This window comes from Phyllopteryx taeniolatus, chromosome 22 (genome assembly GCF_024500385.1).
Source record: "Phyllopteryx taeniolatus isolate TA_2022b chromosome 22, UOR_Ptae_1.2, whole genome shotgun sequence".
NCBI classification, from domain to species: domain Eukaryota; kingdom Metazoa; phylum Chordata; class Actinopteri; order Syngnathiformes; family Syngnathidae; genus Phyllopteryx; species Phyllopteryx taeniolatus.
The window spans coordinates 3,607,538-4,017,466 of NC_084523.1; the positions used below are offsets into that span (position 1 = coordinate 3,607,538).

General features: G+C 43.5%; 22 protein-coding genes and 4 long non-coding RNA genes across 66 annotated transcripts; 13 read left to right on the plus strand and 13 right to left on the minus strand.

The window, feature by feature from the left end:
- Positions 1-9,631: 9,631 nt before the first annotated feature.
- lrig3 (leucine-rich repeats and immunoglobulin-like domains 3) lies at positions 9,632-26,686 on the minus strand. Of its 4 annotated transcripts, none has more exons than XM_061761842.1 (19): positions 26,210-26,685; positions 21,902-21,973; positions 21,714-21,788; positions 17,310-17,444; positions 17,002-17,145; positions 16,103-16,246; positions 15,877-16,020; positions 14,918-15,061; positions 13,799-13,879; positions 13,632-13,703; positions 13,229-13,300; positions 12,936-13,099; positions 12,307-12,642; positions 11,906-12,187; positions 11,337-11,813; positions 11,074-11,121; positions 10,743-10,883; positions 10,397-10,654; positions 9,632-10,295 (listed from the first exon to the last, which is right to left on the minus strand). In XM_061761842.1, the coding sequence occupies exons 1-19, from the start codon at positions 26,404-26,406 to the stop codon at positions 10,051-10,053; spliced, it is 3,231 nt and encodes a 1,076-aa protein (XP_061617826.1). In that variant the 5' UTR covers positions 26,407-26,685; the 3' UTR covers positions 9,632-10,050. The 4 variants fall into 4 exon arrangements, 3 of the variants coding, with proteins under 3 accessions (XP_061617826.1, XP_061617824.1, XP_061617825.1); XM_061761840.1 differs by having other exon boundaries at positions 10,963-11,121; positions 26,210-26,684; XM_061761841.1 differs by having other exon boundaries at positions 10,406-10,654; positions 10,963-11,121; positions 26,210-26,683.
- Positions 26,687-35,152: 8,466 nt separating this feature from the next.
- LOC133471829 (uncharacterized) lies at positions 35,153-46,558 on the minus strand. Its single transcript, XR_009786376.1, has 2 exons — positions 46,269-46,558; positions 35,153-35,525 (listed from the first exon to the last, which is right to left on the minus strand). It is a non-coding gene; the product is annotated as an uncharacterized LOC133471829 (long non-coding RNA).
- Positions 40,725-56,864, plus strand: LOC133471828 (monocarboxylate transporter 2-like). Its single transcript, XM_061761843.1, has 5 exons — positions 40,725-40,906; positions 47,315-47,555; positions 50,753-50,896; positions 51,866-52,654; positions 53,233-56,864. Exons 2-5 carry the CDS (start codon positions 47,339-47,341, stop codon positions 53,505-53,507), a joined length of 1,425 nt encoding a protein of 474 aa, XP_061617827.1. The 5' UTR covers positions 40,725-40,906; positions 47,315-47,338; the 3' UTR covers positions 53,508-56,864.
- Positions 56,865-91,796: 34,932 nt separating this feature from the next.
- LOC133472124 (chemokine-like protein TAFA-2) lies at positions 91,797-126,309 on the minus strand. 5 transcript variants are annotated; one of them, XM_061762521.1, is made up of 7 exons: positions 125,806-126,296; positions 113,556-113,654; positions 104,356-104,450; positions 98,743-98,898; positions 96,428-96,552; positions 95,820-95,876; positions 91,797-92,539 (listed from the first exon to the last, which is right to left on the minus strand). In XM_061762521.1, the coding sequence occupies exons 2-6, from the start codon at positions 113,588-113,590 to the stop codon at positions 95,847-95,849; spliced, it is 441 nt and encodes a 146-aa protein (XP_061618505.1). In that variant the 5' UTR covers positions 113,591-113,654; positions 125,806-126,296; the 3' UTR covers positions 91,797-92,539; positions 95,820-95,846. The 5 variants fall into 5 exon arrangements, with proteins under 5 accessions (XP_061618505.1, XP_061618502.1, XP_061618501.1 ...); XM_061762518.1 differs by lacking the exons at positions 91,797-92,539; positions 95,820-95,876 and having other exon boundaries at positions 95,975-96,552; positions 98,743-98,895; positions 125,806-126,309; XM_061762517.1 differs by lacking the exons at positions 91,797-92,539; positions 95,820-95,876 and having other exon boundaries at positions 95,975-96,552; positions 125,806-126,301.
- Positions 126,310-126,628: 319 nt separating this feature from the next.
- On the minus strand, positions 126,629-144,929 carry LOC133471982 (transcription factor ETV6-like). 4 transcript variants are annotated; one of them, XM_061762182.1, is made up of 8 exons: positions 144,545-144,929; positions 141,162-141,288; positions 131,746-131,910; positions 129,941-130,075; positions 128,337-128,888; positions 127,436-127,578; positions 127,196-127,296; positions 126,629-127,122 (listed from the first exon to the last, which is right to left on the minus strand). In XM_061762182.1, the coding sequence occupies exons 1-8, from the start codon at positions 144,572-144,574 to the stop codon at positions 127,020-127,022; spliced, it is 1,356 nt and encodes a 451-aa protein (XP_061618166.1). In that variant the 5' UTR covers positions 144,575-144,929; the 3' UTR covers positions 126,629-127,019. The 4 variants fall into 4 exon arrangements, with proteins under 4 accessions (XP_061618166.1, XP_061618165.1, XP_061618169.1 ...); XM_061762181.1 differs by having other exon boundaries at positions 141,162-141,291; XM_061762185.1 differs by lacking the exon at positions 141,162-141,288 and having other exon boundaries at positions 144,545-144,927.
- Positions 144,930-146,519: 1,590 nt separating this feature from the next.
- LOC133471594 (synapsin-3-like) lies at positions 146,520-227,296 on the plus strand. 6 transcript variants are annotated; one of them, XM_061761251.1, is made up of 15 exons: positions 148,967-149,130; positions 155,439-155,886; positions 160,221-160,278; positions 164,746-164,837; positions 171,498-171,654; positions 171,934-172,023; positions 194,470-194,532; positions 195,586-195,728; positions 195,978-196,052; positions 196,465-196,567; positions 202,128-202,259; positions 202,372-202,390; positions 202,467-202,623; positions 222,066-222,176; positions 227,161-227,296. In XM_061761251.1, exons 2-14 carry the CDS (start codon positions 155,483-155,485, stop codon positions 222,169-222,171), a joined length of 1,599 nt encoding a protein of 532 aa, XP_061617235.1. In that variant the 5' UTR covers positions 148,967-149,130; positions 155,439-155,482; the 3' UTR covers positions 222,172-222,176; positions 227,161-227,296. The 6 variants fall into 6 exon arrangements, with proteins under 6 accessions (XP_061617233.1, XP_061617234.1, XP_061617235.1 ...); XM_061761253.1 differs by lacking the exon at positions 227,161-227,296 and adding an exon at positions 202,868-202,927 and having other exon boundaries at positions 222,066-222,134; XM_061761252.1 differs by lacking the exons at positions 222,066-222,176; positions 227,161-227,296 and adding exons at positions 202,868-202,927; positions 203,192-203,330.
- Positions 152,514-153,579, minus strand: LOC133472281 (uncharacterized). Its single transcript, XR_009786666.1, has 3 exons — positions 153,350-153,579; positions 153,126-153,247; positions 152,514-153,051 (listed from the first exon to the last, which is right to left on the minus strand). It is a non-coding gene; the product is annotated as an uncharacterized LOC133472281 (long non-coding RNA).
- LOC133471599 (metalloproteinase inhibitor 3-like) lies at positions 172,098-184,167 on the minus strand. The gene is given in 6 exon segments (XM_061761260.1): positions 172,098-173,845; positions 175,269-175,390; positions 176,876-176,987; positions 178,073-178,155; positions 183,706-183,832; positions 183,835-184,167. Coding segments are annotated over 6 exon segments (939 nt in total). The 5' UTR covers positions 184,132-184,167; the 3' UTR covers positions 172,098-173,647.
- Positions 209,757-227,139, minus strand: rerg (RAS-like, estrogen-regulated, growth inhibitor). Of its 4 annotated transcripts, none has more exons than XM_061761261.1 (5): positions 227,009-227,139; positions 223,868-223,986; positions 214,550-214,606; positions 213,393-213,466; positions 209,760-213,117 (listed from the first exon to the last, which is right to left on the minus strand). In XM_061761261.1, the coding sequence occupies exons 1-5, from the start codon at positions 227,056-227,058 to the stop codon at positions 212,707-212,709; spliced, it is 711 nt and encodes a 236-aa protein (XP_061617245.1). In that variant the 5' UTR covers positions 227,059-227,139; the 3' UTR covers positions 209,760-212,706. The 4 variants fall into 4 exon arrangements, with proteins under 4 accessions (XP_061617246.1, XP_061617248.1, XP_061617245.1 ...); XM_061761263.1 differs by lacking the exon at positions 227,009-227,139 and adding an exon at positions 226,174-226,309 and having other exon boundaries at positions 209,761-213,117; XM_061761262.1 differs by lacking the exon at positions 214,550-214,606 and having other exon boundaries at positions 209,757-213,117.
- LOC133471591 (plexin-C1-like) lies at positions 226,345-238,379 on the plus strand. Its single transcript, XM_061761237.1, is given in 31 exon segments — positions 226,345-228,217; positions 228,306-228,428; positions 229,091-229,225; positions 229,305-229,405; positions 229,480-229,538; positions 229,541-229,584; positions 230,083-230,248; positions 230,343-230,445; positions 230,541-230,616; positions 230,707-230,748; positions 230,839-230,972; positions 231,046-231,225; positions 232,605-232,713; positions 232,903-233,082; positions 233,149-233,316; positions 233,398-233,494; positions 233,590-233,691; positions 233,890-233,993; positions 234,058-234,209; positions 234,273-234,471; positions 234,729-234,875; positions 235,774-235,942; positions 236,092-236,192; positions 236,290-236,362; positions 236,661-236,695; positions 236,778-236,873; positions 236,963-237,126; positions 237,542-237,689; positions 237,811-237,951; positions 238,026-238,100; positions 238,184-238,379. Coding segments are annotated over 31 exon segments (4,572 nt in total). The 5' UTR covers positions 226,345-227,200; the 3' UTR covers positions 238,316-238,379.
- Positions 238,380-240,146: 1,767 nt separating this feature from the next.
- LOC133471603 (uncharacterized) lies at positions 240,147-240,666 on the plus strand. The gene is made up of 2 exons (XR_009786281.1): positions 240,147-240,391; positions 240,452-240,666. It is a non-coding gene; the product is annotated as an uncharacterized LOC133471603 (long non-coding RNA).
- A 465-nt stretch (positions 240,667-241,131) lies between these two features.
- cdk17 (cyclin dependent kinase 17) lies at positions 241,132-279,085 on the minus strand. 6 transcript variants are annotated; one of them, XM_061761243.1, is made up of 21 exons: positions 278,951-279,085; positions 262,467-262,611; positions 260,339-260,503; positions 258,177-258,310; positions 256,690-256,815; positions 255,647-255,703; positions 255,438-255,552; positions 255,169-255,263; positions 255,017-255,079; positions 254,786-254,909; positions 254,273-254,393; positions 254,096-254,193; positions 253,910-254,015; positions 252,860-252,902; positions 252,658-252,748; positions 251,634-251,711; positions 247,576-251,567; positions 244,117-244,214; positions 242,492-242,549; positions 242,296-242,416; positions 241,132-241,828 (listed from the first exon to the last, which is right to left on the minus strand). In XM_061761243.1, the coding sequence occupies exons 1-17, from the start codon at positions 279,041-279,043 to the stop codon at positions 251,527-251,529; spliced, it is 1,695 nt and encodes a 564-aa protein (XP_061617227.1). In that variant the 5' UTR covers positions 279,044-279,085; the 3' UTR covers positions 241,132-241,828; positions 242,296-242,416; positions 242,492-242,549; positions 244,117-244,214; positions 247,576-251,526. The 6 variants fall into 6 exon arrangements, with proteins under 6 accessions (XP_061617227.1, XP_061617228.1, XP_061617226.1 ...); XM_061761244.1 differs by lacking the exon at positions 242,296-242,416; XM_061761242.1 differs by lacking the exons at positions 241,132-241,828; positions 242,296-242,416; positions 242,492-242,549 and having other exon boundaries at positions 243,701-244,214; positions 247,576-247,941; positions 248,030-251,567.
- Positions 267,941-271,000, plus strand: LOC133471604 (uncharacterized). The gene is made up of 3 exons (XR_009786282.1): positions 267,941-268,182; positions 270,080-270,165; positions 270,285-271,000. It is a non-coding gene; the product is annotated as an uncharacterized LOC133471604 (long non-coding RNA).
- Positions 273,790-277,993, plus strand: phyh (phytanoyl-CoA 2-hydroxylase). 2 transcript variants are annotated; one of them, XM_061761258.1, is made up of 9 exons: positions 273,790-273,940; positions 274,526-274,575; positions 275,074-275,184; positions 275,265-275,433; positions 275,509-275,590; positions 275,668-275,849; positions 276,524-276,673; positions 276,891-277,025; positions 277,447-277,993. In XM_061761258.1, the coding sequence occupies exons 1-9, from the start codon at positions 273,875-273,877 to the stop codon at positions 277,498-277,500; spliced, it is 999 nt and encodes a 332-aa protein (XP_061617242.1). In that variant the 5' UTR covers positions 273,790-273,874; the 3' UTR covers positions 277,501-277,993. The 2 variants fall into 2 exon arrangements, with proteins under 2 accessions (XP_061617242.1, XP_061617243.1); XM_061761259.1 differs by lacking the exon at positions 273,790-273,940 and adding an exon at positions 273,953-274,094.
- Positions 278,947-281,156, plus strand: ucmaa (upper zone of growth plate and cartilage matrix associated a). Its single transcript, XM_061761265.1, has 5 exons — positions 278,947-279,081; positions 279,732-279,782; positions 279,863-279,955; positions 280,262-280,360; positions 280,911-281,156. Exons 1-5 carry the CDS (start codon positions 279,024-279,026, stop codon positions 280,997-280,999), a joined length of 390 nt encoding a protein of 129 aa, XP_061617249.1. The 5' UTR covers positions 278,947-279,023; the 3' UTR covers positions 281,000-281,156.
- Positions 281,148-289,317, minus strand: mcm10 (minichromosome maintenance 10 replication initiation factor). Of its 4 annotated transcripts, none has more exons than XM_061761240.1 (18): positions 289,210-289,317; positions 288,874-288,915; positions 288,373-288,630; positions 288,086-288,286; positions 287,775-287,915; positions 287,499-287,697; positions 287,225-287,390; positions 286,965-287,132; positions 286,622-286,738; positions 286,227-286,417; positions 286,056-286,150; positions 285,828-285,941; positions 285,293-285,745; positions 284,040-284,167; positions 283,353-283,466; positions 283,092-283,237; positions 282,472-282,514; positions 281,148-282,228 (listed from the first exon to the last, which is right to left on the minus strand). In XM_061761240.1, the coding sequence occupies exons 2-18, from the start codon at positions 288,878-288,880 to the stop codon at positions 282,145-282,147; spliced, it is 2,625 nt and encodes an 874-aa protein (XP_061617224.1). In that variant the 5' UTR covers positions 288,881-288,915; positions 289,210-289,317; the 3' UTR covers positions 281,148-282,144. The 4 variants fall into 4 exon arrangements, with proteins under 4 accessions (XP_061617224.1, XP_061617223.1, XP_061617222.1 ...); XM_061761239.1 differs by having other exon boundaries at positions 289,108-289,304; XM_061761238.1 differs by having other exon boundaries at positions 289,105-289,304.
- LOC133471597 (uncharacterized) lies at positions 284,133-291,492 on the plus strand. The gene is made up of 3 exons (XM_061761257.1): positions 284,133-284,147; positions 289,873-290,914; positions 290,974-291,492. Exons 2-3 carry the CDS (start codon positions 289,874-289,876, stop codon positions 291,247-291,249), a joined length of 1,317 nt encoding a protein of 438 aa, XP_061617241.1. The 5' UTR covers positions 284,133-284,147; position 289,873; the 3' UTR covers positions 291,250-291,492.
- Positions 291,493-291,572: 80 nt separating this feature from the next.
- Positions 291,573-299,902, minus strand: optn (optineurin). Of its 2 annotated transcripts, none has more exons than XM_061761256.1 (13): positions 299,743-299,902; positions 298,396-298,520; positions 298,118-298,326; positions 297,779-297,940; positions 297,067-297,245; positions 296,238-296,334; positions 295,471-295,580; positions 295,247-295,396; positions 295,058-295,142; positions 293,948-294,106; positions 292,849-292,991; positions 292,230-292,303; positions 291,573-292,123 (listed from the first exon to the last, which is right to left on the minus strand). In XM_061761256.1, the coding sequence occupies exons 2-13, from the start codon at positions 298,514-298,516 to the stop codon at positions 292,011-292,013; spliced, it is 1,602 nt and encodes a 533-aa protein (XP_061617240.1). In that variant the 5' UTR covers positions 298,517-298,520; positions 299,743-299,902; the 3' UTR covers positions 291,573-292,010. The 2 variants fall into 2 exon arrangements, with proteins under 2 accessions (XP_061617240.1, XP_061617238.1); XM_061761254.1 differs by having other exon boundaries at positions 295,049-295,142.
- Positions 299,903-300,496: 594 nt separating this feature from the next.
- On the plus strand, positions 300,497-306,850 carry ccdc3a (coiled-coil domain containing 3a). 2 transcript variants are annotated; one of them, XM_061761538.1, is made up of 3 exons: positions 300,497-301,222; positions 301,623-301,800; positions 305,238-306,850. In XM_061761538.1, exons 1-3 carry the CDS (start codon positions 300,834-300,836, stop codon positions 305,520-305,522), a joined length of 852 nt encoding a protein of 283 aa, XP_061617522.1. In that variant the 5' UTR covers positions 300,497-300,833; the 3' UTR covers positions 305,523-306,850. The 2 variants fall into 2 exon arrangements, with proteins under 2 accessions (XP_061617522.1, XP_061617520.1); XM_061761536.1 differs by having other exon boundaries at positions 300,499-301,222; positions 305,217-306,850.
- Positions 306,851-308,448: 1,598 nt separating this feature from the next.
- On the minus strand, positions 308,449-348,081 carry camk1da (calcium/calmodulin-dependent protein kinase 1Da). 2 transcript variants are annotated; one of them, XM_061761531.1, is made up of 13 exons: positions 347,941-348,081; positions 346,681-346,749; positions 344,706-345,063; positions 329,833-329,964; positions 328,297-328,371; positions 323,062-323,200; positions 322,671-322,797; positions 320,295-320,370; positions 316,028-316,140; positions 314,965-315,043; positions 314,700-314,787; positions 314,378-314,603; positions 308,449-313,187 (listed from the first exon to the last, which is right to left on the minus strand). In XM_061761531.1, the coding sequence occupies exons 3-13, from the start codon at positions 344,801-344,803 to the stop codon at positions 313,063-313,065; spliced, it is 1,278 nt and encodes a 425-aa protein (XP_061617515.1). In that variant the 5' UTR covers positions 344,804-345,063; positions 346,681-346,749; positions 347,941-348,081; the 3' UTR covers positions 308,449-313,062. The 2 variants fall into 2 exon arrangements, with proteins under 2 accessions (XP_061617515.1, XP_061617517.1); XM_061761533.1 differs by having other exon boundaries at positions 308,449-313,650.
- On the minus strand, positions 347,596-352,037 carry cdc123 (cell division cycle 123 homolog (S. cerevisiae)). 2 transcript variants are annotated; one of them, XM_061761535.1, is made up of 13 exons: positions 351,784-352,037; positions 351,509-351,580; positions 351,346-351,406; positions 351,094-351,126; positions 350,889-350,984; positions 350,682-350,788; positions 350,450-350,501; positions 350,287-350,362; positions 349,004-349,126; positions 348,889-348,917; positions 348,694-348,798; positions 348,486-348,623; positions 347,596-348,118 (listed from the first exon to the last, which is right to left on the minus strand). In XM_061761535.1, the coding sequence occupies exons 1-13, from the start codon at positions 351,855-351,857 to the stop codon at positions 348,071-348,073; spliced, it is 1,014 nt and encodes a 337-aa protein (XP_061617519.1). In that variant the 5' UTR covers positions 351,858-352,037; the 3' UTR covers positions 347,596-348,070. The 2 variants fall into 2 exon arrangements, with proteins under 2 accessions (XP_061617519.1, XP_061617518.1); XM_061761534.1 differs by having other exon boundaries at positions 347,596-348,121; positions 351,784-352,036.
- A 458-nt stretch (positions 352,038-352,495) lies between these two features.
- On the plus strand, positions 352,496-355,744 carry nudt5 (nudix (nucleoside diphosphate linked moiety X)-type motif 5). The gene is made up of 10 exons (XM_061761539.1): positions 352,496-352,612; positions 352,834-352,898; positions 353,099-353,166; positions 353,259-353,311; positions 353,519-353,626; positions 353,951-354,046; positions 354,145-354,246; positions 354,499-354,507; positions 354,593-354,646; positions 354,935-355,744. The coding sequence occupies exons 2-10, from the start codon at positions 352,842-352,844 to the stop codon at positions 355,042-355,044; spliced, it is 657 nt and encodes a 218-aa protein (XP_061617523.1). The 5' UTR covers positions 352,496-352,612; positions 352,834-352,841; the 3' UTR covers positions 355,045-355,744.
- Positions 355,745-356,518: 774 nt separating this feature from the next.
- Positions 356,519-359,831, plus strand: fbxo18 (F-box DNA helicase 1). Its single transcript, XM_061762198.1, has 4 exons — positions 356,519-356,686; positions 356,803-356,952; positions 357,843-358,252; positions 359,546-359,831. Exons 1-4 carry the CDS (start codon positions 356,668-356,670, stop codon positions 359,675-359,677), a joined length of 711 nt encoding a protein of 236 aa, XP_061618182.1. The 5' UTR covers positions 356,519-356,667; the 3' UTR covers positions 359,678-359,831.
- Positions 359,832-359,982: 151 nt separating this feature from the next.
- il15ra (interleukin 15 receptor subunit alpha) lies at positions 359,983-369,965 on the minus strand. Of its 9 annotated transcripts, none has more exons than XM_061762189.1 (8): positions 368,378-369,250; positions 368,215-368,305; positions 366,753-366,947; positions 365,940-366,089; positions 364,327-364,440; positions 363,940-364,027; positions 363,091-363,179; positions 359,983-361,525 (listed from the first exon to the last, which is right to left on the minus strand). In XM_061762189.1, the coding sequence occupies exons 1-7, from the start codon at positions 368,432-368,434 to the stop codon at positions 363,104-363,106; spliced, it is 771 nt and encodes a 256-aa protein (XP_061618173.1). In that variant the 5' UTR covers positions 368,435-369,250; the 3' UTR covers positions 359,983-361,525; positions 363,091-363,103. The 9 variants fall into 9 exon arrangements, with proteins under 9 accessions (XP_061618173.1, XP_061618180.1, XP_061618172.1 ...); XM_061762188.1 differs by lacking the exon at positions 359,983-361,525 and adding an exon at positions 369,897-369,965 and having other exon boundaries at positions 362,340-363,179; positions 368,378-368,464; XM_061762196.1 differs by lacking the exon at positions 364,327-364,440 and having other exon boundaries at positions 365,927-366,089.
- rbm17 (RNA binding motif protein 17) lies at positions 368,607-373,227 on the plus strand. The gene is made up of 13 exons (XM_061762186.1): positions 368,607-368,743; positions 369,019-369,150; positions 369,246-369,362; positions 369,424-369,590; positions 369,678-369,790; positions 369,927-369,977; positions 370,378-370,516; positions 370,589-370,740; positions 370,841-370,885; positions 371,349-371,422; positions 371,547-371,645; positions 371,720-371,792; positions 372,518-373,227. Exons 2-13 carry the CDS (start codon positions 369,028-369,030, stop codon positions 372,613-372,615), a joined length of 1,251 nt encoding a protein of 416 aa, XP_061618170.1. The 5' UTR covers positions 368,607-368,743; positions 369,019-369,027; the 3' UTR covers positions 372,616-373,227.
- A 1,233-nt stretch (positions 373,228-374,460) lies between these two features.
- On the plus strand, positions 374,461-381,781 carry pfkfb3 (6-phosphofructo-2-kinase/fructose-2,6-biphosphatase 3). 2 transcript variants are annotated; one of them, XM_061762334.1, is made up of 15 exons: positions 374,461-374,744; positions 376,282-376,410; positions 376,486-376,582; positions 376,656-376,722; positions 376,806-376,880; positions 376,960-377,016; positions 377,086-377,210; positions 377,551-377,758; positions 377,836-377,982; positions 378,062-378,166; positions 378,476-378,605; positions 378,707-378,834; positions 378,912-379,100; positions 379,269-379,291; positions 380,662-381,781. In XM_061762334.1, the coding sequence occupies exons 1-15, from the start codon at positions 374,666-374,668 to the stop codon at positions 380,666-380,668; spliced, it is 1,566 nt and encodes a 521-aa protein (XP_061618318.1). In that variant the 5' UTR covers positions 374,461-374,665; the 3' UTR covers positions 380,669-381,781. The 2 variants fall into 2 exon arrangements, with proteins under 2 accessions (XP_061618318.1, XP_061618319.1); XM_061762335.1 differs by lacking the exon at positions 379,269-379,291.
- Positions 381,782-409,929: the final 28,148 nt, after the last annotated feature.

Sequence of the window (409,929 nt, forward strand, 5' to 3'; positions counted from 1 at the left end):
TTAAAACTTGGGCACCTGAACCAATATATTTAAGAAATTCAGCACAATCTGAACGATCAGTTGATTGTCTAATACAGTGATTCTCAAAATGCCGAGTGATAGGTGGTCTCCCTCGAGCGGTGGTGAAAAGAAAATCATAGAATTTAATGTTCAAACCGTGCATTATGTTACAGTGTTTCACACGTCCATTTAATCCAGCACGGTGAATTTGTTAAGGACTGTTTAGTTGTCTTTAACTTTTAAGTACAATACATTTGCATTTAATCTTTTAGAACTGTTTGTTTTCAAACTTTTATTGAGGTAAAAAAAAAAAATTAATTAATGTGCAATAGATTTGATGAGAATGGTGTCTTACAACAATATTAAGTATACTTTTTAGGAATGAAACCTCTGCCTTGTTTTTTGATGAACACTTAGGCCGACTCTGCTACTGTATTTTAATGTTGGTTATGACTGTTATACTTTGAGAGCGCAGTAAATTTTGCGGTGGTACTTGTTTTAAAAAAAAAAAAAAAAAAAAAAGTTGAGAACCTCTGTTCTAATCAATTAATGTGTTCATCCCTAATACAGGCGTCCATATACATCGCAAATACAAATTTTGTAAAATGGGGACAGGCCACTAAGTTTGACAAATAAGAGTTAATTGCTGTTAACTGTGAAATCAAGAGGATCATATTCTTTTCTGTTTTGGCCATAATACCTTCTTGAACGTGACTCAGCAGGCATCACAAACGCCATTTGGTGGGTGCCGGATCTGAGCAAACAGCAGAGAGGTTCGCTTCTGAAAACACTCACACCCTGTTATCAGATTTGAGCCTTTACAAAGAGCTCTCAGGCAGCAACAAAAGGCTCAAGATATTCTTCTTTTTTTTTTAAAGAAACAGACTTGATTAGCACCGTGTCATGTTGGTCTTTCTCCTCTCTTTTCCCAACCCCATTCCTTCTTTTGCTTTCATTTGTTTGAGCTGTCGACAGACGACTCGGCCTGAAATTAAAAACCTTTTGTGTTTGTTTGAATGGTGTCAACACAAGACTTTTCCCATCATTCCCATGGACAGCATCACTTACGCCTTTTGAAAGACGCGTTTGGTGGGCGAAAGAATATGTGCGAGGTGCTCAGTAAATAGAGGAGATTGAGAAATGCACTGCAGGAGACATTTTCTTTCAATAAAAACAGCCCTTTGCCCACAGATAGGTTCAGTATTATTCCACTTTATCTTAATTCATGTACTTGTCCAACTCGTTGCAGTCAAATTATCACCAAAGGCTATTTTACTGAATCGTACCCAGTGCAAACAGCCACAGTTTGCTTGCCGACTGGAGTTTAATTGCGTGTCTCAGGGGTCAAGCACACACTCAATTCCAGTGTGTGACCCACTACCCAAATGTTGATTCAATGAGAAGTCATAGGTCAGGTGGAGGCTGATGATTGAGGGGGCAAACAGCTTTATTTAGACCGGTGTCTGTACACATCTGGCAATTGCGCAAACTAGCCAAGGCACATATTTTTCACTACAAAACTCTCATAGCACACCAACAAACAAAAATATCACAAAAAGTATACTTGTACCGTATACTTAAATTATCGTCACTTTAAACCGCATACACTCCTTGAAGTCTCAGCGCCCCTTGCACAATGGTCATTGCACCGGTCTATTGCAATATTAGTCATTCGAACTGCTCTTAAGTGCTAGAGGACTCTGCATCTTTTTGCACAATTGTTTTTTGTCATTGTCTTTGTCTCCAAAGTGTTCTGTAAATTGACTGTCTGTTGTACTAGAGCGGCTCCAACTACCGGAGACAAATTCCTTGTGTGTTTTGGACATACTTGGCAAATAAAGATGATTCTGATTCTGATCACTCATTAAGACGTTAATTAAGTAACCTCTGCCATCTAGTGGGAGACCATTTAATTGTTGGGCCTGTCACTATGAATTGATAAATACATTTATAGTAAATAAAATAATAATTATAATCCGTGTTACATCTGATGATCTCTTACGACACTAATGTGCCACGTAACAGGAGTCTCAACTACAACGTAAAGAGAAATCCCCCCTTTAAGAATATATAGTGGATATAAGAATTCTACACACCCCTGTTCAAATGCAAGGTTTTTTTTTTTATATAAAAAAATGTGATGCATGTGGCTGTTTTCAGTTTCAGAATTATCCAATCACATTCAAACACATGTTAAACACCTGCCACTATTTAAAGTTCCTTTGATTAACCCCAAATAAGTTTCAGATATTCTAGTTGGCTTTTCCTGACACATTTTTTTGGCTTTCTAGCAGAAGTTTGTGCTAACACTGACTGGTATTTGGTAAAAATGTAGGCGAGGCACCAAACCCAACTCCAACAAACCAAAAATAATGTATTTAATGGATATAACTATAGAAATCCATAGAAATTATTACTAATGTCGCCGTGACCGATCAGCACAGCAGTGAGCCAAACCAAATACAGATTTTACAAGTGCAGATGTATGTAACAATGCAGTTTTTGGGCATGTAGAGACAAAACACTGCCTGTAATTTATTTAGACATGTTCAAGAGGCCAATTCCACATGAAATGCAGTCCAGACAAGTATGTAGGATCCATATTTGGCTAAACCTACATCTTTATTCTCGTCGCGGATTTGTAGTCAAGATATGAAAGAGATAACTGAACGATGTTTAACTCTCTTTACATACGCACGAGGAATGCGACGAGGCCAAAGCATAAAATGGTGTTGACAGGGTGAGCGGAAAACACCTGGAGTGCGAACCAAACCTGCATGGTCACCTTCACGCCCATTTGTCTCCTCCGGTGGCTTGTAAAAAAAGAAAAGAAAAAAAAGATCAACAGCAGCCAAGACTCATCCGGGCCAAATGTTTGACATGTGCTTAAATTGACACAATTAGCTAATTTTTGAACAATTTGTTTGAGATTATTTTGGAAACTGCAGGCATTTGTTGGTTGCATTGTAAAGTCATATTTGAAATTTGTAAAGCATGATGTAATACATTTTATATATGTATATAGTGCAAAGTAGTAGTACAGTAATCCATTTTCCGTACCGCTTATCCTGACAATATTTTTTCTAAATGTTGAAAATGTCACAGAAGTAACCTGCATATGTGAGCTTTCAAACATTTCACAAGAGTTGCAAAAGAGTTCATTTGCTTGTGTAACACATGCTCATATACTGGTCATATTTTGGCATTGCTGGTCTTTTAAGGAATTTCTATTTAGGAAGGGATAGGCGGCACATAAAATGGATGGATGGATCATCTGGAAAATCAAGTGGTTTCTTGGTTTGGCATTTAAAGTAAGACTACAGTGCATGAGCACCAATCCCTAGTTATAAGTATTTGAAATAAAGTGAAGTAAAGCTAAAACATAGGGCTGGAAGTGTAAAACAAAGACTGGTAAATTTTACCAGGTGCAGGCAAGCTACGGGGCCTCAGGTGTTTTGTTGTCAGTGTCTTGCTCATAAATCTCCAATCTCATCACTTCAAGGCCTCACACCTCGGTCCAACCCTTCTAAATACACACTCCCCCAAAACCTCAAAAGCTGACTGCGTTCCATTCAGAGCACCGACTGACAGAGCTAGAACATACTTGGAGCCTCTTTTACACAAACGATTCCCATAAAAGCTACCATGTACATTTTCTGAAATGTGCAAGACCACAGAAATGTCTTGTGAATGCAAGAAATGGCATTTACAAACTGAAATGCCAATGATTGCGTGTATGAGGATTGTTATGATTACATTCCCGCATATCATAAAAATGTCACGATACTAGCAACATGTCAGATTGGTTACTATGTGGTCAAGTCAATTTGATTTACATAGTGCCAATTCACAACAGACGTTATCTCAAGGCACTTTACACATTGAGTAGGTCAAGAACCAAACTCCAAACAACCAACTGAACCCCAAGTGGCAAGGCAAAAACTCCCTCTAAGGAAAACAGTACAGAGGGCTTAACCGAAAGAACAATGGGCACAACAGCAGCTGTTGGTTGTGGTGCCATGACATCATCTTAAACATCATGCCTTCCACGATACAATTAAGAGAAAAGCAAAGAAAATTAAGAGGGCATTACAGAAACAAATAAAAATGCAACCCTCATCTACAACCCCAATTCAAACTGATGAAACTTTATTGTTTTTAGCAAATAATCATTAACTTAGAATTTTATGGCGGCAACATGTTCCAAAAAAGCTGAAACAGGTGGCAACAAAGACTGAGAAAGTTGAGGAATGCTCATCAAACACCTGTTTGGAACATCCCACAGGTGAATGGGCTAATTGGGAACAGGTGGGTGCCATGATTGGGTATAAAAGGAGCTTCCCTGAATTGCTCACGAGCAAAGATGGGGCGAGGTTCACCTCTTTGTGAACAAGTGCGTGAGAAAATAGTCGAACAGTTTAATGTTGAATGACAATGTTCCTCAACGTACAATTGCAAGGAATTTAGGGATTTCATCATCTACGGTCCATAATATCATCAAAAGGTTCAGAAAATCTGGAGAAATCACTGCATGTAAGCGGCAAGGCCGAAAACCAACATTGAATGCCCGTGACCTTCGATCCCTCAGGCGGCACTGCATCAAAATCCGACATCAACGTGGAAAGGATATCACCAAGTTGTTTTTCGAAATTGTGGACGTTGTGTCCTCCGGGGCAAAGAGGAAAAGAACCATCCGGACTGTTATGGATGCAAAGTTCAAAAGCCGGCACCTGTGATGTTATGGGGCTGTGTTAGTGCCCATAGCATGGGTAACTTACACATCTGTGAAGGCACCATTAATGCTGAAATATACATACAGGTTTTAGAGAAACATATGCTGCCATCCAAGCAACGTTTTTTCCATGGACGCCCCTGCTTATATCAGCAAGACAATGCCAAACCACATTCTGCACATGTTACAACAGCGTGGCTTCATAGTAAAAGAGTGGGTGTACTAGACTGGCCTGCCTACAGTCCAGACCTGTCTCCCATTGAAAATGCGTGGCGCATTATGAAGTGTAAAATACGACAACGGAGACCCCGGACTGTTGCAAGAATGGGAAAGAATTCCACCTGCAAAGCTTCAACAATTAGTGTCCTCAGTTCCCAAACGTTTATTAAATTTTTGTGAAAAGAAAAGGTGATGTAACGCAGTGTCCCAGTTATTTTGGAACATGTTGCAACCATAAAATTCTAAGTTAATGATTATCTGCTAAAAACAATAAAGTTTATCAGTTTGAACATTAAATATCTTGTCTTTGTAGTGTATTCAATTAAATATAGGTTGAACATGATTTGCAAATCATTTTGTTCTGTTTTTATTTATGTTTAACACAACGTCCCAACTTCATTGGAATTGGGGTTGTATAACTAGTTATGCGGGCCTGGCTAGCTGCCTAATGTAGCATGTTATGAAAAATGATATTGCTCTCTAAGACGTTCATAGAAACTTTCTGCATGAATTAGCCGAAAGAACATCTTTATACATTGCATGAAAGGATCTTAATCGACTATGAAAAATAATTACATTTAATCAAATCGAACACAGCTGCAAACAAACTAAGTTTTTCTATGAATTGTGTTTCAAAGTGTTTTTAAAAATGTGTAAGGAAATAGATAAATGAGTAAATAAACAAATAATACAAACGTAAAAAATATACTAAACTACACGCTTCCATAAGATAGACCTATCCAGCTCCAATGGCTAACTACATCAGCAAGGTTGAGGTTTTCTTGATTATATTTCTGTCAGGGGAGAAGCGGCAGTAAAACAGGCCAAAATCCAGCTGTCAGAAGGTGAGGCAGGGTAAGAGACTAGTTGTTGCATATTGGGTGTGGTTTAACAAAATGCGAGTGTCGAAATAAGTCTTATTTCGAGATTGAAACATTTCTACAGAGGTAGAAACATAGTTTAACATAATTTAATTGCCTCTTTAGTTGGTCTGGTCTCTTTTGTGTCATCCAATCGCCTCGCGTCCTTATTTTGTCTTGCTGGACTGTCAGTCGCACTGTGAGAAGCACGGTTGTATTCAGTGCCTGTATTTCTTTTAACAATTCATCCGATTCCTTTTGTGATTGTTTTTGGCGTGCAGTTAATTAGAATTGTATTTTTCTGGTGTCTGCATTCGCGGATTCTTATTCCTGTATTGCTTAGTAACCGCTGTCGAATTCATGTGTTTGTATTGGTAGTATTATATGTTAGGCTTTACAACAGTAGGATGAGGGCGAGCTGGAGTTTCGAAAGCGCAGACAGACGGCATATTTCCTCAGTGCCTTTGAGAGTATGATTCACAGCCTGGACTCATTCGCAGCCATTATGTTTCTTTCCTTTTTTGGGGGGCATAGGGTCGTTGGTTACCACCATCCAGACACGCAGGCAGCCCAATTGATTTTGCTCCTCAGATTTGTGTGGAATTAGTCACAGTGGACAGCGCCCCAACCCCCCCCCCCCCCCCCCCGACCGTTCGCCAGGGAGGTTTGGATATTATTGTAAAAGAGAGTGGTTTTCTCCCCCTCTTTCTAGTTTTATGGTCCCCCACTTTTCCACCTGTGCTGACATGACTGAGACTTTACAATAGTTCTCAAACAGTTACAAGCAGCCGGTGAGAAGTCCCTGCCTTTTTTTCTTTCTTGTCTGCCTCTTTTTTTTTTCTTTTTCTCCTGACTGGAAAGATGGGGTGGGGGTTGGAATTATTGTGGAACATTTGTCAGGCAGCCAGTTGCAGATGCAGGGCCAACTTGTGATTTATGGCAACATCTGCAAGATGCAAAGTCCTTGTATGTGCTTTTAATCATACAAAGAGTGGTGGCTGGAGTGGGGATTGAAAAAGAGATGGTCCAATGGGGTTTTCTGGAGCCTGTGCTTGGAATCCCTCCGATTACAACTTGTGTGAACATATTATATGACCGTGGGACTCGTGCGGCTTCGACCTTCCAAACTAAACCATAAAGTAGGCTGGTCTTTGTGCCAAGTGTCGGCTATTTCGGTGCTCCCACGTGGTCGACGATAACGTCTGAATAGTTCAAATGCTTTGTCTCCTACGACAGAAAAGCCAAACCGTGAGTGGACATAACACAAATCTTCACTGATTTATCTGTCATCGGTTCTGACTCAAAGTGAGCGTGACCTCACATTCCGGCAGCTTGGGGCCACCTCGTTTTTCAAAATCTGTATTTCTGGACCAAGAAAGCATTCACAAATGTTGTAACCAGCTTAGAGATCGTAAAAGTCAGACACAGGCCCCCCAGCACATTTCCTGAGCGTCAGAACTGAGAAATAATCATTTCTGCAAGCCGCCCGTAGGTATTTGATATCATAAACATCTGTCTGCGTGTCACCACATCTGGCAATAATAAAGACAAATTAGCTACAAAGATTCAGTGTCTGGCTAAGAGAGCATGCCACATTCATGTCCTGGCTGGTGTATAGAGGAGGGATAGCCTTAGGACCGGACTGGACGCTGTGAAACCTGCAGTTTGTTCGCTGATCTGTGACCGGGACTCCCATCAGTCATCTGCCAGTCATTGGTCAACTTCCTGTCTCATTCCTCTCGCCGCAGAATCAAAGAGGGGAAATTATTCTGCAATCTCCCTTCTGCCCCCCCTCCCCCCTTCCTGAGAAACTCTTCATCTAGCTGAACCTTAATTTCTCTTTTACAGCAGTTTCCTAAACGAGTAAATAAACCATTATGGAGAGTGTTTGTAGGGGAATAACAGCCGCCCTCCTAATTGTAACATGCACAGTTTGTTGTGCGCAAACACTAAACATAAAGGCAGTCGTGGATTGTCTGAAAGAGTGTGTCAATTCACCAGAACAGCCAGTACATAAACACAGAAAATCAATTTAATTACGTAATTGTGGGGGCCAGGTTAACTTAGCAGTCTCCAGACTGAGGCCATGTCCACACAAATGACTTTTTAATAGAGCTATAACTCAGTTTGCACAAGGCCCTGAAACAAGATTGTTTGTTTGTTTTATTAACTGTGATATTCACGATTAGCTGCATTTCCCCTTTTTCGCAATGTGTCTTTGCTATGGCGCCTTTCTGGAAATGCCTTTCCTCAGGCACTGATTGGCTAAACTGACATTACAGTTAGGGGCCAAAAGAGATCTCCTTTGGCAAAATATAGGCTACATTTTCCCATTAACTTCTCTGAATTATCTGCCAAATTATTATTGTTATTTTACATTTATAAAGCTTTGCACTCTGAGTAGGTTTCCACTTCTGTGTGGTTTGGTCTCGAACCTGAAACAATGCAGCAAGTTAAGGTTGTTTGGTTTGTTGACCCAAGGTGGATCGGTCCTCGAGCGTTCCTCCGCCACCAGATGTTTCCCAGGTGTTGGGGTATATGCTTTCTCCACCATCTTGCCTTAATCGCAGCCTTCCCAAAGCACTGGCAAGACTTCCAACAAACTCCCCTCATTCCTTTACAGTGGGGTAAAGGCGTAAAAGCCAGCAAGGCCAGGTGTACTTAAACTATGAGCTAAATGAGACATGCAACAACCCATCTTATACGCATTTCCATTGAAACTGGCTGAATCCAAACACAGACCAAAGAGACACAAACAAAATTTGCCTGCATTTTACATAGTGACCCAAAACTGGATTCAATGTAAGAAGCTAAAGAAGCTGAAGGACTATTTCCAAGTGCAAGTTTCAACAGCCAGCCCCCGGTGCACAAGCACACCTTTTTTTTTTTCCTCAGTTGAAGAAGAGGGAGGCCTGAAACAACAAACCACAGAGTAAAAGGGAGGCTGGCAGATGAGGGTGGGAGGCAGGCAAGAGGATGAGTCATTGACCAAACAAAGCGGAGCTGAGGCTAGCGTACTGTATATAGTGCCATGATGTTCTAATTGGGGGCTTTAACTCAAAAGGATGTAGTATCCAATTAAATGTTCAGAATGTTGCTCGTTATAAATACACATCATTAATGAGTGTGCTTGCAGAAAAGTAATCTTTTTAGCTAAGCTTTACATGATGATAATTAGAATATACTAGACAAAAAGTTAAGTTTCACAACAAGCAGCCTTCAACATGGTGGAGATGCTGCAATGAAAATTGTACTGTACCACAAAAACACAGTTAAGTAGTTAGGAAATATTATTATTCTTATTTTCAGAAAATCAAGCCATAAAACAACAACCCAAAATATTATTCCACTAATTACTGTCCACATTACTTTTTTGTGAGAAATCCAACTGAATTATAGTAGGTAAAGATTGTTGTCGTAGTGACTGCAGGAGTACAAAAGAGACATTTGAGTGAACATTTTTAGTTATTCGTATAAAGTGAAGCTGAAAAGACTGTTAAAATAGAGTGTTTAGATCTCTTTCGTTCATTTCAATAACATAACCACTACAAAAGCATACATATTTAACTGAGTTTCCAACTATATACAGCAGGAAAAACTGCAAACGGTGTATTTTTAAAAAAATACGCGACTGCAGTATGTCAGCAAATAACATTACAATCAAATATGCCACCCGTGCAATGAAATAGTCTCAAAGTTCTTTCTCTAGGTTGACACACCTCTAACTTCCTTGGTGGTCTGAACAAATAGCACTCCTAACCTCAGCCATATGCTGCCTTGCAAGCAACACTAAGAAATACTCTCCAGTGAATGCAGCATCACACATTCAGGTGTTTTTATTTTGTTTACATATGTGCAAAACATTGCTTCCTTGAAAGCACATAATACAAAAACCTGGCATAACTGAACTGGCAGGGCTGCAACATTCCCATACATGACAGATGTTAAGCAAAAATAATGTAATCTGTTTATATACAATTTACAAAATATAAAATATTTTTATACAAACGTTTATATTCATCTATTTTATTTAACTGAAGCAGTTTCCTAAAAGCACAAGCCTTCATATAGATGCTTGTACCTTTTTGTCAGAATGTCCTCTTTTACATTCACTTGTTGCACATTTCAGGAGTCTTTCATTCCAAAGGTGTCGACTCTGTGAGGTAGAAGTATTATTTTAAAAATATTTGGTAATCTCTTCATGGAAAAACAGGAGCAAAAAGTTGCTTAGTCTCTCAGCTAACAGCTTGTTCCGCTCTGAGAAACAACGTCCATGCTGTTGCTGTCAAACGGCTGTTCGTAAACATTGTGGCTCTGCTCCGATCCCGAGTCCTTGTTGCAGTTGTTCTCCTCGCGGTCCGAGTCCACATCGGGAGCAGTGTAAGGGTTCTCGTGGAGACTATTACCAGTACACGCTGCTGGAGGTGGGCCGTATCCAGAGTGCAAGTCCTGCTGACGCCTCCAGGGAGATTTCCCAAATGTGCCTAGATAAGAGAAGTGAGTCCGTGAGACCCAGGTCGGACACCTTTAGGATGGTCTTGTTTTTCACTTGTTGACTGTAGGAATTAGGTAAATTATGACTCACAAGACCTACCCATGAAGCCGTTGTAAGGAGGGGGACATTCATTAGCTCGGCTGTAGTTGGCTGCTTCTGCTTCCTCCATGGATGGGCAGCGGCTGTTCTGGTGGTTAGAAGGGCCAAGATGGAGGCCGGCATTAGGGAGCTGCATCAGGATCGTAGAGGAGCAAAGGTCAAAGGGCTCTGAGAGGAGGTAGTCCATTCTTTTGGTCAGGCTTCCACTGTAGGTCTCAGCGCAAACTGGTCTTGGGTCAACAGAACACCCTGATGACAAGAAAAGAGATGTTACTCAGTGAAGCGTCGAACTTAATACATATTGTGGTGTAGATATATAATTTAAACCCATGCAGACCTGTGTAGACCTCAGACAGTTCAGTGGGGTAGAGATCTCGGCGAAGCAGTGTGCTTATTGGACCTTGGTAATGGCAGAGCAAAGGGTCAATGGATGCCGCTTCCATTTCAGCTTCACTTCCTGTGTCCAGCTGACAAAGACCTGTACAGAAGACAATCCTGTCAGGAACATGGAGAGACTTAAGCGTGTTATGGTTTAAAGTAAACGAAGGGTATTGCACCATTCATATCTTTAGGCTGCAGGTAGAAGCCGCTAATGGATGACGCCATGTACTGATGGCTACTACCGCTCTCAGATGGGATGTAGCCGTCCTGGCGGTCTGCAAGCGTACCTTGAGAGGAGAGGTAACTTGGGATGTCTGCTGGCAGGTTGGTCTCATCTGTTGCACAAGTAAATCAGTCTTGGTCACCGCAATCTGTTATACACTACTCACAAAAAGTTAGGGATATTCAGCTTTCAGGTTAACAGATGTTTGATCCAGGAATCAATGAATTTTATATACATCTTGAAATTCCAACTGAAAGCCCAATGGTCTTAACTTTTTGTGTGGAGTGTATGTCTGCTTGCTTTTAAAGAAAAGACGATAGCGCTCACCTGTGTTGGTAACACTGCAGTCCTCATTACGCCTACGGGTGTGGTAGATGATCACCACCCAAACTAGCGAGGTGCCCACTACGCAGCACACCACAGCTATAATGACGATGCCCACTGTCGTCCAACCATCGTCATCCGAGCCCGTTCCGCCAATGATCCCAACTCCGACCCCTCCTTGCACTCCGGAGTCGCAATTGGGGTTAGGTATGACAGACAGCCTGATGTTTCCCCTTTCAGTGCCCAGAGCGTTGGACATCTCGCAGGTGTACTTCCCGACATCCGCCTCAGCGGCGTCCACAATGATGAGGAGCTGATTGGCGGCGGCGAAGAAATGGCGCTCGGTCACCACCAATGGGCAGTCGTCTTTGGTCCAATTCAGTCTCGGTGCGGGGCTTCCGCCGGCTATGCATTGGAGGACGGCAGTCTCACCCTTAGCGACTGTTCGATCCATGAGGGGCCGGAGGAAAGAGGGCGTTTCTGTCAAAAGGGATGGAAAATAAATGTGATGATGATGATAATGATAAACCATTTCAAAACACGGACATCCTTTCTTCTGCATATGGTCTCACCTAAAACTGTTAGCGTAGCATTGGCAGAAATGGCCCCAGCAATGTTCTGAGCCGTGCAGCTGTAAACACCAATGTCCTCTGTCTTGACATCAACAATGAAGAACACGTCGTCCTCCGGCATCACATGCATTCGGCGTTCGCGGGCGGCGGGGAAGTCTGTGCCTCCATCCTTCTGCCAGGCAATTTGAGGTGACGGATGACCCACTGCGGCGCACTCTAGCCTGGCGGTTGCTCCGGCACGGATACTCAGGTCCATTGGCATCTTGGTGAAGGAAGGAAGCACTGGAAACAGAAGTTTATATTTAAATCAGATTCTTGGTGTACTTTGGATTTACACTATTCAAATTCCTACCAAGCAGTACATTTTGGCCTGGATAAGTATACCTCACATGATAACTTACTATTAACAGTGAGCCTGGCCTTGGTGGAGTAAGAGGATCCAAAGTGGTTGGAGATGACGCACTGGTATTTTCCCTCACTGGAGAATTGCACGTCATGCAGCTGCAGGGTGGTTGTATACTCCGTCACCTCAGTCTCGCCACCGGAACCTCCCTGTACTCTCAAGTGAGCTTGGTTGTGGATCTCAGCGTCGTTAAGGACCTCATTGTCTTTCTTCCAGGCGAACGTCATAGGTGAGTCACTGGAGCTCGCGGCCGAGCAGACGAACGTCACGTTAGCTCCTTTCAGAGCTGACTGGGTCTCTGGCTGTATGGTGATCTGAGGCTTTGGCAAATCATCTGCGTAGGAAAGAGGGATTTTATTTTGCTGTATTAATACTCGGGTTTGTAATCTGGTTTTTAATATGAGACGACGCAAATGAGGCTCTCAGGGGGAGAAAAGAGCAACTGGCAAAGCGGAAAGGTTAGTATATTTCCATCAGGTTGCCTTCATTGCTCTCGTTTGCTCATCCAGGAGTCAGGGGAAAATATTGAACAATCTGGGTCAGTTCATAAATGGAAAAGGGGTTGTATAAATGGCTGTTTTTGAGGCGTGACGGCATGTGGCTCTCCAGTGTAAACGCATCGCTCACCGCACACGAACTCCTCGGAGCCGACGGCAAACACGCTTCTGCCCTTCAGCATCTGCGGGTGGGCGCAGCTGGCATTAATGCAGGGGAGGAAGGTTTGTTCTGCCACCCAGACTGGGAGCCACTTGAGCTGGCAGTCGCACAGCAAGCTGGAGGTGTTTAGACGCCTGTCAGGGGGTGAGAAAAAAACCTAATTATTTAATTTGTGTGGAATTCACTGCAAATGGGCTGGTTACCAATGATTTAATTAAGTTTATTAAAAGGGAAAGGAGAATGAAACCAGAACAAAAACTTACAGCTCTTGTAGATTCTTCATCTGAGAGAAAGCATTTGCTTGGATGGACATGATAGCGTTATTGCTCAAGTCTCTGTAGAGAAAAGCAGGAGGTTAGGTTCGAAGCTGAAAGGTGTGCAGAAATAAAAAAGCCCAAAGGAATGGCCGCGGCCATAGCGAGTGACTCCATCATACTGTAAACTTCATTTAACGTCTGAACTCCAGACCAATAAAACTATAGGCAGGAGCTTCCAGTGTTAATCAACTTTTGGCTGCTCAGAGCAATGGCTGCAAAAAAAACTCAATCAAATGCAGCTGTTGTACACGCAGACATTGGTAATCAATACAGAATGGCAACCTTGCAACGATACAAAAGTCGACTCGCTCTCTTGGTTCTGTTTTTGGAAACAATGCGAGTGACTCACAGGTGCTGTAATGCATCAAGGCCAGAGAAGGACTTCTTGGTCACTGAACGAATTTGGTTTCCTTGAAGAAATCTGTGCAAGAAATGGGAAATACCAATTAATTTCACATTTTTCCCAAATCAAAACCTTCAAGTTGAACAATCATAGTGGATTGATTCTAAACTTACATTTTCTTCAGTTTGTCCAATGCTGAGAAGGGCCCGTTCATGTCCTCTATGGTCCAGGAGATTTCGTTATTTTGGAGATCCCTTTTTTAGAAGAGCGAGACAAAAAACACATTGTTGAAAAATTCCACGCTTTAAGAAACTTAAATAATATAATAAAATATAAAAATGAATGTGAAAGGAGCGAGATTAGTTCAATTACTTAAAAAAATGTAGTTGTGGTTTTGTGGCTGTAGCTTCAAAAACAGTGTCAGTACATGTGTATATGGATTGTAACTGTGAATACATTTGTTGCATTAAAGCGACTGATTAATTCACTGTTAATCAAAACCGGTCAACGGTGGTCCAATTCCTGATGAAAACTGCTCCCCTGTCTTATCTTTCAACATAGCAAAGTCATTGTGGTAGTTGCTTATCCTTTCAAAAACAGACAAAAATCAAAGAATGTGTGACTGTTCTGTTTTTCCTTCTCTAAAAGTCCAAGAATGGCCAAGAAAAGTTGCATCCCTTTCCCACTCAGTGATCAACATAGAAGGTTTGTGTGTGGTTTTAGCGTGTAGTGGGTGTAGGTTGCCCTGAAGCAATGTGTGTCAACCAAGATGCACACCTGCCCTATGGTGACCCTAGCAGTGCAACTCACATTTGGTTCCAGTTAAAAAATCTCAACCAGACGAACGTTAAGAAGTTCCTCTATGGGAAAGGAGGTGGTGGGGGGGGTGGGTGGATGGATGTGGGAGGGCATTGGGGGTGTTTTGAGGTCAGGGGTTGTGCCTCTTGGAGGTTTTTTTTTATGTATATGGAGAGACCTCAACACGGTAATCTAGTTCACATCCCCAAAACAAATCAGGCAGGATATTTCCACTCAGGCATAGAATTGATGGTGGTGTTTGGAAGGAGGTGGGGAGGGGGGTTGTGGGCCAAGGGGCAACAAGTAACTGATTTGAAAACTTGCATTGCAACATTGGGTGTTAGGTTTGCACCAATTGCAGGGAGCTGATAAACTTAAAAAAAAAAAAAAAAAAAAAGTCCTTGCTTTTGCTAAAGGGAAAGTTTTAGCAGAGTTTGGATTTTATTCGGACGAATATTGTATTAAAAAGTATTCAATGCAAATCTCTCACTCACAATGTCTGCAGGCTGGAGAGGCCTCGGAATGCTCCGTCGGCGATGAAACTAACACGGTTATTCCCAATGTTAAGCTCATCGAGCAGGCTGAGTCCAACAAAGCTGAATTCTTCCAGTCGAGACAGGTGGTTAGAAGAGAGGATGCTGCAGGGAAAAAATGAAGACACGAACATAAGAACAGTAGCACATTTATCTGTCCATCCAATTAAAAATGACGCACTAACTATCTCTTAAATTACATAAACAAAACTGTAATTCCAATAAATCCCATCAGCTGGCCTATTACGGTACAGTATAATATATTACTGTTACTTCATAATAAGCCTATTTGCTTTTATCAACTCGTATTTTATGCGAGTAGGAGGACATCAAAGTTCGCAACAGTGTTTTTTTCTTCATAGGAGGGTAGGCCGAGAGCAAATCAGATAGCTGGGTATGTTCCCAGCCGGCTGGCGGCATGTTTACTTGCCGGATTGTGATAACAGTGAGTGAAAAGAGAGGAAGGGGGAAAAAAAGGACAACCACCACCTCTCAGTGTAAAAAAAAAAATAAAAGCCCCAGAGACTGCTGCTATAAACACGAGTCACAACAAAGGAAATGTAATCTCGAGCAATCCAATTCAGTAATATTGCCTCATAGTTTGGGAAAGTGACTGATTGGCTTGGTAGTGGAGGACAAAAAGTAGGTTTAAAAAGTGACATTAATTTTTTGGTGGCATTTTGTTTGCGACTGAGTGGCAAAACAAAAGAGACAGTGCTTTGTTTGTGTGTATTTTTGCATTTGCGCGGTTCTTGGCGTCAGGAGGAGCTACAGTGTGAGGAAGGGCAGGCGGGGGTGCCAGGGAGGAGGAGAGGCCAGCGCAGAGAAGTGTTGGGAGTTCAGAGAGTGAATGGAAAGTGAGGAGGGAATAACAGAAGGAGGGTAGGAGGAGGGGGAGTTAAACGAGGGGCCGGACTCACAGCTCGCTGAGTTTCTGGCAGAACTCCCAGGCGTCAGGCCGGATCCTGCTGATGGCATTGTAGCCGAGGTGGAGCTGCTGCAGAGTCAGCAGGCCATACAGCCAGCCCTTGCTCACCTCCGTCAGGTTGTTGTAGTCCAGCTGCCTGCGGGACCACACACACAAAACTCAGTTTTTTACACTTGGAAGATTGGAAGAACAGAATCCAGATTTGTTGAAGCACTTACAGGACTTCCATATTGCTGAGGCCCCAGAAGGCCCCGTCCATTAAGCGACTCAGACCATTCCTCTGCATCTTCAGAGAGCGAAGAGCGTGCAAACCGTGGAACGTCAAGCCTTCCACCCTGCGCACTCGATTCCTGCTTAGCTCTCTGAAACACACAGCAACACACACTTAAACAAAATAAAATAACGCCTTAATAACGTAACAAAATAATACAATTAAAAAGCATAACAGTTCATCCATCCATCCATTTTCAACACCGCTTATCCTGGTTAGGGTCACGGGGCGCTGCAGCCGTTCCCAGTTGACTTCGGGCGAAAGGCGGACTGCACCCTGAACTGGTCGCCAGTCAGCCGCAGGGCACACATATAGACACGGAAAACCATTCGCACTCGCATCGTCACTGAGTGGGAACTGAACCCACGCCGCCCGCACCGAAGTCAGGAAAGTGTACCACTACACCATCAGTGACTGCATAACAGTTCAACAAATTTATTTTAAGTGAAACCTTATCAAGTTTTAAATATTTTTAACACTCAAGTCTTTCATTGAAGACCCAACTCATTCAAAGATGAACAAAAATGCACCCCAATCCAAAAATACAAATGATTCTAGAATCATCTGTGCATGTGATGGAAGAATGCACAGTGCGTGTAGATATATATTCAACAGTACTTGGATGAAATCAGGTTGTTTTTTTAAAGTCAGGATTATGCTAAAAAGAACAACAACTATATTTAAGTTAAGAGGCAACCTTCAATTTTGTAAATTGAAGGTTGCTTTCAATTTACAAAATTAATTCCCATGGAAAGTTTCCAACTTTGACAATTCCCATAATTTGCAACCTTATATATATATATATGTGTGTGTGTCAAGTAAAAAAAAAAAAAAAAAGTAGCTCACAGGTGTTGCAGGTTGGGTAGCTGGAAGAGTTTGGCTGGGATGGAGGAGAGACGGTTGCGGTTGAGTCGGAGAATCTGAAGACTGCTGGACAGATTGGTGAAGCAGCCTGTCTCCAGTGAGGAGATGCGATTGTTGTTCAGGAACCTGAGCGGAAGAAATGTGTCAGAAATGTTAGTACCAACATGATAAATTGGATAGGGAACATTTAAAAAATCTAAACCAGAGATGGGGTTTCAGAATACAGTGTTGTTGGATATTTAAATGATGAATAGTGATGTAAAAATCCATGTCTATGTGCAAAGACTCACAGGTTCTTCAGAGGCAGTGTGGGGAAGGAGTTGGCCTTGATTTCCACAATGTTGTTGTTGCTGAGGTCGAGCGTTTCCAGGGCAAGGAAAGGCCTGAGCTGCTCCGTAGCGATCTTGGAGAACCTGTTGTTTGCTCTGAAAATACAGAGACCATCGCTCCAATAAATGACAGAAATACTGTGTATTTGACTTGCGGCGTGCACCCAGCTCACGTTGCCCCATACGCAAACAGTGGAGTTCCTCAATTAGCTGGTGGTTATTAACAAAAATGACAAGCCGTCACAGGCAATGCAAAAGCTTACCACCCAAGGTGACATTTTCAGCAAATTACCCAATGTGATCAATGCCGTAGAGCCAAACACCTGTTCTGTTTAGTGATGTGTTATTTTGTTTATAAGGTAATTACCAACAAGGTATTAAAAAAAGTAACCTGCCAATTACTTGGCTGATGAATACCATTCCCTCAGTGAAAGCATGCCTTGGCAGAGGCCAGCAATTTCCTGAGTTGCACGCCTCCTAAATTGCAGTGCAGGGACTGCTTAGTTATAAACAGGGGCTGTACAGTGCCCTCTTTGTGCATCGCACTCTGCTGCAGAAAGGGTAAGGGGGAGGCAGGAATTCCCTCCAATGCACCAGACTACAGGCTTCGTTTTCAGTATTCATTGCGTTGCTTGCAGCCGCTCTTCGTCCCCTCCTCCAGATACACCTTACTGACCAGAGTGCTGTTAGTTTTTCTGATCCCGTTTTTCCGCTAAAGCAAGAAAATTCAGGGCAGTTTTATAACGTCGCTTTAATTCGGGATGTGGTGTTGTTAATATTTTGTTGTGGGAATATTTAATATTGTGTGACCTACAGGACCGAACGCTCCATATGAGCGGTAACAAGGGAGAAGTGCATTAATTTGCTTTACACATCTTAGGAAAGGTCTGAATGCTTACCATAGCTTTTCATTGTCAACAATTGTTCTGTAACACATTTAGCACCATGTCATTGGTGTACCAACGCCATCGGTAGAGTACCAACGGTTGCTTGCTTAATTTGTGCATTAACTCAGCAGTAAATATTAATTTAAAGGAAAGCAATATGGAAAGGTTGAGATGTTGAAAATAGTACTGTAATACAAGAAGAAGAAGAAGAATCATCTTTTATTGTCATGAACATGCATGCATGCACACGAAATTTGTTCTCTGCATTTAACCCATCACAGTGAACACATACACATGTTAGTGTGTATGTGCTACACACTGGAGCAGGGGGCAGCTGAAGCGCCCGGGGAGCATTTCGGGGTATCAGTGTCTTGCTCAAGGACACCACAGCCGTGAGTCCGGGGGATGTTGGCGGATGGTCCAGTCGGGGTTTTGAACCTAGGTCCCCCACGGTGGCAGGCGATGATCTTAACCATTGGGAGCATTCCTGGTAATCCTGACATGCAGTTTTGCTCTCAGAGCTTCTTGTCATAATCGAGGGAGCCAGTTGTAACAAGGGCTTGGGATGCCAATAAGTGATTAAAACTACATTCTATTTATCTTACATTTTATATTCATTGGAATGGTCTTGTCTTTCGGTAACGGTATGATATAAACACACAGAGGGGAGGATTTTCAGCAGGCAAACAAGGAGCCGGGATGGATGGCTGCCCGGAGAATTTGGCTGGACTGTGGGGCGACGGTGGAATAAAACCCACCAGAGCATGTCTCTCCCCTCTGAGTCTGAATTGGAGCATGGAGCCCAGTGAAGACAAGCTGGTGGTTGGCAACATGTGGGGGAGCAAGATAGCTGCTCCAACAGCATGACTAAAGATGCATTGGAGATTAGGAATTGCATATGTTGTATAGTACTTGAACGCAAACCGGCTAGGATTCCTAAGGTCGTATCCTAAGTAAGTCGTATCCTGATATAAAATGGCACACTTTAAAAAAATAAAAATAAATTTCAAAAAAAAAGGGGGGGGGGGGGGGATCATTGTCAGCAATAAAATTGCACAGGCACCTTCTTTGTTGGGAGATTTGCAAAGGGCTTTGCACACACCACAGCCCCCGGCTCCTAAACAAAAGCGCCACACACCACCTGTATCTCGGTTTTCATGTTCCCTTGACTGGCCGCTGAGAGAAGGGGGCTCGAGAGAACCAGCCTTTCCAGTTTCTCTCTCGGGGTTATCTGAGTCCTTCCTGCCTTAATCAAAAGGATGCTAACCCTTTTTATGTAAAACACAGTCCTTTGAGTTCAAACAAGTACACTTTGAATGTGTTAATCGTTGTTGTTATCAGACACTAGGAAGTCAATAACAACTGGGGGTACCTTTTGCATTGACTACACACTGTAAACTGAGGCAAGTTGAAGCAATAGCATACGTTGCTACCAGGAGCATAACTTCCTTGGTATTACTCACATTATAACTTCAAGTGATAAAATATGCCAATAAAACTTTACTGGGCTTCAACTACCATCAAGCCTCTCACTTGTACAAGTTGCTGGGAGCTCTTTAAAACTGAGATTGCTTTTGCTAAAACTGTCCTATGATTGTGTGCGTGTGTGTGCATGCGTGAAACGTGTGGTGGTGCAGTGTGTGTGTGTGTGTGTGTGTGTATTTGGTATTTCATATTGGAAGAAGAACTGAGTTTTGAGGAGTCATCTGACGACTCGCGCTCGCTGCAGTGGCGCCTATAATGAAAACCAGGACTTTCCGTCAAAATGTTCATCTCTGCGTGTATCTCACACCAATCGATGCTCGGCTTTACAGTTTTAGGAATTTGAAATTGCAAATGCTCAGAGAGGCTCGTTGAAGGTGAATGAGTTTTACATGAATAGGAATGATGAGGGTTATTATGAGGGTCTCATCGTGAAGTATTTTCCTTTTTCCATGTCAAGAGTACCGACCCTCCTGAACTTCTAATCAGACCTGGGATCTACAGGTCATTTGTTGCAACACGGTCTTGGGGATTTAGTCGCGGTGGGGTAGACCACGTCCATAAATTCCTGGGAAATTGTTCAATTAATTTAGATGATCACGACTCAATTACTACCAGCTGCAGGGTTATTGCCGTTTGTTTTTCCTCGAAGCTGCGAGGTCAAGGATGTCGACGAGAGCTGCCGCTATGTCTGACTGGCTGTTTGAATAGGTGGTATTTGATACCCTGAGGTCTTTTTTCCCCCCCTTTACTACCCTTTCAGCTCTGAGAAATTGAAGTAGGGAGAGAAATTCAGGAAAAATGTTCGACTGGAGAGAGAGGGAGGATAAAAAAGTGCAATCTAAAGAAGGATGTCACGCAACACAGGCGGTAAGAATGCCAGTGAGAGATTTTTTTTTTTTTTGCTTTTGCTTTGTGGCCACTCTTGCACTTCATTTTGCTTTCAACACATTTGAAAAGAATTACTGTATGTTCCTGCCACCGCCAGATGCTAACAGTTTGGATTCACAATACAGGCTCATTTGCAGGCACAATAAGCAATGTTCAAGGTCAACAGTGTTGTTTTAAATGCACACAGCCGACAAACAAGGCTCCGTCCATCGACTTTGCATGGTCAATGGTGGTCTGGAGCCTCTCTCTGCTGTCTTTGGGTGAGAGGCGGGGTACACCCTGGACTGGTCCCCAGCCAATCACAGAGTACATATAGACATACAATCATTCACAGTGACACCTATGGACAATTTAGAGACATTATTGGACCTAACAGGAAAAGCAGAAGCAGTGATTTGAACCACAAAGATCAGAACTGTGAGTCGTTTCCTGAAAGAAGCCTGAAATACTGGCCATCCTGTCTGTCTGTCTGTTGTCTTGGATGAAAACGTATAGCTGGAGGTGACCCTTGGGCAATAAATAAGAAAACAAATTGAGAAGTGAACGCCCCACGCCTTCGTGTCGGGGCTTGATGAGGCGTACTCCTCATCAAGCCAGGAGACGGATACATTCTTCCAAAATAACTTTACGGCGGTTGGTTTGGTGAGACATGCCAAAGAAAGGAAAGATTGTTGAGGTTTCACACAATAGTATCGCCTGTTGTCGAGAAAGCACGTACTGGTTTCTCTTGGTGAGAACATTTGATAGAGAGTGGAAAAAGGTCCAACAGCACACTGAACTGCAGTATGTTTGTTTGGATGCTTGTAATGAAAATAATTTCATCCAGAATAGCCACCGTGACTGATTGCCATCTTTCTTTCAGGTTAAAAATACATCAGCAGCAGGAGCCACGAAACAAAACATTTCCATTGGCATTTGTTTTTCACCATGTGACCTGTCTGGGTCCAGCTGCCATGTCTGCGACTGCCCAGTCTGGGAACCAGCTCAGGCAAAAAGGTTCGCACCCTCCCCTGGGAAGCCGGCACTACTGTACATCAGGCAGCATTGACAACCGGACAAGTACCAGAGTACACCCCACAAAAGCCCTCTTGAAAGATTTACTTACAGAACCAATGTTGTGATGTTTGACGCGTACGGTCCCAAATCAGGCACTGTGTCCAGTTCATTGTGGTTCAGCTTGCTGTGAGAGGGGAAAAAAGAACACAGTTAAAAATACAGCTCGGCGTGGCTAAGACAGTGACAGAAGTTTTGTGTTTATTCTAGGACGCTCCAAGCACCAGCCACCACACTTACATTTCATTCAGATGTTGCAGTTTGGAAAACAAAGTGCTGTCGAGCACCTGCAATTTGTTATGGCTCAGGTCCCTGGGAAGGGGGGGAGAGAAGAAAAATAAGGGAAAAGTATACACCATGGGCCATATTACTCAGGCGCTACACAAATGTAATTACACTTCGCGTTAACATTGCAAACACAGAAGTAGGCTTATCACAATAATTGCTATATTGTTCGATAATAAAATGTACACGGAACGTCGGCAGACTGGTACACTCTTGCCGCTGTTGGCTCCGTCCACTACTCCACAGCCTTGCTCCGTGTGCAGTGCGTAGATTTACACAACAGAGACACTTAAGGGAAAGTTAACTGTTTGTTGTCTATTTCAGGCCCAGGGGGATTCATATTACAGAGTAAAGAAAAAGAATTTAATAGCAAAGCAAGAAAGGAAATAACAACAATACTGATTCAAAAGCAATAAAATAAATAGTAAAAAAAAAAAATTATAAGGGCGGGGCTTATTTTTCATGATTTTTAGAGGCATTGCAAAACCCACAATATTATTGTTTAGTGATAGATTTTGGGAAAATATAGTGTCTTTAAAAAATTATCGTCACAGGCCTACACAATAGACATCTCCAAGAAAATAGTTCCACATAGTCCACATAGTCTTTTTGTATGAATGCTAATGCTATTCTGCCAAAAAATACCTTCAAACCTGCATGGAGTAAGACAAAACATGTTCAGGACTTTATAAATATTGCTAGTTGGTTCCTTTTTTGGGCACGGTGGCCGACTGGTTAGAGCGTCAGCCTCACAGTTCTGAGGACCCGGGTTCAATCCCTGTGTGGAGTTTGCATGTTCTCCCCGTGCCTGCGTGGGTTTTCTCCGGGCACACCGGTTTCCTCCCACATCCCAAAAACATGCATTCATTGGAGACTCTAAATTGCCCGTAGGCATGACTGTGAGTGCGAATGGTTGTTTGTTTCTATGTGCCCTGCGATTGGCTGGCAACCAGTTCAGGGTGTACCCCGCCTCCTGCCCGATGACAGCTGGGATAGGCTCCAGCACGCCCGCGACCCTAGTGAGGAGAAGCGGCTCAGAAAATGGATGGATGGATGGGTTCCTTTTTTGAGTGATACGTTGCGTCCAATTGGACTGTTCCGGTGTCATCACTATACTGCTCGAAGCCCATCGGGGGTGTACTTGCATATGTTACTATTCTCAGGAAACTGCCATTAAAAAGCAAAGAGTGGACAATATGCAAGCAAATGATTGTTTTGACGTGTTTTATATGACTCCCAAATGCCTAACAAAACTCACAGCTTTTTCACATTTAAGCCCAAGAAGTAGTAAAAAGGCTTAATGCTGCTCATGTTTTTCCTTTTGTCTTTCTGACATAAGAGAGAAAGCACACGCCAAACAGCTCGCCTCATCTCGAGGCCTGTGCTGACACATCTGGCCAAAAGCAACAAACGGATCCGTTACTCAGGGACGACTTTTCCCTCACGAGCTGAAGGGAAGTCCAAACCTGGCGATGGATTTGGACTCTGGGGCTGGAGTCGAGGTTTTAGTACTGGCCGGGACTACTTGTCTCTTTCGAGTTGTATCCAGGCTCTGATTGATACAATAGTTTAAAGTAATGTGCCTTCAATAAAAGCTGAAAAAGGTGTGCAGTAAGCTGTCTGGAAAGCAAGTCAGGCCACCTGGTTGCCATTTTTAGCTTTGAATTACGTTCCATGAGATCTTGATTTTGGCCGGGACCTCTTTTGGAGCTCAAATCCATCCCAGCCTAACTTGAGCTGTGCTTGGCCACGTCTCAGAAAGGGTGCGATGCGAGTCTTGCTTTTTTGTGGCCTTGTTTTGAAGAGGCACCTGAAAACCGGTGTGAGGAGTCTGCCAAGCGGGCCCTTGTGAGCTATAAAGCCATGGAGTTATTGACGCGGCTGCACACGATCAACGCTGTGGTGCCAGACCCCCTTTTTTTCTTTAAACCTCCTCCCCATGCTGCCTTCCTCATCTGGAATCCATCAAGTTACACTGGGAGGAGGGGAGGAACCCGGTAACGTATTCACAATGTCGGGAAAAAGTTACACTTTCATGGTTTTGTAACACCTCTGCTGAAATTTCAGGTGACCTGGTTTTCGTGTTTTACTTTTGCTGTTAAATAGAACCACTCGTTTAGCCTTTCAAAGAATGCAGCTATGTGCGTTGTTGTTGTTTTAGTTCCAGTACTGGGGACCATATGGGAAAGGTGTCCTATCACGAGGCCTAGATAAACCCCGAGTAGCTCCGACACTTCCACTTCCCTCACAAAGCAGGGCGGGAGTACGGCGAGATAACACTACATATACAGGCCACGGCCTGCATAATATGTGAGAACGTGCAACTCGACCTTCTTATCAGGAGCTGAAAAGTGAATGAAGGAGTTACACCTCAGCTGAAAGAGCTGTTATTAATGTTTGTGGATGGAGATAACACTGACACATGGCAGCAGCAAATCCAAGGGACCAAACAGAAATTTACAACAGGGTGATATATGCTGCTTTACTCAAATTGCTAATAATTCACATTTTTGCTTCTGTATGGCCATAATTATACATTTTAGTTGAATGCTGCCTTGTTGTTTGGTAGAAAAGTTAATTGAATCTCATTTCGCAATGACCATGATGTCAGTTGTCTGGAAGCTATTGCTGATTAATCATGCCTAAAACGGGATTGAGGCAAATTGGGGTGCACTTGTGAGCTGCGATCAGCAGAGGCGCTGTTGAGTAAACTAGTTAGTGGTCTACAGAAGGGCAACATGTCAGCATCTTAAATTAATATAAAACTATTTTTAAAAAGAGCAATTGGTTCGCCCAATAGTCAAATCTAATCAGTACTTGTTACTATCCATTAGTTTTTTTCAAAAGTTTTATCTGGATTAAAATTGTTGTGTGCTTATACAGTATCAGTGCCATCTTGAAATGGCAATGAAAAGACATTTTCATGTTGCAATTGTTATTACAAAAGTGGTCTTAAATCACCCATCAAAACAAAACAACAAAACTAGTAGAGTTCAGTACTATTTTGATATGATCATGCCACAAGTAAATGCGAGGATGGCAATGCATGTCACCACTCACTGTTGAATATGGTATTGAAGTCTATCAAGGGATTAGGGCATCTTGACTGTGTTGTAATGTAACCTCCCACGTTTCCATGGCTTCTTTTTACTCCTGTTGCCTCCTTTCGCTTTCTCCTCCCCTCCGCCTCCCCTTTTATTGCAAACTAATCCGACATGCCCCTCCTTAATCAGTACCATGGCTCTGGTGTTGCTAATTCAGCAGAAATAATGGGGTGCTGGAAAACAAAGGGCCCCGCCAGTAAAAGGGTTTTAAGATGTGCTGGAGAGCCACTCGTAAATTAGCATGCCAGAGTGAAAAGAGTTTTCCCCCAATGTAGAATGTCGTCCCCCCACACACACACATTTTCTTTGGAAGGCCAGTCTTGATTACCAGGCGGCCTCGGCCTGTTTTCTCTGGCAAACGTAAAAGTTTCCAGAGCAGTGACTCCTCAACATTAAGAATTCAAATGTAGGATCTTTGTGAACAAGGCCTCGAATCAAATGTAACCAAATGTGGGCTAATAAAAATGATCTGGCTTTACGCAGATCAATAAAAAAAAAAAAAAGTCCAGTATGAATTATTGTCTGTAAAGTAGAGCACGGCATAGAGCGTCCCAGTAAACTATTGTTTGCTATTTTGGCTGCTTCCAAGCGGACAAATGAGAAACAGATAGCGCTGTAGGTGGAAACACTCAATCTGATTTATGTTGTGAGAATGACACATGACAGCTGATTTTTTTACAAAGTTTAATCCCAATTTAAAACTTGTTAATAACACTGGTTCTACACTCTTTTCACTTTAACCTTCTTTATAACCATAATAATAATAAACCAACAGACACTGAGGGGATTAGTTTACAATGATTCACCCTACACAAAGGCACATTGATGTGTAAAAAAAAAAAAAAAAAAAACTTCTTTGGCCCCCAGGAGCTCCACTTACTGCTGTGAGGGACATACATAAATAAACCCCTTTTAAAAATAGATTAATGAGAGGTTTAAAAAGATGTGCAGAGAGTACAAGTTTAAAAACCAGAGCAACATAAAGGGGAAAAAAATCACCAGTCTTTGCAATGTGGTTTACAAGCCAGCCACTTTTCACTGGGAGAGGAATGTGGATCAAATCAGTGCCAAGCTCTCCCTCCACTGCTCATTTAAGTGTAAAACTCATTGTAAAAAGGGGGTGTTAACGCAAGAAAATGAGGAAAATTGATAAACTTACAGTTGAACCGTCCACTCCGGGAGAGAGTGCGGGACTTGTCCCCTTTTCAGACGACTGCAGTCCACTAGATCCCCAAAACAAGCGCACGGAGCGGGACACGTCCTTGTGTTCGCTCCAACCCCGCTATGTGTACCCCAAAACAGCAAGAAAAGGACCAGGGAACCCGCAGAAGTGCCTGGCTGCATGGAGGAAAACATTTTTACTTTCCCCCGTCCAACACAAAAGACACCTCAGAAGTGTTTTTTTTTTTTTTTTTTTGCTTGCGCAACAAATCCCCCAAAGCGTGAGAGAAATCCAAAATGTGACGATGCTGGGGGACACAAAGTAGATCCTTTTAAATCCTCTTCCGTGTTGTTGTGCCGGTCATAATGGTGAATAGTGAAAGAAAAGCGATGGTCTCGCACTTGATCATTCCTCCCGTCCAACTTTTTCCGAGTGAGCGCTCCTCTCTGCTTGCTGTTGCACTATGTGGACTGAGGGTCCCAAGAGCCGCATGAACGCTCAGAAGAGGTATGCGGGGGGCGGAGCCCAAGGCCGTGGGGGTTGTGGGTAGTGTAGTCCAAAACTCGCTCCTCGATACCAGCCATCAAAAAGCGATGGATGGATGGATTGTTTTGGATAAGAACACACTTATTGCAAATCATATTTGTTTATCATTTTAAAAATACAATCAAAAATAGGGACGTCCGTTACCTTTTTTTTTTTTTTTTAATTTATTTTTTTTAACACCGATACGAGTACGTGGGAGTATTCACTCTTGAGTACTCACCGATACAGAGTACAGATACCACTAGTACTTTTGATAAAATTTCAATTAACACAATGGCAGACCATTGCATAACCTACTTCGAAATTTGGAATAACAGCTCGAAGCACTTCCTTCTCGCTCGGGTAAATGGGGAAGGGGAACTTAATAAAGCACCCGTAGGAACTTTAAACATCTATGATGTTGTTGTTTTTTAACACAAGGTGTCACCACTGAGCACAGCACTGACCAAAGATGACAATAGCCAATGTATAGGCTTTGTTCCTGTTTACATATTGTATCATATTTGTATAAATAAATGATGACCATACACTAACCTTTGTCTGAAGACAAGAGCCACAAAGATTATTATTATGTTTTTTTTTGCTAGTCCAGGTTCAAACAATCCTGTCATCAACCAGTTGTTTTGCTAGTTATTGCAGCATAAACCGGAAGCCCGTTTACCTGTTTCCCGGGCTTACTCACGTAATGTTCCGCATTGCGGATTGTGAACAAAGACCCTACTTTCTTTCTGACGCGCATGATGATTCACCGATGTGTCATAGCACTGCAGTGTACCACCAACTACTGACGAGGAGGACTTACTTGAAGTCAGATTTTATTGCGGTATCCGCAGCCTTCACAAGTACCCGATATCTCGAACTCAGGCCGGTATCGTCCCGATACCGACACCTGGGATTGCCCATATCCCCTGTTACTTGCCCATCCCTAAAAAAAAATTAATATATATATATAAATATATATATATATGTGATAAAGAAGAACAATGGAAGTCTATTAATACATTGAATCAATTCAGTTTAATATCAAACTTTTTAAAAATGTATTCTATTCATTATCTTAATTTCTTATTAAATTCTCAATGAAATTAAAAAGAAAACATTAGAAATTAAACTGCACAGAATTAATCAAATTTACAACCTTATTATAGCGATAAAGTCCATAACAGAAGCCTTAATTGATATTCAGTCCTTGAAAACATACATTTACAATGTAAAACGGTGTGTGCTCTGTTTAATTTCCACATTAAAAGGCCCCTTCACAAGGATATTCACTCCCGGATGGATGCGGAGTCCCCCTCCCGGGTGAAGTGTCCGACAGTTTCGTGTTAACCAAGGTCAAATATTCACTCTTTGCGGGCATTTCCTCTTCACTGGGAGGACGCAACCACCATTCGTCTCTTGACACGTGGACGCAAGTGTGACAAACCGTGATGGCAACTGATTAAAACTTGAATTGAGTTAGTATTGGGTTCTGTATTAATTCAAAGGTGGCGTCTGCGTGTTGATTCAGGGGGAAAAAAAGAACTAAAAGTATGTATTTAAAAGTAATTTGACTGCTTAAATTTGCAATAATTATCATCAAATTAAGTCAATAAATTCACAACATCATTGACTATTTAGCATTGTGGTATTTTTATTTCAGTGACATTGTAAGTAATAATATTATTTCCCTTAAAAGGCTGGTTCCCGCGTCAGTTAACTGTAATGGATTTACACTTCATTGTTAGATATTGTGACTTTCCAATATACATTCTTGACAAGTCACTTTGACACCTCTGCAGACTGACCCGTTTACGCATGATGCTGTCCTGTTTGGTTCCACAATGCAGGTGATGGGTGATAAGCGGGTCTTTTATGGTGGAGGGGGTCTTGTGAATGGTTTATGGCTTTGCTCACAGCTGCTTAGATGTGTGAGACTGGTGGGCCAAACTCATTTGTATTTAAAAAAAATAAATAAAAATAAAAATAAAAATAAATAAAAATGGGAAGTGAAGTACACACCTTGCAGCATTTTTCTCATGCTCCAGTTATTTGTAAATTTATCAATACATTTGGATTGTGCTACTGGGGTTTGAAACAATGTATCGACTGCACTCACTGTCATTTCCTTCTGTTATCCTTTTTTTTTTTTTTTTTTTAAATTCAATGACATACGCAACCTTTGTGAGAGGAACACTTCAGTTAATTACATTCATTATCGTCTTGACATTTGTGGCAAGTTATGGGTGGAATAATACATTCTTTAAGCATTTCACTGAGCTAACCTCTCTCTGCAGGGAAAAAAAAACAAACAGACAACATCATCCCAGCAGGAATCCGGGGCAGGAATGGCATGCTGGAGTCCTTTTGCCTGTTTGTAGTGATTGATTAGATCCCTGTGGACTTTTGCAGGATTTTGGAGAGCATTCACATGGATTGCTTCCTCATGGCCTCCTCTTCCGACGCCGCTTTCAACTTGAGCAACATCAGAGAGACAGCAGCCACTTTCAAGTAATACAGCCTTTTTTTTTTTTTTTTTTTTACTGCTTGGAATCCTACAACCAGAAATAGGGGTACAGTACAGGGGCATACGTTATTTATTTTTTTTTTTTCCAAAATCAAAAGTCCCCATTAATTGGAAAATGCTATAATATGCATGCCAGTTGTTTTCAATGGCACACTGAACAAGTTTACCTTCCATTTCCAAAGATTTTCATCTTTTACTTGATAACGTTAAAAGAGCCATTTTCCAAAAACACCGTTGTGGAGACACATGTTCAGGCTCCAAACACATCACATCAACAGATTTTTTTATTAATTATGATGAATATACAGCAGAGTGTACATTTTATTTCTCCTTCAGGGATTATAATCCCTAAGTGAAGTGTTGTATTTAATTTCAAACATTAAAACGCACAACTGTACAGCACAATCAATGACACAGTTCTACAATATGTCAAGCTCCAAACGACTGCTACTGTTCCACAGCAATTGCCACGAGGGGTTGAACGAACTAGTCGATGAATCGATGCGTCGATTGAACCGCTGCGCGGTGACGATTATAACTTGAAGTCGACTAATCGGGAATCACGTGTTTTGGGATTAACAACACAAACGCTTCGCTGAAATCAACAGGTGGTCGGTTGGTGCAGTAAACTAACAGCGGTGCCTCAAGCATGTGAAACGATTTTAATAAAAATGAGACGGGTAACACGGTTATTTGCAAAATATAAAGGTCTATCCTCAAATATACCAAAAGGACCAGGTGCTATGAACGGCCATTTGAAAAGGTATCAGCTAACGCGAGCTGATGAACGTCGGCCGTGACGGACTTCACCAGATGCCCTCCTGGAACAGTGAAAAGAGAGACAATATACTGTAGCGTCTGCTTAGGTGACAAAACAAAGACAGGCTGTGTTCGATCAATAACTTCTTTATTGAGAAAATGAAGGGTTAATGTCGCTCAAGCCTTCATCGCGCAGACACACGGCAAGCTTTTCTTCCTCCTTCCAGTCCAATCACACTCAGGCACCTTCACAGACAGTCAGATCTTATGAAATCTCTTGCTACAATATTTTCTACAGTACTTTCAAGCGTTCCCTCCTCCTGTCATATTTAAAAAAGTATATAATACTATTATATACGGTACACGAGCGAGTAGCGACCCTGCAGTTGTGTTATATGTATTGGTGTTAGAGTTTTACAAGTTCTGACTAAGGTATTGCTTGGAAATATTTATCCTCTTTCAGGTCATATCACCTCTCACCTTTCCCCACAAGCAACACCCTTCATTTCCCGACCTTCAATGCAACATACGATGCACACCAGCTCCCACATTCCTCTCTTTAACGAAATCATATACGCTATCCTCCGCCGAATTTGTTTGGGCACAGCGGCGCCGGCTTGATAGATGCTTTTCTGGCTGCCAAATGTCTCCCATCCACCCCTTAGCGCACCTCCAAACTATCCTTCGGATAGTTTGTATGATATGCGGACTGGAGTGTGCCAGAGCCTTCGCGGTCTGTGTGAAGCGCACACACACACAGACACACACACACACACACACACACACACAGATGTTGGCGGCGACTAATGCTGTGCGTGGCCAACTGCCAGAAATTATACTCAGAATAGAAACAGTGCGCAAAATCCCTACCCAGCATGCCTCGCTCCAGGTGACTTCCAGTACAAACATACAGTGTAGGGGTGGAGTGTCAGGGAAGGTATGCGTGAATATGTATGTGTTTTCTGGCTTATATAAACCTCACTAACAGTTCAGAAAATATTCGCAGTGTCACACATTAAAGCATACTTTTTAAGGCAAAAGCAAATGAAAATGCCATTATTCAAAACAATGTGGGCTTTTTATTTTTCCCCTTTAGGGATTTGCTTTACTTGTCCAGATACCAAACAAGCTTTGAAACTTTTTTTCCAGTGAGTTCCCCCCCCCCCCCAAGCATTACCTTGCATCAACTTCCACTGGAATAATAGAAATCAATATTTTTACCTTTACCGATATTGTGAAAACAAGTGCTTCCTCATGGAAAAATGTCCCATTTGTCAAAACATATGTGAATGTGATACTTAATAAATTAACATTTAACGTTTTAAAATGACCAACAATTTACAATAACCCCCTGAAATATTTAAGGCTTGGAAGCACATACCTCGAGTCAAATGTTTCCAACGTGGATAAATCCCTCCTGTTGCAATGTAAACGCCCCTCGCTATTCTAAGCTATTTTTTTTTTCCTCAAAAATCATTCTTGCAAATAACCTCGAATTAATCTCTAAAATCGATTAATCTTCTTTGCTTGGGAAAGCAGAGCGGTCCCCAAAATGTGTGCCTAGCAACACATAGCAGGTGATGACTGACTTGTTGTCTTTATCGGTGAGTGTGTGTTAATGCATTTGTCTAGTTCACGTTATTATATTTTATGATGATATTCAAAGAGTGTCAAGCATTTTTGCTTATGAACCGTGTTTACCGAAGGGTCCCTCCTCAGCACAACACAGGCGCATTTGACCCAAGAGAGAACAGCGTCGCTGTTGTCAGTACTTAAGCCTGTGTGGGGTTGATTTGACGGGCAGCTGAGAGGCTGGAAAGTGGGCCATGTTAAGGTGGGCATTGTGTGGCCGCCGCCAATTACGCCTCCCTGAGTCAGAAACAAAATGTCTGCTGTGTGAACGGGTCATAAATGAAGCAATGTGTGGGGCTCTCGCAGGATGTCTGCATCTCATAATTAATGGGATGACTGACTTGGCCACGGAGGGTGCTGACCAAGAGACTGATGGCCATAATTTGTCAACATATATGGCTTTTCACCCCATAATTTCAGGCCCATGTAAACACACATGCATGCTCTCATTGACTCAAAAAAACCGTTTAGATTACTCGACTTCGCCGTTTTGCTCTTGACCCCAGTGTGAAGGAAAATCTAGCTCTTAATAGGGAAATCGTTAGCGATAGCAATATTACTTCTCTAAAGTGGGAAAAGGTCTAACAATCGCAGCACACATGCATCCACCTTGGGTTCAAGGTCAGACAATATAGGACATTAGCTTGAGGTTAGTATTGATTCTAATTACCGTTCACCCTGAATTAGAATCGCAGCTCATTTGTAAGCCAATCACCCTCTATTTGTTCGTCCTTTTTGGAGCGCTGTGCTTTTTATTCCCTCATAAAAGTGCCAAACGCTGAGAGAAAGGCTGACGACTCCATTCAATATCCAATTGAACTTCCTAATCAACCTTTTGCACTCTACCTTAATTTACACCACAACATTCTTTGGTGGTTGACTGTGTGCGTGGTTCTCCACTAAGCAAAGTCAAAACCCACATTGGAGTTAATATTGCATTGTTGTAAAAAGGGTCAGCGTACGACCACATTTGCTGTTTATTTTTCATAACCATTAATGTATCATCTAAAAGAGCATCTGTGTGCGCCTCATCTTTACTTAAGAGGCTGACTGCATCATGGGGTTCAAAATAAGAGCAGAAGGTCTCAAGACACCCTCAGTGTTCGGAACAAAGCATTGACGTACACTGAAAATGCAAGTGTTTCCACCTTTCTCATATGGTCACACTCAAATCCCATTTTCATGTTTCAAAGGATGGCGTCTGTGGCATATTAACATCAGGCATCAATTAAAAGTAACAAGTTTAGACTTTCTTTAGGCTTATTGCACTCACAGTTTTCTTGCCTTGCTACAACTCTAAACATAAGATATGTTGTACATTTAATATTGTCAATTATTAATTTGAATACATTGAATTACATGTTCTAATTGAATTAATAAAAAAGTAATAGAACAATGGGAAAAATCTAAACATTTACGACAGTATTTGCTTATTCTTCTAGAAAGCATACATTTTCTTTGATTTTGATTGTTAACACAATCATTAATAAAAATATACAAATTAAATGACAAAATAAAATTGTAAATCAAATGTAAAATATTCTTAAATGTTTTTAAAACTATTCTAGGTTGGTGGCTTTTTTCCACAATTAAATGTAATTATTTCTCTCCTTTATAAAGGCGCAATACACATTTCACATTATTATTATTATTATTATTTCAATTTAAAAATGTCTACACTCACAATCACATTCTTGTACCTTTATGTGTAAATTGTCCTTTTACTCAAATGGTACTCTTATGTATACTACTTTTGGACCCTTGACATAACATTGGGAACTTACCTGTAATTCTTTTTTACCTTAGAAAATGTACAGTTACCTTGACCACCAAAAATTAGCCATGAACATTGGATACCCAAAGTCTACACACCCCTGTTCAAGTGGCAGACTGACAAATGTTTAGTTTTCTTGTAGCAGCCTGAAGGTTTTGAAACTATTTATAATTCCCTCCAGATGCTTTTTCTATCCACTGTATATGGAATTTGTTCGTGTGTCTTGCACCTTCAGGGCCAGATATTCATTGCTACTGGACCCCCAGTCTGTCCTGTAAGTTGTCATGCATGTTCTTCACGATACGACTGCAATCGCCACACTCTTGTAGATCTTCTGAAACACAGCGACGCTGTGTGTCTCAGCCTCCACTACAGCTGAGTTCTGGTAAACAAGACGGTAGTCACGCCACAGCGGGACCTCCTTTACCCGCGGGGAGCCCCCCACCTGCACACGCTCTCTCTCACGCCTCGCTTTTACCCCTCCTGCCAGCTCGGACCAGCGGTGGGTCCCAGCAGTGATAAAGAAAGCACAGCTGTTCAAACAGTTGGACTGTAGACAGCGGGGGTGGTCGGAGGACACATCAACACATTTAAATCAATGATCTGTGCACATCAACAGACCACCTGAAAAGCATAAAAAACATGACTGTTGAATAGAAAGACAAGTGCGAGTACCTCTTTTTGCCACAAAATATTTTTGTAAACCGTAGTCTGCTAAATGAAAATATGATAATACTTTCAAAAAAGAACAGCATGGACATTCCACCCTCGGTCTTCTTAATACCAAATTGTGTGGCGTGAACACAGTAATGGCTTTACAGTAGTGTTTACAGGTCCACAAAGGACTATTTCATGCATCTCTGAGGGTTATTCAATTAGGATTTCAAAGCATTTGTGCTGGTGAAAGCACTTACACAAGGGGAGACTTCTTTTGCGCAAGTGTCAAAAAAAGCATAAATAAATAAATAAAGAAATGTACCGGCATTACCAGACAACTAGCAACCCTTTATTGCTAAGTGACTGTTTTTTTTTTGTCAATGTCTTTATGTCACAAAAGTGTTCTCTGTCAATTGACTGTCTGTTGTCGTACTAGCGCGGCTCCAACTACCGGAGACAAATTCCTTGTGTGTTTTTTGGACATACTTGGCAAATAAAGATGATTCTGATTCTGATGGCGGCCGAGTCAGACATTGGTTAGAATGTAAAACAATGACCCGAAGACAAGGTATTGTTAATGGGTGACTCATTTTGCGTGGACACTGAAGGGAGAAAAAAGCCTGTGTGGGAAGGATGATTTTTGCATAGATTAAATCAATTAGTTGAATAATATAACTATATTAACAGGATTTGACATCTGAATGTAATCCACAGCAAGCCATTTCCACTTAAGCAGGAATTCTTTTGTTAAAATGAAAAGTGCAGAAATACAGGTTCTCTGTAGGGGGAAAAAAACGCTTTTTACTGAACTCAGCCACTCCCATTCAAGTTGTATCTCCTACAAATCTCCTGCTGTTGCACCCTCCTCCGCTAGGTTACCTATTGTTTGGCGCTCGACAATGCCCGTCATTCATGCACGGCTTGAAGTTTGGGTTTCAATGGCTGGTCCCTCAGAACATTTGTTTATAAGTTAAAGATAAATAAGGAAAGCAAACGCAATTGACCCCAGTAAACCTAGATTACAGTAGGAACTTAAAACGGACTGTATGCAAAATAGTCAACAGGGTTTCTTTATTTTGGTTTTATTCTTTTATACGTAGCCATTGTGAAACTTCAAAATAGGGCATTTGTCTAGTTTCAGTGAAATGAATAAAATGAAAACATCAGGTGCAGACAGATTTTTGCTAGTGTACCTAATATTGTGTCTTTGTGGGTGTTTAGCAATACTGAAATTGTGTTCCTTGCATATTCATAACAATGTCATGTTTTGATGGCTGTGTGTTTGCAGGATGTGCAGACACGCTTCCCTTGGACAGACCCCATCCCGGAGGGAGGTGTTGCGGTGAGAATGCGGCCTCACCCCCACCTCCTCAGAAGCTCCAGTCGCTCCCTGACCGCAAGCAGCTGGGTCCTTCCTTCGCCAGCCTTGTGGAAACAAGCTGACAGCAGAGGTAAACATCAAGGTGTGGAAAGAGCTTCTTCCTTCGGTGGTCTCATCAGTCAGGCAGCTTCGCACCATTTAAAAAAATAACACAGCTTTAAATCAGGTGATAAACACACAGAGGGGGGGAAAAAAATGTATATATTCGACACGAACAGAGCTGCTCTTCTGTTCTGTCACCAGTGCATAGTGGTTTATTGACACTCATTCAACTACAATAACCATATTTCTCATGATTATTCGCGAATCCTAGCGCTGTCTTTGGTCCCGAACACAAAAATTAAACATAAATTGGATTGTATGTTTTTATGATCCATTTGGAAAAAATCTTAGCTAGTCATAAAATCTCATAAACACTGGGGAGGTCTCCTCTGTGTCTCCATTCAAGGACAACTTGGTTCATACAGTGGTGAAAGAATAGCGACCCCTGCTGTCTGGATATGTCAGTGGACCCAATAACAATACACTACTGTATTGTGGGAATACGCAGGGTAATGTACTGGATGAGCATCTTTAATTATACACTTAAAAGATATATTTTCATTTAACTATTAACTGTTTTAATGAACATGTTGGGTCAATTACTGTTATAAAGAATTCCATTGTTGGTCCAAAATTTTACCGAAATCAAAAAGGTATTTTTTGTTATAAAATAATGAAATTACATGACTGACCCAATCAATGATTAAAAAGGCCTTTTCAAATTGAATTCAATGGAATACACTACAAAGGCAAGATATTTCATGTTCAAACTGATGTTTTTTTGCTCTCATTTTGAATTTAATGTCTGCAACACGTTCCAAAAAAAAAAAAAAGCTGGGACAAGGGCAACAAAAGACTGGGAAAGTTGAGGAACCTTAAAAAAAAAAAACATTCCACAGGTGAACAGGCCCATTGGAAACAGGCGGTGTCATGATTGTTTATAAAAGGAGCATCCCCGAAAGGCTCAGATGTTCACAAGGATAGGGTGAGGTTCACCACTTTGTGAACAACTGTGTGAGCAAATAGTCCAACACTTTTCTCAACGTACAATTACAAGGAATTTGGGGATTTCATCATCTGTGGTTCATAATATCATCAAAAGTTTCAGAGAATCTGGAGCAATCTCTGCACATGAGCGGCAAGGCCGAAAACCAACATTGAATGCCCATGACCTTCAATCCCTTCTACGGTACTGCATTAAAAACCTGCATCATTGTGAAAAGGATATTGCCACGTGGGGTCCGGAACACTACAGAAAACCAGTGAGCACAATTCATCACTACATCTACAAATGCAAGTTAAAACTCTACCATGCAAAGCAAAAGCCATATATCAACAATACCCAGAAATCCCACCAGCTTATCTGGCCTCAAACTCATCTGAGATGGACACACACAAAGTGGAAAAGTATGCTGTGGTCGGATGAGTCCACGTTTCAAATTGTTTTTGGAAATCACGGACATCGTGTCCTCTGGGCCAAAGAAGAAAAGGACCGTGTGGATTGTTATCAGTACAAAGTTTAAAAGCCATCATCTGTGATTGTATGGGGGTGTGTAAGTACCCATGGCATGGATAACTTGCACATCTGTGAAGGCACCATCAATGCCGAGAAGTACATACACTGTAGGTTTTGGAGCAACATACTATATGCTGCCATCCAAGCAATGTCTTTTTCAGGGACATCCCTTCTTATTTCAGCAAGACAATGCTGAGCCACATTCTGCAAGTGTTGCAACAGTGTCTTCGTAGTAAAGGAGTGCGAGGACTAGACTAGACCAGTCTAGACCTGTCTCCCATTGAAAATGCATGCCACATTATGAAGCGCAATATACGACAACTGTTGAGCAACTGAAGTTGTACATCAAGCAAGAATGGGAAAGAATTCCACCTACAAAGCTTCAACAATTAGGGTCCTCACTTCCCAAATGCTTACAGAGTGTTGGTGCAAGGAAAGGTGATGGCCCAGCTTTTTTGGAATGTGTACCAAATTCAGAATGATGAAATGTTTGCCAAAAAAAAAACCCTAAAGTTGATCAGTTTGTACATGATCTTGTCTTATTAGTGTATACAATCAAATATGGGTTGAAAATGATTTGCAAATCATTGTATTCTGTTTTTTTTGGCATTTTATACAACGTCACAACTTCATTGGAATTGGGGTTTGTATGAATAATATGGAGGTCTTGTCCTTGATGGCGCCTGAAAATATTTTTGAGGGAAATGGAACATTCATTAACATATCAATTGCTTTTCACTGTTTTTGCTACATCAACATGTAAATATCCCTCCTCAAGAGCTCATGTTTGAACATTAATAGATTATTTTACACATTTGATGTATGGTGTCTTGTAGAAACATTCCTCTCTATTGTTAAGTCTGATTTTACCAGTTCAATTGCCCTATTTTCTATCCATTCAGAAATGAAAATAGCAGTTGTGAATTTGACATTGAGTATGTAAGAGTGCACAATAACACAATGTCTTGAGTCGTGGGATGTGTTGTTTTAACACTCAAAGCGTTGTGTTTGGCTATTTTGAGGGCTTTGAATGAATATAAAGAGCAGTAGATGACTTAAAAGCTATTTTTGACTTCCTATGTTACGTTAACGCTCTCAACTGTCAAAAAACAAAAAACAATTACGTGTTCCAACCTGACCCCGACAGGGACAGCCCGTCTTATGTTTCCGATTGCACTGTTTTGGAACAGCAGGGTTCCAACAACTCTCATGTTTGTGTTTTTACCCGCAGCGTGAAAGCTATCATATTTACAAATGACGTTAACAGTGAGGAGCATGGGAATGATCACAGCCTAGATTTAAAGAGCCTGCCAAGATGTAAACGGACTGTGCATTAAATTGACCTTTTCTATAATAAATAAAACTTCTCCGTCATTGTTTAGCATAAAAATACATGACAGAGGACATTTTTTGTGAGGTCACGTGGACCTTCAACTTTAAACATTGAGGTTTTATTGGAATGAATATCTTTCCAGGCATGTCCGAGATATCAAATTTATGAGAATGGAATGTATATCCGTCTCAAGCAATATCTATCACAGGCATAAATACACTGCTGTGACCATTTAATGACCACTTTTATTGGTGTCATTTTAAATGTAGTAATGTAATGTGACGTAAATATAAGAGGTGATGGATAACCTTATTTGAATTCAAATATTATCAGTCCACACTGTCCTGAAAGGCAAAACAGTAATTTTACTTTTGCTGCATGTAATCCGGAATTCCACTTTCTTTGGTTGGATTTGGGATAAATTTAATATCTCTACTGGAGTAATTTTCCTTAATGCACACATGAAAATGGATGAAGTCAAAATGGTTGTGCTTGTCTTCCACACCAGATTTTCAATTATTTTTTGAAATTGAGCTATAGAGTCTTACGCAAAGGATCCACCGTGACCCTTTTGGAATAATCCCGCTGGATAAACTCAAGCGATGCAGATTAGGTTTGTCCCAGGAATAGCAGTGTATATAAGACACACACACACACATTACAGACACATACAATGCTGCATATATTTTTCATGTTGCTGAATAGAAATATTCTGTTTGTCTCTTGGTACGTCAATGTAACTGTAAATCAGTGTGAACGTGTGGTTGTTTGCGAATGCGTGCCCTACGATTGGGTGGCGACAAGTACAAAATTGATCCCATCTCTCATCCAAAATCAGCTGGGATAGGCTCCAGCTCATCCGTGACCCCAATGAGGACAAGCGCTGCAGAAAATGGATGGATGAAAACATCCCGCGATTGACAAAGTAATCATATGCACCATAAACTGACCACAACATTAGGTACACTTGCATAGTGTCTTGCATCCAATACAAGTGCTGTATTAAAAACAGACTCAATATTATACACAGTATATTTCATCCATCCATTTTCTGAACCGCTTATCCTCACTGTACTGTGCAAAAGTCTTAGGGCACCACTATAGGTTTGTTTTCCTGTTGAACCCTTTTCACTGCACTCATTTTGATATTGCAAGCCAGTAAATAAATAGTGGTGGAAATCTGGATAGAGGTGCTGATACAGTAATGTTTTTCTTTTTCACCATTTGAGTGACTGGTACCAATTTAACCATCCAACCTCTCAGAATCATAATTGCACCTCCTGTCCGTAAGTCATCCTTCATGAACCAAGTACCCTGCTATCCCAAAAAAACAAACGACAACAAAAAAACACACACACAAATACAACGCTTTTAATTCAGCTTTGGTGGAAGTCTGTGCTCGACTTCGTCGTGTTCAGTTATATATATATATGAGCATTATGGCATTGCTAATATGACAAATCTAATGTTAAAGGTTTTGCACACGACAGGACTGTCTGTATATGTACAGCTCTGGGGGGGGAAACGAGACAAAACTGTGGTATTTTTTGGGTATATTGACCATTTTCTACAAATGAATTCTGTAAATGACAAGATTTGTATTTGGAATTTGAAAGTTGTTTGTAGTTTATAGAATTAAATACAACAACATTTTATTCATTTTACTCAAACATATACCTGTCAATAGCAAACTGAAGAAACTGATACTTATATAATGTAGATTGTTTCAATGTCAGCTATTGTGTTAAAATCCATATATACATATACATTTTCTTTTTTTTATGTTTATCTCCATATACAGCCTTTCATTCATTTTATTGCACGCATCATTTGTGTGCCTCTCACTGCCACTAGGGGGCACATTTTCACAGCATCCAAGTATGGCTATGATGGGCTGTGATGGAATAATGTACTGTACTGGGAAAGGAAGATTTTTTTTTTTTTTTTTTTTTTTTTTTAGTACACCCGTACTCTTGTACTGGCCTCACGAGCTTGTCGATATGTAACTAATTAAAAGTCTCCTGTGCAATTTAACTGTTGCACCGTATTTCATAAGATTTAAAACAAACAAAAAAAATTATTATATATATATATAAATTTTTATTATAATTTTTTTTTACGTTACAAAATAGCATCAACGAGTCTTTTTTTTTTTTTTGTGAGGGTGGAGGGGGTGATGTTAGATTTATAATTTAACAAAAGACTAGTTTTTGGTGAAATCGGAGCGACTGCAGCCGAGAATGAGATAACAGCCTGCGTGGCGTACACAGTGCAACACTCCAGTCGAGTACAGTAGAAGTAGAACACGATGCAATCAGTGGCGTGGGGATCCTGTGGCTCCGAAATAGCAAACGTAGGCAACAGCACCGCCCTCTGCTGCAGCGCCACCAGTCCACGTCACGCCACACAGGAAATTCAAACAGTCGTCACATACTCACACAAGCGCACATTGTACACTCACAGAGAGCAGCGGCATCTTTCTCCTCCAAGGTCACCGAGCCTCGCGGTCCGCGGGCACGCACAAACGCCACCTTCGTTCCCCTTGAAGGTAATGTAACGATTAACACGCGTGGAGTGGAGCTTTATGTTCTACACGGCATTCACCGAGTTGTCGCGTTTTTTTTTTTATTTTTTATTTTTTATTTTTTTATATATTATTTTCTGGTGGGCCGCATTGGCAGCATGTTGGCATGAATGAGAAGCGTATCCAAAAGAGTGAGGATTAGTGTTTTAAGTCACTCTCTGTGGGTGTTGGACTACGTTTTGATGACGCTTTCACGTGTTGCTGGTGCTGGAAAATCCCACCGGCATCATCATTTAAGGCATTAGTTAATTAAATACTGCTATTTTTGGAGCTCACGTCCACTTGGCTTTGGTCGTGTCCCTATCCTTACATTAGCTGCATCACATGATTCATCACTTTTTGCTCTTTCTGTTTTATCCATTTATATGCCACATGCTTTGATCATTTGATTGTATATAAAGGAATTAGCAGTGTGCGGCACGGTGCACCACTGGAGAGCGTCTGCCTCACAGTTCTGACGTCCGGGGTTCAATCCCCGGCCCCGCCTGTATGGAGTTTGTATCTTCTCCTCGTGCCTGCGTGGGTTTCCTCCCACATCCCAAAAACATGCATGGTAGATTAATTGACAACTCTAAATTGCCCGTAGGTGTGAATGTGAGTGCGAATGGTTGGTTGTTTATATGTGCCCTGTGGTTGGCTGGCAACCAGTTCAGGGTGTACCCCGCCTCCTGCCCGATGATAGCTGGGATAGGCTCCAGCGCTCCCGCAACCCTTGTGAGGATAAGCGGCTCAGAAAATGGACGGATGGATGGAATTAGCAGTTGTGCTACTAGTAGCAGAAGCTGCTTGACTCCTTTTGAGCTTCACAGTAACCTCTGTACTCACAACTAAATTTTCCATCTGATTATTCATATTTTAGGTGTAACTGTTCTTTTAAACAAAGAAAACAGCACAAGTTGACATCTGGGCGCTACCCGATCACATTTTGTTTGTTTGTTTTTTGCACCCAAGTCTTGTGTCACATGATTTTGAGTATCTGCTGATACCGACTCCCGATCTGATACAATGCATTAAGAAAAAAATGAGACAATATCTTTATACCTCAGGTAGTAGAGCATTGAATGAATGCTTAAATGGGTTGTCATAAAGCTGTTTGCGCATTTATTCGATATCCAACTGGTTTGCCGAATTGTCGCACTAGTGAGGACAAGGAGAGCCTATAAGTGCATAGGCCGGAAGCTGGATATCAGGGATATCGAATAAATGCTCAAATTGCTTGCCATATAGGTTTTTGGCGATACTCTTGTTTACACTTTCATGTCTGTACACTAAATGTATGAACAAACCCTACTGTTACGTAGCCTCACTATAAGACCGACTGCAACTATGGCTTTGTCCGAATATTGTAGTATTTATGGGTGTCATTTGTTCCCACAGGGGCCTCTTTAGTCCCATTTTAATTGGGTAAATCCGAAATGACCCCCTTTCATATTTGATGACTTCATCTTGACTAAATGCGTTTTTGAAATATTCTGCAGAAAAGCTTACATAGACTTCCCATCTCGCTAAACTATTTGCCTGACTGATGGCTTTCTTGATGACCGTCGCTGTTTTACAATGGTTCAAATAGGACAGTTTTGTCAATTTTGTCTGGTTTCAACCTGTGATGCAACAATTACATTAAATCCTCTAAAGCGAGTCTGTGTATAGAATACCAGATGTGGCAGCTGACTGTCAGCTGATTTTCTGTTCTGTCTACTTTAGGCTGTAGATTTGGGGGGGGGGGGGAAGGGGGCAGAGTGGATCAGGTTTCAAGATCAGAACCTGTTTGTGTGTACCCTGCGGAAAGTTTGGTGTGAACACAAATCAGCTTTGTGCAAACATTACCACCACCTGATATAGAACTTGGCAATATACAATATACTGCACTCCCCCCCCAAAGAGAAACTTTGGCTTTGATCATTCAGATTGCATTGATTACGTCTGCATGACCACAGACACTTGGAGGCTAAGCATCCTCTCATCTGTTTATTTTCATCTCATTGATTGAAACGGGTGTTGCCTTTTTTTTTTTTTTTTTTTTAATTTAAGCGCTACTTGTTGCTTTTTCAGTGGACATTAATCATCGATCATCATTTCAAGATTTTGACTATGGATGAGTGCATTTCCAGCGTCAGCTGTCATGTTGAGTGCGAGTTGCTAATGGGCTTAATAGCCAGCTATTTCTACTGCCAGTCAACTTTGAGATTACCTTCGAGCCAGCATGGCATAACTTTCATCACCATGCGACTTGGATGGAGGCGACTAGCAGAAGGGGGGTCGGGTCGGTTCGGGGGTCGAGGAGGGTAATGCCCACCACCGCTCACTGTTAGAGGTCGAGTTTCCTTTTGTAGAGTTGGCCAGGGTTTACAACACCTGTTTGTTTGGATGCCATTTATATGTTCCAGCAAGGGAAAAGGTCTTAGGAGGAGTGCCATTTTAATTTTTTTTTTTATATATATAATTTAGTGCTCAACAAGTTATGTACCCGGCCTGGCACTTGTTAGTTATTAATTTTGTAACAACCCTCACAATCGTTCAGTACCAGTTAGGCAAATTCAAACATTTGAAGTGATCCCTCCCGCTCTCATGTGACCCATGATGTCACAACACTCATAAATAATTGAAGGTTATCAAGTTACTCCAGGAAGTTTGCATCAGGTAAATGAAGCTTGAAACACCCACAGACCTTGCCATGTAGACAGAAGTAAAATAAAGTAGGGTATCTTGACCCAACCAATCCAATTTGAAGACTCTGTCTGCCAAGTCTCAAAACCACACAGTCACAGGCTGACATTTTTGTCACTTCCTGCACGAGATGAACCATGTTGATTACATGAAAGAAGTAAAATATGCAACAGTATTAAATATATTGTTACATAATCACATTTCCATTCTTTAAGATTTCTGATTTTGATCTCCTTAGATTGTGACCTAATTAAGTGAGGGGAGTACATTTTGACATTGACTTTACTGCTACAAAATAGCCTAATCTTTGTATTCTGGCTCAAGGTTGTCAATTCCAAGTCGGTTGACCTTGTGACTGGTAGCAGATGACAACACAACTTGAGCCGAGTGTTGACTTTGTGACTGAGAAGACGGTGACTTTGCTCACCCTCATTCACGACTTAAAGGTCAGATGACAAAGATGTTATGGGGTCAGTTAAAATTCATATTTGCATTGTTTATATGTTATGTAATACATGCACATAACTTCCAGCAACTTTTCAACCATAGTTTAGCTAAAAATGAGGTTTTTAGGACGCATATTGAGTCCTCCCCGAACATACCCGAAGCTCAAGACATTGGGGGGATGGTTACTCTTTCCACCGCAAGGGCTACCAGGTCACGTATTCCTTCTTCACTTGGAAAGCCAAAAAAAAAAAAAAAAACTCTTGCCGCTGCCTGAACCATTTGTACAACCAAATGCCACACAATAAACCATCATGACATCGTTAAATCATACGACAACAAATATACAAGGACGGAAACAACAGCGTGGAACAACGCCGAATGAACAGGATGTTTGGCTCGTGTGACGTCGGCGCCGGAAAGAGACGAAGACCGGAAGGCGTGGGATACAAAAAGGGATACACACGGCGCATTCAGCGTCATATTTATCGATTTAACTGCTGTATATCTGCCATATAATCACTTCGAAATGGCAGATGTGGTTTGTAAAGGGGTTCTAGAGTTATCAAGAAAAGATTTGTCCTCTGACCTTTAAGTGCATAAAGGATATGTGTGATCAGGAACCAAAAGCCAAATTTGTGCTTCTCATACTGTATATTCATAGTCAAAATCCATCAATGTAAGCTTCTGAAACAATTTGTGGCTATTTTGCATTTTCATCACTGAAACAGTTGGCGTTAGACACATGAGTATAAATTGTCGAAGAAGACCTTTGCCTAAACCAAATAGAGGTTTATGTATATATATATTTTTTTGGTGTAACTTGGCCTCCTGTCTTGAAATCACTCCAGGCCTTGGTCAATATTTTTATTGGCACCATGGCTTCTACTAATTCACATGAAGGTACAGCAGTATCGGGCAAAGAATAGAGGTCAAAACAAAAAAAGTCTCCACACCTCTGTTAAAATGCTGCTGAACTTCATTTGGGGGGAATCGGAGACCCTTTTAAATGCTGGCAGGTGTTTGCCACTATTTATAGTTATAGGTCAGGTTTAGACTTTTTATATCAACGATACAGTAAGTGTTGGAAACTGATGGTGTTAATGGTGGCTTCCGTATTCTCACAGGTACGGTCAGACATCTGTGCAATGGCTTGATTTCCTGCTTTTTTGAGGGCACAGTTGTGAAATGGCAACTTCCTCTTGACTACTACTAATATAGTTTGATTGAACTTTAATGTAATTTAATTGTATGTTATGTTTGTTTCTTCTTTAGTGTAACTTTTAAACAGTTACATTTTAATTAATTTGATTCAATGTTTGTTTCCAAAGTTGTATTTCTTATTTTGTAAGTTAACAATGTAAAAAAGTCTACCCACAAAATATTAGCACTTTTTCCTAGAGCATGGCATTGCTGGAAGATTGTATTACTTGACCATAGGTTTTTCTGCTTGACCAAATGTCATGGCAAGCGAGTTCTATATATATATATATTGGTAGATATATATTGGTAGACTTTACGCCGATCTGATCAGTGTGATCGGTATCGGCCGATAATTAGCATTGTATGCTGAAAAAACAAAACAATAGAAAAGCCCAACTGACGGAAACTGGACAACACCCGTCCATATAGCTGGGAAAGTGAGAAAGTTAGAGTTGGCATGTCATTAACAGTATTTGTTAAAGTAATTTAATTACAGTAAGTTAGCACCCATTATGTCTGTCATCTTGTAATGCTGACTTGACCAAAACTTATGTCAGTGGCCAATCCTTGAATGGCCCCTAGAGGTCATTGATGTTTTAACTTTTGTCTAAAATGCGAGAGAATATATTTGAAGATACAGTACTCTGTATACAGTACACAAGAATATACAATAAATGAACAAGTCATACAGTACACAAGTATATACAATAAATGAACAAGTCATGTAAATAGACACATTGCTCCAGCTTGTGATCAGATCGGTGATTGGTTATCGGCCCCAAAAATCCTGATCGTGTAAAGCCTAATATTTAACATGTCACCTCCATCTAAATATTACATATTAGCTGCTTCACCTATGCTTTTTAATGTGCTAGATTTTGATGTTGAAGTTTGACAACCATGTTAACTTGGTTGCTGTCTTGTGCTTTATAGGAAACATGACTAAACACATCTGACTCAGCAATGCAAAAGATGACAACGATGGCGTTTTAGTTAAAGCGCAGCTACAGACCTTTGTGTTCCTCTGTGTCGGAGTAAATAAATGCATGGTCATTGTGCTTCACCGCGACGGCATGCGAGGCCGCACACAATTGTTCTTTTTGTTTGCTTGCTTTTGTAACATGCTTGCGAGCCTGTTTGCTCTGCATACATCTGAATGCTGAACCTCCGCCCAGTTTCCACTGCCACACGCAAGGGCACGGGGCGGGCTCAAGGTGAATCGTGGGTGGGGCTCAACTTTGAGTCACAGGTAGGAGTGAGCACATAACCCGAATAAGGAAGCTGTAATTACTGTAGGTCAGTGTTTGGACATGCTTTCCACCAGGATGCAGAACTGCTGGTATGCCCCATCTCCCCCCCCCCCCCCCACCCCCCCTTCCACCCCTCCCTTCTTGTGCAGCACGTTACTGCTGGTGGTTTCCTGAAGGGCATAAAAGACTTTGTAACGGTCAGCCATTTGTGTCCTTTGAATTTAGTGATTGCAATTTAAACAGCACCTCACGTATGTTCACTGGGGAAAATGAATGAAGTCAATAGTTGCTTTTGCACTGCATTCCTGCACTGCATACCGCATCAGAGGCGTAACCATCGTGTGGATTTATTAGTCTGTATCGTTCACACTGATCCCGTAGAAGCGGGAAATTGATAGGTCTGACGTGTGCCATGGAGCTGTTGAGTTTGCCCTATTGCAGTGGTAAATTGACTTCATTCAAGAGGTGGTGTATCTGAAGCACGTGTCATGCAAAATTTGGCTTTCAAAAAAATGTATCAAGCAACAGCTCGTAACTCAAAAACACCAATACTACGTCAGAAGCTCGGAAAATTCATGTCGACCCTGGGCTATTTATAGCACCATGACAGACCATCTATGTCCTCCTATAAGTAGCAATCATACATACCTACTATCTATTATGGTTAGTGCTTTCCAAATGATCAACTTACTACTTTGTTTCTTCTGTGGTAAATTCCACACCCCTCCACAGAAACATTAACTATTACATTGACAGAAGTCCAAGCACAAATGAAGCGAAACAGTTGCTGTATTTCTTCTCATTGCAGTGAGGAGCCAGTGTTGGTCTAGCGATGCCGCCCCCAGTCACTGGACCCCCGGCCGTGCCCCCGCCAGACGGCGGTTGGGGCTGGGCCGTGGTGTTGGCGTCGTTCATCTCCATCGGCTTCTCGTATGCCTTCCCCAAAGCCATCACCGTCTTCTTCAAGGACATCCAGATCATCTTCGGTGCCTCGTACAGTGAAATCGCGTGGATCTCCTCCATCATGCTCGCCGTCATGTACGCCGCAGGTCAGTTATGGAATGTTGACACCACAATTCCACTCCTGAACAGTCGCCATTCGCAGGGGTTAGGAACCAATGTTTATAATTGCCTCTATATTATTAGTTTAAAACATAGAATTAGGGCTGCAACGATTAATCAACTGAAAATTCCAAGTAAAATATCTGCCTTGAAACTTCACAGTGATCTGTTTTCCACATGGCACTTACTGTCCTTTGCATTGAGCAGCTAGCAGTTACCGGCAGTCAGCTGTGTGAGTGAAGTATTGGGGTGATTGGTGGCCATTATAGGAAATTAACAAGCTTCCACTCTTCTTGGAAGTGTGTCTGTGGGAAAAGAGGTCCTTGGTGCCAATCTTCTTTTATGTTTATCCCACAGTTTTAATGTTGAAGATATAAGTAGTGTTGACAGGGCATTTGCACGATTTAATTATACATGCACACCATGACACCACATCATGTGATGATCTAATAAATCATTTGTTTAATTTCTGATCAACCGGATTCATGTTACTGGATGTCAAATGCTGTTGCTCGTTATCACGCAGCCACTCTGTAATCAGAGCTTTTGTGTAAACACACACACGGAACAAGAAACTGAACACGGACGTCAATCGAAATGAACACACTGCTACTACTATACTGACAAATGTACAGTGGGTTAGCAGCTCAAATGCAGTTGATGCTAATCCACAACATAGGGAATCGTCTTTCCAGGCCCCCGTTGTTGATCAGTACAGATGGTGATAACCACAGCAGATAGAGTGACAGGAGGATTACAATGTGGCCAGATGGCAGCTGTGGCGGCGCCTTGCACAATGCTGCAGGCCTTAGGCCAAAGTGGGAAATACAGCAGGTGAGTGGAGCAAGACCGACGGAAAGCATATTTTGAGCAAAATCAGATGAACAGAAGGGATTGCAGACCGTGTTACATCAGTGAAGTGAATTGTAATTGACTGATCATTATGGTTAGCTCAGTCACGCAATGCAATTTTAAAATCCAGGTCATTGTCTCATGACACTAACTAAATCTGAGTCACAGCACACTGCTGGAACAACTGTGCACTTCCATTTTGATGCTATAGATTCCCAGGAAACAACATGCATAATATAAAGTCAGGATTTTCAAACGTTTTCCACAGAGGGCTAATGCACATACAGGAAAATGGAAGCAAGAGGAGAGCCACGTCATCTTGTGTTTGTGAAACATACTAGAAGTAATCTATTATACTGGAGGTCAACATATGCTCAGCAGTTAAAAAAAAAAAAAAAAAAAAAGTCGTCTTCTTAGCTTTGTGTTATAGTCGATGAAGCAAAAAATTGTGGGATATCTTGTAACATTAAATATGTATTTTTTGTGCTTTTAATTTAAAATGTGATATCTTATATCATGTAACTTCTTTGTTTTTTTTAATAAAATGCCATTATCCTAAAATTTAACTTAAAACATGTTAGTGTAGTGTTATATCTTGTAATATAATTTTTTTTTAATAACAAAAAAAACACATACAATATCACCATCTAATACGGAACATGTTTTGAATTAGTTACAATTCACAGTGGGCCAATAAAAAATGTGCAGCGGTCCACAATTGGCTCTATGGCCAGACTTTGGACACCCTTGATTAAAAAGCCCACTTCTTGTATTGGCTGGCGACCAGTCCTGGGTGTACCTCGCCTCTCACCCAGAATCAGGTGGGATAGGCTCCCAACTCATCCGGGACCCGAGTGAGTACAAGCCGTATAGAAAAGGGTGGATGGATGGTAATCCCATGTAAAAATCCTTCAAGGGATTGAATAAACTGAAGGCACAGTGATTTGAGGATTGTGGTATGCAGATTGCAGACGTGGATTTAGAATGGCAACAATGAGATCATAAATGTGATTCCACACTGCAAACTTTTTATAAACCACTTCACCAGTCATAACATCGGGTACACCTGCACAATTTAGTTCAGGTCTGGAAAAAAGTCACATTAGGAGCCATTGTCTTTATGCGTAGTTATACATGACTGCAAACTACAACCTCACTAATAAGATATATAACACTAGTTTGATAGTTTAGGCAGGGTTAGAAGAGTAAAAAGAAAATGGGTTGGAGGCATTTCAACTTCCTGGCATTTCAGTAGGGATCTGTGTGAGGTAAGCATTGCTGAATAGTGACGTATTCGAGCTGCAGACTGCGCCTGTGTGGGATCAGTGTCGTTAATCCAGAGAGAGAGAGAGAGAGTGAAGAGCGAGTGTGACAGAGAGACTGTGAGTTGTCCTTGGGTGAGGGAGCATTGAAACAAAGACAACAGTCCTTATCTCTTAAATCCGATCTACATTATGATGACAGTTCACCTCCACGTTTCATTGTATGCTTCGCTTTTGTGTTAAAATGACAAGAAACAAAAATACCAGAAGATGTCAATGTATTTTATTTTATTAATTTTTTTTATGAATGGCACGATAAAAATATGTGAGCTACAGTAGACAAGCGGGTGTGGCTCTTTGTGGGGTTGACGTCAGAGAAAGCAGGTTAAAACCCCTCAAGATGATGGAGGGGAAAGTGCGGCTCACTATTGGCAGTGGTGGAAGTTTCTAACTCGTTTGTGGCATTTTATAAGAGAGATTATGGTAACTAACATAGGCAGTTATAAAAACATTTTTTTGGGGGGGATGTTGCCATTACTTGAAAATTTCTGCTATTCACATCAAGGCTTGTTTCCTAACCTCCGCAGATGGTGAGGGTTCACTATTTGTACCATGTAACTTCAATGTGAGTTGCACTTTTTTACAGTAGGCTTTAAATAGCTTTAAAACTTTCATACCTCGCATGAAATTGTTATGGGTGTAAACTATTACACGCATTTGGGCGTGGGTCACCCCTTTTTTGGGGATCCATATGGTTATATGGAATTTGGGTCTGGGCAGGAGATTTTGTCTTTTTCCTGAGGAAATTAATGTGCAGGCTCAGGGGGCCTCGCTCCTCGTTTCAGTCGCCTCACAGAGCCCCCCGAGAATTCCAATCACTGCTGCGGATGCAAATGAGGGGAACTTTTTCGTCAAGGTTGGAAAATGAGTGGAACCGAACAAATGAAGATCCTCACCCGTTGTGACACGCGCAGGATTTCGAATGCATTGTTTTTTGACTGGTTGAGCTCCTACTAGTTTCTAGTTCTAACCAGATTTACTTGTTCTGATCTTTTGTGTCTACGTCCCAGGTCCCATCAGCAGCATTCTGGTGAACACTTACGGCTGCAGGCCAATCGTCATGGTCGGGGGCTGCCTGTGTGCAGTCGGCATGACCCTGGCTTCGTTCTGCACCAGCGTGGTGCAGCTTTACCTCTGCATCGGCGTTATTGGTGGTAAGTCCCTCACAATCCACTTAACTGAGTTCCCTTGATTAGCTTCTGCCTCTAAATAGGCAGCCGGGTATAAACCAGAAGTAAGATTGTTGACGCGTTAGGCTCATGTGATCAGGTTGTATTTTTAGCTTTTAGATGCCGAGATGACCATGAATCAACCTCATGATGTCATACTCTCATTTGAACAAATTCTCCTACAACCTTATTATATGCAAATGCATTCCTGTAGACTCCTGTATCATCATTTCAATCTGATTTCCTGTTAAACACATACGTTACACTTGGATGTATTTTAACAAAAAATATTAAAAATGAATAACCCATGTAATTAGTACCTTTCTGGGCATACAGGTATTGATCAAAACTGAGCATTCTTTCTTTGTTTTTTAAAAAAATAATACTACTATTGACGTGACTATTTGTTCCTAATATTGTTACCTGTTAGTTAGTTTTTATATATAACTCTTTTTATGCATTTGCAAAACAGCACAGTTAATTTAATTAGATTTTAATACATATAAATATATACAAATGTGTTTTTTTTTTTTTTTTTTTTTTTTTTTTTTTTAGATTAAATTAAATTGGTAGCTCGATATTAAAATGTACATATTTATATTATATGAAATGAACTTGGCAATAATTTTGATTTAACAATGTTGGATATGTAAATGTTAATGACTGACAGTGAGTTCTAATCACAAAAACTGCACTTTCCACATCCTTTTGTTATTTTAAATTTTCATATTAAAATGGAGTAAAATAATTGGATTATAGAAAATATACAATTTTTTACATTAAGTTATCTTGTAAGTTAATATTTTTCTTGTCTACAAAAACCCTTTTGACAACTGTGGACCAACCTTTAATAGAGACCCTGATGACTTACCTTACTTCAACGCCCCTCATTATGATTATTAACATAAACATAGATGGCAAAGCAAATGTCTCTTATATCATCTTTCCACATAGGATTTGGATTGGCATTTAACCTGCAGCCAGCTCTAACCATGATTGGCAAATACTTCTATAAGAAGCGTCCGATTGCCAACGGGCTGGCCATGGCCGGAAGCCCGGTGTTCCTCAGCTCCTTGGCCCCGCTCAACCAGTACCTTTTCAACCATTTCGGCTGGAGTGGGAGCTTCCTCATCCTGGGCGGCCTCCTGCTGAACTGCTGCGTAGCCGGCTCGCTCATGAGGCCCCTGGGACCGCCGCCCTCCAAGATGAAAAAGGAGGAAGTGGTGAGCGCGAAGGAAAAGCGCACGGCATGGCAAATGGTCAACAAGTACCTGGACTTGTCACTCTTCAAGCACCGCGGTTTCCTTATCTACCTATCCGGGAACATCATCATGTTCCTCGGCTTCTTCGCGCCTATTGTGTTCCTCGCGGCCTATGCCAAAGAGATGGGGGTGGATGAGTACTCCGCCGCCTTCCTCCTCTCCATTCTGGCTTTTGTGGATATGGTCGCCAGACCCTCGATGGGCCTCCTGGCTAACTCGCGCTGGGTCAGGCCCAAGATTCAGTATTTCTTCAGCTTCGCCGTGCTGTACAACGGCGTGTGCCACATCCTCTGCCCTCTTGCCAACTCCTACACCGGCCTTGTGGTGTACGCCATGTTCTTCGGCTTTGCGTTTGGTATGGTCAGCTCGGTGCTCTTCGAGAGTCTCATGGACCTGGTCGGGGCGCCGAGGTTCTCCAGCGCGGTCGGACTCACCACCATTATGGAGTGCTGCCCAGTCCTCCTCGGGCCACCAATAGCAGGTACTCCATCCAACTTTAATTTCATTTACAGTGCATCCGAAAAGTATTTACAGTGCTTCACTCAAGAAATACAGGGTGGAATGAAAGGTGTACCTAATGTTTTCGCTGGTTTGTGTTTCATATATGCCAACTAATGATGGGCATAACAATCCATCACCTGTCAACAACATATATTGACAACATGACATAAATGACACACTTTTTATACTGCTGTTAGGTTGTTCTGGGGCAGCTAATGTTTTGTCTTGTGCGTGTTTCATGTATGCCAACCTGAGTTGGGCAAAACAACCCATCACTAGTAGACGACGTCATGTATCCACAACAGGACATCAGTGATACACTTTTTATGCTCTCATTAGGTTGTGCTGCGACACCTCAGACATTGGCTTAGTTGTGTGTTTTCTAGATGCTAAATGGGGATGGGCATAACAGTCACCTATTGACAACATGACAATCAATGTTCTCAAAGCTCACAATAGACTATAGTCAGTCCCTTTCAGCAGTTAGATTCATGGTTTTATTAAGATGCTTACAATTAACTTATTTTTTTTAATTCAAATGTTTTTGTTGTTGTGCAGGGAAGCTGGTAGATGTCACCAAGAATTACAAGATCATGTATTTCTGCTGTGGCGCCGTCGTGATTGTGGCGAGCATTTGGCTCTTCATTGGCAACTTCATCAACTACAGGCTCCTGGAGCGCGAGCGCAAACTTGAGGAGTACAAGCCTGCCGGGTCGGAGGATCCCGACCAGCTCCGGAAGCAGACAGTAGCCGAGAACCTGGCCTCGGGGGACACCAAAGAGTCAGATGAAGAGAAGGGCCAGGAGCCTCTGCAGCGGGAGACCAACATGTAAGACTTTTTTTCTCTAAGCTTCCTAATGTTGTCGGCAAAGATCAAACTGATCTTCAAGCCGAGAGAGTGCCTCGCGGTCTGCCACCTGGCTCTATTCAGGGTCCTCTACAACGCTTCCAAACTGCCAAAGCAACAAGTGTGCAGAACAATGTGTAAGATACTTCATGTATGGAAAAAGACTCACATCGTATTCGAGATATATATCAGACGAAAAAATGTCATAAAAAGTGGAAATTTGACAAATGAGCATGAAAATGCCAAGTTGTCGCTCTTCACATGTCTTCCAATGTAATCCAAACATGGAAAGAGTGTGTTGCACTTTTCCATAGAAAACCAACTCCTCAAAGATCCAACATTTGGTAAATGAGGAAGGCATAAAACTGTGTTGCAAATGGCCGACGTCTGTCCCTGATTATGTCTTGAAGTCGTGCTCATCTAAAGGCGGACGACCTTTAAAGCTTTAAAACGGCTCAGACTGGTTGTGCATGATGACGGCGTAATTTATGCCAGCAGCTGGCAAGCCCTAAAATGTAGAAGAGCAGGAAAGTGAATGCAAGCTCTCCTCATTGTTCAATATGACTGGCACCCTCAACATCCTGCTTTGGCGCCCTCTAGAGAACCCTTGGGCATAACAATCCTTCCGGTAGGCTGCTTCTATTGTATAATCTAGCTGCATTTATTCCAGAAGAAAAACTTGACTTCAGCTCAGATACGATTGAATGTACTCTCCTTTGTGGGCCTTATTAGTAAGGTAATAATGACCAAAACCATATGCATAACACTGAACAATATACACTGAGTGGACACTTCATTAGGCACTCCCCAGAGATCTCGTGTCAAGAATTCTGATTATTCTCCCACTTTGAATTGGATCACATTTATTTGTTTCCTTTTGCCTAATGAAGTGCACAGTTTAAAAAGGAAAAAAAGCCTTAAATATAATTGAAAGAATGAGGCGGGTAGTGTAACGTTATTGTTTCTGAAGTCATTAACGCTTATACCTGAAATTCAGTTCCTTTCTCTTTGGTCCCACAAATGTAGCCATGTTGTTTTGGGGGAAAAAAATAAAAATCCCACTATTTTATTGAAATTTGTGCTGTTGATGCATTTCCCTCAAAGCCAGTAGTGCTATTGTTGACCAAATACCGTCCACGTATTAGTCATTTCCCAAAGCATTTGTGTTAAAAACAATATTGCTACTGAAAGTAGGTTTGTGTGTCAATATAAAACTGCTGCTACACATGTATTTGAAAAAAACAACAACTGAAATTTCAAAGTTCAATGGAGGACTTTTTTTTCCCATTGTGTTCCCTTTGAGATTCACCCCAAAACAGAGCCAGTATATATAATTCTATATTTTACAGCTTTTCACTGTTACACATTATTTTTATATGTTAGCAAAGTCCACCTTCACGGTGCTTTGTATGACTTGAAATGTCTTTGAAAATCACTATGCAAACTATTATTTCATGATTATTTTCAAGGGGAAATGAGCTGTACAATCACAATTTTCACCTTGTAACACTTCCCCCTGCTGTTGTGTGGAGTTATTATTAGGATTATTTCTCCATTTTGAAAAAACTTCTTGATGCTGTGATTCGCTTGAAAACAAGTTGCTGCTGCAGATAAAGACGTTCTCCTCTTATTCCTCATTGTCCAGCGATCTAAGTCATACATTTCTTTGTATTTGAGCTCGCATATTTATTCTCTGAATAAAAAACTTTAAAAAAAACATGTTATAATGTTAGTAGAAACAGACTTAGAATCTATCAACTGTATATGTTTGATGCTTTTTTTTTTTTTGGGTGAATTAGCAGGATCAAAAATTAGATCACAAAGAGCCCAGATCTTGGGGGATGATTGTGGGGGGGAAAAAAATAGTTTGCTACTGGGAGATTCTCACTTGACTCTCTGGTGCCTTATTCTATTACCATCAGCTTCATACGCACTTGTGTTGATCAGATGTTGAGCTTTAGTGTGCATTTTGGATGAGGCTCCTCATTTGAGTTTCCTTGTGTAACTGGACACCAACACCGAAGCTTTTCAAGCCGTGTTCATAATGTCCGACCAGTAGCAGACACATTGTATTACCTCCACTCGTCTTTTTGTTGTTGTTGTTTTTTTCGTTTTTTTTTTTTTTTTGTATTTGGGGGGAGGGGTGGGGGTTTGAATGGCATTGAAACACTTTAGTCACAATGTATCGTTCCACTACATCTGCAGCAAGGGTGCAAAAGTGAAACATATATTTATGTTACTATTAATTTCTAAAAGTTGAGATTTTAAATTAATATACTTGGCAAAAGTACCGTATTACAATTGGAGAAATGCACATTAGAAAAATATGACTGAATCCTATATTTAAATTTTGCAGACAAAGAGAAAGAGGAGAGATACTTGAGGGTAAATCAAAATATAGGTGTAGGTATATTTTATATAATTTAACATTTTTAATTGTTTAATTTTCTTTTAATAATTTTAATTGCATCGAGTTGAATATTTAATAGTTTAAATGTATTTAGTTTTAATAATTATTTCTATTCTATTTTAATAGTTAAAAACATTAGAATTTTATTAGTTTTTTTTGCAATTATTTTTATTCATCCATTTTCTGTACCGCTAATGATGTAATGTAATTTCCAGTGTCGAGCACTGAGGTCAAACTGCTATTTGATGCTGTTTTTTTTTTTTTTTTAATGATTTTCTCCCATAAGCTATAATCAAAGGCATTTGACTTCAAATGTTCCACTCAATAAACAATCATTGTTTTTTTGTTATGAAAATGATACTACTGTATCATGTTTATCAGACACTCATGTTGGATGAACTTTTGATTATCAACAAATTAAAAGCCCTTATTGTGATACGGTCTCATATTGCAGTCAGTTGTTGGAAGGGGCAAGTCGGCACCATGATTCATCACATGTAGATGTGGGCCTCCGTTAATAGTCGGCACACATGCTCATTGGGATGGAACGCGTGTCTCCCATTAGACTCAAAGTGTGAGTGCTCTTGCTCTTTGGCTGCATGAAACTGGCTAATAATCAAGCGCGAGTCTGTCAGTAATTCTGCCCGGTGACCACCCCTCACCTCCGTGAGCCACAGTGAACATTTTAAAAGATGCAGGGAAAAAAAAAAACACACCTCTTCCCTCATCTGTATGCGCCGCGTCGGCGAGCCGGTGCGCACCGATGATGGCTGGAGACCCTCAGGCGGAGTTTGAGGCTAGATTTTAATGGGACAGTAAGGGTCAACCGGGGAGGCGAGAACAATAATCCTCTACAGGTCTATGTGATCAGCCGGACAGACCCCAGGGGGGCTACCTGCTGGGGGCTTGAGTACATGAATATGACCTTCAAAACATCACTTTTCCCTGCATTGCTCTGATGGGCAGCAATTACAAGAACAGCACTAATGAACTTTCAAGAGCGCACAAGAGAATTTAGTCCAATTTCCCACAAAAAAGCTCGTCGGTAAAAAAATGATTGGAAATGTTTGCTTTCACAATGATGAACTTGAAATGTAGCAAGTTGTAGGATTTAGGGGGATTGTCTACAAAACATAATTAAGTCTAATGTACTTGAAATGTTTAAATGATTTATTTTTTCATATTTTAAAAAAATGTATCCACCCACTCCAAGCTCCTTTGAAAATATTGTTTTGGTGTCAAAACTATTACGATATATTATATAGTACTATACTATAGTACTATATATATATATATATATATATATATATATATCGTAGAAAGTAATGTGTAGTACATTTTTTGCTTTTACAATCAAGACTCTTGCAATGTAGCAAGAAATTTAGTAGGATTTTCTACGGAATGCAATTCAATCTAATTAAACAGGGGTGTGTAGACTTTTTTTTTTTTAATATCCAAGATGCATTTCATTCATGTTCTACCTTTCAGTGACTCCAAAAACTTCAAAATAAATAATAAATACAAAAAAAAAAAAAAAAAGTGTGTGGACCCATCAATGCGAACCAGCTGATTCCTCTCTTTTCACCTTAGGTCTATGTAATTAAGAGGATAAGAAATGAATCTTTCCAGTGAGCGAGAGCTGATGTGCACTCAGTGGCTGCCCATCTAATAGAGAGGGGAAAACTGCTCACTAAGCATCACTTCACATCCCCGTTATCATCCCGTACTCGGAAAAGTGCGCGAACAAAGCCAATAAACGGCCAGCCCCAAGGTGTTCTGACCCAAAGTGGACCTTAGACTGTTATGCCCAAAAGCTACAAGCTGCTGCGGTGTCTCAACAAGACACGCATTAACCTTTCCTCCGTTATTTTTTTCTTCTTCTTCTGCGAAGATCGTCCACTTTGAAGTGCCTCCATTTAACCTTCATTTAACTTTTGTGTCATGCGCTCCCAAGCGAGCCGTTCTGACAGCGGAAGCCTTTAGAAGTCAGCAAAAGGCCCGCGGCTATCGATGGCATATCAGCACATCTGTCTGCTGAGCTTCATGGCCAGGTTGGAGATGGTTTGTTCTTCCACAGCCGCTAATGCTGTATTGTATGCAAGAAGGTGTAATAAGTTAAAGGATTCAACAAAACTACACACAACCACCGAGAATTCCAATGCATTTGGAAACATAATAGCCAGACTGAGATGTGGTTCTGTTTTGTCATGTTGCGAAATAAGTGAACTCCAATATAACTGCAGTATAAATTTATCAAAACTGAGCCTTTTTGATAAAGCTCTATATTGTACAGGTGGTGCACCTAATAAAGTGTGCAGTGGGGAAAAAAGCCTTTTGAAAATATCAGTTTTTACAGAAGTTGAAAAGATCTTTATTTCATCTATCAATATTTTTAAAGATAATTGAATAGTTTTTTTAAATAAAAAAAAAAACTTTTCAAGAGTGAATTCCTATAAAAATAATTCGAAAACATATGTCAGTATTTGAAAAGACAACAATGGTTGTCATGAACTCTCCCAATATTTAGGTGTTTGAGAAAACATGTCAGTGTTATGGGGAAGTTCATATTCTTTAAAATCTTAGAAGTGGAAATAAAAAGTTGGTTCAAATTTCAGGTTCTGTGATTTTAGAAAACTGAGTCCAAGATAAATTATTTCAAAACCGTTTCCACGATTACTGTGACCGATAACCTGCACAACTCGGTTGGGAATAAAATAATCTTTTCAAGAGGGGACGGAAAAAGAAATGTGGTTTCCCAAGTGTGCACACAAACTGTCTTATACTGTAACTGGGGATGTCGCCATTTTCACAATTAACATATTCATACTCATGTTAAATGCGAGTCAGCACACACATGCCACCATTTAAAGTGCTTCTGATGAACCGCAAACAGTTCTTATGTTCTAGCAGGCCTTACCTATCATTTCTGTAGTTAAATCTTGAAGGGGATGCTTTACCACAAGGAAATATGGCACAACTGTGACATTACCAAGAACTGGACGTCCCTCCAAAATGAATGAAAAGACGAGCAGGAAACAGGTCAGGGAGGCTGCCAAGAGGCTGACAGCAAGATTGAAGTAGCTGCAGGAATTTCTGGCAAGTACTGGCTGTTAAGTACGCATGACAATCTCTCATCTTCTTTATGTCTGGTCAATGGAGGAAGGTGGCAATAAGGATTCCACTTGAGATCTCCTAAATGCATATGGGAAAATGTGTCAAGGTCCGATGTAACCAAGGTTGACGTTTTTGTCCATATGTGCAACAATCCCTCTCTATTTCCCCCCCCCCCCCCCAATTGAGTCGTACAGTTTGTAGTTTAATTAATGGTGGAAAAAGTTTTGAAATTCGTTTTCTTGTTCTCATCTTTATGTAATGCAAAAACCTTGCATTTGAACAGGGGTGTGTCGACTTTTTATATCCACTCTACATTGATCTTTTTAAGCTGACATTCCTCTTGTCGCACCCGCTGTCCACATATATAGTCACGTCACCAATAACCTAATGAGCCTGCTTAATCTCTTTTTCAACAGACATAATTACAAGTGCTCGTGTGCACAGCACGGATGCTAAGCAGTCATGTACACAGCATCGTTTCATTTTTGCTCTTAATTACTTCAGCGCAGGTGATAGACTAATAGTGTTGCATTGCAGCACATGGCAAATCATCAGGGACTTTTTTATATAATTTTTTTTTTTTTTTTTTTTTGCGGGACTGCAGTTTTTCCATCTAATTGCGGTTTTTATGCTCAATAATGGACTTATTAACTGGATAGAACTTCAAACGGAGTGCTTCTCATTTGGCCCGCTTGAGCGTGACTGCTGTTTTTACCGTCATCCAGAATTGGAGGGGAATTAGGAGTGGAGGAAAAAATGTCTTGTGAAGCATCTGAGCTCAGAGTTACACCATGCCAGACGCATTCTCCAACTTTGATCTGGTGCCTTTTGGAGACTTTTATCATTTTTTTTAAAATTGTATTTCTTTTTTTTAAAACAGAGCCCACAAAGTTACTATTACAACTTTTAAGGCCGCTCAACCTGACCTGAGCATATTCGGTGGGGTGGTGTGTTTGTTTGGCAGGACATTTTCTAGCACAGGGCTTCACACTGCACCTAGATGGCACTCTTCCCTCGGTTTTCCCTGCACTAACACGACTGGAATGCTATTTATCAGGATTGACACGCTCCATAAGCATTAAAAGGAAAAATCCCCACTTTTGTCTAATGCTAACAATTTTCATTATATTTGTTCATTTTGATGGAGATTTGCCTGTAAAAATGTGGTATTGCACACATAGACTTATTAAATCATGAGTGAGATCCCAAAATATTGCTTTTTTGTTAGGTTGATGATATATTTATTTTGGCCCTTGTAGAGCACTGACAGTCTTTCACACAGGTTATTTTCAACATATCATTATACAGTGCCGTGAAAACGTATTGGCCCCCTTGTCAAATTCTTCTATTTTTGCTTAGTTTCCCCACTTTATGATGTTTAACATCATCAAACAAATGTAAATTTCGGACAAATATAGAGAACTTAAAATTCTGTTTTTAAATGCTGATTTCATTCATTAAGGAAAAGAAACTATTCAAAGTTACCTGGCCCTGTGTGAAATAGTAATTACTGCCCTTGTAAAATCATGAATTTATTGTGGCTAATCACAACGTTTGGTTAATTTTTAATGATTACCTCCAGAACTTTTCAATCAAGAAATCAATTAAACAGAACCTGTCTGACAAAATCAAGTCGGAAAAAAGAGCAGTTAAGATTAGTTTTCATGACACAACAATAAGGAAGAGACTTGGCAAACATGGCGTCCATGGCAGAGTTTCAATGTGAAAACCACTGCTGACTAAAAAGGAACAAAAAGGCTTGTCTTTTGGGGAAATACAAAACAACATCATCTGAATGATTCCCAAGACTTTTGGGAGAATATTATATTGACTGACGAGATGAAAGTTGAGCTTTTTGGAAGGTGTGTTTCCCGTTACATCTGGCGTAAATGCAGCACAGCGTTTCAGAAAAAGAACATCAAACCAACAGTCAAACGGGGTGATGGTAGTGTGATGGTCTTGGGCTGCTTTGCTTCTTCAGGACCTGGACAACTTGCTGTGATTGATGGAACCATGAATTCTGCTCTTTAACAGAAAATCCTGATGGAGAATGTTCAGCCATCAGTTTGTGACCTCAAGCGCACTTGGGTTCTGCAGCAGGATAACGATCAATTTTGCTGAATTAAAACAATTCTGCAAAATATCTCCACAGAGATGTAAAAGACTCATTGCCACTTAATATTAAGGCTTTAACATCTCAAACGTGGGCACGGTGAACCCCTGCATACAGTTGCAGTTGGGCATTTCCGGGGGGGGACCCTATCCTATCACCTATTCCATGTTTTTGGGCTTAGGCTGAAGCGATAAAAGCATGATTCTGGCACCATGTTGGTGGCAAAGAACAATGTTTGAGTGAGTCGAGGAGGTTTTTTCTTTTTGGAAAAAAAGAAACTCTTTGCTGTATTGCTTATCTTTAGCATTATGTCATTCAGTTTGATGTAGATGTGAATTGCTTTTGAAAAGATAATGAGAACTTAAGTAGTTTGCATTAATGTGAAAGTCTACCGTATTCCCTCCGGAGTATAAATCGAACCAGCCAGAAAATGCATCAGAAAGCATTTTTGGGGAGAAATTTATTTGATAAAATCCAAAACCAAGAACAAACATTTCATCTTGAAAGGAAATTGAAAATAAAAATAGAAGACAGAACAACAAGCTGAGTATGTGTACGGTATGCTAACGTAACACATTCAGCTAACGTTACATGACGCAAAAACAACGAACTGAGAACGTGCCTGGTATGTTAACGTAACATATTAACAGTTATTCAGATAACTACAGCATAAAGAACATGCGAAGAAGTTTACCAAACCATCAGTGTCACTCCAAATCACTAAATCCAATAAAATCTTCATCCTCGGTGTCACTTCGAAACAACTCCGCCAACTCCGGAGGTGGACGATGCGGCGCTTCCTCTTCTACGTCGCTTTCGTCACGTCGAGAACGCCCTCTTGCAGTTGTCAGTGTGAAAATAACGTGAAATTATATAATAACGTGTTAATAATTTCTCAAATAAGTTGCTCCGGAGTATAAGTCGCACCCCCGGCCAAACTATGAAAAAAAAAAAAAAAAAACTGCGACTTATAGTCCGAAAAATACAGTACTGCATGATACTGAGGTGTTTCTAATATTTTGTCCCTCTAATGGTGTTAATAGGGTGATGAAAAACCACCTCCTGTCCTGTCCCGTCCTGTCCCATCCTATCCTGCCCTATTTGCTACTGGTTATATTAATACCTCTGTATGTTTACAGGCAGTTGGGTAGGTTTACCTCATGTTGTGGCCCACTGTTTCCAAGGCATGTTGAATTATTCTAGCTCATAATTGCGAAAACACTGAAAAATGAAGTGTCCGTCTGAAAGCGCGTCAGAGTTCACTTGAGGCTCAAGAGCCTGCGTGTTTCCCACTGCTTCCTTCCACCTTAAAACCTCCAGCTTTTCACTTACCGTCACCTCGCATCAGCATATGCTGATTCCTGACCGTGCGCTCGCGATGAATTCAGCATGACTTTTTGCTCAAATAAAAACCAAAAAGGGAGAAGAGGAGGCAGCGGCTTTAATCAGGCGCCTCGTCTGACCTATCCCGCTGCAGGCTGCCGCGCTGGCAGACGTGTCCCGTCTGCGCGGACATTACACAGGGTTCATCCAGCAGCGGGCTGCCGTGCGTGACGTGGGGTAAAAAAGGTCGCCGGTCTGGGCACTCAGTCGCTCAGACTGCGTGTGCACTAACATGAACTTAGCACGCTTAAATTTGTCATATTTAACATTCTTGACTGATCGAGAGCTGTGATTCTCAGTCTCCCTCTAGTGGTACTGGAAAGTATTGCATACGTATAGTACATTTCAATTGTATTTAACTTGTAAGTTCAATACATTTCCATTTAATCTTTAAGATGTTTGTTTTTGTGCAATACATTTTAATGTATATAATTTCTGTAAGTGTGTGATTAATGTTTAAACTGGTTTGCAAATGGTTTCGGTGAGGACACAAAATGGCGGCTTTGGATAACTATGTTCCATTTTATTGGGAACTTGTTAGAATTTCAAGACGTACCTCAGAGCACATTATGTAGATTGTGATTTTCAAATTCACAGTAACACAGCTGATTGAGACTAATTTATGTTAATGTAATTGAATTTGATTCATTGCAACTTCGTGGGGGGCCTTTGCGAGGCAAGCATGGAGGGGGGGAAAAAAAAAGTCTCTAAAATGTTTTTTTTTTTTATTTTTTGTCCAAACGCACAATGACAGCCTATTGATACGAATTTAATTTTATTCAACCGTCCTGTTAACTTCAAATTTGCCACCATATTTTATCCTTGGTGGTATCAATCACATCAGAAAAGGATGCCTCTGGATGATCAGACACATTCTTCTCTGTCACTTTCCTTGTCCAAAAGAGGTAACAGCACTTTATTGAGAGAAAACCTTTCGGTAGAAGTCCTTTCCAGTTGCGTGAGAGCAGAAACAGAGAGCGAGAAGCACTTCAGCTTGAAAATTGTATGTTAGGAAACCTTCCAAAGAGGACATTGAAACTATATCACTGTGTTAATTTTTTGTTTACCCAGTTCTCCCTGTTAATTGAGGAAAAGTCATGAAATATGACGCAAGGCAAAAATGTTTATCACAAATCATCAAATCATATTTAAATACACTGAAGCTGATTTAATTACATGTATTTTACTTCTATTGATTCCTATTGAGACTGATGATCAATTTATTTTTTATTTTTATTAACATTTAGTTGAGTATTCGAGAGTGGGGCGGGATTGTGCAAACCAGTCTCTTAAAAAAAAAAAAAAAAACGGATTAAAAAAACAAACAAAACAAAAAACTCATTAAGTACACTTGGAATTTCAAATGCACAATAACAGTCCATTAAGAGACTCATTTAATTTTATTTGTTTCAACATTGGGAGGAAGTGTGAAAGGCAAGCTGTATGAAAATGTGCTTTAAAAAAACATTTAGATTTTCAAATTAATTGCACAATAGCCAACTGAGACATATTTGCATTCTTATTTTTGTTCAATTTAGTTTTTTTTCCCCTCCAACTTTATATCCACAATTTAGAGAATAAAAATAAAATGTCCCAAAACCCTGTATAAAACTGTTGTTTTAAAAAAATAATAATAATTTAAAAAGGCGGGGAGGAAGGGGGGGGGGGGGGGGTTGACATTCACATTTCAAATGTCAAATCCACAATTACAGCCCGTTAATATTACTTTTATTTTATTTATTCCAACTTTGTTAGGAAGGTTTGCAGGAGGAAGTGTACAAAGCAAAGTCCATAAAAACGTGGTAGCATGAGTTTGGTGTCGAAGAATTCAAAACAACCCCCCCAAACCACACGCCATAATCATGGAGGAGGTATTCCCAGAAGAGTGGAAACTGCAAAAGAGGAAACAGCCATAAATCCTTCCAATATCACCACCTGTGTTCCATTTGTTATAGCGATGTGGACTGCATGGCTTTCCATGTCTCGAAGCCTCGTCCGAGGTTTTCTATTCCAGCGGATTAGTGCTGCGTTGCGCCCCTGTGAGAGCGGCGTGTAACAGCGTATTGTGTTTACACCAGTGACCAAGGCGAATACGCTTTTACAGCGAGGGATCTGTAAAAGTGGTCAAAGGTCAAAGTGGCAGTGTGGCACCGTCAACTGTACCGTGCAACTGATGCCGAATGAACGAGTTTCCTCTCGGGCGGTGTCCAAAGCCCGCGAGGGCACAGGAAGCCGGAGAAGATGAGAACATCTGGGGTCGGGGGGGAAGTATCAGGTCACAGGAACAGGAACAGGAAGTCACTGAGGAAAAGGTGCTACGATGCAGCAGATACTTAAACTTTTTGGGAGAAATTCTAGCACAGAATATCTCATAACCCTTACGCCAATTAAACATAACTTCCAAGTCTACACCGAAAAGCCGTAGGAAACAAACAGTTGCCTATTTTTGAAAAAAGGTTGATAAATTGGTATAATTTTAGAGAAGAAAAATAGTTGTTTTTGAAAGACAAAAATGTCTTAAAGTTTGAGGGAAGAAAGTCACATTTTATCAAGTGAACTTAAAAACATAACTTTATTGTCGTAATATTACGTCTTCAATTCTGGAACAGACGCCTTTATTCTCTTCAATGTGTGGTAGAGGTATGTGCGCTCCCTCTTGTGGTACGCGAAATAATCTCTGCTTTAGTACAGTTCAGTTGTATTTAAATTTTAAATTCAATATATTTGCATTTAATCTTCAAGATTTCTTAGTTTTTAAGCATTTAAGCGACAATATTACCTTTTATGTGCATTTAATTTTAACTGAATCATTAAGTACTTTCCCCCCCATATTTTTGTGCGGTGTTAATGTTCAAACTGTATAATTTTACAGTGGCTTACAATAATATTAAATATACTCTTTCGGAGTAAAGCCTCATATCTCATTTAATTAGGTAACTGATTTGTAAACATAAACTTATTTCCTTGCTTGTGTTATGGGCTGTTATGTGTAAAATTTTGAAGGGAACAAACACATTTATTCATTTTTTTCAATGAGGCTGTAACAAACAAATTATAGAAAAACGTAAAGCACTGTGAATATTTTCCAGATGTGTATGTCTATATGTCTGCACGCTCCATTGCAATACGAGTCAATTCATTGGCACACTTGTTTGTATGAAGTTTGATTCAGTTTAAACTGATTGTGTCGCAGTTCATCAAGGACGCACAAGTGTCATCAATCCACTTCCTGCCTCCCATCAGCATATCGCCATATTCACCATTGACAGAAAAACGAGTTAGCTAACATTAGCTAGTCACACTGACAGCTATTCATTCACAAAAAAAAAAAAAAAAAAAAGGTGACGTCGGTTAAATATGTTCGTACTGTTGGTTTGTATGTCTTGATTTGCAGTTCTGAGGTTTGGGGTTGAATCTCTGCTCAGGCCCTTACTATGTGGAATTGGCACATGGATGTTAGGTTCTTTGAAGACTAAATCAGCGGTAAGAAAATAACTAAAAAAATGTGCATGTAAAATATGTATAATTGTTTATTTTAAATAAATTATCTAAATATATATATACTTTTATTTTTCTGTATTTTACATATTCAGATAATTTGTATTTATTCTCATTTTAGAAGTTATGTATAATTCATGAAGAAAAAATATGTTCATCTTCATGTATATTTGAACATTACATTTTATTTTATTTTTTTACAAAAAATAAATAAACCTATTATATGTGCAGTAAGAAGATGGAAGAGTTCATTGCACGAGAAGGGACGGGGGAACACTAGAAACAGTTATGCTAGATTATGCATTTTGATGTGTTTTGATGCGTGTGAATTAGGACAAAAAAACAGTAATTGCTTAACCTTATGAAACAGTTTTAACGATATGTTTGCAATTGTCTGTGTTTCCCTAATGGCACGTTCGCCCGATTGGAATACGGCTGTAACTTGACAACAGATGGAAATACTTACCCGATGTTTCCCATTTCTTTATTTTATGATTTTTTTTTGCGATAACAAAGCCTGTGGCTCATTGGCATTACCCAAGTTAAACTATAACAACCTCTCATGCACCTAAATCACCAAAATATTCAAAGCACTTCTTGGTATAATGTCACAGGATCTCATTAGGTGTTGAACCCCAAGAATTGCAATTGCACTCCCGAGCCAAGTGTGAAGACGTTGATTGGATTTAAGCCAGAGAAGTAAATACAGTGTGACCAGACACGCTTACGGGGAGTCTAGTTAACGCCGTCGCCTGCAGACACGGAACAAACTCAAAAAGGAGCAATGCAGACAGGTGCAAGCAGACAGAGAAGCCATTTGAAGGCCTTATCCCTACACAAACACACGGCTTTTTTTTGCTTTTTTTCTTTTCTTTGTTTGTTGTTGCTGTGGTGGAATGAGACATGTCCAGCAGCTAGGAAAAACATTGCACTACAAACAGGATCCCTGAAGCGAGCCAAGGCAAATGACTCACTATTCCGCAAAATATTTTGTGTAATTCCGCTTTCCTTATGCTTTAACTGACATTTTCCTTTCGACTGAAAAATTCACTTTGAACAATAGATTCTTCTCATCTGCACCTCAGCCTCGCTTATTATGGGTTGTGAATAATTTAAGTGTAACTGTTTCTTGGGGAAAAGTGCCAAATGTGTGACTGTGCAATAAATCATCTCTGAGCTTTATTCGTGCTTATGTTGCTGTTTACACCGAACATTTGTGCCTTGCTCACATTGTTTTACCCTTTATAAGTTTACCTGTTATGTTCCATGTGAATAAAGTTAGTTTTCCCAGGATGCCGTTTGTGTGAAAGCTCCTTTTATTTATTTTTTTAATACTGTGAACCAGAATAATTGATCAGTGATTGTCAACTTACAGAAATGTGGACCCCAAGATATCAAATATTTTTTAGTATATTTTTAAATCATGACATGAGTTGATTGTTTTAAAAGATGAAAGTGTATGTTTATTATTATTGGGAGGTTCCAAATGCTGGTAGCTGAGACACAAGAGGCTGGGCAAGCCACAGTGAGCAGGTGATGTAAAGTTTATTTTATGTATTATGATACATGAAAGTTACTGTTCTTTTAAATGACATACAAATTTCTGTATATTTCAAAAAGTACATTTTTCTAATTAAAAAAAAAAACCGTAGACTCAGGAGCTGATTGGATGAGACACAAGAGAGGCGGGACAAGTCACAGCGAGCTGATTGGTCCACAAACTTTGCGCAGTGAACGTTTTCAACAAGGATTTAAAATATATTTTTTACATCATAATTTGTTTTTAAACATGATTTAGTCTTTAGTACCTGTATGTATTTTATTTTCTAACAATTTACAATAACTTTGTTGACTTGAACACGACGCGCACGGTGATGAGCCGATTGTGGCGACAGGTGGTGAATGACACAGTAATCACCGTACAATTTGTACGAACGTGAAAAGACAAGCACGAAACACAGAGGCACCCTACATTCAATTAAACATGAACAAGACCCCAAACAAAAAACATGAACAGTTAAACGAGGAATGCGTCAGCAACAAACATTTGAAGGAAAATATGCTGCAGAAGCTGAGCCGGAATTACAACTTGAGTAAGGAGACGTCAAGACTCGACATCAGCTCATTCTTCCTTCCGGAGCCTTTTTTTATTCTTATTTTTCCCCCCCAAGTAATTTTGCATTTGTCTTATGTGTACGTAAACTTTCACGAGAATATCGATAATAATAAACCGAAGAGGAGACGACAACTCAAGAAGGAATCATCTCCACCGTATGCCGTCTTCAAAGGTAAGACCTGCAACAAGTTTCTATTTACGTCTTACTATTTACTGCTGTTCCTTCGTATATAGTATACAGGACATGTTGAAACACGACTTGTAAAAAAAAAAAAATAACGGTTTGGTGTAGGCACATTTGAAAAGTGCTTTTTATGGATGTGATTGACAGGAGTGTCGTCCAATCACGTTGTGTTTACCTCTGGCCTGTCAAGCCACTGTATATAAAAAAAAAATGGACGCATGTACAGTATGCAAGCACAGTATCCAATTACTGTGTTTTTGGTCTAAATAAGATGATTACAGTACTGTATAGTACATAAAATACGACTTGAAATGCTCCACTGACATTTTCCTTGGAGTGATAAAGTCTGCCCTTGAACAGTTTTATCATGGACACTGTCACGGTCACAGGCTCTTGGTTATTTCTTTATTTTGGCAGTGGGGTAACAAAAGCCACCCTTTTTGGTGTGGCCAGACAAATTCTGTAATCGGATCGAGCCACTTAACATGTCAAGATAAATCGGCGTCTCGCTCATTCCGGGCGCGCCGTGATGGACAGGTAGCACTCACACGGCAACTTGATCACTGCAAAACTAGGTTCAATTACCTTATTTGTCATTTCCCCATTCATGTCTAATATGATAGTCGAGGGATGTGGTTGTTCTCTGTAGTGTTGCTAAAAATGAGCATAGCGTTACCTCTCTCCGGTAGGCAGGTAGGGTGTTACCTCTTCATTACTGCTGCATTAAAGTTCATTGACGTTTTAATGGGGGTGATGTGAGCTGAAGCTTTCTCTCTGTTGATATGACCAGGGGTGGCTCGGGTTGCCAAAAGATTGTACTCACACACTGAGTGACTGGTAAGTAACTTCTAATTTATTTACTGAAATAGCACATGAACATCAAATAGACTATGTATAAAATAGGAATATGCACATTCAAATATTACCTGGAAATATCACCTTTTTTTAAATAGAAAATCAAAGATGATATTGAATGACATGGTGGATTCATCCACATTCATCAGCAACGCTGACATCTGTTTCGTTACATAAAAAAAAAAAAAATGTGAGTTCTGCCAACTTACATCTTTATCTTCAGTGTTGTGTATACTGCTCACAACTGCAAGTTGCGCCCACGTGTTGTGGTTGACCTGCTGGTTTTACTCCACAGAGCGTTACATTTTGCCCACGCAGACCATGAAAGTTTCTCAAGTTCTCACCGTTGTTCTTGTAGGCCGAAACGCAGACAGTTTTAGGCAGACACAGACGACAGCACATGACATACTATTGCTGTTCTTGTTGTAGTCCATCCATCCGTTTTCTATGTTGCGTCGCCTCACTTGGGTCACGAGTGAACTGGAGCCTATCTCTGAGGTAAATATCGATTTTTTATTTTTTTTGTCAAACTAAAATAGATCGCACAATCAATAGGACCTGCAGATAAAAATACAAGTAGGCTGCGAAATGTAGCTCACTGTAACGGGCAAAAAAGTAAAGTTTCAAAAATACACTAGTAATAAAGTATGTTGTATTAAAACTACTCCGACAAGTACAATTTATCCAAAACGTTACTGAATAAATGTAGCTGGGTACTACACACCTCTGGTTATGACTGTCGGGCTTCATATTAAATGAATGCCTATTATCATCAGCAAACAAGGTACACTCTTGCTAAAGTTGTCGCTTTGTTTCTACCCTGCGTACTGTCCGTTAGACCTACACACACCCTGCACACTCTCCGGCACACTGACAAATTACTTGATAAACGCATCCACAGTGATTTATAATAACTCACTCCGGAGCGATAGCATTTCGGGGGAGGAAATTGAACAAACAGGCCGCGTTATCTGTCACCAGACGGCTGAGTTCAAGTTCAAGAAGCTGCCTGTCAAGTACAATTGACTGCACAGCTGATATATTAGACCTTAATGGCAGCACAGAGGGAGGGGGACAGGCTCTTAACGATTGCCTTTGCTGGCCATGTGAAGGTCCCATGGAGGGGGTTTAGTGCAAAAGTGAAACAAACGGAAGATGCTATGAGTGAATTTTATTAATGAGTCAGCAGTCTATAAATATGTATGGAAAAGATGAGATATCAACAAAACCATGCACATTTTGGTTGTTGATTTCAATGGAGAGAAATACAGTATTCGTTTGGGACAGCACATTGTATGAGTGGGTACCACACCTGGCTCACAGTTCTGAAGTTCGGGGTTCGAATCTCGGTTCTGGATGTTGTTTGGTTTTTCTGCCTGCCATTTTTCCAACAGTTTATATCAACTCTTCCTGAGCTGGAGCACTATGATAGAGCATACCAATAATGCGTCACTTAAAGTCTTCTTAGATCTGAATGTGGAATAATGTTCAAAACCCCGCCGCCAATTTGATCCTCGTAACGAGTCGACCCGACACTGGCGAGCTGAAGCGAGCGTGGTTCATCGGAAGTGTGTGGGCTGTGTGAGGTTTGATCCCATTTGCCTGACAGTGACTACACAGCCCACACTTTCGTCACAACGCTGCAGCATGTATTTCTCGAAGAATACCGGATGCATCTGCGTACATAATGCGACAACCACAGACGCGTAACGGTCATTAGACGTGAAAGAAAGTGATGAAAGGTGCAATTGACAGGCTGTAAGAGGGAAATGCGAACTTTGAGAACTAAGAAGCATTTGCCAGTGTCAATCAAATGATGAGCCGTACTGTACCCTCTTGTGGTACGCGAAAGAATCACTGCCCAAGTGCAGTTCAGTTGTATTTAGCTTTTTAGTTCTAGTCATTTGCATTTCATCTTGAAGAACTGTTTGTTTTTAAACAATTATTTTGTACATTAAAAACAACTATGTCCAATACATTATAATTGAATTGAAATCATTGTTTAAGTACTTTTTAATTGACCTGTATTTAAGCTCAGTTTTTATGTTCAAGCTGTGCAAAATGTTAGTGGCTGACTATTACTATATTAAATTCCCCTTTGGGGGATAAACCTACTTTTTGATGAACACTTGGGCCTTCTGCGCTACTGCATTGTAATGTTGGTCATGATGGTGACACTTGGATAGTTAAATATGCTTTAGGCGGTACTTGGCGTCAAACATTTGAGGACCACCGATCTAAGGTTTCTCATTGTTGCGACTAAATAAAAAACAAAACATTCCGACTACTTACCACTTTAAGCGCTAACCATTTGGGTTGATGCCATTTATCGGTGATGTTGCCGTCCTGAAAGAATCAGCCTTCATTCTTGTACAGTCCTGAACCTAAGATATTACCACATAATGCATCACTTCTGGTTTTCATTTCTATGGAAATGCACATGTATTGTTTTTTTTTTATTTTTTTAATTATGTGAAGCTGAGTCTTGAAACTTAGTTCCTTGAGATACTGGGATCATATTTGAACTAATTGGGCAATTTGGGACTGCATCGTTCCAACTTTGCAAAACACAGAGCCTCGGGAGACTGTGATTGTACTTGGCGAATAATTAGCAGTCTGAAAAATAACATGACAGCTGTGTTATAGTCAGAAAATGAGCACTTTTTGCTCAAGACGTGGGTTTCAAAACCAAGCAAATAAATCTGTCAAACCTGTAACAGCCCTGATTAAGTTTATTATAGTGGTTGTAGTTTGCATTGGTTTAGAGCTGCACACTTGCAACTTGGTTTCATCAGATTGCGTACAATTTAAAGTGGCTTGTGAGTGTAAGTAATTGAGAGGTGCGGTTGTGCTCTTCAGACTCGTTTGGGTTTCATCGCCCATGTAAGAATAAAGATAAATAAATAAAGGAGACAAGCCATCTCACAGCAGATCAGATGTTCCATAGAAAAGAATTGGTCCGTTCACAAGTAGGGGGTTCACTGTAATGCTAACATCTATTTTAAGATTTTAAATTAATCCAAAAGCGGCAGGTTCGGCTTCTGTACAAGCTTTGCAACAACGTGACTATAAACCTAGACGCTGTTTATGACATTGAATCCACTGAAATCATTTTGATGCAACTCGTAGGATAATGAACAGCGTATTTACCAGTTCTACCCATGCACATGCCGAATAAATTGGAACATATGGTGTTTGAAGGGAACCAAACAATTGAGCGTGTGTCTGTCCCCCCCACCCCCTCCAACTGAAATATGTCCGGAATCGATCCGCCACGATCGAGAGCGAGAATCAGGACGTAAACACCACACACACACATAGCACATCATACCACAACATCTTCTAAACAGTGGAAGGTGCAAGACGTGTGTGGCTGAAGCTGTATTCCTAATTATTCCTTGCCAAGAAAGCTCTCTGTCAACATGCGCGGCTCACAGCTGGGAAACGCGAGGAAACATTTCACAGAGCGATGGAGGGGAAGACTTCCACACTCTTAATGGCGGCGACATGAGGAGACCAGGACCTGCTGGGAATGAAGTTGAGACGGTGGCTTGACGAGTGTTCGGACATGATGGAGCGCTTCAAAGATGTACTGTAGAAGGAGAAATATGATGGAAGGATGTGATTAGTTTGTGGGCCAATTTGCCGCACTGGGACTGGCATTTCACAGAAAGACATGACTTTGACTTTGCAACTGAGAAATGTGAGCTGAAATTGTAAAAAAAATGATAATTCCAAAAAAAAAGAGGACGGATTTATCCATACTGAAAAAAAAAAAAAAGATTACCATCACCATTACCATTTTAAATGTGATGTCCGCACCCTCAGATAATCAGTCTCAGAACATTTGAGTTACATTTGCAATCGCACAAATGTATTTAAGTCCGAAGTAAAAGCAAGATTTTCTTCCTCTGTCATGACTCTCGCGTGGAGTCTTTTACAAAAATTCAAAATGCAGAGGAAAGAAATTCAATCGCTAAATGACTGTGATGCTCGACTGAGCATGTCCATTTGTCTTGTTCCTTAAAAGCATATCTCATCCCATGAAGTCACTGGAAGGCCTGAGATGCAGTGGAAACAGCGGAAGGAGGAACATTGACGGTGAAATGATGAATCTTTGGGCGTTTGCATTTACAACCCCAATTTCAATCAAGTTGGGACGTTGTGTTAAACATAAATACAAACAGAATGCAATGATTTGCAAATCCTGTTCAACCTATATTTAATTGAATACACTACAAAGACAAGGTATTTAATGTTCAAACTGATCAACTTTGTTGTTTTTAGCAAATAAAATAGCCATCAAATTCCAAGTTAATGATTGTTTGCTACAAACAATCAAGTTGATCAGTTTGAACATTAAATATCTTGTCTTTGTAGTGTCTTCAATTAAATATAGGTTGAACAGGATTTGCAAATCATTGTATTCTGATTTGATTTATGTTTAACACTTAACGCATTATGAACGCTCACCCAAGCTAATGATGCAGAATGTCCCATTCTTTGCTGAGAACGCCATCTTCAGATCCCCCACTCCCCTCTGCGCTCCTGTGTCTGAATTTGCAAGTCGTAGATACATCGCTCGACACGGTGCCAAAAAGCCGAGGGCTGATGGCACAACTTCATGTGAGTCGACACCCGGGCTTCGGCTCGGGAAGGATCAAGGCTCTTTCTTTATCGCGGGAAAAAGTCGCTGGATTCCGTGCGATAAAGCAAGTGCAACCCGAGCCTCTTCCCGCCAGTTCTGCTGTGCGTTTGGTGTTGAATCAATTATCCAAACACAACATCAGATGCTATAAAAGTGTATTGATCCCTGTAGGGGCATTGGGCTGCTGCACAAGCGAGAGTGATGCTATTTGGCATGAGAGGAAACGAAAACACGAGCACAAAAATAACACAATATTATGGCGCAAGCGGCGACTGGCAGGGAGCAAGAGTATTAGTGCCCCACTTAGGGAAATACATCACAAACAAAATTAAGCAAAACAAACATCTGTATGTTGATATATGGCGTTCACGGCGCCACCATTAGGTTATTCATTTGTAATCGTAGTCACGTAGGCCCCCGTTTACCGAATACAATAATCCCTCGCTTAGAGCAGGGGTTCAGTTCCAGACCACCCCCACAATAGTTGAAATCCTTGAAGTTGCGACCACATATATATTTTTTTCATATAAATACATATTTTAAAGCATTACAATCATCCCCTGACTCAATCTTCCCACACTCCTGTTAACCTCTACCATCCTCTCGGCACTTTCTTTCTCTACACTTAAACACCTTTTAAACTCTGAAACATACGGCCATGCGTAATCGTACTGAACACTATGTACATTTTATTCCTTGTAATATGCGTATTTAATGTTTTAGGCTAGGAATTTTTTTTTATACCCCCGAAAAATAATAACGTCACAGGATACACTCAAAATACTGCGATATGGTAAATAAAAAAAAAAATCCGCACGAGACGAACTGTGATATGGTGAGGGACCACTGTATAGGAGTGATAATCATATTTCATATGCACCTCTCCTTGTTGTCACCCGCTTTTCCTGTTTTGTGGCCATCCGCTCCTTCCTCGACAGTCGCAACATGTTTTTGTGGTTGAATAAAAAGATAATACAGTATACTGTATGCGGCGCCTCAAAACCCGATGCAGGGTTGGAGTTTTTCTGTTGCAGCGGGTCTGTCGATGTGCGGCACTCATTCTCTTGGTGTGCGCCGAAGAGTCGACCAGAAAATGTCTTGCTGTGTTCCGCTTTGGCCATGTCGCTTGGTCTGCGGCGGGCATCAGCGAATGATGCCAAAAAGACGGATCATTCATTTTAGTGCTCATTCCGAATTTGGACAAAAAGCAAACAAACTGTACTGCTTTGGAGAAATTTAAGAGACAGTATTGAACAATCAGTAGCTGCAACCTTAATTATGATTTAACCCAGAAAGAAATGTTGTACGGTCTCCATTCTGATCAAAATTACATTGTTGTTTGTGAGACAAATTCTCCTGCTCCTCTGCCTCCCTGGAGGACGGCCCGTTTCTAATCACACCTAACAGGGGAATTTTGAGCGAGATTAATTGCATCCCCTGAAACTCTGGCTGCTTCCCGCCAGTTGGGGCCCCCTTGCGTCGCCACCCACTCAGCCAGCCCCGGAGAGTTTCAGTTTAACCCGAGTAAAAGGCTGAAATGGCCGCCAGGAGGGCGAGAACCTTGGCCTCAGACCAAACAGCGGGATTCGAAATAACGCTGATGCTTTCGGGGAGGTTGAGTTTCAGTTTGCGCCTGAGTGGACGCTGGATCCGACAGGCCAGAATCCCAGAATTCCCACATGGAATGCAAAACGTGGACCCACATGGAGGTCGGCCTCTTGAGGTACAGAAGTTCCACCTGAACTGCACTGAGAGGCCTATGTTCTTTGCTCATAATCATCTGAAAAAAGGCTCTTGTATTGAATGTCATTACAGCAGATGGGGCGTGAATAAACTCCTTCCGCTCCTCGTGAATGTCCGTTTAAGACCAAACAAATCCACACTTCTGTCCCCTGCAGTTGTCTAAGCCACGTTCTCGTACAAGTCGCCCTCACGTCTATTTTTGCATTCCGAAGCCACGGATTATAAAGTCGAGGCCCGAGGTCACGCCGATTGAGATGGAAATGAGTTTAGGACAGGCGGAACGATGTCCGCTTGAACTCGTTGAGATTTGTTATTAAGATGATATTCACACTTCTGCTTTATAAACCACCCCCCCCCCCCCCCCACACACACACACACACACACAGGCACACTCCCTCCTCTCCCAGTGTCATCAGTCAGTTATATAATCTCCCCCCTGTGCTTTCGCTTCTCTTCTAAATTTGGTATCGGCGAAAAAGAACATTTTATCGGCACCGGGGCTTGTCAGCAAATCATTTAAGCAAAATTGATTTGCCGAAATACAGTTTGTAAAGATTGCAAGGGGGGAAATGCACAGGGATCAATAGCCTCTTCATCACTGTCCTCTTCAATACTTCTTGGTAAAATCTACTCAGTGTATCTAAGGACCACACAAGGACCGTGGAGGAAGCTAATGACTCAAAATGTCATGACCTATCACTCAGTGAAAAGGATTTTCTATGAAGAAATCCCATATTTTTGAACATATAATAGTAATACATATGTAGATATGATAATATCAAAAAGTTTCATGATAAAAGAGAATAATATACAGTATGATATGGAACTGAAAATCTGTTCTATATTGCTGAAAAGATACATATTCAACATCATCGTTGGCCATTTTGCGATTTGTTGTTCTCATCGTTCTTTGTGCCATTGCCAAGTCCAATATTGGATTAAATGGAGCACTTTGAGTGTTATTATTCGTTTCCAAGAAGGGAATCAGCAAACATAATACAGTAATGAGAAATTTGACATTCAAACTTTGATTAGGTCTCATTATTGATCCAGCAGAAGTTATTTTGCAGCCCTTTTCTATTCTTTCTCATTGTGCTGCAATTGCTCTAACAATGTTTACTGAGCAGCTTAAATTGGACGAATTGGTTTCCTCTTTTTTTTCCCCGTTTTGTCAGTTCTCAGACGTATCTTTTTTTGTTGTTGTTAATCATGCTGTGCTAATGCATCCATTTGCATGCATTGCTGATTGTTTCCCACTAACATGATATTCACATTTATGTTCACCTTGTTGCAAGGTCATTTTCACGATGTGGAATAAACAGTAAGTCGTATAAGGACAAAACTTTCTTTTATTTTGCAGACCATCTGTGATCACAAGTTTGTTCTTCTAAATGCCTCACCAAATTTATGTTGCAGGAGAGTTGAAATAAACTGATTTGAGAAACAAATGACTTCTCTGTGAAGTTTACATTTAGTTTGCATGGAGTATTGTGTATATTTCTAACCTTGCTTGCATTTACCCACTCTAATTACTTATGTGCTGTCTGAATTGACAAATACCACACATCGTACTTAAAACCAACATCCCCACTATGAGATAAGAATAAAAACAAATTATTTGTTCATTGTGATGGATTACCTCATTTTGTGCAAGATGATTTTTTTGTTGTTGTTGGTTTCTTTTCTTTTTTTTTCTTTTTTTTTGGGGGGGGGGGGGGAGTTGTCTAAAGTGCTGACTTGGGCTTTGTTTGCCGAATGCAGTTTATTTAGCTGCAAAAGACTGGAGACGGCCAAGCTGGAGATGTTGCATTAATCATCACACAGCAAGACACTTACAGCAAATAATAAGATGAGGAATTAGCATATATTTGGTTTGTGTTCCAATCTTAATCATAAATATACATAGTAAACATGAAAATTTTTGTCACCTTTTCTCCTGGACTGTATCTTTGTGTTGAGTTGAGTTTTTGACCTAATCTGAGTCAGTCAGTGGGCTTCCAGCATTCCAGCTGTCTCATGTTTTTCATTATTCAAGCTCTTTGTTATTGGTCATTGTCGGCGGTTTCTATCGTTGCTTCACAATGTTCTGGGTTTTGCTGCGGAATAAAGAATTATCAGGCTGCTTTGGCGATGTTTGGGTGCACCTGTCACAATGAGGGTGGAAGGAGAATTTTTATCCCGACAGCCAATATTAGCTTGCTTTACATTGCCCGTTTTCCATTGTATACTCTAAAAACACTGAAGGTGGTTGTGGTTGATGATGAGCGCTCTCTCTACCTGTGGCCTCATGTCACAGGCCGCGTTGAAATCAGCTGAGAGGGAGGTGACTGAGGATGACAAGCAGCCAAATGACTTTTTACCTGCAGCCAATTTCTGAGCGAAGAGAAATAATGTAGACAAATAGGATGGCAGAGACGGTGTTTTGCGATGTGGTCGACCTTCAAGCGTGCGCACGTAATGTCTCTCTGTGATGGGGCTGTCAGACGCTTCACGCTTGGCCTTATTTACTTCATCACAAACACGGCGTTTGTTGCTCAAGAATCCAAATATGATGCAGCGCATTGTGGAAAAGTCAATTCGAGCCACCAAATTCACAGAAAGGCTTCATTTGCCTGACCCATCCCCAACCCCATACAGACTTTAAGACCACTCTATACATTGTGGTTTCTCAATTATGTCCATCTATGACACGGCCAGTCGTCATCACTTTGCACTTCTTTGAAAAATTACTGCAAGACTTTCCAAGACAGACAAGGGAAAATCCAGCTAATCAATTCTGCATGTGCTGATTAAATTTAAATACAGAGGTCAAGAGCACTCATTATTTGTCGTGGAATATTTAAATTAAGTTAATATTTTATACAGCCGTATAGGAATTAATTCCAAAGGAAAATGTTTGCATGGAATAAAATGCATTTAAAGCGTAGCCACCGAGGCGGTGCATTTTTAATTTGTCTGCGCTGAGACGTTTTGCATCCCAGGTTGCCTCGGTGTCAGTGTGACTCATCGAGGGTATATAGAGTATAGCAGGTGTTGTTGCTGGAATAAAAACAACTTGAGACATAAATGTTTGCATCAGGCAAAAGTCTCTGGTATTGATGCACATTTTCACCATATGTTCTGTCTGTAGGTGTCGTGGCCCAAAGTGGGTTTCGTATGTTACACAAAAGGTGACACCACCTTTATGTGATCTTGCTCTTGATCTTGATCTTTGACATCTTTTTCGAGATATGAGCCATTGTTTGGACAATTTCTTTTTCGTATATTTTTGCTTCAACTTATGAGCAATGGTCAGATAGTGAACGATTCTTGAAAAAAAAATAATGATTCAAGCTTTTGATTGCCACTCCCAGTTGAGATTTACTCTCAAACTAAACATGCAACAAAGCGAAATGAGTATTTAAAACAACCACATAGCTTTGCCTTAGGAAAGTCCACTCAGCTTAATGCTCCATAAATGGGCCAACAAATAGCATCCATTTTGCAGCAACGGATATTTGAACACAAACAGTGGAGCAGCACATGTAGAGAGAGAATACAAGAATTCTCACAGACATCCGAAAAACAACGAATGTTCCTGCAGCTTACTGAGGACCATCTCCACGTATATCCATATTCCTGTTTTATACTGCTCCCAGGTGGGAAAGATGTACAAACTAGAAGGAGCAGAACAGTGAATTAATCATAACACACTGTTTAATTCTTTACATTATATTTAAGTATGATTGACTGTTTTACAAAGTACAATGTTATAGAGTGCTATTTTCCTTGTTAAAAGCACATTTACACATTTTTACAAATGATTTGAAATACAAGTGCTTCAAGTTACAAGCATGGTTGCGGAGCGAATTTAACTCCTATCTTAAGATGCCACTGTATATGCGCATTGCAGCAGTGAGAATCAAAACAAGCTTAAATTTTAATTCTGTGTGATTAAAGATATATCAAAGGAAGAAGACAAGGTATCGCTACAGTATATCAAACAGATGGAAGCACCTGTCTAAACAAGTTAATTGCTGAATAATCATCATAGAATTACTCGTTCTCCTCAATCGATTGCAAAACAGATGATCTCCAAAGGTGCCACATATCTCCATATCATCACGGCGGAGACATTCTGGATGGAAAATCCCAACAGTTTGGTCTCCTGCATACATTGATAAGACGATTCATGCGTGGCAAGTCTCCTCTGCAGCCTGATTAGTTCTGCTCCAGAAATGCGGCGAGTGACGAGCTAATCGCAGGCGTGTCGGCGCTGAGCGACATTCCTCCGAGGAACCCAAAGGACGGATCGATGATCCGTGGGCCCGGAGACAGCAGGTGATGCACGGCGCCGTCGAAAAACAATGTCAACCTGACGCATGGAGTCACGCGGCGCCCAGGACGAATTGAGTCGCATCTAATGGCACGATCAAGCCGTGGCAGCCGTATTACTTTTAGGGAGATAACCCACGTCGGCTCTGTGTAATGTTCAATGTCCTCCGCGTGTTACGTGTTGATAAACACTCGCTCGTTGATAAAGGGCAACACGACACTGATTCTCATTTTGCGGTGTCACACTGTTGAGACGAAGCCTCCATACAGTATGTGCTGGTGTGAAAAAAAGTTATTTCAAGACCTTTTCTTGTGTCATTTTATACAATTTTTTTTTTTTTTTAGTTAAAGTGATATTTTTGGGAAGTAACTGAAGCTGTACATTTATATTTTTGTCTGTTTGACGTTCATGCTGTAAACCAGTTATTCAGTAGATGAGTGTTTTTTTTTTTTCCACTGAGTGCTTACTCTGACTCAAGTAATTCATGATTTAGAGGACTACTTTTTTTTTCTTTTATTGCAGTCATATTGTTCTAAAGTAACAGTGCTCTTACTTGCGTACAATGTTTGGCTACTCTACCGACCTCTGCCCTCGGGTGTGGATTAGTGTGAAATGTATAGCACCACAACCCAACCAGAATAAAGAGTGCACTATTCCATACTAAAAAAAAAAAAAAAAAACATTCCTACAGTACAAAAACCTGGAATATACCGAAACCTTAGCCTCGGGTATAAAGTGAAATATTCCAGATGAAGATTTCACCCTAACCCTGGAGTAAAAAGTAGACTCGTATATGAAATCGGCTCATTTTTGGGTGGCCTTGAGGAAGAAAGACTTGTCTGTTTGTCTACTATGGCGGTCAGGCTCTGGGGGCCTTTGTTGTGCTTTTTCCTGTTCACTGGATTAGTTCTGCATTTTGCAGGAGTTTGCAAGACATGGTGTGTACTTCCCCTCAGCGAACTTCGGGGGTGGGGGGCACCGCTATCGAGGGCAACGGGCCCTCCTGCGAATAAAGAACACTTCTCGGTCCTCAGTTTGAACCTTTGTGCGGTCACATCCCCGGACTGCCGGTGCCTAGCTCTTTGAACTCAACTCAAGCTTCCATATGTCGGCTGCGGAGCGAGACAAATGAAGTTGTACTTATGGGTGTGCGCCGGAAAAAACGGTTTGCTCTCTTGCGAGACATCAGTCATGATTTAAAGCAGAGGTGCACTTTGTCAGTTGTTACTTTGCCCTTCCCCTGCCCGTCCTGCTTCAGATGAATTTCACATGTCACCTGTGATTTCCACACTATTTCTTGTCTCTCTCTTGTCTGTCAGGACAGATTTACACCGCGTACCCACGGTATATTGTATATTCATTTATTTCTAATCGTCTTACCTTACTCGTCCTTGGATAACCTGGCCCCTTCCCCGCATCCTTCTTCCAGATTTCAGCTGAGTGACTCGTTGAGATGGACGTAACGAGACAGGTCCATGCAGGCCGGGCCATGAAGGAGTGCAGCCGTAAACAAGGTGAAAAACAATCAGGTGAGGGTAGACTGCAACTCTCGGGGGGGGGATGCGCGGGCGCGGCACAACGCAAGCAAAGACATTACATTGTTTTCGCTGTAGAAATTACATTTTCCCATCAGTCAGCTTTTGTTATCTATCTCACCATTTTGTTTTTGTTTGGTTTTCGGCCTGTCTTCATTTGCCCTGAGATGCAAGTTTGACCATCCGTGTGAGTAATATCTACCATCTTAGTCTGTGACCTTGGTTGTAGAATTGAAAAGCCCATACAGTGTACAAGTTGATGGCGCTTGAGGAAAATGGTAAAGAGGTTTCACCCGCTCAATGAATTTTTGTATCCAATGTCCACATTTAAATGATTACTTTGAGATCAAATTCAATGATAGGACAAAGAAAAAGTGGAATCAAAGTCATAACATTTATTAAATATTTGAAAGAAGGTTTGGGACATTTCAAAGTTATAATCAATGAGGGAGCGCTGCACCTTTCGCGAAATGTCTCCGCAGACTGAGGTAAAGATCTCCATTGATTTCCTGAGGAAAATCGCTATCAAAGTGAAATATTTATTTATGTGAAACAAAGCGGAGATGATGCTCAAGTTAGTCAGTGGCGATGGTGAAACATTTACACGAGCTCAACAGTTTGTGGTCATTGCGCCACATTTTTGCTCATTTTGTCTCCTTGTCCAAGTACAAACTAATGCCAACTAATTTGAAATGAATAATACCCGACCACACTGCTTGACATTGTGAATATCATTGCAATTAACGCCCTTTCATTGTCGCATCTTCCCTGCGATTCATTATCACATTTGAGCGCCACTATTAGTCCCCTTCCCTTCGAGGCATTTCTTTGTCTTTGCTTTTTTTTCCCCCCCACAGAAGGCATTATTCATGCAATTAGCGTGGAAACAAGGTGGTGATGGTTGTCTACTGATGAATTACAGTGGCCTGCAAATTGCGACGTAATCGAGGACTTCCGTTCCGAGTTGCACTGGGAGCATAAATCACCTTTGCAACGACGGCGGTAACAATCTGCCAAAAAAGCTTACAGGAGCAAGTCGCAAATCACGTTCTTTAATGTAGTAAAAATACAAATACAAGCTGTAATTAGCGAAATAACAATACTGGTGATACCCTACCCGGTGGGCGCTGTTGTCTGAGCATTCATCATAAAGCCTGAGTTACACAAACTTTGCCGACTTCTTGCAGCCTTCCACAAATGAGGTTCATGAGGTTCATTGTACGACTTTGTGTGTGTTGTGAGCAACAGTTTCAGGCCCACTAATTGGACAGTACGCCACGCAATTTTCGTCTTCTTGGATTTTCAACGCGTTTGCTGCACCCCTGTAAGTGCAACATGGAGCCTTGACTCTAATTGGGGAAGCTCAGAATTAAAACACTTTCTGTTTTTTTCAAACAGTGCATACCATGGAGGGATTATTGTTTTCGTCCATTTGTGGGTCATTAGACAGTGTCTGTTGGCTGCTGTGTGCATGTTACAAAGTTGTCGTCATTATTAAGGAGCGGCAAAATAACAGCAAACTAACAAAATCAGGAATATTTGCATTATATTCCCATTGGATTTGTTTGTGCAATTATGACACGTTTTTGGTTTCGCCTGGTCTCGTAACCCCATCGTGTCTTTGCCCCAGCCAGTCAGACTTCTGCATGCCCTTGTGTCCGACCCAGCTGTGTCTCATGTTTCTTTTTTCTTGTTAGAGGGATGTTTTAACTTCAATTTGGTGCTGTAAAAAGTGTGTGGATATGTATCGAGTCTTGGCCTTGAGACAGCTTTTGTTGGGATTTGAGGCCGTCTCGCTGAAAACGAACAACAATCTTCGCCAGTGCACTGTATTTCCTTGCCAAGCACACAGTTTGTTAAGATTTTCACAGTTTGTTAAAATTTCTGCTGTCTGTTGCAAAACAAATCAAATACAGATGCATATAGCCCTATTTTAGTTTGGTTTAGTTTACGTTTATTATTTTGATAAAGTATTATAATGGATACTTGCAGTCTCTGCATTATTTGGAAAATGCTTTTGCTGTTCCAAGTGACCATATAGAGTGGATATAAAAAGTCTACACCCCCCCGTTCGACAAAGGGGATGTCGTCGATCTTTTTGAACTGTCGGCCTGTGAAGCCATTTGATGCTCTTTTATGTTTAAGGGATACACAAATAAACAGGTGCCTCCCGGGTAAGGTCTCATTTTATTATATCACAAAAACCTGCCATTTGAACATGGGTGTGTACACTTCTGGTGTCCTCTGTATATACTGGCACTATATGACATACAGTATGTCATGTCAGATTATGCCCAGTATTCACTTGGAATGCAATCCAAGCAACTGAACCACCCAATTGGATGTAAACAGCAAGCAAGCGCTTGTTTAAGTCTTTCTACGTTAACAATCGTCACCTCCTGTGATATTTGCATGCCCCCGCCCCACCCGCTTTGCACACACAAAGCTAATTTCCTCAGCCTCTGTCAAACAATGTTTTCACTGGCTGCCACTGTTAAATTAAGAGGAGGTGTGTAACACACGAGCACGCACGCTCTGGCTGCATTAAGGAACTCCTTATTCGTTTTGGGGGCCTCGTGTGGGCGGAAGAAGAGAAGGCGATACGTTCGCCAGTGCGCCACCAACACACGGATCACCCCCGAGGGAGTGGAGGCAAAGAATTCCTCCTGGAATTTTCTCTCTTAGTCTCTCGCTGTCTTATTGCACTCCCACCCTTTCTTCCGTTCTCATTTTGGTCATGGTAATTCATCATGGAGTATCAAAAGCGTTCAAAGCTGCAGCATAGAAATGAAGGCTCGGGAGCCTGTGAATAATTGGTTTCCGTGAGGTGCCATCATCCCTATTGAACCCTCTTGACTCCCTGTCCCGAGCAGTGGCAGCATGCACGATGAAGAGACAAGGAAGTCAGAGAAAGTACTGTAGTTCCAGTATTTTACAGAAATGTACTTTTCTCTCTTTTGCCATCCTTAAAGCCATATTATGGAATAATTGTACTTGAGAACCAGAGGACGCTGATCTCAACCCCATCCAGCATCGGAGATTTGAAGCCAAGGCGCTCTGACCTGATTAAACAAACCCCCCAAAACACACATGGTATTCCCAGTAATGATGTCTTCTTCTGCCTGCGCTCACAATAAAGACGGTATTGGACCTGAGCGATCCTCGCTGACTCCAGAGCGCCGGCGGCTCGGAACGCCATCTGCGAGCGGTTCGGAATCTTCCTGTTGCCTGGCACCGGCGCACGCACAAAGCGCCCCTGCGCCAACTCTTCCGGTCCAGAGATCCGACTGACTGTGCAAGCCGGCGGAAGTCAGAGCAATGCTTCCTCTGCATATTTTGTGTTGACCAAGGGCATCACGAAGCTCAGCCTGGAAGCAAGCAAGTCATTCAGTCACGTGGAAAGGCCCGGAAAGTACCATTTTAGAACTATTCCATCCTAAAGGTTCATAGTTTCATTACGGACAAGGAGCTCCACCACAAATGACCTCTGGATGTCTTGGATCCTCCCCCTTATCAGTCGACATAGTAGTGTTGTACGGAAATTCTTATTATACGCTATGTTATGACATTAGTTCATTCTTTGCGCATGCTTCATATAAGCATTCACGTTATGGTTAGAAAATAAAATAAAAATCATATTGTGTTTTTGTCTGTAGTGTCAAATGTTAGCCAGCCCATTTAGTATACATACATAAAAGTCCATTTTTGCCTTTACTTCAGGAAATGCACCGTATTGACAAATAATATTCCGCACAACATATTTTGAGCTCATTTCCATTTTCTTGTGACGATTACCAGCTTTAACCTATGAAATAAACCACTATAGAATCACATTGCTAGAACAATAATATGCCAAAAGTGCAAATGCAGGCAGAAACAAATTTGGCCAGATGTTTTTGGCCTATTAGTTCCCAAATTGCCGCTTCTGTTGCCATTTTGACGCCGCAGGCTGCTAATTGCTTCACACTAGTAAAATATTCCTTGATTAGACCACTGCTGGTTTGCAATTTGTTCTGATATAATGACACGTTCATTTCTTTGGTTCCTTTGACTCGTATTATTCCAGTATGAGAGAGGCCGTGATCAATTCTGTGTTCCACAACCTCAAGTTGACACGCACCCACTCAGTAAGCGGCCGGCTTTCGTCCAAATAGAGATGTAGAAGATTCCGCGGCCTAAGGAACAAAAGAAGAGGCCAACTCGGAGCGAGATTAAGAGAATCTTGTGAGATTAGAGCTGTCTATCCTGGCATCTTTTAGCACACAAGCGAGGCCTCCACGTGGGATCAACCACAAAGTTGTAATAGAGGCTAGAGAACTTTTCCACGCATCAGCTGTGTGTTTGCGAGGGGGGTTTAGTAATGGGTGAGCGGGCGGGTAGGTGGGGCGCTCAAGAACTTTCCCTGAACTCTCCTCGGCTTTGTGTCTCCAACTTTCATCTCGGGTCACTGTCAGTAGAGGGTTTATCTTGTTAAAAGCGCAGCATAGATGAAACGGGGTCTATTGCTGCAAACTTGGGGTTATACCGGGGATAGCTTTTCTTCTTCATATATAGCTTTTAAAGTCAGCTTCCTCTTTGTGCTAAATACGTGGCATTTTCAAGCACCCTCACCTGTAGCTGACTAATTCACTCGTGCCCCCTAAACCTCCGGGTAATTAAAGGAGCGAAATAAGTTGGACTTCACTGGTCCAGCTGTTGTACAGCATCGAATTCAAACTAAAGGTCAGAGTAAACTATGGTCCAAAAATTGAATAATAATGCTTTTTGTTGTTTTATGAGTAACACTTACTTGTGTGTTCTTTTTGCACTTACATGCCAATTTGCTACGTCAAAATAACTACAAATCTCACCTGAACAGTTTTAAAACATTTGACCCCTGGAACAAAATCGTTTCATTTCCATTATTGGAACGTATTGTGCAGAAGTTTTGAGGGTTGACTGTGCTTCGTTTGTCCAACTGAAACGACTCGGTTGAGAAGACAAACACAAAAGCAAGTCACCTCGTAGGAGCAATCCGGCGCCGTGTTTGGATCAGTCCGATAAAGACGCTGTCAGGAAACAAAAAAACCTGACAAAACTGATGAAAGACACATTTGTTCATTTGTGATGTGCCTTCACCAAATGTGCCAGTTATTAAAATGACGGGCTTTCACGGGAAAAGCCTGTTTGGTATTTGGTTATTGTGCGGGGTCGTCTTTTATCTCAGTCGATCCAGCCCGGTTTGGCCTGATAATAAAATTGGAGCCAGCTAGGCACAATAGCAAAGCAAATGACACAGCCTGTGCTTAATCTGGCGCCTGGCAGGCCTTGTATGCAGCTCTCAGGTAGTTTTGGACGACACTGATGGCTCTCCCTGCGTTGTCGCGCTTGATGTAATGCTCGGCGGCATCTAATTTGCTCTCGCTTTTAGCCGCTCTCGCTCAACTTTTTACATGACAATAGGATGAGAAATGTGTGTCGGCGGGGCGGACAATGACGAGAGGGCTGCGAGGGGAGAAATGATTTCTGCAGACATAATGCAGGCGCCAGATGCCTGTGTGTTCATTGTGCTGGTGACGCTTTGCTGCGGGTTGCGAAACCTCGTGCAACATAATGCAAAGCGGCTCACTCGACTGAAAGAATTCATGTGGGATAAATTGTCTTTTTAGCCTCTAAATATGCCTTTACTCACAATAGCTGCCGTTATAGTTCGATAGACAGATCCTCTGCTTCTTTGTACGCAACGTGCCAACGAATTGGGCACGTCATAATCACGAGCTCGCCAGCGTCCATAGGCGGTAGCAGCGAGTACTGGCGCGAGATGATGGCCATCTTATTGTCAGCCTGGGGTTTCACGTGACTCCCTCCAAGAGTGTGTGCTGAGATATTTCAATTAGGCAATTTAGTTCCAGTGCTTGAAATGTTGGGCCAACCCAGTTTGGAAAACATGGACAATAGAGGAAAAAAGAGTGGAAGCTGTTACAGTTGCAAAGGCGACCAACTCTCGCTATTTTCATTTCCTGTGGGTGTCGTGGCCCAATGCTTCATGGACACTGACTAATAGTATTAGTTTGTGCAAAAATATGAAATGGACCAAATTTGGACATTTTCAGTTTTCTGCCAGAAAGTGACATTATATGGAAAGCTTGCTTCAGTCCTTCCCGACAAACCAGTTTCACACGATTTGCATCAAGGTTTGTCGACTACGTTGTTTCTCCCTCGAGTAGCCACGAACACGGTACATTGTTTTCCAATATTTTTACTTTTCTTTTTGTCTTTTTTGCTAAACGTACAGAACAGTTGATAAATAATTGAAAGGAAAAAAAACAACAACACCACCATAGAAAGCAACGTTTAATCTCACCACTAAAATATGATGGTACACAGTGAAGCAGGCAATGTTTTTTATATTCAGTTCGACCTTTATTATTACTGTGCCTATGCACATTTTTGATGTGATATGCAGCCCTGGCATTTTTTTTTTTTTTAAACATAAAGTCGAGGGCAGCAGTAAGTCAGTCTGTCGAGATTTAGCTTAGGGACCCAAAAGAAGACTTAAAATATGGAAATTGGGACAAGTTGTCGTAGGAGTGACCGAGCACGCCCTTGCGCAAGACACGATTAAATTAATAAATGGATGCAAACAGGATTATTAAAACTTCAACAGCAAACAATGAATACAATTAATTGAGCAGTCAGTGTTAGCTCGATTTAGTTTGTTTACTGTAACCCACCACAGGGCACCTTTAATTGGCGCTTTATTACCTCTCGCTATTTAATTGGGTGTCGTTTTTGTGTCAGCAGTTCAACAATGGCACTCGCGTTACACCGTAATTAGAAGCATTTATTTATATAGCAGCCCCAGTGGGGTTTGTGATGTTTAGTTAAAGGAAGATAAGGAGTTGCTAAGGAATGGCATAGGCATAAAGGGTCTCCCGTGTCATATGTCTGAGCAGTATGAATCTGTCCTCTATTTGTCTTATGCACGTGTAATTCAAGCCTGCATGGGGAGGAATGGTTCACAGGCAGAGCGCATGGGGAAAGTGTCAAATAATCCGTCTTGGTGCTAATTAGAGACATTTCACTTTTATTGGGCGAGAAGGCCTAGATCCTGTGTATCACCTCCGCTCTGGTCAGTCTGCACTCTTGGGTATCTGTTGCTTATCCAATTCCCAATCACCGAACATAACGTCCGTGGGGGCAATGACAGTGATGGATAGAACAGTCGAATAAGATCCTATCCGAGAGCTGGATCCATTTAAATTTATTTCCGTATCCATTATTGTTGTTGTCGTTTGAAGTGGTGTAGAACTCCAATACCCACTTTACCGAATGAAATAAAAGTAATTATTATGGTTTGGAGGAAGCTTCTACCAGCAGTGCATGATTTGCAGGCACCATCAATAAAAACTCCCATTGTTGTGTATAACAATTACCTGAAATTAAACTACTAAGCATCGTGGCTTTATGGCGCGTCTGTAATGAAATTTCTTTTCCCAGAGAATCGATGAGCTCCCGTCCCTGGGTAGGCTTTGTAATTACGAAAGCCTCATTAGATTATAGCACCATGCAACATATGGTAAAAGAGGAAATTCTTTTGATTTTCTTTTTCTAATGACTGCGCAGGGGATTAAAAAAAAAAAGGAGATAATTGCTTGCCTTTACTTAATTTTGGTATCTTTAATGAAATGATTCCTGTAATTCGGAGCACTTTCTTCAGCTGCTTGCATGGAATGGTCTAACAAACAACAAAAGGATCTAAATCCAACCTCGGTGATTAATTCATTCAGAGGTGCGTCCCAACGCTTTCATACATACTGTACAATCAATTAGCATGAAGAAAATGCGTGCGTACTTGCGAGTTAAAATCCAAAAGGCCCACAGACGTTATAGTTTACCATCTAACTTAGCATAAAATAAGGAGAATTTAATGTGTCCGCTTAGCATCACGCTAACCCTAACAATGCAAAATGTATATCATCAGTGTCACTTCTAAATAATGACAATAATACGGCCTAATATCCAGTACACTACTTCAAGTTAGGAATATTCACCCAAAATTCACTGTAATATATCAATACATTTCCAAGCACATCCGCTTTCTGTGACTCCACCAGTCTCTGTGCATCTCTGCTGCGACCTGCAGAGCTCAGTGGCCACTCGGAGAACATGCTGTTTGACGGCAAAATGGCAACATCCTGCTGGAGAGGACTTTTTAAACGCAAATTATCGTTGAAACAGGAAATGTGTTGGTTGATTCGTGGATCAGACACCTGTCGTCCATTTTTACTTAAATATTGAATGCGAATTTAAAAGTGTTGCGAAGGTCAAATTAAGTTGACTTGTAAAGCTTGTAGTTCATCCTGAAATTTCACCCCAAAGCTGAATATCCCTAACTTTTTGTGAGTAGCGTAGGAGATAAGGCAGCCAAATTTCAACCAGAGTAATAAAAAGTTTCTAACAATCTTTGTCATGAAAGAATGTGTGAAAGCAGTAAAAGTCAATCTGTCCATGAGGGATGAGGGATTATGGCAGTGTTCTAAACCATCAAGTACTACTAATAACACCAATTTGTGTGCTTTTTGAACTGGCAGAGGTCGCTGTTAATTTAGCGTTTGATTGAAACGAGGAATGGAGAAAGCCCCGAAACATGCGATGCGGCTCCAGGCAAAACAGCCTGCTGCGACCAAACTAGAAAGCCATTTGTTTTCCAAATGAAGCCTTTTCACCGCTTCATCAGCGAGTCATTTCAGAGTGCTTTGCAGGAGGATCAATGTGCCCTCTGGGGACAAACACAAAAATAAAGTCATTTTTCAAAGGATTGATTCATTTTTAAAGAAAATATTGGGCTCACAGGAGGTCAATGTGACACTGGCAGGATGGCGCTCCGCTGATGGAAGGCAGACAATTTCCTCTGGAGAAACTCGGATACAGCGGGGATGATAGTGTGTGCATTTCAAATCAAGTCACCCCAATTTTTTTTTTGGGGGGGGGGTGGGGAGAGCTGCAAACCTCCAGATTTGATATTACGGGTGTCCCCACTGAGGTGACAAGCTGGTAAAGCTTTGGGTGTTTGCCGTGACAGCCATCCAGCTGATTGAACTCAAACGCATCATCCCCAGGATTCTTCTGCAGCTGTCAAAGTGTGAAAGTTGTGCATGTGACTTTCAGTTTCACAAGAGGACGTGTGTGTACTATTTTTAAATTGAACATTTACGCAGCGTTTGGCAAACACAGCAGGAAACGTTGCTCAGTGCAACAGAAATAAGTGTCAGTAAAGTGAAAATAAATGCCTTTGAAATTGAATGTATGTGTATTTAAACTACAGTTGTGCATGGTTATAATTATAGTTATATTTGAACAATCACCACAAAAGCTAGGATTTGTCAAAATTATTTTGGGTTTTTTTCATATTCACGTTCCGCTGCTTGAGTCAATTGACTTGTTAATGACCTTGAAGCGACACCTCGTGGGGGGAATTATGATAAGTTTACCTGAGGGTTTGGCTCTATAATTCTGGACTTTTTTTTTATGGAATATGAATGCCATCACTTATCTGGGTTGTCATATGAAGCGCTACTGTCTAGACTGTGCACGTTTGTCATTAGGTCAACATGGTATGCTGTACACATACGTTGCGACAATTGTTTTTTTCTTATTTCCATTTCATCATGTTTTGTTATCATTATCGTTATTATTTGAGTAAAGAACAAATATGTGGTTCATTCCAAAATAATAATTTCAGGGGGGGGGGGGGGGAAACATCCAAGCAAGTTGATGCATTTGTTCAAAATGAAGTAATCAAAATGTAATCAAATGTACATTCAAATGTTTTATTACTTGAGAAGGTAATTGAAATAGTTCCACTACTATTACATTTTGAACAGGGTAAGTAATAATTATAACCAATTATGTTTCCAAAGTAATCTTACCAACACTGCACATAACTTGTTTCTTAATTTTGAATCAATGCATCAACTTGCTTCAATGTTTCCTCTAAAAAGTGGATTAAAACCATTCCACAGATCATAATTTTGGAATTAACCACATATTAGATCTTTGTATAAAATTATTTTTATAGTCAATTCCTCAACATTTTAGCGTTAAAGATGCTGGCAATATTCTCACCGGTCTTGCCTACTAATGGAGACTAAACATTTGCATACTAACCTGTTTACTGCAGGGCTGTTTTTAAATTATTTGGGTTATTTGCATTTTGGGGGTAAAACTGAACTTTGAAATAACGGACTGAAAAGATTTTTCAATCAACAGTAACCATCCATAACACTTGTATCTAGTCCAGTATATATTCCACTGATGCACTTCTAAGAAATGTAATGGCAATGCTGAAAAACACAAGTCATCAATGACACAACCACAGTTTATTACTGATGTCATCACTTTACTCAGACAAGGAACATGTCATGTCATATTTGGGTTGAAAACAGTCATGTAATTGTTCTTAGCCATTTTATTGAAATTTTTATTTAGTGAATTTTTTTTTGTCTCGATATTTAAGGGGCAAACAAAAATATCAGAAGCTGCCAGAAAATCGATTTTCCAAAGACACATACTGCAAAAGTACTTCCTGCGAGCTGCTGCTGGCTGGTTCTAACGACAGGAGATCCAGCGATCACTGCAGTGACGGTGCATTTTTATGCACATCCCTCTGCTAAGTTTTAAATGTATGGAAACAGGTCGCATAATGACATCAAACATTTCAGGCAGAGGCGCGTCAGTGTGGTTGTGTACGTCTTTGAAAATCCCCCTGAATATCTGCTACTCAGCTACAGTACGTCTTTTTCATCACGTTCACCCTTTGAAGCTACTTTGTTTGTCAGCGACGATGCTTGCTGTCGTCCCGCCGAACAAACAAAACCTGTAAAGCACGTATGACTCTAGAATTGAACATTTAGGCAAAGTTCACCATTGTAATCCACTACTAGCAGTACGGTATAAGAGAGCAAATCCCGTAAGGCTTCTTTCAAATGAGTCCTCTTATTTAAATCTACTCCTCTAATTGGATGTCCAATGTAGTTCATGAGGGATTCATAGTTTTCCAAGGATTCACTGCAGTCTATTTACAGAAAAGTTCTTTGCATCAGGCTCTTCTCCTTTGATTCACCTGTGATTAAAAACAAGACATTAAAATTGAACAATGCTGTCTTTTGGCAAGTTAAAATCAAATTTCTACCAAAAGGCATATTGGTTTTAAAAAAAAAACATAGTTCTATTTTTTCGAGAATCGAGACATCTTGTCCAGAGTAAAATACATATTGTGAGAATATATTTTGGCTATATGACTTTCATTCCTCGTTAACTTTAGCGTTAATATCGACTTGATCTTAGAAAAATATGACATAATTCTTGTAAGATTATGACTTTTCCTTCCGACTCAATACATCTTTATTCTTGTAAAGATTTGTTTTTTTCTTGAAACAATATGACAGTTTATTAGAATAAAGTCAATCCAACTTTTTTCCTCGCCCCAAAAATTCATTTTGTTTATTGTAATATTATGGCTTTTTGTTTAAAAAAAATTGGTGTTAGAAAAAAAAAAAAAAAGTGCCGGTGCACTTATATAATGTGTTCTATATTAACTATAACCTCATATAATATTTTTTTTCAAGAGAGAATAAGAAAGTAGACCTTGTTTCTCTCTTTTTCATTGTATTATCACAAGAAGCAAGATGTGTTTGGTTGAGGGGGCGGTGCCAGTTGCATGAGGCAGAAGATAACTGTCTGTTCACGCGTGTATAGAAATAGGGTTCGACACTTCTTAGCAGCAGCCGTCCCGGTTCTGTTTGAATGATTTACGGTTAAACACGGTAGTCAAAAACCCTGGACCCAAAAACGACTGAGGAACTCTGTATGAGTAGCCATAAAGAACATGAGGAGCAATGCGCAGATAAAAGATTCAACTTTTATGAAAAGAACATCCAAGAAGTAGTCATGAGACCTCAGCCCACATTACTGACAAAATGTTGGCAAAGTAGTAAAAAACAAAACATTATTTAACTCTTGAGGCAATTTCATATTCTTACAGTTTACTTTTGATGTGCACTAAATGGAGAAGAGTCAGCATCGTCTGAGTAGAAGGTGAAACAAACAGCTACCTGATCGGAATTCTCCTTTGCCCTTTGTGTTTTGGGTTTTAATTCAGAGCCGTCCAAAGAGGAAAAGCAGCATCAGCAGGGGTGAACTCAATGACCCCTGTTCACCAGGTGGGAATGTTTTCTGCATTTCAGATAAAGATGCTGCTCAGTTAGACGCTTGCGCTCCAGACTGGAGGCTGTGCGGATTAAATTGCCTGTCATGCCTTCGGAGTCTGCTGACTGGCAGCTCCTTTGCTCTCGCTCAAAAAGAACATTCCGGGAGAGAGGAGGGAGCGTAACAACCTTTTGTGACGACGAAATCCATCGATTCAAAGCTTCCGTCAGCTGCCACGAAGAATTGACGGACTCCAAGAAGCCATCGTCGAACTTGTTGTTGAGGCCGAACTTTGCATTTGGACATTTTTTTCTTGACTACCTCGTCAGAATAACTTGCATTTCCATTTGGAAAGTAGAAATTCATGCATTTTTTTTTCGTTTGAATACATTATTCCATGCTGATTTTTTAATGATGAATTTAATTAGAATCATTTAACAAAATTATTGCATAAAATAAAAACAATAATATACTGTAAAATAGTTTAACAAATATTTTTTATTTTATTATTTTCTATAAAAATACCAATTATTTAATGAGATGAAGGAATAAATAAATTAATGGCTAAATTAATTTGACATATCACATGACTGATAATAAAGTAAATGGCCCGGAATGAAAGAACGTACAGTACTTTACCAACCCCTGATGGAAACATTGTGCTCAGATAGTCTCGAATTACAGTCCACTTGCATCAGGGCCCAAGTGGGGCAGTGTCCAACCAGATTCATGGCTAGATGGGAACAATACCTGGACTGTATGTTTAGGATTGTTCAGCCTTGGTCTTGGTTTGTGGGCTACACCGTGATTCTGTGTTTCTTAGTGAGTGTACCTAGGCTATAAAATGAGATAGTTGCAGCATCGAGCTGGCCACTGAGCATTAACTGTTGTTTTTAAGTCATTTACAGTACATCTTCAACTGCGCCGCTAATTTGCAGCTAACGAAGACAAAGAGCTGAGATGCTGCTGTTCAACAGTGGATGTGCGCTGGGTCTCTTCAGGAAGGTGGAAAATGATTATAACAGCGGTGTGTTTCATTGTTTGAAAGGAAATACTAAAAATACAGAGAGGAAAAACAATTCACAAGGTGTTGCATTGGCTTAATTGGTGTTCGGCAAGTGCTAATTTAACACGTAAAGGAATATTTTCCACTCTGGGTCTGAAGGGTGGCTGGCTGCAAGATTTAACACACCAGGTGTGTAGCATGTGTTTGCATCATTGGCACAGCAATATGAGTTGAGTTGTGTACAACGCCAACTGGGTTTATGGTAATAAGGCTGTTTTAAAGCTGCAGGCAGGATTATTAGGCGAAAAAGTTAGTAACCGTTTAAAATATAATATATATCATGTATAATATGGAATATATACTGTATATGATGTGATGAAAGTTACATTGAATTCGATTAATCGATGACGTCATTATTTTTTGTGACACGTACAGACAGGCGTGGAAACAATTAAAAACAAATAATTAAAAATACAATTCAACATTACGCTAATAGTAGTTATGTATTTAGTGAGCGACGTGCACATGTTTCTCTTCAACAAACCGGCCGGTCTCATCTTGTGTTCCATAGAGAGGACTTTCGACTTGCCCGTCTGCTGGCGTTGCCGGACTGTAACATTTTGTGGAGTGGCCAAACTGACTCGTCTGAGTCGACAGAGATCTAAGACATTTTGTTTCTTCGCCGCCAGTCCAGAGTTAACGCCTGTATGAATCTTTAAAGAATAGTAGCGATCGGAATTGGCTAACCCCTATTCTCATCCACCAACATCTTATTTTCCTACTCTCAGACGTGTGCAGATGCAGGGAGACTTTGTCGACTTGTTGGTCGTACATTTGGCGGTTCCACAAAATGTGATAGTCCGGCAAAAGCTGCAGACGGGCAAGTCGAAAGTGCACCGTGTAGAAGACAAGACGGCAAAAACGCGCGATGAGCAAATAGTCGACTTTGAGTGTTAAAGGTCGATGCAGAGTCGTGAAGTCATCAACGAGTCGACTAATCAGTTCAACCTTAGCCTGCGTATAATTTTAAATGAATGATGGCGGGCAACTCCACTTGGTAAAGCAGATAGCAGGATGTCTTTCACACTTCTCACTTGCTCTGTTAACACTTCTTTTAATAAGACTGTGATGCATCACTATAAATGTGAAAAGGATGTCAATGAGCCCATGTAACAACAAAATATCTCACCTTGAGTTCCTGGTGAAGTGTGTGATGTTACCAAAGTTGTTCTCTATCGGCGGAAATCTTCCCCATCATCCATGTTGAAAAAAGCAAAACAAATGTGTTCTGACTTGGTCATCAGCACAATCTAATTCCAAACCTTGTTTCTGCCTTCGCTGTGACAAAGAAAATAAAATTGTATATATATATATATAATTTTGAGGTCCCGACAAATCCCTGAATCAATAATCCCAGGCTCCAGGCTGCCAGATCCCGGCAGGTGTGGTGTGGACAGTTTAAATAATTAAGTACATGGAGAGAGGCAGAAGCGAAGTGTATGGGTCATCATAACACACTGAAGGATACGAGCATCGTGTTACAACGTTAAAAGCAGGTAATTGGAGCGAGTAATTGGCCAGTTTGGGTGATCAAAGTCTCTTTAAAGTGCTAAGGAGACATGGCAGCCCATTGATTAGAAGCCCCCGGAGGCCCGACTGCAAACATTAGCTCGTTTTAGACCCAGCGTGGCCCGGATAAACGCGAGAGAAGCTTGTTGACTTTGAACAAGCGCAGAGGGTCACATTCAACAAGTTAATTCCCAATAAAACAGAGGAGTTTGCCTCCCAAAATCTTACCTTTGTGGTTTTGATCTTGTTCCCTGTAGCACAGCTCCAGCCCTTCAGATCGGGCAGGACTTTGCATTCCTCGCCATCAAGGCACGGGTGCATCTGACACCACCACTTCTGCTCCACTATGGATGCTGGAAGACACACAGAGTTGACTTACTTTAACGGCTTGAGGCTTGTTTTCTCACCTCTTGTGGAAATTCAGTAGTTCATAGTCGGAGGATTAAAAAAGCCCAGATCCGTTCATCAGTTTTCTATAGCGCTTCTCCTCGTGAGGGTTATGTTTGAGCTTGAGCCTATTCCCAGCTGACTTTGGGCGAGGGGCGGCAGCCACCCTGGACTGGTCGTCAGCCAATCGCAGGGCACATGAAGTTGAAATGAAGAAAAGAAACATTCACACTCACATTTACACCAATGGGAAATCAAGATTCTTCTATGAAAGCCAACATGCATGTGTTTGGAATGTGAGAGAAAGCGTTATTTATTTAAAAATTCTGTGTTATTGCTTTCTTACCTCCAAACACCTGACAGAGACGTTTCGGGACTGAAAAACAAAACTCAACCATGCTGAGACAGTGATGACGCTCCCATCATTAAAGCACATCATTAAAGAAGGAATGCAATATATTTTTCTGAAAAGGACGAGTGTCGCTCCTAAAACCCACACACCATGCACAAATTGGTTTAAATAACCCATTATTTATACAGAAGCACTTTTGTGCTGTGGAACAGCACGTTTCCATCAGTGTCTCCTCGACAAATTAAACGCAATCTTGCAGCTCTGCTGTGGAGATCCTTGTCATACATGAATAAGAATAATACAGGCCACAGCATTAGGTACACTGGCGCAAGCCACTAAGATGTGGAGCCACAGTGTGAACAGCCCCTTCTTGAGCAGAGAATAAAGCTGCTGGGCCATTGTCAACGTGGCGTATTACAAAGGCCATTATCTATATGACACATCCCCTTCATTTAGCATTAGCAGGGGATGATGGTTGCTATAATTTGCACATAACACCGCAGCCTCAATAGAGTAAATTGCACCGAAATGATACTGGAATCAATTTGTATCACACACACTTCAAAGCTTATATAGCAGCATTGTGGTGGAAAGTGTACACAGGGTCAATGGTGGGCAGATGGCTATTAAAAAAGCCACCGAGGTTTCTTGTCAAATGATAACTACACAGAGCCCATTGCATGTGTTTCAGTTAATGGTTAATGATGTGAATATGATGGCTGCAAACATCTGGAAAGTGTGACGTTTATTCATTCGATTTCATTGCGGATGGCTTTGACCTTGAACTCATTCATTGACAAGATGCGCGTTGTGTAATGAGCGGTAGATTATTGAGTTGAAAATGTTTGTTTGTGTGCGTTCGTCTATTTGGAATTAGAAACACAGTTAACGCGGTTTGAATATGTTAAATATGCGAGCGAGGTCACGATTTCTTTCATATTTTCACAGTGTATTAGAGCCAAGTCACTGTTTTCGAAGCATTATTCGAAACCATGCAAGTCCTCCGATGAGATTTATCAGTACGAGGCTGTCTCACACAGCGCAGTTAAAGGTAATTTCATCTTGGAGAAAAAAGGAATAATTAAAAGGTTAAGTGCTGGTCACTTTTGCTGAGAACACCCGCCGAGCGCTAAACTCAGGCTGGTGTCTCACAGCTCTAATTTGCAGAAAATGTCAATAATAAAATGTCAAGGAATAGGTCAAACAAAATTGGATCCAGAGTTTAGAAAGAAAGCTCAACCAAAGCGAAGTCACTCGCCATTTGTGCTGAGCTTGAGGTCGGACACATTAGCATGGTAAGCGACACAGTTGTTATCAAAGGAAACCATTCAAGCTGATATAGTTGATCCAGTCCTTTAAATTGTGCATTATAAAGTTGTGTTTTTTCATTCTGTTCTATCTGCCAAACCTGGCCCCAATGCCAGTAGACGATAGCGACCAATAGTAATCGGTCTGCGATTACTACGAATGGAATAACGTGATCAAGAATAGACACGGCCGCTTTATTGAACGAATGGTAAGAAAACAAACGCGCGATAAGCCATGCGCACTCAGTCACAGATGCTACAGTGGAATGTGAGGGTGGCGACCCCAAGTGGACAAAAATAATACATGCACATTATTGTGTTTATTAATGCGCAATCACTTTTTCTGATTAATCCATTGGTTAATCAGTCAAATACTCCATTCTCAAAAACAAAAACTCTTCTTTTACATTTACTGTAAGTGATTATTTGTGGAGAATGTTCAGGATCTCATCTCAACAACAAAACATAAGCATGGGCTAGATTGTGCGAAATCATACCGTCTACGCAGGAGGGGGCTGCTCTGGTGGTGCCGGCCACTTGGCCCGGAAAACAGGAACACTTGACGGTTTGCGAGCGCTCCTCGATTTTGTTCTTGTTGCAGCAGCGATGCAAGGCGACCACCTCGCAGGTGCCTGTGGGAACATGCTGCGCTGCTGGAGAGATGACAAGGAGAGGGAAAAAAAAGAGGGAGAAACAAAAAAGGAACAATCATTGTTTAATCCGGCGCGCTGTAGTAAATTATTACCCTCGGGTTGAGTCCCATAAGGGCATCTCTCTCAGGCCTTTCCAACACCTGTTTCATCTCTCTCACTATACGAGACAGCCCTTTTCTTTTAAGGACTCTCCTCTTGTACAAGGCCTGATTTTCTTGTAAGCGTCATCCAAAATAAAAATTGCTACCATCTCTAATCCCCGTAATACCTCCGCATCTTTCATTTGTCTGACAGAACGTCACGCCTTTAGCGGAGAGTCGCGCAGTTAATCTGCGCCTTTTATAGCCACAATATGCAATCAATTGATCTCGAATTAACTCATTCAAAATGCTTGGGATGGTGTGTTGGTTTTTCATAAGGAGAATAAGCAGTGTGGTCTTTGTCATGGGAAAAATGTTCCTATTGATTATGAGCACATGTGATGAAGGTTCTCATACTCGTTGAAGTACAGATACTTCTGGGGAAACTAAAAGTACGGATTCGACTTCTGTCCTCAAGTAAAAGTGGAAACTCTGAAATATACTTTAGTATAAAAGTACAAAAATATATATATTTTTACTGTCATAGAGGTGATAACTTGGCATCACGGGGAAAAAAAAGTCTGCACACAAAAAAATGTACCTTCTTTTATAAACGTGCTAACTTGGTGCTATGACAACGTTCTCATGACTTTGCCAATGTTGAGAACTGACTGTCAAAAATGCTAAATTAATGACAACACCTGAAAAATGACACCTTACTTGTAAGTTTGTCTTTTTTGAATGATGTGTCGTCATTTACGGACATTGAAAAAAGTAACCATTTATTTTGACAAAGATGTAGGAAAGTGCTGTTTTCAAACAGAAGTAAAAGTAAGTCAGAAAAAGAAGTACTCAAGTAAAGCTACAGATACCTGAAAAAGCTACTAAACTACAGTAACATTTTTACTCTGTAATTTTCGGCCATTGATTTTGAGGTTGACTATGGGAGGGAGCGTGGGAGCAGAGAAATACTGCTGCTTTCGCTTACTCTCACTCTATGAATTTAGCAGCTCCCCAAGTAATTGTAATAAATAAGTTTTCTTTCTTTTTTTTTTTTTTTTTTTTTTTAAATCTCGCCAGCAACTGTAGAACAGAACCAATTCCGCCCAAGCGGCAGTCCGATATGCGAACGGCGAAAGTGCAGCGCTGCAGAACTTGGAGCCAATTTCCAGATCACGCTCCATTGTCTGAATTATTTAGCGCCTGAACGGCTCCTTCCTCTATTAACTGCTTGTGACATTTTCATGAGGCGTCCTTCTGAAGATAGTTCCGCCACGATAAACTGAAGAATTTCAACGCAATCCTAATTGTCTGTGCTTCAGAGGTCTCTTAAATGGAACTTGAAAGTATTCAGTTACATTATATCAGTGTTTCCCCAGCTATTTATTGAGCCATGGCACATATTTTACATTTGAAAAATCTCACGGCACACCGCCAGACAAAAATGTTACAAAATGTATATAAAGTATAGACATTTTTTTTTTTTTTACCATTTATTGGACAAGAGACCAGACAAGCACTTTGAGACTAATGAGAGATAAAATGTCAGTTCAGATACAATCTAATGAATAGCTGCTTTAAAGAAGTCTCTGCCTCGTTCTCATTCGGCGAGGCCACATGCATATGCACACATGAACAGGCAGTTATCATCTGCCTCATGCAAGCACATACATCTTGTTTTTTTTCTTTTTTTTCCTCATTTGCGTTTCTTGCTGAGAGGAGTGTAACATAAAACAGATATTGCATCTTAAGCAGGAAGCATCTGTCCTATAGCGGGTTTAAACTTAGAGGGATCGAGGGATCAAGGGAGCCCCTGTCACACTGGCTTTCAAAGTCCACTTCGCAAATACATTCTGACACCAGACCGAGACGCTTTCCTCTGCATCTGTTGGCGGAGAAAAGCTGAGTGGGCATCAGAGAAGAGCTCCCATATCCAATCGGGAACACTGGGCAGCCTCTCACTGCGAAACACGTCCTTTGGAGAGATTCTGGCAACACTTGTCGAGCAAACACTTAAGCCGCTTGACTTGCTCCGGTTGGGTTTGTCTTTCACGCCTCAGAGGCAGAGCGTGAATAAGCATTTTGCAATTTCGGGAAGACCACCTGCAACAAGTTTGACGTCAAGGAGATTTTTAAGCCTGGCTTGTGTTGTCCATTGGAGAATACTGGACCAATACCTGCTAACATTTTAAAACAGTCTCATAATAACATGACAGAATGGCTTTGGAATACATTTTGATGTTTACATAATGTGATGTAATGATGCATAAGCAACTCACATTATTACATTCGAGCACAGCACCACAGGCTAAATTCTGTCGAATGCACACATTGTAAAGCCTTCATTTCAGCATGAGGACGAGACTTTCATTTTCCAAATCTTTCTCCTCTTTCTCTTTCGGTGGCTTCTCAATTTCGAAGTCTTAATGAACTATTCCTCAGCTTTAAGGAGTGTCAGAGTGGAATTCAAATGCCGCCGCGTGAGTCACTGTTGACTCCTTTTTCACCCAGCTTCAATTTTCTGACGAGCACTCGCTCAACATTTGATCACATCCCGAGAAGTACCTCAGTGTGCACCTGATACCCACTGCGAACGTATGGTTTTTCTTTTTTTCACAAGGAAGATGTTGTCTCAGTGAATCCTTTAAACAAAGATTTCTTTCATTGAGAAGTGATGATTTTTTTTTTTTTTCCATTTATTTATTTGAAATGCCACGCGGTTCTGAAAATACCTGGCATACGTGCGATTTGGTCCCGGGAGAGGCCGAGGAAACCGTAAATGATGCAAACTACGTATTGTTCACAGGGGCTGATGGGAATGATAATGGAATCATAAACACTATTTTGTGCCATTTACAACTCTCATGCAGAGAAATTATCTTTGTAAAGCGTGCGATGAATTATTCACAAACGCATGGAGATGTACACTAGTCTTGAACAAATATTGGTAAGTGTTGCTACAGATATACATTTAGAGGTGACAGAATTGATAACCAAATGTTAAGACAATATTAAATAATCATAGGAAATGTGAAACGTTACATTTGTCAGATTTTCTTGAAGACAACTACAGAGCCTATAGAGCAGAACTCTGCTCACATGCGAATAAATAACTACACAATAGCCTACATGATAAGAAATGTGTATATATATTAAATTAAAATCAAAACATCTATTCATGTCTTACTGTCCAGTTTAAACTCAAATGCACAATCTGAATTTGATCTGGATTCAACTTTTTACCCGAGTTTATCTGATACTGCATACACGGCAAATTTTGTGCAAATCAGATATGAAATTATATAGTTTAGTTTATAGTTTGACTTTATTATTGGAATATTGCCACTTGGGTCTATTGTGGGCATCTGTGTATTTCTAGTACTCGACCACGACTGATTAAAATTTTTTTATGAAGGCGTCAATGCGTGGACTCTCGCTAATCTTTGGTGGGAACAACTGAGCTGAAAGCTCGAAATCTGCATCTATTAGGGGTTAAACGACAGGTTTTTTTGTAGTTGACTAGTGTTATGAAAGTTTAGTTGAAGTCGATTAATCGAAGATGTCATTATTTTTTCCTGTACAGTACGGTGGTCCCCAGTCTCTTGTACCCCAAGGACCGGTTTCAAGGCAGAGCTACGAAGACTGTGTTGGCCGAACGTTTGGCTGCTCCACGGAGCGTTTTAGTCCAGCGGCGGCAGCAGCTTGGTGAGTCGAAAGTCCCTCGGAAATCCTTTTGTCCGAGTGGAAGACGAGATGTCAAAAACACGATTAGCGATTCATTGACTTCAAGCGTTAAACATCGACGCGGAGTAGTAAAAGTCGACTAATCGTTTCAACCCCGAGTAGCCATCCACACAAATAAATAGACGTAACCTCCTCGGCGGAGGTCATAATATTACAGTGGTAAAACAACTCGACAACACAGTCCCCCTGTTTTGGTTGTAAATGTCACATCATTTGTATAGATTTCCCATAGTTTCTCTTAGAACTGCATTGAATTGATTTGACCTATTTTTCAGAGAAGAGGAAATCTTCATTTCATTCTTCTCAAGGAAGAAATTAATTTGGCGTATTTTGGATGTGGACTGGGCTGGTTTCATGTCCTGAATTACAACAGGTTTACAGCCACAGAGACAACGCACAGGGGAAATTAGCAGGCGGCGATGGTTATCAGAGAGAAATAGGATGTGAGATTATTCGCATCCACTTCCTGCTGAAATGATGAGCGCCTTGAGTGCGCGTCCCTGCCAGTCAAAGGCGAGCGCATCAAAGAGGCACGCTCCCGCCTAATTGGTCGACGAAGGGAAGAGAGGTGCATATCTATCATGCTTGCAAATGGACATCCTGTCCACCAGGAGCGACGCCCGTACTCCACCAATTACCCGCGGCCGTGTGTTGTCAGCGCGGCTGCCGAGTGATCAAATTGTGGCTTGGCCTCCACTTGTAGTGTTACCAACTTGCCATAATTGATCTCGCCGGATTTACAAAGCTTCACAACACTTTTAATGAGGAAAAGATTAAGTGGAGTCGGACTCAATACAGTTAGCTCAAATTACTGAAGGGGGTATTTTTTTGGTGTTGTGTAAAGCACCACTGTGCTCAAAACTTCTTCACATCCAGTTGGTTTCAAAAGAGGACAGATGGATGGCAACTCAACAAGCTCCCAGAAGAGCACTTTATATGAGACCTTGTCTATAAGCATGAATGACGTTCAGTGTTTGGAATCTGTTCATAATTTGTCTTTAGTCTTGGATGCAAAATAAAGACTTTCTTCATATGTGGGAGGAAATCACATACAGTATGTGCAAGTCATAAATCTCGAGTTTCAAGCAAGACCCCAGTTACCGTGGCAAAAACATCAAGCCAGGTCGAGTCAAGTCATGACTTTGGTTAAGCAAGTCCATCGTCAAGCACGGGCAATGAAAATAACGCTTCATTCGCGGCTTCAATGTCACATGTGCACAGGCGTTTGAAGCAAAAATGCATCCCTATTTGACTACATTTTGTTGGGGACTACTTTTAGATGAGTACCCATTTTGCAGCGCTGCTGTGTCTAATCCCAATATATGTGAGACTGATTGAAAAATCCTCTAAAGCGTCCTTGTCTTCTATAATAATTAAGGGCACAGTCGCCCCGCTCAATAGTGCGACTCTGTGATGTGTTTTTAATTGGTTAACAATGGGAACACTCAGAGCCGCTACATCAGGATTTGAAAAACAAAACAATACTTAAGATTAGGATAATGTTAGGGTTATTATTGTTTGTTACAACACCATACATGGCGAATTTATGGGCTGCTGATTATGCGACACAGTTTTCCTATCAAACCAATGAGATGAGATGAGATGTGTCGAATAGGAGTACAGGCGTACTCACCTGTCGAGCCCTCACACCTGTCCCAGAGGCTGATGACGAGCACCATGACGAGTAAAAGCCCTTTGCTTCCAACCTGCGCGTGTCGCTCATCCATCCTGGCAAATGAAAACCCCGCGTTATGGACTTTAAACAGCAAAGTTGCTCACGATCAGCACTTATCATTATGAGCGGCTCGAAGTATGTTTTCAAAATATCAGGTCATAAATTCTGTTATCAAAGCTGCATTGGATTGCATTACATTTACAAAGATAAGAGCTTAGGGAGCGGAGACCTCTGTCAAGGCAAAAGGAATGACATCATGTATGGTAATTAGAGGCATTTCTGATATTTGTGTGCATATCAACCCATCCATTTTCTATGTTGCTTTTCCTCATCGGGTTTGTGGGTGATTTCCAGCCTATCCCAGCTCCCTGGACTGGTCGAGAGTCTAATGCAGGACACCTATAGATGTATTCACACTCACATTCACACCTATGGGCAATTTTGAGTCTTCACTGAACTTAAGGCCCGGCACACACTGAGCTACGCGGCCCAAAGTGGCTGAGCTGGACAATTGCGAACAAATTACAGTCGGCGTTACAGTCGGGCAAGTGACCCGAGCGCTCATGTCGCCTCGTTGCAACAGAAAAACTGCAACCCCTTGTGTTCTTATCGGGGAACAACATTTTGAGCCTCCATATACAGTGTACTGTATTTTTATTTTTCAATGAACCACAAACAACATGGTGCGATTGTCAAGGAAAATGTAGTTTACCCTGGCAAACATTATAAAAAAATATTATTAAAAAAAACAGCAAAAGAGACACTCCACACTTAGCTTTTTAGCCACGGGAACAGTACATATGAAATTGAAAATGTAGTTAAGTATTATTGTTAAACACAATATAGACCATATATACTGTATTGTGGCCGGCTGGAACTAGCTTCGTACCAAATTGATATTTGTTCTTAGAAGACGTTCAGGATCTTTCTCCGACAGGGTAGTGTCCTAAAATAATTAATTCCTGTGACCAAATGAAGGTGAACAGAAGGTAAAGACCTTATGCTGCCCCACCAGACTTCAGTATGCTTAATCTGTCCCGCCACGGTACCATTTTCCTCCTAATTGAGTGTGGTGGAGTTGGGCCGCCGCACATGAACCATGTGGCGTGTGTAACCTTTGACAGACAGCGATCACGTTTCAAATACACAAAAAAATCATGAAAAAAAAAGGATGCAGCAACAGCACAGTAATTACTGGAAGAGGCTCGGTATCGAATGGTGCGAGCGTGCAAAGTTACAAGATGCGTTTATGCCTTGCTTACCGCCTCCTGCCTCTTATCTTGCCGTGCTCATTGACATATAGATTGTCTAAACCTCTGAGGGGTTCTCATGTTATTTACATAGCTAATTACAGTTATTTTGGACGAGTGAGCGAGCGTCTTTGTGCTGATTTTTGATGCGTCTCATTGGACACCCGATCGAACACTGTGTCAAAATGGCACCGAAATCGAGTGTTTCCTGAAGCGGGAGGCAAATATCCGTCGTTATGACATGGAAAGACAACAAATGAAGTTTGCTTGACGTGGGTCAATGCATTTAAGCGCTGTCTGGGCCCGGGCACAAAAGCATTGAGGCAGAAGTTGGGGGGGGGGTGGGGGGGGGGGGGGAACTGTCTTCATTTTCCCCCGAGATGAAAAACTCCGAACAGTATTAAACTTCTCCAGTCCTCCTTCCTGTTGCACTAAATTGATTCTGTTGAAGGTCTTCCTTTTTTTTTATACTGAATCTCAGCATGCTTGTTGGCATGCTGGAAAGGTAACATTCTGGTCATTTTCAAACGACATACTTTGCTCCTCATCACTGCTGCCGTGTCGGAGGAGAACTTTTCCTTTAGGCAGTATGTTTAGTGGGATCATAACCATGTTGTTTGCTCAGATAGCTTCATATTGGCCACCTACAGCCGGTAGCTGCGTGCCAGCAGCTTGGCTGCTGACATTCACCTTCACATGGACAGCTTTATAGCCGGTGTTTTGCAGCCTGGTAATGGCGCTCGGTCAATGAGAGCTCGTGTGAAAAAAGGGTCATCAGTGACAAAGTACAGGCCTGCGCGGCATCATTTGATGGCCGCTATCTACAGTAAGGCTACAATTCTACAAATGGCTTCCCATTGTCCCTGAATGTGTTGCGTCGTCACTGGTGCGGCGGCGGTGGCGTCGGTCGCTGTGGATTTGTAAGCGCTCCGGGCACTTTGCAGCTCGACCTTGTAATAGTGCTTTTTTCCATTGCGGCAACAACCAAAAACACAACAGCAAACATTTGCCTGTAAAGATTGATGGACCGAACAAGAAGTGACCCCGACTATAAAGTCCATCCTTGGATTCACATCAGACCCGCAACTTTGAAATTAATTGGAGTCTTGATGAATTACTGATGTCCTTGAGCTCAATCGCGGATCTAATGGGACACAGTTAACATAAAAGGCCGTTCAAAATGAACTTGATAGACAGACCAGTAAAATACACACATACGGGTAAGACATGGGTTTGAATAATTTTGTGTAAAATTGGCATCCTGGAGTCTCTTTTTGATTTGATCTTCATTGCTTTATAATGGACTTATTTTCTTACTCAATTGTATAAGCACAGAAAATGGATGGCTGAAGGGATGGAGGGTTTCAATGCTTGCCAACAGTGTGAAATAAAAAAAACACCATTAACCTGATATTCTTGGAGCTAAATTGCACTTAACGTGATGATTGACAAGAACACAAAGGGAATAATAATAACTTGCAATATATTCAATGAAAAGAATAATTATCGTAAGTGTTTTATTCCTCCTGTTGCCAGCAGAAGCACATTATCCCCCTTGCACTATATTGTGAACGGCGCTGTAGGGAACATTCAAATGCAAATCATCACCTCCACAGAGAATCATGCAGTTTTCTTTTATTATTGCTGCTGCCTCTGTAGTGCCGGTACATTTATGTGCTCAGATTCGTGTGGCGATTGGACTTTTATCCTATTGCCACAGATGATTGTAGTAGGCAGATTTCCTTTCAACATGACAAAGATGTGATGTGTTTTATGCAGAATGAAGCGGAAACGTCGCTGTGTCTGACCGACACTATGATCGCCCTCTTTCATTTCGCCACTTGAATGGCAGCAGAACAACGAGGCTTTTCGCATAGTTTGACATCGGTGGACCAAGCACAACGCATTCCCATGATTATTAGGAGGAAATCTGCTACAATCACTGTTGTCTACAAGAATGAGAGCAGTCTACAAGTAGACTACTAAAACATTAATGAGAACGTGCCATTAAGACTGAAGTGAGTTGAAGCTGTTTGGTTTGGATGAAAAAAAAACGAATTGAGAACCGTGACCTCTTTCCTCGTTGTTGTCCCATTTGTGTCACACATTTTCTTTCGCTGATGTTTTTCATTAGCCAGAAACAGACTCTTTCGACCTGGGCCTATAAATAGTAGATGTTCGCAAAGGATGAGGGAACTGGGGAATTCATTCCTTTGCCTGCTTTTGGTTGTTTGCAAAGACATTTACCCATCTTTTGTCGCTATTTTAGGAGTGCCTGATAAGGCAAATGTGTGTTGTTGGATTCTAGAAAGTGTATTATATACTTTACGTATTAATTGTGGATTTTAATGAACGTCACAAATCGGCAGAGGTCGGTACACTAGCCCAAAATTGTACTCAAGGAACAGTACTGTTACTTTAGAATAAATAACATGACTCAAGTAAAAGTAAAATGTAGCCCTTCAAATCATTACTTGACATAGTATTCAGTGAAAAAACTACCCAAGTACTGAGTAACTTGTAATTTATTTCCTTTTTTAAATAGTTCATGAATGTCAAATAGACAAAAATAGGAATATGCAATTTCTAATATCACTTTTTCCAATAACATAACAACATATTAAGCTCCAAAAAAAGCTCTTAAAGTAACTTTCTTTGTTTGCGCATGCGAAACAGCACAATCGGGCTCACTAGGTAGGGATTATTACTAATACTGTACAATTACATGTAATTTGATGATATTGAATTTTGACGTGGATTCGGCCACATTTCTCAGCAATGCTGACGTCTTTCAAAAACGGAACGCGAGTTCTGCCGACTTAGATCTTTATCTTTAGTGCTGTGACTACATTGCGGATTGCTTTTCTCACGGCTCCTTTTGAACAATCCTTTCTACAGCAAAAAAAATAAGAAATAAAATGGAGCGCTAAAGTGGAACAAACTGCGATTTGCATTCCTGTGCTGTGGTCGACCTGCTGGTTTTACTCCATAGAACATTACATTTTGCAAACGCAAACCAAGGCGGCATTTTGTATGTATCTCAAGTTCAAAGTGGAGTCATTGTAGGCTGAAATGTTGACATTTTTAGGCAGACACAGATGATGGCGCATGACATAACTGTTATTTGTTTGTAGCCCAGCCAATCATTTTCTATACAGCTTATCAGCTGGAGCCTATCTGCAAGATAAAATTGTATTTCTCTCGTTTTATGTAAATGAGTCACTTTGAAAACTTTATGTCTGTACGGGGGCACGTGGAGAGACTGTGCCATCATGTGACTGCCTGGCTCCGTTTGATTGGTCAAATGGAGTCAAAGTTCGTTAGTAGTTACGTTGGCTTGGTGAAACAGAGTCATGAGACACAATTCTGTCTGATAAGCCAAAAGGGATCGCACAAGCAATAATTTATACCTGCAGAGTAAAACTCGCGTTTCTTCGTAACAAAAATACTCACGTACAAGGAAAATATATGTTGCATTAAAACTACTCTGACAAGTACCATTTATCCAAAATGTTACTGCACTAAAGGTAATGGCGTAAATGTAGCTCGTTACGACCCTCCTCTGCAAATTCAAATGTATTTTCTACGTGCGAAGGTTAAAGTTGCTAAGAGTTTTGCTTCCTCTGGACCGAGTGTCGTCTTTGACAAGCATGAACCCAAGTAGGGCTCCCTTCTCTCTTCTTTTTTGTGATATTTTCTCCCAAGCATGACAAGCTTTCTTGAAATATCGCGCTTGCGAATCAGCTTGACTAGTAAACCCCGTGTGCTTTAGACTCGAGTCAGTAAACATTTTAAAAAGTGTAAGATTCAATTTTCGCTTTCCCTCTCAATGGAAGGGATCAAAACGCTCAAAATGCGCAAGGCAAGTCGGTAATCCACAGTATCCCCGAGATTGCAGGGCGGGTGCAGAAGCCGAAAAAGCTGGACTTTGCTTTCTTGCTTTCTGCCGTCGGATTCGACACAGGGATTTATCCCCCCTCTTTCCCTTCCGTCTTCTATCTCACTCTTTACTCTGAGCGTGACTGAGACTGTCACCTCGGACGGCTGCGCAGAGCCGATTGCTCCATCTGAGAACAAACATGGCTCATTTGCCAAAACACAGATGTTCCCATCTGACAGTTGCGGAGGGAAGCGCTCAACCCCGTCACCGCAGACAACGGCCCGCCGCTTTGTCGCTCGCCTCTGCGAAGGCCGTCGGCGCCAAATCCGTGTCGGCTCGCTGCGATCACCCGACAAGACAGCTGTCATGGCGGTTTCTGAAGCATGACCTCCAGTCTATAAAAGGAGCAATGCTTTAGCACATTGTTCTGATGGCTTGCTAATCAAATCATTACACATCAGGCCGCAGGGACGCTCGGCAACTGCGGCAAGAGGGGCGCAGTAGACTCAAAAGAGGCTCACACGACTCCTCGGGCCTTCACTTCTGATCTGCGGCGCAGAACTGACTATTTTTGGATGAATGTTCATATCAGTGCTCAGACGCATCACAGCTCAAACCAATGAATGGATGGGCTGCAAGGACGATCTTTTAGTACTTACGTACATAGTTCAGCGGTTTTCAGTTCTGATAATAATGAGGATAGGAACGTTTTAGAGCAAGCCAAAATAGTCACTATTACCACAGACCAGCAAGAAAAGACAGAAAACATTAGAATGTGTGTGCCAGGTCATTTATTGGCGATATCACATTCTTAAGAATCTCTGAACGTATATTGGCACCAAATGCTTCTCCTCCGGGATGTTCCTCCATCATATCACGGTAGCGTTTCATGTCAATGGTCTGAGTCACGACAAATAGTCACATACAATATAGAGACCATTTAGATGAAGTTAATCTATCATACACGTTTGGGGACTATCACAAAGATATCCCTAGGCTAAAATAACTTGGCTGTGCCTTCCCTCTGAGGCAATAGTGCCCCCCCCCCCCATCCCCCCCCCCCCCCCCCCCCCCCCCCCCCCCATCCCTCCACTTCACCGCATATGAGAGGAAAATTAATTGCAGTCCCATTTGGCCGAAGAAGCTGTCACCTGACACCGGTGCTGCGTGCCCTTTCTGAGAGTTTAACCACCAAGGCGACCTTCCGTAATGAAACAGCCAGACGCTAGCTGAGAGGTCGCCCTCGTCTAAACCACAACAGTCAAACGGTCCCCACGTTTGAGTTCCCTTCAATCCTAATATCTTTGCACAACTGTCTCCTACTTAAAATGCAACAGAAGGGGGTGTTCCTACAGAATACACTGGCTGCGTTTCAATGGATGGCAATAAGGTAGCTGTTGGCACAAAGAACAAAACAATGCGGTTAAACTACTGTACTCCAAAGTCTAAAATAAACCTGAAATGTCGGGCTCTCCTACCACCTTGGAGGACAAAACAAAGTGAAAATTTGAAGAGCAATAGGAGTTAACTGCAACACCCAAATGGACTGTTGTCAATTTCTCACAGACATTTCTGTGAAGGAAGAGCGGTGTTTTGTCATCTCCATTGAAGGGGGGGGAAAAAAAGGAAAAACAATCACTTTGTGCTGTCACTTTGTCCTTCTGACAAACGGAAGGACACTATGTTGAATGGATGGATGATACAGAAATGATTTATGGAAAATAAAATTTAGTGCGGTGTGGATTGGTCAGCCGGACACTCGGATTTGATTTCAATCCATGTGTAGAAGAAAAATACATTGTTTCATAGGATTTTATATTCTTAACAAGGTCGAGGAAAAGAAATTTATGTTGGAAGGTACTTAAATGAAGCATTTCCGTTGGACTTTTTTTCCACTCATACAAGCAAGCGCTGTGACTTTATTTTTACTTGTTGTGTAATTTTTGAGGTTGTGGACTCCAACACTGTGGGACCAATAAGCTCACATCAAATTATGGCCTAATTGTGTCTGTGATTTGGACACGGTGACGTGCAACTCTGCTTCAAATAGGAACCTTCCATTCAGCATAAAGTGTCATTTACCTTTTGTTTTGATGACGGCACGATGAGCTCTCCGTGTTTAGCCTTATAGTGCACTTTCAGTCTGTATGATCGGAACGCCCAGAATTGCCACATTGGATTACTGCAGCCAATAAATGGAAGGAAAGAGGGGCCGCGTAGGGAGTGCAGTGCGCCGGCTGTCGCGTGCATTGATGAGAAGAAAAGGTGAAGCGTGAGGTTTTGGGGCACAAGGGAAATCTATTTTAAGGTGTGCAATGAAACCTCGCTGTGCCACGGCGACAACAGGAGAGACGTTGACAGGCAATTATGACGTTCTGTAATTAGCTCATAAGCTATGCTATCTCTGTTCGCCAATTATCATCACCAAATGCCAAGTCTGATGTCTCCCGCTCAGGTCGATTTGACAAGGACGTACAGTATATGCCACGCACAGTATGTACAGTATATTACTACTATAGAAGCTGAACACGAGATCTCAAAAGATGAGCGTAAATGCTTCTGAGACAGCAACATAAATTCTGTGTTGTCTTTGTACTCAATGACATTCTGTCTGGATATTTTCATTTTACTGCAAAAACCCACAGTGATCTAAGATATGAGCTGTAGAGACAAGCAGCGTCTTTCTCCCGCTAAAAAAATAAATAAATAAGCAAAGAGGCCAATTTGTACTGTCACAGCAGTAGAAAAACATCAGGCCATGCAGCAAAGTCAGGTTTTATGTTTGAAAGTTGCAATGATTTGAAGGTATCCGTTAATGTATGTGTGCTCAGTGCTTGAATTTTGCACTGGGAACATTTTCGAACAGTGAGTCGAAGTTGCAGAAGTAATTAAAGGAATCACTAAGGAGGTTAGAAAGGAAGTTGAAATGTCAATGCGTGTGTGTGTGCCTCTTCAAGGAAAAACTACTCAACGGAAAAGTTCACTGAAAGTTGCTTGAAATGTCACTCGTGTGATCGATAGACGCGCTGTTCATTGGTCTTTAAAGTTTCTCAGAGATGATTGCCCTACGTCAGGAGCAGGGATTGATTTTCAATCATATTTAAGCCAAAATGTGTGTTGCAGACAACAGATAACTGGTACAACTACATTTTGATTGAAAAATCAGCCTTTCATAAACTTTTGCAATTCAACATCCCGACTGAGTTGACGCAGCACCTTTCAAAACCAAGCCAAGTATAGCCAATAAGGCATCATCTTTAGTGCTGGAAACTCCAAAATTAAACCTAAACACCACATGCAAGCTTCACAAAATATAGTTATACGATATTATATATCGCTGGCGTCTGTGCCAAAACCTCCCATGTCCAAATTTGGTCTGTTTCCTATTTTTTCACAAAACAATACTATTGGTCAGTCCCTACAAGGGTCTGTTAATTTTGCTGACCAATCTAAAGTGTTGAAAATGGCTCGCTTTCTTGGACAATGGAATATTAACGCCTCAACAAACATGTTGTTTTTTGTTTGTTTTTTTTGGTTTCCTGAAAAGTGATGGTTTCGGAGATGCGAGGTTGTTAAATGTTAGAATTTACCGCATCCCGGCTCGTCTCCAGGAGACGCCGCAGAGACATCTCCGCAACCAGCGGAGACTCGAGTCGCCATCAGGTCGTAAACTAGTCTCCAGGCTAGTGAGATCGTCTCCATAACAGCCGTTAGTTCGTCCGTTAGCAAGTAACACGGAGCATTGTGGGCAAATGGTGAAAGTCCACTTTAACCACTGCAAGGTGGCTAAATGTGCTTCCAAGTAAAACCCACCACAGTAAAACAACTGAAGGAAATGAGTTCGCACATCGTTTCAGCTTGTGTGTGTTTAAAGACAGTGGCTAGATTAGGCGCAGCTGGTTGATCGTAACGGATCTCCAGCCCTTGTACAAATGTTGTATTTATATCCTTGGGCGTCTGCTTTGTACAACACGAGCGACGGTCACGACTGACAAGCTCGGCCGACACGACTCGCAAATCATCCGCACCTGGTGTCCTCTGATCGCCACTCGCACGTGTCCATCACACTGGCATCGCGTTTTCCCCAACAAGGCTTCTTCCTGGGCCAAAGTGGTCGGAGCCAGAGGCTGAGAAAGTGAGGGGATCAATTTAATTACATTCAGTTTTGTTTGATTAAATATTCAATTGCATCCCTCTCCTCTGTTTTACATGACTGAGCAACAAGGCTCAAGTTATTTCAGCAGTGGCCCTCACGGGAGTTATAATCCCGGCTAAGTGACAGGCTAATTTGTGATATTAGATTGCTTTCATTGAGGTCGTTCGGGCCCGCTTCGGACATTAGCACTATGAAAAGGCTGCTATGCCTCAGCGGTCACATTCGTACGTGACGGAAGTAGAAAGGAGGGCGAAGGTCTTCGCAAACCTCCTCGGAGCCCATATTTCCACGGTCACGTTCAATCTTCTCGGGAAATAGCAAAGAAAAACAGAATTGAGCTGAAGGTACGCAACAGGAACTGCGGCCCCCTCGATGTGTGAGGCGGGATCGGACTGGGACCTATCACGGCGTGAAGGTGGTCTGTTTATAATGAGCAGTGAGCGTTAAATGGAAGTAAAGTGCCAGGAAAATTGGAACACTCATTGGCAGTGGGAGGGAAAATCCACCGAAAGGGGATAAGAGGCAATATGAGTGCCAGAGTCAGTCAGGAGACAAACACATTCAGATGAATAGCGAGTGTATGTTTGTTTGGAGAGGGAGAAAGGAAATCCAAAGTGTTGTTGGTCCCCCTTCAGCCACAAAGACAGGTTTGACTGTCTTCGAGCCTTTTTTATTTGCCCGCGTGGTTGCTATCCAAAGTCAACCTATTGCTGCTGACCATTCAGGGTGTCAGAGGCCAGAACAAGTAATTAAAACCAATAGAAAAATGGGGGATTAGTTTGAATTAATCCTCAACTTTTCCCATTTTCTTGCCAAAGTTGCTGAAATGGAAGGACATGGAAATCTAGCAGAGCATATCAGAACTAATGGGCTGGCAGTGCTCCTCGCAAATGAGACGGGGCTAATGGATCCACAGGCCTGGCTAAGATGGCTGAAGCAGATTGCGCGTGGATAACAACACATTGGCCGCGGTCCTTCTTTTGCCGAGGAAATGTAATATATGAGAATGAATGCGAAAATACTGTATGCTTCCTCGTTTGGAGACTCCCGCTGCAGATGATTCAGGGTGGGATTCAGGCTGAGATTAGCAGCAGCATAAATGCCAATTAAATGGATAATATCACGGCTGCTAAAAATGATGCATGAGGAGGGTGTGAGGACGTTTTCATAACCCGTCCCAATTCCGTTCAACATTATTTAGGTTCATCTCATTGCGTTCACACATGAAGACAAACGTTTTATTGAAAATGATGAATTCAAATGCTCTATCGGATGTCATAGCTTATTTAAAACGGCGCAGTGTTTACCTTTATTGGCCCGTATTAACGGATCACCTCATTATTACTTTTTGCCTCTTCGCAATATGCAGATTTAATAGCACCTCGTAATATTGTGATGTTACGCTGTCTGAGAATTGATTACCTGCTCCGATGTAATTGCATTGCCGAGCCGAAGAAAGACGCTTTATTACCTTTAACATTGCTTATTACATCACATATCAATTTGGCTATGGACTGTATGTGGATATATTTAGGATGGCTATCAGTTTGAATATGAACATTAAGTATTCATGAATGTATAGTTAACCAACATAATTGCCGAGTCTATTTCCCCGTATCCGATGAAGACTGATGCAATTTTGTTCGTGGGATAGAACTTTCATCCTTTTTCATTTTCTGGGGATTCACTATGTATACTTGTGTGCAACGATCTGACCTTCTGCAATGGAACAGTATACGATCTGTTGCCGTCATGCATGGTCAATCTCTGAGAGAGAGAGAGAGAGAGACAACATTTTCACGTTTTCATGTTGTCTTGCTCATAAAATGTCTATGCATGATGGCCACAGGTTGCATACTGTATACTCTGTACTCTGTCATAATAGTGTGAATTATGGGGTGACATATGTTCGATGAGAAAATTGGCATATTGACCTTGGTGGAGGTCTGTATAATTTTCTCCTTTCAGATGTCAGTTCAAAATAGGCATTCAACACTTTTTAACCCGAATGCCGGGATGCAATTGCAACTTCTCGTTCAACACAGCGCGGCCTTTCAGTGTTAATCAGCGCGCCGGGTTTCTGACTGAGGTCATAAAATGGAGTGTGCCTTTGTATTGGACTGTTTTATACTGGACTATTACTCAAACCTCAAATGGGGTGGCAACAGTAATGAAAAATGGCTCTCGGGATAATGCGGTGCAGTTGAACGGCCTCGATAATAAGCATGAAAGGAAAGTGAGAAGCCTTTGGGCAGTGTAATTTTAGTTTTTTTAATAAATGCCGTTTTGTTTTCGAAGGATGTCTTTACCTAAAGTATACATGCATGGGTATAGGAAGAAGAGATATGGTGCCCGAGTGACACCCCCTCATCGTAGTAAAGCAGAGGACGGAGCGTTGAGAGCCAGGGGTGGGGTGAGACCGCACGCGCGCCGTCACTACGCGGAGCCGCGGCCGATTTCGACAGGTGCCGGCGGATAATTGGGTGACACGCCGACGCCGACCGCCGCGCTTCTGCCTGCTGGACCTCATTACTATCACTCAGAATTCCCCCTTTAAAAAGCTCCACAGCAAACATGACTCCTCGGATTTGCTAAAACTCCAACCGCACGTCCCTTGAAATGTTGGCATTAAAGGTCCTGTATCCCCCCCGAGGTTTAGCGGGCTGTTAAATCATTGTCGTAAATATGAGGTTACACAAATAGCATAATAGGTGGCACGGTGTTGAAGTGGGTAGCACTCCAGCTCGAAGCAAGACTGGTCCAGGGTTTTAAAACTGCCAGCCAGAAAAGGCCTCTCTCTCTCTCTCTCTCTCTCTCTCTCTGTCTCTCTCTCTCTCGCTCTCCCGCTGAAAGCAGCGATAGGCTCCATTTCCCTGTGACCCTTTAGACCTTGCTTGGTTCGCTTTAGAGTAAAAATGGATGGAAGTGTGTACAAGCCAGTGTGTGCAGGGTTTTGCTGCCTCATTGCACAAAGTAGATAACAGGATCAGGTTCCATAAGCCAACAATACATCAACAGGTGTGAAATGTCTGTCCTTGAAAACTCCAGCCTGAGCTTAATAGTTACTGAGCGGAGATATGAGGTCTTACTTCTTCTACAAAGCTCATTTTGACAGTCATAGCAAGAGCCACTGGTAATTACTTTGTTTTAATACAATGCTTTATTGAGCCAAAGCACATATTTTACATTTGAAAAAAATGCCACAAAAAGGACAGTGGTGCCTTGGCATCCAAGGTAAATTAATTCTATGAACACGTTCGTAACTGAAAACCTTCGTATCGCAAATCGTCTTTCCACATTGAAATGAATCGAAATGCCATTAGTCTGTTCCAGCCTCCCTCCCCCCAAAACATGTTATTTCATTAAAAAAAAAAAAAGACAAGCACGCTATACAATTGTACTTTATGAAAACATACAGTAATGACATAATTAAACACAATGTAAAGAATTAAACCGTTTTTGCCACGTTTTTGGTTTCAATTCAATGGACATTGTGCTGCTCCTTCTGGGGGCAGTCTAATATGCAGACGTATGGATCCTCATGAAGGACCCGGTCACAATTGCTCAGTAAGCCACAGCAGTCTTAATTGTGTACCTTCTGCAATCTAGTGGAAGAGCATAGATGTATGAATAAAGATGTACTATTTAAAGTCAATAAATAACAATCATCGGACAAATTAAGTGAAATGTAATCATTTCCATCAGCACACCTGATGATCTCTCATCATTTTAATAAATCAAGTACTGACAAACATAATTTAAAAGTATATTTCCACTAAGCAGAGTCTTATTCAGTTATAGAGAGGTTGTGGTGATTGCAGCTGGTCTTCTTCCAATATATATCGTTTATCTCACAGCTGCTGTATTGATACTATCCTTGTTACTCTGCGATTACTAAACAGTAGTGGACATTTTAATATGCCACCTAACCTAACCCTACTTTCCAACCGCTGCGACCTAACTAGCAGGTTTCAACAGGAATCCTTCTCCAACCACTTTAAAATGTCAGCATAAAGTTCATATACTGCTTAACTTTCTGGCCAATTTTCTGACAACAGTTTAAAGCTCAAGAAAGTTCAACTTTCAGGTCTATTAGTCACAAAGTTTAAAGTACACTTCATTCTGTCCATTTCGGCCCCCTAAAAGTCTGAGAGTTGAACAGCGCAATTAGCACAATACGATATGCAAACTGTTACGGCCGCTTGCCCACAAGTGATTGCATTCCAAAATGGTGCCTTATTACTGCACAATGAGCACTTTTAGGAGACTTGTGAAGTTGCAGTGTTTCATGGTTATCTCACTGAAAGAAATGTTTGCGCATAATGCGCCGAGTGTTCCCTAATAAGGCTCAATAAATGTGCCCTTTCATTTTCACACAGTGCAACTGTTTGATAGCTATGGAGTCCTACATAAAGGTAGAATTAGCAACACGTTGCCTTCGCTAATAGTCTGGCAATTTTAGAAACTCAACCAAGGCGCACATTCAGCAATGTCTTTAAAATAGTGGTGTTAACAGTCACACGGATGAATGACATGGAGGATGCATCGTCTGCCCAACACGAGTGTTTCTTCACTCCAGGTTTTTATAATTAGCTGCCTGCACCTCGAGCTTGCAGCGTAATTGGTTGCCCGGCCTTCGACTCGTTCAAGTTGACTATTGGAGAACGTGATTTTCCAAGTGTCCTTGACAGAGAGTGAAAATTAAATTTTCGGCTCGCCACGGCGATCAAACAAGAACTCTCCTGCTGAAGCGCGACGGAAGTAGTGGAAGGTAGCATGGCCCATCCCTACAGTCACATCCATACAGGACAAATTTTCCTGAAGCATTGCTTTTTATCCAGGAATTGATTGCTTTTGCTGCATACAACCTAGATGCCCCGCAATGTTTCCATCATACCTATACAGTTTCAACGCTAAACGTACATCAAATTATGATCCCAAAACATTTCAAACTCATTACACTTGGGCCCGCCGCACACAGAGCGACGCGGGTGAAACCGTCCGAGCTGTGTGCGAGGTCCAGCCACTCGTTTTAATGAGCGGCCGGTCGTCTGGTTTTGCTGCGATATCAAATTTGAAATCGCCGGCGAACGGCGTCGCAAAATTGCAATATATATATATATATATATATATATACATATTGTTTTACAATAATAATGAACTATAATTATAATTTAATAAATACATGTGGCTAAAAAGCAAAGCGGAGCATGTCTGTCGCTGAAATGCATTGGTGCAGTCGGTTAATTAGCAGCAGCCTCTCAAAATATCCACGCTCTCATTTATTGTTGCTTGGTGTGCGCTAGGCCTTAAAAATAAATGGCTTACAAATGATAATTATTATTATTATTTTTTATTTTTTATTTTTTTTTTTTCATATCACTGCTCACAACCTGTACAAATACCAATGACTACATTCCTGTTAGCCATTTTATTACATTTTTGACACAGTGATGCACAAATTTGCACTTAAAAATAAAATACATAGTAGAAGCTTGGCGTTCTTTTGCTGACACTGACTGGAGTTTGGATCTGTTCATCATTTTTTCCTTCTTGACTAAGGCCCCAGTTCCAGCCCAAAAGCACATTTTCACATGTGTTTAGGAGATTCTGTTATGGTTCGATGAAACCAAGGTTGAACTTTTCGGCCACAATTTCAAAAGGGTTGTTTGGCGTAAACACAAAAGATTCCCATACCTACAGTAAAGCACGGTGCTTTAGGGCTGTTTTTCTTCAGCCCTAGACCATGTGGATGGAATGATGAACAGTTCGAAATAGTCAGTGTGTCTTTCTGCTAGAAAGCACAAAAAAAGCCTCCCAGAACATCTGAAAAACATCAGTTTGAATTCTGAACACAGCCACATCCCAGGTATAATCTGCATTTTTTACTTCCGCTCTCAAAATGATTACTTTGTTTGCATGGGTTACACGCGACCTTAATAGTGGAAAACGTTTTGAAATGATTTGCCTTGGTCTCATTTTTTTATATGGCATTTGAACATGGGGTGTGTAGACTTGTTCTACCCACTGTACCAAAGTAGTAGGCATGTCTTAGGTAATTAGGTCATTTTGAAGGCACTAATATGACAGCCATCAAGGTCAACATTTATTTATTTTTTTGGGGTGCCGATATAAGAATATCAATGTGCGCCCCTTTAACCATACGCAAAGCCACCGCTCTGACCACTGTGGGTCTGACAAAACCAAACACAAAACGTCCGCAGGCCAAAAGCAAATGTGTTTTCCCAGCCCTGTTCCCTCCCATCTCTCTCTGCCCTTCATAACTCCGGCTGTCGGCTGGCAGAATGTAAATGAGCCTCTCACCACCGAGCCTATGATGGTGTCAGCGCTCTTCTTAGTCTCTGGTCTCATTAGAAGCCGAGTGGAGCTGACATTTACTCAGCCACTGTGCTCACCAGCTCTTCATGCGGGGCGCTCGGGTCGAAACAATACACAGTGAGATACTCCAGCCGTCCCCAAAACCTTTGCAAGCAGTCGGTGGCAATATTGTGTGTTGACTTAAAATAATGTTAAAATGCCAACGTGCGGCTTTTACATGGCCGAGGCTGGACAAAACTAAGTTGGATCTGTGCTGAATTGTGCATCTTTGCAGATACACCCATATCTGCAAATCCCTTGAAATGAAATGAAATAATCCTTCATCATTCGCATCATTCACATGTTTTTGTGTACTCCTGCTAAATGCTCAACAAATGACTTTACACTACGACACAATGACTCATCTTGTGTCATCTGGGGTAAAAAGATGTTGTGTGTCCTTGCGGTATTATTTCTGCCTCAGTGTCAGCATGGCACGCTCCCCGTGGCGGGATTAATTAGGATTCAAGATTAATAGCGAGCACATTCTTCTCTTTGACGATCGTCAGGGTTATTTTCAGCCCAATAACCTGCATCATTTTACAGTTTCTCCCCTTGCAGTTTGCTCATCACCTTCTACAGACGTCATTAAAAGTAACTGAATTTAGGGGGACGACAGCAGTCTGCCGTGCCTTGACGGTAAACTAGATCGCAGCTCGGGTTTGAAATTAATATGATGGCGATGGCTATTTCCTGACTCCTGCTCCTCTGGGGACCCCGCAGCTCTGTTTTTCTGCGGTCCTCTCATCCTGTTACTAATGCCCGATTCGGTGTAACCCTTATCTCTGTGCTCACTACATGGCCTGATAGGGCTCTGTGTGTAAGCAATTAAAATGGCTTATTTTCCAGATAAGTGGGGGAGCGTGGTCAGACTGGAAGCCACAGGCGGCCTGTGTCAAGTCTTTAGGTTACCCACCGCCCGCCCGCCTGCGGGGGGGGCGGGCTGAGCGCACCCAGCGAGGCGCACAGCTCAGCGCAATCACGTGTGCAGGGGGTAGCAAAATTCAGCCGGAGGGGGAAACATACACAAGCTGTATGTTTCCCACATCACAAACACAGTTAAAATTAATATTTAAACAGCGTCATACATAAATATTGTCAGGCCGGGGCCTCGAAAGATACTTCATTTAGACTCTGAAGAATAAACCAAATGTTCATCATTCACTTCTCATGAGCCAGCGGTTCTTTGTAGGGGTGCTCACATCTGTGCATCAAAGTGGGTTTCCAGCTGGGTACAGACAGACAGGTGTAACGCATCCCATCATATTCTGAAGACGAGTTATAAAGAATCCAAACACACTCTCACAGGATTTTGCCACTGTTACGGAATCATAGCTGCTCACGATGATCCGATTTATTACAGTCTTTTGCCTTAATTGGCTGTGTTGATGGAACACAACGTCGCTGCGGGCTCATTCATCAGCTGTTTAACTACGAGATGACAGCATCGCCATTCTGACCTGACACGCTTTGCTTAATTACCTACGCCTCTCTTCTCCTCCGTGTTTGGTATCTAGTTACCAACTTCATCTGAAGCTACTTACATACTTAGTCCTGACGTGTATGATGTGACTGACTCCACCTTTCTTCACTGGTCCGTTTTTATCTATAAAACACTCATTTGTGAGACCCCCACCTTATTTTCGCTCTCTGTTCACCATGCACACCACCACCCTCACTCTCTGTCCCAGTGAGTGTTTTAAGCTCATCATTCCCAATCTCACACTGTACAGTTTGTTGTCTGTGTATTTGCATTTGAGGCATTGCAAATAAGAATTTGCCTTACCTGGATAAATGCAGCACACAATAGCAATAACCGCCACACGAGTACAGCTTAATCCTTCTCTGACAGAGTCAATCCAAACTGAGCGCAGCTGGATAGGCAAACAAATCAATTTGGCACGGTATTATCGAGCCACAGCCTAAAAGTAACTCCACTTTTGGAACTTGACCTTATAGGGTCAAAAAGCCTTTCGTAAAGTGCTCCATAAAATATAAAGGTTGAACTTGTTCATGGTAATCATTAAATTCAGATCTTGTTGTCAGCAAGTTCAGTTTTTGATTTTAAAAAAAAAGGGTCGTTCGTAGAAGTCCATATGAAATATGTAATTTTCACACTTTTTTTTTTAATTTTTTTTTACAGAAAACACAATTCAAAACAATAAAGGTAAAAGGCAATAAATGTCGACGCAGCATATAGTTAAAAACTTTTAACTCTATATACTCTAGATGAGTCCGTGTTGTTTAAACATACTTTTTTGTGATGTTACCATCCCATAATCCTCCGCTACTTTTGCAAACGTCCCTCCTGTCGCTGAAAGTGATCCATTTTGATGCAAAGTGAGATAAGGAGGTGGAAGACTGGTCCGCTTCCGGCTTCCCTCACTCTTCACATATCTTACACGCGAGGTGTTTTCAGTTGAGTAGTCGCAGGGGAAAACTGCAAGCAGTTCACTGGACAGCTCTCCTCTTTCCGTTTGATTTCACTGGCTGTGGGAGTTTGGGCAAAGCCTTCCCGTACCAAAACTATCTGGGATCAATATCCTGTTTACCTGCTATTGTTCGAAAGTCATTTCATTTGTCACATGCAAGGTCCAACTGCGCGTGTGGATAGACTTGGTGCTCATTTGACTATTCCTCCCAAGCTTGCAGTTTATTTAGCTGCTGCTGAATTAGGTTTTACTTGGAATGAAACGGAGGGAGATGGCGGCGCGCTCCAGATCAAACGGAATGTGGAAGAGCGTGGATTGGTGGCGGCGGTGGGGGCGACGAAGGCCTTACATCAAACACACGCACAGCGGGCGCATATCAGACCTCCAAATTCTACTCTTGTTCTTGTGGCTGAACTGACTCCGAAGGTGTGTGTCGCCGCAAAATAAATATAGACATTTACGACATCTTTTAATATACAGGCTCCAAATAGCACATGAGTTAAAACAATGTAGTAATTGTTGGCTTCATGATGCACTGCACTCCTAATTTAATACTGAGAAGTAATTATTTTATTCACTAAGCAATATGATTGGGTGCTGTTAAATACAGTGGTGTTTTTTAACATGATTAATAATAAAATAGTACTGTAGAATTGTACTTTACAGTAGTGACATAATTAAATCAGATGTAAAGAATGAAATGGTTTTTGCCACGTTTTGCTTCAATTCAATGGCCATTGTGCTGCTTCTTCTGGTGTGTGCGCCTTGGCCACACACCAGACCACACCAGTATTGTTGTATTATTTGTCTCCAGGCGTTGTTCCACCATTTGTTCAAATATCCGTTGCTATCCGTTAGCCCGTCTGTGGCGTTTCACATTGTTTGTTAGCATTAAGATAAAGAGACTTTCCTAGGGTAATGCTATGTGGTTTTAATTATGCAATGTGTAAGTATCTTTGTTTTATGTTTAGTTTGACAGGAAACTTCCACTATCAAACTTAGATTTGATACAAAAAAAATCATCTGAACGATGGCTCTTTTTTTTTTCCTTTTTTTTTAAACTCATAAGTCTGGTCACACAAGGGACCACAATATCTAATCAACCAACTCCTTGTGTTTGGCACATTTTTCAGCTGGCATTCACATTGTTACAGCACATTTCATCTTAGATGAAATGTTGGATTGTTTATGTATATTTTAGTGTCTGCTGCCAAGGGACTATGAATGTAAATTAGTAGTTTAGACTGATCTTGTAGACACTGTTGCAAACCGAGCGTAAAATGAGAAAGATGATTGAATTGACTTTGAAAGCAGCACTGGTTGCCAGTATTCTAGAAACAGATGATCTAATAGGATTTTCCACACATGACCATCTCTATTGCTCGCAGAGACTGGTCCAAAAAAGTGTCGAAAATTTAGTGGGCAGCACTCTTTTGGGCCCTTAGAGGTCAGAGTGGACAAATTCTAAAGACTGTTGCTCGCCACAGCTGTTCACAAACTGCGTTTTTCAGCCCAGTTGGCTCGGAGTGGCTGACCATGAAGCGGCGTCGTCATTGGTATCGATGGCGACCAGTTTGCAAGGCGTGCCAGAAAAATAAGGTGACATTGGCTGGTGTCGTCCAGCTGGAGGAGGACCAGCGTGACCCGAGGCATTGAGCCCGCGGCGTTCAAACCCTCATCATTCACAGTGAAGGAGCTGTGACTAATTCCACGTTTCCGGCTAATTGATACTTGCCAGGAATGCCAGTTGTGCTCTGGCAATAGTACACACATCATTTTGGGACACCTGGCCACAGATTTGCAAGTTTGGAATTGTCCAACACATTCAGGAGGAACTCGGGGGTCTAGATTCATGAATTTTTATGAGTTTACCGCAGTGTTGCCCAAATATTGCCCAACCTATATTGAGCCAAAGTACAGATTTTACCTGATAAAAATCTCACGGCCCAGCGCTAAAGAATGAAGAATGTCACAAAAAGTACGGTATGCTTAAATATTGATCATCTCAATTGAAACACATTTACTTACTCAGTGTGTGCCTGTTATGGCTTTTTCTGTCATATGAATGGCAACAGGTGGCCATACGAAATAATATTTTTGGCAGTAAATAAGTTCAATTGGGTTGTTTTCTGCTGCATACCTGATGATCTCCCACATCGGTCACAGGAGTTGACACCTCAACATGGCGCTCTTCCGATAGGATGTGATGACATTTGTTTTGTCTGCCTTACAAATTCAATGACATTCAAATGAAAAAAAAATAATAATTCTGGGTTTTCCCGCAATTAGCTAGCGATCAGGATAGGCTTCAGCTTCACCCATGACCCTAACGAGAAAAAGTGTTAAAGAAAATGAATGGATGGAGGCCACAATAATAATCACATTATATATTTTTAAAAAATAATAAAAGAAAATTCATTACTTTTGTTCATATGTTTTTTGTTTTTTTTTTTTTTTTAATAGATATGAGTCTTCATTAGCTTTTAACTAATTGAACTGAATGTGAAGGTGAGCATATTGTTTACGGTTATACCAATCAAATGGGCAGATGCGAAAGAATATTACACGTGTTTCCATGTGCTTGTCATTCAAAGCAGCTTGTCCAATAGCCAAGAGCATAATTGTGGGAGATTGGATTGCATGCAAGGCTTTAAAGCCCCTTCACTAATATGACTTTATAGTTGCCTGGATACATATTGTCCCTATTCCCGCCCGGTGTCTCTCTCGCTCTTCCTCTCTTTTCATTTGCTCCCTCCTGTTATTTATCATGGCCATTATATGTGTGGCAGCAAGTGCTGTATAGCAGCTGCAGCAGCCACTGCGTTTCATCATCAGAGGACTCATATTTGCTACAGGCGAGCAAACACTGGACTGGAGGTGAAATCATTCAATCACAGTTCAAATGCATCTACACCAGCCAACATACTGACACGCCTGCAAAATACTCAACAGGAATTTGATTGAACTCCGCAGTGTTCTAGAATGAATCTACTTTTTTATTTAGTGTGAAATTTGCCCAGGAGACCTGCTGCATTTGTATAACTATATCTAAGAAGTTTGCATTGTGAGCAAGCAAGTTAAGCGTGAGGTTTGCCATAAATAAATCATCTGTTTGTTGAGGGAGAGGGGGGAAAAAAGTCAATTCCCACTAATAAATTGCAGAATAATTGATTGTTCTCTCTGTGGCTAGGCAGTCAAACGCTCATTTTGGTGGGAATTGTTTCAGTATTGATTTAGATAAGAGGTGTCGCGCGCGCGCACAGGCATGCAATGCAAAGTGCACGAGGCAGAGGAAAAGTCAATGGCTCTTACCTGGAAGTGTCCCACTCCCTTCCCACGCATGAACACCCCTTTAAACCATCAGGTGGGCTGCTAACATCCAGGATTTCAAATCTGGAGACGTGCGTAAAAGCTAGGAACGGCTTCTTATCAGCACTGATTATTGGTCCTTTAACGCATCACTGACGGCATCTCATCCACCCTTAAGATCAAATTCGACTCGGGTATCTTCTGTAATATCCCACTGGTTCAAAATCAGGTGGAGGAGGACTCCTTACGGTGCGTCCTTGTAACAGTTCCTGAGTGGTTTGGGATGCACGTGTGGTCTCCTCGCTCCCGGTGAGTCACGAAGGAATCCGGTCGTTGCTTGAGCCGCGTCTGGGCTCAGTCTGACAGCTCCACTGTGCGCGCACCAACTTTTATCACCACTCTGGAGCGCCGCGTAATCGGACTGCAGCGCAGCGTCATGTAGTGTTCCGATTTTTTTATTTTTTTTTCCCCCTTCGATTTTAACGTGACCAAATTCATTGTGAAAACCGAATTAAGAAGTGATCCTCACGTATAAATGGTTATTAATTTAAAAAAAATTTTTTTTTACTTGTATTTGAATCAACCTTAGCAAATTGAGAATCACTTAAAAATTGCATGCATTTAACTTCAATCATTTACCATATTCCAACAATTTAATGCGTTATTTACCGTTTTATTTCCTGTAAAATTAAATTAAAAAAAAAGCTTCACATTAAGTTGTACACTAGTGCCCTCACGTGGAGAGCGTATAAATTACAACACTCAACTTTTGGGGGGGGGGGGGGGGAATCTTCAAACGTGACTACAGTTCACAAAGAAAACACAGTTTGATCCAAAATGTTTACTCCAGAGTCAAATCATCCTGCACACTCACACACACACAGACACACAGACACACACACAACGCCACAGTATAATGCATGTGAATATGGCAAATAAAGTCAAATAAAAAGCACAAAGTGATTGGCTTGCTTTTGCAGTTCATTAGAAACACAAATAAGGACAAAATAATAATAATAAATTCAGCGCTATCCATGAGGCCAAATAAAACTACAGTAAATTATCCAAAGGCATTTTTTCCAAATATTTAATATCTGCTATGGGGGCTGACAATAGCAAATGCCCGAGACCTTAGACGATTGTTCAAGCTGCTTCTAAAAGGCATCGGCGGCTGCTGCAGTAGTAAAAAGTTCACGGACTCTGTTTCCCAGAGTTCCTCAGCACTCCTCTTTGATGTAAATTTGTTCGTATGTGTCGGACTCCAGGTGCTCCAGGCGGTCCGTCTGACCGTTCATGATCTCGTCTGGTGTCTTCATGAACCTGGCCAACGCAAAAAAAAAACGGTGAGATTATTGTTACGCGGTTGTCATTTTTGAGGGAAAGCTGGCTTTACCTGAATAAAAGTCTTTGTCCTGGTTCTTTCCTGATAATGTTCAGTTTGTAGTAGTGTCTCAGTGCTCGTGACATCTTCTCATATGTCATGTTGGTCCTGTTCTGTAAACCCAGAGTAATGCAAGGTGTGAATAGCGCGTTAATAATCTAAAAAAGATGAAAATGTGGCCAGAAGGAGGAAAAAAAATGGCATCACTTTAAGAAGACATGCTTTCACAAATTGCTAGCTTCTATCATGTACCTTGTGGTTGCCCCACAGCCTGGCCAGACCATTTGGGTCCATGATGCGAAAGACTTTGCTCTCTGGGTCCTCCCAGCGGATGTAGTTCTCGTACCGGCTGTCTGACAGGAGCTGGTAGACGTAGTCCCACAGTAGCCTGCAGTCTGCCAAGGACAAAACGAGAATCAAGCAATTGTATTGTTGTGTCCCATAAATATGGACACAGTAATCCGCCACAGAGTACAAATGGACAAAAATATATACTCCCGTATGTAGGTATCCATGTTTGAAAATATATATACACGACATTTATTCACAGCTTGGTGACCCCCAGGGGTCAGTTTGAGAACCACTGCTCTTGTCTATTAAAGACCCTCTAAAGGGAAATCATTTATTTGTTTCTGAAATTCTGTGCATTGCAATATGCATGTTTGAAGACAATTGCTGAACGCGTGCAAAGACTGAGAACTATGTTGTACTGAATTGTGGAGATGTTTGTGGGAACTGTTTCCATTTCAGTTTTCCTGATTTTTTTTTTTTTTTCCATGGTTTTGGGAGCCTGATTTTATATGCTTGGCAATTTTTTTAATCACTCCTATCTAGCAGGGTTGTTTCTGTGGTGTGTCAAATTTGGAAGATTTAGTTTCACTTCACAGGGACTTTAAGTCATACAGTGTAGCTTCTGAACTACTCAGTGGAATTCGTACTTGTGTATCTCTCAGTCCATTCAACAGTCATAATTGTAGTTGTTTACTGAACAGCCTTAAGAAAAAATAACCTCAGTGCAAAATATGTTCTTGTTAAGTTTCATGGAAGGTGTCCAATATTGAGCAAATACATCCTTCCGAAACGTTACTGGAAAGTTGCCACAAATGTATCGGAACGCATCCGCCCCTTTGCATTCCGATCAAAAGCGGTTTACCTGCTATCCGCCCCATGGGCATTTGCTGCTCCTCTGGAGGATACACGGGCATGATGATGTTCCTGTAGAGGGCCTCCTCCTGCTGATGTAGAAGATGATGCGGCCTCTGCTGCTGGGCCGCCGTCATCTGATGAGAGTGGACCTTCCCCTCGCGGCCGTTCTCCAGATGCCCGCCGCAGTTGTGCCTGAAGTCCAAGGCGGACAGAGGGTTCATGATGGCGCTGGGCATGAGCTGGATGATGCGAGGAGGGCCCGCCTCCTGGCCTACCGGGCTGCCCGGACACGGCGCCTCTCTTGGGGTCACGCAGCGGCCGTTCGGGGCGCTCGGGGAAATGGGCAGAGGGTACACGTCCTCGGGCAAGTGGTGGTTGCTGTCTGGCAGCTGGGAAAAGGCCTGGAGGTGCTCCTCGGCGGCGGTCTGTTGATGGTTTGGCTCGGGTTTGGTTTGTCGTGGCGCCGGGTTGTGGGGTGAGCGGGAGCGGTGTCGCAGCTCAATGGTCGGTGGGTGCTGGGGGAGGGGCTCTGTCGCACATGGTGCCCGTCGTACCGTTTCTGTGGTGACAGCAGACGCAACACCATGGTAAACATCCAAACAGCAACATTGACATTGCATACGTGGTAATGTCTTTGGGTCAATGTGGTGTGGCAATTTGTCACATAACTCAAAGTGTTGTTGTCAGAACAATGCAAGATAATAGCGACTGCAGCCCAAGATTGTCATTCATTTCCCTAAAGGGAAAGGCCGTACAAGTTCCTTTATTGAGCTGACAGTAACTTGGCATAACAACATGTTAAGGAGTGGAAACTTGTTTCTGTTTCTACCAGGCACATATGTGTGCTAAAAGCAGAAAAACTGAAACACTAGTGGTGTAAAACGGCACAGCATTGAATCCAGCACTACTTTTGTTTATCTTTATTTAGTTAGCCACATCATCCCAGTCCCACATGATCACAATAAATTACAATGTGATCAGATTTACTTTGACTGAGATTTAATTTTTGGGGTTAAATGGGATTCAAATGTGGTTCATATCTGGATGGAACCTAAATAATCTACAGGACGGGGAGAGAGGAGGGGTTTACTTCCTGGCAATGACGTTGACAGTGTCACTCATGGAGGGAAAAAAACAAAGAATTATAGTGCTTTAAAATGTTTTTTTTTTTAAATTGGAACATCTCATTAGATTAGTGCAAATGTACTTAATGAAGTGTGTTATTGGGGTTGATCCACTCCACTAGGTGTCACTATTATTCCAAAGTTGTTTGCTGCATTTCTACGGAGAGTAACATTCGTACTATTTGTGTACGCCGTACATCACCACTCTGAAATGAGGAACTCAACTCAGCAGGTATTTCCCAAGGTGCAAAGCAGTCACATCTACAGGTGCAAACTGCAGCCAAAATGTATGGTTACACTTGTAGAACGGGTTTTGCAAAGCTTTTACGGCAACTCTCGTGCGATCGTTGCGTCTTCACATGCCATCACCTCACATTAGAGCCGGAAAACAGCATCGGTTATGAGAGTCTGGATTGGTTACAAATAGTTTCAAATGATATCTTGTTTGACTAGTTATGGAAGAACGGAGATTGACGTGGGGACTGACCTTCCAGCTTCAGGTGCTGCGCGGAGCTCTCGGGCAGTTGGTGGAAGGAGTTTCCAGGAAAGTAGCCTGAGGGGTAAAACACGTGGGGCTTCCTCTGCTTCAGGGTGTGCTGCAGCAGCTCATATAAGACATCTCCTACAGGGGGGGAAAGATGGCATTGACTCGCTATACATGATGGAGTTTGAGAAAACGGGAAGTCATTATTGCAGTTTTCCAAGAAAGGGGACTTCTGTGTGGCTTCCAGGCAGCACGAAGCTTGAGTAATATTGGAAAGGTCACTACTTAATACTCCCTATTAGGTTTAAGGGTGGGAAAGGTGCTTTTTATGTATTGGCGCAGATGAGTATTGGGCCCAATTGGGCTCCCAACATGGAATCCTCACACAAGTAGCAGAGTCTGCAGTCACTCAGTAGATGTTGACAGAAGTAAATGAGACGTATAACCCTTTACAACTCTGTCATTCTCCTTTAAGTGGCCATACAGTACAGGACAAAGCCGAAACAGGAAGTTCACTTAATGACTAACAGCGTTGTGTTTACCTACGACGGCGGCCAAATGGGATCAAAACAGGTTTAACAAAAAACTAAGAAGGAACACTAACATACTGTTTGACAGTTACCAAAAAAAAAAAAAAACTTGAGCTTTTACCATAACAAGGAAATGAGTCTCATAAAGGAAGTGATGGTGGACACACACATGCACCGTTTTCAGTTCTCACTTTTAGGCCCAATGATTTGCAGTGCCCGGAAAATTGCTGCTTCCTGTTTTGAGAGTATTTGGATTCTTTAAAATTGTATGCCCTTTGGACATGCCCCAATAAGCAACATAATAAAAGTTATTATTTATAGACAAATATGGCAGTGACTGATGGGAGCAGCCCTGCGACTGAAGGAAAACTAAAGCAGTAATCAAGCACTGTTTTATCTCTGGACAACCTCATATTTGACTTCAGGCTGGTGAAACAGTACATGAAGCAAGAGAACAGGAAATGACTGATAAACCCAGTGAAAATTAATAAATACATCACATTGCCAGCATAGAATCTCTCTCCTGTAAACAAAAAAAGAAAAAGAAAAACGCAAAATAGATGAAATGTGAGTGTAAATGTTAATGTTCATCAAGGTGCCTCACCTATCTATTTCTATATGGATTTTTTTTTAACATTGAGATAGTAAGTTGATTGTGGATTGCTGCATTTATTTGCGTGTGGTTTTTGCATTATTATTTTGAATTCGGATAACATTGTCTATTCCTAGAATGGAGAAGCAGTCATCTATTTGTCACAATGTCACAAAGTCATTTGATTGCTTTGATGACTTGACTGTACTACGCACGTCATCTACTCTATTCTCAATTCCTGTTTCATATGTAAAAGAAATCCAGCGCTCTGCTTGGAAAAACAATGCATTTTGCTTGAACCCGCCCGGCTGCTGGTGTTGCCGGGGCAACAGTTGAGGTTCATACTTCCTGATCAACCGTCCCCTACTTCCTCCAACTCCCCTCCCTCTGCTAACCCCCTCCTTGCAGGCTTGCTCTAATTGCTGCCCCTCTGGATTACTTTATTGATTTGTTGATGTTGCTTTAAAGCTGTGCATGCTAATGTTTTGGGGACTTTAGTGGGCATGATTGTCACGATACTGTTTTGACCTTCAGATTTGTATTTGTAGAAATAATAGTCTAGTTCATTAAAAGGTTTGGCAAGTAGTCTGCTCTTCCCTCTTTGGTGGTGTCTTGCCGTACGTTACTGGCTCGAAAATATGCCCTCCATTTTAATGTGTGAAGAGCAGGGCAAGAAAAGGGAGTACCAGAGTGAGGCGAGCGGTAGCGGAAGTCCTCCTTGGTGAGCAGCAACAGGGCTTTTCCGTTCATCTGGAAGGAGCCGCTCGTGATTGGCCGCAGCGCAAACTCCTTCTCAGCCCATCGCAGCCACTGGGCCACGTCCTCTCTGCTCCAGAACATCGGCTGCAAACCTGCAGGGGCGGGGCGAGAGGATGAAGAAGTTAGGAAAAAGGAGAAGCAGCAGCAACGGTGATTATATTAAAAAAAAAAAAAAAGGTTCAGTGAAGTAGACACAGCAGGGAGGAAGGAGGGGGTGGGGGTGAGCGGAAGGAAGGAAGGAAGACGGAAAGGCCGGATGGAGGGGAGGGTGGGAGGGAGGAAGTGATGGGGGAGGCGGTGGAGAGGAAGGAAGGAGGCGGGGGCAGTCAAGAGGATATTGAGGAAGTGGAGATAAAAGGAGGGAGTGATTACGGGAACGGCGGTGATAAAGAAAAGTAGATCAGACAGGGAGAGGAGGTTACAATAAAAGATTCAAAGAGGATAGGTAGAAAACTAAGAGCAAGGGTAAGAGCTCATGTAAAAGGGGATATGAGAAGGATGGCCAGACTTATTTATCTCTTGTGATCTTTTTGGCTCGCTCTTGCACTCCGCCGGGCAGGCAGTTATTCGTGTGCATATAAACGCACGAGGACACATGGAGGGAAAGGAAATGGAGGAAACAGGAAGCGCCGTATCTTTTTCTATCCCCTTCCGCACACGCTTTCGTTCACTGCCAAGGCAAAAGACGTGTGAAACATCTGCACTGGAGACGTTTAAACGCAACAGCAACACGACATCGTGAACAACGTCGTAAGTTCTCGTTTCCCTCAAGGTGGAGCAAAAAAGACCTGAAGACGAACTATGGTACCATTGAAATCATACCTTTACCTCCAGTTGCCTATATGTCCTATTTTCCGAATGTCATTAAATCCAATGTTCCCTGTTCCTTTGTTTATAAAGTCCCCCCGTGTCCCTCAATCTTATGTTGCTAGTTTTGCCTGTCTAAAGTCCTCGGTTCCCAGTGCCCTTAAAACCTATTCTTCAAGTTTCTTCTGGTGTTCTGGGTCTAAATCATGTGCTTCAAGTATTCAATACTGTGTCTTCGGTTCTCTGCCAAATCTCCGACTGATTCTAATCTTCGTATTGTCTGCCTCGACAGAATTATTCCAGTCAATGCAGACACATTCCTACCATCTCATCGTTTGTTTTCGCCCTCTGAGTAATTCCATGATTGGCATTGTGACTCACGCTGACCTTCTCATCGCCTCTTCTTCCCCCGCCACAGACACACACGCAAGCAGATGTGCAACGGCACTCCCCCCCCCCCCCCGCCGACGAAGCACGACGACTCCTCTCACACTTCTCGTGCTGCCTCAAACTCTTCCCTCGGGCGTCAGGCAGCTGTTATCTTATGGGGGCCGCCGACTTCAGTGTCACACCAGTAATTGGGGCACTCTCAGACCACCCGTCACAAACCCAGCGCGGCCCCTCGGCGCCCGTCAAACAAAGGACATTGTCACAGAGAGCGATCAATATGACATGAAACCCCATCTAGATTGTCAGCTTCCCATTTCTCGGTGCTCTTGCAGCCATCTGTATTCAGATAGCGTCACAGGCCTGTTAGTAAACTCGAACGGGCTTGAGTAAGACTGCATTCTGCACGCATTTGGCACTGAATACTATGATCGTTTTCCATCAATGAACCGATATAATAGTGCATGTATTATGTTGAGAATCATTCTACTATTGGGGTTTCTCAAACCTTTTTTTACAAATATGTTGGTGAGGTCACCTGTATAACTTTAAATGATAAAAAGTGTTTCTAGCGAGCTAGAAATGCTAACGTATGTCACAATCACATCAGAGCATTTAACTCTCCGAGTGCTAAGGTCGGTAGGAGATATTGGGTTCGTTTTTGTTTAGTTTTTTTTGGGGGGGGTGGGGGGGGGATAAAGTGATAAATTTGTTGTTAATTATTTCACGGACGCCCCAAGTTATGGCTCGCGAATCCCCAGGGACCCCAGTTTGAGAACCACTGCTTTAAGCAATATTGAAGTCGATACTAAGCTGCTGAATGAGCTGCACGTGCGTTTCTTGTGGCAACTTGTTTGAGCAGCAAAGCACGGTGGGCGGCAGCGGGTCACAGGGTCAGGGCCACGGCATGCTCTCTCCTGGGCTCTTTGCTCTGCCAAAAAAAAAAAGCCCTCCTAGATCCGGTACGTCGGTCTCGGCCATCTGCGCAGAGCCCAAAGGAGGAAGTACGAGGAGAGCACAAGCGAGGGGGTGGAGGAAAAAAGGGGGAGGGTAACAAATAAAGCATGTCCCACAACACTCTTTAGCAGGAAGTAATCCAGCTCGGGCTTCGTTTCAGCACAGGAAACTTCCAGCGGGAAGGTTAAAGAGCAACACTAGGAGGTTTATGAAGTCAGTGTGGGAAAGATGGATGTTGATTGATGACAGAAAAATAAAGAAGGGGAGAGTTGCTGTGCAATGGGGAGAGAAAGACAAACAGAAAAGGAAACTGATACTAGGCCAGAGCACGCCTGAAGTTCAGTGTGGGGGCATCGCATCTATTCTGGGACATAACCCATATAACAGTGGGTATGGAGAGGAGGGTCAGAATGGGTGAATACAAAGTCATTTTGATCCAATTGAATGACAGTTGCTTCTTAAATGGGCAAAATGACTGCACGACTTGCTCCCACACAGTGAAATGTATTAGAATGCAGAATAAAAGAATTGGGTTCCAGATTTTACGGTTCTGCTCCTTCGTCATCAGTTTTGTTTTAGTTGACAGTCCTTTGGGGTAGTGCTAGGCGATTTGGAAAAAACAATTCGATCACAATATGGGCCACAATATAGTACAGTTTCAGTTATTGTATGAACAATTCTACAACATACATTTGCACTATGACTGTTTACTTGTTCTCACTTTTTATGAAAGTTATTGCAACGATTACCTTCCTTCTTGCGTCAATTGTCGTCGTCGTCTGTTTGTGTTTGCTACCAGTAGTTTGTTGAATGTGTACCTAATTTAATTGTCACATTTATGGTTGATGTATGTTGATGTATGTGTGTTTTTGTTTTGGAAGTGTGTGAAAGAGTGCCTTCTTGGTCAATTCCACCACATATAAGCCCCTTCGGGCATTAAAGGTTAAAGCAAGACTCAAGAAGAATTGAGTATCAATATCTTGGGAGAATTCTAGCTGAGTGTTACTCATTGAGAACATTGATGCTATTTATTGTCTCGTTTCTAACTTCCTGTAATAGAGACAGGTAGGGTGTAGTTGCTCTGTTGTTGTTAATCAGATGGTTTGCTGTGAGTGGGACAAAGCTGGAGAGTGGAATCACAGCAGGCAGAGAGGGCGAAGTGACGATAGAAACGAGAGAAGAAAAACGGCGCGATAGACATTTTTCTATCGTCCCCGCACAACTCAGCAGGATGTGCACCTACGTGCGTTTACATTGACGAAATCGGTCGAAGCGCGACGGCAGGCCTCGACTAAACCGTGGGCTCTCAGTCCTCTGCGATGACACACAAGTTTCCCTCGGTGGTGTCTCAGGCCTCCGCGCTGAAGACGCATGCAGATGCGGAGGCGCGCTGGTTGCCGAGGCAACTCCTAAGCGCTCGGGGATGAATGACGGGACGAGCGCGATGAGATCACCGCTATCTCGTTTCCTTGTCGCGGTACAGAAGCCCTTGGCTTTCCGCTCGCAGCCAGACGGGTTAATGAGGTTCCTCCGACTGACAACCGCAAAGGTCTCATCCAAAGTATAGCTGGGCTTCATATTCACAAATGTATTTTGAATTTCTGAAAGGTTTTTTTATCAATTGATATTTCACTGTGACAGGGTGGACATGTTCAGCTTGACCACATCCAAAATGATGAAACAAGTGTAAATATTTTGCAACTACCCACACCTCCATTGAAAAATGACAATGTTGATAGTTACGTCAATAAAAACATCAGAGGGTTTCTTAAACGGACACTTACTCCATCATGACAGGGTGGACAGCAATTGCAGGGACATGTTCAATATGATTATAAAAACAACTTGCTTCATCAAATAGCTTGTTGTGGACAATAACAACGTCTATATTTTGGGGCATTTTGAATTGAACCACTTATTACACACACTGTAGTTAGCGGAGCAGTGTGTGCGACATGGCAAAATCGTATTCACACATCCAATAGAGGAAGAGGTTTTATAAAATAAAGGAATTTTATGAGATTTATCGCTGTCTTGGTATGTGTGTGTTTGGCTGCTGATCATAAGACCTCAGCGTTTCACTATTATATCATATGGAATATTCCAGTTCCTACACAAAATCAGTGTCATTTCTTAATTGGAACCATCCCTAACACATCAACTATTGTGTTTTGACAGTCAAGCACTGCATTATTCTACACCCGTGTGCTCAATGTGCTGCTTGTGCCTTGGCCATCACTGTGTGAACTTGCTTCAGCGACATAAATAAAAACAAACACGGCTCGATCAGTAAACCTGGGACTTTGCTCCAACCTCTGTCCGTTGGTAAATGTTTGCCTTGCCTCTAAAAGCAGAAGTAGGCGGATATTGGCGTCGCTCTCTCAGGGGAGGAGAGGCTTTTTCTTTCTAAATCGAGGAGGAGGAAGAGGGAAGGAATAAGGAGAAGAAGGAGGTCCAACCATGACCCTCTGACACCCTGACTCAGGGACATGTGGCCATGCGAGCAAGCCATTTCCTCACCGCCGTACATCCCCTTTGCTTGTTCCGTCCATACGAGCCCCGATTCCCACAGGCGCACAATCATCGACGCTCACTTTTACTTTCCCCCTTCCTCCCTGAGCCCCTGTGTCATATACACAGTCTTTAAAGCGTCATCCTGCGCTTCCTTAGCCAGCAGGCATGTGCTTGTCCCCATCCAGCAGAACTGGACGTCATCCAGTCAAAACAAACATAAAACACATCATCAATCACACGGGGCATTTATGGCCAGGAAGTAGCACGACCTGTTCCCGATTGTGTGTTGTGAAGAAGCAGGAGCAAGCCAGCTCTTGTGGGCTTGTTCCAACTCTTCCTTTTGTACACTTTTTTTTTCCACGCTTGATATATTTGCGTGAACGATGTCAAAAAAAAAGTCTTGCCTCAGTCAGCAATTTGTGCAGCACCTTACACAATCACATTAAACTCAAAGCATCGACAACAACAAGAACGTACAAACGCGCGGCAATGCCTTAAAGTCTGTAATATACTTTAACATATACTATATATATATATATATATATATATATATATATATATACTGTAGTATATTTTATGCCATTCGAACTGCACTTTAGTCACTCACTATTCCCTGAAGATGATTTCTCCATAGCTTGTCGCGACTTGTGCGAGATTGAAGCAGTTTAGCCTCCTGAGTTAGTGATGACTACACTGTCTCCATTGCACTTTGATGTACTGTACAGTGATTGCAATGTGTTTCTTGGTTCAAAATGGTCAGCATCGTGTGTGTGAGCGTGTGTGTTTGCGCGTGTGTGTGTGTGTGTAACCCGCATTCATGGACAGTACATACAAATGAGGCAACATTTCTGATAATATACGACAGAATCAAGAATGCTTTTTGCTACTTTGTGTTTAATCTAGAGCTCCAGCTATATATATTTAGAATCAATTATTCAACCAATTAATCAAGGAATTTACAAATTACAAATTTATTTTAAACAACACGTGAGCATGTGAGGTGCAGGTACTATTGTCCTCCACTTGGGGTCACCATCCTCACCTTCCACGCTATAGTATCTGTGACTTTGAGTGTGTGTGTGGCTTTACAAGGTGACTGGCGAGATGAGTGGCGTGGGAGTCGGCAAATGAGAGCGTAGAGTTGGCTGTTGTGAACTCACGTTAGCGGCGGGTTGAGCGAGTGCCAGGATGTCAGCTGCACTTTCGTGTTACAATGCGCTTCACCAACATGGTGGAGTCGGTGCATTTAATAACACCATCATATTATACAGTACAGAGAGGGCCAAAAGTATACACTTTTTAAATGAACTGATATTTTACAGCGACTGTGAATATTTGTAAATGATTTGAGTCAAGAACAAAGAAAGTGGACTCTAAAGTATTGGATAGGTACCAAAGGAAGGAAGACAGAAAGGTAGTTTCAAGCAAAGGAAGGACGGATGTAAGGATGCATGAATAAAGGGAAGGAAGGAGGGAAGAAAGGGAAAAGGTGCCAGGCAAAAATCAGGTCTAAGGGGAATGAAAGCAGGAAAGAGGTCAGAAAGGAAAGAGGAAAGGTAGGAACAAAAGAAGGCAGAAAAGTAGCTTGGAAAAGATACAAGAATAAAAAACACCTTGAAGGGAAGGAGGGAAAAGATGCAAGGAAAAAGGTTTGCCACAGTTTTCGAGTGGTTAGGGTTAAGTCAAACTGTTAAAAGACTACAAAAAATTCTAAACAAATACACTGTCAATTTGCCTACTAAGTGTATTGCTAATTTAGAAAGAAAAAAAAAGAGTCATTTCAGGTCATGGAAACCAAAACGGCAAGAAATCTACTTCATCATTTGAGTGCTACGGTATCATTTTCTGTTGACACAGTAGCACAGTCCGCGGTTTGTATTGTCGCGTCAGTGTCTGGAAACTTCCTTCAAATCCTGTTCAGTTTGTTTAGCACATGTAATAGGAGTCTGATTATTACGTTCACTCTTTTAGAACAATGCAAAAAGCTATTCGGCTATTCGGTATGTAAGAGACAGGCGACGGTAGGTTTCGGCCATTGTTATTTTTTTTTTTTGCAAAGATTGGATTCATCAGATTGTAGCGTGCCACGAGTGTGTTCATTGGGAAGTTTGGCGTAAAGCAAAAACCCCAACCCCCGACCCCAACCCTGGCCCCCCCTCCCTCCCTTTCGAAAGCGCCATGCGAAGTGTGTCGCGAACAGGAAGAGAAAGGGGGCTGCATTCAGCTCGCTCTCTGGCATGTGAGAACAGTTTCCCTTTCAGAGAAGAGGGAGCGAGTTAAAACACACAGACACACATACACACACACACACACACACAACAACAACAACATTTATTCAGGAAGCACTGTCTGCCCACTCAGGAAATTCCTGAGGACAAGAGCGGCTTCCAGGGGCAGGAAATTTCCCCTCAGAAACACACACACACAAATCCCCACCGACTAACTCCAGTGTGTGATATACAACACAAAAAGAGAGCAAAAGGGCACTTGGTGGTGCACGTTCATGTACTGTAATATGGCTACTCACTGCTTTCACCTACACACACTTTACACAAAGATTCACTCATCCGCCCACTCAGACACACAAGTATTGAGTACACACACATACACGCACACGCCGAGGCAACAAGCAGTCTTGTTGCCGTGGATTACACGCCAATCGTGATCTCTGCGATTTGTTTCACTTCTGTTTTGTACAGTTTTAGGTACTGACTAACGACAGGGTTCGGTTGCAGCACGCACGTCGGGATGTCGTCGGGTTGCGATAGTCCAGCGGTTCCCAAACCTTTTACACCAAGTGGCGCACACAAAAAATACGTAGTTTGGCGGTGCTGCTTGTTGAAGTTAAGGTCGGTGCCACCATGCAGCGCTCGTATCTCAATTTTTTCCTCACAAGTCAAGGCAAAAAAAATAATAATCGATCGATGGCTCGTATCTCGATAAAACGCGCAAGTCTGGTCTCTCGTATCTCAAGGCACCTCTGTATTTTGTTTTGCATGGTTGGTAATTATATCACTGATCAATGAGGGATGGAATGCTGACGCTTAAACAAGAAACAAAATGGGTCAAGAGCTTAACATTTGGAACGAAATCACTCAAAAGCGGTCAAAATAGTTAAATATGACATTTCATTAGTAATTAGCATCTCGGCATTCAGCTCTACAATGACGCAACTCAACGCAAGACAATGTGATTTTGTCTTCCATCTTTTAATTGAGGAGTTTGCTGTGCCTTAAAATGTTAATAATGAGGCCGCGACTCGCCTTCTTTTGTGTGAGGAGCAGTCTGTGAGCCCCCCGCACCCCCCCCCCCCCCCCCCCCCCCCCTCTCCCCATCTAATCCACTTCCTCCCCAGGAAATGGAGAAAGCGGATTTCTGCCCACACTGCAATTTCCTCCCTCATTCTTTTTCTTTCTGTATTTTTTAACCCCTCCCACCCCCCCTTTTCCTCTCCTCCTTCACTCTTGTGGTGGACGCTTCATTTCCCACCACGCGTATGTTTGCGTAGGAAGGACGAGCGGAGGTGTTCGGGCTAGGTGAGAGAATCGGTAATTTCCTGCCGGGTCTACCTGAGGAACCGTGTTTAAACATGTGACCGCGACGAGCTTCCACCAAAGCGCGCGGACTTAACTTGACAGGAAACGGAACCAAAAGCCCTTCTTCCTTTTTCTAAAATAATGTCTGAAGAGCTTCCTGTGAATGTCATCCGACGGCCCTGCGAACGTCCTGCGCTCACCACGTTCACGACCAGTTAAATATTGACGGATGTATCGGACATTGGCAGAGTTACTCATTGAACGTTAAGCCTACTAACTCTTGGCAGCCCTCCGGCACCACACCTCCCTTCCGATTGGTTCGGTCATAATCATTGAAGTGTTTACATTCAGTTCACTTCCAGTCCAATATGAATGAATAAGGAACTAAAATATGTAAAATGCAACTATAAAAACTGAGAAATGTACTTTTTTTTTAATTTTTATTTTAAAAAGCAACAGATCAAATTGGCTGCATTGGAACAAAAGCAACATGCATGTTAGCACACATCTGTCACCGTATTCAACAGTAATATAAGATCAATAGCTATGGGGCATTGAATAAAGAGTGTATTTAAAAAGTGTATTTAACACTGTTTTCATATTTTTTAAAAAACCAAAAAAAAACTATCCATTACCAGTATATTTGTTGGGTACAGTTGAGTTGTATTCAACTTAAGTACTTATTTAGGTAAATTGTTTATTTCACTTTTACGTGCAACATTTTAATTGAATCATTATTTAAGTACAGTAATTTTTTTTCTTAAAACCCATGCCTTGGTTTTGATGAACACTTGGGCCTACTACGCTAATGTTGTTCATTGTTGTTGCACTAGTATTTTATTATATTGCACTTTTTGGGGGCTAAGTATTTGTACTTGGTGTAAAATGTTCGAAAACCACTAACTTCATCCATAACTTGCACATTCCTTTCAAGTTCATCTTTTTTTTGTTTTTTTTTTGTCATGTGACGTGTACCGTATTGTCTGTAATAGACTGCCGTGGGTCACGGCAGTGCCGCAGGGCTTTCAAAACTCACACGGTGAGGTTTCAAGGATGTTTGCATCCAACATGTGCTTCAACACCTACCAGCTGAGAAGTAGAGCATGGCGACGTGTGTGCGCGCTTGTGAGTGTGAAACTCACGCAGGTGTGCGGGCAGCCTGGCAGGCTTGTCCTCCATTCGGCTGGCTGGCCTGGCGGCGGGAGCATGGATGGGGGAGGAAGTGGAGTTTGGCAGCGGGTTCGCGGAAGGACTGAAAGAGCGCCTCTCCTGCTATGAATAGACACAGAGACACAAAAGCCAGGCTCACAAAACGTGCCAAGCCCACCTCAAACAGCACCCCCACCCTTGCACACGCAGGCTCGCCTCACCTCGCCATGTCATGCACCCACCACACCACTGAGTAAGTAGCTGACTGATACATAAGCTTGTTATGCCACACATGCTTTAACGCAAACGCACTGCGGGCCAAAAAATGTTGTAGCGTCAGTCCAGTTGGAAAAAAAGAAAACATACTTGACTTCAAGACAATTCAATGAAATAAACGCAGTGCATTGTTGAAGAATGAATTGTAGTATGCCTCACTGAACACTTTTTCAGTCAGGAGTTTTGGAATTAATATTGTGATACGCAGTGTTGAACTGCACTACGTTATACCGAGGGGTGTCTCTAATAAGGATGCATGGAGACCACTTTTTTTCCAAACTGAGTACAAGTACTCACATGCTCAACAGATACCGAGTACCGATACGTGATGATGCCACTGTCTTGCAATTGCAAAGCAAACATTTATGTAGCGTCTCCGTCTGAACATTCGGGGGCTCTATGAAAAATGAGTACATATCGTCGATAAGAAACAAAGAAGTAGAATAATTCACAATAATAATCATCATTTATTATTGTGTGATAATATATATTGTATATATATATATATACACACGATCCCATGTTACCTCTGTGTGTTACGTACAAAGTACTGTAAAGTGAGTCAAAAGAAATACAAGACTGCTTCTTGAAAATACCCCAATTTCGAAAATAAAACTGTGACAGGACAACTGAAGTGATACTTTATCACACCATCGCTTACTTCGCTTTACTCCACGTGCCGCGTTGCAGCGGCTTTGTGACGGAAGCGCGATTGGCTCGGCCTGAGTCGCAACTTCCCACCCGAGCGGAGTTCGTCGTCCATTTTGCAGAGCGTCATTTGCAGGTGGCTAGCAAAGTTTTATCGTCCGTGTTTACCTTAAAATATCTCCACAAGGCTGACATGGGTGCTACTCCACCTGACCGGAAATTTCATGACAGGCTGGTAAAGTGGTATCGGTTGTTGGTATCGAATTGCATTTTTGCCAGTCCGAGTACCAGTACAGATGTACAGTATCAGCACCCATAACAATACTTGTATCGGTATCTGTGCATCCATAGTTTGTAATACTTTCTCTATCAAAACTTCATATTATCATTGAAACGGCTGCTGATGTACTGGATCTCATTAGATCATGCAAGTCTATCTCATTTTGTAGATCTATGGATGGCTTTGTGGTTCCTCTGCTTAGCCTTGTACAAGTTTGGCATGAACTTACATTGACTTATCACACATCACTTTTAACAGCTAGCTATTGTGACGGGCATTTTCACAGTCTTTAGGTTTTAACGACTTAAGCTTGGAGTCATGACACAACAGGACTGCTCCAAGCCTTGTCATGGAAAGTGGCTTGTAAAAAACAGGTCAACTGGACGCTGTGAGCAAATGTTTACAAGTTCTCAGCGCTTCTTCTTCCAGATATTTTCTCACGTGGAAAAGACAACCGGGACCACCGTGATGAAGTCACCCATTGCCAATTGTGTGTGTGTGTTTCTGTGTAAGGGCTGTTTTGTGGCACAGCATAGGGCAGATGTGGATATTAAGCAGCACTGGTTAAAACGTGAACTCATGCCGTGTGTGTTTGCGTCTCTGAGCAAGAAGAGAACAAGAAGAGGAAATGCCGCTCAGTTGTCGCTTCTTCCCTCCGCCTGCTGTTGGCAGCAAGTCACTTTTTTGTTGTTGTTGTTGTTTTTAAACTGGCGTGCACATCAACTGACTGCACTGTACCAGAAATGTCCTGTGGAAGCCAAAAAACAATCTTTCAGTCTTCCATTTCCTCCTCCACGCAGAGCCAAGATCTTTTGCTAGACAACGGATATCGATGGGTGAAAAAAAAAGTCTTCATCTTCACGCAGCTGGGACTTGGGGGGGGGCGGGGGGTTGATAGAGCTTGTGATAAAGACACTGCAGAAACGGCGTGCAAGTGACTGAACTGGGCTGTGGGCAGCACAGAGGTGGGCAGTCAGATGATTACTCTTCACAGTGACATCATACTCGCTAATGACTTGTCATTACTCACAAACAGAAACACTTGACAGGGAAAAAGCAGCCGTTTTCCCCCATTACCATTTCGGTGACTGCATGTCATCCATCGCATGACTGATTTTGCTGGAAAGGCCTACACCAGCTCACCCACCTCGGAAAGCTCTTTGCATTTTTGGGGGTTTTAATGTTTTTTTTTTTGGGGAGACACAATTTGTGAAGCTTCTTGAAGACTATTGGCAAACACTAAAGCAGGACAACACACCACTATCAGTCTCTTCAAATCAATGCGTTCACCTGAACCTTTTGATAGATGGATAGATAGATAGATAGATAGATAGATAGATAGATAGATAGATAGATAGATAGATAGATAGTCGTGATTGGCACTGAACTATATTATTATTACTATTACTGCATTAATGTGATTATATTTTTGCAGTGCCCCCTATGTTGCTAAAGAAATACCCAAAATACAGTATTATAAAATAATAATAATATGTCATAAAAGTCATATGTCAGTGCAGTTTTACACCATTGTAAACTCCAGCCAAAACAATACACATAAAGTATTTCAGTGACTAGTGTCGGTCAAAAATGATCTTTATAAAGAGAGATTATGGTATTTGTATAGGGTCGTTCAAAGTGTGCCTAATGTTGTGGCGAAATAGTCACTAGACCAATGGCCGCTTTTCTTCCATGATCTTCTTCATCTCATCAATGTCAATAGCATTGGATTGTAAACACAACTGCCCCCGCTCGTACTCACTGCGCCAACAATTCCTTATCGTGGTTTTTTTGTTTTTTTCTTCTTCTTCCTCAGCCGCTTGGCAACTACGTTGTTGCTCTTTCTCAACGTGGAAAAGAACTGTCACGATGCGGTGGGCAACACGCGTGGAATGTTCGCACAGTCCCGCGACTTAACGTGGGCAACACGTCGAGTCTGTGCGCTTTGAGAAGTTTTTATTTATTTATTGTTTTTTATTTATTTTAATTTAATAAGTCAGTACCGGGGTTTGTGTCGTGAAACGAGTCACGCCGCTCGGCGCGTCGGCGCCAGTCACGACTAGACCGGGCGCAGGCGGGCGCAGTCCAACGCGTCGGGGAGCAACAGATGAGCGGTCAAAACAAAAACAAAAGAGACAAAGCGATCCCACCGCGAGAACCGCGCGTCGTTACCTTGGTTGCAGCCGATGGGGATTCAGACATGATCTCCCGTCAACTTCTCCTCTTCTCCCTCTTTTTTCCCCCCCAAAAAGCACGTTTCTTCTCCCTATATGTCGTGGGTGGCGTGGACAAGTTCTCGTCACGCAAGCCCGGCTGCTGCTGCTTCTTCTTCTTCTTCTATCCACCTCGCCGCTCCATTGCTCGGCGTGGAAAAAAAAAAGCCCCCCCCCCCCAAAAAAAAGACAAACTTCTTTTGTCTTGTCGTGTGTTTCCCTTTCACGTGTCGGCGGCGCGCACGTAAATAATCCCTTCCTGGAAGAGCGACGCGCGCGCGCGCATGCACGCTCGCTCGCTCTCATTGATCCGGACGTGTGTAAAACGGCGAAATGACGTCGTTTCCCAGCACTGAGCCTGGCCCCCTTTTAAAGGGAAACGCGAAGCAGGAAGTGCACGCACGGGCGCACGCTTTCATGTGCAGGAGCTTTGCATTTGCACACCCGTACGACGCTCTGCATTGCAATAATAGCAAATGTTTGACATGGAAAGTTTCGTGATCGCCGTAGTGCAAAGTCAACTTGCTGTTAAAGAGTAACAAGTGACGTTTGAGGCTCATAACAGATGCCAGCAATTTCCTTCCTGAGAAAATCCAAGCTGGTGTCGGCGATGCGGTACACCTATCCCGGCGGTTTTATTGCAATGGCCGTGTATAATTGAGTCTACACCATGTAATCCAATTGAATCAATCAATTTAATCAATTCGCCATTGCGCAGAGTCCAAGAGCGCGGTGCGCCGCTGTGTGTGAGCTAAGTTTAGCCTGGGTTGTTAGTGGAAGTTACAGAGGGTCTTTTCAAATAACTTGAGTCAAGAACAAAGAAAGTGGACAGGGACCAAAGGAAGGCAGAAGCAAAGGAAGTCCGGATGCAACATATGAAAAGCAGGTCTCGGGAAGGGAAGGAATGGCGGGACGAAGGAAGGAAGCTGGAGGGGAGGAAGGCGGTCAAGAAGGAAAGATGAAAAAACATGTCTGCGGTGGGAGGTTGCAGCAAATAAACAGATGTGACTAAAGGAAGGAAAGAAAGCAGCCAATAACGGAAGAAAAGTTGGTTTCAGCAAAGGAAGGAAGAAAGGCAGTCACGAAGGAAAAGATGCCCAGATGAAAATGATGGGGTTTTATTTTTTTCAAAAGTGTAAATCTCCTTCAGGCCCACCCCGTCTCTAAAATCGAATCGTACAGTGAGGGAAATGTAAATTATACAGCGATAACGAGCAACAACCACAAACAAACAGTCTCACAACACTGTGACGCCCCCGTGCGGCCGTTATGGGAATCTGGAAACAAGCCACACTCATCAAGTTGTTTTGATGCAGCAATTCAGGAAAATCTATTTATACGCTGTATAATCATCCAAATTAAGTCACTTTTGGTAACATCGTGAGGGATAATTTAAGAAGCCTCTAAATGCCCATAACTGCAAGTTAATGAAGCCTGATTATGTTTATTTGGGAAGCAATTATTTCAATGGATCTCCATTTGTGGCGAATGTTGTGTTCAGGGACCAGTAGGAAAATTCACAGTTACAGGAAACAGTAAATTCTGGAATGAATGCACTGTTTTAAGGTTGACCATGCATCCACTTAACAGGCAAAAAAAATAAAAAAATAAATTCTTTGTGATTACTTTGCTAGTGATTTGGCACTATATCGGTTCAATTACCATCCCATTATTCAGGGGAATAGAATATCAGACTACTGTACCTGATAAAGCTATTTCCAAAGTATAAATTGAGTCCCTGATTGAACTACTTAAAACAAAAAAACAAAAAAACTGAACAGATAACCTGAGAGAGAGAAGAGTGCAGCAGAACGGTTTCAGTGAAGCTATGCCTGCTGACAACACGCCTCTGCAAGCACAGGCAACACGGCCGACTTGCTCTAAAAATGGCCGCTTACACCATCGCTGACGTTTTGCAGGCACGTCACGACCCCCGGAGGCCTCCCCCGTCCGTGTGTGCGGCAATGCCTTCGCTGACAAGAAGATGTGAGGCCCAAGTGGTAATTATTATGTGATGTTTTACATGTGAATGCCACACTTGACAAGATACGATCCACTGAAATACACTCAGTGCCACTCATGCTCTACTAAACCTGGGCCGACCTCGTCAGCACGCGTGCGTGTGTTTGAGCAAACTGTGGTGTGGCCATGTTGTGTCTCTTCTCCCTGTCCACTAAACAGACTTTGCACGCGCGCACACAGACTGAGTTGTGTTCACTGGCTGTATCTCCGAGGAGCGGGATTAGCAGCAACGATAGACTGTTGCCAGATTGCCTTTCAATTTGTCACGCTCATATTTTGGGGCGGTTGTAAACACATTTCGACACGTGTGAAGGGATTTGGTGGAAATGTGCCTTATTTGGGTTTTTCAACCCACGAACATCAGACATCACATGATAGATAGATAGATATACTGTTCCTCACATAAGGAGATCCACGGAACACCTTTCATTTGTTCACGTTTGATCATTTTGCAAAACCGCCGCAGTTCAGTATCTGGTGTATTTTGCTGCTTTCTTGTAGTTTTCTTTTGTTTCGTTTTGTTTGACACTGTCCGTGAATCTGTTCGCGCATAAAATAAAACAGTGCCAGGACTTGTGGGTGATCTGTAGTCCACTGCCCACACTTTCTTAAAAATAACCGCAAGCGAGTGGCAGCCAGACAATTGTGGAGACCAGGCCAGAGCCAAATTAGCCGCGATGTATCGCTTAAAAACAACGCCGCAAGCTGTAATGAATCCTTATGTTTCCCTGCAAGCGCCGCATGTACAAGCGGGTCAAGTGTGATGGTTTTATTAGGGAAAAAACAATTAGATTAAAAAAGAAAGAATCAAATGGATTTGCCTGTCACTGCTTTGCTTTGCATTGGCCGCCTGTTAAAACTGCAGGGTCCTTCGGGTTGCAACAGCTCACCCGGTGACAGTAAATAACCAGTGACATTAACCAGCCACAGCAGCTACTTCCTGTCTGATGTGCGCCCGCCGCGGCGAGCGGGAGGCGTTGCTCCAACTGAGATGTCTGCAAGGATTTGTCATATTCAAATGTGCAAGTTCTCTTGTTTGGACGCAACAAAGACACTGCAGGTGTGCCTAATGCAGCGTCCAATGTGCTCGACCGCAGTTTCCCCTGAGTCTGTGCTGTGCCTCTGCTTCCTATTGATGCACATCTGCCGGATGCAGATGTGGCCTGCCGTGATTGGCCGACGACACACTTTGAGGTGAGGCCGTCTCTCCCTTCAAAGACGATGCTGCAGTGAACAATGAAATGGACCATTAGCATCGGCGGCCGGGCGATGCGCCGGGAAGCCGGACCGCAGCTTCTCATTAATGCGTAATGCATCCCCAACTCAATACAGGGACGCGCTCGGCCATTCACAGAGTTGTTCGTGAATTAATTACATGTTCTGCAACACAAACTGGGCGGTACCAAGCACTCCTCGATAAGCGTCACCATCCATTTAAATGGTATCAGTACTGCCTTGGTACTAAATTGTATATTTATTGTTAATTCCGATAGGCTGGGTTAGTTCTGAATGTCTTAACAAAAACATAAACAAATAATGATTATATGTAATCACGACTGACTAATATTCAAAGGTGGCTAGTGATGCACTATATTTACTGCGTTACATTTACTTAAATAGCTTTTTCGTTTGAATGCAACATGGAAAATTGTACTTGTCAGATTAGCTTTAATGCAATATACTTTTGACTTTTACTTGAGTATTTTTGTTATAAACAAACACTGCATTTATACTAACATTGAGCTCACTACTTGTTCTGATTTAAAAACAAACAAACAAAAAAACAATCATAAATCAGAAGTTACTTACCAGTGACTATTCACAATTATTATTATTAGTAATTATTTGGAGGAGTACTTTTTACTTTTGCTTGAGTCATATTATTCTAAAGTAACAGTCGTCTCGTTTTACTTGAGTGCAATGTTTGGCTACTCCACCCAACTGCAAATATTCCTTCCATTCTGCTGGATCCCTGTGTTCCTCCTTGCTCCTTTCGTTAGTAATCATGATGGCCACAGGATGTCGCTGTTTCCCCGATTGTAACTATCGAGTTCAGTTTAACAGCAATTCCGTCTTCTTCTCTCATCATCAGACTTATTTAGGTTTATTATGGTTTTTAATACACATTTACGAGGTCGTTAATGAATATAAAACATCTTTTTTTTAAAAATAAATATGAACAATTAAATCCTGACTAGCTAGTTAGGCGGATATCGATGAGACCCTTTATATTTTGATAACACCCCCCCCCCCCCCAATTTGCCTCCTGTCCAATCAGCGTCGAGGACCGACTGCAGTAACGAACGCGTCCCTCTTCTGTTTCCCGGCGTGCATTGCGAGAGAGAGAGAGAGAGAGAGAGAGCGAGAGAGAGAGCGAGAGAGAAGGTGCGGGCTTGGCCGGGTTGCTTGGTATTAGGAGGACAGCAAAGGAGAAGCAGCATCCCAAAAATAATAATAATAAAATAAAATAAAAACAAGAAGAAGACTCAGAGGGGGTCTTATTCGTCACTGTGAACCGCTCAGGTAATTGATTTATTTTTTTCATTCAAATACACCGAGGGAGATTCCTGTCGCGAGCTGCTGCATCTCACACAATGGAGCTGTAAAAGCCACCTTTCCGGACCCGGACACCGAAATGAAAGAGGGCCAAGGAGGTTGCATGGGCTTGCATGCTGCATCGGGCGAGTTTTGAGGGGGGGCAGCCGGGCTGTGGTGATTTGCGCAGGTTTCCGCAGGGATTCCCTCAGCTTCGTCTGCAGCCTTGAGCCCAGTCACCGCTCTGTGCTGGTGTCATCCCTGGGGCTGGGTGGGGGCCCGGCTGCTATTAATTAGTGTGCGCTGGCGACCTGGACCCGCACCAGATTACACTCAAGTCCATTTTCACATTTTACGGCTGAAGGAAGACAAATTGCACAGCCGCCAGGTTGCTGCTCAAATAAAAGGGATGTTGTGTACTTTCAGTAAACGCTTAGTAAGCAACTCAATGGCGCGTGTGCAGTTAAGTTGGATGTGTCATGCTCGTTTTCAATGTGGCCGAGGTAACCATATGTCAAAGTCATAAATGGGAAAACTCACCAAAGTGCTTCTGCGAGCAACAGCAGCCTTCCGGAATTCCGCAAGTTAGATGAAAATGAACTGACATTTACACTAGGAATCACTTGGACACGCCAAAATATTTCAATTTGCCCGGCAAAAGCCTTTACTGTGGCATTTGGGTATTTGCACGACACTAGTTTGCCATTTATTGAAAAACTCACCAGTTCATAGCTTTTGTGCTCATTCTATAACCCTCTAAGATACCACAAGATGGCGCCCAAACCCCCAGGAAAGGAGGAAAGTAGTCATTGGTGTCAAGGAAGGGCTAAGTTTTAGCCTGGGTTGTTACCGGAAGTCACGAAAAGCCTTCGCCACATGTGCACGTACACGCTTGTGTCTGGTGCATTTTTTTCAAGATCAAATCTGTAAGAGAACGTGTCTTGCTGAATGTTCTGAACTCCTGTTTGGACGTGTTGGAGCTTGACGTCATGTTGCACTTGTTGAGACGGCAACCGAGCGTGACGCAACTGCGCCTCTGCTGATTGCAGCCAATTAGTGCACTTCATTTTGCCTCTCTGGCTTCAAGGCACCCTTGATCAATCAGTTGATTCATCGATTATCATCGATTGTCATTCATTTCCGAATTTGTGTAAATGCTAACTTTAGGCCAAGTAATTGTTACTCAAGGAGGAGAGGCAAGCAGAGGTATTATGGCAATATCTGCACTGCTTTTTTGTTGTTGTGTAATGATAATTAGATGAGAACGCTGAATTTTTACATTTTTTTTTTTATCGTATCTTAAGCTTAAGCTTTCAATGGAGCTTTGGATCGATGCGTTAATTGTGTTTATGTGGGAGGGATTCATCAATAACCTGGTAGCCACAGCACAGAAATGAAGGAGGTTGCTTTTAAAAATAGACTTAATTGATGAGGATTTTTAACAATTGTGTGAATTTGAATTAATTGTTGATTACTCGTGTCTTGCAGTCTCACTTTGGTTGCTGTGCAAAGAAATACAAGATGGTGTCAGAGCTATATAAAGATGAGCTTCTGCCATGCAGACCTGTTACTGCTCCCCATAGCAAACAATGGAATGGAAATAGGAGTTCAGAACATTCAGAGAACTATTCTTAAATGGTTCGATTTCAGTCCTAAACATAGTGAGTTTAGCCAAGCTAGCGATATTAGCAGGTCAGTCCCGCTGACTCGGCCGGGTCTCGCCAGCTCGCCGGTGTTGTGGCGCCTCGAGAGTGTTCAGTTGTCAGAGTTCTCGGTTGAGGAAACGACTTACCCGAGACCTCCGGGAGCAAACGGACCTCGAGACGAGAATATCTCCGAAAAGATACTTTTCCGCGTCACTAGTCGCGGCCAAGGAAGTCGCAATAGCGAGGGTGAGAATTTGACGCCGTGCGTTTTCACACGCTGAAATAACAGTTGACGGTCTTACTGTCGCTGTGCAAGATTTGCTGTGATTCAATAGAAGCAGCAGACTTTCACACAACCTCCCACGACAAACAGGACACATCTTAGAATAAGGATGGCTGCTTGCACAATCACAAATTGAGGATTTATAGTCGCATAGTCTGTCTGCCTTCCTTAAGAGGAAACATACAATCGTTTGTGTGAGAAAACGTAACTGTAGTTACTAACTATTCAGCTCTAATAAACTTATACCGATGCTTTTTCTCACAGACACCCCTTTAATCCATTCGGTAACATCGAGAAGGTGTCAGAGTGCTGCATACGCAATCCCAGTTTTCTCAAGTACGTCGCTTAGCCCAGCTTCTGTCGCACGTAAGATCGTAAATGACACGAGGAGCAGGGTTGCCAGGCGACTGCATCGTACAACTGGTGTCTGACGACTTTCATTTGCAACGAGCACTTTTAAGAGCAGCAGGGTGTGAAAGCGAGCGCTTTAAGGACGTTAAAACCAGCAGCAAGTTGATGCTGATCCTCCCAATCGGCTTTTCGTCTCACTTAGTCTGCCTGTAACTTGTCGGAAGCGTAAGGCCGCGGCAAAAAGGTACTCATGGCATTTCAATTAATACAGTGACTGACCTCAGGATTAGAAAAACACTTTTCTCATAGGAATGAATGGAAATACTGCGAACGTGGGGTTACATTCCAGACTCACCTGCATTCGAAAAGCGACAAAATAAAGACCCCATGAAAACATTTGTTTGTTTTCCCTCGTCTCCCACGCATTTGAACGTAAAAGTATAAGATGGAAAGAAAATATTGCGCGTATTGTCGCTCCTTTGTGTTATGTGCCTTTAAGAGGTGAGGCGTGTGATGTGTTTGTGTTTTACTCTTCTCCCGGTGTACATTAAGCGGCAGAAAAATACTGTGTTTCCCACATGCCAGTAAGTATACTGTTAAAACCAATAAAAAAAAAACATCGCTTAAAAAGCACAAATTTGCACATGCCACGAAAAAGCTGTATGAACTTTAAACCACGAGAATGTCTTTTGTTTTGCACAAGATGTCTTCGAGAGCAACCAAAGTTGATAATATCCAATGTTTAGGCTCATATATGTATAAATAAAGTATATACATGTACAGTGCCCCCCCCCCATACTCGTGGTTCATCACCTATTTGCAGATTTCTTTTCCCAATTTTTGGCGTTTTTTTCCTTTTAATGCATCTTTTTTTGGGGGGGGGGGGGGGCAATTCCAAAAATGCTAAGTGGCGGTTTATCCCCGCTTATACAAGAGTTTTCGGGGGTTTAAAAAAAAAAAGTAACATTGTTACGTGGCCTCGTGCATTTTACTTCATAGCATTCGTGACTGTCACACAAGCGTAAAAATAATAAACCTATTAAAAATATAAAAGAGAGTAAAAGTAGTGTACTTTACCGAGGGGTGTTCAAACTGACGTTTTATATGCCGTTAGACATATTTTTCCCCAAATATTCCACTGTAGCAAATCCAAATAGATCTGAGCACGACTATTGGATCAGATACGTACCAGGAGGCAATTACATTGTCCTATTTTTTTGGTCTAATGTTGAATTCTTTGTTGAGGATCGCAAAGATGAGTAACCATAAGCTTTTGGAATCCCTTGCCGGGGAGTGTATTTTAGCGTAACGTCGACATCAGAGCACATGTTAATCAAATCGATGCGCACAACCCAAAGCAAGTGCACTGTGATGAGTGGCATTCGAGGTCTTTGTCGGCCAGTGTTGCATTGATTCCCCTCCTACATCGATGAACAAGAAATCCTAGACGATTGTCTTAGTTCTTTAACATCTGTTTTCGAGTGGGTGGGCCGTGTTTGTATGTGGAATTAGCAGAAGTGCTCGAAGCGGGTCAGGCACTTGCCTTGTCTGTCCACGTTGCTTTTCCTCTCTTGAATCCAGCCATCCCCGTGTGCCCGCTGCTCACACTCCTGAACCCCTCTGCTCAGACTGTCATGAATAATAAAAGCCGTGTTCGACTGCTCCTGCTGTCACCGGGGAGACACGCTGTTATCGTTACCCACCAGCGGATGTCGGATCACTGCGTGTATGTTGAGGGCCATTTGCACCAAGAGCCCCTCAATTTTCCTCAACATGATTGGAGCGGATGTATCCCAGAACTACCTGCAATCGGTGAAAATCTGCACTACAGAGAGCGAGAGAGAGAGAGATGAATAATCATAATAATGATCATCCTCTCACACACTTTAAACACATTAAAACACACTTTTAGAGTATTCCAAAGCACCTGTTCTCATTCTCTTGCTCTCACAGTTCTCCAAATAAGAGGTGGAGCGTGCTTGCTTCAGGTTATTTTTGACTCCCAGTTGAAGTTTGACACATAAAAGAAAAGAGAATTCAACATTCTATATTAAAACAATAACATATTCACCTCAACCATTTTATTTGAGCCGCTAGCTTAATGCTAACATATATGAAACGCCATAGACGGACGAACGGAAATTAGTGTAGATGTTATTGTACTCACTAGACTCACATGCACTGTGTTTTCTCTACTCTGTGAGAACGGCGACTATTAGTGGAGCTTTTTCGGGGACGTTTTCTGCCTCTCGTTGCTTCTCAATCATGCTGCATTTCTTCTAGTGGACTTGAATGTTGCCCGGCATGTTGTGCGCCTTCGCTGAAGGATTTCAATCAGTTTTGAGATTGCAAGTGAACATGAATTTACATGGCCGCCTGTTTTCCGGTAATGAGTGCCGCAGAAATGTAAAGTCACACGGCTCGGTCGTTTTGGCGATGGCAGGAGCGGGTGTCGTGCCCGCACTCTGCGGGATGAAGGAATGAGGCGTACGCACGCTGTTTGTTCATCAGCAGGGATCCGACAGTTTGGGGTGACACTATCCCCTGCTCTTCCATGTCATTAGTGAACAAAGCCTGTTGTTAGTGTTGCGTGCTGCTCACGTTATAAGGAAGCCGTGGTCCAAAATAGGTGGATAATCCAAGCTTTCTTTTGATCCAGTTCATAGCTCAGATCTGCAGGGAGATACTTGCCCGCAGGTAAAAGATTTCATGCACTTCATAGCGAGAAGGACAGTCTATTTTCGTCATAGTTTTCCGTGTGTATCCCATCAAGTGCAATTCCACATGTATTCCAAATGCTGCCTCCCTCGTGTCTTGCTGAATTGGCAAGGACATTTTATTTCTTTTTCTTTTTCAATTGCTCCACTGCTCCCAGGTGGATGAAACAATCAATCAACAGTGCTGGAAAGGTTTTTATTGACGCAACCTTGCCACTCATTTTAAACATAGGCACCCATGCAAAAGGATGCCGGCGCACAATTGGATGACAGCTGTCTTGTACAATGGGTTGTATGAACTTGTTCTTCTGTTCACTGATAAATGTTGCGCGCTGCACGGTAACTAATATATGGCCAATGAGTGTACACTGTACAACAAGATTTCAGGCCCAAGCGTAGCAAAATCTTGCCTACAGCTGTTCCTCCCTCTGCAAGACCTCCAGATGCCGATATATTGTCGAGATGTAACATTTGCCAATTCCACGCCGTCTCCTCGGAAAGGCGAAGAAATTGCAAAAGACGCAGCCAGCCCCCTCGGTAAGACAAGTGCTTCCCTCTTATCCAAGTGTCCTTTGCTGTGAAATCAGTCTACCTTTAATCAGGTTTTGGGGGCTCGTCTGCCTTGTCGCTGCTTTCCGCCACGTTGGCTTCCACATGTTATATAACTGTTTTCAGCCCCCCCCCCCCCCCACACACACACACACACTCCTCCCTCAGGGACTTCTGTCTGCTCCACAAACAAAAAGCTGTGAATCTGCTGTCCCAACTTTACATCATTACCTCCGAGTTGTCTCCCAGCATGCACAGGACAGTCCATGCAAAACAGGAAAGTCATAGTGGCCAAATAAGTTTATTTCCTCGACTGCGGAGAGTGGCGGGCATTTTTATTGATTTTTTAGGGGTCAGGCGCTTACGGGTATATGCAGATATGAGGAATTACGGTATTGGGCCTCAGTGACATTTGCATTATTCAGAACAGATGTATTTTGAATTGTGGGAATAAAGTGAGAAAAAATCAAATGTCGCACAGTTCTGTATGCTGAAATACTGAAGATGTTGTCTCTGGCATGGATAGATGAACAAAGACACATTATTTGGAATGAATAAATAATCATTTGGCCAACTAAGTGAACGTTGATCATTTCAAGACAGTGCTTGGAAATCACCGGTCTATATGATGGGGTTCCACTAATGTATGTATTGTTGAATTAATAGCTCTTAATGTTGATTGTGTTGGTGTACCTACAGAATTGTTTATCGCCTATGCACTAGAACTACGTAAATGTCTCTTTTTCCCAGCACATATCCTCTTTGGCCTGACCGCCGCACCAGCTCCAGTCACCATGAACTACCTTCGACGGCGCCTGTCCGACAGCAGCTTCGTGGCCAACCTCCCCAACGGCTACATGATGGATCTGCAGAGGCCGACCCCGCCGCCGTCTTCCACCTCCTCCCCGGCCTCCCCGGCCACGGAGCGGCGACAGCCCCCGAGCGTCCCGACCCCGGCTCAGGGCTCGGCCCCGAGCTCCGCCGCCGCCGCGGGCGGCTTCCTCAGCTCCTTCTCCAGTGTGGTGAAGAGCGCCCAGATGGCGCAGAACGTCGCGGCCGCCGCACATGCCAAGTCGGCGGCTGCGGCGGCGGCGGCGGCGAAGACTGAGGGAACCCCAACGGGAAGCAGTCAGCCTCCTAAGCCTGTTGTCCGCAAACCCAAGATCCTGCTGGTTGTTGATGATCAACACACGGACTGGTGAGTACCTCGTATTTCTAACAGATGTACTATTTTGCCTTGCTTATGTACCGAAAGGTAACCATAGAAACACCTGTCAGTTTGATGCAGGACAGCCTTTTAGCAGAACCACATGAATAAAGAAATTAGTTCAATTTATGCTTTTCAGGTTTGTCAGTGGATATTACCATATGTTCGTCAAGGAACGCCCGCATACTCACGAGTCGGCATTTGAAACTGTGCTTATTTTTTGGTGGGGGGGGGGGACCAGTTATTGAAAACCTTGACTTTTAAAAATCGGGTATACCTTCAACACGCTGATTGGCCAACATCTTTTTTTTTTTTTTTTTTTTTAAATCCCTCTCAATGCTATATGTCTATGTCCGTCTATTTGTCTATCTATTGCTCTAACGTGGGCCATTTTCCACTCCTTAATAGCAATGGTTGCCACTCGGGGCCGACACACTCCCACTTTTTTAAATGGAGGCCGACAATTAGATGAAGAGGTGTCATACCACCATTTTGTGCACCAAGTCCTCTTTCCTCTTCGTCATACTTCTCCTTGCATTTGTAAGTCTCTAAATGCACAGTCATGTCGTGGTTTGATATTGAATTGCATTCTGCGAAATGTCTTAAAATTACCATGGTAACAACTCCGTTGCTCCAAATCTGACAGAACGGTAAGCAGTGGAAGGAGATAGCTTCAATAGAAAAATATCACCTTTCAAGATGTGCAGCACTTTGTTTATCGCATAAGCCTGACTGAATCAATAAACCACGCTTCCTTTTCATGAATTGTTATTTTGTAGCCTGACATCAGCAGGGGAGCCTCAACCTCTGTTGGCGTGTTGCTCGCCATTTCCAGCCCTCTGAATTAATCATCAGTAGGGATCATTACACACCGTCGCCGAAGGCTCTGCGGGGATGAAGCCCAGGTTTAAAAATGATCACTAAATTAATCCACCCCGCTGGCAACCATATGATGAGCATCGTGGGATTGCTCTGCGTAGACCATCTGCTTTTCGCTCAGCCTCTCGGTTCGATATTCCCGCAGGGCTTTATGGTCCTCTTCACACCTCGCTGTTTCTGAAATGACTCGACAGAAGATCATCCGCCATCCCAGGAGCGTGTTTGTGCTCACGCTCGCCTCTTTTAAGGAACGGCACTCCCCTAAGCAACACAACATTCAGTCCCGTAACCACGTTTTGTGTCATATTTAGACTCCGTAGCACATTAAAATGAAAGTTTTTATAGCCGAGAGCGCGAAATGATCCAAAATGTTGGTGAAGATTGAGGGAGCGTAAAAGGTGTCTTAGTACTTGTGTCCTGGTGGTGGTCCTGGGAAAATTGTAGCTAAGCAAATGATAAGACATAAAATATCCACTTAAAAAGTTACTCAAACTCGATCGGTCTTTGTTTTGCCTGTCAGCCGATTAGTTTTTTTTATTTTTTTACCTTGTTAAATCCATCCATTGTCTGTACCGCTTGAACCTCATAAGGGCGTGCTGGAGCCTTTGCCTGGTCAAGGATGTACCCGTCCTCTAAATCAGATGGGATAGGCTCCAGCTCACCCAAAGATTTGGAGGTTTGACAAATTAGAGCTGAGCCAGACCCTAATTATTTCTCGATAGGACCACTTGGTGGCGCTGTTGTTCATCTAAAATGATTTGGTATGCATAGTGTAGTGAAAATCCTTGGCCAGCAGATGGCGGTATTTGCTCGCATCTTCGTTCTAAATAAAATGATTTCTACCTCATGCGTATATTATTATTGGAGCCATGGCTTGACTTGGCTCCACGTAGAAAAGCAAGTACATGCAAGTTTGACATGAGGGGTTTACAGTTTCAATGCAGGACCCTCGGTGAAAGTACAGTTTCTACGCTGCCAAAATACTTGACAAATGGGTAGTACATTTAAGTATTCTGAAGTAGTATTTAATGCATAAAGCACTAAATGTCTGGTTGACTGTCACAGCTGAATGCTTAATGTCATATTAACAAAAGAGAGGGCAAATATTTGCCTGCTGCTTCGGCAACATATCCGCGTCATGACTTTGACTGTCACACTTTAAGGACAATGTGAAACTTGCTTTGAGGAGGCTGAAGTCCTCTTGTTGTCTCGTTTGACTGATTGCCTTCATGTATCAGAATGTAGCTGCTCCCCTCCTGACAATGCACCCAAATATGGTTTATTTGCAGTGTACTTGCGCTTCTGCCCTCAAATCCGATTCTTTTTGTGTTTCTGAGCTGTGTTAACTGCAAGGCACAGTGAACATCAGTCACTCTCTGCCTCGGGACTGAGTTTCCCTCCTGGGCATTCCAGCCGAGTGGCAGGGGTCTCTAGGGAAACTCCGTTCCCTCCTGACAGGCTTGGCCTCCACCAATGACCGGTGCACAAAAGCGTTACAGAGCGCCAATGCAAAGTCTCAAAGAGCATCGCTGCCACCAACAACAACCCCCCCACCAATTTTGTTTTTTTGTATATTCTTTAAAGCCCCCGACATCTTTCCCGCTCTTGTTATCCGTCTCTCCCGGGACAAGACGCAAAATGCCCTGCCAAGTAGCTGTCCCTGTGTTTGCACTGCTCTTTGAATAATACGAGAAGCAGATAGGCCACTTCGGACTTTCTCTGGAATGTTTTCACCGCTTGGTGTAATTCACAGATCTACTGAACATCACCATGACGCCCAAAGATGAATAAAATGGCACTGAAACCAAGTATCCTTTGAAAAAGTACCGTGTTAACTAAGTGTTGTTAGCGAGATTATGTAAGAACTCCAGATTTTGACAGAAGTGTGAGCACTCAAGATGCAGACTGGGTTAGCCAGTTAGCAACCAGCTGCTAACCTGCACTAACAACAGCCAACTACCCGCTCTCATTCTCTGGCTCCCACGTCGCTCACCAGGCCAGGCTCCACCTTTTAAAGCCAAACACACGCAAATTCACCGATATTATAGGGAGGAGCGTGAGGATGGCGACCCCAAGTGAACAACAATAATACTTGCATCTCACATGCACATCTGGTTGTTTAATAATGCAAAATCATTATTTATATTGTGGGGCCCTGTTACGTTCACATCCATGAGATCTTTTGTCCAATTTTCCCTAAACAGTCTTTGCGGTTGTCCGTCTAAACCACAGCTCTCTTTCCGAAAAGAAATGCAGCCGATCGTTGATGACTGTGAGTTTTATGGAACTTGACCCGTACACGAACCTCTACAGAAAACGTATTCTCCTGGTACAAATAAATAGCGATGGAGTTTACATAGCGGGCGTGGGCACGAAAGAGAAGGAAATTCCCGGCCTCTGCCCTGAGCCCAATGTTTACATGTGAACACGAGCAAAGCCGAGCTCCTTGTAAATTACCGCCGTAGCTCCGAGTGACGACACGTTTTGCAATAGGCATTCCAGTCGTATTCGGCCAATAAGCCTATGGGATGGGTGGCGCTCCCTTTCGACTGCGGTGGGCCGGGGTGACGGGGGCACTGCGAGTGCAGTATGTAGGTCAGATACGTTGAAGATTCACGGCTTCCAAAATTACAAGGAATGAGACCTGAAACATTGAAGTCTCAACAGCTGCGAGATCTTATGGACGACATCCCCCACAGCGACAGTAATGAAGGATAATGAATGCACCTTCAACGACATGTGGGGGATTAAAGAGAATGAACGAGGGAAAGAAGTGGCGTAAGGGAAACCGTGTATTGGTGTGAACAAGTCGAGAGGCAAATCCCAAAACAGCTTGTCCCAGTGACCGAAGACCTCCACCATGTAGCGGGGATCCTGGGCTATATACGCACCGCTCGATAGCCTGAAGCCTTTGACAGATTGTTGGCAGTCCCGCGGCTGCGAGGGGTGAAAGTTCAACGCCGAGGACTGGGACACAACATGGCCATAAATGTGAAACGATTTGAAATGTGCTGAGAAATGCACGTTGGTCATTTTTTTAAATTTAAAAATCCTCTTCCCAGTCCCGCTCAACTTCTCCTGCATACGAATAAACAATCCAAAGAGTTGTCCCCTTGAAGCACGTACAATGATGATTAAGAACATTAGTTTGCCAGGGAATTCAGTCTGCTCCAAGCCTCGTACCGTCATGTGCTGTACTCATGGAAAATATGAGCTTGCAAGGTATTTTGGAAGGTCTGTTTAAACTTCTCCTCCTGTCAAATAAACAAAAGGTTATTTTGGGGTTGTTATGAGTCAGAGTACCGTTTGTCCAGGGTAATACCTGAGGCATCCGTTTATGCAATTGTGTTTTACTGCTTAAATACAGAGCCTGTGATTGTAATAACAGTTTTGTGTGTGTGTGTGTGTGTGTTTTTTTAACTATCTAAACATATGCTTCCTTGCAGGGCCAAGTACTTCAGAGGCAAGAAGCTGAATGGGGAATATGATATCTGTGTCGAACAGGTATGTATGAAAAAAAGCTATAGTGCGTGTTATATGGCGTGACATCCATAATGCCTCAACTCACCCCACAACAAGCAGCAATTTGACAGATAGAATTAGTAAGTATTCTTCAAAAAAGCTTCAGACTGTTTATTGTCAGTTGACGTTGACGGTCAAACTAAACGTACAACAGAGAATTACACTTTGTGCAAACAACCACACAGCTTAGCTTTTAGTTTGCTAGCTTCATGCTAATGCTAACATACAATGGGGAACACCATGGGCAATAATTAGCATCTATGGGGCGGTGTAAAACTCTTGGATATTTGAACACAAACGGGGCAGCCACACATGTGGACAGACAATATAACAGTACTCAAGAGTCACAGATTACTATGGAACTGTGACTTCTCCTATGTTTCCATGTATATAGAGTATCTGTGTCCGTCCCAGTTGTCCAAACCAAATGTTTATTTATTTATTTATTTTTTTAATAAAAGTATAATATTATAGAGTGCAATCTTTCTCATTATAAAACATGAGAATTTTTGGGGGCTGGAGGGTTGAACAGATTGACATTTCCATTCATTTGTTGAGTGATTGTAAGATGAGTGTTTTGAGTGACAAGCGTGATCAAGGAATGAATTAAACTAACGCTCTCAAAGCAGCGCTGTGTTTTCGTTCACAATGGGTACTTTTTTTTGTTTTTTTTGGCAGCCAGTATCACTTGTACCTGCACACAAATGCGTCTAGACATACCATATTTACAGTGTGTAGATAACATCTAATTTACCTTCAATAAGTGTTTGGTTATACATCTGCAAGCAATTGTTGAGACTGTGGCGGTCTTTGAAATGGAGTGGTGGGTTTTTATGGGCAGAGGAAAAAAGGGACCACATAAAGTTGGAGTTTACAGCCTGTTTGCTCAAGTCTCTACTGTTGTGGTCTTTTGGTGCTGATGTATAGTTTGTCGTGTGCGTGTTTCTGTCAAATCTGCGAGATTTTTCTGTGCGATCCTGGGGTGTCACCACTATTGAGCCCCGATTAAAATAATAATAAAAATAAAAAAATAAAAAAGTTAATTAGGCCCCTTGAGTCCATGAGTGAAGGGAATCAGATAAAACAAAAAACAAAACAAAAAAGCTGGAGATGACCTACTTAGATCTTGTTGGACGCGCTACTGTTCCCCAGAAGCCCTCAAAGTCAACGCTAACAAGTCAGTTGGTAATTGCCTTCATCGGCCGCCTGTGCATCTTCATGAAAACGTTCAGGTGGGAACCTAAATCTCGGTGTGAAGAGTTGATGAAGCCTTTTAGGTCTTATTTGTCAGCTCCTAGCTTTTAGCATCTGCTTGCGTATATATCCCAGAGACTGTCTTTGGGCTTTGGGGTGGCAGCAATTGAAGTTACTATAGATGACAATCTGTATGGGTATGTGTTTTTAATAAAGAAATATAGCGCATAGTATTACAACATAATAAAACAGAACAAAAGAGAATGGAAAGAAATAAACTGTTGTGCCCGTCAGCATCGGCGACTGGCTCTCCTCTCCCACATGCGAGGGCATTACAGTACATGAATTGCTTCATTTCATTGCCACTGCGCTTGAGCGGCGGCGAATTAATGTGTCCATTTTTGCTACCCACTACAAAGTCTTAAACCACTGCGGTTTATACATGAGGACAGTTAAAATAGGTCTTTTTTGTAGAAGGACAACGGGGTCGTTCTTCAGGTTTGTCAGACCATGTGTGCTTCGGGTTAAAGGAGGGGGAGTTCCACGCGGCGGGGGAGTGACCTCAGCATTGTCCAGACTCCTTTCTGCTTCAGTCTTGACACCTCACAGGCAGTCTGCTCGTTGTTATCTGCAACCTTAAAGCGTTTGGCTGCTGTTTACCCAAGTGTAGCGTGTGCGCAACGTGCTCCAGATGGACTACTTGATTGCTTCACTTTTCACTTGTTCCCTGCAGTACGTCTTGCACTTAAACCCATTCTAAAATCGAGTGTTTCACTGTCGAGCAGAGTGGTGGCTGTTACTGTCGCGGCAAAGTCTCAGTCGTGATCATGAAAGGTGGACTATATGCAGCGCTATCAAAAGCACCACAGTTTGTGGTTCAGCTAAGCTTATCAGGAATTTTGTACGCCCCGTGGCTGCACATTGAATCACTCTCTTAGCATCCACAGGTGGCGAGCATCAATGTACTATTTACAATTCCTACTTTCTCTTTTCAAAAAGTTTTTACCTTTAGTGTTTTACTTGGAAAACATATAATTCCATGCTGTACTCAAGACAGACACCTTTAAAAAAAAAAACAACTAAAACAACAACAACAGCAAACAAACCTTTCTAAATAATCCAATAATTACAAAAAAAAATACATCCACAAATAGGTGAATGTTTAAATAGGTGGGAGAACACTGTACATTAACTGATCCTGTTCTGGCAAAAATGTCTTTAGTTTTTAAAATCTATATATATATTTTTCATTCATTTTTTTCCCCCTCCTGACAATTAGGCCCACAACTTAATTCAGTCTGCATGCAGGTCAACAAAGGAGAAGCATTATCCCTGGAGGCAGTTGTCCTGTGTATCACTTCCTGTTTTCCTTTCCCAAGGCGAATGCTGCTCCAAGACAAGCGTTTGAATGCGTTGCCGTGGCGCTCTGAAAAGCCTCCCATTCTAGCTTTCGGGCCCCGGCACCAGCCACTTCATCCATTAATGTAGCGGCCATCACTCCGCTCAAACAGCAGCAGCCAATCACGGAAGATGTTTATGTGGCTCTTGCCAATATTTTGCCCACTCTCTGATGGGGATTTGCCTGGCACGATGTTAAGATGGAGATCACATATGCAAGCAGGGGCGTGTTTGTGCATTGGTGTGGTCAACCGACTCTGAGCCCACACTTTTCCGCGGTGGGCATCAACAGAACGCGACAAGTGCATCATGCCCTTGAAGCAAATTGAGCGTGACTGACACGTCATTGTCCCCCAAGGCATTTATTTACCCGCCCCCTTGCTCTTCCTCTGCGAGTGACACACGTTCAAATGAAAAGGAGTGGGTGTTATTTTCTCTTTCACTTTTATGACATTGGCACATTCCTTTCACAGATGACTCACATCCTCACGCCATCAGAAAACAGTGCTGAGGATATTTCCTTTTTATTTTTATGAAAGCCCATATAAAGCCCGGCGAAGCAGGCTTAACGCCTCAAACGGTGGTCGCCGTATGATAATGCGCAGATAGGCATGGACTTAACTTGCTGTGTGTACTGGCTGAGTGGGTTGAGCAGGGGGTCAACTGGAGGATTTGCTAGCATTGCCGTGTTTATGTTTCAATATGCTAATCGACTGGAGACGTGGCGAGCGCCAAACCAGTGTTTTCCAACCTCCAAGGCACATACACTGGAAATACATCTCACAGAACTCCACAAAAAGTAGATAAAGTGGACATCCGAGCGATCCAACTTTTTTTCGTTTTTCGACACACGAAAAGCCGTCTGTGGGCCGATGATTTGTTTTGTTTTGCTTTGACTTGAGAGCAGAAATCTGAGATACGAGTGCTGTCAGAGGGGCAGGGAACTCAACTCAACTCACTTCACAACAAGTCGCAGTTTGACAGATCGTGAACAATCCTTCAAAAGAGAGGCTTCACGTTGTTTATTGAAGTTTACTGTCAAGCGAAACATAAAACGAAGCGAATTACACGTTGCATATTTAAACAACCACATAGCTTTGCCTTAATGAAGTCAGTTGGTCTTAATGCCAACAAACAATGCAAACCGGGCTTACAAATAGCATCGGTGTCGTGGTCTTATTTCCACTTAAAACACTGATATTCGAACACAAATGGTGGAGGAACACATGTAGACAGACACTATAACAATACCCCAGACATATTCCTTACCCCTTTGTAGAAAATGACCAATATTCCTGCACCTTACTGAGTCAGTTGCGAAACTCTCCTTCGTGTGTCTCTGTCTGTATTATACTGCCCCCAGGTGGCCAAGCTGTGCACGCCGGAATGAGCAGCACAATATGAATTGAATAAAAACAAAACGTGTCTTTACTATACGTACAAATCTTAGGAATTTTCTTTGCGAAGTAAAATAGCTACTTGGGAACAACAGCGCAAAGTTAAAAGTATGACTGCCCACTCTCATTCATTTACAGTTTCTGGTGGAGCCTGGTCTCAGATGACTGTTCAACAAGGGTGGGCTGATCGTGTCAACTGTTGTTTGAAGTGTAGTTCTTACCAGGAGTCATAAGGAAGCCAGTCTGAAGTCTTTGGAGTACGAGAGGTCGTAGACTGGGAACAACCTCATTTGCCTTCCGTCACATGCTCTTTCTGTCTGGCTGGTTGGATGAATTATAATGTGTCTGATAAAAGTGCTACATCTCACGACCTGTAATAATTTAAGAGCTTTTGTGGCACAAAACCAAAGGAAGCAAGATGTGGTCACAGGGTGTAAACATCCTTGTTTTTCTTTCCCAGGCAGAGTTCTCAGAGATCAACCTGGCCTCCTATGTCACTTCAGGATGCATGGTGGACATGCAGGTCAACAAGGGGGGTACAAAAACGGTCAGGTATGGAAAACTCACTCACTCACTCACTCACTCTCTGACTCCCGTCACGAGTGAAAATGATGTGTTTTGCTGTCACGGGAATATGGGTGGTAATTAAGGACGGGGACGCAGTTTCCTGAAATTCCTAATGGGGAAAATTAACGACCAACTACGGATTTATGTGAAATTCTGAATAAAAACAGCAGTCAAAGTTATAGGAGGATTTCCTCGCTGCAATTATACGCATCACCGTGTTGCAAAATGTGAACCCGAGCACTGTTTGGAAAAATAAATATTCCGAAGGATGGTTGGCTCGCAGCAGTGCGTGGCTCGGGCCAGTTTGCAGCTCCAACAGTAGCCGCGCTCCGACACGTGAAACCATGTATTTAAATAGACTGTTATGTTAAATCAGGGCTCAAGGAGAGTGGTGATCAGCTGATCAGGGTGGCAAAGATGACTTCATCCTCCACCCTAAACCTCATTTGACACTTTATGGCTTTTCCATCGTTTTAAAGAACTGGCAGTGAGCAACAGTAACGTTGCAGACAAGATTTGTCAGCAAGCAAGCGACGGCCAAAACAATTTGCACAATGCATTTTGTTGCTTATCAAGATCATGAATCTTTCTTGTGGTGAGACGAAGCTGGTGAGGCAAAACAAACAAAAAATCATTGTGGTTATGTAATCTGAGAAATCTTAATTCATCGTCACTTTCTGTTCTGATTTAACGAGTCAGCCAAATTGCTTGTCATCTCATGTCAAAACAACTCGTCTTATAGAATATTTGACTTCTTCTGGGTTTGGCCTCAACTTCACCCCTGCTATCTGCGGTGAAAGTCGAGGAAGCAATTGCAGCCGCAGCGTGGAATAAAGCAAGATTAATAGCAAACTACAAGCTGGCGCTCGGCTAGTGTCGTTCTGCCTCGTCAAAATTGACATTGAGGTGATTGTACGCGTGTGCGTTGCATAATTTGGGCGTTATCGCCGCCATGATAGAGAAGCCAAATTGGATGCAGATGGTGTGACTGCCGCCTTATTTGTGAGCAATGGCACTCATTGTCAAACTGTTGCCGTTTTATGACTCTGCCCTTGTCTACGAATAGCACTGAATAGCGCCGAGCGGCCTGGCAGGTTGTCCTCTAAATGCAAGTTCCGAGCCCAAAAGCAAGATGAAAAAAAACCAATCCCCGACAACCTTGATGGTGTTTTTTTTTTTTTTTTTCTTCCAAAGATTACGAATGCATACAAAGTCGCTCTTTGATAGCAAAGCGTTTCATTCGCAGCCAGAGGAATGTCGCAGAATGTCAACAGATAGAGCAAAGTCATAGCACCAATTTCCCAAACACAAACAAAACACCTTTCCGCCGACATTTTTCTGGGTGGCCGCGAGAAACAGAATGTTCAGAAGTCTTGCACTTTGACACTGAATAGCGTAGCCATGCCTTTGCACGCTTCTCAAGGCTGGTGGGACCTTTGAATTCAGTCGGCAGACGAGCTTTTGAACCACTTACAAGTGCGCCAGCAAACTTCATAGCAGTTGTGATTTATGCATTAAAGAATCTCCCATTTATCTTTGAAAAGCGTTGAACCAGTGAGTTCTCCACATGGACAAGTTGCGAATGTCGCTATTTCGTTTCATTTGGTTTCACCAAATTTGTTGCCGTCGTTATTAATGCTCCCCGGTTCACTTTAATATTGCTGCTATCTCTGTTTTTTTTTTTTGAAGACCCCAAGATCTCAAACAATCAAGATCTCGACCGCAGTTGACTTCACCTCTCTCTGTTTGTGTTTTTTCAAATGTATTCTTTTAACAGTGTCGTCCTCCAGTAAGGTTGAAAGAAGTTATTAGCCTATTTTGACAAAGTAAGGAGTAGAATGTACACATAGCTGTTTTCAAATGTCGGGAATAAAAGTAAAAAGCCGCAGATGACCCACTGGGGACACCAAAAGTCTGCAATAGAGCAAAGAGGCTCTCATATTTCCTAACATGGTCGAGTGTCTAGACAGCTTTCGAGAAAGTTTCGTCTTTGAACGTAGCTTTTCGGTCCCGACAGGTTTCTTTTTCCACTCGGCCTGTCGAAGCTGCAGTTGAAACTGATACTCGCCGACTTGAATGCTGCTAAGTCCTGTTGTGTGAGCTGCCGATCAACCAGCTGTCAGCGACTCGTCTTGTGATTGTCTTGTGGCTTTTGCTTTGCCTTCCCGTCAGAAGGCTTTTGAACACTGAGTGCGAAAAGAACACCTTGGCTTACTTTACACCTCTCTGAAGGGAAGGGCTGCTGCACGTGGAGAGGTTACACTTCTCACTCTGCTCTTTGTTGTTGCATGTGCTTCGTGCAATGAAAGAGTTCATTTGTGTGTTTTTCCATCATCGCAAGAAAGAGCATCTAATATCAGCCGTCGCCACCGCGTGCGACGTGGCGTGTAGTCCGCAGCAAAACAGCACACCACAAGGTAGAGTCATTATGACATGTTGTTCTCTGTGGCACTGCTTTAGTCAGCCCCTTGGAGTCTCCACACGTCGCTGCCAAAACCTCCAGCAAACCGCTCAACTCCCAAGGAGCGGTGGTCTGGCTGCAAGGGAAATCGCCAAGCGGCCCAAAGTATGATAAGCCACAAAGTAACAATCCCGTCCACCCGTCACTTCATAATAAAACTTGTTGATTAATTGGTCACCTTGCTGTTTATTGAGCTCGTTTTACTACTGTTACACGAGCCGTAACTGTTTGGGCCACGTAAAAGCAAATGGCAGTTGGGAGTGTTTCTGCTTTGTAGCCTGGAATTTTTATCACACCAAACATCAAAATTCAATAAAACACCACTTTTATTGCACTTCAAGCGCCTAATTAAGACTGGCCGCGTAAAGAACTGCATCACTGAAACCGGGGATGCTTACTTCGACTACGCTGTAATGAAACCAAATCGATTCATGCTTATTCAGCTGGAGTTTTACAGCATTTTGAGACGTTATCAAGGTGCTTGACAACAAACTTGTCGGATGGAGCAGAACATTGTCGAGCAAAAAAAAAAAAAGAACTTTTTGTTATTAAGGATTATGACGTTGATGCACTTGTTTGGCCACACTTGAAGATCAGATGTGTCAGCTCTCCTTACACAGTGTGAAAGATTTCCCCCGGCCTCAGCGGCAGGTGGGACAAAAGTTAATTTCCGATGCCGGCCGGCTGCGGCTCGACTTCTTTTCCTCTTATTTTCAGAGCACAATTGGAAAGACAGACAGATTACATAAGAAGATCCTCGTCTGATTCTTGTCATTTTCTGTACGGATTAGTCTCCCCGTCTTTGGTTACATTCGGTGACGATTTACCACTTTGGCCCACACAGAGCTAATTCAGACACATACATAGCACAAGACAAGCTCACAACCCTTTCCGCCGACCTTCTTTAAGGTCCGTTTTAATCAGCGAAGAAAGTGGGCTGCGCGGAGCTGCCTCAACACCTAATACGACAGTGAGGTTCATCTCGTTACAGAGCAAATAAATCCTGTTCACAGAAACAGCTTTAGGGGTCCAGGGGGTGGTTTCCTTTCAGGGCACTTTAGCCGTAATGAAACTTGTCCACCATCTCTGCTTTTAGAATAAAACCACAAATACAAATTCACTGAACAATTCATAATCCCCCCACCCCCACCCCCACTTATTTTCATGAAACTGGCTGGTTGGAAATAACAGCCTGAAACTAGTCGAAATGTCTGTACCTGACCAACACCATGATGAAAGCTGGTGTGCCAATACTTTTATTTTTTTTAAAAAACCTAATAATTATATACTTTGAGCCCTATAGATAACATTTACAGTATCCAAAGTCTGTTGGACTTCATTTGTGTCATCAGTTGCCGTTATTGCCACTTGTTGCCGTTCCGAAACGGCTTGTTCAAATGTTCACCGACTTAATGTCTGCCCAAATTTTAGGTGAAAAAAAATCCCGCTCTGGTGCTTTCTCTTTACAATGGAGACGAGCTTTGGCCGCAATCCAGAGCTTCGGCAGGCCTGACCAGGCAAACGCTCAGAATTTGAGCCTCTGCCAGATCCCTCTGGTGCCACCGGGCCTGGAGCCACAGCCGTAATTACAACAAGGCCTATATTCAGGCCGGTGGACCACAAAATGAGGCTTCAAGTCGGCCACTTCACACAGAGGAACTGGTCTCTTTGGATGTGATCATTTTGGGTGGGCACAATGAGGAATCAGTAATCCTTCAGTAAATTGTTTACATCCACAGATGTTTTTGCAGGGATTATTATTATCTCGTGAAGATGAGCTTGAACAAAACTATTATTTTAGTAGCAAATGTCAGCGCCCATAAATCTGAAAGATAAGGCCCGGAAGATAATTTGGTTGGATCCATGGACAAGTAATTCAATAGGGGTTCTCCTTACACGAATAAACACAGCTCTGAATCATAACTCTGGTTCTAATATTTAGGTCATCAATCAAGAGCTTCCTGTCTTCCTTATAGGAAAGGTAATTGTCTCGTAGTTGCATTTTGCTTCGATGACGGAATGCTCGTTTGGAACAATGCCTCGTTGTGCCGTGCTGATCCTTGGTATGTTTCACGGTGGTGCATTCCCAACGAATTCTCCTTATCATGGCGAGACTGACTAATGGGAAGTTAAGAAGAAGAGAAAACCTGATAAAGGGCAAACATACGAGCTCAATGGGTGAGATATTCTGTAAAATGAATACACCTTAGTTCACGGAAAAAGCAGCATGTGTGGTCACTTTCCTTTTCGAGTACACTATGTAAACTATGATCCGTGGATGGAGTTATTGATGTCTTAATGCTGTAATCCATCACTCCCCAATCCAGATATCGGTGCTTGATCTCAACCTTAGTGCACCTTAGTGCACAAATGAATGCAAAGAGTGAATTATCATAAGAAGATTGAAGCAATGCGCTGGACGATTTGGTCCATAAAGCATCACGTCACGTCTACGGGAACAATCCCTGCGACTAGTCGACATCAGGTTTCTACCCAGTAGATCCACACTGTGGCATGCAAACGGGCAGTAAAACAATAAATGATTGACACTACTCTGTATATATTATCCCAGAAACAGGACAGAAAGTTTTACATGTGCAAAGCTATAACGGGGACACTTCATCTGCAGCGGAGAGCAGTGGTAGCTGACACTCGCATGATGCAGCACTTGTGTGTTCGCTTGAAACTGTTTTGGTGCCAGAGCCTCAAGGACCGGTTTCATCCAGTATAAATAGCAGGTTTGCAGCCACCGTGGCCGAGTGCCGCAGGAGTAAGGAGGAACTGCTGTCGTCGCTCTGTCGCCGAGGAACGACCTCTTCTGAGCTGTCCCGTCAAACATAACACTTTAAGTTTCCGAACGCCTTCAAGAGTTGGTCTGTAGTGGCGATCCACAGCCTGGAACCACGCTCTGTATGCCCATCCACTTATTCGTGCATATTTGCATCGAGTGCGTCTCTTCAAAGAGTCACAACAGTACAAAATGATATCCAACCTGTTATTTTGTTGCATTCCAGCGAGCAAACCATGTTTATAACAACCAATAGGTTTCTTTTATTTTAGTATCCAGTCAAATCCATGCACGGTTGTGTATTATCTACGCTGAAATGTTACAGTACAGGTTAGCGGCAATTCTGTTTCAGCCAAACGGAATTGATCCCAAAGTGATTAAAAATGTGCGCGGCTTTCACTCAGGTACCCGTTGGGTTGCTTGGCCCCTGGCCCAGAACAATTTGTAAAGGAAGGATTAGGCTGTGTTAATTGGATAGATAGTCCAAAAAGATTAGGCGCTCTCCGGGGGATTTCTTCACCCGACACAGCCGGTGGATAATCGAGCTCCCGAGTGTGGACGCCGGGTCCAGATGCAGCGCGGTAATGTGCCGACAGAGCTATTCGCCTGGACCGAGCCACCGTGGCGGAGACGTCCATTTGAAGCATATGTAGCTGGGGGCAGAGGTATAAAACACGGAGGTCATTCTTTATGAAAAGAGCGATGACGGATACGGATCAATTCAAGGCAATGCGCATGGTGTTAGGAGGACGATGATGCATGGTAACCTCATTCTATTGAAGGCTCTTTATAAATGTCTCTCTTTTCATTTTCATCAGCGAGTTCACTCAAAATCTGCTTATTCGCCGACATTGTGCTCCCAAAAAATCTGCGGTTTATCGTGATTGGTTTTTGACGGGGTTTTACAGTGCACTTACTGTACTTACTGTAATGGCCTCGCATGTAGGAAAGGCGAGCCAGATCTTTTTCAGCTTCTTATTTAACGGCGGGAAAGCAGTACAACACATAAACACAACGAGCACACTCACGCAGGAGCTGCTGTCGGCCACAGCTCACGCGCAGACACTCACACGCAGACTCGCTGATGGCCCCGCCTCTTAACGGCACATACATTTATTGAACAAACAGACACTACAATATGTTTTTCTATACATTTTATGCTTGCAAATACTGTTTTGCCTGGGCTCAAATAAGCTTACAAAGTGTTTAAAAAGTGTGTTAAAGAAGTTGAAATGTTTTAGTTGTGATTTTTGTTTTCTTATGGTCTCTATAAGCGGATTTTCACCTATTAAGGCTGGGTCTGAACTGTATCCCGCACGATAAAAGCGGACTGTAATTAGGCGTGCTTAAGTTGAGCATTTCCAATCCGATTGCTTTCATGTGGATCCACGTTCAGGTCCTTCAAACCGGACTTCGTCCTGATTCGCCAGCATGCCTACAGCATGGTGCCGGGAGATGACTTCAGGAACCTCGTCATCGGCTTGCATTTTGGCGGCGTGCCGAGCGTCAACTCCCTCTTCTCCATCTACAACTTCTGCAGCAAGCCTTGGGTGGTAAGTCAATTATTAGCGGTCCGTTTTGCACTACTTGAACCCCCGCTGAGGTGTCGTGACTCCCTCCCTCCCTCCCTCGGCAGCTGATTTTATTTGGGCTTTCGAATGGAGCTGTAACACCTGTCTCTGGAGCTGGCAAGGCAGGTGACCTCCAGGGACTCGTATTATAACTCACGATTCAAAATCCTGCAGTGAAAAAAGGGGGCGGCCTCACATTCTTGTTGCTTTTTAAACGATGTGCTCGCTTAACTAAGACAGTTTATTTAATATGTCTTGCAGTTCTCTCAGATGATAAAGATCTACCACTCCCTCGGTGCGGAGAAATTCCCACTGAATGAACAAACCTTCTATGCCAACTACATGCAGATGGTAAGTGCCCTGTAATTATTACTTTTATGCAAAAAGTACAGTATGGGGGGGTGGAAGCACATGCGCACACAAGCTCATATTCATTCAATCTTTATTATAAAAATATAAAATAGTCATACTTCAGGAAACAGCGTTTACACACAGACTGTACACGGTTTCCTTGATTGGATTTTTTTTTTTTTTCTCATAAGGATCAAACTTGAGACAGTATATTTACAGAAATGTGAACCGCAGAATAGGACACACAAATGCCTCAGTCAGAGGAAACGCCTCATTACAAATTTAGTCTGCATTGATATAAATAGCACAATGATGAAAAATCCTCAGATTTAGACCGAATAAAAAAAGTGTCCTTCTAAAACGTTTGTCAAATTGGCTGAATGAATATTTGACTAGGCTAAAGCGTTGAGTGCTGCATTCAAAGTCATGCGTGCTGTTGTAGTGGCGATAAGGTTGTTCTTCCAATCCTGAGGCAAATGTGTGTCTATCAATTTAATGGAATGAACTGAAGATACTGCTCTGGAAAGAAAAATAAGAAAAAGCAGTCAAAGAATGAATTTAGTGAGAATATTGTTACGTTTATATACTGTATGTGTCGATTTCGAATAGTTTCCATACAAATAGATTGAAAATAGACATGAAAAATATCTGAAAGCCTCTGTATATTGTGGATTGGTTTGTGAAGAGTCCCAAACAAGGAAATGATGATCACACTTTAAAAAACAACAACACGACATTCAGCTTGAAGATGCTGGTCTTCCGTTCAGGACAATTGGTTGTTTTTCTTTTGTTGAAAATATATATACATCCACAGCAAATCTACCATCTGATCCAGATAAATAAATGTTTTACAGAGGTTGCAGTTTAGTTGATAATTCATTTCTGTAGCTTATGTACAATAAAAAATAAAATCTCACCATCTCTGGACAACATGTAGCTTTTCCGTGCGCCGGCACTGTAACAGACGTATTTATATATATATATATTTTTTTTTTAAGCATTGCTCTGATTTCATCAGTGCCCCCACATATTATTCTGCCTCCAGTGAAGACTGTGATCAGTGTCTACCGCACTGAGAGAATGAAAGTAATCCGAAATATGATGGGGCATTTGTTTAGATCTCATACTTCACATTGGCACATGATCTGTACAGTACGGCTAGTGTACTTTAAAGTTATATGGTACTGCATTGCTTTTGAAAGGGACAATTTGTAACCTGCCTTTATGCGCCAAATGGCCGTGATTATAGGCTTGCTCAATGATTTAAATGATGCGGTCAGTGTCAATTTACACGAATGCTGAAGATCCCAGTAGCGGTCGAGATGACGATCATACATTCTTATTTAAAGTTGCCTTTTTAATACCATTGAACCCAATGGAATATCGGATTTTGCAATTGTAAAGTTTGACTGGGCAGTCTGTACAACAGCAACAAAAACAAAACAAAAAAATCAATCAGAAGTGCTACAAAACAGGCACTGTAATGGATTGGCTATCATTTTTCTTTTTTTCTTTTTTTGCCCTTAAACGTGAGACAGTTTTGGAAGTCCTGCAATACTATACAAGGGACAAAATGGCGTCAAAAGGGGAGGCGATATTTGTTCAGCCAGGACTCGCGCGGGGTTCAGGGGTCAGTTGTGTTGACGACCGTTTTATCGCGGGCATTCATGCCCCGATACCAGCTGCAGTAGCCCTCCTTCTGCTGGATGCAGGCGTAGTGTCGGGACTGGTAGCCCGGATAGCCGAAGTGGGACAACATGTCCGTCCACAGGCACTCGGTCTTGGAGGTCACAAAGCAGGGCAGGTAGTGGCAGGGCTTAATCTACACAGACAGAAACACAAGTAAGAATGACGGTACTACAGTGAACCCGGTTTATCCCAGTTCCAGACCTACCCGCAGTAGGTGAAAATCTAAGAAAATACACTCAAAAAAATACTTTGAAAACACACTTACTAAAAACACTGGAAATGTATTTCAGCAAAAAAATGGAAATGTTGCAAGCATTAAACTCTGCGTGTATTGTAGTGTGTGTGTTTGTGCCTCTAAGGGGCGGGGCCTGGTGGGGTGGTGCGCAACGTCGGCGAGTCCTCGTGTGAGTCTCTGGCCGTGAGCTGTGGCTGACAGCAGCTCCTTTGGGAGTGTGCTCAGTGCCTTCATCTACTGTCCTCTGGGCGTTCAAAACAAACGAAAAAAAAAAACAGCTGAAAAGTGCATTGGCCACTGTGGCTCTCCTTTCCCACATGCAAGGGCATTGCAGTAAATAATAAAACTGTAAAAACCTATAAGAAGAATTATCTGCAAAATAGTTGGGGGGCGAACAACAAATTGCGATATAGCGAGGAAACACTGCAGCCTTTATATGATGTTAAAGTGGATTTATTGAAGAATAATGTCATTTCAATCATTCCAAGAAATGGATTTGACATGCTATGTTTTTGCGAGAAATTTGACTCATTGAGGCCTTCGATGCCAAATGAGTTTTCACCATCTGCTTAAGGCAGTGATGTTTTTCCTTCGCTCCCAAAGGATTCTTTAAACGCTCTCCCCTCCAGGTGTTAGCACAAAAAGCCCACACGCTTGAAAAGGAAAAGGAAGATTTACGCCGTCTAACCTCTCAAAGAGGTAATGAACGGAAACAGCGTTTATTGACAGAAAGTCACAGTCGCCAGCTGCTTGTTTTGATCTGAATGTGACAAATTAAGTCCAATTTCAACTTCCCAATTTGGGTGTTTAAATGTTGGAGAGATTGTCCTCCACGCTTGAGAGATGGGTAACTTCCTGCTTTGGAGTCATTTGAATATGTGGAAAAGAAACGCTTTCGTGTACTCTAAGGTTCTCGCATTCAACAACTTTTGTAATGTTTGGGCTTCAGTGAGGGTTTGACGGATAGTCTTTTCTCAACGCGAGGGGCGGTTTCCTTAAAGGTGCTGGGAACAAGTGGCTTTTTGTAAGGATCCGCCGTAGTCGATGATGCGAGCAGCTGTACGGGACACCCCTTTATATGCCTTATGCATGTATATTAAAACTGGAAATCAGGCAAAAGCAATGCAACCGTCAAGGTCGTCTAGTTAAGCAGTAGCACTGGACGATGTTTAATGGCTGTTCAAGATATGTTTTCTTTCCCCTATGATCATAAATAATAAGTCGCAGTATGTGTGAACCCCTCCTCCTCTCCCCTCTTCTGTCTCTGGACTTTTAAGCCTTCATGTCCTTGGAGGGCATTGGCTAACTGGTTTCCACTCACCCTGCAGTTGCAGCCCAGCTGGTAGCGGTGGTTGATGCCCTTCTTCTGGGCCAATGAGAGGCGCTCCCACCGCTCATTGAAGTTGCACAGTCCCGTGTACACCTTGCCGTCGTACACCCGGCCTGGGAAATAGTCAAGGACGTCGGTCGCTTACTGTTTGTCAAGAAGCAGCCCTACTTGGCAAAACAGTTTTGGAGACAGTATTTAACACATTCACTGCCATTGACGGCTTTAGAAGTCAAATATCCATGTTAACTGGGAAGGCTGGCAGTGAATGACTTAATTGTTAATTATCGCTCCGTGGACGAGAGCAACGGTGCTACTTTTAACTTTTTTTCACAATTCATCCGTGCGTGGTAAGACCATCTCGTACAGTAAGCCCAATTAAAGCATCGCCCCTATTTCTGAATACCCAAAGGTCATCTTGCGTCTATTTTTGGCACCGTGGACTGTTTGCGGCTTACCGACTCCTGAGACAGGTGCTCTACGGCAGCCCGCGAGCACTCGGGAACATCAGTATATGTTAGCGTATGTCCCCTTCACCATGTTTTCGCCACGCTGGAATTTGACAGCCCCCGCCCCCCTGGAGTAATTTTTTCCCTTCCATCTCTGTGAACCTCCAGGTCGCCCCGCACAGGAGTTAACGGAGTCGCTTGCCCACTTCTAACGTTGTGTTGAGTGCGAGACGCGCTCCTGAAATACCGAAGCCATCGAAGAAAGCCGAAGACGCCCCTCTCGCATTCCAGCGTGTTTAAATTGCCTCTGATCATATGCACGACTTAATATAGACGCCCCGAGAGCCGGGGTGATGTCAGTCGCACCGGGGCCGGAAAAAACACAGCCGCCACCCCCTAGCAACCTCGAGCCCGGTCGCCAGCACCACGGGATGCAGTTACAGTATTTACAGGTCAGAGCTTAACGTCGGTTACGTATGCCAAGCACCGCGGGGTCCAAAGTAAACTGCACTTCTGTTGGAAATAGCAAGTCATAAAATGCCCTCACTGAAAACTAGTTGCTTCCTGCTCGCTTGTCATTACAAGTTGTTTGAGAGCAAAACGTTCCCTCTGGCTTCTGACAATCGACTCGCTGAGGTAGTGGATTTTGGAGTTCCCTTCGGAGACACTTAAAAGCATCCTGTTCTCAGAATCAATTAGAAACAAAGAAAAATCACGATTCTTCATCTTATTTACTTGGTGTGTTTGAGTAATATAGATTCCTTTTTAATGCAAATACACTGCGTGTACATTGAATCACTAGGAACTAAAAATTGAAGGAACATCCATTGTGGAGGTTTCTCCGCAATTTGGACTTGAGACTTGTTGGTTTTTGTTAAAAGGTGTTTGACTGGGTTGATTGGGAGTGTTGAGCGGTCACGCTGACGTTTCCAAAACTGTTCCCACAAAGTTTGTAAGCATGAAATTGTGCAATATGGCTCAAGAATTAAGGCTCACCACTAACTAAGCAGATTAGTCTAACCCCCATTATTTAATTGAGCTATGTCTCAACACTTTTGCCGACGTAACGTCGCGCCAATTATCCAGTGCGTAGAAAGCTTTTTGGATTACTCTTATAATAGTGTGCAACATCAACACCGTTATGCAACTCACCTGTGATGAGATACTGATACTTGTTGATGTCAAACTTGACACCGCACAAGCTTTCCGAGGCATCCGTGTAAATATGCTGCACGTGCTGGACTTTTTCAAATCCTTTGTACATCTGTAAGACATAAGCGAATCTTGAGTTAAACGACGTTTAACTGATGAAAAAAACTTGTGCCGTGCCGTACCCTCTCCCTGGCACTGCGCCCTTTACTTAGCCTCCACATAAATAATCCGGTATGAAATTAAGCATGTCGGCTTTATCAGATGACATTCCTTCAGGAATGCCTTATGGGAGAAAGGAGTATTAGTGCTGTGCTCCTAACCAAATCATAGATAACACGATTATGTCGCGTAATGTGCTTCGACTTTGATGCTGCGTTGGCAAGCCGTCCCGATATTCACGGCTAAGCCGCGGACCTCGGCGCTCTCTCTATTTAGCTCAGGTATGCGGAGTCAGTGTTTGCCCTGAGAACTGTTGGCTTTCCTCCGGTGCAATTTATTTGTCTGGGAACAACAGGAAATCCATGTTTAGACTTACCGCTCCCAGAACAAACTGTTACTTAAGCCCGTAAATTTGGGGGCTTTTTCTCATAGGATTGTGTTTAAATTTGGAAAGAAATGCATGCTTAATTAGCCCGCATGGAACACTCCTGTTTACAGTAAAAATCAGCAGACTGGAATCCAAATAAATAAACCAAGAGGTCAACATGTCCTATCAAAATGCAATCCAGTGTCGAAAAGGCCCTTTAATGCATTTGTCACCATTTGCACTCATGCCGTGTAGGACTGTCGGAATGTTTACATGAGGAGTTTGGTTGAGATGTAATGCCTGCAAAGCCCTATAATCCTGCAGCCTGGCTCCTGTCTAAGCGGTGGGCTGATGTCAGCATCTCTTGAGAAATATGCAGCATTATGTAAGAAGATTGGAAGTGATGCGCTTTTCCAAAACAACATCATCGTCAAGCTGTCAAACGGCGGCGGGGTGTATGAAACCCACAATTGACCACTGCCTCTTAGTTATGGTCGTCGTTCTCTCAATAAAAGCTATATGGTGACGTTTCTCTTATATAAACTTGTGGAAAACCAGATCGTGCCATGATTTAACAAACAAATATATAGACACGAAAAGAAAATGGAAGAAAAACGTGAGTCAAATAGGTTGTAAGAGGTTGACTGTTCTTGTGGAGTCGATCGTCTCACCTTCATTTGCTTGACGGTGTAGCGCATCGTTCCAAAAGGTCCGTCGCTCAGGAGCTTCTTGCCCACCACTTTAGCGCGAATGACTGCAGAGAGTGAGAGGAAGCACCTAGTCAACAACTTTTGCAGCTGATTCCGACCAACTGTCACATTTTATCAGGTGTCCAACTTTGAGCTCAGCGTGCCCTGGCCGGTAAGAGCCATTAAAAGGACAGATAAATACCATTTCAGGACCAGGCTGGCACCAACGGTTAATCCGTTTATCCGATTTTCTGCATTGCCGCTGTTTGCCAAGCAGGGCAAATGGGGGGGGGGGGGAACACTAAAGAGACATTTAGAGTTTATTTATACACTAGATAATAGTAAGACCCCCATTGTGATGTCAAAAAAAAAAAGACAAACTCAGTCATATCAGAAGAACTTTTGAAGTGAGAGTCCTGCGAAAACAGGCAGCCTTCTATATTGGAATCAGGGACTTACAAAGACTTTATCTACGTGTAGGACCCTCATGTAAATGCTTGCTTTCCCTCGTGTCGAAGCAAAAGGGCCTATCGAGCGATGCTTTGAGCCGGTAAATTGAGCCCAAGCAGACCTGGGGGTCCCGCATCTGAGATCAGTCCTCTCTGAAGTTCACCTGCTGCCCACAGCCCGGCAGACGCAGACACAACTAACACCGACCGCGCTTGTTATCTTCTGCCTGTGGAATTTCCTTCAAACATTCTTTGGGGGTTCGCATTCCCCAGAAGGGGAAGGGGTGGGGGTTGGGGCGGGGGGGTGAAAAAGTGTGGAGACTTTTCATTCTTTTCAACTGCAGAAAGAAGGCATCTGGCATCCTGGCTGCCTTCTCTGGATTTATCTAACTGAAATACCTCCAGGCAAAGGGAAATGGGGAAAGAAATAAAACCCGTAAAGGAAGCAATCGCGAGATAATGAAGATCCTGATTTAAGACAAGAATTATTGTGGAGTCTAATAAAGTTGGGCCATGCCGCATTTGTCCGCCTGGATATGTCGCCGTAACAGCAGAACCACCTGTTAGCCGTTAACTATTCCCAATGTAGTCTCGAGGCCAGGTGGAGACACCAAACATTTTGGATCATAAAATTGGTATGTAGTTGCCGTGAAAGCCGCAGGGCTGAGACCATTGTATCGCAGTTTTTTTTTTACGTTCTTTCTGACACAAATTGCACATTTCTGTTACGGAGTCGCAACTAGTACAGAAAGGTTAGGTTACTACAATGCTAAAATAGACTGAAAGTAGTTCCCGCGACATGAATTTGCTAATAGTGCGCCATTACTTGCGTAACCTCTCCAAGATGTAGCCAAGTGCAATTTAACAGACCTTTTCCTGACTAATTACAGAAGACCCAAAGCCCAACAAGTGAAAGAGGATTGTGCAGATATAACAAGATTCTTTTACTACCGTTACTTCTTTTTTCAGCTTCACCCCCAAATCCTTGTTTTCCGACGACAGCAGACCTCAGGAGAAACACGTTAGTCAGTGTTTGAAGGCACCGCACGTCAGCTGATTTAACTCAAGTACATCCAGATAGGACCCCTTTTGTTGGACAGCAGCCACTAATTGGCCGGCGGCGGCGCTATCATCCCGAGGAATGTGCGAAGGGCCTCAGCTGCTCTGGGGACAGAGGATTTCTCTGACTCCCTGACCTCCTATATTTACGTAAAATCTCACCGCTCCAAAAGTCCACTTCACGCGTGTTTATTTAACCCAGTTATAAAAAGTGATCTCACATCAGCCTGTCCTGACACCGCAGCTGTGACGCACATTCATCCAACGCAGAGGATGTGACATCAATTTTCATCAGTGGGAGGCTTATCCGAGATAAGAGAGGTAACCGGGGTCTGTCGAGCGAATTAATTTCTCTCGCCGAAAGCGGAGGATTACACAAGCTCAATGCAAATGCTTCATCTTAAGGTAAGCCTGTAATTGAGTTAAACATTCATTTCGGCCTACGTACTACGCGGCGAACAACACGCCGTTACTCATTCGCATTTGCGGCTATATGTGTGAGTGCAAGGCGGAGGGCGGACGACGGTGATTTTTAGCATGCAGAAAACCGGTCCAAGTTTGGGGAAGCGAGTGGGCGGAAGAGGAATTCTCAGGACGACACACTGCCGCGCTCAAAAATAAACACTGGAAATGAATCCCTGCTGTGTCAAGAGGAGAAGAAAAACTGCAACCTGAGTGTTGATCGCTGTACGGATACTACCTGCCTCATAATCTACGCCATCCCCGGTAGCGCTCTTTTAATTCTTAATTTCATTGCGCTCGACTCGATTGAATCGTCCCATCAGTCTTGTTGAATTCAACATGATGCATTATGTCCTCAGGAACGTGACGATGCTTAAAGACAATTGGTCGGAGACCGCTCATTCTATTTTAATTCCCGCGTGTTGTGTCGTCGTTGGTGTGCTCCACGCCGGCTGTTTGAAATAGTGAAACCCTGGGCGGCCTTGTGAGCATCAGAAAGGGCGGTGACGAGTGGGACATTTGATACGCTTGGCCAAGGGGACAAACATGTCAGCCGTGTACGGAATCTCGAGCCTTTGACATGGCTTGGTATTTGAAGTGACTTTCAGGGAAAACTGTGGAAAGCGCTCCTCCTCGCTCGAGTCACTGCACTAAGATGCCGCCGAGCCCTGTTTAAATGGGAAACGGTAATTGGTGTCAAGGAAGTACCTTGAAATGACACATTCTGACTGAGAGACAAGCTTTGTACGTAGGGGAGGAGTTAAGTGTAGCCTGGGTTGTAAGTGGAAGTTTCACCCCCCATCAGTGTTGTTTTCAAAATCAAATCATAAGGCACTTCTGTTTCATTAGTTTGAAATGATGTTAAAATGTTTTGGGATCCTTGTTTGTGGGGTATATTTACAGTGTTAAACTATTAATAATGGCAATTGTGAAACATTTCGGGGGGTTGTCGATTACTCACTTTTTTTCCCCCCAGTGTTCGCATCAGGGCTCGATTACTAGTGCACCATGTACTGAGCTCCAGGTTATGCAAAGTTTTAAAGCCAGCGGGAACTACTTGCTTGACAAAGGGCCACTATGCACACAAAAAAATGAAACATTCAAAATAAAAAAAAATGAAAAACAAAAAACAAAAGCCAGGGCAGGAGCTGTTACTCTCAGTGCCTGACCGTCAATCCCGGCCCAGGCATAAACACGAATCGCACTAATCCCCTGCAACTGACCTGGTTCACGGCGCACGTACAGTGTGGGTTTGCTACCGTCACCCCCCCCCCCCCAAGGGTTTTTGGGACCGAACGCGGCTGTGGAGCAAAATTGAATAAATAAATGAAGGGTTTGCTGCCAGGCCTTGGAATCTTGCTTTCAGAGGGTTTTGCGACAAGAAGGCCTGCTCGTTTGGAGCCGGCAATTTGATGGCTGCCGACGAGGGCCCTCAAAGCAGCTGATTGTGTGGTGCCTGATGCTCAGTTGCAGAGAAGGAAAGTTTTATTCTGTCACTTTGGGAACAGTTAAACCCGGAGAACACAACAACCGATATTTCTCTCTCACTGTACTAAATTCAAACGTAGGACTAGGATGCAGTTGAAGCCAAAAGACGCACTCTGCAGATAACTAACCACGACGGACAAGAAACAAACTGCGACAACCCACTTTGCAACCCTAATTGAGATTCTCGAAATGAAGTGGCTGCGGGTGATTATGGGTCAAGGCCAAGAAAACAAGAGCGAAACGCTTCGAACTGGAGTACGGCTTGTAAATTGGGAGGGTTCGGGCCTGTCAGTCGGAATGAGAGGGTTTCTCCCTCGCGGCATTCGCGCCTCAAACCTTTTCGTTTCGCACCGACTCCTGTTTGAACAAGCTTCGGCGGCGCACGCGAACTGTCTCCTACGTCCTGACCTGTCAGTAAATGTAATGTTTGTTTGAACGCTTTTGACGGCAACTGCGTAAGATGGACATTCCTCTCAATTTTGGACATTTTCAAGTTCAAAATAGGACTTGCTAATTAATTCCAGGTCCAGCTGCCGTTTCAGAAGGTCACAACTCAGAACATTTCAAACTCAGCCAGGAACTGGGAAAAGAGATTTGTGTGACTCGTAATTGATCACCGTCCCCACTGAAGTCAGTTCCAGATTCTGAATCTGGCAACTGATCTGGTCCTAGTAGTATGAGAGATCTGAACCTCTCTGGGAGAGATGGATGCAAAAACAACCTTTTCACTCCCTCTAAACCCGTTGCAGGATTGATGACGTGAGGCATTTATATGGCTCTTTTTAAATGTCAAGTGAATTCTCTTCTGAAAGTCGTGGCTGAGCGTCAGGCGATGCGCGGATAAATGCCACGCAGCGACGTGTGCTTGCGAGAGCCGCTCGGGGCGCCATTCTCACGCGGTTTTCCCATTTTCCCGTGATCTTGCAATCTCTCAAATCCAGCTCACGAGCTCATGTGATTTTGGCAGACGTGGACGCCGGCGAAATTGTAAGCACGGAGCGGAGGGGGGCGTCCCGACCGGCCCATGAGAAAGAAAATCAAATCAGGTGTCAAACTCAATACATGCAGAAGAAGTCATGTGATATCATGTGTGTAATACGATCTGGCGATGATTGGGTGTGTAACAGTACATATTTTGTGACGAAACATTCAAAACATTAAGTAAACAAGAACAGTGCGGCTCAGCCTCTGGCTATCAGACGTCAAAGTTGTTTTTTGGCACTACGTCAAACTCGTTTGAACGTGAATACCAGCACAGCATGTACAAAACTAAAAGTACCATTGGTGTTTTGACATCATAATATTGGAGACTGTTACTGTTGCACTTGTCTGCATCGTCCAAACTATTGACGTTGCACTTTCCCAAAACGTATATTCATATGCTATCACAGTTCTGAGCGGCCCATAATGACGTTTTAGCACGCAAACAAAAACGACTTTGATCTATATGAATGAACATACCTCAACGCACATCATATTAATAATGACTTCTATCAGCCCCTAGTGGTGATCCCTATTCAGTGCAGCATAATCAGAAGTGCTGCATTTTTGTGTGCGTGAAGGGGCACCAGCTGCAGAAACCAGAACTCCCAAAGTGACACGCGGTTGTGCGTGGGTGGGTGTCTGCGTGCTTGCTTTCGACGAAGACGCGATTGTTTCATCGAGGTTGAATCGGGGGGTTCGGCTTGTTTTTTTTTTTTTTTTTTTTTTTGCAGCGCCTCGTGATCGCGTCATGTGTCCTTTGAATGGCACATTTCAAGTCGAATTTCACCAAGACGTCATGCGGCAATACGACAACGCTCTCGACAGGCAAACTTGTTACGTACATGCCGAGTGACTGTCGCGACTCACGGGAATGACAATAAACCGCGGCCTGAATGCTGGAGTTGCAGTGCAAGTTCAAATAAGCGAATAACCTGCGATGTTTGCCCTGCAGCGCGCCTCAACTCCAAACGCTCAGATGATGCCGAAATCCATAAAAGCTTGGCACGCAATGTCGGAAACTCTCCAACTCGTCAATTTCGTACTCGGCGCTCACCGAAAATAGTCTTGCGTTGTATTACAAGCAGTTGATATGTAAGAGCTGCCTTCTGTGCCTCCACAACTTCTTGGAAATGCGTCGTGTGTGGCCGCCTGTGATGTCGGGGCGCTGCTCACCTATGTCGGAGTTGCAGTAGGCGTCTTGCGGGTGCGTCAGCGCGCACGAGCAGCCCTCGGTGAGCCGGTGGAGCTGCAGGCTGCCGACTAACAGCAGGCTGAGCAGGTGCCGGTACAGCGACTGCATTGCTCTCTCGTTTCCCCGCACTGCTGCTGTTGCTGCTGCTGCTGCTGCTGCTGCTGCTGGCGACTCGGCGTGTGTTCGGCGCGCTTTATGTCCAAGTGTCGCTGGAGCGTCTCTCCACCCTGATGGTTGAGAGCGGCTCCGGCGTAACATATAAGCGCGCCGCGCGGATACGCGGTGACGCCCCCCTCCACCTCTGCAGCCCGGGGGCGGGGCGACCAATCATGTCCTGATGATGTTACTGGAACTTTCTCCCCCAGGGCCCCCTTCTTTTTGAAAGATCGACTCGTGGATAAAACCATGTGGAAAATAGGATGCAGCTTTATTTATTTATTTTTCTAAATGATATCAAGTTTAAAAAAAAAAAACAACGTCAATAAGAAACCTTCTAGTACTTATTTTACTCTGTATCAAATGTGTGGTGTAGGTTAAAAAAACAATTCAAAAGACTGAAATGCCACACGGCAGAACATGGATGGATAGTTGCAAGGATGATTTTCCCACTGCAGCTGAACTAATCATTGCACTCTGTGTGAATGCTGAGTCAATCAGTCATTTTAACATTAATGGGTAAAAAAAAAAAATAATAATAATAATGCAGTGCAAGTGTGCCTGGAATTTGCATGTTTACTTAAGTTGTAAATCAACTTAACGCGAACACAATCTAAACTATTATATGCGAATGTTTAAGCACAAGGTATGAGCTACTGCTGCCTCAGCCTGCCTCTGACCTTGAAGGCAGCAATCAGTGTCTCCTTTAATCCGAGCCTATTCTCAAATGGCCTCGCGGAGCACAACGATCGGGGTTAAATTAGCCAATTAAACTCGTCTTCTTCCGCCTCTGACTCTCTCGGTGAACCTGAGTGCAACCGTGTTATCGCCGCAGAGGCTTATCTGCCGAGACTGGACGAGAGCTATGTTAAGGAATGACGATGCTCACCGTTATCTAACCAAGTCAGGACTAATCACGTTAAGCAAGTTTGACCGTTAATGGGCCTTCATTAACGATTGTCTCATGTTAGACTCTCTTGGATTAGCTTTATTTTCTCACTTTGTCTTCATAAGACCAGTAAACTTTATAGAAGTTGGAAAGATTATATTAACAGAGATGACTGGCAGTGTGTTCTTGCAAATGAGATGTTTGGTCACTTCATGACTCCCTTTTCAAAAGATGAACTTGAGTTAATGATGAAACTGGCACTGTGGATTTCATTTTCCATTCATGCCTCACGCATGAGTCACATCAAATATGTCCGTCTCTCTCACATGTATTCTGACTGTTGGCCAAAAATTAAGTCAGTGTTTGCTCAGCAGATTAGAACAATGTGACATTTAATGTTTTCTCATTTAAGAAGCCAGATCCGATCCGGTTGAACGACGTGAATAGCAGCAGACATCAAGCGGAAGCACGTGAAGCTGTTGGGCTGCCGCGACTCATTGATAATGCCCTGTCAGATATTATTTCAGCCTGCCGACCTGACGTCTGAAATAACAGATCTGCGACATTCCGCTGTTGAGACACGAGATCGGCATTCGCGATGCGGCTGCACCTAACTTTGTATGCCCAAATGTGGAGATGGGCTCAGAAGAAGTTGATTCATTCGATAGCGCAAAATGATTTCTCTCACAGTCACAGGCAACATTCCTAACATAGTACAACGTGAAAGTGCCAGAGGGAAGGACATGCAAACTCCACACAGGATGGCCGAGATTCAAACCCAGAACCTCAACAGTGAAGCAGATGTGCTTCCCCCTCAATTTGTTCTTTTTACATTTCTTTGTCTCTGTCCGAACGCTATAGGTTGCAATCATATTTTGGACATTTCATGTTTTAAACCTTGTGGGGACCATTATTGTACGTAATCAGACTTAACTCAACGGTTATTTTTTGTTTTTGTTTTTTGTAGGCGTAGTAAGCTGTGTGGGAAAACAGTAGCAGGTGACAACCTGAACAAAAAAAATATATATATATATATATATATATATATATATATATATATATTTTTTTTTTTAACAAGAGACTGCATCTAGTTGATTAAGTGGCGCTGCGTGTGGGATGCATGTGTCTTCCTTTCAACTATCGTCCAGTATTAGCGGGCCACTTGCTCCACTTTTAACGTTGCTGTCATAAATGGGACAACCTACTCCGGTTATGTGTGCCTCTCCCAAATCGTCCTTATAAATTGAGCCACGTAACAGAAACTTTTCTCTGAAAAGCTGCACTCGTAGAAAAACGGTTGCTGTGAGGTTGCGGCAGGCTGCAGCGTTGTGTGTCAGAGGTCTTTAATAAGAGCGGCGCGCTCGACGGCGGACGAAAAAGAACAAAGCGGTGACTCAGAGGAAATACCTTTCATCCGACTGACAAGCCATTAAAGAGACGCAGGAAGAGGGGAGGTTTTAAAAGATAGCACCGCTGGGAGGGGCGCACGCCAAGGGAGCGCGTCCGGCCTTGACTCACCCGCTCGCTCGCTCGGCCCACATGCCATTCAAGCTAATTGGGACAGATTGACGAGCCCCCTGTTTGGAGCTCTGTGCTGCGCGCAGGACGGCTAATGGGAGTCGTTTCAAAGGAGAAAAACTGTAATTGGATGTCTCCTGGTTGTGAGGGGCTTTTCGCTCAGGTTTCGGGTCATTTGTATGTGATCCTTCTCTGCAGAGTTGGCAATAGTCGTACTAGAGGTTCAGAATCAGAATACTTGTTTTAAAAAAACAGGTCATAAATCTCTGCAGACAGTTTCCCTCTTTTATTCACTTACATAGTGCTCATACTGAAAAGAAAAAAAAAATCCAGTTAAATGTCACATGTAAAGCAACGTGTTCCCATAACTTTTTTTATTTATTGAAAAATTCATTGCTGTCTGTCTGTATGATAGATTTCTGACAGTGTGGTGCATTTATCCCCACTGTTGCACTTCGATCCAGACGTGATATCACGCCTGTCTGCCCACTTGACTGAATACTTCAGCAGATGCAGACCGGCTTACTGACTGACTGTCATCTAACGTACACAGCGAAGACATCCGAGAAGAGAACGCGTACATGGCCGCGACCCACGACGAGCCTTCGTACAGCACGACTCCCCCCGCACAATAAAACACGATGAACTGTCAGTTACTTCCTTCTCGGGCGAGCCAAATGTAACCACTGTGTACTGTCAGGCACTTATTTGGATGCTGTGCTCGGCAAGGAAACCCCGCAAATGACTACGTTGCGTTACGGCACGAGACAGCGAGACACCAGGCCTGACCGGAGACATGGGAATATGACAACATGGAAATAGCTTGAAGAATTCCTTACGCTCGAAGGGGTTTCCGAATGAAGGCTTTTCGCCCTGAGACGCCCTCAAACTGGGTCATCGTGCCAGTATACTCTAAACATTTGTTGCATTTGAAAGTCGTCAAAATGTAGTGGCCATAGTCGTTTTAAAAACCAACATTTCTTAAAGATGAAATGCAAATGTATAGTGCTGTACTTAAACGTTACATTCAACTGAACTTTACTTCAAAAATGTACTGTAGTGGATTTAGCAAAAATAGATCAACAGGCTATATGCATAGCTACAAGCTTCATCGCAATATGTTTGATTACATGGCATGTTTTAAATGTAGATTTGATTGAATTCGGTGAATCTTTCGCGTACCACCGGCGGTACTCCGACCACACTTTGAAAATCATTTGACTATAATATGCATACAATGTGAACAAAAATCAACACGAGGGATTAAAAAAGTTTTTTTTTTCAACTATTAAGTCGTTTAGTTTTGGTCGGCCTTGAAATGCATATACTCATACCGCATTTCCTCCCTATGAAGCAGCGTTTGATTCCACCCCAGCAGCGTTCCAGTTAATTCAAGTGAACCCCATCTGGACAAAGCAGTAAACCGGATTAGTGGTTTTTCCGAGGAGAAAAAGACAAATGCGGAGAAGGGCCGCGTTTCCCTGAAACTTGAGCAGCTGCGGAAAAGGTGTGCGTGGGAAGACAAAAAGAAAAAGAGAGGGCGCACTTATTTTGGGAAGTCGTCGGTGGAGAAGCGGTGAGTCATCGGCAGGTTAGAGGTGAAGGACGTTAAGAGGGTCAGGGGGATGCAGATGCCACACCGAGCGGCGCGCGCCCGTGCGAACGGGGGTTCAAATTAGATAACAATGTCAGGGTATGCGAAAGAGCAGACATATATGATGAGTGAATCAGTTGCAGTGGAAATATATATACATATACTTTGTATTTTTCCAATCATTTCAAGGATTTTTGTGTGTGTTTTTATTTGTTTTTTAAATTCAGAGGGAAGTAGCATGATGACAGTAATGGAATAAAATAAAACAAGACGGTTCTTTGTGCAGAGAGGCCATAGGGCGTGGGCTTTTCTGACTGTAGTTGATCGTAAGATTCTGGACAAACAGCAGCTGGCGCTTAATCATTCCTTATTTTCTTTTTGCGGTTGGAATTCCCCATTAAGGAGACAGGAGGCTCTATGCAAACATTTACAGCGGTGTATGTACAGTATGGGAATGCAGTGGGATTAAACAATATTTGCGTGTTCTAAATGGGCTTACAATCATCTCCGGCCTTATCCGAGTCATCGTGACAAACGCTTGACGCCTTTTGTGTTTTTCTGCGGATAAATCTGGACTTGATGTTGAAGCGATGACACTGTTACGTCAAGCAGCGCAGTGTTTCCATATCTGAGTTTTCCAAGGCCTCGGGGCAAAGGGTCAAAGAGTTTCGTTTTATGATTGAAATTGTCAATGTTTCATTTCTTCATTGCCCCACCGTAACTGTCCTGGATTTATTCCTCATACCAAGCCCTCACAGCTTTGGGGCTGTTGCAATATATTACTTATTCCTGGTCCGGGATGCACACTTCTGACTCCAGCTGTTCCCAAATATCTTCCACGACGTTTCACCCAACCCTCCCGATGTACCGCATTTCAATTGAAAACAGCGGCGGTGCCGACATTTGGGCCGGGCCCGGTATGTGCTCGGCGGTCGTCTGCCTTTCCTTCCTCCGCTGTCAAGTTGTCTTCATCTGCTTATCGCCCTTTCCAAAGTTGAGAGCAGGAAACGTTTATGTTCTAAATGCTTCCTGCTTTTTTTGGGGGGAATGAGTCATTTATTGATATTGAATTGAATGTCGCAGCCATTTGCATTTCAGAGATGTTACTTCATGCAGCTGACAATTCGGCATCTGTATTTACACCCGTTGCTTTGAGAATGACTGACATTATGTTCTAAATTCACCTTCAAAGCAGCTTGAAAATCATTTTAGTTGTAAAAGGCGTCACTGATAGCGGAGCGGTTCGTTCGGCCACTTGGTGACACCGCGACTGAACGGTCGTCTGTCTCTCTTCTTACCGACGCTTTGACACCCGAGTCCTCGGTTGACTGGTCACACCGGGCAAGCGGCTTCAGCTTCGGGGAGTTGTAATTTTCTCGGCAATGTCAGAACGGTAGGCAGACCGCTGCGAGAAAGTCGGCGTATTGGTAGTTAAAGCAACACTTCATCCGCTCCATCAAATCCAGACTCCACATCTGCTTCTGGTCCTGAGGGTTACGATGAAGGCGCTCGTTTACAGCATCCAGCTTCCTTCGTTTAATGTATTTCCAGTGGAAACGGGATAATGGAAGCGCGTCGTTCCAGAACGTTCCTGATTTGTTTTCTGCATGCGCGCCCGTGTTCAACTTTCCTACCTGTAGCGCGCAGGCGTCCGTCACATTGTCCCCAGCTGGACTTTTCCGATTCACCCGACGTAACGTTCCGTTGGGTCGCGCGACCGGGAATCAATCAGTCACTTGGTTTCAGACTTCATCCAGCCGCAGCCCCGGAAAACGGGAATGAAACATGTCTTTCAGAGGAATGTGGCACAGTGTTGTTGGAGTTTGTGGGACTGGCCCACAGGAGGCCTGTCTGTCCCACAGAGGCAGGAATCCACGAACTGAATGGACGAGCGCTAATAACGTTTGTCTCGGTCCCGCATTACGGCAAAGACCACATCGAAGCTGGACTGAAATAGCTTCACTTTGCCAGACTCCGGCCATGCATTTAACACTGTCAAATTTGTGTTGACTCAAAAAGGATTAGACCCTAGCAGAAGCTGTGTTCTGATTTAAGCGTCTTTAATATGAAAGCATCTGTGATGTCACGCTCATGAAAGATGTCGAGTGTGGAATGCAAATGATCTGAATATCTGGTTTTTGGAGATGACAGAATACAACACGCAAGGCTTTTCTTTGGCTCTTGGTGGTCTGATAGATTTGATTGAAACAAGCTCAAATCATGTTTTCTTTTGTTCTTTTGTTCTTGTGCCCGCTGGTGGCATCAACAGGCAGGAAGAGACACGTGGAGGAACTACCCAGTGCCCCCAAAGTACTTTTCCATGGCTGACCACAATGCACCGCCGGTACGATTTTGTTCCACTAGAAATGATAGATTGATGGTTTTTTTTTTTGAGGGCAGATGCAAGTGATTGCCAGTCTGTCGGCCGGGAAACCCTTTCAGCTGTCTTTCCACATCTGCTCAAGGGGATATGTCAGGACCTAAATGTTTTTCCATGTCGGATTCCACTTTGGGTCTCCCCTTTTCCAGTATTCAGGGCTAGTTTGCATCCATATCTGTCCGTTATGTCGACTTTTACGGACCGACTCCTGGCACTTTCCTATGCTTGTCTTACGGGAGAATCCGTTGGCTTTGGTGGAGTCCAGCAGACCCTTACGGGAATTGTCATATTTTTTTAGTAATGGCTTGACCTTCGGTGGTCACTGAGAAACCATCTTTGGGTACTGCTTCAAACCAGCTGCTTCATTTGTTGATTCCACTTTTGATTTAACGAGGAGATCGTGACTGTTTTCTTTTTTAGTAGTCTGTAGTTATAAGAAGCGTATGTCACTGTGACTCAAGGAAGCTGCCACAAAACATAGACTGTAAGGCCTTTTCGGGAACATCTTTCTTTCTTTGTATCGGATTTGATTTGCAGATTATACAATGAACTTGCAGGTTGTTTTGACCGAGCAGGTGGCTCTCCACGAGCACCTAGCCTGGAAACTTCCATCTTGAGCAGTAAGCTGTCTCTTTCATAGTATGCAGATGGTAATGGAAGCCAGATGAGTTTCAATTCCACCACAACAATTCCCAATTAGCCTCAAGGGTCGATATGACAACTTGTTTGTTGTGGCCTCGTATCCGGGAACTTGTATGTATGTATGTATGTATGTATGTATGTATGTATATATATATATATATATATATATATATATATATGTGTGTGTGTGTGTGTGTGTGTGTGTGTGTGTGTGTGTGTCTGTCTGTGTATACTACTGTAAAACAACAATTAGAACTTACAATGTACTATTTCAAAGCCAATTAAAGTGTTACCCAAATGGCATTTATCTAAATCCACTGCCCTGTCAATGATTACAATGTGAGCAGGCTGTCTTAACACCCGCCGTGTCTGGAAAAGTCTTCTGGGTCGGGGTCTCTTGCTTCGGTCTGCCCAAATCACTGCGGCCCATGTCATCACTGTCGTGTGGAAAAATGTGTGGCGGGAATGAAAGCGAAGACACGGTAAATGTCGGATGTATCGGAGCCATAAAGAATGGCGTAATCAGCCTGAGGGAGGAGGTAAAGTATGAGCTGTACGGGCTTCCCTGAAGTATTTCCAAGACCTGCCCGGGCTGGTCGTCTGGGGTATTTACACTAAATGAGGGGACCGTGTGAGTTACGAAGTCAAAGAGAAAAATCAACCACAGCATAATTAGATTCTTTTTGCCTGAGTCTACTTCATGGTTATACCACACTGGAGGCTTTTGTGCAGGGAACAAAAGTCTGGGTGGCAGTATTCAAAACCAAACATTCCACATGTGAAACGCTAATGGCTAATTGGCAGGAGCTTGTTTCGTTCAAAACCTCATAAAATAATTGTCTAATGTTCTCACCACAAGTGGATCTTTTTTCAGCGCCATACTTAGTTTCCAACTTTGAACTTTCTTTTTTTTTTTTTTTTTCCCCCATTAATGAATGATGCAATATCGCTTTTCGATGAAACAATTGAGTTGGGTGAGAGCACTTGGTTCCACCTTAATTGTGGGGGAAAAGTTTAAGAAAGGCCCTTTTCTGTTCCAGCATAAAGATTCCAGGTTGAACGAGATTGCGGTGGACTAATCCAAGACCGCTGTATGAACATTCCATGCCTTTCCAGGAGAGTAGAAACTGCTATATGCATTTTCAAATCCAGTAGTTTGACAGCAATACTTTTTCATCGTGTGAGAGCTTGCCTTCATGGCTAAAATGAGATAACAGATGTACCGTAGACACTGTTGACTAAATCTCCCCGCCATCGACGGTGACGGTGCATGTTTTCGCGGCTTGTGAATCAATGAGGAAACACCTTAAGGAGGGGCAGAGGATGCGGTCGTCTCCCCTCGGCGTCTCCCACTTGTGCCGTCATTGCCACGCTCGTGGGAATTACTGGAAGGAACATGTCCAGACAGAGAGTGGGTGTCTGTGGGCCCCTTCCACGCAAACCTCACTTCTCCCGGGGACAAACATCCGCACCTCGCTGCGACCGAGTCCTTCTCGGATACGTGCTAGCCCTCTGCGATCTGATCATTCGTCACGCGGGAGACACGTGACTGCGATTTCAGCATTTTCCCCGTTAGTAGGTATTTCTTCCGTCGTCCTCTAATTATCGGAAGACAAAAGTGGGTGGTTGGGAATTTAAAGATATGAATTGAAAAACAATATCTTGGAAGTAATGTCCGCTCTGCTCGGACAGACCCAAGTTCTCGCAACGGGTGGGTCATTGAGCTCATTGACGTCATGGTGGTCGTGCAAACGTCTGGTAATGGAAAAAGAAGCTTCTAGCTATGATGACGTAAGCTTTTAGAGGGACTTGTGACATTTGAAGAAATGTGCTTAACACTGTTTAACTGGGAGCGGGTTTGGCCAAATGACACTAGGACCAGCTCGGGCGTTTACCCTCATGCGGCTTCTCCTTCTAACATTAATGAACAATTCAGTTGTAAACGGACCGTAGCTATGGGGGGATATAAAAGTGTCAGGTTCTTTGTGTTTTTTCTAAATCATTTCAAAACTTTTCCCACCTTTTATGTGACCTGTAACTTGTACAATGTAACTGAAAAAAAACGAGACAATGTTACAGAAGTGTGTCCACATTCTTCTCACTGGCTGTTCCTGACTTTTGTCTTTTTCTTTTTTTGCTTTCAAGCCTGAAGGTTTTGTGCCAACACTGCCTGTTATTTTGAGCAAGCGTAATGTTCTTTTTGGTGATGAGTGGTGTTGTGTTTGGGGCAAACATACCTTTTGGAATTATGGCCAAAACGTTCCACCTCGCTGAGGCATTTTTCCACGTGTTTGGCTGATTTTGTTATGATCTGAAGAAACTTAGGCTGAACGTTTCCAAGGTGTTTCGATTCAATGTATGTTGTTTTGTATATTTTCCAAATCAACAGTATTCTTCCACTAACATAGAGCCCCAGAAAGCCTCTATTGCCGCACCGTACACACATTTTACAAATGAATTCGTACGCACACTCGCCCTTCCGTTGGACTTTTTTGGCTAATGCGGAGGTGATAGTCGAGGCAGTCAGAGTACACTTTGTCTTGTTTTGACCTATTACCAGCTCCATGTCTCCTCTGTGCTCCACCCTGAGCTGGCTGAGAGGAACACACAAGGGTGTGCAATCCTTATTGGATGAAGGATTGCAGCCGCCTGGGCGTTTCCTATCAAGTTAGTTTCTGTGCTTAACGCGTCCCCAAACAGCTTTTGGTCACTGTTTGTAAATGGAAGGCTTCACCTGTGGATAATTGACTTGTAACATGCTATCTGTCTCCGCAGTGAGCATAAAGTGGATGATCGCATCAGATTGCGCAACATAATCGCAGTCATCCTTGACACTATGTAATCTCGCAATGCCGCGTGGCCTGTTTACTTCACACACCAACGGGTGATGGTCTTCGAAGACCGGGAAAGTCCGTCTTTCGATTACAGTCTCATTTCCGATCATATCAGAGCCACCGTTTTATAACCACAGCGACGAGGTAACGTGTTGATGTTTCATCCACTTTGCGGTCTGCCCAGTTGGTCGGAACCCATCCCAGTCGGCTGCGGTCTTCCACCCAGCTTCCCAGAACCTCACTGTTTTTTGTGTGTTTATAAACCCGACGCTCACTTCTTTTGACAACGGGCAGCTTAAAGTTCAGACTGATGCCACGGGGACTCAACGCCATGTGTACAAGGTTGCTGTTCTGGACACCACGTCCACATTGACTGCACTTGCAAAGGAAGAGTATTCCACTCTTGGTTTTCTCTAAATGCGGCCGACACCACATCGGTCTGACTGTATATTTAAAGTGCCGCCCGTTCCTGTCGAAGAGGACATTCTCTGCCCAGTTGTTCACGTGTTGGTGTGAGATTGGAATGGTGACCTTAAACAACCCTACCATCCACGCATTCCAGTGGGAAATTTTGGCATTCAAATTCCCAATATTTGAAAAACCAATTCCCCCCAGGGATTAAAAAAAAAAAAAACAGGTCCACGAGCACCCTCCAGGGGGTGCGCCAGATCGAAAGCGAAATGGCCGACTTGTTTGTTCAAACTAATAAGACGGTGTTGTCCTTCACTTCAGGTTATGAGCCCTTCCTATCCTGTGGTGGTGAAGATGGGCCATGCTCACTCTGGCATGGGGAAGGTGAGTTTCCATCGAGGGACTCTATTGTCATACTTGAGAGTTTTATGAACTTTCTAGGTAAGGCAAGTGTAATAGTTTGATGTGACGTCTGTAATGACCAGCTTCATTTGTCATCGTTGAGTTTGGACAAATTGCTATAATTGATTGGACTTGCTCCTGATGTGAGCGGCGATCATCAATCTGCCACGAAGGCCAAACATGAATCATTCATTTTTACATGACCAACGCGGCAATATGGAAGTTACATACCTTTTCTTGAATGCGAGACCTGTAAGTAGGACTCTGCCCGACCCGTCTCGTAACCTTCTCTTTGGAATTAGCACCAGACGTTGTAAATGAGACATTTAGAAGTCATCTTTAAACGTTTGGTTACATTCAGAAACAAGGTGGTGCAATGCAATATGATATAAGAGCTGTATTAGCTGTATTCATTTTATTTTTACAGAGGCAATCATTTAATTGACGTATTCCACCAAGTCGCCGCCGTCTTTGGGGAATTATCTACCATGGAACGAGCACTTCTAAATGCTTCTAAAATCCTCGAATAAATGCATTCAGGAAAAAAAACTACAACATTCCAAGTTCCACATTTGCAACGCTTCAGATATAAAATGGCTGACATTCATCTTGTCTCGCGTGGGCCGCAATCATTCACACCCGTCTTCTTAAAAGAAGGTTAATCAGCTCTTTCTGACGTTCTGATATACAGTAACAAGAGCATTCATTATATTTGCACTTCGTCCTTTGTGAGTCGTCTGTTTGTCTGGCAAAATGTTAGACACCATCTAATGAACATTTGAATTGTAAATGTGTAATGTGTACAGTTTTGTTGTGTCACTGTGTTGCCATGACATAATTTCCCCCTCCGTCTGACACGTAAGTGCTTAATGGGAATGACGTGACGTAGTTCAAAGCCACCACGTGCAAACGTTTCCAACCCGGGACCCTTCATTATCCCGCCTGCGTACAAGCGTGAACTTCCTGGGGCAGAGCGCTACGGGATTTTGGGGCGGGGGGAGCGCGCTTTCTCATTAACGACATCTCCTCGAACAGATCAAAGTCGAAAACCAACAGGACTTCCAGGACATCACCAGCGTGGTGGCGCTGGCCGGGACCTACGCCACCACCGAGCCTTACGTCCAGTCCAAGTACGACATCCGCATCCAGAAGATAGGCAACAACTACAAGGCTTACATGTAAGACGCATACCGGAAACAATGTGCCGCTAATCACTCGTCCTTTCCTCCCTCCGACCCTCGCGGCCATTTATTTAACTCTTATCTTCATTTCCTGATGACCCACTGTGACAGAACGTCCTTTAAACGCTCGCGATTACAGTCGCAGGGGTAATTCACGCAAACAAACAGCATCGCCCATGATCATTGTTTTGGGATGCCGACGTTGCGAGCGACTCGGTGTTTGAGCATTTCACTGTTGATTTTCAGGAGAACCTCCATTTCGGGAAACTGGAAGGCGAACACGGGCTCGGCCATGTTGGAGCAGATCGCCATGACTGACAGGTGAACCTTAATGACGTGTGATTTGAATGTCAAATTTGTGCCTTGGCTCAATCAAGGTTTGGAAACACTGCTCTCTCGGTTCTCTTTGAAGTTCCTTCAAGTTTTTCCCTTGCGTCTGTCAAGCGCTTACTCACGCAGGGCTGAGTTGGTTTCTTAATGTGTGAGGAACTCGATGCGAGACTCGCTCCATGTTTAAAGTGCTTTTTCATTGTGCGCAGCTTTTTTTGTTACAGCTGCGGTTGTGAATTGTTGTTGTTTTTTTTTTTGAAATGCTCCAGAAATAAAGTGGAGTTGAGTTGAGGTAACTTTTACTGTAAATAGGCGCTGTATAAATAAAATTGACTTGTGGTCTTTTGTGTCACGCCATCTGCATTTGACAGTTTTATCAGTTTGAGGCGTCGTTGTGTTCCAGATACCGACTGTGGGCGGACTCCTGCGCAGAGATGTTCGGCGGCCTCGACATATGCGCGGTGAAGGCCGTCCACGGAAAAGACGGCAGCGACTATATCATTGAGGTCAGTTGGCTTCCGGAAAAAGCCTTTAAGTCTCCCTGTGAGGACTGATGGGGACTGAGGAAAAGGCCATAGGTCATAAGTCATAAGGTTGTTTTTTTTTTGGATCATGGCGAACAAAGGGAGGATGTAACCACACGTGAAAGCACACAGTGATCAAAGCCTTGAAAGAATGATTAGTCGGTAGCCCAAACACGCCGACGGGAAAATGAAAACAGTCTGCGTGTTCGCATAAACAACTGAGCCTGATATATAGCGTAAATGTCACTTTTTGAAAATGCATTTAGCAAGCATTCCACTTTGTTTTAATACAACAAAGAAGAAGAAGAAGAATCATCATGAACATGCATGCACATGAAATTTGTTCTCTGCATTTAACCCATCACAGTGAACACATACACATGTTAGTGGAACACACTGGAGCAGGGGCCAGCTGAAGCGCCCGGGGAGCATTTCGGGGTATCAGTGTCTTGCTCAAGGACACCACAGCCGTGAGTCCGGGGGATGTTGGCGGATGGTCCAGTCGGGGTTTTGAACCTAGGTCCCCCACGGTGGCAGGCGATGATCTTAACCATTGGGCCACGGCAAAGACGGCAAAACACATATTACACTTGCAAGAAAATATTGGAAATTGTCCTTGAATCTTGACACTTTTTCAAAATAGGCCTCGAAGAAATTAACCAACCTACCCAACAGTTACAGTGGATATAAAAAGTTTAAACACACTGAGATAGCAGAAAAATAAATAAAAGCAGCATTATTTCTAAACGTTTTCCACGAGTGATGTGACCTTTAACCTCTGCAACTCGATTAATGTTTTCTTTTTAAATCCTTTGGAGAGAGGAAGTAAAAAATAAACAAAAGAAAAAGCAAACAGTGATAGTAGATGCTCGATAGCAAAAAAGGTCAGGAAAAGGCTACTACACCTGAACTTTATTTGGGGTTAATCCGAGGCCCTTTCAATGGCGGGATGTGTGTGCTGATTTAACATGAGTTAGAATGTGATTGGTTAATTCTAAACATTGTCACATCCCAGTTATAAGAGAGTGTGCATAGTTGCGCAAGCACGTTATTTCCCTCTGGAAAACACTGTAACGGTGGAACAAGATTTGGAATGATTTATCTTGTTCTCTTTGTTTGTTTTTTTTAATCACAAAAACCTGGCATTGGAACAGGGGTGTGTAGATTTTTCATACCCACTCTCGTCGTAGCGCAACTCCCGTTTCATCCATTTGTGTATTGGAATCCAAGTTGTTGTTTGCAACCATACAATTTCTAGTTTTTATGTTAGGAAAAAAAAAAAAAAAAAAAAGGTTGACCATCCACAACCAACACACACTTTGTACAATTTGAATTTCTAATAATACTTTTAAATGTGAATAGTTCATCAGTGAGTTTTGGTGTCTTTATTGAAATTCACCTCGGATGGGCCAGAAAGGCCATTCTCACACCGTCAGTAACTCACGGGAAGCCGCAGGAATGTTTGGTGCTCTATTGTGCCGCTTTCTCTCCAAGAAGATACAAAGTTCACTTTTTTATGAGTGAAAAAAAAAAAAAAAAAAAAAGAGAGAGGCCTCAAGCAGGGAAAATGTTCAAGTGTAGCAGGGAAATGTGAGGGAGGATCTTCCTCTGGGGAGCAGCAGCAGACAAATGGGGGTATTATCAGCGATTGTTTTTAGAACTTCCGCTTACGTCTTCTCATCTGAGGACATCTGACGTGGCCATATTTAGGCTGACAGCGTGACATCACATTTTTCACTATCTTTCCACGGGGGTGAGGTCAACAGTGAGCGGGGTTCGCCCCACCCTCTTTGTGTTAACTTGAAACTATTTCGGGAAACGTGCGACGGCTCCCCTGAGACGGGCTTGTCTTTGAGCTGGACTCAGAAAGCAGTGAGACAATGTAAACTATGTTCTTCCTCCTCCTCCTCCTTTTCATGAACTTCTCTATCTGCCCGAGCCTTTCAGCATGACGGAATTGAATTAAGCGTGGCAGGCGACATCCGTCCGTCCATCATAGCTGCAATCTGCTTTTTTGACGTCCACCGTGACGCTTTTCCCTTGTGGCTAATGTGCTTTCAGGCATCCTCATTTAACTCAACTCGACGGTTAATTTCCGACATGTTCTCTGTTGGGGTGCGGGAAATGTTCCCACAGGTGCTTGAAAATTCCTGAGAAGTTGTTTTTCAGGAATTTTTTTTACGTGAGTGCGAGAAGTATTAATTCACATTAAAAGTGACACATTGCTTGTATATAAATGCACATTCAAAGAAATGTATAAGTTGTATGAACCGCTGCCTCCACAAGTGAAATTGCTTTTATTGTCTTTCAGCGGCACTTTTTGTTTTGTTTGATTTTTTTCGCACTTGTGCAAGTCGAAGCCGCTTACTCAAGTAAGAGTACTATTACTTTGGAATAATATGTCTCAAGTCGTAGTAAAAAGTAGTCATCCAAATATGTACTTGAGTAAAGAGTAACTTGTGAGTAACTTTCTGAATTTAATTTTTTTTTTAATGAGAGCATGAACATCAAAGAAAAATAAATAAAATAATAATAATATATGGGAGTCGGCACACACCTGCCACCATTTCAATTTTTAACTTCCCAAAAACCAACAACACATACGTTGGGCGCTACGGAAACATGATTTGCTTTATTCGCTTAAATGACTTATTGATTGTGCGCGCGTGTGCGTTTTTGGAGTCGGTAAACTAAACAGTCACGCGGCTGTTTCCCCCACCCCCAAAACGAGTCATTTGGATTGGCTCGCAAAGGCGGCCTTGTGTCGTCTGATTGGTGAATTGGAGTCAAATGACATGAGTGATCCCGTTTGATTGGCGCAACGGGCGCCCTACGCGGAAGTCGAAGATAGAGTCTCAAAATAGACGCGTGCGCGCAAGAATGAATAAATAAAAGTTGCAAACGGCATGTCGATCATTGTAACCGAGTAAAAGTATGGATCCTTCTTCACAGATTGACTCCAATAAAAGTAAAAAGTACGGTGCATTTAAAGTAGTACTCTGACAAGTACAGTTTATGGAAAATGTTACTTGAGTAAAAGTAACGGAGTAAATGTAGCGCGTTACTACCCACCGGTGGATTTTTTTTGGATGTACGTTAAACAGAATGAATAGTAAGTAGTCAAACGAGGCACAAGATAAGGCCTTCCACACTACTACTACTACGACTACTATGAGTGAAATCATGAAATGTGAAAGAAAACCCATCTGAAAATGTAATTAGCATTTTCAGTCCAGCTTTTTTCCATGTGAATGTTTTTATTTTCATTCATGAGTGAGTAATTCCCTCCTTCAGCAAGCGACTTACGTGCCTGCACAACACGCTTCCCGTTGTGCCGAGTGAACTTTCCCATGCGGCGGGCTACATTGTCCAGACAGAACAGCTCAATTAAAGAGCAGAATAACACCCTTGTGCTTCCAGAGCTGAAAAGGGCCAGCGGCGAGGCCCCGCTCTCGCGCTGGATGACTCTGGATCCTAATAAATCAGCAGGGTGGATCCCCGGCTCAGCCTGCCACCGCACGCCATTTGAAGCGGGGGCCCGGCGGTCGTTCGCCGCGCCTCCGCTCGGGTCCCGCGTGCTCAGTGACTGGACCGGCCAAAACACCGCGCCGCACCCCACGGCGCCGCCGAATCCCTGCCAGGAGGACCGGGGACACACGAAAATAGGGATTAAAAAGGGGTTCTGTGGAGAAGAATTGCAAAGTGGGTTGTTATTCTTATATCCGGGTTGCGGGTGAGCTGGAGCAAAACCCACAAACATGCAAACTGAGCCAAGGTTCTAACCCTGAGCCTCAGAAGCAATGAGGCATACCTACACTTTTACGGACACTGTGCATTTATGGATATTCTTTGATATCTTTGTCAGGTCAGGATATGTGTTCTCGCTCATCCCAAAGGTGTTTGATGGGGTTGAGGTCGGCGCTGTCCAGTTTTCACACACACAGCGCTCATCCAAGCTTACTCTGCGGCAACAAAAGAAAAGGCCTTTTCTGAACTGTTTTATACTGAGATTCTCAAAGTCTGCCTCCCTCCGGTGGTATGCCAAAGAATCACTGCCTAACGTGCAGTTTTCCGAACTTTTTAGTGCAAACAGAACTTGGCTGTTGTTGTTGTTCTGAAACTTTTATTTGGCTACAACCTTTCTGTGCATTACATTTGAACCAAATCCTGAAGTACAGTTTTGAATTTCCCTGTATTTAAGGGGTCAAATGGCATTATTTTACAGTGGCTTGCGATGATATAAAACCGGATTTAGTGTACACTGTATTTTATTGTTGATCGTGACTGTGCACGTCCTTGTAGTATTTCGGAGGTGGTACTTGCCGCGAAAAGTTTGAGAACCACCGGTCTAAAGTGTTGAAAATGTCTCGGCAAGATCGGAAATGAATAACCAAAGCTTTCCTTGACGATGGAACGGCCACAACAGATGTCGACGGGTGTTAGACAAGAAGGTTGGCGGTACAGCGGGGTTCAGGCAGCTTAACTGCACCGGCGTGAGAAGCATTGTCATAGCAACAGTTTTGTTGAACTTTTGGGCAATTGGGCGGCGTCGTGTTTGCAGCGGCTGCACGGGCATCCCTGCGGTGGCCGCAAAGGGCCGTATGCCGCGCAGCAGGGATGACGCCAGATGAAAAACACTCGAGCACAGAAGGCCTCTGCAAAAACAGAAATGCTCCAAACACAACAAAACACACGAATGCCAAAACAACTGCAAGAGAGAAATGCCACCAGTTCAGGCCACACAACATGCAGCATTTCCCTTGCAGTTGTTTTGGGATTTATGTGGGCTTCTTTGTGTTTGCAGCATTTGTTTATTGCGACTGCAGTTTTGGTTTGTTTTTTGAAAATTGCCGCATTATTCTTTTGCCGCGGTTTTATGTGGTTGTGTGTTGTTGTTGTTGTTGTTTTTCGGTTGTTGTTTTGTTTTGTGTCATTCCTGCAGTCGCAGCACTTGGCCGTTTTCGGCGTCTCGGCCCCTGTCGGCCACCGTAGGCATCTGCATCCCAACCACCAGCCATATTTCTCTCGTGTATGTTTGTTTTTGATACTCGAGGAGGAGAACGATCCGTCTCGGAGTGTTTTCCACGTACACGTGTCCGTGCACGTGAGCTCTGGTGGCAGAGAGTGCAAGTCGTACCAGGTGCAGCCGACTTAACTTTTGTTCTCTGGAACTTATTTCCTTCCTTATTGACTATTAAACGGTAGCACAAGTGTAATTAACTGGGCACACGGAGGTTTGTTTTTTTTGTCTTCTCCGCACGCAATAGCAAACGACGTCTGCAGTTATACTTTGACTTATGTTCATCAAATGTGACTGAGAGGGTGGCTAAATGGCGAGAGTAGAATGGAGCGAAGCAATCACGCGTGAGAGGAAAAAAAAGCCTGCAGAGCTTGTTGCAGGTTTCAGGATTGTATTGGTGCCAATGCAGAGCTCAAAGTCGGTGGTCTGTTTCGATCTGAACGCTGTCATAATGCAACACTGCCATCTCGTGGAGAAAGAGTGGATGTGACGAGCTTGAATGTTGTGCGCGCGCGCGCGCAGGTGATGGACAGCTCCATGCCTCTGATCGGTGAACATGTGGAGGAGGACAAGCAACTGATCACAGAGCTGGTCCTCCATAAGATGGCCCAGGTGCTGCTGGGAGTTTCCACGCCGCCGCCGTCTTCAGTCAAGGTAACATAGTCAACCTTGTACGTCATAATAATACGATGTACATAGGGCTGAGCGATATAGCCTCCCCCTTCACTTTTGTATCCTTATTTTCTCCTTCTGTTACTTTCTATAGACGACACAGCCCAGACGAGGTAGGAAGCCAGCATTTGCTTCTGCTTTTCTTTGTTTGGTTTTTGTCGCTCAACGCGCGTGCGTCGCTGCTTCCAGGCGGACACCGTTCCGGCTCCGCTTCTCCGTCCCAGTCGGCCCAAGGTTCGCCGCAGCGAGCCCGCTCGGCCACCACCTCGCCCAGCCAGTCGTTCCAGCCCGGGCCCATCCCTGACGCTTCCGGACCCGGAGCTCCGAAACAGTCACCTCAACTCAAGTGAGTAAGCTCCTGTTTTGGTGTAAGACGCGCCTCTTACTCAAGTGACGAATAAATCGGCGCATAAAGCGAGGGGTGCTCACGTCGTGCTTTCTGGATATAGTTTGGAAGAACGTGACAAAGCCAAGAGATAAAATTCCCAAAGACACGCAAGTGCGTTATAGCTGAAAAAGAGGTACAAACTTTATCTGCATATTATTGACTTATGAATGACTAATTACGGCGCTTTGTTTTGTTTTTACAGCCTTATTCCCAAAGAGCAAAATTATACACACGCCACCACAAATTGACATCACGAAAAAAGGTTTGTAACGTCATATTCAAAAAGACTTGAGGCCAAAAGTGCATCAGCAAAATATTGAGCAAAGGCTGTGAATACTTATGCACGTGGGGTTTTGAAGTGGGGGGGGGGGGGATAAGGCTGTAATGGAAAAAAATGTGGAAAAAGCGAAGTGTGTTCAGGATCCGCTGTTGGTGTAATGGCGAGGTGTCCTTGCGAATGAATTCAATCGTGACGTGCAGCTGCTCGTTTCCGTCACCAATATTCGATGCTCCGTTTACCGCACAGCAAATCGCAGTCGCTGACCAACACCTTCACGGAGACTTTGCGCAGCAACGTGAGCGACGACGAGGCCAAAGCCGAGTCCATCCGCAGCCTCCGGCAGTCCTTCGCCAGCCTCTTCTCTGACTGAGAGCCTCCTTCCTCCTTCCTCCTTCCTCCTCTCCCTCCTCCTTCCGCTTCCCGTCGATCTGTCGAGGAGTCGCGCAGCTGCGTCTTCGGGTCCTCTTCGGTCACTTTGTGGCCATCCACACCTTCGCGAGTAGAAAGGCCGAACGAGTCTCGCTGCAAGAATTTTGATGTCAGTGCAGGCACAGCGATCAAAACAAACTCCGTTGGAATCTTTCGTTTTCCCCACCTTTTCTGCGCCTGCTTTGCTCTTCATAGCGTACGTAGCTTTCCCTTATTTGACACGAATCCGTAATCTGACAGTCACTTTATTGAGTTTGACATGTCAATGCTCTGCAGAACGACTTCGCTATTTGCACCTCGCTCGGTCGGCCTTTCTAGTGGCGGAGCGTTCCGGTCACAAGTGTCCCGCCCGCTTCTTCTGCTTGATATTGAATCATCTTCTTTTGTCACACCGGTGAAAGTGTTTACCCGTTCGCGTTTGGTCTTTTGGAAATATTGATTCATTTCTGTGTCTTCAGCTGTCCATGGCAATATTCCAGCCCACTCAAGAGAAGCGTACACAGTGTTCCCCCGCGATGCGATCGGGAAGGAGTCGTGCCGCGCGCACCCTCCAAAAGGTTAATAATTGTCTATAGCTGCCACTAGAGGGAAATTAAACCGTGTAAGAAGCTCCTCAACTCACCTTAACATAGTTTGTTGCGGCAAAGCGCTACGCGAAGCTTCTCAACACCCTTTGACATAGTTCCTCGGTACGAAGATGCCACAAGAGGGCGGCAAAGCAATACTTTTCTATTAGACAGCGCTTTGGCCTTGACACAAATCGAGTGAATACAAGACCATAGGTTCCCGCCCAAAAATCTTTGAGTGAAGAATATGCGGGGGAACACTGTACATACGGCCCACCAGCATATTGGCCAGCTCCTCATACACACTTTCGGCTCAAGTAGCGACTCATTGGCCTGAGATTACCAAAGCGCTTTTAAAGCCAAGAGAAAGAAGTCCGCCGCACGCTGGGAGCGATTTGACGCAAAGGTGCAAACGCCGTCGTCTTCCGTCCTCCTGCGATCTGTAGTTTTCGGTCTGGGGGGACTGATAGCTTACAATTGCAAGCAATGACGATGTACTGTAATGTTAAGCCACCCCCAAAAAAAGACTCCAATGTATTGTTGAAATTGTTGTATTTTTATGTTGTTATAATGCATGAAACTGTACAAATGTATGTGTGTGTTTGGGGGGCTGTGCGTGGTAAACAATAGTACGACAACAAAATAAAAAATCAAAAAGCCCTTATTTGCAATAACTATGTGCTCTTTTAATTGTTCACCAAGAAGCCTGGTACTTGGAGGGGGGCACGGGGGGGGGGGATGGGTGTCTAACCTGTGACCTAAAATGTTGAGTCACCTGAGTGTTCAGGCTAAAGGAAATTGAAATTGTGAGTGTTTATTCATTCTTGCCGGAATATATTTTGTGTTCATATTGCTAAACAAATGTGCATATTGCGCTGTAATGTTAACCGCAGCAGGAAATCAACAATGAATATGAACCAGTGGCAAATGAATACTTGCATTTGTTTTCAATTCATGGAGATTGTTTTCATTTCATTACCCTATGCACTCCGTCCAAAGGACCAAATTAGCATTTTCGAACCCCTTAAAGTATTTTGGGTTGTCCTTTGTGTAAAGAAAAAAAAGAAAGAAAACGTGTGCATCTTAAACTGCAATGTGAAAAAGCCATAACCAAACTCCGAGGATGTGCCACGCAATAACGGCTGTGACGTCACTTGTCAACTGACAAACGCAGTTTTGCGCGACTTGAAATCCATCAGGTTGCTTGTTTGCATGGAACCTCGCAGTTAGTAGTAGCTACTGATAGCTCGTTTGCCGTGACGTCAGATCACATTTGGGTTTCAGTTCCATGTACGCTTATAGTTTACTGTTACTATCGTGCGTCAGCAAAATGTACAGATGGAGTCCGCGCAGCAAACCTTTTGGATTGCAAACCTCTGCTGGTTGAAATCCATTGTTGCTCCTTTTCGTAGATGACAGTTGACGTGAACGACACGATTCTCGATGAACAATCATGCAAATGACTCACAGTAATGACTTGTAATAGCGTCCGTCGGCAGCCGGCCTGCCATGGCAACTGACGGAAGCAACCGGCCCCGTTCTGGGAAGTCATTTTCTTAACGCGATAATGAGACACGACGGCCGGATGAGTGATTTTGCTGGAGTCGCAAGCTACACTATTAGAACATCAGTCCTCTTTGAGGCAATACTTGCTTTTTTAATTTTGGATTCCCACCGTCATCGCGATGTGCGTCGAAGCGAAGCTCTGAATTCAATATGCAGCCGCAGAGACTTAACAAAAAAAAAAACCCAAAATGTAACCTCGACCCCCGGTGCGAGGACATTTGTCGTCGAGCGAGCGAAATTGTAGTCGTCGTAGTTGCAGAACGGTCCCTCCGCTGTGTTCCCTTGTGTTCCCTGTGCGGTGGATGCTGGATGGGTATCACGCGGTACTTCAGGTGTATTCTTCCTCTGTATATTGGTGTCAATGTGGCATGAATACCAATCCTACTCGTGTACTTCGGGTGCGGTCGTCACGCGTGCTTAATTGCGAGAAGCGCCACGCATCTCAAGTGTTGCTGTAATTTCCGAGCATTGGTTTTTTTTTTCTGTACATTTTTGTCCCGACATGCAGACTTGTGTTATTAAAGTAACAACTTTTACGACACCTGGCTACGAGTTGCACTTTTATACGTCATCCTCCGGAGCGCTTCGAACTTGGGAGATTTGAAATGTTTTGTCCATTTAAGGAGACCAACCAAGAGAAGCCCCGGTTCCCACTTTGCCTCGAAAGCCCCGTTGAACATTTCCCAAACACCATACCGAGAATAACGAAACCACCTCACCGACTGTATTTTATTCCTCCCGGCGTGAGTCTCAAACCTGCAAGACTCCTTTCATGTGCTCCACCTCAAGCTGTGAAAAAAGCTCTTCATGTTGTAAAAGGTGGTGTAAAACACATTGGGCCATAAATATGTCATTTTCCCCGATATGAGTCATGACGAGCTGGCCACAGCATTATGTACAGCTGCACTAATGAGTTCCAACATCAGCACTGTTTGGTAAATCCACCCATCCGTAATTGGGTCATTCTCGGCTCTCGGTGACTTTGCACTGTGATAATGTATTGGGGGGGGGGAATTACATATTTTATTTTGAGAAACTATATAACTTATCAGATGACATGTTGAAGCACCTTAAAAATTTCCTAACGCCTGAATGTTTTCATTCCAATGAACCACTGCTCTGCGAAGCGGCAAATGTAGAATGACACTTTTGTTTTTGCTTTACGTTTCACAAGCTGAACTCAAAACGCGTACCACTATTTCCTTGTGCACAAAAAGGTTCATTCTCTCAAATATCGTACACTAACACAGCAAAACCGCGCATCGTAGAGCGTCCTTTTACTGCGGACAGCCGGAGGTACGCACGTACTGTAAAACGCCACACCTGTGAGGTGGATGGATTATCACGGCGAAGGAGAAGTCCAAAGTCACACAGACTTAGACGGACCGGAATGCGCACGTCGATGTGGTTACTGTAGGTTAGGATTGGAGTTGGGCAAATAGGTGGAGCATTACGCGTGTCCAGTTTGTCACGCAAATATTAAAAAGGCATTTTTCTCACTAACTTTGGGTCGGGATTGGGGTCGATGTCTGAAATTGTGAAGATTGCCTAGCTTCACTCTCAGCTACGTTGGGACCGAGCCGATAGACGTTAAACGATAGCGCCGAGAAAGAGGAGCTGGCAATTCCCGTCGTTTGTCTTCAGGTACGGTGGAAACATGACCAACAGCGCCATCCCATTGAATGATTTAGGGCTGGATGATATGACTCAGCGTACCTCTCGACATCTGCAAGCTTTTTTTCCCAAGCCCTCGCTATCTCTTTATCTTCTTTCTGGCTGTCCACACTTGTTTCCTTACATACCAGACCACTTGTATCGGCGGCCCGATGCTAATCTGCTGCTACTGTGATTCTTCTGACATTGTGAAGGTCGGAATGTCCCAATTCCGCCGCAGGTCCCCGCCCGCCCGCAGGCGTCACTCCTGTAAACACGGCAAACCCGCAGGCTTTTCCGTCCGTGCCGGCGCGTTCCCACGCAGCCTCACGCTCGCATTTTTTGTCTTTTTTTTTTTTCCAGGCTGACGCAGGAACCGGGTATCCACGGTGCATGCGCATCCACATGCTGATGGTTTGGCCTTGTAGAGATTATGCGCGCTCCCGAGCAACCTCGAAGTTGCGTTAAGCGCTGACGCAATAGTTACGTGGTCCTCAAGGACCGTGTGATGTTGCATAAGTGCGTGCGGCGTCGAACGCGAAAAGGTTACTAAGTCCGTGACGCACACGTTCCCCTTCTCGCACTGCCCGAACAAAATTGACACCGCGTCATCATCACCGTCACCATCATCCGAGGAACACGACAATTTATCTGGCATCTAGTTTCTTAGCAACAGATAAATGAGATGGGTAGAAGTGAATCCAAACTAAATTCATTTCTTTCAATATGTTTTGTTGAAATGAAAAATGTAGTGGATTTTGGATATTTGCCCGTAAGTGTTTTAAGGGGGTCGAAAACAAAATGGAGGCGTCCCATATATATATCTTCCACTTTTATACATATATGCTTGGTTGTCATGGAAACTGTCATCCTTCTTTGCACACGCACGCATGCACACAAAAGAGTAAAACGCTGTAATAGGAGAAAAAAGTTGTATCAGACGATATTTCCTCTCATATGCCAAAATAAGATAGATGGAGATGATAGTTCATAATTGAAGATTTTGGTTCTTATACTTAATTTACCATGGATTTCAAAAGAATAATTGAATGTCCGTTGTATGTACATTTCTCTCTTATTTATTGCTTATTTACGAATAAGCAATGATTTCAAAATCAATGACTAAACAAATTGCTGTTTATCTATTTCTCATAAGTTGTTCAATAATTGTTGCTAATTATTGAGAGAAATCTGTAAGATGATCAGTGACTTTACATAGTTTAATGTAGTTAATTATGAATGAATACCTATACAGTCCCCTACAAAAGTATTGGAAGGGCAAGGTCAATTCCTTTGTTTTTGTTGTATACTGAATATATCAAAAGATGAATATGAGACAAAAGTTCACAATTCCAGTGGTATTTACATCTCGATGTGTTAAGCAACTCAGGACAGAGCGCCTTTTGTTTGAAGCCACCCACTGTTCAAGTGAGCAAAAGTATTGGAACCGACATTATTCGATGAACTTCATATTTGGTTACTTGCAATGACTGCGTCAAGTCTGCGACTCGTTGACTTCACCAGACTGTTGCCTTCTTCATTTGGAATGTTTTTCCAGCCCTTGACTGCAGCCTCTTTCAGTTTTTGTTTGTTTTCGGGGGCTTTCGCCTTCAGTGTCCTCTTCAGGAGGTAAAATGCATGCTTTATTGGGTTAGGTCCGGCGATTGACTCGGCCAGTCTTAAGACCTCCGTCCTTTGTTGTGTTGGCAGGGTCACGGTCTCTGTTTTGCTTTTGGTCGCGTTTGGTTTTGTTTCCCGTTTCCTGCGCTCATTTAGTTATTGCGTCCACCCGTTCTCGTCAACCTTCTAACCTCGTGTCGACCAATCGGCTCGTGTCTTGTCCAGGTGTTCCTCGTTGTCTCGTCAATTTGTGTGTATTTAGTTCCCTGGTTTCTTTCAGTCCCGGTCGGTTCATTGTCGCTGTCGGTGTCACATGTTGAAGTGGTTTTTGGAAATGAAGACATTTTTTGAGACTCCTGCACTCCTGCCTTGCCTCGGGTCCTCCATGTTTTGCCTCCAACGCCCTCAAAAACCTTTCGCGTGACAGGCAGTGTGGTTTGAATCATTGTCTCGTTGCTTGATGAAGCTTCCCCCCGATCAGTTCGGACGCATTATGGTTTTTTTTTTGAAATCGCAAGACAAAATGGTTTGCCAACCTCCACAGGGCAGGGGGGAAGGTATCACAATCCAGAGTCGGCAGAATACTTTGAGAGAAGAACGATACAGGCCATACCACAAGATGCAAACCACTCCTCACCGGACCTTAGCCCAATAAAGCATCCATTTTACCTCCTGAAGAGGAGAGCGAAGGGAGTAACCGATGCAGTTATTGCAAGTAAGTGTTATGCCACTAAATATTAAATGTTATTCACTTTAAGTTCATTTAATCATATCTGTTCCAATACTTATGCTCACTTAAAAAGTGGGTGGCGTCAAACAAAAGGTGCTCTGTCCTGGGTTGGTTAATACATCTCGATGTCAATACCATGAAATGAAAGCTGGAATTCTGAACTTTGAGCTCCTATTCATCTTTGGATTTGAAACCCAAATGTATTCAGTATATAACAGAAACAAAAGAATTGACCTTGCCGTTCCAATACTTTTGAAGGGGACTGCAATTCAAGGTAAGCGTGTATCACACCGGTAGCATTCATCGGTACCCTAGAAGAAGCTGTCAGTTTCCAAAAGGTCGGTGACTCCATTAGGAACGTTCCGTCGAGCATTGGAAAAAAATCCAAACTGAAGATGAGATTGTGTTTTTGGCACAAAATGTTCCAAATCCAAACGTCACCCGCTTTCTAAGCACCCAAAAAACATCTTGACGATGGTGACCTTAAAGTCAAACGGATCACGTTGCCTTCTTAAGCGATTCAGTGGAAGTAAACTCGACTTGAACAAGTCAGCCACTTAAAGAAGAACTGTGTTGTTTGTAAGAGCTGAAAAAAGCAGAGCGGGACTACTTTGGATGGTGGAAATGTTTATAAGGGGAACATTACTCCTCTGTGCAGGGCTTTTAGTTCCCTTTTCGCCAGGAAAGTCAAATTCCTTTCTTTCTGTCTCATAATGGAAAAATGTCATCAAGAGGTTAGCATACAAAATAAACGCCGCAGGAAAGCGCTTTTATCATCTTCCTGGGATTAGTTTGTCTGCACGTTAAAATATTTGCACTGTTTTCCCAATCTCCCGCGCTCTGTCCTTCTCGCCGCTCTCGGGGTTGTTTATCAACGTGTGCCCAAATGGAGGCGGAGCTGATTTTATCCAAACAGGAAGTAAGGCGAGATTAGTCTTTTTGCAAGTACACGAGAGAGTTCTTTGCACACCGGAGACATTTGTTTACCCCCGGGGAGACGTTAATGACATCGGCAGAGCGATCGTCACGTCCAGCGAATCGGCACATCCCACACGTCTTGAGAATATAAAGCGGCGTCATTTGTTACTCCGGCACTGAGGCAAACGAGGCGCAAAGTCACTGCCACGTTCGGGTCACCCTCAGTCTTATCAACAAGTGATTTATCAAACATCATAAATCCATTTCTTTTCATTAAGCGCAACCGACCCCAAAGAATGTCGCAGAAGCTGGAATGTTTTCTGTCCTCGTAGTGGGGAAGTCATCACTTGGTTGTCACGGTTACGCTACGCCGAGGGTCTGGAGACCCAAGAAAAAAAAAATACAATAATAATAATAAGTCAAACAACAAAAAGAGGACAGCACACCCAAGCGAGCTGAAAAAGTCACAAAGCGTGACGTCAATGACAACTTTGCGAAAAGTCGTTTTAGTCATTCGGCACTCAGTCACTGATGATTTATGCCCGCGCTTTCCGCCATCTGCGCCCACGGGCGCCATTTGCTCCGGCGTCCAAAGGAGCCAGAACATGGAAACTTTTTAGAGGCTCTGTCGTCATCAGCGTGCCTGCTACAAAACCTACCTAAACACGGAAAAAAATGTTTGTTTCTAGCTTTTTTATTTGTTATTTTTTTTTTTTAGTCATCAGCAGTAGAATATGGGTTGGTTTCACCAAAAACAGTGTTTTCTGACCAAAAAGCAGAGAAAAGTAGGTGTTGAACCTCATGAAGCAGAACAACAACGTTGACGCTCACATTTGTTTGCTTTTGTGACACTTTAAACTATAAAGAGCAAATACAAGACTCTCGAGAAAGGGCTTTTGATTGCCAAATAATAAATGATTGACAAATATATACAGCTATGAAAGCGACGCCGACTCCCCGCACGGAGTTGAACATCAGTGGCTTTTTTTCGGTCGGGTGCCAAAACCCGTCCGACTTCCAACGTGTCGGCATTTCTCTCGTGAAAATCTGAGATTCGCCGCCTAAACTATCTTCGGCCGGAAAAGCTGCGCTGATCTCCAATGCAGAAAGAAAGCGAGTTTTCCATTTTACAGGTCTCCTTGAGGCGTTAGTCTGCTTTTCTGTAATAGTCATCGTGGCTTCTGTGTACATGAACATTTCATAATACAGGTAGCAGGCTGTTGATGTCTGTATTAAAGTTCCAGCTGCGATTAAAACACACGAGTTCAAATGGCCATTTACTCACACAGACGGCTTTTTGTTTCCAACAAGCATAAATGTCAAAACGGGACTATTTCCGCCGTATCTGCTGTCGCTAATGAGTTCAGAGTGTTAAACGTGAAGCGGAAATGTGACATTTTCCGCCGTCCGTTTTTTTCCTCCCGTTCGCCGCGGGCAGCGCGACCGGCGACATTTGTCGAGTAAGCAAACGCGGCCCGAGCCAGATAAAGCGGTTGCAGCGCATCTCCTTTTTTAATTGTTAAGTGCACATCAGCTGGACAAGTCGCGTACAGAAAAACACACACAGGTTGAATACGTTGGAGCCATTACAGTATCTCTCAGCGCACGTCAGCTACGACGCAGCAGCAGTGCTTAAGGCTTACATACCGGAGAACGCAGTATATATTAAAGTTAGGACGGCACACGGCGAGCGCGATGCACGTGAGCACGAATTGGATGGTTTCCCTTCGTACCGCAGGTCGGCTGACGGAGGACGCTCTGTGTCCTTCTGCAATATAGTGTCTACAATGACAGCTCATCCAATAAGGAGGCAGGCATTGAACTTTTCTAGGTCTTTCTGTAGGTTGACAGACATGTTGTTTTTTGTTTTCACGTTTTACACACACCTATTACTGTATATTCCCACAGATACGACAGAGAGCGCGAGCCGCTCATCCGCTGGTCAATCGGAACTATGCGGCGAACTCGCTTAATTAGTGAAACGGTGATGGACGAACTATCTCATATCTGGACGATTTCCCGGAATAAATCCATTAGGTGACAATATTATCTCCAACAGGAGTCCATTTCTGCGTGTCGGGGTACGATGGGCTTTTATGCACATACGTAATTATCGGGGTCCCTTGTACATTTTCCGGGGAGTGTGCGCCAAAGGCGCGATATAGTTCACTTTTTGGTGAAAATGAGAACCTAGCGCGGTCCCATCAAGTCCATTTGGGAGACAGTCACCAGAGAAAGTTTGTTTTCTTGTGATTATTTGGCATTCCCAGGAGCCTCCCCTAGCTGCTGATCTTGGTCAGCATCTTGTTGATGGCCTGCTTGACGTGTGTGGTGGAGCTGCGCCGTCTGGCCTTGCCCTGCACGGCCTTGCGCCGCCTCACCTCGCGGCACAGCTCGTGGAAGACCTCTGCCACGGCGCCGCCCTCGTCGGCGCACGCCGAGCACTCGTAGAAGGCGCAGGCCATTTCGGCCGCCAGGCGTTCGCCCTCCTCGGTGCTCACCTGCCGCACGTGGTCCAGGTCGCGCTTGTTGCCCACCAGGACCAGGGGCACGTTTTTGGGCTTCTTGACCTCTTCGAGAAGACTCCGCAGCGGCGCCACGTCCTCGAAGCTTCCTCTGTCCGTGATGTCGTACACGACCACGAAGCCGTCGCCCCAACGCACGTGACCTTCCCTCTGCTGGTTGTCCTCCTGAGGACGAGACGCGAGGAAGGCGGAGTTAAGACGGAGCGCGCGAGTTGAACGTTCGCTATTAGCGTACCGTGAGAGCGACACTCGGTTTCCGCAAATCACAAGCAAGTGAAAAAGAAAAAGAAAAACATTTGCTCCTGTTCAGTCAAGCGCTGAAAGTGCACCGTGGGGTAATTGAAACGGACCTTACAAGAACAAGCGTTAACTCCGATGGATTTCAAATCGCGCAAGTATACGTAACGTGGCGGTGAGCATACGGGGGGCAATCGTCTCACCTGGCCCGCTGTGTCCAGGATCTCCATGGCGACGACCTCATCATCAATATTGGCTTGATGGCGATAGGTGGACTCTGTATGGCACAAACGATACACGTCGTGTTCTTGTCGAGGAGCAAACGAAGCACTGACATTTTCGGCCCCTAACCACGACGGTGTTTATTTCTTTGAAATAGCGGCCCGCGATCTGCACTCGCCGCATCTTCACCTCTGGCCAGTGCCAAGAAGCAGGATTGGAGATTCTTAACTCAGGTTAAGCTATCTGGTTGAATGGAACCGCCTGTCTCCGCTGGGCTGAGCTTAAAGTTCAAATTCATTCCTTTTAAAAGGGGAATCCTTCCACGTACGCGGAAGGAATCAATGGTTACGCGTTGTTTTTTTTAAAGGGCAGGAGTCTGGGCACGATCTCTCCCTCCGAGTCCCAGGCGCTTCACCTCTTAGGGGGATCGAGTGACGTCAATGAGATGTCGGGGGGGGGTTGGGGTGCGGGGCGCGGGGATTTATTTGTTTGGCCCGAGGCCGAGGAGGAGACCGCGGCCTCGCGTCCCGCGAGAGACGGCCTGTTTCGAGAGCCGTCACTCCGCCGCGTTTACGTCGGTTACAATAATTCACATCGTGTCACATTGATGCCTTTCTGGCTGCGTCATTGTAATTTAGCCAAATCGGCGTGCCCGTGTCAGAGGTCGCATAAGCGAGTTCGGCGGGAAGAAAGGTTGAATTCGGAGTTACCGGCGCTTCGGTTGTTCCATCCCAAGTGTGCATGCATTTGGAAGAGGAGCACTCAACGTGCGTTGATTTACTGACGGCGTGTTTGGACACCCTCCAAAGTGCTCTTATTCCCATTACTCTCCTTAAACTGCTCTCGCGGTATCCAAGGAAGCACTTACACTATATACCGCCGTTCCTTTGTTGACTACAGTATGCGTCGCTGTCCTATAAAAAGTCTGCCATGAATGCAGCATGGCTTAATTTCCCTCCAGGGATGACTAACGTATGGATCTCTATTGTCCATTTTTACACGAACGAGTGAAGTTGGCACGAACAGATCGGAGCACATCGCGGGTCACGAGAGAGTGCTTTTTATCAATGCGGATTCAATGAGTGTGCGATGAAATCTTGTCGGATTTTGGTTTTTTTCACAGCAACCAACGTCTTACCAAGTGTCGGGTCGTACTCCCAGATGAAGCGTCGAGTCAGAAACCTCACCACCAACGCTGCGAGAAAACAGACGGTACATTACGTTTCCCAAGTAGCAGAGGCCACTACATTAGGCACACCTCCGCAATCCGCTACAAACCAATACGAGAGCTCTGTTTGCACAAATATTCATTGAAAAAAATACTTATCGTCACGGTGGTAAGTCGCACCGCATCGTGTCGAGAGGGGTTTCCGAGGTGTACCTAATGAGTTGTCCAGCGATGTATGCCTTTTTTACCAAGCCTTTGATCATTTGAGATTCCAGTCCCAATACGTACCACCCGTGACGACTTTTAATCAACCGAAAAGAACCGAACGAGAGGCCAAACCGGCTTTTGGAACTCCTTCTGAAGGATTAGAGAGAGACTGCCTTCAGGCATTCTCCCATTTTCCGGGCATCAGCGCGGTTACGAAGGTAAAACACAAGAAAGACGGCTGACACATTTTCCTAACGGCGACCCATCGACAAGTAATCTCCCGCCGCCGTTAGCGCACAGCTACGCGGCCAAACGGTGCGTTTGCCACGAGTCGAAGCCAGCGTAGCGCCTTTGAAATGTATTTGTTTAGCCTCGTAAGCCTGCGAGGGCAGACAGAGCGCGAAGGCCAACCTACGCCGGACCCGAGATGGTCCGCTCTGTCGCGACTGTGTTATTTGTCCTGCCCGCCGCCCTTGTCCTCGCGTCCCCTTCGCGTCATTAGGCCCGAATGACGAATAGGGACAGACCGTCTTCATAGACAGCCTTGAACTGAATGAAGAATTATTGGGGAGGAAATAAAAAGGCCGGGGGATGCAACGGATGAAAAAGCAACACCGGGTGTCCGCGAAGTCGCTTTCAAATTTCCAAAAAAACAATACAGTCTGATCATTTCCACAAAAATGTTTTTCCATTTGCTTTTCTAATAATAAAATGGAAATGATGGACACCCTGCACATCTGAGGTTACCGAGCTATTGACAAGCCATTGTAAAGGCGGAAGCATAACTGACTCGATAACGACGGGGAACGCGCTCGCTCTCATCCTGTGCAGGCCAGCAGGGGGCAACCTCCCTGGCCTGCAGTCCACCAAATGGGAAAAAGACATGACGTGTATTGTCATTCCTCGTCATCGTATGTTGTAAAAAAATACTCGTGTGTCCGCTAGTTGCAGCTGGTAAGTAGCCGAAAGGGACGGGTTGAGGAAAAAAGGCTTTTTTTTGTCGGCCAGAGCGCTTCTGCCACGTTTGGTTCCGCTCGCACGCAACTCACAGCAGTGCAGCTCGTGCTTTCTCTCTCTTGTCATTTTCCTTTAAAAATCTAGTGAACCTTTGCAATAGTTTCAATACAAGAGAAGGCCTGTTTGGCTCTTTTGGCGCGCTCGTTCAAAAGCGCAACCCTGATGTATCGGATGTCATTAGCAGGTGTACCTAATAATACGAGCGGCGCGCGTGTATCCCAGCCGGATTCCACCGAGGCAGAACAAGCGACAGAACCGCGTGAGGTCCGCTCGTCATTAGGCGTAACATTATCTCCCCCTTTTCACTGCCGCGGGAATAAATGTATAGGCACGGAAAAGAGGAGCCTTTGTTTCGAGGCCTTAATGTGGAAATCGTGGCCCAGATTCCCCAAAGGATCGTACCGGGGAAAACGAGCGCGCGCTATCGCCAGGCCGATCCCGCCACAAAGGGGGACGATTCAACGACTGTGCGATGAGAAGGACTGTAATCAAACCTCCTCTGCTCGACACTGTTACAACTGAGAAATGGCCCTTAATCAACGGCGCAGCGGAGTTGGAAGAAATGGACTTTGAGGCGCACGGGTACGAAAACAATACAATCGTTCATGGATTTATTTCGATTTAAGTGTTTTTCCTTTCCCGGTACACGACCGATAAGAGGTATTGGGAATTGGGCTCAAATTTCAGAATGAAGCTAAAATGAAAAAAATGTCACGTGTTGTGAATTTTGCCCTTCAGCCCCTTGGGAGGGGGACACGAAATGGGGAAACATTCAACAGTTGGCAGAATGTCAAAAGTTGAGGCGGAGTCGACCCGTCAAGAGAGCCGGTAGACGTTTATATGAGGAAAGATAATGTGAAGATTTTGTGCCGCTCGCTCCACCGTCCGCGTCGGAAGCTAATCGCAGACAAAGGCCGAGTACGGTTTCGGGAGGACGAGATGACGACGAGCCGGCGCTTTGACCACAAAAACGCGCGGGCGCGGCTATTGCGTATCGACCCAAGTTTCCACCACGCGGTGCGGTCTCCGCGCTACAGTTCGGAACCGTAAACACCGATCCGGCGACAGCCACTGCGACTAGCATAATATTTTACCAGTGACTGTGAAGTGAAAACTATGCGGGACGCGCAGCATTTAGTGTTCCTTTGTCAGACGTGAGCGTCGGTTACGAGAATAAACAAGTTCCCAGCTGTTCTTTATCTAACGCTACACAACCCGAAGGGATTGCGCGGATTTGATACTTTGGTACAAAAATAGTTTTATTTTTTTTAAAAAGCACCGCTTGGCGGAAAGAGGTCCGACGTCAGAGTAAGGCATCCGATCATGGAAGAGTTATCAAAAAATTTTGGGGTCATTTGGAATACTGGAAAGGTTGATTTAATAGACTGTCCCCGAGCAGCAATTTCAATGAAAGCATTTTTTTTATTGAGCTGACATCAGAGCAATTCAGATTATTTTCCGTGCAATTACTGGGACAGAAACTCGGGAAATGAAAACATTGCTAGAACAACACGAGTTTCAGCTCATTAAATGTTGAGGGCTAAAGTTCCCGTTACATCCGATACAAGGCTCGCAACAAAGCGGAGTCCAAAAAGCTGACGAAATGAAAGATTAGCCAAGTCTGGAAAGTGTGTGCAATTTCCATTTCCGACCATCTTTGTTGGCGATTTAGGCCGCAACTAGTTCACGCTTTTTATGAAGACAATTTAAATAGTAAATTGTTGAACAGATACGGCGGTTTTCGGGCGGTCGCAGCATTTCCGATGGCCGTCACGACAAAGGGGGGGGGGGGGGGGGGGTCGTCGGCGGCGCTGATTTCTGACTCGGCAGTTTGAACGAAATGATGGAAATCCTCATTTAAAGTCCAAGTTGTCGTAGAAAGCCTCAGAAAGCACCGCAACGAAGTAATCCTCCTTTCAATCCGTTGGACGTCCTTTAAATGTCTATTTTCCGCGCTCCGGGTCGCGATGACGCCGGGGAGGTCGGTCCGTCGCTCTGTCGGAGAACTTTCCCAGAATCCCTCGCACCGCCCGCCTCCCCCCGCGCCACGTCTGCAAACGTGATTCCTCACAATATAGAACTATGTGGGGAGCGGAAGCCAAAAATGGAATGGAGACGGAGTAAGATCCCCTCCCAGATGTGTCTTTAGTCCCAATAAGAGGAGATGTGGGAAGTAGAAAGTGACCAGAGCAACAACAAGACACCAGCCTGCAGTAAACATGTCATCGCCCGTGATTGACGATGGCACTGTCTGGGGCAAATGTGCTGCTTGATTGAAGACGGCTCTTGGAAGAACACTCCAAAAAAAATAATTCCAAAAAGCGGTCAATCAAAAGGAAAGAAGTTTGCTTCACGCGCAGGTTGTAAATCACACTGAAAGCGATTCAAACACACTTGTTAAAGCACACCGTCAACGTAGTTCAACGCAAAAATACGGACACGTTTGCCACCAAAGTCAGCGATATAGCGGGGGATTGCTGCAAATGTGTTTTTTGATTTTCTGGTCACAAAATGAAGCGTTCGTATACAATATCTCAGTTGCACTCATACGATCCCTCAAACGGTGTTTTGCGTCTTCAGTCGGCCCTGGAACAAACAGGCGACCCCTCGGGCTTGAATACGTTTCGAGTCAACCGAGCGGTTACGACGACGCCCTCCAAAGAGCTGGCGGAAAAGGACTCGCTAAAAGCTCGACGAGGCTATTAGCCGCGTCAGCTGTCTGACTATTAGCGCTTTGGCGGTTTGCCTTTTTCGACCGGCGCGAGACCACCAACCCGGCGGCGCAAAGAGCAGCCGCGAATCGATTCGGTCACGTCAAACCGGGAATTTGGCGGCACGCGGCCCGCCTGGAGCGCCTCGCGCAACTTGATGTTATTGTTTTTCATATAGAGCAAATTGGCTGTTACGGCGTCTCGTTTGCGGCGGATGGCGAGCTCTTTACACTCAGTACAACCGTCACGACCAACATTGAAACACGGCAGCCTAGTAGGCCCGAGGTTCATTCAAATTGAGAGGTTTTATTCCTCCAAAGTATATGTAATATTATTTGAAGTCGCCACGTACTTCTTTGAGGTGAAATGCGAATGGATTCAACTTAAAAGTCAAATCCAACTGAACTGTGCTCAGGCAGTGATTTGTTTCTCTCGTGCCACACTTCACCGCCCCAGCGCGCGTGTAACACGAGGCCGTCACAGTGGCGCAGCAATCCACTCGCGTGGCGAACAACTGCACGTTTCATATTGAGTACAAAAGTGAACAGAATGACTTGGACAGGAAGCGACGGTTAATGAACATTCGCAACGACTGGCTTTACGTAATACGCGACGATGTAGAATAATACGCAGGGGTGATGGATGCGTCTGTGTCGCAGTCCAAGTCCCGGCGCTCGTCAGACAAACTCCCCTCCCCCCGCGCTTCCGAGCAGCTCCACAGGCACACACAAAAACCAAGGTGTCGGCGGGCCCCGAGGGTGCTGTAAAACGGGACACCGGAGTCCTCGTTGATTTCACACCTCGGAGAAAAAAATGTAATAAACAGAGCTCACGTTCCGGAGGTTAAAACAGGAAGGGCGTTAGAATTTTTTGTGGCATTTGGCCCCGTATTTGTATCTTTTGTTTCCAACAATAGCACCACAGCGCCATTCACGGAGACGGCAAACAAGTGGGAAAGACGATCCATTTGGGGATTTCTCATGTTTAGTGGATCATGTCTCGCGGTCACCGTGAAGTCACGACCGATACGTATGAAAAAAAGACTGGAAATCTGATCTGGGCTTGCTCAAAGATGGATGACATTGAAAATCAATAGGGTCCTTACTTTGACAGCGAATAACAATCCATGACCGTAACGTCTCAAAAGGTGCGACACGAAACGAGTTTTCCCGTTCGGCCTCGCGCTTGTTTTGGATCAATCTCAGTCAAAAGCGGCATTGACTTTTGTCTTTGTTTGATGAAAGGAAAAGAAGAAGAAGGAGTTGGTTGCCATTCAAAATTGGTGGGTGGCACCAAAATCATCTTCAGCATAACTACATTAAAAGTAGTTATTACGATTAAAGGTTGTTAAAAGTAAAAAAGTTAGAGGAAAATAGTTCCTTATATGGAAACGGTAACAGATTGAAATGCATCTGCTCGCATGTGGCCAGCTAACCTTTTATTTTGATTTTGGATTTTGTTTTCTGGAAAATAGTCACGGCGATCCTTTGCCGCCCGAGGTGGAAAAATCTATGCCGGAGATGAATTTGAACCTCTTCAAAGCAGCACCGGAGCGTAGGCAGCGGCAGCGGGCGAGGAAGTAACCGTTTAGCGTCCTCGCAGCAAGGCGTCGTTATTACGCCGAGCGGGGCGAGCGCACAATATGCCGAGGTCGAGGACAGTCACAGGTTTGTGCGAAAAAGAATTCCACTCTCGCATCCCACCTACTTGTGACGTGTGCGGATGCATGCAATTATTGGAAATGTTGGATCTTTCTTTCGAAGCAAGAAATAACAATAGTTGGGCACCTTGATAAGAATTTGAGATTTACAACATTTTTTGTGCCGCAAGATGTAAAAAAAAAAAAAAAAAAATCCTTGTTTCCACCGGATGCAATGCTAATATGCATTCCAAAGGTTTCCATGGCAACCAATTGCAGGATCGGGCGGCTCTGTCAAATTATCTTCTGAGGACAACGCTTTTCCTGCAGTATTCACGTGTTTTCTTCTGCGGCGAATGCGCGCTCCTTAGCGACCTATTGTCGCCTCGGTTTGCAAATCACGCCACGGTGAATAGTCTTTCGCTCTCAACGGCGCACAAGCCCGTGTGCAAAATATGGAAGTCCGTTTTCTTCTCGCCTTGCAACCTTACAGCTTTTGTCAAAGTTCAGGAAGGTCTTACGCGCGAACCCGTTAAGCTCCATAAAAGCCATTTCACATCGCAGGCTGCAGAAGACGCGCGTTCAATCACTCTGAAAGCCACTCGGGATCGTTTCCAAATCTCTTATCCGAGCAAGTAAAACCGCAGCGATAAGACCCCTCGCACGCTGCGTTCCGCCTTCCATGTGTCATTATTTACGTTCGGAAGAATGTTGTTACGAAGGGGGGGGGGGGGGGGCAAAGAGTCGAGCAGACGGCGCGAAGTCCCGGTCATCGGCTCCATCCAGGAGCTCGTGGCCCGCCGGCCCGAAGGATCCCATCACCGAATGGATTGCTGCGAAATGCTGTGTTTTCCTCCAGGGCTCTCGCCACTGGCAGGTGATCGCCCCCAGAGGTCATTGATACGGAAACGTTCGGCCATTTGGACATGCTTTCTTTTTTTCATGAGGGCAGGCAGCACGGAGGTTGGTGACAAGCTGACAAGGTTAGCTCGGCTGAAGGCTGGTTCAGGTTCTGATGCTGGATTTAAAATGGCCTCTAATAACAGGTTCTTTGTGACATGACTGCCTGCGGTTTCCCTAAAATAATAATAATAACGATAATAATTCAATAAGGGGATGCTGGTGAAAAGTGAGGGAGGTCTGACAATGATATACAGTCCCAACAATGTAATGAGATGCAGGACACAAGCTGTATCAATAGTGCACCCGATCCTCACCGATTAGCATTTTTTTGCGCTCTTCCGATAATGCCGTAAGATGTCACGAGATGGCGCCAAATCCCCGCCGTATGGGAAAGTAGGAATTGTCATATCGACTGAAAGAGTACCATCTTTGTATGAAGGGGTGGAGCTAGGTTTAGCCCGGGTTGTTAGCGGACGCGACCCAGATGCTTTTGCTCTGCTGAGTGTCTTTTAAACATCGTAAGCGACAAAAGGGCTGAGGTGTCGTTATTGCTTAATAACTTGTATTTTTACGGGTTGCTTCCCCCCCCCCCCCCCCCCCCCGTTTATTATTTTCGCGATGAAATCATCTCTACGCCATTTTATTTTGAAGGGTAACGTAAGAGCAGTTTGACTTTGTATCTGGGATCAATGTTTTTGGTGTATTTAGAGTTACCTCTATGACTATAGGCCATTGTTTTTTCGGGGTACGATAGGGGTCAACCCCAATCAATACTTGTGTTTGCGATGAAAAATGCAAATACGCAGGGAGCTACGATAGAGACAATTGACGAGAACAGTAACTATTAGTGTAGTATGTTTGAAGTTAAAGGCAAGTTGTCCTGTAATCCGAAGGCAGATGGCATGTTTTGTTTCACGAGGATCTCAAAGAAGTTTAAAGGGGAAAAAAAGAAGTAAGATTTAGTGTTTTGAAGCACATGAAATTCTTGTCTGTCTGTCTGTCTTTCCAGATTTTCTTTGCGGTTTCAGTCTGGTCCGCGTGGCTCCCGGACGACTGCAGTGTTTACACGCGTCCCTCCCGATCGACAGACAGAATCGCGGCATTCGTCAAGATGACACAGGTTTGGCGCGCCGCTTTTGTTTTTGTTCTGCCGTCTGGCCTTCGGACAAGCTGAGGCGGGGGGGGGGGCGCACACGAGGAACGAGATCTTTCACGAGCCCGGCACGCTAATTCACTCTCCGACTCGCTCACGCTATGAAATTTTTTAAAAGCGCTTTTGTTCAAACACACACACGCCGCCGCTGTTTTTACAGCAGTCCGAGATTACATCAGGTGAGGATTTCTTTTCCTGCTGTAACTTTATCGGTAATACGATCGCTTTATTAAATCGGGACTGACGCGAACGAAAGCTGCGGTGATATTTCCAGCTAGATGTGGGAAAGAATAAAAAGGGTTTGAAATGACCGTTTTGAAAAAGCAAAGTCGGGCGACCTGTTGACCCTTCACGAAGCAACATCAAGTCCGCTTTTGGTTTCATTTGGATTTCCACCACACCGCTATCGGACAAATGTAGCCTTTTTGCGAAGAGAGCGTTTTAAGAGCTTTACGGCGATAACGCGGAGATTCCTCGACGGCTCGGATCCGGCTCGAAAACGACGAGCGCGAGAAGCTGGCGGAGAGGCTTCGTGTTTGTTTCGATGTAAATGTTTTTTTGTGTGTTTTTTTACTGTAACCGTTCAGTCGGCAGTCTATCGTCTTCGCGCCCAGGGCCTTCACGACGGGTAACTTAATTTCTATTGGCGAGCTGGCCCTCACAGACGGCGGCGGGTCAGAGCCAACTTCGCCCGAAGCGAGCCGTGCGTAATAATGGGCGTCTACGATGCAGATTATTTACACGTTGAATGTTTTGTCAAGTCAATAGATCAAAATTGATGGGGCACCGCTCCGTATCGCGTTTTTCGCACAGCATCGACGGTTTGAATATTTGCGATGTGAGAGCCCGGATGCGAGCTTCAGCAATTACGAAGCAGCTGCAAATGGTCAGAGGAGCCACGCTGGAGTGGATCCGCCTCGCGGGGGCCCGCCACGCGCGAACGTGGCAGAGCTTCCACGACGAAATGGAGCTTCACCGCATAAAGCGAGGGAATCCATCCATCATTTTCTATAGCGCCGGTCCCAGTCGGGGTTTCAGATGAGCCGGAAACTATCCTACTCGACTTCGGACGGGAGGCGGCCGATCGCAGGGGACGACTGTTGGGATTCCCACCTACGGACAATTTGGAGTCTTGGACGAACGTCACTGACGTTGAGAAAACCCGCGCGAACTCTGCACAGGAAGGCCGGCGCCAAATTTTGAACGCGGAACCTCGGGCTTAATGCGCTTAAAGTGGGGAAAGTATTACCCTTCATTGTTTTGAGGGACATTTCTGCTCCTGTGATCACAGGACAGCCGATTGTCTCCCCACTTTCTGAAGAGACCACAGGTCAATAACTGAGACCGAAAGGATCGGAAACGTAAGCTACCGCGTAACATCCCCGTATTTTTTTGGCCGTCGGCGACTCGATAGGCCAGTCCGCTTTTTATCGAGGATTAGGGGGAATTCCATATTAAGCCTGCGAGGCTTCCAAAAGGACTTTGTAGGAAGTTGTCGGCGGCCGCGCAACGACTCATCGACGAGTCGCACAGAGACAAATGGCTAAAGCGTGTAAAAGTTAGTACGGTCGGGGTTAGCCTCCAGTAACGCTTCATTTAACAAGAACCTTAACGCCGGATGAAATTTAAAAAGGGACAAACACAAAGGGGCGACCTACCTGACTTGCCCACCCCCGCTCGACCTAAGACGGCCAGTTTCACCTCCGGACTTTTGGCCATGACGGCGAGCTCCGAAATCAAGTGTCCGTCTCCCCGTCCGCGCGGGAGAAAACGCCGTCTGCGGAGAAAGAGCAACGGGTGGAATTCATTTTGGGTTTCGCGTCGTTCGTCCGAAACAACGCCCGCCGAAGTTTTACTCCGTTTGCCGCGGTCAACCCCGAGGCGATCGAGAGGCTTTTATCGTGAGCCGCTGCAACATGATGCGGTTTGAACATCAACGCCGCTTCAATATACTGGAAATGAAAATAAAGCTTATCCAACAGTTGTCAGAATTGTTTTCAGCCGAACTTAAAAGCGAAACACGAGTGAATTGTACTTTGGCTGCGATTCTTTCGCGTACTACTAGAGGGCGCCTGCGTACCGCACTTTGAGAATCGCTGCTTTCCGCTGCTCGTTATCGGTTAAGCGTTCCTGTTCATCCGTAGCGCGTCCTCGTCCGTGGCTCATCGCCAGGTGTAGGTTGACTTTTACGGAATGATTTACCAAATGGAAAATGACCAAACGATTCCCGCAGCGTCGGAAGAAGCCGCAGGAACACGGACGACAAAGCCGAGAGGTGCCGTGGAAGTTCCGGCCGGTTCTCCGAGGGACTCCGCGATCGTCTCCTTATTACGCCGGCACCCACGCGCCCATACACGCCGGCCACGTCCTCCTCTTTCTCGCCGTGGGGGCGGCGGAGCCGACGTCTGCGATCAGTCGTCGACGCGTCGGGTGCGGGTGACGTACGGTCACGTCGCGACACCCCCAACGCGACACTCGTCGACCGCGTTACTTGAGCAAAGCGTGTGCCGTTTTCCCTCGTTAGCGTGAATCAGTACGTGAAATAAGACACCTCTGCCGTCCAAATGCTTGCAACCTTGGCAGCTGGATTGTACTGCTGCTAATAGCTTTTCTGCAGCCTTATTAACTTCCCAGAGCCCCCTCCCCCCCATCCCCCCCCCCCCCCCCCCCCCCACCCCATCTGGCTCCCTCTCTGTGTATTTTACGGCGCCAGGATATTACTGCAGTCAGAGCACAACTCCCACGCAGCAGCAGCAGCAGCACAGCAGCAAAGGGGAAACGCCACCGAGCGAGTCGCCCCGCCAACACGGTCATTCCCGTCCGTGTTTTGTCACTTCCGGCGTCCGAGCGTTTCCTGACCCGTACGTACACTTGCGCACGCTGAGATCCCAACTGGTCCGGTTGCTCATTTACTCGATAAGCTCGTAGAAAGCGGTCCCGAGTTTTTCCTCCGGAATAATAAAACGCAATGGGAGGAAGAATTAACGCTTGCAGTACAACAAATAAGATTTGCAGAGCTCGGAATGTTTTCATAAGAAGTTGATTGAGAGTCCCCTTGAAGTGACAAAGTGTTGTCTTCGGCCGTGATCTCACCACGTGTTTTTCTGCCGACATAAAATCAAGAGTCTGTTCACCCCGTCGGCTGCCGGGCGAACAACGAGACGATAATAAACTGCGAGAGCTGCTTTTCATTAGCGTTTGTCCGGTTCTGATCCAGAAAATAGGAGGAAAACACTAACAACGTTGAACAGACGCCAAGCAGACGACCGACATTTTGATGGATTCCAAAGTTAGTGCGCACTTCTATTTGTAGAAGTTCAGGCCAGGAAAAAAAAGTGCAGGTCGCAATTGGACGGTCAGCCAAAATATACATTGTCCTGCGCTCCAGCCCTTTGAAACGAATAGGGATGAGATGAGAGGTCACGTTACCGAAATAGGAGCCTTAAATTAGTGCGCTTCGTTTTACCCGTCAAAGTGACTTGATGGTTTCGTTTCGGTTGTTGCCCGCGTTTGTCTTTTTTTGCGGGAATCGGGGTGGTGCTGAGGTCGGAGGAGATTACAGAGTGCGCACTTCCAAACCACGGGGAGGAGACCCCAGCTGCAGCGCGTGCTATAGAAAGACGCGCAGCCGACCGCAGGCTCGGATTTGGCCAGAAAAGCGCCGGGTGAGCCCGAATTCCGCCGAGACGCGCGCGCTGTTATGGAACGGCGAGGGAAGCCTGCGGATGCCAGTTGTGCTGCGCGACCCGAGGAGAGGATGAGGCCAGGAGTCCGCGGAGATCCGCGCGGAAACGGGACGTTTAACGGAGACCTGCAGACTCTGAGAGAGACTGCGGGGTGGGCTGTTTTGGTGCCTTTAAAGGCAATTCCTTCCGGCGAATTGCGTCGGTGTGACACCGCCGGATGAAGGCGATGAAGCGCCGAGAGCGACGCGAAAGCCCGAGCGAGCGAGCCGGGGACTCACCGGTGACGATCTCCGGATGAGCAGGGGAGGAGATGAAGGACACCCAACGAAAGTTGCGTCCGTCCCTCCGGCTGGATGCGCACCGGACGGGCGGAGGGACGACGGACAGCAGCTCGCTCGCCGCTGCGAATTGAAGCTGGCGTGCGGGCGGGCGGGCGGCCGGAGGTAATATAAGACGGCGAGGCGCTCCGAGTGCCCCTGCGCCGAAACAGTGCCGGCAGCGACCTCTAGCGGACGCCGTTGGCGACACAGGGGAAACCCACCAGCTCACTAAATATCCATATTTGCGTTAATTTGTGCACGATTGTATTCTTATTCATTTTTGTTGTTTTTTTAGTAGTGGCGGTGGTGGTGTTGTTTCATAACAAGTGTTTCGGTTGCTCTGCAAGTGCCTCGTTTGACTGTAAAGGAAAAAACCAAAAACCAAACAAAAGCAAAAAAGCGGTCGCCAGCAATGACGTTCTAAAGTGTGAACACGTGACCGTCGTTGACTTGAATTACGATGCGATCAACGTTCCGTGGACGGGAACGTGGTCGGTGCAATGCGGTTTTCCGCCACAAGGGGACAGCAGTGTGCACTGAATCTTTTTCTACCGGATATTTTCAGCCAATACGTATTACTTCCAGACAATATTTGCGCACATTAGCATTTTTTTTGCCGCCTGGCACGTCCCTTCTTTCTTGTCTTCTGTTTTCATTGTTGCATCTCTACTTACTTCATTCCTTCCTCCCTTCGACCTCAGACCTGCTTCAATGGTTGTTTTTGGTTGGATTTTTTTTTGTATCTTACCGACGTCGATTGTTTTCCTGTCTTTCTTCCTTTGAATCATTTTACCTTTTGTTGTTTTTCTCGTTGCGACTTTTCGTGCCGCGTCTCGCCGTCATTGTGCCCGATTTGCTTCTTCGCTGTCGGAGATAAACGGGCGGATCTGCGACGTTCGCCGCCCTCCCACTCGTCTGTGCGCTTTTTACGCGCTCTTCCTCCAGAGCCACCCGAGGCGTCCGGCTCGACACCGCGGTTGAGAGGATGCTGCCCCCGCGGCTGTGGGCGTCCGTCGCGTGCCTCCTCTGGGCGGAAGGCTGCCGGTGCCCGGAGGCGACGGGCGGAAGCTTCACCGCGGACGGGGCCGTCCGCCACTTGGTCACCGCGCCGGACGGCGTCTACGTGGCCACGGAGGAGAAGCTGTACCAGCTGAGGCGCGACCTGAGCGTGGTGCGCGCGGTCAACCAGAGGGGCGTCCTGACGGGGGGGGGCGACGCGGCGCAGTTTTCCAGAGTCGCGGAGGAAGATCCGGGCAACGCCACGTTCAGCGTCAACGTGCTGCTGGCCTTCGCGGAGAACGGGACTCTGGTCAGCTGCGGCGTGACCGACGACGAGTGCGGCTACTGCGAGCTGCGCGCTCTGGCCGACGTGTCCGCGGTGCTCCACAGGGAGCGCATCCTGGTGGGGCCCCCCGGGCGCTCCGGCGCGTCCGCGGCCGTCCTGGTGGCCGTCGACGGCGCCGAGCGGGACTTCTACATCCTGACCGCCGTCCGGCAGCGCAAAGGCGAGAGCTCGCGCGGCGTGTGCCCCTCGTCCACCGAGGCCGTGTACCTCCACGACACCGACAACCGGCACGGCGGAGGCATCTTCTCCTTCTCCGGCGACGGCTACAACTCGCTCGTCAAAAGCAGAGGCGACGTGGACTTCGTGGACGCCTTTCAGCTGGGCTCCGCCATTTATCTGCTCGCCAACGTGCTGCCTTCGGAGGCCGGCGGCGGTCGGGTTCGCCTCATATGGCTCCGAGCCAATACCAAGAAGGCGGAGACCTTGAAATCTCTGCGCGGAGCCTCACTGCTCGTCCCCGGACAGAAGGGCGGCAGACTGGCGGCCTCGTCGGTGGTCTCGGCCGGACCGGCTTCCACGCTGTGGGCGGGCGTGTTCGGCGCGGACGGAGACCCGAGCGCCACCCAGCTGCTTCTGTTCGACGTCACCCCCGATCCCGAGATCCCGGCGGATAAAGACCCGGACTTCTGCGTGATCTGCGTCCGCCGAGACTGGGCGGTCGGTTCCTACGCTCGCAACGAGCGCGCTGACGGATTTTGTGGGTATTTGTTTTATTTTTGATTTTGTATTTATTTATTTTTTGCAGGCGAAGGAGCTGCAGCCGCTCAAGGTGCTCTACAGGCGCAGCGCCATGACGTCTGTCGCGGCCACGACGCAAGGGACCTGGATGGTGTTCTTCGTCGGGACAGAAGACGGCCAACTCATAAAGGTGAGCGGATGTCATAAGTCGACACACCCCCGTTCGAGTGGCAGGTTTGGCCGATTTCCAAAACGTGACGGCGAGATGAATGATTGGCGAAACTTTTACGCCATTAAACATGAAATGTAGATTGCGCAAGTGCGAACGTCCTCTTAGAAGCGGCCGCCGATCGCAATGCTGAATTTTGAGATCCGCTGTACTTGTTTCATTACGTGGGCGCGAAAAGGAACTTTGACGTATCGTATGTATTAATAGTGAGGTAAAGTATACCTCCGCTCAACACAAATAAAGAAAAAAGGGTGGATATTTCACAGAGGTCACGCGTAACGAAGATTTCACGTTGTTTCGCGTGAAAGTTAAAGGAGCGTCGTCACACTTGCAATATTGCCTCATACGAAGTGAGGAAGCGAAGCAGGCAGGAAGAAGTCTGAGGCAAAGCGGTTGGTTTGTCACGTTCCGAGACCGCAGCGGATCACGCGCCGGCCCGCGGTTTGACCTGAAAACGGCAGGAAACGCGACCCCGCCCCCGCCCCCGCAAACGGTCCACACGCGACCGACGTCACGTCAGAGATTAGATTCACGTCGGGCCATTTCAGTCCGACCGGAGAAGTCGCGCGAAACCTCAGAGGCGTCACGGCGGACGGTCATAAAGGCGCGCTTGTCGTTTTCAGCTCAGCGTGGACCAAAACCATCGCGGCACGTGTCCCACGGTGCTTTACCGGAGCGCCGACGACCGCAAAGCGTTTCCCGGCATGCGTCTGGACGGAGCGGACGGGAAACACGTGTACGCGGCCTTCGACGACCAGGTCGGTGTCCAGTCGGCGGCGTCCCCGACAAACTCCCGCGTGTCAAACGATCATCTCTCTTGTTGTCGTCGTACCGCAGGTGCTGCGCGTGCCCGCGTCCACGTGCCGCACGCGCCAAACGCGGGAAGACTGCTGGTCGGCGCAGGATCCGAGCTGCGTGTGGTGTCACTCCAAAAAGAGGTGGGACGCACCCGCATCCTCTGACGTCTCGGTCCGCAGGACACGATGACGACGATGGTATTTTCTCACCCCAGTTGCACATTCAAGGACGAATGCCAAAACTCCCACTGGTTTTCCTTTCCCGACGATTACCAGAAAAGAGGATTTCCTACACCGTCCAAAAACACAACAGCGGTCAGGTACCGTGCGGCGCAATCGTGCGCTCGAGCCAGCCTCCGGCGGGATCGATGCAGTCCGCGGGAGGCTTCATCGCAAACGCCACGGGATATTGGAATGAAAGCGCTTTAGCGGGACTTCCGGGGGGGAGAGGGGGGGGGGGGGGGGGGCGCGGGTTCGGTCGCGGTAGAAGTAAGGGATTCATTTTCAAGAATTTGTGGAAATTAGGCAGACGTACGCAGGTTAAAAAAAGGGATTTGATTTTATAACGCATCTTAATGATATTTGTGGGCGCGATCCGCAATGTAGTTTCGTTTTCCCCAGCGGAGGAGTGTTTCCGACATAACGGAGAGATTAGATCTTAAATAACGACATATAATAAAGCACGGAGGTCACGCGACGCGTAGCGCGAACAAACGTCGCACCGCATTTATTCCGCCGGAGGCCGGCCGCACCGCGTCGGTAAAACGGGCCCGCGGTCCGTCGGCCTACTTGACCGCGGGCACCCCGGTCTGATTCAGATCAGGTTGGACGTCCGCACGCACGTGAGCGCGGATCAGAACGCGAGGGACACCTTCGCCTGTCAGTTCTCCGGACGTTCCGGCGAGCTCTGCGGCAGGGAAGGCCCTCTCACGACGTTCCCGCGATGCACTTGCGTCCTGTTAAACGGCACGCTTTCGGCCGAAGGTAAGCGGACCGACGGCGTTTTAACGGAAACGCGCGACCTGACGCGGGACCGGCGTAGTAACCCGGATATCGTTCACCTCCCGGCGACGCACAGGAACGAGCGCGGCGGTCAAAGTCCGACTGGGGCCGACGGTTTTCACGGAAAGAATAAAGCTGACGACGTGCTCCGAAATCAGGGGCTCGCCTACCGCCGCTCTGTGAGTCCCGTAACGCCGACGGAGGGAGACGTTCCGCCAAAACGGACCGCGGGGCCTCGAAAGGGCTCAACCTCCGACACCCGTTTCCTACTCAGGTGCCGGAGATGCGTGGAGACGGGATGCGGCTGGAGCGAAGACGGCTGTTCCTGGGCTACCGCGGGAGCGGCGAACGTAAGTACCGTAGCGTCGCTCGTGGAGTAATATCGGCACGATATACCCGTATCCGCATCGCGAACACCCTCTTCGCGCGTCTTCCGACAGGACGGGGTTTGCCGGACGACGACGCGGCCGGCGAACGTTTCGGTGAGTCGGGGCCGTCTGAACTTCGCTTACGATATCAGTCTCCGGCGGAAGGCGCGAGCGAAACGTAACGATCCGTACATTTCCGCTCAGAAGCCGGAGATCTACTCCATCAGTCCCGGCGCGGTGTCTTTCTACGGTCACAACCGCGCCGTTTTGTCGGGCTCCAACCTGGGTCACGCGACCGGAGTGAGGATGCAGACCGACGAGGACTGCGAGCCGAGAGAGTGAGTACGGAGGAGCCGCGGTATTCACGGCGTCGGTAAAAAGCGATAACGTCGCGACCCCGTCGTCACACAGGTCTCCCGTGTGGAACAACACCGGCGTAAGCCTGGCGTTCCACATTCCCGGCATCCGAGGCAAAGGAACGGCCCGCGCGTGCGTGGCCCTCCCGGACGGCGGCTGCCACGGCGACGCCGCGATCACGTACACGTCGGCGCCGTCCTGCGCCGCCGTGACGCCGAGCAGCACCTGGAGCAGGTACCGGTCCCTTTGGATACTCACGTGATTGTTTTTCATCCGTCGTGTCAGAATCCCTAACCCTACGCCATCGCACGGTCGCGCTCCGCCATTTGACCCGAGTCTGTCGATCTCAGAGCTTTTTAGCGATTTATAGACCAGGAGCAGAAGTTTAAAATGTATGGTAATGCTGACCGGTAGCCGGCGTAAAGACTTTAGGATGGGAGTAATACGCGCCGACCTCTTGGGTCCGGTCAGAACCTGAGCCGCGGCCGTTTAATGCTCTTTTTAGGGAGTCCAGTCAGAGGACCATTCCAATAGTCGAGTGTCGTCGATATAAATGCGCGGATGAGCTTCTCCCGGTCTGCTTGACGCACGCAAGCCTTCACTCTGGATACGTTTTAGTATTTGACTGTGGAAAGTCACGTCAGAACACCAAGGTTTGGGACTCGGTCTTTGGTTTTTAAAGAGAGAGACTCCAGGAATTGACGAACAGCGATCCTCTTTATTGCTGAAAAGAATGATCTCAGTTGCGTTGCGGTTTAACACAACACCTCAATTGAACCGTAGTCATCTGGACACACCGCTAGATGTAACTGTGTGTCATCTGCAAAGCTCAAGTGAAAGTTGTGAAGAGTTTGACCCAGGGGTAGCACGTAGAGGCTGAACAGGAGGGGTCCAAGTACCGACCCCGTAGGTCATTGCCATTGGATGAGATGGAACCTTTCCATTGAGTCCTACCCAGGTTTCCAACCCGTTCGGCAGCATATCACGATCTACCGTATCAAAAGCCGTACCGAGGTCCAACGAGACCAGAACGGACACCTTATATCATTTCAAAGGTCCGTTTAAGTTGAAGAAATTGCCGAGTGGATCAAAAAGAAGGGAGACTGGAGAGGGCGTCCAGCGTTGTATTTTTTTAGCGGAGCTTTAACGGCGGCTCCTCGGTTATGGATTATGGATTATTTGCGGCAAATCAGCGAGCACAGACTTCGCAATAGCCCTTGAAAAAGTCAGACGGTATTGAGTGAAGACAGCTCGTTGATGATTTCAACGGAGTGGGAAAATGGGAAGATCCTTACGCAAGTAACAAGCATCCGGCGGGATAAGTCTTTCACCATGGAACTCCTTCCCTTTTTCAGCGGCAACATCCGAAAGGGGCACTTCGGAGGCGCCCGGGCGGCCCCGTCGACGGAAACGCGGCAAACAACGTACCGTACGTTTACCTTCGGGCTATACGGGTGTCGCAGACCCCGCGCGACCGTCGCGACTTTCACGGAAACGAAAGTTCCCGAAACGGAGTTCCCGAAGCTACGCGTTGCGGAATGCGCGGCGTTCTCTATTTTGTTTCTTTTAAACGTAGCGCGACTATTGACTCGAGGCCGTCGTGTGCCGTACAGCGGCAAGAGGACGATCACGCTGGCGGGGTCCAACCTGGACGCGGTGGACGGCGTCTCGCACGGTCACGCCCTACAGGAAGTCAGCCTCCCCGCCGACAGAAGTTTCCGAGTGAGCGCACATTCACGCACGATTAGTTGCGACGAATGGGACGGTGACGCGGATCCCGTCGTCGTCGCCGGAAGTCAGATGGCATTATATTAACGCCACGCTGTTTTTGGTCGTCCGCGTAAGTATTGTCACAATACGGCGTCTCTGCGGAGTTGTTGAAACGCGAATGTGTTTTTGTCGGGCTCGCAGAATCTGACTTACCAGACGCCCGCAGCCGTGCGTACTGGCAGTGTTTTCAGCAGCGACATTTATCTGAGAGTGGCCAACGAAACGCTGGCCTGCCGGCAGTCCATCGTCTACTATCCCGATCCTCAGTTCACCGGCTTCACCGCCAGAAGGAGCGGGGACGACGTCCGCGTCACCGTACAGGTGCGGGTTATTTTGGGACACGCGCATTTCGGAACGTCTGGCATTCGGCCGCTCGTCGTATTGCAGAAAAGCGCGGATCGCCTGGAGATGACCGTAAAAGAGGTGTCGGCGTCGGGCGTCTACGGGGGCAAGGAGTACCCCTGCGTCACGGAGGCCAAAGACGCGGGCGACCACGCCGACTTCTTCGTCTGCGAAATCCGAAGCGCGCCCGATGCAAATTTGGGTCAATTAAAGGTAAACGCGGAAGGCGTAAAAGGGGGCGCGTTTACCGTGGAACGTCACCTGACCGGTATGTTTTCTCCCCCCCCCACTCAGGTTTTCTACGGCGATAAGACGGTCACGCTCCGGAACAGGTTTCACCCGTTCTCTCTGATGTGGCTCGTCCTTTTGGCGATCCCCTGCATCGTCGTCGGTCGGTCGCCGCGAAGCTCAGTTTTCACGAGTGAGTAATGCGGGAATATTGAAAGAGGTGGGCTTTTTTGTGTGTTTTTTTTCCACACGTCGAAGCGGCGGCGCTGATTTACCGTCGCCAACAAAAGCAGCTGACGGTGAAGATGAATAAGCGCATGGAAAACCTGGAGCTGGACATCAGGAACGACATCAGACAAGGTGCGTCGCACCGAATCCCGAGGGTCGATACTCCGGAAAGCGTGGGCTCCGTTCCTTTTTTTCAGGTTATCGGAGGGAGCGGAGTAAGAGCGGCCGTTTTGAAGGGTAGCCGTCGCTAACGCCTACCCGCCTCGACGTACGCGGGAATACACGCGAGAAGCGTTTTGCGAAAACAATTCCATTCCGTTTCTCCGGCAGGTTTTGCGGACATGCAGACGGAAAAGGCGAACCTGTTGGAAAACGTGGGCGCGATTCCGTTCCTAGACTACAAGCACTTCGCCTGCGGGATATTTTTCCCCGAGGTAAACGGCAGCCGACGACGCACACGAGCGCGCACGCCTAATGCGAAACGTCCGACTTTTGCAGAACGAAGCTTTGAGGGCGTCGTGTACGGCGGACGAGCGGGGTCGTCCGACCGAGAGGGTCCCGGCCTTGTCCGAGCTGATCCGGGACCGGCGCTTCCTCACGTGCGCGGTGCACGTGGCGGAGGAGCAGAAGAGTTTCACCGTCAAAGACAAGTGGGCACGAGCTCTCCTTCGGCCGGGTCCGGAGTTCCGACCGTGACCTTGTCCTTCCTCCAGGTGCGCGATGGCGTCTCTGCTGACCGTGGCGCTCCACGGCGACTTGTCGTATCTGACGGAGACGACGGAGGAGCTGCTGAAGGATTTGATGCGGAAAAACAGCACGGCTCAAGCCAAAATGCTGCTGCGGCGGACGGAGTCCGTAGCGGAGAAGCTCCTCACCAACTGGATGTCCATCTGCCTCTACGGTTTCTTGAGGGTGCGCGGCTCTCGCGCGGGTTCGGTTCGAGCGTCGAGCCGGAGCCGTACGCGTGACCTCGTTTAATCACGTAGCCGAAGTTTTCACGTAAGCGTAGTCCAAATATCTCAAGGAAACAGTTTGCGTCGGTCCCTCCGCCGAACAGAAGCGAGGAGTTAACGTCGGAGTAGACGACGGACCGGAGACGGCGTCACCGGAGTCGATAGTTTGGTTCCGAGCGGCGCGGCCCACTTTGACGATCGGTGTCTCGCCTACAGGAGAGCGTGGGCCGGCACTTGTTCCTGCTGGCGAGCGCCCTCACGCAGCAGATCGCCCGGGGCCCGGTGGACCGCGTGACGGGCAAAGCTCTGTACACGCTCAGCGAGGACTGGCTGCTGTGGCAGGCGCAGGACTTCACCTCTCTGGTACAAAGGCGCTCGGAGCGAATGCTTTGAATGGCGCCAAACTGTCAGATAACTCCGGCGCAGATCGTGTCATTTGTCCACGATATAAAATGCAGGTGAATTTGGCGTGGAAACGCAAAAACAAAATTCCACCTCATCTTTATGGAGGTTCTTGAATGACAAAGTCACCGTTGCCGACTTCCGGAAAAAGTATTTCTTCACCGACAGAGAAGGAAGTAGGCAAAGAGAAGCGCAACTGCGGTCTGGTGGCGGCGTGTCAGTGAGCCGGTCTGGAAAAAGTCTTGAATTTCCAGAACAATGAAACATGTTAATCGTGCATATAAAGGGAGTGTAGTTTTGATTTGATAGTTTAGTGAATCGTAAGTGAGCAACGCCTCCGTCGCGGGTGGAAATATTGAGCGTTTGCCGCCAAGCGCTAGCAGCTTCCGCTTTTGAGTCTTGTCTAAGAGGGCGGCTGAGTTGGTTCACTTCCTCTCATTCATTTGGAAGGATTTGTCAACGGCCACCAAACCCGCCCTCTAAGCGAGCGCCGCGCTGTCACGTAAATGCCAGTGTCTCGGGACTTGAGTTTTTTCACCCCCAAAGACTTTTGTATACTTGGTGTTTTTGAGCTTTTTTTTGTTTGGGGAAATGTTTGTATTTTTGTTTTGACCAAAAATGCCTCAGGTTTTTTTCCTCCAAAATACTTGAATAAGCCCAGTAACTGTTTTCAAAGGCCTCCTCGCACTCTGTCGGCTGTCCGGCGACCCGAGGGTTCAAATCCCGACTTTCACTGTCTGCTGTCAAAGTGCGCGGTGGTCTTTAAAGTGACGAGTGCACTCGATGTGTGCTATTTGAATTTTGTAACCTGCGTTCACAAAAACACCTTCATGTCCAAGTGTTGAATATTTATGTTCAGAGGCTGAAGGCGTTGTTTGCGGCGGGCGGCGACGGCGAGGTGAGCGAGCCCCTGGAGGCGGTGGCCCTCACCTGTGACACGGTGGAGCAGGCCAAGGAGAAAATCCTTCGCACCTTCGAGGCCAAGTTTGGCTTCCCTTACAACAGGCCGCAAATGAGCGTTTCTATCGGTGAGAGCCAATCGCGATAATGCAAAGAAGTACAATACGTGAGGATAGGCGGCGTGGGCATAGACGGGTGGGAAAGTCGGCCGGGTCGGTCGTCGGGTTGCCGGGTAAGTCACGGTCCGAAAAAGCCTTTCGCCCCCCCTCCACCGCAGAGTTGGAGAGGGACGGAGCCTTCGTCGCCCTGGAAGAGGTCGACGCGAGTTCCGAAGCCGTCGGGGAGGTGACCATGCTCAACACGCTCGAGCACTACAAGGTGACCGTCACACATACGCGACGTTATTTATTGTATGTTATGTATTGATTTTTTGACGAGAGGGGTCTGCTCTTGTTTTTTTTTTTTGCGCGCGGAGGTTCCAGACGGCGCTACGATCAAGGTGCTTTCCAGAAAGGATCCTCCCGCGAGCCCCCGGTGGAGTCGGAAGGGTGAGCCGACGGGTCAAATGTCGCCGAACTCGGCACAAAGTCAATCGTCCGCCACGGGCTCGGAAGTCACATTCGTATCGGTCGTCAGATATGATCGCAGAAGTGGCGTGAGAGTTTGTCATGTTCGGCACTTGACAATTATAGCACAGGACGGTGGGACATTTTGTTAAGCGGGGGGGGGTCTTGATTGTAATGTAGTATTAGTGCAAGTAATTCCATAATATTCAATCAGGTGTTGTAATATTTAAGAGGACACCCGCTCACAGGAGTTCCATTTTCTTTCATGTTTTCCTTCCAGACAACGGGGACACGTCGGGAAAATACTTCCACTTGGTAAGCGGCCGGTCGCGACGTGACGCGCGGCGTCGCCGAAAGGACGACGCCGGTCCAATGATGTAGTCGCGCGTCCCCGCAGATCGATCCCGACGTAGACGAGAACAGGGGGAAGAATCCGGAGAGGAAGAAGTTGAAGCTGAAGGAGGTGCACCTCACCAAACTGCTTTCTACCAAGGTGCAAGTGTGTTTCCTGAAAGTCGGCGCACTTGTTGCGGGTCGACCACAGGAAGTCACAGCTTCCTGCGTGTGCGTGTGTTTCATAAGGTGGCCGTGCATTCGTTTGTGGAGAACTTGTTTGGGTCCGTGTGGGGGTCGCCGAACCGCAGAGCGCCGCAGCCCGTCAAATACTTTTTTGACTTCCTGGACCGTCAAGCGGACGAGATGAAGATCTCCGATCCGGACGTGGTGCATATTTGGAAGACGAATAGGTAATTTGTTGTTTTTGGGCTGACAGTTTTGAAGACGTTTTCTGAAATGATGAACGATATTGTAAATTGAAACGCAAATGGGTATTTAGTCATTTGAACGATCCATATGGTACGCAAAGCCAAAAAAGCAATGATAAGACGTCACGGTGGGTCGTGCGTCATGTTGTCCTCGTCCCGTGTAAAGTGGGAGAATTTGGAACGCTCTCTTCCGGTTGCCGGTGACCGCGTGACTGGCGCCGGAAGGGGGCGGAGCGAGAGCGCGAAAGCGATCGCACCTGCGGGAGGCGTGGCGCGGACTATTTAGCAGGCGTTCTTGCAGAGGCACTGAAGCAGTCGGCGCGGAGGCCGCCCAGGGTGCGGAGCCAAGGTGCTGCCGGGTAAGCTCACGTCGGCGTGTGTTTTGTTTCCTCCGCAGTTTGCCTCTACGCTTCTGGGTGAACATCCTGAAGAATCCCCAGTTCGTCTTAGACGTGGATAAAAGCGCCCACCTGGACGGCTGCTTGTCCGTCACCGCTCAGGCCTTCATGGATTCCTTCTCCCTCAGCGACACGCAGCTGGGGAAGGTAGCGCCGTGGACGCCCGCCGCCTCAGCCGCCGCCGCTGCCGCCGCCGCCGCCGCCGCCGCCGTCGTTCGGGCTGTGTGTGTAACCTATTTGGACTTGTTTTGTTTTTTGCCCTTCCTAGCACGCGCCGACCAACAAGCTGCTGTACGCCAAAGACGTTCCCAAGTACAAGGATGAGGTCAAGGAGTACTTCCGGCGCATCCGGGAGCAGCCGCCGATCAGCCGCTCGGACTTCTACAAGTTCCTTGACGAGGAGTCGAAGGTGAGTAGCCGCACCGAGTCGAGGAGGGGAAGCGGTCGCGGTCAACACGCCTCGTGTGCGCCTTTTGCCTTCAGAAGCACCAGAACGAGTTCAACGAAGCGGCCGCCCTCGAGGAGCTCGGCAGGATGTTTCGGAGATACGTCCCGCAGGTCGGCGCACGCTGTCGTCGCGAAGTTCCAACTCGACGACGCTCACCCGTGTGAAATGTGTTTTCTTCCCCCCTCCCCTACAGATCTGCGAGAAACTGGAGCAGACCGGCGCCCCCGTCCATTTGCGGGAGCAACTGCACCGCGTGCAAGAGCCGTCGGACGGCGCGAGGAGCTGCGACCCTGAGGAGCCTTTTGACTCATTGAGTGTCGTGTAGTTTGTGTGAGGGCGTTGGCTTGGGACTTTGCCGACGTGAATAAATGCAATGGTTTGAACTGGAATTCACGCAGTCTCGTGTTTCAGTGCGATCGGGTTGATCACAGTCTCTTTGGATTGAATTTCTTTCCTCCCTCCCCTTTGCAGCCGGTCCAGCCGCCGCTTGACTGTTTTGACTTTAGCTAACCTGTCCCGTGTTCCTCCAGGAGCTAAATTTTGTTTGTTCTGTCAACAGTGGCTGCGGAGGAGCAGGCGGCGGTCAGTGAGGCCAACAAGACCCAGAGAGACTTCCCGCAGGGGTCAGTGTGTGCTTTTGTCAGGACAAGATTGAAATTGACAAAGATGGAAAGTTTGTATTTATTTTTGTTCAGGTGAACTGCAAAGTGGCTGCAGCCTCCGTTTTGAAGGTGCGCAAGAGCCAGTGGGCCTCAGGAACCGCTGGCAAAGTTGTCACGAGCTGAAAAGGACCTCGAAGCGACCGGAGGTGCAAGTGTACCCGAGCTGACATCTTGTCAAGTTGCTTTGCCAATTCATTGTTGGTGCAATGTTTATTTATTTTTTTGCAGGCTCCGGGTTTTCCTGGTGCAGAGGACTGCTGGAACTTTACTCCAGTGTTGTTTCATCATGAAGTCATGCAATGCTGTGGGTGTTGCCATTTCTTAATTTATTTTTAATTGTCTTTAAATTTAATTGTTTTTCTTTCACAGGCTGTGGAGTTTTCCTGACTGCTGCTGAAATGGAAAAGGCCCTCCAAGCTAATTTGGTAATTTGTATTGAAAGTATATTGAGCAGGTTGTGAATTTCTGACTTTGTGCAAATTTTTTTTTTTTTTTATTGCAGGCTCTGGCTTCGGTGGTGTGCTTTTGTCTCCTTGGATTGGAAAATCAGGCCTGAATTGTCTTGTGAAGTACCCTTCCCACTAAAGGTAATCAGTTATGGAAAAGTTGTCACTCAATGCAATTTTGTTTTTGAATGTCATTTTCTCTGCAGGCTCTGAATCTTCTGGAGGAGGACTGTCATGTTGAAAGTAAGTGTAAAAGCACAATCGTACAGATTGCATCAGAAACTTTAGAATGAATTTACTTTTTTTTTTTTTTCCCCGTCAAGCTGGCTGTTGCTGGAAAGGACCCTCCAATTTGACCTGTTCAGTTGGCTGTGATGACACCTGGCAGGACTTCATTTGGACAATTGAATTTCTCTTTTTGGCAGTATTGAAAAAGACTCCCAGGTTGGAATTGGGTAGTTTTTTTTGCCAAGGAGGTGTGGAAAAGGAATCTGTTGGGACAGTTGATGGTGAGTGAAAACATTCCACAATTGATAGGAGTGTGTTGTGTTCACTGATGGCTGTTTTTTGTTTTGCAGGTTTACATGCTGTTGTTTGACCAAAGGTCCTCCAACTTATCACCCTGAAGATCCAACTCATCATGCTGAAGACCCTTGTTTGACATGTGAGTAAATGACATGGTTGCAAACTGCATCCTTGTCATTTGCAATGTTTTTTTTTTGAATAAAGTTTTTGGAAAAAAAGAAATTCTGTGCCTCCCTCCCTCCCTCCCTTTTTGTTGCTTTGGACCCTCGAAGACGTCGCAGTCGCAGTTAAAGTTTAAGTCTAAGTCGACTAGTCGACTTAGACTTAGACGGCAGACGAAAGATGAAAGACAGCACCCTACACGCTAGACTCTTATCGCACGAGTCAAACATGACTTAGACACATTGAAGATGACATGGGTGGTTGCAGAGAAGGTTTATTACACAACAAACAATGAATGACATTGGTCAGTCTTACACTTGGGAATAAAGGTTAGACATCTGAATCACAGACTTGGGCCAGTTGATGCACCAAGTCTTGAGTCAAACTTAGATGTGGTGATACAAAGTCTTGATGAGTCAAACTTGGGAATCAAGTTTGGACATTGTACATTAATACAAAAAACATTTAGGCCAGGTGATACACCAAGTCATGTAGATTAAAATTTGGGAATTAAGTTTAGACATGGTGATACACAAAGTCTTGATGAGTCAAACTTGGGAATCAAGTTTAGACATTGTACATTAATACAATAAACATTTAGGCCAGGTGATACACCAACTTTAGACATGGTACAATGTTAACATTACAAAAAAACATGAAGGCCAGGTGATACACCAAGTCATGTAGATTAAAATTTGGGAATTAAGTTTAGACATGGTGATACACAAAGTCTTGATGAGTCAAACTTGGGAATCAAGTTTAGACATTGTACATTAATACAATAAACATTTAGGCCAGGTGATACACCAAGTCATGTAGATTAAAATTTGGGAATTAAGTTTAGACATGGTGATACACAAAGTCTTGATGAGTCAAACTTGGGAATCAAGTTTAGACATTGTACATTAATACAATAAACATTTAGGCCAGGTGATACACCAAGTCATGTAGATTAAAATTTGGGAATTAAGTTTAGACATGGTGATACACAAAGTCTTGATGAGTCAAACTTGGGAATCAAGTTTAGACATTGTACATTAATACAAAAAACATTTAGGCCAGGTGATACACCAAGTCATGTAGATTAAAATTTGGGAATTAAGTTTAGACATGGTGATACACAAAGTCTTGATGAGTCAAACTTGGGAATGTTAACATTACAAAAAAACATGAAGGCCAGTTGATACACCAAGTCATGTAGATTAAAATTTGGGAATTAAGTTTAGACATGGTGATACACAAAGTCTTGATGAGTCAAACTTGGGAATCAAGTTTAGACATTGTACATTAATACAATAAACATTTAGGCCAGGTGATACACCAAGTCATGTAGATTAAAATTTGGGAATTAAGTTTAGACATGGTGCAATATTAACATTACCAAAAAACATTTAGGCCAGTTGATACACCAAGTCATGTAGATTAAAACTTGGGAATCAACTTTAGACATGGTACAATGTTAACATTACAAAAAAACATGAAGGCCAGGCAATACACCAAATCTTGTGTCAAACTTGGGAACCAAGTTTAGACATGGTGCAAAATTAGCAAAAACATTTAGGCCAGGCAATACACCAAGTCTTGTCATGATCTAAAGTCTAACACTTGGGAATAAAGGTTACACATTCGTAAATTGACTGCTGTTGTAATCATACAATATTAACTTCGCAAAAAAAGATTGAGTCCAATTGTCCTGACGTGGAGGAAACTAATTCAAGTTAACCTTGAAGACACGGTGACACACTTGTATGGCACAAAGCAAAAGTCCACACTGGGGAACTCAAGACATTGCGCAATACTTGACACCCCAGACTTGAAGCATCCTGGAAGTGCAAAGGCTCAAAAGACATGCGAGTCACCATGACCAAATACCAACATTACAAAACCTGAGAGGAAGGCTGAAGACAACACTCCATTGGCGGTTCCACGGGAACTTTATTGCGTAGGCTACAATTTCAGTTCACAGAAGCACAATCACTCACATTGGTGTTTGTCCGCAGGTGAGGAACTCCTGGTCACTGCATCGGGATAGCATCCACAAGACTACACAGGAAGAGGCAACATTTATGTCCATTACAGCTTCATATATACATTTCCCCACACTAAAGCATTCAACTCACTTGACAAGATCTTTACTTTAATCCTGAAATGTAAAACCAAATCCCAACTTCTTAAGTATATTGGACACGAGGTTACAACTGTCTCAAATTTACATTGGGCAACGATCCACTTTGGACAGAAGGCTATTCCGGTGATGTTTATTTCATATGCTAACAGTCAATTGGAAATGGCACAGTTGGTGCACCGACATTGTCTGGCCACTTACTCTGGGAAGGCCATACTGAATTCCGCACTACTCATGTAAACATGCGCAATCACATGCTTTCAAGTGAAACGCTTCTATTTTAAGAGGACATATGTCCAAACATACCCTCCGTTTACATTGCGCTAATTCGCTAATCTATCCGCCATTTACACATTTTACCAGTCAATTCTTCAATAATACTCACAGGGTACCATTATTTTGGAGTATCGTCACATTCTTTTATTCAACAACGCTAAACGAGTCCGGACCGGGGAACCTCCGTGCGGACCGTCCGGTCGGAAAACTCCTAAATCCTTGCACCCTCTCTAAAAATCAGACAGAAAAGGGATTTTTAACAATGCGCTCATTTGACATAGCCGTCTCCACGTCGAGTCTCGTACCTGAGGGGGCCTGAGCCTCGGTCCTCTTCTGAAGACGCCTCGTGGGGTTCCGAGCCACCTGAAACGGCAAAGGGTCAAGGGTCAAGGACATCGTTGATCATACGATATGCAGTAAAGGTGCACTAAATTTAAACGCAAAAACTGCTGGATCCTAATTTTACATTTACACACTAACAAACTTAGTCGCATGTGAAACAACGCATTGTCCCTTCGCCAAATACACTTCAAATTAAAAGGACCCAATAATATATTGAGTTGTCCCACCTCACTTTCTTTGCCATGCAATCAAAAATAAATCAATCAATCAAAAACTGTTGCAACAGAAACAACACCTCCGGCGTCAAATTGCAAACTACCGCCGCTGCCCGAGAGCACACATCCGGGCCCAAAACACTGCCGTTCCAAATCTCTGTTCACACTGCAGACAATACAATGACAAATTACTGCATTACTGCAACGACACCTGTTTTTGTTTTGGTCAAAATCGGAAAAAACATTGTTTCACATTACGTTACATAAAGCGTCTGATGTTCATTCGTTACAATTTGGCGACAGCAGTGACGTCTTTTACAGCGCGTCCGTATGCTGCGCCAAAACCATTTCTCCATCCGAGCCACCATTCCAAAAATATATACTAAATTCAATACCTACACGGCGAAACCCGCTATCTTCCTCGTTTCCCAAAGCTAGCTACCGTACCTAGCTTAAAACGCCACTACGCTTCGCTTGAGCGGGTTAGCGCGTTACTGTGACACGTCCGCCATGTTCAATGTGTCACATCTGCCCCCACGCGTCCATGGACGGAACTTCATAAAGCGACAACCGACAAAACGCTCAGCGTTCAAGCCTCTCATAACAAAAACATCACCGAATACAACGTAGCCAACTTTTTCCTCTTAGGATGAACATTTCCTCCAATATATATATTCACTACTAAATGTTAACGCCAATGAAAATTACTTACATTGTTTGTGGTGCCTCGTTCCCAAATCAACTAACGCTAATATTTTCGAGACCATTTCATTGGGGTTCAGGGCCAAAAACATGACAATCTTCAACTATTTCATACTGAAAAAGTCGACAACCGCCACATCTTCAAACACGTGACGCGGGTTTAGGCGCTACTGAGCTGAACGCTATTTCGTTTAACCCCCCATAAACTCAAATCATTCAATAAAACTAACACTAAATAAAGACTGCAGAACAAAGTCATTTTCCTTCCTTTATTTCAACGTGTGCAAATGGCCTCCGTTCGAGTGACTTCTCATTGTCCGTTGTGACGTCACTAAACGACGCACTGGCTCGACAAAACTAAAGTACACCGCCCTGCGTGACCTGGCGATTATGAGGAGGGACAAATGGAAGCGCAAAATCTGCTGCGGCGCGTTACACCACTTTCCTCCATGGAAACTTTCTTCATCCAATCTTACCGACCCACAATGGAGAGTCGCCTGATTTTACACACGACATATACTTCTTTAATCATCATCACAAATACGGAAACAGTTGACATGACGCGGAAATCCTTCATTGGGCGCTATCGTCCTCCAGATGAAAACAAGCCAATCGAAGCCACATATTAGCAGCGTGTCCCTTTGGTCAAAGTCAAATGTGCAATTAGTTACTGTTCAATTCCGTCAAAAGCTGGGTTAGGGTTTCCATTTACGGCTGAGCGCGACCGGCATCCCCGGTTTTCACTCTTCACAGTCCGGTCGACGTCAGCCTGGGGGGGAAAGAACATTTTCATGTCATCGAACTTTTCATTATACTCCGTTGACCAATACATTCATTCACGTCATACGGGTTTCAGTAACCGCTCATTCTGCACGCAGTTACTTGGGAGTAGCTCATAAATTCACATTTTTTACATTTCACGACACTTTGCTGCAAAATAGGCCGAGGCAGTTTAGCCACTTCCGTGCACGCCCTCGAACTTGGACTGCCGCAAACTTCCCCACTTACGCTTTTAGGGTATTAGGAAGTACATAGTCAGGAAAAGCGCCACGTCGAACACGACGAAAAGCCAAACGTCGAACCAGTACGAGTGTTCCGGCAAAGACGCGCTGCCGTCTTTCAGGGGAGCGACGTCCTCGTCGCGCTTCGTTGCCGACCCGCCCATGTTTGGCTCTCGTCAATAGTGCGTTCACGTGACAAACGAATGTCTTTAACGTTACCAAAAAAAATCAAGAACCGCATTTTATTTCCAACAACCCCTACCCTTTTATTCAAATACACGCCACTAGAAGTGGGAACTTGCCTTTTAAATGCGGAAAAAGTTACATTCGTAACCAAAACAAAACCGCGCACCCCTCTTCCGAGGTTGTTTGAACGCCGCTGACTCACCGAAACGGAAGGAAACGCTTCGTTCAATTAGGTTGCAACGCCGCCAGAGGGCGCCGATACTCATCAAAAATAAACCACCACAAATCCCAAAATATGGAAAGACGTTTGGACATTCGTTGCCCATTTCATTTAAGGTCCCTACACTAATACACTCATATTCCTCACAAGTTATACAATTCATCTCTTATTAGCGCTCTTTTGCCACTACGAACGCACTTTACAGCCTAATTGTAGCCTATTGTGGCGGCTCACGCTTAAATCCCAGCAGGCTAAAACGAGACGGCTTCTCGTGACCCGCACGCCGACTATTGTAATTGCGTGTAGTGTTAATTCATTCACATGTCCGAAAAAATTCAATAAACAGGCACTTACTCTTTCCTTTGGCAGATGACAACGGTGTTCAAGTTTATGCTTTGTAATGAACTTTTTCAGCCAACACAAAGTTGGGGCCCGAGCTCAGCCTGCCGCCACGTTCGAGGCCTCGAGCGCAGGCACACAGGTGAGCGCACTTATTCATTAGCAAAACCACTCCCCCCCAATTACCATGGTGGGAAAACCTGTTCCATCAAGGCACGTGCACACACACACACACACAGTCATGCAGAAAATATCTAAACACTGTATGGCTCCGATAGTATGCAATTAGACCTTATTGGTAAGCTACTTTAGCAATCAGTACTCACCCATCCCTTCATGACATTAGAAACATCAAGCGCTGCTCTACTCCTACTAGTGGAGTGCAGAGGTCAAATACAGCAGTTTTGCCTCACCAGTAGGATTCGTTTTACTAGTAGTCGTGTTGGCCCTGCGTGGAATCGCGAGACGGATCGCCGTTCTCACAACATCCGCATTGACGATACATACATACATACGATTTTACTTTGGAAAATGACAAATCAAACCTGTTCCAGTGTGAATGAAACAATGCTGTTTTTCAAGTGACAAGAAGGCCAACTGGACTTGTCCATGTAACAGGAACAGACTATCAGTTCAGTTCACCAAGTGGCAGCCAGCGCATGTATGCGCATTTGGCCTGTGTGCGCCCGATGTCCGTCTGCACGGCTCACCCGCGACCCCGATCGGGACGAGCGCTGTACGACGTGGACCGTTCCTTTTGTTTTTTAAACCCAATCTCGCATTCATTACATTGATCTAATTTGTTCATTTACAGTGACTTCGTACTCCTTCGTGCTACTACTTAAGACTTCAGCTTTACAGATGCCACGTCCGCTGCGGCAGTAGTGGTTCCAGCAAACTTCCGCTACCTCTGTCGTCACCATTTATCCCAGGCCAAGTACTTGTTTTTTCCCCCCCGAGCGAACCGAGCAATAAACTGGACATCTCATCTATTTCGGCAACTCTGTCAACGGGAACACCTACTTCTGCCGCTGCCGTGTGTCACAATGTACGTTGCGCGGCGGCGCGGTCTTTCCCGACCTTTGCTGTCCATTCAAATCACATATTTTGTATCGTCAAACGCCAACGTCGCAAAAACCACTTACTTTGGAAAAACCAGGATCTCGTCTCAACTCGTTCACGAGCTCCGTGTGAAATCTGAGCTTGTTTCGTTGAACTCGGTATTATTCCGTCACGTGAACGGTAACGACTTTGTTGTACCTTACGGCGTCCGGCGGACAGCTATTTCGATGTTACGCCCGTCGCTGCCGTAGACGGGTGAACAAATATACAAAGTTCGTAGTAAGTCAAATCACTTTCCGACACGGTGTCATCGCCGCGTCGCAGACGTAAACGGCAAACGTAAAGTGCTGCGGCCGTATCGACAGATCGGACGGTTCCCTGGTTTGTCGCGGCGTTACCGCTGGTTTTTCCACGGTTCGTCCTCACAGGTCACCGCCGTCGCGGAGAACCCATAACATCTCATCCGCTGGACGCCGGACGACGGCCACGTCGAGCCGCTGGAGTCCGAGGAGGTGGCCGAGCCGACGACGACGACGACGTAGTAGCCGCCGCTACTACTACTGCTCCTACAACAAACTAACACCCTAGTTACGCACTCCAAATACGATCGCAGTGACCGAGGCTCCTCGGGCGTCCGCCCTTCCCTCCGTGAGTGAAAACTCCCCACCGCGGAATACCGTCCGCGCGGTGACCGACGGTTCGGAACGGGCCGTCTGTCTTTCGACCTGTCGTCCGGTCGGAGGGAAGGAGGCGGTTCCCGTTCCGGGAAACGTATCGCCCTGAAAATTGCAGCCCATCCCTCTGGATCCTTGACTCCCTAGTTTCAGAAGCGATGCTGTGAGTTCCGACAGGTTTACCGGCCGGGCTGTGTGGGACGTGACGTCGCAAACCGTAGCGTTAGCGGCCATACTGCTTTTGGGAAAAATGTCCGCGTAGATTGCCAGACGTCTCGGTCGTGGAAATTCGCAAAGGCGGATTCAAATCATCTGGACTGTTCTTGTTTGTCGAAGACGTTTCGCATTGAATCGTAAAGGCTTCTTCAGTTCCAAAGTTGGAGCTTTGGACTCTCCCTATTTATGCCTGCTTTGTTGTCCATCTCGCCAAAAGAACACATCCGAGAGAAATAAATAAGGAGACTCCACAGGCCACACCGGATATTTTAAGAGCTGGAAAAGCTTTTGGGATAAAAGGAACGACATGCCAGTCGTCTCTATTAACCTTTGCGGAGTGAAACGACTCCAAAGATTGCATTGGAATAACTTGTTCGGGAATTAAATGTCGAAACAATACTGCAAATAGCGGTATTTATCGTAGGGATTCACCTTCAGTGTTTACCAAACTTCGCACGCGCTTCCTGTTTACTTTCGGCTTCTTCTTCTTCTTCGGTGCTCCAGTTAACCTCGCCCTCTGTTGGCCGCGCCAAGTACTACAAGCCTTTCGAAGGCCTTCTGTACTTGATGCCAAAACAAACCTGTTTCCCCTCTGGCTTGGATTTGGCGCTTTCTCCTCGATTCCATCTGCTCACCCCGAATCCCCTATTGGTCCAATTCGAGTCTGGTGGGACCTCCGAGTCCAGAACCGTTGCAGAGCCACGCCGCATTCGGGCTATCGTTTAGAATTATTATTATTACACCTTCATTTATCCAAGCGTGGTAATTGACAACAAATTGCCATTTGCGATGCCGGCTCTGTTGGCAGAAACATGAAAATAAATATGCACGCAGACACTCAATAAATGATTGATTTACTATTGTCTTCTCTCCGAATTCCTTGTACCTTGTTGAACGGAGCCGTGCCATTGCCTTGACGCCGTTGTCTGTCTACTCATTCGTTGCTCTCCTCTCACAAGTCCTGTTGACGGACAACTGGGCTAATCGGCTTTCCGATATAAGCCACGTGGTTTAGAAACCGTTCCGTAACATTGTCCAATTGTACAGGTTTACCTTTCCTGCACTTATTTGGATAAGAGTTGCTTAAAAAAAACAAAAGCTACAAATTTCACCCGTGTCTCTTTCTTATGAAGGCCTTGTATAGGCTGTACCTTCTATGATGTCACCGTGATGTACAAATTCGGATTTCACAGCTGTTTCCGATAGTTCGTTTATAGAAATTGTTTTCTCTATTATTACTCTTTCACTTTATTGGGCCGTGGGCCGATGGTTAAGATCGTCGCCTGCCACCGTGGGGGACCGAGGTTCAAGACCCCGACTGGACCGTCCGCCGACATCCCCCGGACTCACGGCTGTGGCGTCCTTGAGCGAGACGCCGAGACCCCGAAATGCTCCCCGGGCGCTTCGGCTGCCCCCTGCTCCAGTGTGTTCCGCTAACGTGTGTATGCGTTCGCTGTGATGGGTAAAAGGAGGAAAACTCATTTCATGTGCATGCATGGTCGTGACAATTAAAAATCATTCTTCTTCTAAATGAGTCTGTTCAAATCCGTCCAAATAGGATTTCCCATGACCCCTTGTGGTCAATAGAAATTGGCCAAATTTCCAGGCCTTTCGGTTCAGTGATTGATGCAAATGTATCATATCGTCCAAATTTTACTAACAACTTTCAGATGTGATGCAATCCCGAATGAACAAATGCAGACTTGTTATATGAAACAGATTCAATTTACTTTCCGATGGTTACGAGAAATAAATAATTCCAGTAGAAAGACTCTCGCGCGCAGGCACGCGCTGAGCGTTGCCCTACGGCTCGGTGTGGTTTCACAAACATGGCGGGCAAACACGCGCTCTCGAACGCGATTGCGCAAAAGTCGTACGTTGACCAATAAAGTCGCGGTACGCATCTCCCGTCGTGCGCGGTTACTGCCGTTCGTTTCGAAATATACGGATACCGTCGAGGTTCGCAGTTAATAGCCGCGATATCTCACTCCGATACCAGTTCGTGGCAATGACCGTTAATATAATGTTGTCTCCCCCACGAGTCAACAAAACACTAAGACGTTATTTGTATCGTGGCTATAAGACCGTAACGTATTTGTAGAAAAAATAGCTTCGCTCGGCCGTGACAAACCATTTGTCATACGTTTGCCTCTACCTGTTGAAGACAAATACAGTGTGCTTACGGGATTAGGGCACCTTTAGCTGCAAACCATAAATCGTAGTAGTCGTTACTGCGCTTTTCACGGTATGTAGAAACACACGCTCTCGTCTCCTCCATACATTCCGGGGGTCGTTTTATCTTTTACACTCTGCTACTGGGAGTGTCGCAATTATCTCCTATGACCCACACGTCAAGAGTGCGCGCGGCGAGAATTGAGAAGCGCTTCGGTACAACGCGCCTGGAATACAAATGGCGCTTCTGCGCAAGTGTCCGTTTCCAAACAAACTACAGCATCGCCTCCGCGCCCCGAGGCCAACTGTGCCGAGCCGCGATGACGCCGTAGGTTGACGAGAGTTCAAAGGTCACAGACGTATAGAAGACACGTGTTAATACCGTTGGCTAAACTCGGCCCGCGTCTGCCAAATTCTAGATGTATATATAAAAGTGCAAGTTAAACACTAAGTTACTGCACTGAGTGCGAGAACCCAGCCCACCGCTTTCTTTCCTTTTTGTTTTGTCAAACACGACCTCATCCTCCCCCCCCCCCCCCGCTCACAATACTGACTTTGGACAATGGAGTATTGGGGCCACACTAAAAAGAAAATTCATGTCAAAAGACAATTTGAACAAAACAAAGTTGGGATTTAGTTGAAATTTAAAGAATCAATTTTCAATGTTTTGAAGAAAAAGTCACTATTCTACTATAGTAACAACATTAGGGGGAGGGGGGGGGATCCGACTTTCTTCAAGTAAGAAAAGGTTTCAGTTTTTACAAAAATTACAAGAAAAAACGCAGACCTTTTAAGACAAAAGTCACACTATTTGGAGAAAAACTGCTGGAGTTTTAAACAAGTCACACCAACACCTGATATGGCGCAATACTGACCAGAGAAAACCCCTTTAGTTGCTCAGTTTGCACTAAAAGATTGACTCGTGTTCATGTTTACAAGACAAAAGTCACAGCATTATGAATAAAACAACTTGGAATGTTACAAAACTAAAGACTTATTACCAGGAACGAGGCATTATCTTTCTGGAACGGGTTGACAGAATCATGAGGGAAAAATAGCCGTGATATCATGGCATCCGTTCCCCCCCCCCCCCAACGTTTCAAAACAAAAGCTGTAAGGAAATCAGGTCATAATATTTGAAGGAAAAAGCCAAAGTGTTACAACAATTAAGTCGTACTTTTGCAATAAAAAAAGCTGTCGTCTTTCAATGATAAAGTAGCGACGTTGTGAGGAAAAACGGTGGAATGTCGCTACGTGACAAGAACAAACACCGAACAAAGTGTAACGTTGGAAGAATAACGTGACAATAGTTTGAGGGGGGAAAAAATTGGAATTTTCTAACAATAAAGTCAGCACTACCACAAAAAATATTTCTTCCAAGAATAAAGTCGCAATAGCGGGAGGTAAAAACAAGCAAAGCTGCAAGAATGACTTCAAAATATTCCACCCAAAACCTTTAATATTATAGTAATGAGCCATCCTATTTTGCTCAAATATATTCATTGAACATGAACAAAGTCACAATATTACCTATCAATGTTTTCATTCGCTTTGTTTCGGGAAAAAAATACTACTTTATTGTCATAGCCCTGCGACTCTTGTAACGTTAACATTTTGTTTTCCTTTGAAATGTGGCCGTAATACTCCAAATTGTCATTCCCAATGTTCCAATTTCATCTGACTCAACTACTACGACGCAGGCCGGTGGCCTCCCGCCGAAGGTCACTTCCCAAAATAAGTACGTTTCGGTCGTACAATCTCCCGGGAGAACTCGAACATGAAATGAATACTATAAACATACGTATATATTAAAAGAAACGAAGCGTGTGGTCTCCGACAACTTGAATCACAGCTTGAACGTCGTCTGCGGAATTTCTCAACAAAATCAAACAGGAGGCGGGAACCAAAACAACAGCCGTCGTTACCGACTGTAGAAGCGACTTCACGTCATGCGCGCTCGCACATTTAACAGGGTGTGTTAAATACATACAGTAGTACTTTAGCAGCAAACATCCCCTGTCCCACTTGTCTGTAAATAAATAAACACACCAATTGAACCGAAGTCAAGAGGGGGGTGTGTGCATGTGAATGTGCGTGTGTGTAAAACTGGGAGGGGGCGGGGGGGGGGGTTGCTGGAAGGGGGGGGCTCATGCCGGAGAGGTTGGTCAGGTACAGGGTGACGGCCGAGGTGTCTTCCTTCTTCGCGGAACTCTAGAAGAGCATGCTCTGCCTCCGGTTGACCTTGCCGTTGCCTGGAAGCCGGGGGACCATTCAAAATCCAGTTGCCGGGCGACAGGCCAAAATATCGACAAACTCACCGGACTCCGGGTACGACGAGTTCCTGTAGCCCGGATCTCTCTGCAGCTGCACCTCCTTCAACGTCAATACGGAGACGCCTGAAACAGAGAGGCCCTTCAGTCTCCGGCTAACCTCCGCTTCTTTTCCAGCTCTTTGTTGCTGTTCCACGTCGGAACTTTCAACTTCCGACGGACCAAACAAACAATTCCGTGCATTTTACCAAACCGCTCTACTTTTCCACATCCGCTAGCTTCATTCTAACACAGTGGAAGAAATAACTAGCATCGACGTCGCGGCACTTGCGACGCTTTACGTTTGGTGTCAAACTGGTGGACCGGGGGCCAGATCCGGCCCGCCGCGTCATTTGATGTGGCCCGCGAAAGCAAATCAAAATTGCTCACTGTGTTCTGGTGTAATACCATTGAGATATTTGCAAATGTAATCCTTGAAAAACATGTTTTTAGAGGCTTCTGATTTCAAAACTGGCTATGTAATTACAGTATAGGAGGTCATCTTTCATTTATATGGGTTCACAGTTGGAGCGGCCCTCCGAGGTAAGTCCTAACTACGATGTGGCCCGTGTCCAAAATGACTTCGACACCCCTCGTCTAGATGGACCGCATCCAAATATTTACTGTCGTGTCGCGCTTCATTCGCCGTATCGCCCGTTTCATTTAAAAGTCAGTCTCGTGCTCTTTCGCAAATAGATATCCAAACGCACGTACGAATGACTTGCTTGCTTATATGTTTATTTTTTTCATCGATTTACAATCCCGCTATCATAAACATGACTTCAGATTATTTCGCGTACATTTTACGCTCGTGTATTCAGACGCATTTACCATGTGTTTCAAAAGTGTGTCTTCAATTTAAAGCTTGTGCGAAGGATGAAACTAACTATTACAAATGTTTTCCCATGTAATTCATCTCTCCATCGCAGATATTCACCCAACAGTGCAACGGCTCCCAAACATATTCCCCCGCGACCTGGAGCGTACTTTTCTTCAGCTCTTCGTGTGCGTGCGTGCGTGAGTGCGTGCTCACTCTCGTGCAACGTGTGAACTCTCATCCCGAGATGCCTGAAGTGGGAATGTTTCATCGCGTCCTCCGCCGAGATCCTCTTCTTCGATTCGTACTGTGAAGCAGACCGACGCGTTTTACAATCTTTTCACCTTCACGCTTGAAATCTGGCCTCACAAAAGTCATATTGTACACGGTTTTGACGTGCGGGAAGTTCAACACTCACTCTGAGGAAAGCCAGCAACAGCTCGACGCCTTCGCCGTCCAGCCTAAACGAGACGGAACAAAAAACGACAAGTTAACGGCTGTCTGCGGGGGGAAGGAAGCGGACGGCTGTCTTCGCGACGTTCCGCGAGATTTCCTGTTTCGCTACGCGCGCACGGATCACCCGTTATTACTCGAGGTCTACTTTTGCTGACGGTACTGCTACTTGCTGGTAAATACGGTCGTGTGTTATTTTCAAAACGTGATAAACAACTTCCTTATTTGAAACTTTACTTTATTCGTGAAGCGAGCGGTGGCGCGGAGAAATGCGGTGAGACGCGTTTTTTTACTTTACTTTTCTGTTCATTCCACGTTGATAAACATAAGTTTGTTTGCAAATCATCCAAACTTTTCTACGTGAAACTTCCTTTCATTCGGTATGCATGTGCCACTGCTCTATCATTCATGAAACCATTTTTTTCCCCCTTCTGAAATTGCTCCATTACTATGCATTGATTATTTATTTCATTTAGCTAACCTGAGGATTTATTGTAAATATATTACAGATATTATCAAACTGTAAAATTACTCGTCAAATAAACCTAACTATTAACACGTGGAAATTAAATCCATCATTTTTTAACTCGCTACAGAGTTGTTCAATTCATTTTGTGTCAATAATACAATTCAAAACATCCAAAAGCTGAGACATTTCATTTTCATTTACTTTGACAATCATTATCTGTCAATTGGGAATAATAGAAAACATAACAACGGATTATTTTAGTCCCATCAAAATTAAGTACTTCACGTACACGGTTTAGATTTTGGTTTTTACCTCACAAACGCGACCTGCTCCGTGTGTCATTTTTAAAAGTCAAATGTTTGCCCGCCGTCCCTGCGAGTCTGACAAACAGACCGGATAAAATATCACTTGACAAAAATGATTATCTTCAGCTTTATTACCAGCTTAAGGTTTATTTATAGCAAAGGAGTTGTTGACCTAGGGGGGGGGGGGCAACTTAAGCAGAGAAAATCTCTTCACGGTTGATAGAAAGACACGGTCCGGTACCTGGGAGCGTGGTTGATGAACGGCTGAGGTTTGTACTTGGGGAACTTGTAAGATTTGAACTCTTCCATGGAGGATATTCCCGGCCAGTTGTCCTCCGCCGGCGTTCCTGCAATCGCACGACCGCGGACTGTCGGCAAAGGACCGCGAGGTGGGCTTGAACGGGGGTCTCCCTTGTCGAAGGCTCACCGAGTAACCTGAAGATGAGGTGGAGCTCGTCCTCCGCCGTGGAGCCCGGGAAGAGCGGCCGACCCGCGGCCATCTCGTAAAATATACAGCCCACGCCCCTGCGGACGCACAAAGGTCGTTGAGCTTCGGACGACGAGTCGTCGTGAGGGAAAATGTCGTCGGGGCCCAGATTTTTACCACATGTCGATCTGCGTCGAATACTCGGAGGACCCCAGCAGAACGTCGGGGGGCCGGTACCACAGAGTCACCACTTCGTTGGAGTATGTTTTAGTCGGGACCGACTTGGCCCTCGCCAGACCTGCCGCGTCGCCGAAGACGTCGACGTAAAGTACAATTAGGAAAATTAGGGCTGCGGTCTAGTGTCCTTTCTTCTCGTCGAGCTAGGTTGTGTAAAGCGCCCTCGGGTCCCGTGAGAGGCGCTACGTAAACAAAAACTGTTATTTTTACAATCCGCTAAACGCATCGCGCTTCGTCATCTTTTCTTTTTTACGTGACAAATAATCACAAATTGTGGACGTTCTGTGTTTTACGTGGCCGTCGTGCCGACTTCTTTCCACGAGGAGTGGCTTTCGCTGCCGAACTTCGAGGCGTAGACTTCGCTTTGACTTTTATTTGACATCTAATTATTCCAAATACGGCCGGAATTTATATATATATATATATATATATATATTTTTTTTTATCTCTCACCGAAATCGGCCAGCTTGAGCTCTCCCTTCTCGTTGATGAGGAGGTTCTGGGGCTTCAGGTCCCTGTGGAGAACTTTCCTCTTGTGACAATACGACAGCCCGCGCAAAATCTGGAACAAGAACACCTGAAATGAAAGACATTTTACGTCACCGCTAAATCATCAATGAATTTCTCGACGTCAGAAAAGACAATCCATGAGGTGAAAAGAAACGCTTCCGACTGTATCCTGACCTTCACATTGTGCATGCTCATTATGTTTCCGCAGTCATCCATGTACTGCTTCAGATCCTTATCCTACAGACGACACGGGCAAAAGCACGCCGTTGTGTCGCGTCGTTCCTTTTTCATTCGCGCGGACGGCGGACGAGGCCGAGTTCGCTTACCAGGTACTCGAACACGAGCGTGAGGCTCTTCTCGGTGTGGACGATGTCGTGGAGCGTCACGATGTTCGCGTGTTTCAGGTCCTTCAGTAACGACACTACGCAAATGAAACACATTTCCGTTAAACCGGGCTGCGAGTTTATCGTGCAACTTTCTCGCAATTTCACTGAAATGTCTTTTTGTTTCTTTGTTTTACGAAGCCATTTTCAACTGAATGAATCAAACCCAAAACTACAGGCATGGTTTCTCTTTTGTTGTCAAAATAAATGACCTTCTCTGATGGCCGTGCACGGCGCTCCCTCCTCGTGCTCCAACCGGATCTCCTTCAGAGCCACCAGGTTGTCCGTCAGCTTGCTGCGTCCTTTAAAAACGGTGGCGTACGTGCCCTGGAAAGGAATTCGGCGGCGGGGCGCCGTAGATGCCGCAAAATGAGTCAACTGAAAGACTTCCTGAGTCGCTTAGCTTTGCGGCTCTCCTCACCTCTCCCAGTTTGTCCAGCTTAATGTAAGTCTCCAACTTCCCGAAGCCAATCTCCGACTAAGAAAAGAGCACAGACGCGCGCGGTAATTGTATTTCACTTAAGTTCAAAAGTGTTCAAATGCCTTGATAATTATCAAGAGTCATATTTGTCTTATTTTAGAATCACCCCCCCCCCCCCCCCACCAAATTAAACCATTTTACATGTAGTTTCAATTCATTAGTATATTTTTCATTTGACAACAATTTGCTCATTTATTGTTTAATTATTAGAAATACAAATGCAATACTATTTTTAAAACCCATCAAAACCATCCTGAACATTTTCATTGGTTAATTCAAATATATTTCTATTTCTTTTTTTCATCATTTAAATGATCATTCATTTCTTGCAAATAATAAAAGAAGATTTCAGGTTTTACATCAACATTAAGCATTTACTTTTTTTCCAAATCTAATTATTTATTGGAAATAATATGGTGAGAAAATAAAAAGAAAATTCATACATACAGATAAATGTTTTTTCATTTTGTTTAACAGTTGGGCAATTATTTATTGAAAATGATCAAAAATATAGTGATAAATAATAAATACCAATATGAAGCATTTTATAGACAGATTTACAGTACATTGTTATTCTACGTCTTCATTTAATGATTGTAAATACAAAAACATTTGTCTATTTTCCATATACATTATTTTTCAATGTTTTGGACTAATTAACCAGAACAATAACTCCTCAAATTCAAACATGACAATTAACTATAAAGTAAAATTTAACCTACACGTTTATTCATTGAGTTCTTTTCATATACCTCTTGTATCGACGACCTGGCCTAGGCGTCCGCTTACCAGCGCAAATTAAGCTTTGTCATTCCTCGAGCATCCGATAACTATCCAGATTGCCTGGCTCAAAAACAAATGCGAGCGCCCGTGTCTCCGGATCGGTACGTCTCGGGCTCCCGCTGGGTCGGTTGTCACGGCGACTGGCACGGGCCGCTAGCGCTGCGGGGCTATAAGGGCGGCGCGCGCAAATTCATACGCACCAGCGACGCTCGGCGTGAGCGGCGGCTGAGCGGCTGGTCGAAGGGCGGGCTGGCGAGCTGCAGCTTCTCCAGGTAGCCGTCGGGGATCCGGATGTCGGCGGGCAGCGACAAGCGTTTGTTCAGGTCCTTCAACATAAACCCGCGCGGATGTTAATGCGTTTGCCCCCCTTAAATATTTGGACAATCCCATTCAATGTGACATTGTATCCCCTTCTACATGATATGCAATGACGACACAGGGAGAGAACACAATGTTATCCGCGAGACCGAAGCGGTGCGCCCGCGCGCTCGTACAGACGTGGCAAAAATAACCGCCTCTCGTCTCTTCCCGTGCCGGTGAGAAAAAAAACAGATGGGCTCGATCGTCTCACGGGGGGAGCATCGTGCCCGCCAAAATGAAGTCTTTAGACTGCACGTGGACATTTATTCACAGTGGAAGGGGCTGTTACATAAAGACCGACGCTGAACGCAAAATCGGGTGCGTCTCGCGCGACTGCGGCGGCGCTCTTGTTATGTGGGATCCGTGGGATCTATTCTGGGATGAAAAGAAATCTCATTTGAATACAAAAAAAAACAGCCACTTCTGTGGCTATTGTTGGGGCTTTACAGTTTGACCTCGCTGCTAAAAACGTATCGTATTTTTTCTTTCGCGATGAGACTGCAGCTCCGATGCCAACGGTTGTCTCAATTCTTTTTTTCCTTCCTCGACACGCGAGATGCACATTATATGATGTAATGATGCCGCTTGTTTCAAGCAACGGAGGCTTTGGAATACAATTATAGAAAACAAACGGCAACAAAGAAGCAGTTATTTCAACCTCAAATAACTTGATTCCGATATTATTCCCTGGTGAGAGGGATCTCAATGCATTACATCATATACGTTGTCCTACGACATGAAGGATATAATGATTACGTATCAAAAACGTACACTCGGATGTTATCCGGTTAGGAGGCAGAAGCCTTTCAAAGTCAAGATTAAAATGATTTATTGGGGGGGGGGGGGGGGGCCTGGACGCACGGCGGGATATCCCAACACATATCCAACATGTAGCATTTTTTTAACCTCATGTATGAATGTGAAAAATCAAACGAGACCCTTGAGCACAAAAGTGGATTTGATCCATTTCAATGATGACAATGGTCCAATGACAATGCCTCGTTTTCTCCAAAACTCAAGACATCCACCTCAACGTACTCAAATAGAAATATTTCTTAATTGGACGCAATTAACTTATTATATTATTGTAGACATCTAAGTTGTACAGTTCCGCACTTCCGTATCGACGCCACATATATATCCCGGCACGCTCTCGGTCACGAGAGCCGGTTTTAAACGGCCAATACGCGCTCCGGCTCATAACTCCTCGTTGCTGTGGTCCCGAGGGAGCGGGGCTAATATCGCTATCGTGACGGCCAGACGGCGAGAAGCCATTAGGAGGCTCCTCCTCCTCCTCCTCGCTGCTGCGAACAACGGACAACATTACCTCCATGGAAATTCTCCGGTGGACTCGGTTCCTCAGACAGACGCCCGTCGGGGACTGGACCTCGTCCGACGACGTCCCCGACGCCTGGTCGCTCTCCCCGTCCGAACCCATCTTCAGGTTCTCGTGCACGATGTCTGTAATAGAACACACGCGATCTCCATTACGTCAAATACACAAAGTCACCGACTTGTCTCAGAATCGCAGTCAAATTTCTGTGGGTTAAGGGTGAGCACGTGCGGTGGATAGGTCGCATTAACGGTCCAAAATGTTTTCCCAGGATATATTTCGGTCTCGTTTTCTTTTACATCGCTAAAACCTGGCATTTGAACAGGGATATATATATATGTACGCTTTCTATAGCCACTGTCCGTGTCTCACCCACATTAGTAACGGTGACGCAATGCTTTCTACTTAGATGGCCGTTCCGTATCATCGGTTGCTTATCGGGATTTAGATTCCACTCGTAGTTCTGTCGTTTTAGCAGCCAATTTTAGGTTGAACATTAAAAGCTTTTGTTTTCTGGATCAAATCTCACGGCGTAATTATCGGGACAGCTGGCCTAACGGAAGCGCATATGCGGTACTCTGCTGGGAAAACTTTCTACAATCAGAATTTTATGTCTGTTTGATGGGGTCTCAACTTTTTCAAAACCAAACTAGAATAACCAACCACGCATTCAATTAACCTTACTGAACTACAACTATAACCGATGCCGGAGTTCTTGACAATTTACCCGCGAGGACCGAAAAGAAACACTCTACCGCAGCTTCCGGTACGGTACCGTAAAGCCAGCGCGGCTCGCGAAGCACGGAGCAGGAAAACCCACTTTCTTCGGTCTGATGACAAATCTTGCCCCGCTTATTTCTTTATTGTCACTTCTACGACGCTCATTTCCACATTTCTTGCCTCACTTCAAAAACAACTAAAAAACTCTCTTTCACTTCAGCATTTCCCTCATCGGTTCTCAAGGCCTCCGAGCGCTCAAATATCTCCGACACGTGCCCCGCTTGCGCTTTCGCTCTCCTCACGCTTTCGCATCCTCATTCGCATGTCTCCACGGCCTCCCGCTGTTTCGTATTGCTCGCGACCCACTCTGAGCACGTGATTCATACCTATTTACCATTCGGTCCTCCAAACAAACCTGCCCAACGCCACAAAATCTCCCTTCCCGTTTCGTATCCTGCTACATTTTTGCCCCACGTACAGTAAACGCCCTGATTTGGATGTCCGCATTCCTCCGTCTGAGCGGAGCGGGGCCCGTACGCGAACGTAATGCCGTCGACCCGCCTGGCTGCGCATATTAAAAGAATGATGTTTATCGTACCGCAAATCCTGTGTGATTTCAAAAGGGTGTGAATGACTTCTTACGCGGATCGGTGAACACCGGACAGATGGTTTTTGGACTGAATATTTGCGCTTTGTTATGCGTTTCTAACCGCATCCGTTAATCGGATGAAAAACCCATTTGGATTGCTGAACAACAATAACAAAACGTAACACGATAACAATTGCGCACGGGAGGTGCGGGTATTATTGTCGGCCGTAATTTTCATTTCAACATTTTTTCTTTTACCTCCCCTACAAATGACCTGAGCCGTGTTAAAAGTCAAATGTGGCACTTGGGCGCAAAAATACAAACGCCGTCCCTGGGATTACAGGAGTGTTATTTTCGCACGTCGGAGTGTGACCGCTGGCGTTAGATAATCACGAGCGATCCTGTTCATCTCACCGGCTTCCGGGTCGCCCGCACCCCCGAGCCGAGTGAGATGCTGCCTCCTTTCGCGACGAGTCGCTTCCCACCTCTCTGGATCTGACGTGTTGCTACGCATCGCTTGTGAAATGAATTCACGGCAAACGTTGTCATCTTTGTCACACGGGCGGACGCGTCTTTGGCAAGAGCGAAGGTGGGGGGGGGTGCCCGGGATGGACACACAGATCGGGGAAGGAGGACGGAAATCTCACCACAGTGACTCTTTTCCTGTTTGTCAACAGATCCCAACTGTTTGCAACCTATCGGCTTCCTGTATTTCGAGGGCCCGCTCGGCGTAGTATTAACTCGGATGTGAACTTTGTGACAATGATACCACATAATTTATTGCGACTTCTTTTGCCCGGGTTCAGGCTGACGGACGCTGCTTTCGGAACAGTGTCGGGCGCCTCACCCAAGCGACTGCCGTTGCGCGGCATGGACATGAAGGAGCCCAGGGTGCCGCCGATGACGCTGTGCGGCCGGCGGAGCGGCGGCTTCTTGAAGGAGCCGGTGTACTGGTGCAGGAAGGAGTGCATGCTGTGGGAGGTGGGCGGCCGGCCGTTCCTCACGAAGGGCTCTGAAAGACAACGGGGACGGTTAGAGGTTCCGTTGCGAGTGCTGCGCCGGGATTACCGAAATGACTCATTTCACTGAGACTTAAGACGAGGTCGGAGTACTTTCGCCTTACTGTCTCGCAAACAGGAAGCGTACAGACGCGCGTCTATATTTTGCCGGATCCTGCCCAACTCTTGCCGATCACGTCTCAAACGAAGCGGCGGGCGGGCGGGCGGGCGGAGTCGCAGCGGCGGTGCCGAACTGAAGGCGGTGTTATGTAACGGAGGCGAGGGAAGGGAAGTGTCTACGTGAATCGAATCTATTTGGACTTGAGAAGAAAGTACAAAAACACAAACTGGGAAGCTTTCTACTTTCTTTATTAGTTTGACTTGTATTGCTCGATCGGGTGGGAGCAGATTTCGCTTCATTGGCCTGAAAATAATTCAGTCGCTACAAATAATACGCCAGCGACGTACAGCCCGGCGAAACGAATCAATCTACATGACGGCGTCGTACCTTAACCTGCGCAACCACCTGTTGCCATTCCTACAACGCAATAGCTTTGTGTTCAAATAAACGGGCCTAGATTTCACATTGAGTAAGTCCAGTCAATTTGTGAGAAAAAACCCAGACAAGATCATCATTATTACAATACCTACAAAGTCGTTTTTGTGTGTGCTGTGAGATCTTTCCAAATTCAAATATGCGCCTCGGTGACAAAAGTCCCACGACATCGCAGAACTAAGAAACAATATTGATAATAATGATTATAATACGTACAGCATCTTAAAACCCTCACGAAGGGCTCGCGAAGGCCTTTCCGGGTGTAAACGCTGTTGCTCGTCAGACTGTGAACAATGCGTTAACTGCTCTAAGATGACGCGTTCTCGACCGACCTTCTCACTTACAGACCTGAGTGTGTTGATGCAAATGTGTGTGTGTGTGTGTGTGTGTGTGTTTGGCAGGCTTTGGCCATGCTCTTACTCCTGTTACATAACATCCATAAAGACCTCTTCACCCCGGTCGCCAGCGACGCACACAAATGTTTCCTTCAAACTGCATGAAGCTCAGTGTTCAATAATTTCAAGACCCGTGATCGCGAGCGAGTCGCTGAAAGCGCTTTTACCTCTACGGTCAGAAGACATCTACAGATGGATGCGTACTGAGAGATTTCATCAACGTTGAACAGATTTGCCACAGACCCAAAAAAATATTGGTATATTTATGGTCATAAAGACAGGTCAAAGTACTGAAAATTTGTTTAAATTTTCAAGACAGTTATTCTCAAGGGGATGAATATTTGGTTCCAATGACATGATTTCCCTTTTATGAAATTTCATTGGTTTTGTACCAAGAAGAAATTAAAAACATCATTACTTGTCGCATGTTTTTTTTTTTTCATTTGGCAGCGAGCGAGACGGTGTATGGAATTCAAACAATGTGTTCCCAAACCTTTGCCAACACTGTGACCTGGGAAGTAGTTAGAAAATGCTACATTAGCTCATGATAACAAAGCAAAACACACTTTACCTGGATGTGTTTTTTGCATCATTCAACTGACAATTTTACAGCGCCAAAAGCCGGCGGGCTGACACAAGACGACGAGTTTGTCATATTCTTCCAGCCCATATCGATCGGTGCTTTAAATAAAGCGGCGGAAGCGGGAATGTCGTATACCGTCGTGGTACTTCATGTCGCTGCTGTCCTTTTTTTTCCCAGCCCTCTAAGACCTCAAGATCTCAGTCAATCAAAAGCTCAACCTGGGTTGACTTTACCTTTGGTTTATTTATCTCTTTTTTTACATCGCGTTGTCATCCTCAAAGGTTGAAAGAAACAATGAGCCTATTTCGACAGAGTAAGGACGAGAACGCGCGGATATCGGTTTTCTAAATTTGGGACGTAAAAGCAAAAAATGTAACTAATTAAACACAGAGAGCTGAAACATCTACCCGAGTACACAGTTCCCACCGCTGACAGATACCAACCGTTGTCCTTGGTGCCGCCGTCCTCAATGGTCATCTGCTCGGCCAGCTCGGAAAGCGACTCGTCGATGGTCTGACTTGAGCGGAGCGTTAACGACAGACGCTTCTTAATCCTCTTCATCTTCTCCATGGCGGGGCGGTGCGCGGCCTGCGAGACAAACAAACTTCATCCCCCGTGTCACACCCAAGATGTTGGAGAGCAGCGGGTGGGATTCCACACGATCCCTCCTCTGCCCGGACCAGCCTCACGAATGAAGTAAGGCGCCTTTTAATCCCATATTAATCGCCTCTGCAAATGGGTGAGCGGCCCGTGCGTAAACCGTGAACGAACCAAAAAAGAAAACATGAACATCGCACACTGGAATGGGGCTAGTTTGCGAGGGGGGAATTAGACTAATTAGAGTAGGAGACTCTAAGAACTTGGTCATGCTGTTGATCCAGACGAGTGTTGACGCAGCGGCGGTTGCAGGAAACACCTTGCTCAATCGCCCTCCGGCTGCTGCCTGCTCATTGTGCTGCTGTGTCAACGCCCCGTCGAGTGTGCGCGCGAGGTAAGGGGGTGGACGGAAGGGAGGAAACAGACGCACAAATGTCCCACCCGTCCCGGCCGACCCTCGCTGTCACTTCTTTCCCCTTCCCCTTTCCGCTGACACCTCCCCCTCATGACACATCCCTTTTAGCGCTTTGACATCCGCGTCGGTGCACGGCGCGAGTGATGAATCGCCGTGGGGTTCGCGCAGTCCTCCGTCCGGCCGATTATGTACGACGTTCGCACCTCGGCAGACCCTACGAAAGCCTCGATCGCGCCTGGTTTTGTGCGCCGAGTGCATGCTTGGTGACCGACAGTATACCCCGCGCTCCCCGCGGTCTGCTGCACTCGGTCCAATTTAAAAGCCCGTCAGGCCAGGGAAGCGGAATCTATTCTTTGTGTTCGTCAAGTTTTCATCGACGGAGATTGTGAAAATATCCATAGCTCCATAGCAACCGTAACCGCATGTTGGGGTTTTTTTTTTTTTTTTTTTTTTTGCTTCACAGCAGATGTTACAATCTCTTAGATTCAGGGAAAACATTTTATACAATGTGTAACTTTTGGACTGTTAGGATACAGTGCAGTTGAAATTAAGATATATATCCTATCTTGCCTATCCCACCCAATTTACTATGCCTTGGCGAAAAATTCAACATTAACGTGGTTTAACAGGATGTCTTATTTTTTTTAGGTAATGCATTAAGGTAGCGGGAGGAAAATATCTTCCTAGTCCAACAAATGAACAAACACTGACCGGGATAGATTTGCATCAAAACCCCCAAAACTAGGCCCTATCAATATTTCAATAAGCATGTACCCAAGTCCTTTCTGCTTCATTTAAAAAATAATGCCGCTCGATTGAGAACGTTCGCTCCATGCGGTACGCTTGCGTGATCGGCCTACTTTTGAAGAGGAAGTGTGTCGTGCCAACCCCTTGATGGCTCTGTCATCGTGCAGATCTGATGACTCCCGCGCACACATAAACACACACACACACACAGTCACAAGTGCACACTACACAGCTATAGAAACTGTATTGAAGGGAAAACAATGTAATGAGGATGGAAATTATGTGTGTAAAAATAAAATTGTAAATGCTTTCAGTTACACACACACACAAGCACAAGCAGACAGATAAGCACTCTTTGTGCCCCGTACAGAGGAGCATAACAGAGCTGGGTTTTAGCTCTGCCGCAAAACAAAGGCTTATGACGTCTGTGTGTGTGTGTGTGTGTGTGTGTGTGCGCAAAGCATCTGATTGCCTGTGATGGGAGTGCATGTGAGGGAATGTACAATGAAAATCTGGCAACTGCTACAAAGAGGGAATACCGCAACCCCCCCCCCCCCCCCCCCCCCCCCCCGGCGACTGCCTCGCTTTCATCAGCAGCAAATCCAGAAATATGGACCCACATTCTCAACAAAAAAAAAAAACTATTCTATACATTTAAAAAATTAAAAAACCTTCCCCATCAATCTCACCGCCCACTCCTGGAAGCATCCCAAGGGCACCGTGGGTAGTCGTCGTAGGAGAACACTTCGCAGGGGAAGCCGCCAAGACCCGGAGGCCTAATTACTGGGCGAATAATTTACACACACCTCTGTCCTGAAACCTCCGCTTCCTTCCTTCTTTCTGTTTCCCTCTTTCTCCGACACCACTTCTAAGGATATCAGAAAAGAGATGAATGTGTCTTGAAAGTTACTTGGAGAGTGTGAAAAAAGACTTGGTCGAAGAGAGGCGAGAGCAGAAAGAGAGGAGACATAATGGCGTCTCTGTGTTTGCTCGAAGGCCGTGAAAACGCCCGAGTGACTGTGGGCACGTACAGTACTATTTGGTGAAATAGCGAGCCGGCAGACAAGGGAGTGCGCTCGTTTATGTCCGGCGACTGTCATTTGCAGTGGCGTAAAAACACATTCCTCTTACCGAGAGGTAATATTTTGGTTGTTGAGAGATTCAAACGGAACCAACTCAAAGTTTGACTTTGGGTAGCTTCTCCCGCCTATTGGCTTTCCAAAGCTTGCGAGGAAATAACAGGCAACGGCAGTGTGCAAAGTGCTCCCTGTTACCGTGTCATTTAGTGTGAAAGGAACCCACAATTCAAAATCCCAAAGTGCCAAATTAGTGTCAATCAACGGCCAGAAATACTCGCCCGATAAACTGAATTTCCGGAGAGTATTTCCCCGTGACGTCAAACGTACTTCCGGGTAGCGAGAGACGGCGCCGTCTCCGATACTGCCGCGAATGAAAAATAAAGACGTCAATAAAAATCTTTCATTTCAGCGAGCAAGAGCGATTGAGAAAGCAGGAAATGGCTTAAATGATGACTTTAGCCTTCTCTGCCGCCGCACTTTATAGATGATTAGTGTCAGTCAAAAAGAAGATGCTCCCGAGTGAGACGGAACATTGGCCGCAGTTTACATTTCCACAGGTAAGTTCATTGGAAAACAGACAAGCGCCAAACGCAACTTTCTTTTTTGTCTTTGTCCCTTTGTGACGACAAATTCACGTGTCGACGGGTGAAGACCTTGTTTCGGAAACCTTTGCTCTTCAAAGTGCTCCGTTTCCAAAGCGACGCTACTCTGTCCATCTAGGACTTGGAAACGCACTTCCTACCGTAGGACGGGAGAGCAGACACTTCGGGACTACTACTACGGTCTCCGAACGAAACGCCGCCGAGATGGAAATTACCGCGGAAGTGGGATATCGCAACTATTTTAAGCATATCAAGTCAGGTCCCTCAAATGGCCAGCGATTGTGTTGTGTAACACCAAACGTGTGCCAGCGTAACGCGGAGCTCAAAGAAAGAACTGATGCGTTGGCAATTGAGCAGACCCGGTTAAACGGAAACGCTCAGAGAAACGGGACGGAACCGAAAGAAGAAAGAAACCCAGCGACTGAAGGCCGCACTGCGACGCCGGTGGACGGAGATGGCCAGGCCTTGAAGAAAGGCGCTCTGGGATGAGTCGGCTAAAGTAAACCTAAACTGACATTCGTGACCGAATGGAACTTGAAACTTCCACCGACTGCCAGCATTTATGAATTAGTTTGCACAATTCAAAACAACAACAACTAAATAACAGAAGGCGAGGACAAACCAATGTACCTTGAGGAAAAACAAAGTCGGCCATTACAGATATGCAATTTACTTGAGATAAATGCTACAGTGAGCTGGAAAAGCCGCTAGGTGAAATGCGACCTAAGACAGGTGCTGACTTTTGGACTTCACCGCACATGGAGACGTCTTGTCTTTAGGCCAGGCAGGGAGGGGAGGCCTCGTAGTACCTCGGGCCCACCGACTACAGTCATATTTAGATAGAAAGATCAGAGGGGAGCGCGTACAGACACCAGGGAGTTTCCCCTTTATCGCCACTTGACAATGAATCGTTAAGTAATCTATACAAACAAATACCCTAGAAAGACTTGAAAGTCCAAAGGGTGTCACCTCCCTAAAATCAACACGATGGATCCCTCCGGTATCATTTACTCACACACCTGTACAAGCACCTTTGATTCATTTCTGTGCAATTTAACCTCCTTCTCAGTCAACGCCCACGCTTTCAAAATAATGGACCATTTCCACGATGAATCGGCAGAAGTGTTTCAAAGGTTGTCAGTGCCGACGGTACAGTCACAAGCATGTGTTTGTGCAGCCGTGAGGACGCGCACAAACGGCATCAGTACTGCTGCCCGGTGCGGTGGGTGCTCTCGGCTCAAAGAACCTTTTGTTTGCCCGAGAGAAGCCCCCCCCCCCCCAAAAAAAATGAAAAAAAGAGGAGCTTCAGCATGACTGACCCTCAGGGACTTGGCTGTGTTCTTGTGAGCGGCGAGAGCACAAAAGGCAGTAATGTCAATATTAACAGAAAGATTAATAATGACAATTAAGTGGGGGGGAAAAAAGGGATCTATTATGCTTATTTGGAGGCATGTGTTTTGATTGGCAACCCCACCGGAGCCCTAAGCAGCCGCCGCATCGGGTGCGCCGACCAAATCGGATCATATGTTTGCAAACGAGGTAACACCGTTGTTTAAGATGGTTGTACAACTGCGAATTTAACAGTAGAGTACAGTGGTACGTTGAATTACCAGTTTAATTCGTTTCGTGACCAAGCTTCTAACTCACCCTATTCAAATTCAATGAAATGCCAGAAATCTGTTTGAGACTGGCACGACATTTTGTGCATTTAATAAAAGAAAAAAAAGCACATTAAAATAAGGTGTCACTACTGAACGGACTGTACTATCCGTGTGCTGGATGCGTGCATTTTAGGGGCGTGGCCTGGTGGGAGACATCGGGAGCCGGAGTCAGGTTGGCCGGTTAGTTCGGTGTGAGCGTCTGGGCGTGAGTTGTGGCCTACAGCGACGATTTGCAAATGTTTTCCCTCCGCGTTCGTGTCTTTGACCGATTGTCCCGGTCAATAAATGGCTGAAAGCGCACTGGCGACTGTGGCTCCCCTTGCCCACATGCCAGGGCATTACGGGATCGCAATTTCTCCATTTTATTTTCACTGCGCTCGAGAGCCAGCGTGAATGAAGTTCACGTGTCCCGAAAAAAAAAAAAGAAATTAAATAAAATAAAAACATTAATCAATCAATCAAAACATTTGGGGCACTCAGAGTCATGGCACCGCTGTACTGCATGTTCCTTATTGTGGCAGTAGCATGCAGTAATAACACTGGATAATTCTTTTAGCCTTTCGAGCCACTCAGGTTCACCGCACAAACAGTCAAAAGAAAAAAAACAAGAGGCAAAAACCCAGGACAAGCGCGACAAAAAGGAGACAGATCGTGTGGAAGGAAGGAACGAAGATAAAAGATGGAGTAGAGGAAGGGCGAACTGAAGGCCACGTTATTTATAGATTCGAAGCCTGCGACGTCTGCCTGTAGCATACAAATGTAAGCGCGGCACGTGGTGAGCCATTATCACCCCGCATGACAAACACAAAGCCTTCGGGGACACAAAACGGCACACGCGCTCGGGTTTGACTGCGATAAAGCTTCGAGTATGTGCGCTTTTCTGCGTTTGAGCTCGTGCCGGAGGCAGTGCGCGCTAATCTTCAATTACAAAGGAGGAGCCTCCGAATCAGCCCATCGAGTCCGCATTGTTATGAATCCGCCAACACGCACGAGGTGAAAATCCCGCACGACGCGATCTCGACGGACGCTCGAGCGGGTGAAGGCGTGCGCGCTTGACGGTAAGTCGGGTGAAATGGTGCAATCGGGACAAACGGAGAACGATCGACCTCCGCGGTGTCGCATTATACTGCCGATAGGAAACCACTGCGCAGAAGCTACAAATAGTCCATTTTACCCCATTGTGGGTTTTGGTCAGTACTGTCGCAGTGAACAAACGATGTGGAGCGACGCGTTACCGTTGATGCCCCGTGTCTTCACGCACGCTCCCGACATCATCCGCGTGACGTGTACATAGTGTGTGCTGTTTTTGCCCGTTGCTGCGGTCCAGTAAAAAGCCTCGCTTCCGGTCTGCCGTTGACATAGTGGTCGAAGCTTCGGAAGAAGGGCCTCTCCTATTGTACCGATTCGCTTTAAACCCAGGAGTCGCGTGACGTCAAATCTGTTTATTTTGCTGAACTGCGCTGGCGACATTTACAACCATTTGTACCGCCCGACCTCCCTCTGTTATCACGTCTCCTCCTTCTGCAACTTGATGGGATTCCACGGCGTAAACTGCCACTCCCCCCGACAAACTTCCAAATATCTCCACTTACCCCCGAGGGCCTGGGGAACAGGTGGTATGTCCTTAAGGCGCCGTGTTGGGCGATTCGCTCCAGTGAGCACTTTCCTGTCCTCGGGCCAAACCAGGTTCCCGTGAAGGCCTGTTACGTCGTACCTAATAAGCGGGCTAGTTTTCCGCTCAGATCGTTGCGTACTTATTGGATCATCTTTCTGTGAGTTCTGCAATTTTTATGTAAAAATAAATAAATAAATAATAAGAATAATAATAAAAGCCCAGATGAAAGACTTTCTGGCACATTACCTTCCTGCCTGTTATGCTATTTCTCCCTTCATATTAGCTGTTAGACTACAGTACAATGCGTTTCCTCCATATCTACTGGACTTGATAAAAATGTGATTCAAAAAACTACACTGTGGATCTTCTTCTCCCAAAGCTGGGAGAGAGGGAAAAAAAAAAGCACCCTTTCTCCATTTAGATATGCAGAGGGCATTTTTCACACCGACCACAGCGACACGTTGTGAGGAAACTCGATGGAACAAATGTTCTATTTCACGCTGCGTTGGAAGCGTACCGCGTTCACAAGGGGTGACTTTACTCCATTTCGTTCTTTGATGCTTGCCACAGCCACCGCACTGTAGCTCTCTTCCCGGTTGGTGTTTTCATTTTGTTTTTATCGATAACTCGGCAGCGACGACAATGGCGCGTGATGAGAGAACACGAGTACGTGCAAATGTGCGTGGGCCTGACTTAGCCTTTCAGATAAAGAACGGAACAAAATGCCAACCGGTGGTGCTAACGCAGTGAAAAGCAAAGAAAGGTTTTGTGATATTAAAAACATTTATACAAATGAGAAATCTTTTCAAAACTTTCCAGCATTAATCTGACCTTTGACCTCTACAACTCCACCGATTCTTTTTTTATTTTTTGGAAAAAATATATAACTGAAATAATATGATTGCCCGAGAGGGCAGACCCTCTCATAACTGGGATGTGTACCAGAAAACATTTTCCACATTTTTGGGAGTTTGTTAAATTTGTCCAATAAAATCTGACCGAGGGGTGTGTAGACTTTTGAGATCCACTTTAAATCTTCCTACGTAATCCCTTTTTGGCTCCCAGCCTCACTATTGGTTCATTCTTACAAAAAAAACTGCATCATCGCACAGGTACGACACGTTACGTCACGTAAATTAAACGAGCGACGGCCGAGCGACTAATCGGGAACGAGCGCTTAATAACTCGTAGACGTGCACGATGACATTTGAAACTACTTTGCTGGTTTATCATTGATAGCGAGTGCCTTTGTACATTGGTGCAGGTTGAAAAAGTAGTCATCTCTGAGAACATACCGAAATATATACCGTATATTTCTACACGTTCTTTGTTTTTCCCAGTGACTTCGCGGCGAACTTCGCTGGCCTCCCCGATAGCCGCTGAGAAGAAATAGAGATAACGAGACACGCCTGATTGAGATTCGAAGGTAACGCCGATGACGTAGAGCGAAATTAGACGTTAAGTAAGCGTGAAAAGCTTGCGTCGTCTTTCTTGCCCTCATTCGTGGTTGAATGCTAAACTCCTGATTTCAATTTTACCCTCAAGGGACGTCGTTTGTGCCAATTTGTCAAACTGCGAGTACGGAAGTCTGCGCTTCAACACCTGTCCCGCTTTCATGTGCAAATGGAGGGGAGCTTTCGTTCCGTCTGATGTTATTTCATCATGAATGAGCAACGGCCTCGTTTATACACTGAATCCCTGTCTGATGCTGCTCCGACAAATGCCACTGTTTAATCCCCAGATTATGAGCCGATCTCCCTCGCCCGATTCAACCCGCGCCGCACACGCATCTGGAAGAGCGCGATGACCATGCGGACGATCCGACTCGAGTCTGGATTGTGTGCCGAACGAGCGAAGGCGGCAACGCTGACGCGACCGTCCGAACGTCCCTTCTGACGCCCGACGCCGTTCGCGGAGGACGACGATCGCTCTCTCGTTCGACGCCTCCGTCGCATCCATCTGATGCGGTAGACCGATAGAATAAACTCACACCGCTCCACATTCCTCGCATAGTCGACACCGTTTTTGTAGCGCGTCACCCCGCGCGGTGTGTGTTCATGCTGAAGCCGTAAAAACAATATTTACTGCAGCACGCCCTTTCGACGATACTCACTCAAAAGCGACTGACTACTGGGCCAAATCTCGACAAGTGCGCACGAAAACCGAATCATTTCAACCTTATGTAAACGAGGAAGAAAAAGAGGCAGAGACAGCGAGCCGGAGCGGTTGCCGATAGCGACGGTGTTTTAGAGGCCGATCGCACCCACTACCGTAGTGGGGATAAGCGGTATTGAAAATGGATGGACTGATGATTATTGTTGGAACGATAGTGTAGAATTACACTGCATCGTTCTGTGAGGTGTTGCGAATATTTTTTAGACTGTAAAAAGGCATCATATTATATTATAAATTATTTAAACTAAACTGAATAATAATAATAATGAAGGTATCCAAAATATGACCAAAATAAACACTTTTCAGCACTTGTGCCTCTACAAACTACAATTGTTAAATTAATACCGATGCAGAAGTGTCAATCAAAACTCAGCATCATTATGGATGTAAAGGTACAATTTGTTAGTGTGTTAGGATCAGGGGTCGGGAACCTACCGCTCACTCTTGCCATTTAATCGGGCCCTTCGTGCGTTTAAAAAAACAAAACCTCAGAGGAACTGTTAAAAAAAAACATCCCCAAAACATTTAATAATAAATGAGATTTGAAAATTTAGTATGGATCTGAGAGGGCTATAAAAATGGAAAGTAGTATTCCACTAAATTTGGTTATGACCAGTGAGGGCCATGAATACGACATTGCTTCGGTTATACGCTGTGAAGAGAGAGTAAAAGAAAGTCTTTCATTTTACGTCACAGTTATATTTAAAAAAAAACACTCAACTGTCAACCAGCGCTACTTACTGCGGACTTTACGTTCAATATTTTTAGTCTCCAGAGAAGCTAAGCGCGTTCGTGACGAGAAGGCCCACTCTGAGGTGAAACTTTAGTGGATTGCCCCCCTTAAAATACATGACAGAAGGCTGCCTTGAAACATCTGTGCATATAGCATCCAACTGGGTCAAAACACCCAATGGATGAGTCGCGTGGCACTTTACGTTTACAAACCCGAAAGCGTAATTGCCGTGAGAGACGCTTGACTGTCATCCATCGGTGTCGGGATGCTACAAAATGCAGATCAATACGAGCGGTCCTACATGGCCTAACAATGACCGGTTAGGGGGATTGCCGGGTAATGACTTTGCCCTCAATAGCCAACAGCGTCCTACATCTGGATGTGGATCAGAAAACACACTGGCTTGGACACATGCACGCAAATGAAGGGAATTGAAGCAAACCGGGGTCAATGTCGCTATTGACACATGCATCAGTCGGTTTGGGAGTAGAAATGGGAGCAGGTGCAACTCATCGTGGGTATGCACAATTTTAAAAATAAAAACATAAAAATGCTTTAAATGCATGCGCAGTAATAAAGCACGTGTAAAGCTCTCGCGGTGAAAATAAGTCTGTTTTTCGAAACACAACTCAAATATGTTCATAAAGAGGCTGTAAAAGGGGAGAGTCTACTCGACAAGTCAAATGTTGCGCAGGAGAGAGTCGTAGCACACTCGAAAGTGGCATTCCTACATTTTGTTATGAACGCAGTAACCGCTGAGCGGTAGCATACTGTTATCCATTCGACGTACGCACGTTATGCAAACAAACTCAAATATTTGCACGCCACACATCGACTGATGTATTCCGGGGGACGAAACGGAAGGCATTTGTCATGCCAAAAACAGTACATTCAAATGTGGCATCTCGATTTCCTCTCGTGTTGACATTTGAGTCACCTCAAACCACTCGACTGCCCTCGTCTTTGCGGCCGAATTTACTACAACGTCACGGGCTCCAATTATCGGACACAAAAGGGTAGTTTCCAGAATTGCTATTTGACAGAATGTTTACCTATAAACGGTGAATTCCGTGGTTTCGAGCGGACCCTCCGGAGCTGCCAGGCCCGGATGCCCTCCTCCGCTGTATCCGCCCACAGAAGTCGAGCGAAAAACACAACAAGCGCTCGGTTCCGATTCCGAGCTTTCTGCTCAAGAAATGAACCGGCGTCCTCGGAAACTAAAACAGAGAGACGAGGCGAAGGGCGACGCAGCGAACCCCTCCAAAACGCTTTTTTTTGGGGGGGGGGTGTGGGGTGGTGGGGAGGCTGCAAATCCTGATTAAAGCGTCCAGAGAAGGAGCTCTCCGGTCTACGCGCTGAGGGGACGGGAGGGGTGCTACCAAGCTGGCTGATGTCAAGTTACACAGGACGGCAAAGCAACTTCCTGTTTCAGTCAAGAAAAATAAAAGCACGACAGTATCCGGTTAGTGGAAGTCGACTTTCACCCCGCACTGCAATTACAAACACACCAAAAAAAGAATTATTCAGTAATATTAAATATACAGACCGATGCGTTTGTTGTTTTTACTTTTGCTGGAAATGATGTCCGTTTCTAAATATGATTGAACATCATTGTGTTCTTTTATTGAGTCAAATTCACATCACATAAAAATCTCTGCAACCCAAACAAAAATTAGTGTACTGTCAAAATGTACTTTCTCAGTGGGAAATCCGGCCTTTTTAATTGAACATTATCAGCTATTATTGTTACATTGTTCTGCCTGTACGTCATTGACCATGACGCGATATATTACTGTTAGTAAACAAAAATTCTAATTTACACTTAAATGTCACTGTACAATTTCCACCGACACACCTGACCATCTCTCACGGAATGCAGTGTAATTCCACATAACGAACACATTTTTAAAATCCTACGTAAGCAAAAACAGAGCGGCTTCGGTTTTTTTGTTAAGAGGGCGCCCTCTGCTGGAAAGAAAATGGAAGCGCTGTAGCTCTTTGGTCCAATTCCGTGAAAATACAAATGTTACGATGGAAAGAATGATATTGATATTGCCGCAGAGACATTTCACATTGTTATTATTTAATCGGAAAGGTCACACACGACAGTCCCACCCACCCCTCCTTGACTGTGAAAAAAAAAAAAAAAAAAAAAAAAACGAGGTCTGTTATTTTGCTCTTTGAACTTAATGTTGTCCGACAAGAGCGCCTTATAACCGACAGGACAATGTCTCGGGCTGCGGAGAGGCTCCGGCTGACGATCGGTCATCTCGATCGCTCGCCCGCGGTGGTCGTATCCTCTTTCATTCGTTAGCCCTTTGCCAAGGCGAGCCGCATTTGTATATGTAGCCGAAAGAGGTGCATCGAGCCGCGGGTTTGGCTGGCAACACAGGCCGGGGCCCCACCGGAGACAACAGGCAGCCTGCGTGACCGTTGAACGATTTACGGTATTTTTAAAGCGATATTTTAACTGTTATATTGAATCACGACTGCATGTAATAGTTATGCACTTAGTTACTCAACGCTCGACTGCAATGTCGGTTTGTGTGCGGGTTTATGTTTAAATGTTTTCAATCTACGCTGATATATTCGATATAAACACCTGGTGCAATGTTCTAAAATAACGGACAAACTTTTCTTTCTTTTTTTTTTTTTTTATTGTTGTGCGTTGCGTTGAAATCATTTGCCCGCAAAAGTTGCACGATGGGAAAAAATACCGAAAATTCGTGCACTGATTCAAAAAACAAACAAACACACACACAAAATAAAGTTAATCGAATGACAAGCTAAGTTGTCTGAAAAGCAGATGTCTCAAAATGTGACTCATTTCAATATCGAGATTATTTGTCTGCTTTCATCCTTGACTGAGCTCCTCCAGGCAGCACCGACGTCTGCTCAAACTTCCACCCTTTACACTCGCCAACTAAGGTAAGGATGATGACGCAACCTTTTGGTTGAGTTCGGCGGCCATTTCACACAGTTACACAATCACTTTATGATTGCCCCTTTGGCGCAGGTTCATACATAATTCCTACATCCTCTTGTGCTTTTGTTTTGCCTCTGATGGTGTTCAGGTTCAGAAAACAATAACAAAAGATGACCTGTTGTAGGCTTGGTGGACTTTTTAAAGAGCACTGGACCTAATACAAAAAATGTGACCCGATACAAAATAATGTTCACATTTGATTAGATTGTTCATGTTATTTTATATTCTGCCTACATTATTGACTTAAATGACACTAATAGCGACGGCTCTCATTTTTGCACAATTGCAACAAATAGTTAAATTGGCAAGCATCGCTTAGTATGATGACCGGGGCAGAAACGTTTCGTTTGAGGTTTGTCACTGGATCTCATTATTTGGACACTTTTTACACCGAATAAAAAGATGACAGCCGATTGACTCGTTTTCCGACTCGTTGTCAGATACACGCTCCCTAATGACCTATTGACGCCAGAAGAGAGGCTCCTCTATGAGCAAAACGGATTCCTTGTTGTCAGGAATCTGGTGGCCGATGAGGACGTCGACTTGTTCAGGTGACAAATTGTGTAACTTGAATGTACGAAATCAAACTGACGCACGATCGGTTACCCTCGCGCTTCCGAATTGTCCGCAGAAAGGAGTTTGAACGCATTTGTCAACAGAAAGTCATCGTTCCCGGTCTGATAGTGATGAGAGACGTCGCCGTCGCGAAGTCCGACTTTGTTCCGGATCAGAAAGCCGTCACCAAACTCCAAGACTTCCAGGAGGATCCTGAACTCTTCCGGTACTGCGCCTTAGCGCAGGTACGAAACCCGTTCTTGGAACACCTTACCCCTGACAGTCACCGGGAACTAAAAGCTGACCTTCTGCCTCGTCAGATCCTGAAGTATGTGGAGTGTTTCACTGGACCGAACATTATGGCGATGCACACCATGCTCATCAACAAGCCTCCCGACGCAGGTGTCAGGATGCGCCCGAATCGGCAACCGCAATGGAGGCGTGTTAAAAACGCTCAAACGGTGGGTGTGCGTTTGCAGGAAAGAAAACGTCCCGCCACCCGATGCATCAGGATCTGCATTACTTCCCGTTCCGGCCGGTTGACCGGATCGTCTGCGCCTGGACGGCGCTGGAGCGGGTGAACAGGCAGAACGGCTGCCTGGTGGTCCTGCCGGGAACGCACACGGGCGCGCTCCAGGAGCACGACTACCCAAAGTGGGAGGTAAGGACGCAGAGGGGAGGCAAGAAAGCAGGGAGGAAGGATGGAAGGTAAGTAAAGTAGGATGATGCAAGGAAGGAATCGAGGATGTAATAATGAAAAGGAAGGCAAGGAAAGACTGGACCGTAAGGATGGACGGAAGGAAAGAAAGGGAGGGGGGAAGGAATGATACCGGGAAGGATGACTGAAAGGAGGAAGGAAACTAGGATGATGTGAAAGGGAAAGAACAAAAGAATGGAGGGGGAAAGGATGGAAGGCATGAAGTATTGATGGCGGCAAGGGACGAAAAGAAGGAAACTAGGATGGTATCAAAGGAAAGATGGGCCCAAGGAAATGTGAAGGAAAAAGGGGAGGGAGAAAGGATGAAAAGATGGATGAAAGTAGAACGTAAGAATGGATGGTGGGAAGGTACACAAGGATGGTTTGAAAAGGAGGGAGGGAGGGAGGGAGGAGGATAGGCGACAAGGACGGTAGGACAGCGAGGAGTGAACAAAGAGGCCCGCTGCTGCTTTTAGTCCTCCCGGTCAAAAGACACAATCTCACAACTGCGCTTTAATCCACAACATTGACCTCGAAACCCTAATTTCAAAACCTAACCCTGGCTAAAACCCCTATTTCCAAACCCTAAAGCTAGCTTGAAGCCTAACTTTGAATTCCCTAATTCACCGTCTACTCAGGGTGGGGTGAACAAGATGTACCACGGAGTGCGCGACTACAACCCGGAACACCCCAGGGTGCACCTGGAGATGGAGAAGGGGGACACCGTCTTCTTCCACCCGTTGCTCATCCACGGCTCGGGAATGAATCGGACGCAAGGATTCCGGAAGGTACTGCTCCACCCGGAATACGTTCGCTCTCGTGCAAAGCTCTTTCGCTGTTTCGTAAAAATACAAAGAATAAATAATAATAATCTTGAGTCCGTGTTCTTTTTGACTGTCGTATTCAACCTGTGGACCAAACTGAAACCCGTAGCAGACCGGTTTTGGCCCACGGGCCACATGTAAGACACCCCTGCCCTTAAAGTACATGCTCCCATTTTTTCAGGCTATCTCCTGCCACTATGCCAGTTCCGACTGCTACTATATCGACGTGAAGGGAACCACGCAGGAAAACATTGAGAATGAGGTCAAGGAGCTCACATCCAAGAAGCACCCCGAGGCTACCGATATCACCTTCCAGGTAATTTCATTTCTGTTAATAGCACGGAGGCCAAAGGGAAGCACAGAATCGGGGGCTACCGTAGGTGCGTGCGACGTACAAAAGGATTGGGAAACGAAACAGAAAATCATAGAAAATATACAGTTGCTTGACTCTAAAGTAAAACCAATGTGACAGAGAAACAGTTGCAGCGGTCGTGAAAAAAAGCTCATAATAATGCATTTTGAACATTTTATTATTCAATGTTTTATTTTTGTATCTGTTTGTATTTAATTTTGGAAAAGGACTGTAAATATTACTCACATTCATTTCAAAGAATTAAATTCAAATTGTTTACTTTCTGAGACACGTAGGCAAGAGGATTGATTTGCGGCTAGGATAATTTGTGTAAATATGACATCACTTTTTCAAAGACAACTCTTTTGCCCCCCCCCCCCCGCAGGACACGTGGGCTTTCCGAGGCCGCCTGGTGCGGGGAGAGAGACGCGCACTCTAAGACGAGCTACGGAAGACGACTGAGGAAAATTGTGATTGTGTAACAATAGGTCGTGTTCGCTTTAATCGCAGAGCTAACGATTGAGGATCATTTATTGAATTTTTGGAACTTACTTTACTTGTGAAATATGTTCTGCGGGTCATTTAGATGTCTTGATAGTTTCAGAGTACAGTGTCAGATTTATCTGCACTGACACACAGCACAGTTTGTGGTTTGCTTCGTTTTTGTCGCCTTTCCAGCACAAAAGCACAGTTAAGCATTACCGTTATGCACTTGATCCGAACAGACGGCTTTTTAAAACGATGGCCTGCGGCGTGTTGATTCTGGAAAAAAAATGAGAATGTGCGCGAGTGGAAAAATATAGTACTTGAAATCAAGACTCGTCATTAATCTGCTTTACAGATGGACTTGAGGGTCACCTTTCATGTGATGAATGTATACATGTTTTTACAATAATTCATTAGAATGTTTTAATAATAAACTATAGAATTGCTGCTGAAATCATTTGTATGAAATGTTGACATCTCTGCAAACGTATCACACAAGGAAACAATGCAGCAAAAAAGGTCTGCATTGTTTAATTTTGACATCATTCATACCTGAAACAATAATGAGAGGGTCCGAGACAAGATATTCACATACGCGCGCTGCTTGTGAGGGGAATTCGAGATACCCGAGCAGCGAAGAGCTGTTCCGTTGAGCATCTGTTATTAGCTATAATAGTCGCCGATAGGCCCCACGTGCACGTCATTCCTCATTCATGTCAACTCGCGTGCAAATATTGCGGACGGTAGACGAGTACAACAAAGGAATGTTGCTCCAACACTTTGCAGTTTGGTAACGTTACCGTTACACTGTATTATACGCTACTGTCAAAAAGTAGCATATATTCAGCTTTAGGGTGACATTTTAGTATGAACCTAAAATGCACTTTAACCTTTGCAGGTGAACTTAACATGACTTTGCCCTTACATTTTGAATGCACGTCCAACTGTTCAGTGTTTCAGTACTCTGACAATCATCCTAAAATGTCACCCGAAAACTAAAGTTTTGTTAGCAGTGTATATTTTATATCTGATACAGAGTAATGGTAACATGATGTGTGGGGATGTAACTTTTGAATGTATCCTGTGCTGTTTTTTAAAATCTTTTTATTTTATTTTAGTGTATATGCAGAGATGTTCTTTTTTTTTTTTTTTTCTTGTTTAGTTATTGCCAAAATAGATTTTAAGAAGAAGGAAAAAAATCCAAAAGTATCGACTTATTCTGTAATATTAGTAAGAATTCCTTGCATGCGTACATTTAGATTATGTAATCATCTACCTCCAAAAATATGAGGTGACTTTACATTGTATCCAGCCTGGTCCTTTGGAAGAACTACCGGTCCCTGCTCACCAAGACTTCCTCTCCTCCCACTTTCTTCCTCCCGCCCCTCGTCCGCCCTTCTTACTTTTCTCTGCACGTCGCCCGTTCGGAGCAAAGTGCTCCCAAGTTCTGTCGGCGGTCTGAGCTCGCTCTCCGAGATGTCCCGAAGTCCGGTCATCGCTGTGGCTTGCCTCGCCACCCTCCTCGTCCTCACTTGTGAGTACCCTCTGCGAGCGGGTTGTCTGTCGGTGGGTGCACGAGATCGTTTGAGGATTCGAAGCAGATGTCATGAAATGTGCAAGGCGGAAACAATTCTTACCTGCCAGATGTCTTCCTGCATTTCAGACTTGACATAAATATAGGGACACTGTATTTATAAGCATTGAGTATATCTTGTAAGGCTCAGTTTCCCTCATAATCAAAATCGCAAATTCTGCACTGCAGTGGTCAACTCGAGAAACACTTTTCTAGCTGTTACGACATTTTCTATACTACTTTCCTAAACCCTGGAAACACCAACAAGTGCCTTTGCAGCTTATTTTTTGCAAGGGGATGAACACAGCAGACGCACAGAATGCAGTATACAAGGTCTTCTGACAAACAGCAGCTGCTTCCCCACATATACAGACATTATTATCTCATCACGTGCAGAAGCCTGTTCCGGTAAATTTCCAATCTAACAATAAATATTCCAAATGTTTTTTCCACATCGGACCAAAACAGTTTCAATTATCTAATGCGGTTTTCCCCAACTTGTGGTGAGCGAAGTTCATTATTCTGCCTGTCACTATACATTGCTGGCATAGACAGAGTAGATGAAGAAAACAAATACATTCATTGTAGTAAATAACTCATTTCTTTTTTAGTTTCCGGTGTCGGCGAAAGTGCGGACGACCCAAAACCAGCGGATGTCAAAGGTGATACTCGCGAAATGCAACACAGAAAAAGTCCCCGCAACTTTTCTCTAACCTTGAACTGCTGAACTCTGACCCTCAAGCGGAAGCGCGGCCTGTTTTCATGCCCGAGGCGGACGCCGACAACTTTTTCAAACGCCGCAGTCGCCGCTCGGTGAGATACTACGAGCAGCTAGGTGAGTTGTCCGTTGGGGACACTGAGTAGAAATAGGGAAAGCAAAATATTAATCATCTCAGACGTATCGGATGGAAGCCCTTGGAGAACGGTGGTACTGTTGGCTCGAGCGTATTAGGACAGAGAGGATGATATGAGACGCGTGGCCCGCAACAGCTGGGATGGCTGCTAAGTCGATCAGGTGTTGTTTCATCCAGCAGAAGCATCACACACGCCGGCCTAAAGAAGGAGTCACGGGATAGTGTGGAGCGCTGTACCTCGAATAACGCGGTAACGTACGACACGCTCGGCTGTCATTTGTTTCCAGCTGAGCAGAGAATGCATCGGGCGAACTCGGAGCGTCGGAGGGAGTACAACGAGGAGCGACGCGACGAGTACGAGAACTACGCCGAAGAGGATCGCGACGGTAAAGGTTTTCACCGCGTGGGATTAAATCTTCTTCATACAGAAGAAAATATATCGTTCCAGATTTTCAGACTTTTTCCAAAGACAAACAGCAGTTAGGTACTTCATTGACTTTTAATTGACAATTAAACGCAGCAGTCGAGCGCAACAAATAGGGATTGTTGAAAAATAATCACACTTCAGAGTAAATATTCGTACTGTTATTGTTGGATGTATCCTCTGTCCATAGGGCCACAAGGGTACACTGGCACAATCTAATGAGACCTAATACATGAGTTGTATTTTTTCAATTTGCCTTCACAATATTACATCCCATGTAGCTTAAATATTGTTTAAAAATGGATAAAAGCTCATCACAGCCATTGAATTCAAATATCCATGTTAACGTGGAGGACTGGCAGTGAATGACCTTTTAATACAAAATTGTATTATTTACAAGTTTTCCTTCTTTAAGTAATGCTGATATCACACGGTATTAGCGTGAGTTTTTTTCAATTATATTTTCGCTACGTTTGACTAATTTTAATGTGTTTTCCCCTTGAACTCCACAGAGCAACGGGAAAGAACGAGGGAGAAAAACGAGCAAGTTCGAGAGTACAACTACGATGGGCGTTACCCTCGATACCACTGGTTTCACTGAGCATGTTCACAGCGCAAGCGAACCATATCTTTGAATATAGCTTGAAATGTCCTAAAAACACTCAACAGGACACTGAGCATTTATTTTCTGCAGTGTATTACTGTATTTTTTTTACATTGTACACTTTCAAAAAATAAAGGGAACACTCTGTAAAACATTCTCGTTTTAACTGCTTTTTCCGTGCACAAACGGGTTTAATAAAAGGTTACCGTTACTGTTAGCCGGAGGCGTTACTAACAACTACTTAACTACTTCTTTATACGCAATTGATTTTCTGAGAGGGAAAGCGGCGGCTTCAATTGACTTCTACGTATTGGCAGTGTGACAAAGATAGTTTGCGCCACTGATGCATTTAACACACGACGGCGCTGCCTGGAATTTGGAGTATTCCAATGGAATAATAGCAAAGACGAGGTGAGCTGCACAAGTCATCAGGCTGAAATCATTTCCAGAGTGGAAAAGTAGAAGGAGAAATGCCAAAAAGCGCTCTGTAATTGCTAGGAGCTGATGTTGTCCTATTAAAAAGTACAGCGATACCACCTGAGACTTGGAGGTTGGCGTGAGCCCCAAAACCTGGAGAGGATTATAGAGGGGTTTTTTTTGTCTTCGTACAGGAGACAAGAATCACATTTAACGTACTTTTCGAAGGAAAATACCCAAACTGAAAGATGAAACCGTTTCTAATGCATTACCAAGTTGAGATGTTCTTCCAGATCTTTTCAAGTACACACGCATCTATTGTCTCTGTGAAGCTCTTGGATATTTAATAACAAGCATTCTCTGAGGCCGGCTGCTTAATTGTTTGTCTCTGTTTTTCACAAAGTCACTTACAAGTATTTCCTTCTGGGTTTCTGGGGCCCAGACAAAACAATATTCACAGGCAACAACCCAAAACTGAAATAATCTCGAGGACTTTCAAAATTCTTGTCATATTCTAGAGTGGATACAACTCAGTGATATTATTTCAAATATGGACATATACAATGATGTGTCATGAATGTATCAATCGTTACTTTAATTTATCCCAAATTTTATAAACTGTTACTGCGTGTTGTGCTCCATGATCAGTTACTGAACTTCATTAAAATTCCTTACAAAATTAAAAAAAAGGACATTAACGGTAAAAGAGTCAAACTCAAATTGTTCTACTTCAGACTGCTGAGGAACCTTCCGTGCTCCTCCCCTCGCGGCTCGAGAAGCTCACCGGCGATCTTTGGTCCCGTTTTCTCCTGTGGGAGATAAGAAGAAATTTCATCCCTGCGTCCTCCCAAGTGCAGATGGAAGGAAAAAGAAAGATCACTGACACAATCTAAAGACCTCCAAAACGAGAGCTAACTAAGATAATCATGCTGATTTCAGATTGACTCTGTCTTAGCGTTATCATCTTTTTAAAGCCGGGATTGCCGACGCAGGTCTTGTATAGGATATCTTTACATAATGACGTGCTTATATGAACCAGGAAAAACTTTTACCTTCAGCATTCCGTCACGCTCCCATTTAAACAGACCGCAATTACTGGAAACGTAAGAAAAATGGAAAGTCACATTGCAAATACAGGACATTATTTGTACTTCATAAACAATAAGGCATAAAACATATTTTTAAAGCACCCGAGTACAAATAAAATGAAATTATTTCTGTTCTCAAAAATCCAATTTCTGATTTTAACACTTTTTTCCCCCAATTCTCTCCCCCTCCATAGCGTGTGTGCACTCAAGCCTGACAACGAGGCACTCTAAAGTGTTTACGCCGGCGCACTGTCTGATGAGAATGACGGCGCTTAAGTTCGTATATAGTGGGGAGGGGGGGGACTCATGGCAAGTGGGTCACCGGTCGCCTTTTTAGCCACCCCCCCCAAAAATTCAGGAAAACCATAATCGTGAAAAACAGTTAATGCCATGTCACCACAAATGAGGACTACATATTCTGTTTTCGGCAATTATCATCAAACACGTAAAATCTATTGAGAAACATATCTCTGAATTCCCTTTGCATGGTATTAAAAAAAAAATAAAAAATAAAAAGTCGAATTAATCGGTAAAGTCCATTAATAGACAAATGCCGTTAGCTGCGGCTACAAGCGACTTCCTACCTGCAGTGCTTGTGCGGCAGTCTGTCGAGCGCGACGGCTCTCTGTCCGCACGGACACTTGAAGAAACGTTTGATGGCGTCGTGCCAGCGCAGCGCGTGATTCTCCTCCACGCAGCGATCCGCCGGCTTAAAATAGGTGTAGTTACACTAGAAGGGAAGGGAAACCAGCACGCAATGTGTAAACCTTGGCCAGGGCAGGAAGACGTCGGTGTGCTTCTTAGGTATTTGTTCATTCATCCCACATCGAGGTAACGGAAATGACCTTTTTACAGGAAACGGCACGACACTTCATCTCTCGGATGCTCTTCATTTTCTCCTCCATCTGCTCCTTCTTCACCAGAGGGTCAAAGTATTGCTCCTGCAGCTGATACTCAGCCTGGGAGAGACAGCAAAAACTGGAGAATTACATTTCTGGAAAGATTTCGTGCCAATGCCAACACTGAACTGAAATGTGGCGGAATTAATTGAATGGCTGAAAGGAAATGCAGAATGGGAGACTTGAAGTCGGGGTGGTTTGAATCGCTAAGAAATGTAGAAGGAGGTAAATATGTAAAATATCGTACATTCGTATTGAGGAAATGTGGGAAGTTTGGGAGCGTGATAAGTAGTTACATTTGTGTCCTAAACAAGCTGAATTTCAACAGTTCACTTTGAAATTCAAACGGTTAGAATCTGTCAAGAAATACTTCAAACGTCCGCATTCTTTTGGGAGTGTTGTCACGGAAAATGTGGAATCATTAAAATGTGAGCATTCCCCAGATGTCCCGAATTTGCTGAACAGTTTCAAGTTGGGAGGTGAAAAATGAGGATGTTTTTATTGAATGTCTGAATGTCTGTTTTTTCTTTTTTTAATGTAAAAAATATGGACTTGTGGGCATACTAGGAATGGTTTGAATCAGTTGAGAAATGTACAAACAAACGCTTGTGGATGTGTTTGAGCGTGCCGTACCGCCTGTAGGATGGCTCCGTGGAGAGATTTTGCGTTGAGGATCTTTTGAAACTCCTCAGACTGAATGTAGCTGAGTTCATCTCGCTTCCTCTTCTCAGCTGGCTCGAGGTCAGTATCACCGAACTCAGCTGCACGGGACAATCAAAGCACGGGTGTTACGAAACACAAACAGCGTACGGTATAATACAGTGTTCCCCCGATACATCCAGTTCGTCGTTCGCGGCCCTGCTAAGCGCAGAATATTAAGTGATCGGCCGCAATATGCCAGGCAGCACTGAGGTTCACTTGAAGTGATGCCGCGTAATTAAGAGCAAGAAGCGATGGTCCCCATTTAAACTCCAGAAATAATCGTCAATGCCCAAAAGCAGAGACATATTGAGATACAGCTATATATATATATATATATATTGAGTATTGTTTTATGCTTTTTGTTTGTGTTTCTGCTTATTATGTGTTAAATAGCAGTTGTTTGAAAATGTAGAATTACTGTAACATCTTTGCAAATTTACATTCGCCCCTCTATGAAGTTTCACTTTATATGTTAGCATTAAGCTAGATGAAATTATATGGTTTGGTCGAACATTTGGATGTTTAAATATACAATGTTTAATTGTCTTTGGTTGTACGTGTCAGTTTTACAGTAAACTTCAACCAGTAGTGACAAATAAACAGCTTGAAGCAAGGACGATTTGCACTTTATTTGGAGAATGAAAAAAGTGAAAACAGGCACCAAGGCTTTAAAAAGTCTGTTTTAATAAGTTGAAATGGGTTTTAATCAGTTTAAAGTGTGTGGTAGGGGTTTTATCTATGGTTTCTCTACATCGTCGATTTTCAAGAATGAACTTATCCCTCACAATAAACACTGTCGTGTAATTAATGGCACATGGGTACCAGTTATAATGATGTATCTAATTTTTTAAATGTATGCTTATTTTCTATGAATGTAATGCAATTTTAACAGAAAATGCAGTTTTGAAAATACTAATGAAAAAAAATCATTTTTATCCTAATTGAATCGGAGGTTGACTGTATTGTATTAATGGTGCATTTGTTCCATTTTTCATGTCAATTAAAAAAACTATCTTTTTTTGGAAACAAAAAAATCACAGTTGGCACGTGAGTACCACTTAAATTTAATTACAAAAAATGAAATTTGACTTTTGTTTTAAAATCATTTTCAAATGTAAAAAATAAACAGTGTAATCAAATATATAACAGGGGTTTGTTGTCGTGCAATAATGGCGTGTGGGTACCATCGGGTGAGGTGAGACTCTTCTCCACACGGGCGCTGATCTCGCTGCTGCTCGTCCTCTTCCTCTTGACCGCGTTGGGGTCTTCCTTCTCCAGCGCCATCCCCTTCGCTCTCAGTTTCTTCAGAGCCGCCAGCTTGGTGGCTGAGAGGCTCGGAGCGTCGGCGGCCGGCGTGGGAGGCGGGCCGGCGTCGAAAAAGAGGACGTCCTCGCCCTTTGAGAAGCCTCTGCCTAGCGTGGGGGTTTGCGGCGTCGCGGGGCTTTGAGTGGTCTTCGGGACCCCGGGAGCTGCTTTCGGGGACGTCACTAAAGAGGACGTGGTTGACTTCGGCGCCGTACCCTCCTGGATGCCCACCGCCCTACGTCGGCGGTTCAGCAGGAACTCCCTCTGCTTCTGTTTCTGCTGCTTGAGAAGGTCTGTAGCTGAGACGGACTTAACTGGAGCTCCTTCAAGGTCTTTGGAGATGAAGGACAGGAAAAAAACTGAGCGGACTGAGCCCACCGGTTCGGGCCGGACAAATTTGTCTGGGTTGCGTACCTGCTGCGTGTCCCTGCGTCAGGTGCTTCTTGAGCTGCAGCGCTCCCGGTGACGGCACTGACATCAAGCTCTTGAATTCATTTGAACAATTTGAAACTTCACCAGACTTCATGGCTACAAGAAACAAACAACTTTTTTTTTTTACAAATGTGGCCACAGTCCGTGTACAGAGTTTTTAAAATAGCGGCTGTCGATTGTAAGCATTGCTGAAGCTGCGGCCGGTCTTACCGAGCATTTTGGCCTCGAGGATGTGACGAGCGGAACCTTTCACAAAGAGCTTGTCCAGGGTTGTCTGTCCCGTTTTTTTCGGTCCGGATGCAGATCTGCGACACATACGGAATTTATGATGAAAATATCTTTAAATATAACTTCAGGGCATTGGCCGTCGTTCAGACTCACAGTGACGCCGCGCAGGCGGCAGACGAGACGCCGCCGTAGTGGAAGCCTTCCTGACAGATGCGCTCCCTGAGGCTGACGCCCTTCACTTTGTTGGGCGCCTTTCCGGAGAACGACGACTGCAACTCGGACCTCTTCGAGCTCATCTTCTTGTACTGCGCCTTGATGTGATACTGGCAGTACTGACACTCATACTGGACACAGAAAAGAAGGACGCACACGCATGCATTATTAGCGCAGGCGCGGGCAAACTTTTGTGCTCAAATATAACAGGAACAGTATATGCTCAGTGGGCCGGATTAAAGACGAGAACGGGCTACGCCTTTCCCACCTCTCCATTAGCTACGAGACTGTCGGCAGCTTTTCGCATATTGGTGAAAGGGCCGCTTATTTGTTACCATGTTAACGAGCTGAGAGCAGGGGTCTCCGTTTTTCTTCATGGCTTTGCAGGTGCCGTAATCTTGAGCGTCACCCATCAGCAACACCTTCTGTGGGTGATCCACTGTCAGGCTGACCTTCACGTGTGATAATACACAAGATTTTACATTCCAAACCATTATAAGGACAATTGCCGACAATGTCAACCACCGATGGACTGCCGGAATAAGAATAATCATTTGGTACGTAGGTGAGCAGGGACACGACAAGACTGCTTTACGGAAGTGAATGAAGCCTCGGAAGTTCATAAAACTAATGTTACCGTGTTATTCAAAAGTTACGCAAGCTACGGTTTCTGCTTACGCCGTCGTATCCTTCTTTTTGTTTCATGGAGTTGGGGTTGAGGATTCCAATGACGGTGCCCGGCTCGGTCTTCCAGTGATCCTTGTGGACATCGCCGAACAGCAAGAGCGACACGAACACGTCCAGGTTGTGGAGGTCGTTCAACTTCCAGATGCTAAATGTTTTACCCTGCATAGACGGAGCGGTTGCAGTACGAAGGATGTGTAAATATTGAACGCATCGTCGGATCTAATCTCAGGATAGCGGCGGCAAATACTTACATTGCTGCTGCTTTGTGGTGTCGCCTTGCTGACCAGCACGCCGAACGTCACCCAGTCGCTGTCCTCCAGCTTCTCGCGCTGCAGCCGATCCGGGATCTGCGACAGGCGGATCAGGCGGCGGTCAGCCATTTTGCGGTCCATATCGCTGGACGAAACACGTGGCTTTCTGAAACGCACACGAAAAGTCTGATTTTAAAGCTGACGCTTTCCTGTGGAAAAAAAAGAGAGAGGGGAGAGATTTTGAGTGTGTGTATCTACTTGAAGCTTTCCCCACCTCAGCCGCAATCCTGAGTATTTCTCCATTGCCACGTCTTTAGGAAGAGGGTCCGGTTTAGGCCGTCCCGCTGACGACGTCGGGCCGGGTCTGCTCTGGAAGGTCGCAGACGAGCGCTGAGGAGCGGCCGCCTTGCTCGTGCTTTCCGCTGGCAGGAAGGAGCTTCCCATCTTAATCTCCACTAATGGTACTCTGGCTTCTGAAAGAAAAAAATAAGAACAAACCGATAAATGAGCCGCTCAAATGACAGCGTATTTAATGATGTTATTGGTTTACCTGGCGAAGTGTTGGGTTTGGTCTGGTGGGCCACTCTGGGTTTGCGTTTAAAAGAGTCAGCGCTGCTCAGATCGGAGAAAAAGTCAGACGACTCCTGCACCTTCTGCTTTTCTCCTCTGACTGGATTGGACGATGATGTCACTGATATTAAAGCGAGACAGACAGTTATGACAGTCAATCCCTGTTGATTCTCCTTTACCTCACGTGAGGGTATTATAGTAAGCAAGAAGAACGATAAACCACGATATAGCGGAGGAAAACTATTTTATGACATTTTCTATCTACTCCTGTGAATGGTGAAACATTTTTACCAGATTGATTCTTCATCTTCTGTGTCACAGCAGCTGGTTTATCGGGGGTACGCTTGGCGGTGGCCTGGCGAGGAGGCGACGGTTTCAGGGTGGGTGAACTCCCTGACGGTTTCACTGAGGAAGAGGAGCAGGAAGCGCTCCGGCTTGCCTCCAGCTGCTTCTGCAATGCCTGCATTTTCTCCTGCATCCGCCTCAACTCATCTAAATGGAATGAAAGGGGGGAAAAAATAAGTCCGTAAAACATCATCTTGAGGTGTGTCCCGTGAGAAACGACGCAGATACAAAACCTTGTAACTCCGCTTGGGACCTGTTAAGGCTCTCATTGGCTTGGCTTTTGTCTTCTTGATCTTCTTTTTCAATATCATCTACATCTCCAAACAGCTCTGACAACTCATCCTCCGGCTCCGCATCTCGTCCTTCGTCATACTCTTCCTCGCCGTCATTGTCAAAAACGTCCTCCAAGCCATCTACCTGCTGCTGCTCTCTCTCCTCCCCCTCACCATTCTCAGCCATCAGGGCTGTCAAAATGTCCAAATCATCTTCATCTGGACAGAGAGTATATAAATTACATCTACATATAAAATGCAGGGTACGCCCTGAACTGGTCGCCAGCCAATTGCAGGGTACATTTTGACAAATGTTCACAGTCACATCTATGCAAAATTTGGAGTCTTCAATTGACCTAACATGCATCTTTTTGGAATGTGGAGGAAGATGGGAACCTGTAAACTACCCTGTTTGAGGTTGCATCACCTTTAAAAAAAAAAAAAAAAAAAAAAAGCACTTACAATCCATTCCAGACCAGCGTCCACCTGAGTTCAGCAGTCAATCTACAGAAAGACACTTCGGGTAAGTGAAAGTTAACAGTCAGAATAAAATTCACGTTGAGGACAAAGTAGATTTGACACATTTTTACAACCGCAACGTTAAGGCTGCTTTGAATAGATACAACATAGCCGGTAGCCTCCACTTACACACAGACTACATGTACACGAGTCAATAGAAGACAGACAACTCACTACCAAAGAGGCAAATTCACAGCTTGTGTGTCTGCGGCGTTATTCAACGGAATCCAAACGTATTTATTCTCGTTATTTTATAATGATTTGGTCACTAAAACGTACTAATGTGAGCAGTATTTGTAAGTTGAACAAAGTATTTTTGGGCTGCTGTCGTCACCAAAGCGAGGGAGAAAATCCAAACTGGCGCTAAACGAAGGACCCCGCTGTGTTGTCAAAATCACTTTTAGGTGCCTCATAATGTGCTTGATTGAAAAAAAAAAAACTCTCATCCTCGGATTTACTTCTTGCTCATGACTAAAATTCATAATGTATAAAGCAAAACGCGTGTGGTGATGTGGCAAATATCATACTTTTACACAAATAATTAGGCTCCTTTTACTAAAACAGTACGGCAACTATTGTGACACCAAAGTGGGCGGGCGCGATGGAGTGAGGTCCTTAAGAGTACAAAAACAAGAAAAACCCTCACGTTGTGCACTCAAGTTCCTCTGTATTACTTAAAACATTGGAATTAATATCATTTATCTGGGAAGCAGGTGTCCACGAGGAAACAGATGGGTAAGAATTGACTTAATAGAATAGAGAGACGTCTAGCATAATAGCTGTAGTCAATGGATATGGTGAACATGCAATGAAGAGATTGACTTGCTTGGGTTTTCACCTGAATTGAGTTTATTTGAGTGTCATGTAAAGTCTATAGTTGGATAAAGATGGAAAAAGATTGAGAATTATCATGAAACTGCAATTCTGTATTTGTCTTCACAGGATGGAGGAAGTCGACGACGACCCGTTTCTCAGTGTTGTCAAGTGGCAGGATTTGCTGCAGGACTATAGCAAAGACGGGGACTACATCCATGGCTTTGTGACTACCGAGTCAAGCGTAGACAATGTCTTGGAACTGTACAGAAGAGCTACTAAAACCACATTCTGCACCCGCCGCTCCTCATCGCTGCAGTTCGATCCTCTCAAATGCAAGAAGAAGAAGTTCTGCACTCGGTCTTTCGTTTTCTGCAGGACCATCAGCCCCCGCATCGCCGACGAGGGAGTTCCCTTCACGTATGGTGGCATGAAGACACTGCAGTGCCAGTATGGCCCTAAAAGGGAGCATAGAAGAAAGAGTGATATAGAAACAACACATTTTGCAGTTTCTGATGAGAATATGAGAAGCAATTATGAAAACCCGGCAGCCTGTGGACTACAGAAGACGCCCAAAAGAAGGCTTTCCACTGGACTCACCCAAAAGAAAGGATGCCAAGCCAAAATCTCAGTTTGGCACATCTGCAGGTTGCCGGAGTACGCCGTGACCGCCAAGAGGAGTGTGACAATTTGGCAAACCAAAGCCAAAGAGAGGCTGCTGCTGGATTTGGAGGCGGGAAAGGAAGTGACGATCGAGAGCCGGTTTTACATCAGCTTCCCTCTCCGGCGAGCGCACGCCGAACACTCTGCGTGCGGCCGAACGGCTGAAGCCCAGCAGCTCCGCCCGCAGATCATCCGGTGGATCGAGCAGCTCGTCGACGAGGGCGTCACCGGCGCGAGAGACGTGCGGGCGGTCGTCAGGCGCAACGTTCAAACCAAAATGTCAGACGTCGTGGCGCCGTATGAGCGGCACCGTGCGTATGATCCCACGCTCGAGGACATAGCCAATCATGTCTACAAAGCCAAAGTGAAACGGCAAGCCCCCGCATTGGGATTCATTCAAGAACATTCAGTGAATGAGCCGAAAACCGGCGATGACGTCACGTCGCCGACCCTCCTGTTAGTCGACGCGTCGCACGACCCCCCCGGAGACACTCTTCAAACGCAGCCAGTGAGTCAAATGATCCTCATTGTGCGTGAGAATCCGCTCAATCCGTTTATGTCCTACAGGTGACGAGCTACGCGGACGAAGCTGTCCGGAAAGCGAGAACGGAGCTACACGAGGAACTCGACGCCGTGTGGATGTCGTCCAACAACTGCACCGACGTGATCCCGCTGGCTGAGCTCAAGGCTGACATCAAGGCTCTCCACGACCAGTTTGTGGCGAGCTTAACAGAACACGGGCGCAAACCGAAGCGTATAGAGGAAGACGCGTCCGCTATGTCACCGGCAAAGATGGCGAGAGTGGACACCCGTTTGCACACGTACTTAACTCTGGAAGACTAAAACAAAACGACAGGCTTCTAGGGGAGTTGTATTTTTCTTTTGAATTAATTGAATGTAATGGTTTTGGGGTTTTTTTGGGGGGGGGGTGATGGATTAGCTCTGTTATGTTGAGGTAAACCAGCAGCAGTATAGGAAAACAGTACAATGTGGAAAATCTGTTTTTGTTAGAGTTGCTATGTCTCATTAATAACAACGAAGAAAACGTTAGCCGTCGCATCACAAGCTCGCCGGTCCCCCCCCCCACGGTGCTGGAATACAGGTTAACACAAGATTAAATCATTTCGAAATGCACTGACGTCTTTTCGTTCATCGGCACGATGCTCTGACCTGATTACATTTATTTATTTGCATTTTCAGAACAATGCAGTCAGCTTACATTCCGTAAGAGTAGTGTGGCAGATAAACAAGTCGTCAAGGTATGATCTTTCTAAAATAAAATCTATCTGCCGGTAATATCATACATATATTCGCCAGATGACACGATTCTGGAAAAAAATACCCGGTAATACCCCCAAGTTACAGCTTCAAAGTCTCTTAACTTCGACAATCGGCTTGCCTCGACTCACCCAAACGAAGTCGATACTGTGCAAAACATAAAACGTAAAAAAGATAAACTATTCTCAATCTTGCATATAAACTAACAAGGAGCAACAAGTTGAATCATTTTCATCTCGTCGCAGGAGACAGTAGGTTGCAACCAGAGGAAGACTCAGATTAAAGTGCAAATGAGACAAATCAAATTAATAGTGACTGATGAGGGGCTAGTTGATGCAGTCCATGATGTGGATCTGCAAGGAGTCCAGGTCTGGTAGTATTTCGTTACACTTTGGACAGACGTGTTCAGGAATACTTCCTTGATGCTGCCAGTCAGTACCTGCAAAGACACAAAACTGCTGAGTGGACAACAGACTTGCTTTTAAGCACCGCCATGACACATGAAACAAAATCAAAATCCCCCCCCCAAAAAAACCCAAACATACCTCTTGCCACTAAAGTTCCACCTGGTGCGTTTGAATTTCCCAAATGTCTCCTTTGCATCTGACTTAAATTCTGCCTGTGGACACGGAAAATGCCACAAGAGTGAGTCAACAAAACCACGTTACCTTTAGGGTGGCCCTCGTGGGAGGTGAATAGATTAATCGGGAACACATAAGATATGCATTACAAGGGAGGAATCAAGCCTGAGGCCCTTATGTAACAGGCTGCATCCTCGCACACTTAAGCCGTCTGCCTTCTGTTCTGAGGTTCAGGGTTTCAATCTGCGCCGGCCTTTTTCCTTACTTTGTCCATACCGCAGGTGTCCAACTCAAAGCCCTTGGGCCAAATCCCTTTGCCACAAATTTTCCTTGACCTTTGTTTAAAACTACTTATCCATTTTAAAAAAGAAATTAAAAAAAAAACATTTTAATAATGCGCAACCTGGCAATTTTATACGATGCGGCTCTCGGCACCTGCCGGAGGACAACCATGACTACCATGTGGCCCGGGATAAAAAAAAAAAAAAAAAGTTCACACCCCGACCACCAAAAATGACACTTAACCAAAACAGGTTGGGAACAGTATTAGTGAGTTTCTTGAAGTTTCGATCGTTTGGCATACCGGCTCATCGAGTCCATCTCCTCCTGCAGATGGTTGTTTCGCTTCTTCACGTACTCCAGCTGAATAGCCAGACGCTCCCGCTCCTCGTGCAGTTTCTCCCTCGCCGCCCGCTCTGCGTAGAAATCAGACGAGTAGACTTCGGCCTGCAGCGAGGAGAAAAACAACCACATAAAATGCGCTTTATTTCTCCTGACGACATTTTAGAGCCTCGTGCTCCAACATTTGATTTGGAAATCAAGATGGGCCAGGTCAATCCAAGATGAGATAAAAGAAAAATGTTTAAGTTAATGGTCATTTTTATTTTATTATTTACAACTGATTGAATTATAATTCACTCATTATTTAATAAAATCATACAAATGTTTTATTTTACTAATGCTTTGTATTTCATATTAGGTTTTTTCATAATTCAATAATTCACGCTCAATTTTATTTCATTATTTGAAATGAATTTAATGAAAAGGTAAAACTTTATTTTGCTAATATTTTGTCTTTTATGCAAAACTATATCAATAAAATTAAAGCTCCATGCTCATTTTGTATTTCATTCCTACCAAATGCCAATTATTTCACAAAATATTCAAATGCAAAATCCATCCATCCATTTTCTTGACCGCTTCTCCTCACTAGGGTCGCGGGGGTGCTGGAGCCTATCCCAGCTATCTTCGGGCAGGAGGCGGGGTACACACCCTGAACCCGTTAGATTTTTATCATTTTTTTATTTTAGGAAAAAAATCCATGCTCATTTTCAATCCAATGTGACTGAAGAATTAAAAATGCCTATCATTTAATAAAATATTCAAAATGCAAAGCAAAATGTACTGATAGTTTTGCATTCTATGTAAAATAGTTAATTCAAATAAGCAATTAATTCTCATTTTTATTCTCTTTATTAATTGTAATTATAACCAATCAACTGTACCAAATATTGTATTGACCAAATTTAGGGGGGAAATGGGCTAGAATAATGCAACAAATATTACAGGACACTTAAAAAATGTAACTGTTCGGTGGGCTGAATTAAAAAGCTGTACGTGGCCTGTGGGGAACGCCCAACTTTTCAACCACTGACTGCTTCAGTTAGTTCAACGGAGCCAACCTGTGCCTGCAAGACAGAGATGGTCTCCAGCTCCTTCTCCTTCATGAACATCTCCTGCTTCAAGCTGTCGATGCGCTCCTGCTTGGCAGCCAGGGCATTCTCGGCGGCGTTCAGTTGACTTTGAAGATCGTCCACCACCTCCTTGTTCACCAGCTGAGCCTGCAGCGATGGATGGATGGATTAGTAAATCCTCACAAAGGTCAATAAAGTGCTTTTAAACCTCCGTCCATTCATTTTCTTTAGGGCTTCTTCTCATCAGGATCACGGGTGAGCTGGAGACTCTCCTCGCTGACTTTTGAGCGTGAGGCAGGGTACGCCAAGTGAAGATCCAAACACTGATAGTGTCATAAACAACTGTCAAGATGTTTCATAGAGGAACTCGTCATTGTTGGGTGTAAACCTCATACTTTCTGTCCAAATATGCTAATTGTTTGTTTCTTCCAAAAATCCATTCTGATGGTCAGTGCCCCTGTGGTTTGCTATTTTTACACATTATTGACCAATCTCAAGGCTTAAAAATAGCTTGAGAGCAGATCTATTAACTCTTTGGATAACATACATTGTAACTAGTCACCTCATGTTTTTTTATTTTATTTTATTTATTTATTTTTCTCATGAATCTTAGGTCTTTGAAATAGAGTTTGGGACAATGGCGTAACCGCAGTCTGTTCTCTGTCAATTGACTGTCTGTTGTCGTACTAGAGCGGCTCCAACTAACGGAGACAAATTCCTTGTGTGTTTTTTGCATTGGATTAACGCAAAATTTGCAGCCCCCCCCCCTCCATTTAAAAACATGCATGTTGTGTTAATTGAAGACTTAAAATTATCCATATGTATGACGTGAATGAGCCCTGGTGATCGGCAGCTGGGATAGGCTGCAGCTCACCCGGGACACTAATGAAGACAAGTGGTACATAAAATTGGATGTGTGTATGGAATATTTGCATGCGGGGTCCGAATTTATCATTGTAAAGTTCCATCTGGAAATGACATTTACACCCTGTTTTACATGTGCTTATGTGACACCTGTATGTCTGGGAATGCTTACGCTTGACAGGGGGTTAACAGTGAAAAAAGTTTTTTTTGTTTTTGTTTACATACACACATTACCTCTCTCCTTTCCTCCTCCTCCTTGAGCTCATTGTAGTCTTCAAACAGCTTAGTGTAGGCGTCCTTCAGCTGGGCTAGGTTGCTCCTGAGATGGAAGAAACCAGCATGTAGTCTGCCAAGTCTCCGATTCTAATTTCGTTTAACTCAATGTAAAATGCCTTGTGTTTCTGAATACGTGCGTTCACAGACCTCTCTTCCCCGGCCTTCTTCTGCACGATTAAACTCTGCGCGTGCATGCTCTCTAGTCGCAGCTTCAGCTGTTCGTTCTCCGTTTTGACCGCCTGTTGGTCCGCCAGCTGGGCCTTCAGAGCGGCCACGTCGTTCTCCACTTCGCGACATCTGAGAGAGTGAAGTCGAACCGTTGTGGCGGCGCGCTATCAGTGAGGTTTCATTTAAAGTATTTGTTAACAAACCGGTCCTGCAGGTTCTTCTTCATTCTTTCTGCATCATCCAGTTTGCTCTGGGCCTGCTGGAGCTCTTTAAACAGCATCCTCATCTGAGATGTGATGAACTCGGATGCAACCTGGAGCGTTAAAATGTTTTTTTTGATACACATTAGATTAGTGCTTACCAAACAGTGTGTTGTGAGAATTCATAAGGTGTGCCGTGGGATATTATCCAATTTCATTCAATTGGTAAAAAAATTATTATTTATTAACTACCAAAAAAATTATTTTTGTTCATCTAATCTATGCCGACGACATACAGAGGCGCTTTGAGATACGAGTTGAATTCGTTCCGTAACCACGTTCTCAACTCAAAACACTCGAATCTCAACTCATCCTTCCTCAAATTATCTTTCCTAATTGAAATAAATGAAAATGCCATTACCCGGTTCTAGCCCGCCACAAAAAAACAAAAAACAAAATATGCGTTTTTGTTTTTCAATATACAAAAAATAGCATAGCGATGCACCGAAATGAAAATTCTTGGCCGAAACCAAAATCCGAAAATGAGGAAACAAAAGGCTCAAAGCTGAAACACTGAGAGAAATGATTGTGTCCATTATTAGTCAAATTGCATTTATGGCTATGACTGTCTTCTAACCTAGGGCTGGCAAATACGGCAAAAAAATTATCACGATATATTTTTTTCATATCGTCCAATTGTGATAATATATATATTTTTCTATTTCAATTTTTTACTCACTCACAGACGCACAAAAACGTACAATAATTACCTGGTCCTTCTCAGAATCGTTTCTGGTGTTTGCTGTCATCGAGGTCTGTGTTGTCACGGTAACATGATGATTCCTCCTCTCCTCCATCGTTCTAATCCTGTTCGAGAATGCAAGAAGGTTGTAAAAAAAGCATTGGGGACGGTGCGCATTTTTATTGCCCTGCCGCATACTCTAATTATAAAAGTTAAACGCAGCCCGCGTCAGAAGGTTAAAATGTTGAAAGAGTTGTTTTCTCATTAAAAATCAAAATGTAGGACAAGTTAAATGTTACAAGATACGGTGAACCCCTGCATATTTGCGGCGGTATTTGCAAATCCACCCTCTTTGCAGCTTTTTTGAGGAACCTGTCCTGTCATTTGCTGAAAAACTCACCTTTGTTGTTTTTTAGCTCAACCCAAAGCAATAAAAGTATTAGTTTGGTGCCATCTTGGTGCCAAGGCACTATATTGAAGTGAGTTGAGGAGTTTCATTTTGTGCTTTGGTGCCATCCTGTGGCATCTACAGGCAAATATAAAAAATTTTAGCTTAGTAATTACTCAGATTTGCGGCAGAGCTAACGGACGGGGTTCATTGTAACACGTTTTATTCTAATTATATCAAGTTCATTATTATTGTTTTCATTTAATAAAATGTTTTAAACATTTTCATTTTTTTTAAATTGTCAAAAATTATTGAATTATTGAAATTGAATGTTACAAGATATCAAGCAATTTTTTTCTTTCAAAAACAAACAAACAAAAAAAACATTATTACACTAGCCTTGACTTGGACTTGATTGTTTTTTTCCCAAATATGTTAAACTGCTTCAAATAAACGTCGAGAGCTTTACTTGTCAACGGTGGCCTGCAGCTCGGCCTGCAGCCGCTCGGCTCGCTGGGTCTCGTTCCTGAGGGACTGCAGCAGGTGGCTGACGGTCACCTCCTCGCTGTCCAGATGGGATGCTGTCATGCTCGCGTCGGGACGTTTGCCACTCTCACCGCCACCCTTCATGCTGAGGACGCCGTTGTCCTGGAAAGACACGGTTCTCTGTTAATTACGTTCATTTGAAAAGACAAGGTAAAACTACAATTAGGAGGATGAGGTATGAAAACCTGAACTACCTAAGCCATTTTTTTTTGGTAGAGCAATTCAAAAAGTGAAACTCAAATTATAGAGATTCACTACCCACACACAGTCAAATAATGCTTTTTCTATATATGCGTTTAATTATTTTGATGATTATAGCTGACAGCAAACGAAAACCCAAAATTCACCATCTCTAGAAACTAGAATATTACATCACAAACAATCAAGAAACAATGAAAATGACAATATAGAAATTAGGCAGGAATTTGATGTGATTGGACCTTTTCTTGGGCAAAACAGAGTTCTTCCGCTCACGTCCAGTAACAATTGAAAACTGCAACTGGTCGAGCACAGGAAATCGTCTTGTGCCAAAATCAATTCAGTTCTTGCGTTGACATTAAGAAAAAAACAACAATATGGATGGCGACGCTAATATTAAACACTGATAAGGCACTGTAAGTGTTTTTTGCGCTAACCGACACAGTGATGACCTCGACGAAGGAGTCCTCGCGGGAGTTCTGGTCTGTCTTCAGCTGCAGTTCAGAGTTGAGAGCCACCAGGTCGTTCTTCTCCGCCTGCAGCCGGCTCACCAGGGCGTGCAAGGTGTTCACCTCGGCTCTGTGAACGGCGGCTTCTACCTGGAAAACACACGTTGAATATGTTATGTTGATAATATATACTAATGTACTGATTGATAATATTTACAGTCATCCTTTTTGTATGGGTTTCTATATTGTACTTCTTTGCTGGAATGCCCTCGCATGTGGGAAAGGAGAGCCGGAACTACGAGCGGGGGTTCACGCTCCAATACTCACTGGCAAGACGTCCAAAGCGCTGGACGACATCGATGACTCCGCCAGTTTCTTGCTCATCTCCTGGTTTTCAACTGACAGGGCCTCCAACTGAACCTGGGCCTTCTCAAGCCTCGTCTCCAGCAAGTCCCGCTTCCCCTGCTGCTTCTCGCGCCACGAGGACAGACCCTCGAAACGTTCTTTCATCATCAGGTTGGCCTTACGCAGAGTCTCTGGGGGAGAAGAGAAGTGCGTTGTTTAATAACAACAACAACAACGACGAGGCCACAACATTTTCTCACCTTTCAGATTGCGGTTCTCCTGGATGAGGATGTTCATCTGGACCAGGGTCTCGTCAAGCATGGCCACTGAGCTGGGAGAGCGAGAGATGTCCCCGTTCATGATGGGTCCTCCGGACGCCATGATGCTGAGAGCAGGAATAAAATACATAATGTTGTTCATTATAATAATACCACTCTGTTTTGATAAGGGTTGCAAGGTGGTGTCGCATGGGAATCTAAACTGGGGAATTATTCAAATACATTGCGCCTTGAGATACGAGTTCAATTTGTTCCTCGGGCACGCCCGTAACTCAAAACGGTCATATCGCTAATCATCTTTCCCCATTGAAATGGATGGAAATACTATTCATTCCTTCCAGCCTCACAAAAAAAAAAATGGTACTGTGTTTTTGGATAAGAAAAACATTCTATACTATTCTACTTAAAAAAAACACAGTAATTTCTACATTTAAGTAACTTTTGCTTCAACTGACATTATGCTGTGCCTTCTGCCACCAGGGAGCAGTATAATACATTCAGACACACACAAAGAAGAGTTTCATCAGTGACTCTGTCAACTGCAGTAATAAAAGACATTTTTTTCCACAAAGAATAATCTGTCTACATGTGTTGCTCTGCCGTTTGTGTTCAAATATCTGTTGCTGAAAGGGTTATAACACAGCAACACCTATGGAATATGTTACACCATCTAAGGCATTTTGCATTGCGCTAAACCAAACAGACTTGATTAAGGCTATGTGGTTGTTTTAAATAGATAACATGTAATTCTCTTCGATGTTTAGTTTGACAGTAAAATTCAACTGGGAGTGGCAATAAACTGCTTGAAGTCTCTCTTTTTTTTCTTTTTTTTTTTTAGAATTCTTCCATTTTATTTTTCACTTGAGTCGAGCAGGGGCATAGATGAGGCTTTCTAATGACTTTGCGTACTATTGTGGTTTGGAGCAGTATAGCCCCCCCTAATGTTTTGCCAATGGTTTGAAATTTCCCCACTATTGTTTATTACCTAATATCAGTGGATTGTAATTACAAAGTCTGAAGTGACTCAGGACTTCGGCATGCGGAAGCAGGACGCAAACAACCAGTCAATTTGAATAAGGCATTATGTTATCAGCAGGTCACATGATAAATTAGCAGTCACTATTGGAAGGGAGAATTTCCGTTTTGGCTGGATTAAGTACTGTCATGCCCTCGGGTGTGGTGGTCAAATACACGATTACTGTCCATCTACTTTCTGTTTCGGTCCAAACTGAGACAACTTCGCTTTTAAATGTACCAGTCACTTCAACACACACACGCGGAACTGCGTCACAACAAAACATAAAATGAGTTGTAATCGTTCGAACTGACCTCCAGTTGGATCTCGAACGCAGGATTGGAAGTTGGTTCCGAACAACAATACTTGAGTTTGGATGAGGAATTGGATTGTTGATGAACCTTGCAATGTCTGGTTCTTGCTTCGGGTTACAGGCAAGTTTCCATTACTGAACGCAAACAACTTCTGGTTTGCGACTTCAAAATAAGATAAAACAAACCAATGAACGAGCCTGACATTGGGGCCGTCAGAACGCGGAAATATTTTATTCTGAAGACGCCTTTGTCTCCCTTCGATTTCTTTGAAGTGACGTCACAAAACGGATGTCAGGCAGCTGTATCTACGACAAAGTGCGTCCTCGGTTTACGACGATCCCTAACGGCGCAATATTAACAACTCCGCGCAAATATTTACTATTTACCATTATTATAGCTTTAATACTGAGTTAGCTAGCTGAGTTAGTTAGTGACAGACGCCCTACGAATTCGGGTTACGTCGGAACCTTGATTCAGCCATGTTGATGATATTCAATTTAAAATCCACTAGATGGCAGGGTTGTATAGGCGCAATTACGCACAAACAAACTGGGAGTAATAATATTGCAATATCTGAACTCCTGAGTGTGTGTGTGCCTGTTAAATGACGGTTGTAACATCAGCGAGCGATAATATATATATATATATATATATATATATATATATATATATATATATATATATATATATATTAACCCTTGACCCTTGTTTGACAGTACCAGAACTTAAAAGTGTCCATCTCAGAAGCTTGTCTTGAAAGTGATGCCGATGGGGAATTTGTGTGACGCTGTGTGTTCTGGAAAGAGCGCACCTCTCCAATCTCCACCAATCAGCCCACAAGGTTCTGACTGAACCCACTTTTCCACGAGTCCGTGAATGCAGCACCGCTGCTCCCTGCAGAGCTCCTGCGAGATCAACACTTCGGAATTGGCTGCAAAAGTTTTGCACTTAGGAGCAGGTTCATTGCAACGTTCTTTAAATGCAACTTTTCCAATTTATGGAGCTGAGCAATTTCAGACTGCGACTTGCGGTGTTTATTATCGCGATATTGTAACTCAAGTTGCATTTGCGACATCAGTCCAGGGTCGGGAATGACTTTCACGGTTGTTCTCCTTGCACTGCTTGGTGTTTTGACGCACGGTTGCCAGCTTCCGTCCGAGTGGCGGCCACTGAGCGAGGGATGCCGAGCGGAGTTGGCCGAAATCATCGTGTACGCTCGGGTTCTGGCCATCCACCGAGAGCCCCTCGGTGGCGGGGCGGACAGCCTCTACAACTCGCTCCCCGTCGGATTTGGATACGGATACGAGGGCGCGGAGGAAGGGCTGCTGTACTCGGCGGAGGTGGAGCTGCTGTGCGACCAAGCCTGGGGGAGCATGCTGGAGGTCCCGGCGGGGTCCCGGCTTAATTTCACCGGGCTGGGCTACCTCTCCTGTCAGTCTCACACGGTGATGGAGAACTACTCCTACTTCTTCTTCCTCAGGTATGCGCTTACATTGTGCCTTAGTGTTAGCATGTGTGCAATGCAGGGTTTCTCAAACCTTTTGGAAAGTCTTCAAATTCATCACCCTAACGCCAATTAAACATACCTACTTTTGTCACAAATCTTTTCATCTATCTTTGCTCAGATTTGTCACAGCCAAGGTAGGGAAGAGTAATTATTATGTATAAATGATACGCCATAGTAATTTATTTTAAAAAATGATTTTGAGGACCTCCAAGCGACGGCTCGCGGACCCTCGGGGGTCCAGGAACCCCGGTTTAAGACCCAATGGTGTAATGCATGTTAACAGATCAAACATTAGGGAGAGAAGGTGATTGACAAGAAATATCATAGACACCAGACATCTGTGACATCCGATCTTTGGCAATTTCTCCACCAGGATGGACGAGAACTACAACATCCTGCCCCACAGCGTCAACTTCCAGGACGCCATCTTTCCCGACACGGCCGACAACCGGCGCACCTTCTCCAGCCTCTTCCAGTTCTCCAACTGCACCCAGGGGAGCCAGCCGTTCCACACCTTCAGTCCCGAGTGGGACACTGTGGAGGACAGCAGGGTAAGGTGGCACAATCAATGCCCCGTACAAGCAGAGGCGTAGCAATCATTTCAATTGTTGGGGGGGTGTTGGTTCAGGAGAAACTGAGGATTGTAGCATTAAAATACTGGAGGCACGCGAACATACTCTAGTGGACAAAACTGTATTAGTCTTAGTTTCAAGTCTCTGATTCACACAATTGTTTTCCTACGAGCAAAAAAAAAAAGGATCTCCGATTGATAATAACAATATGCCCCCATGTGCAAGTCTGTCAGTTTGTGTGATTTGTTGCTATAGCAACCCTTGCTGCGTCGTTGATCAGTTCAAAACAACCAATCAATACCACATCAACCATCTACATGAACAATGGAAAACAAATTACGACTCTGGCCCTGCAGACAAGAATGTGGAAAAGATCGCCAAGTAAATACCTTTTTGACCAACGCATACACACAGATACACACGGGCGCCTATTAACATATTAAGTCGTTGAAAAAACTGTTGGGGGTCCAATGGGAAATTAGGACCCTATTAGGTGAGTCAAAAGTCAGGGCTTTGAACCTATTGAGGTAGTGAGAGAGAAAAAAAAACCACACACACACAAACCGGCAGCTGGGCAGGATTAATGCAAGCGACTGATTGGCTGTGTGAAAACATAGTGCAAGGTCAAATAGCAACGATGGTCGTTTCTGTCATGAGCGCAAAGAAAACGCACGCCCCTGACCTGGGATCAGCGAGAAGCCGGACCCTCTCGTGAGAGACGGGGAGGGATCTGTTGCGACTACAGTGGTGCCCTAGACTTAAGACTGTCCCGATTTATTTATTTTTCGCCGATGCACTTTTGACAATTTACTGAATGGGACAAATGGGGGTGGCTGGTGCAGATGAATCAAACTTCTTTCTATTCATTTCAATGGGGAAAATGTATTTGCTATACAACAAAACTTTGTTATGAGTTGGTCACGGAACAAATTGAACTCACAAGTCAAGGTTTTTCGTCTATTATCTCAGGTTTTAGTAGGATGACAATGTGACAATGCAAACCCACGGGTTTGCTGATTCACAAGAAAGTTATTTATGATTTCCATCTCCCACGCACAGTTCAATCATGCACATTCACAATAGCTGTGATAACGTTTATTATTTAAGTAAATGGACAGGACAAATCACAGTGAAAGCAGCTTAATGGCAGGTTGTTTCGCAAAGAATTTATGGTGGCTTTTATTATTCTTTCTTGTGTAAATTACAAGGAGCTACCTGGTTCTCTGCGGCTTTGACCGCCAGACTCGTGTCGAGGACAAGCGCTCGCATGTCTCGTGGGGGTCACCATGGTCAGGGCGAGGCGGGATGCCAAACAGATGTTCAAGAATTTATGGAGGCCCTTTTAAAAAGAGATCTAGCATTTTCGCCACCTCTTGCCGTACAGTTTATAAAAACGTAGAAGCTTTTTCATCCCCCTGTCAGCGCTTTAAGCTTTCAAGACAACTTTGCCCTAAAATTGTGAGCGGAGGCGTTGCTGTTCCACCCCCGAGGGAACCTGACCCCCTCCTGAAGGACACGCAAGAGACTTCCTCCACTTCCAAACCCTTTCATGAAGCTTTTGTTTCGAGCCTTCTCCTATCAGAGGATGTTCGGTAATCTTTCTCTTGAAAGATAAAGCCACATTATTTAGTTTTACAGCCCCTTTCAGGCACATCATTTTTATATGCGGTAAAATATAATAACGGAAAAGTCAGGGCTAGTTTGCAACAGGGTTCTTAATCAGCAGATTCACAGTTAATGGGCATGCGCTGATTAACGACTATGCGGGGAATGTTGAAGCTGGAAACCTGTTTTATGGCTCTCGTAAATATTTTACTGTATGTGGACTTTCAGAGTATTGAAAGGTAGTTAATTCATCCCCCCAAAAGTAGATGAAGGATTTTGGTTCAAATGTTTCTATTATTTATCAATCTTTAGTTATATTATTCTACTTTTCGATCTTGCTGGTTTTCCAACAATGAATAGGTAGGGGCATTTTCAGCCATTATTATTTCAGGACATGCTACTACTGCCTGGAGATCATATCAATGTAGATTTAAAGACTAGTCTAGTTTTTTTTTTAGACTGGCGCAGTTAGAGCAGTCGTTGCTTCTTTTGTACTCTGTGTAACTGCTCTTGAACTTGAATGTCCTACTCTTACAGTGCATGCGGCGGCTCTTCAACAGTGTTTGTACAGATGATCATTTAACAGCAGGCAGGTGATAGCCGGGTGTTTTGACAGATGCCGCGTGTGTGTGTTTTGGGTATCCCACGGAGCGCGTTCCTCGGACCCTATGACAGGGTGCACACTGTAAGAACGTGGACCAACACCATTTCATGTTGCATTATTTGTTTGGGACAAGTAAAAGGTTGCTTCACCCAAACTACAAATCACTTTGTATAATTTAGTTGCGTGTCATTCTATTATTATTTGATATATAAAAGTATGCAGTGCCAATTAAAACGAAGTATTATTATCACAGTTTTGTGATATCACAGACCAAATAAGGGGGTAAATGTATATGTGCACTATGTTGATTTGTCTCCACAACCCATATGGCGACTCACACAAACATGCACACGCACACACCACAGGGGGACTATAGGAGCGCTCAAACCGGGCAGTTGAGCTCAGCTCTGTTGGAAAATTAGGGCCCCTGAGTCATCAAAGAAGAGGGCCGGTGGGGGGCTTCTGAGGGTTTCACAATCATCCTGTGTCCTCTTTGAGGTAGCGTTGTTGATACTTTAGACTTTCGTGGCAACTTGGTATCTTTTTTTTGTTTGTTAAATTTGGTATTTAATACAGAGCAGTGATTTGATATCTCATAATCCTTAAGGGTGGAACAGTTGGTCCCGAGTGGGCATTTGGTTTCAGAATACAAATTCTGCCGAACAAGTGGCCAGGCCACATTATATTTGGCCGTGGGTCGACGTTGTCACTGTCTCATCCTCCTCAAACCTGAGATACAATACATACATGTTATACAATAATCTTTCTCACCTACTTCATTCACTCCTACCTTACTTTCTTCCTTCATTAACCCTTTCCCCCCCTCCTCCGACCCACTTTTTATTTTGCTTCCTTCCTTTACTTCCAACTACTTTTCTTCCCTCCTTCCTCTGACTTTTTTCCTGCCTTCCTTCCCCTTTTCCTGGCATGTTTTGCTTTCATACCTACTTTCTTCATACCTTCTTTCACTCAGACTTCAATAAAAACCATATCAGACAATAAGAGGCTTCTGTAGTATTCCTGGTGTGTGGGATGATGAACGAAGCATAGCAATTTACTCAAAGTGCATGCTGGGTAAATCACATCACTTACGCAGCCAGCGGCTGAGAGGTTTGTCCTCCACTTTGTGAGGAAAACAAACAAGCAGCCTGCGTGCTGACTTTGTGCTCACCTTTCCCCTCTCCAGCTGCTGTGCTCCTCCGTGCAGGCGGCGCTGTTCGACGAGGAGGAGCGATGCCGCGAGCTGCGGGAGCGCCTGGCCGCCGCCGAGCGCAGGAACAAGCAGCTGAAGGGGCGCGTCCGCAAGGTGAAGCGCTCCCTGAGGAACGCCCGCAAGGCCGCGCGCAAGGCCGAGCAAGAGGCGCAGGACCTGCTGGTGAAGCTCAAGGCGGCCGAGCGTCAAGCCGGCCATCACCTCAACACCGTCACCCAGGAAGAACCTCCACCAGGGCGATACGCCGGCCCGGCCATACGCCAGAGAATGCAACTCTGATGGACCGCATGAAACTTGCCTGTCTAAGTGGACAGCGAGAGACTGCTGGGCGGTCTTTATGGACTAAAACTATCATGGAGCTTCTGTAAATAAAATACTGTACGCATGATTACTACTGTGGCGGGCAGTGCATTTTTGCCTGGGCCTTCAGTGGGGACTTACTCAAAGTAATCCACCTCTTTATGCCACTAGAATCATGAATTAGTATTAATATGTGTAGCTCAGACTATTGCTCGTTGGAGTTGGCTGTTAAGTTTTGCTCTGACCAACCAACCAGAGGGTGGGAAAATGCTGACGGCACTGTGAGGGCAAATTTCAAATCTGCAGTCCAATTGCTAATGGACTTGAAATTACATCAGACAGCACTCCTGATTCTGAAGGTCCTGAGCAGATTAGATGGACATGGCAGCACATAGAGGCTGAAATCTGATTGGCCCCCCAAAAAAATTCTAACATCCACGTTCACATATTGGAAGCAGTGCAGTCAAGAGAAACGCTATGAAACGAAGGAAATAAACTGTTGGGACTGCATTATGCAAGTTCACGGAACAAATCTAAGATGTTGTAGGTGGACTGCATTGCTATAACACAAAATTGGTCTCGATCCAGATTTTATGGGACCGGATCACAAAAACAGGCCTCCTGAAGGAGAATCATAGTACAGTTGTACTTGCCTCTCACAGGTAGCGTTGCAGTGTAGAGGCCTTCTTTGTGCATCTTTCGTCCAACCCCAGACACAGACATCTGCGTGGGTCAGATGGAATGCCATTGAAAGTCAGCGTTGTTAAATTCTGTGTGAACAAGCGCAGCGGTTCGGTGGTGGACTCACTTTTAATTTTACGACACTGCACTTCACAGTCTGGGTGGAAAATGAGGTATGCATCACTGTTTGCTTTTCACCACATCAAGTCATAAACAGGTGATTGTCTAAATGTGGAAAGAGTGAAAATCAAGCTACTAGTTGCAACATCACATGTAGGATGCACTTCAGCAAATAGCGTATTTGATATTGTGTTACGGGAAGCTGGTACAATCAATGGACTTGGCTGACATTTAAAGGTATTTACAGTGCTGCAATGTATGATTACAAAGCATTCTGTTGATTACTGAATCCAAATGAACTCTGGTCAGTGAATTTTTGACCTCCTTGACATCCAGTTTCACTTATTAAAGTACATACAATGAAATGTTCGGTCTGTTTGCGCAGAGATCTCACCGGCTACAAAGTATCATGTTATGTTTTCATTCGTATTTTGACGTATGAAAAAAAAAATAGATGGAATGTGAATATATATTTTTTAATAATATTAAATTGCATTTGGACCAAACGTGTGGCTGTGATGTATGAAAGATCATGTGTGTCAGATGAGTAGAATTTCCACCAAAAAGTGCTCTATATACTAGTGCAGAGGTTGTCAAAGGTTTTTAGATCAAGGAGAGTACCACCTAAAAAAAATACTTAGCTCTCCAAGTCCCGTGATCCAGACCAACATTAAACTACAGTAGCGTAGTAGGCTTAAGTGATGATCAAAAACGAGACAGGTTGTATTCCTAAAATGTGTATTTATTGTTATCGTAAGCCATCGTAACATGCAGTTTGAACGCTAACGCTCAAACCACACTTAGAAAAACTGTATTATTAAAATAGAAGAAAATGAGAAAAAAGAAAAATCAAGTTCTAAACATAATACATTGCTTCATGGTTTGCATAATTTGCTACTAAAATGCCATTGTGCCATTTTCTGGTTCCCTGTAATAGTAAATATACAATATGTGATGACAACTGTTGATGAGTGACACTAAAGGTCTGGGACCCAGACCTATCATTGGAATATTTTTTCAATACTAGTTTTCCTTTTTAAAAAATAAAATGAAAAATTCTGGCCAAGACCGCTTCAATTTTAATTGAATAGCTCGGCCCTACGTTATTGCACGGCCCGCACGTGTTAAGAGAGTAGTAGGTTAGAGGATAGGCTCTAATGTGTGGAATATCTGGGGAGAGGACACACGTGCACGTGTGGTTCATCAAGTGAATGGAATGTGTTTGTGAGGGGCAGGAACAGCAGGACGTCGCTGAAATATTTCTCTAATTCAGCCTGGAAAAGGTTCTGGAAGGAAGGAAGAGTGAGTGATTTGAGTGTTCTTGCTCTGTCTCAGATGCAATTAGTTTAACGTATGGTATCAACAAGTATTTATGCTGCTTTGAACAAATGACACATTTCTGAAGAAATGACGCATTATGCAATAAACTTAAGCGTAAACGTTAGCGTTGCTTTATTGAAATCCCGCTTCATCTGAGGACATTTGTAAATGTAAGGCGGGGAAAATACATCACCTCCGCATCTTTACTTCCCACGAAAACCCTGGAGGGAAAGAGGATCTTCTTTCTTTTTTTCCAAGCTTAACCTGCAGGCAAGAAAATCTGGAAGATTTACAGGCATTTGTAAATCATTCATAGACATATCAAGCCATCAGAAGCACTGTAATAATTCAAGATTAGGTTCAGAAGATGAAGAAAACATATGGCGGCATGTCAAAATATTTCGACTGGCAGGTTTTCAGTTAAATTAACTTCAAAAAGCAGGTATTAAATAAGTGGCAAATTTGGTGCACATTTAAAAAAAAAATCAACACCATCCGTAGAAAGTGTGTTTGCATGAATCTAATAAAGAATTCCAACTTGAGCCAACAAAGGTAACAATTGCCTTGAGAGTTTGCAGCATCTGCCTTTCGTCTGCTCAACATCTGTTTTACACCAAATACCTTATACGCTCTATTCAGTATGGTGATGGTAAACTCGGCCTTACTGCCACATGCATGGAGCCTAAAGCCTGCTGGTGAAAAAAAGCACAATTAGAATATCAATATCAAACATGGAGTATGTGTGAAAATGCATGCGTGGGACAAAAAAAAAAAAAAGCAACTGTTTCAGTGATCATTCAGGATTTATTCCAGGAAAAAAATAGAAGAACAAAAGACAATCCAGTCTGTGTCGTCACGGTAACTGATATGTGCACATGATTGTCGAAGGCATCCGATATACAAGCCCCATGGACACGCAAAGTCACAAGCATCAGAGCGGCAGGCGGCGCCCGTTACGAGACGCGAGGGTGTCGTTGAGCGTGACGGTGGCGCACCAGATGGGCGAGGATGAACACACGGACAGCCGAGAGGGGAGACAGTGGGTCACGATAACAAGCACCGTGTTGAGTTTCAGTCTCACAAACAATAGTCGAGGCCCTAATTCAGAGCTGAGTTGGGTTCTGTGAAATAGTTTTACGCTTGTTTTAGCTCTTGAGGCAAATTACCTAATTATGTTTAGATAAGCCAATACTTTGAACCCTCCTTTATCAATAGGTAAAAATCCACGATATTTTGCCCAACTTATTAAACCACACTTTGCTCTTTGGGCTCTATTATTTTCGTAGACTGCGCAACGTGCGCCGCAATGCAAATGGTGGTGTGTCTTGTCTTGAAGACTCGCTGGCATTTTTTTGCCAATTTGGCAGACCCGTCGGCGCGATGGGTGCTTGCATGGCGGAGTGACATTTTGGTGGCAGAAAGTCCGTCTAAACTTATGGGGTGAGCGAGCATGCATGAACGAGCTACTCGAGTACTTTAACAAAACAATTGAGCCACGACTACTCATTGAAGAGTTTATATCACCAGCACCATTCTATCAGTTAAATACAGTTTATAGTTTACATAATACATTGTTTTTCAGAGAGACCCGTTTGTAGAACTGAAACGCTATTGTGTATCTAAAAGTTAGTCATGGATGCCAGGATTGGTTTATTTTCACACAATACAGATACGTCAATGGGAGCCACTTGCGTTCCATAACAGTGTGTTTCAGAGTTGTCACAGCTTTGGATTTCTTCCTTTAAAATGGCAAAAACGTAAGCCTGAGATCATTAAATGTTGCTTCACTGACACTGAAGTGGTACAGAAACACTGAGCATTCGACTGCACTGTCAAAGGTCAAAACTCTAAAGGGGAATTACATTTTTATTCCCCCTATCTGGACATTCCAAAGACAATACAATCAACGCAAGGAAGCGCGCGCACACAATCGCTCATCCATTCCCGCAAGCCAGAACAGCAAAGATCTTGAAAATGATCATTTATATATTTACAATCTTTGTACAAGCATCTTAAACATTGAAGTGTTTCATTCAAAAGCAAAGACACAGAAGCCCAGAGGAGTATGATCATGAAGCCTCTGCCCGCTGTACAGCGCATTCATCAATTCATTCGACACGGCACATTATTGAAATAGTCAATAATGGTTGAGAGTTAGTTTTTTCAAATAGAAAAAAATGTAAATGAATTTCAGGGATTGAAGAGCACGCTCTTCTTTCCTGTGCAAGATTCCAATTAATATACTTGACATTTTTGGATTTTTCGTGCACAACGGAAAAGCACTGAAAATGAATGTTGAAAATGCATAGCAATCCATGTCAATACGTACGGCAGACAGGGTCATCATGAATAATCTGATTAAGCCCTTATGTGTAAAGGTTTTGTTGTTGTTTTTTAATGACGGTTGCTTTCCTCTGAGACAAACATGGAATTTTAAAAATGGCGCTCATGTTTTGAAAATAATCATCTCTGGAGACGAAACTTGACTACTTTGACACACTCCCATTTGAATAAATAAAAAGAACACACATACACACTTTGTCAAGACGGTTCACTAAGACAACATGCATCTAAAGACACGCTAAAAGAACCAGAGGGTACACAGGACAAAGTCAGTTCAGATTCAGGGTCCTGGGAATATACAGTTTGTCTTCCATGCAGCGGCATAAATACATGCAAGCATGGCAATTAAAATCCAAAAGGTCGAACAGAACCAACAAAAGGAGACAAAACATTACACTATCACAGACATCCTCATGGTGGATTTTTCTCCATTTTAACAAACGGATCATTATATTTAAACATTCGGCAGAAGCACTATCGGGGGAGGAGATGAACACCAAAAAAAGATGGCGAGTTGGCAACTAACAATAACTATCATCTGAAATCATACAAAATCGATCAAAGTATCATAGCTTTCTCGTCAAATTCTGCCAAGCGTCATGTGTGAATGCGCATAATATTCTTTGCTCTGGTCTTTGGCTCCATATTCACGATAAAGGGATAGCATCTAATGACAATCTGATATGTGTGAGAGTGGGCCGAAATCGTGCTGCTCTGCTTTCGCCGCAAAAACAAAGGCCATTATAGCCACTGACACAATTTAAAATAACAACAATAATAATCATAAATACAGGAATGCCGCATTGTTGTTTTGGACTTCTGACTAGGTCAAGGTACTACTGTATTTGTGGACTAGATATCACAATTTAACACAGACAAAGCTGAACGAACTGAACCGACCCACACTGTACTGCATGGTAATGGTTAAGGTCATGTATGCGCGACCTTTTACATAGCTGGTTCAACGCGACGCCAAACAGTAACCAATAGCGGCAAGCTATGCAAACAAGCTTCTGGAGTGAAAGTGAAACTAAAGCGGCAGGTCGCCAGCACACAGTGCAGCTGCAGTTTTCCCTGAGCACGACTGAACCGGGTGCAGCGCGGCGACGTCATGGCTTCGATAAGAGAGCGGCGAGGAAAAGCAGCAGGCCGTTTTCAAATTTGGACAATCGTGAAGGCAAAACGATTATTGAGAAAACCGCGCGGAAAAAGGAGGGAGCTAAGTCACAGACGTCATCACAAACAATATGTATCTTTTATGGACAAAAGTATTGGGACACCTGGCATCGGAATCACGTCAACGGTAAGCGAAATGGAAGAAAGTATGGAAGGGGTTGCCGGTACGACGGTTAATGGGAAGACTTTGGGGAAGATTTTGGAGTTGCGTCTATTCACCCAGAGCCACGTTTTTCTCAACCTTTATTGAGCCAAGGCACATATTTTATATTACAAAAATCTCATGGCACGCCACCAAACTAAAATGTCACAAAGAGTTTAATTCATGTAATCATCATGGATACGCCATTGTACTTTTTGCCATCTAGTGGAAGAGTAATCTTCTGCCTGTCACTGTACATCGCTATTTGTAGTCACCTAAATCACACTTTGCTTCTCTATTGGTAGAGTGGCCATTCATATCCATCCATTTTCCTGGATGGAGAAGCAGGGTACACCAGCCAATTGCCGGGCTCAGATAGACAAACCAGCATTTACACTCACGGTCACACCTATGGACAATTTAGAGTCTTCAATGAACCTAAGAGGCGTGTTTTGGGGGATGTGGGAGGAAGTAGCCAGAAGTAGCCAGAAAAAAAAACACACAAGCACAGGAAGAACACGCAAAGGACGGAGGCAACATTTGAACTTCAAAACGGAGAGGCAGACGTTCTAACCACTCCGCCCACTACGCTGCCGTCTCGATATGCGGAAAAAGAAAGATCGAGGGGGAACTAACTAGATTGAGTAATCGATTAAGAGGCGTCGCAAGGCTTTTGTCCATACAGCGTACATTTGTAAATGTTTCATAGTAACCTGAACGAGTCCATTTAAGGGCAATAGTCAGAAAAACATTTAAAAGTAACACAAGTATAATAAAGAAGTACAATGCTCAATAAAATCTCTTCTTCCTGTCTGATAAACATCAGTGGGTGGCGTTTAATCTGCGTCTGAGAACGTATCTGGACTCTCGCTGTGCAAAATAGATAAAGCACTAACTCATATTTTCCTTTCTCAACAGTCATATGGTACTTTTAAAGCACTTCTTGAAGCACAAACACACAGTCGGACAAGCTATGTGTACCGTTTGAAATATGAATGAAAAACAATCAACTCGGTGTGCAACGGGAGCAGAGATGAGTCAAAGCAAAGAAGGAGGGATGAAGCAGACAAAGCTAGCTGTGGATTATGGGAAACCACCTGGACTCCATTTCGGGAGAAGCTTTTCAATTCAAAAGCTGGTCATTAGCATGAGGTAGTGACGACTGATCGTCTTGATAATGATCTCTTTTTTTTTTTTTTTTTTTATTATTATTTTTTTTAACAGAAACGCAACTGCTAATTAGACATTGATGGCCTTTTGAAAAGTACAAATACCTCCTTCTAAATGAACCGCACGAATAGAACAATGAAAACATTCCAGTTGCCAACAGTCAAAAAACAAACATCCAGATAATTAGATTAGTGAAGGAAAGATGAGATTCAGGAGGGAAGTTGACATTGATTCGTGTGATCCAGCGCCAGGCAAGCTGACAAACATGCTCAGCGAGAGTCAGAAATGTCGTGTGGGCACACACTGTGGCGCTGTGTGATTACAAATGGAGGTCTCTGCTCTCCTCGGAGCAGGGCGAGGAACCAGCTGAGGGGGGAGGAGGAGGAGGAGGAGGAGGAAGAGGACGGTGTTGGCGGTGGTAGTTGTGGTGGGGGGGACACTTCCATGAAGAAGTTTAGTGAGGAGACGAAAGGCGGAACCAAGAGGACCATCCTCTCCCTCTCCTGCTCTCGTCCCTCCGCCTCACAGCGCCGTGGCCTCCCAGCTGGTCCCCCGCGACACCTGGCGTCACTTGGTCTCCGTGAGCACCGGGGCGGGAACGGCCGAGGGGTGCGGTCGGCTCAGCTCGGCCCCCGCCGCGGGAGAAGCGGCTGCGGAGGCCAGGCTGCAGGGAGTGGCAGGCGTGGCAACACCTGGAGGAGCCAAGTCAGACCAATGCGCACAAATTTGTCATCCTTAACAACAAGGGGCTCCCAAACGTTTTAAACGCCAAATTAGAATTTTGTTTCTTTCCAGGGGTCAATACAAAATACATACAAATACATATTTATTTCGACAAACATGGATTAAAAAGAAAAACAGTGCCTGTTTTCTGATTTTAAAAAAATATAGCATTTTATTCACTCCTCAATAGAAACATTCAATAGCTAAACTTAATATACACATTAACACCAAGGGTTAAAGCGGCACAAAGATATCCTGGCGTCATCCGGGACATATTTTCATCATTTTCCCTTCCTCTATCATAAAACATTGTAGCAAGATACAGTATATAGGAAAAAGAGACTGCAAAATTCTTGCAACAAAATAAAAAAATAAATCAATAAAAAAGACTGTTATATTGTTTTGCAAAGCTGGGCGATAAGGCCTTCAAATCTGAAAATAAAAAATTTGTGATTTTAATTTTTTTTTCTCTTTTGCATATTGAAAAATATAATGTCATTGTTGTTGACTCAGTTTTTCTCGTATTTTCCTTCCTTTCAAGATTTGCCTTATTTCTGACAAAAAAAACAAGACTGTGTCAAGCATTAAAAGAAAAGAAAAAAAAAAACAGAAAATTAATTTTCTTCCAAGCGGAAAAGGGCAATGTCTTCTATCAGTAAAAAATTAAAATAATAATAATTAAAAAAAAAAAACATTAAGAAACTGTTAAGTCATAATTTTCAGATACTAAGTCATTGAACTGAAATACCATCTCATAATGAGGTAAGTTGCTATATGTGCTATGTTATTATTATTATTTTCATTTTTTTACTGGCAGGAAACAAGCTCCCACATATTTTCCTTCCTAAATTTAGTTTTTCTTTCAAGCATTAACTTAAAATCCAGAAAAAAATAGATTTCAAAAATAATTAAAAAATATTGATTAAAAAAAAGAGAAATCCGATCAAAAAAAACTTCCCAGCTTTCCCAGCTGTATTGTCTTGGAATTCTTACAATTTGGGGGGAAAAAAAAATGGAAAAGATGTTTTTCAAATTCTTTAGTTTGTTTGTTTCCATAACTTCTCAGCAACGTGTTAATGTGTTAATGCCTCATGCACGGCATTGAAAAATGTTGAATCTTCAACTGTCAAATGCACATACGTCATCGTGCGCTACTCACATTCCTTCCGTGGCGCTGCTATGTTGTCGAAGGATGAAGTCTGGCTCGCGGCCGAGCCGGCGCTCTGGCTCGGAGCCGACCGGTTCCGGTCCGCCTGGCTCGGACCTTGTGCCAGCTTCTGGCTCGGCCTGGCGTGGGGGTTGTTGGTGTCCACGCCGCTCCCCATGCTGCTGCCAAGTTGCAGCCGCCTCATGTGGCGAACCACCACCGTGGCATTGAACGCTTGCTGGAGAGGGCAAGGAAACAGCGTGTGACCCACAAACAATCGCTAAATAATTTATTTCACTAAATAATGTTAAGTAACCGCAGGAAACAAGTTTACCCTCCATTTGCTCTTGGCAAAGTTCTTCCTAATTTGCCGGCTGACAGACTCGTGGATGTTCTTGCAGAGAGCTGTATCCCCGGCGATCCTAACACACAAGCAAATACTCTGTTGGCACTCAAGACTAAATCAATATCTCCATTGATTTGATGTCTTTATGTCAGCCTGCCTTTGCTGTCACTCTCTGTGCACGCGTGTGTGTGTATGTGTGTGTGTGTGTGTGTGTGTGTGTGTGTGTGTGCAGGTGTGTTTGCGTACAGCTCACCAGGGATGTCGAAGAGCCTGCTCGCAAGTGAAACGCTTGGCTGGATCTTTTTCCATTAGGTTCCTGATGAAATCCTTGGCTGGAAAATATTAGTCAAACACACCACATCAGTGTAGACCGTCTGTATCCCAGCAATATCAAACATTTTTAAGCAATCATTTTTTATTGGCATTTACAATACACAGTGTCATACCATGTTGTGCCACAACATGCCCGGCACTGAGGTCTACTGGAAGAGATGCAGCGTAATTAAGAACAAGAACGAGCGCCAGTAATCGTTGTCAACCTTCCCACAGAGCATTGTTGTACGCTATGTTTGTATGTTGCTGCTCCGTGTGTGTTAAAGTTGCCGTGGTTTGAAAGTTTATAAATACCGTAATATTAATGGCAATGGCTATGGTTTTGCAATTTACAATATATGTTCATGTTAAGCTGGTGGACTTTCCTTAGACAAAAGCTTATGGTTTAGTTAAACATTTTGGTCTTAACGTCTATTATTTTCCAACAATTTTACAGTTAACTTGAACTGGGAGTAAGAAAAGAAAAAACAAAAACAAAAAACAAAAGCTTGAAGCAAGTGAAGAACTGTGCGAGTGAGAAAAGGGGTGAAGGAATACTTTAAAAAGCGTGTATTAAAGATCCCCTATTTTGGCTATTTAAACCTCCAGAGAGTAACTCTCTAACATGGACAGTATAAAAGAGATAAACCCCAAAATGTTTTTGCGAGAATACATTGCATCTGCCAGCATTTGCCAAAACATGGTACTGTGATTCATACTAGGTTTGTGGAATAGGAATTAAATGGAACAATTCGTCAACGTACGAGCAGACGCCATGATGGGATAAAACGTCAACACAAGTGAAAATTCTAACACGGCACACAAGTGGCTTGGCTGATTTTGCACCGTTCCGAACGCCATCTGTTCGAAAGCAGGCACTTACACCTGACTGCACCTTCATGGCAGGAAAATTACATCAGTGGTGGCAGAGAGTCGGTGTGGGGTCGATATGCGGAAACACTCAAGAATAAGGAGGTGGGTGATGATGACGGAGAAAAGCTCACCGGAGTTTGATATGTCGTCCCAGTAGGGTGCGTCAAACTCGTAGTCGGCTTTGAGGATTTGTTCGAACAGCTTGGAGTCGTTCTCGTCGTAAAACGGTGGATACCCGCACAACCTGTGGACAGGAAACTTTGTCATTCAGTCGCTCTTTCCTTTATAATTCATTAACTCGTGAATGACATCACACTTGAATCTTGAATCTGACATTATTTAAATCACGTACGAGCCTTAAGTTAATTTGATAAGACCAGGGGAGTAAATATTCATAACGTTGCTGTATGAATGATGATAACCGGGGGCCACCAGATGGTGCTGTTTTTATTCCTGTCCAACATGCATTTAGTATTTCATAAAGAGCGGTGATTTAACTGTAAAACTAACTTTGTCTCATCATTTTTATAGCGCTCCTCTTGGAGTGATCTCACAGTACTCGCTCCCTTGCAATCAAGCTGACATGATAGAGTGTTGAAGACAAACGGCTTCAATCTCCTGTTATAATGAACGCCGGTCCACCAAAACATCATCTACACCTCATTATTAAAGTTCTGGATGCACTGAGATTTTCCTAAAGACTCATTAAAATGCCGTTCCCCATCGATACACACTCACACAACATGCAAGAAAACAGTTTGACGGAAACAGGAGGTAAGGTGCTGCCTGCTGGGAGGGGGAAAAAAAAGCCTTCCCGTTTATGTTTTTGCTTTCTCTTTAGGTGACAAACTAACAACCGATTGACTGATCATGATCAAATATCCCCTCCAGGAAAAGAAGGATGGAAGGTTGGTTATTGCTGTCTGGTTTTATGCTGTCATGTAATAGTTGGGACTTGGCTGTCATTCACCGACTCCCCGAGACAACGCGCCCACGCACACACTCAAAATCCCAGGTGATTATCATGGCTGATTACCTGATGTGATCTTTCCACCTGAGCAGCAGCTAAAAGCTAACAAGGTCTAAATCGCCCGACTAATTGTGCAAATTGCCAGCAGGGAGCCGCTCTCTCTCTTTGATCACCGAGTCACACGCTCAAGTGCACACACAAATCTCTGTGTGTTCTGTTCGCCCATCTCTCACACTCTTCATCCCATTAACCTGCTGCTGACCTCGACCTTCTGACCTCCGAACCCTAGCCGGGTGGAGAACACACAGACGCACGACAATGGGGTCCAGATGTAGACATAAACAAACTCCTTAGAAGGATTACAGTGAAATTTGAAATGTGTGCGCTGGCTTTGAGGCATAAACCCGCACAGAGCGCAAACAGATGCCTCACAAAATGTGAAAGAAACCACAGAACACTAAAGTTCACATTTCTTTTCAGTTGCATACACAAACATCTGCATGAGCGAGTGTGTGAGGTGGTCAGAAGTGAGTTGGCGCGGGAGGGGTGAAGAAGAAGACGACCAAACAACCAGAACAATACGTCTGGGTCCATTTCCATATAAGGGCATCGCGCAGAGCCGCATCTGGTTCTGAGGACGGCGCCTAGCAACACCATCATCACCATTGCACCCAGCACGCACAACAACTCATAAACGAGTGGTTGGGCAGAGCAGCAATTAATGACATTTTCATGCTACTTATGGATAAAACGTTAAGGTTGAGTTTCAGCAAAACTGCATCATTTAAGTGGATGGGTCAAAAAAGTGAGACTGTGCCCTAACTCTGCACTTCATATCCATCCATCCATCCATTCTCTACCGCTTATCCGGGTCGGGTCGCGGGGGCAGTAGCTTCAGCAGGGACGCCCAGACTACCCTCTCCCCAGCCACTTCATCCAGCTCTTCCGGGGGGATCCCGAGGCGTTCCCAGGCCAGCCGAAGGATGTAGTCTCTCCAGCGCGTCCTGGGTCGTCCCCGGGGTCTCCTCCCGGTGGGACATGCCCGGAACACCTCACCAGGGAGGCGTCCGGGAGGCATCCGAATCAGATGCCCCAGCCACCTCATCTGGCTCCTCTCAATGCGGAGGAGTAGCGGCTCTACTCTGAGATCCTCTCGGATGACCGAGCTTCTCACCCTATCTCTAAGGGAGAGCCCGGACACCCTGCGGAGGAAACTCATTTCGGCCGCTTGTATCCGGGATCTTGTTCTTTCGGTCACGACCCACAGCTCATGACCATAGGTGAGGGTAGGAACGAAGATCGACCGGTAAATTGAGAGCTTCGCCTTTCGGCTTAGCTCTTTCTTTACCACAACGGACCGATACAAAGTCCGCATCACTGCAGACGCTGCACCGATCCGCCTGTCGATCTCCCGTTCCATTCTTCCCTCACTCGTGAACAAGACCCCAAGATACTTGAATTCCTCCACTTGGGGCAGGATCTCATCCCCGACCTGGAGATGGCATGCCACCCTTTCCCGACTGAGGACCATGGTCTCAGATTTGGAGGTGCTGATTCTCATCCCAGCCGCTTCACACTCGGCTGCGAACTGCTCCAATGAGAGTTGGAGGTCACGGCTTGATGAACCCAACAGAACCACATCATCTGCAAAAAGCAGAGATGCAATACTGAGGCCACCAAACCGGACCCCCTCTACGCCTCGGCTGCGCCTAGAAATTCTGTCCATAAAAGTTATGAACAGAATCGGCGACAAAGGGCAGCCTTGGCGGAGTCCAACCCTCACCGGGAACGAGTTCGACTTACTGCCGGATATGCGGACCAAACTCTGACTCCGGTCGTACAGGGACCGAACAGCCCGTATCAGGGGGTTCGGTACCCCATACTCCCGAAGCACTCTCCACAGGACTCCCCGAGGGACACGGTCGAACGCCTTCTCCAAGTCCACAAAACACATGTAGACTGGTTGGGCGAACTCCCATGCACCCTCGAGGACCCTGCCGAGGGTGTAGAGCTGGTCCACTGTTCCACGGCCAGGACGAAAACCACACTGCTCCTCCTGAATCTGAGATTCGACTTCCCGACGGACCCTCCTCTCCAGCACCCCTGAATAGACCTTACCAGGGAGGCTGAGCAGTGTGATCCCCCTGTAGTTGGAACACACCCTCCGGTCCCCCTTCTTAAAAAGGGGGACCACCACCCCAGTCTGCCAATCCAGAGGCACTGTCCCCGATGTCCACGCGATGTTGCAGAGGCGTGTCAACCAGGACAGCCCCACAACATCCAGAGCCTTTAGGAACTCCGGACGAATCTCATCCACCCCCGGGGCCCTGCCACCGAGGAGCTTTTTAACTACCTCGGTGACCTCAAACCCAGAGATAGGAGAGCCCGCCTCAGAGAACCCACACTCTGCTTCCCCATGGGAAGGCGTGTCGTTGGAATTGAGGAGGTCTTCAAAGTATTCTCCCCACCGACTCACAACGTCCCGAGTCGAGGTCAGCAGCGCCCCATCCCCACTATACACAGTGTTGGTGGTGCACTGCTTTCCTCTCCTGAGACGTCGGATGGTGGACCAGAATTTCCTCGAAGCCGTCCGGAAGTCTTTCTCCATGGCCTCACCGAACTCCTCCCATGCCCGGGTTTTTGCTTCAGCGACCACCAGAGCTGCATTCCGCTTGGCCAGCCGGTACCCATCAGCTGCCTCAGGAGTCCCACAGGCCAAAAAGGCCCGATAGGACTCCTTCTTCAGCTTGACGGCATCCCTCACCGTTGGTGTCCACCAACGGGTTCGGGGATTGCCGCCACGACAGGCACCGACCACCTTACGGCCACAGCTCCGGTCGGCCGCCTCAGCAATGGAGGCGCGGAACATGGTCCACTCGGACTCGATGTCCCCCGCCTCCCCCGGAACATGAGCAAAGTTCTGTCGGAGGTGGGAGTTAAAACTCCTTCTGACAGGTCGCAGTTCGATGATCGACTTTGTGGTCGTGTCATCGGACTTGCGGCCGCATGTCTTGGACACTCGGGTGAAGAGAGGGGCGGAGCTGTCAACTGATCACCACCTGGTGGTGCACTTCATATAAATCTTTATTTATTTATGAAATAGCACTGGCAATATTTACTGTGAGTGCAATCTGGGCCTGTTTAGTTGAACACATTCTGTTGTACTGTGAATGGCAGCTTTTTGGTTGCTCATACCTTCCATCAGCTAGTGGAAAAGCAGTTCATTGTTCAGCCTGTCACGATACGTCAGTGGCATAGATGGATAAACAAAGATACATTTTTCCAGTAAAAATTCTTTAAAAATTCAGACCAATGAAATGAGGCTTGTATTCAATGAGGCAGGTATAGAATAAAGGCTAAATATTTTGGAAAAGTAACTACTTTCGATAGCTTCTGTACATTCCTGTTTATAGCCGAGTATGACTTACAGGATATAGGCGATCACTCCAATGGACCAGCAGTCCACTGCCTTGCTGTATGGCTTCTGGGCAAGAACCTCTGGTGCTAAAACAGACCAGACAGAATGAGTAAGCTTTTGGCACTTTTAAAAGTTTCTTAATGACTGATAAGACTCCCCTTTACAGGAGCTTTGTGGTTATGTACCATTAAAGTCAGTGCTTGAGGGTGATGCTAAATTAGGAGTGTTTGTTGCTTTTGTTTTTTTTTGTTATGTGAAACTGCAGCTGTTTTAAAAGGCTGCAGACTCCGTAATGGTGGGAAATGTTCGGGAGGATGTATGCACTCTCACAGGAAAAAAAAAACTGACATGAAAAGTACTTCTGCCGAACCAAAACCATCAAATTTGGTGGTGCACCAACTGTTAAAAATAGAGAGAGACCTGCTACTTTTAATTTGAAACAACTCTTTATCAACCCCTGGACAGAGAAACAAATATCTAAGAATAACTTGTACCTCACAAATACAAGGCAAAGTTGCCATTTATTTGGCATGCAAATACAAATGGGGGGAGATACAGTGGATATAAAACGTCTACACACCCCTGTTCAAATGCCAGGTTTTTGGGTACGTTGGCAGTTGCGTGCTGACTTCCATTGAACATAAGCTTTAATGTTACGCTTCATTCTGAACAGAGCCACATCCCACACTTTATATCAGTTGCACACATTACATCAGTTGTTTATTTTTACTTCCATCTCTAAAAGATGTGTATTTATTTTTTTACCACATTTAATTTGTACGGGTTGTAGGTCACATAAATGATTTAATGAAATTATTTATCTTGGGCTCTTTTATTATATCACAAAAACCTGACATTTGAATGGGGGTGTGTAGACTTTTTAAATCAAAATGGGTCAAAATGTAATGCTTGCACACGTGTGCTGAATCAGAGCGGTCTTGTTTATAGTTGCACCATAAGTCATTGTGATGCTGTTAATGTCTGTTGCTTTTGCCAGATTCCAACATCTGAGGCCATTATGTCTGGTTCTCTCTATTTTAGAATGTACAAGATAAGATTAGCTGCATACAAATCAGCTGCATTGAAATCCTCCTCAATGCTATGTTACCAAACTACTGTATGTTGCGCAATGGGACTGCGCAGAACAGTTGAAGCACACAATTCTCAATGCTTAAGGGCACACTAAATTGAGCATCAAGGACCTCATTAGCACAGTAATGAGATGAGATCTTGTTACTGGAGGAAAAGGGATCTTTTAAGACACAACATTAGCTTGCAATGACTCAAATATCTAGCACTTTTTAATCAAGAGCTGGCTTTTACATGGTGGGTTTTCAGTTTATTTACTATTGCATTATAGTTACAAGCATGTGAGCAAATCAACCTCTGCAGGAGGGCAAGAAAGGGGGCGGAACGACGGAACCAACACCAACAAAAAAAAGACCATTTAAAGTCAATTTATGACTGGTGTGATTTCCTTCAGCATGGAATACAAGCTTTGTTAGTGAACTATTTTGAAGGTTTGCTTTAAACAAAAGTTAATTAGAAGGAAATACATAAATAGAAAACAAATAGAATAGTAGGCTATGTGTATAAAAATACTTTGTGAGCAGGTAGAAACTAAAAGAACATTATTTTCGCCCTAAAAATATTTGTTTACGCAAGAGACTTGACATTGCGTGTCAACAGGTTGAGCCATCGGTTGTTGGTGTTGATGTGGACGAGTGCGCTGAACATCTGTCTCTTGTGACAACAGATGTAAATGCTGGTGCACACACACACACACACACACACACACACACACACGATGTTGACCGAATGAGGGAGTGCGGAGGATGGGTCTGTCAGTGGCTGATTAATACTATAACTGAGCGAGCCTGCATGCATAGACACACACACACACATGCTTGAATAAACAACGATGGACCAGCCTGAATAAAGCAGCCCGGTGTCAGACGGAAAGAACATGCGCTCATTGAATAATTCATGTCTGTTGGAAAGGCTCGGCCTTGCCAACAAAGACGTAATATAAATATACACGAACGATAAAGACTCACTCAGTTTACAGCCAAAAACAAGAGCGCAATGTACATTTGAAAGTTTGTTTGTGTGAGTCAAGACACAGTACAGCTATTGCGCATCAGGTTACTGTGTGAATACGTTGACACTTGAGCATCCACACTACTGCTGCTGTATGCTGAAATGTACGGCCACCGCTATGATGTAATAGCCAGTGCTACAGCGCCTGCTTTGTTTCTTTCTGTAGCTTTGAAGCACAGCAACAATATTTCTCGGCATTCATATGCAGTGTCTGATGCAATTGACTTTGCTAGTTAGAAAACGACTACATCGGGCGACAGGTAAAAAATAAAATAAAATAACCTACCGACATATCCTGGTGTACCACAGGCAGTGGACATGACATTACCGCTACCCTCCATCTTAGAAAGACCGAAGTCGCTGATCATGATCTTTGACCCATCCTGGGGATTAAAATATAGCAGGTTCTCCGGCTATAGGAGAAAGACAGACCAAGAATATATTGATCGACCAACTAATTTAACAAAAAATGAATTTTACAAATGATTAGTAATGGGCATTTGAAGAGACACACTTATGAGCTTTGTGTTACTACTTATAAGGCAGGACACACCACACTGACCCCACAGTGGACCACTGCTCCCTGAAGAGACACTGCCATTATCACAGCGCTAAATGTCTCACTGTCAAGTGAGAGGAAAAGCCATTTAAGAAATGAGAGTTTGTGTGCGCGATACCTTCAGGTCTCGGTGCACGATGCCCATGTTGTGCAGATAGTTCACAGCATCCAGGACTTGCCGGATGAGCGTGCTCGCATCTTTTTCGGTGTAAAAGCCTTTTTCGACGATTCTGTCAAAGAGCTCACCACCGGACACCCTGCACAATTAAAGATTGTATTATTATATAATGATTAGCATACGTGCACACTGTGGCAAAACATCGGATATTAAGTAGACTGACATACAAGATCAGTTAATTAAAAGGTTTGTGCATATGTATTACTTATCATTGCAGTCAGATGCCACACAACCCTTCAACTCAGCCAATAAGCCAGCATTATTTGTATAATAGTGTTTTTTGCACCAACCACCAAGTTTTGATGGAAAAATGTGAAGATAATATCTGCTCCCCCGCAGCAGAATCTTTGAAAAGTTCCACTGTCGACTCCAAATTACATGAACTGACTTGTTCAGGTGCTGCACAGCACAGCGGTGATTTCCAAGCGCTGTAGAGCGATACATACGTGTGCTAGAGATCATCAGAAAATGATCCAATTTTACTTAATTGGCTTGAAAATTATGATTTGTTTACTTATTTCGGCCAGTGACGCATAGTTGATGGCCGCAGGTACAATTAACCTGTTTCCATTCATACAACAAAAATAAAAGCTTTGTGCTCAACTGAACAGTCCCAGATTTCACAGTGAGCCAATAAGTATCTGGTGTGCAGGCTCGTAGCTCCCCCTGCTGGAGAACGTCATCTCATAAAGTGAAAACCTCATCACACAGAGGAGATGCGTGCAATCATAATGAAAGATACACGCACGCATGTGCAAAAACGCCAGTGGCACACATCCATGGATACACAAGGGCAAACATGCAAACGGCCATGCAATATGTGTGGGTTGTTGTCACGGCAAGAGATCAAATTAGAGCTTGTTAAACGCTAACTCGTTCTTTATTTCCATTAATTGCTGAGCCTTTCTTCAAAGAAGGCAAGGATGTAAATTTGTCATGTCTCAGGTTGGCAAAAAGGACGCAGCAAACTGGAGCTCAACAAAATGTTTGCATCAGGAGAGCGTGGCAATCAGACAAGAGAACCAACAGAGGCAGATACTGTATGCACATACAGTACATAAGGCCTAGACCACTTGTTTTCATCATTGGCCACATCAGGGGAGTGGTTCTCACGGTCGAACCACATAAATGTAGAATCGCTAAGGGTGTAACAGTATGCCACAAAATTGTTTGGGTATGTACCTTGGTTTGAAGTTTCAGGTTCGAGTCACGTTTGGTTCAGTAAGGGAACAAAAAATGTGAAGAGTAAATTCTATAAAAAGATGTCAACGATTTCTTGAGAAAGCTCAGTTTCGTCAGGGCAAAATAGTCTTCCTCTACTGTCTTTTTCTAGTTGTCCTCCAACAAAGAAAGGAAATTGCTTTCACATTTTTAGATGTTTCTTGTCTGCGCACACAATGGGGACTTGTGGTAGGAAGCTGCTTGTGATTCCGCTCACTTTGAAAGAAATGTTCTCATTTTGAGGAAGGAGCAGGATGAGTAATCTCAAAAGGGATGACAATCTCGCAAAAAGGAATCCTGGCAGAGCCCGTCTCATTCAATGATAACATGTTGTAACGTCTTCTTTTATTAAGAGTCGTCGCAATGCTTTGTACATGCTCTCTCTTGGAGTTGAATAAGGCAACCAAAATATCAGAAACAGCTCTCGGTACGTTACGGCGCAGTTCTAAACAAACCGCAGTAACAAACAAATTGAGTAATCTTATTTGAAATTTATGGCTGGTGGGTGTATTCAAGTTGACCATGTGAACATGCACTGGTTCTTTCCAAGAGAAAAAAAAAGGTATGAGTGAGTCTAAGGAGAATTTCAATTTCATTTAATGTACTTTTCTTTAAGGTTGTATTTTTTATTTCCCATTTGGATTGAGACAGCTAGTGGTGCTGCAATACAGATGGTTGCTCAGAAAATGGATGGATGGATAGATCCTCGACAAAAGTGAGGCGGTGATGAATCGTAAATCCTGGGAGGCCTTGTTTGTTCTACTGTAAGTGCAACCTAATCTGCGAAAGAGTAAAATGAGCAGGGGTAGCCAGACACAAAGCTAATGCCCAACACTAAGCTTTATTGTGATTTCATTTGATTTGTATTTGAATTGCTTACCCCAAAAAATCCTTCATCTTAAGAGTGGCATTTTTTTTTAACCTTCTGCACTCAACTATTGTCAACTTAAAGTGAATGCTGTCAACGTGGGAGTTTTCCAAAGAAGCGTTCATACTGTAATTCCCACCTGCCCAAATGAATTTACTGTCTGACGGACCGATTTGGAACAATACCGGTGAATAGTGAAGAATGCTGTCACAAAATGCCAAATGGAGAAAAGAACAGTTAAGTACAGCATTGGTTAAGACATCACAGCAGATCCTAACCGAGATATTGTGCAACTATGAAAAAAAAGAGAGTCCAATTTTCTGGAGCCATTAATTGAGAAAAGTAATAGCTCAATGGTCCCAATGAGATGTAGAATAGTTTGTTCTTTCATTTCCATCTACTGGGTGATGGAATGTTATCATAATGGGAATACTGTCAGTACAACAGGTACTGTATGCAGTCTCTTAGCCATTTAGCCTTAATTCAACATGACGACGAACGAGTACCCGTTTCATTCGATTTTTTCAGCATTAGTCTCGCTACATGCAATTAACTGAGCCTTGTAGCTCAACCAGCTCTTGGAAAAAGGCTACGTTACGTGTACAGTATTGTCTCCCTCTGTCTTTGGACTGCTGATTAATTTGGATGTTCGGCTGATCAGGTCCGCACGCTTTCACATCTGCCTTAAACTGGTATATTCTCTCAAAAGCTGTTGTCCTAAGTGACTTCACTGAATGACTTCAAATCTACGACAGTCGAATGTGACGTCAGCCCCGCTGCGGGAGGGCCGTCGAACGTAAATCCAACTGTTTTCAGCTCCCCAACATGCAAAGTATTTTCATTTTATTATTTCATTTTGATTTCATCTCATTCAAGGTAATGTGGTGAGTAGTGAGAGGTGTGGTGGCACCCTCTGGGAAATTATTTCTATTAAGCTACATCTTGTGTCATAACCACTTACTCTACAACTAAAACAATTTGTCTCTTACAAATATGTCATTTGTCACCCGAAAAACGACAGTAGTTGCACTGCACTCGATGTCATCGATTTTCATTGCACTTTGAACTGATTGCTTTCCCCGCAGTGTCGGTGCTTACATAAGCCGAGAAGAACAATGCAAACGCTGTCACGCTGCATTGATCTGGCACGCTGTAACTCGGTGTAAAAACATAATATGAATCCTTGCTCCAGAATGAAATTCAAGTCTTTTGGGAAAATGTTTCAAACAAATTAGGTGAGTTAGGTGAAATAGCACCGTGATGCGAGCTTCTTTTTCAGCCACACTGATGTAAAGTACTTTCCATAAATTATTACTACAACAGTTTTGTGAGTTTCCTTTTTTGGGCATACAGTACTATACTTCTAAAGTACTCTCATTAAATGGATGATTCATCAATGTGCACACAAAAGTTAATGTAATCTTGCAAAAATGAGTACCCACCGATGTAAAATAAATATTAGATTAAAAGTCTACTCATCATCAACTTGTTCTTGTGTTCACTGAGAAGTGGATAAAAAGTTTACTTTTCAAAGGGATTTTATTCCTTTACTGTACAATATGTTGAGCACTGTACATAGACTTGAATAAAACAATTTTCTTCTGTCAGTCTGAAACTATGACACAAATGCTTTACGGCATAAAAGATATGCTGGGTTGCGGCAGTGCTACAGCGGAGTGCAGCCTGCGGCGCAAAGGCCAGATCAAATGAGATTTGGACTAACTCAATTTTTTTTTTTTGTTTAATTATTATTTTTTTTTTATAGCTGCTCGAGCAGAGACGTGCACTGAAAGATGCAAGCATCTGTGGCGGGAAGTACGTCTTAATAATATTAAGGGTGACATTTGCAGATTGGTCCATGCTTAAATTCACAATTTATTTGCGACATTTAAAACGATTGTATAGAATCCGCAGAAGTTACATTTCAGATATTACCTTTGACCTTGTAAACATGGCCAGTGATGTGTACTGACCCATGAACGGCCTTGCTGGAGGGAGGAAGGGGGCTGGGAAGCAAACTGAATTCCATGTGAGCAGGTGGAGGGCAAGAGGTGACAGTGATGGAAATGAGGTGTGAAGGAAAGGAGAACGAGAGGAAAGACAAAAGGAGATAAAGGTGAGAAATGAGAAATGCTGATAGAGGTGCATGTGGACAAAGAAGCGGTGGCTGGATGTTTCCAATGAATGTCTCAGCTCATCTCAGACCATTTCAGTGACTTTCGCTGTCAAAAGGCCAGTTACTATAGAAACATTGAACAATGGAAGGCTCAAAAACTGTGCAAGAGGAAGTAATCTAAACTTTTTCTCCAACGAGCTGGCAAGCCGAAGTGGTAAAAATCTGACATCCTCCAGCAGCAAACAGAAATGCTCTGTTAATTGGCTAATTGATGACAGAGGGATTTAAATTAATTAAATCATCTCGTATTTAGTACTGTAAACAATGTCAGAAAACAATTCACAAAATCAATCAATGCCATTAAGAAATTAACTTCATCAACATTTAAATGTGGGCAGTGAATTGTTTTACGAAGCAACTGCCGGACATTCTTTTTCATGTCACGAAGTTTTCATAAATAATCCACGAACAAATGTGGATTTACTCTGAGAAATAATAAATAAATAAAGCCGTTAATCTTAACCATGGGGGGGAAAAAAATTGGCATCTTTTACCCATTTTCCATTCCCTCATTTAAAATCATCTTGCCTGCTGTACTTGGATCACATCAGAATCAAGAAGCCCCAAACATGAGCGCTAATCTGTTGACATGAAGCTACAAATAACGCCACTGTTGTGTAATCCTCCACCATGACTTCCATTGAACCTGACTGAACTGTTTCCACAACATGTGCCAGACTAGCATTTGCTCCTCAATAAGCCTCCAGAGGAGGTCAGCAGGGCACCTTATGGGTGATCCACAGACAATCCCTCTTGGCTCCAATGCCTACTATCAAAGGCTAAATTGTTTATTGCATGTGGGAGGATAGGCCAGGTTTTCTTGAATTGTTGCAGCTACAAAAAAGTGGACTTGTTCTATTGCTTTTTTTTTATCAGTTATAACGGTACACATTTCATAGGCTCAACTCACAGTTGCATAATGAGATAGAGGTGATCCGGACTCTCGTAGATGTCCTCCAGTGCCACAATATTTTCATGCTTAATCCTGCAAAGACAAACCGAGAGTTGAATGTGTTATTCCAGAGCTCGGCTGCGTCTTTGAATCACATTCAGTCATGCGCTAACACGACTAAATGAGTCACAGTTCTAATGAGGCAATAATGTTTAGCATTACTTTCTCATTAATGCACATAATGTAGAGCTATTTGGGCAGAGTCGCCTCATTGACAATCTTTTTTCACCCTCCATTTACCTCTTCAGCTCTGTCACTTTTCTCCTGGTTTCTCCATGGTTACGGCACGGGAGAGCTTTCTGTATGTGTAAGCGCATGTGCATGAGTTATCGTAATACCGCAAACAAAACTGGTTTAGTGTGGGCATGTGGGTTCATCATCTCTCGCTTTGGGAGCAGCAGTAATTCCCCACAGGTCTAGCTTCCCCACTCAGAGGCATTCCCAGAAGGTGCCCAGGTGAGGATATGAGAGTCATTGTGAGTGCATGAGCGCTGCGTTGGCAAACCGGCGATAAACCGGAGCGCCGTCATGTGACTCATTCGTAGCGGAGGCGTGCACACAAAGGCGTACAGGTTAGACAGCGATAATGTGCGAGTGTGTATTTAAGCACTGCCCGGGAGAATGACAGCAAACAGCCGGAGTGCCATTTTCATTCATACAATTCTGTTGTTGAGTTTCATGCAGTGTCATTCAAAACTGAAGAGTGGTCAACAATGTAATGCAATGAGGAGCATTAGTGCAGTGATGCACCCAAAGTCAGCTGGGATTGGCTACAGCTCACCTGCGACTCTAATGCAGATAAGTGATATAGAAAATGAATGGATAGCTAATGCATCTTTGTGCATCTATCTATGTCAGCGACCTACAGTGACAGGTAGAACAGTTCAATGTTCTTCCGTTAGTTGGCAGAAGGTACATAATTGACTTGACTCGTCACTTTTTCTAACAATTTTGTTTGGTGGTATGCCTCAAGGTCTTTCTCATGCAAAATATTCAAATAAATACCTTGGCTCAATAAAGGTTGGGAAACGCTGAATTTGTGAACTGACAAAAATTTGGCTAGTAGCGCCAAGTAAATCATTAAAGACAATGAACACGTTCACATCATTTGGAACTGTATTGGCTAATAGCATCAGCTGTTGATCTGTTCATAATGTTGGACTATTTGTTCCACAGGAGTTGTAAAAGAAACAACCCATTTCCACATCGCACAGCGATAAAAGATTGATGTCAGTTCATAACGTTCAGTAAGAAGGATGAAATGTGTATTAATAAGCTTTCTCAGAGCACATTCTATCTGATAGATGTTTCAGTTGTGATGACTGTGACAATGTGTGTTCGATGGGATTTGGATCGTGACCTGGGGGTAGCTGATGGAGGGGCTTCTGATGCATTGCAAAGAGAGGAGACGCATAGTTGCCTCAGTAACCATGAATAAGATGGCTCACATTGGTGTGTGTGTGTGTGTGTGTCTGTGTGTGCCGTTACTCTCACTTCCTCAGCACGGCGATCTCGTTTTCAATGCTGCTCTCTTTCCCCTTCAGAGCCTTCTTAGGGATGCACTTCACCGCAAACATCCGACCCGTCAGCTTCTCCTGGGCCAGGACCACCTCCGAAAAGGCTCCTCTGCAAAGACACAGATCTGAAGTCAGATTATCTCACGTGGCTAAATAAGGAACCAAAATATGAACAATACCTCAAAGTGTGATACATTGGAGTTCTCGCCAGAAAATTTTACATATTTTCACAGTAATAATATAAAATAGTTATTTTATTTGTAAGGCATAACTGTTGATAACGTCCATTATTTGAGCAAGTGCACCTGAAGAAAACTGTTTGCAATAAGAATCGGTTTGCTCAGTTGCATGAGGCCACAGAAAGTGTTGTCGTGGTTACTGCTGTGATTGAGAGCCAGCTCTCAAAACTTTGTCAACTGGGCCAGAGGAACAATATGCGTGGAACCGCTTCTGATGGAGGAAATTTGCATTTTAATTACGGATTCACTGGAGGCATTCTTCCACTGACGTAAAGCTGAAATATCCATGACACAAATATGAAAGGCAAATGAACTGAAATTCTAACTCAGTCATGTCTTAATGTGTGTTCTGGGAAGTGTGTGCTGTATCAGGAAAACAAGCAGCGTGTTGAATGAAGATGAGCCCATTGTGAGATCACTTGCCTGAACCAACGGTGCAGCCTTTAGCGTCACCAATTTGCCACTATGCTAAACGTATTTCCATCCTTAACGCTTCAATATTCAATCCTCCTCTCTTCATCTTCACTGCCTGTCATGCATGTCACTTCCTGTCTAAAGCTGGCACAAATTGTTTGTTTTTTGATGTACCATAGTCGTATATCTAGACATAAAATCCCTTAATTGCACACTCCCTTTGGATTTCCCATCAAGTCATGCAACCTATTGAATTCTGTGTATTTATGGAGCAATGATTAGGGATTGCACATGTGAAAGACTCTTCTGCCTTGTTATCACTTCAAATTAATTAATTAATCGACAACTACGATTAAACGTTTCAAAATCTTCTGATTTCAACCTCTCAACAGTAAATATTCCCTCATTTCTGTAGTCCTCAATGAAAGCAGACGGATTATCGTTGTGTTTAATCGAAATAAGACATTTGCAAACATCGGCTTTTACTTTGGAAAACAATGTTCAACATTTTCCCTTATTTTCTGACATGTTACGGACCAAACAGCAACTGAATCATAACCAACTTATGAAAACAATAAGTCAATCTATGACAAAAGTAAACCTTATTTGCAGCCATAGCATGAATAAATATTATACATAAATATTCAATAGTTCAGCTCGAGCCATAGATAACCAAAATGTGCCCCAACTGGACACTTATGGGAATTTTCAATGCATTCAACTATGCAAGAGGATACATTACAAATTGTGCGCTTGTCACACACCACAAATAGCCCATAACCAATGCTGCAGGCCTATTGATCAGAGACAAAGATGACATTGTAATTGCATGCCAAACAATAACTCACAAAGAAGCACTTATGAATACATTTCTGTTCAGCCTGACTGCCACTTTATAGCTTTACAAACACTCGTTACTTGCTCTATTCCGTGAAATTGAATTCATTCAATGTGTCATTTAGGTGTTAAGAAATGTGGTTTTCGCTCTTTGTTCAAGGGTTGTTTTAATGAGACGTGTCTAAAAAAAGCCCAGCAGATGATTAGGGTACAGCACATTATAGACACTTCCTGCCATGTTGCACCTCTGTTTTGTAATACAACCCGTGTTCCCTCTTAGAAGTACACACACAGACAGAAAACAGAAGGTTTCCCGCACGGCCTGCCTCTTGTGTTTTTCTCACGCCTCTCAGCTACTACTTTGTTCTCATGTCACCGTCACCTCCTTCTCATCCCCCTTTGCCTCTCACCTCACGCTCGCCACATTTGCTACCGTGACAAGTGATCATGCTGCCAGTCGCCCCTGGTAAGGGGCCTCGGACTGGGACTGTCCGTCAACCGTACGCGCACGCACACACGTGCGCACGGCACCTGCTTGCGCCGATAATGGTTGTTGTGGTTCTTGGTGAATGCACACGTGCACACTTGAGGCTTTTCATATATTTTCAAGACACTCACCCACACATAAATGAGGGACTATTATACTGTAAAGCCACAAAGGGACACATATGGTACATGCACACAATGGGGCATAAATACAAATGCATACAGATACAAACTGATTATTGTGATTCAAATTCGGCAAATAGAGCAACAGTTAACTAATAAATGGAGCAACTCTTATGCATTTACTGTGAACCCCCGCTATATTGTAGTGTGGGTTTTTACAGTATACGGCAAGTCAAAATTTTGATTGATGTACGTGCCTTCAGTGTAGTACCAGGTGTACTGGCGGCATGTAATTAGGAGGGAGAATGCAGAGAAGGTCTCCAACTGCTTGTTTTCACGAAGCAGAGAGATATATGCATGTTGGTATTTTTGTCTGTGTTTAGTATAATTACCATAACATCTATGCTAATTTCAATTAGTACGCCTATGGCATTTTGCATTATACGTTAGCATTAAGCTATCGGACTACTGTAAGAGAAATTTACATGGTTTGGTTGAGCATTTTGGTGTTTAAATCATTTTAATCATCAATTATTTTATGTGACAGTTCTACAGTAAACTTCTTCTTGGAATGATAAACAGCATGAAGCCAGCACCCTTAGCCTTTTATTTGCAAAACTGCATGAGCAAGACTTCTTTTCATGATCATCTTCCATTTTTTGACAGTGAGAGAGAAATACTGTAAAAAGTCGGAAGGGTAAACCTATTAAAATTGTTTTTATATGGTTTCTATGTCACAGATTTTTACTTGTGCGGGGATTTGGAATGTGTTACCGCGATAAACAGTATGTCACTGTCAGTATGTTGCAATGACCATCAACTTACTGTCTTGTGTTATGTTGTTTCATGCACTAACCACAGTAACTGTCAGTAAAAATAAGAGCGGATATCACCATAGAATGGCTCATAGATGTAATTTTCCCTCAATTGATGTAAACGCTCATTGCAGCTGAATATAATGTCAAGCTCAGTGAAATGAGGAAAAAAGGTCTGGAGAGAGAAAGAAGGGATGCACTAAAATTGTAAATGATGCACAGCCATAAAACACAAGCTCATAAACACACACATGCACCACCGTTACGACCACAAGAGCAAGAAAATTGTCAAATCCATTAAATAACCTCACCCCTGATATTTGATGTAACAAAAGGCCTGAAAGGGGGTGATTGATTGGAACAGGGGAGCCGGTACAACATCTGGAAAGCTGGCTCATACACTGCCGAGTGTACTTTATATGCCTGTGTGTCGGTGGCCGCTGCTGCCGTTACCCGCAGCAACGACAACCGCATTTCCTCCTGTATGAACCTGTGTAATTGTGTCGGTTAAGCTCCACTGCCTCCCTCAGTGTGTATATTTGCCATTGGTGTCTGTGTGTGCGTGTTTCTCAAAAGACCTCGCTCGCATGGGAGGGACTCAAATAGGAGGACAAGGTGACAGTGACACATTTAACATGGAAAGTGACAGCAGACATCAGTGCTTTGAGTTTTAAAAGGGATGAAAATACATTCAACTGAAAACGTGCACTCATCAAATTCTTACATAAACTGATGCTGTCAGCTGTACAGTTCAGAACTATTGCCATAACGTTTTTATGATGGTGGCAGTTTGACTCTGGAACAGATTACAGTGAACCCCTGCATTTTCGCTGTTCAGCAGTTTATTTATTTATTTTTTTGGAACCTATCCTGGAACTGTGTTGAAGTGAGGTGGGGAGCTTTATTTACAGAAGGTTGGTGCTTTGTAGCCATCTTGTGGCATCTTGGTGACAAGGAACTATGTTGAAGTGAGTTGAGAGGTTTCGCTTAGGCAAAAGTAGTGCTTTGCCACCAACTTTAGGCATCTATGTGTAATTAAACCTTTTTGGGTGGGACGTCAAATAGCTGCGGATTATCGCTAATAGCGGGGGAACACTTATTTCATTTCCATTAGGGTCGAACAGCGGAACGCAATAGGAAAGTGTTTGACCTTTAACGTTCCACTGTATTTCGGAACCAATACATGTTTGACTGACTGAAATAATAGCGCAGCAAGCGGCACATTTTGTTATTCGATTCCATTGAGCAATCCAACGTCCTCAAAATGAGCACAAGAAGAATGGCTTTGGAGCACAAAAGGGTTATTGTGATCCTTTCAGCCTGTGCTCAATTATTATTCATTGAAAAGAAAAAAAGACTGTTGCATACCTGAAAATCTACGCCCCAGATCACAGGTAAGCGTATAATCTCTACATGCAACACAAAAATACAAAGCATGCCTTTGAAAAGCAAGTGTGTGATTGTGCACTGCTGTGTACAAAAGCCCCACAACTCATCTTTCTTCTCGCGGCTATACTGCTAGTGGTATTACTTCCTGAGGTCATGAGATGATGGGTCACTCTATTTGCGCAAACTCTCTCAGTGGGAGCTGTGTTTGTAAGAATCACGTCATCTGCTTTCGAAACAAGACTTGCACACTTGCATGTTAGCACCAAGTTAAATCATGTCACAGAGTATGCACAGTGCTGGAAGCTCAAATGTGGTGGAGTAAGCAAATTTTAAACAAATGAATGAATGAAGCGATAACAAATTCAACAGGGATACAACCAGCTTGCTTTCTGGATTCATTGTGAAGTCACACGCGCATGCACGCAGACACACACACACACACACACACATGCATAACACAGGGAGGAATAATGTCATCTGTGTAAATTTGCTCCTGCCATATCAATAATTAGCAGTTTAATCAAAGAGGCGGCAGTTGCCTCTGATTGGACACACACACATGCAGCGATGCAGACCTGCACGCACACACATTCACACAGAGCAGAGGGACAGACGGCCCAATAATGACAGGGCACACACAAAGATAACACCGTACTGACGTCACTAGCATGAGCACACATGCTCCTTTGATTTCATGTGAAGACTATGCAAACTGCTTTAATTGTATCATTGTCTTGATGCCAATGAATCATACACGTATACACACACACACACACACGTGTGCGTAAAGAGTGAGTGGATAAATGAGGCCGACAGATGAGAAGAGAGAACAACAGTGAAACAAGGCTTTGTGTGCAGCCGGCTGCGAGAGAGGATGACATTGGTTTTTGTATTTTAAATGGACATTCTCAAGTCAAATAAAGGCTTTTGTTCCATTATGCCTCCCTACTCCACGTTACATTACGCTCATTGAAAGGCTGATGTGTTCATCCTTTCATTAAAGTGATGCGAGGATGTGTAGTGGTACCTTCAAAACAAGGACGCAACAATTTGAGTAAACGACAACCCTCTTATTAGTTCTTACTGATCTTACACGATTCACCTAGCTCAATCAACATTCATCATGATTTAGTGTACCGTAGTATCAAGGATATAGTTTGCATGTTCTCCAACTTCTTTCCACATCCCCAGAACATGCTTCTTAGGTTCACTGGCCCACAAATGTAAATGAGAGTATTTGTCTATATGTGCCCAGTGATGTACTGGTGACCAGTCCAAGGTGTACCAAACTTTTTGCTCAAAGTCAGCTGGGATAGGCTCTTTGCTAATCCGTGACCCCAATTTAGAAAACCGATAGAGATGTTTTCTTCATCTTGGAACTCTTTCAGAATCGTTTCAGGATTTCTTGTGGGGTTCTCACATACGTGGGAAAAACCGCTTTGCTGAATCACTTTGGCAACGGGAGGTTAGGCATGAGGGGCGCAGATTCTAATACAGCGGCAATGGGGCATAAAAAGACAACACAAAACACTTCAAATCTGATTATTGATAAGCTTGTTACTACACACACACACACACACATCCATTAGTAAAAATATTAACATGTAGATTGAAATGAGGAAAAGAGAGTTAAGAGCCCGCTGTGTGCTTTTTCCTCCTTTTTGTGCACTATAGGCACATTCAAACAGCTCATAGGCTTAAATAGCACTGTTGCCACGGCAGCAATTAAGAGCCAATTATAGTCTGTATGCTTACTGTGGTTCCAATGGAAGGGGATGAAGATGACAGAACGCGCCGAAAGAAAATGCCTGCACACTCTTCTGTGTAATTATACAACAAATCTGCACAATTGGCAGAGAGTTGGTCTCAAAGTGCGTAATTCGAGCCATTGCCCATATGGGGCAAGCCAAAATGTGCTCGACTCTTACCAGCAAATCCCGCAGCAGATGGAACATGCATGCGGAGCTCTGTTGGACAAAATTAAACATTAACAGAAAAACAAGAACCGCGCACGCATGGCGGAATCATGTCAGGCCGCTGTGTGCCGAGGATAAATGAAATGGATGAATCAATGCATTGGACAGCTGTCAGAACCAAGAAGAAAAGCACAGTTGAGGAAAAATATGTCAATCTCATGAGATAAAAGTAGCTAATATTCGAGTAATGGCCATATCAAAAGAGACAATTTCCCCCTTACAGCAAAAACAGTTAATAACAAAAATTTATTCATTCCCTCGGGCACAAAACTTCTTTGAAACCAATTAGATCACGCCACAGCTCAGCGTTTCATTGATGAAACAGGGGACCGGCTGCATCAAAGAACCATGGTGCTCATCAGAATCAGAATCAGAATCATCTTTATTTGCAAAGTATGTCCAAAAAACACACAAGGAATTTGTCTCCGGTAATTGGAGCCGCTCAAGTACGACAACAGACAGTCAATTGACAGAGAACACTTTTGAGACATAAAGACATTGACAAAAAAAAACAGTCACTGAGCAATAAAGGTTTGCTAGTTATCTGGTATGCCGAGACTTCAAGCGACGAGTACGATAATCTGGGACACTGTTGATTGTGCAAATGTTGCAGATACTCCTCAGTCAGTGTGCAAATGAAGCAGATGCTACTCTGGCATGAGTGGCCAGTATTGGTCAACAACAGATATGCAAATAGTCTGCTTTGTGTGTTCATATCACGCATACTCAAAGGCAGTCACGTATGAATTTATCATGGCAACAATCCTTACCGCCACAGGATGTAAGGAGGCTTCCCTTCTGTTTATATATATCATCATAGAAATACCGACAGGAGAACGATGTGCACTCTTGGATTCCGATTCTTTATCAAGTGTGTGCGGCTACCGTTTACCACTGATTAAGGCCTATGCAAAATTACATAGTGATATAACGAAGAACAAAATGAGGCATGTCAAGACAAGTGGAAAGTGGAAATTGTCAGACACATCCCGGAGATTGCTTGGCTCTTTAATGGCAATTGATGTGATGGACAGACACGGTCCAGTTGTAATGAGACCACCTGTAGCGTTTCGAAAGCCACACTCACCATTGACACTGTCATTCAGCGCACAGGCTGTAAAAGAATTGACAATGTCGGTCACACATGCTTTCCTGGGAGTAATAATACACTGTCGGTACTGATTCAATCTTTCCTGACCTAACAAATCTCCTACATTGACAGCCTGAATATTGATAAATAAATATTTCAAAACATGCATATTTAGCTTGGAAGCATTGATTGGGAATAGGACGACTGAGGTCATGTGCAAAGCGAGACGTGAGAGGAGATCCCTCTTTACAATCAGCAACACGATGATACTTGCTCTCAATTTACCAACCAGTGTATTTCAATTCCAATCAGATTCCACTGTTTTGCACACAGCACAACAGGTGTTAACATGTGTTACAGCCCAACTGCCATAATGCAAGCTATAGCTTGGCTCTGACATAATATTCATTTAAACACCACAAACGTCACAATGGCGTGAGCTAAGTGGGCATTTTCAACAGCAACAGAAGGCGGCACAGGATGCGACGGGCCATGTGGTTCCAGTCATACGTCCACCAGGGGCAGGTTGCTCACTTTTGAAAACACACTGAAGGCGACATGGCTGAAATGGGAATGTAACCACAGCCCGAGGGTACAATCAATTTACGCTGATGTCATCCCATCAAAATTCGATGAAACTCATGACGCACCAGTATCATTCATTGAAACAAAGGACAGCTGCATATAAGTTGGAGATGTTTAAAAAAAATTGTCATACATGCTCAGAATGATGTTTTTGGGTTTTTTTGCATTATATCTTAGCACGAAGCTAGTGGACTATTGTTATTCATATGGTTTGGCTGAACATTTTTTGACATGGGCATGTGTAAAACCCAAATGCAGTACACTGGTACACAGGAAGCGTTGGAATTGACTTTAAATAACTACTGTCACAAGTCCAGCAATAAACGGGTGAGTAGCAACGCAGGTAACTTCAAAGTCCAGACAAAGAGTGTTTCAAGATTGGGAAGGGGGCAGAAGACTGCGGGGAATCGCGGGAAAACAGCGAGGCAGGAAAGTGAGGGGCAGACATGGTCGGCAACGTTAGATAAGTCCACGGAAAACTGCTGAAGAATCTTGCATGGGCGTGTAACAGACAATCTGGCAATGAGTCAGTGATCAGGAAAGCCTTACATAGATGGGCTGACTGGCAGAGGTGGGCAGGCTTGACTGGCAGAATGGAGGGGTGAGTGGAAAATCCATTACAATACAATTTCAAAACTATGTTCTTTCTACATTACAGCTCTTCCCCAATTGTGGTTTGCGTCTGGAATGTATCGCCCATGATAAACTGGGTTTAACTTTAAGGGACTGGGAAAGTTGCTATGCTGAAATACAGAATAGGTGTCCTAGGTGCAAATATGTCTGTGTGTCACACATAAGTGCGAGGCTGTGCAGAGCACCACGCGTGTGTGTGTATGTTTATATGTACAGTATGATTGTGTGAGAGTGCGCCTATATTCTTACTCTATGTGTGTAGTCAACCTTAAATTGCCTGTCCACAAGACAAAGTGTGTGCTGGCTAGCCGTGAAACTACACTGCTCAAATTAAAAGCGACGATCATTCATAATCGGATGGGAAAAGGCTGTTACCGCCGCAACCTCCATGACTAAATGTTTGGAAATGTATTGGTGCACTCTATCTTACCTCAGCGGTGGTGAATACATTTCGCAAGTAGAGATGAGAAAATAGTGGGAATAGAGTTGTGAGCACATGATGTTTCTCCTGCTCAGTTTCAGAATAATCAAAGAGACTTTTTTTTCATTTAAAACCTATTGAATGAAAACTCTGGTCTGGTCTAAAGCACACAGAGCAGGTTGAAATTTGCTTCTAAGCCCAATGTGGAAAAACAAAAATCAGACCTCAAGGTAATTTTGTGAAATAAACATGGCCACTTTGTGTTAATTTGACTTTTCTCTGAAAACGTACAGTGCTTCGGGGGAAATACTGCATTCATATTCACAATGCATCTACACGGCCAGTGTTTTTATGCCAACTAAACAACTGCAGATCCACTTTTATCTCACAAGAGACAAAACAGACATGTACCTGCATGCTGACTTATGGTAGTAGGCAAATAATTAAAGTCATTTGTAGCAAGGAAGGAACTACTACTGTCGAAATTATGCACCACAGCAGAAAGGATGGAACTACACTGGTCTATAGAAAGTAGTCACTTCTGTGCAAAAGTAGCAATGGGCAACAACATGCAATATAATGTGTCTTTTCACCACCAGTCACAAGCCAAGAGCGCATTTGCATTGTTGTGACATAACCACCTCTGCATGAAACTGAAACCCGTTCAAACAAAACATGAAACACTCTCTTGCTTTTGGTGGAATGATGATGAAGGATGAAAAAGCTCAGCTCTCAATGCCCCTGCCAGAAACAAAGCTTTGCTGAGAGAGAGGAAGGTGGACAGACCCATGAGCAATGATGATAATTCATTGCGGATTCTGAGAAATGTCACTGATCATTACCCAGGTGAAAACAGTGGGGTTCTTTTTATCTTTGAATTTTCATGACCACGTTCTGTTGAGACTAACTTTTAAGCAGAGGTAAGGACTAATCTGTGCACTTGTTGACAAGCTAACAAAGATACGTAGTTTTCTATGTTTTACATGAAAACCAATCTCCGTTATTCCCATGACCAACAAAGTAAGCCGCGTTGGCTCCTCCAGACTACAAGCAGCGTATTAGTCCTGGCAAGCCGTGGCCCAGATTTCCCTCAAGAACAACAGATATTATCCAAACCCAGTGGGATTGGGCAACATCATTGAAACCAAATCTTCGAGTCAAAGGGAAAAACACTCACTCTCACATCACTTTGCCTCAGCTGTACACAACACTTGCTTCTCCTCAATCTCTAAAACTTCATGCCCGTTATCTGTGTGTGAGGGAAGATGGATTTTTTTGGGTGCAAGATGTCTTTCGATTGGAGGACCTGAAGAATGAAGCTACAATGGGAAAGCCCAAAAGACCACAGACCCGTTTCTGTCGCTTCACTTTTTGCCCCACTTAAAAAGAGTATATGTGTGTGTGTGGGGGGGGTTCAGTTTGCTTCAAAACTTCCCTCACAAAATTGTTCAAAACACAAACACATGAAGTGTTCTTAAACAATCTTTTCCTGTGACACTGTACACACAGTTGTCAACAAGCTTTTAGGGCGAAGGCCATTACAAGGCTTAAAATAGTGCGGTGATCCGATAATGGACTATAGTTTATGGTCATTAATGCGCTGGACACACATGTCAATCTTTGAAGCGGCCACAGAGCCCCTACCTCTTTGCATACAAACTAGTAATCTTACCTTCAACACATTCAGTTCTGAGTGAGGTCTTGACAGCTGCTAAATGTAATGTGTATTCGCTGCATGTTCAAAGAGGGGAAAGTGATATTGACGCTCTGGTGCTTTTTAAATGTCGTGCCATGTGTGTGTGTGTGTGTGTGTGAGAGAGAGAGAGCGAGAGAGAGAGAGATACTTAAATGTTAACATTGAGTCACAATTCTAGCCGTCATTGTGAGAATTAAGGAGTTTTTAAAATTCCTATTCAGCCTATCAAACCATCTTTCGCCATTGAAATAACTGGAAATCCGATGGATCCAGCCAGCCAGAAAACAATAATTAGGAAAAAAATATAGCACTCGACAGTACTGGACCTTACATACAATAATGACGAATTGAATAGAATGCAAAGAAATAAACGGCTTGTGCATTATGATAATTCAATAGGCAGTGTGCTGCTTCTTCTGGTGTACATGACATGGCCACCAGGTGGCAGTATAAGAGATAATAAATAGACGACGAGGGTCACAACAACTCAGTAAGCTGCAGTAATATCAGTCGTTTTTCACAGAGGATAAAGAATATATGCCTGAGCATATTGTTATATTGTCTGGCTATCTTTGTTTGTGCACCATTTGTGTTCAAATATCTGTTGTTAAAGGGTTAACTAAAGCAACTGAGATATTACTTTTGTTAGCCAGTCTATGGCGGTTTGCATTGTGTGTTAGCATTAAGCTGGCAGACGTTTGGAAGGCAAATTTATGTGATTTGGTTAATTACACATGTAATTCTCAGTTTTTTGGTTAGTTTTACAGTAAACGTCAACTGGGAGTGGCAATAAACATCTTGAAGCAAACAGTTGGCCTCTTGTTTGTAAAACAGTTTACGATAGGCCAAACTGCTGCTTGTTGTGAAGTTCGCTGCCACCATCGAGCATTTGTAACTGTAAATTTTGTTGGCAATTTAAGACAGAAGAATCGGATGAGCGACGGCTCGTATCGCGAAAAAGTTGATGTACGATTGTGATGAAGAGTGTCAAGTAAAGGTTTTCTTCGGAGATAATTACATTGGGCTTTTTCCGGTTTCTTTTCGCAAAAGGGAACCACGGTTGCCTGCAGTAAATGGTAAAACAGATACTGTCAAAAAATATGACATACAGTACGTATTCACTCTTCATCCAGCTGCAGGGCAGAAAATAGAAAGGACCCGAAATGCATCACTATGTATGTAACTCACAGCTCGGTCAAAATTAGAGCAGTTTAGGAGGCGTATAGCAACGAAAGACATATGAAGAGGGAGCTATAGGTAGAGACATAAAGGCAGTGTGGAATTGGGTGTGGGTGTGTGCTCCACAGTCCCAGAAACAGAAGAGGGAACAGAGCCAGCAGCAGGGAATTAGAGCATCAATTAAGGGCTGCGTGCCCTGGGTGGCACGGCAACATTCCCACAATGCATCACTATCAGCGCTATCGCACACAACACAAGTGCACCGTCACACACGTTGTCTTTCTGTGGGTTGCCTTCCTTCCCTTTCCTTGTCATCCACATAAAATTTAGGAAAACCCAGCCAAACTGAAAGACCCCTGACCTCCTCTCTCACCTCCTGCTGAGCGGTACAGATGAGACACAAAAAACACAAGACCCCGCGAGTATTGAATTATTGAGGAGTGAACGTCACAGCGGCATACACACCCACAGGGGTAAGGTGACACTCCAAATGAGCCTTGTGCTAACCCTAACCCTAACCATATTACAAAGAAGCAGAAGCGAACACAATGGTACCTTGACTTACCAGTAGCGACTTACACATTTTTCATCGTTTGGTCATTTTTTTTTTGCTTTGTACAGCAAACAAAAATTTTAATTACGAGTGAGATTCAGATACACCGCCTCTCCAGTGAAGTGTGTGTGTGTCTGTGTGTGTGTGATTTTCAGCTTACACATTAAGAAATAAGTTAATTCATTCCCATTTTTTTATTGTTATATTGTGTTGGTATATTTATATTTTACAATTTTTTTCTTTATCAAATATACATTACAAAATAATTGTGGTGTTATTGGGGGTGGCTGCAACGGATAAGTGGCATTTCATTACATTTTAATGAGGAAAATGTATTTGATATACAGAGGCCCCCATCATATTCGCAGTTTGGCACACACGGATTCACCTACTTGCGGATTTTTTTTTTATTTTCAAAGGTTTTTTGGGAACTGAGGAACCAGCCCCCAGTTTTACTGAATAATGTTTATTGGTGGTATTTCCCAGCTTATTCAAGAATTTTGAGGGTTAAAAAAAACAAAAACAAAAATGTTTTCGACATAATTATAATGTGGCTCAGTTACTCAGAGATTCGGTCAGGCCCCCACGAAAAAAAGCGGGGGTCCACTGTATGAGTAAAGCGGGTTATGAGCTTGGTCACCGAACAAATTAAACTTGTAAATCAAGATATCACTGTACTTGGTTAGCAACTAGACTAACTAAATATTTCAGTATAGTCCCGTAGCAGACTTCATAGGTGACATGCGCGGAAGCACTCATTATGTCAAGGGCAGTGTGACCCAGTGAGGGGAGTCAAGCATGATGGGATAGATGGGCAACTTCACATCCTGTCTAGTTTAATTCACAGGAAAAGCTCATCAAAGAAAGCACATGAGCACGAGCGGCTTGTCACAATGAATTGTTATACTTATTTGCCATTACCGGTCATCCAATGGACTGGCACCTTTGGGATAAGAACTCATTTGTGTCGCTAATCAAAAATCACTGCTTCATGACTTCTTGTTTGCCACCCCCTTCCTCGATTTTGCTGATGCATCAAAATCTATCAGCACTTTTGGTTAATGTGTGGCTACAGCAGAGGCTATTTGGATACTGGACCCTGTTCCAATCCGTATCCAGTCAACACAATGTCTAATGTTTACTGTTTTTTAAATCTGGTTTCCATTTCAGCTTTTTTAACAGCTCAAGTCAAGCCTCATTACACAACCCGCCCAAACCTTTGTCTTCTATTCAGGATGAAGTCCCTCTAAATCCCAACACTGTTAATCCCAATCTGCAGCTGCCTCCTGCAGGATGCCATCCAAACCAGTCGCAGGGGGGGGGAATTTTGATTGATTTATTTCTTTTGAAATCAGACTGCGACAGGGTCAGTCGGGATTACGGGGAGTCTGGAGGCATGGAAAAGGAGGTAGACGACGAAGAGGAGAGAAACATCCCTCTCAAGACACAAGAGCGTCAATTCAAGTGGGGGAAAAAAACGTGTAAGTGCGACAACAAAACTGTCGCTAGTGCTGGGAGAGAGCGTCTTTCTTCAGTCTGTTAAAACCTTGCTGTCATCAACAAGAAGGCCTCCTTCAAGGAATAGTGACGAATGTGCCAAAAAGATAATGTGTGAACAGCAGGTCATGACTGTACATGTACAAACACTGGTGCACATTTTTAAAAGGCTACATTAAAGCTTTTGTTCTGCATGTTTTGGCACTGGAAATATAGAAGACCTATATGTTTATTAGTGAATTTTGTCATTCAGATTACTGTATTATTCACTGACAAATGAAATGTTCAAACAATCGCAACGAATGCAAGTGGTCAATTGTGCTCATTGCCGCTATGCAATTACATTTAGAACCATCTGTTGTTGTGTTGTCAAGACATACGGTACTGTGCAAATGTCTTGGGCCAAACTAGCTTTGTTTTTATGAGCCTTTTTTCTTTTCTTTTTACAGTAGTCAATATGACCTGGAAAACATGAACTAACAGAAACGTGTTTACACAAAGGATACACGACTAAACTTTGTAGAGGAATTACAATACACTACAGTACCATGTAATACACAATGAACTTTAAACATCATCCAAATTAATCGCCCTAAACAAGAATATTTGTACCGTAGCCATATCATATTGTCAGACCCCTTATAATTATATTATTATCATAAATATACTGAAATATATTGTTCTAATGTAAATAAGATATGATTGCAAAGATGTCAATGAAAAATCATTCATATTAGAGATGTGACAGTAATTAATTTCAGCTATCAGGCCTCCCCAGCTGTAGACAATCATCCTAAATGCGAATATTTGACGGTCCAGTGCAAAAGTGCAATGATGTCACTGCAAAGTCACTTTGTTAGGACACTAGCACGGATGCTCGCGGAATGTCAAGGGCGGTCAAAGTTGGTTCTACTCACGTCCCGAGCACTTCCTTCAAATCAAACATCATCTTAATGTCGTCGACCTGCTTCTTCCACGTCTCTCCCCCGCTGGTGTCTCCGTTCTCCCGAGCCATGGCGCTGCTAAACACTGGGGGCTGGAGGGGGAAGGAGGGATACAGGGAAAGAAAAGATGAAAATGTAAACAACAATAGATGAGGCTTCCGAGTTCAGCGAGGGCTGTCCCGGTAGTGAGAGCTCAGCTGCGGCAGGACCATGTGAGCCCTCCAGCAGGTTGCCGTGTGCACGCTCCTCCCTCTCTGCATCTCGCTCTCTCTCCTGCCTCCCTCCTCCCGGCAGTCAAATATCCGGATGAGCTTCCACTTCCTGCCATGACCTGAAAAATAAGAGCAAAATCGGGGGGGGGGGGGATTATGAACCTGAAATGTGGTAACCATTACAATGTTGTTCGTTTTCCACACAGATAGTATAGTCTATCATCACATTATCAACTGCAGAGCTTTTCCAAATGTATTAATAGCTTGTATGACATTAATAAATGGATGATTAATTCTTAATCAATGATTCAGAGTACAGGGAAAGTGTATTTTTTTAATACACCACTCATATTGGGATGAAAACATCTACTATCAAACAATTTGATGTCCTATTTATACATGATCATTCTGATGCTATTTTACTGTTTCAAACTCCTCCTCAAATTTGACCGGGAACAGCCTCATTGTACACAAACTTTGGAGCACTTGTATCAAAAAATGACATTGTTGTGTGTTTTGGCTCACTTTAGGAAAGGTTATCAAATTACAGGGTGAAAGAATGACATTTGGGGCATTCCTATTACTGTCAAATGGGTCAAATTTGACACCAACAGTATTTAAGGGTTAAATAATCGCAAAATAAACCATTTTACATGTGGATTAATGTTTTTGTTGTATTGAATAAATGTGTAATGAATTAAGCGCATTAGAAACACAAATAGAAAATTACAAAACATTATTTTATTTGACACCTTTAAATTGTTTTTCCCCTCATCTACAAACGACTTGGGCCCTCTGTATGCTTGAAAGTTAAATATGCCTTTGAGCAAGAAAATGTTGCCTGCCGGAGAGTAAATCACGTGCTTTTTTTTCCTCCTGTGGCTCTTATTTTGAAGGCAAGTCCCTGCAATTTCCTGTATTTACCTCAGTGCCTCTATCACACTTGACGTAAGAAATACTGTCACCTGGAGATTAATTGAAAAGCTGTCAGTGCCTTTCCGGTGTTAGTAATGCGCTACAATACAATAGCAAACATTGTCATTTGGGTCAGCATAGTCCCACCTACATTACTAGATTGCTGTTTGCACACTACGGGGGAGCTCTGATCCTCACAGTCTGACAGATGTAGAGGTCATCTCAGGCTGTACGACGACGACAACACGCAGACACTGGCCTTAATAGTTGCATGGACACAGGCAGTGAAGGTGGTGGTGGTGGTGGTGGTGAGGTGCAGCCCTGGCTGCTCATGAGTATTCTGGCTGCAAAGCACTGCAGCCCTTTCTCTCAGCTGCAGTTTAGGAAAACACCTCTGCCTCCGAGTCCTAACCCCCTCCCGCCCTGCGCCCCCTTTGGACTGAGTCAGCAAATTGTTCTCTATTGGAGAATAGACCTTTACCACGTACAGTACATTTACAGCTTAACTGTATGCAACTTTTAAGTACATTTAATGTTGTTTGTATGTGTAAGTACAATTGTTATTCAACTTTTATGTGCTATAATTTTTTTATTGACTCAAATCTAAGTAGTTTCATTTCCTACACTTAAACACAGCGTAAAATTCAAACTGGATAATGTGAGTGGCTCAGTAATAAATGTACTTTATAGAATAAACCATTAAAAACAAAAAAAGGAACACTTAGGCCTACTACGTTACTGTATTCATAATGTTGGTCATTATGGTGGCACTTGGTGTCGGAACAACTGCACTAGAGAATACAACTAGGAAAAGTACTCACCCCTCACAATGCCACAGACCGGAAGGTTCTTGCACGGCGATACTGTCACCTAGTGGACCTTAATGGGTACTGTTGGAATTAATGTAGAAAATAAAATCAATACAGTAATCTTCACGTCATGATGCATGTTTTTTTTTTCCCAAGCTATGCGCTGAAAAACTCAAAACCTATATGCCGATTTTGTGCTTTATGACACTCTTTTGAGATGCCACAAGATGGCGCTAAAGCTTTGTCTCGATAAGAATTGGTGTCAAAGAGGGATGCTGAAGTGATAGATCTCCAGCGAGAGACGAGCATTTTGGGAAGAAGCCAAGTTTAGCCCGGGTTGTTAGTGGAAGTTACTAAGCCTTTGCAGTCTGTGCATGTGAACTTTTTTTGTTTCCCCAAAATCAAATAATCTGTAAGCCATTTATTTTCATGGCTAATCCTTTAAAATGAGTTTGAAATATTAAATTGTTTTGGGAACAATGTCTGATCATATTTGTATTGAGTAGCTTTCCTTCGCAACTCAACAAAAAAATAAACACTTTCACAGACATTATCACTGCTGTTCATTATTAAACAACCAACCGACAGGTCAAAGCAGGGCACTGCAGCCGTATGTCTGCCTGCTGCTCATGATGATGAAAAACCGGCAGCATTCTCCACACTCTGGGCCTTTAACTCTAACTCCCACCTCGCCAGCTTTTTCTACACTCCTATAATTGCTATTTCATTCCAGCTGAGGGGGCGGAAGTGGGTGGTGGGTGGGGTGGTGGTGTATTTTACACACTCGAGCACACACTACACAACACAAATTGAAGAGGGCCGCTTGGAGCTCATTTAGCTCGTGGCGTAATTGGAGCCGTTACGTAAAAAGCACAATCAATTCCTAATGTGCCAGTTTGGCAGCATCCACCACACGTGACAGCTCGCTCGATATATGACAAGAAGTTTAATGGGTTTCAGTAGGGCCACGGTCTACAGAGATACATGATGGGAAAGCTGCACACATAAAATAAAAAAAAACAATTAAAAAAAAAGGGGATGCCTCAAGGATCAAGGCAACGAGTGTATCGGGAGTGCTCAGACTAAATTGGCTGGGACGAACGGGAGAACGGCGGCAAAGGAGCATTAAAGGTGACTGGGCGATCAAGAGCTTTAGTGGTAAATAAAGAAGTTTGTTAAAGACTTACAACACACTGGTGCACACATGCTGTGTTTGTGCGTTACAAAAACACAGACGCCATTTAAGATGAAAAGAACAGACACGTTCTCTACCGTAATCATCATAATTCTCTCTTATGTCACTTGAAATTCAACGATGAGTTCTTCGTGACACATGACAGGGAGCGTGGTCGAATCACTTCATGCAGGGAACATGGAGTTAAGTTTAGCTCCGCCGGCGGCTTCACTCTGGCGCCTCCTCCTCTTCTTCATCCTCCTGCTGGCTTTTCTGCTGCTGGGTTAGAAATAGTCATTTGTTTACTAAACCACTGCAAACAACAATCACAATAAGAACCATAAGAAACAATTTTGACATTTGTTCAAATGCCTGATACTATACACAAAAAGACAAGTCGAGAGCATTGCTATGTGCATGTGCTATGTGCATGAGGTGCACCAGTAGTTGGGATGTGTGATCCCCCCCCCCCCATGTTTCATGATTACAAATTGTTAAATTAAAAGTCCTTCTTTTCTGTCTATGAACAGGGGGTGCACCGTTAAAAGGTTAGAGAAAGATTATGTAAAGTTCTGTAAGTTATAGGATGTTTTTTTCAGTGTGCTGCTCTTTCATAGAGCTTTCCATCGAAAAATCCACTCACCAACTTGAGGAAATCGATGAGCTTGTAAGCGTCCTCCCCAGTGGAAAGGTCCACAAAGTCGCGTGGGATTCGGTAGCTCAGGCAGGGACTGGGCTGCACCGTCACCTCACTGGTGGTGTAGCGGAAAGCCGGGCCGTCCTGAGACACAAGTCAGCCCGTTTGTATGGCGATCGCCAATCGGGATCACGGTACGGAAATCCTGGCTCACCTGCTGCTGGGTGATTTCCCCACCGGATGTCAGCTCCTCCCAGGTGAACAAAAGTGAGTCAGTGACCTCGCCGAATGGGTTCAGATCAATGAGCCACACCCTCCCCTTGCAAAGGCCATACAATAAATGAGCAAAAACGAAAATCAACATAAGTCTCCTTTCGTCTTACCTTGTCACAAATACCCTTATGCTTACCTGGCTATCTCTGTAGACATCCAACACAACTATAAAACAGACAAGTTAATATATTCATCAAATCTGATATTAAATAAAAAAATTGGTAAGACATACAAATACCGTATATACTTACAGTCCTCATCCAGGAAGTTATACTGGATGTGCTGGCTAAAGAAGTGGTGGATGGCATTAACGATGGACTCCTCCTGCTTCAACATGTGTGGATAATACTGAGTGTAGTCTCTTTGGCTGATTGCTGGCAACACACACGGAAACAAAGAAAAACTCAAGGAAATGCAATATTGAAAACATGTCGACACAAACACGTTAAAGATTAAATAAAAACATACAACAATAACAAAAATTCTCTGTGTGTTTTTGTCCATTTGTTCAGGTTCAAAATGAATGAAAGTACTACATACTATATGAATGTATTTTTTTGTCCACATCCAAAATTACATCCCAAATAAATACAAAAAAATATATATGCGTCAATTGTGTTTTGACCATTCCTACACAGGAACATTTTTGATAAAATATAACAATAAGGAAATAAATACACACATATGTACTAAACAAATATTTTTTTAGGTGGTGTGACCAAATGTCCAAATCCAAATTCAATAACAAATAAACAAAATTACATATGTATTATGTATGTTTTTGATAGGCGGAACAGTGGACGACTGGTTAGCACATCCGCCTCACAGTTCTGAGGACCTGAGTTCAAATCTCGCCTGTGTGGAGTTTTCATATTCTCCCTGTGCCTGCAGGGGTTTCCTCCCAAAAACATGCACGGTAGGTTAACTGAAGACTCTAAATTGTCCGTAGGTATGAACGTGAGTGTGAATGGTTGTTTGTTTATATGTGCCCTGCGATTGGCTGCTTCAGGGTGTAGCCCGCCTCCTCCCCGCAGTTTGCTGGGATAGGCTCCAGTATACCCGCATCCCGAGTGAGGATAAGCGGTGTGTGTGTAAAAAAATAATAAAAATAAAAATAAAAATGGTTTTTGATATGCCCTGTGATTGACTGGAGACCAGTCCAGGGAAGAGAATGGTTGGGTCTTTTCTTAAGGTTTTATAGCACCATTTGCTAACAAAACAAAACAAAAAAATGACAACACTTCCTTTTGAAACAAGCTTTTTAGCAATTGATTTTCCTTCTCTTTTTAGATCTAATTGTTTTATTGTTGATTTCTGGTTGAACTGCTATTATCTCTGCAGCACTTTGAGAATATATTTTAAGTCAAAGATAATTTATAAACCAAATGTATTACTACATGATATTGAGGGGGGAGAAATTAGTCTCTAATCTTATGTGTTCAATGGAAAATAAAACGGAAAATGCAAAGTATATGTATTATGAGATATGTATAATACTGCGAGAAGAAGCAACGTGTGTGATAATCGGTCTTACCAATCAGTTTATTTTCCTTAACAAAGCAACGGAACTCTCCGCCGGGGATGAGCTCGCTCCACTTTCTCAGGACCATCTGAGGAGAGAGGAGAATACACTGTGCATTTAACAAACAAAACGCAGACTACTTTATTTCATTCAACCATACTACTTTTTTAAATACCTCATAATTGATGTCAGGATCAGGGGAATCCTGGTCATTGCAACGAAGGAATCTGCACAAAAATAAGAATGATTTAAAAAAATAATAATGTTCTAGTCCGATTATAATACAGCGTGACAGCCAAAAAATGATCAGATTATACGACGACTGAGAGGAAGAATGAGACATACAGTGTAGTACAACATTGAAGGTCTATTTAAAAGTTAAGGCTTATGTATTATTAATGACTTACGGCTGTGTGAGGTCGTGGGTGATGAAATCCGAGCTTTTGAAGAGGAGAAATATTTCGCTTAGACTCTGACACTGAAGGGAGCTGTTCAGTGCAATCCAGTTCGCGTCCTACAATAAACACACAATATAATAATTGGCACAGTCATTCTTACATTTAAAAAAAAAAATGCTCTTCTATCTTTATCAGAATGTTCTGTATTGTTTTTACCCTTGGAGAGCTCCAGTTGAGTTTGGGGAAAACACGACCACCCAGAGCATTTACAGCCTCCAGCACTTTGACAGTGAATTCTGGGAACTCGGGAGCCTGGTGGAGACATGCGCGGGGATCATGACGTGGAGAAACGTACCACAAAAGAGGGCAGCTCTACTTCCCATAATAAAAATGCATGTAAAATCAGGGTTTAGTTGCTTACTGTGACCGTGGTGGTTGTTTCATCATCTGACCACTACGGGGAAGGAAGAAAAGTGTTAGAAAGGTGCTGGATCAAAACATCAAAAATCCACAGACACAAAACATTTTAGTAGGGCTTAAAATCAGAAATCAGAGGGATCACAGGGCACCAAATATAGCAAGCAAATCGCTAAGTTCGCAACACCAACTGACTTTTTCAAAGTTTGGTGTAATTATTACCACCATTATCGATTTAAATGCCCATTTTCCTTACCTGAATGTCTTCCTCTGCATCCGAGTCGTTGTTAATGTGTGTCTGCTGTGCAATGTGATCACTTGTAGGAGGGGGGAAAAAAATGCAAAAAAGAAGCCATCTTATCAAAATAAAACAATCATTTCTGCTTGATTGTTTTAAGTGTTTATGTAGGGCTACGTACCTCCCAGAGACTACCAGTGTCCCGTCGTCCAGTAAATATTCTATTACATTCTGAGGCAGAGGAAGAATCAGACTACAAAATAAATACATAATTAGCAACAAAACTAATAGAATAAGGAAGTGAATGACAGTGGAAAATGGCAGCAAGATTTGATAAAATGGCATAGACTAGTAACAACACTAAAAAGAGAGATATCTGGAACCGACAGTTGGCTACGGTCAACTGAAAGGATAATAGAAATAAGGACGTATGTACATAAATAATGGGCTTGTTACCTTTTAATTGTATGTTGCTTAAATATCGGGTACCAGACGGAAAATTGACAGTGTGCAACTTGCTCCTTCTTCATGCTGCAACTTCCCGTAGCGAAAGTGTCCGTCAGTAACTATCTTCCGAACACTTCGTGAGTACCCTTTATCGTTTCCTATAGAAAATAAAAGGTCATCCCTAATTATAACACATCTAAATCCACCAATTCTTAATTATTTGCACTCTTTGAGTATTTTAAAAATTCTGGTGACAAAAAAGTACTTCATTGCAACTACAACGGTCGAATGTTTTGAACTGTACTGGGGAGCCATTTTAAGAGGAACACAGCTTCAGAGATGTTCACCTACAAAGATGCCACTTGCATCGTAGTCATCAAATTCCTTATACTGTACTTACTGAACGGTCGTTGTTTGTACAGGAGAACTGCACTGTTTAAAGTAAGTAATTAATCATAGCGATTAGATACGTGGAAGATTAGTTTATGAAAAGGTTTACGGTTAATAGTTTGGATTTTTCTGTAATCATACAGACGAACAATACAGTAATCTTCTCATAGAACGTCTTTGGTATCAAGCTCCGCTTCAATGCAGTACAGTTAGTTTAATTTAAAGCACACTACTACAATTATACCAAATTAATCGCAATTTTTATTTTTGATTCTGACCACGCTAAAATTGAACTATTTAAACATTACACTGTCTACCATTTATGAATAAGCTTATTTGACCTGACTGGATTTGGGATTCGGGTGACGTTGTCGGTACCCGGAAGTACTAACAGAACGAGCGCTTTCCCTACGTCATTCTCTCCAGTAACCCTTGGGCTCGGTTTCACGTGAGTCAAGTTTACACATTTCCCAATTCACATGACTGTTTGAAGTTCGAAATTGACACGCTGGAAACTTATTTTGCTGCGTACAGTGACTAGACACCATTATATGTCCACACAACTAAGTTATTTGATTGTATTTTTAGTCTTCAGCTCATTGAGCATCTACTGAACAGAAAAGTCCAAAAGCTTAATCAAAATGGTGGTTTGAATTGTTCATTTTTCAGAAAATACAATGAACCACACGGAGGATTCCAAGGAGACGACAGCGCCACACGTCGTGAAAGAAGAGGTACGTTTTAGTAACTTGACAAAAGTATTAAAATGACTCCACACGAATTGCAAATGAGCATTCACGACACATGTGTGGGTCACATCTGCAGGTAAGTGCATTGCTGGCCTCAATAAGAGTTCATACCGTGGGATGTAAACGCAGTTGCGTTTTGGATCACTCGGAAAATATGTGGCGGGGGGAATGCCTTTTTGTTACAGCTCCTGGCGTCAGGGAGATGGGTGAAGCTGGAGAAGACCACCTATGTGGATCCTGCTGGCAACACCAGGCACGCTTCTATTGTTTCCTTGCATGACAAAGAATCAAGCGATCATGGATTTTTTTGTGTTTTAGTCATGTCACTGTGTATTCGTCCACCAGGATCTGGGAGACAGTGAAGAGGACAACTAGGCAAAACAACACAAATGTCGATGGTATGTTTGACCCCTGCACCAGTCACCTAGGAAGGGGTTCTCAAACATTTTAAGTCCAGGCTAATTTGGTTGAGTTGGTTTGATTGGCAGGCACTTTCTAAAATGATACAAAATAATTGATTGCAAATTATTTAGCAGGCTGGACCCCAGTTTGAGAACCACTGACCTAGTGGACAGAATTCCCACTTGAACAAGGTGTGCCCTCAGGTGTTGGCATCATCGCGCTGCTGAAGAGGACGCTGCACAAAGACTGCGTGGTGATGGTCAAGCAGTTTCGCCCTCCGATGGGATACTTCACTCTGGAGTTTCCTGCAGGTTGGGAACCTTTGACTACATTCCGATTTGGCTACTTAGAAACAAAAGTATCCAAAATGATGAAATTTTCGAGCTTAAATGCCACAGTCCGTACACAAACTTTGCAGCACCTGTACAAAAGAATATTTTACAATATTTCCGTGTATTTTGGGTCACCGAAGGAAAGTCAAAATTTCAGGGTTTTAAAAATAAATAAATAAACAAATAAGACACTGACGGTATTTTTGATGCTGTCAGATGTCAAAACATGTTGACCCGAACAGTATGTAATGGTTAAATGGATGTTGAAAGGTTCTAAAAGCGTTTGTGTGTCTCTGTGCTCAGGCTTGATTGACGAGGGTGAGAGTGCTGAGACGGCTGCGCTGAGGGAGCTGAAGGAAGAAACGGGCTACAAAGGCGAAGTCGTCGGAGTGACACCAGGTGTTGTTTGATATTCACACGCTTTGGTGTACTTGGAGGGCTGCAAATACATTCTGTGCTCTAGAAAGGGATTTTGCTGTTTTTGTTGTTTAATGCAGTGACCTGTCTGGACCCCGGCCTGTCCAACTGCACCACCCAGATTGTCATGGTCAACATCAATGGAGATGAAATGGAAAATATCAACCCGACACAGCAGCTGGGTGAGGGAGCGTGAGAAGTTTTGTTTTCTTCGTCTTGTCGCTTCAGAAAAATACCCGCATGTGACACTTAGCACATGACAATAGCGCTGTCCAATTCCAAAGCACAGTCTAGACAAAACAACATATTTCAAGTTTCTCAAATTTGACTTTGTTTGATAGCTATAAATCACGCGAATGCTTCTTATGAGGATATTGACTCAAAATAGCAGACAAATTGTTTAAAACAAAAATTTCTCTTGTGTTTCTCTTCAGGTGATGGAGGTAAGCTGAGTCTGTTATATTTAAAAAATAATAATAATAATCCTCCTCCTGCTGAGTAAATAATGAAACTACCTTCTTTTTTCAGAATTTGTGGAAGTCATCCTTTTACCTCTTGATGAATTCCAGTTGAAAATAGATGGTAAGATTTTTACGTTTCTTGTGTACAGCGGTCCCCTTGGATTCACTCCTCATAGATTCACCTATTTGCAGGGGTGGGGGCTATCCTGTTATTTGCTGGAAAAGCTATTTGCTGTTTTTGTGCTCAGGCCAAAGCCCTGACTAACTAATGTGAAAGTATTACTTTGGCGCCATCCTGTGGCATCTTGGTGCCAGGAACTACACTGAAGTGATTTAAAGAACTTTATGGAGTACTTTGCTGCCATCCTGCAGCAGTGTGGACTGATCCAATGACTGTTTCATTCTGCAGAACTGCTGAAGAAAGAAGAAATCATGGTGGATGCCAAGGTTTACATTTTCGCCATGGGAATGGTCCAGGCTTTTTTCAAACCGAGGGAGCTCCCTGTGCTCAAGCAGTGAAACAACAGAAGCGGAAATAGTAGAATTACATGGGACCAAATGCTTAAGCCCATTCTAAACTGCCTGATGTGATGATGTGGAACTCTCCAAAGTGACATTCCAAGTCCAAAAAAAAAGCCGATACAACTATTTGCTTAGATGTCATTGTTTGGATCCCACATCTTCATGGTCTGTGAATGTTTACTCCATGTCTAATTACACGTAATAGTCACATCCATAGGAAGTATGGCAAGATCATATTTTTCAGATTTTTACGACATTCTAGTAGTGTGCCAAGTTCCATTTTATGACTGCAATACATTCCTTAACATACGCTAACATTGTTAGAAACTTAGTACGACATGCCCGTCAAACACTATTGAAGCCTCATTGGTGAAGGCCTTTTGAGGGTTTGGTTTGGTGGCTCTTTTTCCAAATGTTAAAAGTTGCTTCAGTGCTGTGTGGTTAACTGGCCTTTTGTTTTTAATCATGAATACTGAATGTTTCTGGGATTACAATAATGTTAGTTCATCTATTAATGTGTACATGGCCCTGAGGTTTCATTTTATATATTGCAACTTCACTGTAAGATGCAAAGGACACAAATTTACTGGTAAACAATCCATGGTGTGCTTTGAGGCCATCATCTCAACATTGATGCTGTGCTCACCCCAGGGACTAGAATTTGCTGACCATTTCATAAACACGTTACTACCTGTGATCTGGTGTCAGTCTTCTTTATATATATATAAGCCAACAGCATGTTTATTAACTATTTTACTGTACTGTCAATAATTAAAAATAAGGTTTGTTTTGTCAAACGTTTGCCAATGCTTTTTCCCCTCCCCACTAATACAGTAACTGCAGAGTTTTACATTCCTTCAAAAACACAAGTGCAAGGGCATTGGATTAAAATGCGTCAATAAGGAAAACGTTCAATCACCGTCCGAATTCCACATTTTTGTTTTATGGTCCATAAACAAGCGGTGGGCAGATTATTGTGCTCTAGGGCCACATTTTATTTAAATTTTTTTAAATGAACAGATGAGCCAGATCATACATGAGTTAAAATGTAATTATAAAATGATAATCTAGAATTTGTTTAAATGCTATTTATAATTAAATTGTAATAAATAAGTTATTTATAATTGTTTTTACTACTAATATGTTACTCTTATTTTATTTACAATAAAAACTTGAACTATTTAATAAAGAGTTAAATAGACTATAGATGTAATATTTATTTTAGTAAATTCACCAATTATTGAATTGAAAATTAATGCATACTTAATATTTATTGTGTTACTTACGATGAATCGATTAAATTATTGAATTAGCTCAATGAATTAAAAGCAAAGGAAAAAATACATTTAAATCAACCCATCGGTTGGTGCTCCATAATGCTGTAACACCTTCTCTCCACGTGGGGGCAGCAAAGCATCTTCAAGCCGCTCCCGAAGACGTCACTTCATCCAAAACAACTCTTTCGCTTCACTTTCGTTTTGTCCGACCGCACAGTTCACATACGTTCTGACAAAGTGAGGCGATTCGTTATTGATTTGTGTTATAAGTGCGTGCAGACCTTTCACTGTTACCTGATAATCATACTAAATTACTGTACAAGCTAAGCGACATAAAGGAGAGATGGAGGTGGCTGTAAAAGGTATGGAATTATGTAATTGAATTTTTCAAATCGATGAGCTTTTGTTATGACGGTTGAGGTTTTAGTTTGGTGTTACTCATTGATTGTTGTATGTTTTTTTTTTTTTTTTCTCAAAGGGAGGGCCAAGAGGAAGCATTTGAATGCAGAAGACCTGGAAAAAAGTGAAGTGGTCCTTGAAGCCCTCACCAACCCCCCAAACATCAGCAGAAGCCGGAGCAACCCTTCCAAACGAAACACAAGGACGACTATTAAGAGACGGAAATGTGGTAATTACATTACATTACATTTACACCTTTCATACTGAATCTCGCGTGCTGGTATGCAGGCTCCTCTTAAAAAATAAATCAATACAAATATAAATCAATGTTGCATATGTTTTGTCGCTCATTTCAGAATCATCAACTCGGAGGAAATAAAGGCTCGCAACATTCTCCTCTGTGTGTAATTAATCTACGATACAGTTGAATCTCGGTTTTCGTGATTATCTGTTTTAGAAGGTCAGATTAAAGTCGAATTTCAAAATCCAAAGCAATTTTTTCCCCATAGAAAATAATGTCGATCCGATTCATCCATTTGAGACCCATAAAATATGAAAAAAAGATACATTTTATACAAAATAACTATAGCTTTACATACAAAAACTGTGAAATAAATCTAAATGAATATGTAATACCACTTCTGGGTTATTGGTTTGAGTTACTCACTAAAAGCTTGCATTGAGGAATGCGACTCGCCATGTGGTGAACTGTTTTTACTCAATTTAGGAAATACTTCGGATGAACGGGCATCGATTCCGGGGAATGAATGGCAGAGTCACGCATTAAAAAAATAAATAATAATAATACAAAATAAATGAAAATGGCACCAAATTTAGAGGTTCCACTTCGTATGGGTTTCACTTTCTGAGCTGAGTGACAAAATATATGAAACTTTTTCATTATATTCCAATTTTTTGAGCTGTACCTGAAATCAGGGCAACAGCAGAGCCAAGATTGGTGGAATTTGTGGAAAACTCCGATTCTTTGTCCAGCTGAGAAGTTGTGGTGGATGAAATTGACGTTGATTGGTTAAATTTGTGTGGATTATTGTGATTGCGAATTCCTGGTGGGACTGATTCTAATTCGTTCTAACATTTAATCTTCGCATTTCACGCCAGCATTAGTCACCTCCACATGCACAGAAGGACTTCATGGAGAGCGTGCACCCCAAGACGAGGACAGTTCGGATGAGGACGATGAGGACTTGTTGCCCTCAGGCCTCGAGAGGGAGGAGGAGCCTGAAAACAAGGACATCGACTACTTTGACGGAATAACGGCCGAGATGTTCGAAGACGAGTTCGACGGCTCTGAGAAGATGGTGCACGAAGAGCCGGCGGTGGAGGCCCTGCCCGATGCCACCTACGGGCTCCTGGGCAGCAGTAAGGAGCTGCTGCAACCTCGGGGCCACATTGACGACCTCCCGGAGGAGGTGCTGAGGCAGATCCTCAGCCTCCTCCCTGCTCGAGACATGTACAGGAGCGCCGGACTCGTGTGCCATCGCTGGCGCAACATGATTGAGGATGCCAAGGTGAAACACGCCACAAAGGCCTTGGTCTGAGTTGGAAATAGCGCGTGGGCCAATAGTTGGTATCCACTTATTACAAATACATTATTTGACACGGTTCCTTTGCATCAAAAGGAGAGTTTCTCAATAACGTTACCGTTTGGAGTTAGGGTGTCTTGTGGTTTCAAGCCTGGCTTACTGTTCTGAGTTCAGGTTAGGGTCTCAAGGCCTGTTTTGGGGTTTTTACTGTGCGTTTGTCTGCCTTGACCTGTTGGAAACCCGAAAAGCAATGAGCCCTTTCCTGTCATCGTCCATTCAAGTATCCTACATTTCATCTGTCCTCCTTCCTTCAATCTTCTCCCTTCCTGCATGCTTCTTTCCATCCTCCCTCCTTTCCTTCCTTTTCATGCATCTTTGGTTCTTTCCTTCCTTTGTTCTTCCTTGCATCCTTCTTTGCACCTGTGCTACCTTATATCCTTACTCCCTACCTTCCTTCCATCCATCTGTTCCCCCTTCATTCTTTCCTACCGTTCTTTCTACCTTTCAGACCATCCATACACCCTTCTTTCATTCCCTTTTCTTCCTTCGTTCTTCACTCCCTTCCCTTTTCTGTGCTGCCTTCTATTCCTTCCATCCTTGTTTTCTATTTGATTCTTTCTTGCCTCCTTATATCTTTCCTTCCATTCTTCCTCCCTCCCTTTTATCCTTCATTTTTCTATGCCTCCTTTCTACAGAGGATTGCTTCCCTCCTCTGCTTCCCATACTGCCTTCAGCAAGGCAATGGATTCAAGCATTGAGATCTCTTCTGTAATGCAGGTACCAAAAGAACATTAACAGGTATAGGTATACCAAAATAGGTATAATGTGTGCACTAAAGTACTAATTTGTGAGTTTAAAATCAGTCCCATGAACAACTTTGACGTCTGGGAAACAAATTGAGCGCACCTTCACTTGAAACTGCAATACAGTTCGTGTGGTTCGAAGGCTCCTTTTTCTCTCTCTCTGAATAGAGCTCAGTTCGATTTCATGTACATGGATTGGATTTCATCCATCCATCCATTTTCTGAGCCGCTTCTCCTCACTAGGGTCGCGGGCGTGCTGGAGCCTATCCCAGCTGTCAACGGGCAGGAGGCGGGGTACACCCTGAACTGGTTGCCAGCCAATCGCAGGGCACAAACAAACAACCATTTGCACTCACAGTCACACCTACGGGCAATTTTGTCTCTCCAATGTATGCATGTTTTTGGGATGTCATGTTGAAGAATTTTTTTTGGAAACATTTATTCAGGTACGATTCTTACTTTTGTCTCCATCCAGTCGACTGGCGTGTCACTGTGCAAGAGGTGCGTGGGGACTCGCGTGGGCCCGATCGCGCTCCTCATGACCGACAGCGTGTTTTCCATGGTTGAAGTTCCAGATAGTTGCATCCGGCCCATCTCACCCTATTAATATTCATTATTTTTTCTGTAACAGAAATGGGCTTATCATTTTAAATGAAGCACCTTTGCTGTTGTTAATGGAGAACGTTTTAAACAAAAGCCCTGGTTTGAAGAAAATTCTAATTTTTTTTTCAGATTTGAGGTGAATAAATGAAAGGAAAAACTGTATTGTACTGTCAAGTCTCTTGTAAAATTACAGAACAGTAAACCCATTTCTGCCACAAGGAGCTGCTTGTACACTTGATGACATGAGTCATTGAATCACATGAGCACACCTGAAGGCTTGCTGCAACAGCTCTGGGCTTATCTCCTCGCCTTCGTCCTCATCGGTCCCCAGTGGCCACTTTATTAGGTACACGAACATTTTAACTAAAGCTGGAAAAAAATGGTCACTTCATTAAGTGAGCCTAATGGTCACCATTAGGTTGCATTTATCTAATGAATAATGTGAAGTGGGCGGTTTGTAATTCATGTTGATGGCGGTGTACAGGATTGGAGACTGTCAAAAATGGACTTCTTTTCTACTTCAAAATTGTACACTGTACACGATAAAAATCGATGTTTATTATATCTCTTAGAATACTTCTGGGGTGTTATGGTTATTTCCATATAGCCAATGGGTAGTTCAGGGCTTTGTGCAATTACAGAGCAGTAGAGGATAAAATCGATGTAAATACTTCCCAGTACAGTCCTATTTATTACATGGCACATTTTGACAGAATGCAGCTGCTCTCATCGCAACATTTAATTGCCCATACAGAATGAAAAATGGATCTAGAGAGGGAAGCTATCTTGATGTATTGCAGCACTTGTTTTGGTTATAATGCATTCCACTGGAACGTGATCATCCATCATAAGATAACATCTGGACAGGAAAGATTGACACCGATACAAAGATAACAACGCTGAAATTCCAGGATAATTTCATCCAAGTTTATGATGGTTGTAGTTTGCACTGGTGTAGAACATCAACTTACGAAAATTACAAGCATGCTGAAAGGGATCCGGCTTAACAAAACAGCGCTGTTGTGCAAGCACTGCAAACCACAATCAAAATACAAATTGTTGTCATCGACAAAATGGTTCAAACAGCCGTATAAAAAAATATATATGTGCCTAGGAACACTCCAATTGACAATCATATACCGTAGCTGATCTTCGTTAATTTGTAAAGTTACAGTTGCTTATAACGCAGTACTATGTCAAATGTCATGTCATGTCTGAAGTCATTTCATCATGTAGCTAAACTGATCACATATGTTATTGCTATGCATCGTCTGTGTGGTTTTTAGGTGTTTGGTTCAGTATTGAAGTAACATCCACATTCTTTGCGGTGACCAACTATTGGAGGGGTTTCTTTGCAGCTACCTTCAGGACAAATGATGAATTGCAGTGTAACACACAATATGAAAAACAACAAAACACAGTGTGAATTACATTATTGTAGGGCAGATGCCCATGGGGCATGATGAGACAACCAGACCGGTTAAGTTAATGCCCTCTGTTCAAGTTTTTGAAGGAGAAAATTATGTTAAAATACCAACTAATATTGTGTATTAGGAAAAATATATCTGTATGTGGATCTGGCTGTTGTCAATCACACTTCCCTCCCCCCCTACCCTCTCTTCAATTTCTAGGACCATGAGAAGTTGGAGGGACGTGCTAAGGATTAAATTGAGATTTTCTTACAAATGATCAGCAGAGAACACACTAGTAGTATGTACTCACCTGACAACAATTTGTGACCCTTAATCATTCATTCATCTTGCGTTCCGCTTATCCTAGCTCGGATCGCGGGCGTGCAGGAGCCTATCTCAGCTGTCTTTGGGCGAGGGACCGCCCAAATGCAGCCCCAGTTCTGGTGAGGTTGGGATGTTGTGTTGAACATGGGTGAAAGCAGAGTGCATTCATTTTCGGGTCATGTTCGGCCTCTATTTGATTGAATATACTTCAAAGACGAGGTTGGAGTGTTTGCCTCACAGTTCTGAGGAGCGGGGTTCAATCCCCGGCCCCGCCTGTGTGGAGTTTTCATGTTCTCCCCGTGCCTGCGTGGGTTTTCTCCGGGCACTCCGGTTTCCTCCCACATCCCAAAAACATGCATGCTAGGTTAATTGAAGACTCTAAATTGCCCGTAGGTGTGAATGTTAGTGCAAATGGTTGTTTGTTTATATGTGCCCTGCGATTGGCTGGCAACCAGTTCAGGATGTACCCCGCCTCCTGCCCGAAGATAACTGGGATAGGCTCCAGCACTCCCGCGACCCTTGTGAGGAGAAGCGGCTCAGAAAATGGATGGATGGATGAATATTAAAAAAAATAGCACCTCATATTTGAAGGGTTTATACACATCCTATGAAGTACTGCATGGAAATAGCTCCTTACAAGTAATAGACTGCTACTTGGCTGCCTATTGAATAGTCAGTTTTCAAAAAAAAAAAAAGAAAAACTAACCGGTGAATGGCTTTTTAACACAATACTGGAAATTAATGTTAAAGTGACAAAGTTTGGAGGTTAAAAATAAGTTTTTCGAGCTATGAGCCATCGTTTGGCTGATTTGTTTGCTTTGACTTGTGAGTGCAAACTTGAGATACGAGCGCTATATGGTGGCAGTGAACAACTCACTTCACACCAAGCGACAGTTTGGCAGATAGTGAACAATTTAAAAAAAAAAAAAAGACAGTCCCAAATGAACTTTACTGTCAAACTAAACATCAAACAAAGGGAATTTTACATTGTGTTTTTCACCAAACCACATAGCTTATTATTGAAGTCAACTAGTTTAATGGTAATGCTAACACATAATGGTAAAGGCCATAGAGCGCTAACCAACAGCAGAACAGTGGGTTTGTTATAACCCTTTAAGCAACTGATATTTTAACAGTGGCACATCACATGTAGACAGATAATATAATATATATTCTTTATCATCTGCGAAAAATGACTCATAATATTACAGCTGCTCTGTTGTCTGAGTTATACTTCCCTGGGTGGCCAAGGCTCGCACACCAGAAGTGACCATTGAAGTGTGACAAAAACTTGTTGAATTCTTTACACTCTATTTCCGTGTTTTTATAAAGTACAATGTTATAGTGCTATTTGTCCTGTGTTACATCACCTTGGACAACTTTTGGTAAATGTTTAGAGACGCAACACTCATATCATTTTACTCGTGACATGACCGGCTGCTCACCGCTCTCGGGGAATGCAAGTCACCCTGATGCGCTGCAGGCGTTCAACATGAGGAGTGCTAGAAGCGTGAGGAAATATATTCCTGGAAAGATAAGCAGCTGGGAAAAGTCTTCATGGTGTCTTTCGTCAGAGCGCAAGTCAGCCAAGCTGTGAGGCTTTTCAGCTTGACTCCTATCCACAATACAATGAGACCAGACACTCACAGCCCCGCCGTTCTTTTGCACGATTTTGTACTACCTGCTTCCCAATACTACGACGTAGCTTCATTCAGAGGTATTCCCTCTGCTGCTGTCTGCGTTGGATTGATGCTTTCCGCTCTTCTCCTCCTGAAGGAGAAAACGGAGTGAGGATGACACTATTGGACACGACGCAACAGGCATTCAAAGTTGCTGAAGAGAACAAAACACCATTACAGTCATAAAAATAGGGCTCCTCTGGAAGTGCACGTGTACGTGCACATGCGCGGAGACGCCCCAAACTGCCACTCGCCACCAATGCTAAACTCAAATAATTGAATCCATTTTGAATAAGGCTGTATGGAGAGATGTGCAATATGGACAAAATTTTACATCTCGATATAGGTAATTCTACATCTCGATAATGATATATATCCTAACATTTCTCCTTAAAATGGCACTAAATTAACGGCAATTTCTGTGATCTTTTTTCCATTCATTTCGAAAATAGATATTTTATACAGGAAAATAAAAAAAATACCATGCAAAATATCCCTTTTCAAGGAATGCAGTCAATTGTAAATAATTTATATAAATACAACACAGTGCTTGAAGTAATATTCAACTACGTCTGTCATTTAACAAGTAAAAGTATTACTAAGCGAAGCTAAGGAACGATAATTTCAGGATTCCCTCACTAGCGGCAAGGTAAATCCAACTAATTTAACTAATCTAACATAAACGATCGAGGATTACATTGTACAATACGATATATAGCTTTTTGTCGCACAGCTCTGGCTGTAACAAAGCAAAACATAGAGAAAGTGATATTTAGCATAGCTGCAGCGGTAGGGGGACAACTCCATTTTGTCTTGTCAACACAGTGACAGTGTTTACTCTCTTGGCTTACATTTTGTGAAGGATGAGGCCAATTCCGATGAGAGCCACGCTGGCGACCAAGACGCTGCTGACGACTGCGATTGTGGGCGTGCCAGGTCCTGCTCGTGAGAAAGACGTATTAGAAATGAGCTACAACCACAGCATGTTACAGTAAACCTGTAGATGCAGACTCCAAAGGACAAGTGTGGGCAGTTTATTCAGCTTCCTAGCATTTACAACACTGTTCTGATGCCTGAGAAGCACAATTAGCCCCAAACCAGTTTTTCACAATCTTACATTGAAGAGCCACTGCCTGCCAATGCCAGAAAGCAGCTTCCCGAGCGAAACATTCCCAACAATAGCCTGTACAAATGCTGGCAATTAAGCTGGAAACAACAACAATAGAGCGCAAACTCACCACCCATGTAGGAGCTGTTTTTGAAAGGAGAAGCATTGTCGCTGATTCCATTTATCAATAAATATGTAGTCTCCAACCTAGTTGTGTGTGTCTCCACGGTCCCGGTGACAGCATCTACACCGGCAGGGGGGTCAAACTCATTTTAGTTCGTGGGGCACATTTACCCCAATTTAATACCAAGCAGGCCGGACCAGTATATCTGTGGTCGAACAAGCTATAAAAATAACTATTCTATTCCCCCCCCCCCCCATTTTTGGGTGCAAATAATTACAACTACATTTGGGAAAATATTCACATTCATTATTATCTTTTTTGATATCAAGTAGGCTCACTTTGCTCCTGAAATATTGAATATTTTAGCCTTTTATGTGAATAAATTATGCGAGACATGTCCTCATAGTAGATATTTACAGTCTTGACATCAGGCATATTGACAGAGTGAAACTAAAAAAATTATTCAAAACAAATGTATTAGCTCTGTCCATTAAGGACTTACAGAGAAACTTAAATTAGCTGCTAATATGATAGTCACCCAGTAGCTTCCCATAAAAAACTCAAAACACGAACAATCTATATGAGGTAAGCATTAATCTGCACAAACAATTCGCAAGCCGTCTCCAACTATTAACATGCATCAAATTAGTTTGCAGCCTACTTTTTTTCTTCTCTCTCTCAGCTTCGCGCATGTCACATCACACAAGTCACAGCATTTCTGGTTCTACGTTGCTTGTGTCAAACTAAAAGCATGAGATTCAAAATAAGAGTCAAAATGTATAAATGAACTCAAATTTGCCTGACGGGGAGAACAATGTCCTCGGGCCAGATTGGATCCCCTGATGGGCCGGTTCTGGCCCGCGGGCCGTACGTTTGACACCCTTGATATACAGTATCTTCACATGGTGAAAGACTGTGAGATAATGTAATCATAATAGGTAAAAAAAAAAAAATCTAATTTATTAAAACAAAAAATTACAGATGTCTAATACCACGATACAAGTATGAGTATTCACTCACCAATACCGCTCGTACTTTTGATACAGAAAATTTCAATGGTTTGCCGACGTGTTGCACCGCGGCAACTGGCAAGGACGACTTGCTCGATGTCAGATTTATTTTTTTTTCTTTCCATTTTTAGATTTTGACGCCTTAAGTATCATCCATCCATCCATCTTCTGAGCCGCTTCTCCTCACTAGGGTCGCGGGCGTGCTGGAGCCTATCCCAACTATCATCGGGCAGGAGGCGGGGTACACCTCCGGGCAATTTAGAGTCTCCAATCAATGCATGTTTTTGGGATGTGGGAGGAAACCGGAGTGCCCGGAGAAAACCCACGCAGGCACGGGGAGAACATGCAAACTCCACACAGGCGGGGCCGGGGATTGAACCCCGCACCTCAGAACTGTGAGGCTGACGCTCTAACCAGTCGTCCACCGTGCCGCCGCCTTAAGTATCAGTGGCTGGTAATCGCAGCATTTACGAATACCCGACATCTTGAAATAAGGCCGGTATCAGCCCGATACCTGGTATTGCTACTCGTCCGTCTCTATTAAAAAATACTAAGAAATTACACGGCAATAAGTATTCACAACCTGTGCTTATTACTTTGTTGATGCACCTTTGGCAGGATTTTCAGTTTCAAGTCTTGTTTCATCATGCTGCTGCAAGCTCGGCACACCTATCTTTGGGGAGTCGCTCTCAAACTCCATCATATGCTCAACTGCATCTGTGCTGTTGGGTGAGTGAGGGGCGACTCCTCTGGGGTCCACTGAAAACACAATCGCATTTGTAAGTACTGAATGTCGCTCATTAACGCGTTCGTCTTTAGTGTTCAACTGATGAACGCATTCAAATAAAAAGGTGTTCAAATTACATACAGTAGCAGGTAAAAGTCTGAAAATACATTGTCATTCATGTCAACTTTTGTTTTGCATTGTGCCACATGGCTTTGCATTAGTACAGTAAGTAAAATATTTTTTAAATAAGCAGGTGGATTAAACTCTTGCAGCGAAAAAACCTAGGAGACACCCTTTTCGTGCTACTTAACATGTCTGCATCGCAGCCAGGAGATCCAGGATCAAATCACCGTTGGAACACCTATGGAGGGTGTACTGGAGGTGCCCCTCACCAAAAGCATACATGTTATGTTTTTAAAGACTGTAAATTGCCCACCCATAGAAAATGGATGAGTAGATGCGATGGGTTTGGTTACTTAGATTTGTGCATCATGGCATTTTTCTGGTCAATGACTCATTTGGAATCTCCCTGCTCATGGACTTGGTATTTCAATGTTATTTATTTTTTTATTTTTTTTCACACATGACATCAAGCTGTAGCTTATACAATCACTGCTGTTTGCTTAGGACGTATAAACAAACACCTACATAGAGATGATCCATTTCACGTCCAAACACAAAGTATAAAGACTTACGTTTACATATGAGGGTGGGATTGGACCATCGGGAACTGCCGGGTTTGCATTTGATGAGATTGGACGTGCCTGCCGTCCTCAGGTAGCCTTTGAGGCAGGTGTAGCGGAAAGTCCTGTTGAGCTGGTGGCAGTCTTCCGGCGGAGGTTCAGTCAGAGGCCAGGGCGGGATTCCCGAGCAGGGACACTCGCTTTGGTCTGGACGGAAGGCAATGAGGAAATTGGATTGAGACCTCGGATGTTGCAATTTCACGTTATTAAACATGCCAAGAGTAATTATGAATGAGCTGGCAAGATAACCAGGAAAATCAAAAGATAAACAACTGACAATGAACTAAAATCCGTAGTAAAGACAACGGGTTAAACTGGATTAGCAACAATGTGACTGAATTGAGTTTTGAGTGTGTCAAAGCACGTATACCAAGTAGAGAAAAATGCAGACATAATGGAACCATTATAATACCTACGCAATCAAAACTACAACTATAAAAGAACACAATTAAAAAAGGTTATTGAAACAACAAATTTCATCCAACATGTTCACTGATTAACAATGACGTAGGCAGTAATTGGCCATTCTTGAGGTGCACCTGCATAATCGAATACAAGAGCTTCCTCCAAAATGTCTGCAAATTCGAACGTAGACAAAATGCTAAGTGGGTAAGAAGGGTTTTTGGATGCAGGTCTTGCGCTAGTATGTTATTAGTATACATAATTAGTAACAAATGTAACACACGCTCGAGTTAAAGTCTAGTCATCATTAATTCAGTATCAGGTTGTGACGTGTTTAAGGATGCGTTGCGACATCCCATTTATGGTCATAAACATGCTTGTATGAGACGTCACAACTGGAGATAATGCCTTATTCCGATTAAACTTGATGTTTACACATGCAGCTTGACTTTGAGCGGTGGGAGGTAATGATGTACAAATACTTTGGTAGCGTACCTTTTAGTGGGGCGGAGGAAGGGGGGGGGGGGGCATCTGTACGTTCACCTCCTTACTTACTAAACTTGTTACTTTTTTCCAACCACCTCGGATGACAAGTCGAGGTAAAACAAAGAAGAAGAAGAAAAAAAGAAAATCTTGGATTGAGAACAGATTTGGAGAAGCAAGATATTCCCCATCCATGGCCTTATTTCGGGGAACTGTTTGATGTCATGGCGAATAGAGGGATTCCTATTCCCGTTGTGCCGTGCAGTCATCAAAACGGGTATTGTATATAATTGGCAGTAAAACACATTTTTAACTTTGCATTTAAGTACATTTCAGTCCGTATTTTGTGTTTAAGTAAAGGCGTTGAATCAGTACTATTACTTACTACTACTACTTTTATTCCTTTTAGCATCTATGTTTGCCACCAAAGCTTGTGTTATTGGGCGAGACTGCGTTTATTCACAGATAAAATCACAAATCAGCTTTAAATGTTTAATATTAAAAAAAAAAAAAACCCGTCGGTGCTTACCGCCGTCGGAGCAGCGCGCCGTGCCGAGCACGCACGCCATCGTGACGCAAACGTCAAGCAAACGTGAGCCCAAAGCCATCTGACAGCTCCACTGGAGAACACAAGAGAGTTAGGCTGCCAATGCCAAGCACCCATTCTCCTCCTAACTTTCACTTTTACCAACCCACAACCGCGCAGATCCTCCGACCTGTTCTGACAGCAGCTGATCGTGTTCTGCCATCTTTGTAGTTCTACAGTCATACGTCGCCAACTGTCGTTTGCGGTTTCACAAAAACACGTACAAAAACAACAAGCCATGAGATCAAACGTAGTAGTGATATTACAATTGAGCAAAGAGACGATTTGGCAACATATTGCCAAGAACGTCGTGGCGAAAATGGGGTCATCCGGCCGCTAGGCGGCGCAACACGTAAACGTCAACACTCGCTCTCGGTTTGTGCTTCCGTCAAGCCAGGACATGGCTTTTTGTTCAATGTGCCGCTAAAAGAAACACTTTCATCCACTTAATATCAGCGCATTTCTAAAGTTGGTAGGTTGAACATTCTCGTACTGTGCTCTATTTTGATATTATACTCGCGACACGGCAGGGGAACGCCACTGTAACAGACTAGCTCACGATAGCTATTAGCATATTGCTCGTGGGCCGTACGGTTTAAAAATCACTTTGAATGTCACAAATGGCGTGGAAACAACACTGAGCCTCATCGGATCATCACCTCGTTACAAACCGGCGACCACCTGTGTAATAATGCATGCGCTCCATAGTGAGAAAATGGCTGTCTGAAATAGAGCGTCTCTTTGCAGGTAACAGCAATGTCGCTGTACGATGACCTCGGCGTGGGTGCAAGTGACACCAAAACCGAAGGATGGTCCAAAAACTTTAAGCTGCTGCAGTCTCAGCTGAAGGTGAAAAAGGCGGCTCTGACCCAGGCTAAGGTACTAACAAGCACATCCATTAGTGTAGTACAAAATAAAGCTCAGGTACGAAATGCACAGTATGTATGTGTTAGTAAATATGTTGTTGTGTGCAGACCCATCGGACGAAGCAGACGACCGTTTTGGCTCCTGTCATCGACCTGAAGCGAGCAGGCCCTAGTGAAGACAGACAAATCCCAGACACTCCTCCACATGTTGCTGCTGGACTCAAGGTCTGAATCGCATTTCATTTATGTGCTAAACACTCCATTAAATCGACAACAAACGTTTCAGGAGGCTGTGCCCAGCGGCTTCTCGTCCGGAGATGTGCTTATTCCTCTCGCCGACGAGTACGACCCCATGTTTCCCAATGACTACGAGAAGGTGATGAAGCGGCACAGGGAGGACAGACAGCGGCAGAGGGAGCAGGAGCGCCAGAAGGAGATTGAGGACAGAGAAAAGTGCGGCTTTAGCGCTCATATCCAGTTATCGTGAACGACGTGTCCACAAACGATTGTTTTCAACTATTTCAATTCTTTTCCCACCAGGAAAAGGAAAGACCGGCATGAAGGAGGCGCGCCAAGCGGCTTCTCGAGATTCCCAGCAGCAGAGGAGGACTCGGAGGAGGAGGAAGACTATGAGAAGGAGCGGCGGAAACGAAGTAAACATTTTTGTGGCTTGTATAATAACATTTGAACAACATCTAAAACAAATCTGTAAAACCATCACTAAACTATGTATTTGTGTGGAAAACGCGATAGACTTACATTCTTGTTTTTGTGTGTCCCTTTCCTCAGGTATGGGTGGTGCTGCTATTGCGCCGCCTTCATCACTCATGGACAAAGATGGTAAATAAGAGAGTATGAGGTTCCGTCTGAGATATTATTTCGGATTACCTCTCACATGCACTACTCAACTGCTCTCACACAAACCACTGAAATTACAGATGCACAATAACTATCGGGCAAATATAAGGGGAACAAAATGACGCCATATTGAAAAAAATTATGTTAAATAAACTGGACCAATAACACCACCAATTACAATAGCTTTGTGTGTGAGAGAGAGAGAGAACATTAAATGATGTCCCTTGCAACATCTTGAAACACTAATTGAAGGACAAAATAATGTGAATCTGACCCCATCACATAATAACACAGTTTGTCCAACAGAGGGAGACATTGTAGGCATCAAATGCAAACTGTAGACTTGGATCGTTCTAATAAATCTTCTATTTACATGAACAAGGCTCATCGGCATACCCGTACGAGGACGAAGGTCGTCCTACCAGGGGCTCAAAGGCTGCCATCCCTCCACCAATGTTTGAGGACTCGGACCGGCCGCGTTCTCCGCCGGGACCAACCAGTTCCTTCCTGGCTAACATGGGGTGAGTAGGATGCATTTATTTGCTGCATTTGTAAGCTAGGATTCACCCCGCCCGATGTACCTGTTCCTGCAGGGGTACCGTGGCACACAAAATCATGCAGAAGTACGGCTTCAAGGAGGGCCAGGGCCTGGGCAAGCACGAGCAGGGCCTGAGCACGGCGCTGTCTGTGGAGAAGACGAGCAAAAGAGGCGGCAAGATCATCATCGGAGATGCTGCGGAAAAACGTTAGGAAAACCCACACGGCTTTTGATGCTATGAAACGTGGTAGTGTTGGTTTTATCATCTTTGTAACATCTCTGATTTGCGATTGTGTTGTTTGAGTAGCAGGGGCCATACCGCCAGCTGCTCCTGAGACTTCTGGAGGAGCAGGTTGGACAACCCTCTCCCATACACAGAATATCTTCTATCTATTATTAGTTTTAGCTCAAGACACACCTGCATGTTTCTATTATTTGTATTGTTTACCATGATATAAGGAGTGAAAGGCTGCAGTAAGATTTTATTATTATTATTATTATTTTTTTAATAGCCTTTCCTCAGTGGTTGAATATTATTTTGTGTGAACAAGGTTGAAATGAGGTCAGGTGTAAGATGAGCCACATATGCAATGGGGAGGGGGTATTGCATAACAAGACAAAAAAAAAATCGATATCACACGAACTCCATAGAAATTTCTCCAGATCAAATTACAATTGTATTGAGTTACACTCCTCCCCTTCAACAATCCAGTTTGATACGATACAGCTTATTATTTGTTACATGCCTTTTGATTGCACCATGGAGAATTTGGTAAACGTTTTGACCTTTTTTTCACCTGTTTCCTCCATACTAGCGGACTCCAAGAAGTCTGATGCTAACCCTCTGACCGAGATTCTCAAAACCCCCACCAAAGTGGTCCTGCTGAGGGTACATTTGTCATATTAGACTGTTGTGAAATTTCATTGAAAATCATTAAGAAGGACTCGTTTGATGAGTCGATGAGATTTGTGAGTGTTTGAATGGGCTTTAACTTTTCAGCCCTTTTGTTTAGAACATGGTGGGCCGAGGAGAGGTGGACGAGGACCTGGAGGGAGAGACCAAAGAAGAGTGCGAGAAATACGGCAAAGTGATTAAATGCGTCATCTTCGAGGTGCGAGGCAAAAGGTTTCATCGGACTTAATGCGTTATTTGATTCAACGTGACAAAATGTGCTCTTTTCTACAGATTGCCGAAGTACCCGATGATGAAGCAGTCAGGATATTTCTGGAGTTTGAAAGGGTGGAGTCGGCCATCAAAGGTTTGTATCGCATTGGGCCTTTTCTAACAGGAGATGATTGACACTCAGAATTGCAGCTATAATGTCACATACATCCAGTTATCTTTCCCCAACTCACTGTAGCACCATCTAAACCTAATCGCATGACTTTCCTACTACCATTGTATAACTGCTCTGTTATAGTGTGTTGCTTTGTAATTGGGTTGGCCCAGATCAGAAACAAGGTGAGACTGGGCTCCCTGTGGTGTTACATCAGATGTGTCCCAGCAACCCAGTCCAGTCTCCCAGCGGCACCGCGCGGAACCGGCCTTACATCATAAATGGAAAAAAAAAAAAAAAAAAGGGGCAGTGTAAGGATAATTATTACTTAATGAGGCTAGCTCTTTAGAACACTGTTGGGGTACCTCATGGATTTGAAAGACAATGAAGCTTGTCAAAGTATCTTGATAATGTCAATTTTGTATTACAGCTTTTTTAGTCCAATACATTTGCATGTAATCTTATTGGAATCAGGCTATAAAGCTATTTTTCTCATGTATACATGGCAACAGGTTACCTTCTGCCATCTAATGGATACATCGCTGGCATAGATACAGTAGACGAACAAAGATACATTGTTTGTTGTACATAATTTTCAGTTTTTGGGGGGGCGGGTTAATTTCTCACACCACTCGTTGCTCACTGGTCTGAAGGTATCTACATTTATTTACCTGGACACGGTTTGATTGTCACTTTGTCTTCCGCAGCCGTGGTGGATCTGAACGGACGTTATTTCGGCGGGCGTGTCGTCAATGCCTGCTTCTACAGCCAAGACAAATTTCGGGTTTTTAACCTGGGCGAGTAGTTATAAGACCATTCTTTGTCATGTACATATACTCTTTTTTTCTATTTTCCTTGTGTGTGTTTTGAGTTACTATGCAGGTGTTTTTTTTTTTTTTTTTTTTTGTAGTTCTGGGATGAGAAATAATACCTCATGTCTAAAGAATAAAGGATTGAAATTGATTTCTGCTTGTTTTCTCATGCAGAGTCAGTCGTACAGTCTTTCTAAGAAACCTACTTTCCCGCAGTTTGTCCCACAGTTGCGTTAACACATCTCCAAGGGGCAGAGCATTTTAACTTCGCCTCTAGCCCATTATGTGAAGGAGCCTCAGCCTCATTCAGGACTTATGTAAGTGCTCCAGTGAGGGCCTCAGGGGGTTTTGGGTGGCAAGACGTCAGTCAGCAGGAATCCCTCCGGAGCAGCTTAATTATTTCAGAAACAGATTGGATGGAGAAATGAGAAGTAGCCCGTTTTGGATGCTTTGTTCTTTCATTCATTTCATGTGAAAATCAAATTTACTAACCTGATGGAGAACATTACCAACCGTTTTCTGTTGAGTACATCTGAGCTGCCTCACACCTTGAAAAATGTATATACTGTTGTATCTATTATGAATTAAAAAAAAATATATATATATATTTGAATTGATGCATCTTCCCGGTTGAGTAAAATGCCTTTAAAACAGCCAATAACTTGAAATGAGTTGATGAGCAACTCATGTTTTGACTAAATACAATGTTGTCAAGTCAAATAATAAGACAAGTTTTACAATATAAGAGGGTGCCAATCTTATCACTTACATAAAAAAACTGTCCAGGGCAGAGTTTGAAAAGAGAACAAACAGCGGATACCAAACCACGCGTCTGCTTGCACAATCAGAATTTCCGAGCTTTCACTTGAGACTGTTGTCACGAGGAAAGATCATCAGTTGAGTTCAAATTTGTTTTTAAACCAGTTTACCGCCGTGTTCTAACAACTTTGTCAGTTGTTGCCATTCTGTTTATTAAATTGACAACTTTGTATTGTGCAGTGACGGATGGCCTAAAAGGTTTTATTTAGCCACGCATGATGCAACAAAGGCATACCTCCAACCATTTGAATAACACAAACTACAGATTTGTTTTCTTGTACAAATATATATTCTTACTTTATATTATTATTATTTATAATTCCGACAAAGCTAAAGACCCAAAGAAATACATATAAGTGATTCCTGAAGATTTCAGTTTGAGCTGGTATGAACTGGTGCATGTGTAATTGCATGCAGGGTGACTAAGTGCAACAAGCCTGAGCAGTACGAGTGACAAAAAGCACGTTTCACGAAGGTGCAGAGCAACAGCTAAAAATAGAGAAGGGCATAATTACATCATGACAGTTGTGCTATGAAACACTCTCACTATCATCGATTTTTGTTTTAAAAGGAGCAACTTATATGTGGCAGAATATATATTTCTTCGAAATATCCAAACCACCACTCAAAAGCACAGCAAATAAACAAAAACATTCCCGAATAGAAAGTTAACCAATAGATGTGTATAAAGCCATATAGGTTGTTATTATTGTAATACGTGAACACGTGGGCGTGGTGATTGGAGGTCGTGACGTCATCAAGCGTGAAAGCGCAAAGGGAACTTTAAGCTTGACCGCTATTAAACTAATTAATTGACTTACGAACATTATTATTTGTACAGTTGTTTTGACTTTCGGCTTGTCCCACCATACCGTGAAACATTTCCCCCCCCACTAGTTGTTCGAGTAGTAATGATTATAGTGACCACAAGGTGGTGCTGCTGGGGTTCCCCCGTTTGTTTCGTCATCGCCGTCACGTTGCGTCTCCGCCGGGCGGGGTTAAATAGCGGATGTGCGCCGCAGACCGGCAGATTAGCTCGACTCAACGCTGCTTATTAGACGCCCAACCGACCTTGCTCGTTGTTTCCGGATCTTTTTTTTTTTTTAATTTATTTTGAAAAATTTATTATTAGTATTTTCAGGCAAACCGGTTGTGTTTTTGCGGGTGTATTGTAACCGCCGTGCTTTCCACGTATCGTGTGCGGCTTTTCCAAGTTCTCAAGGAATGCCCAGAGAGCTGACCCAGAACAGGATCCAAAAGATCTGGGTTCCTACCAAGGATGATAAGCCGGCACCCCGTCGAGGTAAAAGACGTTATTACTGCAATTATACATATATTTTGTAAGGAGGACAGTATATATTGTTTTTAAGAATGACCTCTCTGATGTGAGGACGCTGCATCATTGTCGCCCGCCCCCCATTTTGAGATCCTATCAGTTGATTTTGTCGTTTTATTTGATCGTTGTGTGTCATATTCACGTCTACAAATGTGATCGTGCTTTGGCTGTTTGCACTTGTCCTACAACGGCATGCGCGGCACGCCTCGACAGGAGCGTGACTCGGCAAAGGTCGCCATGGTAACCGCATTGCGCCGCATCTCGGTGCGGGATGCTGCAAAAAAAATAAAAAAATTGGCCTTTTATTGGTCGCTGGGCAACGCGTGTGCAGTTTGCAGAGAGAAGAAATAAATAAATATAAATATAAATAAATAAATATCCTCCTGCCCGATGATAGCTGGGAGAGGCTCCAGCACGCCCGCGACCCTTGTGAGGAGAAGCGGCTCAGAAAATGGATGGATGGATGGATGGATTATGTTTTCAATCTATTTTTTTTTTGCACCCTCCAAAGCTCAATGTATGTCCCTGCAACTTTGCAGCAAACAGTGAGAAGCTTAGTTTACAAAAGTAGAGCCAACGTAACTTTTTAGCGACTTTTCCAAGGCCTCTCGTGACTCAAAAGCAAGTTCAATTTTCACACCGTTTTCCATATGACAAGAAAGGAGCCTCTCGGAAGGCGATCGCGGTGTCATTCATTGCTCGTGTTGTCCATTTATACGTTGCTAAAGTCATGACTTGTCAGCATGTTGGTCACTTTTGACCCGAGGTATGTGTTTCCAAGCTGCAAATATTTTGCACAGGTCGCCTTCTTTCACCTCTACAACTGTACATGAGAAAAGACAATTGTTGAACATTTAAAATGTAGATAGTGTTGAGTTACATGTTTTGACAAGTGTTTTTTTTCTCCCCCATGAGAAAGCACTTATTTATATTTTATTTGGAAAGTTTTTTTGTTTTTTTTTATTTCTGTGAAAGTTGATGCTGGAAGCTAGTGAAAGGGGAAACATTTGATTAAAATTGGATTTGAAAGGCCATATTGCCCTGCCCTAATAAATAGTAATAATATTAATTCTTAGTAATATTTCGATATGTTTGTATATGCGTAGCTACATAAATATGGGTGTTGTCCTGCATAAGGTGAGACAGTGTCTGACTGCCAATTACCGCGCTTAATCTCTTTTTTCCGTTCATGTGGTTCCAGTGTTGTGGGAATGAGATTAGTGAGTTGGCTCTGCTGATGTTTAGTGCAGTGCGGTGCGGTGCGGTGCGGTGACAATAGCACTGAGCTTGATGTGAAATAAAGAAATGCTGAGTAAGGGTGAGCTGCAGAATATGCTAAAAGCTGCAGTGACATATTGGAGGTTGCTGGGCAAGTGGAAACACTTCAGCCCGGGGCGTCGCATATAACAGTGGGTCATTAGTACAGGTTAAACCCTATGCTCTTTTAGGAGAGACACAATTCAATGTCATTGCATTTCTATAAATCCGACTGTCGTCCCTACAGCGGGCGGCGCCCCCCACATCGCCAACCCCCCCACCGTCATCGTGATGGTGGGCCTGCCGGCTCGGGGCAAGACGTACATGTCCAGGAAACTCACGCGCTACCTCAACTGGATTGGCATGCCCACCAAAGGTACGGCACGGCACGGACGGACGACTACTTCTATTTATTTAAGTGTCTTCTCACAATCACGTTTGCCACCTGCAGTCTTCAACGTGGGGGAGTACCGCAGGGAAGCGGTCAAGAACTACAGCTCCTATGATTTCTTCAAGTCTGATAATGAGTGTGCTGTCAAAATCAGGGAGTAAGTGTGTGTATGTACATAATGTAGTTTTCTTTCATGACAAAAATAACTAACAGCCGTTTTTACCCTTCAGACAATGTGCCTTAGCAGCCTTGAGGGATGTCAAGTTGTACTTACAGGACGAGGGAGGCCAAGTAGCGGTAGGTTTCCCATCATGCAGCAGTGACTCTTCGCACACATCGCGCGGGCGAGAAACAAACTTAAGACGGCATGTCTGCGGCAGGTCTTCGACGCGACGAACACAACGAGGGACAGGCGCGAGCTGATCCTGCAGTTTGGCCGCGAGAATAGCTTCAGGGTATGTGGTTACTATGGCGACCGGCTTCACTTGTGGGCCTGGGCATCACTGCAACCGAAGGTCCTCTTTTTCTGTCCAGACCTTTTTCATCGAGTCCGTCTGTGATGACCCGAGCGTCATTGCGTCAAATATCATGGTGAGTCGCACAGCTGAACTATGCACGGAAGTGCGTGAATTTGTATTCTAATTTCCGACCTTCTTCCAGGAAGTGAAGGTGTCCTGTCCAGATTACAAAGACTGCAACAAGACCGATGCCATGCTGGATTTCCAGAGGAGGATCGAATGTTACAAAGCCAGCTACCAACCTCTGGACCCTGATCAGCACGACAGGCAAGCTTCAGGACATCCACTCAGTCTAATGCAAACTCAGCTTCGATAGACGTTTTCACCATGACGTACTTCCGGGTGGCAAAACCTCAGATTGCACCACAAGTAAACAAACCAATACATGTCATTTGGCCAAGACAGAACAATTGAGAAAACAGGGTCAATTGCTTCTCTACCGCCGTACTTTGACTGTGTGACGCGTCAGTCGAAAGGTTAGGTGACGTAAATGGCCCTAAATTAAGTTGATTCAAAAACAGACTCAGAGGAGGACTCAAGTCAGCGGTAGTCAATTACTTTCACTTTCACCATCGTTAATCCGGTTGTGTTTGTTCTCTACCTGCAGGGATCTATCCTTCATCAAGGTGATAGACGTGGGCCGGCGCTTCCTGGTCAACCGCATCCAAGATCACACCCAGAGTAAGATCGTCTACTACCTGATGAACATCCACGTCCAGCCGCGCACCATCTACCTGTGTCGACACGGAGAGAGCACAGACAACCTGGAGGGCCGACTGGGGGGCGACGCCGGCCTCTCGCCGAGGGGCAGGCAGGTATAAAACCGGTCCGAAGACCGAGTGCCACGTTAACAGATGTCAGACGCCGATCGTTGTTCACTCTCCATTTGTAGTTTTCCACCGCTCTGGCTGGATTTGTAGCGGAGCAACAGCTGAAGGATCTGAAGGTCTGGACCAGCCAGTTGTGCTGCAGCATCCAGACAGCCGAGCACCTGGGGGTCCCGTACGAGCAGTGGAAGGCCCTCAACGAAATTGACGCAGTGGGTGTCGCTCGCTTGCCGCATAAGATTCTCTCTCCCTGCGCGAATATTCTCCTTTTAACTTCTCGTGCTGCTTTAGGGATTGTGTGAGGAGATGACGTACGATGAGATTAAAGAGAAATTCCCTGAGGAGTTCACCCTGAGGGATGAGGATAAATACTACTACCGCTACCCCGCTGGAGAGGTAAACCCCTACATTGGAATTATCGTCATAGACCGTATACATATTGTAGATATACAATAATATATACATAAAGCTTGTCTCCGTTGAAATGTTGGACTTCAACATTCTGTACTTCCTTGACACCAACTCCTATTTAGACAGGGCTTTTCAGACAGAGCGCAAAACCCTCAAATAGGTTCCCACAGAAAAAAATAGTTTGTGAATAGTGGACCGCAAATTTGCGGGAGATTACTTATGTGCTCCATCTACACTGACTGCTTGTTTAACACGGGATGACATCCAATACAATTAACATTGTGTTGACTATAGTCGTACCAGGACCTGGTCCAAAGGGTGGAGCCGGTCATCATGGAGCTGGAGAGGCAGGAGAATGTGCTGGTCATCTGCCACCAGGCTGTCATGCGCTGCCTCCTGGCGTACTTCCTGGATAAAAGCGCAGGTGGGTACACAAACGTACACGGTTGTCTCGTTATTGCACTCACAACACATCACATCACCATTCATGTTTTTTTTTTAAATTTTTTTTTTTTGGTCTTGCAGATGAGATGCCCTACCTGAAGTGTCCCCTGCATACCGTGCTGAAGCTCACCCCTGTTGCCTACGGGTGCAAAGTCGAGTCCATCTCTTTAAATGTGGACGCAGTGAACACTCACAGGGACAGACCAGAGGTAAGGCTTCATTAAACAAGTCCGTATTTACCTGTATTTCTTTACCATTGAGTATGTATCATTCTGATCTCGTACAGGAGGTGAAGAGGGGTCCCGGCAGCTTGATCCGGAGGAACAGCGTAACTCCTCTGACCAGCCCCGAGACAAACATCAAGAAACCACGCATCGATGACCTGGACGAGGCTCCCATCCAGGAGCTCCCCCACTCGGTGGCTTCGTTGGCCCTCTGCAGCCCGTCGCACCTTCCGCTAACACTGGCCGGCCAGGTCGGTCCCAGCATAAACACGCAAAAATCAGTCAGAGTCACACATCAGTTTTTAACGTCAAATCAGGTTATCAGGATGTCAAGATTGTCACCTCTTAGATTGCATGTTTTCTCACTTATTATCCGTCCTCTTTTCCTGTGCTGCCTTCTCCTGCTCTGCAACTTGCAGCACTGGCTGGGCAAAGTTTGCCTGTAAGTATTCATACAGCTACTAAGTGTGATTGGAACAAACCCCCCCCCCCCCCCCCCCCCCAAAAAAAAAAAAACCAAAACCAAGCAAAATCTTGATTGGCAAGTATGCATCATGTATACACAGAGATGGAGGACTCGAGTCGCATGATTTACTTGACTTAGAATTTTACGACGTTTGGAAAAACTAGTCTTGACTTTGACTTGGTATTCATGAGACTCTGCTTGACTTAGACTTGCACGACATAACCTACATTTGAAAGAAATGCATTTTCAAGATAGTGTGCCATTTGTTTTGTTTTTGAAAAGATTGTTGGTTGGTTGGTTGGTTGTTGGTTGATTGTTTGGAATCAGGGATTATGTTTTTGATCAAAATCGTGACAAAGTAACCATGTTGGTTATGCCTTTGAAAATAGACAACACGGGAGACTGGTTTTGGACCAGTAAAAAAATAAGTGAATGTGTTAGTCTAATGTGTGAATATCTGTTGTGACTGTGCAAGATTATATAACTTGACATTATGACTTGTAATGACTTAACTTGACTTTTAGTGGATACTCGACTTGAGAATTGCTTGAAACTTGAAGGTTAAAACTCCAGACTTATTTCCATCTCCGTGTTTACATCTCTTGCGTAAGATTTGCTTGGCAAATGAGTGTATTTACTACGCAAATCAACTTTTGCTTTCAATGGCAAGCGGTGGGAAGGCTCGTGGAGAGCTGCTTACTGGCAGTGAAAGTTTAGACATGTTCTCTAAACACTTTGTGTTTTTGTTTTGTTTTGTTGTTTGTTTGTTTCAAAAGACGAACCGTTTCGCTCTTTGTCTTTCAAAGTGAAAGCAACCAGCAATGCGGCTTTCCTGTTGATTCGTAGCTCCTCCTCCCTTGCTGCCACTTTAGGCAAAAGATGACTTCAGTAATACAGTGCATTAAAGGACTTAAATATTAAGGCACTTACAGGATGTGAAAATTGAATTGAGTTCATCCCAAAGCGTCTTGTATCAGCTTGATTTTTGTCCATATGGTGTATCTACTAGGCCAGTGTGATTTAACCCTAGATCAGCAAAACAAAGAAAAGAGCCGCTCAGATTCCAGTGACTAAGTTGTAAGACTGCTGTTAGGGCGCGGGAGTCTGCTCCATTCACAATTGCCCGAGGATTACGAGGCTGTCGGCTTACTCATTCAGTCTAGTTTTTGCACCTTCTAAAAATACCAGAAGGTGATGTAACTTGTCCTTTGGAGGCATCATGCTAGACGTGACGATATTGTGCGTAGACAGCCGTTTGTTTGTCTCGCAGCTAAGCGCATTCCGAACATTACGTAGAGCGTGAACTCGAGTTTTAACGTCGGCGGTGCATTTGTGTGTGTTCGCAGAACCTGAGAAGACACTCATGACCTTGCCAGTCAGACTGCAGCAAAGACGCGGCATCCGGCCGCAATGAAAGTTCTTCAACAAAAAGCCTTTTCAAATTAAAAGGATTACAACTTTTTTTCCCCCCCCTCTCACATTGGTGTACCTTAACTCTTCCAAAACGTGAGGGGGGCTTATTTTCATTTCTGTATTTTTTTTCCTTAGTTTTCAATCCAAAGATGTCATTTCCAAGCAAAAATCATCTTCACTTTCATGCCTTCCTTCAAATATTTCTACTGGGACGAATGAATGAATGAAAAGCAAACGTATTTAAACGTAAATTTATTCTTACAATCGTTCACAATGGAGACTTTCACAGAATTGTATTTATTTTTTCCCCCCATGTTTTTTCACATTGTGTCGAGGTGAAGCCAAATTATTTAATTGACTATTATTTAGCACATTTTGAGAAGCATTTGGATTGTAATCATTTGTGTCAGTGTCTTTTAATGTGCTTCATTACAAGCAGCTTCACGTTAGTGGAGGGCGTTCTTGCCGTAGAGTGCCTGTAGCGCTTGTTTTGCAAGCCTATTGTTTTGTCCTGTTATGTTTTCACATTAAACCTAATGACATCACATATCATTCAAATAAGTAACTTTTCACAGTGTTTAACTAGCTCGGTTGCTACGAAACACGCGGAATTTAACAGGGTCTTGTTTTTTCTTTGCTGTCGTTGTCCGCAACGCACAAATGTAAGCACCTCTATTTTTCTTATAACAAAGCGTGCTGTTAATAATACATCTGTAAATATGAGTGTATGTACGGTGAAAGTGGAGACGGATGGAAGACGACTTACTTTCTCGAATGAGTCTTGAATTTGATGTTTTTGTACCAATGTGGTGGGACTTCAAACGTGAGCAGGGTTTGTGTATAGAAGGAAAATGCTTCTCACATCTTTTGTTGTCATGTCAGTGTGATATACTTGAACTATGTATTTGATTTTAATTTTTTTTGTAACTGTTTATGATGTTCTTTATTTATTTGTCTGTAGGTTTTGACACAATGAGAGGGGCTACTATGCAGGATAGAGTATGTTCTACTTGATTTTGCATCTGCTGGACCAATAAAACTACTAAAAGTAAACTGTGTGCATTTCCACTCTATTGTTAATTGCTTTTATGGCACCACATAGTGTTCTCTATCACACCCATTCACACGCTTGGTGAGTCAACCCACCTTTAGCCATGTCTGCTGATAAAGTGACTGGCGCAATTCAGGATGTTGCAGTCAAATTACACCAGAGCGGATTATCAAAACATTTTCCAATTCGGTTCATCACAATTTGAAGTGTGTCTTATCTAATACTCTTAGGAAGAAGGCTCGGTGAGCTGTTTACTACTGAGCTGCTGCAGACTGGTAATGCATTGCGGATTCCACACAGTGCATGTGGAACTATCAAATTTAAATGAACGCTGAAAATTATGTTCCAGGGGACTATGAATTGTGGTCTTTGGAATATTTTGTCCCTTGAAGGTCACTAAATCATCATGCCAAGTAGTTTGCAAACTACTATAAAACTACAATGGTGGCTGGAATTACGGGTTTAATTCATTCCTTGACCACACTTGTAAATCAACTCCACTCAAATCATCTTTCCCCATCGAAATTAACAAAAATGCCATTAATCTGTTCCAGCCCCACAAGACACCAACAATTTATTTTTGTAATGTGTTAAATAGCACTCCACAGTTTTGTGCTGTATAAAAGAAACATACAGTAATACCATAATATAACAATATATTATTAGCAATATAACACAGACAAATATAATACATGAAAAAGAGTTTCACGACTAAATCACTTAAACTGCAGTAATATTTGTCATTTTTTTGCAAAGGATAAAGAATATATGCATTTGAGTATTGTTATATTGTCCGTCGACATGTGTTGCTGCACCCTTTATGATATCAATATCAGTCTCTGGAGAGTTACTGCGACATTGATGGCAGTTTCGTTAGCCCATCTATGGTGTTTTGCATTGTGAGTTAGCATTAAGCCAGCGGACTTTCGTAAGTTATGTGGGTTAATTTTTTGCACATAACGCGTCATTTTCATTGTTTTATGTTTAGCTTGAAGCAAAACTCATACGTCGAGTCACTTGTAAGTTGCGGTACCGCTGCATATATATATATATATATATGGAGGTTTTTTTTTCACCCGCACCATCAGGGTGCCAAACAATTCAAACATATTTAAAGTACTTTCTGCAGAGTAAAGTGCGAGTACTACCACTGTATGCAATTGGGTTGATATTAATGCTAAATGGATATAAATAGATCTTGGCTCTCTGATGAGCTGAGAATGTGCCCCGCTCCTATTTCTGTCTCTCACCCGCTCACTCAACACTTAAAGGGACACAGACAAATGTGACATTTCCGTGTAAATCATGGCGTCTGCGAGTGTCTCGGTGGCGATGTGACTGCCGTCAGGTTCCGCCTCCCCCTCCCACCCGGGCCCCTCCATCGCACACGCGCACATCCACACGCGTACGCTTCAGTGCTGGCGACATCACTTGTGTGACTCATTTCTCGCCACATGACGGCATTTTTGTTCCCTCCAGTATGTCACAAGTACTTTTGACAACTTCAGAAATGTAAAAACACTGTGTATTGATTCTTGTGGAATTAGCAGAATGATGCAACAGCAATTTCATTTGCTTCTGCCTCTACAGCTCTGGAAAGAATTAGGAGACCACTACAAAATTAGCTCTTTCTCTGATTTTACTATTTATAGGTTTGAATAAAATATTAACTGCAAGCCTGAAAAAAGTTTTTTTTAGAAGTAGTATTCTTTTTTTTTTTTCCTACTGGCCTTTTTTGTTATTATTATTTTCTGCATTTCTTTTACAGAAAGATTGTCACGGTAAATAGGCCTGTATGTTATTTTTTCCCACCCAAAATATACATTTGCTTTTGCATTTGCAGCTCTGGAAAACGATTGGTTTCTCAGATTTTGCCATTTATGGGTATATGCAGAGGTTATATTTACACATTTTCGATCAACTGTACTTGTCAGAGTACTTTAAATGCCCCCTACTTTTTACTTTTACTTCAGTATTTATGTGAAGATGGATCAATACTTTTACTCTGTTACAATGATCGACATGGGGTTCGCTACTTTTATTTATCTATTATTGCGCGTCTATCTTTAGACTTCATCTTCGACTTCTGCATAACGTACCTTCACGAGCCAATCAAAATGACTTATTGGGGGGGGATCGAAAAGACAGCCGCGCGAGTGTGTTTACTTTACAGACTCCAAAAAACAACAGCTTTGTCATGCAGCTCTTAAATTGTGACTGCCAAACTTGGATATGTCAGCCCACTTCTAACTTGACAAAACACCTTACGGTAAGTTGCAGATGTTTCTATTGTTGTTTTGCCAGTGGACATGGCAACATTAGCACTATCCTATGGTGTCGCACCCGCACACACAATCACTAAGTCTGTTCAGCAAACAGTTTCTTCATGAAGTCATTTAAGTGAATAAAGCAAATAACGCTTCTGTAGGGCCCAATGCATGTGTTGTTGGTTTTTGGGCAGTTAAAAATTGAAATGGTGGCAGGTGTGTATCGACTCCCATATATTGATGTTAAGTTGATGTTCATGTTCTGATTTAAAAAAAATAATTAGAAGTTACTCACAAGTTACTCTTTACTTGAGTAGTTTTTTCATCGAGTACTTTCTTACTCTTTAGTCAAGCAAATATTTGGATGACTACTTTTTACTTGAGTCATATTATTCCAAAGTAACAGTACTCGTACTTGAGTACAATATGTGGCTACTCTACCCACCTCTGGGTATATGTTTGCATAAAATAACATTTTGTTGTTTGATGCTATAAAGTACTGATGACATAACTCCCACATTTCAAATTCAGTTGGGCATTTACAGCACTTATTTGCAGAAAATATTTTTTTTTGTTGAACGTAATAGGTCCAGAAAAGGTCCAGTGTGTGTGTGTGGGTTTTTTTTTGTCTCTTAATTTTTCCCACAGCTGTACTCATGGATGTGCACTAATACTGCATGTGTTTTGTGGCACGGCCTCATCCCCCCCATGCATGTATTGCTGTCGATGCTTGTGTGCGAGCACAGAGGAGCTGCTGTGTCAGGCATTTGAATGTTCAAATGTGGAGCCGGCGTTAGCATGCGGCGCTAAGCCAGTCACTCCACAAATAGCAGCCTTAATGCCGCGCTAACGAAGGGGCCAGAGCAGTTATATGTGCTCTCAATCTCGTTCAGGGTTAAAATCATGGAGATGTCCAGCAGGGTTTCACACCTAAAATGTCCTCCATCTCCATATTGCCCAAACTGCAAACTTCTGGTGAGCAGACTATGACATTGACTCGGTCCTTTATCATGACTCAGCTGCTTGGCCTCTTTTATCTCGTTAGCTCTTCCTTATTAGCCGTGCATGTGACCCGAGCGTCCCATTTGAGCCTGAAATAATCTTGTCCACTTGCACATAAACACACACATGAATGAACTCTTTTGACCTATTTAAAATACATAAAGTCACATGAGCAAACAGAGCCACCCTTGACTTGACTGCATTGCAGCAATGTCACTCAGTATGTGTTGAGTTTCACAATTTATGACATTATATGGATGTGCACGCGTGTGTGGAAGTTTACAGGTTCAAGGCCACAGAAGCGCCTCTTGGCCTCCAAACTAGTTTGAAAGAACAAATAATTCATTATTTGAACCACTCAAATTTAATTGAAGTGTAAATAAACGTAATAATACAGTAAATCAATTTCATAATAAACCCTCCTGGACTTCCAAACAAGAAAGAGAAATATATAGAGTATTAATATATTTTTTCCATCCATCCATTTTCTTCCGCTTATCTGGGGTCAGGTCGCGGGGGCAGCGGCTTAAGCAAGGAAGCCCAGGCTTCCCTCTCTTCCGGGGGGATCCCGAGGCGTTCCCATGCCTCCGACCAGTGGGACGTGCCTGGAGCACCTCACCAGCGAGGCGTCCAGGGGGCATCCTAACAAGATGCCCGAGCCCCCTCATCTGGCTCCTCTCGATGCGGAGGAGCAGCGGCTCGACTCTGCGGAGGAAACTCATTTCGGCCGCTTGTATCCACGATCTCGTTCTTTCGGTCATGAGCTGTAGGTCGTGACCATAGGTGAGGGTAGGAATATCAATATTTTAAAAAAAATCTATACAATATACATTAAATTTAAATAAAGAAGGAATGAATTTTCTTCAATATGATTTTTTTTGGTTAATTATTAACCAAAGAATATTGCTCCTCTTCCCCCAAAACTTTTTTTAAATACTTGCTGGCTTGGCAAAAATGTTTTAGGAGTGTTAAGTGTAAATACCTGTACATAGAATATGCTTTTCAAGTGTATGTAGTATGTTTGTATACGTCCAGTTTTGCAAAGCCATTACCTCCGCTATTCGTGCAAAGGGGTGAAATTGCTCTTGCTTTGTGTGCACAGGCTATTGATGGAGAGATTTTCGTGTGAATGGCGAGGATAAGTCTTTGATGAATGGAGTGGAGCAGATTAAACATCCCCGATTACACTGGCTCTGAAATAAAAGAGCCTTTTATGGTATTCCTCTGCACAGTTATGCCGCTGACACAAAAGGCACAAAAGCTCGTCTTGATGAGTCACCCTACATGTGAGTCATCTTTATTGTTGTGTGGCAAGTTTGCATTCTCCTGACTTTTGTGTTTACATGCTATATGTTTAGGAAATTGCAAATGCTGCAGTCATATGGAATGCACTCTGCACTGCAATTGTCCAATGACCTTGCTGGGGGACACTTGGCAGTCAATCCAGTGACTGGAATGAAGAGAAAACAAAAAAAGAAAACAACAACAACAACGACGACGGGGAAGGTGTCGAAGTGCATTAGAGCTCACTTAACTTTTTTGGACAACAGCAGCTTACTTCCTGTTATATCGCTGTCCTGACTCTTCCTAAAGCCTCACAAAGTTAATGGACTTATTGGATAGGTCAGTGCTATGGACACGCTAACATCGGGGCGGGGAGGCAAGGAGGAGGATGAAGAGGACAAGGAGGAGAGAGAAAAAGTGGAGATGCTGGTCCAAAGGCGGCGGCTCTGTTCAGCGAAATCCACCTTCACCTCCATCCTCCCCTCACCTCGTTCCTAATCCCTCGCCGTGAATAACTAACCTCAGAGACGGACGCGCGGAAGCTCACGTATCTTTAAAATGACGAATAGAAGTGAGACGGCGTGTTGGAACGAACGAGAGCAACCAAAACATAAGGCCCAGTGTGCCAAAGCTGTTTCTGCAGCAGCATGATGACACTTCCTTTACTACAGCGCAAACAAACTCCTCACGGTGTTGCCACACTCATTTCCTTCCCTGCGTGAATGCAACAAGTGGTCATGAAAGGGTGAATGAGGCTTCAAGGGATGAGCCTGTCCTTACGAGAATTCAGTGGGAATTTAGACACGACAAATCGATTCATTGACAGAAAACAACAAAGATTTATTTGGGCCAATGAAAAGAAAAAACGATATAAAACAAGGAGGAAAAAGGCCACAGCATGACAAAAATTAAGTACTTTTATGTGGGGAAATTAGTAAATGTACGCTGTTATTATCATTAAATATTTGTTAAAAAACAACAACAGTGGTTCGCCATAGAATAATTCCTAATCTAGAATTACTTCGCACTCTGGATCGTGATTGATGATGATGATGATGATGATGATTATTTCATTATATATTTACTCATTCAACCTATTTCTTGCCATATTACGACTGCTTATAATGCCTTGACCCTCTAACACAATCTGTGCATGTTACGGTGGCTTATTTTTTTTTAAAAATCCAGTATACCACATTTTTCAATTCAATTTTGTACCTACGGTATTTTATTTTCTTATATTTAAGCACAGTGTAACTGAATAATATTACAGTGCTTTAGAATAATATTAAATACAAATTTTAGGAATAAAACCTCTGCCTCTTTTTTGATCAACACTTGTATTTACTATCGGTGCGATTATTGTGGTACTTGGAGTATTATTATTATTATTTTTTTTTTTTCTAAGGTGGTACTTGCTGTACAAAGTTTGGGAACCACTTCTCTAACCCACAACCAATTTAAACAACAGCACAAGGTAGTAGTGTACTGTGTAAAGCATGTTAACCAAATGTATTGGAAAGTTTTCACAAAAAATGTCCGGGAACACAGTGCTTCACTTTGAACAGTCCATATAAGGAGTTTCCTCGTTGATGCAAGAATACTTATGAATTATTACCCCTGTTAATGCTTTGCTTGGATGTCATCATCGACAATGGTTAACAGGGCTCGTCTAATCCATGGGAAGAGGGACAATGGAAAGTTGCATCAACTCCTCGTGGCAAGGGATCAGCAGTAGCCGTAAAACCTTTGAGCCCAAAAAACAAAAACAAATGAGGGTTGTAGTTTGGACAGGACACGCTGAAGGAGAGGGAAAAATACTGGAATGACGTGAATTTGGCTCCATTGTGGACGCAGAGTGACAAGCTGATGTTTCCTCAGGCCACCCAAAGTTCACTCATTGTGCTGCCATTGTGTGTCAGTAAAGGTTTTGTAAGTGTGCAGGCAAAAGCGGGATTGCACAAAAACTTCATTTCCACTGAACTTTGGAGAGGGCTCGAATACCGGTCAAGGAAAAACACCTCTGACTGTACTTGTGTGAACATTTTTCAGCATATATATATATATATATATATATATATATTATTTTTTTTTTCCCAGTGAACTTGCATAAATCTTATTGACAAAATTTGGGCATACGCAAGAAGTTGCAGAAGTTTAAGTTCCAAAGCTTTGGTGCTGATCTAAATGGATTGGCCTCGGTACGTGGTCCATTGCAAGAGGATAACTTCAGTCCTGTACAGCAATGTTCAACGTTACCCGCAAATCGACCCCGAAACCCATCCTATAAATACAAGGCAGGGTAAGGAGCACCCTGCGACGGGGCGACGGGGGGTGAGTCGGGTTGGCGCCCCCGCCAATTGTGTCACCTGGTTGCTCTGTGTACAAACAGTGGCTCGCTGTTTACTCTGCAGGCTGTCGACTAATGAGCTTACGCAACCCCTCAAGAACACGCAGTCCGCGTTGCCAGCGTCTTAACCGCGAGGCTCAATTGGGATATTCGGCTTGCTCGTTCGGGAAAAACAGGATCAGCGAAATTCGGTCTCTTGGCCCTGCAGGTGCAATGGGGAGTAGAATTTACTTCTCCCATGAGCAGGACGGAAGAATGAAGATATTTGAAGTTAACACGACGAGAGAGACATTTTTATAGACATACAGTGTACCCCTGATATATTGTGGCTCCTCGGTTTTTAGGCATTTGTTTTGATGGGCTCTTAAGGTATACAGGGAAGTCTTAATTTAGAGGTGCGTGGCTTCAGTGTTGTAGCACTGAGGTCGACTCGAAGAGACAGTGAAATTAAGAGCAAGAAGAAGAGGAAGAGAAGGTCCCCAACTCAACTCTAGTCACGTTCCTCGTATCCACGGAGCAATGGGTATGCTCTGTTTGTAGGTGTTGCTGCTCCGTGTGTGATAAAGTAGCAGTTGTTTGACGGTTTATAATGACAGTAGATGCATTAAAAAAAATAAAAATAAATGATAGTCACATCCATAATAGGACTGGTACCAAAGGGAAATTGAGAACAGTTTTTTTTTTATTTTATTTTTTTTTTTTTTTAAGAACTGGCTCACAGTTATTTGCCTGCCTGATACCAGGGCTACTTGCAACACTTGCAAAGCTTTTCAAATAATAATAAAAAAAAAAAAGAACCAGTGCTTTTGTCGGGGCTGGACCACTGGCTAGGCTGCTCAAAGCGCCTCTTTTCTGTCATGATTGGCCTCACGTCGCAGAGAGAATGTTGGAAGCTCGAGAAGAAGAAACAAATTTAAAGTGTTGAGAACATGACGTATCTTGCGGAAGGTATTTTTCAAAAACTGAATAAGTTTTGGATCAAGCTGAATGCAAAAAGAGCACTGCAAATATTAGTAGCCAAAGGGTTATACACGAGGCATTTTATCCGGTGAAAATGCTACTATGAACAGGATATCTTCCTAACGTTTACAGTTTAGGTTCATGGGGGGGTGAACAGAAAATGGCTGAGTCAGGATGACAATCCCAAAGGGCTTCCTGTTGTGGCGCCTTGTTTAAAACACTCGGTGATTTGTGGAATGGAATAAGTCACGTTTCGGCACGACAATCCCTGACCCCAGACTTGACCTCCACAAACTCCACCGCGGCCACATCAGAGGAACAAATAAACGCGATTACTTCACAAAAGCGCTGTAATGTTCTCAGTGACGGTGAATGATTATGTGATGACACTCTGTGTTCTGAAACAGCAACGCAGAACTGAACGTGGCAGAGTTTCTGGTGTTGCGTGTAAACATCTCAGCTTACACTAAAGTGTACTTCTTCACTTGACAGCTGTTTGTTCCTGCGAAAATAGACTGTAAACACCATTATTGCTTATGATTCTCCACAGTCTTTAATTAGATTTGACTGAAACAAACTGAGAGATATTTTAAGGTCCACAGCAATAATAAAAATGAGTTAAACCAGAAGGGGGGGGGGAGGATCCTTTTTTGTTGTTCCAACCTGGAAGAAGCAAATGTAACTAAATTGTGATGCGCGAATGCTTAAGACGACTGTTGGATAATATAGTTGGTGGTTCACACAAACATTTGAAGATGTGTTTACTCGACAAGAAATTTGCACAGAACATTCTGTACATAGTTTGTAAGCAAATACTCCCAGATATAGTTCCCTCTTTTCGACTCGACCGACTGCTAAAACAGTTGCTCGTGTCCAGTGTACAGTATATTTGCATCCTTGTTTGTGTATCCAACACAGTCTCTCTGCAAAACCGTTTCGCCAGGCCATCGAGCAGGCCGCCTCTTCTCATGCCCCGGGAGCACTCACTGATTTAGATGACGATAGAAAACGTGTGACGGCATTTATTTCACCCTGTATTATTGGGTACTATCCATACTAAAGACGAAAAGCAAAATAAGACATGCTTCAAAATGCGATGACCGCAGAGGTCAAGAAATGCAGCCGTGACCCAGTGGTTGCCTGCGTGTCAATCTACTGTCCGGCGTCCTGTTTAATCTCCTCGTCTGAGCGTCTAGTGGGCAGTCTGTGTTGAGCTCATCATGCCCTATAATCTGGTTTGAAAGCCTCCTGTCATATGTGCGAAGGGTAAATCTCATAGTAGTAGTGTAGAAGAATACACACTTTTAAATACTCCTTCACATGACTCACTCTTACTACAAACACTTCGAGCATTAATGAGTCAGAAGGGAAGGAAACTCCTGTGTTCCACCTTGTTGCCCCCTTTTAATATGAAGGGAAATTGCGCCCTCTTTTGGAAATATGGTGAAAGATACAACACCGAAAAAGAGACAATACCGAAAAATAAAGCTTCACCTCTGAGTCAATCCAGTTGTTTTACGATATGCGTGCACTTAGTCAGCAAAAAAAAAAAAAAAAAAAAAAACTCTACTTCCATTACTTGATACCTAAGTGTGCATTCCAATGACACTGCCTGCACTTGTCATCTCTCAAGGCCAGGCAATGTTTGAGGAACTCCATTTATTCACTCACTGACATTGAGTTGAAACAATAGAAGTATAAAATTCAGTTTTTGCACAGATTATACTGCCCAGTTTTGATCAACACTGTGAGACATATTCATTCAAATCTGTTTATTGCCTGGTGTAGTTCACAGTGGTGGAGAACTGAAGTGCATCATACAGAAAGCAGCTTCAATTGTTTCCCCCCTCATGTAAGCTAACGTTGCAAATATCCTACGTACATCATCTACATATACAGTACATCAATGATACTGTATGTATTTTTTTCTTCTCAGAATGCTTGTATTCGATTCCTGCAATTACAGTGCTCTATTGGACGGACAATTGCAGTGCTCTAATGAGCCGCTAGGTGGCGGAAGGTTTGCACATAATGTCACGCAATGAGCACCCTGAGAAATTATTGGAACGTTTTGGCAATATTTGCTCTTCCTCACACTAAAAATCTTTAGAATCATTTATATTTCAGAATACATTGAGTGGATATAAAAAATCTACACACCCCTGTGTAAATGGCAGGTTTTTGTGATATACAAAATGTGACATCATTAATGTGACCCATAACTTAATTTAACTCAATTTTAAAAAAAAATGACTATTATAATAAATTGAACTTAAGTGGTGTAGACTTTTTATATCTACTGTATTTACTAATCCTTGTTTTTTTTTTTTTTACATTTTATATTTGTGTATATTAAGTAGAAATAATTATACATTCTGTTACTTGAACAGCATACGCTCCACATTTAAATGGCATGTGTATCCATAAAGTCCCCTCGACGTCTACTATTTATTTTGCTGAACTTTTTAACAATCATTCATCACACAGAGATACCCCAAATCGGAATGTCTGGCGGGTTTCATCTGAAGATGTGGATTTTGTGTGTGTTTTTTTCCTTCGAGGTCATAAATCTGCCATCTGAAGTGTAAAAAAAAATAAATAAAAATAAACACAAATTTCCATCTGTACTGAATTTTAGTGGACATTACCTTGGGAACTGCGCCCGTTCACTTGAAACATACCATAAAAGTCAATATGCACTCCTGGGATTAAGCCCTCCAAAAATCCCATAGACTAAAATAGGAGGAGCAAAAAATAAATAAAGTACAATAAAATAAATAAATATATATAAATATATATATATATATATATATATATAGTATATATAGTGAAGTGTCACCTGTTAGACAGTGTGATTGAATTGGCTTTTCATTCACTGATTTTGAGGAACAACACGCACTGGCACATTCGTTTCCTTTGGCCCATGTAATCCACTTGGAAATAGTTTGGGGGGGGGGGGGGGGGGGATCCTTCCTCCCATTTGTGCACGACAGTAGCAAGGACACACACACACGAATGGGAAAGAACCCATCGGTTATTTTCCTTTTTCTCACAGTGGGCCGTTTCTCCATAATTGGGCCTAGAAAGTTATAATGGTGTAAACAAAGTACAACAGGAGTAGGAACCTGAACAACAAGCTACGGGGCTCACTACACAATTACAGACATTTGAGCAAAGTGCTTTTCAGTTCTGTATCCACGAAACCACACGTGGAAAACAAAGGGTAGGTGGGGTGAATTTAGCCCAGACGTCCATTTTATGTGGTCTGCTTCTCACAATATAGTAGACTAAGTGTCCCACAATGCATCTCAATCTCATCGCTGCTCTATGACCAAGAGTGGTTTTTAAACGATGGTGTTGAGAAAAATGTCTTCAAAAAACGCAAGTCCAACAATTCAAAGGCTTACCCATCATCATCCACGATTATTTTACGACACATTCTATTTTCGTAAAATGCCACAGTTGTCAGTCATTCACATGCAACCTGGTGGAGCACAAAGCAGTAAATAACGTTGAAATGTGGGCCCAAATTTTATTTCATTTTCAATATTTTTTAATTGCATTTGCATTCGTGTTTTGCACAATAGTGCACGCTTGTCTTTGTTTCACCAAGCCATCCACTTCAATGTATTGCAGAGGCAATTCTGAACTCATATGACCAGGAGAGCTTACATGAAAAACTCGAGACGACTATGCTGTGATGTGTTCTCAGATGAAGAATGAGACTGGCGCGGCTGCACAAAGGTTTTAGTTCCACTGGTCATTAAAACTGCATTAAACTCCCACTCTCCGTTTCAGAAAAGTCCTGAAATACCAAGTACGACCTCTAGGGGCAGTAGTGAACCACAAAACAACACTGTGCAGTGTTTTATGGGCTCACTCAGTACTGCACTTGTCTGTACTGTATATACTGTACATTTGTCAGCGAACGACCGAGGCCAATGTCAAAGTAACAAGAACCCTCTCGATGGATTGTGTAATTATTTCTAATCCTGACACGTTAAGGTCAAGGTGAATTATTATTAAGCGTATTAAGCGTATGATAGATAATAACGCTTTGACATGCAAACCTCTTTATGAATGAAGGGTCGTTGTTCGGCGGATGCGAGAAGCAGAGCCGAGGACAGGGTTTCCCTCACCGTTTGGAGATTAAAGCTTCTACCTCTCTGCTAGATTAGATAGATACACGCCGCGACCACCCTTGTAACTCCCCCAAAAAATAATCATATCTCAAATCATCTTTCCCCGTTGAAATGAATGGAAATGTCATTAATCTACATGTTTTTGCTTCAATTCATTGTGCTGCTCCTTCTGGTGTGCACGGCTTAAATAATACAGTCATAAGGTTATTCATGGAGATGGTCACAACTGTCTCAGTAAGCTGCAGTAATACTATTAGTTCTTGGCAGAGGATAAAGACAATATGCCAGATTGTTATGTTACCTATCTCCACCGTTTGTTCAAATTTCCATTGCTTAAAGGGTTATAACACCCTAACACTGATGCTATTCGTTAGCCAGTCTATGGCATTTTGCATTGATTGTTAGCATTAAGCCAAATGGGCTTTCCTAAGGCAAAGCAACAGTGGGAGGAAAAAGTCTGAACTCTAGAATTTCTTAAGTTTAAATCAGACATACAGTAAATGTGGTCTGACCTGCATCTACTGCATGTGCGCATCATGCAAGTGAGTGTGTAATCGTTGCGTGCAGTCAGAAGAGCAGTGATTAACACTCATCTGTATTTCCTGATGGATTATTACGAGCGTAGCGTGACCACAGCATCGAGAGACTTCGACCCACTGTGGGGATCGTGACCGCATCCCCCCCCCCCCCCCCCCACACGTCCCCACCTCTCCATCTACTTTGAGCCCGACTGACAGACCGAGACGTTTCATCCAATAATCATCATGATGATAAATAATTATGAGTCTGGCCATCTTGGAGGTTTTGGATTTTTGCACGACACGGATAGCGGACGGGGATGGGTATTTTCTCACCAAAGTGTCACTTTCCTTTTAGTCGGGAGCTTTGATTACAGCATTTGCTGTATGTGTTTTGGAATCATTTTGATAAGCTTATGAAATGCCACAAAATGCACATCATTGGAGAGAGCTGGACGACTGCAGAAAGTCTGGGACTATTAGAGGTCAATTGATATGCTTGTTTTTTCTTCTACTTTCTACTTACGAGGGTTACGGGCTGCTGGAGCCTACCCCAGCTATCTTCGGGCAGGAGGCGGGATACACCCTGAACCGGTCGTCAGCCAATCGCAGGGCACATAGAAACAAACAACCATTTGCACTCACATTCCTCTCATTTTCATGAAAAAAAAAAAAAAAAAAATAGCTACTGTTGCTATTTGCCCTTACTGCTCTTTGGCAGAAGAACAGCCCGCAGGCAAGAGCGTGGCTTGTAACATGGTCATGAAAGGGGCTTCGTTTTGCCACTTGGATTATGTAACCCATACACGACGAACGTTTACCCAAGCTCACCACTGGCACCAAAATGGACTCAAATCAATCACACATACACTCCATCTTGGAGTATTTACTACATTATTGCGAGCCTGTTTTAGCATCTATGGGAGAACTGCTCAACTGCTTGAAAAATAGTTTTTTCCTTCACCTTAACTTTAATTGTAAATAATGAAACACTTGCTAGATACTTATCATTGTACTTACTGGTATGCGAGCAAACGTTAGTTATAACAACACCTCAGAGTTTCCTTATTCTGCTGCATTTTTCTGATGACGTAAGGTACTTTATGGCGATATTGACCCAAATATTCACTAAAAATGTGTGAAGCCGTTTGCATTACCTTCAAAATCAGCCATCAGAATAAACACGAGTCGATCAGTCCCTCCAATTCCGTGCAACCATCAAACGGGCCTAACTTTACCTAACACAACTCACAGTCCTTTCCCCCCCCCCCCCCCCCCCACACATGAAAAAAAACCACAAACTCGTTATTTTAAAACAAACGGATTACATAAAATGAGACTCGAGGCTCGAAGTCACTTGAAAACATGATCTAAATTGGCTCTTTGAATCCCAAGACTGAGAACAATGATGCATTTGGCATCATCAAACTATCGTGAAACTTAATTTGACACCGCACACAAGTAACACAGAACTCCTCAGAAACACTGGCACGGTGGGGGAATATGGTTTGTGATACGTTATGTAGTAGCTGCAGGTCACAATGCCAAAATAATTTCATGCTGGTTTAGTAGATAATAGAATAAATTGCGACGGGGATTTTTCTTTGTTTCTTTGGAATGAATTATTATTACCGTTTAACACTTTAACAATATAAAGGCACATTTTCCATTCGGATTTTAATCATTTTAAGAATATCAATGAATGCATCATTGTCCAAAACTAGGAAAGAATTCTTGTGAGTCTGAATAAATATAGTAGCTCGTCCCGACAGGACTTGCTTGAGTCTCACCTTTAATACCGTTCGATTCTCCCCCGAAACGACAGGGTTGAACCGCAAACAAAAACATCAGCGTTTTTAATATGTGCTGTTTAACATGCCGCTACTATCAAAATGTGGATTCCAGATGATTTTATTTTGCACAGCCTTGAATCTAATCCAATATGTCTCTCCAGGGAGATAATCAAAACCTTTTTTCATGTTCAGCAGGCTACCGAGTTACACTCTCATTGCAAAAGATGCTTGTAACATTCAGTACAGTAGTTGAAATCAAATTGCCAGTCGTGCAGCAATTGCTCTGTTGTGTTCATTAAAAACAGTATATTCGGGGTTCTTCTTTTCCATGGACATTCAAGTTGAACCTGGATGTGATGATGTAAAAGGGGCTTAAAGGGGAAGAGCAGATGGTAGAGCTGAGAGCTGGGCAGGCAGATGATGGACTGAGGCTGGATGAGCGATGCAAGGAAGCAATCAACGAATCTGTGCTGCGACGATGACAACACAACTCGCCGGGATGGGAGCAGTGTGATGCCAATTAATTGATAAATGACGACTACTGTGCATACACGATGAATATTGAAACCAATTACAATTTAGTCTGTAAATATGGGACAAGAGAGTGGCGATATGGCATGTGATGTATTCATAATAATTGACAGGACTTTGAATTTTGGCAGGAGGGTCTTAAATAGGTTTATACTTGGGATGCATGTGTAATAGTGCTGTTGATGACATCGTTTCACAGTCCTTTTCCGACGGGTGTGCAAGAAGGAGAAAAAGTCACTTGTGTTTAAAAATGTCTTTTCTTTTATTCAGAGTATTCTAATTCGTTTCCTTGTATTTTTTTTTTTTTTTGAATGAGTACAAATACTCAGAATTTGAAGTTATTTTGTCAGCTCTTCGTAGTTATCAGTTCAGTACCAGTATTGAGGTACTTTATGCAGGTATAGTATCAAAGTCGGAATTTTAGTACCGTCAACACTATTATGCTTAAAGGTCATTTGTATGTGATTCCAATGGTGACTTAATAAAGCTAGTGTTGTTGTTTTTTTCATAATAAAAACTACATCTTTTGCACCTGTATATACTTTTTGTGACATTTTTGTTTGGTGTGCCATGAGACTTTTATTTCAAATTTGTGCCTTGGCTCAATAAACAGTGGTAAACTTACAGGCACCTTCCTTGCTTTAACATTGGCATTTGAATTTAGTACATGAAGTAGCTTTGCTAATCTGACTCAACTTTCATCTTTTTAACAGCCATTTGGTTTGATGATTACAAAATGCTCCGACGGATAGTGACGCAATGTATGTATTTTTCCAAATACATCTTGGTTTTGAGCCCTGAAATTTTGTGCGATTTTGTGCGACTCCGTGCTCCCTGCGCAACGCTTTCGACGTGTCTGGGAGGCGGCGGTTGGAGAGAGGGAGAAAAAGAGAGGTATGTGAAAATACAGGAGGAGATTGCAGCAGACGGGCAGAGTAAACGTCAGGCCGAGTGAGAGGAGCGTGTGAGAGACTTGTCAAAACCTGGCCCGTTCGCTGCCTCACCAACCTCCTTTCAGCATCGTACTCTCGGTTGGAACGCTGCATGTGCTTGCGTGCTAGCAATCCTCCTGCTATCTCGAACACGATACTGTGCAACCAAGGAAGTCCCTATTCCTGAGCATACTGACAGCTTTGATTGACGAGTGATATTACGCACAGCGCTACAACCCATTAACGAGCTGTGAAATTACCCAGGACATAAAGTGGGTAGGCGCTCGTATTTAAATGAAATCCCTTAAGGCAGCAGTATGTCGTAATTTTACTATTTAGAAAAAAAAAAAAAAAAAAAGACCAAGAGTCATCATTTCAAAGCCCTTTCTACCATTCATTTGCCGACAATGTGTTCAACTCAACTGAAAAAAAAAAATATATATATCTTTTGAAAGGGGAAGTAAAAAGAAACAACTCAGAAAGTGGTTGCACAACCGAGCATTTAGTTGCGTTCAGAATTAATCAATCACATTCCACAGGTACAGGTTATAGGTCACATTAATGGTGGAATAAGTTTTGGAATGATTTATCCTTTTTTTTTTAAGACTTCAAAAACCTTGCATTTGAACAGGGGGATGTAGTTTTTAGATCAACTTCAAATCATGTGCATGAAACACTGGCTTGGAAATAAAAAGCCTGGCATCACTTTGACAGCCAAAGCAATTCTGGATAACCCACTGCGTTAGCAGAAGTGGGGGGGAAGTAACAGAGTACAAATACTCAGGTAGCTACATTTTGAGTATTTATTTTTCTGGTGACATTTTACTTTTACTCAGATATCGACACATGTACTTTGTAATCTTAACTTTGTCACTTTTTTCAACCTCTGCGAATGACAACATCTAAAAAGACGGAAACAGAGAGCGGTAAAGTCGACCGTGGTGGAGATTTGGATCGATTGATTGACAGAGTTGAAGTACTTTTGCTCCCTCTGTTTCGCACTAGCGCGTCCACTATTGTATTCTCTCTACTACAGGGACCCAAAAGTAAATCAAAAGCCCATACACTTGTTAAAAACAATTCTTCCTTGCTGCTTGTTTAAAGTGCTTCTGTCTAACTGAAGATACCGGATGATGCACTCTTGTCCCTCATTAATGCTTCTTGCTGCAATTACTGTATACTTGTTACTGTAAATCTGCCAGACACACACAAGCATGAGCACGCACACACATTTGGTTTCCACTTGCACACTGGTCGTGATGCCAAATCCAGTCTGCGAGCAGCTTCCAAGAGCTCCTTTGGGAATCTTCAGAGTTCCCAGAAGTCAGTTTGAAAATTATTACGCACAGTAATCCGTTTTTTTGTTGTTGCATGTAAATCAACTTCCATCACAAGCCAATCATTTTTTGTCTATTTATGGTGCGGTGTTCACTGTAGCATTGAAATAATCTATTCATCGGTTTTGCGCAACACATATTCACAGGCCTTCCTGCCATAAATTGATTTAGCACTGTCAGGCAACTTTTAATAACGGGAAGCAATGAAAGACAAATAATGGAGATGGAGAGTCACGGGGGAAACAATTATGGAAAGGAAAAGAGTTATCACAAGACAATGTCTCTCATTCTATTCCTGGCGCTCCAGTCTGAGATGCTAATTTGGTAATTGATCCTTAGAGGGCCTACTCCCTTTTGGTGTGTGTGCATTTGTGTTTGTGTGTGTGTGTGTTCGAGCGCCCACTTGAGAGAGTTTGTCTATGTCCCACCTTGTTACAAGTGTTCTGGGATCGCGCCACAAGGGTCGGCCGATGGGGAACTAAAGAGGACAGAATGAATGATAGAAAGGAATTTTGATGGTGAAGCTTGTAAAAGAGGAGTTTGCAGTTATAACAAAAAAAAAAACAAAAACTGTCTGCAATGTAAAGCATTATATACTGGAAATAAAGTATTTTAAATACAGTACTGTGCAAGTCTTTGTCCACCATTGGATTTGCTGTTTTAGCAATACCGTAATGACTAGAATAACTTGAAAGTCACTCAGTCGAGCACATATCTCCGCCAGGGTTAAACAGTAAATCAAAGTTAAAAAAAAAAAAAAAAAATCAAAATGCAAAATTCATTAGTTATCACTCCTGGTCTATGGTAGATTATGACCAGACGGGTGGTGCCATGATGACTCTGGTAGGTGGATGGGTTGATTTAATGTTAAGTCTGTCCTATTTTACTAGTCAAAATCACTGAATGAAAAAGGTACATATTAGAATTTTGCAAAGCAATGTATTTCTTTATTTTTTTGGATAAATATTTGAGTGACAAGTGAACAACATATTTGGTGCTCAATGGAAGTTCAGGGTCACAAAACACGCACATGCAGATTATTACAAAGGCGAAATATGAGCTTGGGGTCGATGAGTTGGCGTGGTCCGGCAGGGTGCAAGGGCAGTCTCGGGTCACTTAGGCCGAGGCTCGTGATCACCACCCAGGGAAAGTTTGACACCTGAACCCTCATCGTCTTTTCAAAGAAAAAAATTGCAATCCAAGTAATGATTCCCAGCTCCTGGCAATGTTCAGGTAAGTAACAGAGATTTGATTCTAGTGGTCATTCTGCTTTTAATACAGTGACTTTGGCAGTTCAGTGTCAGGTATTAAAAGGGAACAACGTGCTAGTGGATTATTTATGACTTTGTCTACTTTCAAAGACATAATTGTGATATACGGAATGGTGCTTGGGAAAAGTCTGACCTATTCCCATATGAGAAAAAGGCCTTTTGGGTCAGTGGTTAGGGTTAGTCGAGCAGTGACTTGGTGGTGGCCCTATATGATGTGTACGTGTGTGTGTGTGTGCGTGTGTGTGTGTGTGTGTGTGTGAGAGACAGAGTGAGAGCGAGACAAGAGTAAGACAGAAATCTTAACTGACAGAAAAAGCAATCACAGAGGTCAAAGTGGAAAAGTATCATCTCGGTTTCATACCTGTGTATTCACAGGCATGCTACGGGGTCAAGCAACCACTGACACACACACACGCGCACGCACACACACGCACACACACACACGATAAGCATGACTGGATTGTTCCTGTTTTCTGTTAACAAGAGTGCATTTACAAATACATTTGTTGTTAAGCATGTGTATGACATAAAGGAATGACTGTGGTCCATATTTATGTTCATTTGCTTCAAGCTAAACGACAAACACACCATTATACTTTCGAATAACTCAAAGGCAAATTACATGACGGATTCTCTCCATCTACAAAATAGGAGCGAATAAAAAAAAAAAAAAAACGTGTTGTTTGAGTGTTTTTGTTTTTATAGATTTAGTAATGAAATATTGGGTCATAAGATTTAGACCAGATGAAACAAGTGCAGGTTAGCCTCTTGGTATGGGAGGAATGATCTATTCTGTTTCGAATAACCTGCCCCATAATGAACCCCACCTTTCCACTTCAACATTTTAATGGCTCAGAAATATATATATATATATATATATATATATATATATATATATATATATATATATATATACATATATATATGGCTCAAGTGTTGCATCTCATATGATATATTTGTTGCTGTAAATACATGTTTGCTTTACATCTCGCAGCACTCCCACTTTGGGGAGTCGCTCTACGAGAAGCAGGGGGTGCCGGAAAATGTTCAATGTGCAAATATGGCTTGAAAAGAAATCTGTCTAACGTGACAGTATTTCAGTCTGCTTCGCTCTTTTCAGCAACAACGGGGAGAAAAAAAGAAAAAGAGGGAATTCCTCACGCAGGAGAATGATGCAAAGAAAACAAACTTAGTAAAAGTGTTTTTTCAACACACGCGAGATCATCTTTAAGCAAACGGTGCAGATTGCCCAATTGACAGTTATGAGCCACAAGGAAAACACTGGAGCGCCATAAAGGCATGAAGAAAGTATTTGTTATATTAGTCACCTGGTGTATTGAGGAATTTCTCTTACATCAGGGATTTCTAAAAGAACGCTGTTGTTTTCCGTTCAACACATGACGAGAAACCTGTACTACAATAAAACTTCAATCTAACCAAGATTAAATATATCAAATGAAGGCAAATGAGCTTGTTCTTTGTCTGCCAAGATAGTTTTCTTCTTACCAGACAGGTTTATTTTGTTTGTTTTTGCAATGTACTAACAATGCCCGATGAACAGTGTGCGAGCAGATGCTAATTTGACCACGGGCCACCGGTGCTCGTACATCATGTAAAGAAGAAACATTCTGGTTTGACCTACACGAGCAAGATCCTCTTCAGGTTCACCGGTCTGAAGAGCCGATACAAAGATGTCAATTACATCTAATTTGAGTGCGCTGCCTGGACTTGCCCAACATCAAAGCACACAGGCCACGCACGCTATCATTTCACAGTTTCCGTCTCCTGGATTCAAAAGAATGTGGCCAAATGTTTGATTCATTACCAGGAGGATACAAAACTGTTCAACAAATATTAGCGCCACGGCAGAAGCGAAACAAAAACCCTATTTGAGCAGCGCAGCAATAACAGAATCTGGGTGTTGCCTTCGACCGTTTAACCCCCTCCTCTACTTGATAGAAGACCCTCCAGCAGCTGAAACCATGGTTGCACTGTCGTGAGAACAAGAGATGGAAAGTCGAGTCAACAATAAAAGCCTTCACATTCCTTTCCCCTCCAGATTGAACTTTCTTGTGTGGATCAATTTACTACAAACTTGTAAATGTATCACCAGTGCTATGTCATCTCTCCTTGAAAATTTTGGTCATGTTTCCCCAACAAGTGTCATGTCGGGGCACCAAAAAAAGACTTTTGTTTCTATTATTATTGCCTTATGAGCTCAGCGTTATATCCAGAGTTGGGAAGTAACAAAGTACAAATACTACTTGTACCTTAAGTAGATTTATGGTGGGATTTCCCCCCCCCCCCTCAATACGAGCACTATGTAAGTTAAAAAAATGAGAAACTATTTTGCGCGTAGAAAAGTTTGAGTACTTATACTTCCTTATACTTGTCATTTTCTTCTTATCTGGACTTACACTTAACTACAGTGACAGTATTCTTGTCACCTTTGCTCATATCTAAAAACAATAGCATGATTAGAAAGCACTGAAGGAAGTTTGCCCTCTCAAGAGGATTAAATGCGCACGCACAACGCGCCGACTGTTACATGAGCGAAATCATTAAAGGCTCGCTGAATGGTGTCCCCACCCTGCCGCAGACCCCGGATCATGATGGCCGCCATCTCTCACCCTGAGGTGACATTCGTGTTAAAAGGGAAGACGCGACAAAGCTTTGTGCCAGTGTCGTGCAGTGAAGGGTTTTTTGCTGACACCCTGGAGGCTTATGTGACTTGGGAATAGTTGGATCCTTGATTTAGAAAAATATGGATTCAACTATGCCCAAAAAAAAAAATGAATGGAATAAAATGAATTGAAACACACTTTTTTCAAAACATCGCAAATGGATTTGAACACAATAAAACCTAATTGCAAGCATACAATGCATATAAAATACTGTATGCATTGTGCATATGCCTTTAAGAGGCGAGGCCTGGTGGGGTGGCGTGTGATGTCGGAGAGTCCGCATGTGAGTGTCTGGGTGTGAGCTGTGACCGACAGCAGCTCCTACATGAGTGTAACCATTGTCTTTCTAGATTTTGTTTCTCGTGGTTTTCGAGATATTAGCTGTTGTGTTGTGTCCCCCGTAACAGTAGCTTACATTTTGATGATTGTTGACGAATGGCTTTTTTAATAGGTCAGAATTTGGGGGGGGTGCTGAATTACAGTTGGTATTAGAGGCTCCGTGACACCTGTACCGTAACACCAAGAGCAGACGTGGCACCGACTTCACCATCCAGGTTTCCCTTTGAGATAGCGATACCTAACATAATCGTTCTTTGTCTTCCAAAATCACTCCCTTCCCGTCCGTGTGAAATTGGACTTTTAATTGCCTGTTGTATTGCCACATTATTCTTCACAGTCAACACCCTTTTCCTACCCCATTGTTCATTTCTCCTGTTCTCATAACCACTTACTACTAAATTTGGCGCACAGGCCGTCTGCAGGTCACAACAACAACCATTCAGAGTCATTATTGCTATTGTGGACCAGGAGCATGGCTGGTGCGCTTTATTCAGGACTCTGCTCAAATCAGATTGGTGCACCAACAGTCAATGCATAGGTTTGGGATTACTGTACATGCTGCATTGACCCATCAGATCCAAATAAACTGTAACAACCAGTGTCTCTGAAAAGGAGACGTGCGTTTTAGCCACACAAATGAAAACTGTTCCTCGGCAACTTCATACAATGTTTGGGCTTAGTCACTACGACTTTGCTTACTACTCACTGTTGATTCACACATCTCAACCCCACTTTTACAGTTCCCTCTTCCTTTTTGTAGAAAGGCTTTTATTTATTAGGGCACTTACTCTAGTGTTACATTCCTTCTACAATCCGAGAACTGTGCACGGATTTATCTGACTACGCAATCTAACCCAGAAACTCTCTTCCACACACACCTCTCTCTCTCTCTCTCTCGCTCTCAAGACAAACAGAGAAAGAACAAAAAAAAACCCTCTTTTCTCTTCTATTAGGCTGTCTGTTTGCCACGACCAGTAAACCAAACCTGTGGCCTTGATTTCACCTTCCTTTTCTATCCTCCTCCTCCTTTTATGCAATCCACTTGTTCTCTCCCTCCCATCCGAAATCTACAAAATTCTGTACTCTCCCACTTCTTGAAAGGAGGTTGGCTGTCATTGAGTCTTTTTTTTAATGATATGCTAGTGTGTGGTTTTCAGACTCTTGTTTCAGTTTTTAAAAGTTGTGCCTGTGTGCAAACGGGATCATGGTTTTGTGTGTGAGTGCCAAGCGCTGAAACTGGGAATTCGTACCTCAGTCCTGGTCTCCCCCCAAACCCCCACCCCAATACTAACTCCCAACTCCCTCCTCCTTGCCTTAGCTCTACTATGTAATGTCTCTTCCCTACGCCATCCAGTCCAGTTGCATCGACTCCTCGTTGTATTCTCCCTCGCATACCTTTCCATTACTTACTTCCCTGTCCCATTCGCTGCTGGCAAAGGATCACTCTTACACACGTTTATTAACACACACTGGATTTTCACTCTGGGTTTGTCGGGGAGGAGATGGAAAGGTGTGTAATCTCAGATTGGAACAGAAGTTTGAGTAACTTTACACAAAAACTTGATACATTTGGTAAAGATAGTGAATAGCAGAAGTGATCCTCATTCAATATTTATTTTTTGTCCAAAGCCCTTTTCGAGGGTAAGCCAAAAGTCACCAGTCCAGAAAACAAATGGCAAACTAAATAGCACAAAGCGTAGTCAGTGTAGACATAATAGCACTTAATATGAATAATGAAAGTCCTCTAACCACAGAAAATATTTTCAAAACAGGAAGTAGTCGTATTAAAAAGACAGCTCCGAGGCAGTGTTATGACAACAATGCTCAAAGACTGCAAATCTACTGCATGTACTGATTGTCTGCTACTTGTAGCCACTTGTTGTCATTAACCAACTAGTCTGACAAAACGAAGAGCGGTGGAGGACTGGAAAAGCCCTCATCGTCCCCCTGAAGTCTATTTCAGTTGTTTGTTTTAGGGGGTTACTTCCTTCATTCTCCTCTTTAGCAGGTAAAACGCACACTCTTTCGGGTTTAAGTCTGTTCACTCCTGAACCCATGGTCGACATATTCAACATCTGATACTTGGTTTGAAGGAGAGGGGGAAAAACACAAAACAACTTTTATACTTTGAGTGTAAAGATTACTGACAGAAAAGGGATTCACCCCACTTTCCCTGTTTGTAACCATTAGGAAGTGGGTCAAAGGCAAGGAAACACCTTTGCCAGGATTACTGTTTAAAAGTTGCACAACCATGCATATTTCATGCAGAAAGCATCCATTTAATTTTTACTGAATAATGAATGTGAAATGTGCATAATGCACGTCGTGTGTACACACTGTTGGACGGGTCATCCCTCCAGAGGCTTGTAGACAGCAAACTAAGCTCCCTTTTCCAGGCGACATCATTCTTTTCATCTGAATTGACCTTAATTCACTCAGGGTTGGTTTGCCTCGCACCAATGTTCAAAAATCTGTTTCGTATTCACACAAACACGCGCACGATCAATGGCGGAAACAGCTTAAAGGTTATTGCTGTGTGGTGACATGATGCCGAGTTGTGAAAAAAGTGACACAGTTCATCAAAGTTCACAATTCATCCACAAAGTCAGTGAATTTTAGTTCTACTGCAGAAGTGTAGCGAAACATATCATGCTATTCTACAATAGGTTAGAAAATAATCATAAAACATATTATCTGGGACCTAAATGCATCACACAAAAGACTATTTTAAATTTCAATTTATTTTTGTTAACTTTATGTCCCTCTTCTGTTAGATGATGCAGTAAGGTCAATGAATCTTTGCATGTGTCTTCATCTGTAGATGCCAGAAGACATGCGTGTTGTCATAACTTGTGAATAATTAGTTAGACTTTCACAGTAACCTTGCGGTAATCTAGTAAATGTATATATATATTTTTTTTTTTCTCAAATGTGAATGCAAACCAAAATTGACTGTTATTTTCTATTGGTACTGAAAAGAATGCATTAATGCATTAATGCATTAATGTCCACTACTGTAAACACAGTAGCGTCTGGTCTTAATGAATTTAACAATGTGCGTGGGTTTGGTACGCATGCTCTGTATTACTGCAGCTCATCACATTCTTTTTTATCTTCTATTTTTGTGATAAGCTCCAAGGCTGCAGACAACAGCCTTTCCCACGTTTAACGGTGGCTTGTCTTTTATTTTTTATATAATTTGATTCCTGCAACGCGGCTATTTTTTGTGTATTTAACCAACCATTAAAGCCGTGTTCGGTTATCCCTGTCTCTAAATATAAAATTTTATCAGGATCCTGTTTCTTTTTTTCTTTTAAATTTAATTTAATGAACCTCCAACCTTTACACTGCAGTGTATTCCTGTTTTTTATTTTACTACTTCCTTTCCCCATTTGAAAGAATTTGGTTCAGTGTAATACTACCTAGGGTAGTCTAGAACACTGTCTTTTTTTTTTTTTTCAGTAGGACGGCGATTCAAATTTACTTTCTGTGGTAATTCTCACTTCAACTCTTTCGAGTGGAGAATTCTTGCCTTTGCATCCACAAAAGTCCACCGTTTACTTTCCCACTGTTTTGGTATGGAATGAAAAACCTAGTGGTTTCCCATTTCCCATTTACACTCTCATTCAAACAGTTTTCATTCACACTGGCTCGTCAGAGGACTCCGCCGTCCCATACGGAATTTAACTACGTCTGTCAACAGCTCATTAGAGGACTCCGCCATCCTATACGGAATTTAACTACGACGCCACGAAACTTTCCTAGTTTCTTTATTCTACCCGCCATTGACTAGTATCCACAGGGTTTATTAAACACGGAATTTAAGTACGTACAGGACTCCGCCGTCCTCGCGGAATTTCTGGACTCCGGCGTCCTTTTTCCTAAAAAAAAATTTAAATTTAACTCACCAGTCGTCTTCAATCCTGTGGATTGTCGTCAACCTTCAGATCCCAGTTGAGGAGAACGAAGACCAGTCCCGTAAAGGGTCTTACTTGCCGTGGCCACGGTCTCTTAACTGGAAGTCGGCTCCACAACTGGAATCCTCGGGTGTGTTGACATCCGGCTCGAAGGACCAATTTAATGTTGGATTTATCTTACCCAACATTATAAAAAATAGACACAAAAGGAATGAAGACGCTGGTTTCTTTTTCTCATGAGGAGGGCGTATGGGAGATTGTTCAGATCACAGCCTCTCAACACGCTCTAACCAATCTCTCCCGTCGCTCCTGCATTTATTTGAAAATAGGAGGGTTTTTCCCAGACATAATGTTCTAAACAATAAGACACAACACAAAACATTGGACCAACACCTGTCACGTCCCCGACCACATGCGATCACGTCCTTGGTCCAGGCGCCCTTCCATCGGATGATGCTGAGTCATCTTTTCGAAGGCGAGACATCTAAAATCGTCCATAATACTAATGCAAGCTAAGCAAATAAATGATAACTTCTAGAATATATTTAACACACACCCTGCTGAGAAAATTCATCCCCCCAAAAGGATGTTTGGTTTTTGATGGATTCAAAGCACTTAACGCCTACTTGAAAAATTCAAAAGGCTCTATTAACCTTGACTAATTCATAACGCATCGGAGCACTTTCACACACAGGCGGTCCGTGCAGGAGGCAGCATTCAGCCGGCGCTCTGCTTGTAAGCCCATTAAAATTGATGCGTCAACATTGGAATTACTTGCATCTGTAAAAAAATTTTTTTTTTTTTTTTTAAAGTCACTGAAGTAGAGTTGTGTGATTGCATAGCGAGATGAGCATTCACACAACTATTAAGCCAAATGTATCTCATGGCATTGCCTCAAAATACTTAAATAGCCAAGTAGATTTCACGATTGTTTGGCTTTGCATAAATGTAATGATTGCTACCATACGGTTTTCTGAACAGTGTTGCGGTAGGGATTTTTTTGTATTTTCAGCAGCTGGGATCGAAAAAGACTTGCATCATGTACAGTTCAAGTACCGTCAGACCGTTAATCACCGTCTTGTCGTCATTGCATTCCTTTTTCGTGATGCTTTCACCTTCTCACTTCAGCTATCATAATTATCAACACTGTTACATGTCGGTCACAGGTCAGACACGCAGACGTTAAATGCTAATTTTGAGGTTGGTTTAAAGCTGGCCTGTCAGGAAATGGATCGGTGCAGGTTGCAAATTAGGGAGTGTCAGGATTCTAGTTGTGGTTCATCACCATTAATAATTATAATTCATTGTGACGCACTCTCACTTCCAATTATACCTGTGCTAACACGTGGTGTACTGTCCTATATTTCGTCAAACCCTTTTCTCCCTTAACTACATCTAAAAAGCGTCAGTGACGGTCTGGTGCACGGCTGATTTCCCAAAGCCGTTTCACACTTGCATGAAGGCGACCTGGCAATTTGGTGACTTCGGAGAAGTGCGTCGACTGAAAGGGAACATTGTAAAGCTGGGATAAGGGTAAGAAGTCAGACATGGTTGTGTTGAAAGCAACTGTCACTGTATTTTATAGACAGTGCTGTACTGCTGGTGCAGATGTCATTATCTGAATAACGGCCACGGTTTGTTACGGAAAAATCACGCTTTGCTGCTTAAAAAGCACATGTGAATAAATGCTGAATTATCTGTTATGGCACAGGTGTGAAACTCAAGGCCCGGGGGCCATATCCGGCCTGCCACATCATTTTATTTGGCCCGTGAAAGCAAATCGTGGGCGTCAACTTCATGTTTCTTACTAAAATACCAAAATTACAAATTGTCTTTACTTTTAACAACGGTCAGATATCGCAAGCATTTTTCTTTTTGTTACCAATGTCCCTGGTAAAATAACCCGAATAATAGTGGAACAAACAATTTTGACTGACTTCTGATTTCAAAACTGGTTATCCATCACTTTGTTGTGTGTATGTAATAACAACATGAGGCGATTCTACATTTATATGGATTCAGTCATGAATCCACACTACGATGTGGCCCGCGACAAAAACGAGTTTGACACCCCTGTCACTTATGGCTCTGATGTGCCAATTTTGCCGGATCTCTGTGTAAAAGAGAATATCAATACTCACCGCCTTATTTAATCTGAATTTGACCAGTAAGGTTAAAGTATTTTTAAAGTTTAATTAAGGTGCTTTACCAAGACAGGTACATATAATTAGTTTGCATTTAAAATTAAGGGGGGGAAAATGGTTCTTCCATGGCCACACCTTACGATACTATTACAGCCCTTCCTCTGTACATGCTCATTTCCCTCCATCACCTCCAGCACATTTACACCTTTGTTCCATCCGTGATTCACTGCCCATGCTTCTATCTCCCAGATAGAAGGCAGGATAAATAATGCAGTGTTCTGCTCTGATAATCATCAACGCTTTTCCTCTGAAGATTTCTGCTCTGTGCTTTTATTCTTTCAGACTTCTTTGCACTTCAAATGCAATGTGAGTCCCATCCATCCATCCATCTATCCATCCATTTTCTACCGCTTATCCGAGGTCGGGTGGCGGGGACAGCAGCTTTAGCAGGGACGCCCAGACTTCCCTCTCCCCAGCCACTTCCTCCAGCTCTTCCGAGGGTATCCCGAGGCGTTCCCAGGCCAACCGAGAGACGTAGTCTCTCCAACGTGTCCTGGGTCGTCCCCGGGGTCTACTCCCGGTGGGACGTGCCCGGAACACCTCACCGGTGAGGCGTCCGGGAGGCAAATCAGATGCCCCAGCCACCTCATCTGGCTCCTCTCGAGAGGACTGGTACCAG

What these genes read in the sequence shown, in the direction of transcription:
- lrig3 (XM_061761840.1), bottom strand. Translation starts at nt 26,406, where the DNA reads ATGTTTTCCTCCATGCAGCCAGGCACTTCTGCGGGTTCCCTGGTCCTT. An exon ending in CTACCCAACCTGCAACACCT is followed by an intron (nt 16,247 to 17,001) that starts GTGAGCTACTTT and finishes TGTGTGTTTCAG; the next exon opens with AGAGCTAAGCAGGAATCGAG. An exon ending in TTGGACAAACTGAAGAAAAT is followed by an intron (nt 13,704 to 13,798) that starts GTAAGTTTAGAA and finishes TTTCTTGCACAG; the next exon opens with ATTTCTTCAAGGAAACCAAA.
- LOC133471828 (XM_061761843.1), top strand. Translation starts at nt 47,339, where the DNA reads ATGCCGCCCCCAGTCACTGGACCCCCGGCCGTGCCCCCGCCAGACGGC. An exon ending in CGCCGTCATGTACGCCGCAG is followed by an intron (nt 47,556 to 50,752) that starts GTCAGTTATGGA and finishes TCTACGTCCCAG; the next exon opens with GTCCCATCAGCAGCATTCTG. An exon ending in CCTCGGGCCACCAATAGCAG is followed by an intron (nt 52,655 to 53,232) that starts GTACTCCATCCA and finishes GTTGTTGTGCAG; the next exon opens with GGAAGCTGGTAGATGTCACC.
- LOC133472124 (XM_061762517.1), bottom strand. Translation starts at nt 113,590, where the DNA reads ATGGACACGTGCGAGTGGCGATCAGAGGACACCAG. An exon ending in CAGGTGTGAGGGCTCGACAG is followed by an intron (nt 98,899 to 104,355) that starts GTGAGTACGCCT and finishes TCATCTCTCCAG; the next exon opens with CAGCGCAGCATGTTCCCACA. An exon ending in AGCCCCCTCCTGCGTAGACG is followed by an intron (nt 96,553 to 98,742) that starts GTATGATTTCGC and finishes TGTGTCTTCCAG; the next exon opens with CATCCATAGTGGAGCAGAAG.
- LOC133471982 (XM_061762181.1), bottom strand. Translation starts at nt 144,574, where the DNA reads ATGTCTGAATCCCCATCGGCTGCAACCAAG. An exon ending in CTACCGCTCGCCTCACTCTG is followed by an intron (nt 130,076 to 131,745) that starts GTACTCCCTTTT and finishes CCCCCCCTGTAG; the next exon opens with GAGATGTCTTATATGAGCTG. An exon ending in GCCCATGGGGCGGATAGCAG is followed by an intron (nt 127,579 to 128,336) that starts GTAAACCGCTTT and finishes TGTCCTTGGCAG; the next exon opens with ACTGCAGGCTACTGTGGGAC.
- LOC133471594 (XM_061761249.1), top strand. Translation starts at nt 155,483, where the DNA reads ATGAACTACCTTCGACGGCGCCTGTCCGACAGCAGCTTCGTGGCCAAC. An exon ending in TCTGCAGCAAGCCTTGGGTG is followed by an intron (nt 171,655 to 171,933) that starts GTAAGTCAATTA and finishes TATGTCTTGCAG; the next exon opens with TTCTCTCAGATGATAAAGAT. An exon ending in AAACAGTCACCTCAACTCAA is followed by an intron (nt 202,624 to 203,191) that starts GTGAGTAAGCTC and finishes TTTACCGCACAG; the next exon opens with CAAATCGCAGTCGCTGACCA.
- rerg (XM_061761261.1), bottom strand. Translation starts at nt 227,058, where the DNA reads ATGACGGCGAGACGCGGCACGAAAAGTCGCAACGAGAAAAACAACAAA. An exon ending in AGCGGGGGTGGGCAAGTCAG is followed by an intron (nt 214,607 to 223,867) that starts GTAGGTCGCCCC and finishes GTTTTCTCGCAG; the next exon opens with CGTTGGTGGTGAGGTTTCTG. An exon ending in TCCTGGACACAGCGGGCCAG is followed by an intron (nt 213,118 to 213,392) that starts GTGAGACGATTG and finishes TCTCGTCCTCAG; the next exon opens with GAGGACAACCAGCAGAGGGA.
- phyh (XM_061761258.1), top strand. Translation starts at nt 273,875, where the DNA reads ATGTCTCGGGCTGCGGAGAGGCTCCGGCTGACGATCGGTCATCTCGAT. An exon ending in ATCGCTCGCCCGCGGTGGTC is followed by an intron (nt 273,941 to 274,525) that starts GTATCCTCTTTC and finishes GAGCTCCTCCAG; the next exon opens with GCAGCACCGACGTCTGCTCA. An exon ending in ACGACTACCCAAAGTGGGAG is followed by an intron (nt 275,850 to 276,523) that starts GTAAGGACGCAG and finishes CCGTCTACTCAG; the next exon opens with GGTGGGGTGAACAAGATGTA.
- ucmaa (XM_061761265.1), top strand. Translation starts at nt 279,024, where the DNA reads ATGTCCCGAAGTCCGGTCATCGCTGTGGCTTGCCTCGCCACCCTCCTC. An exon ending in CACCCTCCTCGTCCTCACTT is followed by an intron (nt 279,082 to 279,731) that starts GTGAGTACCCTC and finishes TTTCTTTTTTAG; the next exon opens with TTTCCGGTGTCGGCGAAAGT. An exon ending in CGCCGAAGAGGATCGCGACG is followed by an intron (nt 280,361 to 280,910) that starts GTAAAGGTTTTC and finishes TGAACTCCACAG; the next exon opens with AGCAACGGGAAAGAACGAGG.
- cdk17 (XM_061761244.1), bottom strand. Translation starts at nt 279,043, where the DNA reads ATGACCGGACTTCGGGACATCTCGGAGAGCGAGCTCAGACCGCCGACA. An exon ending in GCTCACGCCGAGCGTCGCTG is followed by an intron (nt 255,704 to 256,689) that starts GTGCGTATGAAT and finishes CTCTTTTCTTAG; the next exon opens with TCGGAGATTGGCTTCGGGAA. An exon ending in TCGACGCAGATCGACATGTG is followed by an intron (nt 254,194 to 254,272) that starts GTAAAAATCTGG and finishes GTGCGTCCGCAG; the next exon opens with GGGCGTGGGCTGTATATTTT.
- mcm10 (XM_061761240.1), bottom strand. An exon ending in CACCACAAAGCAGCAGCAAT is followed by an intron (nt 287,133 to 287,224) that starts GTAAGTATTTGC and finishes CCGTCTATGCAG; the next exon opens with GGTAAAACATTTAGCATCTG. An exon ending in GCTCTCAGCTCGTTAACATG is followed by an intron (nt 286,418 to 286,621) that starts GTAACAAATAAG and finishes TTCTGTGTCCAG; the next exon opens with TATGAGTGTCAGTACTGCCA.
- LOC133471597 (XM_061761257.1), top strand. Translation starts at nt 289,874, where the DNA reads ATGGAGGAAGTCGACGACGACCCGTTTCTCAGTGTTGTCAAGTGGCAG. An exon ending in ACACTCTTCAAACGCAGCCA is followed by an intron (nt 290,915 to 290,973) that starts GTGAGTCAAATG and finishes TATGTCCTACAG; the next exon opens with GTGACGAGCTACGCGGACGA.
- optn (XM_061761254.1), bottom strand. Translation starts at nt 298,516, where the DNA reads ATGGCGTCCGGAGGACCCATCATGAACGGGGACATCTCTCGCTCTCCC. An exon ending in ACGATTCTGAGAAGGACCAG is followed by an intron (nt 295,581 to 296,237) that starts GTAATTATTGTA and finishes TTAACGCTCCAG; the next exon opens with GTTGCATCCGAGTTCATCAC. An exon ending in AAGAAGAACCTGCAGGACCG is followed by an intron (nt 295,397 to 295,470) that starts GTTTGTTAACAA and finishes TCACTCTCTCAG; the next exon opens with ATGTCGCGAAGTGGAGAACG.
- ccdc3a (XM_061761536.1), top strand. Translation starts at nt 300,834, where the DNA reads ATGACTTTCACGGTTGTTCTCCTTGCACTGCTTGGTGTTTTGACGCAC. An exon ending in TCCTACTTCTTCTTCCTCAG is followed by an intron (nt 301,223 to 301,622) that starts GTATGCGCTTAC and finishes TTTCTCCACCAG; the next exon opens with GATGGACGAGAACTACAACA. An exon ending in ACACTGTGGAGGACAGCAGG is followed by an intron (nt 301,801 to 305,216) that starts GTAAGGTGGCAC and finishes TCCCCTCTCCAG; the next exon opens with CTGCTGTGCTCCTCCGTGCA.
- camk1da (XM_061761531.1), bottom strand. Translation starts at nt 344,803, where the DNA reads ATGGCTCGGGAGAACGGAGACACCAGCGGGGGAGAGACGTGGAAGAAG. An exon ending in TCGTGCACCGAGACCTGAAG is followed by an intron (nt 322,798 to 323,061) that starts GTATCGCGCACA and finishes TTTCTCCTATAG; the next exon opens with CCGGAGAACCTGCTATATTT. An exon ending in AGCAGCGCCACGGAAGGAAT is followed by an intron (nt 313,188 to 314,377) that starts GTGAGTAGCGCA and finishes TGGCTCCTCCAG; the next exon opens with GTGTTGCCACGCCTGCCACT.
- cdc123 (XM_061761534.1), bottom strand. Translation starts at nt 351,857, where the DNA reads ATGAAGAAGGAGCAAGTTGCACACTGTCAATTTTCCGTCTGGTACCCG. An exon ending in TCAACTGGAGCTCTCCAAGG is followed by an intron (nt 350,789 to 350,888) that starts GTAAAAACAATA and finishes TGTTTATTGTAG; the next exon opens with GACGCGAACTGGATTGCACT. An exon ending in TAACTTCCTGGATGAGGACT is followed by an intron (nt 348,918 to 349,003) that starts GTAAGTATATAC and finishes TCTGTTTTATAG; the next exon opens with TTGTGTTGGATGTCTACAGA.
- nudt5 (XM_061761539.1), top strand. Translation starts at nt 352,842, where the DNA reads ATGAACCACACGGAGGATTCCAAGGAGACGACAGCGCCACACGTCGTG. An exon ending in CACACGTCGTGAAAGAAGAG is followed by an intron (nt 352,899 to 353,098) that starts GTACGTTTTAGT and finishes TTTTTGTTACAG; the next exon opens with CTCCTGGCGTCAGGGAGATG. An exon ending in AGTCGTCGGAGTGACACCAG is followed by an intron (nt 354,047 to 354,144) that starts GTGTTGTTTGAT and finishes TGTTTAATGCAG; the next exon opens with TGACCTGTCTGGACCCCGGC.
- fbxo18 (XM_061762198.1), top strand. An exon ending in TATTAAGAGACGGAAATGTG is followed by an intron (nt 356,953 to 357,842) that starts GTAATTACATTA and finishes ATTTCACGCCAG; the next exon opens with CATTAGTCACCTCCACATGC. An exon ending in ACATGATTGAGGATGCCAAG is followed by an intron (nt 358,253 to 359,545) that starts GTGAAACACGCC and finishes GTCTCCATCCAG; the next exon opens with TCGACTGGCGTGTCACTGTG.
- il15ra (XM_061762189.1), bottom strand. Translation starts at nt 368,434, where the DNA reads ATGGCAGAACACGATCAGCTGCTGTCAGAACAGGTCGGAGGATCTGCG. An exon ending in GGCGCGCTGCTCCGACGGCG is followed by an intron (nt 366,948 to 368,214) that starts GTAAGCACCGAC and finishes CCTTCCGTCCAG; the next exon opens with ACCAAAGCGAGTGTCCCTGC. An exon ending in AAACAGCTCCTACATGGGTG is followed by an intron (nt 364,028 to 364,326) that starts GTGAGTTTGCGC and finishes TCTCACGAGCAG; the next exon opens with GACCTGGCACGCCCACAATC.
- rbm17 (XM_061762186.1), top strand. Translation starts at nt 369,028, where the DNA reads ATGTCGCTGTACGATGACCTCGGCGTGGGTGCAAGTGACACCAAAACC. An exon ending in CGGCTCTGACCCAGGCTAAG is followed by an intron (nt 369,151 to 369,245) that starts GTACTAACAAGC and finishes TGTTGTGTGCAG; the next exon opens with ACCCATCGGACGAAGCAGAC. An exon ending in GAAGGAGCGGCGGAAACGAA is followed by an intron (nt 369,791 to 369,926) that starts GTAAACATTTTT and finishes CCCTTTCCTCAG; the next exon opens with GTATGGGTGGTGCTGCTATT.
- pfkfb3 (XM_061762334.1), top strand. Translation starts at nt 374,666, where the DNA reads ATGCCCAGAGAGCTGACCCAGAACAGGATCCAAAAGATCTGGGTTCCT. An exon ending in TGTGCTGTCAAAATCAGGGA is followed by an intron (nt 376,583 to 376,655) that starts GTAAGTGTGTGT and finishes TTTACCCTTCAG; the next exon opens with ACAATGTGCCTTAGCAGCCT. An exon ending in TCATTGCGTCAAATATCATG is followed by an intron (nt 377,017 to 377,085) that starts GTGAGTCGCACA and finishes ACCTTCTTCCAG; the next exon opens with GAAGTGAAGGTGTCCTGTCC.